Source organism: Lissotriton helveticus, chromosome 3_1, assembly GCF_964261635.1.
Source record: "Lissotriton helveticus chromosome 3_1, aLisHel1.1, whole genome shotgun sequence".
NCBI lineage: Eukaryota > Metazoa > Chordata > Amphibia > Caudata > Salamandridae > Lissotriton > Lissotriton helveticus.
In genome coordinates, this window is record NC_136061.1 from 1,551,944,419 (window position 1) to 1,552,486,336 (window position 541,918).

General features: G+C 44.8%; 2 protein-coding genes across 2 annotated transcripts; one reads left to right on the forward strand and one right to left on the reverse strand.

Moving 5' to 3' along the window:
• Positions 1 to 15,694: 15,694 nt before the first annotated feature.
• NKAPD1 (NKAP domain containing 1) lies at positions 15,695 to 200,686 on the reverse strand. Its single transcript, XM_078682301.1, has 8 exons — positions 200,572 to 200,686; positions 169,984 to 170,019; positions 147,194 to 147,270; positions 144,881 to 144,981; positions 140,751 to 140,804; positions 92,822 to 92,971; positions 34,469 to 34,522; positions 15,695 to 19,304 (listed from the first exon to the last, which is right to left on the reverse strand). The coding sequence occupies exons 3-8, from the start codon at positions 147,260 to 147,262 to the stop codon at positions 18,806 to 18,808; spliced, it is 927 nt and encodes a 308-aa protein (XP_078538427.1). The 5' UTR covers positions 147,263 to 147,270; positions 169,984 to 170,019; positions 200,572 to 200,686; the 3' UTR covers positions 15,695 to 18,805.
• A 485-nt stretch (positions 200,687 to 201,171) lies between these two features.
• PIH1D2 (PIH1 domain containing 2) lies at positions 201,172 to 464,119 on the forward strand. The gene is made up of 6 exons (XM_078682300.1): positions 201,172 to 201,392; positions 246,338 to 246,554; positions 409,991 to 410,114; positions 428,331 to 428,576; positions 443,885 to 444,183; positions 463,525 to 464,119. The coding sequence occupies exons 2-6, from the start codon at positions 246,375 to 246,377 to the stop codon at positions 463,657 to 463,659; spliced, it is 984 nt and encodes a 327-aa protein (XP_078538426.1). The 5' UTR covers positions 201,172 to 201,392; positions 246,338 to 246,374; the 3' UTR covers positions 463,660 to 464,119.
• Positions 464,120 to 541,918: the final 77,799 nt, after the last annotated feature.

A 541,918-nucleotide genomic window follows, 5' to 3' on the forward strand; every position in this document is an offset into this window, starting at 1 on the left:
CTGTCTAGTCTAAGTAGGCAGTATCCGTGAGGAGTGGCTTCGAGAGCTTCAGACGATGAAGCATCATCTAGCCACGTCTCGGTTAGAAATAGTACATCTGGATTGCTATCCATTAGTAGATCATAGATTTCTATTTTATGTTTCTTCATGGATCTGCAATTAAGCATCAACATTTTTAATTTAGCTGTCTCCCTTTTATTTTTCTTCAAGAGAGGAGTAGTGTACTTACAGGTCTCACAGAAGACAGGTAAGGAGTCAGCCGGCAAGGCGTGGTAGCATTTATCTTTAAGTTTTGGGCAGAGGGATAAAAGAGTTTGTCTCCTCTCTTATTAATTGTTTTAGAGTTGTGCGGCTGTCCCCCTCCCTTCTCCACTGTGCCCTGATGAAGGTGTGGCCCAAGTCCAGGCCGAACACCGTAACACGCGTTGGCGCTTAAAGATAATCCCATATTTGTTTCACCTGGTCTCTACTGTGAACGAGACCCCATGGGACCTGAGTCATCTACACCAGTTGGCAATTTGATTGGGTTGCGAGAAGGTTGAATGAACTGTGTTGATGTACGTGTGATGTTGTATGAGTGCTGGAAGGGATGAGTGGGACTTTGATTGAATGCGGTGATTATTTATTTATTATGTACATATAATAACTTTTGTAATTTGATGTTTGAACTGACAGTGTGAAAAACCAAATAAAAATGAAATATTTTTTCTAATATCTTTGTGGCCTTTTGATATCGGTTTCGTTGTTTTAGTGAGCTTCTGACTGTACAAATTTGGGACTCTATATGAAGCCGCATACTTATCAGACCTAGGCAGTGGCTCCGTTCTTTTGATTGTGTCTTTGATTCCCCTGCTCTTCTACCTAGCATCAGTTTTTTCAGGGGTCCCCTTTGTTAAATTGGTCAAGGTGACATGAAAGCCAGAAAGATTTTGAATGCTCTGACCGCGATTGTTTGGAATCTGGAGGGGTTATCAACTACCGCCTGTAGCTTGTGGGGTGTTCCAATGACTGAAATACTTGTCCAGGAGTGTTCCCAGATAGTGGATCCTTGTAGTAGGACAGATACATTTCTAAAAGTGGAAAGTCAGGCCTAACGGATGGAAGAGATTAATAAAAGCCTTTGTGAAGGCACTAGCTCAGAACATTGTGCTTTTATCAGCCAATCAGCCAGGTATGGTAATAAATGAGGGCCCAGTCAATGAAGAAAGGCTAAACCTGAAACTGGACCCTGAATAGTCAAGAGAGCGAATTTTAGGTAAAAGAAAGAGGTCTGTATTCATGGTCCTGCTTGGTCACTGAAAAGTTCAAATACGGTCTGATATTTTGGGCATTTTGAACATGGAAGTAGGTATACCATGGATCTAGGGAGGTGAGTAACTCTCCTTGCAGCAAGACAAAACCATTTTAAAGAATTACTGTTCAAAAGGACGATTTTTGAGAAACGTGTTGAGCCCTTAAACTGTGAAGAATTGGATGCTATTCCATGTTCTACTTTCTCATCAGAGTAAAAGCATAGGTTTCTCTGGGACTGGGAACCTTCTGAGTTGCTCTTTTGAGGAGGACGAGGATCATCCACTGCAGCTCCTGAAGGTGCAAGTGATGATCCTTTGCTGGAGGAAGACAACGTGGCCTGGGGTGGGAGGGGGTGGGGGGTGAGCCCACAGTTTGTACCATCCAGTGATTAGTTGTTATCTTCCTGCATTGAGACGAAAGTGAGAGCTCCTGCCCTCCATGGTCCGTCAGGTGCGTGGTGACAAAGGCAACATTAGGAAGTCAGGCACTCTTGGTGCTCTTAGAGGGTTACTCGATTCACCTCTATTTTTGAAGTCATCTGGTAGCTTTGGGCTTGTCTTCTGCCTGATGTGTAATCCTGATAATATCCTGTCTGTAGGGATACTATTGAGAAGTCCAGCTGCCATACTAACCGAACACACCGTTCTATTCCTGTGATATTCTTAAGCCACAAAAGGAAGAAGGTTTGCTCTGGAGGCTTCTCAGGAAACAATCGGTGTCTGTCTTTATTGATTGAAGCACATTGTCAACATATTTTCAAAATAAAGTCTTAGTCTCCGTCTCAAAAGGCATGTCAAGAATCTTGGCTTGTACTTCAGGGTGGAAAGAGGTGGCTTTCAACCAGTCCTGTTTTCAAAGTAATGGTTGTGGCTTTGTTCCTTCTGTATATGGAGTACAGGTTAGCAGAGGAGAAAAGCAGTGCCAATTCTTGTATCATCACACATTAGCCAGGAATATGCCGACGTTACTGGGTTTTTGAACACACTTTAAGCTACCATCATGATGATAGCTATTTAAAAACTTTTAATTGGTATTCTAAATAGTACCAGGGATTACAAGACTGACCGCTGGAAATGATTTAAGCTTGTGAAGGTATAAAAGATACTATGCTGGAGAACCTCAGATTCCTCAAGCCGTCCCCGACGTAAAAAGACCATGCCAAGTCAATGTAGGTGAACAATGTTTTGAAAGGTAAGGAATGATTGAAGACTGCTGATCCCTTAAAGCCCATGGGAAGCACTCAGAGTATTGGGAGACTGAATAGGAGTCCAAGGCAGGTGACAACCTCCAAATAAGGGGAGAGTTGAGAATTATGTAATACTTCCCAAGTCACGCTCATTTGGAGTGCACCACCCACAGAACTAAAACTGATTTAAGTTATTGTATTTCAGTCTATGAAGAAAATGTGTCATAACATGCACAATGATCCCCAGTTTAAAATATGTATTTCTGGATAATCCCACAAACCCCTGATCAGGCCGCATTTACAACCTCAGCATCAGCAAAGAAATGCCAGGATTCTTCACCTGAGAGATGGCCTTAGGTGTCCATGAATTTAAAGAGGTCAGATTGGGCTTCATACATAACATGGCATTTGTGAACTTTGACTTGACTATACCTGGATAGGGATGCTGGGGAATTATGGCAAGTTGAATTGGAAGGAATTGTTATAAACAAATTTGAGGCCCTAACATAGGTACTCTGTCTCAGAGGCACAAATCCTTCGTGTCACAGAGACAGGCAGGCCCTTTCACAAGGGCAGGCCCTTTGACCTAGATTAGCCCTCCCTTCACAATAACGAGCAACAGAGAGGCTGTCCCTTATCTGATCAGTGTGCTCTGGGCACAGAAGACGGTCCATCCTAAATACGTAATCTCCATGCCCAATAGTGACTAACCTACGTCACAACAAATTCTTGGAAACAGGCCCTTTCTCCAAGAACACAAATTCTTGGAAACAGACCCTTTCTCCAAGAACTCATCTTCCTCTGACAAACTTTGTGTCAATCCAAGGCCCCTATCCGGTATGAATATACCTCCCTTTGCCCAAGCAAACCAGAGGAGACCGAGACTTCCATGCCGGAGGCGCTGCAACCTGCGTCATGCCACAGCTCCAGCTGGCAGAGGTCCATCACCCTTGTGATCAAAAGAGGGAAGAGGAATTATGCATCCATTCAGTTCCCCTGAATAGGTACCTCAATCATCATGCGCAGGAATGGACACTTGTATCTACAATAACCTTTGGTTATCCTTTGAAAACCCTCATAGACGTTGAGATGTTATAAGTGCGGTGTATCTTTTATCCGCCCCTTCTCTAGCGTCATGGCATATTCATCGGGTTAACAAATAACGTGCTATATGCCTGCCTCACCCGAGGCAACCTCTGGAAAGAGTAGAAGTGTCCAGAAATGAAAAAATGCACTCATCCAGAGGATTTTAGTGTAGTGCTAGTGAGCCAAAAAATTCTAAAAGCAATTTGACACCCAAACACACAATTTATTGAAAAAAGGGGTGTAAATTGTGATTAAAAGTAGTGTTATACGAGGTAATCGAGTTACAGGACTACCATATAACTCCATCTAGGTCGACATGTTTCAGCTCTAATTGGCCCGAGGGGTCTATAGAGCTTTCGTCAGGACAATACATAAAAACAGGCTGAATACTCACACTATTCGTGTAGTGTTCATTGGAAGCATGAAAACTTTCACGAGCTACTAAATGACCATTAATTTCATTTTATATCACTTTGAAGTCCTAGTGTCACGATCCATTGTTCTACATCTCCACCACTCCTATGTAATATAGTATCCCTAATGTGATGCTCACAAGTATATGAATTAAGCTTGTTGTTATTTATATCACTTCTCTGCACCGGGCCACTAAATGAGTCTCCTGCTGTGCTTGCTATTTGCCGCTATGTACAATTGTGTTTTTTGATTTGTTTTCCCTAACACAGGCAACTGAGTGTGATATTTTCATGCTTCCAATGAACACTACACGAATAGTGTGAGTATTCAGCCTGTTTTTATGTATTGTCCTGACGAAAGCTCTATAGACCCCTCGGGCCAATTAGAGCTGAAACATGTCGACCTAGATGGAGTTATATGGTAGTCCTGTAACTCGATTACCTCGTATAACACTACTTTTAATCACAATGTATACCCCTTTTTTCAATAAATTGTGTGTTTGGGTGTCAAATTGCTTTTAGAATTTTTTGGCTCACTAGCACTACACTAAAATCCTCTGGATGAGTGCATTTTTTCATTTCTGGACACTTCTACTCTTTCCAGAGGTTGCCTCGGGTGAGGCAGGCATATAGCACGTTATTTGTTAACCCGATGAATATGCCATGACGCTAGAGAAGGGGCGGATAAAAGATACACCGCACTTATAACATCTCAACGTCTATGAGGGTTTTCAAAGGATAACCAAAGGTTATTGTAGATACAAGTGTCCATTCCTGCGCATGATGATAGAGGTCCATCACCCATCTGTGGGTGTCCAGCTCGAGATCAGGATGAAGTCCCACTATGGTAATTGGATTAGACTAAATCCTAGGGGGATTCTTGGCTCTCTAAAGACCTACACACATGATAGGTACACTTAGGTATATCTAGTTAGGCATCATAGGGGTATAGGCTTTATCCTAATGCATTCTGTATTTCATGTATGTGTTCATTACTATTGCAAAATGGTAGAACAATGCCTTTTTATTTAACGGCACTGCTGGCCATAATTCTCTGCTACTGTCCAACAGTTGTCGCAGCACATATAACCAGTACTAGAATAACAACTGTGCAATAAATGTTATTGTAAACACACCCAACTGTTTTTTCTAAGTACTTCGCGATGAGTCACTGAATGAAAAGTAGTATATTGTTTCCACGATCCTGAGGGATCAGGGTTTTATGTTATGTGGTTGCCAGAAGCTATTCACTTCTTGTCTTCAAGAAGTTTCTATTGGCCTCTGAGCTAGCTGGTACACAGTAATTAAGACCTCAGTCCTATGCCAAGCCTATCGTGTATGTTATTCCAATGCGCAGAACCTATAAGGGAAATAGGAACTACACTACATGGCGCCCAACCGTGATTGCGGCACTTATTTATCAGTAGAATCTGAGTATTTCAGTCATGCTCATTCTCAGAGACCCCTACTCACAAAACGCCAGAGACGTCTAGAGTGGGTAGGCACAAAATTCCGGCACAGCTGAGTAGGCAAACTTCCTATGTATTGGGTGTTGGTTAATCAAGCTTGAAGAAAAAAGTTCCCGAACAATTGTGCCTTTTTAAAACCTTATCTGAAAACCCTTTTTTAGGACATTTTCACAACACAATGTCTGCCGAGGCAGCTGCTTCTGTCACTGGGACACAGGTCTCAAACGACGAAGAGGAAGCAAATGCAATACATTTTGCACCCAAAGTCAGGCATAGACTCACACAAAAACCCCTCAGACATGGTTTAACAGACCGAGGAGGTACAGTGATAATTATAGAGGCACACAAAGATTATCAAACAGATGTGTACTATTCTTGGGTTACATTCCCAGCAGTAAATGCAACAACTCAGACTTTTCATTCTTTCATACATGAAAAAGTCCCAGCGGTCTACACTCTTTTTGAGGAGATTAAGATTCCGCTCACTAACTAGGACTCCAATTTCTGGTTTAATGGCGCCCTACAACAAATAAATAAAACAAGGCTCGGTCCACTAGGTAGACCAGGAGCTACATGGCCGACATTAACCGGCTACACACCACATCCTGACATTGATAAAATGCCACAAGATGCACTGCTCTTACAACACAAAGAGTTGGTAAAACACTTACAGAGCCATGACGCAACTCGTCATGAGGACACTTGGTGTCCAGCCCACTGTAGCCACAAATAATACAGCTTCTACACAGAGCACCGCTACTAAAATCACTCCACAAAACTTGCACACAGTAATGGGTAAACTGCCCACGAAACGTGAACAGATTCCTTTCTGGGTAGCTCAGAAAATCACCCAGTTAGAAGCAGTATTTCTAAATACCACACCATTTGAAAGCATATAATGCTAACACTCTGCTTGCCCATAGGGATAACACCACAGTTAGAGGACTGCACCAATTGGGGTACAGTCTTTGCTGCCATATATACCAGAACTCATGGTATTCCTTCCTTAGAAGTAATTTCAGATGTATTACGACAGATACAGAACAAGCATGGAGCTGAACCAGGTCTGAGCTTAGGTATGAAATTACTAGGTAATTATGACCAGGTATCAACAATAATACTAGCTAACATTAAAGGGGAAGCAGCTTCAGTGGCGATCCGCCAACACCTAAGAGAGGTCAGTCTTATAGACCAACCACAAGAACTTCCCAAAATAATGAAAACTGCATATGCAGAACTGGGAAGGGACAGTTTGGGTGGAAAAGCTTTTAAGAACCACAGGCTAATGGGCAGTCCTGAGAAGGACAATTCTAAGCAGACACCTACTTCTTCTAAAAAAGAAGTGGGAAAATAATTTAAAAAAAAAAAAACATTTTTCAGAAAAGATTCTCAGTCCTGAGGTCGGTCTCCTTAACAGGAGCCCTCTGCAAAGAGGTATAACCTTTGGAATAGGGATAATATTAGGAAACCTGCAGTGCTTAATTTGTAAAAAACATAGTACCGGGGCTCTCGACAGGAGGACACTAGAGCTTGCACCATCCATTGCCCCTGGCAGCACTTCCAATGACAGCACCAACACACTACTAATCATCACACTCTTAAAAGTGTGACAATTTATACTATAACAGGCCCCCAAAACTATAAGAATGGCTTGGGAGGCAAATACTACTAATTGGAAATTTAAATTTAAATAATGAACAGAAGTTGGTGTGCTCGTACCTAAATTGGCAGACATCACTACCATATGGCAGACAGTCATAATCCCCGGCACAAATTAAGCACTGGAAACCTGACAGTTATCAGGATACTGATACACATTCCTCCCGATAAACAACACAGGGAGAGAAGGAAATTCAGCACACAAAGAAGAGCGCAAGCAGTCCAGGGACAAGCACGCTCAGGACTTTTCTAAAACAGAAGACAAGCCACACCTCAATTAAAAAAGTAAAAAAAAATAAAAAGAAGAAAGATGCAGGTCTCAAAGTTAGACTTGCACAGAATCCTAAAGACTCAACTTCTGAACGGGGATTGGGCTCAGACAATGCTAAGGCAGAGCGGCAGAAGTAACAATAGCTCACCATAACCTGAATGAATTTCTGGACAGCAAAATTGAATGATTGCATCACGGTGGAAACACAAGACATAAGGGTGAGCGTCCCACACAAGTTATATAAATAACACTCCGCATGGAGGAGGACGAACACAGGAAAGTAAAAGGTCTCTTTGCGAAGAACCTATAGTCTGGTTTTGACATACTGTTAGCAGAATAAGATTAGCCGCCAGCATTAGTCAGGGAGCGTCCAAAGGGAGAAAGTATATTTTTCCTGAATTTTCCAACCATGTTCCGTTCACCTTATACATACATATGCACAGGAGTGGGCAGTAACCCAAGCTCCAGCATTGTATAAAAGTCACGATGGATGGGATGAGGACTCAACCCACCATGTGATCCTGTTAATAGTTTCACCACATGCTCAAAGACAATATCCTATTAAGCAAGAAGCTAAAACACAGGTCAGCTACATCATAGATCAACTTGAATCCAAGGGGATCATTTGAGAATGCACTTCACAAATGAACAAACCTGTGCATCACTTATCAAAACCTGATAATACATTTAGTCTAGTTTTCATTTAAAGATACTTGAACACTTGCACAACGACACATGCTGTCCAACATGCAGATAGTGCTGCATTAATGAATAACATTATGCGGGAGAAAATACAAATCAACACTTGGTATCTCAAATGGATGTTTCTGTCAAACTATAGCACCTGAAAACAGGTACCTAACAGCATTTAGTATATTAGAGTCCCAGCGACAATTTTGTCATCTCCCCCGTGGGTATAAGAACAGCGCTGGGGTATTTTCTGAAAGAATTACTGAATTGCTAAAGCACTTTGATGAAGAAGCGTTGTCCTATATTATATGGATGATATTTATCTATCTATATTTATCTAACAGATGACCTATTGAGGAAACACTTGACCAGGGTGAGCACCATTATTATGGCATTCGCCTCTGGGGGCTACAAATTTGATTTTGAGAAATCAGAAATTGCCCACCTCAGTATTCTATTTTTGGGATATGAGCTTTCAAGTGAAGGCAAAAGCCTGGCAGCTAACTTTTTAGAAAAATGTGCGCTGCTCCAGCCTCCAAATACATTAAACATCTTCCAATCAGTACTGGGATTCCTAGATTTTGGCAGAACATACATTTTTGATTTCACAGAGAGAGTACAACCTTTCTACGACGTTTTTCAAACCTGATTTTTCAGTCAAACACTGGACATGAGAACACACCAATATTCTTTGTTCACTCCAGGAAGGCATTATTGCTTCCAAACACATGCACACACATGTAAACTTGCACCACATGGTACTAAGTATCATTTTGGGTCAATGTGGGGACACTTATTTTAACTTTTAATAAAGGTGAAACAGTACCAATCATATACGATTCTCATCTGTACACAAACACAGAAATGAGTTTTAATTCAACAGAAAAAAATTCTGACAATCATTCAGGTTGTAGTAAAAGAAAGAAAACTGGCTCATGGGAAGAGGCATTATTGTCGTCACCCCAGTACCGGGGCTAGCATTCCTAATGCCAAAGCCTCACATCCAGAATGGATACAAAGAGCTATCTCTTTTGCTGCATCAGACTTTGAATGCAGATTTGATCAAAGTTTAAAAACACAGGCATTCCTGCAATATGAAAAAGAACACCATCTACCAAATGAAATCTTGGCAAGTTCCGTCCTCATTGCATCAAAAAACTACCTCTAGGTAATAGCACGGCTTGGTTGGCAGCTTTAAAAGCCGTGATACTTGTACTTGTAAACACGGATCGAGAATTCCCAACGCTCATTGTGTTTGATTCCTTTTACTGTGTGCAATGATATAATAAATATTTACACATTGGGAACAAAATGGGTTTAAAATGAAACAAGGTGGCATAATTAAAATACAAAATTATGGGAACAGGTAGTGGAGTTTAAAAACGACCTTCCAAAAACTCACGTGATTAACACGCTGAGTCATCAACGTGATGGCGTGCACGTTGAAGGGAATTCATTGGCTGTTGAAGCCACGTGGGGGCTGTTCACACAGCTTCCATAGCTGCGCATACTCGTCCAACAACGAGAATAGACGGTTAGAATATGGTGGCTGTAATTGCTTCACGCAAAAGCAGCACAGCAGTGCCTAAGAAATTTCCACTCAAATACTCCTACAAGTTAGATGCAAACAACATTCCATATGCTCAGATTCCTGGAGTGGCGGATAGAGTATTTCCAAATATAGATAGTAGGCAGGAATTAATCATTTAAAGCACACAAGGGCTTGGGCTCCGCGCATTCAGGGGTAATAGATACTATTTCTTCATTGCAACAGTGCTATTGGTGGCCTGGGATCAAAAGTCAGACTATTGGCTTTCTCTTGAACTGCAACATCTGCAAACGAATGCCAGGCTACACCATCACAACACCCGTGCAGGTCCCATTGCTAGACAGCATCAGACTGTCCACTTGATCGTGTCGTGTAAAGGACCACTGCTGCCCCTCAAATTTTGAGGTGGCTTAAAAATATATCTTAGTGGCAGTGGGTCCTTGCTCAAGTTTCCTATAAGTATGGCCTCAATGCTTGGCCGACGCTCAAAACTGTTATAAAAAGATTTGCGAGTCCATAACAGGGGATACGCAATCAACGTTACACCCTGACTGTGGCCCCAAACTTGGCTCTCGAGCCTACTAGGAGGCCATGGAAGGGATGGACGTAGTATTGCGGTACTCCTCTCCAACGCCATCGTGAGGGAATTAAGGTAGAGGAAAGTAAGGACTGGGGCATAGAGCAATCCTTAACAGCAAGGGTATTAGGCGGGGCATTAGTGGGGTCAAACACATATGGATTCAGGGGGCAATACACACTCAGCCAAGAAGCTCTCTAGGTGTCACCCCATTTACAAATGTGGAAACCTGATCACACATGTGAAGGCACAGTGGCGGATGAAAACCATTCTGTATCTATGATCGTTTGGCTGTTTTACAGGAACTAAAGGAAGCAAAGAAACAAACAGAGATTCTGTCAAAGTGAAACAGGCCGCCACTGGGAAGTCGAGGTAATCACGGTAAGTCCTGTCTGAATCCCAAAAGTCGTGGATATGGGCAGAGAGAGAAAAAGATCGCGGACACAAAGGAATTTGGGCCCTCATACAGAAATACATGTGCCAGTCCTTAAAGTGAAAGGAACAAGAACTTTACTTTTGCAGCAACCTGCCGTGATAAAAGCACCAGATTCATTTCAAATAAAGGAATCAACCAAAACCTATGTGGTCAATACTGAGCAGTAGGCCTCGTGAATTCCACAATAGTAGATGTCCCTCTCACTACTATTCAAGAAATTCAAACTGAAAGGCTCATCAGGTTTGAGAAATCAAATCCATGGAGTGGGGGACTATGCAACAATGCAATGGAACCAGTTCTCCTTGAACCAACCTTTCAAATTCAAAATAAAAGTCAAGGCAACACTCAAGTTGCAATTTGGCCAAAAACAAATGTGTACACAAAACGTTTTTTCAACAAAAGCATCTATTAATAAAAGCTTCTACGTTTTTTCAACATAAACATCAAATAAAAAATGCTTCAACGTTTTTCAACAAAAGCATCAATTAATAAAAGCTTCAACGTTTTTTCAACAAAAAAATCAAATAATAAATATTTCAACGTTTTTCAACACAAGCATCAAATACTAAAAGCTTCAAAGTTTTTCAACAAAAGCATCAAATAATAAAAGCTTCAAAGTTTTTCAACAAAAAAATCAAATAATAACTTCTACATCTGAACGTTTTTTCAGCAAAAGACATCAACTATTAACTTCAACATTTCAACGTTTTTCAACAAAAGCAGCAGAAATAACCAACTAAATACGATGCAATTTCAACAATTGATCTTACAGCTACTGGGTATTTCATTAACTGTGATACGTTTTCCATGGCTCCACGTGAACAGGAAGCGACATCCAGCCAAAAACAAACAAACATGCAAGTACAAACTTTTCAACCTTTTCCTTTCCAAAAGATACAGACCTGGCTTCACCATGAGTAGATCTATGGGGTATTTCTGGGTTCATCTTTTTCTGTTCTGGCTTTGCTTAGAGCTAGCTTTTAGTATGACTCTTAGTGGACACTTTCTACAACTCAGGATCAACATAAAACTTAAGCCACATCCATTTTCAATTCAAATGCAAAAGAGACTTATAAATGTATTCGACCTGAACAAACCTTTATATTCTAAATTATGTACTTAATCATCCAGTTTTTAATTCTGATTAATGTATTTTGAACTTTCATTAATTTTCATGTATTTTTATCATGCATTCAGTGATGTCATTACCTTCAGTAAATTTTTCTAAAAATTGGGTTACTGATACAGTGTATAATATGCTGTCTGATTTAGGAGTAATTGCTAAATTTTCAGATCATGAAATTTTAGAGATTTATTCATATTGCAACGCTTTATACCTGTTACCTTCATTAAGGTTATCAACTCCTACAGAATTGAAATGCATCTAGAAATGTGGTTTTTTAAACACCAGTAGGAACGTTGCCAAACCCCACCAAACACCATTGCACGGGGGTGGGATAGTTGACACACATCAGCAGGGGCAACATCAGATGCCATTTACAACACAACAGGACAGACCCAGTTAGGAAAGTATGGGTGGTTTGGCTTTTTGACACAAATACCGGTCACAAAAATGATTCCTGAACGTCACCAAGGGACTCAGTATACATAGGCCAGACCTACGTTATGTACAGATAACATCCAGAGGTAGTGAGATCCTACAGTGTAGGGAAGCTGTGCCTTTTTTTTTTAAAAAAAGCCCCAACACGGACAGTAGTGAAACGAAAGTTTCCTTTGTAAAATTCAATGCTTAGGGCAATTTGAAAACCATGCTTGTGCAGCACTTTTATTTTTCATTTTACATCAGCTAAAGAAATATTTTTTCTTTTTTGCAAAATAGCACTCTTAAATACAGACTGCCCGTCTTTTCTTTTTGAATACCTCGAACAGGAACTATGCTTCTCATGGTTTCTAATATTTAAAAGACCAGTCTGAAAAGACTGCAACGTACTTGTTCTCTGATGCCTGTTTTTTGCAATGAAGAATGCATGGTCATCATCTGTCTGACATTTCCAAAGGAAAACGCCAGTGGCATTTAACAGCTGGGTCTGCTGAAGTCCCTTGCTTGGTTGTGTCCCAAGCGTATTCCCATCAAACTAAAGCATTCCTTGCAAATCATGGGTGCCTTTTGCTTCTTTTACGATACAAAAGGGGATGATGGACGGAGCGTTTGAGCAAATCAAACACTCACCCCCAGTCAACTGATCTGGGTTTAATCCATCACCATTCTTTTGCCCACTCAGCCACCCCAGTTCAGACATTGCCATATGCAAATCAGTCCGACCCTGTGCCTCATGGGAACAGTCCAGCACCAAGGTATGGATTACAGCACCGGCTGCTTCAGAACCAGCGACTGGCAGCACTATTCTTTCTGTGCTCCCACAACGATTATGTGAGGTATTAAAAAGGTCTGTTCACTACAGCAGCTAGCAACGAGAATGTTGTGACTGCCAGCCAGCACTTTTTATCTCTATTTATGCAAAACATGTCCTGAACACACATTTTTTCTCTTATTGTTTCAACTTTCACCGAGTGCTTGGAAGCTTTCCCTCTAAATTGATTTTTTTTTCTTTTTCTAAAGAAAGAATGGTCTTCAGGAAAAACACATGAGTTTTATTTTATAAACAGAAACTTTTATAAGTAACTACTGACTATAAAGAGTATATAAATATTTTTTTTAATGACACTATAGATTTTTCCTGTCTCCACAGAGTCTATAGTAATTTTACATATTTTAACAGCTGCTATTTTTTCAGCTCATAAAACACTCTCATGCAACTACCTGCCAATTATATGCAAATGCCTATTTTAGTCACGTAGTTTGCTTTTAATGGGTTATTCACGATTGTCCATAGATTGGAGTGGGTGTTATAAAAGAAATTGAGGCCCTAACATATAGGTACTCTGTCTCAGAGGCACAAATCCTTCGTGTCACAGACAGGCAGGCCCTTTCACAAGGGCATGTCCTTTGACCTAGATTAGCCCTCCCTTCACAATAACGAGCAACAGAGAGGCTGTCCCTGTTCTGATCAGTGTGCTCTGGGCACAGAAGACGGTCCATCCTAAATACGTAATCTCCATGTCCAACAGTGACTAACCTACGTCACAACAAATTCTTGGAAACAGGCCCTTTCGCCAAGAACACAAATTCTTGGAAACAGACCCTTTCTCCGAGAACTCCTCTTCCTCTGACCAACTTTGCGTCAATCCAAGGCACCTATCCGGTATAAATATACCTCCCTTTGCCCAAGCAAACCAGAGGAGACCGAGACTTCCATGCCGGAGGCGCTGCAACCTGCGTCATGCCACAGCTCCAGCTGGCAGAGGTCCATCACCCATCTGTGGGTGTCCAGCTCGAGATCAGGATGAAGTCCCACTAAGGTAATGGGGTTAGACTAAATCCTAGGGGGATTCTTGGCTCTCTAAAGACCTACACACATGCTAAGTACACTTAGGAACATTTAGTTAGGCATTATAGGGATATAGGCTTTATCTTAAAGCATTCTGTATTTCATGTATGTGTTCATTACTATTGCAAAATGGTAGAACAATGCCTTTTTATTTAACTGCACTGCTGGCCATAATTCTCTGCTACTGTCTAACAGTTGTCGCAGCACATATAACCAGTACTAGAATAACAACTGTGCAATAAATTTTATTGTAAACTCACCCGACTGTTTCTTCCAAGTACTTCTCTGAGATGAGTGACTCAATGAAAAGTAGTATATTGTTCCCGCGATCCTGAGGGATCAGGGTTTTATGTTATGTGGTTGCCAGAAGCTATTCCCTTCTTGTCTTCAAGAAGTTTCTAGTGGCCTGTGAGCTAGCTGGTACACAGTAATTAAGTTTAATATACATAATAGGGGCATAAAGACCTCAGTCCTATGCTAAGCCTATCGTGTATGTTATTCCAATGCGCAGAACCTATAAGGGAAATAGGAACTACACTACAGAATTTGCTGATGCAATCAGTTGATGACTTATTGATGTCAATTATTTTAATGGCTATTGTCTTGCCCATATTTTGGGGAAATACGCTCACAAGTGTTGAGCATGTACCTTCTCCTAAAATCTTTCCAATGTTATATTCATAATTGCTAAGAAAGATAGAATCTTTCATTTAAAAGGTATGTATTTTGCAGAACAATCTTCTGCAATAATATAGACCCCAAAAGAATAAAGAAATACGTAACCCATTTAATCAAGCATGAAAGAGTCCAGTCAAAAATCAGCCATTTGCTAGAGTCAAAATGCCCATCATAATAGATTGAGGCAATTACCTGAGGAACATTAACTATACACTACCTTGTTACGATAGCTTTTTTCCTGCTCAAAATCGGTTTACAAAACTAGCATTTTAACTGATGTAACTGTTTCAACTCTTATGAGGCTTACAATCATATTAACTTAAACGTGTTTTAAAGACAACCCCACAACTATCAAACATCAGAATATCAAAACATAAAAATCTCAAAGTTATGTAGCAAAATAGTGTGCAAAATTGGAAAGCACATGCTGAGGCAACAAATCTTACCAATTTCGGGACGCACACTCTTAGTAACCCCTTGAACTGACACCATACAGTCATGGTGTTCTTGTTTGTAAGAACACCAGCAACTGCAGGTAATTTAAGATGTTCGAATAAGGGTCAGCAGAACTAGGACGTTTGGAGGTAGAGTTGTGTTAATAGTTAGGAAAGACTGAGCTGAAGTCTAGCAACTTAATTTTACATTTCCAAATGTATTCTGTATTTCTGAGAAAATAATATTTAAAGAATAGGAGAGCAGACGGATCATAAAAGTATTTTCCTATGTGAATTGTTCACTAAATCATAATATTAGAATTGTTTCTGTTTAGATTTCAAGTAAGTTGTTTGTTAAGAACGGAAATATTTCAGGAAACTCCTTGCAGAAAAGACAGCATAAACTAAAGTTCTCTTCCGTACTCTCAGCATTCAAGCTACTTTACAGAACTATGTAAATACCGATGACGCAGACAGAGTGATTCTGCCTATTATGGGGAAAAGACTCATTTACCAAATGTAAAAACACAATGATGCCGAATGTTCACTGAAAAAAAAAGTTTTTTTTGTTTATTAAGAACCTGCAAATTATTACAGGATAGATCATTATAAGTCGCACTTACCAGAATATACAAAAGCAGAAACAAATTACTGCACTCATGAGTAAAATTAGAAGTAGTTCACATGGCAAAGCAGCATTCAGTAATGACAACATTCATTACCGTCCAAGTCACATAGAAACATATTTGACAAAACCAAGTGCATTATAAACATGTTGTAATTGCTACATTTGGACTCAAATTTAAAATGTATGTTGTATAGTCTTACAACATTTTCATTTTCAACTTGAGTGTTCTTTGTATTGGGAGTTTGGGACAGATTTAAAAAGCAGAACAGCACTTTTGAGATCGGTAGAATAAGCTTACAGCAACTGTTTCAGTATGTGCCTTTTATACAGAGACAAGGGTTTTGAATTAATGCCAGGGAATACATGGAAACACCCAGTAGACCCCATTCCCTAACACACAGATACACCAACAAGGGTTTTGAAACAATGCCAGGGAATGTATCGAAAAACCCTGCAGAGCCCATTCTCTAAAACACAGACACACCAAATAGCGCTATTTTTATTCGTCACACTTCTCACGCTATTTGTTTCTGAAGCTGAAGACATAGGGGCCTCATTTGTAAAGTTGTTGACCTCTGTAACCATGTCTGATGTAAGGGGTGCACAAATCTAAACTTGCATAGGCTACATTGCAATACTGAAACACAGAATCAGGATTAGTTCGATTTTGGCCTCACAAACTGAAATTGCTAACAGAAATTGCAATACATGGTGGAGTGTCTGCAATCGTAAATTTAAGTATTGCATTAAAGAGCATCCTGGCTGATTCTCGAGGAACACCTATAAATCCATAGTTTTGTGGCATTCATAAATCCCTTGCAAGTATCTTCTCACCCTGGAAACATATACAGACTTACAAAAGTCCAGAGCAGCATACGTTTGCTTCAAGTGTAGGAACAAAAATGTGCCAATCCAATATTTAACAAGGGTGTAGGTGGAAAGGGAAATTCTTTGGAAAAAAAAACAAAAAAAGTAAAAAGTGCAAATGTACATTTGTATTTTTTTTGTTATGCAAAATTTTGGAGAACCAGTGAGAAAGATCTGCATGCGTACTTTTAAGGATGCAAGTACTACTGTCAATGACTACTGTAGCTCTCATGGAGTTCACAAAAATGTCTGCTTTCTTTAGCTAAACTATAAATAGTCATGTTGCTGCTTCACTCTGGATACTCTGTGCCTTTCATTTATGAATAGGTAATACGTAATTGCGTACCAGAGTGCAAAAAAAAACCCAAAGCCCTAAGACTTGCTGGATAAACAGTAACTTGAGATCTCTGTGCTGCAGAAACAGTAGACACCAAATAATAGTGAAGTATCATGGATCATCAAGTCTACAGTGAACTAGGGAACTAATTAATAATTGGGAGAGCGAGAAAAGAATATCTTTGAAGAAGTATAACATTACAGAAAAAAACAAAAAAGAATAAGGCAGATAAATTACGCTTATTATTGCATTCTATGTTGACAATGTAACTGTTGTGTCAAAGCAGGGAGTTTGAAAAGTATACGAATTTGAGAACAACTGGACAGTTCATTATTAGGAAGGTATCCATCACCTTAGACTTCAAAAGATTTACCAAAATGTTCGATTCTACAATGAAACATTTAAAAACGTAAAAAGGTAATGCTATAAAATAGTGGAAGCGCACTCAATGCACAGAATACTTACCTTAAAAAACTAATATACACACACACACACGCGCGCACGCACGTACACACACACACACTTTAAAGAGGTGTAGTTATCCTCAAATTATTGCATTTTTAAATTACATTTCAGAATTTCACTGTGTACTACACCCATTTACAGTTCATGTTAAATTATCCTGGTTGAAATTTAAACTCACAAAGCAAAATAGGAAACCCTGGTGGATATAATTTGTATGTGGCCTCTGCAAAGGACGGAGCATGTAGCTCACAGATGTATTTCTAACAATCTCAACATGAGCCCCACCAACAGCCTGATTTAAAAAACAAAACCTTAACAGCACAAAGAAAATGGCTCTTAGATAGGTATTCCGTTTGTCTGCCTGGAATCATCCCCTTTTTTGTTTGCAGTATGATAAAGTACAGGGGAAATGAACAGGCACAGTGCCTTAACCTATGCTCATTAAAGCAACACTAGCAGCCCAAATTCAATTTTTCACGTTGTATAAAGAGGTTTATTCATGGAGACAAGTATAAATCCTCCAACAAGTTGCAAGACAAATAGATCTGGAACAAAGTATGTAACAGAAAGATTTTTAAAATATGGAATGAATTCCTTCGGGAGGTGATGAAAAACAACTGACGCCACCAAATGCATTGCTTGGTAAAAGAGGATATCGGTTCAGCACATTGAGGAAGCCACTGTACTGAAAAACAAATCTTGGTCATTAGTTCTTTTCAATTACACTGTGCTTTTGACAATGCGTCTGCTTTTGGGTTACAAAAAAAACACGATTGCATCCTGGAACAACGTGCAGGAGAAATAAAACCTCAATTTTGCTTTCCCACACTTTCTTTGCCGAAGTTGGTCTCCATTGGGGTGTTGTCAAAGAGCAAAAGAGAGAATTGGAACAGCTCAACATGGTATTTCATGTAATATGTTTTCTGTTTATGTCCTCTCGTGTAATGCTGGCTTCTTCTTAAATGCTAAGTCAGAACTTCAACAAAGGAGTATCATTATAGAGAAGCTCACAATTTCTCGATTACCCTCGCAATATAGGAGTGCTTTTGTAACCTAAATGCAGGCACTTCGCTATTTCCTTTCGCCTAAAGACATGACTCGTTTATATTCTCTTTACGAATTGTTTCAAACCTCCGCAAATATTTCATTTGGCGAAATAATAAGAATGAAATAGTTCCCAGCCAGGCTTGCATTTCACCTGCCAAGCCTTCTTCAGGTCAAGCGCCTAGACAATTATGGCTCCAGGAAGATAAAAAGTCTCCTTAAAATCAGTTTTCTATCAACATTGAAATACTCTGGAAGTCACATTTAAAGATATTTTTTCAGAGGTCTAGTTGTTCAGTGCCATGTCCTTGAATCAGTCTTCATCGGAACTGTCTGATCGGTCATCATTTGCCACTTTCCAATTTTTACGTTTGCTTTTCTTCTCTTGAGAGTCATAGTCTTTCTTAGCTTTTGAACGGTGGCGTCTTTTCTTATGACTTTTAGTCTGATTTTTGTTTTTATCATCTGCCTCACTTGCTTCTGAGCTGCTCTCTGTCAAACTGCTGGAATCAGATGAATCACTCTCCTGCCCAGAAGATGATGGTGGCTTCCTTGGAGGCTTTTTCCGAGTTTTTTTCTTTCGTTTCACCTTTTTTGCCCGGGAAGTGCTCTCATCCGAACTCTCACTTTCAGTCGAAGACTCAACAGGCTCCTCCTTTTTCCGCTTCTTCAGCTTTTTGTGCGACCTTTTCTTTTGTTTCTTTTTGTGTGACTTCTTGGATCGCTTGCGTTTGCGTGACCCTTGCTCTGCGCTCCGTCCAAGGCGAGAAGCTTTCTTCCCATTCACCGTTTGGGCCCCTTTCTGTTCATCACTGCAAAAAAACACAGAGAAATATAAACACAATGGATTCAAAATTAGAATAAATGAAAGGTTGTGAGCTCTGCAGTCTAGTCGAAAGATCCAAACATTTCAGGTTTTGGTAACATCTGAAGGGCTAGATGAATGTTATATGCAGCCACAGCACAATACACACTACATTGTATCATTATTAAATTTTCTTTTCGATGAGTACAATAAAACTTCATTTAACCTCTAATGTTTGAACAACAAAATATAGAACATTTATTCTACAGCATACAGCCCTTAATGAACAAGTGGTGGATGTAACCGCAGACTCCTCACCAGGTATTCTAAGGTTGAATCCAGGCAATTTTTTGTAGAAGTGCTCCAATGCGCAACTAGGTGCCATTGTGAGGCTCCTCCATGACTCATACCACCCAGGAAGTAACGGAGTGGAACCATTTATTAGCATCACCTTTCCATACTGACATCAGTTTCTTGTTTTTCCACTTTCGGCGCCTAGAGAGGCTGAGCATGATCACATGATGAAAACAGTGTGCTGATCACTAACTTGGAACCTTTTTAGTTGTTAAAAAGAAGCTACTCCACACAGGTGGGAGGGCTGCGAGTAAAAAACAGCTCGACTACAGATAAATAACTTGTTCTTCTGATGGATACATCTAAACACAGAATAGATACTAAAGCAGTACATTCCGCAGGAGGTGGGTCTGTGAAGTGGGCTCAGACCATAAGGTCCTGCAGAATCGAGCGGAGTCCTTCCCTTCTGACCAGACTGTCAAGGCAGTAGTGCTTTTCAAACGCATGCATTGACGTCCAAGATGTAGCCGACATAAATCAAATGCAAGCACCAACACATTGGTAGTGGCCTTGGCTCTGGTGGAAAGGGCCTCAGACCTTCAGGAGGCTGATTCTTTGCCAAAGTATAGCACATCTTAATGCAGAGGACTATCCACCTCAACAAGTCCTATTTTACAAAGCCTTTCATTTCTTTGCCCCGGAGAATCACACAAAGAGGCATGATCTATGTAAAAACTAAAAAACTCTTTGAAGTCCAACCGATGGAGACTCTCCTCCACTTTTGAGGGGGGTTGGGAAGCACAGATCACTGGTCACAAGCTTGTCCAAGCATCCAGCATTGACTGATTTCATGTAGGGGGGTCTAGCAGCAAGGATGACATCTACCAGCTCAAGTGGCATATCAACAGCAGCTAACTGCAGCTGCTCAATCTCCACACATGGAAGGAGCAAGCAGTGAAGATTCAGGGGAGGAGGCGGTTCTCGGACAGAAGGTTCTCCTGAAGCAATAACCTGTTCTGAGGAGAGATGCTCTTTGTCAAGAGCCGAGGTACCACACTAAGCTGGTCCAATCCCAAGTCACTAAGATGACGTTGGTTCGGTTACTCTTGATCTTCTTCGGAAATTGTGGAAGGAGTGGAACTGGCGGAAAGGGGGAACTGGAGTTCCTTGTTCCAGCATGTGTCTCCAAATGAAAGTTCTTGCAGATATCAACAAACAAAACTGTTAAATCAAGAATCCTCTGAGATACCCTCCCCTGGACTCAGGGTAAAGCCTGAACCATTGAGCTCATTGTCCAAATGTCCTGGGCTTCTTGGTGCAGAGAAAAAGCCATGATTGCTACAATTTCCTTGTTCACCCATATAAATGGAAGCCTTGGTGAGGAATTAGGTGAGACTAACTTGTTTATGGTAAAAAAAACAAGAATGTTAAAAAGTCATCTGGATGTGGCCCACAAACTGAATGTGGTGAGCCTGCCTTCAGCAGCTAATTATCAAAGAACAGGAGTACAGGAACTCTGATATGTGAAAATGGGCAGCCATCACCGCCCTCACTTTCCAGAACACTCAAGAGATGCTGGTGAGGCCGAAGGGGAGCATGGCAAATTGAAAATGCTCCTAGCCTCGCTTGAACTGCAGGTAACCTCCTGTGGGACTGCACGACGGTGTATATGAAAATATGTGTCCTGCAAGTCACCATCCAGTGTCCCTGGGTCCAGAGCAGATAGGATCTGAGCCGATGTGACCATTTTGAATTTGCCCTTCTGTAAGAAAGTGTTCAAGCATCAGAGGTAAAAGATAGAACTGAGGCTCCCATACTTTTTCAGGACAAGGAAACAACAAGATAAACAACCCCCATCATTCTCCTGGTCCGGTGCACTCTTTATTGCAACCTTGGAAAACAAAAGGCTGACCTCCTGAAATAAGTTCTGGAGTGAGATGGATATTCATTGGGGAGGAGAGAAAATGTAGTTAGTAGCCTGTCTGAACAATTTTCAAAACTCATCTGACAAATATGTTGGATCACCAACCCGGGAGAAAGCGCTGAATCCTGTCCCCCACTGGTTGCGCATAAACTGCTCTTGACAAAGTAAATGGTTTGTTGGAAGTTGTAGCAGGGGACAACTGGTGCTACTGCTGGTCTGTGCATTGCCTGCTCGATCTTTCTGTGTCCTTGAAAGGCCTGGCAGGTCTACTTTATCAATTGCTGGGAAGGCTGTCGTTGTCACTGGAGTACCTGGTGGTAATCATCCAGGCATATCTACAAAGGACAACACTAGTACCGACTGCCCTGCCAATGCATTCTGTGGTACCCAGACTGTCGAGGAGAAAATACTTGGCAGTTGCCTGTCCGCCATATATTGTCTGAGCCAGAGAAGGCCCTGCTGGCAAGCTCGCCTGACCATGTGCCAAAGGGCACGTGTGTATCGGTCCAACAGACAATCTGAGTTTATGGATCGCAGTGCCAAGATAGCAGAGGAAAATACATTCATCAGAGGCGTCAATGGGAATTGAGTTAGGGTTCATCTTACTGGTTGAGGGCAGAATGATAAGGTGCTCTGGCGTGTGGTGCTTGGTAAGAAAATCCAGATAACCAGGCGTGGTCTAGGACATCTGGTCATCTGCCTCTTAAGAGGCAAGTAAGAAGATGGCTTTAACCATGTAGCCATCAGAGTATGTGAGAGGGCATCATTAAATGGTAGCAAGGGCTTGAATGTTGCCGGCCAGGCTGCAGAATTTCTGTCAAAACATTTGTTTTAGTCTCAATTGAGGGCAGGTGTAGGTTTAGTACTGCAGCTGCCCTCCGAACCACCACTACAAATGAGGCACTTTCTTCCATTGGTGACCCATTTGCTAAGTTGACCTTGGTATCAGGGGAGATCTCAAATTTGCTGGTGTTTTGTAAATGAAGCTATACGGCATCATCATTGTAAACGGGGGAGGGGGTGCCAGCCATCTTCCTCTCCACCATTATCACCATCATCAACATTCTGGGGCAAATCTGCTCTGGAATAGGGTCAGGATCCGAGTGAAAAAAGAGAATGTGGCGCCTATGGATGGGTGAGATGTGGTAAAGGCACAGGGTTAGAATCAGGGTGCATGAAAAGGTTGCTCTTTTATATTCTCATATGGGTCGTGGCACCGAATCATCCACCGGCACTTGTGTCACAGTGGCAGAAACCATCGGGCAACCGGGGGTCAGGGTGGAAACCTGCACCAGAATAATTTCGGGCCTTGTAATGGTTCTAGAGGGAACAGAAAGCGCCAGGGAGGGACCTGCAGGCGGTAACCTGAATGCATGTCCGAGTGGTTCTGTGGAACCTGAAAACACCAACAGGAGATGGAAGTTCATTCATAATTTGCAACAGGACCTCTTTGGAGGCCTCAATTTGCTCTGGGTTGACGACAGCCTGGGAAACTCTTTGTGGCCAGTGACCCCAATGGACTTTTTGACCCCCTTGCGTCTTCTCTTTTGAGTCAGAGCAGTGGGATTGGGTTAACTCCTACTTTGGTTTTTCATGCATACGTTTGGACTTCTACTTACCAGAAGACTTCAAGAGGGAGTGGAGGGAATGGCCCTGGGACTGGGAACAAGACTGCAACTTGAAGCAGGATGTATGCAAAGGCCATGACTTTTTGTGCTAACGACATTCAACTTGCATTATGATCTCAAATCACCTTCGAGTGCAATCACATTGCTTTGAGTTCACACCTCATGAGGGTTCGTAACCAACATCTGGTTCCAGCAGTCGTGGCCCAGTTTAAATCCTGTTGTTTTCAGTGGGAAAATCGTTCCCTAGTACACTGTGGAAAAGAAATGGAGTTGCCGGAAAACTGCCAAAGTAGGAAACAGGGCTCCAGATCTGCATGGAAAAGCGCAGCAAGAAAGAAACAGAAGTCAGCGTGCGAGTGTGGCAGATCCACTCTGGCACTGCCTGAACAGCATGGAGCCGCATGCCTCCACCCACAGGTGTGTGGAGTACAGCTAAAAAATACTCTGGGCCCAGGCTGGCACCTATGGGGTATGTTAAGGTTAGAAATCTGCATTAGAAATATTAATTAGAATTAAAAAACGTACCCTTATGGCCTATAATCTATACAAGTTTAAGGCTTGTTCTTTAGGAATTCTAAGCCCACAGTTTGAGTAAGCACATGCAATTAACTGTTGTTACAGTCAATTCAAAAACCCCACTTCCTGAGAGAAACAATCTACTGTGCACCGGGTTAAGACAGCTACTTACTGTACAAGATTACTAAGCTAACACCTGCAAAAGCATGGCCAACAAAAGTCTAACAGAAGACAATCTTTGCCAGTGGTTTAGATCATTTGCCACCATTCTTCCCATTACCGTTCATATGTTTGGAGCCCCTGAGAACAAAAGTGTAGCAGGCCATTTATCAGTCAAGGAAACTATGGGGCTTAACTCTTAAGTGAGGACCACAACAAACAAAACGTGTACAAAACACAAACAATCTAGTTATTTTTCAAGCAATGTCAGTGCACCCAACCATGCAACACAACCCCAGCTATAGTCAGAATATTCATTTATTTCCCTCTGTTAAAACATAATCGACAATCATGAACATCACCGGTGCCATCTTTCCTAACAAGAGCCACCGTCCGCACGTAAACGGCATCCATTTTAGGTGCCGCGGCCATCTCGCGCTTTGCGAGTCACCTATGATTCACCCTGACCTCGCAACCATCCCCGGTGCCCTGATTCAGCATGACCAAATGCACTAAGGTCATAAAACCTTAAAGCCCCGGAGCCACTTCCCACCCTAAAACACATTTGTCCTTTCATCCCCTGCATATGAGCAAGGCCTTCTGATAACCCCCAACTGCAACTGGCCACTTGATCCGGTCCCAGGCTGTAAACTAAGCCTTGCGGACGTACTTTATTGCCCCCACACAGCAAGACTTGTTGCACGAACAGAAATGCTTGATCTTATCACTTGCATAACCTTTAGATCTGAACGATCCCACACACTTATGTCCTGTCGGAATGTCCAGCTGCAAGATGGCAATCATCTGTTAGATTTGGGAGGGGGAACGACAGCTGGTGGGTCTGTGTGGGAACCGGCTGGAGGCAGGAATTCCTAGGATGCTTGACCACAAATAAAGTCACTGTAAATTGTATAAAAAGGGGAGCAGCAGAGAAGTTGTTAGAACACCTCCTGAAGACATCCCTTGTGTCAGACCTGACGTGTTCTCCTCTGGAGCAATAAACCTGTTCTTGCCTTCCAGTTTCCAGCACCTGCCACTTTATTATGGTAACTATTATTGAAGTGAATTAGAGGCGTCTTGCGCCGGGCAGCTTTGATATTTTCAAGAGAAACGCTGCTTTTCTACAATTGGCGCACAACGTTGGACCCATCAGCGACACGTGGGTCCGGTGAGGACTGCAACGATCGGGAAAGTGCACCTGCCTGAAAGAGACCCTCTTCTGGCAGCCGATCATCCGAACTTCACCGGTTCCGAACTGACCTCTCTAAAGTGACCTGCGGTCCTGACTGGGATCCCACAAGAGTGCTGCGGTAAAATTGGAGTAAGAGGACGATCGGGCGCTGGAAGGGGAAGGTGAAGAACTGTCCACATGGTCTGGGTTAGGTTAAGTAGGATGTTTTTACGTCTGATTGGTAGGATGATTTATCCATCTGATTGATTGATTGTTTGTATTGGAATTGTTTGGATTGAATACTAGTATTACGCTTTATTGGTTCGTTTAGCTCGTTAGGTATTTGGTACGTTGGTTCTCTTTGAGATATTCCCTGCTTGCAAACAACGAAGAATAGGAATATTCTCTCTCTTTGCAGGCAGCGAAGGATAGGTAGTGCGGACCGTTGTCCACAATTGTTTGAGATCTTCATTTGTCCGATTATACGTCATGCCTATCTTCTCCCCACGGATTGGTAATTGGTTCAACCCAGACCGTTTATTAGAGGTCGGTCATCCAGCTCCACCAGAGGGCACCCCTAATAAAAAGGACATGTATGTGAAATATAGATTAATCGCTGTAGCTTTTAGCAAACTATGGCATAAAACTCACTAGGAAAAATTGAGAAAATCAGTAGGCCACTGATGGGATCTTTTGACCCCGCTAAAATAGAAACGCTAGGAATAGCCCTTCACAAGAAACATGGAATTAGCATCGTAAATATTGATTGATTGGTAGTTTTTGAATAATGGTTACTATTTGCAAATAGTAAAGGACAGGTAATGCAGACTTCTTGTCTGAATTTAGGATTAATTGAGAGCTTTGTTTTGACCGAATATCCATCATGCCTGTTTTTTTTTTTTTTTTGATTTAACATTTTATTGAGAAAAACAATAGCAGAGTCATCATACAGTTGATCAAATAGTACAAAGCAAAATCACATATGTCAGGCAAGTACAATAAACAAACACTTAAGGACCATCACGACTTCCTTATCCAGCTTATCTAATGCCATTTCCACAGAGGGGGAGGTACAGATCTCTCCTCTAAACACTTTCCAATGTCCCCACTTTCCATCCCACTTCTTGGGGCACCCTCTAACCTTAAATACAGATTTCTCGGCTAGCATGCACCTATCCATTTCGGCCACCCAGCCCACCCGGAGAGGCCTCTGGGGGGCGCCCCAATGCATTGCTATTGCGCGCTTAAACAACAAGAATCCCAAGGCCACCCACTGGAGCTCAACCTCCGTAAGGTCTGTGGGACCCCATACATTAAGAATTCCTTCCCTAGGGAGAGAGGGATGGGCTTTCCTACCGCCTCCATCATTTTACGAACCGCCCTGTCCCAAAACTGTTGGATAACTGGACATTCCCATATGACATGGTAAAAGGAGCCGGGGAGGCCGCAGCCGCGGAGACACATCTCATCTGGGCATCTTCCCAACTTGGCCAGGAGGGGGGCAGACATATATGTTCTGTGTAAGATTTTCAATTGAATCCGTATGAAACGGTGGTTTATCTCCGTTTTCCTGGGGGACATCAGTGCTGACCTCCAGTCGTCATCGTCTAAGTCACCCACGTCCACCTCCCACTTATCCCGTATGGCCTGGAATGAGTTGGGCAAATTGTTGGATAATTTGCGATAAGTGCAGGCTATGGCCTTCGTCTGGAGTGGTTCTGAGAGTAGCCTGTCCTCTAAGGGGGAGGCCTCCGGAAGGGAGGAAAGGTCCGGCACTGAGGTAGTGATAGCATGACTTATTTGGAGGTACCTGAATGCCTCGGAGTGAGCCAGATCATCTTTCTGTTGAAGTTCGGGAAAAGTCAATAGTTTACCTTTGTGGATCAAGTCTCCAAGGGCAGAGATGCCTATCATGTCCCATCTGTCAAATCTCTTCAGGCGACAGAGGGAGCCCAGCTTGTGGGAGGCCCAGAGTGGGGTAGCCCGGGTGAACACGTCAGACCAACCGAGGCTCTTAGTAGCCCGGTGCCAGATAGCTATGGTTTGTGTCATGGGTCATGGGAAGCATTCCGATGGCACTTTATTCATTACCCAAGATTCATAAGAGCGAGCAGGACCCCCCCTTTCGACCTATCGTGTCTACGATAGGAACTCCCCTTGAAGCTGTTTCTAAATATCTCAACAAAATCCTCCGTCCTTATATCCCCTCTATACCATCCTATATCAAAGATACAGGGGACATTATCCAAAAAGTAGAAAACCTTCCTTTTAATAACACAGATGTCTTAGTTACTCTAGACATCGAAAGTTTATATTGAAATATTCAACAAACTGAAGCCATTGCTGCTACAATGTGGTTTATTGATGAACATCATATACCATGTTCGAAATCTTTCATTAAGGAATGCCTTCTGCTTACTCTGAAAGAGAATTTTTTCGAATTTGGAGAGAATCTATATTTACAGGTGAAGGGTGTAAGCATGGGGGCGTCCATGGCACCGTCAATAGCGAATATATACATGTCCCTATTTGAATCCAGATTTATTTACAATGAAATCGCCCCTTTTTTCGAGTCCGTTTCCCATTGGTACCGATACATTGATGACATCTTTTTTGTATGGACCGATGGGGAACAGACTCTAGAGGAATTTCTATCATGGCTAAATCTTGCTGATACCAATTTGCGCTTCACCGCCCATATAGATAGATCACAAGTGGAGTTTCTGGATATATACATTAGACAGAATGATGGCTATTTGGAGACTGATTTGTACACAAAACCTACAGCAAGGAATACTTTATTGCATTTTAAAAGTTACCATCCTAGATGCCAAAAGGACAGTATTCCCTTCTCACAATTTCTTAGGGTGAGACGCAACTGTACAAATATAAAAGACTGCGACACCCAATCCATTACAATAAAACAGAAGTTTCTAGAGCGAGGCTACCCTCATCGCTTAATTAGGGAAGCCTACAAAAGGGCACGGTTTTATGACCGTGACTCCTTATTTAACACACAGAAACAAAACCAAGATCAGAAATTAGTTTGTATAACCAGACACTCCACCTTAGACGCAACCATCAGGCAGGTGATCAATTCTAACTGGCACCTTTTAAATGTGAATCAGACGGGTAGCAAAATTGCTAAACCCATGTTCGCTCACCGACGAAACAAGAATCTTAAAGATCTGATAGTACGATCACGTTTCACCAAGCCTAAGACCAATCTCCCATTTTTACAGAAATCTATTAATGGCACTAATGGAATCAGGGGTACCTCTCGCTGTGGTTCGTGCCAATCTTGCGACCAAATCATCACTGGCGACACAATAGTACTAAAGGATAGTACTGTCTATGTGAAGGATTTCTACACATGTAACACGCAGAATGTAGTTTACCTCATTGTATGCCTCTGTAATTTGGGCTACGTAGGTGAAACCTCACGCGCAATAAAAACCCGCATGACAGAACACAGATCTGCGATTAAGACGATGAAGCATACAGCACCTCTAGTAAGCCATTTTTTGGAATTCAAGCACTCCCCTACAGATGTAAAATGGTGTGTATTAGAAAAAATCCGCACACCAAATGGAAAGGGAGGAGATTAAATAAGAAAGAAAAGGGAAGTGTACTGGATTTTTACTCTTGGCACTTTTGATAAAGGGCTGAATAATGAACTTCCTTGGGAGAATGCGATCATTTAACTGCCTATTATCTCCCATATTATCTGCTTCCATGTGCTTTCCTTTATACTGCTGATAGCATTTAAGAGTTTTGTCATCTCCCCCTCCTTTTTTATAGTTTTCTATAGGGAGTCATTGCCAGTGACCTCTCGATATATGGAATTTTACCTTCCCAAACACATAGGGCTGTAAGAAAATAGAAGCAACTAGGGATTGACAAGCTCTTTCCAGGTATGGCCCCCCACGGAAATTTTTCCCTTTAAATGCTGGTGGAATCACATGTAATACATAAGGTCCTCCCTTTTCCTTTAAGAGAGGGAGGGGCCATATCAAACTACCTGTTAGAACACGGCATATATAAACGTATCAGGTTCGCACTTCCAAACTTTTTGAAACAGACAAGATACCGGAAGCCACCCGCGACGCCGCTCCTAAGAGATCGAGTAAGGTATGTGTCTAGCTGTACCGGCTTGGAAGTTGCTGCAAGATATTATGCTGTTACAGTATTTTTTACAAAATGCTGTCTCTGATCTTTTAACAGCTTCATTAAGGAGGCACGCATGTGGATTAAGTTCTGCGTACTTCCGACCGTTACCTAACAAAAAGCCGGGAGCAGACGCCCCTGTTTTATTGACTTGCTTTAACCATCAGGTAATGAAACCTTTTGGGACCCTTAGTAAAACTTCTATTTGATTTTTGCTGTTACCGCTCATACATAAAAATACCCTCGAATTATTCTTTTTTAGAACAGCGGAATTACGTTTCATGTGTCCGGTTTGATTCCGGTATGGCATAACCAATTTGAAGTCCGGTAATCGTTATTTAACCGAGTCATCCGCAACGCTGCTCCTAAAATACCGAGTAAGGTATGCGTTTAGTTGTACCGGCTTAAAAGTTGCGGAAAGGTATTATGCCGCTACAGTATTTTTCTACAATGCTGTCTCTGATCTTTTAACAGCTTAACTAAAAAGGCAAGTTGCATGCGGATGAAGCTCTGCGTATTTCCGACTGTTATTTTAACGAAAAGCCGGGAGTAGACGCCTTTCCTGACCTGTTTTTACTTATCAGGTAAAGAAACCTTTTGGGGCCCTAAGTTAAAATTATATCTCATTTTTTCCGCTACCGGTTCTAAATGAAATACGCCTGATTTACTTTCTTTTAGAATAGCAGAATTACGATCTACATGGCCCGTTCGATTCCCGTATGGCACAACTAATTCGAAGTCCTGCAGAGGTTATTTAACCAAGTCAATCAATCTTTAAAGGTAACCTGTTCGAACTTGTGGATGATAGAAATTAGAATAGAGCACTTTGATTTGGACTCCCAAACACCGTGTGGTTTTTATAAAAATCTTTAGAATAGCGATATTACAACCTACGTCGCTCTTTTGTCTCCGTAGGCTGTAATTAGCTTGAAGGCCTGCCGATATTAATTGATCAAGCCATTCCATCCTTTAAGGCACTACTTTTACACGATTTTGAGCATAAAAAGTCTCACCTCAAGTTTAAAGGTAAAATAATCTGAGTACTTGAATATAAGACTATTAGGAATAAGGAGTCCAGGCCCAAGAGTAACTTGTCATTGAGCTAAAACAATAGATTTGATTAAGCCCACAGGCAACATGAACACGTATCCAATAAGCCATCGAATTAGCCACCGCTCTATTAATTTTCAAATTGATCATTAGGAATATCTAGTATTCAGACTAAACCATAAAAGGGTTTTCTAGCACCAGTCCCTGTTTTCATTCACCCCTCTCTTTTTGTCTTCATTCTCACTGTTGTTTATCTTTGATCTCTTTTGTTAATAAATTGTGTAATAGGATTGTAAATATTGTATATATCAATTTATTATAGTAGGGATTTTCTCTTAAACGGTTCTAACATTTTTAATTATCAACCATCTGGCATGAAGAATAGAATATAATCATGTTAATCAGTTATTAGAATATTTTTTTATTGTACATAAGAAAGAGCGATTCAAATTATTATCTGTTTAATTTTAGAAATCAGCTGGAATTGTCCTGATGAAGACACATTATATGTGTCGAAACGCGTCGACAGCCTTCAATTCCTCCAATTAATTCTGGGAATTACCAAAAGTCCATTGTCTCCCAGGATTTTGTGTGTATTACTGTGATTAAGAAACTTGTGCTGGTTTTAATGAATTTTAAAAAATATGCTTTATTTGCTTTTTATAAAATATTGAACATGTCTATATCAAAAATATCTTTATAATTACATTTTATATGTTATCATATTTTATTGTTGTTATTGCTCTTTTTCTTGTGTTTTGTTCATATTGATTGAAATTGATTTTATCATAATTTCACTTTGCCAGATTGTTTTGTCTTGTTTTGCCTGGGTATTTTACCTTGCTTTCAACTGCTTTACCTTGACCCAGGAAACTTATCCGATTCAGGGGGTCCCTGTTTTAACTCTAGACTTTATTCAAATTATCCAGAGGGGGGAATATCACCAGAGAAGGAGGATCTCTCTTGCGCTCGAATACATACAACAGAAGGTGTGTGTCAAAGTGTTTTGGAAGAAAATATCTTAGAAATGTCACAGCTGGTTGTCTTATGTCTAAGTATATAGGTTACAAATATACTTACTGTGTGGGTAATCCGCAAACAGGTTTTAAAGATCACAAGTCAAACAGGCTTTAAAAAAACATGTTTTCTTTCCCTGGAGAAGTCATTTTTGAGGAAAAGTCTCTCCCATTGTACAGAATAGAAAATAGCCTGGAAACAAACTCACCACATCATAGATCATGATATCGGGTCTGAGAAGAACTCTGCCAAGGACTCCCCAACATTCAATGTGCGCTAGAAAATCTGAACAATGGCATCTTTTAGGGGGAATGTGTGCTGGGCAGTTGCTTGATTGGCTTGAGTTTGGATGCTGTTCAGTGATGAGATTTTGTTACTAAAACAACATGGTTTTTATGCCTATGGCCGTTTTAACAAGGCTTACCCCAATTCTAAACTACTGAGGATTCCCAGCCTCAGAACAGGGGTTAAGTTAAGCATAGTAATCTATGAAAGGACCAGTGCTGGGCAATAGCCAATTTGCAGAATATTCAGTTCTCATTTGTTTTTTGAGATTTTTATTTTTTTATCCACTTTTATCCAGAAGAGGGGGGGGGAGTAAAAAGGCACTGCTTGCCTACTGCAAGAGGTTTTTCTCACAGCTGTAAATGGTTGATGTCCTCCTTTTCCCCTTGACTGACGTCTCTGCTTATGGATTTGTTGTTGTTGCTTTAGCTGAGGCAAAGGGGGCTTGAGTCCTCAATGAGAAATTGAGATATATTAAAGGTTGGAACAATGCTTTTTTTAATTCTTTTTTCTTCTCCAAGCCTACTGCTCTTAGTATTTCCATCTTGGTCTTTATGTGTTGCATTTCAGAGTGTTTACAGAGGAAGTGACAGATCCCCAAAGAATATCAAAGCAAGCTTGTGGCAGTAACCAAGATCAGCAAGAACGTAATCATTAGCAGCTGTGCTGTAAACATGATAGCAGCCAATCATGTATTTTTACAGGATCTCCGAAAAAATCCTCTCTTTCTTAAGGAAAGACATCATCAACATTCTTGCAAAGAATCCCACACGGATCTTTAAGAAATGCCAACGAAAGCAGGGGCAATGGTCACTATATGTAGATGCCACACAGACTTTTCTTCCCACAGAAAATAAGCGCTTTCACTCCTAGTAAGGATGATCCAGAAGGGTGGTGTTTTAGCACGGTTCTTTGGAGCTCAGATAATTACCAATTCTGGGCAAGGGAAAAAAGGGCCTTGCTGAGGAGATATGCACTGTGTTTGAAAGAGAGATGAAGCTGCCTTTGCAGAACAGGAGCTAAAAATAGTTCCACTTCAGCACTGAGCAGACCTGGAAATAGTAGAAGTAAAGATATGTTAATCTTGTTGACACCTTTGATCAAAACCTTTTGGAAAGTACGGATATCTATGGGTGAAATAATTGTGGGTGGAGACATATTGTCTTAAGTTGGTGAATATCTAATGGCTCTTGAACTGTGTCTAGTCTGAAGTTCTAGAGGCTCTCCAACTGAGAATTTTGGTTCTCATTCATGATGTATTTGGATTGTTAGAAAGGCCGGCCTTTGGGTTGAATCCCCTATGGTCGAATAGGTTGTGAAGGTCACTGAGGCTTGAGAAGGGCAAAACTGGAATTTCTACTTCAGATGTTACCACCCTGACAGGAAAGTTGTATCAATTTAGGGCCTGATTTAGATGAAAGCTTTCTAAATGACATAAGTCTCTAATCTGAGTGTTGATTCAAAGTTGAACGTCTAGGTTTCTTGGATAACTTCCTCTTTGACAGCACCCCTACCCTCAACAGCAAATACATTACCATTGTATTTTGCCTCAATGTCATGGATCACATTGTCGAGTAGAAATGGTGCGGTTTCAATGGTGGAATCCTTTTTTTAATCTCTCTTTTTAATCCTCAGAAATGGTGAGTTGTTGCTCTGGTAAAAGGATCTCATCCATACGCTCACCTGATCTTCCCGAGATAGAGTTCTTGAGTTTGTATTCCTTCTTTTGAAGACCATGGAGCCAAATCTTATCTCTGTCCACCTGGAAAACTTAAGGCAGTTTTGCCGCCTGTCTGAAAAATGCATTTCTAGATAGCAAGCAGTTCACAGACCATGAGGGTCTGGCTGTGCCTTTTTTCAGCCACAACAAAGGCACTTATCCCACAAAAATGGCACGTTTGCGAAGAAGGAAAAGTCAGAAAATGACAGAGAAATGCAGTAAATCTCAAAGCATGTCAAGTGTACCACTTTTAAAGAAGGGTAGGAATCATTTCCCAATTCAAAGAAAATCCCAAAGGCTAGGCTCAGTGCTCCGAGATTCGGTAACTAGGAGCCAGAAAAAAACAGAACTGGCGCACCTACCACTGACATGTCTGGCAGTGTCGGATTTTAGAGGTTTGTGATTACTTAAAGGTGCATTGCCAGTTTTTCCAGTCTTATATAGTTCAACTCTATCTGGCTACATAGCTGTAGTTTCCCCTTTATTTTTACCCTAAATTGACTGTTCCTTTTTTCAGAGAATACACAGAATTTATCAGTACAGTTTTTAAACAGGCTGGTAAGATGTGTTTTATATTACAAAATGGAGCTCTCTCACAACAATAAAAAGAAGTCATCTTGTTAACAATTCTCTGGAACCCACTCAAGTCATGTTAATTAATGGCAGGTCAATTCAGTGCTTATGATTATAAATGGCGTTTCCCTGAAGAAGAACCACCAGATGGATCCAGATGCAGCTATTCAGGCTCCTGTCACTCTCGTGAAAATATAGTAAGAAGGAAGGAAGCCAAGGAAGTTCTCATTTTTTACGTAGTTTTGAAACAACAGCAAATGTGTGTGAGACCAACAAAGATCTGCAGATAACGCTCAGAATTCAGAAACAAACGGTTTGCTGCAAGAAATTAGATGGAAAGCAGCCTCTTGACTCTATAGATATGAGAATATAGAACACATTACATGAACTAGAGAAACTGCCGGTATGGAAAAGTAAGCTATACAAAACAAAGGGGTGCACAAGTTTAAAAACAAAGCAAAAGTTACTAAAGCACACTTAAATACAGTTGCGTTTCTCACTAACCTATTTTTATATCCCTGGATGTCAATAGGCAGATATCTGGAACCTTTACCAGATTTATAAGACAGTATTTTATTTGTTGTGCCCTGCAAATACTGTTAACCGCCCCAAAATAAATGCTGCTTTGGAATTTAAGCATCCAATGAAAGTGTTTTACATACGTTACCTATCTGTATCAAATTCTTCTGGGTACAGCTCTTTATAGCCACTATGACCCCACCTGCAAAAGAGCGAAACACACTAATTTAGCTGCCATGACATGTTTAGTAAACCAGAATACTTAAAAAGACCTTTGGGAAAATATACATGCAAGTGTTCCATAGGACCTTGTTATACATATTATAGCACGGTATGTTTTGAACACAGAAAAGTAACTGCATTGTTTTAGAGAACCCCAAATGGAAACGTACAATGTGTGCAGAATGATGAAGTGCTTTAGAGTAATCCAACCATGAGGACAGAGGTGCTTGGTGGGGTACATAGGAAGGTGGAGAAATCCCTAAATATATTACCATTTCCCCTACTCAAAAACCTTTCCTTATCCTGGTCTTGGGATCCTGTAAGTTCACAATAACACTATTTGTTTCCTTTTATGCAACCGAATAGGTGTAGGCAAATGCATTTTCCCACAAACTTTAATATGGGATAAATATTTTTTTTAAAGTCAAAATATCACTCGTTTGCTGAATCCCTTTTAAAGTTAATTGATTAGTCTTTGTAACAACGTTTTACCCACCAATCATTGTTTCCCAAACCAATTTCTGTTGGGCATGTATGAACATTTTTGTTATAGGGCAAATTTTCTTCTGTGAAACCCAAGAGTATTTGCAATTCACAGAAAAAATGAGAGGCACTAGTAAGCTGGAAAATGTAACTTAAATTCACCACGCATTAACATAGATAGCCAATGTATCCATGTAGGCCGTTTGCAGGATTCAAAAGAAAGCCCTCACTAAGTGGGGGATATTCCAAATGGAGCAGTAACCGTGGATGTCATTCTACCACTTGATCATTCTTGGTTGTTTTGGCCCCTGAAACACCAACCCACTGAGTCAGCAAATTTGTACACAATATTTTTGTTATAACAAATTATTTATTGATTTCATCGTTAATCAATAATACCAATAAAAGTCAAAGTGTATCACCAGGTGTGGTGATAGTTCGTGTTAAGCAGATTGAAACTACACAACAATTCTTGACACAGAGACATCAGACCTGGTTTCACTGGATGCTGAGGCACACTCGGTGAAAGCACTGAAGGGGCTAAGGGCAGAAGCACAGCATGCCCCTTAAATCCAGCAACACCTCTGAACGGGAGAGTATAAAAGTCCCTCATGTCAGGCCCAGGCCGTCTCCTTTCCCCCTCCGCGGCTCCACCTTGCCCTTCCTCCGACCCCTCTTCCAACAAGAATCAAGGCCGGGTGCAAGGATTCACCAAGCCATATTCAGGACCCGGGCCAGAAGGGGCCCTCCCCCATCTCTCCATCCCTCTGCCCCAAAGGAAGAATAACAGCCTGAGTCTAGAGCCTGAGTGAACTCATCTCACCTGGCCTTCCCCTTACAAAACAACTTGAATAAGCAGACAGTGCTCCACAAGCACTGTGCTCGTGTGTCATGAACCCCTGACCGTCACAACTCTCTCCAATTCTTCTCACATCTTTCACCTGCTATGAGTAGGTCGAAAATGCCAGATTGGTCTCCAGAATTGGGGAAACCATGAATCAAAGGACCAGGTAGTCCAAGGTGTGGGCAGTTATTCTTCATCCTAGGGACACCACTAAGAATAATCTGAATTGCTGTTCAGGAATGCAAATCCACTGGTCCAAATCCCTCTTATTTCCCCTAACGGACAGGACGCTGCCTTTCCATACAGAACACCCCATTCAATGGTCGTCTGAACCGATTCAGTAATTATGCATATGGATAAGCCAAGACCCTGGTGTGTTAACTAAAACTGGGCAATTGACTGTCTAGAGGGCAGAATTCCAGTCTGGTCTAAATTGCCACCGTCATTAGTGGGACGCATTGTGATAGTGAAGATGATAGTCCTCCCCAAATTTCTATACCTGTTACTTAATGTGCCCCCCCACTGACAGCCCAATTATTCAAACGTATCAAATCAAATTTGACGACACGGATATGGGCCAATAAACAACCATGCGTCTTGGGACTTCTTCACTCTGCCGCTTGTGCAGGTTAGTTTGGGGGCACTCAAAATGAAACTGTATGCCTTGTGCGCCGAAGAATAATTTCTTCACTACTGGCTTCACTCAACTCCATTCCAGACCCACACATTCATAGAGCTGGATAGTGCTTTTCCGTGGCCATTGACAACGGCACTGTATGTACCTTAAAAAACACCGACAGCCAAAACTGACACAGTAGTGTGCCTATGCTGGGCATGGGAGGGATTGCGCAGGCGAGCTGAGCTGGAGTGTCTGTACGCCCCATACATAACTCTTGCCAACAACCCCCAGATCCAGCCACGTCATGACAGGGGTGCTGTGTTGCGGGCTAGAGGATGACAGGTCAAGAGTATTTCAGACTTACACCCCGGGGATCGCTTCATCCCTCCATACAAGGCCACGTCCACCTTTACACCTACCCTTCTAGACACTCTTCTTTATTACCAACTCAGGGCTGCTTGCCACGCCATTCATGACACGTTTTCTTCTCCCCCCGCCACCTCTCTCAGTACTATAACTTTTCCATGTTTTCCCATCCCTGTGCAAACTAATCACTTGCCTAAATAACAGCATGCAAACAGCCTCACTGATTACCATTCCACTGCATACAAGGCATGGGATGCAAATATAGACCCTGCCCTGACAAATAAGCAATGGGAGTTTTGCTGTGGGCCGCTGGAATCTCTCTCTCCCACCTACAATTCGGGCTAATACATTTCAAATTTCTCTACCGGCTATAATGCACTCCGCTTGAGCTTCTCAAGATAGGGCTAGTCCCCGATCCTCACTTCTTCTGTTGCGTTTCCCATCAGGCTACATCCATTTGGCATGACCATGTCCGAGGGTGGCATCGTTCGGAGAGGAGGAAGTTTATATGCCCATACACACTATTACTGGCACCTACCACCCTACACCCCCTGGTGGGGCTCCTGGGGTATGTCTCGGACAAGCCTGTCTCTCACCGTCATGCTGATACTATTAGCCAAACACAGGGTAGACATGCAGTGGGGGCGAAAACCTGGTCCTACCTTCAAGGCATGGTTGCGAGATGTCACATTGTCAGGAGCAATACACAAATTACTGGGAGCTAATGCCATTCTGCTCTCGTCCTAAAGACTTATGGGAGCCCTTCTTATTCTTTCTTTGTAAACAAGATTCCTCCTCGTCGATAGTTGAGGAGTCAAAACGAGAGTCATAAGCTGAACAGGATGGCAATCAGCCACTTGCCTTAGCCTCCCAAGAGCGATAATGCTTGATTACCCTTGTTGGGATGGGCAGTTGTTAGAATACTCATGGTGGAGCCATGCCCTGCTTGCCGGTCAAACTCTTTGCAGGATAACATGCTGTAACATAATGTATGCCTATGACACATGCTTTCCGCTCTAGCCTCAGTATTATACGTACTTTATTGATAAATAGCAATTTAAAAAAAATATTTTAAAAAATAAATATATATTATTCTGAAATTGTTGCAGGGACACCGGCTGGAATTGGAGATTCCAACCCCTAGTATCCCTGCACCAAATTTCAGAAGTCAAGGTGAGGGACTAAACTTCCTCTGATGTGTCAATGGTGCTAATATCTGAACATTAGTGATAGAACCATGGAATAATGCCAAATTATGGCAAGTATTTGGCACAAAAACGTTTGGCTTTTGCTTCGGCATTCCGATACGGTCAAGGTACTGGATAGGCATAACTTCCCATGGTTTAGAGTGTTAATAGCGGCTAGTACTATCCCATCCTAAAGTTACCAGACAGCTCTGCAATTAGGGGCTAAAACAGGAGATGTCCCATAATTAGGGGACTGGGAAATCAACAGCTCTTAATACCGAAAGGCTAGAGGGCAAAAAACTATTAATTGACCCCCTTCCTTGTCCACTCCACGTCACAGAATGAGAGCAAGCGGTAGTTAATGTCAGAATCTAAAAATTTTGGATGACTGAGATGAATTCCACATTCCATAAAGACAGCTTATAAAGCTGAAAGGTTTCTTTTTTAAACGAATCTGTTTAATGTTATTGTAATACTCTTGACTCATGTTATAGGGTTTTCCAAGAAATCTGTCCTCCTAGATGTTTCTAAATTTAAACCTTTTAATGCTTGACGGTAAACTCTGCTTGGGCATTTTGGGCATTTTTAAAAGATACTTCCTCATTATTGTCCCACAATGAAGTATGATTGTTATAGTAAACAGGAGCAAACAAGTGTCAAGGGGTGACTGAATTCAACCGCGTGGTTAGCACCAAAGGGTGTTGTTGTATTTACATCTCTGTATATTTGAATTTCGGTTTTCTTGCCAACATTAATAGTTAATTTGTACCTAAAAAAACAACAATTTCACAAAATGAAAAAAGTTTTTTGGGCTAGAAGACAGTAAAATATAGCAAGTGGTTCTTGAACAGACAGACACTAGAAAAGGTTGCCGGGACTGGTGGTTTAGTGGACTAATGCATCCACTGCCGGGGCCTGTGTTCGACCTCATGGTCACAGGTTCACAACCCAGCGGGTCCATTCAGCCTTTCATCCATCTGCGGTCGATAAAATGAGTACCATTGAGTAGGGTAACAATAAACATTTGTTATTCAGCGCAAATATATCCCGTTAGGGGTGAATGTGGGCTTTACAAATACACGTTATGTTTTGTCACTTGCAAATATTTACAAGTCACTTTTGATAAAAGAGAAGGGCGCCAATCTCAACATGCATTTAAAGCTTGACAGATTTAGCAATAAATATGGAGCTTGTTGTATGGCAAAGAAATTATCGGGTCTGTCGATGGAACGTTACTTGCAACATATATGACAAGTTAATGCCTATCTAAAAGTGTCAAAATGAGCTGAATTAAGATACTGCTGCACCTTCATAATGTCATTTGGTCTCTCCAACACTAATTTACAGGGTCAGATTTAATTAGAATTTAAACTGAAGAGTCGGGTACTGTTCAGGAAACCAACTTCCTTCAAATTTGTATTACGTTTAATGCAGCGCCTGAGGAAACAGCCAAGTCTCAGTTGCGCTGTGAAGCACAGAAAAACTGTGCTACTTTTCTCAAACCTAAACCATGTAAGGCTTGGCTCAAATATCTAAAGCATGCACTGTCCGATTTGCAGATAGAAAAAGTGTGGGAATTAGGTGTGGCAATTCAAAAAAGTTGGTGGCTATGTAGATTAAAACTATTTATCATAAATTAGTCCTAGATAAGATCAATACCAACCAGCAAGTATGGATAATCATGGACTTTGAAATGCCTTATCATTTAAATACAATTTCACTCATTTGAGCTTTCATCTTTTCCCTTGTAAATGTTTCAGACACGCTGGAAAGGAAAGTTAGGTTCCCTACACTGCAGACAATACGGATTTAAGATATCATTACTTGTACTTATTACCTGTCCTTGCCAAACATTAGCCTCTTTCAGAACTGACGCCCTTGTTCATTAATAAAGGAATTAGAGGATGTAACAAAGTAGTCACAACATTCATGAATACTTACGATTCACATGTGAGTGGGTGCTTTGAGAAGTTTATGAATAAGATCTTAAACAGTGTTTTTGCTTATTACTGCTATACATACATTTTTGTATACCTCAGCAGAACTGTTAGGATTTTGTTTAAAATATTCATCATGGACTTAATTCAAAACTATGGTTTTTACTGTAGTAGTTTTCAATTGACCCACTATTTGTTTGACATTCAAAGTTAAGCTGGTCATAGTTCTTGATCAAAACTGCTTTTCATTGATTGTTCTTAAGAACATATTTTAGTCCGATTGCTTGTCCCATAATGCATGACTCAAAGTTGTTTTAGCATTTAGGACTACATGTGGCCAAAATTCGGAATTATAACAAACTATTATTTTACGTTTGCAACTTGTTTGCTTTTGCCACACAAATAAAATAATATTTTATATAACAGTATATTTAAATGTAAAAGACAGATTAACCCATTTAGGATATTCCTGTTGAGTAGCATCACGAGTCCTGATCGTCCAATGAACTGAATGGCATGCACTAACGACCACAGGGCCCCACTTTCAAGTTAAGCGCACTAGTGGATATTAATAGTACAATAAAGTGGGCCACACACTTCGTGGTTTAATGTGAGCTGTACTAACAAAAGTAACACTTCAGCGGTCTAGGATAAAATCGTTCAATTCAGGCTCATGAATGACACTGAAAAGGCATTAAGGGTTTCTGTGAGCTTTATTCGGTCACACTCAAGGATACAACCTAGTCATGGGCCTGTTGTTCTCTAAAGAAATTTAGAGCAGGTACTCAATGAGGCAGCGCGAGCGAGCAGTACAGTGTCCCCAACAAGCACATTCTTGTGTCGCTGACATACGGTCTTGTAGTGAATTAGCCACTTTAGTGGTCTGATGATCTGTGATGACCCTCGATCACCACCATTGTGTACTGACTTTAGTATGCTATGTTACCTTAGCCTTAATGTAGGATGGTCTTGCATTAGAATAATCTTGCCAAAGAATAGAAGGTATGGGATGTCAAGGCGCAGTGTTGTTGGTGATGGTGCACACATGTGCTCCATAGTGGATACTGAGGGATTAAGTGCATAGTGTTATTTGAGTTAGGTGAATTATGACTTTAGCCTATTGGCTTTGACGTGGTCTAATATCATTCTGCTTTCCAAGTAGTAGAGGCTTATGCTTGAGCAACTCCATATTCTAAACTGCAGCCATCTTCTGAGCCTCTTTAGGTGAGAGGTTATATTTTTAGTTTCCATGTGTTGTTCACGAGCAGTGAACCAGAGCGGACCGGTTCTTATCGGAAAAATGTGCTCTCTCGATCTCTGAGTCATAGCAAAACGCTTGGCCAGCTGCTTGTTGTGCTCTTGGTACGAGGTGGTACAGGAATTCAATGAGTACTGTAGGCGGAGTTAGCTAGAAACTTCGATGGAGAGCCGCATTCTATATTAGAGAAAGGGGGTCCGAGAGAGGGTGAGATGCTGGTCTGGTGGTTTGGCGGTCTGGTGATACATCACGGTGCAGACGTGCAGTCGTGTATGTGGAACAGAGAGTCCTGACCCAACCAGAGAGGGAAAGAGACGGACCCTTCTTCAGATGACAAGATGGTGAGGTGTTCCATGAATACTTATTGTATCTAACTATGTCTTTTATTTTCAGGCTATAAGTATATGTATGTGTTGATGATTGCTACTAATGTTTACTGTGATATTTAGTTATTTCTTCTTCCTTGTCATCCTATTATCATGTAATAAAGAAACCCTAGAGCATATCATTTGTTTGTATTCCTTGTGAGGGAAGGTCGGGACCCTTTTTTTACAAAGTACTTACAGAGGGATGGGCGATCCCCCTCTAATGGGTAATTGTTGATACGGGAGGGAAATCAGCTCCCATCAGGGATGTCTAAATTCTAATTATTCTATCCAATACATTGCTAGGAGGAGCATGCGCTGTGTACCCTCTCGGATGGGGAGGTGTTGTGACTTGTTGTTATTTGCGAGCTCCTCGGCAATGGTCTAATATGTTGTCAGTGTTTATTCCTTTCTTGGGTAAGTATTGTGAAATGTGGTGTCTTTCTGGATCCTGAGAAAGGATGTGGTAAGTAATGGCCTGGTAACTGACAGAAGCACCAAAACATACAGAGAAGTAGGTCATTACAGGTCTATCCTCTCAGCATGCAGGAAATGTATGTGCTCCTATGGTTCCATTGCGGTCAGCTGGGTAGCAGATGGAATAGTTACCTGTAATCCTAGTTTTCCTTCAGTGGAATTGTCATTATAGTCATAAGCTTTTAATTGCAATTTTACTTTATTATTTTTAAAAAAAAGGCTGTTGTTGGTCTGGGACTATCACAATCAAGAGAGTCAACTTCGAGTCATCTAGGGTGGGCCCACTGGATATAGGGGAAAGAACTTTTATTTAAAGGAACTCTCACTCACTGAATGTTATCCAGTGACATGCTTCATCATAGAGTTCTTGCCAACTGTCTGAGGGTCGGAGTATGCTGCGACCTCTTTCCTTACAAGGGAGCACTTTTAAGGACAAGCATTTTTAATACACTATGTCTCGCATTTACTCGAGTTTGAGCTATTGGCATTGTAAATGACAGTGCCTTTTATTTATGTTTTTGTTTTTAAAACATGAATAAAAGGCATTGTCATTTATAATGCCAATAGCTTAAACTCGCGTAAATGCGAGACCTATTGCATTGCAAATGCTTGTTTTTAGTATGCACGGAGTAATAACGAGATTTGGCTAGAATCACAAGATGTTGAGCCGACGCGGAGAATGGAACCTGGTTTCCTACGTTCAAAGTCTGCAGCTCTGGCCGTCGAACATCTGCTCTTGAATATACCGTGGTACTTGTCACACGTCAAGTTCAATCCTTACCTATGTTAATTTCATTCGGAATCATCTTTGTTTAACCCATTGATGTCATTGCTGGGTTGAGCTTGTTTCGGACCTTTTTTGCCGGGGATCATTTTCTTTTTGGTCGTGTTTTCAAGGGACGTTGAGCGCATTTTCCCTCCTACCCGGTAGAACAGTGAGCTGGGAACAGAGCAGTTCGTACTCCTATAATTATTGAGTGCGAACATAAGTGTGGGATGGGCTGGGGCTGGTCGGTTCATCCCAGTATGCCCGGCTCTAATAAGTATGGGGAGCTGAGTCCGGGCGGCAGATTTGACTTTGAAAGTGAGATGGCGACTCTTAGCAGAAGCTTTACAAAGCGTATGTTGGTGACTGGGGGAGCTGGCTTCATGTAAGTAGCGAAGGTTGATGGTGTATTGCTAGGATCTGAAAACGAACTTTCTCTTTTGCAAGTTATAGTTAGCACTTGCCCTCCCTGCTGTCAGTGGTTACTTCGCTGCAAGGTAGCTGTTGCACGATAGCCTATGATGTCTACTTTAAAGACTCCTGTGTTATCACTTACTTCTTGGACGAGCCTTCTAATAGGTGCCGCCAATACCAGTGAGACTGAAGCTTCAATTTCTCGGTTCTGCTAATAAATGCTAACATATGTTTATAAAGTTCCGAACTGACATTTGTTCTAACGCTCCTGTACCGGTGAGACATGACAACGGCATCACGTCTCCCTTAGTAGTCCATCCATTTTTTTTACCCATTTCCTACATGTCATTTGCACCGGACTTGTATACGTGGGTAGAAAGTCAGGTACTGACTACCACGTGCACGAGTATCTGGAGACCTCTTGATTACACCACTGCACAGATCATAGCGGATTAGCGTTTGCTTTCTGCTCTGCCCCACGTCTCTTCGTCACGGTCGTCTACTTTGTCAATCTTCACACGTTCATGTCAAAATGATAAGCACGCTGCTTCCCTTATGCAACCTGTTATTCCCTTCTGCAGACCCGACTGGATACCTAAAACAAGCGCACTCTGCCGCATGCGTTCACAGCGCTTGTCGGCTGGCTCGTGCACAGGTCCTGTGCTAACGCGAGAGAAGCTGACGCCGGCGCCATACGCGTTCACAGCACTTGTCGGCGCGCGGCCAGCTCCTGTCGCCTTTTTTACACCCCACCCCAACAGGAATCGCCAGCGCGCTGCAACGCTAGCTCTACCTAAACCAGTAAGCAGCTCCAGATTTCACCCCGGAGTTACCTATGAGACTAGAGGGAGTCTACTCTGGACACATGGGGCTATAAAAAACGAGAAGCTACACTCAGGGATTGCACTCTGGACTTCCATTGCAGTCCTGAATAGGTAAGATCTAAGTATCGTCAGGTAAATACTGGGGGGGGGGGGGAGGTCTGTGTGCCTGTGTGTGTGCATTCGTGAGTGTGGCTGTGTGTGCGCGCATGAATGAGAGAGGCTGACACTGTGAAAGTGCAACAAGAGATGTGCACGGCACCGGGGGGGGCTGGGCATGCGCGCCCACTGTGTGAAATCGACATGCGCGCACAGGTCTGTCTCCCTTGAGAGGCGACTCCATAGCAATAGATCTCGAGCGAGACCTAAAAAAGGGTGTGGGATCTATATGAGGTAATCTTTAAAATTGCCTAGGCAGTGCCCAAATCAACATTTATTCACAAGATCGTAAGACTAGGTTAAAAACTGTGGGGAAAGAGCAAGTTAGAGTTATTATCACTCCTTTGCCCTCAAGTTTGATCAACTAGTTTCTGACACATACACCAATCTAACATCCTTTTGGGAAAGGGTGGCTGGTTATTATTTATTTAATCATTCATACCATCCCAAACACATACACAGTACACTACCATAATAACCTTTCTTGGAAGAGGGCCCACTTGTATAGTGGACGCATGATACCCCGTAGGGATCTCCAGAGGGTTGTGTGGCCAGAAGTGGGACAGTCATAATGGGTCCCCACTCAGCCTAAGACCTATTCACCTCCTGGTTTTTGGATTTTGGTCACAGGGTCATTCAAATCAATTCAAGTATGTGCACCAATGCCTTGGCCTGCACTTGACTTGCAATGAGTTCTGGACTGTCCTTGACCTAGAGGGGCACTTGAAAGAGCCCTAATAGTGGCAGCAGAACTACTGGCCCTGTCACAGGTTTCATTGTGTAGAGCAGTGATGGCAGCATACTGTTTTGTAGTAATTCTAGACTGACCAGGCCTTTTTACTTGTGTTACTTGAATGACAGAATACTGGTCCATTCAAATAAAGTTCAGCTGCCAATCTTGAACCTCCAACTCTAGAGCCGAATCCTGTGTCGATGGACATATGCACGTGTGCCAGTGGATTTGGTATACAGTGTATGAGTGATACAGGCCTGTGAGATACATTTTGGAAGCCCTTTGCCTGTTAATATGCATTAAGATGAAGGGGGGGTTCTTTTTCCAGACAGTGGAAGTATATTGCTGTAATTCCTGAGACTCTAGAGAGGGAACCCAGACAATGAAGTTGTGAAGGAGGAGGCGTGCGTTCCCTTTGAAATTCCATTAGGTCTTTTTTCAGAAATCAAGGGCTGCAGATTAGTCTTCCTGAGACTTCAATTTGGTGGATGGCTATGGTGATGGGTGGGACTGCTGTATCGGTGCCAGGGAGTGAAGAATCTTAACAAAAGGGAGCAGCCCTTTGTTTCTCTTCCTGTTCACTGTCAGATGCGGCTATTGATAGTCAAGGTGCACACTGCTTACTCGTCTCTGAGCATCTGTTGTGGATGTTCCAAACTGGAGACAGCCCTTCTGTTAAGAACATCACTCAAAAGCCTGACACATGAAATGGAAGCCGACCCAAAGTGGGTCTGTAAAGGCAGACAGAGAATCCACACCAGTGTCTGCTTTCTTTTTTTTTTTTTTTTTTTAAATGGGGCATGTTGTTCCATTAACCAGTTCTGTTCAACCAAGAAGAGGGTGCTACGCCGAGTAGCCGGATGACTGCTGTGCAATCAGTGGTATTTTCTGCTGACATATAGCTTCCCAGTGGAGAGTGGATATCACCTGGAGTACGATCTGGGGAAAGCCTTGCCAATTTGTCCCCAGAATCAAAGGGGGACAGAAGGATGGGGCGAGCCGCACCCTTCAGGAGGAGCTGACCATTGGATGGGATTAAAGCAGCTGACCCTGGTGCAGGGGCCCACCCACCAGAGACTAAAACTTTCACTAGGGTGATCAGGATTGCCGAGCAGTCTTTGCAATCGTCAGAGAAGCTGTAGCATTTTTGAAGGGCTGCACAGCTTCCATGTGTTATCCCGGTCATTGCTACCAAGGCACTTGTGACCAGTGTGCCCGATTGGCCAGCCTGACTGACTGACTGAAGCCACCACGGAGGTGTTGCTGCACCTGTTGTGTGCTGGTAACATAGACTGCACGACCACAGGGGCACTGACCCCCATGTTGTGTGATCCAGACCACCAAGAAGTAAAGATTGTAGACCCTGGGAACCTGTCAAGGTACTTCCTGTGAGTAGTGTACCCGGCACTGCCTCAAGAATGCCCGGTGGGAAGCACTACTCTGAAGGGCAATGAAGTTGCCTTGCGGCATCCCATTGTGAAGTTAGCATTTGGAAGCTGTCATACTGAAGAACTCAGTGCCTGATCAGATTACTGTTAACATTCCCCCTGCACACAGCGAAGGAGTGTGTCATCGCAACCAGAGACTTGCACCAGGAGTGGAGAACTGCCAACCACCTCCACCCAGCGAGGCCCTCACATGCTAGACAGAGACGCACTGGATTGATGGAATCAACAAGGTCCACCTGTGAAAAACAACTTCCAAAGCCTAGGAGAGGGTCTATGCCCAAAGCACCGGCTACTTTATACTACTGCTAGTCTGTGGCTGGCAGCCCCAGACTAGCAGTAGAATGGCTACGTACTGTGCACACTGGTTCTACTCCCCACCGATAAACCTGCCACCCATGGTGAAGCCCAAAGTAGTCCAGCACTGCAACAGAAGTACACTGGTGAGGGTTAACGTCTAGACTGAGAACCCAACTTGAGACTCATATTCGCTAACCAGGTATCTAGCTGGACTGGCCTGTTTGGTAATGTACATTTTGGTATAATAAAGTACTTTTCTTTTTTTAAGAGAAGCACTGGGCAGGACAAATATTTTATTGGGTTGCTGATATACAGTATAGTATTGTGTTGAGTACCCCCACAATAACCTCCTCGTGAAACCTGTGACCGCTTGCATGGAGTGTCAAGTGCTGAAAGGGTTGCACTTGGCCCAGTTTGCAGAGAAGCATAGGACAGGCCTCAGGACAGAAGAGAAAAATGACCTCAGCCTCCACAGCTTGGCCCCAGTAGCTCCTGCCCGCCCCCTGACCCACCCTGAACGGGGTCTGATAGGTCCAAATCTAACAAATGCTTCTATAGAGGTAGATCCAGAGTGGCTGTTCTAAATAAATAGGGAGAGTCTTGGTGCAGTGAAGGCACTCCGTTGGTATAGAATGATGAGATTGGGAACGCAATGCAGATAAAGGCATTTGAAGGTGCAAAAACTGAGTGGCACAAGCATACAAACCCATACCTGCATTGGTGAGTACAAGGTGAAATTGGGAATCAGGATTTGAGGTAAATTAATTCTGAAATGCATTGATCATGTGGCTAAGATGAGCCCTGTTTTTGTCTCTTCTCACAGCTGAAGGTTGCCGTATCCCTAGTTGGAATTACTAGCCTAGTAACCTCTCCCATTTACCTCTGTGTGAATAGAAGCATTAGTAATTCTAAACAATTGAGAAAGTGAATTCCTGGATTTCATGTCTTTGTATTGTGTACTTTTGTAGTTCTAAGTAACCAGAAAGTTTATGAAAGCAGGACTGGTATGCCCTTTCTGAATTGGATACAATGAAAACATTGTAATCATAACGGGTATCATAGTGTACGACTGGCAATGTGTACCCAGCCTGCAAGACCCCAAAGCAATGCAGCAGCGATGCCAAGCTCTAGCGTGGCTATGAAAGATTCTACCCTTTGAACAAGGCACAAGTTGTTTCACAATAATTCGATCAGCCAGTGAATAATTTTACCATTTCCAACATTCTTCTCGAGACATTTTTTCCATCGTAAAAGCCTGAATCTCCAAAACACCCTATTATCTCCGGAAAAATTGGACCACTGAATTCCGTAATGCCACTGATGTGATTTATCCATCCTCAACAGATAATCAGTGAACCATTTTCTATAATCTTCTGGAAGTCCAGAAACAGCTTTAAATATTTTGTGGGTGATATGTTGGAGCTTGATGTCTGACAGAGAATAAAGCAAATGATGGTTCTCAAAGCGCTAAAGTGCTGAAAGGGTTGTAGTTGACCCACTTTGCAGAGCCATAATAGCATGGTATAGACAGTATAGGCAAACTATCTTAGCCCCCAGCCTGCTCCATGGCTCCTCGAGAACGGGAACTGACAATGTAAATGGTTGAGAATTGACCTATAATGCAAAGTAACCAATTTTAGAACAGTGACAGTCACTAGAAAAAACAAAGCGACTAGAAAAAAAAAATCCTAAAGCAGTGTTTCCCGAACTATGGGTGGGTTATAAGCTGATTTTCAGTGGGTCGCAAAAGTCAGCGCAATACATAAAGATGCCTTCAAGTTAAATGTGAGTTTAAGTTGTCACATTTGCCAAAGAATCAAATACAGAAGGCAAATGTCTGGTTGCTTTATTCTTTTAACATGGGGTCTTGGGGGGCGTGGCCAGGACGGAGGAAGGGTGAGATGCTTTTTCCAGTCTCACCGTCCTGCCACTTTTATCAGCGCGACATAGTGCCCTTCCTGCCAGCTTTGCCTGGTTCCCTTGATTGCCTGAGGGCACCAGCTACAGATAGTCACACCTGGTGATCCGGCAGACTCCATTTACAGCCCTGGCTTGAAACTAGTGATTGCAGATCGGAGGACCGCAAAGCTGCACTTGGAGGCAAGATGGTGGGCACCAAAGCGAGTCGATGAGGGGCGTACTACCCGAGACCATCCCTAACAGAGTGCCTATGGAGGCCTACGACCTAAGCCCTCAGCACATCCTATGGCTGAGTATGCTGCTGCCTTCGGGGGCACTGCGAGATGGGGGCACTGCAAGATGAGCCCACTGCTGCCACTACCAACCCCCAGCACCTTAAATGAGAGAGCGGCCGGCCTTTGGGCCAACTAGTGTTGGGACAAAGACCGTAAGTACGCAGCAACACAAAGGGCCCCTTTTGCTCGACAGAGGGGTATGTGGGGGTGGGGGAGGGCGGACGTCAGAGTCTTCCCCCCCTTTCTACTGTTGCCCACGAGGAGGCAGCGGCAGGACCCAGGCAGCCCGGAGGACTATGAGCGGCTTGGCAGCCATCTCCTCACATACTTGCCTGGCAGGAGTTGCGCTCCGCGGTCATCAGGGGCGACCGCACCACATCGACACGCGGCAGCCCAGCAGCTCTTCCTTCCGAACCCAGCACTCGGGAAGGCCAGACTCCACCGCCTGCAGCCAGTGTTGCCAGATTTTTAGACCAGTCCCAAGCCCAAAGCCACTCAAATATAAGCCCAACTAGACCAGTTACAGCCCAAAAACAAGCACAAACTCGCAACTCTCAAATTATGCAGAAATAGTAATCAGAAAACACTTAAAGGATGAATCTAAATTATATTCAATATACAGATAGTGGAAGGGGGTTAACTGGGCACCTGTGTTAATGCTACTCAGTTTCATGACCCGTCACCACTGTGACATTGCAACTTGCAACAGGCACTGCTAAAGCTACAATAGTAGAAAACACATAGATTGAGAAAACCAGAAATAGTATTATGTGCTAATTACTGCTCCCTCCAATTTGTATTTTAAGCAACTCCCAAAGGTAATGCTAGTAGTCCCCGTTTACCCCATAGCCCTCAAGCCCCCTCCCTCCTTCCCGAATGGCGTCTGACAACCTCCACTTCTATTTCATCCACAGCATATTTGTCACAATTTGGAAACAAATAAGAGGGAGATTCAGAGACAAACCCATGTTAAAATAATTACTCCTTTAACTTTTATTTTGTTTGGTGGTTCTTTAAGAGGTAATTACGTAAAATAGTACACTTTTTAGCTTCCAAAATGTGCAGTCTTCTGCCTAAATTGAATATTAGTACCACCTATGGGAGAGGATGTGGCGGCAGCAGCAGTGTGCACTTCCCTCACACAGAACAGGTAACACACAGTCTATGCAGAACATCAGATTCAGAGTGCTTTACTTATCATAGAACACTCATTCCTAATCTTACTATAAATGAACTTACTTCAATTTGTGCTTGCTTCTATATAGTGAGACCAGGCCCCACGAGTCGACGGTCACTGCAGCACAGGGCTGCACCACCAGGCCGGGCCTGAGACCCGAGAGAAAAGTGACACAGTGCATAGCTGCCAAGGTTTCAGATTGCTTATGTGTGGCATTTTTATAATTTCAGTGTAATTATGAGTGACATTCAACGACTATGAGTGACACTTTCTCGCAAGCAAAAATCAAGCAACGAAGATGAGGGAAACATATATAACAAATTACAGCTATTTCAGCAACGAGAAAATCTACGAAGATCTTAAAACTATTGCAAAGCACCACTATTCAACCTGAAAACAGACTGCATAGTTGCCACGTTTTAAGAGTGCTTATGTGTGACATTTTCAAGGTTTCAGAGTACTTATGAATGACACTCAACTGTTAAATGTATGACACGAAGAGTGACACTTTTTTGCAAGCAAAATAAAGAAATTAAGTTCATGTAAACAGATAAACATAAGAAATGACACTCATTTAAGCAACGACACGCTATGAAAATAAAATGAAACTGATGCAAATCACCTGATCCTACTGACAAACAATTGTGTACCCACAATCTAATCCTACACTATTTTTCACTTGTGATCACCACTGCTGCTTTCAGAACCACCGAGAAATTGCACTGACAGTGTAAAATTTCCAGACCATGACTGGGTCACAAAGGACAAATGCTAGCAGCAGTAGAACTTAAGTTTACACAGTGTACTATGTGTGTCTTTTAAAAACAGCCTCACCGTGATAGGAAACAAGTCGCCTGCCCACTCCCAACGCTTCTCATCAGCCTACTCCCAGGAGCCTATTTGTGCGGTGGCATAAGAAACCCTGTCCCGGATTCTGTACCGGCTCACGGTCAGTTGCCTGGGCCCATGACCTTAACTTGATTTCCATACTGCCCAGCATGGGCTGCTAAATTACAATATGTCACCTCCTGTGTATTTTTTGTTTTACTTTTGTAAAATGTGTCACACTCCAATTTGAGTAGAAAGTGATGTGCCTTACTTGTACACCCAACTATCAACTTTTAAGCGGTTTGATATTAAAAAACTAAGTGTTGCCCCCACAAGCTACTGATCGCTTCAAACCCGACGCCCTCCGAGAGCAGAGCATGGTCTGGGGAAGAGATGGAAGAGGGGTGTGTCCTACCCGCGATGTAACAAACCCTGGAAGTCCTTGACCACACCTAAACTGCTCTAATATTCGCTGAAAGTCCCTCACCCCACCTAACCTCCAGCTTGACAGGTACTCACTGAGGCTGGAGAACAGAACAGCTGGTCGGTCTCTTTGTTCTGCACAGAGCACCGGGGAATCTGCGAGGATGCTGGCAGTGGCAGCGCAGATAAAAGTTAAGTTAAGTAAGCTAAGCTTGATGGAGGGTAGAGGGTGGGTGGGGTCGTGCGCACAGCACAGGCAAACCTTGATTGCACTGATGTTAGCACGCGCTGCGGGCTCATTTGCCAACGGGCCACTGTGATAGGAGGACGCCACAGACTCATCGAGGCCGGCGCCCGCCCAAGCCAGTAAATTGCGCACACACACATAAAACTAGCCCAAAAAGTAGCCCCCCCGCCAGCATGGGTTTTTCCCGAACAACTGGGAAAAATGTCACCCAATTGTGCGGGAAATAGCCCAATCTGACATCATTGCCTGCAGCTTTTTCACAGGATGGGCTGTGCGGCTGATTCCTCCTACAACAGTAAAATATGCCAGCGCACCAGTATTGACAACGAGCAGGCCAGAGGGCCTAGCTACTCACAGCTGGGGCAAGTGCTGTGCTCTCCAGCCCTTCCTTATCGGGCAAGGGAGGTAAAGAACGCTGACCCCCCTCATCATGTCCAGAACGCTGACCCCCCCCCCCCCCCCCCTCATCATTCCCCGCTAATCTATCTGCGGGATCTGCACGGGTCTGGCTAGAAGCCCCCAACTCCCCCCTACTGACCCTGGTGCCACAGTTTCTTAAGCCCAGGTCCTCTTCGCTAGATACCAGGTGGCCCTCACATGAACTTTTTAGGTGTGCTGCATTGGACTTATGTCAGCTCCACATGCTTTGACACCCTCCACATTCCCACAGAGATCAAGCACCTGAATACCCGCTACTCCTAGTGCGATGTTTGCCTGGCTTTTTACTCTCAGCATCAGGGGGAGCAGCTGGCAGCCTTCTGTCTATTGGAGAGAGAGCGAGCCACAAGACCGCTCACTTGCACACAGATTAGCGCTCGGTGGGGGCTGGGAGGTTGGCGCGGTGCCCCCCCACGAATCCTGAGCATCTCTAATAAAGATTGCTCCCTTAAAGACGTTACAAAGCCTGCGAGGCGTCCGGCTGGTAACAAACACCTACACTTGATATGGACCATCTTTCTGAGCGTGAAGACACAGAGGGGCCAGTGACGAGGTCTTTCTTGGAGGCACTTTTTATGTCCCTTCGGGACGACCTGCAGGTGGTGAAGAGGGACCTTTTACCATACCTGCCTGAGATTCGCCAAGACTTAGAGGAGGTGGGGGACAGGGAGTCTGCAGAGGGGACAAAACTCAGGGAATATGTTGGAGCCCTCTTTCGGGACATTCTTGGAGCCCTGAGGACAAGTACCTCCAGCTCCACCGAAACAGACAACACCCCCTCTTCTGATATTTTGACCTGTATCCACAACTTTCAAGTGAAAGAAAGCCTTCTACGCAAGGCACGCGAGACCCAACTGATTCAATTCCGAGGTCATTCACACCTGTGTTATATCAAGACTTGTCATCCATAACCTTTCAGAAACGCTGAGACTTTTGTCCTGTCAGTGCTCACCTGAGAAACGCTGGAATATCGTGCTTCTGGGGCCACCCTTTTTGGATTATATTCTGACTTAATGGTAAATTGTTTCAACTCAGATCCCTTAAGGAGGCCTACAAAATACTCGGCTTCACAGATCCCACAGCAGATTACTACAATAGCTTTCAGTAAGATAAGGCACGTAAGCGATCTCGATGGCAGGGCACCAAGGGCTCCTCTGTTAGCAAGAAACATGACCCCGCAACCATAACCGGAGACAGTCGGTCCTTAAGACATTATCCGGGGACACAGCATGCCTGAAGTGCCCTGACGTCGAGGGAACACCTTCATCACAACTGTGTTATTTTAGGCAGCGGTGTGTCATGATAGCGGGTATGGAGGCAGGAGCATGTTGTAGGTATGAGTCAGCTCCATTAACCCACCCACCATACCCCCCCCACCCTTTTTAGAACAATGCTTTCTCATTGGCCCACAACTGATTATCCTCCCTCCTGCCTGGCTCATGTTCCCCGATCTGCACCACTCAACAACAAAGTCTTGTTATGGTCACCTTTGTATTTTTCTCATGTTTGTTCTGAAGTTATTTTTTACAGGGAATGAGATTTCTTTTTGCTCCTTCGTGGAGACTCTCCTTTGGGCTCTCCAATGTCTGAATACTGGGTTCACCTTTACAAGGGTTGTTTTTCTGGGGTGCCTTCTGTCTCATAGGCCAAGACGACAACACAGCTTCTCCTTCTCCTACCTTACATTCCAAGATCTTAAGGTTCTTAGCCTTAATGTCTGGGGCCTAAATAACCCTGTCAAACGGTCTGCAGTACTTTCATTCTTAGAACAGTCTGGCTGTGATATATGGCTTCTTCAGGAGACCCACTTGCTTACAAAAGATATACCTAGTATGCAGTTTCATCAGCTCTGGTCTTCGGAGCCCTCTAAGAAGAAGGAGGTGGCCAGTCTTTTCGCTCGAAAATTCAGAGGTGAGGTTCTGTCCACTGTCTCTGAGGTCAAGGGACATCTTCTCGCAGTTCGACTTAAAATGCCCACTTTCTGCTTCATCCTGGTAAATATTTATGCCCCTAACGAACACCAGGGACCCTTTATTATCAACTTCTTAATGACCCCCCTTAAAACTCCTGATGCCGCTATTCTCGTAGGGGGAGACATGAATTTTGTAATGAAAGCTCATCTATATCGCTCTAGACAGTGTTCAAGTCAAAAGGGAGCCTTTTCTACTTCAGGCTTACAGTGGATGGCAGATTGTGGTCTGCGAGAGCTTTGGCACCAACTCCACCAACCGACTAGGGACTATAATTCTACTCAGCAGCATTCAAAACATATGCACGTATCGATCACTTCCTAGCAACCAGACTCTTGTAGCCCTCATCACAGTAGCAGCCACTGCGCCCCAATCACTCTCGGACCACGGCCCCTCTCAATATCTCTATGGCTAGATGCCACCCAGCCTCTCGCTGACGACTTAAAGACTCTGTTGCAGTCCCCCAGTACAGTCGACTCTCTTTGGAAAGCTCAGACAGATTAACTTGTCGTCGGTTTGGGAAGTGCTGAAACTGGTGATGAGGGGAGAAAACCAAAGACGCCGGGACAAACAACAACTTCTAGAGAAGTCGGTCGCAGAATTTGAGGCTACCCACAAGTGAACGGGTGCCCCCAGAATATGGAGGAGCTGGAAAAAAACGAGGCTTCTTCTTAGACGACTTGATCTTGACAGGGCGGAATATACCCTGCTATGCCTAAATTGTACCTTGGAAGTAATAGCTGTGGACGTATGTTAGCACACCACCTTTGTAGTAAAATCCATTTGGGGCCATGAAGGTGATATGCACTGATCTCTCTATGGCGGTATGCTCGGATGCAAAGATCGCTTTGGCTTTTCAAGCCTTTTATGGTTCCCTGTATTCTACCTCGGATGGCCCTAGTAGAGACCCCTCCCATTACCATAGAGGTATAGCTTTGACTCCCCTACCGATGGCATAGGCGCTTGGCAAACGCATACTATTAGACGAGAGTATATCAGCGATCGCTGACCTAAAGAATTTTAAATCGATGGATCCTGATGTCTTTATTGTCCAATTCTATAAAACCTTCTGCGACCAGCTTGGCCCTCTATTAATACATCTGTACATTTCCTTTGCTGATTCTTGCTTGCTTACTGATTTCATGCTGGAAGCATCTATCTCAGTTATTCCCAAGCTGGGCAAGGATTCTACCCTCTGTGGATCGCATAGACCCATCTCCCTCCTTAACATAGATGCCAAAGTGTTCAATGGTTTCTTGGCACACCGCCTGAATCCACTCATGCCCAGTTTGACAGACCTGGACCAGGCAGGATTTATCTCAGCGCAGCAATGAGGTGATAATACTGAGAGCCTCATGCACCGTCTGGACAAAATTCACCAGTCGCAGAAGGAAGCCCTGCTTCTCTCCATCAATACTGAAAAGGCGCTTGACCACGTCCACTGGCCCTACTTCTTCGGAACTCCACAAAAGTTCAGCCTCAGCGACAAATAGGACAGATGGTTCTGTTGCATATATAGCACCTCCCACCCTTCTGTGTGGGTCAATGGGGTTTCGTCCCCCACGTTCTCTATATTACGGTGAACACAGCAGGTTAGCCACCTATCCCCTCTTTTTGCTCTCTATATGGAGGTCATGGCGCAATGGATGAGAGACAGAGTGGATTTCATGGGGGTTCCTGTTGGGGGAGATCATCACCTTATTAGCCTTTACACTGATGATGTAATCTTATTGATAACCAACCTGTTGACCTTGTTGCCTGCTCCAACTGAAGAACTTTGGAACTTTGGAGAGAGTTCTGGTTTCAAGGTAAAACCACAAAACATCAGAGTTTGAACCTCTAAGTCACTCCTCCTCCTCTCCCAGACGAACAGGACCCTGTCTTCCTGGAGCCGACTTCGCCTCTCCTGGACTGGTTGTGTTAGATTTGGGGATCTCTAGTTGGTACAGGTAGGTACTTGTGGCGAATAGGGACCCTTACCTCTAGTCAGGATAAGGGGATTACACTCCTAAAATAACCCCTGCTCACCCCCTTGGTAGCTTGGCACGAGCAGACAGGCTTATCTCAGAGGCAGTGTGTAAAGCATTTGTGACCACATACAGTAACCCAGTGACAACACTACAAATGAACACCACACAAGGATTTTTATATAAAAAATAAGTATACTTTATATAGAGGTACCACAAGACCGTAAACAACAAAAATACCCAATACTATTACTTTAAGATGGTAGATTTAGCTTAGTTAAGTTCAGTTCTTAAGGCGCGACACTTTGCGTCAATGTACCTTAGGTTGCGTGGCGCTTCCACGACAAGTAATGTCTCAGCGAGGGAAATGCGGCAAAGTTCAAGTACAAAGAAATAAAGACGTGAAGATCTTCAAGATGCGGCACGCTTCTCCGGGGATGCGAGAAGTTCTCGGTTCGATGCATGGACTGCAGCGGCGACAGCCTTATTCAGCAATGCGACGGCAACAGCTCCAACTGCGAGACACTACTCCCACGATGCGTGAAGCTTCCGCGCAATGTGACAACTACAGCGGCGTCATCCACGATGCGACGGCAGCAGCTCCGACAGCGGCGGCGCGCTTCTAGGGAATGTGAGGCGCTTTTCTTCGATGCGGTGCAGTGCGACAGTTCCAGCGGCGACACCCTCCTTTGGAGTTACAACAGCAGGCACAGCGACACGCTCCGACCTCGTTGCGAGACTCTTCTCTCGATGCGGTGCAATGCGACAGCTACAGCGGCGACACCCTCCTTCGGAATTGCGAAGGCAGCAACAGCGACGGCGACACGCTTTCTCTTTGTTGCAGCACGCTTCTCTCGATGCGGTGCAGTGCGACAGTTCCAGCAGCGACACCTCCTTCGGAGTTGCGACGGCAGGCAGTGCGACACGCTTCTTCTCGATGAGTCGCGCTTCCAGCTCCTTGCGACACGCAGTCCCTCAGAAGGCCCAAAACAGCAGCAGGTACTTCCAAAGAACTCTGGGGAGCTGGCGGTTGAAGTCTGTTGTCCCTGAGACTTCAGCAGGAGGCAAGCTCTTTTCCAAGCCCTTGGAGATTCTTTACAAGTTGAAAGCAGAGTACACAAAGTTCCTTTCTCCTTCCTTTGGCAGTAAGGCAGCCACTGCAGGCCACTCCCCCAAGCAGTCCTTCAGCTTGGGAATAGTCTCTCCTCAGTTTCTTCAGGTTCCTCTCCGCAGTAAAGGTTTTTTCGTGTAGTCCAAAGTGATCTAATTTCATGGGATCTTGGTCCCAATATTTATACCCCAAAATCCTTAGTTCTCTGAGGGGAGAGTTGCCTTTGCCCAGTCCAAACCAGTTCTGAAGCACTCGGTTTACCAATCTTCTCCTTTCCTTTCACAGTGCAGGGCAGAAACATCAGCCGCCCCACAGGAGGTGGAGCCAGTATTGTAGAAGGCAAGTACAGTGCTGGAGCACTTTGTTTACAGGACTCCTTCTCTTCTTTCAGTGTGCAGGGCAGAGACATCAGCCGCTCCCCAGGAGGTGGAGCCAGCATGGTGGAAGGCAGGCACAGCCCTATTCAAGGTTCAGGTGCAACTCCTCCCTCTCATCTAGATGCAGATCTCTCTATTCGCCACTGGGCTGACTCATCCGCTCTCTTGGAATCCCCCAGCCCTGTCACTCACAAAACCAGACAAGGAATACACAACCTAGCAGAGGCAGACTTGAAAGGTTAGACAAGCAAATGCCTACTTTCTAAAAGTGGTATTTGCAAACACAGAATGTTAAAACAAACTTCCTTAAAAGATGTATTTTTATCATTCTGAGTTCAGGCATACTAAACTCGAATTTCTACCATGTTCTCTGAGTCAGTTAGGATTATAAACATGTAATAATTCTGGCCTATGGAGAACAGGTAGCCTTGCAATAGTGAAAAACGAAAATGCCTATAATTCACTATTAGGACATGCCACACACATCAGGGCTTGTCCTACCTTATACTTACAATGCACCCTGCCCTTAGGACTATCATAGGGATGATTGATATGAAGAAAAGGGAAGGTTTAGGGACTGGCAAGTGGGTGCACTTGCCCAGTCAGCATGACCGTACCAGACTGCACGCAGGCTCTGCAATGGCAGACCTTAGACACATATTACAAGGCTGCTTCTGTGGGTGGCACAACCAGTGCTGCAGGCCCACCAGCAGCATTTGCATTTACACGCCCTGGGCACACTCAATGCACTAGACTAGGGTCTGACAAGTAAACCAAATAGCCAAATATGGAACCACTGATTAATACATCAATTTACAATAGGGAGCACTTGCACTGTGGTACTGAATAGCAGTGGCACAGTGCCCAAATCATCTAACACCAGCAAAAACACATGAAGCAATTGCAAAAATGGAAGGGAGACCCAAGCCAATGGTGCCAGGTCTTACAGGTTGTATAGCGCCAATTAAAATGACTATTTTCCCATGCCTAATCTATGTTTTTCAGACTCTTCCCCTGCCCCCTCCTACTAACGCCCTTTGCTCCCTGAAATTGCCAATTAATATATTTCCATGGGACAGCAAGAAACCCATGTGAGAAGGTGGCCTGGTATATGCTGACCACTAATTTAAGTGGGCACCTTGCACCAGTCCAAACAACCCTTATTGATGATTAGGTTAAAGACAACCTTTATTGAAAGCTATCCTAGTGGTAGCTATGGAGAGCAGCCTTCAGGCGAACTCTTGAAGGAATGTAAAGCAGCTTGTTTTACCATATCATAACCTCCTGAATCACCAAATGAAAGGAGAACCACACAAGAGATACATATAATATAAGTATTTATCACTAAACACTCTACTAACCTCTTTATGAGATTAGAGCACAAAGCACACAATATTAAATCACTAGAACAACAATACATAGCACAATACACAGTAGGCTCTAGGGGGAGACCAAACCATATACTGAGAAAGTGGTATACCAACTACGACCTGACTAGATCACGTAGAATCCCTGGGACCCCAAGGAACCACCCAAAGTAGTGACACAGGGGACCCACGGAGGACGGGTGCAGTGTGAAAACACAGACGCGAGCTCCGTACAACTCTATGGGAAAGTCGCGGTTTGAATTTTAAAGATTAAGGACACTTCGGAGAGAACTTTGAGCAAACCCTTTCAAACCGGAGTACCCATGTTACCTATCCCAGGGGAGCCGGGTGCATAGGTGTAAAGTGATGTCAGAAACCTTCGTTGTTTTCAATGGTGTGATAAGGAAAAGTGCTGCTGCCGGGAAGATGTAGTGTCCAGTGGAATAAAAGCCTGGATTCGAGGTAAGAAGAACCTGAAAGCAGAGGGGACAGAGTCTGGTTCACTTCAGGGTGAACAGGGGCACGATAAACGAATGCCCACCGATGTCGGGTGCTTCAGGTGAGATGACGCGATGCTGGACTCTGCAGCCACGGGGACCAGGAGACGTCGACGATGACGAAAGTCCAGAGGTGAGCTGTCCCACGCAGGATGTCGAGTGCTGGGGGGGGGGGGGTCAGTGTCTGGATTGAACACCATCAAGCCTTGGCAACTGCGACCCACGCGGGCAGAGGAAATACGCTTCGGTGAGGACCAGCAAGGTCCCTCTGGTCTCTCCAAGCAGTGGTTAGTCAGGGCACGTCTGGAGCAACCAGGAAAGCCCACTGAAAGTCAAAGTTGCCTTCACAGGGACCCATAGGTCAACTGACCAGGGATCGCAAAGGGACCTCAAGCTGAATCACAAACTACCAGCCCACGGAACATTCGTGGAGTGTAGGCCGGAAATCTTCAGTTGAATTACTGCTCTGGGTCAGGACTAAACGTAGCCCAAATCACAGCCTCAGGGATCGCAGAAAAGCATATGCTGCTGCAAAAGTAAACGGTGCACAGGGGAGGGATACGGGCCTCAGAATTGCTGAGAGCACAGACCAACCTCAGAGACCTCAGGATCCCACCTCCTGTGTTGCAGACATCTTCGGAGTCCTCAGGAGCTCGGGAGATGCGTTTAAGGTGCCTGCCTTGCAGGGGACTAACTCCTTTACTCCAAGGGAGATTCTATGTCAGGACCGGAGGCTTCTGATTATGCTTACTCAATTTCTTTACTGACTCAACAGCAGCTAATGAAAAGTAAACTACATTTAATAAAAAAAACATCATTTCCCATAAGGCTTTGAACCACACCTCCTCAACCAGTCAATGGCAACACATCGTAGCAAACAAAATAGAGAGGCACCATCTTGGCTTCTTCTTTCTTTGCTGCTCTGCACTCAAGATAAGTGCCTCTCCATTTAGTTCTACTTTGTCACTTGTGCCTTGATATTTAATTATTTGAATGTTTATTTACACTCTGATACATGTGCTTATGGTAATACTGTTTTTTATTATTGTCAGCATGCATTGTGCAGTGCGTTAATTACCTTCACTGTATCGGGTGGTCGCGCTCCGCTTCAGACGTGCGCCCCTTCTGCTAGTTTTTCCCGTACTTTGAGCGTGTGTTGCACTTAAGGCTCTCTCTCCTCTCATTGCCTCTCACTGCTGCCTGCCTTTCCCGTTAGCCTCGTGCGTTCGACTAGGGCCCGGCCAGCCACCCCCCAAAAAGGGGGGTGTGCGCGTAGTTCCCTTTTATTGCCGGTCAGATGCCTTGCCCCAGGCTATATTGGGGATTCACGCAGCTGGCAGATTGGAGCACACTCCGGGCCCGATTTTCATAATTAAGGCAGCGTTTGTGTTCCTGTGCTCAAGGGCATTAACCCTGGCTTTTCCAGTTTGACTGGAAACTAATTTTTGGCACCCCTGCTCTGCGCAGGCAAGTAGGGGTTAACCCCCTCCATTAGTCCTGTGCTTTTACAGTTTTTGGTGATTTCTCCTGTGCTCCACTCCCACCTGACGGCCCTGGCTTGTTGAAAGTGTGGGCTGATAATTGTGCTTCCCACTGGGGAATTTTTTATTGAATATATTTTTTACATTCTGTTGAGTCATGTCAGACTGTGAGTGCTACCAAGAGGAGGTAGCTGCGTGTGATGCCCAGGATGATGATGCATACGACTATGATGAATCAGTGGAAGTCATTCTAGACAAAAAGTTAGATGCCAAGCTGGATAAGGCGCTCTCCCCCGCCTTATTACCTATCTCCCAGTGATTAGATCTTTTGGTACTTCCAAACCCTCCCCTCCCTGGGCCTTCTCCTGTCCCGGCGCCCCTTCCCCCCTCGGAACCCCCTGGTATTCCATGGCCCCATGTGCATACTTACCCTAAGCTCTACAAAGAGCTTCTTTGGTGGCTGGAGCACATGGCGTCATTGTTGAGTCCTACGCCAGTTGGGGCGCTCAAGGTGGAGATTTTGCCACAGGCGGACGTTGGTCAGCCAACGAGTTAAAATTGCACATCAACTGCTTCGAGTTACTAGTAGGATAAATTTGCGATAACATCAATATCTCCTCTGAAGAGCAATTGTTGCATCCTCCTCCAGATGGACAATGTGTCAGCGGTGATATACATCAATCGCCTAGGAGGAACGAGGTCACTTTTGTTGGTCAACATTGTGAAGGAGTTCTGGCATTTCTGCCTGGATCACAAGATCAAAGTCATAGCAGAATGCCTGCCGGGCAAGCTCAATTAGGTGGCAGATTGGAACTCCAGATTTCTGAGGGATTACAGCGACTGGAGGCTTCATCCTTCTCCGTTTGCAGAGATCATGAATATGCAAGGTCCTTGCAAGATAGACCTCTTTGCTTCTCGTCTCAATGCCCATCTCCCGCTTTTCTTCAGCTGTAGACCGGACCCGATGGTGGCGATGGGAACGGACTCGTTCCTTCAGCATCGGAGGTCTCAGAGTAATTATGCTTTTCCTCCCTTTGCTCTGATCCAGAGAGTGGTGGCCCTGGTCCATCGACAGGCAGCTTCGATAGTTTTGGTGACAGCGTTGTGGAAGACTCCGTCCTGGTTTCCCACACTATTGGAATAGTCTGTGGATCTACCCTTTCAACTCCCGATGCTTCTCCAGGACCCAGTGAGAGCACCCCATCTGCTGGTCCTGCAGAACCAACTGCCTCTCATGGTGCGGACGCTCTCAGGAGACACAAGAGCATTGACTGCCTTTCACAAGTGGCTGCCGGCTTTATACAGCAAGCTCGAGCTCCATCTACCCGGAAATGATATTCAGCTTCCTGGAAGCGATGGGTGGGTTGGTGCCTTCAACGGCAGATGGATCCCGTGAGATCATATGTTAAAGAGGTTTTGAATTTTCTGTCAGAGTATGCTGAATCGGGTCTTTCATACAAGTCAGTTAACAACTTCAGATCAGCACTCTCGGCAGGCCACAACTCTATTGATGGTAAACCCGAGGGCATGCATCCTCTAGTGTGTAAGTTACTCAAAGGTATTAGGGTGGCTAATCCTCCTCGTTCCAGGTATTCAACGTTATGGGATGTCTCGAAGGTTCTATCCTTACTTGAATCTTGGCCAGATAAGGAAAATGCTACTTACCAGTATGCATCTGTTCTTGGCATGTAGAGCTGCAGAGTAACACACTGTTGCATAGATCGCCATCTAGTGTTGGGCCCGGATGTTTGCACTTGTTTTTGTCCTGAAAAGTCTTTGGAAGTCACGAGATAGGTGACTCCTCCTTTGGATCACATTGCTCATGGGCATCGGCTCCATCCTTAGATTGTTTTTCGCCAGCAGGGAAATGATGGAGCTTTGTAAGAAAACAGGAAGGATGTCCATGTAAGCTGTATCTAATTAAGATAATACTGGAACAGATAAAGGCATTTTCCGTTTGAGGCATATGCGCTGCAGATTACACACTGTTGCATAGATTATATAGCAGTACCTCCTCTTAGCGTCGACCACCCGTATCTGTTGCAGTAGTTTGAAATGATGTTTTGAGTACAGCCTGGACCACAGTAGCTTGTTGTTTAGTTTGCACATCTACACAATAGTGTTTTGTGAATGTGTGCGGTGTAGACCATGGAGCTTCTTTGCAGATATCATCTAAGGGAATGTTCCCTAAAAATGCCATTGAAGCCCCTATCTTTCTTGTGGAGTGGGCTTTAGGAGGAACTGATAACGTACGTTTAGCTTTGTGGTATGCATTTGACAATCCACCTAGCTACCCCAGATTTTGATATGGGGTTACCTTTGTGTGGTGGTGAGAAAGACACAAAAAGCTGTTTGGTTTTACAGAAGGGTTGTGTTCTCTCGATGTAGTAAAGCAATGCTCTTTTGACATTGTAACGAGGTGACCGGGACATTGTCTAACTGTAAGGGCGGCGGCAGAGAATTTCCCTGGTGGTCTGTTCATGACGAGGATATGGTTGCTCCTTCTTCACAGGACGATCCTTTTGCTTGGGGAAGCCCGTCGCAAGAAATACAACACGGCCCCTTTAACTGGCCGACGGAACAGGACGCCGGGACTGCCCATCGTGACGTATCCTTCATCGCATTGGATAAAACCCCGGAAACTTGGAGGTCGGCGTGTGACGTCACCGACCCGGGAGGAGGCCGCGAGGAGGAACCCGAGGAGGAAGAACGCCGGAGAGACGAGGAGAACGCCACGCCAGGACGAGAAGCAGACGAGGCTGGGAGAGGAGAGGCTCTGTCCGAAGAAGACGTGCCAGGAGGCCAACGAGACCGCGCAGCGCCGTGCCACACTCCCGAGGGAGGAGTGTGGCTACGACAGGTACGGGATAGAATCTCGAACTGGGTGGGACGGCGGGGACATTCACCCGCGGTAAAAAGCCTCTCAAACCCTTAGTATCCTGCACTACCCTTCCCCGTTATAATATACCCTCCCTCACGCCTGTCACTTAGCCGCAGTAAACGTCTACAACACTTGAAGGTGTCCCTCACTCCCTGGTACCCCGGAAAGGAAAAGTATAGGACGTGGCAGTAATTGGTCCTTTTCTGTGTTTTATTTCCGGTATAACTGTTGCGAGAGGTCCCTCTGGAAGAAGCGCTATCCTGACCCAAGACGCTATAGAGGAAAGAACACCCCTCCACAGTCAGCACCACGGATCCTGCCGGTTTTGCAAGAGAAAGACTCACTTTACGCAAAAAGAAACTTTATGTTAAAATAAAACCCTCGTTACCAAGACCCCGTGTCCAGTCCATTCCTGACCCCCCTTTACAGACATCTAAGGTATGGAGAGCTCTTTCTGCGACTGTTTTTGGCTGCGAGAAAAATACAGGTAGTTCCAAAGATTGATTGAGATGGAAGGGAGAAATGACTTTAGGAACGAATTTAGGATTAGTTCGGAGAACAACCTTATTATGATGCATCTGCAGAAAAGGTTCCTGAATGGTTAGTGCTTGTAGTTCACGGACTCTTCGTAGAGAGGTATTTGCTACTAGCAAAGCAACTTTCCATGTTAAGAATTGTAGCTCACATTTATGTAAAGGTTCAAAGGGAGGTCCCATTGGCCTTGTGAGAACGATGTTTAAATTTCACACAGGTGAAGGTGGTGCTCTGGGAGGAATTATTCTTTTGAGGCCTTCCATAAAGGCTTTTATGGCAGGTACTCTGAAAAGTGATGGATGCTGTCTATTTTGTAGATATGCTGCCATGGAAGCAAGATGCAGTCTAATAGAAGTGTAGGCTAAGTTACATCTTTGGAGGTTCAATAAGTAGCCGATGATGTGTTGGATAGACACATCTAGGGGATTGATGTTGTTGTTATGACAATATATTACAAAATGTTTCCACTTGGCTGCATAGCATGCCGTAGTGGTGGGACTTCTAGCTTCTTTAATGACGTCCATACAGTCAGGGGGGAAGGTTAAGGTAACCGAATTCTAGGACCTCAGGAGCCAGAGCGCAAGATTGAGCGGAGATGGGTTTGGGTGTCTGATCTCTCCATGGATCTGGGTTAAGAGGCATGGAGATAGGTATAGCTTTTGGTGCGGTAATACAGAAAGTTCCAGCAATGTGGTGTACCACTGTTGTCTGGCCCAAGTTGGAGCAACTAAGATGAGTGTTCGGGAATGTTGCTGTAGTTTGCGCACCACAAGTGGAATGAGTGGGAGAGGTGGAAAAGCGTACGCAAATCTGGCTGACCAGTTCATCCATATCGCATTGCTTTTGGACAGTGGGTGTGAATATCTGACGGCGAAGCTTGGGCATTTGGCGTTTTCGTGGGTGTCAAATGATTGTCCCCACATCTGAAAGAATGGTTGAAGAACTTGTGGATGAAGTTCCCACTTGTGGATCTGTTGTGTCTGACGGCTCAACAGATCGGCTATGGTGTTTTGTACCCCTGGAACATGTTGGGCTAAGAGGAACATTTTCTGAGGTATAGTCCACCTCCATATGTTCTGTGCTAGCTGAGAGAGTTGCAGAGAGTGTGTCCCGCCTTGTTTTTGTATGTAGTACATGGCTGTCATGTTGTCCGTGCGGACTAAGAGCCTTGCCTGATATTTGCTTTTGGAATGCTTTTAAGGCAAGGAATATGGCTAGTAATTCCAGGTGGTTGATGTGGAGTAACTTTTGTTGTGGTGTCCACCTGCCCTGCATGGTGTGTTGCAGTAGGTGAGCTTCCCAGCCGGAGAGTCCTTTGGAAAGGCTTTTGGTGTTCCACCACTGCAGAGAGCGGTGAGTACGACCATCCACCAACACTAGATCTGTTACCGGACCATGAGCCTGGTTCCATTGGCATGCTAAGCACTCTTGAAGGGGACGCATCTGGAGTCTTGCATGAGGCACTATGAATATGCATGAGGCCATCATCCCGATGAGTTGCATGAACACTCGAGGTGGAAGAGAGTGTTCCGGTTGAAATTTTGTTAGAAGAGCTTGCATGTTTGCTATTCTGACAGGAGGGGTATAAGCTAGCGCTTTTGAGGTGTTTATTGTGGCACCTAGGTATTGTTGTATCTCGGATGGTTGTAGATGGGACTTGGTGTGGTTTACTGTGAACCCCAGGTCGTGGAGTAATTGAATTGTTGCGCGAGTGTGTTGTACACACTGGCTGTATGAGCTTGCTTTTATGAGCCAGTCGTCGAGATATGGGAAGACGTGAATGTGCGGTCTTCTTAAGTGTGCTGCCACCACTGCTAGGCACTTGGTAAACACTTGTGGTGCTGTTGTGACTCCGAATGGAAGTACTTTGAATTGATAGTGCTGACCGTTCACTACAAATCTGAGATATTTCCTGTGAGCGGTGTGAATGGGAATGTGGCAATAGGTGTCCATGAGATTTAGGGTAGCAAGAAAGTCGTTTTGTGAAAGCAGAGGAAGGACCTGCTGGAGTGTGACCATGTGGAAGTGGTCTGATTTTATGTATAGGTTAAGGGTCTGAGATCTAGAATAGGTCTTAGAGAGCCTTCCTTCTTTGGGATAAGAAAGTACAGGGAGTAAACTCCCTTGTTTTGTTGCTGCAGGGGTTCTATTGCACTTTTTTCTAAGAGAGATATTACCTCTTGCTTTAGCAATAACACATGTTCTTGTGACATTGGACGCTGTTTGGGTGGTATGTTTGGGGGGTAGATGTTAGTTCGAGACAGTAACCCCATTGAATTATTTGTCGCACCCACCTGTCTGATGTGATGTTGGTCCAGACAGGAAGGAAATGTTATAGTCTTCCCCCGACTGGAGTGGAATGGTGTGGGGGAAGTGGAGGGAAGTCATTGGGTAGGGGTGGAGGCAGTGCGGGAGTTGTTAGTTTTGACTATGCCTTTGTTATTGTTACCCCTGTAACCACCTCTTTGGTAGCCCCTAGTGAAGGTGGATTGGATAGGGGTATTGTAAGAAGTGGAGGGGCTATCTGAGGAGTAGCCTCTGGTGGTGCTTTTGTAGGAACTTGCGACTGCAAGGCTCCCATAGATTTAGCTGTGTCGGTATCCTTTTTCATTTTCTCAAGGGATACGTCAACATTAGGGCCATATAGGTGTTGCTCATCGAATGGTTGATTGAGGTTGGAACTCTGGACTTCAGGTATGAAACCTGAAATAAGTAGCCAGGCATACCTACTGAAAAGGACACTGGTGTTAATTACCCTTGAAGCAGTATCTACGGCATCTAGGGCACAACGGATAGAGTTATTGGTGATAGTTTTACCTTCTTGTATGAGTTCATTGGCCCTATTTTTATATTTGTCTGGAAGATGCTGCATTATGGATTCCAGCTCATCATAATGTGCCCTGTCTTACCTTGCTAGCAGCGCTTGAGTATTGGCGATGCGCCATATGTTTGCAGCTTGTGACCCCGTTCTTTTGGCAGAGGCGTCCACGAGTTTAGACTCCTTATCTGGTGGGGGGCCTCACCTGATGTTTGGGAATTGGCCCTTTTTCGCGCATTGGAGACTACAAGGGAGTCTAGTGGTGCGGGCCTTTAATGTAGACTGGATCTGTAGGGGCAGCCTTATACTTTTTCTCGATCTGGGGGTTGAGGACTTGAGCACTGATTGGATCTTTAAATACCTCTGGTGCATGCTTAATGACCCCCTTAAGCATGGGTAGAATTGAGGTGGACCTTTGTGTGGTGTCAAAAGTGTCCATGAGAAAATCTTCCTACACGGGGTCTGTGTGTAGGTCAACCCCACGGTATTGGGTAGCTCTATGGACAAGTTGGTTAAAGCCCATAGTGTCCTCTAGGGGGAAGGCTTGGAGGGGTATATGTCATCCTGGGGAACGTTAGGAACATCTGGGGTGCTATAATCATCCCATGCGTTAGGGGAGTCAGGAGGACTAGGATTCCCTAGTGGTTCATTGTCCGCACCTCCCCCAGTATCATCAGACGTGTTATCCCCATCATCATCATCTTATACTGGAGTAGGGGATGGTGTAGGAGAGTGATGTGGTGGCGGAGGAGGAAGTGGAGGAGGAGGAGTAGAAGGGATCCTTAATAGAGAGGTTGCAATGTCTCTCAGTTTAAGATGAGGAGCCGGTGCTGGGGTATCTATTGGTCTTTTCTTGGAGTGAAGAGCCAATTGACCAGTTTTAGGATCTTTCACAAGAGTTTTTTGGGTAGGATCTGGTCGAAATAGTTCTTCTGTATAAGGTAAATCCTTCGGTGTCGAGGTCTTTGGTTCCGGAGGCTTTTTCGGCACCGACTAGGTAGCTGGTCTAGGTTCTTTTGGCTTCGAACCGTGACCTTTTGCAGTGTCTTTGGCCGGTGGAACGTGTTGTGGAAGCAGCGCTCGGCGTGGATGAGGAAGTGGATGGATCCTTTTTCGGTGCCGGTAGGTGTGTGTCAGTACTGGGGGTAGGCTGACTCGAGCCAAAGTCGCCTGAAGGCTTAGTAGTCTTCTTTACCGAGCCCGAAGGCAGGGCATGGGTAGCAGTCTCTCGGTGTGCACCTGGGCCCAAAGGTGTGACCGAAGCCTTTTTTGAGGATGTCGAGGAAGGGTCGGGGTCGACGTGTGTACTCACGACTTGCTGTGCCAGAGTGATTTCCTCAACGTCCGAGTCCTCGGCTTCGGAGTAGCTGACGATGCCTTCCTCGACCCGCTATTGTTCTGGCACGTCGACGCCCTCTTGGAAGATGTGGTCAGGGATCGAACATGATGAGCAAGCCATGATCCTCGAAGCTCGTCGGTCCCGAATTGTCTTTTTGGAGTGGAAGGAGGTGCAAACTGAACAGTACCTGGCCTCATGCTCCGGTGAGAGGCAAAGGTTGCACACCTCATGGAGATCAGTGTGGGGAAACTTCGACCCACATTGAGGACATTTCTTGAATGGCGTCCTTTCCACGAGCCAGAAGATAAGGCCTAGGTAGGCCCGAAGGTCTTTGTCGATGACCGGAATCGAAGACTGCGACTCCGGCCGATTGGGGTACGCGTTCGAGACAATACCGTCGAAACGGGTGAAGGATTGCGCGCCGAAAGAATCTATTTCAAACTGGAGCGCAGGAAACACATCAGAGCCCAATGGTGGAAAAAAAACAATCTAAGGATGGAGTCGATGCCCGTGCGCAATGTGATCCTAAGGTGGAGTCACCTATCTTGTGACTTCCAAATACTTTTCAGGACAAAAACAAGTGCAAACATCCGGGCCCCACACTAGATGGCGATCTATGCAACAGTGTGTAATCTGCAGCTCATATGCCTCGAACTAAGGAGCTGGTCAGAGCCGGTCGCTCCACCCGCCACGTGGCCCACCTGCGTGTGCCCAGTCCCCGTTTGCCGCCGCCACTGCCGGTAACTACTACCTGGATCGTCTTTTGTTACATTTTGCCGCATTTTACTGTATTGTGCCAGTATTCTCTTTTGTGCCAGTACTCCGTTTCTCCCGCTGTTGTGCCCTGATTTCTCTGTTGTGCCCCTGACCTTTGTCCGCTCCATCGCCGCTTTCCTCCCGTTGTTGTGCCCCAGACTGTTTGCCTGCCCTGTGTGCCACTGTTGTGCCCCTGTTTGGTTTCTTCTCTCCGTTCCTCCGCTGACCCAACCCGCTCCCTGCTCCCCGCCGCTGCTCCCCCGCGGCCCCACCCCCGCTCCTTCAGCCTCGCCTCGCATAGCTCCCCTCCCCACTCGCCACCCCGCTCCCGCCTCCCAGCTGCTCCTCCCTCCCACTGAGCTCTTAAGGTGGTGTCCGCGAGGCGGGGAGCTGTGACCTGACCTGACCTGGTCAGAGCCGGTCGCTCCACCCGCCGCGTGGCCCACCTGCGTGTGCCCAGTCCCTGTTTGCCGCCGCCACTGCCGGTAACTACTACCTGGACCGTCTTTTGTTGCATTTTGCCGCATTTTACTGTATTGTGCCAGTATTCTGTTTTGTGCCAGTACTCCGTTTCTCCCGCTGTTGTGCCGATTTCTCTGTTGTGCCCCTGACCTTTGTCCGCTCCATCGCCGCTTTCCTCCCGTTGTTGTGCCCCTGACTGTTTGCCTGCCCCCTGTGTGCCACTGTTGTGCCCCTGTTTGGTTTCTTCTCTCCGTTCCTCCGCTGACCCACCCCGCTCCCCGCCGCTGCTTCCCACGGCCCCACCCCCACTCCTTCAGCCTCACCTCGCATCGCTCCCCTCCCCACTCGCCACCCCGCTCCCGCCTCCCAGCTGCTCCTCCCTCGCTCCGCCTCCTCAACTCTCCATTTATGGCAGAGTCCACGCGTTCACGCCCCTCCGCGCCTGGACCGCGCCCAGCGCCAGACCCCCTGGCTCTCGCAGATGCCACCCCACCCGCCGGACGTACGACGCCGCCACCCTCAGCGCACTCAACACCGGACGCCTCCCCGGCTGCCACCAAGCCACCCCAGGACGCACCCACGGACCCTTCACCTGCCAATCCTGCAAGTTCGCCTGCATCCGGACCTGCAACCCACCCGCACCCGCCAAGCCAAGCACCATCAGCAATCACCTGAAGTGCATCCTGCTCAACACCCGCTCCGTCCACAGACACGCCGTGGAACTATGGAACCTGCTCGACACCACATCTCCGGACGTCGCCTTCCTCACGGAGACCTGGATGAACGCCTTCTCGGCACCAGACATCGCCATAGCCATCCCGGACGGCTACAAGATCATCCGGAGGGACTGCGTCAACCAGACTGGAGGAGGCATCGCCATCGTCCACAAGAACACCATCCGGATCACAACCAACTCCGACGTTACCCCCACAGCCGCGGAACATCTCCATTTCCAGATACACACGGACCCAAGACCACACTCAGAGGCACCCTCATCTACCAACCCCCAGGACCCCGCACACAATTCAGCGAAGACATCGCAGACTTCATCAGCCCACACGCCCTCCCCTCCGCTGACTACATCCTCCTAGGGGACCTCAACTTCCACCTGGAGAACAACAACGACAACAACACCACCACCCTTCTGGACATCCTCGCCAACCTCGGACTCAAGCAACTGGTGAACACCCCCACCCACTACGCCGGACACACGCTTGACCCAATCTTCTCCTCCAGCAAGCACATCTCCTTCAGCCATTCCACCTGACTCCACTGGACAGACCACAGCTGCGTCCACTTCAGCTTCAGAAAGACCACAAGTCACCACCTCCCGCAACAGGTTCCCCGCAGGAACTGGAACAAGATCACCACCGAGCAGCTCACCGCATCACTGAATCAGAACCCTCCCACCAGATCAACGGACCCCAACCAAGCAGCCCTCAACCTCGCACAGTGGATCACCAACTGCGCCGACGACCTAGCACCCCCGAAAACCCATACCAGCAGGCCCGGAAGCAAGAAAGCCCCGTGGTTCAACGACGACGTCAAAAACTCCAAGAAGAACTGCCGCACCCTTGAGAATGCCTGGCGAAAGAACCCGACCACAGACAACATGACCGCCCTCAAGCACGCCACCCGCAAACACCACCAGCTGATCCACACCACCAAGAAGACAGCATTCAAGGAACGACTAGACAACAACGCACACAACAGCAAGAAGCTCTTCAGCATCGTCAAAGAGCTCTCCAACCCCAGCGCCGGAAACAACGACATCACTCCCTCACAAGACCTCTGCGACTCACTCGCCACGTTCTTCCACAGCAAGATCGCAGACATACACAACAGCTTCGGCGAACAGACCTCGCCCCCCACCACGGATCCGACGCCCCCCACCACAACCCTCCGCGACTGGACCCCGGTCAGCACTGAAGACACCACCCGCATGATGAACACCATCCACTCCGGATCACCAACCGACCCATGCCCCCACCACGTCTTCAACAAGGCCGACTCCGTCATCGCACCCAAACTCCGGGACATCATCAACTGCTCCTTCAACACCGCCACCTTCCCGGAGAGCTGGAAACACGCCGAACTCACCGCCCTTCTGAAGAAACCATCAGCAGACCCCACCGACCTCAAGAACTACCGCCCCATCTCGCTCCTCCCGTTTCCTGCCAAAGTCATCGAGAAGACCGTCAACAAACAGCTGGCCGCCTTCCTCGAGACGAACGGATCCCTCGACCACTCACAGTCCGGCTTCCGAGCCAATCACAGCACGGAGACCGCCCTCATCGCAGCCACCGACGACATCCGAACCCTGCTCGACAACGGGGAAACAGCGGCCCTCATCCTCCTGGACCTCTCCGCAGCGTTCGATACTGTCTGCCACTGCACCCTAGTACAACGCCTAAGCAACGTCGGAATCCAAGAGAAGGCACTGGAGTGGATCATTTCGTTCCTCACCGGAAGAACCCAGAGAGTCCGCCTCCCCCCGTTCAGATCAGAGGCCACCAAAGTCATCTGCGGCGTACCACAAGGATCATCACTCAGCCCCACCCTCTTCAACGTGTACATGAGCCCGCTCGCAGCCATCGCACGCCAACACAGCCTCAACATCATCTCCTACGCCGACACCCAGCTGATCCTCTCCCTCACCAACGACCCCGCTACCGCCAGAACCAACCTGCACGAAGGGATGAAAGAAGTAGCAAAGTGGATGAAGAACAGCCGTCTGAAACTGAACTCAGACAAGACGGAAGTCCTCATCCTTGGACCATCACCATCTGCCTGGGACAACTCCTGGTGGCCCCCGGCCCTAGGCAGCGCACCCATACCAACAGACCACCCACGCAACCTGGGATTCATCCTGGACTCCTCCCTGTCGATGACCAGACAAGTCAACGCCGTCTCGTCCTTGTGTTTCAACATCCTACGCATGCTCCGAAAGATCTTACGTTGGATCCCCACCGAAACCAGAAAGACGGTCACCCAGGCACTTGTCACCAGCCGGATGGACTACGGAAACACCCTCTACACCGGAACCACCGTCAAACTACAGAAAAGACTCCAACGCATCCAGAACGCCTCCGCACGACTCATCCTGGACATCCCCCGCCACAGCCACATCTCCGGACACCTGAAAGACCTGCACTGGCTACCCGTCAGCAAAAGAATCACGTTCCGCCTCCTCACCCACGCCCACAAAGCCCTCCACGACCTAGGCCCCAGGTACCTCAACGACCGCCTGACCTTCTACACTCCCACCTGCCAACTACGATCGACCAGCCACGCTCTCGCCGCCGTGCCACGCATCCGAAAAGCCACCATGGGAGGAAGATCCTTCTCCTACCTGGCAGCCAAGACCTGGAACTCCCTCCCCATCCATCTCCGTCTTACTCAACACCACCTCTCCTTCAGGAAGCAACTCAAGACCTGGCTATTCGAGCAATAATGGACCACCCCCCCTAGGCGCCTTGAGACCCTCTGGGTGAGTAGTGCGCTATACAAATTTCTTGATTGATTGATTGATCTTTGAAACAGTTATCAGCCAAGCTCACTATGCTGTTATGTTTAATTTCATGTTGCGGAGTGTCTGATGTGCGCGTATTGGATTTGGCAGGAAGAATGTTCTCCTCACAGGATGTCTCTTTCATCATTATGAGACGGACGAAAACTATGTCACGTTCGCTTGAGTATCTTGCTTTTCCACACAATGTTAAATTATGTGTTTTGCAACGTTGAAAAGTTTATGAGGAACGCACTCTTGCGCATAGGTCTGAACCTTTGGGTCAATTGTTGTTAGCGGTTCAAAAACTTTTTAGACCGGTTTCAGCTGCCACCTTGGTAAGGTGGGTCAGGTGGATAATGTCAGAAGCAGGCATTGATATTTCTGTGTATGGTGCTCATTCCGCTAGAGGCGCCATGGCCTCTAAAGCATACATGTTAGGATCTCGTTTAGAAGATATCTTGAAAGCTGCTAATTGGTCGTCCGATTCAAAGTTTAGAGTGTTTTATTATAAACCTATTCCACATGTTTCCTCTGATGTTATTGATGAGCTTTGAACCAGTATAATCAGAAGCCTCTGGTCCTGACATAGAATACAATATATTCCAGCTATCGCAACAAGAATTTTAGATTCTATTAAGGACACGGAGGCAAGGATTATCCCACCCGTTGGGACAGTTAACATCAACTGTTATGTTGTATGATTTCTATATTCATAACTTCCTAATACCCACCCTGAGATGTCAAACCTTGTGGGTTCCCTATTTTCAAACTTGTTTCTGTTTCAGGGAACGATTCTAAACAGAACTGAATTGCTGCTCCGGCTGGAGATGGACCACCTCGCTGTCGGAGAATGGATGCTACTCCCAGGATTTTTGGATTATATTCTCTGTTGAGAATTGGACTCTGCGGTTTGTCTCTCCGTTGAGAGTTGGAACTGTTTTTCGTTCAAGACATTATGGACTGGTTTTGCAAAGAAAGAGGAAGCCAAGATGGTGCCTCTCTATTTTGTTTGCTATGATGGGTTGCCGTTGACTGTTTGAGGAGGCGTGGTTCAAAGCCTCATGGGAAATGATTTTTTTTATTAAATGTAGTTTACTTTCCATTGGCTGCTGTTGAGTCAGTAAAGAAATTGAGTAAGCATAATCCTCGCCTCCGTGTCCTTAATAGAATCTAAAATTCTTGTTGGGATAGCTGGAAAATCTTGTTTTCTTCAGTCATCCAGCATAGTGTAGATCATCAAAGTACTTGGTTTCAGTAGCAGAGTTTAGTGCAGGCAAAATCTATAGTCCAGTAGTCAGGGGTTCCTACTTTACACCCAAGGAAGGGGTGGGAAAAACTCTGGGGACCCACCTATGGGAGGGTCAGGACAGAGGGGTGGCTACACCCATGTCCTTTGTCCAGTTTCACGCCAGAGCAGGAGTAAATGGCTCCTGCAACCGGTTTGAGCAGGACTATGCACAGGGACACCAAATGTGCCCTCATTGCAGACTTCAAAGCACTTTCAGAGCGCACCCACCCAGCCCCAATACACTAAAGCCTGTCTAGGAGATGGTCACACCTCTCTGTGACAGGAAGCCTATTGTCAAGCCTTCCCCTGCTCGAGCTCGGCTCACCAGCAGGAGGGCAGACTCATGTCTGTGGCTGGCAGCATCAGTTTTGTGATGCCCAGGTTGAGAAAGCTGGTACCAGGTGTACCGGTGTGTCGCATATGTCCCTTTAGGAGGGTGGAATCATACCTCCCCGCCAGTTACTGGCGGGGAGGTATGATTCCAAGGTGTTTGACACCAAACACATGTTTCCAAGCAGCCGGTTTACAGGTAGCATTTAACACAAGGTTATCATGCACTTAAATATATATGGTTTGCTGCATCACAAACAACCCCGGAGAATAGGTTCCGAAGGCTGCAGAGGGGCTCTGCTCATGCATGGGCACCCTCTCACATAAAACCTAGCACCCTGCCTTCAGGATTGATAAGGCCTGCCATAGGGGTGACTGATAGGTTTATATGTGCAGTGACATAGATATAGGTTAATTATATCTATCCTAAGTAAGGGGTGCCTGCACCACCTTACACAGGCTGCAGTAGCAGACCTGTGGTGTCAGTTTGAATGGTCTCTCAGGGGTGGCATAATACATGCTGCACCCCTCGGAGGACTCTGGGGTACCTATGCCCTGGGTACATAGTATACCATATACTAGGAACTTATAAGAGTACCCCAGAATCCAATCTGGAGTGTACTTAAACTACATGCAATCAATTTAGAGGAGATAGCAGCTTGACTGGGGTCCTGGATAGCAGGATCCCAGTCAGTCTAAGTCGAAATCAGTGAACCATCAGCAAAAAGTGGGGGTAACTATAAGAAGCAGATCCTACTCTCCTACAACCCAGACTTAACAAAAAATATTGTACTGCCAGAAACGAAACGGAGGATTGGTGGTCACCTTAATATTCTGCTACAACCGAGCAGCACAGCTTCGTTTTTTAGTGGACAGGAACCACCCGGTCTCCGTAAGACATTGGTCCTTTATGGAGCAGGCCATTGCTGGCTACTGAATCTAGAAAGTAGTCTGGCTACCGCATAAACATAGAAGATGGGGCCTGTATTCCTCACCAGTGATGAGCTCAATTTTCAAATTGTCTGGCCTTATAACATTTCCTTCCACGATGACGCCGGGTCAGAAACCAGAGGCATTTGAATGATGGGGACTGCAAGCACATAGGTTCCTTGTTGATCAAGATGGGATTATCCCTTTTGACCAATTAAAAATAGATTACTCTCTGCTTGCAACGGACTACATTCCATTCTTACAGCTTTGACACTGGGTGACCTAGTCGGAGTATAAATAAGGGGCACCCCGACCCATGACCCCCTTCGAGAAATGGCTGATTCTTAAAACAGATGATAAACGTCTTATAACCGAATAATATACTTTTCAGTCTGAAGAGGGTTCCACTATAAAGGCCAAAGAGCAAGTGGGCTGGGAAGCCGAGAAAGGGCGGGCCATAACCACCAAAGAAGGGGAGGACTTTTTTTACAGAGCTCACCACATGAGGTGGAACCTGGGGGCTCCAAGGAATGCTGCCGGGGTTGAGGAATCACTGGGACTCTCCCTCATTTCCAATGGCACTGTCCAAAACTCACCCGATTATGGGACCAGGTATTAACTGACATTGACTCTGCTTTTAACACTTCCATTCATAAGTACTCAGCATACACTATTCTAGGATTGCCGAATGCCTTGACCTACCCCCTATGGACCCATTAATTTATGGTAGGTAGGTTAAATGAAATGCCCAGAATCACAGGATGTTGACCCGACGCAGAGATTCAAACCCGTTTCACCCAACTCCGAAGTCGTCTGCTCTGGCAGTTAAGTTACATCTTCTCCCCACTTTCATGGTTAGTAGTTGGTTCTGTTTTAGGCAGTGCTAACAGGAGAAATGGGCTGGTGCAAGCTGCTTTCTGACGAGAGCCCCAGCTCTTATTTTTTTATTTTAAAACAAATTAACCACTGTCTGGGTGCCTAACTTGGGAATTGCTGTTCTGCGTTTGCGAATAAGTAGATATCTGGAAAGGCCCATTCACAAAAGATGTACAAAATATGGTCTTTAAGTGCTCACTTGGGATACTCTTAAATTATTCTGCAGACTACTGCAGCATTCTGAATTCCAGGAGGTGGAATGCTGTGATGCACAGGTTCCTCCCAATAGCCATCTCCAAATTGTCTGGGCTTCTATAGACAGACCTCTGGATCCTTTGCCTCACTGCTGGTTGATAATGTGTTGTTGTAATATGCTCAGTCTAAACAAGCAGGGAGGAAGTGTGAAGCTTGGAAGAAACCCCTTGAGGGCTAGATGAACTATGCTGAAATCCAGAAGGTTGATGTAGGTTTACTCTTTCACTGACCACAGTCCTTAACTTTCAGATTATCGGAGAGGAAAGGAAATTACTCTATTTTTGCTGAACACATTTCTGTTGGCTTAGATCGCTGCACACTTTACTACTGCTAACCAGGTGTAAAGTGCTTGTACTTCCCTTTCAAAAATGGCAAAATTGGTATAGCCTGAATGGTACATTTGATTTGCTTATAAATCCCTAGTACAGTGTTTAACAAACTCTGGGTTGTGTTGCGAGCCTCATTTTTTGTGAGTTGGGAAAGTCTGAGCTGTAAATCAAGATACCTTTAAATTATGTGTTGATCTCTGGTCGGACTGTTCACATAAGGAACAGGGTCAAGACTAATTTGCATATGGCTGGGTTCAAACTGGGGTGTCGCAGTGAGCGAAAGAACCTTGGATTAAACCCAGATCTGTGACTGGTTGGAAAGTTTCAGCACTCCGTACATTATTTTGTTGTTTTTGCGATGTTCGCCTTAAGTGGCCAAGGGTATGCCCAGATGTGGGTCCCTTGCTCGCTGTGCCACTGGATTCAAGCTAGCCTGGCTTATGAGGAGTCAGACCCAAAACCATTCCCAGGATCAGGGGCGGCTCCTCTGCTATGGCGCAGGAGCATCACCCCACTGCTATTAAGCAGTGGGAAACATAAAATGACAATAACTAAACGTTATTGTCATTTTATGTTTGGTGTCCTGCTGCTTTGCAGAGGGCGGGTAGGCGGGGCTGCTCTGCTCTCTGAGCAGGGCAGGAGAGGAGTGGTTTGCCGACTCTCGGGCCGCCCAAACCAGTCACGCGCACTTCCCTGTTCTCCATGCAGGATGCATTACAGCCTGCATGGAGAACATGCCCACCCCTCCAGCCCCTGGCTCAGGGCTGTGTCACGATGCTCAGACCAATCACCCTTGAGCCATGCCGGCCGCGACTACCTAGGATGCTGGTTTCCGGTCCAGGGATGACCTGGCCTGGCAGTTCTGGCTGGATTGTTCCCATGAGGAACAGGGTCAAGACTAATTTGCATATGGCTGGGTCCAAACTGGGGTGGCATAGTGAGCAAAGGAACAAAGTTTTAAACCCAGATCTGTGACTGGGGGGCGATTGGTTGAAAGGTTTCAGTACTCCGTCCATCATCTTGTTGTGTGTGCCCTCTTGTCACATTTGCCATGCTTCAAAGATAGAGGTCAAATGTCAGACTATATCTTCTAACAAAATGCTGCTTATTCTTTTCTTAACATAGGGATTGGTGCTTAAATCTCTTTCTCTGAGTGCAAAGTAAGATGAGTTTTTATAGTGAATTATGTGGCAATCTTGCTGGAGCACAGGGAGTGTTAAAGGAAAGGGTGTAGGTTGGTTTTATTTTTCAACACACAACAAAATGTAAATACCAGTAAATAAACTGTATGCATTCAGTAGTTAGGAAACCACAAATGTAGCACTCTTTTTTTAATAAGCCAGTTCTGGTACTTAGAGGACCCACTGTAGGGGCCTGACCTTATTGTCACAGGTTAAATCCCGGCAGGTTCATTCAAACTTTAATCCTCCTGAGATCGATAAAATGAGTACAATTGAGTTTGGCAACAATAAACATCTATTATTCAGCGCCAAGAAGCCCACCTGTGAACATAAGCTTTTCAAATACACATGTTATGTTATGTAAATCCAAGTGTGCTGGAAACTGAGATTTCAATACGATCAAAGCAAATCAAGACACTTTACTTAGTGATGCACAAATATTCAATATTCACAGAAACCAGATTTCTATACATTATCATTTGTGTGCTATATAGTTGTATTAGTAAAACTGTATGTCTGTGCAAATTTAGTGGCCATTTCAATGGAAAATCTGCTGTCTAAATGAAAACGAGCTATCTATCACACGATGCATGCTTCAGTTACATAAAAAAAGCGCCCCACCTTGTGTCCATTAAAGGTAGGTGAGTCAAAGAAAGTTGGTTGTTCTAAAATGTGGCGTGTGGTTCTAAAACGTTTGACAAGCACTGCCCTAGTATATGATACTGCATGTATCCAGGGCCTGTAAATTTAATGCTACCAGTGGGCTACAACACATTCGTTCCATCCAGAAAAGCAGCACTGTAAAATATGTCTCAGGCCTGCCACTGCAGCCTGTGTGGGCAATTTTAATACTATTTCGACCAGGCAAGATAAACCTTCTGCCAGGCCTAAACCTACCTTTTTAGTACCTATAAGTTACCACTAAGGTACACCCTTAAGGCTCGTAGAGCAGAGCACATGATATTTAAAAAGTAGGACATGTAAACTTAAATTTACATGTCCTTGCAATGAAAAGTCCTTAAAGTCGTTTTTCATTGTGGCAAGGTTATTTCCCATCGACTATTACTGGTTTAACTCATTACATTTGCTAAGTGATAAATTCAGTATGAGAGCAACTAGGAAGATAAGTCTTCCATTCATTTTAATAATAATTATGTTTTTAAATTACGATTTTGAGAATGACACATGTGTTTACATTTAGAAAGTAGGCATTTCCCTGCCGAAACAAAATGGGACCATCTGCCTGGGTCAAATGACTGTTAATGACTCTCCTATGGTGGGATGTGTACTCCACCTAAAGGGTTGACAAAGTGGGTGTGGCACGGTGAGGGTCTTCCTGACAGGATGGCTGGGGAGGAGCCGTACCCCTGTCCTAATTGCACTTCGGTGGAAGCTTAGGGGCTGTACCCAGCCTTTTTTGTTTATTTCTGAACCTGCAGACTCGGTCACTGACAAATGCAGCTCACTCTTGGGTCTGCTTGCCCTTTGTTTCACTAGACGGACTGGATCCAACCCCAGGGGAAAGAGAAGAATTGACAAGAACCAGTTTTCGGGTTAAACAAAGGTGTGTCGCTCTACCCACAGGCTGACACTGGGTATAAAAGTGTTTAGTGTGAACAAGGGAACCCACAAGGTAGGAAGGACCTTGGGTATCAACTAGTTATAAAAAACAATTGGTCCTTCAAACATTACAATTCAAATGGCGATAAATATAGACCGGAATCAGTACTATATTGTATTGAAGATGTCCAGCCGGACATTTAATTTAATGAATCATGGTAATTAGTACTGATCAAACACAAAGTGATCAAGTGGGACACAGTCCTGTATCCTTCAAGAAAAAAAAAAAGACAAATAAACACACATTTTTCAGGCAAAACAAGGAAAAGCTTTGAGCCAATACAAATAATCAAGGCAAGCTTTTTTGGTCAACAGCTGTTGCACTGGTTTTAACAAATCAGTTTAACGTGTAAGCTGTTAAAGAAGTCGACGACGTTTCGATCCATGGCTAGATACTTGGATCATCATCAGGACAAGATTTGCAAGCCTGAGGTAATAAGCTGCCTGATTAGGCAGCGTGAGCTTGGAGGAGTTAAACGAAAATGGATTCCAGATGGTAAGGAAACTCTGCAATGAGCGATCGAGGTGAATTAACAAGATAGCTTTGTGTGATGACGGTTGGCGTCCGATTAGACAAAGCACAGGCTAGGTGCCAATCACACTTCCAGCCGGTAGCATATGTCGATCGCCGGCAGAGTCGTCAGGACTCTGCCTGTGTGTTTATTTATGTCTTTTGTTTTTTCTTGAAGGATACAGGACTGTGTCCACACTCGATCACTTTGTGTTTGATCAGTACTAATTTCCTTGATTCATTAAATTAAATGTCCGGCTGGACATCTTCAATACAATATAGTACTGATTTCGGTCTATATTTATCGCTATTTGAATTGTAATGTTTGAAGGACCAATTGTTTTTTATAACTGGGTATAAAAGTGGCATCCTGAGAAGCTAAAAATCCGAACACTCCTGGACCTGAGAAGATTCAGAAAGAGGACTGGCCTGTTGTCTGAAGAAGAAAGTTTGGAACTGCTTGCTTTGAACCCAGGAGTGACTTCAAGAGTCAGATACCTGGCCTCCTGTTTGAGCCACAGGGACACTACAAGCTTCCAGAAGTGTTTGCTGCTTTCTACCTGACTAGACCTGGTCTAATCCCTTCTGCTGGCCTTCATGGGAGTGAATTCTGACCCCAGGTGCTGTCTTCAAGGTCCTGGACCCTTCACTGGAGTCAGTGTACATTTCACTGCCTAACTAAAAGTTTCATCAGATCCAACGCAGAGCAATGCAGGGCCGCCCACTGCAACACCACGCAACTCCTGCAGGCGACTTCACTGGATCAGGCAAGGAGTGAAGCGGGTCAATCTACTTGGAGCCAAGGGGGAAGTAAGGAAAGGGCCGCCCCCACTCAAACCATTATAAACAACGAAGGGCCCCACCTTGACGACACTATTTTCCTTTGCAAGGTGACACATCAGGGTGTACAATATCCTTACATTCCCTTCTTAATATGCCTTACTTTTTATACACATAGGTCACAGTGTCATATTTAAAAACAAATAACCAACATGTTCATTGCCCACCACACTCCCCACCTTTCATACAATAATACAATAGAAAAATGTGGGGAAAGAGAGAGAGCACCTCACGGAGGAACCGCCACAAGGGGTTACTGGCCAACAATTACCAGTTTTACCCGCTTATCATCATTGGTAACTCTCTCTCAATCGTGAATAAGAAAGAAAAGAAAGGTGAAAAGAGAAGTGAAACCGACAACTGGTTTCCTTTCTAGAGAGACTCAGTTAGTAACTCCCACTCGTGCACGAATCCACAAAACACCCCTCTTGAGAAAGAATAAGTGTAATTCTCAACATTAAAATTGACACGCTTCCTAGCCACTCCAACTTTATTCTGGGCTGCAAACCTCTCAAGCTAAAATTGGTCCTTATTATACCAAACCTAATGGTGAACTGCCAACATGTTTCGTTGCTAACTTGTATCGCAACTTCATCAGGGCTTACATGGGTTATCCTTTCACGTAATCACTGTGTTTTCCAATTTAACACCTGTAGTGGTAGACAATGACACGTGAACATAAAATTAGCCGGCTGTACAAGACGGGCATAATGATGGCAAAGAGCTCTAGTGGCACTTGGATCATTAAAAACATAATTACCTGGAGGTTGCGAAGTTACAACATACCCACACACCTCCTTTCAGGAACCTCCGTGTCAGCTGATCACGTGTTCCTGCGAAACCCACTGTGCTTCTGGGATTCTGTAAGTGTACATATAGGAACCATATATAACCCATATATTGAAACCGAGTACATGTATTTCTCACATCCAAGGAGTCAGGCGTTTTTATGAATCTATCAACTGGGGTTTACTGCTGTGATTTCTCAATTAATTACCCCAGTTCTCTGCAAAGGTTCTCACCACGGCAATCATAGTCATGGCGCCACCCACGAAGCCAAACGAACCTGCGTTCCAATATCCTCGATAGAGCCTGAGAACGCCCATACATGACCTCACCTTAAACGAAAAGCCTTGTATTAAAGGAACGTGTCCCGTCCAGTATTGTAATTCTTACCGCTGCTGCGTCCCACCGGCGTTTAGGAGCTCCAACTCCAAATGTCGCGTTCTGCTTAAGTTTAAAGACCTCCCTTCATGTCACCCTCCAATCACGTCCCACAGTCAACGGGACTCCGGGAAAGGCGGGGAGTGCTCGGTGTAAATGCGGCAGCCATCTTAGCGTGTGGTTTTACCTCGTTATTTTCAATGCCACTCAGCTATCGTGGTTAAGCAACACCCATCATTCTAGAGGGGCACTTATTACTAAATAATATGGAGTGCAATTGAGGCCACTTGATATAGCCACGTTCTACCCTGCACCCAACTCAATCGGTCTTATATCATCAATACGCTCATGGTGGCGTGCAATTTTAGCTTAGTTTCATGTGATGTTCTTTTTATCTTATAATGTGTTGGATCCCCTTACTAGCAGAATGGCCAGCAACTTCAAAAAAGCAAATCGGACATCTGTTGTCACATGGACCGTGTACACAAGAAGGCACGCCCCCCTGATACTGTCCAAAGTCACATCATCTATTTTGTATATCATCCAAACCGGGGAACAGGGTTCCTTCCCACGATAGTACAATTCCAACGTCGTCGTAGCCACCTCACAATATCATCAGGAGTGGTGATTTCAATCAAGTTCATAGCTTATACCTTATACCAGTTTCATGAACTATATCATCATCTTCCACTTCTAGCGACAATAAGGGCATGTCATATGGCATGGATCCACAAGCTTGGAGGTATAGTTGGTGATGAATGGTGTGGATCCATGCCATATGAGGTGAAGTTAAACTTGCACAAAACTGAATTTCTCTTAATCCCCCCCCTAAAAACTCGTTGGAGATAAAGGAATGCACCAAGGTGATCTCTGCTATAAATTGTACACCAATTCTGGGGGACTCTACCAAATCGCTTGGAATTACACTGGGTAAAAACCTTAACATGCATACACACATCAACCTGTTAGCTAAAAATGCCCACTTTCACCTCAGCTATCTCAGAAAGATGAAACCATTCATCGAGAACCATGACCTCAAAACTGCAGTGCAGGCTTTAGTCATGTCATGTCGAGGTGGAGTACGGCTGTACTACCCTTGCAGGACTGCCCAAAATCTCTACAGCCCTCTAAAGGCCCATCTCAACGCAGCAGCAAGACTCCTAAGAGGATCTAGGAAATTTGACCACATATCACCACACCTGAAGGCTCTCAACTGGCTGCCCTACGAATCTAGAGTCCACCTAAAGATGGCCTGCATCACCCACAAAGCTCTTCACCACAACACCCCCCAATACCTATCCCAGAAACTCACTTTATCTGGAGGAAACAGACACTGTAGGAGCTCCGACAACCTACTCCTGAAACCCTCTCACTTCATTCAGAAAAAACCTTCAGACAGAGTTTTCTCCGGAACGTCGCCAAGAATATGGAACTCACTACCTCCATGCATCAGAAAAATCGCTTCTACACCACTATTCAAAAGGGAAGCAAAATTCCTAATGAGCAAATTCCTCCCTTAACTCCACACCTGCCTCATCGTCAGGGGCCCTACTAACACACCAGCTATTTCACTAACGTGCAAGGCACTGTTCCAGTCCACTTCTTCAAACTTCTCTCGACACTCCCCTTAATGACACCTACGACCTCTAGGACTTACACGTACTCGAACTTGTTCCCACTGCTCTGAACAAATCATCTCTAGTACCGTCTCTGCTACCTGCCGAAGTTTGTTAAAAATGTTTTGATACAGAAGGGATAGAGAAGATGATGTAAAGCCAGAGAATAGTCATTATGCACAATATTCAGCATACATGGGCATGTTTTTCTCGCCTACTCTGCCAGATGATCCTCTAATGGAGTTGTGAAAGGAAGAGAAGACTGTTTGGGTTGTTTTCCATCAGAAGCTGGTGTTTGCCTTTTTCTTTTCGAGTTTTTTCAAGATTAAAAGCACTTTGATGGTACTACTGCGATCACAGAGGAGCTTGAACACTGTTGCTAGTAATGCCTCTTATAAAGATCTGTACAAATGTTTCCTGTACTCCTGAAGCCTCGCCTGGGCGACTGCCTAAAGTGTGTATCAGCTTTCATGCACTGCATTTCTGCACCTACATGGACCTGGGCCCAAACATAGCGAATGGTATGACTTAAAATCTGTTATTTTGCTCCCAATTTTAAACTGCTCAGGTAGAGCCAAGAAGACAGACGAAGTGCCAGGCCATGACAATTGCAATGGGCAGCCAAGTCAGCATAATACTCAGCAGCAGTAATCACTTAATTTTAGACCATCACTTCCCTTTAAGTACCTCTGGGAGCTTTACTGGAAACTCTTTTATGACAATCACTAATCTTTCACAACATTTTCTGACAAAGGGGTCACATTTTTTGCTTTCTTTCTCAGGAGGCACTGGACAGGATGGCGATATGGGATGGTGCTTTCTTGCGACAGCCACTAAAAGAATTAGGGAGAGGGTCTGCGCGCAGGAAGAAAGGGTACCGTTAGGGATGTGTGTACTTCGGCAAACATCCTGGAGAAAACCAAGCTGGATTAATTGAAGCTAGAGACAACTTCATCAGTGGCTGAAGAAAACCTGTACCCAAGGACAGCAAAGGACAATCAGAAGATCGATGATGTATTGTTTCAAAATGATTAAAGGCTTTTCTTAGAGCATTTATATTAGTATGTTCAGTTTATCAGCATGTCTTACCAAGACTTCGTTGAAGGTGATAATATCATTAATAGGCGTAACCCAGGCAGCTGCAGAATTTGAAAGGGTTACAAAATAGTGATGAACCGAACAAGTATAAAAGAACAACAAGTCGGTTTGAGGTTTGATGAGAAGAGAGTTTGTTGATCTGTAACAATTCTCTGACCTTGAACAGTGAGGAGACCTGGAGCGGTGTCAACAGTAACCACGCCAAGGAGAATGTCACTGAATGGTGATGTCTAGTCACATTTTTATAACGCTTTCTTGATGTTATGGATATGAGCCTTGAAGATTTCAGACTATTCACTTGTGCCACCGGAGCATCAGTAGAAGGGTAAGGTAGGGTCGGGGGTCGGTGAAGGAGGCATAGGCACCATAGGTGGAATAGGTTGAGATTTTGTCATGAATACAGGAGGCACATGTGTTGCAGAAAGCAAAATGAACAAAAACTGAAAAGTCTACATGGTCTAAAATACTAACTGAGGCAAAGGAAAATCTCCAAGAATGGTGGACAGGTCCTGAAGTAATCAAGAGACTGGCATATGTGGAATACTTATCTTCTTTAACTTGCAGACCAATTAACAAGCGAGACAAAAGATATGCTTGGAGAGGAATCTTGCAGCATTTAATGTTTTAATGTTTTCTCAACCTACCGCTCCATGATGTCAAGGCAGCCCTCTAGAGCAAGCAAGTTGTGAATGATATCTTCAACTTATTGGGTCTCAACATCGAGGGGCCTTTTTCTTATTTATTCTCTTCTCAACAGGAACCCCTTGGAGATGGTGGAAGGAGGGGAGAAGAGGGAACACAATCTACCAGTCGATCAGATATATCATCAATTCATGCTTGTGCAATTCTTCCTTAAAACCATGAAGCCTGATATTCTCTCTATTTTTTTAAGAGCTTCTTTTACATCTTACAGACGTCACAGGTGTCCAGATGAGAAGGTAGGCAGACAATTAAATCAGTTTTCTCTCACAATTAGGACTTAATGGAAAGAGATGTCATTTTGTGAAGTAAGAAAAAATGTTTTGCAATATTCAAAAACAAAAGAAACAAATAAGAGGTTGAGCTCTGTGCTCTAGGATTATGTCAGCACTTGCTGGAAAAAAGAAATGGCTCACCTGCCACCTACAAGTAAGAGGAGATACTGGTGGTCTGCTATTCCTTAAAGGAGCAGCACCAGTTTCCCTAGTCTTTCAGACTCCAGGATATAAGTCTACATTGTTCCTATTTCCTCTCACCCTCCTTTACAAATTGTGGTGAAATTGTTTTTTAGTAATTATGTTATTTTCTAGTGGCGATATTTCTATTAAAATAGGTTATTTTCTCATAATAAGTGGTTGCGAATTGACCAATATAGGCTTTTCATTGGCATTTTTTAAATTAATTGGCTTTAAAAAAAAAAAAGTGCATATTTCTTCAGTTATGTCAGATTCCGTTCAGGAGTCCACAAGACAAGCAGGGTATACTGCACCAGAACATGGATATTTACGCCTTTTACCACAGCTGTTCTAGGGATTGCCCCTTTATGGCTCTGCAAACTAGGCAAGTACATCCCTTTCCGCACTGGACTCTCAGTAGCAGCAAGGGTGAGCAATCACTGGCTTCTCAGAGAGGTTAGCACGGGGTGTACAGAATTACTCAGGCTTGAGAATCAACACCATGTTCTTAGCAGCGCAACAAGATCAATGTTCTGCTCAGTGCTTCACTTTGTATAAAAGACAAATACTTTATTATTACACAGAAAACATACAATTCCACTGCATAATCGCTGCACGAATACCCGTTTTACAGGTGCAAGTCTTTGTGCTCTAGGGGCTTCCATTAGCCCTTCACCTGTCCCTCGAGGGTCTCCCCGTCAGGCCTTGACTAGTTCAGTCTCCTACCACGTTTGCAGTAGCACCTTGGCCCTCTTCTGCCACAGCTATGGCAGCAGAATCTTACCAGCAAAAGGAGCCTCCAGTCAGCACAAGGCATTGTTCTCCCATGAGCCGTGCAGCAGCCAGCATCGCAGTGCGTTGCTCAGAGAGTTGTGACAGGGGCTAAGGCATTCAATGGAGGCCCACTCCCAAGCATCAGGCTGTAGGTCCCTGCTCATTCTGGCATTATAGACCACAAAACACAGCTCACTCAGACTCTCCAATGAGTACCTGGAGCTGCTTCTTAAGCATGATGACCACACTCTTGCAGATTAGGATTCTTTGGCATGGTGATCGCCAGATGATATCTTCGGCAATTAGTGCCGAGGCCAAGACCTTGATTCTTCATGAGATGCCCACAGGGCACCCCTCGGGTCACTTTAACTTCAGCACTGGCTCTGACCAAACTACACACTTTGCAGTTCACTTGCTTTACACAGTCCACTAATAGGGCACACAAACTACCAGCTGGCACTTATCCCTGCTTTAGTGCCTACCACACAGACACACCGCCCCCAGTTGCTGGAGGGCTATGATGGGGATAAATGATGAAGGTCGCACTGCTGGTCTGGCAGTCCCGCAATTTCTTCGGCACACTTGCTTAGCAAGTCCCTGTCCGATGGACCCTTATGCCAGGGTCAATTACCACGGGCACTTGCATGAACCATTCCTCATATAGGGTTGTTGCTCCCTTCCATTGCTTACAGAGGGAGGAGGAGGGGGAGAGGGAGAGAGAGAGAGAAATAGAGGAAGACCATCTTATCTGAGAGGAAGAGTATAAGTTGCTTATCGTCGGAGTAGCGAGGATGTTGTTTTTTGTGAATGACGTTGGCCGGAGGAGTCATGTATGCGTTGAAGAGGGTGGGGTTCAATGATGAACCTTGATGCACTACGCATATGAGTTTGTGTGATTCCAAGGAGTAAGATAACATGCTGACCACTTGCATTCTATCCATTAAGAAGGAGCAGATTAATAAGAGCGGATCCTTAGATGACATTATCTCGCAGGCGTCGGATGAGGATGGGGTGTGAGATGGTGTCAAAGGCTGCAAAGAGATCCAGGAGAAGAAGCGCTGTGGTGTCTCCTCTGTTAAGATCATGAGTTTGTAGTCTGTGGCGGCGATGAGTGCAGTTTCTGTACTGTAGCTGGGCCTAAAGCTGGACTGCGTGGTGTCAAGGAGCTCGTCAGTGAGGCATCAGTGGATTAGTTTCTTTAAGAGCGTTGCTGGGTACGGTCTTGAGCAGGGGCAGGACAGTGGCATTTTTCCAGGTGTTCGGGAATGTGGCTGAGTTGATGGAGGCACTGAGGGTGTTAGTGCTTCGCTGATTGGTAGAAGTCCTTTGGTGAAGGTGTGGTGGGGTCAAGGGTCTGATGGAGCCTCCAAGTGATGGTCTTCAAGGGGGGCAGCGATGTTTATGGTAGTGACGGCAGGTCATGAGGTCTGGGTTGATTAATCAGCAGTTATAGGAAGTTCAGATGTGCAGATGACTGGGTTTGGTGGAGGGTCGCATTTGTGGTTTTTGGAGGTGATTTTTATCGAGTTCCAAGAGCTTTTTGCAAAGGTCTTGTGAGTGGGTGATGTAGCTGGAGGCAGCAGGTGGTGTTATGAAATCTTAAATGATGGCAAAGATTTCCTTATTGCAGTTAGTGCTGGCATCAAAGCGATCTGCAAGAGCTTTGTACCATATCTGTTTGTGGTAGCGCCTTAGGGCTGATTTGAACATGTTTTATTCTGAGGTGTGTTCCCCATTGCGCTCCAGCTGTTTTTAGTGGTGTTTTGTCAGCCTGAGGTCTGAGGATCCAGCTGCTGATAGTTTGATGGCTTTCAGCACGTCATTGATGTTATCCAGCCAGTGCTTATCCAGCTGCATCAGGCAGTTTTAGAGGTGTGAGGTCGGTGATGGTGATGGGCAGGTATGGTAAAACTGGCAAGGGTTTGGTCTGTTCAGGTCATACCAGCTGGATTGTCGACCTTGATGTTGCTAATTTAGGAGAAAATCAGGGCCAAGCTGTGTGGGTGGGTTTGGTAAGGTGCTGGATGAGGCCAAGGTTTGTGAGGTTTTCTAGAAGGCTGAAGACTTTGGGTCGGTGTGGAAAGTTGAGATCTGCAAGGAGCATGAAGGTGCTGGGTTGATGATGTGTGCAACTAAGTCTGTGATGTCTCTGGCAAACTTTTTTGTGTGGGTTCCTGATATCTGTATACTAGAGTTCAGCCGAGGGAGAAGTTGGCTGTGATGCTCACCTTGAACATGAGGTATTCCATCTAGCTGGTGAAGGTGTCCTTGTAGGTGGTGCAGCTGATGGTATGTTTAAAAATGATGGGGACTCCAATTCCGGGCTTGTGCTGATGGTCTTGCCCATTGATCTCTTTTAGCATGCTGAGATGGCTGTAGTGATGCCCTGCGTCAAGGAGGGGTTAGCCGTGTTTCATTGAGAGAGAGTAGGTTCGAAGGGAGGTCATGCATTAGGCTGCATATCTCGTAGCACCTTTGGTGAGAGAGCATGTGTTCAAAAGCATGGATGAGTGTGGCATGTTGTTTGGTTGGTCATTGGTCTGTGTGAGTGGATAGCTGGTGTGTGAGCAAGTGAGATACTGGGAGCTGTTGGTGTGGGAGTGGAGGGTGGAGGGTGTGGGAGAGTGCATGAGAATTTGCAAGAGATGCACTGGAACGCTCCTTCTGTGTTGTGTAGTACAGAGTGGAACCATTGCGGTAAGCAGTGGCCAGAGTTAAGAGCATGGAGAAGCGCAGCAAGGTATCAGTGGGTACAGGCAGGCCATGGGGTTCATGGCATTAAGCGAGGTCCAGGCACAAATGAGCTTGCCTTTGGCGTGCCAGCTGTGTGCGCCCACTGACCTAGTCGATGCAGCCGCCATTAAATAAGCCCGGGGATGAATGAGGAGTAAAAGGTAGACGGGTAGGTGGGGGTGTGGGGAACTAGTAAGGTCACTTACTGTGCAGATGAAGGATGGGAAAAGCAGTGATGTTACGTTCTGGGGAGATAGGTGATGGGAAATCCAGCAGTGTCACTTACTGTGCAGAGGGGCAGTGGGAAAATAAATGGGCCTGTAAGCGTGCATTCATGTCTCACAGGTACACGCATGTCACTATAATTCACCAACCATGGTATGCTACCATGACCATACTCCATGAATGAAACCCGCGACTAGGACGATAGTCCGCTGTCACACCAAAATAGAGCTTGGTTCTCTCTCCTCCCAGTTCAGGGCTAGGTTCAAAACCTATCACTGTCAAAAGACCACACCTAGGTAACCGCATGCTCTTGGGATTAGTGAGTGTAGGGCATGCCCACAAATCAATAAAAGCATGATCCTATGTATGAAGTTCAGGCACAAAGGGCATGGAACACAATTTTACATCATGCAGGGGACGTTCACGTGCCAACATAATTATTTGTACAAAGTGCTTGGGGATCCCAAGCAAAAGAGTGACAATTTGATGCTTAGGACCAATTACGAAGTCAGGGAGTTCCTTTGCAAACACAGCAATCCAGCTCCTTGTCCTCCTACAAGAGACAGCAGCTCCAACTTTTATCTCTGGTACCTGGGAAAAGTGACATCCTTGGTAGAATAAGCAAAAGGCATTTTGCCTCACACATCATTATCTGAGCTAGGGCAACAGAGTTGCTTCCAAAGGCCAAATGAGTAGTTGTTACAGGCTCCTGATACTAAACTTACCCAAACTGGAGTTGCTGAGTTCAAGTCAAGGCAAAGTTGCAAGGTATGCCAGATTCAAATCTCATAACCCTAGCACCTCAAACATAATGCATCTTTATAGGAATTTTTCTGAGCTTTCTATGCTGAAGGATGGTGGAGCATCTAATGGACAGCGGCATGTACATTGAAGAGCCAGTTGCCAAATGCCAGGGAGCGGGAAGGTTACTATAAATAATCTGGGACTAGACTTCCCAGGTGGACAAACAGGTTTCAGTCTTGCACTGCTCCAGAGCAGGTCTCTGGACTGAATGTTGATTGCAACCTAGACATCAAGCTCCAAGGAAAGAGAAACTGAGAAAAATATTAATCTTTATGGAGAGAATTAGCATACAATGTGACATGTGAGATGTTCCATAAGAGGAAACATTTCGGACAGCACATGGTCCATGAGTAACACATTTTCACCATCACACAAGACACATAAAGTGGGGAAGTGAAGTATTCTAATATGGAGGTACAGATTGAATATACAGATTTCACCAATTGTGTTAATATATATTTCCATCTTTGCATCGGAACAGGAAAAGCTTGTGCCACTGCACTACGATTGGCCATCAAAAGTCACCCACAGCCTGGTTAAAGAGCAGTTGCCACCATGAACTTGGTGTGGAGGCAGACTGTGTTCCCACATTTTGGTCTGGTACTCTGCTGTCATGGCTAAACTTCTAGTAGCACTTATAGTGAACTCAAAGTGGTGTAAACCTCTGGTGGTGACATTAGGGCTGCCCAGAATGCATAAAGAGAGGAGGCAAGATGTCACAGAAGCTGATGATTGAGTGCCTCTGTGTGCCTTCACACACCAACCTAATGGATGGGACCCAAGACTCACAAGAACACCCAGGCCATAACACAACAGTCCTAACTTCAATAATCTAAAACAGACCCTATAAAAAAGTTGCAGACCTTATGGAGGCCACTTCAAAGCATCTCAAGAGTATCCTTGGAATCTCATAAACACTAAAGGTGAAAGATCCAGCTTCTTGGCCCAGGAATCTCACCAAAATCAAAGACCACTGATAACAGCGAACATACCTGAAACTAACAGAGAGCAAACATCAATTGTATAGGAAGACTTCAATATGAAGCAAACTACTCACTGTTACAAGTCTAACAATTTCAGAAATTACCTAATATGCCAAGCTCATTTTAGTTCAGCTCCAGCTAGTACATTAGGATATACCCAGAGCACAACAAAATTCAATCATAACAAAGTCCCAGGAAACAAGATACACATTCCTTAACAGTCATAAAGGCTGTAGCAAGCCCTACATGTGTGCCTGAGGAAGGCCGATGCAGTTAAATTACCAGAGACCCTTTCTTATAACACATTTTATCCACAGACATTGGTTTGTCTGTTGTGGAGCCTTCTGAATGTCAAAAATGTTGACTAATGACTTATGTCATTTCACCCTCAATTGTCATTGTCAGATGGAGGGACACATCCTGGTATGATGTTCCTTCTGCTTGGGAATTGATCTTCATTTCCTCGTGTATGTAAGTAGTAGTGCTCGGATTGAGGAATTCCATTTTTGTGCTCTGATTGGTTGCGAGGGATTGGAGGGTGGCTGTGCAGGCAATGTTTTTGGCTGATTGGCGGAATATCTGCTCCTGTAACTGTTGATGCCATTGTGTGTTGCAATGTCTGAAGTTGGTAAGAAGTATTGTTACTCAGATATGACTAGGTCTTTTTATGCAGTGCTTGGCAAACGATGTAACTTCCAACAACTTAAACGTGTGCAATATGAAAGGAAAATTAAAGCTAAATATTACCATTTATGAAATACCTAGCTGCAAGTATGTCCATTTCGAAGGTGGTCTGAAAAAAAAGACTTGTATGCTTGTGTGTATCACTTATTTTAATAAGTAAATGTTCAATGCAACTAACGACTTTAAATACATGTATTCTATAGTTTATAATAAGAACAGCTCATCTCAGTCTTCATGTATGACAAAGGGGTACAAGGGTGGGCAATTTAAAAACAGGAAAGTTGTGTGAGTTCTCTTCAAGATAAAACCTAGATTCTGATGCTCTACTCACCTCTCGGGGATGCTAGCCTCACATTCATAAAAGCGTTTATTCAAAGACCGAACTTTTCGAAGCTCTTTCTCCGAGGTCACTGGATCATGACTCTTACTTCTCATGTGCCTTTGAACATCACCATCAAAGCCATCACAACGCATGTGTGTCCTGTAAACAGACATTTAACAATGATTCGCAGAAAAAAACTGCAAAGGTGGCCCTTTTAGCTTTGAGCCCATGACTTAAAGGTTTCATATAGCACTCTCAAAGACAGCATATGCAAAAGCTCTTCATAAAGTCAAATTTACATATAAGTGGTATTGGCTTCAAAGACACATTCTAATGGAAACTTCTAACCAAAGATTCCCTTTTTTTTTTTTTAGAACATGCCCCAGACGCCAGCCTGGAACAGAAAACATTTACATCAGCACTGCCAGGTGGTCCAGTGCGCCTCTGAACTGGTCGACATTCCCCTTCTGTGGTTTATGATGAGGACCTGGGGATCTGCTCCCAACTTGGTCATTTTTCCAACAACTTCTAAACTATTTCAATCCAGTGTACTAGGAAATGATGACCCCAAGGAAAACAACAGATATCAAACAAAGCTGCAACTGCAGGAAACAGATCTTGTTCAAGGACATGAACTATATGTGTTTAGGCTGGGGCCACAATTCTGAGTTGCTTGATAAATCCATTCTCATGCACCAAAAAGCAATCAGAGGCCAGGAGGCAAAGCTTTATGTTGCTGAAAACAAAAAGAAGTTGTGGCCTTCGTGTAAACCCTGATCCCAGTCACATGCGTGGACACAGCCCTGAGGCCATTTTTGAGACAGTTCCACTTCATGTTCGAAGTTCTACAGTAAATGCAGCAATCCCAAGGACAAGAATATGTATCAGAATTGTGTATGAAAGTGCCCCTTTATGTCATGGTAACCCCCACTCTTTGTCCCCAATACTGATGTTTTTTAACTGATGTGCACTGGGTCCGTCCTAACCATGGCCCAAATGCCTGTGCTCTTTCCCTAAAGCAAAGACATGCTCAATTGCTCACCACTTGGGAAGGACTTTAGTACCCCTGTAAGTCCTTAGCAAATGGTGCCCCTGGTACACAGGGAATGGGTACTAAAGGGGGTCCCTGAGGGCTGCAGCATGTACAATGCCATCAAAAGGGACCCACAAATGAAATTGCTTGCACCCAGCCCTAGCAGGATGCAAGAAAGGGTGCAAACCATTGTGAAAACACAACATGGCACACTCCCTGAGGCCCAGCCATGTGCAAATCAGTCTTGACATGGTCCTGGTGGGAACCGTCCAGCCCGAACTGCCAAGCCAGGTCTTCCCTGGACCGGAAACAAGCATCCTGGAACCGGTTCGGGGTAACACCCCTGGGTCCAAACTGGGGTGGCGAAGTGTGCTAAAGAACAATGATGGATTTAAACCACCCAGATTGATTACTGGGGGCTAGTGTCTTAAAAGTTGCATCACTCCATACATCATCTCCTTGTGTTTGCCTTGTTCGCCCTAAGTTGGCAGGATATGCCCAGACGTGGGTCACTTGCTCACTTTGCCACTGGATTCATACTAGCCTGGCTGATGAGGGATGTTACCCCGAAACCAGTCCCAGGATGCTTGTTTCTAGTCCATGAAGGACCTGGCCTGGCAGTTTGGGCTGGACTGTTCCCATGAGGCACAGGGTCAAAACTGATTAGCATATGGCTGGGTACAAACTGGGGTGGCAAAGTGAGCTAAAGAACGATGAGGGTTTAACCTAGATCTGTGACTGGGGTGGAGTGTCTGAAAAGCTTCAGCACTCCGTCCATCATCTCCTTGTGTTTGTTGAAATTGATGGGTAAAAATAAATAAAGCAAAGTACATTCAATGCGCTTCGTTCCAACAACTTATAGAGCTCCGTCAGGGCTGAAAATTATATACAAACATATATAAAACCACATATAAAAATACAACCCAAACACTTCACACCAACATATGAATTATTGGCAGCAATATACATTTTTACATTAATACCAAAACAAACAAAATCAAACAATGAAATTACCAACAATATTAAGACACTTTAAGCATTAGACAATACCCACATTGTAAACACATGTAAAGCACAGACTGATGTCGTCATTTTCTTACCAAGCATCTCATTCCAGAGAACATTATTGTGCAGGCGTCGACCAGTATGGTTAATCCTAATTAATTTCCAACTACTACACCAGACAATGGGTCCAAGAGGCTTTTGGCGTTTGCAATGCTGGGCTGGCAGAGGAAAACATGCTTGCCGATCTGTAAATCCTATTTGTTTGTTGGGTAGCAACATGCATGTGCCGTTGGACACGGCCTGCAAGATCCTTCCAGCAGTCTTCTTGGCTCAGACAATTCATGATGGACAGGACGCAGTCAAATATTGTTCACGTAGTTATGGAAACCACGGATTGCCTGTGGAGGGCAGTTGGTACTAGTGTCATACTTTGTAGCCACAAGTGGATGTGTTTAACTGGATCTTCAGACGATGCACAGGCCTCCCTCATGCATATGCCAGTTGATGGGTCCTGCCTTTTTAGTAAGAAGGCAGGATCTGTGTTGGAGTGATTTGGACTTGGCAAAGAAGGAAAATGCTACTTACCCTGTATGCATCTGTTCTTGGCATACAGAGCTGTAGAGCCATATGCTTTAGCATAAATCGCCATCTAGTGTTGGTTCCGGATGTTTGCACTTTGTTTTTCTTCGAAGAAGCCTTTCCAGTCATGAGGTAGGTGACTCCTCCTTTTGGTGATAATGTGCATGGGCATCCACTCCATCCTCAGATTGTTTTGCCGTAAGGGTGAGGTTGGAGTTAGTATAGGTAGTAAAGAGATGTCCATGTATAGTGTTTCTAAGTAAGATAATACTGCAACAGATAAAGGTACCCGGGGAGGCGGGTGGGCGGATATGGCTCTACAGCTCTATATGCCAAGAACAGATGCATACTGGGTAAGTAGCATTTTTCGTTCGAGGCATATGAGCTGTAGATCATATGCTTTAGCATAGACTATATAACAGTTATCTCTCAAGCGGTGGCTAACCTGTATCTGTTGCAGTGGTTTGAAATAGTGTTCTTAAAACTGCCTGGCCCACACTAGCTTGTTGTTTAGCTAACCAATCTACACAATAGTGTTTTGCGAATGTGTGTGGTGTAGACCATGTTGCAGCTTTGCAGATGTCATCTAAGGGTATGTTCCTTAAGAATGTCATAGAAGCCCCTAGTTTGCAAATAGAGTGCGCCCTAAGGGGGAATTGTTAATGTGTGCTCAGCTTTAATGTAGCATATCTGGATGCACTTAACTATCCACCGTACAATACCTGCTTTTGATATGGGATTGCCTTTATGCGGTGATGAAAAAGCAACAAGGAGTGGTTTAGTTTTCTGAAAAGTTTAGTTATTTCAATGTAATATAGTATGGCTCTTTTTACATCCAATGTATGAAGAGAGCGTTCTGCCACTGAGTCTGGTTGAGGGAAAAAATAGGTAACTCAACAGATTGGTTGAGATGAAATGCAAAAACGAATTTAGGTTAAAACTTAGGGTTAGTCCTAAGGACCACTTTAGTTTGGTGAATTTGTAAAAATGTTTCTTGTATAGTTAGTGCCTGGAGCGCACCTACTCTTCTAAGAGATGTGATGGCAATAAGGAAGGCTACCTTCCAGGTGAGAAATTGAAGTTAACATTTATGCAATGGCTAAAAGGGTGGACCTGTGAGTCTTGTAAGGACTATATTAAGATTCCACACTGGAGAGGGTGGAAGTCTAGGAGAAAATATTCTTTTGAGACGTTCCATGAAGGCTTTGATAGCAGGCACTCAAAACAAAGACAAATGTTGCCTGTTTTGTAGGTACGCTGCTATTGCAGCAAGGTGTAAGCGTATAGATGTATATGCTAAGTTAGAACGCTGTAGGAGTAACAGATAGCACATGATGTTTTGCATGGAGGCATCTAGTGCATTGATTTTATTGTTTGCACAGTAAATTACAAATCGTTTCCACTTTGCAGCATAGCATGCTCTTGTGATAGGGCGTCTAGCCTCTTTAATGACGTTCATGCAGTCTGGCGGAAGATTAAGGTAGCCAAACTATGACTTCAGGTGCTAGATTGCAAGGTTGAGTTGACTGGGATCTGGATGTCTCATCTCTCCATGGTTCTGAGTGAGAAGCTTGGGGGAGAGGTGTAGTTTTTGGTGATGAACTGCCGATAGTTCTAACAGGGTTGGAAACCATGGTTGTCGAGCCCATGTGGTAGCAACTAGGATCATTGTTAGGGAATGTTGTTTGAGCTTCCGAACCACTAATGGAATTAGCTGGAGAGGTGAAAAATCGTAAGTACATTTTCCTGACCAGTTCATCCACAGCACATTGCCTTTGGACAATGCGTGAGGATACCTGGATGCGAAGCTTGGGCATTTTGTATTGAGGTGTGTGGCGAAGAGATCTATTTCTGGGTAGCCCCACATCTGGAAGAATGGGAGAACTTGAGGATGCAGTTCCAATTCGTGGACCTGTTGTCTTTGACTGAGCAGATCTGCAATTTGGTTGTTTACTCCTGGGAGGTGTTCTGCAAGGAGATATATGTATTGAGGTATGGTCCATCTCCATATGCTTAAGCTAGTTGTGAAAGCTGTAGAGAGTGTGTGTGTCCCCTGTTTTTGTATGTAGTACATTGCTGTAATGTTGTCTGTACGAACCAGGACAGTTTTGCCTACTAGATGCAGTTGAAAAGCTTTCAATGCTAGAAAAATTACTAGTAGTTTCAAATGGTTTATGTGGAGTTGTTTTTGTTGTGGGGTTCACATGCCCTGAATGGTATGTTTTTGAAGATGAGCTCCCCATTCAGTGAGAGATGCGTCTGCTGTTAGTAGTATCTGTGGAACCGGGTCGACGAATGGCCACCCCTTGGAAAAGTTTTGTGTATTCCACCACTGCAGAGAGCGATGGGTGCGGCCGTCTACCAACACTAGATCTGTTAACTGAACTTGAGCCTGGTTCCACTGACATGCTAAGCATTCCTGTAGGTGACGCATTTGAAGCCTAGCGTAAGGAACGATTAGAATGCAAGAAGCCATCATGCCGATCAATTGCATGAACACTCGGGCTGGTAGTGAGTGTTGAGGTTGAGATTTTGCTTGTTGCGTATCCTGACTGGGTTGGGGTATGCTAGAGCTTTGCTAGTGTCAATAGTGGCTCCTAGGTACGGCTGGAGGTGAGACTTGGTGAGGTTTACAGTGAATCCCAAGTTGGTAAGTAGCTGAACTGTTTTTTGAGTGTAGTGTATGCAGATGTGTTGTGATCTGGCTTTTATTAGGGAGTAGTCCAGGTAAGGGAAGACGTGAATGTGTAGTCTTCTTAAATGAGCTGCGCCTACTGCCAGACACTTGGTGAAGACTCTGGGTGCTGTAGTTACCCAAAACTGGAGAACTTTGAATTGGTAATGTTGTCCGTCCACCACAAACCTGAGATATTTTCTGTGACCTGGCTGAATGGGAATATGGAAGTAGGCATCCTATATATCTAGGGTGGATAGAAAGTCACCTTGCTGAAGCAATGGGAAGAGCACCTGTTGGAGGGTGACCATGTGGAAGTGGTCTGACTGAATGTAGAGATTTAGCTGTCTGAGGTCTAGTATAGGCCTGAGAGGGCCGTCCTTCTTTGGAATTAAGAAATTCAGGGAGTACACTCCGGTCCCTTGATGATGTAATGGGACTGATTCTAGTGCGTGTTTTTGTAACAGAGAGAGAACCTCTTGTTTTAAGAGGGTTAGACATTCTGGTGCCATTGCATGGTCTCTTGGAAGAATAGTTGGGGGAGTGCAGGTAAGTTGCAGGCAGCAACCATACTGGATAATTTGTATTACCCACTTGTCTGAAGTGATTAAGTTCCAGACAGGTAGGAATTGTGAGAGACATCCCCCCCCCGACAGCAATGGAATGATCAGGGGGTAGCGAAGGGAAGTCACTGTTTGTTGGCAGGGGAAGTGCGGGTAAAGTTACCTCTGCCTCTTCCCTTATTATTTCCTCTGTAGCCTCCTCGAAAATTACCTCTGGAGGAGGTAAATTGGTTATTACATTTATAAGAGGAGGAGGGATTCTCTGTGGACACAGATTTGGAGCCACCCCTGTAAAAGGAGCGGCAAAAGGAAGCCCTGCTAGAAGGTAATTGTAAGGCCCCCATGGACTTTGCAGTTTCCGTGTCTTTCTTCATTTTTACTAGGGAAGTATCGACAGCTGGCCCGAAAAGATGCTCCTTATCAAAGGGCTGATTAACTATGGAGGACTGTACCTCCTGCTTGAATCCAGAGATTCTAAGCCAAGCGTGTCTGCGCAATAGTATGCTAGTGTTGATGGCACAAGATGCTGTGTCTGTCGCATCTAGTGCGCATTCTTGAATAAGGTTGTTAGCTTTGGTTTTATACTCATCTGGCAAATGCTGCATGAGTTTTTCTAACTCATCGTAGTGAGCCCTATCGTAGCATGCTAGGAGAGCCTGAGCACTGGCAATACGCCAATGGTTAGCCGCCTGCAAAGCCACTCTTTTGCCTGAGGCATCAATGAGTTTAGACTCCTTATCAGGAAGAGGGGCGTCGTCTGTGGTTTGAGAGTTAGCTTTCTTGCGGGCGTTTGAAACTACAAGACAGTCTAAGGGCAACTAACCTTTTATATATACAGGGTCTGTAGGAGCGGGCTTATATTTTTTATCTACTCTAGGTGTGAGTATCCTGGATCTAACGGGGCCTTTGAATTCCTCATCCGTGTGTTTTAATATGCCTGTGATCGTGGGGTTGTGGCGGACCGGAATAACAGGCGTGGAGGCCGTATGTAGTGGGCGATAGTTCCCCTTGTTTTATTATTCTTATACAACAGTTCGTATGGTGAAATAAATGAAACACAAAGATGAGCTTGAAGCGAGGGGTGTCCGGGTCTTCTCCGTGAGATGGAACCGGGAAGGCGGATCATCGGCCTGGGTTTTTCTGGATGGGGTCATGCCCCGCCGCAACTCTTCCGTGAGTTGCGGCCGCTCCCCAGCCACCTCCTGTGGACTCCACCAGTCCTCGCTCCAAAAGTCTTCCTCCTCTTCCGGGGTCACCTTCTCTGGTTCCGTGTTCGTTCGAGCCTCCTGCCACAAGTTCGCCGCGTTGAAAACTCCTCTCTCCTCGGCTCCGTCTTTTTCGTGTTCCGGCTCCTGGATTAGGGAGGGACTTCCGAGGTCACGGGATTGTGCTTCCTGTCTCACCCCAGTTTCGATTGGGTCCTGCAACGAAGGACAGAGGGGTGGAGTTCTGGTTGTCAGGGACGCTACAGGGTCGGGTTCTGAGGCAGGGGATCTTGAAGTAGGACGCCGTATCGGAGAGGAAGGGGACGACGCTGTATCACATCCCCTTCGCCTAGCTGTCTTTCTTGTACGGGTTGGAGGGGAAGGGTACGAGAGAGGAAATCGGCGTTTCCTTGGTCTATACCCTTCCGGTGCAGGGTCCTGAACCTATATGGTTGTAAGGATAAGAACCACCGGAGGACGCGGTCATTGTGTCCCTTGTTCTTGGCCAGTCCTTCCAGAGGGGCATGGTCTGTATATAGTATAAAGTCTCGTCCTTCCATGTAATATCGGAGACTTTCAATAGCCCACTTAATGGCAAGAGCCTCTTTCTCCGCAACGGCGTAATTCATTTCTCTCGGGAAGAGCTTCCTACTCAGGTAAAGGACGAGTCTTTCCTCCCCGTTCCTATCTTTTTGAGATAGAACTGCCCCTAAGCCCTGGTCTGAGGCATCAGTCTGGAGAATGAACGGTTGCGAATAGTCGGGGCTAATGAGCACAGGATCGGACATCAGGGATAGCTTGAGCTGGTTAAAAGCGTGTACTAATTGGGGTGTCGGATTTCTTAGGGCCTCTTCTGTTTTTGCGGATTTCTTTAAGAGGTCTGTCAGAGGGACAGCTGTTTGGGAAAATTTAGGGATGAATCTCCAATAGTACCCCAAAAGTCCTAAAAAAGCCCTGAAATCTTTTCGGGTCTGGGGAAAAGGGATGGACTGGATGGCAGTGATTTTGTTGTTTTGGGGTCTGATAACGCCTTCGCCCAAGAGGAAAGCCAGATATTTCACGGTTTGGGCGGCTAGGGTGGTTTTGGATGGATTGATGGTAAAACCAAAGGATCCTAGGGAAGAGACCACCTGTTGTAAGTGATGTAAGTGTTGTTCCCAGTCGTCGCTGTATACAATGATATCGTCTAGATACGCCCCTGCGTATCGGGAATGGGGACGCAAAACAAGGTTCATTGCTCTATGGAAAGTGGCAGGGGCGCCATGAAGGCCAAAGGGTAGTACTTTAAATTGAAACAACCCGTCGGGTGTAGAGAAAGCTGTTTTCTTCTTGTCTTCTTTTTTTAATGGTATTTGCCAATATCCCTTGCATAGGTCAAGTGTGCTAATGTATTTGGACTTCCCTATGCTTTCTACCATCTCATCTACTCGAGGTAGCGGGTAGGTGTCAAAGCTGGAGATCTTATTCACTTCGCGGAAATCGATACCGAATCTTATAGATCCGTCCGGTTTAGGGACTAATACAATGGGGGAATTCCAACTACTGATGGAAGGCTCGATGATACCCATGCGTAACATTTGGTCGGTCTCTTGTTTGATAACGGCCCTACGGGCCTCTGGGACCCAGTAGGGTCGTTGGCGTACTGTCTTCCCTGGATCGGTCTGAATAGCATGTTCAGTGATAGTGGTATGACCGGGGTTGGAGGAGAAGACCTGTTGCAGGGGTAACAAGACATCCCAAAGGTTCTGTTTCTGGGATTCTGTCAAGTCTGGATCTATACAGACCTCATAAGAGAGATCTGATTTGGGGTTCAAGCCAGATAGTACCGGTCGGGGTCCCTCCCACTTTTTGAGAAGGTTTATGTGGTAGATCTGGGTGGTGCACCGAACAGGATCTAATTCTAACTCATAGGTTACCGGGGTTACTTGTCGTAGAACAGAAAAGGGGCCCTGCCATTGACCCAACAACTTTTGGTCGGAGGATGGCATGAGCAGGAGTACCAACTCTCCTGTAGCAAGGGTTCGGGCTGTAGTACCCTTGTCGTATTGGTGTTTCTGGGACGACTGTGCGTTCTCCATATTCTGTCTTACTATATTCCTTATTTGTCCCAGATGGGTTTTGTGGTTTGACGTATTCAGGGAGGGGTCTTGTCCGGTCGGATTCGGCCTCCCAGGCTTCTTGGGCCATATCCAGAAGGGTTCGTGGAGGACGCCCATAAAGGAGCTCATAGGGTGAATAACCAGTGCTGCTCTGCACTTTGCACCGGAGGGTAAACAGGGCTAAGGGTAGCATTTCTTCCCACCTCTTAGTCTCTAGAGCTAACAATTTCTTTAGTGTAGTTTTTAGCATGGCATTATACCGCTCGACCAACCCGTCGGTCTGGGGGTGGTAAGCGGAGGTCCTGATCTGCTTGATGCCTAGTTGTAAACACACCGGTTTCATAAGGGCGGAAACAAATGGGGTTCCCTAATCCGTTAGGATCTCTCTAGGAAAACCAACCCTGGAAAAAATCGTGATCAATGCCTTAGCTATGCTTTGGGTGTTGGGTTGTCTTAGGGGTATGGCCTCCGGAAAGCGTGTGGCATAGTCAACAAGGACTAAGGCGTACCGGCAACCGCTTCGGGAGGGCATCAAGGGGCCTATAATGTCCATACCAACTCTACTGACGGGAATGTCAATGAGGGGTAGGGGTACCTTAGGGGGGCGATACCTGCTATTTCTCTGACAGACCGGGCATTCGCGGCAATACATCTTTATTTGTTGGTAAACCCCCGGCCAATAGAACTTCTCCAGAATGGATTGGCCCGTTTTCTCATCACTAAAGTGGCCCCCCAACAAATGGCTGTGGGCAAGAAATAAAACTTTTTCGCGGAAGGGCGCTGGGATTATCAATTGTGGTGACTGATGGGACCCGCCTTTTCTGTATAGGAGACCGTTCTTTTTAATGAAATATGGACCTACTTGTAGGGGGTCCACATTGTCCAATGCTTTTCCCCAGGCGTCCTGTAAGACAGGATCCTCTTGTTGTGCAGCGCGGAATTCTCTATCCGTCTCCCATGGATGTTCCTCAAGGTGGACCGGATAGGCTGTAACGTGGCTTCTTTTCTCCTTCCTTTTTTGGGTTTTTATTTTCCTTGGCTTAACGGAGAACTCCGGGGAAGGCGGGACAGCGGAAAAGGGGGCTTCCGACCACCATTTCTCTAAAGAGTCCGTTGTGTCTTGGAGGAGAGGTGGAAGACCAGAGTAGTCACTCCCCAGAATCACTTGTTCTGGTAGGTTACGTATAAGCCCAACTGTTAGCAGGCTTCCCGGGTCCGTAGAGTGTTGCACTCGAACTTGGGTAGTGAGATAACTTTTAGTGTCGCCATCCACGCACTGAATCGCCACGGTACCGGTTGCAGGCCCCACCGGCGTAGGCAACTCCTGAGGTCGTATGACGCTTTGCCTACACCCCGTATCCGCAAGAGCTAGTACTGGGTGTCCGTTGATTCTCACAGGGCAGTGAAATCGTGGGGGTGTGGTTCCAGGGGCTATACAAACAAAGTTCCTGACCATTCCCACCTCCATAGGCTCCTCCTTCTGGGGGCACACACGGGCAATGTGGCCAAAACCCCCGCAATGGTAACACTGTGGTCCAGGAGGGGGTGGTCTGGGCATGACGGGATAGGGCAAAAGAGGGACGGGTTCCGGTTTCCGGGGAAAGGGGGCCCTGGGGGGTCGGGAGCTGCCGGGGTTTTGTAATCGTGTGGGGTGGTCGTCTTTTCCTTTCTGAAAGTCCTGAGCGCGACTATAGGCGCTCGCGATCTCCACAGCAGTCTCCAATGTTAAATGGGCATGCTGGCGGGCCCACTTTTGGGTGGGTGGATGCAGAGAGGCCAGAAACTGTTCTAGATATATTTTGGAGAGGATCTCTTCTTTGGTTGAGGCTGCAGGTCTCAGCCATCGGTTAGTTAGGTCTTTAATGCGGAAGGACAGAGCCTGGGGAGTCTCTTGTGGTCCTTCCCTGGCTTGACGGAGCTTCACCCTATACAACTCGTCGTCGATGCCTAGTCGTTCTAGGATACATCTTTTAATATCCTCGTAAGGGGTCTGTCCCTGGATGTTGGCCTGCTGATATGCTGGCTGTAGGTCTCCTGCCAGCAGGGGTCCCAAATATTGTCCCCAACGAAAAGGGGGCCAGGATGCTGCTTGGGCCAGTCGTTCGAAATTTGTAAAGAAATAATCCGGGTCTTCCCCCGGCACGTATTTCTGCAACACAACCGAAGGGAGGGAAGCAACCGGCCTTTGTTGTCCTAGGACGTCAGTGAGCTTTCCCAGTGCCTGGTCCTGGGCGACTCCTTGTCCTTTAAGAACATTGTGTAACTGCCCCCTGTCGTCTTCGGCTGTTTTTAGGAACTGCTCCAGCATCTTCCCCAGCTGTTCTCGGGTCTCCGCCAGTTTCTTTACTGCAGCCTCCATTCTTCCGGAAAATCCCACTTCTGACACCAACTGTGATCGTGGAGTTGTGGCGGACCGGAATAACAGGCTTGGAGGCCGTATGTAGTGGGCGATGATTTCCCTTGTTTTATTATTCTTATACAACAGTTCGTATGGTGAAATAAATGAAACACAAAGATGAGCTTGAAGCGAGGGGTGTCCGGGTCTTCTCCGTGAGATGGAACCGGGAAGGCGGATCTTCGGCCTGGGTTGTTCTGGATGGGGTCATGCCCCGCCGCAACTCTTCCGTGAGTTGCGGCCGCTCCCCAGCCACCTCCGGTGGACTCCACCAGTCCTCGCTCCAAACGTCTTCCTCCTCTTCCGCGGTTCGCCTTCTCTGGTTCCGTGTTCGTTCCAGCCTCCTGCCACGAGTTCGCCGCGTTGAACACTCCTCTCTCCTCGGCTCCGTCTTTTCCGTGTTCCGGCTCCTGGATTAGGGAGGGACTTCCGGGGTCACGGGATTGTGCTTCCGGTCTCACCCCAGTTTCGATTAGGTCCTGCAGCAAAGGACAGAGGGATGGAGTCCTGGTTGTCAGGGACGCTACAGGGTCGGGTTCTGAGGCAGGGGATCTTGCTGTAGGACGCCGTATCTGAGAGGTAGGGGACGACGCTGTATCACAATGCCCTTGAGCATTGGTAAAGTATTAGTAGCCTTCGTGAGTGTGTTAGTGTCTCAACATGGAAAGCCTCTTCTAGAGGGTCTGTATGAAGCTCCACCCCATGATATTGAGCAGCCCTATTAATAAGCTGAACATAGCCAATGTTGTTGTCAAGAGGAGAGGGTCTAGAGGGATACAAGTCGGGATCATTGTCTTGATCTGGTTCCCTATTATTTTTCTGCCAGGGATCAGTGTCCTGTGGTATGTCCTGATTTTGTGGCACATCCTGCTCTTCATCCCCATCATCTTCATCCTGTGGGTCAGATGGTAGTAGAGGTGGTGGTGAATTTGATGGTGTAATGATTAAATTTGGGTTAGGAGGAGGAGAGGGAGGTATGTAAGTGGGAGATGGGTTAGTACCCATGTCCTTTTTAGGTCTCGCTCCTGCGACGCAGCGCGAAGCGCTGTCACAGCGAGACCTATTGTCGTCGACTTGGCTTCCAAGGGCTCTCAAGGGAGACCGGAGATGGGCACGCGCAGGCTGCCGGCCGGACTGGAAATATGAACACGCGCGTTCACCACGTACAGTCACGCGCTGTGCCCATCTCCTGCCCCCCCTCCCTTCCTCGCAACTCGTAAGCCTCAAGCAATTTCAGTTTTTTTTAAGTGGCACAAAGGGACTATAAACAGTGTTCTAAGACACGGTAATGAGTCTGCCCTGCCTTGCCCCATTCTCTGTTTATCGCAGGGCAGTGACGTCACACCCTGCACATTGAAGTTAAGCTCGCACTGCGCTAGAAAGTTGGGCACTGCACACGGTTCGGTTTAGCAGTGTCGCGTCTCTTAAACTCACAACCTGGTGAGGCTCTTTGCTTCAGTGCACTGAGTCGGAGTAGCACGGGGCTCGCAGGCACGGCTGTGCCGTCACTCACCCGCCTTGGTCGCCTCCCGGTAGCTCTTCTCGGGCAGGCAGGCTCCTCGGCCGTGCAGCATGGCGTGCAGGGGCATGTTTCAAATATCCATGGATGGCCACGTGAACGGACCCGCTGGTGTAAGGTATGTTTGATATTAATGCAAAAGCACTCTATGCTCCTCGGGATCCTCGCGGCGTCAGCAGTAGCACGCGCATGGTGAGCTTTCCCTCCCTCCCTCTCTCCGTCAGGCCCCTCCTTCTTCCGCTGTTAACTGGACGGGAGATTGTGTGCGGGCACGTCCTCAAGCGTCCCTCTTGCTTTGTTATTGTTGTGCGGACAGAATAAATCATTCATCTGGTTCTTCAGAGGTATTTGGAAATCGTCTGAGAGATCCAGCTTCTGTTTTTAAGGAAGTGTGACCAGGAGGTGACCAGTTTTGGGATCAGTCCTTAGTCTTTTTTGTTTTGGATCCAAAGGTGGGTCCTTGGACCGAGACTCTTTGGGTGGAGTATCTTTTCTTTAGGAGTTGATTTTGGTGTCGAAGATTTGGGCTGAGAGTCTTTGGGCGTGGAATATTTTGAATCAGAGTGCTTGGTTGTAGCCGGTTTGAGCTCAGAATCTTTTGGAGTTGGAGGTTTTGGCTCCAAACTTTTCGGCGCGAAGGATCTCGGCTCCGAGCCTTCAGGTGTCAAGGTTTTAGGCTCCGAAGCCATCGGCTTAGAGGATTCGGTTCCGAAGCTTTAGATTTGGAAGAGTTCGGCTTTGAATCTTTAGATTTAGAGGATTTCGGCTCCGAGACATTCGGTGTCGAAGGTGTTTTCGGTGCCGGCAGTGTGGAGACTAGCAAGTACTTCGACTTGTGTTTCGGTGCCGTGGGTGTTGGTTTGGTACTAGAATGGGGCTGGCTCGATCCCGAGACAGAAGGCTTGTGTTTGTGTTTCATAACCGGGCTGGAGGGCGGGGCATATGAAACTTTTTCTCAGTGCCAAAGGTGATACCGGAGCCTTAGATTTTGGTTGAGTGGGCACTTCGGGATCTGTACTCCTGGTACGTTGACCTGGAGTGATGTTCAGTTCTTCTTCCATGTCGGAGTCGGCTTCAGACACGGAGACCAGTTCTTCGTTCTCGGCTTCTGTTGCTGGATGATCCGAATCTTCGCCGAAGATGTCCGGTATGGAGCCGTTACCGCGTTGCATCTCGTGGCGTCAAGCCCGGCGATCACAAATGGTCTTCTTTGATCGGAACGATCGACACGCTTCACAGTCCTTTTCAACGCGTTCCGGGGTTAAGCAGAGGTTGCAAACCTCATGCAAGTCGATGCGTGGAAATTTAGTACGACACCCAGGACATAGCTTAAATGGAGTCCGTTCCATCGACTGCTGGCGTGGTTGGCACAGGTAGGCCCGACGAACTGCCTTGAAGTTCCCAATCAAAGGTTTTCTCAGTTGGAACGATACGCGTTGAATGGGAAACCACGATCGAAAGACAATACCATCGAGGGCAGAGGATTGCCTGTCGAAGGGGTTTGAGAACAATACGAACCGGAGCGCAGCAATACACATCCAAACCTGATGACGCAAAAAACAATCTGGGGAGGAGATGCCCATGCGCACTATCACCGAAAGGAGGAGTCAACTACCTTATGACTGGAAAGACTTCTTCGAAGAAATACAAAGAGCAAACATCCGGACCCAACACTAAATGGCAATCTATGCTAAGGCATGTGATCTACAGCTCATATGCCTCGAAAAGGGGGTACCTCGTAGTTTTGAACATGAACATCTGTCCTCCGATCAGGCAGCTACTTCCTAAGGACCTCCTGAATCAGCAGCAGGGCAGGATCCTTCACCCGAATCTGCACAATCTACACATACATGCATGGAGACTGATCTGCAGCACACAACTTTGTTTGATCACCCCAATGAAGTGTTGGATGTCATCCTTGCTGCTAGGCTGTTTTCCACTAGATACATTTTTGACGGGCACGGGGACATATTTTTGGCTTGGTGTGGCATTCCCAAGACTTTAGAAGCAAAACGGTTGGACTTTCTCTTGTTTTTCTGATCTCTGACCCAACAAGGTTTTGCAGAGGGTACTAATAAAGTCGATTTGTCTTACTTGTCAACCTTTCTATGCTTGCCAAACCAGCTATCCCCGTTTAAATCACCCATTGTGATGACATTTATGAAAGGTTTGATAGGTTTCCTCCCGAAACATTTGAGATGCCAAAGTGCAATACTTAATTTGTAAAATAATAAGTGCCAGGGCCCTGAACAGTAGTCCACTGCAACTTGCACCATCCATCACACCGGTCATAGCAGTCAAAACAACTACTAGCAATCTCTCTCACATGCAAATGTGACAGTTCACATTATTCCATGTCCTAAAAGCTAAAGGAATGGCTGGGGAGGCAGGTATTTGTCATTTTTGATGTATATTGTAGTCATAAACAACCGTTCTACTCATCTCTAAATTAGATGAGCAGCACCACCGTGTGGCAGATTCTCCTAAGTGAAGTGTTGATAATCAAATGCCAGAGCACCGGAAAACAATTAAGTATCAGCACCGAGAACCGAAAACTGCCTGCCCAAATTAAGCACTGCCACAGAAGGACCTTAACTGACATATTTCATGTGTACACTCTCTGAGCCAATGCATTGCTGCTTCCAACGACTTTAAGGATCATTTTCCTCATTACAGTTAAGTCAGCTTGTCATAGGAGTGAAAGCCTCACACTTTCAGTACAATCACCCAATATCACCCACCCTTCCCGCGACAAGATGGTAGCATCATTTTTGCCAACAGTCGTAGTACATGCCACACTGGGCAATTATCACTGTGCTTACTTTCTTTGTCACCCTCCCCATTCGAAAGAGGAGAGGATTGTAGGAAGCTGGCTTTTTATGTAATGTATAAAAATGAGGTATACTATGTACAAAGTCCAGGCGACCCTTATTGGTTTACAGGGCTTAAATTATTAATCAGAAATTATCTCTTTTTTGGTAGTGTGGGTGAGCAGTTTCGGCTTTCCAGAGGGTAGTGTTAAGCATTTGTTGTGCACACAGATCAATAAATGATAGTGACACTCAAAAAGAAACTCGAGACCAATTAAAAAATATATTGTTTTAAATCTACTAATTTCAGACCCCAACATTTTTGTAATTGGGGAAATACTGTAGACTCTATCAAATTCACAGTAAAAAAAAGTAGAAAATGACAGCTGGCAGATTTGAGGCATGAGTCTTAAAAGTGGTATTGTCATCATATGGGAGAAACATTCCCTGAATAGGCCCACTTACAGAGGACTCACAGGACTGTTCTTCTGGACTTTAGGTAAGTAGAGGCCAAGGTCCAAGAAAGCACCAACTATTCGAGTTTACCTGTTCTGGTGTGTCTGGGTGCAGAGGTGATTTTAGTAGTGGTAGCCTCGAACGATACACGCTAAAGTACCTGCAAGAGAAGGAAAAGTACCTGTAACAAAAGGCTGCATGGGAGGCTTTGGTACCAGTCCAGAAGAACCCAAAGGTGAGGTTCGGCTCGAGGGTCTCAGGACCACAGATACTCGCTTGGTTTACAGGAGCCCGGGTACAAACATGCCTGTGGCAACTGGCTCCAGTGCCCCGGGTATTGGTGAAGGGCAGCTCCTGGGGGTCCTGGCTTCTCCAAACTTGGTAGGGAGACGGGTCTGACCTTCAGGAACACAAAGACCTTTTGCTCAGGTGCCACTCCTTCGGTCGGTCCGGGGGTCGACAGAAACTGAACCGTGCAGTTGTAGCCAGTGCCTGCTGGTGCAGGGAAGTGGCTCCTCCACTCCAAGGGAGATGCTGCTGGGTCAAGGAAGTGCTGGGCAGACCTCCACGGGCTTGGGGAGGCTGTTCAGATTATGGACGAGTTGCTGTCGGTGATTGTCGGGAGAGCAGCAGTCAGGCAGTGTTTTGCGCCCAAGAAGATGCTGGTCCACAGTCCTCACGTCTTTGGCTCTTCCTTGTCCTTCTTCTTTGGGCAGAAAAATAGGAGCTCCTAGTATCAAAGGGCCACCAAAATACTGAATTTAGTGGTGTTAATGGGAGTAAAGGGTGGTAGTAAATTGGCTACTTACCGCTAGGGTAACTACACCCCTTATAGGACCACTTCCTGTGGGGAGTGGGAAAAACCCTGTCCTAAAGTTCCTAATACCACCACAAACAAGATGGTGGAACCCTTCTTTCTCTCTCACTTCAGGAAGCCAACCTTAAGGGTGTAAAACTGGCCTGAGAGTGAACACGCCTCCAGACTAGCTAATTTTCCCACACGTCCAGGAGCCAAATCGACCTCAGGGCAGGGGGTGGCATCTCCCAAGTCTGGGGGAAGCTGGTGTTGCATATAAATGCATATAAAAGGCAGCAAGGGCTTTGAAACCCATGGGCTTGATATGGTAAATCACTAGCCATTCTGCTGGAGGAGGTGTGAACACCTTCCTCCGAAGCAGGCATTGTTTCTGGTCTCAGAAAGCGCAGGCTCTCGTTTGCAGGGGGTCAGAAACTTGTCTGTGGTGGCAGGCTGGCTGGAGGATACTAGTCTGCCAGCACACTAGATAGCAGTAGGTTTATCAGAGGACCCCACTTAGGTTCCCTCTGGGTAAATACAATAATAAATCTAGTACTGGAAACAGTACGGATTTATTAAGACAAATTGATTGATACCAAACACAATAGCCATCATGTAGCTAGAAACTTGTAATGACCAGTGCCCAGTATATATAATTCAGATGGCTTTCCTGTTAACTTGTACTATCTAGTAATTGAACTAGGCAGCACATGGGCATATCTGCTCATGACGACTGGTACCCTGATGCTCCACGAATCCTGCGGGCAGGGACTGAAGGCTGGGCTGCTGGGGGACCGACAGAGGATGCCTCTCCAGATCTGGTGATCTCTGTGAGTCCGGACTACCCTCCCCTTCTGCCCCGCTGCAGGCCACTCTCCGTTTGGGCCCCTTGACCTGGGACTGGCCGGGATCAGGCGGGGCTGCGCTTGCCCCCGTGCGATGTTCTCCGTTCTGACGACGGTTGATTCTGGGGACTGCCAAGGCGCTGGGAGGCTGCTTTACCATGTCCCTCCCCCACCCACCCGGTGTAGCGCTCCCACGACAATCGCGCTTGGGGCTACGGGGGCATCAGGGAGCAGAGAGAGGCAAATGGAGCCTGTGCTCTATTGTTGATCAGCATAGACGGGAGCATGTGGCACATCCCTTGCAAACAGAACGTTCCGAGGTGCTGGGGAGCTGTTTCTTGCCACCCCCCTCCTCCCCCCCCCCCCAAACTCGTGGTGCAGCGCTACCGTCCCGATCGCGCTCGGGGATGCTGGGACACCACGAGATGCGTGGAGTGGCTGAACAGACAAATGGCTCAAGACAAGGTTCCGCCCCGCCTCCGCACTTAAAGCAGCAGTAAGCTCTAAAGCTGTGAACGGTATGGCTGCCTTAAGAGCTTACTCATGGAGAACAACTGAGATTAACTCGGCCAACAGATGAGAAGCCCCCCCACAATATGAAAGGCACCGAGTGAGCAGTGTGCATTAGCAGAGTCATAGAGATATCAAGACACAGAGGTGGGTCTGGTATCGGAATTCTTAGAGGTACCGTGAAGCGGCCAGTCTATGGTACAACAGCAGCTTTATTGCCCCTGCCATTTTGTTCACAAAACTGCCCTTTCAGGCTACCCTGACAGTCCACTTTCGAAAATGGCAGCACCTTGAAATGGCTATGGAAAGAGGACTGAACAATAGAAACAAACAAGGATCCACAGCTGTACCCCAGCCAAGCTTGATCAGCAACGGTAACTGCACCTTCTCAACAAACTAGGGCCCATAACTGCACCCTGAGCCATGCTCGCTCAGGTGGCGGCCATCTTGAAGTGGCACTGACTTGCTATAGTAATCATTAAAAGCCTGTTGGCCCTTGGAAAGCTCCAGGAATTTCGTCTCACTTACAACCCGGCTAAACTCTTTTCTCTCAAAGTCACTATCCCAATGACTACGAACATAAGGATTTCTGCTGATTACCGACCCAGGTCGCTCCTTTAGTGCCCAACCTTTGTCAACATGATTGGGCCTGGCCTGACAGCTACTGGGATAAACACATACACCCTGGTTTACCCCCCTACCCTCTCCAAAACCGCTGCAAAAAATTTCAAGCACCTCACCATGAAAAATCACCCTGAGACTCTGATCTCTGACCTACGCTTCAGTGCGGACAACCGCACAGTCATCAACAACATTGTTTCTTCACTCCAGAAGAACCCCAGCTTGGCACAATACCTTTGAGCACCTCCTCAACCAGGAACATTCCTTACGGCACTAAACTCACAATAGCGCCCTCCGCAACCCTGCGAGCCGACCTTACCATCACTGTTAGACCGGACACCCTTGGCGTGGTTTTCCCCTATCTTTTTGCCTCATCCTCCTGTATTTTTGATGCTGTGCTGGATTTCGTTTTTGCTGGTTTAGATGCTTTGGACACTCTGCCACTGCTGATCAGTGCCAGAGTGTAAGTGCTCCCTATGTAAATTATCATATTGATTGGGTATACCTGATTGGCATATTTGTATCACCATGAAGTCCCTAGTAAAGTGCACTGGGTGTGCCAGGGCTGATGATGACAGATGCTACTAGTGGGCCTGCAGCGCTGATTGCGCCACCCACATAAGTAGCCCTAAAATGGTGTCTCAGGCCTGCCACCGCAGTGCCTGTGTGCAGTCAGTGAACTGCCATGTCCTCCTGGCCTGTGTCCCCACTGGCTGGGCCTAAACCTTCCCTTTATGTACACATTGATCACCCCTATGGAAGGCTCATGGTACCCCCCTGGGCAGGGTGCAGTGTATAGGAAAGGTAGAGCATGTACTAGTGCAGGTAACATGCTCTGGTAATGAGCAGCAGCCATTTTGTGTGCTCACTGCTGCAAGGTTATCTTGCTCCATAGACTAACATGGGGGAGGCTGGTCCCAATGGATACCAGCCTATCTTCTCATAGGAACAAGATGGGACATAAGTGATTGATATCCCTGAACTCAGAATTTATTAACACATCTTTTAGGAAAGGTTGTTTTTAAATTCTGTGTTTGAGAACAGTACTTTTAGAAAGTGGCTGTTCTCTTGTCTAACCCTTCTGTGTGCCTGGGCCTGCTTGTGGATTGACTGCCTGGTTTGAGGGTGACAGGGGCTGGGGAGCCCCCGGGAGGTTGTCTGAGTCAGCCCGTGCTTGAATGACTGCATCTGCAACTAGAGTGGTGGGCGGAGATAGCACCTGGGAGTGAATAGGGCTGTGCCTGCCTGCCACAATGCTGGCTCCACCTCCCGCTGGGCGACTGTCACCTCTGCCCCTCACACTGAAAGGAAGAAGGAAGCCAGGAAGCCCCAGTGCTCCAGCAACACCCAGAACTGGTTTAGACCGGGCTCAGGGCCCACTTGCATAAAGACTTCAAAGACTTTTAGGGGTATAAGAGAAGGACCCCTGACAACAGAAAAGCAGATTCTACAATCAAGAGGAACCTCTGCCAGAAGAAGGACTGTTGAAGAAACTAAGGAAGACTGCCCTTGCTGTGTGCTCTGGGGATGACCTGTTTTGCTGTTCATCTAAAGGAGAGAAGAAGGGGACTTTGCTGTGTGCTGTGACCCTGCCTGCTTGACTCTTAGACGTTGCTGTGTCTCCAACAAGGATCTCCAAGGGCCTGAGAAGATCTGGCCTCCTGTTCCTGGAACCCAGGGTTAAAAGGTTCCTAAAGAAACTCCAAGACGCTGTGAAGATCGTGCTGTTTTGGCCTGGTGCGTGATTTATGTCCAGCTGCTGATCGTGGTCAGAGATCGGTGTGTTCATCGGCACATACTCTGCGAGGGTCGGAGGTCCGTGGTGCCTCCCCTCGTGAGCTCTGCCCTAAAAAGATCGTGTGGCCGTGAGGGCGGTCTTGCTGTGACCTGCGCCCTCAAAAATCACTTGCCGCCTGTTCATCGCCGCGGCCCGGGGCCAGAAACACCCTCCGAAGTTTGCCGTTCTTGGCGGGGGCTGCGGAGACGAAGAACGAAGCCGCCGCGCTCTCATTGGCCAAAGAGAACGAGCCCCCTCAGTGAACGCCGCGCTAGGATTGGCCTAGCGCCACCGCGTCATCACCAAGGCCGCGCATTCATTGGTTGCCGGCCTTCGCATCATCTGGGGCTTGTGCCCGGGAGCCGCACTGCCACTGGCTGACTCCCGGGCATCTGTGGAGGCTCGCCGTGAGGGCCGTGACCGGATTGGTCCACGTCATCGGGACATCCCAAGAAGCCGCCGAGAGCCGTGTGGAAAGAAGAACCTCGGGGGAGTTGCACCTGGGCCATCTGCGTGACCCGCTTCCGCCAAGGGAGTAACGAGTGTGCCCAGCGCCCCTGGCCTGAGTCCCCGAAGAACAGTGGTGCTCGATCTCCCCGCCGCTCGTTGGATTGTCGAGAGCGGGCGGGAGAGCAGTCGGGACCGGCCGGGCTGTTCCCCGCCCACGCTAAGGCTTTGAGTGTAAGCGCAACGGTGAGGGGAACGGGGTAGCAACACCGCTAGAATTAGCAGAGAGCTGACTGATCTACAGCACAGCCGCATTGTTTTCGGTGCCAATAATGAGAGACTTGAGACTGTTTTAATAAGAACTCCCTAATAAGCTAAGCAGCAATCAAGATTAAGTGCAACCTTTGGATTAAGAGCTATCATCGTGTAACTGTTTTATTTTTCTTGCTGAAACTAGATAAAGATATATTTTTACATATACCTACCTGTGTGGTCCCAGTTTGTGGTGTGTTGAGAAATTACTGCGTGTGTTAAGTGCAACTATTATACATTGCCTTGGGGATAAGCCTGTCTGCTTGTGCCAAGCTACCTAGGGGGTGGTCTCTAAATCAACTGCCGATCGGCAGTAAAGCACGCCGCGGATGTTGCTGCTCTCATCATGAACAGTAAGTTTGACTTAGCAATTCTAACAAAATCATGGCTAAACAATTCCTCATCCCCATGCCTGGACCTCTTAGTCCCTCCCAACTATAACATAGGGAGGCTGGACAGACAACATAGCAAGAAAGGAGGGGGCATCGCCTGCATCTATCGCTCTAACCTTCATGTCACGGAAATTCTGGTGGATACCACGGACTCCTGCAAATACCTCGCCCTCTCAATTTGCAATAACTCCACCCAACTATGCAACCTCCACGTCTTTTACCACCCCCCAGGCATGAACGACTCCTTCACTGACCTCCTCATGGAAATCCTCACAGCAAAGAGTTCCTCCAACGCTAAAGACATCTTCCTCGGCGATTTCAGCGTACACTGGAACGACCTCAAGGATCCTCATGTCAACATCATTTAAGACCTCCTGACCCAATCTTGAATACTCCCAACTCACTCGAAAGGGGCCACTCTTGACTGGATTATCGCTAAGGAATCAACCGTCAAGCTCATCTCAATAGACCTCTTTGACTGGTCCGACCACCATGCCATTGCCTTCCTACTACCTGGCACCCTCAAGACAAGGGCCCCACAGCCGGTGCTTCCAAAACGATGGGTCAGAGACACTAAGAACCTAGACCATAAGGAACTTGAGGCTCTGTGCAAATCTGACCTCCCCCCTGCATATCAAAACGGTCAGTGACCTGAACGGTCACTATTCTGCAACAATGACCAACATTCTGGATGACCTAGCCCCACTAAAGCTAAAAAGAACTCAAATCAAAGATAGAAACCCCTGGTTCACTGGATCCCTCAACATTGAGAGGAGAACCCTCCGACAATCCGAAAGAATCTGGAGACAGCACCCCTCTGCCGCTCACCTAAAACGTCTCCGCCAGGCCAAACAAGAACATCCTCAACTCCAAAAAATAATTCTTCAGATCGGAACTGGGGAACGCTCAGAACAGGCCCAGCAAACTCTTCAAACTGGTCAGACACCAATCCAACAAATTGGCCAAAACATCGAAAGAAAATCCCAAGTCTCTAATTTCATCCGAGGAATTCTCCTCATTTTTTGCAGACAAAATTAAAACCTTAGGCAACAAACTTAGTTCTGCCCCATACTCTCTACCCATACCTCCCCCACCCCCCTCGGACCTGCCTCCTCCACTCACACCGCCCCAACAGGCTTCACCCAAGAACCAAGCACACTGGACCGACTTCACACTCTACGACGAAGACTCTGTCTCCAAAATCCTATCTACCTTAAACCCGCACAACCACTTCAGCGACCCGCTCCCCTCTAAATGCCTAGCTACCATCGCCCAATCCATTATTTCTAGCTGGACTACGATAATTAATGCCTCCCTCCGGCAGGGATCAATTCCTGACTCCCTGAAAGTGGGCCAAGTCCTCCCCATTCTGAAAAAGCAGTCTCTGGATCCAGCTTCACCTGACAATTTCAGACCTATTTCCAACATCCCTCTCTTAGCTAAAGTGCTGGAGAAGTGTATGCAACTGCAGCTAAGTCGTCACATCAACAACTTCCACCTACTCGATGACTTCCAATCTGGATTTAGGCCAGGACACAGCACTGAAAGCACCATGCTCCACATCGTCGATGACGCCCTCCAAGCCCTTGATCAAGGCAAAACCTGTCTCCTAATCCTCCTAGATCTATCCTGGGCCTTCGACACGGTCAACCATGGGAAGCTTCTCGAACGTCTAAAACTCAGGATGGGACTAGATGGCATCGTCCTTGAATGGTTTAGATCCTTCCTCCAAAACCGATCTTGGAGATTCCTAATCAACGGCATCCTGTCCGCTCCCTCTGCGGTCATGGTTGGAGTCCCTCAAGGCTCAACGCTGTCCCCCACCCATTTCAACCTTTATCTAGAGCCACTTGCCGAAGTCCTTCGCACTGCAAATTTCTCCTACCATATGTACGCTGATGACACTCAGATCTACATCAAAATCTTATCTCTCGAGGAGGTTCTCTCCCTGAATGAGGCCCTGAAGCAGACCGTCCAATGGCTCGCCTCCAATCATCTCAAACTAAACGCAAAGAAAATGGAATTTCTTCTAATTTCCCCTCCTAAAACCGACCCAGAGATTCAGACTTGGATTAAGGCCATCACAGCCTTAAACTGTCCACCGACCATTGTGAACTGGGCCAAATCGCTGGGAATAACCTTGGACTGCAACTTTAACATGCGAGACCACATCAGCTCGATGGCCAAATCTGCCAGATTCCACCTGAGCGACCTATGGAAACTGAAACCCTTCCTTGATGCTCCCGACCTAAAAATGGCAGTCCAAGCACTAGTCATTTCTAGACTGGAATATGGCTGTTGCACCCTCTCTGGTTTACCCAAGATCTCTCTAGCACCTTTAAAAGCCTGCCTCTATGCGGCCGCCATACTAATCACCGGCACAAGGAAATTTGATCACATTTCTCCACACCTGAAAATGCTGAACTGGCTTCCTCTCGAGGCCAGAATACAGCTTAAGCTGGCATGCATCACGCACAAGGCCTTATACTCAAACTCCCCTGCATATCTGGCACAGAAACTTGTGTTATCTGGAGGAATCAGAAACTCACGGTCCGCCAGAGACCTCCAACTTCAGCTCGCACGCTTTCGGGAAAAAAAAATAGGTATAATCGGCGTTCGCTGGAGCTGCGCCAAGAATATGGAACTCCCTCCTCCCACCCGCCATCAGAAAAATACCCTCTGTTGCACATTTCAAAAAGGAGGCCAAATCCTTCCTCGTCTAAACTCTGTCCCACAACCCCAACAGAGACTATTGCCTCCTTCCGTCTACCTTTCGCCCCACCAAGAAATCCGGGGCCTGTCTTCAGCAACTATAAAGTTAACTGTACCTTGTATCGTTCCATCCCTCCTGCTGTGTCCTCAGCAACTGAAATGCTAACTGTACCTTGTGTTCCTTCCATCCCCCTTGTACTCTTGTGATTCCATACCTTTTGTACAACTCTTTGACTATGTAAAGCGCTTTGATATCCTAATGGGTCAAGTTCGCGCTCTATAAAACACAAAAATAAAATAAAATAAATAAAATAATGTAAAACCCAAAGTGTTCTATTAGTGGTAGTTTGGGCAAGTCACCTTAGGCCTAACACAGAGATGTGTAAGACATGTATTGCGCAATAGTGAAAGGACTCAAGAAGGAGATCCAGAACAATTTTAGAAAATTATACTTTTTTGCACTTTATTTTAAGACCATGATTTTCGCAATAAGGTAGGTACGTTTGAATGAAAAATACTTTGCACTTTGAAAAATCGACATTGTGAATATTTTCAGCACAGTTCAATGTTATTCTATAGGGAAAGGATAATGTTACTTACCCAGTAAGCATCTGTTCTTGGCATGTAGAGCTGTAGATTCACATGCTTTACATACTCCTGCCATCTAGTGTTGGGTCCGGATGTTTGCAAGTTTTTTTTGTTCAAAGAAGTCTTTCTAGTCACAAGGTAGGGGACTCCTCCTTTCGGGGGATAGTGCGCATGGGCATCGACTCCATTGTTAGATTGTTTTCCCGCAGAGGGTGAGAATGGAGTTAGCATGTGTAGAATAGAGATGTCCATGCATATGAATGTGAATTGAGAACTACAACAACTAAAGGAGACCGGGGAGGTGGGTGGGCGCATGTGAATCTACAGCTCTACATGCCAAGAACAGATGCTTACTGGGTAAGTAACATTATCCGTTCGAGGCATGCGAGCTGTAGATCACATGCTTTGCATAGACTATATAGCAGTAAACTCCCAAAGAGGTGGCTAACCTGTAGCAGCTGTAGTTGTTTGACATAGAGTTGACCTACATTTACCTGTTGTCTTGCTAACACATTTACTCAATAGTGTTTTGTGAATGTGTGCAGTGTAGACTATGTTATATCAGCTAAGGGAATATTTCCCAAGAAGGCCATAGTAGTCCCTATTCTGCGAGTAGAGTGCGCTCTAGGGGGTACTAACAAAGTTCTCTTTGCTTTAACATAACATGTTTGGATAAATTTTACAATCCTACTTACAATACCCGACTTAAATATAGGCTTGCCCTTGTGAGCTGGAGAAAAAGCAACAAATAGTTGCTTTGTTTCCCTAAAATCTTCGGTTCTTTCTATGTAGTAAAGTATAGCAAGCCTAACATCAAGTGTGTGTGTAGGGCTCGTTCTGCTGCAGAATCAGGTTGAGTAAAGAACACAGGTAACTCAACTGATTGATGGACATGAAAAGCAGAAACTACTTTAGGGAGAAATTTAGGATTGGCGTGAAGAAGACTATCTGTGTGAAGTTGAAAGAAAGGCTCCTGTATAGTTAGTGACTGAAGTTCACCAACTCTGCTTTGTGAGGTTATGGCTATGAGGAAAGCAACTTTCCCTGATAGGAATTATAACTGACATTTGTGCATTGGTTCAAAAGGTGGACCCATTAACCTTGTAAGGACGATGTTTAAGTTCCACTTTGGAGCAGGGGGAATTCTTGGCGGTATCACCCTTTATAATCCTTCCATGAAGGTTTTAATCACTGGTATTCTGACTGGAGAGAAGTGTTGTCTATTTTGCAAGTATGCAGCTACGGCTGCTAGATGTAAACAAATGGATGTCTAAGCTAGTCCACATTGATGTAAATGCAACAGATAACAAATGATGTTCTGTACAGAAGCCTCAAGTGGATTGATATTGATGTTGCTACAATAGACAACAAACTGTTTCCATTTTGCTGCATAACATGCTCTATTAGTAGGTCTTCTAGCCTCTGAGAATATTCATACAGTCTGGTGGCAGTTGTAAATAACCAAACTCTATGACTTCAGGAGCCAAATTGCTAGTTCTCTGGGATTTCTCCAATGCTCTGAGTGAGGAGACAGAGTGTGAGATGTAGCTTTTGATGTGGAACCACAGAGTTCTAATGGGGTGATGGACCAAGGCTGACGAGCCCATGTGGGTGCTACTAAGATCAGTGTGAGGGACGTTTGTCTGGGCTTCCGAACCAGTAATGGAATTAGTGCGAGAGGCGGAAAAGCATAAGCAAATATCCGTGACCAATTTATCCATGGAGCATTGCCCTTGGATGCTGGGTGTGGGAACCTGGATGCAAAGCTTGGGCATTTTGCGTTGTGTACTGCGGCAAACAGATCTATCTGTGGAAATCCCGATTTTTGAAAGAAGGGGAGAAGAACTTGGGGGTGAAGTTTCCACTCATGTACTTGCTGCTTGTGTCTGTTGAGGAGGTCTGCAATCTGAATGTCTAATCCTCGAAGGTGTTCTGCTAAGAGATCGATTTTGTGGTGAATCGCCAAATTCCAAATGCCTTGTGCAAGGCATGACAGTTGGGGAGAGAGTCCCTCCCTGTTTCTGTAGGTAGTACTTTGCTGTCATGTTGTCTGTGTGAACAAGGAAAGTCTTGCCTACAAGTTGGGTGAGAAAAGCTTTGAGTACTAGGAACACTGCTAGAATTTCCAGATAGATGATGTGAAGATGTTTGCGATTGTCGGACCACAATCCCTGTACTGTGTAATGTTGAAGATGGACACCCACAACCTGTTAACGATGCGTCTGTTGTCAGTGTAGTCTGTGGAATAGGGTCTATGAAAGGCCTTTTGCTACGTTTTGAGGGTTCCACCACTGCAGAGAACGATGAGTGCGGCTGTTTACCAACACTAGATTGGTTTATAGACCCTGTGACTAATTCCACTGTCTCGCATAACATTCTTGCAGAGGATGAATGTGAAGCTTTGCATGAGGTACGACAGCAATGCAAGATGCCATCATTCCCAGCAGTTGCATTAAGACTCTGGCTGGTAAGGATTGGTTGGGTTGGAATTGTAATAGTGTGGCCTGCATATTGTGAATTCTGGCTACATTGGGAGTGGCTAGAACTTTGAGAGTGTTGAGTGAAGCTCCAAGATAAGATTGCACTTGTGCCGGACAAAGGTGAGACTTTTGTGCATTTATGGTAAAACCTAACTGGGAAAGTAGGTGCACTGTTGTCAGAGTGTGTAGAATACAGCTCTGGTAAGTGCCCGCTTTGAGAGGCTAGTTGTCCAGGTAAGAGAAGACATGTATACATTGTCTTCTGAGATGAACAGCTACTAATGCAAGACATTTGGTGAACTCTCTGGGGGCTGTGGTGACACCAAATGGAAGTGCCTTGAACTGGTAATGTTTGCCTGCTATCACAAACCTGAGGTATTTGCGATGAGGGGGATGAATTGGAATATGAAAGTAGGCATCCTTTAGATCTAGAGTAGACATAAAGTCGCCCTGTTGCAAGAGAAGAAGTACTTGTTGAAGAGTTACCATGTGACAGTGCTCTGACAATATGTATTTGTTTAACTCTCTGAGATCTAGAATAGGTCTCAAGGAGCCGTCCTTTTTGAGAATGTGGAAGTAAAGGAAATAAAGCCCTGACCCTTGGTACTGAAGTGGGAGTGGTTCTATAGCCCCTTTAAAGTAAGAAAGACTGCACTTCTTGCTGAAGCAAGTACTGGTGGTTTGGTGATATATTTTGAGATCGAGGAGGAATGTATGGAGGATTGTTAGTAAGCTCCAGGCAATAACCATGTTGGATAATTCCAAGCACCCATTTGTCTGTGGTTATTGATTTCCAAATGGGGAGAAAGTCTTGAAGTCTTTTTCCAACAGGTGTGGAATAGTCGGAGGGAAGTGTTAAGAAGTCACTGTTTGCCTGAGGAAGGGGAAGTGTGAGATGTGTTGTTTTTACCTCTACCCCTGGGACTGTTTCCCCTATAACCTGCTCTGAAAAATCCTCTTCTAAAAGAGGATTGGAAATTACCTTTGTAGGAAGAAGTGTTCTGGTCAGTGCCATTGGACTTGGACCATACCCTATAAAAAGAGCGCCAAAAGGAACGTCTACTGGAGGGAGATTGAAATGTTACCATCGATTTTGCTATATCTGTGCCCTTTTTCATTTTTTCGAGCGCTAGATTGACTTCAGGGCCTAAAAGAAGTTTTTTATCAAAAGGTATAGCATGGATGGATTGTTGGACTTTAGGTTTGAACCCTGATATCCGCAACCATGCATGTCGTTGTAGTAAGATGCTAGTATTTACTTCTCTATCTGCGGTGTCAGCTGCATCTAGAGCGCATCTGATATGAGGCATTAGAAATTAGTTTGCCTTCCTGAACTAAATTATGAGCCTTTGCCCTATGTTTCTCTGAGAGAAACTGAAGTCATTGCTCCATTTCATCCCAGTGGGCTCCATCGTATCCTGCTATTAAGCCCTGCGTATAAGCAATATGCCGTTGGTTAGCTGCTTGTGCAGCCACCTGTTTACCCAAAGCATCGATAAGCTTCGATTCTTTATCTGTGGGAGGGCTATTCCCAGGAGCTTGAGAGTTAGCCCTCTTTCTAGCATTTGAGACTACTAAAGAATCAAGTGGTAGCTCACCCTTAATAAAAATAGGATCTATGGGGGAACATTTATATTTTTTATCTATTCTAGGAGTAAGGATTCTGGCACAGACAGGACCTTAAAAAATATCATCTGTGTGCCTTAACATACCCTTGAGCATAGGAGGGTCTTACTGGACTTATGGGATCCTAGGAGTGTCAAAGAAAAAGACTTCCTCTAAAAACTCTTCATGTAGCTCCACCCCATGGTACTTTGCTGCTCTAGCAATAAGCTGTTGGTAAGATAGATTCTCATCAGGTGGAGATGGCCTGGCAGGATAAAGATCTGGGTCTGTGTCCTGTGGAGGGTCAGTTGTGCAGTCCGTCCAAGGATCTGGTAATTGTGCATCGTCAGTGTCACCAGTGTGAAAATGAGGTAGAGGAGAGAGACTCAGTATAATCTGTAATAGATCAAGCTGTGGTGGAGAGGGAGGAGGAGATGGAAGTGTATGGAAAGGACTAGTGCCTACACTTTTTTTCTTGAGAGGAATTTTGCATGGGCTATCATCCTCAGAAAGCTTGTGCTTAGATGGTGTTTTAGCATGGATATGCCCTGTGTCAGGGTGAATGTAAAGCTTTTTCTGTTTTGGATCCAGTTTAGGAGGTAAGTGTATGTTTGGATCCGGTTGTGTTGTGCTTAGATGGTGTTTTAGTATGGATATGCCCTGTGTCAGGGTGAATGTAAAGCTTTTTCTGTTTTGGATCCAGTTGTGTTGTAGGCAAGTCTTTGCTTTTTGGCACCGAAGCTTTCGGAGTCGAACCGGAATGTACTTTCGGTGTAGAGGGTTTCGACACTGAGGGATGTTTCTTAATTATTGGTGTCGAAGGTTTCGGTTCTGAAGGTTTCGGTTCAGAACCCATCTTGGATTTCGAGCTGGAATATTTTGGCTCAGAAGTGGACTTTGGCTGACTCTGCCCCGAGCCGGACAGCTTTTCAGAGAGTTTTGGTGCCGAGCTATGAGGCGGAACGTTGGAAACCTCTTCTCGGTCACGACCTTGGACTTGAGGCGGAGGTGGTGCCAAAGCCTTAGATTTCTTAGGGTTGGTGGGAGAAGGTGCCTTCGGAACTCACGTCCCCTTGTCCTTGCATCACCGTCCTCGAGGTTGATCTGTAAGTCTGATCCGGAATCAGACGTAGCTGAAGCCATCTCCTCCTCTGCCACAGATACCTCTTCTTGTTCGTGGTCTTCGCCGAAGAGGTTCGGCGTGACATCCAACCATTGCATCTCTTGACGTGGAGCCCGACGATCATGGAGAGCCTTCTTTCACCTGAAGGTTCGGAACACGTCACAGTCTTGCTCTTTGTGCTCGGGGGACGAGCACAAATTGCACACTCAGTGAGAGTCCGTACGCGTATATTTCGCGGGGCAAAGGGGACAGAATTTAAATGGAGTCTGTTCCATCTGCGAGGAGCCGAACAGACACGGCTGGGTCGGAAGGCCGCCCGCAAATCTTTCAATCGAAATGTCAAAGTTTCTTGAAATATGAATCAAACCATGGGAAGAGAAAACATGTTAAAAAAACAATATCATCAAGGAAGTGAGAGTATGCACCGAGGAGGAACCAGAGGATCTATTCCCAAGTGGAGCACAGCAATACCCGACTGAATCCGATGGCGGAAAAAATACAATCGAACAATGGAGTCGATGCCCATCCGCACTATCACTGAAAGGAGGAGTCACCTACCTTGTGACTGGAAAGACTTCTTCAAACAAAAATAACTTGCCAACATCCGGACCCAACACTAGATGGCAAGAGTATGCAAAGCATGTGATTTACAGCTCACATGACTCAAACACAGTTTTATGGAGGTCAAATGAAAAGAACTCAGCGGCGGACCTTCCACTCTGCACCTCACGCTAGTTTCGTTTATTTGAGAGTCCGGAGCACAATAGCTCAAGCGCCTGCCATTCTGCGGTGCCCCTGTGTTCCAGATCCTTGGTTGATAAAGCAAAAAGGAGGTGCACCTGGTAGGAAGTCCATTCAATCTTTTTTTTTCAAAACCTTTATTTGTACTTTTTCTCATTGATTATGATCCGTTATTTACACATAGTGCTCAGCCAACGTGTTTCATTCCAAACAGTAGGAACTTCATCTGGGCTTAATCATTAAATCCGTAAGTTCACCCTTCACATATATCTCAATATCCTTATTTCAACTTTATGTGCTGGTGAATTGGGGATTCCCTCAAAGCATCACCATGCCCATTTACGCATACCCCCGATCCGTATCCTGCTTCTTCCTTGAACGAATTGGATAATCCTGTAAGTACGCAACTTAAAGCTCCAGTCTTTGGGACCAAAGATCAGCAGTGGGCAAGGGTCAGGTAAGTACCAACACTTCACTACCAGCGGCACAAGAGATGCTGGGTGGAGAGGTCAAAATCGGAGTTCGGTCTGATGCATTTCAATGGAGACTGGGGGTCCTTGGGGACACACTGTTTGCTGGTAAGTGGAACGGTTGCAGGGGCAAAGCTTTGGGTGTTAGGACCAGCACGGGGTGGGAGGGGGACACAAAGAAGCACCAAACATGCAATACCAGCGGCACAGGGCAGCCGGGTGCCGAGTGCAAATACATATTCGGGTGCCCAATGCAATCCTATGGAGTTTCTGTTTTTTTGGAAACAGGCTGCAGGCGTCAAACCGGAGGGTCCAGGCAAAACACCAGCAACAGCCCAGTTAAGTTGAGGTGTTGGAGGTGACAGGGGTACCGCTGATCGAGTTCAGAAAAGCCCGCGGGCAGTAGGCGCAGGGGTGCCTTTAGACGTCGGAAATCTTATTGGGCTGGTCGCAGTGTGGGGGGGACACCTCAGATTCACTCTGCAGACGCCGTCATGGGAGTCAGGAGATGTCGGTCAACACTGGATTCGTAGTCCTGCTCACTGGGGAGACTTCACTGGGCAGTTGGGCTACTCAGACTCGAGTCGTGAGCGTCTAGTGCAGTTTGTGCACAAGTCGCGGATCAGCCTTGATCCGGAGTCTTTGTTTCTTCAGGACAGGCCCGCTGTCCAAGGGAGATTGGAATCTTTGTTGAAGGCAGCAGTCCTCCCAGGGGCTTCAGAGTCGCTGGCTGCAGGACAGGTCGCAGGTTCGTAGAAGCTGGAGACAGGCCGGGAGGGCTGGGGACAAGGCAGTTGTCTTCAATCTTCTCTACAAGATCATCTTTTTTCTTCTTAGGTTGTTGCAGATCTAGTTTCCAGGTCTGGGTGAGCCACCTAAATACTAGATTTAAGGGTGATTTAGGGGAGTTGTAGGTAGGGCCAATGGGCACCTTACTTGGTGCCCTCCACCTAGCCATGATTGGAGGGGTCTCTTCATCTTCAAGAAGACGGGGACTAAAGGAGGGCTTCACCTCGCCTCTCCCACCTGAGCGGTGGAGGTTAGCAGAGGTGGGCACACCTACTATTCTTCTTATGTTTTCCTGCCGGTTTTCCCCCCCAAAGTGGGAGTGTAAACCAGGGGCTGCCATGTGTTGCTAGCAGCAGAGGCTGGGGGAAGCATTACAAAGCCAGCAGGTCTTTAAAGTTGCCCTCTTCAACCACTGGCCTATATTGGGGGAGAAAGTGTGACACCTCTGCCCAGAATGTGCATTGTTTCTGGTCCCAGAGAGCAGAGGCTTGCTACCCAGGGTCCCAGAAACATGTCTGGTAGTGGTTGGCTGCCTTCAGCCGGTCAGAGACCACACCAGGGTTGGTACAATAAATCCCACACTGGCATTAGTGTGGATTTATTACAAGGAGTAGTTTGTTACCAAACACTCCTGTGTTCAATGAAGCCATCATGGTGCTGTGGAATTTGAGTTGTCGAGTTTCCAGCCCATCTACTCTCTATGGATTCCCTGGCATTAACAATATTAAGAAATGGACCCCAATATTGTAGGGACATATCTTCTCCTTCAGATATGCCCTCACCTGTGGTATAGAGCACCCTGCCTTAGGGCTGTGAGGCCTACCAGAAGGGTGACTTACCTATGCCTTCAGGCAGTGCTGGTTGGCATAGCACCCTTGTAAGGTGCCATGTCAACTTTGTTGTTTTCTCCCTTGCAGGGGAATACAAGCTGCAAGGGCAGTGGTATGGTCCCAGTGAGGGGGGCTCTGGGGACCCTCTTCAGCTCCCAGGCCCTAGGAACTGTGGTTCTCAAAATCCGGACCCCGTTATTATCCCGATATCGAGGTCCAATACCCGTGTCACGAAACCTCAACGTACCGAGACGATTTTTGTGTCTACGAACCGATAATGATTAGGACATCATTCCTATGTATTTGCGTTACAATCGAGGGTTGCCAACACCCCTAAATCACAGTTTCCGTCCCATCCCTTAAACTCCATTTTGTGAACGGCATCCATCTTGCATCTTGCCCTCATGATAAGTCAATTAAAGGTCGAGCTTGATCCAAATAGACACGTCCACCTTTCGTGACTTTCCCCTGACCTGTCCCAACTGACTCCACTGTCTTCGGCCAAACCTGTTTAGGCAGCTCCTCCCCCAGTGGCCGAATGCAATAGCATCTACGCATAACATTCCACGAACCATTCACTACATACAGACCATGCTTTCTGCAAACATGCACCTGTCCACGTTCCTTGTTTATGGCCAGGTTTATGACTGGGTTACACCTTTCTTTATTGAGGTTTCATCGATATCTGATGGGAGTTCCAGGCCTAACTGGGTAATCTATCAACGAACTGGACATCTAAAATATGGGCTTGCTTACATGGCTTCGCTCTTTGTATTATTGTAGAAATATGTATATTGCCATACCATAAACTCAAGAATTCTTGCTTAAAGCCATATATCTTGTATATAAGGAGAAGGCTGGTTCTGTAAAAACGAACAGTCTCCCAAAACCTACTCTCCGTGTGGTGTACTTCTGGGACACGTGTTACTTGGTAGCTACCAATAAAACTTGATCTTTGACTGCGATAGAAGACTCATTGTTTCTGTGGTCCGGAACAAGGGAGAACTCAGAGGTCTTCGGGTGTTATCCCCTGACACCAGCGGGTTCCTAAAAACCCGTTACCTCAGTTGGCGCCCAACTCGGGGCGATATCAAGCGGTGACGGTCCAAGCCAGATGTTCGTGAGGAGCTTCGTGTGAAAATTCCGGAGGACGGCCAGCCACTTCAGCGACCCCTGTATGTCGACGTGGTTCCGAAGGTCTTTGCTGCGAGGTTCCCCGCGTCCCGACGGCTACGAAGGACTGCTGCCCTGACTATCGCCTTGTTTTGGACCCAGTGATCCTTGGTAGAGCGAAACGATAGACGAGTCTTCTAGCGACGTCACAGATCTTCAAATACTTCAGTTAAGTATAAGTGGAGCGTCTCCCAGTCCTTAGTTTGTCCTTAGTTTTTGGTATCCTTGAGATACGACTTGATTTGGTACTTGCAAGCCCCAAAGCCGAAGGACTCGTGTATTCACGAGAAATATCGTAACAGATAATCCTTTGAAGTTTGAAGCTAGACTAGTGAGCGAAGATGCCTGGTTTTAGCGGACTCGGAAACTTGTTTTGTCTTGGTTGTAGTAAGGACTCCCAATTGGAAGATTCTTGTCCGGTTCCTCCAATTGGAACTCCAACGTATGAACTCTATGTGAAGCACGGCGTAGGTCCTATAACATATAACGAGGTATGGATAAAATACACCCGCAAGGATGGTGTTTTAAAATGGCCCCAATATGGTAGTTTCGACCAAGAAATATTAGATAACTTAGAGGTCAAATTGTTCAAGAAGAAAGCCCGGCCGGCGATGTTTGACTCTTTCCGCTTATGGCGCAAAGAAGCCAAACAGAAAGAAATAAGATTAGCAAAAAAGAATAAAAGAGGTATGTCAATGGTGCAAGCTGCCGTTGCATACAGAGACAACGAGGAAGAGCAGGAGAGCGAACAGATGCTTAGAAGCAGGAAACTAGCGATAGATAAATGTTACCCGATGCTGCCAAATAGAGGAAAAGGTCAAAAGGAAGGATCCGAGAAAGATCCATTAATGTCCCACCTATTAAATTCTCCGCCACCTTATGCACAAAATGCCACAGCACCTCCGCAACCTTTAGTTGCACCTTTGGTAGCTGTGATACAGGCTCCTTTACCGCACCCACCGGCTACTCTTCAGCTGGCTCCTGTTTCTTTGGCACAGCCTCCTCAAGGCTCACCGATCACGTCTACTTCTCCTACCGTTCCTTCTAAAATTTCGCCTAGCGCACCTTCTAGTCTCTCTGATACTCGAACATTTCTGTTTCTGCTTTGCGTGACTCTGTTCTACTACCAGTTATTCCTCCACTTTCACCTTCCGTCTGGCATAAAATGACCAGCATTGTTACTAACTTTCCTTCACCACTTTTTCGGTCGCCTAAAACGACCCCTAACACGGAACGAAGACAATCACGAAGCCAAATGCCTGATTATCAGGAAAGGGAGTCATTGAATAAGTTAGCACGAAATTGGGCTATGGATACAGCGAGATATGATGTAGAGTCTGTCATGAACGTCTTCCGTCAATGGGATGAACCAACGCAAAGATACGTCTTTGAGCAGATGTGTGTTTTTCTGTGTGAGGATTTGGAAGATAATGGTCAGAAGAGCAACCTGCCAGAGTTGTGTAGGTTACGATTTAGATTCGGGGAGGGTATGATAGTTGGTCCCGACGTTGAAAAAGCAGTTGAGATATTATTATCACATCGAAGTACGGGTGGTAATTCTGGGTCATCGTCTGACAGTGGTACGTCTAGTAGGAAAAGAGCGAGACAGTACCCCATAAGAGAGGTTCCTCCGGTTTGGAGGGAAGGTGATGCAAACGCAGTTCCACCAGTTCTGCCTCATTTCCAGCGTGTATGGGTACATGTCCCCTGGAAAAGATCTGAAGTTTTAGCACTCAAACAGACACTACCCGATCCCCGTAAAAACCCGACTGGGTATTATAAGGAGTTGTCCCAAACTGCAAGCTCATGTATAATGAATTTAGCGGATATAGACATGTTGTTTGGGAACGTTGTTCCACATCCTTTATGGAGTAAGATACGTCATACGGATCATGACCAAGAATTAGGTGACTCATGGGCGAACATTGCGACTACAGATGCTAGACAAATCGGTGGTTTCAAGCCTGAGCCGTTAATAGCTGAACTTCCTGGTAGAATTATTGCGTACATGAAGACAATTATGCCTGATGTACGTGTAAACTGGGACAAGCTATCCGCGTGCAAGCAGAAGAAAGACGAGAATGTGTCTGACTTCTTCACGAGATTTGAGGAAACTTTCACTGACCATAGTGGTCAGGATATGGCTACCGAGGGTGGCCAAAGACTGTTTGTAGACAAGTTTGTACACAATTTGCTTCCTGAATTGTGTGCTAAACTAAAAGACTCAGAAAGTGCTTGGGCTGTCTCTACGTCAGCGCAGATTCTAGCAACAGCCCAGTACTATGAAAATAGGCGTAAAGACGAGTTAGACAAGGCAGACAAAAAGACGAAAGATTTAAAAACTAAAGTTCTTCTCCAACAGGCCTATCCGCCTCGTATGGCTAGCCAGCCCAATTATCAACAGAATAAGCAGTATTCTAGAGACGCGCAAGGAAACGAGTCTTCCCACCAGCGTGTTCCGTATGGCTCGAATCAATGTGCGTATTGCAAAGAAGAGGGTCATTTTAAAGATAATTGTCCGGCTCTTGCACGACGTTTAAACGGTCCCCAAGGTGTAAGGGGAAGAGGTGTTCAGCATGCCTCTAGAGGTAGAGGCCGTGGAAATTTCACTCAGAATATAACTTCTTTTCCGCCTCAGAAATCCATGAATAGCTTTGATCAACAGAGTAATTCATCGTCCAAGTCAGCTCAGTACTATGCTGACGACTATTACACCGAACACGACAATGAGGGTAACAATCGCTAGGGCAGCCATGGACAAAGAGAGGGAGTTGTTTCAGTTCCAGTAGATCAGGATGGACCTTATGTCGAGGTAATTACCTCAGGAGTGTCAGAGCCATTTCTGCTGGATACTGGTGCTACAAAAAGTTCTATTATGCACTCAAAACTTCCTGGCGCACCTTTGTCTGGCGAAATGAATGTCTCAGTAGGCTTCTCTGGCGCCCCTGTTAGAAACCCGATCTCTAGTCCTGTTTCCCTTTCTGTTGGCCCCTGTGAATTAGAAGCACCCCTCATTCTTACAACAGGTTGCGGTGAAAATTTGTTAGGATTGGATTTGCTAAAGAGGTTGTATGCGACTTTGTACTGTTCTCCCTCGGGAGTACAGCTTACTTTAGGGAAAAAAGTCATTTCTCCAATGTACTTGTCAAAAGAAGGTATCCCAACGGAATTGTCATCACTTCCGGATATACTGTGGGCTAATGGTTCCAACGATGTAGGTCGTTTAGAGATAGCACCGTATGTCATAACTTTGAAAGCCAACGTCAGGTTGCCACGTATTCCCCAATACAAAATATCTAACGAATGCGAGAAGGCATTATTAACGATCATTTATGATTTGATCAATAAAGATGTTATCGAAGAAACAACAGGAAACATTTGTAACAGTCCAGTTTTACCGGTCTTAAAACGTACTGATCCTTCACAGCCCCCTGTGTATAGGTTTGTGATTGACCTCCGAGAAGTAAATAAGGTAGTTATACCGCAGTTTCCAGTCGTCCCCGACATTACTGGTTTATTGACAATGGTTCCAGCTTCAGCAGCTTGGTTCTCGGTGATTGACCTGAAGAACGCTTTCTTCAGCGTCCCGATCGCCGAAGAGAGTAGAGACCTTTTCGGCTTCAATTTAGGAAGACGAAGCTTCCGCTTCAAATGCGCTCCTCAAGGCTACTGCGAAAGCCCATCAATATTCAGGCAGGCTCTGAAAACACAACTAGACACAATTGTACTGCCAGATGGGTCAACATTGATTCAGTACGTAGACGATCTACTGATCGCTGCAGACACTGAAGAGATTTGCAAGGAAGCTACGTTGTCGCTATTACGTCACCTATGTGACATGAAGCACAAAGTCTCCCTTTCAAAACTGCAATTTTGTCGACAAGAAGTAACCTACCTAGGTCACATCTTATCGAAGGAGGGAAGGAGACTGACACCAGAAAGAATACAGGCAATCACAGAACTAAGTGCCCCAAGGACACAGAGAGGTGTTCGAGCTTTTTTGGGCATTACATCGTACTGTAGACAATGGATACCGAATTTCTCACTACTAGCCAAACCCTTACTGTCGCTACTCCGCAAAGACACGCCTAATCCTATGCCTTGGTCTGAAGATTGTCAGACGAGTTTCCACGAGTTGCGCGATGCATTGTGTTCGGCTCCTGTGTTGGGAAACCCCAACTACAGTAAGCCTTTTACATTGTATGTCCACGAAAAAGAAGGTTGTGCATTATCAGTCTTAATGCAACTCTTTGGGGACAAACAGCGCCCATGCGCGTATTTTTCGGCAACTCTGGATCCAGTGGCTAAGGCACTGCCAAGTTGTCTAAGAGCAACAGCCGCAGCAGCTGTCTGCATTCAACAGTCTGCTGGATTAGTCATGAATAACACTTTGATCGTTATGGTTCCGCATGCAGTAGACATTTTGCTAAATAGGACAAAGACGCAACACCTTACTAGCGCTCGACTATCCAGTTACGAACTTACCCTGCTAGCAAGTCACATCCATATAAAGAGGTGTGATACACTCAACCCCGCTACGTTATTACCCATCCCGACAGAGACAGACAAGATTGACAAACATGACTGCTGTTACAGGACCGAGGAAGAGACAAAAGGGAGAGTAGACTTACAAGACACTCCCCTTCCCGAATGCAATGATACTTTATGGGTTGATGGTTCGTGTTTCAAGTTGCCGAATGGTGATACGACCACAGCATATGCCGTAACGACGTTACACACCATTGTAGAGACTGCACGCATTTCCCACGGTTCTGCACAAGCTGCAGAGTTGATAGCGCTTACTAGAGCATGTGTGCTGGCGAAAGGAAAGCGAGTGAATGTGTACACTGACAGCCAATATGCCTTTGGTGTGGCTCACAGTTTTGGGAGATTATGGCGTGAACGTGGGTTCCTTACGTCCCATGGTGCAAAGATACAACATGGCCAGCTAGTCAATGAGCTCCTTGAGTCACTCACCTTGCCCCTACAAGTCGCCATTATAAAATGCAGTGCACACAAAAAGATTCAGGATGATGTTGGCCGGGGAAATGCATTGGCAGATGAGGTTGCGAAAGAAACTGCAAGGAACACAATGAGTCGGATGTATGTCATGGGTCCCGCTAGATGGATTGCTGATGTGGGAATGTGTGAGGACACCATTGAAAGCGTAAAATCGATACAAGCCGAGGCCACGGAGAACGAGATGAATGAATGGAGAAGAAGCACAGGTAGATTGGATGCGAATGATTGTTGGGTCGAATTATCGGAACACCAGCGATGGTTATTACCTAATGCATACGTACTTGCAGTAGTAACGATGGCTCACGGAATGGCACACATCAGTTCTAGAGGAATATGTAAACTATTGGCCCCAGTATGGCAGAATAGCAATATCCCAAAATGTGCAAAGAATGTGGTCGAAAAGTGTATGGTATGTTTGAAGCACAATCCCGGTAGAGGAACCCCAACTCCAGCTGGTCATTTTGCGCCTCCAACGTACCCGTTCGAGGTTTTGCAGCTCGATTTCATCCACATGGAGAGGTGCAACAATCTGAAATACGTTCTCGTTGTTGTTTGCGCCTTTTCAAGGTGGGTGGAAGCTTACCCCCTTAAGGACAACACCGCCTTATCAACTGCCAAAGCCCTTGTCAAAGAGTTCTTCCCTAGGTTCGGTATGCCTAGAATCGTCTGGAGTGATAATGGAAGTGAATTCGTAGGATGCGTGATGAAGAGAGTGTGTGAGTGTTTAGGCATCCACCAAAAATTCCACTCTGCAAATCACCCCCAATCAGCTGGATTAGTAGAGTGCTACAATGGCACTCTAAAACTCAAACTAGCCAAGATCCAAGCCAGTACAGGTCTTAAATGGCCTGACGCCCTGCCTCTAGCACTCTTGTCAACCAGGACGACTGTCCACTCCAGGTTAGGACTTAGCCCCCACGAGATTGTGTTTGGCCGCCCAGCCAACGTCTGGGGCGTGCCAAGACCCAAGAAACTAAGCGAGATAGAACACCCCGTACTGCTTGACTATTTGTGCGAATTGACAACTAAATTGCGTGTTTTACACCAACAGGTTCACAGTTCTTCTCCACCAGCCTCTGACGATCCAGGTCACCTCATCGAACCCGGTTCGTGGGTTTTGTTGCGGAATTTTCAGCGCACCAACAACGGACAACCGAGGTGGACCGGACCGCACCTAGTACTACTTTCAACCAGATCTGCTGTGCGAGTGGAAGGCAAGAAGAACTGGGTACATGGGACCCACTGCAAACGGGTCCCTCTACCCCTTCCATACGACCGGTGGGTCAACAAAGGACTTGCCGACTCTGAGACAGAATCCGTACCTCGCTTCATCCCTTTCAGCGATGCCCGTTTGAAAGAAACTAGTACCGAAAAGGAGAGCGATCATATTTTGCAAGGACTTGTGTCACCATCTATGCAATTGGACACTACTGAACCTGAAACGCTGTTTGAAGATCACACCGTACCTGGGAAACGACAATACAACCTGCGGTCTAGACAAAAGAACTAATAAAAGTTTGATCTAATGTAATTTCCTTTTTCCCTTTTGAACTATTTTTTGGATTTTCAGCTCTCTCGTCCCAAGGGAACTAGCTCATTTTTGATTTTTCGAACCGCCATCCGGTTCTGCTGCTAGGGTCGCGGTTGAAGTCTGGGGAGTGCAACTGGGAAGTTCTAGGTCCACGGTTCTGATTGGTCCACGGGAGTTACCCCGGACTGAGCAGAGCGCGCTCCCTGGGAGAATCAATCAACCACCGCGGGCAGCAACTAGAGGATGGAGTTTCCAAGGGTAGAGAGACCTGTCAGACTCACGAACTTCAGAAAACAGTTACGCACGATACTGTCCAGAAGAAGATTCCTGATACTATGTGTTTTAATGTTATGTAGCACACTTGTGTTTTTTACTAGTTATACACTATTCGTTTTTAAAGTTACCTTTTCGAATGACACCCAGCCACCACCTCCTCCCACTATTTCTCCACACTACTTTCACCCTTTACCTGAACACGAGTCTGCCCGAAGACTCGAATTTGTAAACAACTCTTTCATCCAGCTTCTACACCAACACCAGTCCATAATGAACACGTCAAACTGTTGGATATGCGGACTTATGCCACACACAACCGATAAGGGGATCCCATACTTCATTTTGCCATTCAGCTACTATGGTTCTCTGTGGGCTTTCCAAACCATGTTCTTATTCGCCCTAGAACCATACCCGACCCGTTCCGCTGCGAGCGATTCCAGTAACAAGGCACTAATCGCAGGGATAAGGAACACGAGTAGGGATATCGACACATATCTGACAATGCCCAAAGATGAACTGAGTCCCTACACCCGTTGGAATGTGACTAAACATGGGGTTTACCTGGTCAAGAGCCAGGCAGCACAGAAATCCCACCCAGTTTGGATAGTGCCCCACCGAGGTCACTTATGCTTACAGGGTATTGGTAGGAACCCCACAGCACAGTTAGGAAAGAGCGTTTGCACGGAAACATATGTATTTGCTTCCCGAACTTCCCCTATACTCTTGGCAGCCAAAGGCACGTATTTCGTTTGCCACGACCAAGCCTACACGTGGTTGCCCCCTGATTTCTCAGGTATATGTTTTATTTCATTTCTGCTGCCTCCTACCTACACGGGCCGAGCAGATTACCATCGGACAAGGACAGCTAGAGGTGTCGTGAGTAAAGACGACACCGCGGGTCAGGAATTCGCTGACTTCGCAAAGGGTTTTCTGCCATTTTGGGGGCCCATGGCGAACAGCAGAAATATTCGACAGTTAGCCAGGATAGTTGAATCTGCCGTGACTACGACGGCCGGAGCACTTGGCAATTTGACAACAGAGCTTCAGTCGGATCGACTTATGACCCTTCAGAACCGAATTGCCTTAGACATCATACTCGCCGATCGTGGTGGTGTGTGTAGAGTCATCTAATCCAGTTGTTGCATTTTCATCCCTGATAACGCACCGACAGTATACCAGGCCATCTCCAAATTACACGAAATATCTGGTTCCCTTGAGAAAGGGGATTGGTCCCTGCTGGGGTGGTTCTGGGAGCTGATCACTGCCTGGGGATGGAAAACCTTGATCTTCATTGGGATGATCTTGGCACTTCTGTTCATGTTTTGCTTGTGTATACAGTGTGCTCCTGCACTATGTGGCCTCTGTGCTACCTCGTGTGTACGGAAGCCTGTGTCGCAGGACGAGCTGAGTAACAGAATGATGCTACAGCAACATCTCCACGAATTTCTTCATACCGATTTGGACTCAGATTAGCATGAGTTATTGCCTTATATGAGGGCAAAAGGAGGGTCTGTGGTTCTCAAAATCCGGACCCCGTTGTTCTCCCGATATCGAGGTCCAATACCCGTGTCACGAAACCTCAACGTACTGAGACGATTTTTGTGTCTACGAACCGATAATGATTAGGACATCATTCCTATGTATTTGCGTTACAATCGAGGGTTGCCAACACCCCTAAATCACAGTTTCCGTCCCATCCCTTAAACTCCATTTTGTGAACGGCATCCATCTTGCATCTTGCCCTCATGATAAGTCAATTAAAGGTCGAGCTTGATCCAAATAGACACGTCCACCTTTCGTGACTTTCCCCTGACCTGTCCCAACTGACTCCACTGTCTTCGGCCAAACCTGTTTAGGCAGCTCCTCGCCCAGTGGCCGAATGCGATAGCATCTACGCATAACATTCCACGAACCATTCACTACATACAGACCATGCTTTCTGCAAACATGCACCTGTCCACGTTCCTTGTTTATGGCCAGGTTTATGACTGGGTTACACCTTTCTTTATTGAGGTTTCATCGATATCTGATGGGAGTTCCAGGCCTAACTGGGTAATCTATCAACGAACTGGACATCTAAAATATGGGCTTGCTTACATGACTTCGCTCTTTGTATTATTGTAGAAATATGTATATTGCCATACCATAAACTCAAGAATTCTTGCTTAAAGCCATATATCTTGTATATAAGGAGAAGGCTGGTTCTGTAAAAACTAACAGTCTCCCAAAACCTACTCTCCGTGTGGTGTACTTCTGGGACACGTGTTACTTGGTAGCTACCAATAAAACTTGATCTTTGACTGCGATAGAAGACTCATTGTTTCTGTGGTCCGGAACAAGGGAGAACTCAGAGGTCTTCGGGTGTTATCCCCTGACACCAGCGGGTTCCTAAAAACCCGTTACCTCAGTACTCAGGGTACCATTTACTAAGGTCTTACAGGGGGTAGAAGTACACAATGGGGATGTGGTTTTAGGGATGAAGCACTGGCACAGGGGTCCTGGTTGGTAGGGACCCTGTGCACCACAATTGAAACCACATCAAAACCAGGCAAAACGTGGGGGCTAACCATGCAAGAGAGGCACTTTCTCACAGTATCTGAAATGACATCATTGATAACATAATTGTGCATGGCAGGAGATCAAATTATAGTTACTAGAGTTACCTATAACTGGTGAATGTCAGTGGTTTTTTAGAGTTTTACATGTTAAGTTTTAACTGAAATTTGTATCCAACTATAATGCCACTTTAACCTTTATTTTTTTAATTCCCAAATGTAACACGATATATATATATATATATATTTTTTTTTTTTTGGGCACAAAAGGAGCGGCACAACCGGGATACTTTTTCAAAGCTTTTAATTAGAGCTTCACCCCACCAACGCGTTTCAGCCTCAACAGGCTTTGCTCACGGTCAGTTAGTCCTTCCACTCTTTTTCTATTTATACTGGCCCATCTTAGCCTTAGGTGGCATTATGGGATACGTAGTTTACACATATTATTTCAAAAAATTCAAAAAACATAAAAGAAAGACTGGTGTATGTCATAATCTTTACGTTTTAGTAAACAAGCGCTACATATTCAAATCATATGGGCAGGCTTAGTCCTTAAAATTCATCAATGGAATAGTTCCCAATTAATTTTTAAACCCGCAGACAAGGGGGGTAATATTGTAATAATGGACACCACTGACTATGTGAGGGAAGCCATGAGACAATTAAATGAACCGCAGAACTATTCCAAATTTACAAACATTCCAAGGCCAGAATGCTAAAAGAACTGAAAGATCATCTAAATGAATGGCACTTGAAAGGATTGCTCAGCGATGAAGAGAAGAAATTCTTAGATATTGACTTTCCAATGATGCCTTGCATCTACTTTTTACCGAAAATACACAAGACACTAACAGACCCACCAGGCAGACCAATTGTTTCTTCTTGCAGCTCCATATATGAGCACCTCTCCAAATATGTGGATACCTTCCTGGCCCCAATTGCCCAAAGCATGCCTTCCTACATCAAGGATACAGGAGAGTTCCTGAGAACCATTCAAGATATAACATGGAATGAGGAATACTTGCTGGTTACAATAGATGTAGTTTCTCTTTATACATCGATCAGGCACAATGTAGGTATGGAAGCCTGCCAGTACTTCTTGAAACAGCAAAGCATCTCGACCCTGGAACATACAAATATGCTTATAAAAATGATTCACTTGTGCTTATCAAATAATGTTTATCTATTCAATCAAGAGCTATATAAGCAGGAATGTGGCACTGCCATGGGCATATCTTTTTCACCTAATTACGCCAATACCACCATGGGATGGTGGGAAAAGACAATTGCGTGGAACATAAATAATCAACTTGAACTGGATCGGATCATTTTGTGGGTCCGGTATATAGACGACCTGTTCATAATTTGGCATGGATCAGACTCTGAATTTCGAAGTTCCTTCTCGAAACTGAATGAAAATGAAGTAGGCTTACAATTTATATGCTCTACAAGCACTAAAAAAATTGCTTTTCTTGATACAGAGATATATATCTCAGAAGGAAAAATAGAGTCGACTCTGTTCCGCAAAAAGACAGCCACCAATAGTGTGCTACATGGCACCAGCTTCCATCCGAAAGCACTCTTGAAAAGCATTCCCTACGGTAAATATATCAGACTCAAAAGAAACTGCTCCAAACCTGATGATGCAGAGATGAAAATAAATGAAAGCAAGATGAGATTCAAATCAAGAGGATATGAAGATCGAGTTCTTAAAAACTGCAAAAAGAAGGTTGATCAAAAAACAAGAACGGAATTATTGGTGGAAAAACCAAAAAAAACAACGGAAAAGGACCCGCCAAGATTCATAACCACATACAACAAAGAGAGTGGAATGATTGCCAACAAAATAAAGAAATACTGGCACCTTATATCTGGGGACCCGGATATAGGACAACTAGTAGGGAGGCAACCACAAATAACCGACAAAAAAAATAAATCTCTTCAAGATTGCCTAGTGAACAGCCACTTTCAAATAAAAGCACAAACAGACTGGCTGACGAACCAACGCAAAGGTTTTAAACCGTGTTCAACTTGCAAGGCATGTAAAATTGGTACCAGCAAAAAATGTATTGAGGAACCCAACGGCAAAATAATGCATATTGACCAACAGATCACCTGTACATCTAAAAACGTTGTATATGTCATTGAATGTAGATGTGGCAGTAAATACATAGGCAGCACAACCTGCATGTTGAAAAAGAGAATTTTGGAACACATCAGAGCGGTTAAGAACAAAAATATGCTCTATGCAACGTCAAAACATATAAATGCATGCCAAGATGGTGACTGGAGATCCATGAGGTTTTATGGATTGAAAATGCTTACGAGAACGGAAAGAGGTGGTGACACAGTTCGTAAACTGAGACAAATGGAGTCCCGCTTAATTATCCGTTTACGCACAAAAATGCCGAGAGGAATGAACTTTGGGGAGGATCTCCATGTACATTTAGAGTGACTTTTACCAATACCAGTTAAAACTTTTCAAATGCAATAGGGTACTATACCCAATAAATCTTGAAAATTAATTGGGAACTATTCCATTGATGAATTTTAAGGACTAAGCCTGCCCATATGATTTGAATATGTAGCGCTTGTTTACTAAAACGTAAAGAATATGACATACACCAGTCTTTCTTTTATGTTTTTTGAATTTTTTGAAATAATAATATGTGTAAACTACGTATCCCATAATGCCACCTAAGGCTAAGATGGGCCAGTATAAATAGAAAAAGAGTGGAAGGACTAACTGACCGTGAGCAAAGCCTGTTGAGGCTGAAACGCGTTGGTGGGGTGAAGCTCTAATTAAAAGCTTTGAAAAAGTATCCCGGTTGTGCCGCTCCTTTTGTGCCAAAAAACGATTTCAGGGTCTCCGACCCCTGAGTGGAGCACACGCTGTTGAGCGCTCTCACTACCTGCTGGATCACTTTGTTGCTATATATATATATATATATATATATATATATATATATATATATATATAATATATAATAAATATATATAATAAATATATATATAATAAATATATATATATATATATATATATATATATATATATATATATATATATATATATATATATATATATATATATATATATATATATATATATATATATATATATATATATATATATATATACATGCACACACACACACACACACCTTCCTCCCAACTCCCTAAAAGAAAAGAGCACGTACCATACACAAGAGACTGGAGGAATTAGACTTGTTTAATGAGAAGTTTTGTATGTATACGATAAATTTGGAGGATAAAGAGGCTACCAAAATGGAGCTCGCAGGATTGAAAAAGGCTGATGCACAGCCGAAACGCGTCTCTCAGAGTCACCGGGGTGGGAGAGGTCTGCTTCATTTAATCTCTCTCTCTCTCTCTCTCTCTCTCTCTCTCTCGAATGGCCAGAGGTGCAGTTTGTTGTATGTAAGGGATGACAGGAAGAGCTTGGTTCTAAAGCAATATTCCACTGCATGCCTCCTTAAACCACTCTTGCAAGCTTTTTTCATCCCTGCCTTCTTACTTTGTCCCTATATTTCAGTTTTTAGCTTTATTTCCCCTTTTATGATTTCTCTACCTTGCTCTAGGTGAAAGTCGGATGAGGAAAAGCAAGTCCCCGTCCCCAAAAATGAGTACAGATTGTCCCTACCTGGAACCACAGGCTCAAATTAAGCACTCACGACAGGATTTTATATGCAGGCTATTGTTGCATCTAAATTGGAAATTAGTCTGATATTGCTACTTCCTGGTACGTTGGTGTAAGTCATATAATAGAAATAAATGGTAACGTTGTGAAGATCACAGAACCAGCACTAGAGCAGGGCATTCTTTTTAAATGGAAGCATTAAAACATTTCCGATTTAATGTACACAACATGGCAAATGGCAAAAACTATTACAATGGCAGACAATATTTCTTTCTGTTGTACTCCATGACAGGCATGTGTACGTTATTAAATTATAATTCGACGTTACACTACAAATAAATAAAACTTACTTTTTAGGTTCAAATTCCTCAGGGTACAACTCTCTGTAGCCGCTGTGATCCCACCTATATAAGAAAAAGGAACAAATAATGATGGACAAATACATCAGAGTTCATTAAAAAACTTCAGATATGAATAATACAATACAGTAAAAGAGAAGTGGGGAAAATGCCTAGCATACGACACGCACTCAAAATTGAACAAGCATTTTCTTTATGTAAGATTTAAACTTTTGAAGAACGTGCGTACCCTAGTGTCTCTTGTGCCAAACAGATCTTTAAAATCAGGTAAAGAAAAGGTATTTAAATATTGCATTTCCTTTGTTTGAACATTGCAACCATAAGCTCAGAAAAGAACACAAGGGCTTCAAATACCATATGGAGAAATTGACGACTGACTAGATATTAAGTTTGGTTAATTCTGAGTCTTCTAAAACATAGTGCTATGAAATGCTTGGGTGTACAAGTACTTCAGAAAACCTAAATAACATGCCAATACATTCTCATGAGTGACACGAGCAGGCCTAGAGGAGCAAGTGGTTAGGGCCCTTGTGAGAGACAGGCTAAAGTGGTTGGAGAACAAAATAGGTGGGAGTTGTGAGGCAACAGCTGGTGGTAATCTGACTCCTAAGGGGACACTAGTTCATTTTCAAATGTGGACTTTTGAGCTGCAATCCACACAAGTCCTTCCCTTATATTTAAGGCAATATATAACAGGTGGAAAGAGCATATTCTTCAACCGTTCACATTCTAGAGCAGAGCCCGTTACTTTTACTTTCGGAAATACGCTTTCTGATGAACTCTCTAGCCACAGATCCATCACCTTTTGAATTCTCACCGGCGCCAGATAGGTTCTGGAAATCTTTCTGTAACAACTCCGGTATGCCGACAGGTGGATCATTCAACAGGCTTGGTAGCCTCACTGCACCTCTGGAAGTGATGATGCAGAGCCATAAATAGGTGGCACATTTGTGTTGAGACGTTAGTTTTAACAAGACAGTTTCCAACGCAGATCCAAAGACAAATCACTAAACAGACAGCATGCAAAATCTACAATGGGTTCTTATGACCTACTAACAGTTTACTTCACAGAAGGGGGGCGGGGTCGGTGAGGAATCTGCATTATATACAGTATCCACCAGAAAGATCATTACTTAAGTTAAGTAACAACGTCTTCTGATAGATACTTCTAACTGCTGTGTCCTCAGCTTCTGAGCAGCTATACAAGCAGTACCCCACAAAAGGTGGTGGATCTGGTAAATTTACACCAGAAAGTCCTGCAGGAAAAATAGCCCTTCCTACAGCCCTGAGAATCAACACAATAGTGCTTGTAAATGTGTAGCAAACGGCCAAATGTTCAGCACCCAACACTCCAAAGCAATAGTGCTAGCAATGGAATGAGCCAGAGGCCCTCAGGAGGTTCCTCCTTGGTCAACGCATAGCATCATGATGCAGAGTACTATTGAGCTAGATGAGTTACGTTCTAAACACCCATCCCTTCCCTTCATTGCACAGGCAAATCCAACAAAGAGTTGGTCATCAACCCTGTGCTCCTTAGTCCATTCTATAATGAAATTAAGGGTGCTCTTCAGATCCATCTAATGAAGCCATCCCTCCTTACAGGCATGTGTCGGAAAAAAGAAAGCGGGAGCAAAATGGACTGTCCGTCAAGAAAGGGAGACATAATTTTTGGCAGAAAGGATGCCAGAGTCCTGATCACTAACTTGGTAGGAAAGAGGGGGTACACGTCAGCTGCACCTGTAGCTCACTGACTCAACAAACCAAATAATTGTGAGGAGGACACAGCCTTAAGGATCATCAGCTGCAAAGAACAGCTGGAAGAGCAAGCTGTAGAGGTTCAAAGAAAGATCCCTGCCCTTTTGTTGGTAAAACAGGTCCTCCTGAAGAGCCAGGAAGAGCAGACTATACATGTAGATTCCATAGTATCAGACCCTCAGAGTCCATTCTGGGGTTAGCAATATGAATTGAGTCCAGTACCTCCGGACATTCTTCATAACTGAAGAAAGAAGGGGTAGAGGAAACTTATAGAGTACTTCAGAAAGCAAAACACATCTAATGGCTCCAGGGTGTAGAATGAGTGATACTAAGCGCTATCAGCATTGGGGAAAATATCCACCCAAAGCACGCCTCACAAGAGATCTGCCCAACACCATCTGCGAAGCTTGTCTACACTTCCATTCAGAGATGCGGCTAGATGACAGATCATTAGGGGAATCCCTTGATGGTCCAGCCATCTCTAACATATCTGTGCCCCATGCCATAGAGCACACAAACTTACAATGCCCTGCTTCTTGCAGTGCCACATGGCAGGAGTGTTATTTGTTAGAACCTGAACAGGCTGGGGCCTGATAGAAGCAAAATGGCCTTGCAGTTAAACTGGAGGGTACACAGCTCCAGGAAATTGATATAGTGCCTTTGCTTCATCGGAGACCAGAGTCCCCTGATCCACAATACATCTAGGTGGCACCCACCCAGAGATGATGCATTCATCACCATTGTGCGCTCTGGATGGGGAGGGCTGCCCTAAGTATGCCTTGGACCAGGCCGCCATTAAAACATCCGTCAGGGCTGACTGGAGGAAAAAGCAGTGGTTTCAAAGTTGAAGAACATGAATTGAAAATTTCTGTGAGGAAATTTGCCTTAGTCTCCACAGTAGGCAACTGCAATTCTAGCACCTCTGCAAACTACTACCCTGAAAGCAGAGCTTTTATGGTAAGGGGCCCCAATGGTGAGTCCAACACAGGAGAGATATTAAGGCCATTAGCAATCTGTAGCTCGAAATACAGACCAGCATCAGTGTGGTGAGGGAGGAGCAATTTGTCCGCCACCTCTGTTTCTTTATGAGGAATATGCTGAATGCCCTGTATATGGTCCAAACCAGACCTAAAGACAGTCTTCAACTAACTGTAATATGGGTGTCAATGCCAGGGAAGGGCATCACAGGGGAATCTTCTTAAACTAAGTGCTGCACTTTGGTGATTCCGTAGTGTGACATTGGTCGAGATCGAGCCAAACTCAGTACCTCTGAAGGTGAGGGAAGTGCCGGACCAGCTGGAGATGGCATTGCATTTGGTAAAGGTGGGAGGCACAACCTAGAGCCAGCGAGAGGCCAGGCGTGGGCCTAGCAGAGTTTGTTGGTGCTGGGGAGGGTCTTGCCGGTTGAAGTGTAACTCGAGGTCCCAGAGGATACATGGAGCCCAAAAGGGCTCAAGGGGAAACCACAATCATTTGAAAAATCTGCAGATTTGAAGGCTTCAACCACTAATGGCAATGATAGCCTGGGAAGTTCAAGGCACATTAGCTCCAACAGAGGAATGGTATCGTAGTAGGACCACTGTGGCCAATAGGAACCATTAGAACCTCGATTGAATGACTTCTCTTCCTGGAGCAGGAGCGATGAGGTGGTATGGACTCTTACACAGATTATGTGTGCACACGTCAAGACTTGCCTTTTGACTTTGTCTTGGACTTACCAGAGACAGTGACCAGGACTGATAAATCTTTGGTTGGCAGTGGGTCCGGGTCTTTGAACACAAATTACCTCACTTTTTGTGTTCTGCAATGTACAGCTTTGCTGCCTCAAAGCCTTAGGTGTATTCTGGAAAACTTGTCGCAGGACTTTCGAGTGAGGCTTGTAATCTAAGCACCAAGCGCAAACGTGCAAATCCATGATCAACATCAGTTTTCTGTAGCTGTCACGATATAAATCCTGCACTCTTCAGAGGAGACATTTCCCCTAGCGACACTGTAATTACTAGCTTCTTTGGGAGCCCCGGACTGCCTGGGATTCCAAAAGCAAAGCACCAGATCCACATCTGAGGATGCGGGGGAAAAAAGGAACCAGCATCAGTCCATAACTATACATGGCTGAGTGTTGTCAATTCTGGAGTGGAGGAAAGGCCACAGTGGAGTCAGATGGCACCACCTGCCAGAGTACTTGAGCTGGTGCAGGAATAATTTCCAGATTCAGTGTGGTGCATGGAGGAATTCAAAACGTAAGGAACCTTGGGTTATAAGGAGCCAACAGAAACCACATCTATAAAAACAAAGAAAACAACATGACTGTTTAAGTAAAGTAGGTCACACCTGCGCAAACATCTGAGAAAATTCAATGGGCATACCTTGCACCATCTAGTGAGTCTCTGCTTTGCTTTGTTTCATAGATCTCTTTTGTCTGCTTCTCAAGTTCTCGGATTTTCCACATTTCTGATTCTTCCTGAATCTGCAGAGAACATCCAAAATAGAGACAAAGAATTCATAGCTGTGCAGCGAAAAAAGGCATGAATGTCCCAGTTTTGGTTTCCAGTTCAGTGATTTTAGAATATTACATTTTCATTGGCAGTAGCGTTTTGCAGCAGAATATCGCCTACAAAATATTGTGAGGCTAAAACTAAAAGGCCTCAATATTAAGAACCAAAATATTGTGAAGTTAAGAAAAGCAAACATGCTGCAAACTGCTGTGAAGCCATATTCTAGCAGGTACAAAGTTTAAGGATCAAGAGAGGGACTGGCATTTTTGTCACAGATTTTGTGGCAGATACTGAAACCGGTGTATTTTCCACCCCTCATATGACCACCAAATTTGTCATTGTGTAGGGTGGAAGAACTGGCTGATGTAGTTCCAAATATTTCCTCTGGAAGAAGAAGTTATCGATGGTCTGTGAATAGAAGGCAACTTCGGGATTTGCTTGAAAGAGTTCAAAAAATCATGGGGAGGTGGAGATATGGTGAAGATATAGGAACAGCATCAAGCACAGGTAAAGGTTGCCTCCAGGACTTGAGAACAATATCTTGGGTTGATTTTGATAACACTTGGAAGAAGGCAATTATTAACATAGAGCAGTAGACTTTTCAGTAGTGCTAAACACATTAAACACATACAAATGGGTATCCAGGGCGTGATAGTCCCACGTGAAGAAATATAGGAGTGTGCTTGGCTTTACTCTACACTGTCTAATTATTTATAAGACTAGTAAAGAATTATCCAGCAGGAGCTGCAGATGTAAGTCGTAGATCACCCATCAGCCTGCTTATGAAGAAAAGAGGTGCAGTTTAAGAACAAGAGTAATGTTTCATTGGCCCTATGTGGCATCTCAGACTTATTTAGGAGGTTGAGGTTCAAGCATACATTATACAAAGGACACTCGACTTGATCTACTCTAATAAACCAAGGGTGACCTACTTCCATAAGGTACAGTTATAACAGGGGATGAACAATCACAAGGACCTTTATTTACACAATCTAATAAAGCCTGGGAATAGTATTGTATAAATAATAATAAAAAAATAAACAGACTGCAGACTAAAGCAGTTTCCAGTAAATCGTCACTCAGTTTTTTGAGATCATGATGGAATTAAGGCACAATTATATGCAGAAAGCACATTGTGGAATTTGGGACTTCAAACCAGTCCTGAACTGCGATATTTTTGCTCTGTCCCTCTAGTGGTGTTCACATTTGTGACACTGAAAAAATCTTGATATGGTTCAGTGTAATGGCGGGAAGGTGAATGTTAATTAATGTGTTTCTAGCAACCTGGCTGAGCTTGTTTTACTGCTGAGTTTCTTGGATTTTATTGTATGCTGTGATTTTATTTGGCTACAGCACTTCAATCATGCTGAAATGTTTGATCAAAGTATGCCCAGACTTCAAGATATTTCTTGACTGAAATCTGCTTATGTACCCTAAAAGGGGCATTTCCTGTACCTCTTGCAGTTCTAAATCTTGAACTCTGCTCACTACCTTGAGCACTTGTATCGGGGTTAAAGTGAATGGACATTACGTCTCCTTTCACACTTTAGGCCTTTCCTGCCAGGGAAATCATTAGAGGACAAACTTATTCCAGAGAAAATATACTTTGTGGTTTCATAAGACTATGTGCTACAGTCATTCATTGTTATGGCAGCGTATCACTTTTTCACCTACTACTGCAAGTGCGGCTAATAGGAGGGAAAATTATTTAAGATACTCTTGCAGACATAATCAGCCACAACTATCTCCAAGGAGCCACAACTCAGATGGGAAATGATAATCCCATCCATGTTTGTTTTGTTTATTTATGGTCTAGAGGCTTGCGGGAGAAAAAAATGAATGGAGACTAAAAAGGGCCGAGAGTCTACTGTGGTATGAGACAAAATGGGAAAATAAATGCACGGATATTTGCAGTTTAGGTCTGAAAGGAAATGAAAAGTCTGATGTTTGCCTTTTTCTGAAAAGCACAAGTAGCTTGCCACTTTCCTCCATGCCCAAGGAAGGCTGCAACAAGGAAGCCATCAGTGCGTTATCCAACACGATATAAAGATTATTCCCAAAAAATATAAAAATCATGATCTCCCTCTCACACTGGGCCAAATCCTGAATTGATCCTGAATCTGGAAGGGGGTAGAGGAATTTGGGTCCTGGATGGTAAATGACTGACAGTTCTGAAATGCCTACCTTATTATGGGCATCTGTATGGCGTATAACATTCCGCAGGAGAACCTTGCCAAGAGGAATACGAGACATTCTCCAGCCTGAAAAATAACAGTCACATTAACCTATGCCAAATGTTGCAGGTAATACTCTACTCTAGACTTCTGTAGACCCCCACTTAATCATTACTGGAACCCACGGTACCCCAGTGAATCATTATTGGAATTCAAGGAGCCCTACTGAGTCATTACAGGAAGCCGGAGACCTCGGGCTAAGCCTTTTCGATGATTTGAACTGCAAAACAATACTCAACAGATACAGAAACAAACACATGCACAAATCATGAAACATTTGAGTTAATTCACAAATATAAACCAAATATCAAAACTTTTCATAGGAAAAGTTTGGAGCTTTTCTAAATTCAGTTACGGCCAATCATTGTCCATACTATATTAGGATTGATGCACATCTATTGCTCTCACAAAACAATTTGAGGATACTTATTTAATTTATAGCCTCAAATGTCAAACTCCTTCACATTTAAATTGCATTTTAAAATCTTCAATTGTACATGTTGGTTCTTTATTTATATATACTTTTTTAATCTGTTAACACTATTTTATTTTCGAAGTAGTCCCTTATGCACTGAAAAGGCTTTTCGGATCCCCAGGGGTCCCCGGACCACTAAGAACCACTAATATAGACCATATAATGTGCTTCTATGAATAAACTGTTACTTTAAAACAGAAGTAGTAAAGTGAAAGTTTAAGAAAATGGGATCACATCCATGGTAAAAACAAAATTGCTTGTACGATTTGCCACTTCATAAAATATTTAAAATTAAAATTAGAGTTGCAGATTTTATTTCAAGTCATCAGCAAAATTCCTTAAAACCAAATTAAAGAACCATTTTAATGCAGAGATCAGACGCGGCTGGGCAGGGTCGTGTAGAGAGCACACACGTTAAGATCCTGCAACCAAGTTAGTTCTCCTATATCGAGCTGAGCAACTCCAGCAAGTAAAGTAACTGATAACCAAGGATTAGTGCTATTTTCCTCTTTCATCTCTTGGTGGTATTCAACAGCGTAACAACAACGCCCTCTTTGCTCAACCTATGAAGCTTGGAAAAACCGACCCTGTCCTAGGCTGCATTATAACCTTTCTACCTGAACAATTACATCAAGTTGCAGTACCCCAGTTCATCTCCACTGCTCAATGGGTTACCTGCTTGGTGCATCAGGGATTTTCACTCTCTGTTGCTTAATGCTAAAGAGAGCATGCAGACTATGCCCGTTTCAAGGAACAGGCTGTAACATTTCACCTACGCATCGAGCTGTCAGAGCCATGCAGAGCCTTGCATCACTGCCATTTTGCCATTAAAAGTTTGTCTTGAAAGCAAAAGAAAAAACACCTCTTAAAACTCAAAGGTCACGATTTATAGTTGAAACAGGAATATCTGCTTCTACATTAGAAAGTGCATTCAACACTTTTCTTTTATTTCCAACATTTTATTAAGTTTTAGGCAAAAAGAGCAAGCATTGGCATAGCCAAATTAGTCTCGCCTGTGGGACCTTCTAAGTATTTAATTATGCAGCACAATATCCTTGGTGCAAAATCAACTGTTGCATGGCTAAACACTTATGTCCCAAAGGTGAGACCTATTGGCTATGCCAATGCTTGTCTTAACACGGTATCAGGTCAAAGCGTCAAAAGCGTCTCCGTTTGTTGTGCTGATGACGGCGGTTAAACTGAGCATCGGATAATGAGGTGCCTTTTGCAGCCATTCTGCTATCAAGCACTCATCCTGCCCTTGTTTGTCGCCATTTCCTCGATGTGGGCTGTGGCTGTCCAGAACATTTTTGTGTTGCACCCCTTGCCGCTAAAAATGTTAAACTGGGTTCGTATTACAAAGCCAAAGAACTCGCCTCACAACTTTTAAAAGGTAAAGAATAAACCAACTAGCTTTCAGCTTACCTTCAGGGCCAATGTTAACTCCGAGATAATAGGAAGGCAAATAGTTTTTTAAAAGCCTATGCTAAACAAATGCATATTTTTGTCCGGATGTTGACATAAGAAACTATGTTTTTAAAGTGGTTTAGCACGATCTCCCCCTAGATTAATTATACTCGGTGTTTAAATGTACCATGTGAATATATTTTACACTGACGTGTGATTCATGGAGCTATTAAGAAGGGTCAGTTGGTGGAGGTCCTCCTGCAGAGACCTGTACTTACCCTGCAAGTTATAGATCAAACCAACCACAACACGATCAACGGGGTTTCGCCCACAAGAGAGGAGTGAAATAAGTACCAGCAAGTTGGCTAGCAATAAACCCATTCAGCCTGGAACGTGGGGACAACCCAAGACAGGGGATGGCCCGCCGCAGGAGTGGCACTGGGGAAACGAAAACAGACCTGGGATATTTAAACTGCCGTGAAAGTGGAGCGTACAGATATGAGGAAGGCGCTGATCCCGTGGAACAGAGCAACACTAGCCACATATGCACGCGAAGGCAGACCGGCCCTGGGGCGCGAGAGCAGGCGACTGGCCGAATCTGAAGTTCGGGAGAGAACAGTGCGCCTCACGTAGAAATGGCACTGCATGACTCTACTGCAGAAGAACATTGAAGTGGCTGAAGATGGAAGTGGAGCGCGGACGGAAGTTAAAGCGACGCGCACTCTTGTGAGGGTGGAGGGGAGGTGCATGGGGACCAGACACACACAGCGTTTCCTTTGCGGGAGTGAGCAGGGGCACCATCTGTTTGCAAGATATTTACAAACAGATGTCTCCAGAGCTCGCTCCCACAAGGGAAACGCCAAACGTGCATGAGTTGCAATTGAAAGCAATGCAAAGCGTGCAAGTTTTGGGGCAAAAGAGATGATCGACTCAAAGAGGTCCCCCTCCTATGCAGCGCATGCACGTTGCGTAGGCGAGACCTACAAATATTCGCACTGTGGTGCTATTCATTACATGTGTTGGCACAGTGAACAACCAAAATATACAATACGTAAACTACAAATAACTTTTATTGTGTATGAGTGCTCACACTGATAAATGAAACAAACTTAGGGGGGAAGCAAAATGTTTTAACAAAACTTAAAACAGTAAGATGCAAGTGAGTTAAGGGGAAATGATCGGTTGGCAAAATGGGTCATAGGCATAAAACCAGTTTCGGACAGAGATGCTGCAGAGTATTGCTATCAAGTAACAGTTTTAGTGTTTTAGATAAAGGTTTTTCTACTGTGGGTGTATGGAGTATGTGGATCAGGTAATAGTGGTTTGCCTTTTCACAGGTGCAGGGTTTTTCATAGTCACTTGGCTCTATGTATAGAGCCTTTAATGATACGAAATTGCCTGTGCTCAGTTTGCTGTTGAGCCATGCTCACCAAGTGTGAATAGATAATCGGATTGAGGATTTCCACTGAGGTGCTTTGTAGCTGATGTAAGCTTTAAGTCAATCAGTAATAGGTCATCCATCTGTAAACTGGAAATATGATTGGCTGAAAATATTCCCAGTGTGGTGGTGAGAAAATCTATGATCAAGTTGCATGCTAATAATTTTCTTTATGTATAAATTATTTTTATGCCACATAAGAAGCAAAGAACTGCTGTGAAACCGCATACAGGGCAAGTTGCTTGGACTCTGAAGTTTCAGCACCTGTTCCCTGAAAGGAGTCCCAGTTTGCCCGAAGAGGTTGAAACCCAAGCAGGGATTTACCCACTAGGCACCAGGGATTTGTTTGGACGTGGGAAGCTTATGATAGACTAATGATACCACCAAATATTGGAGGTGGTGGTGGGAGGGGGCAGACGATCTTAATGTCCTGCCTAGGTATGAGGGAGGGTGGGTAGAAAGCCCACTAGAGACTGAGTTAGGGGTGGCATACCTTGTCATTGGGTCTTGCCCGCACCTCCATAAATGGCATTAAAAGTCTTCTGTCCCCATTGGAGAACAAAACGTCTGCTAGACATCAATGATGCTATAAGATATGGAATGGAGATAGCTCACCCTGGCATCTGGCCTGACCACTCCCTACCCCACCATTTAATGCAGCGTTTCCCTTACTGTTGGCCATGATGCACTGGTGGGCCAAGAGCCGATTTTAGGTGGGTCACCAAATTCCTGGTCTATATGTAAGAAATATTTCAAATTATTGTCTGGTAGTGCAAAAGTGCACAGGTGCTGAACTATGCCCCAAGTCCCGTTTTCAAACAAACTCCTGCAAGTATTCCCAAGCAATACTTCGCATCGACCTTAGTGTTTGCTGCTGCTGGTTCTGTTTTTATTTTTTACTACACAAACCATTTCCAAAGAGAATATTCTCACTACTGTTGTCGACTGTTATGAGGTTATATTTTTGTGCATCATTATTCAGGTGTAGATTGTATTTCCAAACTCGATTATGCATGTATACACTGATATAGTACTGCTGCTTTTGAAACAAATTCTCTAGGATGCGTAGGAGTGTGTTTTATGTGTTAAGTAGGCCTCAGTTTAGACATAAACGCCAATGTGTTCGAGATGGAAGTCATCCCAGTCACTCATGATGACCCCGGCCCCCCGCTCCTCTCAAACGCTGCAGCATGAAGTCAAGTTGAGATGCACCTATTCAATCCATGGGTATTGTTATTATGCTATTGATGGACTTTCAATCACAACCAGATACATTACCAAAGTACTTCCGCTGGTTCACTGTGCCTATTCATTGATATAACACGTTATCGGTCATGTATCTTGTTTTGTTCTAGTATCTCTGGACAAAATTAGCCTAGAGGGTTCATGTAGTGAAGTAGTCCTTGAGTGTTAATTCTACATTTGCTAACACCACAGTGAGTCTGCCCATTCTGTAATTGTATATGCAAAAATAATATATAAAAACCTTTTGTTTTGGAGGGGAGTCAGAAGGCCTATTGTACTAGGGTTGCTGTCTGTTCCTTCACCGATTTTGCTACCCACTTGGGACTTGAAATAATTTCAGATTTTTGCATTCCCTGTATATTTTTCATTGACAGCCTTCATGACATTGACTATGTACCACTTCCTATTTGAATTATGTAATACATTTGAGAGGCGAGGAAAGAAATCCCTGTAGAAACAGAGTAAAAACAGTCAAAACAATGAAGCAGTGGGGACAGTCTGTCCAGGCATCACGTGCGTCTCCAAGCCATTACAGCCCAGAAGTCTTTCAGACTGCCCAGGTGGGTGGAAAGCCTACAGGAAACCAAGTATATTAAAAAAAAAAAAAAAAAAAAGTGGGTGGCAGCGTCCCATGCCCTTACCTCTTAACAGCCTTTCTGTGCAGATTACCTGAGACAATAACATCATATGGTCACAGTTTACAAGTGGGATACAGTGTTTGGGAACGCTGGGTGATAGAAATCTGTGGATCCTCACAATTTCCAGAACTTTCTTTCAAGGAACTGTTAGGAAAATATGGGAATTTACCCAAATATTTAAGTTTGCAAGGCATTCTGGGTAAGAAACCTAGTGGGACCCACACAAGTCAGACCATCCTCGACTACCCCGGATGTCTAGTCTTCAGAAATGTCTGAGTTATAGCATGTTCCTTTCCTTGGGTAGCGATCGAGAACAAATACCACAGCTACCCACAGTAGCAAAATAGGTGAATTTTCGAGGCAGGAACTTGAGGTCTCCTTGTTGCATTTTGGGGCTTTTCCTGCTGCAGCGACAGCCCTACCCACACAAGTTGGGTACCGTTTTTACATCAGAAGTATGGGAACACAGTAGATGATTGGTTATTATCAACTGAATTTCCCTTCATTTTTAGGTCTCGCTGAAGCAATGCGTAAGCATTGTTCGGCGAGATTCTAGTAAGGCTTCCGAAAAGTCTCCCCAAGCTGCGGATTAGACACAGTTCATGTGAGCCAGGCGTGTGCACATCAAACACCATCGGCCTCGGCATCAGACTTCAAAGGAATGCGCTCCCCCGCCACAGCAATGCCGAGAGCTTGTTGCTTTATTGTTCTCACTTGAGGCCTTGTTCTGGCAAGTTTAAATCATTAAGAAAATACAATACTTTTACTCCATTTGCGTCCCGTCCGTGTTAAACACACAATTTTATTTTTCTAATTAAACTTTCTCCGCAGCCATATGCAAATCTGTATTGGTCCTGCTTCAGTATGAACAGCATAACATGAATTGTGAGGCCATGCCCACCCTGAGCTAGAAAACACCCATGGAAGGCTGATTTCCCCCTCACTGGGCAGCCTTAGTGAGGTAATGTAACATCTTAGTCACTCCTTCCTCTCTTCATGCTCTCTCATTTGTTCTCACATCCTTTCTCTCTCTCCCTCCCCTTCCTCCCTCTCACCTTCACTTAATTGCTTCCTCACTTAATAGATGCTTAACTCTGATCATGCATTTCCACTCTAGAGTTTGCTTTGCTGTTCCTGCTATCCACGTGAGTTGGAAATTACGTAAAACATGCTATTTCTGTGAGAAGGGCGGTGGTTAGACTTCGACTCTAGATTTCTTCTCCATGGTTTCTTACAACATTTAACAGTTTAACAGTAGCACTCTACCGCCCTCACTCTACCGCCACCACTCTACCACTCTACCGCCACCACTCTACCACTCTACCGCCACCACTCTACCACTCTACCGCCACCACTCTACCACTCTACGGTCCTCACTCTACCACTCTACCGCTCTCACGACCTCACTCTACCGCCCTAACTCTACCGCTCTCACTCTACTACCACCACCACTCTACCGCCCTCACTCTACCACTCTACCGCCCTCACTCTACCACTCTACCGCCCTCACGCCCTCACTCTACCACTCTACTGCCCTCAATCTACCACTCTACCGCCCTCACTCTACCGCCCTCACTCTACCGCCCTCAAATTACCGCCCTCAAATTACCGCCCTCAAATTACCGCCCTCAAATTACCGCCCTCACTCTACTGCCCTCACTCTACCGCCCTCACTCTACCGCCCTCAAATTACCGCCCTCAAATTACTGCCCTTACTCTACCACCCTCACTCTACCGCTCTACCGTCCTCACTCTACCACTCTACCGCCCTCACTCTACCACTCTACCGGCCTCACTCTACCACCCTCACTCTACCACTCTACCGCCCTCACTCTACCACTCTACCGCCCTCACTCTACCACTCTACCGCCCTCACTCTACCACTCTACCGCCCTCACTCTACCACTACCACTCTACCACCCTCACTCTACCACTCTACCGCCCTCACTCTACCACTCTACCGCCCTCACTCTACCGCTCTTTGCCACTCTACCGCTCTCTCTACTGCCCTCACTCTACCACTCTACCGCCCTCACTCTACTGCCCTCACTCTACCACTCTAACGCCCTCACTCTACCACTACCACTCTACCGCCCTCACTCTACCACTCTACCGCCCTCACTCTACTGCTCTCTCTACCACTCTACCGCTCTCACTCTACCACTCTACCGCTCTCACTCTACCACTCTACTGCCCTCACTCTACCACTCTACCGCCCTCACTCTACCACTCTACCGCCCTCACTCTACCGCCCTCACTCTACCGCCCTCACTATACCACTCTACTGTCCTCACTCTACCGCTCTCACGACCTCACTCTACCGCCCTAACTCTACCGCTCTCACTCTACTACCACCACCACTCTACCGCCACCACTCTACCACTCTACCGCCCTCACTCTACCATCATGTCTAATTTACGCTCTTTTTTCAGCACACCCGTGTCCTCTTGTTTGTTCTCTCTAGCATCACCTTCATCACACTCTCCTAACGAGTCTTCCTTCTCCCGCATGTGACCCTACTTGCACCCTCTCGGATCCATCTTCATTCTTTTCTGCTTTTCCCTGTTTCCGCCACACAATCCACTCCTTTGTGTCTCCTTTCTGGCCTCTTTCCTATTTAACTTTTCATCCTTTCTCCTTTAATCCCATTTCCACCTTTTCACAACCCCTTCGAGCACTGATATCTAAACATGTGTGTGTCTTATGATGTCTGCCATGCCACCATTTACTTCGGACCCTCACCCTCACACCTCCTCACCCTCACCCTCACCCTCACACACCCTCTCACCCTCACCCCCCTTAACCCCCTCTCACCCTCCCTCACCCTCCCTCACCCTCACACACCCTCACCCTCACACACCCTCACCCTCACACACCCTCACCCTCATACCCCCTCACCCATATACCCCCTCACCCATATACCCCCTCACCCATATACCCCCTCACCCATATACCCCCTCACCCATATACCCCCTCACCCTCACACCCCCTCACCCTCACACCCCCTCACATCCGCTCACCCTCACACATCCTCACCCTCACACACCCTCACCCTCACACACCCTCACCCTCACCCTCACCCTCACACACCCTCACCCTCACACACTCACCCTCACACACACTCACCCTCACACACACTCACCCTCTCACAAACACACCCTCTCACAAACACACCCTCTCACACACACACCCTCACACACACACACCCTCACACACACCCTCACACACACACCCTCACACACACCCTCACACACACCCTCACACACACCCTCACACACACCCTCACACACACCCTCACACACACCCTCACACACACCCTCACACACACCCTCACACACACCCTCACCCCCTCACCCCCACCCTCACACACCCTCACCCCCCCACTCACCACCTCACCCCCACCCTCACACACCCTCACCATCCCTCACCCTCACACACCCCCTAACACAAACTCTCACCCTCACACACCCTCACCCTGAAATACCCTCATCCTCACACACCCTCACCCTCACACACCCACCCTCACAACCCCCACACCCTCACACTCCCTAACCCTCCCACACCCTCACACACCCTCACCCCCCTCACATACCCTCACCCCCCCTCACCCCCTCACACACCCTCACCCCCTCACACCCTCTTACCCCCTCACCTTCACACCCCCTCACCCTCACTCACCCTCACACCCTCACTCACCCTCACCCTCACCAGCATAGCGTAACAAAGCATAGCATAACAAAACATAGCATAGCATAACAAAACATAGCATAGCATAACAAAAACAAACATAGGATAGCAAAACATAGCATAGCATAAAAAAACAAAGCTTAGGATAGCAAAACAAAACATAGCATAACAAAACAAAACATAGCATAGCAAAACACAGCAAAGCATAGCATAACAAAACACAACAAAACAGCACAGCATAACAAAACATAGCATAGCATAACAAAACATAGCACAACAAAACAAAGCATAGCATAACATAACGCATAGCAAAACAAAACGTAGCATAGCATAACAAAACACAACAAAACTTAGCATACCATAACAAAACATAGCAAAACACAACAAAACATAGCATAGCATAACAAAACATAACAAAACATAGCATACATAACAAAACATAGCATAGCAAAGCATAGCAAAACATAGCATAACAAAACACAACAAAACATAACATAGCATAACAAAACAACAAAGCATAGCATAACAAAACAAAGCTTAGCATAGCATAGCATAACAAAACATAGCATAGCATACCAAAAACGTAGCATAACAAAACATAGCATAGCAAAACAAAGCATAGCACAACACAACAAAACATAGCATAACAAAACAAAGCATAGGATAGCAAAACTAAACATAGCATAGCAAAACAAAGCATAGGATAGCAAAACATAGCATAACAAAACACAACACATAGCATAACAAAACATAGCAAAACACAACAAAACATAGCATAGCTTAACAAAACACACCACAACATAGCATGGCAAAACAAAACATAATAAAACATAGCAAAGCATAGCATAACAAAACATGGCATAGCATAACAAAACATAGTATAGCATAACAAAACACAGCATAGCATAGCATAACACATCAACGCATAGGATAGCAAAACATAGCATAGCATAACAAAACAAAACATAGGATAGCAAAACAAAACACAGCATAGCATACAGCATCACTCCGCACCACCACAGCAACACTCAGGGGCACCACAACATCACTATGCGCTCCCACAGCATCACTGAACGCCACAGCATCACTCGTTCGCCATCACAACATCACTCAGCGCCACCACAGCATCAATCTGTGCAACCATTCAACAACACCTGGTTCAAATATGTTCTCTCAATGTTTCAAGCTTAATTACAAATGTAACAAAAAGATGTTAATATTTCACTTCTGTTCTTGGATTTTCGTCACAGCAAAATACACTGAACATAATCTTCACAAAAGTTATTTACAAAAGTTTAAGCTATTGCCATTATAAATTACAATAACTTTTATTTAAGTATTAATTATTTAAAAACATTAAAAGTCATTGTTATTTGTAATAAAAAATACATATAAGTCACCTAAATACAACACATATTGCATTACAAATGCTATAGGTGTCACATTTGCGAAAGTTATAACTATTGCCATTGTAAATGACAAAACTATTAATTTAGCTATTTTCAAAAACAAAACATAAATAAAAACTTTGTCATTTACAATACCAAAAGCTCAAACTTTCCTAATGCGAGACCTATTGCATTGCAAATGCTTGTTTAAATGTGAAGTAGTGTGAAAGCAAGAATTCATTTTGCAAAATGCAAGATGAATCAAGTGATAGCATGGGTAGCCCCAAATACGGAGTTGTACAAGTAACTGCCACTCCTAAACTCAGTATCTTGGGCACATTTAAAAACTGCATAGTCAATGGAGAAGACCATTATTACAGTCATACCCAAACCATGTTAAAATCAGAAACTATGCTCCTCAAACTGGCCGATAGCCCTGCTCAACGCACATGCAAAACTAAATACTAAAAACAGCAGTTCTTAGCCTGCGGCCAGAAGCCTACTCAGGGTGTCCGCAACAGCCTAAAAATGACATCATATTAACAGATTAATATAAAATGACAACATTCTGTAAATGTGAAGGAATTTGAAATTGGAGGCTAAAAAGTAAGTCACTATCCTCAGATTGATACATGGTAGCACTGCAAGTGCAGCAAACAGACAGGGGTGCGGAATTCCTATAGCCCAAAACACGTTTTCATGTTTATTTTGTCCATGGGACAAGTATGCCCAATGCAGCACAGCCATTTGGCTGCCAGTTTACAGTATCACATTATGATCAGGGAACGGCACGGTCTACAGTTAAAGTAATATTTGTGTCCATATCTTAATGCTGTTCAAACCTGTATTCATGCAAAGCCTTTATTATTAGGCGAGAGATCAAGAAATGTTGTAAGCTCCAGTTGTTCTAGTTTAAAAATGTGTGCTCACATTTGTAAAGTTTAACAATATGAGGCTATGTATAATGCTCCCAGAATGCTCTCCGATAAGGTGCAAATATTTGCTGAAGCTTGAAAGCAAGATTGATGAGCATTTGTTTTCAAAATAAAATGTTCACAAAAAATTGCAACTAGGAAAACAAATGTTTTGCTAAACCACTGTGAAATTTGAGTTGCCATTTCTTTGATGTATCATTCAGTAAAATGTGTTGATGCACGCTAATATTTCCCAAAAATATTCATAATAGAATATCAATGTACCCAGATTTAAAAAGATTATGGGAAACATGAAAAATAAACAAGCATTGGCAAAGTCAATTGGTCGGACATTCAGCTTTTTGATTTTGTCAATGTGCATCTTGTTTTGACATGGGGTTTGTAAAACGTTGTTGTTGTGGGAGTTAACTGGCTCTCAGCATTATAACAAACATTGGGAAAGTAAACATGATTTTCAGTCTCAAAAAGCATACATTGCCAGAGTCGTTCCAGGCACTGAACAAAACTACTTTGCATGCTGATATGTTGCTTGCGAAAGAGCAGAATGCTGTCACTCAGTGAAGCCAGCCGATAAAGAGAAAGATAGAATTCTAATAAAAACAAAATGTTTTCGTTAACACCAGATCTAATTAGTGGTCCAATTCTTGAATAAAGTCACAAAAGTGCACCTATGGTACATGGCCTTGCATTAGTGCAGAATTACAGATTTCATGAATTTACAGAAGTAGGTCTTGAAATCATACTCCTAAAAATATTTGTGAACTGCAATTTAGCACAAACAAATATGCATGCGTTCACTTTCCCTCCATCCACTTTTTTCCCCAACCATGGAAGAACTTTTACTTTTGCCTGTGTCAGGAGCAGATGTCCAACCTTTCTATTATAGGACATTCTAGAATTATAGATGAACTGGTGAAAACCCCTACCAAGGTTTGCACAGACTCAAAGGGGCATTCCAACCCTGAAACTATTGATTACCGCTACCTCCAACCCCAGTATGTAGACCTGCAGAAAGGTGGCAAAATAAGGGAATTGCTAGTATTCAAACGCTACTATAATATGAGCTAGCTCTGGCATAATCAGAGAAGCTACTATCACAGCTCTTATATCAAGAGATTGCTACCATAATTTGTCACCACGTTACGTAAGCTTGATATTCTTGGATGACTACTTCTAGGTTTTGGCTCACAATCTGTGACTTGTTTAGCGTCATTTCTATTCTCAAATATCAGAGCCCATTTCTTGATACCGGAAAGCTATGATAAGTATCTCCCAGCAGGTCTCAGGGGCCATGTGCAGTCTATTCACTTTATCTGATATAATGTGAATTTCTTAAAGGAGCAGACAAGTGAGAGGGCCACGGGGATTGCTATTTCTGGCTCTATGAGGTACAAGAGAATGTCATCTGCACACAGTGAGAATTTCTAAGACTGTCCCATATTGTCTGGAAACCCCGCAATTTCTGCATTAAACCTGATCCAGCACACTAGGGGTTCTGGTTCTATACAGGGGCAAAGAGCAGAGGACACAGAAGGCATGCCTGACTAGCTCCCAACCCCAGTGGGCAAGAGTCTGACAGTGCTCCATTTCACCCAGCTCACAGTAGCCATTGATTTCCTGTTTATGAGTATTACCCACACACACAATTTTGTCTCAAACCCGAATGGTAATGGTTGAAGGAGATAGGCCCAATCTATAGAGTCAAACGCTTTTTCTACATCAAGAGGCAGTATGGCCTGGGGTTCTTATGTGTGCCTCATATCATTTAACTAATTGTGCATTCTTCTAAGGTTTAATCTAGTTGTCCTCCACGGCTTGAACCCAGTTTGGGCTTTCAGCACAAGGATGCCCATTACTCTGGACAGGCAGGTAACCAAACATTTTGCCAGTAACTTTACTTCTACATTTGTGAGTGATGGCAAGCTACAGAATTAACCTGGACAAATCCAAACTACTGAATTTATCACTGCGGCTAGATATGATAAATGAATTGAAAAAACATTTTGCATGTTGACTGGCACTTCAACACCCTAAATACCTAAGGGTTAAACTTACACCAGAAAGAAGTCAAGGACCTATTCAGAGTAACATGACATCAATTGGCCAATTCAGTTAAAGAAGACATGCATAAACAGCCCCGTCTTTATGTTTCAAGCATTGGAAGAAAAAAGGATATAAAAATTAACTTTTTGCTGAAGTTCTTGTACATATTACCATCTCTCCCTATTCTAACATAGGGACCATTTCAAAATCAGATACAGTCCCAACTCAATTTTATATGTAGGGGTTTTAGGTCAAGATTGACAACAAGATTATTACAGCAGGGCAAATCACAGAGGGGCTGGTACTAGTGGCGTAACAATAGCCCCGCAGCCGCCCGCGGTGCGGGGAGCCCCGAGCTCCCCCCTCTGAAGTTTTCACTGCCTCTTCCAGTCTCTTTACTACTCTCTTGCATACTCTCGGTTCAAGGCACTTTTCATTCAGTGACTTGTTCACCCTTTGCCGTCACCCCTGCTCCTCTCCCTCCCTCTCTCGTGGCTGTGGCTCAGCTTGTGGGCTCCTGGGGGCCCGCGCTAAAAATGAGCCGAGCTTTCAGGGAGGTGATGTTCCCTGGTGCTACATCTGCCACCCATGTACCATCTGGTTTGAATCCCGGCCTCGGCTGAACATCCCTTGGATTCCAGCAAATCTTCCTGTGCCAGAAAAAAACAGGCTGTATGGTCTGTCTCTGTTAAGAACTGTTATGTCATTGGGCAAGGTGTGCACTATGTGAAATTGTCCAAAAAATAAAATCTGGCTTCTGCCTTTTACCCACACGCCAATCTCATTCTGCCACAATGAAGCACAAGGCATTACCATTTGATGTCAGAAAGAGAAGCCCATCTAGCGGCTAAATTGGACAATGTGAAACTAAAATATCTGGGAGCAATTTAGCTTCCCTGCTTGACCCAATTCTGTGATCCTAGGTACATGCATTATTTCATCAAGCTTCTTTTCTTGAGCAGCATCACACAGAGAACCTTCAAATGGTGAATTTAGGAAATACCTTGTATAGAAAAAGATGTCGTGTTTGCGTTGCTGGCCTAGTGTTGCTCCATCTAAGATGAGAATCTAGGCAACATTTAAGGCATACATGGCAACTGACACGCCTCTTAGTTTACTAATAGGATTGTCATCATGCTGCAGGTAGGAAAGTGTCTGAGTTCATGTTGAGAAATTGTCACTTTCAGTAAATTATTTTCCAATAATCTGATGTAAAAACGTGAAACACGTTGGAATTGTTCAAGAAATACACGTGAATTCTGAAGATACCTTGCCACACTATAATCCATGAGATTCTTCAATTCCTGTTTCTAAATTCTTTACAATAGGCGACTTGTGATGCACCCAGCTGCAAGAAAGAACTGACTGTTCTACTGTAATAACTCATTACAGTTAAGTTCTGACATCCCAGTGCCTGCTGCCAGAGCCAGCAGTGAGGGAAAAGGCAGGTTAGGTCACTGAGCATAAATATAGCAGCTGTTTAATGAAGGAAAAATAAAGGGGCTTTTCTTTCTCTTGAGCTGTTTTTCGAACAGTGCATGAAGAAAGGAGATATTGATGGCAACATTTTTATTTTTTTGTACTCATTAGGTAGCTATAGAAAAGTTAGAATCGTTTCAACACAGTCCGAGCTACCCACTTTAAAAAAAAACTGGTTTGTATTACACTCATTCAAATATCTTTTTGCAACAAATATCTAACAGCTTTTTTGATGTGTTTAGTTTTGCACTAGAAATTTCTTTGTATTCTTCACATTTTCAAAGATGGTCTCTCTTGCTTATGAAGAGCTATTCACCAAGGATTTAAGTGGTTTGTGGGGAAGGTGATGGTAAGACCATATAATATACGGTAAAAGTTACCCACAGATGTATATGATAAAGATATTGTAAGTCACCTCAAGGTTTCATAACCTTATAAATTAACTCAGCCTTCGGTTTCATTCCTCTATATGGTAGCAGATCTCCTTAGTGACTTACAAAGCCCCTATAATGTATGGTAGGGAGTAATTTATCCAATAGGTAATGTAATGCTTGTTGCATGATTTACGTGACAAATAAATGTAGGGCTCTGCTCATGCACGGGCTCTTAGAGCCAGAGCCAACCCTCGTCTCGGCTCTGGCTCCGCTCTCCTTGTTAATTTTTTTGGTTTCCACTTTTTTTTTTACATCCATAAGATTTTCTCTCACTCTCCGGTTTAAAAGGCATACCGCCCTAAGAGTCTGTCTATCACTCGTTCTCTATTAACATTTGTCTCTGTCTTTCGCTCAAAAACCCTCTCTCTCTGTTAATCTCCTCCTCTCTTTGTCAACGTTCTCTCTCCCCATTCTCTTTCAGTCTTTTCTCGCTCTCTTTCTAGCTCTGACTGGACTACTCTCTTAGGAATTGTCACTTTTGCGGGCTGCCATTCCTCTGGCTTTGCATTATAGATGGAAAGGTACCAACTGGAATACATTTGTAGGTTAAGGAGAAAGTGGGAAAAACACAAAGAAAATAAGAAAAATACTCCAACGTGACCTGTATTCTTTCTCTATTGGCTCACTTGAGCTCTATGAGCTGCCCATTACTAAAATGATCGAATCATGCGCGTAATCATTATTTTTTGTCATTTTATTATATTTTTTAATTTATTCATATTTTCACAGTTTATCTGATTATTCAAAGGCTAAAAACATATTTATGAAACCACGAGAAGTTCATTGATAAAAATATTCAAAGATGCAATGGTTCCACATTGAAATACATGTAATGATTGTTCTAATGCATTGTTAAACAAGCATTGGCATAGCCAATAGGTCTCACCTTTGGGACTTTATAAGTGTCGACCGCCCAAAGGATGTAGGAGTTCCCTAAAATACAACTCCACCTAAATCCGCTGCCTTGTATTTTAACACTGCCAGAGGCACAATTATTAAAATTAAGCTTTTGGGACCAATGGACAGTTTTTAAATCTCACGTTTCACGTCACCCACACCGCACACACAGAAATATACCAGCTCCGCTGTAACACAGGCGTTGTAGCACACCAGGGACACACTCGGTGTCACCAGGTGGGCCCGATGATGAAGCATGCCACCAACTAGGTTGGTGGGTGAGCTCTTCATGAAGAAAGACACTTTCTTTCTTCTGGCAAACACCACACAGATCTCCACTACGTCGTGAATGACTAATTCGGATTGATACAATACAGTATGCAAATATATCACATAAATTACAACAAAAAAATGGTTCAGGTCCCCCTCTGATACCAGACCAAACTGTGATAAGGAGAAATCCGATGAGAGAACCATGGAAGCCCTTACCATTGGAGGAAAGTTAACAGAACTCCAAAAGGAAGAACTACACCTATGTCTATTACCTTTTGCTAACAATTTTTCTAACCTTCCTGGTAGGACACACCTGGCTATACATGCCATTCATATAGAAGTGGGAAACGTTACCAAACAACGGCCTTGTCGTATACCTGACTAGCTATACAGGGAGAAGTTGAACATATGTTCAAGCTAGGGGTATTTGAACCCTCTGTCAGCAATTGGTGTTCTACCATTGTCCTCGTTTCTATACCGGACATGAAAAATGTATTTTGCACTGCTTTTCAAGCTGTAAACAAGGTATCCTAGTTCGATAATTCAGGGGTGGGGAATTCCTATCTCCCGACGCCCAAGACATCTAGATTTCTTAGGAGGGAAAGAGGTTTTAATTTGTATTTTGTCCAAATGACAAGTAGACAGTTGTATGGTAAGCCGATACACAGCTGTTCAATCCAGTAGGTCACAGCCAGTTAATAAGTTGCTCTGAGCAGTTTATTGGCAGTGAAAGGGTGAATGCAAAAGCTGGGGCCTGCACTTTAATTTCCCCAGAACATAACAAAATGATAAAGCAGAGCTCAAAGTTGGAGCCAGCTCAAAGCTTGTGTGGCTTCCAGGCCCTCCCCATGTCCTTTCATTTTCTTCAAGCATGAGACAAACATCAAGATTCTGCAGCTCCAGTACACTCACAGCAATGGCATGTAAGAGGCTGCCTTATCTGCCTCTTGGCCCCTTGCTCTGACTTGAACTGTATGACCCCTGCCTTGTATTCTCTGCTCCACTCCTGGGCCTCATAGGGCTCCAATATCCCTGCTCATCTTCAACTCACTTTGTTTTCCCTTCTCATGCACCCCCTCCTTTGCACTTTGCCTTTCCTGTACACCCTATGTTACACTCAGTGCCTGAACCTGCTAACCCCACCCCACCACCCACCGCTGCCCTCTCTGACATCCCTGACCCGCTCCCCTTGGCCTCTCATATCTTATAATTAATACAATTAATACACAAATGACCTAGACCTTGTAGGCACTTATAACTTCATCCTTTTTAGGTATACCATATGTTGCATGAATATTACAAACTTACTCCCCTTCCATTAATTATTGGGGTAGTCGGTATATCCTGAAAGTGTGCCTCCTTTAACATTCGTCCATTCCCTAAAAGTAAAATCAAGTTGCGAGACAACAAAAACACACACACCTCAGTGTCAAAAGTGTAACACAAGAAGAACGAAAAAAGTGTGTGGGAGCGAGATGGCACCTCACGGGCGCACCACCAACGGGAACCTGGCAGGTACTCACCAGGATTGCCCTGTTCTCATCATTGGCACCATCAAGCTCGGAAAAGAAAAATGTGTCCAAGAAACACAGCTGGTACGAGTGCAGATGGCCGAGCGAGGGTAATTAAAGGTTGAGTTATATGCTTTTGGGATGAGGCAGCACACGCTCTATATGCAGGTTGTTACAAAAGGGTTTTTTGTTTGTTTTTCATTTGCGAAGACTAGTTTGTCCTTATGCAGTGGCTTTAATATGTATGACGCCCTGAAGAAATTGCCAAAAAATTCGATGGCAATGAAACATGTCGGCAAGTAAAGTGGTGTTGGTTCGATAGTTAGTAACCACACTTACTTTTTTAGATTCCACACCCAACACAAGAGACAGAATAAAATTGCATATCTGTGTTGTCGTGTGGTTTATATGTTGTTTGACACTTTATTGGTTGTCTTGTGGTCTTCTTACACTGCATACTTTCACAAAATACTTTCCTTTTGTGTTTCTTGGACACATTTTTCTTTTTCGAGCTTGATGGTGCCAATGATGAGAACAGGGCAATCCTGGTGAGTACCTGCCAAGTTCCCGTTGGTGGTGCGCCCGTGAGGTGCCATCTCGCTCCCACACACTTTTTTCGTTCTTCTTGTGTTACAGTTTTGACACTGAGGTGTGTGTGTTTTTGTTGTCTCGCAACTTGATTTTACTTTTAGGGAATGGGTGAATGTTAAAGGAGGCACACTTTCAGGATATACCGACTACCCCAATATTTAATGGAAGGGAAGTAAGTTTGTAATATTCATGCAACATATGGTATACCTAAAAAGGATGAAGTTATAAGTGCCTACAAGGTCTAGGTCATTTGTGTATTAATTGTATTTTGAGTGGAGGGCGACCTATGACTAGCTTTACCCTCTAAGCTCCTTATACTCTCATATCTTACGTCATCGAGGGCTTACATTAAAGCTCATTAGTTTCCCCATGGGCTTTCATGCAGGCCTAAGGCCACCCCCAATTCTGTCCTTGCACTAGGCCTCTCATCTCACTTTGTGCCTGCACCAGGGGCATTGTGAACACACCGCTGTAGGAACTACAGAAGCTGTGGAGTTTTTGATGGGCCTCTCCAGTTTGCAGGTCCGCAGGCAAAGGCCCATAATGGACTTGAAAGGGTGGGTGGGTGGGTTAGTGAAAGGGTGGATGAATAGATGCATGGATTAATGAGTGAAAGGGTGGATGGATAGATGCATGTATGAATAAGTGATAGGGTGGATGTACAGATGCATGGATGAATATGTGCAAGAGTGAATGATAGATGCATAAATTAATGAGTGAAAGGGTGAATGGATAGATGCATGTATGAATAAGTGAAAGGGTGAATGTATAAATGCATGGATGAATACGTGCAAGAGTGGATGATAGATGCATAAATTAATGAGTGAACGGGTGAATGGATGGATAAATGAATGAGTGGAGTGTAAGGGTGGATGTTTAGATCCATAAATGAATGAATGAGTGAAAGGGTGGATGGAAAGGTGCATGGATGAATGAGTGGATGGATAGGTGCATGTATGAATAAGTGAAAGGGTGGATGTATATATGCATGGATGAATACGTGCAAGAGTGGATGATAGATGCATACATTAATGAGTGAAAGGGTGAATCGATGGATGAATGGTTGAAAGGCTGGATGGATAGATGGATGGATAAATGAGTGGAGTGAAAGTGTGAATGTATAGATGCATGGATGAATGAGTGGATGGATGTAAGGATGGATGTGTGAAAGAATGGTGGGATAAGTGCAAGGGTGAATGAAGGGATGGATGAGTGGATGGATAGGTTGAAAGTGGATTGATGAGTGAAAGGATGGACGGCGTATTGAAAGGGTGGATTAATGGGTGAGAGTAGATGAATAGATGGCTGACTGGGTGGGGGATGGATGGATGGGTGGGTGGGTGGTTGGGTGGCTGAGTGGAAGGGTTGATGGATGGATGGGTGGGTGGACAGTTGAGTGTAAAGGTGGATGGAGGGATTAGTGAAAGGGTAGATGGATATATGAGCGAAACGGAAGATGGATGGGTGAAAGGGTGGATGGATGAGCGAAAGCATAAATGGAGGAAGTGAAAGGGTAGGTGGATAGATGAGTGAAAGGGTAGGTGGATAGATGAGTGAAAAGGAGGATGGATGGGGTGGATGGATTGATGAGTGAAAGGATGGATGGATGAGTGAAAGGGTGGATGAATAGGAGTGAAAAGGAGGATGTGTGGGGTGAAAGGGTGGATGGATGAGCAAAAGGATGGAAGAGTGAAAGGAAGGCGGGATGGATCAGTTGGATCGATAGGTTTGGAGATGGCAGGATAGGCTTTCGCAGCTACAGTAGAGGTGGAGCTCTTGATGGGCCTCTTCTGTCTGCAGCTTGGCAGACCAAGACTTGTAATTAATTTGAAAGGATGAATGGATGTGTGGGTGAAAGGATGAGTGAGTAGAAGTGTGGCTGGATGGATGGATGAGTGACCACGATGGTTGAGGGATGGTGGATGGACAAAGGATGTTAAAATGAACGAAAGGGTGAATAAGTGGATGGGTTACAGGGTGTAAGGATTAGAGAGCGAAAGGATGGATGAGTGTAAAGGATAAATGGATGGATGAGTGGAAGGATGGATTGATGGATGGGTCGAAGGGTGGGTGGAAGGATGAATGAAAGGGAGGGTGTATGGATGAGCGAAAGGATGGATGGATGGTTGAAATGGATAGGTTTGGAGATGGATGGGTAGGTTTAGATATGGATAAGAGGATGGACTGACGGATGAACAGATGGACGAACAGATTGGTGAAAGGCTAATGGATAAAAGAATGAATGGGTGCCAATGTAAACGTGAAATGCTAGATATCAGTGGGTGAAAGGATGAATGGATAGATGCTTAGATGGAAGAGACAAGAGCGCTATTCTGGAGAGGATTCCAATGACTTGTTTTCACTTGCTTGGTGTCATAAGAACTTTGGATCAATGGGGGCGGGGGGTATTACATTTTCTGGTTACTCACTTGGCCTACACTATGCTCCTTTCTCTACCTTGGGATTATCAGGTAGGCGTGGTGCTGTTTGCCAGCGCGTTCTTACTAGACAGCTAGTATTTGGTCTCATAAAGGCCACATTGCCATAGAAATTCCTGGCACAGAACAAAACTACTTTGTAAAAGAGCAGAATGCTGTCACACACAATGAAGCCAGCTCACAGATAGGAAGAGATAGCATTTTAATAAAAACAAAAGGTCTTGGTTAACTCAAATTTAATTAGGGGCTCAAATGTTAAAGTCACGAAAGTGCACCCATGAGATATGTCCTTGTATTAATGCAGATTTTTATTTTTTCATGAATTTCCTTAAGTAAGCCAGGAAACCGTAGTCCTAGAAAATATGTGTGAATTGCATCTTCGCATAAGCAAATATGAATATGCCCCAGTGGAAATCTGTTGAGTGCTTACAATTTCACTTTTTCTCCAACCACATTTTTCCCAGCCCTGGAAGAAACTTTACTCCTGCGGTTGTCAGGGGTAAGTTTCCGACCTTTCTGAGTATGGGAAAAGATTAGAGAAGAGCTGGTGAAAACCTCCAAAATTCAAATCCTTCTACAGTATTAGCCTGACATAACCAGAGAGGATATTATCAGAGCTCTTCTATAAAGAGAATGACGGCTCACTACATGGTACCAAAGGGACAAGTGGATTTTGTTACAGGACAAGTAGATTTGTGAAGCTACTTGTCCCATGGACAAGTACATATTTCATTAAATTCCACACCCCTGATAATTATCCCTTACCGAGAATGGAGTTGTCAATTTATCAACTAGGTGAATCCCAGTATATAACCACCATAGCCCTCACAAAAGACTACTGGCAAATTCCCTTGTATCAGGAGGATAAGGAAAAAACTGCCTTTTCAACATCCTATGGGCTTTCCAGTTTACCATTCTTTGGGCTACATGGAGCTCCAACAACCATTCAACAAGAAGTGAATAGAATCCTGGGATCACATAGGGGGTTAGACCTCTGTTTACGTAGATGAGATAGTCATTTGTAGAATTAACTTGTAAGGAGATCTGCTCCATTTACAAGGTGCACTGGCTAAATTACTAAAAGAGGGCCTTCACAATAATGCAAAAAATCCAAACTAGCCCACAAAATGGGTAGGTACCTGGGATACTTACTTGGTGGCAGACTTATTGAAAGTGGGGCAATCAGCGATGTTCCATTCCCAAATGACAAACGGGATAGGAGAGCATTTCTTCGGACCCATTGGATATTAATTACTATTTTTAAAAAACTATTCTAAGATCTCTGCCTCTCTTACTGACATGGTAAAGAAAACAACCAAAAATAAGACATTTGAAGTGCCCTCTTTGACAACCCTCAAAATCTTCGTACATTTAAAAAATGAATTGCCTCACAACCCATTTTGCAATCTCCAGAGTTTAACAATCTCGAGCTAGTCCAAACTGATGCATCCGATATTGGGATTAGAGTGGGTCTTTCATCGATGAATGATATGGGGGAAGAGAAGCACATCCTATTTTTAAGTAGCAAACTGCTCCCACGGAAGAGGAATTATCCTGCTGTCTAGAAGGAGTGCCTTGCTATTAAATGGACAGGGGAGTAGAACTGTTATCTATAAATAAACTCCTTTATCTTGTATACAGATCATGCACCTCTGACCTGGCTAAGTAGTAAAAAAGATAATAATGCTAGGGTGTTGTGATGATTCCTGCCAATGCTTACTCATTATTCCGAAGTCCATCAGAAACAGGGCATCGAACAGGGTTATGATGATTTCTTGTCCGGATTTGCAAATTTTCCCGACTGGAACTATCAAAGTGAGGGGGATGTGTAATAAAAGGGTAGAAAATTAAAGGGACTTACCCGAGTCTCCAGGTGTAGACCTCCTGCAAATAAGACCTTAAAGAGAAACAAAAGAAGCAGAGAGTGAGAAAAGAAACCAGGAAACAGTGGAAAGGTAAAACCAGAAAAGGGATTCTTATTTCCTCACAAAGGAGGAGACAAAAGTGCCAAAATAGAGGAAGGAAACAAGGAAGGGGCATGGTCGGGAGAGGACGCAAACGGGAAGGAGGACTCCCAGAGAGGCAGCTGGACAACGACAGAGGCATACATCGGAGCATGAGCAGAGTTAGCAGAGCCACCACAAGACTCAGGGGAGACTTCCATCAAAACAAGAGTTATGCAGCTGTGTCCCTGTGATAATTGTTCGGAGCAAACACTCCATGTGGTCTTATTCTGTAAATTTTATAATGTCCAAAGGAAAAAAATGATTTTACCTCTTTAAAAAAAATTGGTTTCAGACAATGTCGTCCCGCCTATTTCGCATTACTGTTATCAGAAAATGTATATATAACCTGGATTTCATTAATGTTTTTAAAAAGTGTAGCAAAATGTAGGAAATCAATTTTAATGTGACAGTTTAAATGTCCAACAAGTTAATCATTAAAAGGGGGTGCAAATAATTGCATACTGTCTGTCGCCAGTAGATAGTTATAGTTAGGACTTGGTTTCTATTCGAAAAGCGTTTTTTTTGTCAATATCTGTGGCGCCGTTTGTCGAATCTATGTGAAATTTTCGAAACTAATGGCCCACTCACTTCATCTGTTGTGTCCGTGAACCTTCCCGATCTTGTGCCTGAGATCTGATTGGCTGCCAACACTTAAAACAAGGAAGTGTTATCAGCCATCTTGCAACTCTGATTAACTGAGTCACAAGGAAAAAGGTAACAAAATGTGAAAAATTAAGGAAAGGGGGCGGGGGAGAAACACCCTGCCCCCTAGGCCTGCTCAGGGGGTTCTCGGGCCAAAAAACAAAAAAAGCATATTTTTAAAAATAAATTGTCAGGAGCCCCATAGAGTCAGCGAATCACGCCAAAATATATTTATTAAACGAAGCGCGGGCGTCCGTGCTTCGTTTTCTTTAAGCACCTGGGTGAGCAAGGTCCCGAATGGAATGATCTAAATATATGCGAGGCCCGCACGTACCCCGCAGCCTCGGGGACCGCCATCTACCCAGGGCTAAGTCCATTAAATGTGGGGGGCCGTGCGGGCCCTCCTGCAGCCCCGGGGACCGCCAACTCCCTCGGGCCTTATATTGTTTTTAAAAGGCACGGGGCTCCTACCCCCCCCCCCACGCAGCCCTGGGGACCGCCACCTCTCAGGTCTATATTCATTAAAAGCGGGACCACGCGCCTCCCGCAGTCCAGAGGACCACCACCTCCCTGGAGCTAGCTTACAAACTAAAGTGTGGGGGGGCTCGAGCCCTCTCCACACTGCCCCAAGGACCACCACCTCCCTGGGGCACAAATGAATTAAATGCGGGGATCTGTTGCGACCCCGGGGACCACCACCTACCTGAGTGATGCAATATATGAGGTCATAAGCAGTGCACTGCGGGGGCACGAGTTATAGTTACCTCAGCTAACTATACTGGCTGAATTTCTCTGGTTTTGTACGAGCGAAATGTCAGACTAACAATAACCTCACTCAAACCTTTGCTTTTTTCCGTGACTATCTAAGGTTTTTTTAAATACTAATTTCTAACTATAACATCCCTGAAACCTGTGGATTTTTTTCAGTGAATATATAAATAAGTACATATACACATACATTTGCATGTTGTTTTACCCGTTTCATTTGACATCTGGGAAAGTCTTTATGTTAGAAAGTGCTGTATTGATAAAACCCCACGCTTTATTTTGAAACTAACTTTTGATTTGCCTAATTTTTTTTTTAGTTCTGAGCCTCCTATCCAGGTGCTTTTTGTTTTGCTGAGTGTCCCTTCTCTGGAGGGCTGAATTTCTTTTATTTGGGAGTGTAAAGCAAGACAGGGGGAGGAGAACTCTGCTGGGGGTTCTGTCAGTGGAAGTTTCGGTCTGGAACAGTAGAATGGTGGTTGTGCACAAATAAACTCCTACACTTACCTGTGTTGGCAGTGTTGCCATTTCAGTCCTTAATATTCTATCAAAACAGAAAGGCAATCCTACTCAATAAGAACCAGGGTCTTGAATAATATTGTCAACAACAGTGGTTCTTATTGTAATTATATATGAATTCATAGTAAAGCAAAGGCACGATCGCAAAAAATAAACAGTGATAGGATGTAGCTACAGAGAGACGTACAAGGAGTCTCATATATCCAATTGTTTTTGAAATACTTAATATATATTTTCCAGACATGCACAAAGTGTCCCAACTGAAATGGAACCAAACTTAAACAAAAAGTAATAGTGATCTCAGTATACAACTAAGACAAACAAGCATTTGCAATGCAATAGGTCTCGCATTAGGAAAGTTTGAGCTATTGGTATTGTAAATGACACATTTTTTATTTAAATGTGTTAGTTTTGAAAATAGCGAAATAATAGCTTTGTCATTTACAATGCCAATAGTTTTAACTTTCGCAAATGTGACACCTGTAGCATTTGTAACACAATATGTGTTGTATTTGCATGACTTAGATGTATTGCTATTATAAATAACAATGGCTTGTAATTTTTTTAATAATTAATACTTAAAAAAAGTTATTGTAATTTATAATGGCAATAGCTTAAACTCTTGTAAATAACTTTTGTGAAGATTATGTTCATTGTATTTTATTATGAAGAAAATCCAGGAACAGAAGTGAAATATTAAGATCTTTTTGTGACATTTGTAATAAAGCTTGAAACATTACGAGAACATATTTGAACCAGTTGTTGTTGAATGATTGCACAGATTGATGCCGAGTGATGTTGTGGTGACGCCGAGTGATGTTGTGGTGGCGACGAGTGATGCTGTAGCGTTCAGTGATGCTGTGGTAGCGCATAGTGATGTTGTGGTGCCCCTGAGTGATGTTGTGGTGCCCCTGAGTGATGCTGTGGTGGTGCTGAGTGATGCTGTGGTGGTGCGATAGATAGATGGATAGAGGGAGGGCGATAGATAGATAGAGGGAGGGCGATAGAGTGAGGGCGATACATAGATAGATAGAGTGAGGGCGATACATAGATAGAGTGAGGCCGGTAGATAGAGTGAGGCCGATAGATAGATAGAGTGAGGCCGATAGATAGATAGAGTGAGGCCGATAGATAGATAGAGTGAGGCCGATAGATAGATAGAGTGAGGCCGATAGATAGATAGAGTGAGGCCGATAGATAGATAGAGTGAGGCCGATAGATAGATAGAGTGAGGCCGATAGATAGATAGAGTGAGGCCGATAGATAGATAGAGTGAGGCCGATAGATAGAGTGAGGCTGATAGATAGAGTGAGGCCGATAGATAGAGTGAGGCCGATAGATAGAGTGAGGCTGATAGATAGAGTGAGGCTGATAGATAGAGTGGTATTGTGTGGAGTGTGTTTTGCATTCAGTAGAGTGTAATTATGTTGCATATAACTATGTGGCACTGAGTGGTATTTGGAGTGTATGTTGCATCGAGTGCTGTGTAATTATGTGGCACTGAGTGGGATTTGGAGTGTATGTTGCATTGAGTGCAGTGTAATTATGTGGTGTGTAATTATGAGGCACTGTGTGGTATTTGGAGTGTATGTTGCATTGAGTGCAGTGCAATTATGTGGCGTGTAATTATGTGGCACTGAGTGGTATTTGGATTGTATGTTGCAATGAGTGGTGTGTAATTATGTGGCGTGTTATTATGAGGTAAATGAGTGGGATTTGGAGTGTATGTTGAATTGAGTGCAGTGTAATTATGTGGTGTGTAATTATGTGGCGTGTAATTATGTGGCGTGTAATTATGTGGCGTGTAATTATGTGGCGTGTAATTATGTGGCGTGTAATTATGTGGCGTGTAATTATGTGGCACTGAGTGGTATTTGGAGTGTATGTTGCATTGAGTGCTGTGTAATGATGTGGCACTGAGTTGTATTTGGAGTATATGTTGCATTGAGTGCAGTGTAATTATGTGGCGTGTAATTATGTGGCACTAAATGGTATTTGGAGTGTATGTTGCATTGAGTGCTGTGTAATTATGTGGCGTGTAATTATGTGGTAAATGAGTGGGATTTGGAGTGTATGTTGCATTAAGTGCTGTGTAATTATGTGGCGTGTAATTATGGAGTCTATGTGGCATTGAGTGATGTGTAATTATATGGCGTGTAATTATGTGGCACTGAGTGGTATTTGGTGTATGTTGCATTGAGTGCTGTGTAATTATGTGGCGTGTAATTATGTGGCACTGAGTGGAAATTGGAGGGTATGTTGCATTGAGTGCATGATGGGGCCCGCAGTACAGAGGCTTCTAGGTGGGGGAATAAGGGTTTAAACCAGAAAGCAATCCTAAATGGGGCTTGTAGCGCTGCAAAAGAGGTGCATAAGTAAAACAAATGCACCCAACAATGCCGGAAAACAAGACTCAGCACCGTTAACAGGCGTCATCCTGTAGCCAGGCAACAAGCAGCAAGCCACGCACACCACTCACAAAGAGCATCCACTTCTAGATTGACACAGACAGAGTACCACGAGGAGCGCAGGCGTCCCCTGCAGCTTTTATGAATCCCATTCTCTGAGCACCACAACTGGCACTCACCGAAGGAGGGGGGCATGGATGCTGTTCAGTGGGGCACAGAGGCGCAACTAGAGCCAAATTTCGGGGGGGGGGGGAGGGGCTACTACAAAAAAGGCAGAGTGGAAATGCAGTGGCCCTAAGAAAGGGCAGCATGGGTGCGCTTTAATAAATACATTGTCAATTTAAATAAGGCGAACTGCAGCATTGCGTGTGCCAGAGAAGGACTGCGCATGACACCTCAAAGCAATCACGGCAACCGCGCCATTAAACTGAAAGTGCGGCATGGGTGCCCTTTAAAAACAAGCCAGGGACTGGTGCGCGCGCTTGTGCCCGCCGCTGCATGTGAGGGATCAATTATAGTTAAATAGTAAAAGAATGCAATGTCAGGGGAGCCTCAACTCGAAGAACTGACAGCGGGAAGGTAAGCAGAATAAAACACTCGTGAAATAAAGTGCAATTCCTCAGGTTAGGTTGGAGGCACCAAAAATTGTTCATGTGAATACGGCGAACAGTGGCATTGCGCAGGTCAAAGAGGGGCTGCACATGACACCGCTATGCAATCACAACACCCAATCCATTAAACTGAAAATGTGGCATTGGTGCGATTAAAAAAAGAAAACATTGTTAATGTAAATACGGCACCCACGTCCTTAAAAGCGCGGCATGGGTGCCCTTTTAAAAAAATTAATTGTCAATGTAAATATGGCGAACCGCAGCATTGCCTATGCCAGATAAGGGCTGCGCATGACATCTCAAAGCAATCACGGCACCCGCGCCGTTAAACCGAAAGTGCGGCATGGGTGCCCTTTAAAAAATACATTATCAATGTAAATACAGCGAACCACATCATTGCGCCTGCCAGAGTAGTGCTGCGCATGACACCTCAAATAATTCACGGCACCCGCGCCAGTAAACTGAAAGTGAGGCATGGGTGCCCTTTAAAAACAAGCATTGGCCGGGCCGAAAGTAAATTCTTTTTTTTTTTTTTAAATCCGCGTGTTACTCCCCAAAAATCATGTGACGGTCGAAATGTGACAGCAAGCAAAGTTTCGGGTGGTGCAATACGCAGGACTAAAGGACCGAATATCTGCGCTTCCAAACTGCTGCCGCATTCTGCTGGTCCTTTCTACTCGCCACAGAAGTCTGTTTTCTTTCCAGTCCGGCCCACATTTCATAGCAGGAGACAACCATCGCAATGACTGTCCCTTGGCATCATGTCATGGCAAAACAGAAAGCGATCTGGTGTTTGTAGCAGTGTGTATTACGGAATGGGATGTTTAAAGCAGACTCTCTGTGTGAGCTACTTCCTTTGTGATAGGAGACTGTTACTCAGCTGAGAGACACCAGACAGAGAGGAGTAGCAGCTGGTCTGTGTGGACACATCTGGCCAGGGGACACAGCTGTTACTGAAGCCAGCTTCTAGCAACAGTCTATAAAAGAAAATAAAAAAAAAATTTAAAAAAAAAAAAAAATCGCTCGGCGCCAAAAGTGGAAGGGGGAGCGGCTTCCTTTCAAGTCTGATGGGGGGGGGGGCGGCTTGCTTTGAAGTCTGATGGGGGGGCAGGGGAGCGCAGACAAATGGTGTATGGAGTGCGATGTGCCTGGTGATGGGCACGCGCCTGGCTCACATGAACTGTGTCTAATCCGCAGCTTGGGGAGACTTTTCGGACGCCTTACTAGAATCTCGACAAACAAGCATTGCTAAAGCAATGCTGTAGCTCGAGACCTAAAAAGGAAGAAAAAGGTTTTCAAAGTTAGAAACGACCAAAACACTTATACACATCCCATGTATATCAATCAATACCTTTATCAATCGAAGGGACGAGTTATACGGTTCATTTGACACGGTCGATGATGTTTCGAGCCTCTATAGGATATGGGGTCTCATTAGGGTCATAGAATGAAAGGGACACCTGGAAAACCAAAATAAATGGAGAGACTCCTTAATGAAAGGAGATAGAGAAAAGCCAGTGGTGCAAGTAAAGGCAAGGTGGTGTGCCTACCTGATGAAATTAAGCCAGTGGTGCAAGTAAAGGCAAGGTGGTGTGCCTACCTGATGAAATTGAAAGAAACAGAAGGTAGTGCAGCCCAGCTCATATGTTTACAAGAGTAAAGGTACTTACACTGGGAACTAGTTGGGAACTGTGTGTATTGGGTAACAGACAAAAGAAACAGTAATTGAGTTAATCTCATCAAGGATTAATATTGCAGCATAACAATTAGCCCGCGTCCAACCTAATAGACCTACCCCCCGGATGGAGGGAATCATGTGGTACATATGATCCATGTGCTCAACTGATTAATGAAAAGCCCGGTCTAAAACAGGATAATGAAACACTCCTCAATGGGAAGAATACTGAGGCGGACTGCAGGGTTCAGCCTTGCCACATGCCACAGAAGCTGACCGTGAGAGACTCAGTGTTGCGCTTAACCAAATAGGAGCAAGGCATCAAAACGAAGCTTGGGAAGCACACGTTCCCATCTACGGTGGCTAGAAGGGGGCGAGTTTTGGCCCGTTCTTAAGGGATTGATACCCTAAACCAGGAAAATGGCACAGGGTGTACGCTGCATATAAAACATGCCACAATGAGTACCACCATTGGCCCGAGAACCAGGGGGTTCTCGGGCCAAAAAACAAAAAAAGCATATTTTTAAAAATAAATTGTCAGGAGCCCCATAGAGTCAGCGAATCACGCCAAAATATATTTATTAAACGAAGCGCGGGCGTCCGTGCTTCGTTTTCTTTAAGCACCTGGGTGAGCAAGGTCCCGAATGGAATGATCTAAATATATGCGAGGCCCGCACGTACCCCGCAGCCTCGGGGACCGCCATCTACCCAGGGCTAAGTCCATTAAATGTGGGGGGCCGTGCGGGCCCTCCTGCAGCCCCGGGGACCGCCAACTCCCTCGGGCCTTATATTGTTTTTAAAAGGCACGGGGCTCCTACCCCCCCCCCCCCACGCAGCCCTGGGGACCGCCACCTCTCAGGTCTATATTCATTAAAAGCGGGACCACGCGCCTCCCGCAGTCCAGAGGACCACCACCTCCCTGGAGCTAGCTTACAAACTAAAGTGTGGGGGGGCTCGAGCCCTCTCCACACTGCCCCCAAGGACCACCACCTCCCTGGGGCACAAATGAATTAAATGCGGGGATCTGTTGCGACCCCGGGGACCACCACCTACCTGAGTGATGCAATATATGAGGTCATAAGCAGTGCACTGCGGGGGAACGAGTTATAGTTACCTCAGCTAACTATACTGGCTGAATTTCTCTGGTTTTGTACGAGCGAAATGTCAGACTAACAATAACCTCACTCAAACCTTTGCTTTTTTCCGTGACTATCTAAGGTTTTTTTAAATACTAATTTCTAACTATAACATCCCTGAAACCTGTGGATTTTTTTCAGTGAATATATAAATAAGTACATATACACATACATTTGCATGTTGTTTTACCCGTTTCATTTGACATCTGGGAAAGTCTTTATGTTAGAAAGTGCTGCATTAATAAAACCCCACGCTTTATTTTGAAACTAACTTTTGATTTGCCTAATTTTGTTTTTAGTTCTGAGCCTCCTATCCAGGTGCTTTTTTGTTTTGCTGAGTGTCCCTTCTCTGGAGGGCTGAATTTCTTTTATTTGGGAGTGTAAAGCAAGACAGGGGGAGGAGAACTCTGCTGGGGGTTCTGTCAGTGGAAGTTTCGGTCTGGAACAGTAGAATGGTGGTTGTGCACAAATAAACTCCTACACTTACCTGTGTTGGCAGTGTTGCCATTTCAGTCCTTAATATTCTATCAAAACAGAAAGGCAATCCTACTCAATAAGAACCAGGGTCTTGAATAATATTGTCAACAACAGTGGTTCTTATTGTAATTATATATGAATTCATAGTAAAGCAAAGGCACGATCGCAAAAAATAAACAGTGATAGGATGTAGCTACAGAGAGACGTACAAGGAGTCTCATATATCCAATTGTTTTTGAAATACTTAATATATATTTTCCAGACATGCACAAAGTGTCCCAACTGAAATGGAACCAAACTTAAACAAAAAGTAATAGTGATCTCAGTATACAACTAAGACAAACAAGCATTTGCAATGCAATAGGTCTCGCATTAGGAAAGTTTGAGCTATTGGTATTGTAAATGACACATTTTTTATTTAAATGTGTTAGTTTTGAAAATAGCGAAATTAATAGCTTTGTCATTTACAATGCCAATAGTTTTAACTTTCGCAAATGTGACACCTGTAGCATTTGTAACACAATATGTGTTGTATTTGCATGACTTAGATGTATTGCTATTATAAATAACAATGGCTTGTAATTTTTTTAATAATTAATACTTAAAAAAAGTTATTGTAATTTATAATGGCAATAGCTTAAACTCTTGTAAATAACTTTTGTGAAGATTATGTTCATTGTATTTTATTATGAAGAAAATCCAGGAACAGAAGTGAAATATTAAGATCTTTTTGTGACATTTGTAATAAAGCTTGAAACATTACGAGAACATATTTGAACCAGTTGTTGTTGAATGATTGCACAGATTGATGCCGAGTGATGTTGTGGTGACGCCGAGTGATGTTGTGGTGGCGACGAGTGATGCTGTAGCGTTCAGTGATGCTGTGGTAGCGCATAGTGATGTTGTGGTGCCCCTGAGTGATGTTGTGGTGCCCCTGAGTGATGCTGTGGTGGTGCTGAGTGATGCTGTGGTGGTGCGATAGATAGATGGATAGAGGGAGGGCGATAGATAGATAGAGGGAGGGCGATAGAGTGAGGGCGATACATAGATAGATAGAGTGAGGGCGATACATAGATAGAGTGAGGCCGATAGATAGAGTGAGGCCGGTAGATAGAGTGAGGCCGGTAGATAGAGTGAGGCCGGTAGATAGAGTGAGGCCGATAGATAGAGTGAGGCCGATAGATAGATAGAGTGAGGCCGATAGATAGATAGAGTGAGGCCGATAGATAGATAGAGTGAGGCCGATAGATAGATAGAGTGAGGCCGATAGATAGATAGAGTGAGGCCGATAGATAGATAGAGTGAGGCCGATAGATAGAGTGAGGCTGATAGATAGAGTGAGGCTGATAGATAGAGTGAGGCTGATAGATAGAGTGGTATTGTGTGGAGTGTGTTTTGCATTCAGTAGAGTGTAATTATGTTGCATATAACTATGTGGCACTGAGTGGTATTTGGAGTGTATGTTGCATCGAGTGCTGTGTAATTATGTGGCACTGAGTGGGATTTGGAGTGTATGTTGCATTGAGTGCAGTGTAATTATGAGGCACTGTGTGGTATTTGGAGTGTATGTTGCATTGAGTGCAGTGCAATTATGTGGCGTGTAATTATGTGGCACTGAGTGGTATTTGGATTGTATGTTGCAATGAGTGGTGTGTAATTATGTGGCGTGTTATTATGAGGTAAATGAGTGGGATTTGGAGTGTATGTTGAATTGAGTGCAGTGTAATTATGTGGCGTGTAATTATGTGGCGTGTAATTATGTGGCGTGTAATTATGTGGCGTGTAATTATGTGGCGTGTAATTATGTGGCACTGAGTGGTATTTGGAGTGTATGTTGCATTGAGTGCTGTGTAATGATGTGGCACTGAGTTGTATTTGGAGTATATGTTGCATTGAGTGCAGTGTAATTATGTGGCGTGTAATTATGTGGCACTAAATGGTATTTGGAGTGTATGTTGCATTGAGTGCTGTGTAATTATGTGGCGTGTAATTATGTGGTAAATGAGTGGGATTTGGAGTGTATGTTGCATTAAGTGCTGTGTAATTATGTGGCGTGTAATTATGGAGTCTATGTAGCATTGAGTGATGTGTAATTATATGGCGTGTAATTATGTGGCACTGAGTGGTATTTGGTGTATGTTGCATTGAGTGCTGTGTAATTATGTGGCGTGTAATTATGTGGCGTGTAATTATGTGGCACTGAGTGGAAATTGGAGGGTATGTTGCATTGAGTGCATGATGGGGCCCGCAGTACAGAGGCTTCTAGGTGGGGGAATAAGGGTTTAAACCAGAAAGCAATCCTAAATGGGGCTTGTAGCGCTGCAAAAGAGGTGCATAAGTAAAACAAATGCACCCAACAATGCCGGAAAACAAGACTCAGCACCGTTAACAGGCGTCATCCTGTAGCCAGGCAACAAGCAGCAAGCCACGCACACCACTCACAAAGAGCATCCACTTCTAGATTGACACAGACAGAGTACCACGAGGAGCGCAGGCGTCCCCTGCAGCTTTTATGAATCCCATTCTCTGAGCACCACAACTGGCACTCACCGAAGGAGGGGGGCATGGATGCTGTTCAGTGGGGCACAGAGGCGCAACTAGAGCCAAATTTCGGGGGGGGGGGGGGGAGGGGCTACTACAAAAAAGGCAGAGTGGAAATGCAGTGGCCCTAAGAAAGGGCAGCATGGGTGCGCTTTAATAAATACATTGTCAATTTAAATAAGGCGAACTGCAGCATTGCGTGTGCCAGAGAAGGACTGCGCATGACACCTCAAAGCAATCACGGCAACCGCGCCATTAAACTGAAAGTGCGGCATGGGTGCCCTTTAAAAACAAGCCAGGGACTGGTGCGCGCGCTTGTGCCCGCCGCTGCATGTGAGAGATCAATTATAGTTAAATAGTAAAAGAATGCAATGTCAGGGGAGCCTCAACTCGAAGAACTGACAGCGGGAAGGTAAGCAGAATAAAACACTCGTGAAATAAAGTGCAATTCCTCAGGTTAGGTTGGAGGCACCAAAAATTGTTCATGTGAATACGGCGAACAGTGGCATTGCGCAGGTCAAAGAAGGGCTGCACATGACACCGCTATGCAATCACAACACCCAATCCATTAAACTGAAAATGTGGCATTGGTGCGATTAAAAAAAGAAAACATTGTTAATGTAAATACGGCACCCACGTCCTTAAAAGCGCGGCATGGGTGCCCTTTTAAAAAAATTAATTGTCAATGTAAATATGGCGAACCGCAGCATTGCCTATGCCAGATAAGGGCTGCGCATGACATCTCAAAGCAATCACGGCACCCGCGCCGTTAAACCGAAAGTGCGGCATGGGTGCCCTTTAAAAAATACATTATCAATGTAAATACAGCGAACCACATCATTGCGCCTGCCAGAGTAGTGCTGCGCATGACACCTCAAATAATTCACGGCACCCGCGCCAGTAAACTGAAAGTGAGGCATGGGTGCCCTTTAAAAACAAGCATTGGCCGGGCCGAAAGTAAATTCTTTTTTTTTTTTTTAAATCCGCGTGTTACTCCCCAAAAATCATGTGACGGTCGAAATGTGACAGCAAGCAAAGTTTCGGGTGGTGCAATACGCAGGACTAAAGGACCGAATATCTGCGCTTCCAAACTGCTGCCGCATTCTGCTGGTCCTTTCTACTCGCCACAGAAGTCTGTTTTCTTTCCAGTCCGGCCCACATTTCATAGCAGGAGACAACCATCGCAATGACTGTCCCTTGGCATCATGTCATGGCAAAACAGAAAGCGATCTGGTGTTTGTAGCAGTGTGTATTACGGAATGGGATGTTTAAAGCAGACTCTCTGTGTGAGCTACTTCCTTTGTGATAGGAGACTGTTACTCAGCTGAGAGACACCAGACAGAGAGGAGTAGCAGCTGGTCTGTGTGGACACATCTGGCCAGGGGACACAGCTGTTACTGAAGCCAGCTTCTAGCAACAGTCTATAAAATAAAATAAAAAAAATAAATAAAAAAAACAAATCGCTCGGCGCCAAAAGTGGAAGGGGGAGCGGCTTCCTTTCAAGTCTGATGGGGGGGGGCGGCTTGCTTTGAAGTCTGATGGGGAGGCAGGGGAGCGCAGACAAATGGTGTATGGAGTGCGATGTGCCTGGTGATGGGCACGCGCCTGGCTCACATGAACTGTGTCTAATCCGCAGCTTGGGGAGACTTTTCGGACGCCTTACTAGAATCTCGACAAACAAGCATTGCTAAAGCAATGCTGTAGCTCGAGACCTAAAAAGGAAGAAAAAGGTTTTCAAAGTTAGAAACGACCAAAACACTTATACACATCACATGTATATCAATCAATACCTTTATCAATCGAAGGGACGAGTTATACGGTTCATTTGACACGGTCGATGATGTTTCGAGCCTCTATAGGATATGGGGTCTCATTAGGGTCATAGAATGAAAGGGACACCTGGAAAACCAAAATAAATGGAGAGACTCCTTAATGAAAGGAGATAGAGAAAAGCCAGTGGTGCAAGTAAAGGCAAGGTGGTGTGCCTACCTGATGAAATTAAGCCAGTGGTGCAAGTAAAGGCAAGGTGGTGTGCCTACCTGATGAAATTAAGCCAGTGGTGAAAGTAAAGGCAAGGTGGTGTGCCTACCTGATGAAATTGAAAGAAACAGAAGGTAGTGCAGCCCAGCTCATATGTTTACAAGAGTAAAGGTACTTACACTGGGAACTAGTTGGGAACTGTGTGTATTGGGTAACAGACAAAAGAAACAGTAATTGAGTTAATCTCATCAAGGATTAATATTGCAGCATAACAATTAGCCCGCGTCCAACCTAATAGACCTACCCCCCGGATGGAGGGAATCATGTGGTACATATGATCCATGTGCTCAACTGATTAATGAAAAGCCCGGTCCAAAACAGGATAATGAAACACTCCTCAATGGGAAGAATACTGAGGCGGACTGCAGGGTTCAGCCTTGCCACATGCCACAGAAGCTGACCGTGAGAGACTCAGTGTTGCGCTTAACCAAATAGGAGCAAGGCATCAAAACGAAGCTTGGGAAGCACACGTTCCCATCTACGGTGGCTAGAAGGGGGCGAGTTTTGGCCCGTTCTTAAGGGATTGATACCCTAAACCAGGAAAATGGCACAGGGTGTACGCTGCATATAAAACATGCCACAATGAGTACCACTATTAAAGCGAGATCTCAAAGCAGGTCTAGATACATTCAATTGGCATAATAAACCAATGATAAATCAGCCCTTTTTCATCATGAAAGAACATTTTCTATTCTCAACCAAGCAGGAACATGAAGGGTTACAATACCACAATTGTGTTCAATGGCACAATTGTAAAATAACATTGTCCCTTTGCCTTCCTTAAGGGGCACTCTCAGTGCTGCAAGTCTAGTCACAATGGGTATGTATGAGGACATATAACATGTAATTGCAACACAAGGAGGGGGGAAATGAATACCCAGCCATGCGGGGCAAGTATAGACTGTGAGAGTTCAAAAACTAAGTATTGCCGGCAAGGCTGGACTACAGCAACAATGGTCTGATACGTAAAACACAGCTGGTACTGTTGTTGGTAAAAAGAAGAGGCGAGAGTGAAACACAAATGGCTCAGATTAGCATCCGTGAAAGTAAAGTGTAAAACATGAGGCATGGAAGGCTACTTAGAAATTAATGAACAGTAGGACAGGCACATATTAAAAGGGCAGGTACCAATTTTAATAGCCTCTAGGTCCCACAAGAGGGAAAAAAATACGAGAGAAAAATAAATGCATAGCCAAATATATGCAAGATCTGCTATTATCAGTGACAGAGAGGTATGTTCCGGGAGGCAACGCTCATTCAAATAACTTCCAGATGCAAGACAATGTAGGCCCCGCCGAATGACAGTTACAATGATATATCTGGGCAAAAAGAATTGTACATCATCAACTGCCCAAAAACAAATTCAACATGCTGACATGACGGTACAATCCCCACTAAGCGATAGTTAAATTAGTCCAATTATGCAGAGGTGTACATGCAGAGAAGCATCAATTCACCATAAGCAAATACGTGCAGCTGGGTGGGGAAACAGTATTGTCCAAGCCAAAAGGATCTCAAACCCTCAATTCAGCCACATATGAACGCTATCCTTCTGTTGTATTTAGGGATTGGTCCATAAAATTGCAACACTCAATCCATTTCACTTCATTTTCCTCATGTCAGCATGTTGAATTTGTTTTATGGGCTATTGAACTGTATGCAAAATTCTTTTTGCACAAATGTATCACTGTAACTGTCATTCCGTAGGGCCTACATCATCTTGTATCTGGGTGTTATTCGATTGAGACTTGACTCCCGGAACATGCCTCTTTCTCACTGATAGAGGCATATATTGCATGTATTTGGTTCTGCATTCTGTTGTACTCTCGTTTGAATCTTTTTCCTCTCAACACACCTACAGGCTATTTGATTTGTCCTGCCCTTTAAAACATGTCTCTGTCCTACTGTTTTTATATATCTAAGTAGCCATTAATGCCTCATATTTTAATCTTTATGTTTGCGGGTGCTAATCTGTGACATGTGTGTCGTCACTCTCACTTTGACCCCCTGTTTCCCCCTTTTTACCAACAACAGTACTGTCTGTGTTTTCATTAACAGACCATTTTTACTGTTTATCTGGACGTGCTGGAAATTCTCAACTTTTTAACTTCTGCAGTCTATACTTGCTCTGCACTTCTGCGTTTTCATTGACTTCCCCTGACCCAACAACTCTGCCACCACGGTAGCAATTATACATTATATGTCCTCATACATACCCAATGTGATTAGACTTGCAGCACTGAAAGGGTCACTTAAGGAAGGCAAAGAGCTAATGTTATTTTACAATTGTGCCATTGAACACTATTGTGATATTGTAACCATGCATGTCCAGCTTGGTCTAGAGAAGAAAACGATCTTTCATGATGAAAATAGACTGATTTATCATTGGATGATTATGCCAATTGAATGCATCTCGATTTACTTTGGGATCTTGCTTTAAATGCGGCCCTCATTTTAGCATTCATTATGTTTTCTATGTGGCATACACTGTGTAAGGTTTTCCTGATTAGGGCATCAATCCCCATAACAATGGGCCAAAACCCGCCCTCTTCTGCCCACCATAGATGGGAACGTGTGCATCCCATACCTCGTTTTCACCACTCGCCCCTATTTGGTTAAGGAAACGCCACGTCTCTCGCAGTCAGCTTCTGTGGTATACGCCGAAGCTGGACCCTGCCTCTATATTCTTCCCATTGAGGAGAGCTTTATTATCCTACTTTGGACCGTGGGGCTTCTTCAGTCAGTTGAGCACATGGATCATATCTACTACAAGATTCCCTCTATCTGGAGGTAAGTCTACGAGGTTGGGCACAGGCTAATTGTTAAGCCGCAATACTAATCCTTGATGTGATTCACTCAATTACTGCTTCTTATGCCTATCTTCCTATACACGCAGTTCCCAACTGGTTCTCCGTGTAAGTACCTTTACTCTTGTAAACAAATGTGCTGGATTGCATTACCTTGAATTTCCTTCAATTCCATCAGGTAGACACACCGTCTTGCCTTTACCCGTGCCCATTGGCTTTTCTCTATCCTCTTTGACTAAGGAGTCTCTCTATTTTTTTTGTTTTCAAAAGGTGTCCCTTTAATTTTTACGGTCCTGATGCGACCCCCATACCCTAAACAGGGTCAAAATGTCGTCGACAGTGCCAAATGAACCTTATATCGACCTTTGATTCATAAAAGGGTTGATTGATAAACATGTGCATACGTGTTTAGGTGATTTGTTTAAAACTTTGGAAACCTTTTTCTTCCTTTTTTGCCTTAGTTGTATAATGAGATCAATGTATTATTATTTGTTTGCACAGGTTTGGTTCCGTTTCACTTGGGAAACATTGTGCATTTTATATGCATGTCTGACAAATATATATTGAGTATAACAAAAACTACTGGATATATGAGACTCATTTTTATGGCTCGCACTATCTACACCCTATCACAGTTTAATTTTTACGATTGTGCCTTTGCTTTACGATAAAATACATGTATAATTCCAATAACAACCGCTGTTGTTGACAATATCATTTAAGTCTGGAAGTAGCCTGGATTACATCCTTCCACCACAACTACAATACACAAATAAGAACGGAGAAATATACACTGGACACTCAAAACACTTCTTATGGTGTTCATCATGGATCTTAATCATCCTCATGTTTTCTTAATTGCTTTGAATTTCTGCTAGTTAATTTCCTTGATACGTTTGAGATACGATTCAAAAGGTATGCCAACAACACACAAATTCCAATTTGTGTAGCAGAAAACTGTGACAAAAAAACAGAAATGACTGCATGCTTCACTTCTGGTATGTATGAGAACAAGCATTTACAATGCAATGGTCTCGGCTTTGTTAAAGTTAGAGCTATTGGCATTGCAAATGGCATTTTTTTCATCTTTTTTTTTTTTTTAAACTTAAATGGTATTGTCATTTACAATGGCAATAGGTGAGCATACGCGGAGACACACACACACACACACACACACACACACACACACACACACACACACACACACACACACACACACACACACACACACACACACACACACACACACACACACACACACACACACACACACACACACACACACACACACACACACACACACACACACGGGACAAAGGCAAGAAAAAACGATCACAAGCAGGGGACAAAGGCAAGAAAAAACGATCACAAGCAGGGAACAGAGGCAAGAAAAAACGATCACAAGCAGGGAACAGAGTCAAGAAAATATGATCACAAGCAGGGAACAGAGGCAAGAAAAACGATTACAAGCAGGGGACAGAGTCAAGAAAAAACGATCACAAGCAGGGGACAGAGGAAAGAAAAGCGAGAACAAGCAGGTAACAGAGGCAAGAAAAAGAACAAGTGGATACATCTCTCAGGGTGGGGCTCTCGGAATGGTTCTACTGGTCTGGGGTGGATAGGCATCACCACGGTGGTGTGTAAGGTTCCAAGGCGGGTGGGGGGCCCAATCTCGAGGAAAAGTCATATAGAACCCGGGTTAGCTGCAGGGATGTTGGTGAACATCCCAGCAGGGTGATGTAGGTCGGGGGTGTAGGCACCAGGCCTCGTATCACTTACACGTCAGGCAGCTCCGGCCGCAATGTGGAGTCTCCGGGTCCAGGGCCTGCTGCCGAGTGGAGGGTGGGCGCTGCGGCTCCTGCACTCATTCAGCCCATGGAGGCCCGAGGCGGGCAGTAAAGAGCTTAAGCCCTCATACACTCAGACGTGGCATACTTTATCATCGGAACCCTCCTCACATTGGTAGAGGCATTCTACCTATGTTCATGAGGTGAAAATACAAAAAGGCTATGAGGTGTCAGAGGGCTCATAATCTTCCAGAGTGAGGGTAAACCTTTTCACTCTGAATATACCTCCTTGCTCCATCTCCCCGAAACCCCCGCTCCCCCTCGTCCCCCATGACCTTACTCTATGAGTCACACACCAGCTCACTATCCGCACCTATAACTACAAAAGTTTCCTTTCCTTTGTAGTGGTCAATATTTTGACAGCTGTGTACATCTTTATCACAATTTTACATAAAATGGCAACTACAGATATACGCCACATGGGAAAAGAAATACTCTAAGGGAACGAATGCAAAATGAAGAAAAATATTTGACATGTAAATTGGGACTGCATTACTTACGTGTATTAAAACTTTAAGGGCATGTACATTGTTGAAAAATCGATCAGTATTTTTGCCTTTAAAGTTAAAGACATGAATATGGGGCTCAATAGGGAAGGGGGCGTTTCAAAGTACGTTTTTAATTACTACCTGCTCTGTTATCTGGAAGGATCCAACGCTATTAACACTGTGTTGACAACAAATATAAGTAACAAAGTTCTGTCTTATGAATACCACAGCTCAGGTGGGCTCGCAATTTATCCCACTTTATCACTAAGTCCTGTCCTAATAGCATTCTCTCCTTCACAAATTATTTATCTTCTGTCTCAGATCTATCTGGCTCAAGAGACTCTCATTCTAGCTAAAAGTAATCACTGTCTCACGTGCAATTAAATCCACTCAACATCTACCTCGTACAGCTGCAATCTCACCTCTCCATCGCTCTTAAAAAACCCATTTGTCTCCAAGTTATTACCTTGTGAGCTCTCAGTCCTTGCTTTGCCATGTTCTCCACGGCTCTCACACGGACTCGTCTCTTCGTATCCTATCAATGAAAATTCAAACTGACTGCCTTGATAGTGTATGTTTCTTCAGGAACAGGACCCGGAGACCCTATAGGGTGCGCTGTTCGATTCCCGCCGATGATTGGCGGGACCTTAGTCTAGTCCAAGACATTGAAAAGGGACAACTCAGGTTGAGGCGTTGAATGTTGAACCGTTAAAAATATATGGCGGCCATCTTAGGCGTGTTTTATATTGTTCTGAAGTAAGGTATTAATGACATTCCTCCAATAAATTTATGACAAAAAGACGATTCACCCAAAAAAGTGAATTTATATTTTGATATATTTCTTCTACTGAGTAAATGTGTCATATAATAACGAATACAAATATAACTAATAAGAACAACCAATATGAATGCAACTCTAATGCTCTGTTATTTTCTGAAGGACAGCGGTGTTTCCACACGTGTCAAAGTGACGCTACCTTATTAAATTTGTTTTCTTGGTGCTCATTATTGCATTGTCTTTTTCGTCGCAGGCTTTACCGTCACTTTGTCCTGCTTCTATTTTGATGAGAAGTGACATAGAAAATACGCTGTAAACATGTCACCTAAAAATGTAAAGGGTTACTGTATCCTAATGTTTTTAGTTTATAGTTTAATTTTCGCCTTCAGTTTAGAGCTTCTTTAGTGCAGTATTATTGATTCATTTGATTTTGGTGGACATTCACCCGAACCTCAGTTTTTAGGGCTCGCCTGCTTATGCGCTTGCGCATAGCTGGTGAGCTATATTGTGGCTTAACCAGAGCTTAACCATCTCGGCGATTTGTTGCTGTGCCCGAGAAAAACAAGCTCAAGCGCATTGGCAAAAAGCGCGTGCACATCAAAGCCACCAGCCTCCCTCCCACAGGCATCTCAAGCTTCCCCCAGCCGGCATTTCTCCTCCCCTAATTATTCACTGCACTGCACGGCCGGCCGGCACATCAAAGGCTGCTGCTGCCGTGACTCGCATTTCTCCTCCCTCCTCCCCTTTCACTGCCCAGGCACGGCTACATTTGTTTGTTTATAAGACACTTGTATTATTTTATTGGGCATTTATTTAACTTAACATGGCTTCACAAATTTGTTTGCATACTTTTGCTCATTTTCGCTGTTTGACCAGCAATGTATGACTGTATAAACTTGTTTATTACAGACAACAGGAGCATTCTTTTCTGGATAAATGTAACCCCCAAATAACCCGCCCCCAACAATGCGAGGAGCTTTCAATCAAACAGCAAGCATAGCAACTGTTTTCCCAGCCGCTTTTCCCCCAGCCGCTTTTACTTTAATACACACTTTAGCTCCTTCTTCTTATCTCTTTTCCCCTCCCCCTCTCGCCAGCCACATTGCTTTGTTTCCCTCTCTACCCCTCCCTCCACCAGCTTTCCTTCTTTGTCTTTCCTCCCACATCTCTCCATCCCATTCCCTCCCCCTGCTCAGAAAGCTCTCGTGACCCGCAGTCCCTTCCCTTGCGCCCTCTCCCTCCTGTCGCCCTGATATCTATCACCAATCCCCGCGCTCACATCATTCTCCTGTCTCTGCCCGCCTTTTCTTCTCACGGTCTCCTCTTTCTGTCTCCATCTTTTACGAACAGCCGTCTCCCTCCCTGCCCTCTTCCCGCAGTCTGCCTCTTCCTCCCCCGCCATGATAAACTGTTGTTTTCCATGATGTGCAGAGCAGCACCGCCCGGCCCAGCCCCACTCCCAATCTCGTGTCTAGTTTCACCGGTGCAAAGTGTGTCTGTACTTCTCTCACGTTAAGCTTTAACTGCGTTTCTGCACTGTGGCCCACGGCTGTGTCCGTCCTGTTTTCAGAGCACAATTTTCACAATCGCATGTCCACGGTTGGTGCTGACGGTTAATCATTCCTACCTTCGTTCTGTGCTCACCCCGACCCCTCTAGCTCTCAATTTCATCATACTCTTGTCTCTTATTTTCTTGCCCTTTGTTTCAAGCTTTTTTTAAAGTTTTGTTTTCATTCTTCTGTCCTTTTCCTGTTTTGCATTTTCTCTTCATACCCGTTTCTTCTTTTGTTGGTCCATTTTTCTTTCTTTTTTTGCTTATTTGTAATATCAATACATCTAAGTCACGTAAATACAAAACATGTTGCATTACAAATGCTATAGGTGTCACATTTGCGAAAGTTATAACTATTGGCATTGTAAATGACAAAGCTATTTAGCTATTTTAAAAAATAACAAATAAAAAAAATTCATTTATAAGACCAATAGCTCAAACTTTCCTAATGCGAGCCCTATTGCATTTCCAATGCTTGTTATTGATAGATGCTCCTTTCGACATGGCATCACCATTTTACCCATGTTATTCTGTTGATAGGATGACCAGATTTTGTACATGCCAACCTTTTCGAAGAGGAAAGTGAGAGATTTTAAAAAACAAGCCGTCAGGAGGGCAGTCGAACACCACCATGTTTCTCCGAGGCAAAGCAGGAATGCCTCGGAGAAACCACCATCATTTTCGGGATTGAGGGGCGTGTTTCTCGTTCTCTCCTCTTCCCATTGGCTGGAATGTTAAATTCCAGCCAATGGGAAGAGGACATAAAGAACCTAAAAAAAGACACCCCTCAGTCCCAAAAACACGGGGCTTAAATGGACAGACACCCCTCTCCTCCAATGGCTGGCCTCCGTTTAGGAAGCCAGCCAATGGAGAATAGAGGCGGGTTCAAACCCCTCACTGAAAAACATAAGATCTCGCCGGCGAGACTGCGCAAGCGCAGCCTACGCAGGCAGAGACCTAAAAAGTACTTTGTTTCTGTTACTCAATGACTCAAAACTAATCAATGGCTTGCTTGGTTGGTAAATATGATCCAAGACATTTGTCTTGTAAATGGCCCAAATCAATGGATGAACCATCTGCCTGTCTATAAAGCAAATAATCTAGGAGTAACTTTTTTTTACCATAAACTTTCATTTATTCAAGTGAATGTAGTGACCCCGACACCGCCAAAAACAACCTCCAAGAAGGAATGAAGGCCGTCGCCTACTTGATGAGAAACAGCCGAATGAAACTGAACTCGGACAAGACGGAGGTCCTCATCCTCGGATCCACCCCTTCGGCCTGGGGCGACTCCTGGTGGCCGACCGCACTAGGAACAGCGCCAACACCCACCGACCACGCACGCAACCTAGGGGTCATCCTCGACTCCACCCTCTCCATGACGAAGCAGGTCAACACCGTCTCTTCCTCCTGTTTCAACACCTTCCGCAGGATCTACAAGTGGATCCACACCGAAATGAGAAGGACAGTCACCCAGGCCCTCGTCAGCAGCAGACTGAACTACAGAAACGCCCTCTACGCAGGAGCTCCAACCAAACTCCTGAAACGGCTCCAACGCATCCAGAATGCCTCCGCATGCCTGATTCTCAACATCCCTCGCCGCAGCCACATCACACCCCACCTGAGAGACCTGCACTGGCTCCCTGTCAACAAAAGGATAACCGCTCCTCACCCACGCACACCAAGCATTCCACAACACCGGACCTCAACAGCCGTCTCAGCTTCTACACCCCCACCCGCCAGCTCCGCTCTGCCGACCACGCCCTCGCCACTGTCCCCCGCATCCGAAGACAGACCACGGGCGGCAGATCATTCTCCCACCTCGCCGCCAAAACATGGAACACCCTCCCCACCCGTCTACGACAGACCCAAGACCTTCTGACCTTCAGAAGACTCCTCAAGACCTGGCTCTTCGAACAGTAGCGGCACGGGTATGTAGCGCGCTTTACAAATGATTGATTGATTGAATGCGTAAGGCAAAGTAAAAACTATACTTAAGCTTCCCAGAGTGGACCTGGTACATGCATGTCTCAACTACTGCAATAGCACATACATATCACTCCAGAGAAAAAATAATCATTCAGCAAATTCAATTAGTTTAGCAATTAGCAAGACTTCTTTAAAAATATCAAAGCTCACCGAGTCAACTCTCCACAGCTCACACTGGCTGCCCATTAAACTTAAGTAACCTTCAAGATGCTTTGTAACATTCAGAACATACTGGTTTGGGGCCAGAGATAAAAAACAGCGTGTGAAGGGGCCCCGCTCTCTTCCCCGCCCGGATTACCATATCCCCGATACTCACCGCTATCCGACGGGTCTGCAAGCCCCGCATCCGCAACCCGTTTCGGAAAAGCCGCCATGTCGAGGAATCATCCGCCCCTCTCTGTGTTACAGGAGACACAGGAGCCAACCAGTGAAAACCACCGACCGGAAACAGAACCTACTGACCCCGGAAGTCCCGCCTCGGAGGCAGCGACAGAACCAGTTAAAAAGAGACGGGAAGCCCAGAACGCCGTCGGAGAATCGTGGCAGGACGCTCAGACCGGAGGAGAAGACGGAGACGAGGAGAGAGAAGGAGAAGACGTGTGGTCTGAAGATTGGTGGAGTCCTTGAGGAGGTGGAGTTGCGGCGGACCGGGTGAGTACTGGTAACCGCCCTGAGAGCACGCTAGGGGCTCGCTGTATATATATTGTAGATAATCACCCCTCTCTCCGTTTAGGCACTCATAGTCACGAAGCACTTAGATTTAGCTCCCCCTGGCACTGTATATTCTCTGTAAAGCACTCGCACCGTGTGGAAACCCCCCCCCCCTTCACTTCCTCCAACACACTCTTTTCTGTATCCCCGTCCCCCGTTCCTCCTCCCGACCCAGACCTACCTCACGGACCCTTCTTTCCGTCCTCACACCCCTGGTGTTGGTGAAAGGAATCTCACTGAGGTCCTACCAGACTAACGGTCCCATATTGTCTCTTATTGTCCTCCGAGGTACATCCCCAACACCGGAGCCGATCAGACGACCAACCGGATCCCCTCATTGGAGAAGAGGCCGGAAGACCCTTGGACCCCCTCATTGGAGAAGAGCCCCGAAGACCCTTGGACCCCTCACCGTTTCCCCTCCTGTACTTTATGCCTTGTACTGTGAAATAAAATACCGGCATAGCCCACTATATACGTCCTCCGTGCCTGCTTTTCCGGTCCGCCGTGCACCCACCACCACACAGCTTTTAGCTAATAATAAGACCACTCAACTCCTGCAATTTTCATTTGACAACAGGGTTAAGATTATGACGGCTCCCCATAACAAAAAAGGGCACAGAACTCTGAACATCTGAGGACCTGAAACTAGGAACAATCCAACTCCTGTTCTCAGACACAGGGGGGTGTAGAATTCCTATAGCCCGATGCCCAAGACGTAATGTTTAGGGTCAAGGGCAGCACCTTTTCATGTTTATTTTGTCCTTGGGACAAGTAGGTCTATCCCCCTGCAGCACAAACCTTAGGCTGCCAGATTACAGTACCACATTATGGATCAGGGAAGGACATTGTCTGCAGTTAAGGTTATATTGGTGTCCAGATGTTAATGTTGTTCGAACTTATATTTATGGTTCATAAATACAAAGCCTTTATTATTAGAGTGAGCGCTCTAAGGGAATTTAAGTTCAGACTGCACTACCAACAGTGGTTCCAGTATAAAAATGTGTACACACATTTACAAAGCTTAACAATATGAGGCTTTGTATAAAGATTCCAGGATGTTCTCTGGTTAGATGCAAATTATAGGCAAAAGCTTGAAAGCTAGATTGATAATTATTTGCTTTCAACATAAAAATGTTTATTAAAAAATGCAACTAGAAAAAAAAGTTTTGCTGAACTACTGTTCAATTTTAGGTGCAATTTCTTTGAAGCATCATTTAGGAAAATTTATTTTATTTATTGATTTATTTTTTCAATTTGTAAGGCGCAACAGCTACCCAAAAAGGGTCTCCCAATGTGTTGATGCATGCTAGTATTTTCAAATAATCGAAAATAAGTGTAACCAGTTTAAACCAATTCATAGGAAACATGAAAATAAACAAGCATTGTCAAAGCCAATAGGTATGACATTGGTGGTCAGCTTTTTGGTTTTGTCATTGCGCTTCTAGTTTTGACATGTTTTTTTTAATACTTTATTTTTGTGGGACTTGGCGGGCCCTCCTCATTATAACAAACTCAGGCAAAAATGTTTTTGGTCTCAAAAAACACATGTTGCCACAGTAGTTCCTGGCACCGAACAAAACTACTTTGGGTGCAGATATGCTCCTTGTGAAAGAACAGAATGCTGTCACTCACAGTGAAGCCAGCCAGTACAGAGCGAGAGAATTTTAATGAAAATAAAAGGTCTTGGGTACCGTCATACCTAAATAGGGGCCTTTTTTCTTAATGAAAGTCACAAAAGTGCACCCATGCATGGTATGTCCTTGTATTCGTACAGATTTACGGCTTTCATGAATTCACAACATTTTACAGAAGTAGGTCAGGAAATCTTACTCCTAGAAAATATTTGTGAACTGCATTTTAGCTAGAGTAAATATGCATGTATATATTTGCTCATGCGAAAATCTGTTGAGCGGAAACAAGTTCACTTTCCCACCCATCACTTTTCAGGCCTCGAAAAATCCACCCGCCCGCATTCGCGAACCAGATTTAATTAGGGCAAGCTATTTTTAGGGCATACTCGCCTTTTCTGGTGAGTAGGAAGACAAACTGACATTTGATCTCTGTCTCTGAAAGCAGAGCAAATGTGACAAGATAGCAAGAATTAAAAGCATCTTCATTCACTCTGTGAGCAATAAGCAATAAACATGCCTTTAAATCTTGTTAACTGATCACATTTGCTCAGCTTTCAGAGACAGAGGTCAAGGGCTTTCAGAGAGAGGTCAAGGGCCTTACAGTTAGGTCAAATAGATTTCGGGTTAAAAGACCTGCAGGTCTAGTACCAATTTTATGATTTTTCGAGCCCTACTTTTTTTCCCAACCCTTGAAGAAGTTTTACTTCTGCCCTTGTCAAAAGGAAATGTTCAACCTTCCTCTGTATGGGAAAATATTAGAGACGAGCTGATGAAAAATCCATAAAACATGCAAGTTAGGAGGATTGCACAGACTCGGAAGGGCATTCCACTGGGAAACTATTGCTTAGGGCTACCTTCAGTCCCCATATGTAGATCAGCGGAAAAGTGGAAAAATAAAGGGGCTGCTAGTATTCAAACCCTACTATGGTAGGAGCTCTGGTATAATCAGAGAAGCTATTATCAGAGCTCTTATATAATGAGATTGCTGCCATAATTTGCCATCGCACTACATGGCACCAAAGGGAAAAGTGGATTTTATTACAGGACAAGTAGATTTATGAAGCAACCTGTCCCGAGGACAGGTAGATATTTTATTGAATTCCACACCCCTGCAGACAGCTGCAACATCATATCAAAGTGAGAAGAGAGCCGAATGTCATACTTTTTCAACTGGCCTTTTACGATGTTTCACCATAATCTTCTTACACATCTTTAGCATGAAGGGAGTATCATCTCCTGTCTTCACTGTAACTTGCTCACATTTTGGCAGGACTAAATAATTTCCAAAGTTAGTATTGAGTTTAATATCATACTCTACTAACAGGACTTCCCCGATGTTTTACCCTAATCATCTGGTACGCCTTTAGAATGAAGCAGACGTCATCTCCTGTCTTCACAGTAGCCTGCTCACTTTTTGACAGGACAAAGTAATTTACATACTATTCAGATCTTTCATATTCAATGACTCCAACTTCCACTTCAGGAACAGGAATGATTCCTTATTCCTTCAGGATTCTGCCGATCACACCAGAACTCTTCAAATACCAGCACTCGCCATCCTGTTTTTTAAACTACCAATTTCCCATCCCCAGATCCCCTCTTGGAAATTCGACGCCTGCAAGCGACATGTAGTATCTTATAAATCACAAATAAAAAGGGTCAGGTTGATCAAAAGACATTAAAATATTATTAGAACTTAATTTATCTTTCTGCATATTCTTTAGTCTGACACAAATAATTCCATAGAACCTTATTAGTACATAGGAAAATGTTGTAGATTGTCTTGCATGACCCACAAAGCTTTTTCTTTCAGTAAATGTGTTCTATTTTAATATTAAGTGTTATTTACCCATAAATTATTTGGAGTAAGCCTTTCTTACGGACAAAAGCATACTGGCCACAAAGTACTCTCACATATTTCCTATTAGTGATATTTGTTCAGTGAATACTCTAAAACAATTTTGAAATCAAAAGTACAAAATAAGACATTGTCACAGAAAACACTACAAAAACAACTGTGCTCACAAAATGTATATATATATATATATATATATATATATATATATATATAGATAGATATAGATATATATATTCCAACACTTCCTTCGATTCACAAAAGAAAAGGGGTGCACTCCTTCAGAATTTCCACAACAGGATATTTATTGCGATCTTTTTAACATGAAAGCGAGTGATCTACGCGTTTCGATGCTACAATCATCTTGCTCACATGAGCAAGATGCTTGTAGCATCGAAACGCGTAAACATGTTAAAAAGATCGCAATAAATATCCTGTAAATATCGATGATACAATCATCTTGCTCACATGAGCAAGATGCTTGTAGCATCGAAGCGCGTAGATCACTCACTTTCATGTTAAAAAGATCGCAATAAATATCCTGTTGTGGAAATTCTGAAGGAGTGCGCCCCTTTTCTTTTGTGAATCGAAGGAAGTGTTGGGATACTTAACGGCGTGGTTCTGCCATAGGGAGAAGCATCCATAACGAGCGCTGAGCTAACCGGGAAACTTGAACCATTGTGTTGACATATATATATATATATATTGAATGTATGTATAAATAAAGTAGGTTTAGATTACTTTCTACGGCACACAGCTCTACTGTTTCCATTCACTCACTTATATTTACAATATTTTTGGATGCATATTTTTAGGAATTTGTGATCTAAAACACACAGCATATTTGTGGGAAACAGGCAAGCAGAAGCATTGCTGTTCAGACTAATACAAATGGTAACCTGCATCAACAAGACCTAAAATTATGTGTGTGGGGTATATTCAGCAAAATTAAGATAACCATTATACAGTTGGATATAAATTAAAGTTTATGTTCATCCTGGTAGGGCATTTCTCCATGACACCATCACTTGCTCTTTTTGTATTGCGTTTGTTCCTGATTAAGTGCAGTTAAAAAAAAAAAAAAAAAGAGAGAACATTTGGACAGAGTCAAAAAAACAACCAAAAAAACACACACTTCAAAACGCAGCCTACATTATCAGTATGATATTTTTCATCGAACTCAATTCGTACTTTGTCAATGCCAGGAAAGTGACGGTAACTAAGACAGTTAATCATTTTAAAAGCTCATAGAGGGTGTGTGCAGCCAAGGGGGCGTGGCAATAGCCATGAGTAATCTTACACTTGTGTTTCACCGAACGTTCTTTTCTTGGAAGTGCTCAGAAATTAAGAACTCTTTGTACAGAACATAGCGGTCACATCCTTAGCATTACAACGTCACGTTTTACTCTACCAGAGGTACGGTTTGAAGGAAATAGGAATGTTTGACACTTTGGAGGAGAAACTGCAAAGAATTGGGCATCAGCTTCTAGATAAACATTATGAATGTTATTTGTCCAATAGCCTATCACCAAAACAAACTACAAGTTAGGTGCTTTTTGTTGTTGTTTTTCTTTTAATCATTTTTTTAATAGAGGGACCACTATTCCGGTTGTTAATGATAGCCATATACAGGCGCGGTGCGTCCATTGGGGCGTGGGGGTGTAGCCCCCCCTGCCCGCAGCCGCCCGCAGCTCCGACGTTTCTGAACTTAAGTAAATTGAATAGTTTACTTAAGTTCAAAGACCGACGCCGAGGGAGAACTGACAATGCATGCCAGCCAGCATGACGTCAAGACCGCCCACCCCCTGGGCGGTCTGGTGTCATGTTGACTGACATGCATTGTCAGACATGGGGGCAGCAGGCAACAGCACAACACAAGTGCGCATGAGTGGGGACGGAGTTCGCACCGTGCCCACACATGCGCACTTGTGTTTTAACTTGTTAGCGCAGGCCCATTAGGAGCCCCTCGGTCTCCTAATGGGCGTGCTGCGGGCGAGGATTAACTGTGCCCTGGCGCTGCAGATTGGCTTAGGGGTTGCCACTCGGTGCTGCTGTTCCTGTTACGGTTCCTGTTTGAAGGTGAGGCGCCAACGCGGACCAGGAGCAGAGGCGGTCAGGTAAGTTTTCTTAATGTTATTCTCCCTTGGCGCACCCCCCACCGCGACCCCCTCCCCCCGCACCCCACCCGCGAGTACTGCATTGATTTGTCAGTTTGTTAAAGAAGATGAAGATAAGGCGTGTAACCACTGTTCAGGAGACCGCTTCCAGGCACCGAGGGAAGATCAGTGCTTAGTTGAGTCTGTGTGTGAGAAACTACAGGCTTCAACACTCACTGTCACTCCCACGTTATTGAGGCTTTTGGATACAACGCAAGGGTAGGCAAAGGAACTAAAGTGATGAGCACAAGAAAAAGGCCAGATACAAAGGAACAGGAAAAAGTGGCTGAATGCCAGCACGGTCCCACTTTCCTTTGCAGTGTAGGCTGTTGCAGTGACAAACAGCCTACAATAACACCAGTGTCTGTGGGGGGGCTGCTTGCATTCTTGGGTCTGTGCTGAGCATCCCAGCTGCTCAGAGGCCCCAGCTGATGTGGTGTTATGTACTGGAGTCTGTCACCAGGCAATGTCAGGCCTAGACAGGCTGAAATACATGAAACCTATTGAGTGCAGTGCATTGAAGGGTGAGTGATGTCTGTGTGAGTGCAGGGTGAGCAGTGTGCCTGTGTGAGTCCTGGGTGAGTGATGTCTGTGTGAGCGCAGGGTCAGCAGTGTGCATGTGTGAGTGATGTCTGTGACAGTTAAGGGTCGGTGATGTCTGTGTGAGCGCAGGGTGAGCAGTGTGCCTGTGTGAGCGCAGGGTGAGCAGTGTGCCTGTGTGAGTCCAGGGTGAGTGATGTCTGCGACAGTGCAGGGTTGGTGATGTCTGTGTAAGCGCAGGGTGAGCAGTGTGCCTGTGTGAGTCCAGGGTGAGTGATGTCTGTGTGAGTGCAGGTTGAGCAGTGTGCCTGTGTGAGTCCAGAGTGAGTGATGTGGATGGGTGAATGCTGGCTTAGTGATGTGTCAGGGAAGGGTGAGTAATGGGTCTATGAATGCAGGGTGACTGTGCTTATGCGAATGCAGGGAGAGGAGATGTATCTGTGCAAGTGCAAATAGACTTGTCTGGCTACTCCCAGAGATGTATTGGCCAAGATACCTCTTTCTCAAATGTGCTTAAGAATGCACCATTTACCCACTCTTTTTTCAAAATGTTCTCATGGGAGATCCCCCGAATCCCCCATAGGTGGTTGGGCCTCGCTCGCTGCGCGCGCCACAGTGCAGTATTTACGCCCACCACTTTCAAATGTCACCAGCCGCCCCTGGCTGTATAGTCAGTCACCTTAGTATTCACCACTTAAGAATCGAACAACATTCTTCCGTTGGCGCGTAAACCTCCTCAAACATACGCTAAACGTATTTTGGGATTTTCCCCTGTTGTTCCAAATACACACTAGTTGGCCATCTCATTTGTAATGCCCTAACAGGTGAAATCATAAAAGGTGCCTAATACAGCACAATCAAATACAACAAGTGGCAAGTAACAAAGCACACATCAAAGTCATTAACTGGTAAACTACAATATAAGCCTTTTAGTGGCTCCATCTCATATCCAGTTGTGTTGCCTGCCAATCTGCAACCCGGCATGAAAACAGAAACTTTGGCAACACTGAAGGCATGAACCGGAAGGGCCTGCACCCCGCAGCCTCGCCCAGGCCGGCTGTCAGTCGTGAATGTATGCGTCCGCCATCCATACCACCGAAACAACTGCTGGATTAGAACCATCTCTCCAACTTCCCTGTTTTCATCCTACATTAGCCCTCTTTCCTCCCTGCCTCCTGGAATTGTAGGAGGGGCCAGCTGGTCTGTATAGGGCATTAGAGATTGTCAGCTTCAGACTCAAGTTTACTGTCGGGTCCCTGACAGACTCTAACTCACCTTACATCACCGTCCAGCTGATCCCAAATTACAAAAGCTTCCCCCAGCGGAGGACTACTCGGACAGTGTTTATTCTCCGCAAGGGCACGTGCGGGCACCACAGCCAATGAGCACTGCAGAATTATGTGTCACGCATGAGGATTGGACGAGGTGACACCTTTACACCACTCCTCGATCGCCTTACACGTTTTGAGTCCTTCCCACTCTTAGACAACTACGGAAATATGTTCAGCTATGGGACTGGTCGTGAAAATGCGACCCGGAAGTACTCCGATTGAGGACAAACGTCATTCGTTGTAAGCTCAATAGTTGACAGCAGGCTGCCTTTCTTGTTGTTTCTTCTGTGCAAGTGGCACCTAGGTGCCCATCTTAAACGTGTTACCTACACGTCTTCATCCGTGTCTCTATTTCGAAGAGAGTGAATTACACCTCATCCGAGTCTTTTACGACTGTATTACAACTCTGCTTACTTGCCTATGCGAATCCGTTAGCTGTAGGTTCTGACTTTATTAAAAAAGAAATTAAGTGCTTTAAGTGAGATTAAAACGGGGCGGGGAGTTCTACAATAGGGGCGCGGCCAACGATGCGTAACTAAGAAGCCTCTCCAACAGGCGTGGCTGTAGTTAAGGATGCGTCTTCACTGGTTTGAACCATGATGTAAACCAAAAATACAATTTGGGAGCTCTTTCTTGACACTTCAACACGCGAGTACTTGAGGAGTTTTGGCAAGTGAGGAGCTCCACAAATTCTTCTTGTGGAGTGTGAAAAAAATATTAGTATCCAAGATCTGGAGGGTCGAGAGCAACTTCACGAGTGCACAGGTATTGTGTTTTCCCTTTACTGAGGACCGTTGTTGCGGAAGGGAAGACTGTGGCTCACTGAGTGTTGTAAAGCTCGTCTCTGATGGGAGAGCTGAATTGTTGTTGGCCACTTAATGAACTCTGACAATGGTTGGATTTACTAGTGGTTTAATGAAACAGCCATTGGCAAAGCAAAATGGTCGCACCTATACAAAAGCTATTTGCTTTGCTAAAGTGTTTTAGCCATGTTGCACATAGCTGCCAAGGTTTTAGAATGCCATGTGTGACATTTTTATAATTTCAATGTTATTATGAGTGACATTTCAAAGAATATGAGTGCCACTTTCTTGTGAGCATAATGAAGCAATGAAGATGAGGGAAACATATAAATATCACAAATTACAACCATTTGTGCAATGAGACACTATACTAGCTCCTCAGAAAACCCCCGCTTCCCTCTGTTGCATGGGATGAAATGCCTGGCAGACATCACTGCACTGTGTGAGTTGGACGTCAATCAAGTTTGAATGAGGGTTTCTGCAGGCTGTGAAAGGCCCGTAGGCAACGCTACTGTGCACACTCCAACTGAGAGACGAGGAGGCAGAAAGACATTGATTGACTGACACTGGGGGACACATACTATAACAGATGCTTATTTACACACTGGAATTTAGAGAGATAGACACAGGCAAAAAAAAAAGACATGGGCAGACTGTCGCTACAACTTAATGCAGACACAGGGTAGAAAGGCACAGGGAACTCGCACCACAACGTAGAGACACATAAATGGGACATAAAGGTATGGGTGAATTGGCACTGACTATTACACAGGGGGGGAAGACATAAACTGAAACTTAAAGATATAGAGAAAGACTGAAAACCGTGTAAAAGGCTTACAAATGAATATCACCTTGTGGAGGTACTAGTGAAAAGTGACAACATGCTTTAAGCAGCTGCGTGACTATTGATTGCACAGGACCCGTATCACAATCCATTGTTTAATCGTCATGCAGCACTCCCTAGGCACATTTTTACCTAGTTACCAGTCAATGCCAGAAAAAGTCACAAAAAGACATTGTTTACAAGCGATACAACCAAATATTTCACAAAGGGAATAGCGAATCTTAAAGCAGTCAGATTTCTGGCTTAGGGAAGTCAAATTGCTGATAACACTGTATTTTTTAAATTTATTTTTATTTTAAAAGTTTTATATAGCGCTAGCTTGACCCGTAGGTATCAGAGCGCTTTACATACACACAGTAAACAGCAGAAGGACATAACATTACATAGTAGGCAGGCAGTAAGGAAGCAAACCAAAGAAAAAAATACAGCATGGGAACAATATGCAGTGCAGCGGAGGGGGAGAGAGCAATAAAAAGAAAAAGGTGAGAATGACATAGTCCGGTCACCCACTATCCTTGGATGTCCAGAGAGAGAGGAGACAGCTCGGATATAGAAGTCTAGGTAAGTTGACGTTGGTCATGACAGTATTTGTTTAGGAGATGGAGTTTCAGGTCCCTTTTGAAACAGGAGAGGGATGGGTTGCATCTGAGGACTCCAGGGAGAGCGTTCCATATCCTGGGAGCGTTGCCAGAAAACCATCGGTATGGGGTGGGTTTCTTTTTCAGTTTCGGAGTAATAATAAGGAGTAAGTTAGAGCTTCTCAGCATTCTGGATTGACCTTCTCTTATCAGTTTGTTATTTAGGTAGTTGGGGGCAGGAGTGTGAAGGGTTTTGTGTGTGATGCAGGCCAATTTATAGATACATCTCCCTTTCATGGGAAGCCAATTGAGGCAGTTGAGAGCTGGAGTGATGTGTTCAAATCTTTTAACTCCAGATACAAGTCGAGCGGACATGTTCAGTACTGCCCTTAGAGGGGCTAGGTGAGCTTTTGGAGTCCCTCTAAGGATGGCGTTCCCGTAGTCGATTTTAGAGAGAACGAGGGATTAGACTACTGTCTTGAGGTCATCGTGGGGTAGAAAAGGTTTCAGTTTCTTGAGGTGTTTTAAAGAGAAAAGAGCACTTTTTGCAGAGTTTTTGATGCGGGCCTCCATTGATAAGTTCTTGTCAAGGGTGATGCCTAGAGACTTAACTGAGTCGGATAGGGCAAGGGGGCAGTTTAGGGCAACCAGATTCTTGAGCCACTCTTGGATTGGAAAATGGTTACCTTTTGGAGAGAATAGGATTAGTTCCGTTTTGTCTGGGTTGAGCTTTAAGTGGTTAACGTAGAACCAAGTTTGGATCTTGGTTAGGGTGGTATTGAGGAGTTGGATGTCGCTGGGAGACTTGATCCTGAAATAGATTTGGGTGTGTCCGCGTAAAGGTGGTAATTCACTCCAGCTTTTTTCAATATGATTGTGAGGGGCTCCATGAAGAGATTGAAGAGGGACGGGGAGAGGATCGAGCTTTGCTGGACCCCAAGTGTGACTTTAGTTGGTTTTGAGAGACAGGAGTTAATTTTAATTTGTTGCGAGCGGTGTAGAAGGAAGGAGGTGAACCATTTTAGAACTGTGCCATTTATGCTGGAATGTTTTGACAGGGTCTCCAGAGTGGCTGGATGGGTTACTGTGTTGAATGCTGCAGATAAGTCGATAAGGATGAGTAGGCAGGCATCACGTTCGTCTAGGGCCTTGTGAATGTCGTCGGAGACGTTGAGCATGGCTGTTTCCGTGCTACAGCCTTTTCTGAAACCAGATTGAAAGGCGTCGGGGAGGTTGAACTTATCAATGTGTTTATTGAGTTGGAGGAGAACACATTTCTCTAATGTTTTTGCAAGGAATGGGAGGTTAGAGATAGGTCTGAGGTTGTTAAGATCATTAGGGTCAGCCCCAGGTTTCTTGAGAATGGGTGTGATTTGTCCTAGTTGAAGGGAGTCTCGGACACAACCTGAGGAGAGAGAAGTGTTGATGATTTTAGTCCAGAAAGGGGAAATGGTGTGGTTGAGTTCTTTTATAATTGTGGAAGGGGGGGTCCATAGTGTGGGAGGAAGATTTTAGATTAGAAATTATATTGAAGACCTCGCTTACCCACATTAGCTCAAAGTCGGACCAATGCGCATTGTTTTTTAGCTGGAGGAAGGTCTGATTGTCCTTGTTAAGAGCTCTTTCCGAGTGGTCAAGGGAGGTTGAAGGGGGGAAGGTTCAGGGGGAAGGAGGGTTAGCAGTTTGTAAGCAGGATTGATCAATTTTAGAGACTTTATTAGTGAATAAAGAGGCAATTTCTTCACATCGCTCATTGGTGGCTTCGATTTCTTGAGAGGGAGTGCAGTTAGTTTGGCTTTTAACAATGCTGAAGACTTCTCTTGGTCTGTTTTTCGCCTGTTCTAGTTGGCTGCGGAAAAAAGATGCCTTTTCACTGAAGATGTGTTTTTTGTATGACCGCCGAGCAGATCTAAGATGAGTTAGGTGCAAGTTAGTCTCCAAGACCTTTCCGTTTGTCTGAGTTGACGCCGTTTATCATTCAGCTCTACGTCAAACCTGGGTTTTGATTTGGTTCTCCTTAGTTGTTTGAGTTTGAGAGGAGCTACTTGGTCTAAAACCTCTCTCATTTTTTTGTTAAAGTGTGAAGTGAGGTCATCAGCCGTCCATGATTAGGGATGGAGTTGAAGATGGGGATGAATCTTGGCTTCAAGTTTGGATGAAGGTATTTCTTTGATGTTTCTGGTCAAGAGTTTAGGTTTGACAACACAAATAGGTTGGAGGCTGGCAAGTGTGTCAATCCTGTACAGAATGAGGTGGTGGTCGGACCAGTCAATGGGAGAAATCTCTCTCAGGGAGATCAGATAATTGTTGGTTATGATCGCATCTAGTGTTGCACCTTTGATGTGAGTTGGTTTATTGCAGAGTTGCTTGAGGTTATATATTTCCAAAAGGTTGGAACGTTTCAGGACAGTGGAGTCTTCTGGGTCGTTCCAGTGGATATTGAGATCACCCAAGAACACGTCTTTGGTGTCTGTCAAGGAGAATCGTGTTATTAGGTCTGTTAGTTCTTCAGGGAAAAGGGTACGCTCTCCACGAGGATGGTAGGTGGGGTGGAATTTGATGGGTGGGGTGCCCTTGGTAGTGAGTTCAACGCCAAGGTATTCAAACGATAGGTATTCTGCAGGTTTGAGTTTGGTAATCTGTATTCCATCTCTATGAATGATGGCTAGCCCCGCCCCCAGTTTTGATCGGCCTTTCTTGACTGATGATGTTGAACCCTGGAGGGGTGAGAATGTCAAGAATGGGGATGGAGTGGGCATTAAGCCAGGATTGTGTGAGGAAGGCGATGTCAATTTCTTCAGCGGCAAGAGTTTCAGCAATGTCATTGGCATGTTGTACTGCTGATCTGCAGTTTAGGAGCATGCAAGAGAGAGGACTGGGAGCCTCGATGATGGGGGTGAGTTAGGTGGATAGATGTGTATTGAGCAGGGGGTCTAGGAGAGTGGACAGTATTCGCGATTCTGTTAGTGCCGATAATAACAGGGATGTGGAAAGAGGCTGACTTCTAGTACAAAGCGAGGTGTGAGTTGTAGAGCTCATCAGGTTTCGGTACTGAAAAGGGTAGGCTATCCCTGTTGGGACTGAGGGCCTGGCTGGATGATGGGCTGGAGGGTCGAGGGGTGCTCTGTGGGGCCATGTGAGATGTATTGAGTATAGTAGGGAATAAACTACTGACAGTCGTCAATAGACCCTTTCCGCACTACGTTTAGCAGAAATCCATCCGCTACTTGTATTCAAAATTAAGATCCGTATACTTTTGAAATTTTCAATGAATTTATTGGTGAGAATTTTCTTCAAAGATTTGTAATAAACGTTTTTCTTGTTACAAACAAAATATTCGGTGCTTCCTTTGTGAGTAATTTGCACAGTTGATTGAGTTATAACAACTGACATTCATTCTTTAAAATGGAAAATGTTCCTGTCCCAATGCATTTCGGGATGAAAAATCCCTTCATCAGGGGCACTGTGAAACAATATAATGAACATGTTTAGCCTCAGGCAATCGGCACACTTAGTAGTCCATAAGTTGAAAAAATACTCAATTTATCTTTTACGACATTCAACAATTGATATCATTATCAGAATGCAAAACAAATTTTTTATAAGAGAAGGCTCTTTACAATGCTCTGTTATTTGCACATATACACAGACATGTACTAATAGTCCCTCGCATTGTCTACATCCTCTGTTAACTAAAGTATATATTTTTGACAGAAATAGTGGGAAAACATAAACTATCATGTGGTTATTAATGAGCGAGAACTGGTTTTGATTCAAACAAAGTGAACTTAAAGACTCTAGCGAGATAACTGATTAGGTACTGAAATTGTAAACCACCCTGAAAAACACACTCACCATGGTTGCTTACTATCGTGTGATGCTTTGGGAGAGTTCTATGATGGAGGATCAAAAGGATGTTCCAGATAACGCCTAAAAATTTAGTGAATACTATGATTATAACATAATTATTTCAAGTGTATAAACTGAGAATAAGAGCAAGAAGCTCATAGTCATACCGTAAGTCAAGAATACTGTCGAGTGAGATGGTCTTTGTTGTTGTGCTTGATACGATAACTGTAAGATAAACCATTTCGTATAAGACATTGACTGGACTGTAAAAGTAAAGTGCAACGAAAGCTGTGAACTGAATAGTGTGTTACCTGATATACTGTGGACGTTTAAACAACGACTTGAAAAAACAATCACTCGTAGTAAATGGCGGTGTTCCTGCGTTGCAAGGAAAATATAAGATTGTATGAGCGTACCGTTGGACCTAACTGTAGTTTGGTAATAAACGATTCTCAGTATAGTATACCTGTGAGCAGCTGACGATGTCGGGCTGCTGGCTTTGTTGACGTTATTTCGGTACGTGCTTTGGTTAAGGAGTGCTGTGAAACACGAACAAAATAAACTGTGGTTACTTGAATGAAGTCATATATAACCATGAGTCTCTGAAGCCTGAACAAAAAGATTACCTAGTGGGAACTGGCTGAACAAGTCGCACGCATAGCGGTTCGATGTGCCGGGTTGAAACGTTAACTGCCGGTACAGCAATGAGTAAACTGGCACGTTCTAGATGACAAATATAATGAAGAAATATGTTAAAAATATGCTTTCCTAACGGGAAACTAGGTACTTTCTAGTATCAATACCATCACATGTCTGAAGCCTGAGTACAAAGATTACCTAGCGGGAGCTAGATGAAAAAGTTGCTCACACGGCGGTTAAATGTGCCGGGTTGAAACGTTGACTACCGGTGCAGCAATGAATGAACTTGCCCGTTCTAGATGACAAATATAAAGAAGAATTGTGTTAAGAGTATATGTTAAGCTGTCCTGACGGGAAGCTTGGTACTATCTAAAATCAATAACGTCACATTAGTACCTGATAAAGGAAAACTGCTCGCAGACTCTTTGGACTGTCAGGACTCTATGTTCTGACGGCGTTCTTCCTGGGTCTCTCCATACTGGACGGTTGAGGAAATGGACAACGGACTGCGGAAGTGGTCCGTTCTTGTTTAAGATGAAAACGCGATAGAAATGGAAAACGGGAATGCCCGATCAGTGGTATGGAGGTCGACGACAGACTACAGAAAACACTCTGGTCTGGTGTCTAATATTCACTAAAACGAAACAATGATTAGTACGAGTAATTCTGACGCAAGGCGATCGCTCTTGAGAATTAATGTGATGAGTTATTAATACACCAAAAAATGCGAAGTGCACTGTGCTATGTGAGCTAAAAACAAATGCCTAATGAAAGGTAAACTGTTAGCATAGAAAAATGCTAGAGTGGCGGTCTGATGGATATGCTTGAAACACATCCCTCAAGAGATAAATAAAAATAAAAAAAATAAAAAACCATGAGATCACTAATGATGAGCAAGCGTTCGAGGGGACTAAGATAGTTGAATGAGTACTTGCCAATGTTAAATGTACGTGAAGAATATTACTGTCGCATAGAGCTAAGCGGTCCAGCATAAAATAATATAATTATTATCCTAACGAGAGGGCCCATGATTCAGTTTTATGTGGTTACGGTGTAAACCTGTTCCTGTGTTATCACTGGGGCATGTTTGCTCTCTAATGAAAAGAATGTAAATAGGTTGAAGTTTTAATCATTTATAAGTAGCATAACATATCAATTTTATCATTGAGTCCTTTTGGAGTTTGGGTTTGTAAGAAATCGATCCACCAATTTTCTCTCCTTGATAACAAGTTCTCATTATTCCTGTCCGGTTTTTGTTGAATCTGCTCCAGAACTTGAAATCTTAGTTGGGGGATTGTGTGTTTCATTTCTGTCCAATGAGATACCAAGCTTGAGGTTAGGGTTTTATTGCGTATTCGACTTTTGTGTTCGGTGATTCTCACTTTTATCTTGCGCTCCGTTTTCCCTATATACAGTTTACCGCAAGGACATTTGATACTGTATATCACATATGATGAATTGCAATTTGTTTGTTGTCTTAGTTTGATTCTTTTACCAGTTTGAGGATGTTGTATGTATTGTCCTTCCATTACATTATTGCAATGAGTGCAATTATAACATTTTTGCATCCCTTTGGAGGAACTTGTAAATTCTGTGTGCTTTTTAGGACGTGTCACCATTTCATGCAGATTGAGATGTCTAGTATGTGCGAACACAGGTTTCTTGTCATAAATACCATGGAAGTCTTCTTCTTTTTGTAATAATTCCCATCTGGAATTGATTATGTCTTTAATTGCTTTTGTTTGCGTAGAGTATTTCGTTACAAACACCTGGCGGTCCATTTTTGATTTGGTCTTGAGTTGGAGTAGTTGTTCTCTCGGTATTTCTGTTATTTTGTCTTCTGCTGCTTTTATGACATCATTAGGATATCCTTTGGCTGAAAACCTTTGTCTTTGGTTGTTAATTTCTGTTTCTAGTGCCTGTGAGGTAGATGCTATTCTTTTACAACGTATGAGTTGTGAATATGGTAAATTTCGCAATAAATTCCTAGGATGGAAGCTGTTGTACGCCAACGTATTGTTTCTGTCTGTTGGTTTATGATAAACTGATGTGTCTAGTGAGTTGTTTTGCTTTTGTACCAGAACATCTAGATACGGTATTTCCTTTTTGCTGGTTGTGTACGTGAATTGAATTCTCGGATTTCTTTGGTTGAGTTCTTGTTTTTTTTCAATCAGTAGAATTTCTGGACCATTCCATAATAAGAAAATGTCATCTATAAACCTTTTATAGAAGATGGTATGCTTTTGCCAGTCTTCGTTGGTTATGATGAAATCATTCTCAAATTTAGCCATGAAAGTATTCGCAAAAGAAGGAGCTCCTGAAAAACCCATTGAGGTTCCGCTGATCTGTAAATAATATTCATTATTCCACTTGAAATATGAATGTTGTAAACAAAATTGAAGAAGTTCAAGAATGAACACTTTGTTGGCTTTAATATTAGGTAATTGCAACAATGCCCATTCGCATGCATCCAAACCCTCTGCTAAAGGAATCGAAGTATAAAGAGATGTTACATCGATTGTACATAGAATAGTGTCGTTATCAATCAAGGTAATTTCATTGAGGAGTTGAAGAAAGTGACCTGTGTCCTTTATATATGTTTTCCAACATTGTACAAAACTTTGAAGAAATTCATCAATGTATACTCCCAATGGTTCAAAGAGGGACCCACAGCCACTGACTATGGGTCTCATTGGTGGATCTGTGGCATTTTTGTGAATTTTTGGGAGCATATATAATTCGGGACACCTCGGATGTTTCACTGTTAGGTAATTTTTGGTGTTGTCATTGATCCATCCCATATCCATAGCCCGTTTTAGAATTACTTCCAGTGTTTTGATGATTTCTTGGATAGGATTATTTTGTAGTTTTAAGTACGTAGATTCGTCTTTGATGTGGGTTTCGACCTTAGTATTGTAAAAAGAAGTGTCCATGATGATTAAAGCTCCTCCTTTGTCTGCTCTTTTCAATGTGATTGAGGGATCTTCAGCTAATTTTTTGAGAATGGTTATTTCATGTTTGTTTAAATTGGTTCTCTGATGTTGTTGCCAATTAATTTGTTGGAAATCCTGTTTGACTAAGATCTCGAAAATATCCAGCACTTTATGTGAGATTGGTGCCATGTACGTGCTTGGTTTTTTGAATTCTTTGTATTCTGAGTCTGTCTTAGTTTGGATGAATTCAGGCATAGATGGTACTATATTTTCAAAGAAATGTCTCAATCTCAATACCCTCATAAATTTGAAAAAAGCGATGTCAGTCTCTAGTTTATTACTTTGATAAGTGGGAACGAATCCAGTGCCTTTTTCTAGTACTTGTAGTTGTTGTTTACTAAGTTTCTTGGATGAGATGTTAATTGCTAAGTTCCTTTCTTGCTTCGCAAGTTCTGACTGACTGTTTCCTTTTCCACGGCGGGTTTTGTGCTTGCTGTTGTTTCCGGTGGTTTTTCTGCCAAAGGTACCTGTACTAAAAAACCTTGTTGGCTGGACGCTGCATTAATGATGCTAGTGGAAGCTGTTTCTGTTCGTGATGAAGTACTCAAATCCTCTGCAACTAGTGGTTGACGAGTTGCTGATAGGTCTTTGTCTGATACTACGCTTTCCTGTGAAGACGATGCGGATTTAGGCGCTGGTTTTCTCCTGGCATATACTTCTGCCCATGTGTAGACTTCATTAAGTTTGTAGTCTATAGTATCCCTCTTGAATTTGCGTAATTTCATTTCTTGCGTATCTTTCTCATATTTCTCTAATTTGTCTTTGAGGTCTTTAAGAGTTGCGGTTAATTCTTCCTCATTCATTTGTTTTGAAATTTCTTGTGTTAGAACATCAATCTCTTCTTCTAGCTCTTTGATGGTTTTCGCTAGTTCCTCTACTAGTAGCAATATTAAATCCAGTGAGCACTTGTTGAGAATAGAGTACCACTTGTCCATGAAACGTTTATTGTATTGGAATTTGTATAACATGGGTTTAATTGAAGTCTTAGTCCACGTGGGATTCTTTGCACTTTATGATATTGTATTAACGTTGAAGCGTGAAGTTTTTGGTTGAGAGCTCTCCTGGAGATAAATAATAATAGTCGTAATGATTGAGTTACTGAACCTCTTCGTGTGCCAAAGGTCCGGATTTCTGGTATTAAAGAATATATATCTGAAGCTTGAGCTGATGTATATGTTTTAGTTTCCGCCTTGTTGTCCGTTATGTTTGAAATTGCGTCAAAAGACATCTTTATTCTGTGTTGGGTGCTATTTCACCGTTGGCTTGGATGAAAGTGAATTGGGGGATGTGAAATGCACTCCTTTTTTAATCTGTTTTATGTTTATATATACACAAAAGTCGAATACGCAATAAAACCCTAACCTCAAGCTTGGTATCTCATTGGACAGAAATGAAACACACAATCCCCCAACTAAGATTTCAAGTTCTGGAGCAGATTCAACAAAAACCGGACAGGAATAATGAGAACTTTTTATCAAGGAGAGAAAATTGGTGGATCGATTTCTTACAAACCCAAACTCCAAAAGGACTCAATGATAAAATTGATATGTTATGCTACTTATAAATGATTAAAACTTCAACCTATTTACATTCTTTTCATTAGAGAGCAAACATGCCCCAGTGATAACACAGGAACAGGTTTACACCGTAACCACATAAAACTGAATCATGGGCCCTCTCGTTAGGATAATAATTATATTATTTTATGCTGGACCGCTTAGCTCTATGCGACAGTAATATTCCTCACGTACATTTAACATTGGCAAGTACTCATTCAACTATCTTAGTCCCCTCGAACGCTTGCTCATCATTAGTGATCTCATGGTTTTTTATTTTTTTTTATTTTTATTTATCTCTTGAGGGATGTGTTTCAAGCATATCCATCAGACCGCCACTCTAGCATTTTTCTATGCTAACAGTTTACCTTTCATTAGGCATTTGTTTTTAGCTCACATAGCACAGTGCACTTCGCATTTTTTGGTGTATTAATAACTCATCACATTAATTCTCAAGAGCGATCGCCTTGCGTCAGAATTACTCGTACTAATCATTGTTTCGTTTTAGTGAATATTAGACACCAGACCAGAGTGTTTTCTGTAGTCTGTCGTCGACCTCCATACCACTGATCGGGCATTCCCGTTTTCCATTTCTATCGCGTTTTCATCTTAAACAAGAACGGACCACTTCCGCAGTCCGTTGTCCATTTCCTCAACCGTCCAGTATGGAGAGACCCAGGAAGAACGCCGTCAGAACATAGAGTCCTGACAGTCCAAAGAGTCTGCGAGCAGTTTTCCTTTATCAGGTACTAATGTGACGTTATTGATTTTAGATAGTACCAAGCTTCCCGTCAGGACAGCTTAACATATACTCTTAACACAATTCTTCTTTATATTTGTCATCTAGAACGGGCAAGTTCATTCATTGCTGCACCGGTAGTCAACGTTTCAACCCGGCACATTTAACCGCCGTGTGAGCAACTTTTTCATCTAGCTCCCGCTAGGTAATCTTTGTACTCAGGCTTCAGACATGTGATGGTATTGATACTAGAAAGTACCTAGTTTCCCGTTAGGAAAGCATATTTTTAACATATTTCTTCATTATATTTGTCATCTAGAACGTGCCAGTTTACTCATTGCTGTACCGGCAGTTAACGTTTCAACCCGGCACATCGAACCGCTATGCATGCGACTTGTTCAGCCAGTTCCCACTAGGTAATCTTTTTGTTCAGGCTTCAGAGACTCATGGTTATATATGACTTCATTCAAGTAACCACAGTTCATTTTGTTCGTGTTTCACAGCACTCCTTAACCAAAGCACGTACCGAAATAACGTCAACAAAGCCAGCAGCCCGACATCGTCAGCTGCTCACAGGTATACTATACTGAGAATCGTTTATTACCAAACTACAGTTAGGTCCAACGGTACGCTCATACAATCTTATATTTTCCTTGCAACGCAGGAACACCGCCATTTACTACGAGTGATTGTTTTGACAAGTCGTTGTTTAAACGTCCACAGTATATCAGGTAACACACTATTCAGTTCACAGCTTTCGTTGCACTTTACTTTTACAGTCCAGTCAATGTCTTATACGAAATGGTTTATCTTACAGTTATCGTATCAAGCACAACAACAAAGACCATCTCACTCGACAGTATTCTTGACTTACGGTATGACTATGAGCTTCTCGCTCTTATTCTCAGTTTATACACTTGAAATGAATATGTTATAATCATAGTATTCACTAAATTTTTAGGCGTTATCTGGAACATCCTTTTGATCCTCCATCATAGAACTCTCCCAAAGCATCACACGATAGTAAGCAACCATGGTGAGTGTGTTTTTCAGGGTGGTTTACAATTTCAGTACCTAATCAGTTATCTCGCTAGAGTCTTTAAGTTCACTTTGTTTGAATCAAAACCAGTTCTCGCTCATTAATAACCACATGATAGTTTATGTTTTCCCACTATTTCTGTCAAAAATATATACTTTAGTTAACAGAGGATGTAGACAATGCGAGGGACTATTAGTACATGTCTGTGTATATGTGCAAATAACAGAGCATTGTAAAGAGCCTTCTCTTATAAAAAATTCATTTTGCATTCTGATAATGATATCAATTGTTGAATGTCGTAAAAGATAAATTGAGTATTTTTTCAACTTATGGACTACTAAGTGTGCCGATTGCCTGAGGCTAAACATGTTCATTATATTGTTTCACAGTGCCCCTGATGAAGGAATTTTTCATCCCGAAATGCATTGGGACAGGAAAATTTTCCATTTTAAAGAATGAATGTCAGTTGTTATAACTCAATCAACTGTGCAAATTACTCACAAAGGAAGCACCGAATATTTTGTTTGTAACAAGAAAAACGTTTATTACAAATCTTTGAAGAAAATTCTCACCAATAAATTCATTGAAAATTTCAAAAGTATACGGATCTTAATTTTGAATACAAGTAGCGGATGGATTTCTGCTAAACGTAGTGCGGAAAGGGTCTATTGACGACTGTCAGTAGTTTATTCTCATTCATTTACTGTGGAGACTGGCCGCTCCTCCCCTTCCAGCACACCCTGGATAAACTAACTTAAAAACGATATATAAACATAAAACAGATTAAAAAAGGAGTGCATTTCACATCCCCCAATTCACTTTCATCCAAGCCAACGGTGAAATAGCACCCAACACAGAATAAAGATGTCTTTTGACGCAATTTCAAACATAACGGACAACAAGGCGGAAACTAAAACATATACATCAGCTCAAGCTTCAGATATATATTCTTTAATACCAGAAATCCGGACCTTTGGCACACGAAGAGGTTCAGTAACTCAATCATTACGACAATTATTATTTATCTCCAGGAGAGCTCTCAACCAAAAACTTCACGCTTCAACGTTAATACAATATCATAAAGTGCAAAGAATCCCACGTGGACTAAGACTTTCAATTAAACCCATGTTATACAAATTCCAATACAATAAACGTTTCATGGACAAGTGGTACTCTATTCTCAACAAGTGCTCACTGGATTTAATATTGCTACTAGTAGAGGAACTAGCGAAAACCATCAAAGAGCTAGAAGAAGAGATTGATGTTCTAACACAAGAAATTTCAAAACAAATGAATGAGGAAAAATTAACCGCAACTCTTAAAGACCTCAAAGACAAATTAGAGAAATATGAGAAAGATACGCAAGAAATGAAATTACGCAAATTCAAGAGGGATACTATAGACTACAAACTTAATGAAGTCTACACATGGGCAGAAGTATATGCCAGGAGAAAACCAGCGCCTAAATCCGCATCGTCTTCACAGGAAAGCGTAGTATCAGACAAAGACCTATCAGCAACTCGTCAACCACTAGTTGCAGAGGATTTGAGTACTTCATCACGAACAGAAACAGCTTCCACTAGCATCATTAACGCAGCGTCCAGCCAACAAGGTTTTTTAGTACAGGTACCTTTGGCAGAAAAACCACCGGAAACAACAGCAAGCACAAAACCCGCCGTGGAAAAGGAAACAGTCAGTCAGAACTTGCGAAGCAAGAAAGGAACTTAGCAATTAACATCTCATCCAAGAAACTTAGTAAACAACAACTACAAGTACTAGAAAAAGGCACTGGATTCGTTCCCACTTATCAAAGTAATAAACTAGAGACTGACATCGCTTTTTTCAAATTTATGAGGGTATTGAGATTGAGACATTTCTTTGAAAATATAGTACCATCTATGCCTGAATTCATCCAAACTAAGACAGACTCAGAATACAAAGAATTCAAAAAACCAAGCACGTACATGGCACCAATCTCACATAAAGTGCTGGATATTTTCGAGATCTTAGTCAAACAGGATTTCCAACAAATTAATTGGCAACAACATCAGAGAACCAATTTAAACAAACATGAAATAACCATTCTCAAAAAATTAGCTGAAGATCCCTCAATCACATTGAAAAGAGCAGACAAAGGAGGAGCTTTAATCATCATGGACACTTCTTTTTACAATACTAAGGTCGAAACCCACATCAAAGACGAATCTACGTACTTAAAACTACAAAATAATCCTATCCAAGAAATCATCAAAACACTGGAAGTAATTCTAAAACGGGCTATGGATATGGGATGGATCAATGACAACACCAAAAATTACCTAACAGTGAAACATCCGAGGTGTCCTGAATTATATATGCTCCCAAAAATTCACAAAAATGCCACAGATCCACCAATGAGACCCATAGTCAGTGGCTGTGGGTCCCTGTTTGAACCATTGGGAGTATACATTGATGAATTTCTTCAAAGTTTTGTACAATGTTGGAAAACATATATAAAGGACACAGGTCACTTTCTTCAACTCCTCAATGAAATTACCTTGATTGATAACGACACTATTCTATGTACAATCGATGTAACATCTCTTTATACTTCGATTCCTTTAGCAGAGGGTTTGGATGCATGCGAATGGGCATTGTTGCAATTACCTAATATTAAAGCCAACAAAGTGTTTATTCTTGAACTTCTTCAATTTTGTTTACAACATTCATATTTCAAGTGGAATAATGAATATTATTTACAGATCAGCGGAACCTCAATGGGTTTTTCAGGAGCTCCTTCTTTTGCGAATACTTTCATGGCTAAATTTGAGAATGATTTCATCATAACCAACGAAGACTGGCAAAAGCATACCATCTTCTATAAAAGGTTTATAGATGACATTTTCTTATTATGGAATGGTCCAGAAATTCTACTGATTGAAAAAATCCAAGAACTCAACCAAAGAAATCCGAGAATTCAATTCACGTACACAACCAGCAAAAAGGAAATACCGTATCTAGATGTTCTGGTACAAAAGCAAAACAACTCACTAGACACATCAGTTTATCATAAACCAACAGACAGAAACAATACGTTGGCGTACAACAGCTTCCATCCTAGGAATTTATTGCGAAATTTACCATATTCACAACTCATACGTTGTAAAAGAATAGCATCTACCTCACAGGCACTAGAAACAGAAATTAACAACCAAAGACAAAGGTTTTCAGCCAAAGGATATCCTAATGATGTCATAAAAGCAGCAGAAGACAAAATAACAGAAATACCGAGAGAACAACTACTCCAACTCAAGACCAAATCAAAAATGGACCGCCAGGTGTTTGTAACGAAATACTCTACGCAAACAAAAGCAATTAAAGACATAATCAATTCCAGATGGGAATTATTACAAAAAGAAGAAGACTTCCATGGTATTTATGACAAGAAACCTGTGTTCGCACATACTAGACATCTCAATCTGCATGAAATGGTGACACGTCCTAAAAAGCACACAGAATTTACAAGTTCCTCCAAAGGGATGCAAACATGTTATAATTGCACTCATTGCAATAATGTAATGGAAGGACAATACATACAACATCCTCAAACTGGTAAAAGAATCAAACTAAGACAACAAACAAATTGCAATTCATCATATGTGATATACAGTATCAAATGTCCTTGCGGTAAACTGTATGTAGGGAAAACGGAGCGCAAGATAAAAGTGAGAATCACCGAACACAAAAGTCGAATACGCAATAAAACCCTAACCTCAAGCTTGGTATCTCATTGGACAGAAATGAAACACACAATCCCCCAACTAAGATTTCAAGTTCTGGAGCAGATTCAACAAAAACCGGACAGGAATAATGAGAACTTGTTATCAAGGAGAGAAAATTGGTGGATCGATTTCTTACAAACCCAAACTCCAAAAGGACTCAATGATAAAATTGATATGTTATGCTACTTATAAATGATTAAAACTTCAACCTATTTACATTCTTTTCATTAGAGAGCAAACATGCCCCAGTGATAACACAGGAACAGGTTTACACCGTAACCACATAAAACTGAATCATGGGCCCTCTCGTTAGGATAATAATTATATTATTTTATGCTGGACCGCTTAGCTCTATGCGACAGTAATATTCTTCACGTACATTTAACATTGGCAAGTACTCATTCAACTATCTTAGTCCCCTCGAACGCTTGCTCATCATTAGTGATCTCATGGTTTTTTATTTTTTTTATTTTTATTTATCTCTTGAGGGATGTGTTTCAAGCATATCCATCAGACCGCCACTCTAGCATTTTTCTATGCTAACAGTTTACCTTTCATTAGGCATTTGTTTTTAGCTCACATAGCACAGTGCACTTCGCATTTTTTGGTGTATTAATAACTCATCACATTAATTCTCAAGAGCGATCGCCTTGCGTCAGAATTACTCGTACTAATCATTGTTTCGTTTTAGTGAATATTAGACACCAGACCAGAGTGTTTTCTGTAGTCTGTCGTCGACCTCCATACCACTGATCGGGCATTCCCGTTTTCCATTTCTATCGCGTTTTCATCTTAAACAAGAACGGACCACTTCCGCAGTCCGTTGTCCATTTCCTCAACCGTCCAGTATGGAGAGACCCAGGAAGAACGCCGTCAGAACATAGAGTCCTGACAGTCCAAAGAGTCTGCGAGCAGTTTTCCTTTATCAGGTACTAATGTGACGTTATTGATTTTAGATAGTACCAAGCTTCCCGTCAGGACAGCTTAACATATACTCTTAACACAATTCTTCTTTATATTTGTCATCTAGAACGGGCAAGTTCATTCATTGCTGCACCGGTAGTCAACGTTTCAACCCGGCACATTTAACCGCCGTGTGAGCAACTTTTTCATCTAGCTCCCGCTAGGTAATCTTTGTACTCAGGCTTCAGACATGTGATGGTATTGATACTAGAAAGTACCTAGTTTCCCGTTAGGAAAGCATATTTTTAACATATTTCTTCATTATATTTGTCATCTAGAACGTGCCAGTTTACTCATTGCTGTACCGGCAGTTAACGTTTCAACCCGGCACATCGAACCGCTATGCGTGCGACTTGTTCAGCCAGTTCCCACTAGGTAATCTTTTTGTTCAGGCTTCAGAGACTCATGGTTATATATGACTTCATTCAAGTAACCACAGTTCATTTTGTTCGTGTTTCACAGCACTCCTTAACCAAAGCACGTACCGAAATAACGTCAACAAAGCCAGCAGCCCGACATCGTCAGCTGCTCACAGGTATACTATACTGAGAATCGTTTATTACCAAACTACAGTTAGGTCCAACGGTACGCTCATACAATCTTATATTTTCCTTGCAACGCAGGAACACCGCCATTTACTACGAGTGATTGTTTTTTCAAGTCGTTGTTTAAACGTCCACAGTATATCAGGTAACACACTATTCAGTTCACAGCTTTCGTTGCACTTTACTTTTACAGTCCAGTCAATGTCTTATACGAAATGGTTTATCTTACAGTTATCGTATCAAGCACAACAACAAAGACCATCTCACTCGACAGTATTCTTGACTTACGGTATGACTATGAGCTTCTCGCTCTTATTCTCAGTTTATACACTTGAAATGAATGTTATAATCATAGTATTCACTAAATTTTTAGGCGTTATCTGGAACATCCTTTTGATCCTCCATCATAGAACTCTCCCAAAGCATCACACGATAGTAAGCAACCATGGTGAGTGTGTTTTTCAGGGTGGTTTACAATTTCAGTACCTAATCAGTTATCTCGCTAGAGTCTTTAAGTTCACTTTGTTTGAATCAAAACCAGTTCTCGCTCATTAATAACCACATGATAGTTTATGTTTTCCCACTATTTCTGTCAAAAATATATACTTTAGTTAACAGAGGATGTAGACAATGCGAGGGACTATTAGTACATGTCTGTGTATATGTGCAAATAACAGAGCATTGTAAAGAGCCTTCTCTTATAAAAAATTTGTTTTGCATTCTGATAATGATATCAATTGTTGAATGTCGTAAAAGATAAATTGAGTATTTTTTCAACTTATGGACTACTAAGTGTGCCGATTGCCTGAGGCTAAACATGTTCATTATATTGTTTCACAGTGCCCCTGATGAAGGGATTTTTCATCCCGAAATGCATTGGGACAGGAACATTTTCCATTTTAAAGAATGAATGTCAGTTGTTATAACTCAATCAACTGTGCAAATTACTCACAAAGGAAGCACCGAATATTTTGTTTGTAACAAGAAAAACGTTTATTACAAATCTTTGAAGAAAATTCTCACCAATAAATTCATTGAAAATTTCAAAAGTATACGGATCTTAATTTTGAATACAAGTAGCGGATGGATTTCTGCTAAACGTAGTGCGGAAAGGGTCTATTGACGACTGTCAGTAGTTTATTCTCATTCATTTACTGTGGAGACTGGCCGCTCCTCCCCTTCCAGCACACCCTGGATAAACTAACTTAAAAACGATATATAAACATAATACAGATTTAAAAAAGGAGTGCATTTCACATCCCCCAATTCACTTGAGTATAGTAGGAGCACAATACCTCTGGGGGAGGGAGCACGGTGGCTTGGCCCTGTTAAGAAGGTCTTGTTGTAAGTAAAGGAAATCAGCAGCAAGGGAGTTAATTTTCTGCTCCATTCTATTCAGTTGCCGTGCTATTGAGCTGAGAAAGTTTGAGGTTTTGGCCAGTGGTCGAGGATGACTTGGGTCTATGGAGGGAGATTGAGCAGGGGTCTGGGGTTGTATGGAGTCCCTGGGATTAGGAGAGGGGGGAGGTTGTACGTGGGGAGTCGGTATTGTAATGTTCATATTCGAGGGTTGCGGTGGAGGAGAAGTGGGACTGTTGTCCAAGTGAGGAGGGAGATAAATTCTGGGACGGGCGTCAGAGTTCTGGGCATTGTCAGAGAGATTGGCGGTGGAGGCAGGTTGTGAATGTGGGAGTGCGACAGCGGAAGGGGAGTATGCAGTGGTAGAAGGGGGGAGAGAGATTGGAAATTACGTTAGACAGGGGGGAAGTAAGGGTCGGGGGAACAGGGACAGTTTAGGTAGTAGGGGAAGATTGTGATGGAGGGTTCCGATTATCAGGGATAGAGATGGGCGAGTCTGTGAGGTCCTTGGAATTAGGAGAGGGAAGAGGTTGGAAGCAGGGAGCAGGGTTTGAAATGTTCCCAATTGAGGAGTTCAGAGGAGGAGAAGTGGGACTAGTGGCCAGGTGAGGAGGAAGAGATATTAAAGAAAGGCCATCGGAGTTCCGGGGCGTGTCCGAGAGGATAGAGTTGGAGGCGAGTTGTGTATGGGGGGTGTGACAGCGGAAGGAGATGGTGGATTTGGAGAAGGGGGGAGAGAGACCTCTGGATTGGAAATGATGTTAGACCAGGGGGAAGTAAGGGTCGTGGGAACAGGGTCTGTGTAGGTGGTAGGGGAAGGTTGTGGGGGATGGTTCAGGTTCTCAGGGGTGGAAAGGGGAGTGCCTGAGGGGATTTCAGTCACAGGAGGGCTGAGGTTAGAGACCAAGTTGTTAAGATTGGCCTTGAGGGGATTGTTAGTTGTGAGTTTGTTGCTCCTGGTGTGATCAGTATATGTGAAAATGGTGGGTGTTTGGCGACGGAGAGTAAGAATGGGGTAGTGTGATTGTAGTGAGTGATGGTGGAAGTCCATGAGTTGAGGAGAGGGTCTTCAGGGCAGGGAGATTGGATCGGTTCTATGATATTATTTAGGGTAGTGGGGGATAGGGGAGAAAGGGTTTGATGGCTCAGTAAAGTTAGTGAGGAGAGAATTGTGGGGAAGGGGCGGTCAAAAGTGGTGAGGTGCGGGTCGGTGGCTTGTATGCGAATGGTTCAAGTTCTGTAGATGGAAATGGTGAGGTCGTGGAGATGGTAGTGGAGATTCTTTCACCGTAGGGAATTGTTACTGAGTTGGCGACTTCAAGGTAAAGAGAGAAGCTGCCGGAAATGGTTTAGTCAGTGGAGCGTGTAGTCGGCAGCCCCTCGCTTACACTTCTGCGACCTCTCCTTGGGATCCGACTCCGTCCATGAGGCCTGTTTGGTTCTACCCCTCACTGTACAGAGCTGCACCCCGTCCCTCCATGTGCCTCCTGGGGATGTGTCTCTACCGTGTTGTGGTTTCTATAGTTTGTTCTGTTATTCTTTTGCAGCCCCCAGGCTGAGGCAACGTAATTCTCCCTCAGTGACCACCGGCCTTCTCACAGAGGTCGCATGATCATGCAGCACTCTCCCTCACCAAGTGGCCTCGAGTCGGCCGGCCCAGGCTGCTCTGAATTAATTCGCCGACGGGCGGCGTGGCCAATAAATTAGCTCTTGGGCCTGTCCTGCTCCAGCGTGGGCAGCCCTGCAGGGCAGGACAGGGTCTGAGGTGCAAACAGCAGTGTGGTGTGAGCCAGCGCCGGCTGAGCACAATGACGCCCGGGCCCCTGGCCGGGCCTGCAAACCAGTGAGGCTGAGCAAGAAGTCGAGCTACTCCGCATTTAAGAGTCTTTGCAAAATGTAATAACTCAGAACGTGACGTCACGTGCTCCTGCGGCACAATGCAAGCCTGAGACTTGTGTCACTAAGCCCCATGGCGCCACGGAAATCAAAGATGGATACATTGTAGCACCACTGGCTCAGGCTGCTGCTGTGAGGCTGAGCCTGCTCAGCTGCTGGGAGCGCCCAAAGCCTGTGGGGGAAGCCAGCGAAGGCACTCGAGCGCTGGCAGCTGTCACACACAGTTTGCAGCGTGCATTTTCTGACAGCAGAAACTACTGCATTATGCATGACAATGCATTTTAGTGCGGTGATGCGGAGCGCTACACTGAAATGCGTTTGAGTCACGTCTGATGCGTGATACTTGACAGGACTGGTTGCACAGCAGCATGGCTAAAAGTTAGTGATGTGGAGTGTAGTGTCGTAGAGTGGAGTGGCAAAAGTGGAGTAGAGTGTGTAGCATCTTCCCCTAGCTCAGGAGCATGGAAATGAATATGCCACACACTGAGCTCTGCTACAGGAGTCTTTATTCCTCAGCATATGATCACCCACCACACACGTTTTATCATAACTTGTATACTAACACCTCCCAGAAGATTACATAATTCATGTTTAGAGTCCGCCTAGAACCACAAGGGTCCCACTGTGCATAATATCAAGACACTGGATCTCTGCCTTTGTTAAATAAAAAGTATAGACAACATTAGTGACATAGTTCCTCAATGAGTCGTCGAGGCGCTCACACTGGTCTGCCTGATCTAGTGGTATGAGGTAGTAGAGGTGCACCTTGATTGAGCACCAATGACATCGACTCAGATGTTTCATCTGGACATTCAGGGGGGTCACTTCGCTTGTGATTCCAGGAGCTTACGAACATTGAGGAAGGTTTTAAAGTGTGACAGGCCCGTGTCGATGCGCTGCCACCATGTGCCCTTTTCACTTTTCAAACTTTAAAGGGTCAACAGCAAACAGAGTGTCCGTTTTCCGCTTCTGTATCTGTTTGCCCAGTACCCTATATCAAAGACTGCTTCTTGGGCGCGTCAGCGCTGATCAGCATATGTTTTCATTTGCACTTTTCAGAAGTGTCTGTGACACAAACCTAATTGGCATTCATTGATCGGTCCGCTGCCAGGTGTGGTAGTTTGGTTCTGATGGCTCTCCCAAATAACAAGGTGGTGGAACTCTCATCAGTTGTGGAGGGAGGAGTTGATTGATAGGTGCAAAGGGCTGGACAGTTGGTTAGGTTTAGATCGATTCCTTCTATCGATTCTATCGATGCTTCTATCGATGCTCTTGAGAGTGCCCATGAATTGTTCAACAAAACCATTGGCATGGGTCCAGAGAGGTGTACTCTTTTGATGCTTGACATTGAGTCAAACTAGAAACTCCTTGAATTCTTTTCTATTGAAAGGGGGGCCATTATCAGATTTGAAAATAGCAGGGATGCCCCACGCTGCAAAGATGTCATAAAGCCGCTTGATAACTTTATCATGGGTTGTCTATGATAAGTCTTCCACCAAAGGAAAATGCAAATATTCATCAGTGACTGCCATGAGATGAAGTCCATTTCCTCAAGGCCCAGAGAAATCAAGTGCAACTCTCCCAAGCATGCACAGGAAGGTCAGACATTGCCAGTAGATGCTGCATCACTTTGGGGGATAAATAGTTACAAAGGTGACTCTTTCTCAACTCGTTCATCTAGACGAGGGAACCACACTCAGTCTCCTAGGGCTCTTCTGGTGGCTACAATACCACAATGTCCTTCATCGGCAAGCTCAATGACTTGCTGTCTCAGGCTCTCATGAAATTCAACATCATCAGCAAAGGGTTGAATACTTTTTTTCCAAGATTGCGTTGTAATGAGGTTTTTGAGGATGAGCATGTCTTTATCTCCATTGGTAGCAGCAATAATCTATTTAATGAATAGAGCTTCTGGCGTGCTGGACCTCACATTGAAGTTGAGACACTCTTCAGCCGCTTTGGATGTTGAACTGTGGCGAGATAGTCGCACTCGTGAAAAGTAATCTGCAGGCGTTTGGTTGTGCTCTTGCAGTTGCAACCCCCAACTCTTGATGCGAGGTGGCATCTTAGCTTTCGGGTTTCCAAAGATAGTGCGCAACGCCTGGTGGTCTGTGATGATAGTGAAACGTTTCCCATATAACACTACAGCCTGACACTCCTTCTCCAACTGAGAGTAGGCATGTTCTGTTTCAGACGGGCTTCGCCTTCTACTAGCATAGGCCACAATGTGTCTCTGGGCATTTGAATGGCCATTGTGTGGAGCAAGGATTTTCCCCAGACCCACCCGGCTCACATCTATTGTGATCTCAGTATGTAACCTGGGGTGAAAATAGGCCATTTCAGTTCTTTCTCAATTGCATGTTTTATTTCCTTGAAACTTTTGTCGCATTCAGGAGATTACTGAAATGGTCACAAAAAATGTGAGAGGGGTCCCCCTTTGCCAAAGGGACAGGACACCAAAACGACAATAAGTAAAAAAAAATAATTTCCCTTTGGTTGTTTTAAGCACACACTATTTTTACCTCATCCCACATATATGCCAAACACACTTATATCACCAGAGAGTGTCACAAATCTCCAAACATAATATATAATTGTTTTATTCAAATTGGTTCTACTAAAAAGATTATGCAAAATACATTAAAAAACGATCCAATGTTGCTCCATCAATTAACTACAAATGTGAAAATGTATATACACACATTGATTCATATAAATTCAATACGGGAGAATAAAATAGACATTTAAAATTTGTCATTAGAGGCACTATTCCAATAGACATTCCACGATCAAAACATCTTTGTACACAAATAATTTTTTTTGACCAAGATTAGTTAGATGTAGTGCTTTTGTTGTAGCAGCGCGACGCATTTCGGTGGTTACTGTTGTTTCTTCCACCTTCTTCAGGCAGAAATACTTGGTATCTCCCAATTATCTTAACAAAATGAGTCATATGATTAAAATCAGTTCACTTAAGAATCTGGCTCCTCCACTCTGCAATTCTAATCAACTCCACTCTGCCCCACTCCATTCTACTCTACACCACTCCACACAATGCCACTCTATACCCCTCCACTCCACTCTGTGCCACTCCAGGCCACTCTACTACACTCCACCCTCTCTACGCCACTCTGTTTTTTCACCCTCTATGCCACTCCACTCTGACACTTTATTCTGCTCATTCAATACCACTCCACTCCAGTCCACACAATGCCACCCCACCCTATGTGATCCTACTCTATGAAACGCTGCTCCACTATACTCTATGCCACTCCACTCTAGGCCACACCCCTCCAGTTTAAGCCGTTCTACTACATGCCACTCCACCCTACTCTGTCACCCTACGCCACTGCCCACCAGTCTACTCTATTCATCCCCACGCTACTCTAGTCCATGCAGTGCTACTGTACTCTACTCCACATAATGCCACTCTTCTCTAAGCAATTCAACTTTATTCTACACCATGTTACTCTATGCCACGCTGTTCTACACCACTCTACTCTATGCCAGTCTACTCTATGCCTTACAATGCCCCTACCACCCTACGCCACTCTACCCCATTCCTCTCTGCTATATGCTACTCCACTCAATGCAATGCCAGTCTACAGCACTCTACACCACTCCACTCTATGCCACACAACTCAACGCACGTCACTACTCCACTCCATACAATGCCACTCTATGGCACTCTCTGCCACTCCAATCTATGCCACGCTACTGTACTCTACTCCACGCTACTTCAGTCTATGCCACTCTACTTTACTCTACGCCACTTCACACTACGCCACTCCAGTCTATGCCACGCGACTATACTCTATGCCGCTCCACGCCACTCCGTTCTGCTCCACATTACTCCACTACACACCACTCTGTGCCACTCTCCTCTGTGCCACACCACTAACTTGTAGCCATGCTGAACAGCAACCATGCTGCTGTACCTCTTAGCTACAAGATATTGGCATAGGCGAGACCTATTGACTTTGTCAATGCTTGTTCATCTTGGGCCTGTTGCTCCCCTTGTTCGTTGTGTGCTTTCCAAACTTTTTAAAACGGCACTTTCGAGTAAGCAGTTTTTTCGGCGTCCAGTCTTTTTCCGAGCTGCAAAACAACACATACATACTTTTATTCATGCTTAATTACTTAAAACCTTTGCATGATCAAATACAAGATTTAAAAATACTGTTCAACATTGTATTATGAGCTGTTATAAAATAAATGGAAGATCAGAGCGCAATAAAAAAAAGTATGATAGGCTGAAAATGCATACTCAAGAATAACTCTCAATCACATGCAACATAGCACACTTAGCTGTTCAAGCATTTATTTTATTTTCCACCAACAGGAATTTCACAAAGGCGTGTTTAGTATAGATTAATTCGGGTTTAACGAACAAATTATAGCTTGCCAGCACGTTTGTATACATCGTACATTAAAAAATTGTCTTAAAAGGTTGCGTCTTTCCATTGAGAGTGCCAAACAAATGCAGACTAGATGGATTAATGATTTGTTCTTTTTTTTTTTTACACAGTCTTCACAGATTATTGTACCTCTCCTTATCCCACTTCGAAACTCGGTCAAGCGCCAGCGATAGACCTATAAGGCATACATTTATCTTAAATGAAACTTGGATATCCAACTGAAATATAAACTTGACCACGCAATGATGTATAACTGACTATAACCATCCAAGCATGAGATCGTTTTATTAAAGCAATTTGATCCTGATTGCGCAACAATATTCTTGTGCTTTTGTTGTTGTTTTTTTTTAATTTGTAAAGTGGCTGGTGCATTCCAGACTTCTCATGCCTGACGATCAGATCGGGCAGTTTCCATATACAATTGGGCTGGGAATTTAACATCACTACTTGTCATTTCGGCATAGAGCAACTGGTTAAGGGAAGAATCCTTTGATCTAAGTGTATGACAGCATTTTAAATAAGCCACTCACCTTAAGTGACTTTTTTAACAATCCCAAACTCCAGTCGCACCTGAGCAGGGGATGCAGATTTTGGTAAATGAAATAATTGTTTTCACATTCTTGTAGCAATTTTATCCAACATGATTGATTCTCTCTCTCCCTTGCAGGGACGAACAACTGTAACTAATCGTAGGTAGCAATTTGGCATCAATTACTTTCAGCGTTGGGGCAAGTAGTGGGCCCTTGAGGGTTTTTATAAAGTAACCAAAGCTGATAAAAGGGCACATGCCATTGCATGAATTTGCTGCGTATGATCAAGGAATGATCCTCTACTGTCAATGATTAATCACAGATGTTTGCATTCTCTGACCCTCTTGAATTGACAGTTCTTTAAATACAATGCTCCCTTTCTTTTGAGATATTTTTTTTCAGATGTCATTGTTTTATTTAGATTGACTTCTAATTTGTCGAGGACTAAGTAATCGTGTAGCTTCTTAAGGAGTTGTTAAAGAACTATGTGAATTTTATTGATAAGGAAAACCTATCTGCATACAGTTTATTTGAAATTGTTTTTTGCCACCGAGCTTAGTGTGGGTGTGAGTTGACATACTACGGTTCACTGGAAATATTGGCAATAACTGAGGTAATGTAATGTAAATGACATTTGTACCGCGCAGCTTCCACTCCAAGGAGTATCTTGGCGCTCACCAACTTAGATGGACCGGTTGGAAACGGAAAAGAATGTCCTAGTTTCTACACACACATTACACTAAGGTCTTGCAAAAGGCGTCAGGCAGAGAAAAAATCCAAGTTTTCAGTGCTTTCCTGAAAAGGGCTTCTTGTGGAATAGATCGCAAGGAGAGGGGAAGTTTATTCCAGGCTTTGGTTCCCAGTACAAAGATGGATTTGCCACCCTTAGTGACGAGTTTGAAGTGGGGTAAAGTGAGTAGGTTCTGATTTGCAGATCTCAGACAGCGCGCTGGATGGTATCTTTTAAACCCATTTTGAAGATAGGATGGGCCACGTTTGTAGAAAGCCCTAAAAGTGATTAAAAGAAGTTTGAATAAGACTCTTTTCCCTATTGGCAGCCAATGTAAGGTGTTCAAGGCTGCTGAGGCTGACGATTTACGAGGCAGGCGTAGTACGAGACGTGCTGCCGCATTTTGGACCATCTGTAGTTTATGAAGGACGATTTTATTTGCCCCGACATAAAGTCCATTACAGTAGTCCAGCCTAGAATTGATTAAGGCTACAGCGACAGTTTTTCTTGCCGATAAAGGCAGAAAGTCAAAAAACTTTCTGAGTGCTTTAATAATTTGAAAGCACATGCCTGCTACTGCTACAGCCTGGGGTTTAAAAGATAGATGGTCATCAAATTTAACGCCCAAATTGCGGGCGGATGCAATTGTGTTGGGTGGCACTTCAGCATCTGATGGCCAGCATGCTGTAGGGGAGAAAAGGTTGAGATTACCCATTGGTAAAATTTCCGTTTTTCCGGCGTTGCACTTCAAATGGTTGTTGTTCATCCATTTGAATATTGCTGCAAGACAATCCCTAAGATCTTCTTCGGCACCTGGTCGTTCCCTATCCAACACCAAAATCAACTGGGTATCGTCAGCGTAAGAGATCGAGCTGATCTTGAATGACGCGATCAAACTCATCAGAGGTGCCATATAAAGATTGAAGAGAACAGGGCTCAAACTGGAGCCCTGTGGCACTCCTGAGCTGACGTTTTTAGCCTCAGATTGGTATGGGCCTAACACAGTTATTTGGCGCCTGTCGGTAAGGAAGTTTCTACACCAAGCCAACACCTGTCCTCCTACTCCTGCGGCAGCCAACCGGTCCATTAAGATGTTATGGGACACGGTATCAAAGGCTGCCGACAGGTCAAGTAGAATGAGGACGGCCTGCTTTCCTTGATCCATTGCTGCCCTTAAGGTTTCAGCGGTGAATAATAGGGCTGATTCGGTAGAGTGTTCTGACCGAAATCCTGACTGGTTGGGGTGGAGAACGTTATTCTTCTCCATAAAGTTAGTCAGTTGGCTATTGACAAACTTTTCAGTCAGCTTAGAAAGAATGGGTAACAAGGAAATCGGGCGTAGGTTGGCGAGGGTAGTAGGATCAGCGATGGCCTTCTTTTGAAGTGGCTTCACAGCTGCCAATTTCCAATCATTAGGGATGCTTGCAGTTGCTAGAGAGGAGTTAATGATATTGTTAATCATAGGATTAACCGTCTCTATTAAGAGATGCAACACCTGAGGGGGACAGGGATCAAACGGAGAACCTGATTTGCTGGCCAGAATAGCTTTAGCAGATTCTTCCAGGGATACTGGGACAAACTCATCAAAGTGAAGAGGGGAAGTCGTCTTCACAGTCTCGTCAGCAACTATTGTCGTAGTAGTTACAGGCGGGAAATGCTTTGTGATGGTCAGGATTTTATTGTCAAAGTAGTCAGATATCGCATCACAGAGATCTTGCGATGGAGGGATCTCTTGCGACAGAGCTGAAGGATGCATAAAGTCTTTGACAATCTTAAAGATTGCTTTTTGTTCCTGGCCAGCAGAAGAAATAGCCTGTAAATAGTATGTTTTTTTTGCTAATTTTATCTCTGCGTGATACTTCCGTCTCGCTGCTAGATAAGTAGCACGAGCAGCGGTGTTGTAGTTACGACGCCATCTTCGTTCTAATGTTTTCACCTTGCCCAATTCAAGCTTAAGCATTGGTGAAAACCAAAGGGCATTTTTCTTTGTCATCCTGGGTTTAAAGTTCTCGTTTCTGGATGGTTTGAGTAACGTGCCCACTCCAGTAATCCAGTCACAAAAGATCTGATAGTCCGACGAAGTACAATCAACAAAGGCTGGTAGCCTATTCCTAAGTTCATCAGCAATATCAGATCTGCTGGCTAATGCCTTCCAATCTGGGATATGTTTGGTGTAAGATTTATCATTACATTTTAAAAAGTTTATAGTGGGTTTCCGAGCCCCAACTATATAAAAAGGAATAAAAAAATGATCTGTCCATAGCTGGGGTCGAGGGGATTTGATTGTCAGACTAGAAAAGTTGGAGCAGATACAATCAAGTAGATGCCCTGCTTGGTGAGTGGGTTCCTGATTCACAAGGGTGAGACCCAACACTTCCATTGTGTCCAGGAAACAGCTGACTCCAGGGTCATTTGGGGACTCAAGATGCAGGTTGAGATCACCCAACACCGAAAAGTTAGAAAACCTAAGGGTCAGATCACTCAACACACCCCCAACGGAGTCCAAGAATTTAGTGGAAGAGCCTGGGGGGCGATAAATGAGAGCACCGGAAAACACAAGGGAGTTATGGATAGTCATGGAAAAAGCCAATGCCTCTGCTTCCTTTATTTCCGTCAGTTGTTCTATAGAGCATCTAAAGGTGTTCCGGTAGATAATTGCCAGACCCCCTCCCCGTTGTTCATGTCTATCCAGCCGCTGGATAAGATAGTCTGGGGGGAGGGCTATGGCTAAAGCAGGATTACACCATGGCTTCAGCCATGTCTCTGTAACAAAGAGGCAATCCAACTGAGATTCAGTAATTAAGTCGTAGACGTTCTGGGCGTTTTTCACTAAGGAGCGTGCATTGATTAGCCCGCCCCGGAGTAACATAGCGTCTGTAGATGTCTGAGTTGGTAGCGAAGGACTTAAGGTCTGATGGCAATGGGCACAGCTGGCTGGACCATACCAGTCTGACGGGACTATAGAGCCATGACAGAGGGCCTGAGGATGTTGAAACGATAATAGATAATCCCGTGACATACCTGAATCTGACATTTGCGTAATGAACCGACCGAAGGAGGCTCAGAGTCTCCCGCCTCTTGCGCCTCCTTAGCGCTGACGGGCACAGACGGGCAGACTCTGGCTTGACTCAGGCGAGAGTCAGGCGCTTCCGCTGCGCGTCACCGCTGCGCGGGAGGGTGTGAGCTTTAAATACAGGCTCACCTGATGTCACGCAGAGCACTAGAGCGCTCTGACAAGTGGCACACTAATCCAAGCAGTCCCAAGATGGCGGCCGGGCGCCTCGAGCAACACTAATTAATCACAGTGATCCGCTCTAGAAGCGGTGGGGGGCACAGTTTAAGTGCAAGTATGTGGGCGGACTGATGGGAATTAAAAACAGAGATTGTAATTTTAAATTTTACACAATTTGTAAAAACGATGATTTTTTAAAAAAAGTTACAGCGCTGCGCGCCTAAACACACGCTAGCACTAATGCGCGCTTTGAAAAGAAGGTGCAGCTTTCCCTAAGGTCGAGCCACACTAAGTGCTCGCCTTAAATACAGGCTCACCTGATGTCACGCAGAGCACTAGAGCGCTCTGACAAGTGGCACACTAATCCAAGCAGTCCCAAGATGGCGGCCGGGCGCCTCGAGCAACACTAATTAATCACAGTGATCCGCTCTAGAAGCGGTGGGGGCACAGTTTAAGTGCAAGTATGTGGGCGGACTGATGGGAATTAAAAACAGAGATTGTAATTTTAAATTTTACACAATTTGTAAAAACGATGATTTTTTTTAAAAAGTTACAGCGCTGCGCGCCTAAACACACGCTAGCACTAATGCGCGCTTTGAAAAGAAGGTGCAGCTTTCCCTTTACTTTACCACACAACTCTGTTTTAACTGTATAGATGTTGGAATTTCACGAGAAACTCTGTGTCCATTTCTGACCTTCAATCTCATCTAGGTGTTATGATGCAGCAGTTGTATTGCTCGAAGTAGGCTTGCAGGAATGCCCCAGTTCTTCATTTTCTCCTATAACCTGTTTCTGAGACCTCTGTCGAATGCAATTTAAAATCAAAAAATCAAAGAAACAGTGAGTTGGTTTTCACCATGGTGTTGTTGCCAATCACTGATAGTGCATGCAGATTTGTTGTGGTACCTGTACCTTGGCTGAAGTTGGTTTGATTCATTGTAATGATCTTTACTGATTCATCCCAGGCGTTGAAATCTTTTAGCAGAAGTGTCGCAAAGTATTTGGCGTCGTTATCCAGCAGTGTAATTAGGCGGTAATTTGCTGGAGAAGCCTTATTGCCTCCAGAGACGTTTAAGGCATAGGCACAGCCCAACTTTCTAGGGGCCTCATCATTAAGCTTTCAAGACAGTCTCAGACACTGGCATACCACAAAAATGATCAAAATGACTCAGAAACCACTTCCCAGGTCTCCAATATCTCATAAATATTCCCAAAGGCTTTGCACTGAAAGAAGTCCCCCTGAAGGACTGGAGTCCCCTTAAAGCTTGGCGGCCATCAAAGAGGGCTGTCAATGATTAGACCATAGTTGCTGAGGGTGTGAATTAGCTGAAAATGGATACGAAATGTATAGTTGTTCTGAGCACAGGCCTCCAAATTACGTTTGGCCCTGGGCCCCCAAAATCCTTAAGATGTCCCTGATTGCCTCCTTCATAGATTGGGTGAATGATTGAACCGCTCCATTAGTTAGAAATAAACCTGTTCACAAGTAACTTATATACAGCCGTGCCAATTTTCTGGGCCGAAATTCAGTGCTGATTTTAAATATGGCTTGAAGGAGGCTGTTCGGGCTGGTAGCACCATCTTTGCAACTGTGGATGATTAATATCAGCAATTTGCGCTGGCTCCTATGACAGAGGCTCAGTAGTTGTTGTCTTTTTGACTTCATGTGGTCTGTTGGGTTTTTCTGAAAGGCTGAAATCTATTGCCATTAGCTGGTAGCAAATGAGGTTAATGGCCCCCCGGCTTCCTTCTTTGCCGTATATAGTCTTCCGGTGTTCGGCCCACGTTGAATCAGCGATATTTGCGTTATTTGCTGTCAAAGCCCCCCTCTGAATTTGAGTGACTAATTTCCAGAATCTATTTGAGTTTTTTGCATTATTTACTTGAGTGGGGTTAGTCTAGCATTTATCTTAGTACTGTTTTTTGCTTAGTAAATATCTTTTTTAAGTTGCCTTCTTGCCAATCTTAGGTAACCTATTATTTAATTGTTACTCCGGTTTTTCCTCAGCTTTCTAAATGCTTGGTTTACCTTCCTGAAGTTCCTGGAGTTTCTCTCGGAGCAGATTAGATGGCACTGCATGTTGGGAAATTTAGCAAAAAAGCTCCTTATTAAACTGTTACCAACCTTGTGAGATTCCCTTCATGATTTTTCCAGGAGTTTAGAAGCCCTCTCCTTTGCAACTCTGTCCTGAATAGATGAATCATTCCATTTTAACCTCTTAAGGTTCTGTGTGCTGAAACCACAAGTCAGTTCGACTTTGAGAGAGAGGGTAGTGTGTAACTCAATTGACTGGGTAAAGTGATCACATACAGATTGAAATGTTATTTTAAAGTTCAAAGTAATGCCCGGTGAGACCATTGTGTAATTAATAATTGACTTTGAAGTAGTTGAAATATGTAGCCTTGCTGACTGTTGAACACAACACAATTTATTACATTTTAATAAGTTACATGTTCCAGCATTCATCAAGACTTAAATTAAAGACATTTGTAATAGCGTAAAACGACTCACACCCGAAGGTGTATCTCAGTGCTTAGCAACCAAATGGCAAGTCCAGGTAGACCAGTTAAAATATCCATCTTTTTGGAATTTTGATAGATCTTGGCACATCTGGATTTGCAAATGAAGCTTTGACCAGTGGAATGGGGCAAGGTGTGCATTAGACCTGGCATCTTTTGACGTGGTTTTCCCTGCCCTCCTCTTTTTGACTGTGTGCTCATTTAGTTTTTTCTGGCATTAGGAAAAAGAACGGTGATGGATTAAACCCAGATCTGTTGACTGAGTGTGAGTGTTTGATTGGTTCAGATGCTCCGTCCATCACCACCCCCTTTTGTACCACTTTGTTCGCCATAAGTTGGCAGGGTATGCTCGGACGTGAGTCCCTTGCTCACTTTGCCACTGGATTCAAGCAAGCCGGGCTGAAGACGGCTGAAATGCCAGAAACCGGTCCTCGGAAGCTTGTTTCCAGTCCAGGGAAGGCATGGCGTGGCAGTTCGGGCTGGACTGTTCCCATGAGGCACAGGGTCAGACTGATTTGCATATGGCCATGTCTGAACTGGGGTGGCAGAGTGGGCTAAAGAACGGTGATGGATTAAACCCAGATCTGTTGACTGGGTGTGAGTGTTTGATTGGTTCAGATGCTCCGTCCATCACCACCCCCTTTTGTACCACTTTGTTCGCCATAAGTTGGCAGGGTATGCTCAGACGTGAGTCCCTTGCTCACTTTGCCACTGGATTCAAGCAAACGGGGCTGAAGACGGCTGACATGCCAGAAACCGGTCCTCGGAAGCTTGTTTCCGGTCCAGGGAAGGCATGGCTTGGCAGTTCGGGCTGGACTGTTCCCATGAGGCACAGGGTCAGACTGATTTGCATATGGCCATGTCTGAACTGGGGTGGCAGAGTGGGCTAAAGAACGGTGATGGATTAAACCCAGATCGGTTGACTGGGTGTGAGTGCTTGATTGGTTCAGATGCTCCGTCCATCACCACCCCCTTTTGTGGCATTAGGACTTTGGCAAAAAGAACAAATGATGGAAGGAATGATGAGCAATGCAAACATTCACCGCAGTCACAAAGATCTGGCTTTAATCCATCATTCTTTTGCTCACCACCTCACCCCAGTTCAGACCCAGTTATATGCCAATCAGTCTTGACCCTGCTCCTCATGGGAAGAGTCCAGCCCTAGCTGCCAAGCAGGTTCCACCCTGGACCTTAAACATGCATTCTGGGAGTAATTTTGGGACATCACCCCTCATCAGCCAGGCTAGCTTGAATCCCGTGGCTCCGTGAGCACGGGGCCCATGTCTGGTTACTCGTCCCACTTAGGGCGACAAAAGCAAAAAGAACAAATGATGGACGGATGCTGAACAATGAAAACATTCACTACCAGTCACAAACATCTGGGTTTAATCCATTGTTCTTTTGATCACCACGCCACCCCATTTCCGACCCAGCCTTATGCAAATAAGTCTACCATGCTCTGCTTGGAAACAGTCCAGCCCAAACTGCCACGCCAGGTCCTCCCTGGACCGGATACCAGCATCCTGGGACCGGTTTTGGGGCATCACGCCTCATCAGCTAGAACCCAAATAGCACTCAAGCACACACTGATAAAGTCACCAACAAAGTCTCATATTGAGGGTCCAATATCAGTTCCAGTCCACACGAGTCATGAAGTGTCCAAAACGATTTACTCCATAAGCAGTTTTCACATACTACTAATCTAGCAGAGCCGCAGCCGAAACTTGTTTCATCCACCTGGACTTTTCCAAGGCTAAAAATATAATGATATACCCAAACAGGGAAGATGAGGTCTTTCATAAAATATATGTTTCAGAAGGTAAGAGCAAGAAGTTCATCTGTCTGTGACCTCACATGTTGGATCGCCCAGTTTCCAGGCAGGAAAAAAGTATTCCAAGAATGCAAAATATGTAATCAGCCAGGCTAGCTTGAATCCAGTGGCACAGTGAGCCCGTGGCCCATGTCTGGACATACCCTTCCCACTTGGGGCGACAAAAGCAAAAAGAACAAATGATGGATGAAATGCTGAACAATGCAAACATTCACTCCAGTCACACAGATCTAGGTTTTATCAATTGTTCTTTTGCTCACTTCACCGCCCCAGTTCAGACCAAGCCACATGTAAATCAGTCTTGATCCTGCTCCTCATGGGAACAGTCCAGCCTGAACTGCCAAGCAGGTCCTCCCTGGACTGGAAACAAGCATCCTGGAACCAGTTTTGGGCATCACCCGTAATCAGCCAGGTTAGCTTGAATCCAGTATTTTATGCAAACAGTGGTCACTCACAGGAAAGATAAGAAGAAGGGATCAATATAGAAATGCAATGAGATCTATGTTAGTTTGCCCATCCGGACAAGAATTCTTTAATATATTTATGTTTAAGAAAAACAATCAAGTGGAACACAAACACGAACAGTTAAAAAATAAGAAAGAGAGGCTCAGGCATTTCTAACAGATTGGAGACAAGTAAACAGTTTACCAAGCCATATATAAACAAACACCATAGCACAATTAATACAAAAATACATTAACCAGTGTCGAGGTGTGTACAGTCGACGTTTCGATCCCTTAAAACGAAAGTACCATGATCATCATTAGGACATAGGTATGTAAGCCTGAGACTAATGCCTGTTGATCTACGGAACAAGAAGGGAGGGGGGGGGGGGGGGGTGACAGAAAAATTAATTTAGGAGAGAAGGTTAAAAACCTGAGGAAGGCGGAATAAAACCAAAAGATGGAGCAGAGCAGATGAAACCATTCATCATAGGTTACCAAGGAAAGCCATGCATTAGCGAAATGGTCCAAATAGGAAAGTGACAATGTGACCGTGGGCGGTCGGCGGACTGGTAAGTCAGGCGAGGAGGCCGGATATAGTGGGCGATAGTGTTTTATTGAGTTATTATACAGCGGGTTACGGGGACAAGAGGAGAGTTCAGGTTCAACACTCAGGGAAAGGTGTTCTTCTTCTTTAGTCGTCCTGTTCTGACGAAGGTCCGACGGGTGTCCGGGTCTTGGGTGTAGCTGCCTCGGTAGGGTCGGAGAACACCTCGGAGGGCAATAAGAGAGAGAGGGAGCCGTTAGTCGCACTTGGACTAAAGATCCGATCCCGTCACCGTTACCCGGTAGTGTGAGGAAAGGAAAGGGGAGTGCTGGGGTCAGGTACGGGCAGAGGAGGGTATGGGTAAGAGTCGAGGAAGGGGAAGTAAAGAAGACGTGCACAGGGTGGTGGGGAGAGGGGTGCTCTTTATACAGTGTCCAGTGTGTATTTACAAGATGCCTAGTGCCTACAGGTGACGTGCCTAGGATAGCGGGAACAATTATACAAGGGGAGGGGTTTTACTGCTATGTACACAGTGCACCTAATGTGCGCAAGAAGGGAACTGGTACTCACACGCTCCGCCGTAACTCTCCTCCGAGTTACGGCCGCTCTTCAGCCACCTCCGTGGGACTCCACCACTCTTCGGACCACTCCTCGCTGTCTCCGTTCCCGACCTCTCCGTCCGTCACCGCTCCAGCCGAAAGCTCCTGCCACGATCCTTCGACCCCGAGTGTCTCTTCTCTTCGGTCTTTTCTGTATCCGGCCGTCCGTAGGGAGGCGGGACTTCCGGGGTCGCGGGGTAGCCCTTCCGGTCCTTCGTTACACCCGATTGGACCCTGCGAAGGAGAGAGGGGCGGGATTCCGGTCGTCATGGACGCTGTTGTTGGGGATGCCTCGCGTCTACCCGGACATGCTGTGGGGCGATAGGGCAACAGAGGTGAGGGGGTGTCTCGGGGTCGGGTGTCCCGTGGGGCCGGATCACAGACAACTAGTCGCATGTATCCGTGGTGACATAAGTGATATAATACTATGAGAGCGACGTGTGATTAGAAAAGGGCCGCATTGTCGCGTCCCGATGTTACGTGATGAGAAACGGCACAGTATGTTGCATGGCAGTACTTCCAAAAGCAACTGGACTAGACTGCTTTTGTGTGAGTGCTAACAATAAGAAGTGTGGTGATCACGGTGAGAGGAAAACATTGTGCTTATCGTTCACAGCAGTGATCAAGGTCCCGCAGGGGACTGAAACTAAAGAGGTAAGCGCGATAGCGCTTGCAACATGGAGGTCCTGTAAAAAATAAAACAAGGAGTGTGAGAGGTACAAGTGCAAGAGACTTGTGTCATGACTAGTGATCAGTGGATGGTTCTTACCACTTAGGTGATCCGGTGAATTAAATTTAAGTTGTAATCCCAGGAAAATACTAAATTGATAAGCCAGGGCTGGCGATCTTAGAGGGCAATAATGTATTGTGTCGGTTGTATGCAGCAGGAGGCCGGCATTTATTTTAAATCTGCACCGAAAGGGTCAAGTGCCAACTTACCAAATGGCCGGCTAGACGATCTGAATGGCGAGACCCGTATCCACGTTGGGAGTGAATTGCGAGCGATAAATCAAGTGATTGTCGGACCACCGGTAGTGTGCCAATGTGGTATATTTATTTATTTATTTATTTATTTATTTGATTTGTATCGCGCGTTATAGCCACCGGGGCCTCTAAGCGCTGGTTGTCCAAATTAACCAGTGGGGCTGAGCATCTTACTTGATCTTGGTGGGCGCTTAGTGGCTGCTCCATGCCTGTTTGAATAAAACAGTTTTTAGCTTTTTCCTAAAAGTCAACAAATTGCGCTCCTTCCTTAGATCTGGGGTCAATTTATTCCACAGAGCCGGGAGTGTTTTAGAGAAAGCACGTCCCCCCACCGTGGCCAATCTAAATCGGGGTTGGGATAGAAGAGAAGCATCCGAAGAGCGTAAAGTCCTGCTCGGTGTATAGAGTGAAATTCTGGACTTAAGGTATTTTGGTGCATTTCCGTACAGCGTCTTATGCACTATGCACAGTCCCTTGAAAACTACTCTCTGCCGAATTGGGAGCCAATGAAGCTCCTGCATCAGCGGGGATGAGTGGGTCATCCTGGGTTTCTTATAGATCAACCTGGCCGCGTCGTTCATAACCCCCTGTAGCTTATCCAGCAACCGCTGGGGTAGCCCTATGTACAGGGAGTTTCCATAGTCCAATCTGGCCAAGATGGTCGCTGAAACCACCTGTTTCAGGGTAGAGAACGATAGCAGTGCCGATATTTTCCTCAGTTGCCGCATTAAACCAATGCAGGTTCCTACTACAGACGTAACCTGTTTTTCCATGGATAGTTTCCCATCCAGGTGCAGACCCAAACTTTTGACTGCTACCGCTGGCTTCGGTGGTACACCCAGCTCTACCGGCCAGAAACTCTCGTTCCAGGGGTTGCCCGTGATGGAAATGGGCAACACTTCCGTCTTCTCCGGGTTAATTTTTAGGGAGTTTTTAGACATCCAATTAACCGTGGCTTTAAGTATGTCCTGTAGCCTGGTAGACGCTCCTGGCCCTTCCTCAAGCCGGATAATGATCTGGGTGTCATCAGCGTAGTTATAGACTAGACAGTCCATCCTATTCAGGAGGGCAATCAAAGGCTGCAGATAGATGTTAAAGAGCAGGGGCGACAAAGCAGAACCCTGTGGGACCCCGCAGGTAATAGGCGCGGAGGTGGAAAGCATGTCCCCCAGTTGGACTCTTTGTGTCCTGCCCTGCAGGAATGATGCAAGCCAAGCCAGGGCTGTACCTCTGATACCAAAAGACCTCAACCGCGACAAAAGTTGTTCATGACACACGGTGTCAAACGCCGCGGAGAGATCTAATAGTACCAGGGCGCTAGGTGTTTTAGTATCAGCCCGACTCCTCAATTCATCCAGAATCGATAGCATGACTAGTTCCGTGCTATGATTAGCACGGAACCCTGCCTGATTGGCCTCCAACAGGTTATTACTGTCAAGATGTTTAGAGAGCGATACCAGCACATGCTGCTCGATTACTTTAGCCAGAAAAGGCAACTGGGAAATAGGACGGAAGTTCTTTAGACACTTAGTGTCCGAACCAGGTTTCTTCAACAAAGGGATCAATCGAGCCTCCTTGAATGCTAAAGGGACCTGTCCTGTGTGGAGAGAAGTATTCAGTAAATGCAAGACTTCTTCTTCCATGCCCGGGAGAGCTAGCTTAAATACTTCCGGCGGGCATGGATCCACCAATGAACCGGATTTAACTCGGTCCGTGATCTTGGTCAGTTCCTTCTGCATAATGAAAGGGAACTCAGCTAGCGGAGTGAGAACTAGCGGAGCAATATAACCAGGTGGGCTAGGACAGTCGAGGGTTATAGTTGCAGCGATTTCTCCCAGAATGTCGGAGATCTTACTCACAAAGAAGTCCTGGAACTTCTGGCAATCTTGTTGGGTGAACTCAGTGCTTTGCTCCTTGTTTGTCCTGAGTTCTGACAAAACCCGAAAGATTTCCTTCTGTGGATTCCTAGCTGCCACTATTCTCTCCTCGAAAAAGACCGCCTTTCTGGTTTGAATTGCTGATTTGTAGGACGCCAGGGAGGACGTGTAATCTTTCCTAGCAGTGGCGTCGTATTGCTTCCGCCACGCACGTTCTTTCCTCCTCACCCCACGTTTCATGTCACGTAGGGAGTCATTATACCAAGGGGCCCCCACTCCCCTATCCACCTTCTTCACCCTACGAAGGGGTGCCACCAGTTCAATGGCTCTCCCCAGTTTGTGGTGAAGATGTCCGCAAAGGGCATCGACATTGGCGCCCTGCTCCTTAAGTGGCGGAGACTGTTGTAAGAAAGACTTCATTCTGTCTCCGTCAAGATTTCTCCATTTTCGGGCCATTTTCCAACCTTCACCCAGCTTGGGCGGATGGCCGTTCAGAAGGATTTTACATTTTATTAATGAGTGATCGGACCAAACACATGGCAAAATCTCTGTGGCGTCCTGAGCTGGCATGGTGGTCCAAATTAAGTCTAGCATGTGTCCCTTCTCGTGGGTCGGTCCATTCACCTGCTGAGTGAAATCTAAGGAGGAGATTGCCTCCTCAATTAGTAGTGCTGGACCTTCTTTAGGGGATTTCTCCCAGTGATAATTAAAATCACCGACGACAATCAATTTATCGTATCTTGACCGCAGATCCTGCAGCAGTCTAATAAACAGCACAGGGAAGTCCGGTGAAGCCCCAGGCGGGCGATAGACCACCAGGAACGCCACACACGCCGCCCCCAGTCTAAGTTTGACTCCTAAGATCTCAGCGCCCCCCATGGTTTCTGATAGAAATCTTTCAGCGCGGAGACGAGCTTGATAGAGGAGGGCTACTCCCCCTCCTTTTTTGGCTCCCTCCCTATTGAAGTGGAGTGCCAAATAATTGTCTGGCAGCGCCGCCACTAAATCTGGTATAGAGCAATCTTCCAGCCACGTTTCCGTGAGTGCAAGGGCATCCAGCTCTCTGTCTTCCAATAATGAGAAGACCTCCAGCTTGTGTCCCTGCAACGAACGCGTGTTCAGAAGACCGAACTTTAACGCCTGAGCTTTAGCGTGGCGCGCCCGCGCTGTGGTAGTCCTGGGAGAACGCAGCAAGCCCTCGCGAGCCAGCGCATGAATATAGCCCTGGGCAGGTTGGGACTTACCGCAGTTAAGCTCCATTAGCTCACCTCTGGTGTACGACAGAATTGGACCAGGGGTTCTGGCCCCGGGCCCCTGATGGTCACTGATGGGCAAAGATGGGCTCGCCTCTGGCGAGCCTCCGGCGTGCCTATGGCGCGCCCGCTGCGCGTTACCGCTGCGCGTCATCAGGGAACGTTTAAGTAGCACCCAATCGTGCTCTGGCTCTGCAACAACTCTGTATAGTGCTGTGATGATAGAAGTAGCAGGCATCCATGGTGCGTCAGCTCGCGTCACCGTGCCGTTAGTGCTGCGTAGTGACTGCAGTGTATGAATGACAGAAGGGTGCAAAAAGAAGCGGCCTTATTGGAGTGAAGGATTGAGATCTAGGGTGTGAGAAGCAATTAATATTTGGATGTTAAGGATTCGGAAAATTGCAATAATATGGAATTGCAACTACAATCCTGATAAGATCTCAAGCACAGAAATAATTACAAGTTGCTTCGTAAAGTGAGCTAATCCTCAATGCATCGTAATGTAAATTATTAACAATCGCATCCCCGGTATTCAAGCACATAAAATATGCAAAAAAAAGTTTTGAGCCTAGATGCGGCCACAGTGTGGTAAATTGGTCTTTTGAAATTCTTTCTGGTTGCACCATTAAGGAAAGAATATATACAGGACCAATATATAAATTCGAAATCTGAAAACAATGTTCTGAGGCATACCATGAGGTTCAGAGGTAAAAATAGAAATTAAGAATTGGCAGACTTAGAGAGACATATTCTCAAGGTATCAATTGGTCTCAGTACATATAATCATTGCCCTTTTCATAGCACCTGTTGCACATTCCTATAAATAGTCCATACACCCATCCAAATAGGTACTATAATACCAAACTATGGTATAAGCGAGCAGTAGAGTTGTCACTTGCATGCAAGGAGAAGTGCAAGGTCATAGAGTTACAACAAAGTAGTCCATTCTTCCATTTGGTTGAGTCCCACGTGGAGGCTCCCAATTTGCAGAATCTATTTGTATTCTTTCTTATTCAGTAGTTGGCCAATGTCTGCGCCTCTGGTTTTGGGGTTTTATTGTGCCGATGACTAGCCATCTGATGTCGTTCACTGTATGCCCTTTAAGGGTAAAGTGGTACTTTGGTTTTAAGGGATCGAAACGCAGTCGACTGTACACACCTTGACACTGGCTTATGTATTTTTTTAATTAATTGTGCTATGTGTTTGTTTTCTTATTGGCTTGGTAAACTGTTTATTCGTCTCCAAGTGGTTAGAAATGCATGAGCCTCTCTTTCTTCTTTTTTTATGGTCACAGTATTTGTGTTCAACTTGATTGTTTTTCTTAAACACAAATATATTAAAGAATTCTTGTCTGGACGGACAAACTAATCTACATCTCATTGCATTTCTGTATTGACCCCTTCTTCTTAGCTTTACTGCGAGGTCCACTGTTTGTATAAAATACACGTACCCAAAGTCCTTGACCAATCCAAATTGGATTCCCTTGTCCACTTATAACACACCTAGCATGAATCCAGTGTCACAGTGAGCACTGGACCCATGTCTGGATATACCCTTCCCACTTGTGGTGACAAAAGCAAAAAGAACAAATGTTGGATGGATTACTGAACAATGCAAACATTAAACCCAGCCACAAAGAACTGGATTTAATCCATCATTGTTTTGCTCACCACGCCCCCCCCAGTTTGGGCCAAGCCATTTGCAAATCAGTCTTGACCCTGCTCCTCATGGGAACAGTCCAGCCCGAACTGCCCAGCCAGGTCCTCCTTATACCAGAAACAAGCATCCCACTTCAGCCAGGCTAGCTTGAATCTAGTAGCACAGTGAGCACGGGACCCACATCAGGGTATGCCCTTGCCGCTTAGGGCGACAAAAGCAAAAAGAACAAATGATGGACAGAATGCTGAACTATGCAAACATTCACCCCTGGTCACAAAGATCTGGGTTTAATCCATCGTTCTTTTGCTCACCATGCCACCCCAGTTTAGACCCAGCCATATGCAAATCAGTCTTGACCTTGCTCCTCATAGAAACCGTCCAACCCGTACAGCCAAGTACTGGGGAAAAAGCATCCAAGGACCGGTTTCGGAACATCACCACTCATCAGCCAGGCTAGCTTGTATCCAGGGGCACAGTGAGCACGGGACCCATGTCAGGACAAACCCTTCCCTCTTGGGGCAACAAAAGCAAAAAGAAAAAATGATTGACGGAATGCTGAACAATGCAAACATTCACCCCAGTCACAAAGATCTAGGTTTTATCCATTGTTTTTTTGCTCACCAGGCCACCCCGGTTCAGACCCAGCCACATGCAAATCAGTCTTGACCCTGCTTCTCTTTGTGACGCATTGTTCAGCATTCCGTCCATCATTTGTTCTTTTTACTTCGGACTTAGTTTCTTTTGTGGTAGTCGAAGATCGCCAGCGGAATGAAGCTGTAGCTGACGAGGGTTGCATGAGGCCGGATACCCCTTCTGCAAGGAGCCCCTGAACAGGATTTGCTCCTGCGTATAAGAATGTCACAGGAGCTACTGCGATGGGTCCAAGTGTGGTTTGAAGATGGCTGGACCTTTTTCTCTCCCTGAAGCTCTGATCAGGAAACCAGCCAACTAGCCATTGTAATCACTCTGGTAGTCCTCTGTTAAAGGAGAAGTGCAGTACGCTGCAGCATGGCAGCCCTCCGGGGGCTCAGGGCAGGCTTCTGGCAGCAAAGCAGTCCTTCTTGGTGCAGCATAGCAGTCTACTGAAGTACACAGCAGCGCACAGCTTCAGACAGTACACTTAAAGTCCATCCCCAGGTCCAGAAAGTGAACTACGGAGTGGGTCTGAAAGTCCTAGTTTTATACCTGATACCTCCTTTGAAATAAGAGAAGTTTCTAAAGATTCCTTCTTCCAAAAGTGCTTTGATTTTCATGCCTCCCTCCAGCCTATCTACAGGCACAATGGGCTAGCATGAAGTTTATGTGTGAGCAGGGCCCTGCCTATTGGTGTGTAAGTGGGGCTGTGCAGAGCTCCACCTCCCCATCCTGCCAGTGATGGCTCATGCAGGCACACCTAGTCTCTCTATTGTGTGGCTATCTGGAAAAATATACAAAGGCCAACTTCCATTCAAACCTACTCAAGTGACCCAGGAACGAGCTTCAGGCAGTAAATTAGTTAGGACAGTAAAATGACAGCTTTCTAAAAGTGGCATTTTCAAAGTTGGGACTTAATATCCAACTTTACATTAAAGTTGATTTTAGATTACAGTTTCTCAGACTCTAGACATGACTTTCCTACCTGCTCCCAATCAAAAGTTAGCACTCATTAAAATATAATAAGGTAACCCAATGTTCTCTTATGGGCGAGGTAGGCCTCACAGTAGTAAAAAACTAATTTGAGTTTTTTGATATCAGGACATATAAAACTTAAAAGCACATGTCCAACCCTTTAACTTGTGCGTGTGAGAGGGAAGCTTAGAGAAAAACGTGTTTGAAAAAGTGGGTTTTTAGCAGTTTCTTAAAAGCCATGAGTATGTGAGTATGGCGTAGGGCAACTGGGAGGTTGTTCCAAAGCCCTGCTACCATGACCGAGAGTGACTGACCCCCAAGTCTGGAGCGGCAAAAGCGGGGGGTAGCCATCAGACGTGCGAGGCAGGATACTCGCTTCCTAATGTAGGAGGGACCTGAATCGTGCAAGGCTCTATGTGCTAAGATAAGGGCCTTAAACTGCACCCTCTGGGCCACAGGAAGCCAGTGGAGGTCACGGAGACGTGACCTTATGCTGTTTCTCTTGGAGATGTTCAATAGGAGTCTGGCCGCCGCATTTTGAATCAGTTGGAGTTTGTTCAATAAATAGCCAGGGATGCTCAGAAAGTGCATTAGCGCAATCTAAGCGAGACAGGATAAGTGCCCGGGCCACCATTTCCTTCAGCTGGCTGAGGGAGCAGAAGGAAAAAACGACTGAGAGACTTAAGTGTGCCGAAACAGACACCAGTAAGTCTTGTGATGTGATCCGAGAATCGAAGGTCTTCCCCAAACCTACCCCCAAATTTTTTACCGGGCCTCCCTCCGACAGTGGCCGGGGAAAATCCGAGGGCCACAGGGCCTCCACAAAGTTAGGAGGAAATTGGCCATATAGGAGGACTTCTGATTTCCCCTCATTGCATTTTAACTTGGCATGCGCAAGCCATGTGAACACGGCGAAGAGGCAGTTCTGCGCGGTGTCCGTGCGCAGATTGGGGCTGTTCCAGGTAAATAAAAGCTGGGTGTCGTCAGCATAGGCCATAATTTTGGCCCCCAGCTACTCCGCCAGTGAGATCAGAGGAGTCAAATAGATGTTGAAGAGCAGGGGGCTCAAAGTGGGGGACTCCTGTTGTGACCTCCTTGGCCGAGGAAGAAAAAGGGGGCATCCAAACCTGCTGGGTGCGAGTGTCCAAGAAGGACTCCAGCCAAGAAAGCACAGCCCCCGAGATGCCAATGGCAGAAAGGCGGGAAAGGAGAAGCTGATGAGGAACGGTATCGAAGGGTGAAGGCAATATGTTTAGGGGATGTCCACCCTAAGGATGACGGATTTAACACATCCCTTTTATCTCTTCCCACCCCCTGAACCCTCAGGTCACCCTCACCTGCCTTAACCTCTACCCACCCCAAAGCTCTCCAGTCACCCTCACTTCCCTTTAGCTATACCCACCCATGAGCCCTCGAGTCAACCTCCCCTCCATTTACCTCCACCCAGTCCTGAACCTTAAAATCACCCTTACCTCCCTTTACTTCTAGCCAACCTTAAAATCCATGCGAGGTAATGGCTCTTTCCACTCAAGCAGGACACAAATGCTTTTAGAGGCACTTCCTAAGGATGTATGCCCTTCAGCATGTTGGTGGGCAAGTTTGCCTCTTTGACAACGTGTACCCTCTGTAGTCCCTCCCCTCAAAATTTAGAGCTTGTTTATATGTTGATTATTTTACGATCCAGAAAATGTTTTCTCCTGAGGAATTGCTCATGCCGTTTCCATTTTCTTAAATGTAAAGCTGATGGAAGCATGCGTCTTTCCCCAAGCAACAAGCTGCATCCTCACCACGCAGGTCTTTAGTCATGGTATAAACTAAAGCATAGCAAATGTTTGCCTTGGCTAGAATGCAGAAGACAACTATTGAATTTAAAAAAGTGTTTTGTTTTTTTAATTGTCATTGATATGTTTTGTAGGTACATTTTAGCCCTGGGAGAACAGTGTGTGCTCCTAATGGAAGCTGGCTCCTCACGAGATGTCCTACAGCACGTGGAGCAGTTCTGGAGTATGCTGGATGATTTGGCAGACAGTGACCCTGCAGCATATAAGACATTTATACAGCGTCAACTGAGGGATGCTAAGGAACAGTGCACCCCACCTGAGCCTCACATATCACTGCATACCAAGATATTGGTAGGAATAGTCATTGCTGAAAACTGTTTTTCTCACAGTTGTGAGGTGCATGTGATTGAAAATAGTGCTCTGGCTGTACAGTGAAAAGTAATCCCTTTTGCACATTTTTCCAGTGTGAAGGGTGATTTATAAAGTTGTGTTTTCGAGATGTACTTGGCCACGGAGAGCCCCACCACTAAGGGGTACTAGATTATCCATTTAAGAAGCTGTTGTTGCAATAGTACCTTAATGAGCTAAGGTGGATTGAGGTGCCAATCATAGGTATTCAAACATTCTTTCATGAATATTGGAAATGCTTCATGCTGTGCAAGAGGTGAGGTGAAAACTTAGCAGAGAAGTTAAAAAATGTAATCTGATAGACTTCTATCCGCAGATTCCTCACACCCAGGCATCAGACTGTAGCCTTACATTTTTCGCTAGCATAACTGCTGTGTGCCATTAGGTAGCGTTGTTTGGCTCTGTGTGGCACTGTCGGCCGCGCCGGACGTGACGTGCGCAGTGCCTATATAGGCGCACTGATGTCAGTTCTTTTCTTTCTGCCCCAGTCACTGCAGATCTGGAAAGAGCTAACCCTAGTCAATTTTTTACTGACCTTTTTCGACTTTTTGTCACAGTCTTTTTAAGATTTTTCTCTTGATATGGCAGGACATGTACTAGTAAGACTGGCTTCAAGCCATGCTGCGCCAGTCATCGGCAGATGTCTGTGACCGACCCACATCTTGTTTGCCGCTGATGCCTTAAGCGCCTCCATAATGCAACGACCTGCGTCGACTGCCACCTCATGCACCCCAAGGCCTTGAGGAAGTGCTCCCTCAAGCTCCTTGGCACCCGACGTGCAACCACGATGGTCTTTATTCCAGTGGAAGGTCCCAGAATTGGTCAAGGAGCCCGAGATCCTCGTATCTTTCCAGGTCGTCCGGAAAGTCCCAAAAGCGCAAGACGAGTAAGAAGTCGAAGAGGGCTTCGCCCATCCGTCAGTCATCGGACGAGCATCGTCATTCAAGGCCTGGCTCCATGGTTGAGCCTGTGCCTCCCAAGTTTCCAGGAGCCGCAGCGACCCCCACCCAACTCCCTAAGTTCTGTGAGGCCATGCACCTCATATGTGGGCAGCCCATTCCTGCTGGAGCATCTTCTTGCCCCATGGGTTCGGTAGGGGCCCCCACTGGTTCTCTGCCTCTGGCTCCAGTCGGGCCCCTTGGATTCATAGATGGATCCGGACTAGCACCTCGACATTCCCCAGCCCCTGTGCCGATGCTGCTGGTGCCCCCTGGCAGTGCCATCCCCATTCTAATCTCTGACACTGAGCGAGAGGGTGTCATCCGCCAACTGGAGCCATGCCTTCCAGGCCAGAGCCCGAGCCCTATTCTTATGGGCCAGGACTCTGGGATAATTGGAAGGGGTCGCTGGACCCTGAAGAATGCCAGCCCCTAGACTCCAACATTGACTGCTGTGTGGAATTGGTGAAGGCCTGTGGACTGGACACCTCTCTAGATACTTGCATGCTGTCTCTCCCTACGTTGGCTACATAGGAGGGGGCTTCTTTTGCTATGGTGATGAGAAGGGTGGCCGAGGTCCTGACCCTTCGCCTACCCTCAGTGTCAATCAAGACTAACTTCTTGAAGGAGGTGCTTCAGCCGGGAGCTAACCCCTCAAAACTGCTTCTCCCATTCAATGAAGCTCTCACGGATGTCCAGTGGGGGACTTGGTCCAAATCCTGCACAGGGGCTCCTGTGCACAGGATGATTGCCCGCTGCCACTTCCCTGCCCCAAGGGACGCCAATTTGCTCACACAACACCCTACCCCGGAGAGCTTGGTGGTCCTAGCTTCCATCTCCCATGTAAATCCTAGCGCATTCCAAACCACCCCTCCAGATAGGGAGGCCAACAGGTTGGACACCTTAGGAAAGAAAGGGTTTTCTTCCACCAGCCTGGTATGCTATTTGTAAACAATGCATACCTTTTAAACTGTTACTTCCATTCCTTGTGGGATTGAGTTGCGCAGGTGCTGCCTGTGTTCCCGGAAGAGGCCCTGGCCATACTCACTCAAGCTATGTATGGTGGAAGAGATGCAGCTACGTTCACGATTCGAGAGGGACTGGACATGACCGACTCATTGGGCAGAGCGGTTCTTCGTATGTGGCTTTACTGCACCACTCCTGGCTTTCTGAGGGAGCCCAAGCGTCGCTTATAGACATGCCCTTTAATGGCTCCCCTCACTTCGTAGGCAAGGCGGACTCCGCACTGGAGCTCTTTGAGAATAGCAGAGCTACAGCCAGGTCCTCTGGCCTTTCAATGGCCACCTGCCAACCCCAGTCCGTATTTCGCTCCTTTCATGGTCACGGAATGGGTTTCTAGCCACGTCTTTACCAGCCCAGCCACCACCACCCGCAAGCTTCTCAGCCTCTGCATGTCCGAGAACAGGGTACCCACAGACCCCGTGGGTTGGGCAGCCAGAGTTCAGGCCAGTCCAGCCCCCCTGGGCTCCCAGTGGGAGACAGGATCACCACCCCTGCTGGAGGTCTATAACATCAGACCGCTGGGTTCTTCAGATTGCCCGTAGGGGCTACTCTCTCCACTTCATGACTACCCATCCACCCATGCCACCCACTTTCAACAGGCTGACAGGGAGCCATCTATCCTTGTCAGAAAGTGACAGCTCCCTTGGCCAAGGGAGCCATAGAGAGGGTATCAATGCCAGAAGTAGGTTGTAGTTGTGATTCCCTCAACTTTCTGGTGCCCAAGAAGGATGGAGGCCTTTGTCCTATCATAGATCTGCGCCCTCTCAAATTCTTCCTCAAGAAGGAGAAGTTCAAAATGCTCAAGTCCTGTCTGCCCTGGACCCCGGAGAATGGATGGCGGTTATTGCAGTTCATCTGCGGAGATCAGGGTTGCCAACCTTCCCCAGTCTCTCGAGGGCTGACTGTTAAAGGCGAGCTCGCCCCATGTGGTTGTCTCCCACCATCAGACTATAGCGGACCTCCTGCTTGCTGAGGTATACTATTAATGTGCCAAAGTGAGACCGGTCTCCCTCTCGGACACTTCCTTTCATCGAAGCTGTTCTGGACACAGTGCAGTTACTGGCCTATCCTCCTGAATGGTCAGTCCAGCATATTCAGGCTCTGAAAACCAGTGTTTCAGCCTCTGTCCTGGATTTCAGTGAGACTGACTCCAAAGCTGCTGGACCTCATGGCCTCCTGCATCGTTCTTGTGACACATGCATGCTGGTATATGCGGGCTGTGCAGTGGAACCTTAAGTTCCAGTGGGTGCAGCATCAGAGGAATCTCTCCAATCTCGGAGGGAACTCCAAAAGATATGCAGTGGTGGTTAAAGAACAGCCATTGGGTCAGCAGCAGATCCCCCCCCCCTTTCCCCAACTAGATTTGACAGTGGAGACCAATCCATCACTCCTGGGATAGGGTGTGTTAGAAATGGGGGTCTCTAGTTGCAATGGTTAGCACCTTTGTCCAAATAGGAACCCTTGCTTCTAGTCAGGGAAAGGTGAAAACACTCCTGGATATCCCCTGCTCACCCCCTTGGCAGCTTGGCACAAGCCAACAGACTTATCTCAGAGGCAGCATGTAAAGCATTTGTGAAAACATACAGTAACACAATGAAATCACTACAAATGGACACCGCACCAGTTTAGAAAAATAAGTAATGTTTACTAGACTTAACACAAGACCAAACGACAAAAATCCACAATACAGTAATCCAAACTAAGACTTTAAATGGGAGAAATAGCTTAGTTCAATGTAGATGGTAAACACAACACTTTACTCTCAAAGTACCTTGGATGCATCACGCAAACCAAACAAAAGGGTCGCAGGGAAGGTGATGCGTCGGTTCCTTGCTTCGGGGGAGGTGATGCATCGGCTCCTTACTTCAGCGCAGGGGAGGTTATGCGTTGGTTCGTTACCGGAGAGCAGATGATGCGTTGGTTTCTTACTGTGTTCCTGTTACGATGCGACAAGATGGTGCCTCGATGTGATACAACGATCCGGTGCGATGCAACAAAATGGCGTCCTTGATGCGATCCGACAACGTGGATGCGATGCATGCACGCCCGACGGCCGTGCGGTGAAATCGATGAACTTTGCAGCCGCGACAGGCCCTGCGACACCCTTCTCTGGTGATGCGACGGCGACATCTGCGGTGGCGGCACGCTTCTCTGTGGATGCGACATGCTTCATCTGCAATTCGACGGCGAACAGCGGCAGACCCATGCTTCTTTGGCGATGCGGCTGCAACTGCTGCGGCGGCGACACGCTTCTCCTCATTGCATCGCGCTCGCAGCGACACGCACTCTCTGAGGGCCCAAACAACAGCAGGTACCTCACTGCAGGTAGAACTCCCAGCCAGGGGACTCAGGGGGAACTGGTGGTGAAGTCCTTGTGTCCCTGCATAGCAGTGGCAAAGTGCCCAAAGCATCGAGACCAGCAAAAACACAGGAGGCAGCAGTGAAAAATGGAAGGGAGACCCACACCAATGGTGCCAGATCTAACAGGGCGGACATTTGGGAGAAATGGAGATCAGAATCTTCTGGTCTCCGGCAGGGTCCAGACTCCACATAAACCTACTGGAGCAACGGGCAATCCAGTTGGCATTAAAAGCCTTTTCTGCCCTCCGTCAAGGATAGGCTGGTGCAGGTATTCACGGACAACACCACTGCCATGTGGTACTGCAGCAAGCAGGGTGGTGTGGTTTTGTGTACTCTCTGTCAAGAGGCCCTGCATCTCTTGAGATGGCTGGAACGTCAGGGCATTTCCCTGGTGGTTCAACAACTTGCAGGCTCTTTGAATGCCAGGGCAGGTAAACTCCGCCAAAGGTGCCAAGTGGATCACGAATGGTGTCGTCCATCCGGAGATGGTGCACTGTCTCTTCCAGCTGTGGGTTAAATCTGTTCGCCACCACCAAGAACGTGCAATGACAGCAGTTCTGCACGCTGTAGTTTCCGTAGCGGTTCTCGCTCGGAGACTCTCTTTCTCTAGTGGAGGTCAGGCCTCTTCTACTCCTTTCCACCCATACCACTACTGCCCAGAGTGGTGGTGTTCTACCTTGAAGCCATAAAATAGTTCCCGGGTGGACAACCAACTCTTTGTGGGGTATGTTTAGGCTGTCCGGAAATCAATTAAAACCGACTCTGCCTGACATTACCCTATCGACTGCAAATCAGCGGACCCGGTTTAAACCGAGTGCTGATTTTTTCAAATTTTATTCAGCACTTGGCCACTTGCACCTTTTGGCCACTTGAGGGAGCCAAAGCAGTACAAACCAGCATCCGAGCTAGGCATCGGTAAATCCAATGAAACTTTTCACCCTACCGCTGTTCATGGTGGCGTTTGCTCCCTTTCTCCCTCATCCTGCAATTCCTGGCTTTGCATGCTCGTCCTGCTCTCTTTTCAACGTCCGTTGCTTTGCTGCCCGCCATCCGCTCCCCTCCTGGGTTGATTGATGGCATTAGGAAAATGAAAATCAGTTCTTTCACCTAAACCAAATCAAGCTTGCCAGCTGCACAAAGATCACTGCAGAAGGCTCTGTGATCCCAATCCAGCTCTGCTATCTGGTAGGTTAGAGTGCTTCCAGCTGTGCAGTTGACTCTCCACCTCCCCTGCGCTACAGTTTCTTTAATGAGAGGCGCACTTGGCCCACCCGGGGGTCCATTCTCTGCTGGGAGCAAAGTCCTCCATTTTAACAATAGAGATTAAAGGTTCAGTTAATCACTCGGGCTCGGGCTATTACGGTTGCCCCTGTTCACAGGATACGGCCATTGTTTATGGCCGGGGACCAGCGTGCACGACACAGCCTCCCCCTTTTATCAAGCACCCCACATGGACACAGTAGCCCGCCTTTCTGCATGTAGACACACCAGACTGCCTATCACCGGAGAAACAGAAATTAACTGCGGACCTTCTCCTGGTGGAGAAGTTATTCTCTTACCCACTATCGGCAGGACCTCTCTGCAGTGTGAAGTTACAGCAAGGACATCTTTCTCACTCTTGTTGTGTCACCAAGTGTCAAAACGAGTAAGTCCTTGCTAGTCTCAGGACTGTATGTCCTTCTGTCAATACTTATGTGTATGATGCAATATCAGATTGCACATTATAATGAATGCATCTCGTTTTCTAAACACAGATGTACATGTGTTTAGAAAAGAGAAAAAGAAAGGGCTGACTGTACCAAGACTAGTCATTGCATACATTAACAGAGTTGGCACCAAGGAAGGGGCAGACTAAGTTAGGACAACAACCTAAGTCTGTAACGCAACAGCCTGTCACTATGTACTTGTGGGGGTAACTGGCAGATAAGGTGAGCAACTGCAGTCTTGCTTCAACAGTAAACCTAAAGCACACTATCAGAGGGGGAGGGGGGATTTGAGCAGCTCGGCAGGCCTTTGTGCATGAAAGGGTTAACTAATAAATACTGATCTCATCTCACTGGGGAAGACGTGATAAATAGCCGACTGCTTGCAAGCCAGGCCTGCAGGGAGACACAATGGGATGAGCTGTGGGGTGGAGACGCCTGCGTGTAAACACTGGAGGAGGAGGACGCTCCTTCACGGGCCGCAAGAGCTGGCACAACAGAGAGCACCCTCTGAGTGGAAGATGGCACGGGGTGTGCCCGGGTGAGCCCATGTGGACGGCCACGGGCGGAACGGCTCCCCTCCATGTGACGGCGGAGGGGGCACTGGCACAGGTGAGCTTTTTATGTCCCTACTTACAGATACAGTACGCATAGAATAACGCACAGGTCACCCCGAACTCCTCTCCGGCAAAGCATGTTGTGTGCAAACAACTTCCCGGAATCCCAAAAAATGCAGCATTTAAAGAGGTCACATGGACGAACCAAGATTTATATTTGTGCTACGTGTTCAGTGATTAAGGGCCAGGGAGCTCTTCTATATTTTAGACCAACAAAAAGTAGCAGTGGGTCAAAAAAAGAGAAAAACAACTGACCATGTATCTGTAAAAGAGAAGACGGAGTGAGCTCAGCTAATAACTTAAACTAGTGTAACCACGCCTAGGGTATTCCTTCTTTGTGAAAAAATTCCCATCAGTCATCGACCAAGACCGCCCTTCATCATCTGGGGTCCTTCACACCATGAAGGTAAAATTATATACCCACAGCGGATTGGCAGATGTATAAGCCTAATCTGACCTGTGTGGCCCAGTGATTCCTATGGTGTGTGAGGGTGTCAGGTGACAACTGTAAAGCAGTGCAAAGAACGTGGAGAGATCAATAAGTGAAAAAGTGTGTTTCAGTAGATAAAATTGGATAGTGAAGGGGTAAGGAACTTTAATGTGCACCTCTTCACTCCCAAAACAATAAAAGAGTGCGAAGATAGTAGTATCAACAAATGACTACTAATGAGTGTGTTAGGTCAACATGTTTCTGCAGACTATACGGAGCCAAAGGGTATCCAACTGCTTCATCAGGACCATTAGCGGTACTGCTAAATAACAAGTGTAAAAAGGTTTTTTATCACCTGAGTGTTACTTCGATCATCCTTCTCCTTACAATGTGGCAGGAGAGAAAAGCTCCACCTCACCTGGCCACAGCGCAGGTAATGGGAGGTTCGCTCTTCCCGTCGGTACTCCAGACGTCCTACTGGGCTGTCTTTGGGGAGGTCTCGCCTATATTACCTGCAATTTAGTCAATAGCGTTGAAATTAACATATGCCGGTTATGTCTGTTTTTTAAACAGTTCTAGGGTAGGTCGACGATAGTGATGCACCTTTCATATGCTGCTACACTTTTTATCTGTTGGCACAGTGATTATATCTGTTAATGCTGTACCTTGCATCTATATCTGTTGCACAGCATCTGCATCTCTTTGGGGCCACCTGCACTGAACAACGCTGAATTTATTTTCCATTTTCAGCTCATTCACACTCATGGCAACTAAGGTCGGATCATTGTAAATCCTATTCCTTGACCAGCCTCTATCTGGGCCCATTCATGGAACAAACAGCCTCTCTGGCCTGCAACAGAAAAGCCAGAAGACTAGATGTTTGAACAAGACAGCTGGTGCCTCACTTGTGGGCCCATGCATAGAGAGGGTGATTTTATGCTGACTGCACTCCTGTCTCAGCTCTGAGGAACAACGATTTTAAGTCAGGTGGTACTAGATTGTGATCGTACCAACCCAGTCATGGAGAGATCATATAATGTCTCTCTGCACTGCACTTTGACACTAAGCTTGCCCCCAGGCCCTACATTGGGAAAGCTGTCTCCAGCTGGAATGTGTCAGAAAAGCATTTGGTAAGACATGCACAACAGCTGTCGCTAGAGTAGGGCAGCCTTATAGTGCTCACTGAGGGCCTCCCCTTGCCTCTGCTGTGGATGAACCCCTCCCCTTTCCATGTTCCCTGGTCTGAGCTCAGCCATGATCCAGGCACAGCCTACTGCGGCCCTGGTAATATGATTTAAAGCACAGGCTCTTTCCTGTAAAACAACTGTGCGGCCACCATCTTGGTTGAGGAGCAGGCGAACGGACCAGCGTTCGGCCCCTCCCGCCCTTGGAGGTATAAAGATCACTGCCCACGCAAGCACCGATTGACAGGGTGCTTGAGTGCGTCCTGAGGCGGAAGCCTTGATCCTCATTTTTAGGTTTAAAGTATTTTATTAATAAAGCACAGCAGTACAGCAGTGAAAAATAGGAAGGAAACCAGGCATAAAAAGACAGTGTATGGCGTCAGAAATAATGCTGTCCCCTGAGCACCCCGCCACCTGCAAAGTTTAACAGTCCCGGTTAGGCGAGAACCGCCAGAGACGGCTTCCTCGAGCCTTGAGTCCAAGCAAGTATCAAAAGACAAATATCAACCCTGCTGCACTTCACTTTTAACATAACAAACTATCCCAACAGCCACCCACGCCCACCCTCCTTCCCGCCCCCCCGCCCCCTGTCCGGTGTTGCGCAAAGAATATCACAGAAACGCACAGATCCTGTCCCACTGTCTCCACCCCTACTGCGCATGGAGTGCCTCCCTCGCCATGCTGGACATTCAAGTGATCGGTGGTGTAAGCCTAAGGAGCCTCAGGTATCTTGGGCACGTAAGCTCCCTGAATTCAGTAGCCAGTAATGCATGGAATGGTTGCCACAGCTCCTCGAATTGGTCGACCTCCCCTGCCAGAGTGAGCGATATTTTTTCCATACCCAGTACATGCCACAGCCGGTGTAGCCAACCTGTGATTGATGGAATGGTGGAGGTGCGCCAGTGTAGTAGAATGTTCTGTACAGCCGAGCCCAAAGCGATGGCAATGTGTCTCCCTCTCCGGGATTCCAACGGGTACATTAAGGCGTTAGGGAGGCCCAGCAGGGTATAAGCCGGGAAGCGGGGTAACTCTATGTCAAAACATTTGTCTATTTCATCGATCACCTCCTTCCAGTAACCCTGTATCAGCGGGCAGTCCCATAAAATGTGCGTCAGTGTCCCAGTGTTCCCGCAAGCGCGCCAACATGCAGTGTCTATGAGCCTATTCATCTCGTGCAGGCGCTCGGGAGTGTGGTACCAGTACGTTGACACCTTGGTGAAGGTTTCAGTCAGCCCCACATGATAAGCAGAATGTCGTGCCCGGTGTGAGATTTGCTCCCATTCCTTGTGGCTAAGTGTTCTCCCCAGTTCCTTGTTCCATCTCTCTCTACCCGGATTATAGATGTGTGTGGGCGGTGGCTGAAGCATTTTATACAAATCAGATATGAGTTTTGCATCCGACGTGCGCGTCGCCATCCATCTCTCAAAAGGGAGCAGATTCCTGTCCGCGGCCTCCCGTACCTGGGGGTGTAGTGCCCAATGTCTGACCTGCCAGTATCTCATCCTATCCGCCTCGGCCAGGTGGTAGCTCCCCTTAAGGTCCTCAAAGGGGAGGACCCCATCCCCACCGTACACATGAAAAAGTGCCCTGCACCCCTTCTCTCGCCAGTGCGCAAAGGCTCCCGGTTCCGTCCCAGGCGTGAAGTCTGGGTTGTCCACAATAGGCGTGAACGGAGAGGGGAACGAGGTGAGCTCGAAGCGGACACTAGCAGCATCCCATATCCTCAACGGCACCCTCGTAACATGGGAAGCGTAGAGATTCGGGGGTCTGTGTTGTCTACGCAGGAACGGGATTTCCTGCAAGGGCCGACCAGCCACCGCCTGGTCCTGGAAGAGCCAATGCTTATCCGACTCCCACCTGCTCCATTCCACCAGGTACCTCAACTGTGACGCCTGGAAATATTTGTGAAGGTCAGGGACTCCCAGTCCCCCCGCCTCTGGCGCTAAAGTCGTCAACGCTCTCTTCATTCGGGGTTTACGGCCCTGCCAGATGAATTGGGACAGTGCTGTCTGCATCATCCGGATCCAGCCTTTGGGGGGCTGCAGCGGGAGTGCTCGAAAGAGATACAGGATCTGTGGAAGCACCGTCATCTTCAGCGCCGCTATCCTGCCTAGCCACGATATCGTCCCCTTGCTCCACCTCCCCAGTTCCTCCTTCACCTTCTGGCCCAGCGTCTCATAATTAACTGCCACCATCGCCGGCAGCGTGGGAGCCAGCAGGATACCTAAATACGGCACGTGGTTCCGTGACCACTTGAGCGGGAACCGCCTCTGCAACTCCTCTCTCGTCCCAGGTGTCAGGGAAACATCCAACGCCGTGGATTTTCCCATGTTCATCTTAAACCCAGCTGCCCCCGCGAAAGCCTCGAGCTCTGCCATACACACGGGCAAAGCCCGTTGCGGATCCTCCAGAGTGAAAATAACATCGTCCGCGTATAGGCTGACCGTATGGGTATAACCCCCCATCCGCACCCCAAGGGCGTCTGGGTTTTGTCTCACCCTCTGGGCAAAAGGCTCCATGTAGAGGGCGAAGAGGAGAGGGGACAGTGTGCATCCCTGTCGCGTGCCGCGCTCAATGTAGAAGCGCTTTGATCCACAGCCATTGACTCGCACCGTAGCCGACGGGAACTTATAACAATTAAAGACCATGCTTCTGAATTTCTCCCCTATACCCATTCGAGTCATCACCTGCTCAAGATAAGGCCAATGCACCCGGTCAAACGCTTTTTGGCATCGACCGAAAGGAGCATCCTTTCCCCGGGGATTCGCGAAGCCTTTTCCAGTATGTGTACCAACCGCTTGGTATTATCCACCGTCTGCCTGCCAGGGACAAAGCCAGACTGATCCGGTTCAATCAGTCCGGGGAGATACTGCGCCAATCTCGCCGCTAAGATCCCCGTGTAGATTTTAAGATCCACATTAAGGAGGGAAATCGGTCTATACGATCCACACTGGGCCCTGTCCTTCCCCGGTTTAGGTATTACTGACACCGTGGCCTGCAGGAGATCCGGTGTGATAGCACCGGGGCAGGCGAAAGAGTTAAACAGCTTGGTCAGAATTGGAGCTAAAGTAGCACAGAAAGTCCTATAAAAAAGGGTGGTGTAGCCATCTGGTCCCGGGGCTTTCCCGAGTTTCAGCCTAGCGATTGCTGCAATAACCTCTTCTATCCTAATCTCCCGGTCCAAGTGATCAGTTTGCACTCGAGCTAGGGATGGGAGAGTCACCGAATCAAGATAGTCATCAGGGTCCCCAGTCGGCGTGCTGTCCTCCGCATAGAGCTCAGAGTAGAACTGTCGAAAGGCCTCAGCTATATCGAAGTCCTCTGTAACCGTGCGCCCTCCCGGTACCGTAAGTTCTTTAACTCGACGGCATTGATGTGCGATTCTGAGCTTAGCCGCCAGTAACCGGCCACAACGATCCCCTCCTGTATAATAAGCGTGCTTCAAACGGAGAGCCGCATATTCAGCTCTGTCTATGTCCAGCGACGACAAGAGTTTTCTTGCTGCCTTCAGTTGCTTCCAAATTCTAGGAGCCCCCGTTCGCCGATGTACCTGTTCTAATTCCCTGACCTTTTGCGTGAGTTCTTCCCGTTTAACCTTCCTCTCTCTATTTTCGGTCGCTGATATCAGTATGAATTCTCCCCGTAGGACCGCCTTAAGCGCCCCCCATTGTGTCGCCAACGTAGTGTCGGGGTTAGAGTTATGAAGTTGAAAGTCAGCCACCGCCTCGGTGATACGTTGCACCACAACTTTTCGGTGTAAAAGCGTGTCTCGAAGACGCCAGACCCCGCGCCGAACTGGGGTTGACAGGGGCCGGAAGGTCCCCGAGACCGGAGCGTGATCTGATAGGGAGATGACCCCTACCTCCGAGGCAGTGGCCATGTCCCTCACCGGGCCAGAGACCAACAGGTAGTCCAGCCGAGCATAAGTTTTGTGTGCGTGCGAGAAATACGAGTAGTCCCTGTCTGCGGGGTGTAATCCCCTCCAAAGATCGTGCATATCGAATTCAGCTAACTGTGTTTTCATAGTTTGTGATAATTCCCCAGTCTGTGGAAAGCGCTGCGCTGATCTGTCTAATGAGGAGTCAAACACCAGGTTCAGGTCCCCCCCCAGAATGAGATGCCGGTCGGGAGACGCAGTGACATCTAACAGAGTGGCATGGAGGAAGTGGTCCTGACGCTCATTAGGGCAATAAACCGACCCCACCGTGAATAACAGAGGCCCCAACTTAAATCTGTATGCCAGCATCCGCCCTTTATGCTCTGCCAATTTGTGTAGCACTTCACCTTGAAAGGATTTAGAGACCAAGATCGCTACCCCTGCTGTTTTAGTGGTATTGGAGGAGAAGAACTGTGTAGGGAAGGAGCGTGACCGTAATCTATGACAGTCACCAGCCAGCAAGTGCGTTTCTTGCAGCAGACAGATGTCCGCCTGTGAGGCCTCCAACAAGGAAAGAATCGCTCTGCGTTTTGTGGGATTGTTGAGCCCTTTCACATTCAAAGTCACTACTTTCAAACCCGCCATACCTTATGGACGTTACCCACCAGCCACTGTTGATCAAAAGCAGTTAGCGGCAAGCCTACTTCCAGACCGGCCTGTGAGCCCTGGCAAAACTGAGTGAACAGGACAGAAACACCGGACAGAACTACCCCCAACTCCCCCCTCCCGGAACCCAAGAACCCCGACTCCAAACTCCCCAACCCCCTCACCCCCTCCTCCCACATCCCAACTCGAATCCCAAACGGACCTTCCCAACCCTTCCCTCTCCACCTCTCGTAGTCCAATTAGTCCCAGGCCTGCCCCTGCCGGACAAGTCTGTGGGGAAATACCTTCGTGGGCGACTCTGCCACAAGCACTCCTCCCTCGCCGCCCCGCGCCCGCCTCCCCCCCTCAAAGCCAGCTCCATCAGTAATGCATTTTCATTCTCCCCCCGGAGCCACTTCATGCGGTCACCGCTACATCTTCCCCAACCACCGAAGTCTGGGACGCTGTGCGAAGTGCTTCTGCCATCCCAGCTCTGATCAGGGGCGAACCCGGTCTCTGCGAGGCACTCAGTGTCCTGCGTCTTGAGATCCTCTGCCAACCTCCATTAGTCGAGTTCCTTCTCCTCGGCGTGGACGATTCCTCCTCCTCCGCTGTGATCCCTAACACTTCACAGACGTCCTGAAGAGACCGCAGCTGGTGCGGCACTCCATTCCATCGGAATATGAGGCGAAAAGGATGCCCCCATGAGTAGGGGGTATCGTGTTGTCTCAGGAAGTCCGTAGCAATCTTAAATGCCCTGCGCTTTTGGAGCGTGGACGCAGCCAGATCCTGATACAGCGCCACTTGGTGACCTCGGAATGTTATAGTCTGCTGCTTCCGCGCTTCATACATAATTCGCTCCTTCAGCGCAAAATCTGGAAGGAAAGCCAAGACATCCGGTGGGGGCCCTGTAGCGCGCCGTTGCGGGCCCACTCTGTGAGCCCTATCTATCTTAATAGGGAAATCTGTAGGTTCGTTAATGACAGTGCGGAACAGTTCCTGCAAATAAGCCACTATGCCGGAGGTCTCTTCCGTGGACGGCACTCCTCGGACCCTAATGTTGTTCCGCCTCGACCTGTTTTCCAGATCCTCATTATGCTGTTGAAGATCTATGTGCTGGTCCCTGAGGCGAAGCACCTCTTGCTGTAAGTGCGTAATCTCTTCGTCCCGCCGTTGCGTGGAGCTCTCAACCGCTTCTACCCTTTCCCCGATTCCATCCACCTCTCGGCGTAGTTCCCGTATTTCGCCAGCCACTTCCTTTTTCAACTCTTGAAAGTCTTCCCGCAATGTCCCGAAAAGTGATTCCAAAAAGGATCTGGTGACCGGGGGCTCTCCGCTGCCTCCTTCGTGAGACCCGCTCGCGCCACCAGACTGCGGAGAGGTCTTGTCTCCTCTACCAGGTGGTTTAGTAAGCATTTCGGGGAGCGTGCGGTTCGTTCCCTTGCCGCCCTTCTGCCCGGCCATCTTTCTCACCGTTCCGCTGCACGCGTGCTATCCACAGCCGGCCCCAGCCAATTAGCCACCAGTCCAGGCCTGGACCTCCGGCTCGAGTCTGCGGGAGTCTCCGGTGTGTGGCCCTTCCCTAGATGGTCACCACAACCCAAGGCCAAGCCCACAAAAGGCCCAGCCCGACCAGGCGTCAGGCGGGATCCGGCCTCAGCTGGCGATCTGCGATGGCTGCAGATGCGTGCGGTAACCAGGCCCGGGCCCACCGATTGCTCAGTCCGATCTCAGTTTGGGAGCACCGCCTAGGCAACAGTCCCCACTCCTTCACCCGGCTCCGCGAGTGTTTCCTCCACCCAGAGTCGGCGGGACCCCCTTGTCGCAGGCGCCTCAAGGCCTCTGTTGCTCGGGACCAGCACACCACAGTCCCAAATCGCGTCACACCGTTCGAGGGGTCCCCCCCTCACTTCCAATGTTCGCACACCCAGGGGAAGCCCTGCGCCACTCAGTCCCTAGTCCCAATCTGCTTCCCCTCTCGGTCGCGCACAAAGTACCAGATGCTGTTGCCTGTCGTTATCAACACCGGTGCAAATTGTAACCCCTCCGGGGGCTCCGCGGCCAATTACACACCCCCAGCCCGCACCTCACCTCCTTTGCTAAAGTCGTGGGGGAGGGGGAAGTCACTGTCCGGGGCCGGCCGACACCACTCCGACCCCCAGTGCAATCCTCAGAGCGCCAAGGGTCCTCACTCGTGTGACTGGCCACTCAAGGGGAGTCCGGCCCCCGATCTCCGGGGCGGCTTCCCCCACCTGACTCTGCTTCGAAGGCCCAGCGCCGCCGCGTTGCCAGTCCCACCCTGGCGTTGTGCGCCGTAGACTCCGACTCCACTCAAGGTCAGCCCGTAGGGCCCCCGGGCTCCCCGCTCGGTCTCCGTCACCTCCAGTCGCTCCTCACCGCCTCTGCCGGGTCGCGGGGGGGAAGGTGTGCCCAGGGCCCGGCTCCGTCCCTCTCCGGTCTCGACCAGTGCCACTTCAGTTCTTGGGTGTAGGCTGCCGATCGTCGGCTCTCCACCCGGTAAGATTCGCTGCCTCTCCGGAGCACTCAGCCTTCTGCGCCGCCCAACTAGGCCGCAGCCGCGGCCTCGCGTAGTCCTCTGGCCGGGGCCTAGCCCCCTCCTTCACTGGGAAACTGGCCCTCAGTCCTCCGGTCCAAGCACACTGTGCTGGCGGGTCTTCAATTCTTCTCCGCACCCCCTAGTCCTTCCGCTATCTTCCGCCACTGCACGAGGGCAGCCACGGTAGTGGACCCGGCCTGCGTTCTCACCCGGCCCCCGGCCGCAGCCGCGGCCTCGATTAGACTCGGGGGCGGAGCCGGGCTCACCGCTGCGTCTACGGTCCGATCCGCTCTCCTCGGACCGCGACCGTCGGCACCTCTGGGTCAGCCACCGGCGGCCGCAGCTCTGCAGATCGTCCCGCCCGGCCCCTGGAGTCCGCGCTATCGATAGCCGGGCCTCTGGTCGGTCGTGCTCCACCGCCTCCGCTCCGGGCGTCAGCCGCCAGGCCCGTCACGCCCGACACTGCGGCCGACAGGGGAACCGGAGCTTAACTCTGCTGCTTCCCTTTGCTCTCCCGACCACACCCGGTCTTCCGGGCCGATTGGGGGGGAGAAAAGCGTAATTTCAAGGCACAGGGCTTAGGCGGGCGCAGGAGCTCGGGAAGAACACGTCCGTCTACTCCGCCATCTTGGCCACGCCCCGATCCTCATTTTTAAAAAGAATTATTTGCACTTTGTTGTTCACAGTTTGTATTTTTAAATAATTGTGTACCTTGGAAACTGATTAAAATCGCCGCGCCGCACTGACCTACTTAGGGTGGACCTGCCACACGGTCTTTGCTCTCTAGCCTCACTGCAGCCAATCAGACGCTGCTTGGGCTTCTGTCTCCTTGCGGCCACCATCTTGGGTGAGGAGCAGGCGAACGGACCAGCGTTCGGCCCCTCCCGCCCTTAGAGGTATAAAATGGCCCCTCCACCCAGGAAGCGCAGCGGACGGGCGCAGCTGGCGCGCCAAAGGCAAGCCCATCTGCGCCCGTCCGCGCCCAGACGGGCCCCAGGGCTAGCCATGCTGCCCAATTATTTCCATATTCCCGCAACGACCTTCTCATATACAACAGAGGTCACGGCCACATGTCTAGAGATGCGGTCAATAGGGCCAGGAAACATGGGAACCTAGCCAATGGCACTCCTCCCATGCTCCCATCTAACAAGATGAGCCTGGGCAGACGGGCAGAGCCCTGCCCTCCCTTTCATTCCCTGTCCATAATTTACCTAAATACTCGTTGTCTGGTAAAACACCAGATGGATATCTTTTTACTATTAGACTCCGATAAACCGGACATTCTCCTGCTTACCGAGACTTGGTTGACCCAGGACTCCGCCCCTGACATAATAGCTGCACTTCCTCATAATTACTACATCATCCACGCCAATCGCAGTTCAGGCAAATTCGGGGGAGGAGGGTGGGGGGTGTAGCGGCTATCATTCGTTCCAATTTGACAGTAACCAACTTGACCTGTTTGCATCTACCAGATACTGAAAATCTGGTGTTAAAATTCGATACCTTCCATACTACGGTGGCTTGTGTTCTCTTGTATAGACCCCCTAACTCTATGCCATCCTTTTCTCTCGCATTGAGCAAGCAAATCGCAAACCTGGCCATGGACCACACCAGGATTGTCCTGATAGGGAACTTCAATTATTGGTTCAATGACCCCCTGGAAGGTCCTCACTCGAGGGACCTTACGGAGCTCCTTACGAACCTAAATTTCACACAACGAGTGTTAGCACCCACCCACTGTAAAGGTCATATTTTAGATCTGATCTGGGCTAATGCCTCAATAGTTACAACGCCAACCATCATCCCTTGCCTATGGTCTGATCACTCCCTTCTCAAATTTAACCTTGTTTATTCCCCTCCTGGGATAACCGCCACAACAGCAGGAGGACAAGCGAGGAAATGGAATTCCCTAGACAGGTCAGCCTTCCTTGAGACACTGGCCACCACTATCCCTTCCTCCCACTCCGATATTAATGTCTCAGAAGCCAACCTTTCCGGCTTGCTACAAGCAGCCAGCGACACCAATGCCCGGTATAAGTCAGACAAACTTGCCCGGCGAGCAGACGCCCAAAAATGGTTCACTTCTGAGCTAAAAGCAATGAAATTGGCCGTTCGCCAATTGGAGCGACAATGGCGTCGCAATTATGCCCCAGACTTAAAGAGCAAATTCACTACGGCTAGGAAAGAATATATGAAGTCTATTCTTTTCACTAAATCTGCTTATTTCTCTGCTCGCATCCTCAACTCGACCAACAGATCTAAAGACATCTTCTCTATCTTTAACGAGTTAACAAACTTAGATAGTGTGCGTCCCAGTTTAACTCCGACGCAAACTTTCTGTGACTCGCTCAATGTCTATTTTATCGAGAAAATAGCAGACATAAAAGCCAGCATTCCACAATCCTCGAGTCCCACAGCCCTTATAACAGCTACCACCAACTACACTAGCATCCTTAGTAGCTTCCCTCCTATTGCTCCGGAACAATTCCAGGAACTACTAGTAAGAATTAAATCCGGAGCCCCGTCAGACAGATGTCCTCCTTACATCTTAAAAGACTGCCTCTCGGTTTTCCCCATCCCTGCCTATACTCTCCTGAATGACTCATTATCTTCCGGTCTAGTGCCCTTGGCCTTCAAGGAAGCCACGGTCATACCACTCCTCAAAAAACCCGGGGCCAACCTAACCTGTAAGGCAAACTACCGTCCGATTTCCCTACTTCCTTTCCTTGCAAAGGTAATGGAGGCGCACGTAGCTAAGTGCCTGTCTAACTTCTTGGAGGAATCCAACTGCCTCGACCCCCATCAGGCCGGGTTTCGCCCCGCCCACTGAACAGAGGCGGTGGTGACTGCGGTGCTAGACACCCTCCGAGACGGCGTAGACAAATGCTCTCCCCAGGCCCTGGTACTCCTGGATTTGTCGGCCGCATTTGACACGGTCGATCATTCCATCTTGATCGACCGTGTCATCCAGGCCGGCGTTCAGGGTACAGCAGCCAGCTGGCTGAAGTCTTTCCTGGAGAACCGCTCCCAGGCAACCCGACTCGGAGAACTAGTCGGCACTAAACAAATCATCACATGCAGGGTTCCTCAGGGCTCCTCCCTGTCACCCCACTTGTTTAACATCTACATCCTCCCCTTAATTCAGGCTCTCAGAAATCAACGAGTAACGGTGTTTAACCATGCAGATGATTTGCAGCTGATTTTTTCAATCGACAACTCCGAAGTATCGATCTCTAACTTCCAGTCAACTATGAGGTTCATCCAAGCCTGAATGGACCAGAACCATCTAAAACTGAACCCGGAAAAAAACGAGTTGGTTCTTACAGCGCCAGGTATTGGAGCCCACACTACTGGCCGTCTGACTTGGGTCAAGCCCCCATCCCCTCCTCCTCGGCAAAGACACTTGGAGTCACCTTGAACAGTGATCTCTCACTAAAAACACAAGTAGGCCAGGTGGTCTCCAAGTGCTTCCTCCAACTTAGGAAAATTAGGAAACTGCGGCGGCTCTTAACATCGGAAGCCATTATTCAGGTGGTAATCGCGACTGTGATCTCCCACCTGGATTACGCAAATTCTGTCTACCTTGGCCTACCTCTTTTCCTTTTGAAACGTCTTCAGATGATACAGAATTATGCGGCCAGACTGATTCTGAATCAACCCAGATGGATACCTGCTACCCCTTTACTGATGAAACTCCACTGGCTCCCTGTGGCCCAGCGGTGCACCTTCAAGACAGGCTGTATAATTTTCAAATCCCTCCATAGTAAGAGCCCAAAGTTTATTGACAAACTAGTCATCAAGCATGTCCCGTCCAGGAATTTACGCTCTGCCCACCTGGGTCTCTTACAGATACCATCGTTTAAACGTAAACGCTCTGGTGGCTGCAGATTTGGAACACTAGCTCCTCGTCTGTGGAACACTTTCCCCCTGGAAATTCGGTCTTGCTTAGACCTACTGACACTCAGGAAAACACTAAAAACCTGGCTTTACACACAAGCATTTCAACAAAATCTCGGTTAACTTCTCGGTCAGCCACGTCCTCTGTCTCTGTCAGCGCCAGGAAACCAATCGGTGTTAGCGCGCTTTACAAGTTATTGTTAACATAACATAACATCCATCAATTTTGAGAGGGCCATTTGACAGATAAAAGTTTACATGGGAAGGAAAGAGCGAGTGCGCATGACCAAAGACTCACTGAAGAAGCATTGTATGGGGTACTACAATAAGTTTGATTTGTGGAAATGTGTTTGTACCCTCATATGCAATGTATGTACACTTTCTAAATGTCATGCACTATCAGTGTAAAAAGCAAGCAATAATAAAAGCGAAACGTTCCAAAACACTGTTTCTGTTGTTTTTAATGGCGCGAAAATGGGTAACCACTGATAACCACTGTTTCTTTAAGGTCTTAAGGTGAAAAAAACACCTGAATTGACCAGAAAATAGACACTGAAAACAGGAAAACCTAGGTATTTTGGAGCGAAGAAAGGAGAGTCTGTGCAGAAATGGGCCATCTTCCAATGGAGCATGCTTTGCTTTAAAATCTGCTACACATTGGCCAAGAAGAAACCTCCTGAGGGCTTGCATGCTCATTCTATCAGAGCCAAAGCTGCGACTTGACACTTGAAATCCCAGGCGTTGACATCTGCCAGGCAGAAATGTGGGCCTCCCAGCACACGTTCACAAAACACTGCTGCCTGGACAGTCAAGCCTGTTGGGACGGGCACTTTGTCCGTTCGTTCATGCTAGACATTGTGGTGTGACATTGTTTTGCAGATCCACCACCAAGGAGGAATTGCTTGGGTATCTATTCTAAGGTAAAGAATCAGCGGCTAGAAGTCTCTATCAGATGAACAAGTTACTTACCTTCGGTAACACCTTATCTGGTAGAGTCTCTATGTAGCCGCAGATTCCTTACCGACCCACACGTCCTCCTGCTCTGCTAATGGATTTCTAGGGACAGGGCTTTTCCCATTCAAGGCTGTAGTTTTCAACACCAGTGGTCAGTGTTCTTTGTGGCTCCGCAGCTCCTGGCGTTGAAATTCATGAAAAGAAGCCGACCTCAGCATGCTAGGCTGGTGCATGTCCCTTCTGGCGCAGAGCCGAACAACGGCACCTACTGGCACGCAGGAGTACTGCTCACAACAAAAACATCCGGATCAAGTCGGATGTGTGGGAATGATTCTGAGGTAAGGAGTCTGTGGCTAGATAGAGTCCCTACCAGCTAAGGAGTTACTTAAGGTAAGTAACTTGTTCTTGTCGGTTGACGAGTATTGTGCTTGAGGGAGGCTGGATATTTCTAAATGGCTGAACTAATGTAAAAGTGTATTTAACCTACAAGACGTTGGTTGGAGGTTGCAGCTTGTTGGTAACTAGCTAGTTTTCCATGATCTGGGTAGAATAAGTATGGTGATCTTACTCCAATGAGTGACAACTCCTCCCATATTCACAAACCACTGTTATAGATTGGGTATGTTTATGATGATGGCTTCACTGCAGATGGAGAGTACTGGGGTTCCAAATACTCAATGACAAGACCCCTTGCTCACAAAGTACTCCAATAAGAAGGATAAAGAAAACAGTCTGTAATAAAGATGTCAGTGGGAGGAAGGGGAGCGATCTGTTCCTGTAATATTCTTGAGCCTGTATGTTAAGATAATACCAAGTTAGGCTCACACCCAAATTAAAATAGTTCATACATGCGTATGTTTCATACACGTTACAGTATCCAAGACCTATGATTGACAGTAATGGAGCTCATTACCTCTGCCATTCGTGTAGGACCCAAAAACCTCCATGTGTAATACATTCGCCATACTCTATGGGGTCTGTACCAAGTGTAATAGCCCACTGCTGATAGCCACCGTTTTGCCTACTGATCTACTAACTGGAAACCAACCTGTGCCTTCACTGTTCCTTCTGAAAGGATTGCCAAAGCCCTAGTAATCAAGCCACCTATATTATACCATAGCCGTTGTCGCTTTGGAGTTTCCTACATTGAATTTTGTTTGTTTGCTCCAAAGAGAAGATATGTATATTGTTAAAGCTTCAGATTATGGGCTGGAAGTGGGCTGAACTATTCACCTGATACTTGTAAGTGTGAGGAGGGACTTCTAAGAATTGCTCTCCACTACAGGTTTCCACAAGAATAGCCTACTATTAAGGCTGACTGTGCTAACCAACACGGATGTGTAACTCATCACTGTTCTACTTGAAAATGGAAAGTACTGCGTTTATTACAAAGGCAGCTTCCAGCACTTCCTGGGCTTGTGGTAGTAAAGGTGTAATTTATGATTTACCTCTCAAATGCTGCAGAGCGATGTAGCACGAAATAGCTGTTCCTTCTGCTTGCTGTTCGACACTGCATTCTGTTCTCTTTCTTTGTCTTCCAAAGATAGTGGATTACAGTAGGAAATTAGGTTATTAGCTGAGGGGGGTGAGTTCCTATAGGAAGCCGGCTTTTAATATAGTATGCAAATGTAAGGGCATACCATTGAAAAATTCCAGCCGACCCATATATGGTTTACAGGGCTTATTATAATAATACCAAGTGCTCTATTTGTGGTAGAGTGGTCGAGCAGCTTAGGGTTATCAGAGGGTAGTCTTAAGCATTTGTAGTACACACACAGTGAATAAATGATTCACGCAGTCAAAAAGAAATCCGAGACCAAGTTCGAAAAATAAAGTCAATTTTTAAAGGAATTTAGACACCAAGATCTTTAGAATATCTTCAGTACTTTCAGAGTCATTGATTTTAAAAGAAAACAGTTAAAATGCTCAAATAATGTTTTTTGAGGTATGTCCCTCGAATACAGTAATGTTATCCTATGGGAGGAAAAACACACAGCAAACAGACACTTGCAGTTGGAGTTTGGGAGTGCCCTTTTGGACTTCAGGTGCTTTGGGGGCAAGGTCCAAAGAACCACCAGCTGTTTCATGTTACCTGCTCTGGTTGTCTAGGTGCAGAGGTGCTGGTTGGGATGGTCCCCTTGAGCGCTACACCGTAGAAGTCAATGGGGACCTGAAACAAAGACTGCAAGAAGGGACTTGGGGGCAAGTTCGGGGGGAACCCAAATGGGGCGTTCAAGTTGTGAGGACCCCTAGGCCAAAGGACACAGTCAGAAGTCACGCCCTGTGCTGTGGAGCTCAGATGCAGAAGGTCTTGGCTGGCTGTCCGCTGGAGGTTGAGGCTCTCGCAGATCGGGTCTGTAAACGGAAAGAAAACAAACATCAGGGCCTCTCTGGTCATGGACCTCGCCTTTCCTGAAGTGACCTCGTTTTCCTGAAGTCCCTTGATGTGCAGGAAGGCTTCCAAGGCAGTGGGGTCCGGGCTGCACGAAGAACAAGCCTTGGTGCAATTGCCTCTGTACTCAGGGTATTGGTGCGAGGGGTCTCCTAGAGAGTCTAGCATCTCGAAATTCAGCAGAGAGACGGGGCTTGCCTTTAGGAGCCACGAAGACCTGCTCCTGAAGTGATGCTCCCTCAGTCGGCCTGATGGCCAGCAACATTGTGAACCGGACAGATGCATTCGGTGCCTGAAGATACAGGGGGTGGCTGCTCCACCCCAAGAAAGATGCTAGATGGTTGGCAAAGTGCTGGGCAGTCCTCCAAGTGTTAGGGAGATTGCACAGCGTCAGGACGAATCGGGTCTTTGCAATTGTTGAGGAGCAAGCAGCAAGGCATGGTTTGGTGCAGGTTCTGTGCAGGTCCTCTATTCTTGTGGTGTTGTCTCTTCTTTGTCCTGTTCCCAGGTAGTCAAATCTGTTGCTCAGGTGTCACAGGTATATACTCAATTTAAGGGCATTTAGGGGAGTATATGGTAATAGCCAATGGGCTACCTACCGCTAGGGTGACTACACCTCCTATATAATGAATTCCTGTGGGGAGTGGGCATAACCTGACCCAAAAGTCTCAAATTTTACCAAAGACAAGATGATGAAGCCCTTCTCTGGCTGTGCAATGCAGGTAGTCCACCTCGGGGGTGTAACTAGAATGGGAGTGAAACACGCCTCCTGAATATCTCATTTCCCGTCTGTCCTGGTGCCAAACAGGTTCCATGGCAGGGGGTGGCATTCCCCTGGTCTGGTCGATAGCCGGGGTCATATATCAAAGGCAGCAGAGGCTTTGAAGCCTCTGGCCTTGAGATTCTAATTCACTATCCATCCTGCTGGAGGAGGTGGGAACACCTTCTGCCAAGCAGGCTTTATTCCTGACCTCTGACAGCACGCGCTCTCCCTGGCAGGCTATCAGAAACTCATCTTTGGTGGCAGGCTGGAAGAACCAGGCAGCCTACACGCTAAGCGACTGTTAGGGTGACCAATGATACCTCTAAGGTGCATGTCTTCATAAATCCGATGCTGGTATCAGCACGGCTTTATTAAGACAAGGTGTTTGATACCAAACACTATTACTTTCAGTGAAGCCATCATGTAGTTGGGTGACTTGTAGTGACCAATGCCCATTACATGTTCTTAAAATGGCTCCCTGAACACTTGCGATGACTAGTAATGGAACTAAGTGTCACAGAGGTACAGATGCTTATGCATACGTGGCCTCACATGTAATATAATGCACCCTGCCTTGGGGCTCTAAGGGCTACTGTAGGGGTGACATACATATAATACATGCAGTGTGCATATGCCTTGCACACAGGTTGTGTGCAATGTTGTGTTTTCAGAATGTCTTGCACCATTTCACCCATCCAGTCTTGGCAGTCTTGCTTGCAGTTTGTATGTGGGTCCCTTTGGGTGGCATAATACATGCTGCAGCCCTTAGGGACCCTCTTTAGTACCGATGCCCTGGGTACCATTTGCCAGGGGCTAAAGTCCTTGGCAGTTGGGTTACATTCAACATTTGTATCAATTTAGGGAAAGAGCACTGGCAATAGGGCGTAGTTAGTAGGGACCCAGTGCACTTCCAATCGAAAGAATCAGTACCAGTGAACAAAAAGTGGGGATGACCATGTCAAAAAGAGGCACTTTCCTACAGTTCCCATCTCAGATAATAATCAATTTTTGTCAGGGTGAACCACTAAAGTCACTAAAAAAAAAACGAAGCTGACCCCCTGGTAGCTAAGGCACAGAGCAGACCGGTTTAATTTAGCAGTACTAAAAAAATAAAGTCAAAATGCAAAACAATAAAAATCCTCAAATGAATTAAAAAATAGGCAAACATCAAATGAATAAAATGTCACCAAAATGACACGAATCCAATAAAGTTAAGTGTAAGTATGATTTTTTAATGTTTTAAATAGAAATCGCTCCAAGAAGCCCAAAGTGCCAATGATAGTCCATGGTTGTGGTAAAACTGATCTTAGGCACAATTTGACGCTGACCGTGATGGAGTGTGGATCAGATACACTAACAAGGTTTGTCCTGGTCAAAGATTTTACCTTCTTATGTTTTTTCCTTAAAGTACCAATCCACCCCAGATGTTACACTTTTAAAGTCCCCAGGACCTCAGGGGACGAAAACGCTACAGGGCAGCAGTCAGAGTCCAATTGCCATTGATCAGCTTGGTAAGTGCAGGAAAGGCCTCTTGGAACATGTTGTATCCCTGTAGCTTGTAATTGACATCAACTTTATAACCCTTGGAGTCCACTTTTTTTGTCCTGTCTACATGAGGTATTGCAGATCCAATCTTCTAAGTTCTTCTGAGGCCTCAAACCGCAGATTTAGTCCACTTCTGATCTTTCACAGGTCCAGGTGTGTTCTGGCATTGGTGCCTGGAGGTGCCACATTTATGCCTGGCACGATCTAGTATGTAGGAATTACTCCTGGGGATGCCCTTACCAATGGGTTTAAGGTTCCTGGGCTAAGCCTTCCCACTTTAGACATTTTAAAGAAGGCTGAAGTCTTCAACCCCACTTTAAACGTAGGCTCTGACGGCTGAGTGTGTGTATGGGGGGGGAGTATATTATGTTAATCCTAGTGTGTTCCCACATCTAACATTTTAATTTAAATCCAGTTTTAGATCGTCCCGGTACCCTCATCACAATTGGAGGTAGGAGTCTAGTGAAATCAACACTGTGCTTTCAGCAATCAGACAGTGATTTCCCTCCTTTGAAGTGTGCCACAATGTTAGCAGGTTCGCCAATTTCCACGGGAACGAAGAAGAATCCCACTACCTCCAGGACACAGAAACAAGAATGTAATAGGGAACACACTCCTGTCCACTGTCCCCTAAAAGTATGAGGGAAAAACCCAAGGAGTGTCCACCACTCTCCTCATACGAGGGGGTCAGCATACAGGAAGAAGTACTTCAGGTGATGGTCCAGGCTAGGAAAAAGAACAGGAGGCACTATATGCCATACACTATAGACATACAAGTAATACTCAAAACATTGACATATGTGGTGGTCACAAGGAAATTCTTACCCCAAATGAAGTTGGTGATCGCTCTAAAGATGCGTTCTTTAGCTCAATGAGATATCCAGTAGTCCCGATAACCAGGCCAGGAAGGGCAGAACTCACAAAGGACTCACACACCCAAACATACAAAAGAAAAGGGGAAGGAATGAGGTGTACCGACCGGCTGTGCAGGGGCATGGACAGCGGAGCAGTGACACACTCAGGAGGAGAGACACCCGGCCCCGAGGGAGAGTCAGGGCAGAGCGCTCACTCTCATAAGGAAGGATGAAACAACGAAAGAAAAGAGTCTCTTCCGTTTGCTGCGGGGTTAGGGACTAAAACACGGGTTGAGAAGAACGCCCGCGAAATGCGTGGGAAAAGGTAGGGTACACTGCCAGCGCCCGCCCGGGAGCTGTGAAGAAAAATGCCGGCAAACAGCTCGTAACACTCCAGACGTGCACAGAGAAGGCAGGGCAAAGAGAAAGGTACCGGCAACAGGAATCAGGACGAAATAGCCACAAAACGCCAAAGAGGGAGCAGCCAAACGCTGCGGCAATGCGTTCCAAAATCAGGAAGTAGGAAGGGGGCGTGGTACTGGAACAGTAAGCCAAGCAACGGCTACGTTCCGACGCGCCTCTTTACGTGCGCCAGGGAGAGTCTGAAAATTCCTATCTGCTATAGTGGTTTAGGGATTAGGTGAAAAGGACGTGGATTCCAGGACAACACACATGTCAAGGTTTTTGAACCAGCCTCAGTCACCGTTTCCTAACACACAAATGGTATTTGTAAAACTCCAGCAAACCTGTCATGCACAATGTAACATTGAAACAGGGTATGACACTGTAATATAAAAAAGAATGCTCACAGCCCTTCCCTGATGGTCACTCTAAACTGGTTCTGGATTGGCCCTCCCTCCTACTCGGGTTGAAGCCTGGCTGGCTAGGAGGGAGAGGCAAACCAAGGTGTGAGCTACATCTGCCTGTGATAGGGTAGCCTCTTTTCAAGTTCACCAAGGGTGTGGGCACAGCCCAGGGGCCACCCTGTCAAGGGTAGACAACGCCTCCCCACACCCAAGATCCACTGTCCCTGTCCTGGGAGCAGTTCACATCTCATCACGGGAGCCATCAAGCTGCCATGTGACAATTGAATATTTTCAGAAATGCCTCCAGAGGCTTTAGGCAAGTAAAAGGTATTTTTTGTAAAGCACATTTTTGGCAATAGTTAAACAAAATTCATTCAATTGGATTTTACCTAACTATTACAAACAGTCCTTGAAATATTTTGGTAGCTGGTACTAATCTCAAATTTGAACTATAATGTGCTTTTTGTGTTTGTTAAATAATGTTTATTGAAGATAAAGAACACAGGAATAGAAATGTACATTTGTCAATTCTGAGGTAGAAATGAGCATACAAGTATAGATAAATAGTAACCGTAAATTAGATGAAGTATAGATAAAAGAATACAATATGTTATAACTTTTATACTAATGTTCCTAAACAGTGACTATGAAAAACAAAAATACATAATAAAAATAGATATAAAATATTGTACTGGTATACAAAAAACCTGTGTAAATACTAGATTGAATACAACATGTAGAGAAAGAGAGTTCGTTTTTTATAGGAAAAGAATAGAAGAAAGGAGTAAAGAGAAAGGAAGATAGAAAAAGAAGAAAGAAAAAGAAGAGAAAGGAAAGGAAAAGAGAAGAAAGAAAAAGGAGGATATATGAAATATACAATAAGAAACTATAAAGATTAAGATGATGATGATAGCAAAGTAGTGAAAGGTAGCCATAATAGATCAGATTTAATTTGTAAATGAATTTTAGATTGAGTTACAGAAGCAATTCTATGTTCATCACTTATTAAATTCCACCAAAGTAAATAAGATAATTTAGAGATGTCCTTCCAGCAAGTCAATATAACTTTAAAAGCCACAGCAAGAAATAAATCAAATAAAATAGATTTGGAGGTAATTTGATCAAAATCAGGTGACCGCCCTCTTATCTATCTGTCTATCAACCTCACTCTATCGATGCATTTTTAATACCACAACCATTCCAATTTTGAGAGGAGTAATTATCTCAATGCCCATTAGATTCCCCATGTTAGACTAATGTTCTGATTTGTTACCTTTGCCTCAAATTGTAAAGCGCTCTGATATCCTTCGGGATCAAGTTTGCGCTATATAAGACTTTATAAATAAAATAAATAAATAGTACCTAGAAATACATTGTGAATGTTAAATTGGATCTTATAAGAAAAAATCTATATACATTTTGACCATATAGCTTTCCAAAAAGTATGCACCTTAGGACAATAAAACAGTAAATGTATTAAAGAGCCTTCAGCAGTAAGACATGACCAACAAGATGATTTAACAGAACGGTTGAATTTATGTAATAGGAAGGGAGTAATAATAACTCTATTATAAATAAAGTATAAGGATTGTGTGATATTTGCAGCTTTGGATGTCTTGAATAGTTTTTGCCAAATCTATCCCACTGAGATACAGACAGTATCTGAGTTTGATCGTGTTCCCATTCTAGTTCAATATTTGATTTACTCCGTGTGCCATCCGATGTAGATAGTTTTATATATAAAAGAGGCACTAGGAATAGTATCAGAAGAAATTTGATACAAAGGAGTATCAGGAGGGAAAGATGTAGGAACTGGATGAGAAAGGAAATTCTGTACACATTTCTGTAATATGGGAGCTAAAGTGTTATACTGCTGAATACAGGAATCAGATAAGTGAAAGGTCTCTTGCAACTGATGGAAAAGTAAACTCATAATATTAACAATCATTTGATTGACATAAAAAAGGCCCTTTCCTTTCCACTGTTTATAGTAAAATAATTTGTGACGAAATGTAATGTATTTATTAAACCAAAGTGAGCAAGCTAGAAAAGATTGATATTTGTCAACATTTTTAAAGAAAACTGAATGCAAAAGATATTGAGAATGTTTCGAAATTGGATATCTGGAAATAAAAGTACAGGTAGTCATGTAGGCAATATCCTGTACTGAAAAATCGTTTAACAATGAGCATTCAACATTAACCCAGGAAGGTTTAGGTAAATCCTGATAGTCTTTGGATAGAACATAAAATTGACTAATTCGAAAAGTATTATGGTATATTTGAAAATCAGGAAATCTTAGACCCCCTCGTTCTTGGGACAAATCAATTTGGACATAGCAATACGTGCATGTTTATTATTCCAAAGAAATTTAATACATAACGAATGAATCTGAGTAAAATAGTATTTAGGGATTTTGAATGGTAACATAGACAATATGAACAATATCTGGGGAACAATCATCATTTTAATTATATCAAGTCTGCCCCACCATGATAAAAATAAAGGTGACCAAATGTTCAACAAATTGGTAATTTTAAGTTTTAAGGCAGTAAAATTATGGATTAATGTATCACGAATGTTAGAGGTGAACCATGTGCCTAGATATTTAATTTTTTGAGGACACCATGTAAAGTTGGTCGAATCAAACCTATGTCTATAGCATGAAGGATTTAAGGGTAAAATCTCGGTCTTAGAGAAATTGGAAAAAAGAGGTAAAGTCTTCTTTAGAAGGTTTAGTAGTTTCTGTGTATAAAAGATTGTAATATGATTGAAATGTGTTAATAATATCAGAATCAGTTGAGAGGAGTGCATTATTTGATTCTGAGTGAATAGTGCCGATAGCTTTACGTTCTGATTTGATTTTTAAATAATTTGCTAGCCTTTTTCATGCTTTGTTTTGGCCTCTGTGATATTTCGATTTAATTTAGCTTTTTTTTCTTTGAAGAGTAATCAATAGTGAAGGCTCTAAAGGAAGCTTTAAATGCATCCCAATTATTATGTAACGAGGTGTCTAACGAATTATTAAATAGAAAAAATTCCTTAATGATGGAGGTCTCTTCTGACACGAAAGTACAATCTGATAAAAGGTGATTATTAAAACGCCATCAGCCTTGTTTGCATGTGGTGATAGATAGGTCAATAAAGGTAGAAACAGGATCATGGTCAGAAATAAAAATAGAACCCATTTCAGATGATTGGAGACAAGGTAACAATGATTTGGAAATTAAAATATAATCAATAAGAGATCTAGTATGGTGTACAGGAGAAAAGAAAGTAAACTCTGTGGTATCTGGATCACACGTTTTCCATGTATCAATTAGGGGACGGGAGGAAATGGCTGATTGAAATGATTTGTGGGTTTTATCTGGTTTAAATTTGCATTTAGATAGTCTGTCTGAACACGGGTCCAACCAGTTGTCAAAATCACTACCAACCACAATGTTAGAATTGAATACAGATAATAGTTTCAATTTTATAGATTGCCAGAATTTTGGATCTGGTTTAACAGGTCCATAAATATTAAAAAAGGTAATTTGTCTTTTACTAATGATAACATCAACCATTACCGAACGACCTGAGGGATCACAATCCGATGGTAGAATCTGTGCATTAGTAGATTCACCACCATGACAATCAATAGCAGGAGAAAAAACAATTTGATTGGCGTTTGAGTTTAAGAGACTCTTTATCATTACAATGGGTTTCCTGTAAAAAAGCAACCTGGGTGTTAAGTTTAGCTAAATGAGACAATACCTTTTGACGTTTGACAGGATGACCAAGACCACAAACATTCCATGAGACCACATTAACCATGACGTTGGAGTAAGGGGTACATGAGGAAACAGGAACACGAAACTGCATAATCAACAAGAGAAAAGATGGAAAGACATTGTTCAATATGTGAGAAGGAAGATATATTATTAAACGTAAAGCAGTTACTAAAAAACAGGATTAAAAGTGAGATGAAATGTATAGAAGAGTATATAGGGAAAGAAAAAGAGAGAAAAGAAAGAAGAGACAGTAGGAAGAAACAAGTAAACAAATCAAGGAATAACATCCAGATCTGTAAAAAGAGAAGAAATGGAAAGAGGAGGAGCATAGTGACGCCAGAAGACACGGACCACAATGTTCGGTATAAAGGAGGAGAGAAAAAGAGAACCTCATGAGTACTGGGAATATGAACAAATAGAAAAACATTAGGTTAGCAAGTTTGCTGGATTCAAATTAACAATCCTGAAATACAGAAAAGTGAAAGATTAGTATCCATTCCATGTGATGAAAGACTATGAAGATAGAGTTTAAGCTTTTCCGGCTCATCAAATGAACATGTTTGACCATCATGTGTGATTTTGCAGAGGCAAAGATGAAGGATTCCATATTGGATGTTGAGATGTCTCATCTGAGGACGTAAAGCCAGAAATTCTGTGCGACGGGCATTAGTTGCATTGGAGATATCTTGAGATATGAAAATATTATGGCCTGATCAAATAAGATGCCTTTTAAGTCTGGCAGCTTTCAAAACATGCATCAACTCAGTGAATTCGAGAAAGAGCATAATTATTCCACGTGGCTTATTAGCGGTAGGGTTTAGACGTCCCAGACGATGTGCTCTCTGTATGTTGAGAGGATTTGTTGAAGCTTGAAGATCAAGGAGTTCTGGAAGGAACTTCTGCAGGAAGGATACCATGTCTTGACCTTCAATATTTTCCGGAACTCAATAGAGGCGTAAATTATTTCTACGATTATGATTTTCGAGGTCCTCAGTATGAATTTTTAACTTATGAATTTCCTGTTCTAGTCACTGAATTTTTGTAGAGACATCTTGCAGGTCGCTGACACGTTGTTCCAGCTCTAGAACCTTACTTTCCATGACAATCCATCTTTCCTTAATCTGTTTACTCAGATGATAATGCTGCAAAGGAGTTATGTAAATGTGGAAATTTGAAGCCTCCATCATATCCACATTGGTAAAAGATAATAAGCTGTGACATAAAATGACTGTTCTCACTAAAAGCGGCAAAATTTAACAGTGTAGAAAGACGCGAGCGCAGCGACCCAAAATGGGGGCCGCTCGCGTCTCTGAGAGGAAAAAATTAATGCTGGTTGAAGTAGGCTCAAAAATAACCCAGGACTGACCCAAAATTGATGACCAAATTCACCGTAACCTCTGTATCACAGGACCACCACTCGCCATTTGAAAACTCTGGGTATAAGGCTCAAAAAAGGAAGTCGGAGATCCCTGACGTAGCAGAGCTCATATCAGGTCATTCATATTTCTCGGTGCGTAAGCCACATCCCAGAATCTCGAAATTAAAACAATCTGAGCTACACAGTTGCCATTCATTTTTCTGTTAATGCAATATATGTGAGCCAGAGAAATACTGCAGTAGTAGTTGCTAGAATGGCATTGCAGAACATAAACAATGTTACAACATTAAATTCGGCTCCAGAAAAGGTGTTGATGTCTCATTAGTAATTGGGTCCAGACTTTCAATTATAAATGTGACTGAAGAGCAGACATGTTGGTGACATTTTATTAAGCCCTTTTTGTTTTGCTCTACTGTAAATTCCAATGAGTAAAGGGTAGAGACTGTACCAGCAGAACTCAGCTGTGTAGAAAGACGCGAGCGCAGCGACCTAAAATGGCGGCTGCTCGCTTCTCTGAGAGGAAGAAATTACCGCTGGCTGGAGGAGGCTCAACTAAAGCACAAGACTGTCCAAAGAGCGGTATGCAGAATCACTGCATCTTCTTTAACGCAGGACCGTCGCTCACCGCTTGAAAAAATGGAATATGAGCCTCAAAAAAGAAGTCTGAGTCCTGCGACGCAGCGGAGCTCACATCGGGTCCGCCATTTCCCTCGGCGCGCAAGCCACGCCCCAACTATAATGTGTTTTAATGTAGTCTAGCTTTTTCTGATTAAAGCAGACATCCTGGCTGCCGTGAGAATAGCTTTTCACTGTCAAGGATATTAAACTTCTACATGTCCTACATTGACCTGCCAATCAGCCGGCCCTATGAGTATTAGAGGCTATCTTAGGGGCAACTCCTTAGTATTTAAAAGGAAGGTTCATCCCTGTCAAAAGGGTTAATCTTGACAGAAGGAATTGGCTGTTTCAAACTGCACAGCAAGGCCTAGAGACATTATTTTCTCTGTTACTGTAGTGGTTGGCACAAGGGGAGCTGCAGCCCAATAGTTATGTTTCATTTACAGGCCCAGGGTATGTTTTAAACAACATACCAGAGATTTACAGTCCGCTAAATGAGCCAATCATTAATGCATTCGTCTCATCATGTTTTTTTGGGGGGGGAATTCTTTTTATTAAACACATCAAAATTATAAAACACTTACAATAAATACACTGTGATGCATCTCACACACAATACATATACATGTATCCTCCTGTACAAAAAATTCAACAGAAATAACAACATACGGGTTCAAGGGTCCTCCGACATTACTGGATCTTCCGGTTCTGCAGGGGGAGCGCATATATCACCCCTATAAACATTCCAGGGCCCCCAAACCTTGCCCCATTTCTTGGGCCTCCCCCTTCCCACATACACCGCCCGCTCTCTAAACATGCACCAGTCCAAGTCTTCCATCCATTTCCCGACAGTGGGTGGCTGATTCGCCCCCCACAATTGAGCTATATTACGTTTGGCAATACCACATGCCAACGTGGCGCACACCTTTCCATGGGACGGGAGATCCGTCAGGTCCTAAACATTCAGGAGGCAACGCCGCGCCTCCAACTCAAAGCTCACTCCCCACACCTCACGCACCTTGGCATGAATAGTAGACCAATACCCCGGAATGAGGGCACAGTCCCACAACACATGAAAGAACATTCCAGACTCGCCACATCCTCTCTTGCACTCATCACTCACAGCCAAACCCATTCGCACCAGCCGTGGGCCAGTCACATAACAGCGGTGGAGGATCTTCAACTGAACCAGTCGGAGCCTCATTTGGATTGCAACGACCCTCGGAGAGGCCACGGCCTCCCTCTAGTCCTCATCATCTAGGATCAATCCATCCGCTGTCCACTGGTCCCTAAGTGCCACCAAGGGATCCTCCGTGTGATTACCTAGTTTTTTATAAATCAAGGAGATCGTTTTCGTTGGAAGATGACCGTCCAACACTCGATCCTCCAACGGGGAAGCCTCCGGGAGCGTCGTGTCACGGGGAATACCAGCAAGCAGCGCATGCCTAATCTGAAGGTAATGAAACCTCTCACTCCCTTGCAATTGATATCGTTCCTGCAAAGTTTCAAATGGGAGGATGCCATCCTTACCCCAGAGATCCCCAACTCGGGAAATCCCAATGAGGTCCCATTTGTCAAAACCCTTGGACTTCCATAAACTGCCCAAGCTTTCAGAGTTCCAGAGGGGTGTGGCCAGTGTGATCTTCCCCTCCCACTTAAGGGAACGGTTAGCCTCGTGCCAGACCTGAACAGCAACCGCCGTTGGTCCCACCAGGGGAAAACGTCCGCGCCTTGCATAGAGTGCCCTAGTGAATTCCCCCCAGGTACCCTGCCACGGTCCATAATATAGCCAGGGTCCAACGGCGAGCCATAAATAGCCTGGTTAACCGCCGCCAATTGTGACGCCCAATAATACTTACGGATATTAGGCAGACCGATCCCCCCCGTCATACCATGGCAACGTCAATTTCACAAATGCGATTCGGGGCCTATCGTCCTAAAGAAGCTGTCTCTAAAGAGACTCAACCTCCCTGAAGTACGACGGGGGAACCGGGCCATAGAGTTCTGAAGCGCGTAGAGGAAACGAGGAAGAGCCATCATCTTAAACAGAACAGCACGACCGAGAAGAGAGAGCGGAAGCGACTTCCAACGAGTCACATCACGCCTAAGCCGAGCCAGGGGAGGCAACAGGTTATTGGAGTATCTGCTCTGAGGGTCCAGGGATATAAAAATACCAAGATATTTGAATCCCTCGTTTACAGTTTAACCGGACAACCTGGAGGAACCTCCGGGGGATCACCACTCAAGACAAACAGGATCGACTTCGTCCAATTAATAGCGAAGCCTGAATATCTACCAAACACCTCCAGGACGTCTAAAAATACTATGAGCGAAGTTCGAGGAGAGGTCAAGTACAACAAAATATCATCCGCGTAGAGCGATATCTTGTCCTCCCAGTCGGGTGTCGATCGGAGTCCCCTAATCGATCTGTCCCAACGGACCCAAGCCGCGAGCGGCTCGAGCGCCAATGCAAATAACAGCGGGGAGAGAGGACAACCCTGTCTGGTGCCCCTCCCCAACGCAAAATCGGCTGATCTGTGGTTATTGACAACTACTCGGGCCAGCAGACCGGAGTATAAGAGGCGGACCCAAGAAACAAACTCCGAACCTATGCCCATCTTGCCCAGGACGGCAAAAAGATAGGGCCATTCCACTCTGTCAAAGGCCATGGTGGCATCCAAGGATAACAAAATCGTCGGCTCGTGTATCTGTGATGCCCCTCCGAGAACCCCATGCAACCTGCGCAAATTAAGAGCTGTATTTTGGGTTCAGCATTTAACAAGGAGATTGGCTTATATGAATAACACTCGGTCTTCGGCTTACCTTCCTTATGCAAGACTATGATGTTTGCAGTACGCTGATCATACGGAAGCTGACCGCTCTCCCTACTCTCCACAAACATGCCCCTGATGAAAGGAGCTAACTTATTCGCGTTTACTTTGTAGAGCTCAGCGGGGAGCCCATTAGGGCCAGACGCCTTACCGGAACAAACCCCTCTAATCGCCTGCGCCACCTCATCATTCGTAAGGGGAGAATCAAGGAACTCCTTGTCCTCGTCCGAAAGAGTAGGCATCGGAATGTTACGAATCAAGTCTGTATTCTCGGACTCCGAGTATTTACATTCAGCCACATACACCTCCTTATAGTATCCAGCAAATACATCCCCAATCTCCTGCGGGTCAGTAACTTTATCTGACCCAGCGGGCTGCAGTACCGGAACCAACCGCGACGCCCAATCCCCTTTTCCCAACCAGGCAATCAGTTTCCCGGCCTTATTCCCGTGCTTGTACACCCTACTCTGGGTATCTGCCAATTGTGATTTTGCGTTATCGCATGCCAGGCACCGGTACTCATCCTTAAGGAGACTCAAACGATGCAGCCCCTCTGGCGTGGAAGCAAGCGACACCGCTCGCTCCAGCGCAAGCAACTCTGATTCCACCCTATCAGCCTCGGCGCGCCCCTCCTCCTTCTTTCCCGAAATATACGATAGCAGTTCCCCTCTAAGGACGGTTTTATATGCTTCCCGTAAGGAGCACTCGGAGTCCACCGAGTCTACATTCTCTTGAAAATACCTGTCGGCCACTTGCACGATCTCCTTCTTTGCCACTGGGTCTCGGAACCTCCACGCGCTTATAGGTGCAACCCGGGCCACATCACCCCCGCCAAGGTCTAAACTGAACCAAATAGGTGAGTGATCCGAAACCCCCCTAGGCAAGTGCCGCACCTCCCGGAGCCACGCCGCCTGGGCCGCTGGTACTAGGACATAATCTATCCTGGAAAGGGATTTGTGTGCGGCCGAGACATGTGTATATTGAGATTCACCAGGATTCTTAAGCCTCCACCCATCAACCAGACCAGTAGTGTCCGCAAAATCAACCAATCACCTCTGGGACGACAACATCTCACGAGCCAGGCACCCATCAACATTCCCATCCATAACTGCATTGAAATCACCACCAACTATCAACAATCCAACAGGCAATGACAAAAAAATCTTGCACAAATCATGGAATGTATCCGCCTGAAGGCCCGGAGGAACATAAACAGACAAAAAAGTTACAGTTCTCCCCTCCCACAACCCCGAGATGCCAGCATATCTCCCCCTATTATCAATCCATGAGGCGTGTATGGCCAGTGGGAAGGTATTCTTGAGCCAAATCCCGACCCCTCTCGACCCAGTCGTAAAACTAGCATGTGCAACCAACTTATAGCCCCCTCTGTGGAGAGCCAGGCACCTGCCTTCCCATAAGGTGAGTTTCCTGCAATAACACCACATCTGGGGAATGCCTCCGAATCAACTGGCCAACCATACCCCTCTTGATCTTGTCCCCCAATCCATTCACATTCCAACTCCATGCGGAGATCCCCACCGCCCCTTTAACGGAGGACTCCCTCGAGGATCTAAGATCACTCACCTCCCGCTGCAGCTGGCTCACGTCATCTATGAGGCTAGTCGTGTTAAGCTCCAGCGACTTAACCTTCTCGTTGGCCTTCGATAGGTCGGCCCGGATCAGCCCTATATCAATCGACACCGTGTCAAGCTTGGCATCAAGGGTCTCCATCTTCTGTCCCAGGGACGTCCGGACCCCAGTGATAGCCGCCATCAGATCCTTTAAGGTGCGCTCCTCCACTGCAGGATGTACGTCAGTACCGCCGCCCGGGCCCTTCTTAAGATCTATTGGTGACCCCTTGGGCAGGGTATATCTGTCAAGTTTGTTAGCCTGCACCTGCCGAGCCCCCCTGACGGTCTTAGAGCTCTGCCTCTCGGAGTCCGTCTTCGTCGCCATTGTCTGCGGCCCAGGTTACCACCGCTGCAGCGTGGGACCAGCCTCAAACAGGATAGTGTCACCAGCAGCTAAAGCTGACCCCCACTCTTGAGGCAGACCCAATCCAGAGACCCGGACACACACCAGCCAAGACCGCCGGGGCAAAGTAGTGCACCAAACAAGGCGGCTGCCCAGTCAGTCCCAAGCCACCACCATCAGCACGACAAGGTCTCTCCCCCAGTGCAGGGCTGCCAGAACGGAGATCTAATACAGCGGGCCCCGCCTCACTCACAAGGATACCACGCCGTCCCAATTGCCATTCGGGGCGCCAGGGGGGGCACCACCATTGCCAGGCACCGACTCCGAAACCCACAGCAAGCAGGGGGGACTGACTGTCCCACCCCCACTCCGACGGCGACTCCGGGCAGGTCCACGCAGCAGAGGCGGCCCGCTCAGAACCCACGGGCCCAGCCTCAGTCCCAGTGCCAACCAGGGAGGATCACGGCCACAGAATCCGGCTCCCGGGGGCTCCACACGGGGAACAGCCACAGCCCAACTTTTATTAAATGACCTCCGCCCGCTCAGCGGGGGTCCCGCACAGCGAGTGAGGCTCAGGGGGCAAATCACCAGCAGTCCCTGCGACTGCCGACCAGGCCGCCCCGACGGCCGATGTTGTTGTATTGCGGCCGGGGGACCTGGCTACTCGTGGCCCCGGCTTCCAGCCAGCGCAGGCCGCAAATCCTCAGGCGGCGCTATGCGGTCACCGGGGCCCGTAAAATGATCCGGGTAGTCTCTCAGGGTGCCGCATGCTTTCCCCCGCCTATTGCGCTAGACGGGGTTCAGGATAATTATAAGGATGTCGAGCCGGTGGAGCTGGGTCGGCCGGAGCCGGTCGTCAGGCGGCCATCTTGGTCGCCGGCTCGGCTCCTCCCCCTCAGTTTCATCATGTTTAAAGGAGGAGCACAAGCACTTTACCACTGGTTAGTCGGGGTAATGTGCATAAAGTTCTACAGCCAGCAAAAGTAAGGTTCAGGAAAAGGCCCAAAAATTCGGGGTGATCCTACAGAAAAGGCAAATTTCCAGTAATTACAAACACGCCGGAGATTAAAGTCCTTTGGGACTCTATCTTTCTCATTATTCTTACTCTCTCACTCAACCTTTTGCTATTTCTGTATTTGAATTTCTGTTTTAATTATGAATAATTCCCAAAGATTTGAGTTTACAAGTTTGGCCAGTGGGGGGAGTGGCTGACTGCCGGGCAAGATGACTGCTTGCTTGAGCGGCTCCTGATACTTGTCTGCCTGATCATCCACAATCCGTCCACCTATTTGTCGCCTGATACTCTCTGGCAAATGCTCTTAAAGCCAGGAGCTGCGGGGATACCGAAAATGCCCTTTGATACTGCTGGGCTGATTAGAAACGAACCAGCAGCGAGGTGTGGCCTGATGCAACATGTGGAGATATGGCCTTGAGTGTGCAGCTCGCACCACCAGTGAATGGCAGAACACGAGCGACTTATGGAAACCCACGCTAACTACAACTGCTTCTTATGTGGGACCTCCGAAGTGGCAGCTTTGAGACCTGAGTGAAACCTCGGAGCCAATACGCCCCTAGAAATCCTGCTATAACGGAGCTCCCCAGGAGTGCCTAGCGAAGTGATGGACTGGGACTTAATTGCGGAGCTGCCGGTGAGCTTAGCAACAATTGGTGAACATAGGAGGGTAAGCCGTATTAAAACTGTTGCGGCATTAACCCTCATCCAGCAGTGACTGTCTTTGCCGGAGACCTCCGACAACCATTGCTGTCCTCCCCAGGCCAGTAAAGCCGTTCACAAGCTCTGATGGGGCAGAGGATTGCATAGCAGGAGTGTGAGCGGCGACCTGTGCTCTCTTTGCGTCTTTGGGATACTTCCCATGTTTGCGCCCCAGGCCTCACATGACGCTGGTGAAAGCATTGAAATGGCTGGAGTACAGGACAGCAGACTAGCGGCGAGTGCAGGGGTCCCAGCTGACCTGCAGGTGCTTTATGACTGCCGGCTTATTCCTCAGATGACCTGCTGCTTGAGCCCACGATATTTGCACGCCTAGCTAGGGACTCAAATTGGGCATACAATATGAGCCACTGTGGATTGTGCTGGGGACCCATGTTGTGCACTTACTGATATACCAGGCCCCACAGAATTCATAATCTGCATACCAGTGATTGCCCCCTCCCTTCACATATTCATTGCCCTCCACTGACTTGCTGTAAAACCAGCGAGGGACTGAGGCAGCGGGCCTTCATTCCGGCTACCATCCAGTACAGGATGGCTGATACCCACTGCCAGGTTCATACAGTGCCATATTGGGATGATCCTTGATTCTACGCTATAGGCGTTGTGGGCCCTACTCCAGGTGAAACCTGCCTCTGGCCTTGGTACATGTCCCAGATACTATAGGGTACACACAGAGGGGAAAACCGACAGGCTGCAAGGGAATACGTTGGTAAAGACTTCCCCTGGCTTGCGGCGATGACTACCTCTGTGCCACTCTTGCAAACAACAACTCTGATCCCCAGCGTTGATGACGGGGCAAGGGTGTCCGAGTGGCGCATCAAACAAAACTAGATACATTTGTGCTCCCCTGATAAGAGGTGAATAAAACTGGAGTGTTAGACGCCCAAGGCCCGCTGATCAACCTCCGAATGTAAGTGATGTACTCTTACTTAAAGCAATTATGACTGCAATCCAGGGAATTTGGGGATCCCTGGAAACAAAAATGGACATGGTCTCCACTGTCACATTGGTTAGAACGGACCTCTACAATATGAGTGCATGACTGAAGGACACAGAAGAGTTGCTCAAGACCCTTTAGACTGAAACTGCAACTCTTAAAAAACAAGTTAAAGAGATGCACACTACCACATAAGTCTTGGGGGCCAAAGTGGGGGACTATGAAGGGTGTTCAAGGAGAAACTACATTCATATAGATGGAGTCCCCAAGATGGCTGAGGGACCCTGTTGGCTCTTTTGTTGAAGAAAGACATTATTCGGAAGGCATTACTGCCCCAAGGATTATCCATTTACCTTTCTATTGAGCGAGCTCATAGGATCGCGGGGGTCCAGCCCAAACCCTGGGCCCCACCACACTCCATTATAACAAGGATCTTTTATTTCAGAGATCAAGATGTTATCCTCCAGACTGCTCGCAGTACTTTGCTAGTCAAATATGACAATGCAGTCATCAACTTCTATCTGGACTTCACGCTCCTTGGGGGGGTTCTTGTGGCGGCCATGACTCCTATTGTTTCAGTATTGTTTTTTTGTCGACAAGCACTCTGTAATATTTGGGGGGGGCAGGCAGGTTCGAGTACTCTGTGCAGGGACACAGGGAGGATGGTTTGTTCCATTTTTTGTTTGCCATTGTCATTTTTGTTTGACAGTTCAATTGTTTGTGCAACACCAACATTGCAAGTTCATTCAAGCTTACACATAGTATCCTCATGCACCTCCCCAGGTTTACTGCAGGTTTCAGTAGATCGCCATACCTCTATGACTCCTATGGAAGGTAGCCCTGACATATCAGCCATAAAGCTATTACCATGGAACGTGAACAGCCTGGGGAACAAAATCAAAAGAGGGCTTGTCTTGCAGTACATCAAACATCTGGCGCCTGATGTTGTCCTCCTCAAGGAGACTCAGTTGCTGGCTACTACTTATCGTGCTTTAGATTGATGGGGATAGAAATTGGTTTCCCATGCAGGATATACGACTGGCTTCAGGCCTGTGGGTATTCTAATATGAAAGACACTCCCACTTATTATGCAGTAAGTTTGGCCAGATACTTATGGAAGATATGTTGCCCTTACGGGGAGCTGGGAGGGAGTAACGCTCAACATCTGTTCGGTTTATGACCCACCCGTCTCCATGACATTGCACTCCCTGATCTGAGCACCCTGCTTCTTTAAATGCTGGATCGAATCCTGTTGTTGGGGGGGACTTCATCATGACATTATATGACCAACAAGACCAGTGGCCCATCAAACCAATGGGTTCTTCTTGCCGACCATTGGCTGTTTTCCTTTCCTCCTTGGGTCTGACTGATATATGGTTGATACAATCAATCAATCAATCAATCATAGCATTTGTATAGCGCACTACTCACCCGGGAGGGTCTCAAGGCGCTTGGGGGGAGGGGGCATCTACTGCTCGAACAGCCAGGTCTTGAGTTGTCTCCTGAAGGCGAGATGGTCTCGGGTCAGCCGAAGGAGGATGGGGAGGGAGTTCCATGTCTTGGCCGCCAGGTAGGAGAATTATCTTCCTCCGGCGGTGGCTCTTCGAATGCGTGGTACGGTGGCGAGGGCGAGGCTAGTGGATCGTAGCTGGCGGGTGGGCGTGTAGAAGGTCAGGCGGTCGTTGAGGTACTTGGGGCCCAGGTCGTGGAGAGACTTGTGTGCGTGGGTGAGGAGCCTGAACGGGATCCTCTTGTTGACGGGGAGCCAGTGCAGGTCCCTCAGGTGGCCGGAGATGTGGCTGCGTCGGGGGATGTCCAGGATGAGTCGGGCGGAGGCGTTCTGGATGCGCTGGAGTCTTTTCTGTAGCTTGGCTGTGGTGCCGGCGTAGAGGGTGTTTCCGTAGTATAGTCGGCTGGTGACGAGTGCCTGGGTGACTGTCTTCCTGGTTTCGGTCGGGATCCATCGGAAGATCTTGCGGAGCATGCGTAGGGTGTGAAAGCATGATGAGGAGACGGCGTTGACTTGTCTGGTCATCGAGAGGGAGGAGTCCAGGATGAAGCCCAGGTTGCGTGCGTGGTCTGTCGGCTTGGGAGTGGTGCCCAGGGCGGGGGGCCACCAGGAGTCGTCCCAGGCGGAGGGTGATGATCCCAGGATGAGGACTTCTGTCTTGTCTGAGTTCAGTTTCAGGCGGCTGTTCTTCATCCACTCGGCGATGTCTTTCATCCCTTCGTGTAGGCTGGTTCTGGCGGTGTCGGGGTCTCTAGTGAGGGAGAGGATCAGCTGGGTGTCGTCTGCGTAGGAAATGATGTTGAGGTTGTGTTGGCGTGCGATGGCTGCAAGAGGTCTCATGTAGACGTTGAAGAGGGTGGGGCTGAGTGATGATCCTTGCGGTACGCCGCAGATGACTTCGGTGGCCTCGGATCGAAACGGGGGGAGGCGGACTCTCTGTGTTCTTCTGGTGAGGAACGAGATGATCCACTCCAGTGCCTTCTCTTGGATGCCGGAGTTGCTGAGGCGTTGAACTAGGGTGCGATGGCAGACAGTGTCGAACGCTGCAGAGAGGTCCAGGAGGATGAGTGCCGCTGTTTCTCCGTTGTCGAGCAGGGCTCGGATGTCGTCGGTGGCTGCGATGAGGGCGGTCTCGGTGCTGTGGTTGGCTCTGAAACCGGACTGCGAGGGGTCGAGGGATCCGTTCATCTCGAGGAAGGCGGCAAGCTGTCTGTTGACGATCTTCTCAATGACTTTAGCAGGAAAAGGGAGGAGCGAGATGGGGCGTAAGTTCTTGAGGTCGGTGGGGTCCGCTGTTGGTTTCTTCAGTAGGGTGCTGAGCTCGGCGTGCTTCCAGCTCTCCGGGAAGGTGGCGGTGTTGAAGGAGGTGTTGATGTTCCGGAGTTGGGGTGCGATGGTGGAGTCGGCCTTGTTGAAGACGTGGTGGGGGCAGGGGTCGGTTGGTGATCCGGAGTGGATGGTGTTCATCGTGCGGGCTGTGTCTTCGATGGTCACCGTGGTCCAGGTGCGGAGGGTGGCGGTGGGGGGCGTTGGTTCGACGGTTGGGTGCGTGGATGGCGCGCCGAAGCTGTTGTGGATGTCTGCGATCTTGCGGTGGAAGAACGAGGCGAGGGAGTCGCAGAGGTCTTGTGAAGGAGTGATGTCGTTGTTGCCGGTGCTGGGGTTGGAGAACTCCTTGACGATACTGAAGAGTTCCTTGCTGTCGTAGGCGTTGTTGTCCAGTCGTTCCTTCAGTGATTTCTTTTTGGTGGTGCGGATAAGCTGGTGGTGCTTGCGGGTGGCGTCTTTGAGGGCGGTCATGTTGTCTGTGGTCTGGTCCCGGAGCCAGGCTTTCTCGAGGGTGCGGCAGTTCTTCTTGGAGTCCTTGAGTTCTTCCGTGAACCAGGAGGCCTTCTTGCTTCTGGGTCTGCTGGGAGGGTTCTTCAGTGGTGCGAGGTCGTTGGCGCAGGCGGTCAGCCACTGCGTGAAGTTGCGGGCTGCTTCGTTGGGGTCCGTTGTGCTGGCGGGTGGGTTCTGGCTGAGGGAGGTGGTGAGCTGCTCCGCGGTGATCTTGCTCCAGCTTCTGTGAGGGACCTGTTGCGGGTGGTGGTGGGACGTGGTTCTTCTGAAGCTGAAGTGGACGCAGCTGTGGTCAGTCCAGTGGAGTCCGGTGGAGTGGCTGAAGGTGATGTGCTTGCTGGATGAGAAGACGGGATCAAGCGTGTGGCCGGCGAGGTGGGTGGGGGTGTTGACCAGTTGCTTGACTCCGAGGTTGGCGAGGTTGTCCAGCAGGGCGGCGGTGTTGCGGTCCTTGTTGTTCTCCAGGTGGAAGTTGAGGTCCCCTAGGAGGATGTAGTCGGCGGAGGGGAAGGCGTGCGGGCTGATGAAGTCCGTGATGTCTTCGCTGAATTGTGTGCATGGTCCCGGGGGTCTGTAGACGAGGGTGCCTCTGAGGGTCGTCTTTGGGTCTGTGTGTATCTGGAAGTGGAGGTGCTCGGCGGCTGCGAAGGTGTCGTTGGAGTCGGTCGTGATGCGGATGGTGTTCTTGTGGACGATGGCGATGCCTCCTCCGGTCTGGTTGACGCGGTCCCTTCTGATGATCTTGTACCCGTCCGGGAGGGCGATGGCGATGTCGGGGGCTGAGGAGGCGTTCATCCAGGTTTCCGTGAGGAAGGCGATGTCTGGTGATGTTGTGTCGAGGAGGTTCCAGAGTTCCACGGCATGTCTGTGGACGGAGCGGGTGTTGAGTAGGATGCACTTCAGGTGGTTGCTGCTTGTGCTCGGCTTGGCGGGTGCGGTGCAGGTCCGGGTGCAGGAGAACTTGCAGGATTGGCAGGTGAAGGGTCCGTGGGTGCGTTTCGGGGTGGCCCGGCAGCAGGCGGGGTTCCGGCCGGCATTGAGTGCGTTGAGGGCGGCGGCGTCGTAGGTCCATCGGATCGTCTTGCATCGGCGGGGGCCAGGGGTCCTGGCACTGGGCGCGGTCCAGGCGTAGACGGGCTTGCCTTTGGCGCGCCTTTGGCGCACCCGCTGCGCGTCCGCACGGTCGCCATTTAAGGCTAAGTGGGAGGGAGGAGCAGCTGGGATGCGGGAGCGGGGAGGACACGGAACAAAAGGAGGCGTGGCCGCGTGAACGGCGGCGGGAAGCGGGGAGCGGGGCGGGCAGGCACAGGGGGAAACACTAAATCCAACCTCTAATAGCAGTAAGGCACAAGATACAAAATACAACAACTAGGGACGAAAATACGGCGAGACAGCTGGGGAAAGGTACAGTGAGGCAGGCAGCTAGGCAGGCAGGCAGACGGCGCAACGAGGCTGTGAGCAGCAGCGAGGAGCACACACACAGCTGGGGGCCGTGCGGCGCGGGGGTGTCCTGAGAACAGGGCCCGGCAGTACACCATTCCACCAAGAGCACATGGTAGCCTTTCTTGCATAGACTACCTTTTTACCCTCACACACCAACTGCAGTATTATAAAGGGGCCCAACTTTTAGCATGGGGGATAACAGATCATTCTCCTACATGGACTGAGTTTAGGTCTTCACAGAGGTTCAGTCCAGCGGGACATAGTACTTACTTCCTGGTATCCTAAGGTACCTCATTAGACACCTCAACAGAGCAATATTTCTCCAACAATGAGAAATCGATTGACTCTGCTCAGACCCTATCGGAGGCATATAAAACTTTAATAAAAGGGCAGGGCCTCTTCCATGATTGTGGGTAATAAACCATATAATAGGCCTAAATGGAGAGGCTAATGGAAGAAATTGAGGCATTAGAACATGAGTTTCTTGCCCGACAGTGCATTGATGCTAATCATGATCTACAACTCAAACAGAAAGAACACAGAGATACTGCAACTAATGCAGCCAAGGCCACACACACCACCTGTATGAGATGGGCAATCAGGTAAACTCCTGACATGGTTAGACAAAAGAGACCAGGCTGTGCGCTGGGTATCGGCGATCAAGACCAACGATAATGTCACTAATAGGGACAAACAAGTAATAGCAGACGTCTTTGCAACCTATTATGCGCTGCTCTAGTCTCCAGCAGTCCCTGCCACTGCGCAGGAGTCCTGCGAACTCCTGGCCGATATTCGCTTACCCAACCTCAACCTCACACCTACTGATGAAGCCCTACTAGATGAGGAGATAACAGAAGATGGGATGGTGAAGGCCATACATATGACTTAAATTCTGGTAAGGTTCTTGGTCCCAACAGACTGCTGATACAGTATAAGCTAGCTGCCCCGAAGCTTGCCCGCTACCTCTTCCGCATGTATAAAGAAAGTCATCAACTCAAGGCACTTCCCAGAGATCAAAGATTGGCCTCCATAGTGGTCATTTTCAAGGAAGGAAAACCCCCTGATGAGTGCTCTTCATACTGACCGATATCACTCCTCAATGCAGAGGTTAAGTTCCTGGCTAAAGTGTTGACTTCCTGATTAATAAAATCAATTATGACATTTGTGAATTCAGACCTATCCCATTTTATGCCCAGTGGATGTACCTCCCTAAGTCTGAAGTGTGTTTGATACTATGGTGTGATCCTTTATGTTTGAGGTACTACCCAGGTTAGGTTTCGACCCATGCTTCCTGAAGTGGGTATGCCTCTTATATTCTAACCCGCTAGCTCAAGTGAAGGCCAATTGTGGACTATTCCAGGTATTGGGACTTCTACGAGGCACACAACAGGGACGCCCTTTGTTGTCACTAATATTCACACTAGTGCTGGATCCCCTTGTGGCCTGGGTTCGGTAGGATTCAATGGTACGTGGACAGATGATTGGGAGGACAAACTATTGTTGTATGCAAATAATGTGCTGCTCTTTGTTACAGACCCATATCTTACACTCGACAAACTGATGCAGATATTCTCTTTATTTGACCAGTACTCCGGCTAGGCAATACATTGACATAAATCCTTAATTTATAACCTGGAGGGCCTGACACAGCGACTGCCCCATGACTGCAAGGCTATTATAGCCGCTGAGTGGTTCCATTCCCTCGGAATTTATATCATAAACGATCCTGACTGGGTTTTTGACAAAAATCTATCACCCCCACTGATCAGACTGAAGAGCGATGTCTATCATTGGGGGTCCCTGCCGTTGTCGCTCCTCAGCAGAGCAGCTTTGTTTAAGATGATGTCCCTACCCTGTTTCCTGGATGCTTAAAATAACATGCCGTATGCAGTTCTCAGTTCATATTTCAAACATAAGGCAAGCTCCGGACGCTGCTCTGGGATTGGGATAAGCCCGCATAGCACTACATAAACTTATGAAGGAGTGGTGCAATGGAGGGATCGCCCTTCCCAATATCCAGACATACTACTGGGCCGCACAATTGACAACCATAAATAGCTTGGTTTTTCTGCAACCAGATGAACCTGGGTACCGAATGGACAGACTGAAGATGCAACCGAGGGGAAGTGCTCTTTATGGTGCTACTCAAACGCCCAAAGTCAGAAAACAGTGGTGATACACCTCTGGCATACAGTTATGGGGGCACTGGGCTGGAGGGGCAGGATCACACAAGTGACACCCTCTGGGATACTGTGGAGTTGGGTTCTCTGGGGACACTGCCAGGTTTTGACTAGTGGGATCTCATTGGCCTCTCCCGGGTTGGCGATTTATGGGCACAAGGGAATGTCATTCCCCTCATAGATTTACAGTGAGATTACAAATTAGCCCCCCTCTGAGACCTTTCATTACGTGCAAATAAATCATGCACTCAGAGCAGCATTGCCAAAGGAGATGGAACTCCCTGAGTCCTCGCCCCTAGAAGACAGACAGTTAGATGAATATATGCTGCATCCCTGACGTATAAAAAGTTGACCAACAACGTCCCTGATGTCCTGCTATATTTTAGGGAAAGGTGGACTCAGGATTTAGAAGGCCTGGGAGATAAAGAGTGGTCAGAGGCCTTAGCATCCCCAAAAGAGGAGGCTATACGGGCAGGGTTTCGCCTTGTCCAACTAAGAATACTACAATGCTCCTACTATGCACAACACACTATGTTCAAAATGGGTAGAGCAATTGATGAGTGTTGTAGGCGCGCCTGTGAAAAATTGGCACCTTTTACCACACTATAATGTGTTTGGCACGCTGATCAACGGTTTTGATAGTGGATTGTGAGATGTATGGCTTTCCTATGCAGTAGCAATGTTACTATCTCTGTTAAATGGTGTCTACTCAATATTTGGGGACAATCAGATCTCAATCGAATGGAACGAATATGGGTTACTTTGGGGACATGGACTGGTGTATGCTGGTTGAGAAGGGTGTATATGAGAGCTGTGGATGCCACCATAAATGGGCTAAAATTTGGGGATGTTGGAATAAATATTGAAGTTTCGTCTGTGATTCTTTTGCTCAGGATGCATTGGAAAGATGTACGTCTGAATATTTGGGATTGAACTCAATTATTGTCAGTACTGTGGGGAGGGGAAGAGGAACTGTTACTAGTGTGTGCTGAGATGTCATTTAATTAGCTAATTATGTCGTTGCAGGACCATGTTTTTTCTGTATTTTTTAATGCACTCAATAAAAAGATTTATATATAAAAAAAATAAAAAATTGTTGCCAGTGTTTTACGGATTTACAATTATTGAAGTAGGCTAACGTACCATTTGCTTGCGTTTCCCATGGTGTCACATTCTGACAGGTGTTTTGTTGTCTTTTCTGTACACTCTGGCATTCAGATGGCACAATGAATGCAGATCTTGTACTCACCTGCAATCTTTATGAAGCCCAAGATCCTGCAGTTATGCTCTATTTGCTGATATTCCTTTTTTCCCTATGTGTGAGGCAGAACTGTATCCCATTGGCTTCAAGGCGCATGTCACATTGTCAGGTCATCTTGTGCCTCCCTCTCTCATTCTGCAGACACTGATTATTAACCTCGGGCTGTTGTCTGGCTTGTGTTTTCACTTTGATCAGATACTAGACACCTCTCAATCTGGATACCGCAACAACCACAGCACCGAGACAGCCCTCCTCGCCGCCACTGATGACATCTGCACCCTCCTTGACCAAGGCCATATGGCAGCCCTTTCAACAGCCTTCCCTTTGCACACTAGTCACACTAGCCACAGGGCTTCACAATGCCGGCATCCAAGGAAAGGCCTTATACGATCATTCCTCTCAGGCAGAACACAGAGAACACAGAGAATAAGACTCCTGGTGGCCCCCCCACTGTCGGAATCCCACCCACCTCAATGGACTATGCGCGCAACCTCAGCATCATACTGGACTCACCCCACTCAACATGAATCGCCAGATCAACGCAGTCTCTTCTGCATGCTTCCACACCCTCCACATACTACACAAGACATTCAAGTGGATTCGCCCCGACTCCAGGAAAACCGTCACTTACGCACTCATCACCAGCAAACTAGACTACGGCAACGCCCTCTATGCCGGAATCAACAAAAAACTCCTCCACAAACTCCAGACCGTCCAGAATGCTGCAGCCAGACTAACCCTCGATATCCCACGGTCAACCACATCACCCAACACTTCAGCGACCTCCATTTGCTCCCCGTCGAAAGAAGAATAACTTTCAAGCTGCTCATGCATGCCTGCAAGGCCCTCTACAACACCGGACCCCATATCTAAATGACCGGATCTCCCTCCATGCCCCCAAGAGAAGCCTCCGCTCAGCCGACCTCTCCCTAGCCACCATCACATGTTTCTACAGGACCAGAGCAGGTGGAAGATCCTTCTCCTACCTCACAGCGAAGACCTGGAACGAACTCACCCTTCACCCTGACAAAGCCAGACACTGCACCAATTCAGGAAGGACCTCAAGACCTGGCATTTTGAATGACCTTAATGGAGCTGCGCACACCCACCCCCACCCCCAGCGCCTTGAGACCGTCACGGGTGAGTAGTGTGCTTTTACAAATCCGTGATTGATTGATATTCTGCTGATCTTTAGTTCCTATCTAGCATTCGGTCTTTGTTGCTTTCTTTCTGTATCTCTGTCTCTTTCTCTCTCCCTCTCTCTGTTTGTATATCTATATTTATGAGGACCAGAACATGTTTGCACACCAACGCTATGAGGACCAGTGCGCTATGAGGACCGGAAAGCCGGTCCTCATAACGTTTACAGTGCTTACATACTGAGGGGATCTCTCTCAGCTGTCTGAGTGAAATTTTGGAGAGGGCTTCATAATTCCTATTTTTCAGACAGTGTGTGTGATGAATGCACTCCTATACACACAAAAATATTCTCTCTCTACACACACAGACAGTGCAGTTGCTAAGGACAGAAAGCAACCAATCAGATCAGGGGTGTGTCTTCCTGGTCCTCATAATATCAATAGAAGTCTTAAAGTGTGTGTGATGTTGCAGGTTCCCATACTGTCAGTAGAAGTCTAGGAGAGTTTGAATATATCCTTCTAACCTTCAGAAAGTGTATTTTAATTTATCACTTTTGCAACAAAAAAAAACATTTTTATAGCTGGAAACCCAGCTCTAAACATTATAAATCCTAACAGCCAGAGTTTAAAAAGGGGGATTTTTTTGTGTGACATAGGCTCGGAAGAAGAAGGGGTTTTGAAGACTCCAATGATGTGTGTTTTTTATGAAAAGTACTAACATAGGGCCAACCATAAAAAAAGATATGTATTATAAATAGTCATTTTAACTTCTCAAAATTGGGACTGGGAATGTCCCTCCTACAGTGAGATAGCTGAAGGTGTACACGCGTCAGAATTTCAATTCAAGTGCTATTTTCTCACTGGAAAGCACCTGCCAAACGTTTTGGTGTGTCAAAAACAAAAAATGTGAAAATTAAAAGCACAGGCTCGATTCTGCACACAACAATGTGATGTGGAAACGTATCAGTGGTTTCACTGTTTTGCTATTCAGTTCCAAGGATGAATTCTGTCCGGCCAGTGCTCACATTCTTTCATCTCCTTAATATAGCGGTGCTCACCTCTGCGCAGCTGTAGAAAGAGAGGAAAGTACTAGAGCTTGACGTGATCTGAAAGTGCTTAGAGTTGAGGATAGATCTGGGATGTTCTATCAGAGACTGGGATGATATGTCAGAGGTAGAAGAGAGCTGTCAGAATTATAACAGTTTATAGATGAGGAGCACAGAAGACAGTAGGAAGGATGTCTATGACAATGATTAGTGTAAGAAGTGGCTGAGAAGTGGCACCTGAGACTCTGGCTCACACACCACATAGACATTCAGTCCATGGACATACAGTAGACCTCCATGTTGTAATAGGCTGACATTTGAGGTGTAGCCATTATTCCAAACCATAAGCAATATAACCCCCAGCAAACCCCCCCCCCCCCAGTGGATCTGGTGATAACTTGTACGGGGGTAGTCCAGTCTTGTATGCTACCTGTACGTTTGGGACATAAACTGCAAATATATATATCTTTTGTCCTGGTCAGCAGAGTCCAGGAAACTTACAATATGAGTCTCACAATGGTGCAATGACAACATCAATAAAATAGGCTGACTGCAATCCTCAGTAAGGCGTTTTTTATCATGTCACAGCAGAAAATAAGCAACTCAGCTTATATATAACCCATAGCTATTTGGCAAACCCGATACCATAAGCAATCTTGCAGGCAGGAAAGCATCATCATATCATTCAATGCAAACTTGCCCTAGGGTATCAGATATCACTTTGCACTCATTAGACATCCATCACCCATTTGTAATAGTTATGTGTATATCATCATCAACTGGACTAAGTACTGATGACAGTGAGCCAGGTAGCAGTAAACGGCGCAATAAACAGTGAGGGGAGTGTTTCAAGTTGAAATCTTTCTTTCCAAATTCATCTCTATCACCAAAGTGCTCGACCTGCAAACTTTTACTTTCAATTACAAATCAGGCTAATTCCAAGTCTCAGTAAACATTTTAATCAAGAATCAAAAAACTCAGACAGAAGCAGAGTCCGGATATGCAATGATTTTGAGGAGGCCTAGACGCAGGGAGAAAATTGTCCTTATGCATTTTCCCCACATATTAATGCTGTAACTAAGCGAAAACAAGCATTGGCATAGCCAATAGGTCTCGTCTTTGGGACCTTATAAGTGTTTAGCCATGCAACAGTTGATGTTGTTGCACCAAGGATATTGTGCTGGATAACTAAACACTTATAAGGTCCCAAAGGCGAGATCTAATGGCTATGCCAAGGGAAGCTAAACCCCCACTGTACACTCATTACACATGTGGCTATTCATTCTATGCCAAAACTGAACATAAACTTCTGTAGCCCAAGGAGAGTCTGGAGAGAGATTTAGAGAGAGAGAGATTTAGAGAGAGAGAGATTTAGAGAGTGAGACATTTAAAGAGTGAGATATTTAGAGAGAGAGCAAGAGATTTAGAGAGATTTAGAGAGAGAGAGATTTAGAGAGCAATTTAGAGAGAGAGAGCAAGATATTTAGAGAGAGATTTAGAGAGAGAGATTTAGAGAGAGAGATTGAGAAAGATTGAGAGATTTAGAGAGAGAGAGAGAGAGATTGGGAGAGGACTTGCGGGTTTCAAAGTGCTAGTTGAAAAATAATGTAAGATTCTGGATGAGTTTGAAAGCGAGAAAATGCCGACAGGGGGAGGAAAGATTGAGAAGAGGGGGGAGCTGAGGGGGGGGGGGAGAGAGAGAGCGATTTAGAGAGCGAGAGCTTTAGAGAGAGATATATATATATATATATATAGAGAGAGAGAGATAGATAGAGAGAGATTTAGAGAGAGATTTAGGGATAGAGATTTATAGTGAACAAGAGATTTAGAGAGAGAGAGAGAGATTTAGAGAGAGAGAGAGGGAGAGAGAGAGAGAGAGAGAGATAGAGATTTAGAGCAAGAGAGATTTAGGGAGAGATTTAGAGAGAGAGATAGATTTAGAGAGAGAGTTTTACAGAGGTTCAGAGAGAGAGAGAGAGAGAGAGAGAGATTTAGAGATTGATTTAGAGAGAGAGAGAGACAGAGATTTAGAGAGAGAGAGAAAAATAGATTTAAAGAGAGAGTGATTTAGAGAGATTTAGAGAGAGAGAGAAAGAGAGAGAGAGAGATTATCCAGTCTGGCGCCTGAAGAGTATGAAGGTGATGAATCTCACATCAGAAATGGCAGAGGAAGGCTTGTTCTTATGATGCATGTACCACTCCCCATCGTACCCTTTTAATCTGTGAATAGTGGACTTGTAACAAAAGTTATGTTTGACATGTGCTAGGTGAGCTATTTCTTTTTTTTTTGCCCTTGCATGCATCCTTAATATATGATTAAAAAAAAACTGAATATTTAAAAAGGAAAATCCCAAATGCTACACTTGCTATTCAGATTTCTGAGCTAATGTCTGGGGTGGTGTCTGTAGGACAAATAAGTGAAAAAACAGAAAAATACTCCCATTCAACCCACATTCAGAAGTTTCTAAAAAAGGCAATAAGTAAGTAAACACAGCACATGCGTTGACTGGTCCAAATGCACCACATGTTCTGCTCCTCAATGGAGAAGAGCGACAGAAGGGACACTTGAGGAGACTGTTGCTTGAATATGTTTATCCATTTATGAGCAGTGTCTATGCAGGTGTTTTGGCAAGGCATTCTAGTCACTCACCATACCATCCTCAAAATGTAAACGAAAAGTTCTGCACTTAAATCGTACAAGAAAAGCAGGCCATTAAGTCTTCCAGCGCTGCAGCTTTCACCATTGTTCGAGTATAGAACATGGATTTGTTGTGCTTGAAGACTGCTGTATTCGAGGGAAACTATTTTATTTAGACATTAATTAATTACCATGGGTTCCCTTTGCATATTTAGGCTGCTTCATTAACAATTCCAAAACATATGTGAAGGTTGCAGTGGCAGAGGTAAAAATGAAATGGAGCCATCTCTCCCAACATGGCGAGTGGACAGAAAATGATTGAGGAGGACGGAAGCATGAAGGTTAGGAGATGCTAAATTAAAACAGCATGTAAAGAGCACAGACTTCGGTTCAACCACATAGAAACTGAACGGGTCACTCTTTATTCTTATAAACTAGCAGGAGCAGTGGCGCGCAGCCCATGTGCGCGCGCTATAAGAGTGCCCGCGAGCCATGCGCTTAATGAGCCATGATGATGGAGTGAGTGGCGCGCGCGCAAGAGCGAGCACCAGACCATATGTTTTGAATTATCGCACCTGTGTCTGGGCACGATAATTCAAAACATATGGCGCATGTGTGGGTAACGGCAAGCAATAGGCCACACACGCACGAGCCTCTGGTGAGCTTTTCAAAGCCCCTTACTAAAAGTCTCGCCAGTGCAGGGCATGTGCGCTGCTGCAGGCTCAACATAAAAATGAAAGTAAGAAGAAGAAAATTGGCCCGTGCAAAGTGATGACTCCTGCCAGATCTGAGCCAGTGACGTGAAGATAGAGATAGGGACTTTGCAATCATGTGCCAAAGGAATTTTACGAGCACTCGACTGCCAGATAAGAGACCCTGCTGAAGTGACTGCAACTCTACTGGAACATTTTGCCTTCATGAGAAAAGGAGAGAGTGGTAAAATTGCTAAATACATTTTTTTCTGGAGACAGGTAAAATTCACATATTTAGACAGCGCTCTCCTTCACGCTTCAGTAGTGAAATGGCGAGCAGACAGGTGGGATTAAAGGCAATGCGTCTGTGAGGCTTGGAGGAGGACGATCATCCAGTGCATGAGAACCAAAGCCCTACTGTGAGTTGGATCAACTGGTGGGGTCAATATGTGAGAAGAAGCCAAAAGCCCAGTTTGCGCACTGAACCATGGATCTCAATTGGACAAGTCTAGGCTGAGCCCGTGATGGCACATGGACCTCGTCTCATCGACTCGCTCCATCGAGGTCCAATGGCTGCATGCAGAGCCGATGTATTCTGATGTTCTCGTGAATATGGGATGTTCCAAGAATACTAGTCTACCTAATTGAACAATGGCGCGGAAACCAAAAACAGGCTGAAGATCATACACTATGGAGGCAGTAGTCATAGGAGGACCAGACTAATGCGTGTACAAGGATTCCACACAGACCAATCCCAAACAACAGCTGGAAATTAAACAAACATACACATGAACATTTCCATAATATTGAACTTTTCAAAAGTGACAGTTTTCCGGCTGTCTACCAGCCTAATGACTGTGAAAACTGCAAGGAAGATAAAGCAGACGAAGTGATAGTACCAACCAAAAAGGTGCTAGCGCATCACCACTCAATGGTTTCTGTCCAATAGAAACAGATGGTCCATGGTGTGTTTGCTACACAAGGGCTTTCAAAATATGAGGAGGACGTGTGGTACCACCAGGTGAGATGAGAGAGACTGCTGGAACAAGCAGCAACTGCATCCATCCAGTACAGAAAGCGCCACATCAGTAGCCACCCTGTTGGCCGTGCTTTCCTGACAATAATGTTTCGTAGTGACTATTTTTTGCCCACCTTCACAGGTTTCTAAGTCAACTACACGCATACAAAAAGGGTTCTTGGTGGCTGATAGTTCAAAGACTCTTAACGGATTCTGAAGTCAGGGCACTAAAGCGTGCTCTTTAAGTCAAAGCAGAGGCTACAGATAACAATGATTTTAAAAAAAGGGAAATAAGTTAAGCCCTCACTGCTGATAGCTGGAATCAGCAGATCGCCCTGGAATCCCAGCATGGCCATCTAAGCCTTTCATCCTTCAGATGTTAATCACCATTGACAATGGCCTCAGTAGAAAATACACCATTAATGCATCCTGAGGCCACAACAACCATCTTGGACATCACTTACATTTTCTTAGCAAAGGTAAATGAGCCCTAACAAAGAGCACTGGACAGAGCAAGCTGACGCGACAAGAGTACGGGGCAGGATCAGCTGCTGACGACGAAAGGGCCACGTGGTGACTCGGGCTGGCCCTCACACTTCACCCTAGACTGGTGGTTGCCTTGATTACTCTTGATACATACGCAGAAGGCGTCGCACTCCTGCTGAAATATGGGGAAGCCCGACACTCGTCAACCAAAACTAAATTTCGAAGCTGCAAAAAGGGTAGCAAATCTACTGCTGACGACCAGGAGCAGGACTTGGCTGAGCGCACTGGAGGGGGAGCCAATTCACAGGCCTTGGACATGGCCAATATACTACAAGAGATGCGGCAAGGATTTGCAACAGTGGTGGACAAGGTGGACCGGATGTCCTCTAGGATGGATGCCATTGCACATAAGCTAGATGGCCACGAAGACTGCATTAAGGAGGCGGTAGGACACATATCAGAATCAGATGACGTCACTGCAACCCATAGAGTGCAACTTACGAGAATAGATAAACTGCTACCCGTCATAGCCACAAAAAACGAGGACTTGGAAGCGCGCAGTCGGCGCAACAACATACGCGTCATAGGCATACCAGAATCGACAAATACTGGTAGAATGGAGGACTATATAGAAAAACTACTGCTGGAGTCCATAGGCAAAGACGCCTTTTCCTCGCAGTTCATAGTGGAAAGGGCACACAGAACCCTCGGTCCACATCCGGTGCCGGGAAGCCCCCCACGACCTATAATTGCACGATTACTTAAGTATAGAGACCGGGATGTAGCCCTCAGAGCTGCGAGAAACAAGCAGAAGTTGACATATGATGGTAACACCTTTTCCATATATCCAGACTTCACACCTATCGTGCAAGAAGAGCGCCGCAGTGCTTGTGGAAGTCAAGCGGAAGTTGCGATCGGAGCAAATTGATTACGCACTCCTCTACCCAGCAAAACTCAGAGTGACGCACCAAGGGAAGCAGCGATTCTTCACGTCTCCCCAGCAAGTCGAAGACTTCCTCTGAACATTGAAACGAGCAAACCGGGGTGGAGTGTGACTGGAGGCCTCGCAGCGGAATGGTGACATGAATGAAAATGAGGATCTGGAATGACTGACTCCAGCAAAGTAATCTGCACACATCCAAGAGAACTATTACGGATTGGTAGGCTCGGTCGGACAATCTAGCTGATGCGAGGTGAGATCCTTCCAGTATGGCTCAATTGTTTACATGTTTTTGTGGTTCAAGGCATGCTCCCCCTCCTCATGATAGGGCCGGCAGCGCCGTCGGAGGAGAACTTAAGGGGAGCGAGGAGACTGCGTAGCTGTCTAGAAGGTCCCCCTATGGGTATTACCCCATGGAAGTACAAGTTTTGAACTATGAGGGGAGGGTAACGGAAGTGGGGTTCCAATTTGGAGGCAGGGTGGGAGGGTGGACGTGGGATTCGGGCAAGATTGGGTTGCTTCAGTGTGTGGGGGGAGGGAATTTGCAGTTCTTGTTGAATAGACGTAGGTCTGTGGGGGGTTTGTTCGAGGGGGTTATTTGGTACATGTGGTTGTCAATAAGCACATCTAAGGGATTTACTGTATGGTCGTACACAGAGATTAATATTACTTTGAAATGTCCTTGTTGTACTGGAGCCGCAGTTGTTGAGCGACTAAAGGTGGTAGATCTGGAACAGCGGCAATGCTATCCGATGGAGCACTGTAGAGATGTACAAGGCCTAGCTCATGACCCTCATTGATAGCACTAAACTAAACATAATTACATGGAACGTACGGGGGCTGCGTGACCCGCGTAAGAGACGCCAAATACTATCCTATCTTGACAGACACCAGGTATACGTAGCAATGCTGCAGGAGACACACTTCAACCCAAGACGTAACATCACATTTGCTTGTAAATGGGCGCCACACAGAATCTTTTCTTCTTTCTCTTCCTATGCGAGAGGTGTGGCGATTCTGGTTAAGAGGGGCACTCCGTTCACACTAGCAGGAGCCACGTGGGTTGCCCAGGGGAGATATTGCCTGACTTGGGGGAGGTTGGGGTCTGATTCTGTTACCCTGGCCTGCTGTTATGGTCCTAATGTGGACGGCCCCCACTACTTTACAGAACTATGGGCATAGATTGTGGACATTGGGTCCAACCATATTGTGTGGGGAGGTGACTTTAACATTGCGCGGAGTCCGGATATTGATAGGTCCCAACCAGCTCGCCATCATTACACAAAAGCCTGTGCCATGCTGCATTCCACACTCACGGACCACAATCTGATAGATGCGTGGAGACACTTGCACCCTAACGACCTAGAGGGTACCCACTTTACTGCGCAGGCGGCGACATGGGCGAGACTGGACTATATTTTCTTGAGTGTCGGGCTGTGTCCGGCGATTTTACAAGTGCAACACTTAGCCAGGACTTACTCGGATCATGCACCGGTATGGCTTACATTGTCCTCCACAGATTATGGTCCTCCCAGAAGCCGCTGGAGGTTGCAACCTACCATACTACTAGACACTGTGTTTCAGGAGGAGCTCAGAGTGGAGATCAAAGATTTTTTCATACGTAATAAGGATTCGGTAGATAGCGTAGAAATTATCTGGGAAGCTTTCAAAGTGCCGTTACAAGGCTTTTGCATAGCAAAGGGTGCTGGGATGCTTAAAGATATTTTGAACACGTTACGTACACTTGAGACCGAGCTTAAGTCATTGGAGAGCAGATTAGTTACTAGGCCGGATGGCATAACACAATCTCAGTTTAGATCGAAACTCACAGCCTACATGTATGAGGCTCGCAGAGAGGCGAGATTTTGAGGGAAGTATTGGAGGGCCCGCCGCTATGGCGAGGGGGAGAGGCCTGCGAAGGCACTGGCAGAGACGATTCGGCGGTCATGAGGCTCTAATGTAATCCTAGAATTGGAAGGGTTGGACGGCATTGTATATATGTACACTGTGACCATACTTAATGCCTTCACTGAGCACTACACGGCATTGTATACAACCACTAGGATGGGAAAATTGAACCTAGATGCATATTTGGACGATATATCGCTGGGGTGGTTGAACGATACACAGCGGACATTTGTGTGTGCCCCGTTCGAGCTTGACGAGGTCAGGGAAGCCATCATGCATAAGCAGTTGGGTAAGCCCACGGGGTTGGATGGTATCCCAGTCGAGTTTTATAAAACCTATACTGTGTGAGGTCTATGAGGATGCACTGGAGGTAGGGCGTCTTCCCCCTTCCATGAGAGAGGCGATCATCGTCTCCCTATTAAAACCAGGGAAAACACCGCACCACTGTGATTCGTATAGGCCCCTGTCACTGCTCAATTGTGATGTTAAAATATTAGCTAAGCTCATAGCTAATCGTCTCAGTCTACTCATGGAACATTTAATACTGCCTGACCAGTCGGGATTTGTGCCCGGGCATGCAACATCCCATAACTTGCGGACCCTGTTCACAATATTGAATAACGTTTCTTCGGAGTTACCTTTGGCAGCAGTTTTTCTGGATGCCACAAAGGCTTTAGACTCCATTGAGTGGGACTATTTATTTGGTGTGATGTCCCGAATGGGATTCCCACCCTTTCCTTTCCTGGATACGTTTGTTGTATTGCTCACCTACAGCTAGAATAGTGATTAATGGCAAAACTTCTGAGGGTTATTCAATAACGAGAGGTACGAGGCAGGGTTGCCCCCTGTCTCCCCTGTTGTTCGCGATCGCGGTGGAACCACTGGTGGCTAAATTGCGTCAGCACCACCGTGACAGAGCATTGCAATGCAACATGAGGCAGATATTGGTTTCCCTCTATGCGGACGACATTACACTCTACATACGAAACCCCCAACAGAACTTAAATATTATCCTTCGAGAATTTATAGTGTTTGGATTGCTTTCAGGGGTCCAGATAAACTGGGGTAAGTCCAGTATCTTTCCCCTTACTGATGCAATGAGTCGCTTTCCATTGGACTATCCGATGGCATGGTGCGAGGATGAACTGAAATATTTAGGCATCCGTGTGACGAGGGATAGAGATGAATTGATGCGTCTTAATTACGGGACCGCTATGGTTCGAATTGCGGATAATATATCAAAATGGATTACCCTCCTCTCTCCATGGCGGGCGTGTGTCTTTGGTAAAGATGGTTATATTATTTCAACTATTGTATATGTTTCTTAATATACCCTTTCACCCGGGGTCATTCTTTTTTAAACAGTTGCGGTCAGAAATGACGCGATTAGTCTGGGGGGGGTAAAACCGCAAGATTACGGTGGGATGTATTGACGAGGCCCTATTCTCAGGGTGGATTTGGTGTACCTAATTTTGAATTAAACTATTACAGCGCACATGCGCATTATGCCCATTTTTGAGTGCATCAACCACGTTATATGCCCCAGGTGGCGGCGGAGCATTGGCTCACTCTTCCCTTCCCCATTGAGGCGGCGGTGTACATTCCGACCCCCACGCGGGATAAGACGCCGACCACAGTGAGTTGCACGGTGGTGGCCTGGGCACATGTGAGTAAGATGTTGGATGCGCCTATGCTTTACTCGCCATTGTTACCGCTGGTATATCATCCCGCCATGCCTCTTCTTCAGGAGACACTTTTCCACAAGTTTAAAGATCGCACTAGGATACACAACTGGGGGGACATGTATCAAGAGGGGTTATTCCGCACAGTGGCACACGTGTTCCAGAATATAACACAGACACCCCTAGAAACCTTCCTATACATTCGCCAGCGGCAGGGAATTCGCTCTATTACTCCTGATTTCCCTTCAGAGCCACCGACTTTTACACCGCTACAGCTGACACTTCGGAACGAGAAGGCTAAACGGCTGGTGTCAATACTATACAAAGCAGTACACACACAGAAGATTGAGCAACCTGCAAAGGCAAGGGAAAGGTGGGACCTCGAACTGGGTATAACTCTGACGGATAAACAGTGGGAATTCTGCTAGCTGCAGACTGAGCGAATTTCAGCTAGCAGTAGGTTTAGGATTATCCACTATAAATTCCTACAAAGACTGTATTATTGTTATTGTTATTGTTATTGTTATATGTACTTCTAAAGCGCGACACTCATCCAACAAGGATATCACGGCGCTAAAATTGAACAGTAAACCATAAGCAAATTTCCAGGGACTACTATCATTCTATTTAGGGAATAATGCAGTTTTTAGTTTTTTTCTGAAAGTGAGGTAACAATCAGTACATCGTAGATCGATAGGCAAGTCATTCCAACACTTAGCGGCAAGGTGCGAAAAGGCACGTCCACCCATCCTGGATAATTTTATTTGTGTGGTGACTGCTTTAGCTGTGGCTTGTGAACGTAAGTTCCGAACTGGGGCATAGAGCTTGATTCTGTTCCGCAGGATGTAAGGACCAGTATTATGCAAAGTTTTATGAGCGATGCACAGCATTTTGAAAGATGTTCTTTGCCTCATAGGCAGCCCAGCCAGAATGTATAGATACAAATTGAGGGATACCGACTCGTGTGATAGGTGTCATGTTGAAGGCGCTGACTTCCTGCACTTGGCATGAGGCTGTCCGGAGATATATAAGTATTCGGCGCAGATTTTTCAGGCTCTGTCCACTATGATTAATGCCCGGATTGACATGTCCCCACTGATGGCTTTATTGGGGGTAAGTGGAGCGGCTAAGGGCGGAACATCGTAAATTTGTGGCCTTGGCGTTGCTTCAAGCTAAAAGGGGAGTGGCATGCCACTGGGGAAGAGGGAGAGCACCCAAGTTTAAGCTGTGGCTTCATGATCTAATATATTGTCAGGAACAGCAGACGATCTATGCGGAACTTCTGCCACCTACATCAAGGCCCCCGCGATATTTGGGTACCACTGCAATGTTATCTATTGTCCCACTCTCCGAGCAGTCCTTCCGGGGCGGAGTAAGCCTGTTCGAGAGCAGGAACTATTAAATGTCAATGTGGACTATCAGGAGTTGGTTACACCAGCTGGACTAGACCTGAGGGAGGGTTTGGGTGCTAGCTGCCTCACTAGTGGTTGACCTGTTGGGTTGTGGTGGAGGTGCCCCCTTGCCCACCTACCCTTTCCTCAATATGACCTGTTCTAGTCCCTGGGTTTCTATTGTTTCATTTCTTTTGTAATGGGTGTGTAATTTATCTGACTGGTTTGCTCTGATATAACAACGTTGAACAATGTAACAGGAAATAATTGATTTGCAAGACGAACACTAAATGTATGTTTATGACACATTGAAATAGCTGTATGTATATGACAACATGTGTACCACGTTTATGGTTGTTTTCTAAAAATCAATAAAAAGATTTTCACAAAAAAAAAACACTTTATCCAAATGAGCTTCCCATGACAGCATCATCAAACACCTTCCCTTCCAGCGGAAATCTCAAACATGACAGTCGCTGGAAATCTTCCAGACAGCAACTTCGTCTTCAGGCCCAGCTCCAACCCTAGGAATCGGGGTCTCCCTGCTACTGTGGTAAATAGACTTCCACCACACTGTCAGCAGACACACTAGAAATCATTGCTTATAGCAGGCACACTGCTCATTGTTGGAAATGGCAGACACGCTATCAACCAATGGTAATGGCAGACACGCTATCGACCAAAGGTAATGGCAGACACACTGTCAACCAACGGTAATGGCAGACACGCTGTCAACCAACGGTAATGGCAAACACGCTGTCAACCAACGGTAATGGCAGACACTCTGTCAACCAAGGGTAATGGCAGACACACTGTCAACCAAAGGTAATGGCAGACACGCTATCGACCAAAGGTAATAGCAGACACGCTGTCAACCAAAGGTAGTGGCAGACATGCTGTCAACCAACGGTAATGGCAGACACGCTGTCAACCAACGGTAATGGCAGACACGCTGTCAACCAACGGTAATGGCAGACACACTGTCAACCAACGGTAATGGCAGGCATGCTGTCAACCAAAGGTAATGGCAGACAAGCTGTTAACCAACGCTATTGTGGTAAACAGACTTCCACCACACAGTCAGCAGACACACTGGAAATCATTGCTTATAGCAGGCACACTGCCCACTGTTGGAAATGGCAGACCCGCTATCAACCAACGGTAATGGCAGACATGCTATCAACCAAAGGTAATGGCAGACACGCTGTCAACCAACGGTAATGGCAGACACGCTGTCAACCAACGGTAATGGCAGACACGCTGTCAACCAACGGAAATGGCAGACACTCTATCAACCAAAGGTACTGGCAGACACGCTGTCAACCAAAGGTAATGGCAGACATGCTGTCAACCAAAGGTAGTGGCAGACACATTGTCAACCAACGGTAATGGCAGACACGCTGTCAACCAACGATAATGGCAGACACTCTGTCAACCAAAGGTAATGACAGACACGCTGTCAACCAACGGTAATGGCAGACATGCTGTCGACCAAAGGTAATGGCAGACACGCTGTTAACCAAAGATAATGGCAGACACGCTGTCAACCAACGGTAATGGCAGACACGCTGTCAACCAACGGTAATGGCAGACACTCTGTCAACCAAAGGTAATGGCAGACACGCTGTCAACCAACGGTAATGCAGACACGCTGTCAACCAACGGTAATGCAGACACGCTGTCAACCAAAGGTAATGGCAGACACGTTGTCAACCAACGTTAATGGCAGACACGCTGTCAACCAACAGTGATGGCAGACACTCTGTCAACCAAAGGTAATGGCAGACACGCTGTCAACCAACGGTAATGGCAGACACTCTGTCAACCAAAGGTAATGGCAGACACGCTGTCAACCAACGGTAATGGCAGACACGCTGTCAACCAACGGTAATGGCAGACACGCTGTCAACCAACGGTAATGGCAGACACTCTGTCAACCAACGGTAATGGCAGACACGCTGTCAACCAACGGTAATGGCAGACACGCTGTCAACCAACGGTAATGGCAGACACGCTATCAACCAAAGGTAATGGCAGACACGCTGTCACCCAATGGTAATGGCAGACACGCTGTCAACCAACGGTAATGGCAAACACTCTATCAACCAAAGGTAATGGCAGACACGCTGTCAACTAATGGTAATGGCAGACACACTATCAACCAACGATAATGGCAGACACACTACCAACCGCTGGCAATGGCAGACACACTATCAAACAGTGACAATGGAAGACACGCTATCAACCATTGGTAATGGTAAACAGACTACCCATTATTGGTAATGACAGACACACCATCCATCATTGGTAATGGCAGTCCATGCTTCTTGGGGCCACTAGGCAATATAAGATTCATTAATATCATCAACCAGTTTTTCTTGCTTAGAAATTCTCCCTTGAAATGTGCTCACCACTGGCTTAATCATAAATTGAGAAACCTCCTACCTCTTAGGACAAAAACTATTTGCACTGAAATTCCTATATACCGGGAAACGAAACCCCAGCTCATACTATAAACATCCCTGCATGACTCTATATCCTGGCTAATTGACAAAGTATGATGTTACAACGTTCATACAGGGTGTTTTTATAAAAAATAAACAAAACCATGAAATTGGACTCTGCCTGTTCAGGCTTCTGTCCTCCCTGCTGCCTGATCCATCAACCCTACTCTTCCGCGTGGGCTCCCTGCCTGCTCAGCACTCTGCCTGCTCCTTCATCTGCCCTCTCTGCTGCCTGCTTCAGCCACCCTGCTCATCTGCTTGCGCTCTGCCTGCCCAGACCTCTGAGATCTCTGTGCCTACTCGGCCTCTAATGTCTGGGTGCCCGGGTGAGGTAAACTGCGCATCAGAGAAGGCAGACACTTTGAGGAGTTGTGTGCACGGGGTATTCAACACTTGCCAGCTTTTTAGCCTTCCTCGCTCTGAAATTGTCGCTGCACTTACAAAACTACAAATGAACCGCAGGCGCCCTTCGCAGGGACCCACAGCAGCAGCGCAGCACTCTCTGTGCAGGCACACAAAGTAGACGCACTGACAGACAGACACAAACCTATCCATGCACAGTGTGCCCTGCCCGCATGTACGCTGCTGTCACATTGGATAGCGCTCCCTACTTCTGTTTAGGTGCAGAAGAGCTTTGTACAGAACTGTGTGAATGTATGCACACGGGTACAAACTGCATACGTATGTTAAAACAGACACCGTGCATGAACACTGCACAGGGAACTAGCACACGTAGAGACGTGAAGTAATCTGGTATTTGTACATAGACACGCACATGTATGTACGCACCTAGATATCCACACAACTTATAAATCACGGTCCAAAGACCACGAACATGTACATATGGAAACGTGTTAGACATCCACATTTAAAAATTAAATCGTATCATAGCAGTATTCTACGGACGCTTACACGCCCGGCACCCCCCACACATGCGGGCAATGCATATGTATGTCACGTATGCCCTTCCGCAGGGAAGATGACACAGCAGGAGCGGGGCCTTTGACATGAAAAGTTTTGTGTTTGCAATAGGGTACAGTGGACAGGACTTGATTAGAAGCAGCATTCCGGCCCGGAGGCCCATATGGGTATGAGTGTTATGTTTTGAACAGATGGTTTTTGTCAACGGTGCCTATTGAAAATACGTGACTTGCTATCAGTGACTACAAGTACCAGCATGCCGGGAGAACCGCACACCTGTGAGCCATGAAATGAGTGCATGTGCATAAATACTTTCAACCCGTTTAAGCTGTTGAACACCATTTTCCTCTGATGAAGGAGCCATAGTGCTCTGAAACGCGTCAGGATTAAAGGACATTACTTTGAACTCTGAAATGGTATGCTGTTTTTATATCCCTTGTCCTGGTCAGCAGACTCCAGGAAACCTACAATATGAGTCTCACACTGGTGCAATGACAACATCAATAAAATAGGCTGACTGCAATACTCAGTAAGCTTTTTTTTATCATGGCACAGCAGAAATTAGGCAACTCAGAATATAGGCCATGGTCATTTGGCAAACCAGACACCATAAGCAATCTTGCAGGCAGGAAAGCATCATCATATCATGCCAGTGCAAACTTGCCCTTGGGTTTTAAAATCTTGCACATTTAAGGTAACATTACAGATTCAGTCATTATAGGCAGGATCACCTACTCTTTCACTAGTGATAGTTGCCGAAAAATGTTGTACACCTTCTCTGGGGTGTATAACTAGAAAAGGTAAGGAAGCAATAAGTACCTATTGTGCTGTTCCTATTGAAGCAGGGTCAAGATTGATTTGCAGGTGGCATGGTGGGCAAAAGAACAATGGGTTGGAAAGCTATCCAGAACAATTGCCAGTGGTTAGATATATTGCAAGCATCCTCTCATCACCTTTTGTGAGTTTGTTGTAATGGTCCAAGTGGCTATATGTATGCTCAGTCATGGGTCCTCTCTCATGGCGCACTGGAGTCAAGCTAAAGATGACTGAAGAGCCCCAAACATGGTGAAACCGGTCTTGGGTTGCAAATGGCTGGGTCCAAACTGGGATGGCATTGTGGGCAAAAGTGATTAGACAGAACATTATTTTCATTACCTTTTGTGCTTTTCTGATCTCGGATTTTCATGTCCTCTTTGTTCTGATTCCCCTGGTCATCTGGTTTTCTTTGCCTTGGTGTGAGACTTCCTGGGCCTGCTCCTCCTGGGCTCCATAGTGATATTCCTGGTCTCCTTTGTCCTGGTCCTCCTAATGCTGGTCATGTGCAAATGCCTATGCATGTAGGAATTGGAATCAAATGTGTGATTCCTTAACATTGGCTAATAGCGATTCGGAAGTTGCGAATCGCTATTAGCTAATGTGACTCCTTTCTTTCCTATGGGCCTGCAGGCCCATAGGAATGAATGGTAATGCATTTGCAAACTGCAATTACCAAATTGGTAATCGTAAATTACAAATGGAAATCCAAGGGTGTCGGGGGCCTAAGGCCCCCCTGAAGCACCCCCCCAAAAAAAGTAAGTGTGCGCATATGAAGCAAAGTGCGCTACATGGCATGCTTCGAAAAATGCATTTTTGTGCATTTTTCGAAGCATGCACAAATTGCCATCAACTTGAAGTTGATAGTAATTAGCGTTTCCTAATTGCACAGTTCGTATTTAGGAAAGGCATAAACGCCTTGGCATTACGGAATCGCAAGTTGCGATTCCCTAAATGCATTCGCAATTTAGATAAATCTGATTACCAAAATAGCAAATGACAAAAGGTACCTGCATTGGAAAAGGCCTTTTTCCATTCGCAAACGGGCCAATTCTGCAAATCGGCCAGGCTTGATGCATGTCCCCCTAAGGGAATAAATTAAATGCAACTTTTAAATCCAGTACCATGTGCGTTAATTGAATTGCTTTCTGATAAGCATGGCGTGAAAACTTCACTCCCTTATTTTCAGTTGACCCGATTTGGGGCATGTGCTAAATTTACTAAAATCTGCTGTGACATGGGGCAGAAATCGGGACTGTTCTGGCAAATCCAGGACATCCTACTTATAAAGTACTGGGAAAATAAATACTAGACTTAAGGAAGCACAAATGCAGTTTCCATCTTCCGAGCATATTACTGATGTAGCTGCCTTTTTTTTATGCTGAGGTTGTTTGTTGTTGAGAATAATGAGAAAATCAACAAAACAGATATTTTTCCCAATTCACTGTACATATCAAAAAACAAATATATGAAGAAAACACTTCAAAAGAATTTTAGAGCTATCTATTCCTAAATTATTACCAGCGCACTCTCAGTGTTGCCAAGCTAACAAATTAACAGAAAATCATATTTAATTATCAGCTCCATGCCATACTAGAATCTGGCAACATAAATAAAAGAGCAATATTTTTCTTCTGGGACCTTATTATATTACTGATCAAAAATGGGGCAAACATGCAAAGCAGGTTCCCTGCGCTCCCGTGGACTGACCACTGGCTAGTCCCTCGATTTTGGAACACTCATAAACCCCCTGCTCTGATGCCAGGATTACGGGACGCACGAAACTGGTCCGAACTTTAGATAAGTGGGCCGATGAGCTACAAGCCACAACACCATCTATTAACGTAGATCCCGTAGTAGCTAATGATGAATTCAACAACTGGATAACCAAATCGCTGAATATCATACTCCCAGTTAAGAAAACCTTGGTAAAGAGATCTAGGACCTCGGCCCCCTGGTATTCTGAGGAGTTCAGGGATATTAAACGCAAGTGCCAAAGGTTAGAGAGGAAATGGCGCCTGGGTTATACTGACCCAGATAAAACCTTGTACAGAAAATCCATCAGGGACTACAAGAAGGAAATAAAGAAAGCACAAGCCCTGTACTATACACAAAAGATTTCCGAAGCCAGCTTCAACTCTAAGGAGATCTATCTGATTGTAAAAAGTCTCACTAAACTTCCCTAGCTCCCCGTAAATAGTGAAGACTTACAAGCTCGCTGTAATGATCTAGCGGACTTTTTTTTATAACAAAGTGGATCTCATCTACTCATCCTTTTCAACCACCATTCCAAACGCTTCAGTAGACATCTTGGCGTATTCTAAGCAGGATACAATAGGCAACTTGTCATCTGTGCTGGCTTAGTTCCCTTTGCTACACTCGGACCTACTGGCCACTTTAATGGCGCAGGTTAAATCAGGCTCCACCTGTGATCCTGCTCCTCCGAGCTCTTTAAAGGCCGTTGGCCACACTATCCTTCCTGTCATGTTGGAGGTACTTAATGCCTCAATCTCCACTAACACGGTCCCACCAGCATGGAAAGAGGCTAGGATGAGGGCACTCGTGAAGAAACCCAACATGGACATTAATAACTTCAGTAATTACTGTCCCATTTCCCTGCTCCCTTGGGTCAGCAAGATATTGGAGAAATACATCAACAGACTAATTTTCTAGAAAATAATCAGTTGCTTGACCCTTCACAAATGGGTTTCCGCCCCAAACATGGGACGGAATCTGCCTTGCTGGCAGTTCTGGAGGAAACTAGAGGTATCTTAGATCATGGGGGGATCGGTGGCAGTCATTCTCCTCGATCTGAGTGCCGTTTTGACACTGTAAATCATGAAATCTTATTGCAGCGTCTCTATGACATCTGGATTCAGGGAGGAGCATTGAAGTGGCTCAGGTCATTCCTGAGTGATAGAACTGTTCAGGTCTTTGAGGGAAATACCACCTCCACTAGCAGACCTCTGGGCTGTGGAGTCCCGCAGGGCTCCTCGCTTAGCCCAACGTTGTTTAACGTTTATATGAGGCCGCTGGCTGGGATCGTCCGTCCATATGGTATTAAGATCGTTACCTATGCGGACGGTACCCAGCTGGTGGTCTCTCTGACTCGGACAGAGGGCTCTGCGGCCACGGTAGATCTGGCGGGCTGCCTAAGCGAAGTAAACAGCTGGATGACCCTGTCTTGTCTCAAACTTAATGGGGACAAGACAGAGGCCATGCTGCTGGGCCGCTTGGCCCCATCCTTGGTGGGCTCGATTTGGCCAGCCTGTCTGGGTCCCCCTCCAGCCCCCAAGAATGCCATTAAGAGCCTGGGCATCTGGCTGGATAGGTCCCTAACGTTAGACTATCAGGCTGTCAAGCTATCTGCCACCTGTTTTGGCCTTCTCAGAATGTTAAGGAGGATTCTCCCCCTGCTACCATTCAAGGCCAAACAAACTGTCGTACAGGGATTGATCCATTCTAGGCTGGATTTTGGAAATGCACTCTATCTTGGAGCTCCTGAATTCACACTGCGGAAACTGCAAGTTATTCAAAACTGTGCGGCCCGCACCCTACTTCAAATTCCCCGTAGGCTCTCCGCCAAACCTGGACTAATAACACTGCACTGGCTCCCTGTCAGGGACAGGATTAGTTTCAAGTCCCTCTGTATTGCCCACCAGTCATTCTGGGAAACTGGTCCAGCAATCAATCGTCCTTTAATCACCCCCTACCTCCCCAGCTGACAGCTACGTTCCGCCAACGCGTTTCTTGCTGTCGTGCCCAAGGTTAAACGGACCAGATTGGGAGGCCGTTCTTTCACCCTGAATGTTGCCAGGCTGTGGAACACTTTACCCCTCCACTTAAGGTCCAATCCAGATCTAACTTCCTTCAGGAAACACTTGAAAACTTTTTTGTTCAATAAATAGGTCCCTTTCAACCTCTGTGTCATCCGCCCAACTGTAAGAACACCTTTTTAGTCACAGCGCTTGGACGCATCCGGGCAGCTATTCACGCTTTACAAAACGCATTTTCATTTCATTTCATTTCAGATGAATGCCACATTTAAAATAGTTTAGCTTAGCCACTTGCACAGGCGGTACCTCACTGCTTTTTGGCTACATAAAACATTTCCAGTCCAAGCAGATACACACTTTTAAGCCATCTTGTGTGTAGGTGTGCTCTAAAAAACAAAGATTCATTATGCTTTTGCCCCTTTTTAAGAGAAGCAATACAACATTAGCTGTAAAAAAAAAAAGCTATAAACGTGTAGCCTTACGTATGTTATGTTAAAACACTTTACCGTTTACGGATTGGGACTGAAAATTCAAAAGCAAAATATTATTCTGTTGTCACATTAGGTTTTTGGAAACATCTAGTGCTTGATTTCAAGATGGCCGCCCCTTTTGTCCAGCAATGGGAGCCATTTGGTAGTCCTTTCTCTATTTACTGATGTTGTAGAATTTTCCAGAAGCAGAAGACATTCAGTTGTTGTACTGACTTGTGAGAGATTCTACAGTTGTTACAGCTCCATTGTACAGTGAGTGCATGTTTCATTTTTATTTATTTGTCCTCAAAGATAGAAATCTTTATTTTGAAGAACACCTAGCTGAGTTTTTGATGCAGAGTGCAGGATAGTGAATTTTGCTGTGGGTTCAGATTTGAGTGCAGGTTTCAGAAGTGAATCTAGCATGTGCTTTAAGTTTTGAGGAAACAGTTGTATTGATTTGTATTGCAAGTGCAGGAATGTAGAGACTGCAGCACTGCTGTTGAGGCACAACCTGGATTTAAGCTCCATTGTACAGTGAGTGCATGTTTCATTTTTTATTTATTTGTCCTCAAAGATAGAAATCTTTATATATATGTTTGAAGAATACCTAGCTTTTGATACAGAGTGCAGGATTGTGAATTTTGCTGTGGGTACAGATTTGAGTGCAGGTTTCAGTAGTTATTCTAGCCTGTGCTTTAAGTTTTGAGGAAGCAGTTGTGTTGATTTGTATTGCAAGTGCTGGAATTTAGAGACTGCAGCACAGCTGTTGAGGCACACTCATAGCATGATTTCAAGGTGCAAGTTGATGGTTGCAGGGACCATGTTGCAGAACTCGAGTGTAATTCATTTTAAAAGTAGTCAAATATTTTGGAAGTTACAATTCAGCCATGGGTGCAGATGTCTCAAACTAAAGTGACATGCAGTATTTCTTCTCAAAGTGACTACAAAGCAGTGATATTTTGATTCAAACATATGATAGGTAAATTGTATTGCAATCTCTGGTTGCATCTTTTGTGCAGGTTACTTTACAAAAGTCCTCCATATTATGCCATGCAAACCCGACAAGCCTCAACCTTTTTAAAATAAGTTAATAATAATGAAATAATTTAGGAATCATTCCAGATTCTCTGGGCTGCCAAGTTCTTGACCTGCTTTTACAAAACATATTTTTGCCGCTAGTGGGCTTATCTTTTTATTCATGTGAAAATACACTTGTAAACTAAAACTCAAAGCGCATAAGTAAATGTCTACCATAAAATAGATCAGTCATAATTTGTCAGAAGTGTGTTTTATTTAAATTGTGTATTTCTTTCCTGTTCCTCTTTCATGCTAGAAATCTGGGAGCACTCTTACCTCAGCATTGATCACCGTCGCTTGGATGGTGCTCTTCTGTGCGTTTGTCAGAGCTCTGTCGCTAGGACTTGGCTGTGTTCCTCAGCCAATCACAGCAGATGGAACATTCTGTGTTGATGCTCATTAGGTAGTACTGTTTAGCTGTCACTGACATAACCCATTCCTTAGCCCACAGTCAAATGATATATAGAACCTAAACCTCCCTTTACAGAAAGATAATTTGGATGTCATTATTTAAACTTTGCGGTAAAACTATAATGAAAGGAATAATCAAGACCATTAAAGTACAAAGTGCCTAAAATGAGTAATTTGTCAACCTCTGGTATGTTTTTCATCAGGGCACTGAAATTCTGTGGCAGGGAGGGGCCAAATTATCTGGCATGGTTGGCTAAATTATGTGGCAAGAAGATACAAATTATGTGGCATAGTATGGCACATTGTAAGGCAATTTTATTTTGACTTTTGTAATTTTTAATACATTTTAAAAGTGTCTTACCAACGTTTTCATCTCAGAACTACCAATTTAATACTTAGAATCAGCAGTTAGCAACTGAATGGTGACCAGTCTTTGCAACTTGCATTTCAATGTGCAGAAGCACGCGTTTCCACACTATTATTTTTTGTTAAAATCTGCACACATGCACCAGATAATGGATTATGTACAAATGCTTTGAATCCATAACTATGCAGAAGATGCTGGAGCTTCTGACTCACATAATTCAAATGGCCTTGGTTTGAATAGGGCTGTACACTTTTCATCTCACAAATGAGATTATATGTGTGTGCATTAGATTATAGATATTAGTATCCGATTCCTACCACATCCTTCAGTATTTCACATCTTATTCTGCAGCAATAGAGGTTGAGGTTACCACTATAACATTAATCATAAGGTTATTTATGTAAACCTTTATTGAAAGGCATAACTTGAGGGCAAAATCTCGTTTAAGAACAGATTGCCCTAGTGTAGTAAAATAACCCTGTATAAGGGCCAGAGAGCCCTAATCTGCAGGCAGATTTTGATGTAAAGACCAAGGGCACAAAGTCAGATTCTAATATAAAGTCAGAGATCTCTAACATCTACTAGCTGATCCTAATATGAAGGACAGAAAACCCCAATCTGTAGAGAATATTGGGGTTTCCTGGAAACACCTAACCTTAGGTCAGACACTCATGCCAGATGCATAGAGTCATCACCTAGGAGTAGAGTGTATATAACATAAATGGTAGTGAGAGCTATAACCTGAGAAAGAACCTGAAATAATGGGGAGAGGACCAGAACCAAGGACTACAGGTGCTACAGGGAGATCAGAATAGATCACGATACGTGAGTCAGATACCTCTAACCTGGAAGCTGATCTTAATATATAGGCCACCAAACTTGAAGGCGGAACCTAGAATAATGGAAAGAAACCTCTAACACACAGTGAGATCCTGATGTGACATGAATAGGGGCTTAATCTGGGATGAGATCTCTTAACAGGGAACCTATACGGGCAGATCTTAATATGAAAGGCAGAGTTTACCTTTTTGTAGGGTAGAGAAAGTAGGTGCTGGTTTCTGATGCAAGGGGCAGGAAACCATAGAAAGAGATAGTGCTTGATATAAGATGCAGAAGTATTTTACCATTGAATATATCCTTTACTGTGTGCAGAGAGTTCTAAGCTTGGGAAAGACACTTTTGTAAGAATTATAAGGTCCTTCCCTGAGGATAATGTGCACCCTTATCAACCTTTTCCTAATGGAGAGAGGGGCTGGCCTATGAGGCAGATATGATGACCAAGGAGAGAGTTAAGAAGTACAAAATAAAAATATGGATACTTCCAAGTGTAGATTCCTCCCTTTTGAAAGCACCAGACTGCATCCAGAAATGTTTTCAGCAGTGCACCTGCAGGCTGCTATGTGGAACCGTGTGGCTCTGTGCTGGCTCTGCCCTTCCCCGGAAGTAAGGGAGTAGTGCCTCATATAAGCACTATATACAAGCTCACCCCTTGTTCAATACACCAACCCATGCCCACGTCATTCACCCACTCATTTGCTTTTCACTATAAGCTCACTGTTCACTTGTCTGCTCTCATTTCTTATTCCTTGCTTGTCTACTCATGTATTGATATACTCGCAAGTTTCTCTGCTTACTAACATAAACTCCATCTCTTAAGCTTCAATAAATACTCACTCGTTTCATTTCTCCTTACTCACTCCTTTAACATGCACACATTGCACCAGAGTTGTCAATTAGCTCCACATCGCCATTCTTTTTCTGGCTAGTCCTGCCTTTTTACCTACCAGGAGTTTGGATTCTACTACCCTTGCTGTTGCTTTCCCACATTATGATATATATAGGACCAGAACTATAAATCAAAATGGTATTGTATAGAACAACTCAAGTGTCGTTAGGTAACTGATAACATTGCGCTTATTGGTAATTCTGTCCCTCACATATCCATTAGCTCACTCCACAGTGACAATCTATACTTATCCTTACTTAATACTCAAAGCCACATGAATCAGTCCTTAGTCACTCAAAAGTCACAGATAATGTATTTGCTCTTCACACATACAGCACACACCTCTGTCTCACTTATTTCTTCCATATAATATCATCTTTTGCTAACTTCTTACTCATTCACAGCTATTCCCACTCATACTTGTAGAAAAGTAGGATCTGGGTTTATGCTTACCCCCACTTTTCGCTTGGTGTTATGCTGTTTCTGCCAAGTCTGACTGGGATCTGCTAATCAAGACCCTAGTCTCTGTGATTTTTTCCCCTGAATTGGATATGGTGAGGACTTGGGTACATCCCAGATTGGCTACTGGTGTACACTTGTAAGTCCCAAATATATGGCACTGAGGTACCCAAGGCATTCGCACACTAGGGGCCTCCCATGGGCTGAATCATGTATTATGCCACTCATGAGAGAACACTCAAAGTGTGACTGTAGACCTGACATTGCAGCCTGTGTTTCTCTATATCTGAGGTCACTGCACTTGAAACCTATAAGTCACCCCCTTAGGCATGCCTTCCAATCCCGAAGGCAGGGTGCTTGGTTCTAAGTGTGAGGGTACCCCTGCATGTGCAGGACACCCCTACAACCTTTTGAGTCCATTCACCGAGTTGTAAGTACATCAGCCATTATTATATATAGAGTGGCCATGCGTCATTACACAATGACCATCTCCAAATTATCCAGAAGAAACCATGCTGTGTTTGGTATCAAACATGTTGGAATCATACCCCCACACTGTTTGTGTGAGAGATATGACTCCATGTACTGTGAATCTCCTCCGGGAGGCCCTCAGTGCTCCCTGTACCAGTCTTTCAGAACCGGACAGCATGCTAGGGCTGCTGCCGGCCAGAGACATGTTTCTGCCCTCATGCTGCTGAGCCAAGCTCGAGCAGGGGAAGGCAGAACAATAGATATCTTGTCACAGGGGGGTGTGACCTCCTCCCAGACAGGGCTTAGTATATTGGGACAGGGTAGGGGCGCTTGCCAGTGCCACTAAGACTACTTGAAGGGCACACTTGGTGCCCTCTTTGCATAGTCCACTTCAAACCAGTTCAGGGAGCCGTTGGCTGCCACTCTGGTGCAAAACTGGACAAAGGATATGGGAGTATCCTCCCCATTGTGCAGCCCCTCCTATGGGAGGGACCCCTGAATCGTCCCAACCCATTCCTTAGGGTACGTAAGGGCTTACCTATGGGTGGGCCCCTAGATTCATTGTGGGACAAGATTCAGATCAGACACCACTTCATCTTTAACCGTCTGGGCACTCTGTACTTCGATGGACGTTTGCTCTGGACATCGAGACTGCAGCTGGGAAGACTTCTGCTGCTGCTGGTCTCGTTGTCCTGCTCATCCACTGTAACGTCTGTGCCTGTGCTCCATACAGGAACCTTCCAAGGCCTGTGGACATCCAATACACCTGAAGGATTATCCCTTGAAGTGAAAGAGTCACTTCCCTGCATCTGCAAGCACCACAACTAATCTAACCGGTCTGCTGCTCCTGGGCTCCCAAGGACTCCAGAAGGCTCAGCAACACAGGTGGTGGTTCTACAACTCCCTTGAGGCCTGCCCTGTCTTCTCCACGAGTTTGAGGCCAGTATCCCTCGTCGGAACTGCAGGAACCAAACCCCTGTGCACCGGGTTGACTTGTCGTTGCAAAGGCTTGTTAGCTCTCTTCCTCAGAGATCTTCAGGCTCCAAGTAGTCATCAACCACAAGCATCGGCTGTGACTAAGATCTTTGTCCTCACCGCATCTCTTGCACCGTGGGCCTGCATCTTTGGTGAGCTGCTTGAGGTCCTCTTACGACTCCAGTGCCTCCCAGCCTGCGGGTCCTCTTGAGGGTCTTCTTTCATTCCAGTGGGCTCCCCTGTTTGCCTGGGCCTACTCTGACTTTTCTTCTTGTGGCAAGTCACTTGGACCTTGCTGGTCCCCACACTGTACCTTTTTTTCATAGTATTAAATTAAAAAAATATATTTTTCAGTAATTTTACTAACTCCAGGGAGCAACAAGATAGGGCGATAGTTTCCCAGGTCTGAAGGGTCAAGGCTTGATTTTTTAACAGAGCCTGTAAGCAGTAAGCAGCATTACACATTATCCCCTCCTACCCCGTGGATCTGTGAGGATTTCCCCTTCTGAGCTAGGGGCCCTGCTTCAGACGTCCTCCTTCAAGCTTCACAATCGGGTTGAGGTGGCTCTTGTCCACCTTGTGATACAGCTACACTCATGCTTGTGATTCCTTGGCTTGATCTGACCCATGAACATCGTGCTCACGCTTACAATGGGCTTGTCTAAAATCACAGTGACTCAGAAGACAGAGTTAGAGAGGCACTTTGTATAACCATACAGAGCCAGATACCCAAATACAACTTTAGAACTCAGTTTGCCGCTGACTACATGTAACATAGGCACAACTGGTTGGCCTCTACAAGCTGGCATCAGTCTAGTTGTCCTTCAATCATAGTTGCTGCAGGAGTAGATCTAAAGGCAGTGCATTGAAGCCAATATCGTGACCTAGCAAAGCATCCCGTTACAGGTCATACAAGAGGGTCTAACTAGGCCCCTGTTATGCACTGTTCAGTAATGATTATCAATACATAGACAAATATTGATTATTGTCTCTATCACACAGATAAGCTCTACTTTTTGGTAAATGAACTCCAAGTGTCACTGTGGATTCCCACCTTGTGCAAGACAGCTCATGTCTATTCAGCATAAGCTTCAGGCACAAGCAGGCACACCATTAACACCAACTTAACCACTCATAATGAGAAATGTAAAATACCAGTTGACTTGTGTGCGAGTGTACCTTGCACGTTTACAACCCCAAAAGGATTTTCCCTGGATATTGTAATAAGTAGTTTGGTTAAGGGAATGTTGTTGCTGCAGGTCAGTGTAGATGCAAGACAGGCTAAGGCAATTTCCTTACAGCAGCTTTCCAAAACAAAGTTGTCAGTGATACACTATTGTTGCTAAATAATATGTTGTTTACCAGATCCATAATCCTATTTACAGTTGTGGCCATTGGTGTCTGTGCTCGTGCTAATTTTGAGTTGTGAATGCCACTGTCACATGTGTTCCCCTTCTTAGAAGTGTTTTCCTTGAGTAACGGTGGTAGATAAAAGCAAAGTTGGTGTCTTAACCCCTAAAAGTCTGGTCTCTTCACTGGTCCCTGGCATTAAGACTTACAGAAACTGTTCATTTTGTTGTCATTCTTGTTTCAGGTTTAGACTGGACATCTCCATGGAAATCTCTTCACTTTGTTTCAATTTTGAATGTTTTCTGTTGTACCATTTAGTCATTGTCTGGCAATGCACACATTTTATTGTTTTGTTCATGCCCTTTCTTTGTCTCAGTTGTAGTCATCTACCCGTTAAGGTCTGCACTGCACATAGTGGTGCAATGTTCTTCATATGCAGCACATTTAAAAGTGTTGTGTCAGGTACTGATTCTATTCCATGGCCTTTTTTGCTCAGTTTGGTGTCTGGATATATTTCTCTTAATTGCCAAGTTTCATATTGCATCATACTGACTCAGTTGTTGTCCATTTGCTTACATATTTATCAATTCTCTCATCCTCTCCTTTTGATAATCTCACCTATTAACTGCCCATCCTTCTATTAAGCCTCTTTTTGTTCCCTTTTCTATTCGTTCCTAAATGGTTTACTATTCACACCCCCTTGTTGCATTCATTTGCCTTGCCCATTTATTTCCTATGCTGGTTCTCTGTGAGAGAAAGAGAGTGGCCTCAGTGAGATTCCCCTCAGCACGGCGGCCATCTTGGACTGCCTCTGACTGCATTAAGTCTCAGTTCACACAAAATGGAGGTTGGTCTTCAGTGCACCCATATACAAATTTACAAACAGCTGTGAGCTTCAATTCTTTAATTTTAGCTAAAGAATCGTAAACAAAGGTTAGTGTTTTCAGTGAAAACACACTTTCATCTTTCACAAATGATAGCACAGCTGATTCACATTTCCCTCACTAAACATTTGCTTTTTTAACAATGTTTTTGTTGCCATCAAATACATAACATGATTTTCATAAAAACATTAATTTTCATTCATATTCTTTTAGGTATTGCTGTGGCATCACACCTTTTATCCTCAGCATAGGAGGCAGTTATTGTGGTTCTCACACAGGCGAAAACCAAAATGTATAGTTGGAAACATGCTTTTCATTTACACATCCAGTCAGAAAAAACGTGTTCCTTTGGTTATATTAGATACAAATTATTAGACTGTGGTTTTCTCACTGTTCTGCAATGTTGCATTGATCACCTGGCCAGATTTGTTGTTCTTGGCCTTTCCTATTTAATAAATGACTTCATACAAGATACAGCTTTTGTTTGCCTACCCTGTATTGAGACAATGGGAGTCCACTTTTGGCTTTATTGTGGTTCAGGGGAGTAGGGTAAAAGGATTTTGTGACGAGAGGTGCCATCCTATAAATGCGAACACTTAAACTCTCTTCAATGAGCATACATGCCAACATACCTGGTTCAAGCTTGAGACTACCAATGTTTAAGCCTAAATGGCTTTATCTGTTTCCGACCTGAAATTGCTCCTTCTTTAATGTATATCAATTGGCAAAATACATTCCCCCTAGTTTGTTTCCAAAATATCTACTTTTAAAATGTTGACATGTCTGTATGAGGCTGAACTGAATATATGATGTTACAACGCAAACAGTTACAACGCATGCCTTTACAACGTGGCTTTTACATCGCAGCATCCATTACAACACATGATTTTACAACGCATGCCATCACAATGCATTTTTAGAAACTACATTTGCAACGCATTCCATTACAACGCATACCATTACAATGCACAATACTTTTAGGGCAAGAGTAGTGTAAGTGTTAGATAGCGTAGGGGTAAAAATTATTATTCCCACTCCAGTGAGTGCAACAGTAGGGTAAGTGGTGGATAGTGTAGGGGTAAAAATGTATATTCCCACTCCAGTGAGTGCAACAGTAGGGTAAGTTGGATAGTGTTGGATAGTGTAGGGTTTTAAAATACTATCCCCATGTACCCCAGAACCCATACCCACCCTAAAACAAAAAAATCCCCATTACTTACCTTATAATGCGTTGTAATGGCATGCGTTGTAATGATATTCATTGTAATGGCATGCGTTGTAGTGACATGCATTGTAATTGCATGCGTTGTAATGGTATGTGATGTAAGGGCAGCTGTGTTGTAATGACTGCGTTGTGAAGGTAGTGCGTTGTAATGACTGCTATGTAGAGGTTGTTTCCCGGCTGAACTAGTTGAAGACTGTAGAATTCTGACCTGAAATTGCTTCTTCTGTAATGTATTTCAATTGGCAAAATACATTCCCCCTAATTTGCTTTCACAATATCTACTTTTAAAATGTTGACATGACTGAATGAGGCTGAACTGAATATATGATGTTACAACGCAAACAATTACAACGCATGCCTTTACAACGCGGTTTTTACATCGCAGCATCCATTACAATGCATGATTTTACAAAACATGCCATCACAACGCATTTTTAGAAACTACATTTACAATGGATTCCATTACAACGCATACCTTTACAACGCATGCCATTACAACACGCAATACTTTTAGGGAAAGAGTAGCGTAAGTGTTGGATAGCGTAGGGGTAAAAATTGCTATTCCCACTCCAGTGAGTGCAACAGTAGGGTAAGTGTTGGATAGTGTAGGTGTAAAAATGTCTATTCCCACTCCAGTGAGTGCAACAGTAGGGTAAGTGTTGGATAGTGTAGGGCTAAAAATGTATATTCCCACTCCAGTAAGTACAACTGTAGGGTAAGTTGGATAGTGTAGGATAGTGTAGGGATAAAAATACTATCCCCATGTACCCCAGAACCCATACCCACCCTAAAACAAAAAAATCCCCATTACTTACCTTATAATGCGTTGTAATGGCATGCGTTGTAATGATATTCATTGTAATGGCATGCGTTGTAGTGACATGCGTTGTAATGGCATGCGTTGTAATGGTATGTGATGTTACCGCAGCTGCGTTGTAATGACTGCGCTGTGAAGGTAGTGCGTTGTAATGACTGCTATGTAAAGGTTGTTTCCCGGCTGAACTAGTTGAAGACTGTAGAATTCTGACCTGAAATTGCTTCTTCTTTAATGTATTTCAATTGGCAAAATACATTCCCCCTAATTTGCTTTCACAATATCTACTTTTAAAATGTTGACATGTCTGAATGAGGCTGAACTGAATATATGATGTTACAACGCAAACAATTACAACGCATGCCTTTACAACGTGGTTTTTACATCGCAGCATCCATTACAATGCATGATTTTACAACACATGCCATCACAACGCATTTTTAGAAACTACATTTACAATGCATTCCATTACAACGCATACCATTACAACGCATGCCATTATGACGCGCAATACTTTTAGGGCAAGAGTAGTGTAAGTGTTGGATAGCGTAGGGGTAAAAAATTACTATTCCCACTCCAGTGAGTGCAACAGTAGGGTAAGTGTTGGATAGTGTAGGGGTACACATTTCTATTTCCACTCTAGTGAGTGCAACAGTAGGGTAAGTGTTGGATAGTGTAGGGGTACACATTTCTATTCCCACTCTAGTGAGTGCAACAGTAGGGTAAGTGTTGGATAGTGTAGGGGTACACATTTCTATTCCCACTCTACTGAGTGCAACAGTGGGGTAAGTGTTGGATAGTGTAGGGATAAAAATACTATCCCCATGTACCCCAGAACCCATACCCACCCTAAAACAAAAAAATCCCCATTACTTACCTTATAATGCGTTGTAATGACATGTGTTGTAATGATATTCATTGTAATGGCATGCGTTGTAGTGACATGCGTTGTAATGGCATGCGTTGTAATGGTATGTGATGTAAGGGCAGCTGCGTTGTAATGACTGCGTTGTGTAGGTAGTGCAATGTAATGACTGCTATGTAAAGGTTGTTTCCCGGCTGAACTAGTTGAAGACTGTAGAAGTATTTTGCTTGTTAGGAGGGCCCAGTTATTGCCAAAAAGTAATATGCAGTTTATCCAGCAGTCTGGCTGAAAGAGGGCACACACTTTGAGTGGTATCTCTATCAGCTGAGTTGAACTTTTGACCTCTTCTGCCACCAGGGCAGAGGCTGGCATGAACATTCTGAGAGAAGAATGCCCTGTGTCAGTATTCTGTGCCAACATTCCAAAGCTTCCATGCCCAGCCCCCGCTTCAAGCACCCTTCTCAAAGAGGAACATGAAAAGTGACAGAAGCTTTAGATACAGAGAACGGTTCTGGCTCATGTCACTCTTGCTTTGGCCAAATGATTGAACCTTACAACAACCTTACCCAACACTCTCCAGGTTATCCCTGTCCCTCACTTCACTCACGTCATATTCATTACATACACCCGGTATTGTTCCCTTTTCTATTCATTCCTAAATGATTTACTATCCACACCCCTTGTTGCATTCATTTGCCTTGCACATTTATTTCCTATGCTGGTTCTCTGTGAGAGAAAGAGAGTGGCCTCAGTAAGATTTCCCTCAACACGGCGGCCATCTTGGACTGCCTCTGACTGCATTAAGTCTCAGTTCACACAAAATGGAGGTTGTTCTTCAGTGCACCCATTTCCAAATTTACAAACAGTTGTGAGCTTCAATTCTTTAATTTTAGGCTAAAGAATCGTAAACAAAGAATAGTGTTTTCAGTGAAAACACACTTTTATCTTTCACAAATGATAGCACAGCTGATTCACATTTCCGTCACTAAACATTTGCTTTTTTAACAATATGTTTGTTGCCATCAAATACATAACATGCTTTTCATAAAAACATTAATTTTCATTCATGTTCTTTTAGGTATTGCTGTGGCATCACACCTTTTATCCTCCGCATAGCAGGCAGTTTTTGTGGTTCTCACACAGGCAAAAAACCAAAATGTATGGTTGTAAACATGCTTTTCATTTACAAATCCAGTCAGAAAAAACGTGTTCCTTTGGTTATATTAGATACAAATTATTGGACTGTGGTTTTCTCACTGTTCTGCAATGTTGCATTGATCACCTAGCCAGATTTGTTTTACTTGGCCTTTCCTATTTAATAAATGACTTCATACAAGATACAGCTTTTGTTTGCCTACCCTGTATTGAGACAATGGGAGTCCACTTTTGGCTTTATTGTTGTTCAGGGGAGTAGGGTAAAAGGCTTTTGTGATGATAGGTGCCGTCCTATAAATGCGAACACTTAAACTCTCTTCAATGAGCCTACATGCCAACATACCTGGTTCAAGCTTGAGACTACTAATGTTTAAGCCAAAATGGCTTTATCTGTTTCCGACCTGACATTGCTTCTTCTTTAATTTTTATCAATTGGCAAAATGCATTCCCCCTAATGGTTTCCAAAATATCTACTTTTAAAATGTTGACATGTCTGAATGAGGCTGAACCAAATATCTGATGTTACAACGCAAACAGTTACAACGCATGCCTTTAGAACGTGCCTTTTACATCGCAGCATCCATTACAACGCATGATTTTACAACGCCTGCCCTGACAACGCATTTTTAGAAACTAAATTTACAACGCATTCCATTACAACGCATACCATTACAATGCATGCCATTACAACGCACAATACTTTTAGGGCAAGAGTAGGGTAAGTGTTAGATAGCGTAGGGGTAAAAATTACTATTCCCACTCCAGTGAGTGCAACAGTAGGGTAAGTTTTGGGTAGTGTAGGGGTATACATTTCTATTCCCACTCCAGTGAGTGCAACAGGAGGGTAAGTATTGGATAGTGTAGGGATAAGAATACTATCTCCATGAACCCCAAAACCCATACCCACCCTAAAACTAAAAAATCCCCATGACTTACCTTATAATGCGTTGTAATGGCATGCGTTGTAATGATATTCATTGTAATGGCATGCGTTGTAGTGACATACGTTGTAATGGCATGCGTTATAATGGTATGTGTTGTAAGCGCAGCTGCGTTGTAATGACTGCGTTGTGAAGGTAGTGCGTTGTAATGACTGCTATGTAAAGGTTGTTTCCCGGCTGAACTAGTTGAAGACTGTAGAATTCTGACCTGAAATTGCTTCTTCTTTAATGTATTTCAATTGGCAAAATACATTCCCCCTAATTTGCTTTCACAATATCTACTTTTAAAATGTTGACATGACTGAATCAGGCTGAACTGAATATATGATGTTACAACGCAAACAATTACAACGCATGCCTTTACAACGAGGTTTTTTACATCGCAGCATCCACTACAATGCATGATTTTACAAAACATGCCATCACAACGCATTTTTAGAAACTACATTTGCAATGCATTCCATTACAACGCATACCTTTACAACGCATACCATTACAACACGCAATACTTTTAGGACAAGAGTAGCGTAAGTGTTGGATAGCGTACGGGTAAAAATTGCTATTCCCACTCCAGTGAGTGCAACAGTAGGGTAAGTGTTGGATAGTGTAGGTGTAAAAATGTCTATTCCCACTCCAGTGAGGGCAACAGTAGGGTAAGTGTTGGATAGTGTAGGGCTAAACATTTATATTCCCACTCCAGTAAGTGCAACTGTAGGGTAAGTTGGATAGTGTAGGATAGTGTAGGGATAAAAATACTATCCCCATGTACCCCAGAACCCATACCCACCCTAAAACAAAAAATCCCCATTACTTACCTTATAATGCGTTGTAATGGCATGCGTTGTAATGATATTCATTGTAATGGCATGCGTTGTAGTGACATGCGTTGTAATGGCATGCGTTGTAATGGTATGTGATGTAAGGGCAGCTGCGTTGTAATGACTGCGCTGTGAAGGTAGTGCGTTGTAATGACTGCTATGTAAAGGTTGTTTCCCGGCTGAACTAGTTGAAGACTGTAGAATTCTGACCTGAAATTGCTTCTTCTTTAATATATTTCAATTGGCAAAATACATTCCCCCTAATTTGCTTTCAAAATATCTACTTTTAAAATGTTGACATGTCTGAATGAGGCTGAACTGAATATATGATGTTACAACGCAAACAATTACAACGCATGCCTTTACAACGTGGTTTTTACATCGCAGCATCCATTACAATGCATGATTTTACAACACATGCCATCACAACGCATTTTTAGAAACTACATTTACAATGCATTCCATTACAACGCATACCATTACAACGCATGCCATTACAACGCGCAATACTTTTAGGGCAAGAGTAGTGTAAGTGTTGGATAGCGTAGGGGTAAAAATTACTATTCCCACTCCAGTGAGTGCAACAGTAGGGTAAGTGTTGGATAGTGTAGGGGTACACATTTCTATTCCCACTCTAGTGAGTGCAACAGTAGGGTAAGTGTTGGATAGTGTAGGGGTACACATTTCTATTCCCACTCTAGTGAGTGCAACAATGGGGTAAGTGTTGGATAGTGTAGGGATAAAAATACTATCCCCATGTACCCCAGAACCCATACCCACCCTAAAACAAAAAAATCCCCATTACTTACCTTATAATGCGTTGTAATGGCATGCGTTGTAATGATATTCATTGTAATGGCATGCTTTGTAGTGACATGCGTTGTAATGGCATGCCTTGTAATGGTATTTGATGTAAGGGCAGCTGCGTTGTAATGACTGCGTTGTGTAGTTAGTGCAATGTAATGACTGCTATGTAAAGGTTGTTTCCCGGCTGAACTAGTTGAAGACTGTAGAAGTATTTTGCTTGTTAGGAGGGCCCAGTTATTGCCAAAAAGTAATATGCAGTTTATCCAGCAGTCTGGCTGAAAGAGGGCACACACTTTGAGTGGTATCTCTATCAGCTGAGTTGAACTTTTGACCTCTTCTGCCACCAGGGCAGAGGCTGGCATGGACATTCTGAGAGAAGAATGCCCTGTGTCAGTATTCTGTGCCAACATTCTAAAGCTTCCCTGCCCAGCCCCCGCTTCAAGCACCCTTCTCAGAGAGGAACATGAAAAGTGACAGAAGCTTTAGATACAGAGATCGGTTCTGGCTCATGTCACTCTTGCTTTGGCCAAATGATTGAACCTTACAACAACCTTACCTAACACTCTCCAGTTTATCCCTGTCCCTCACTTCATTCACTTCATATTCATTACATACACCCGGTATTGTTCCCTTTTCTATTCATTCCTAAATGATTTACTATCCACATCCCTTGTTACATTCATTTGCCTTGCACATTTATTTCCTATGCTGGTTCTCTGTGAGAGAAATAGAGTGGCCTCAGTGAGATTTCCCTCAGCACGGCAGCCATCTTGGACTGCCTCTGACTGCATTAAGTCTCAGTTCACACAAAATGGAGTTGTTCTTCAGTGCACCCATATCTAAATTTACAAACAGTTGTGAGATTCAATTCATTAATTTTAGGCTAAAGAATAGTAAACAAAGAATAGTGTTTTCAGTGAAAACACACTTTTATCTTTCACAAAAGATAGCACAGCTGATTCCCATTTCCCTCACTAAACATTTGCTTTTTTAACAATATGTTTGTTGCCATCAAATACATAACATGATTTTCATAAAAACATTAGTTTTCATTCATATTCTTTTAGGTATTGCTGTGGCATCACACCTTTTATCCTCAGCATAGCAGGCAGTTTTTGTGGTTCTCACACAGGCAAAAAACTAAATGTATAGTTGTAAACATTCTTTTCGTTTACAAATCCAGTCAGAAAAAATGTGTTCCTTTGGTTATATTAGATACACTTTATTGGACTGTGGTTTTCTCACTGTACTGCACTGTTTCATTGATCACCTGGCCAGCTTTGTTTTAATTGGCCTTTCCTATTTAATAAATGACTTCATACAACATACAGTTATTGTTTGTCTACCCTGTATTGAGACAATGGGAGTCCACTTTTGGCTTTATTATGATTCAGGGGAGTAGGGTAAAAGGCTTTTGAGACAATAGGTGCCCACCTATAAATGTGTACACTGAAACTCTCTTCAATGAGCATACATGCCAACATACCGGATTCAAGCTTGAGACTACCAATGTTTAATCCAAAATGGCTTTTTCTGATTCTGACCTGAAATTGCTTCTTCTTTAATGTATTTCAATTGGCAAAATACATTCCCCCTAATTCGTTTTCAAAATATCTACTTTTAAAATGTTGACATGTCTGAATGAGGCTGAACTGAATATATGATGTTACAACGCAAACAATTACAACGCATGCCTTTACAACGCGGTTTTTACATTGCAGCATCATTAAAATGCATGATTTTACAACGCATGCCATCACAACGCATTTTTAGAAAATACATTTACAATGCATTCCATTACAACGCATGCCATTACAACACGCAATACTTTTAGGGCAAGAGTAGTGTAAGTGTTGGATAGCGTAAGGGTAAAAATTGCTATTCCCACTCCAGTGAGTGCAACAGTAGGGTAAGTGTTGGATAGTGTAGGGGTAAAAATTTCTATTCCCACTCCAGTGAGTGCAACAGTAGGGTAAGTTGGATAGTGTTGGATAGTGTAGGGTTTTAAAATACTATCCCCATGTACCCCAGAACCCATACCCACCCTAATACAAAAAAATCCCCATTACTTACCTTATAATGCGTTGTAATGGCATGCGTTGTAATGATATTCATTGTAATGGCATGCGTTGTAGTGACATGCATTGTAATGGCATGCGTTGTAATGGTATGTGATGTAAGGGCAGCTGCGTTGTAATGACTGCGTTGTGAAGGTAGTGCGTTGTAATGACTGCTATGTAAAGGTTGTTTCCCGGCTGAACTAGTTGAAGACTGTAGAATTCTGACCTGAAATTGCTTCTTCTTTAATGTATTTCAATTGGCAAAATACATTCCCCCTAATTTGCTTTCACAATATCTACTTTTAAAATGTTGACATGTCTGAATGAGGCTGAACTGAATATATGATGTTACAACGCAAACAATTACAACGCATGCCTTTACAACGCGGTTTTTACATCGCAGCATCCATTACAATGCATGATTTTACAACGCATGCCATCACAACGCATTTTTAGAAACTACATTTACAATGCATTCCATTACAACGCATACCTTTACAACGCATGCCATTACAACACGCAATACTTTTAGGGCAAGAGTAGTGTAAGTGTTGGATAGCGTAGGGGTAAAAATTGCTATACCCACTCCAGTGAGTGCAACAGTAGGGTAAGTGTTGGATAGTGTAGGGGTAAAAATGTCTATTCCCACTCTAGTGAGTGCAACAGTAGGGTAAGTGATGGATAGTGTAGGGGTAAAAATTTCTATTACCACTCCAGTGAGTGCAACTGTAGGGTAAGTTGGATAGTGTTGGATAGTGTAGGGATAAAAATACTATCTTCATGTACCCCAGAACCCATACCCACCCTAAAACTAAAAAATCCCCATTACTTACCTTATAATGCGTTGTAATGGCATGCGTTGTAATGATATTCATTGTAATGGCATGCGTTGTAGTGACATGCGTTGTAATGGCATGCGTTGTAATGGTATGTATAGTAAGGGCAGCTTCGTTGTAATGACTGCGTTGTGTAGGTAGTGCGTTGTAATGACTGCTATGTAAAGGTTGTTTCCCGGCTGAACTAGTTGAAGACTGTAGAATTCTGACCTGAAATTACTTCTTCTTTAATGTATTTCAATTGGCAAAATACATTCCCCCTAATTTGCTTTCAAAATATCTACTTTTAAAATGTTGACATGTCTGAATGAGGCTGAACTGAATATATGATGTTACAACGCAAACAGTTTCAATGCATTCCTTTAGAACGTGCGTTTTACATCGCAGCATCCATTACAACGCATGATTTTACAACGCATGCCCTCACAACGCATTTTTAGAAACTAAATTTACAACGCATACCATTACATTGCATGCCATTACAACGCATGCCATTACTATGCACAATACTTTTAGGGCAAGAGTAGGATAAGTGTTAGATAGCGTAGGGGTAAAAATTACTATTCCCACTCCAGTGAGTGCAACAGTAGGGTAAGTGTTGGGTAGTGTAGGCGTATAAATTTCTATTCCCACTCCAGTGAGTGCAACAGGAGGGTAAGTATTGGATAGTGTAGGGATAAGAATACTATCCCCATGAACCCCAAAACCCATACCCACCCTAAAACTAAAAAATCCCCACTACTTACCATATAATGCGTTGTAATGGCATGCGTTGTAATGATATTCATTGTAATGGCTTGCGTTGTAGTGACATACGTTGTAATGGCATGCGTTATAATGGTGTGCGTTGTAAGGGCAGCTGCGTTGTAATGACTGCATTGTGAAGGTAGTGCCTTGTAATGACTGCTATGTAAAGGTTGTTTCCCGGCTGAACTAGTTGAAGACTGTAGAATTCTGACCTGAAATTGTTTCTTCTTTAATGTATTTCAATTGGTAAAATACATTCCCCCTAATTTGCTTTCGAAATATCTACTTTTAAAATGTTGACATGTCTGAATGAGGCTGAACTGAATATATGATGTTACAACGCAAACAATTACAACGCATGCCTTTACAACGCGGTTTTTACATCGCAGCATCCATTACAATGCATGGTTTTACAACGCATGCCATCACAACCTATTTTTAGAAACTACATTTACAACACTTTCCATTACATCGCATACCTTTACAACGCATGCCATTACAAAACACAATACTTTTAGGGCAAGAGTAGTGTAAGTGTTGGATAGCGTAGGGGTAATAATTGCTATTCCCACTCCAGTGAGTGCAACAGTAGGGTAAGTGTTGGATAGTGTAGGGGTAAACATTTCTATTCCCACTCCAGTGAGTGCAAAAGTAGGGTAAGTGTTGGATAGTGTTGGGATAAAAATACTATCCCCATGTACCCCAGAACCCATACCCACCCTAAAACAAATAAATCCCCATTACTTACCTTATAATGCGTTGTAATGGAATGCGTTGTAATGATATTCATTGTAATTGCATGCGTTGTAGTGACATGCGTTGTAATGGTATGCGTTGTGATGGTATGTGATGTAAGGGCAGCTGCGTTGGAATAACTGCATTGTGTAGATAGTGCAATGTAATGACTGCTATGTAAAGGTTGTTTCCTGGCTGAACTAGATGAAGACTGTAGAAGTATTTTGCTTGTTTGGAGGCCCCAGTTATTGCCAAAAAGTAATATGCAGTTTATCCAGCAGTCTGGCTGAAAGAGGGCACACACTTTGAGTGGTATCTCTATCAGCTGAGTTGAACTTTTGACCTCTTCTGCCACCAGGGCAGAGGCTGGCATGAACATTCTGAGAGAAGAATGCCCTGTGTCAGTATTCTGTGCCAACATTCTAAAGCTTCCCTGCCCAGCCCCCGCTTCAAGCACCCTTCTCAGAGAGGAACATGAAAAGTGGCAGAAGCTTTAGATACAGAGATCGGTTCTGGCTCATGTCACTCTTGCTTTGGCCAAATGATTGAACCTTACAACAACCTTACCCAACACTCTCCAGGTTATCCCTGTCCCTCACTTCACTAACTTCATATTCATTACATACACCCGGTATTGTTCACTTTAATATTAATTCCTAAATTGTTTACTATCCACACCCCCTTGTTACATTCATTTGCCTTGCACATTTATTTCCTATGCTGGTTCTCTGTGAGAGAAATAGTGTGGCCTAAGTGAGATTTCCCTCAGCACGGCAGCCATCTTGGACTGCCTCTGACTGCATTAAGTCTCATTTCACACAAAATGGAGGTTGTTCTTCAGTTCACCCATATCTAAATTTACAAACAGTTGTGAGCTTCAATTCTTTATTTTAGGCTAAAGAATCGTAAACAAAGAATAGTGTTTTCAGTGAAAACACACTTTTATCTTTCACAAAAGATAGCACAGCTGATTCACATTTCCCTCACTAAACATTTGCTTTTTTTAATAATATGTTTGTTGCCATCAAATACATAACACGATTTTCATAAAAACATTAATTTTCATTCATATTCTTTTAGGTATTGCTGTGGCATCACACCTTTTATCCTCAGCATAGCAGGCAGTTTTTGTGGTTCTCACACAGGCAAAAAACTAAATGTATAGTTGTAAACATTCTTTTCATTTACAAATCCAGTCAGAAAAAATGTGTTCCTTTGGTTATATTAGATGCACTTTATTGGACTGTGGTTTTCTCACTGTACTGCACTGTTTCATTGATCACCTGGCCAGCTTTGTTTTACTTGGCCTTTCCTATTTAATAAATGACTTCATACAACATACAGTTATTGTTTGTCTACCCTGTATTGAGACAATGGGAGTCCACTTTTGGTTTTATTATGATTCAGGGGAGTAGGGTAAAAGGCGTTTGTGACAATAGGTGCCCACCTATAAATGTGTACACTGAAACTCTCTTCAATGAGCATACATGCCAACATACCGGATTCAAGCTTGAGACTACCAATGTTTAATCCAAAATGGCTTTTTCTGTTTCTGACCTGAAATTGCTTCTTCTTTAATGTATTTCAATTGGCAAAATACATTCCCCCTAATTTGTTTTCAAAATATCTACTTTTAAAATGTTGACATGTCTGAATGAGGTTGAACTGAATATATGATGTTACAACGCAAACAATTAAAACGCATGCCTTTACAACGCGGTTTTTACATCGCAGCCTCATTAAAATGCATGATTTTACAACGCATGCCATCAACGCATTTTTAGAAAATACATTTACAATGCATTCCATTACAACGCATAGCTTTACAACGCATGCCATTACAACACGCAATACTTTTAGGGCAAGAGTAGTGTAAGTGTTGGGTAGCGTAGGTTTAAAAATTGCTATTCCCACTCCAGTGAGTGCAACAGTAGGGTAAGTGTTGGATAGTGTAGGGGTAAAAATTTCTATTCCCACTCCAGTGAGTGCAACAGTAGGGTAAGTTGGATAGTGTTGGATAGTGTAGGGTTTTAAAATACTATCCCCATGTACCCCAGAACCCATACCCACCCTAATACAAAAAAATCCCCATTACTTACCTTATAATGCGTTGTAATGGCATGCGTTGTAATGATATTCATTGTAATGGCATGCGTTGTAGTGACATGCATTGTAATGGCATGCGTTGTAATGGTATGTGATGTAAGGGCAGCTGCGTTGTAATGACTGCGTTGTGTAGGTAGTGCGTTTTAATGACTGCTATGTAAAGGTTGTTTCCCGGCTGAACTAGTTGAAGACTGTAGAATTCTGACCTGAAATTGCTTCTTCGTTAATGTATTTCAATTGGCAAAATACATTCCCCCTAATTTGCTTTCACAATATCTACTTTTAAAATGTTGACATGTCTGAATGAGGCTGAACTGAATATATGATGTTACAACGCAAACAATTACAACGCATGCCTTTACAACGTGGTTTTTACATCGCAGCATCCATTACAATGCATGATTTTACAACGCATGCCATCACAACGCATTTTTAGAAACTACATTTACAATGCATTCCATTACAACGCATACCTTTACAACGCATGCCATTACAACACGCAATACTTTTAGGGCAAGAGTAGTGTAAGTGTTGGATAGCGTAGGGGTAAAAATTGCTATTCCCACTCCAGTGAGTGCAACAGTAGGGTAAGTGTTGGATAGCGTAGGGGTAAAAATTGCTATTCCCACTCCAGTGAGTGCAACAGTAGGGTAAGTGTTGGATAGTGTAGGGGTAAAAATGTCTATTCCCACTCCTGTGAGTGCAACAGTGGGGTAAGTTGGATAGTGTTGGATAGTGTAGGGATACAAATACTATCCCCATGTACCCCAGAACCCATACCCACCCTAAAACTAAAAGATCCCCATTACTTACCTTATAATGAGTTGTAATGGCATGCGTTGTAATGATATTCATTGTAGTGGCATGCGTTGTAGTGACATGCGTTGTAATGGCATGCATTGTAATGGTATGTGATGTAAGGGCAGCTGCGTTGTAATGACTGCGTTGTGAAGGTAGTGCGTTGTAATGACTGCTATGTAAAGGTTGTTTCCCGGCTGAACTAGTTGAAGACTGCAGAATTCTGACCTGAAATTGCTACTTCTTTATTGTATTTCAATTAGCAAAATACATTCCCCCTAATTTGTTTTCAAAATATCTATTTTTACAATGTTGACATGTCTGAATGAGGCTGAACTGAATATATGATGTTACAACGCAAACAATTACAACGCATGCCTTTACAACGCGGTTTTTACATCGCAGCATCCATTACAATGCATGATTTTACAACGCATGCCATCACAACGCATTTTTAGAAACTACATTTACAACGCATTCCATTACAACACATACCATTACAACGCATGCCATTACAACGCGCAATACTTTTAGGGCAAGAGTAGTGTAAGTGTTGGATAGCGCAGGGGTAAAAACTACTATTCCCACTCCAGTGAGTGCAACAGTAGGGTAAGTGTGGGATAGTGTAGGGGTACACATTTCTATTCCCACTCCAGTGAGTGCAACAGTAGGGTAAGTGTTGGATAGTGTAGGGGTACACATTTCTATTCCCACTGTAGTGAGTGCAACAGTTGGGTAAGTGTTGGATAGTGTAGGGATAAAAATACTATCCCCATTTACCCCAGAACCCATACCCACCCTAAAACAAAAAAATCCCCATTACTTACCTCATAATGCGTTGTAATGGCATGCATTGTAATGATATTCATTGTAATGGCATGCGTTGTAGTGACATGCGTTGTATTGGCATGCGTTGTGATGGTATGTGATGTAAGGGCAGCTGCGTTGTAATGACTGCGCTGTGTAGGTAGTGCGTTGTGATGACTGCTATGTAAAGGTTGTTTCCCGGCTGAACTAGTTGAAGACTGTAGAAGTATTTTGCTTGTTAGGAGGCCCCAGTTATTGCCAAAAAGTAATATGCAGTTTATCCAGCAGTCTGGCTGAAAGAGGGCACACACTTTGAGTGGTATCTCTATCAGCTGAATTGAACTTTTGACCTCTTCTGCCACCAGGGCAGAGGCTGGCATGGACATTCTGAGAGAAGAATGCCCTGTGTCAGTATTCTGTGCCAACATTCTAAAGCTTTCCTGCCTAGCCCCCACTTCAAGCACCCTTCTCAGAGAGGAACATGAAAAGTGACAGAAGCTGTAGATACAGAGATCGGTTCTGGCTCATGTCACTCTTGCTTTGGCCAAATGATTGAACCTTACAACAACCTTACCCAACACTCTCCAGGTTGTCCCTGTCCCACACTTCACTCACTTCATATTCATTACAAACACCAGGTATTGTTCCCACCTTTCTGAGAGAAACATACTGGGTATCTCTTCATTTTCAACATTCTGCAATGGCCTGGACATGTTTCTTAAGTAGATCTTAAAATGAAAATATCTATTCTTTTTTAACGTTGCCTTTCTGACTTTTTTTTACTTTAGTTACCTGTCAGGGGTCATTAGGGCAGCTATAGAACACATTTAAAGTGTTTTCTTCCTATATTTACTCTTTCAAATATGTAGTGCGAGGGGGAATAAATACATTCTTTAGGTGATTTTACCTGTCATGCTGCTATAAAAGTGGCCAGGTGGCACGAAAAGATACCTAGTATTTAATTTGCTCACTTGCTTTTCACTACGAATTCCATGTTCTCTCATCTGTCCTCACTTCTTATTCATTGCTCGCTCCCCCATGTATTAACACAATTACAAGCATTGTTTCCTGTGCTAGTTTTCCTCTGTATGTGGATTGCAATGTTCTACTCTTGTAGAAAAGTGGGTTATTGTTGCAGTAACCCCCCCCACCTTTTGCTAGAATTCTGATGCACTTTGACATGATGTGCCCTGGGGCACTGCCAATCAGGTTCCCAGGGCCTGTATTCTCTCCCAAAACTGTACCTTTGTACCCCCAATTGGCACCTCTCTGGCCACATGCAAGTACCCTGTAAAAGGTACCATAAGTACCAAAGGCTCTGTGACCAGGGAAGGCCTCTAAGGGCTGCAGCACATATTGGGCCACCCTTATAGGTCCTGTACCTTTAAGAGATACACACTGCCATTGCAGGCTGCGTGTTTTTGGTGCAGAGAAAAGTGAAAAGTCAACATGACACACATACCCGTGCGCCATGCCTGCAACCCATTGCCTATTGCATAGATAAATCACCCCTCTAACTGGGTGCACTATACCATTGATGAGAGTACAGGTGAGACATTCTGAGACATTGTAAGAGCAGTAAAGCCACAAAGAGTATATGGTCTGGGAGTCTGTCATTACAAACATCACAGCACCATAATGGCTTTACTGAATTCTGGGACGTTTGGTAGAAAAGAAGATGCCCAGCAGAAAAGACTGCAGAGAAGAACTGACTTCGCCCCAGCCCTACCGGCCCGTCTGTAGTTTCTGGAAATGATGCGCCAAAAATGGCCTTGTCTTGCAGCCAGCTACCTCCAGAACCCTGGGAGGACTGACAGCCTTGAACAAAGACCGGATCTCCTGTGAACAGCAGCTCTGTTCAAAAGAAACTCCAAAGACAGACTCTGAGTCTACTGAGGCAAAAGAAACTCCATGCCTGGAACCACCACTGCACCCAACGCCTATGGCCCGAGTCCAAGTTTCCCACCGGTTCCAGCGAGGTCCACCAGTGCTCCAGAGTCCGAGACCACTGTGGGTTGACCCCTCCAAGACTCCCCGACGTTGCCTGCAGCCTCTGCACGGAGAACCCCTAACCGTGAGTAACCCGATTCGGTGGAATCTGACCTCAAAACGGCCCCCTCTGTCCGGCCGCCCTGCACCCTGTAGAAGAGGACCTGAGGTGCACCTATGTCCCCGAGCCCTCCAACTTACCTGCTTAGCTGTTGTTTCCTCCTGGAAGACTTCCTGGACCGAGCATGCAGTCAAAGCCCAAAACCGGCAACATCCATTGAAAACAACGAGTCAACCAACGCCAAGCCAGCACACTGCACCCGGCCGCCCCTGTGCTGCTGTGGGTGCACCTTGTTCACAAAATCTAATCCTTTGCCCTGAGCTGAACCTTAGGAGCCTGGCTTCCACAACCTTGTGGCCTGCCCATGAGCAGCCACCAACAGAAGGCCCCCAATCCCCAATGGATAACATTGGGACTCAGCTCTCTGTACCCGGCCGCCCTAGTGCCGCTGAGGGTGTTCTCTGAGTGCATCCTTGACCCTGGGGGAACCCTGATTCTAACCCAGAAACACAACTCTACCAACCAAGTACTTACATTTATTCATTTCCTCCTATAGGAACGCATTGACTGCTTTTCTGTGAAAAAAGTTATGCGGAGTTGGAAATTGTATGAGAACCTAGAAACTGTGTATTTACAAAAACTGACTTACTTACCTTTGAGTTAGGAAATGTGCCAGTGTGATATCTAGGCATATCACACGGAGTAGAAAAGGTAATCTGAAAAGTAATCTAAAAAGTAATTGCAAAGTAATCTAAAAGTAATTTCAATTGTTCCTGAACATTTGGCCTACCTGTATCTATGTTCAACTGCATTCAACTGTATTATTAGAAAGGTACTAATTTTACATACCTGCACCAAGTCTGGCTTGGTCCTAAAAATAAAATACAATAAAGAATTTTTTTTATACAAAACAATTGGGCGGAGTTCAGTCTTTCAGTGTATGAAATCATTTGTTGCCTTAGTGTGTACAATACATCCTTTAAACTACCCTCTGATTAAGCCTTACTGCTCGCCCACACTACCACAAATAGAGAGTAAGTTGCTATTTACTTTAACCTCTGTAAGCCTTTGCTGGATCCACTGGACTCACACTATACCTTCATTTGGTATAGTATATACAGAGTCAGAACTTTGCATTTGTTTAACTGACTTGGTCAACATCTGACCACATGACTGAATTCCTAAAATTACTTTAGAATTCTGTTTTTTTTTTTTTAATTGGCAATTTTTTTCAAAACTACAAAGTCTTGTTAGGGCCTTGGTTAACTCCTTTAGAATGTTTTAGAAAAATAAAAACTTACCATATTTAGGGGTAAGAGGGTTTAGTTTTGTTTCAGAATGTCTCTTAACAAGACCTCAACTGTTAGTGAAAACCTACCAAATGGCATAGCGAACATGGTTGAGGAGCTCGACCTCACCCCTTACCTCCATCTAGTATTTAGGGAGTTAAGGTCTCTATGCAAACTGAAAAACATTGTCACGGGGTCCCAACCCTCCAAACAAAAGCTGCAGGAGCTGTTGGCAAGGTGAAGACCTCTCAGATGGGGAAGAAGATATAGGGGATGAGGATAACTTCTAACCCCCCTTACTTCCTATGGAGGAGAAGGCCCCTGTGCCCCTGACTCCAAAAATACAACTCAAGGCACCTAGATCCCACACAGGTGGGTCTGGTGCTTCTGAGTCCATTAAGGACTGCCTCAATGAGGAGAGCAACCTCTTAGTGACGTTGGCCAAAAGATTAGACCTAGAGACCAGACTCCTGGCTCTAGAAAAGGAAAGAGCAGAGATGAGACTAGCTCCCATCAATGGTGACAGCAACTTAATAAATAGCCCCAAATCCCTATATTTGAGGATGGTGATGATATCGCCAGGTGGTGCACAGCCTAAAAGAGGGATTGTGTAGCCAGAAAAGGGAAGAAAACTCAGTGGTGAGCACTGCTTTGGGAACTTTTCTCTGGTAAGTGCCCTCAATGGGGCAGAAGCAGAGTCCTATGAACTCATAAAGGTCACCCTGATTGAGGGATTTGGCCTCCCTTTTGAGGAGAATAGAATTAGATTCAGGGGGTCTCATAAAACCCAGAGTAAGCCCTGCGTGGAAATTGTAGACTGCTCAATGAAGACACTAGGTGACTGGTTGACTGGAAGTAAAGTGCAATATTATGATGGTCTTTATAATTTGTTTATGAAACAACACATATTAAGGAAAAGTTGCATCAGTATCTGGTAGGCATAGGTCCAATTTCTCTCTAAGCATTGGGAAAGAATGCGGACCACTGGTTAGACAAGGGTGACCAGGACGTCCACTGGGGGTGACCAAAAGAAAGTGGTTAAAAAACCTCCCCAGAGGAAAGACAGTGAGCCTCCTAAAGATAAAAGTAAGGAGTCCCAGGTAGCCCCCTAAAAAACCTGTCCAGGAGGGTCGGCCCACCGAACCAGCACCCCCTATCACCTCCCTCTGCAACTGGACCCCGATCAGCACCGAAGACACCATCCGCACGATGAACACCATCCACTCCGGATGTCCAACCGACCCTTGCCCCCACCACGTCTTAAACAAGGCCGACTCCATCATCGCACCCCATCTGCGGGACATCATCAATGCCTCCTTCCACACCGCCACCTTCCCGGAGAGCTGGAAGTACGCCGAGCTCAACGCCCTCCTGAAGAAACCCACAGCGGACCCCACCAACCTCAAGGACTTCCGCCCCATCTCGCTCCTCCCTTTTCCTGCCAAAGTCATTAAGAAGACCGTCAACAGACAGCTCGCAGTCTTCCTCGAGACAAATGGATCCTTGCCCCTTCGCAGTCCGGCTTCAGAGCCAACCACAGCACTGAGACCGCCCTCATCGCAGTCACAGATGACATCAGATGCCTGGTCGACAACGGGGAAACAGCAGCCCTCATCCTCCTGGACCTCTCCGCAGCGTTCGATACTGTTTGCCACTGCACCCTAATACAGCGCCTCAGCAACATCGGAATCCAAGAGAAGGCCCTGGAGTGGATCATCTCGTTCCTCGCCGGAAGTACCCAGAGAGTCCGCCTCCCCCCGTTCAGATCTGAGGCCACCGAAGTAATCTGCGGCGTACCACAAGTATCATCACTCAGCCCAACCCTCTTCAACGTCTACATGAGCCCCCTTGCAGCTATCGCACGACAACACAACCTCAACATCATCTCCTATGCCGACGACACCCTGCTGATCCTCTCCCTCACCAACGACCCTGCCACCGCCAGAGCTAGCCTACACAAAGGGATGAAAGACGTCGCCGAGTGGATGAAGAACAGCCGCCTGAAACTGAACTCAGACAAGACAGAAGTCCTCATTCTGGGATCATCGCACTCCGCCTGGGACGATTCCTGGTGGCCCCCTGCCCTGGGCTCCACTCCCAAGCCAACGGACCATGCACGCAACCTGGGCTTCATCCTGGACTCCTCCCTCTCGATGACCAGACAAGTCAACGCCGTCTCCTCATCGTGCTTCAGCACCCTGCGTATGCTCCGTAAGATCTTCCGCTGGATCCCCACCGAGACCAGGAAGACGGTCACCCAGGCACTCGTCACCAGCCGACTGGACTACGGGAACACCCTCTACGCCGGAACCATAGCCAAACTGCAGAAAAGACTCCAACGCATCCAGAACGCCTACGCACGACTCGTTCTGGACATCCCCCGTCACAGCCACATCTCCGGCCACCTGAGAGACCTGCACTGGCTCCCCGTCAGCAAGAGGATCACGTTCAGGCTCCTCACCCACGCACACAAGGCTCTCCACGACCTAAGCCCCAAGTACCTCAAAGACCGCCTGACCTTCTACACGCCCACCCGCCAGCTACGATCGTCCAGCCTTGCCCTCGCCGCCATACCACGCATCCGTAGAGCCACCGCCGGAGGAAGATGCTTCTCCTACCTGGCAGCCAAGACGTGGAACTCCCTCCCCATCCACCTTCGGCTGACCCAGGACCACCTTTCCTTCAGGAAGCAACTCAAGACCTGGCTGTTCGTGCAGTAAAGTATCCCCTACCCCAGCGCCTTGAGACCCTTCCGGGTGAGTAGCGCGCTATACAAATGGCTTGATTGATTGATTGATAGACACCTCACAACCTAAAACTGGGTACTAAGGTAAGAGTTGGGATTCCAACAGGTATGGTGTCACAACTGTCAAAAGACAGGTCACCACACCAAGGACCCTAGCTGTCCTCAAAGCAGAGCCCCCTAGTGCAGCTCCAGAGGTTGCCAGTGTAGTCTCTGAGGGTTGTTTCTCAGATGAGGAAGTCCTTCTAGCCTTCAACTGGAAAATGGGCACAAAAGGGTAGTTGGAGATTCCAGAGGGGAGTTGAAACTTCCACTACCTACTGGGGAATGGAATCCCAGCCCGTGTCCTGAGAGATACATGTGCCAGTCACACAGTGGTGCATGACAGGTTGGTGCTCGCCAACCAGTATGTCCCAGGAAAAACAAAAAGAGTAAGGGCTCCCTCAGGGGAGGCCACTGTGGCTCTGGCTATAGTACCCCTAGAAATCGATGGGTCTTTTATTTCGAGAAAGGTGGTAGTTAACACACACCATCCCCTTGATTGTCTCCTTGGGAGTGACCACTCAGAGGTTGGTCGTAGCCACAGTGAGGTACTGGTCCAGTGCCAGACCTCAGGCAAGGACTGGGGGGGAGGGGCTGAACGTACAGCTAGTGCATAGAAGCCCCAAAAGAAAAAGAAGACAGTGTACAGAAGGTGGACAACTGTTAGCCACAGTTCCAGTGGGTCAGGGAGATTCTATCCTAGTAAGGTAGACCTCCAACTTGGAACTGGTGTAGTCCTCCTTAGCTCACAAAAAGACCTGACTAGTCAGGCAACTGTCCAGCCTGAGTTGGTGGCTCCTCAGATGGAAGAACAGAGGGTGGAAGAAGGGTGTTCACTACATAGTGAAGTGACCCCCTACCCTAAAACAGCAGACAGACAACCAGAACTCAAAGAAGTCTGTACGTAAGCCCCTTCAGAGCTAAAGGTATGGTTCTGGGTGCTGGCAGCTGTCAGTGGCCTCTGCTGTGTGTTAACCTTCATGGCAGCACTGTCCTCGGCCTGGTGGTCTAACCCCCTGCCAAATAGCAAGTTAGGTACCCTGACCCTATTGGTCATGGTTGGGTTACTCAAGCTGTGGGTAACCTCTTTGGGTAAGCTGGGACTTGCCCTAGCTATGTTAGACTTTTGCAGAGGTAGGCACCTGTGAGCCCAAGATAAAAAGATGGGGTAAAGAAACTAAAGAGCTAGGAATGGAGCATTGGGAAGTAGGTCCCGAAACTGTTGAGGTAGGCCAGCTCCCCAAAGGGACTGATTTGGGAAAAAGGATGCGAGGCAGAGTAGGCCCTGTAAGTTGCAAACCACTTCCACTACACTTCCTCGCCTCAAAGACTAGGAAGACTATCCCAGGTTTGACTGAGTCTCCTGGCCTTTGGAGCTTTGGAAGGTGGGGGGGTTCTTGTGTAGGAAAATGGGTTTCTGTTGCAGTACCCCTCCCCTCCCCCACTCTTTGCCAGACTTCTTGATGTGCCCTGGGTCCCGGCCAATCAGGTTCCCAGGGCCTGTGTGTGTTCTTTTCCCAAACTTTACCTTTGTACCCCCAATTGGCACCTCTCTGGCAACATGTAAGTCCCTTGCAAAAGGTACCATGGGTACCAAGGGCACTGTGACCAGGGAAGGCCTCAAGGGCAGCAATAGAACACATTTAAATTGTTTTCATCCTACATTTATTGTTTTAAGTATGTATTGAAAGAGGGAATAAATACAGTCTTTAGGTGATTTTTTCATACTTTTGTACCTGTCATGCTGCTATAAAAGGGCTACAAGCAGTGGAGATCCATAGACGGTCGGCCGATTAAAAGAGACTTATCAGGGTCTCGGATTTTCTTCGCAATACAGCAGAGCAACCTCCACGCAGTAATAGTGATTCACTTATAAAAACTGAGAATTTTGACCTTGATTACAAAGTGTCAAGTTCATATCTAGTAGGTGATTTGTGGTAGCCGAATACGAGTCCGTCTTCCCCAGATACTTGTGGGATTACACCCAGGTGGTAGAAGGGACCATCCTTACCATGTTTTCCCTTTTTTTCAGCGATACGGGTCATTTTGATCAAGATTCCTAATACTACGTCTTGAGCCATTATTCTTGGGATTGCACCCAGGTGGCAGACGTCACCAGTATTGCCATACTCTTACCCCTTTTTTGTGCGACACGGGTCAATTGATCAAGATTCTTAACTATACGTTTTGCCTTGAAAAAGTCTCCTTGAGACGAAACGCGTGTCGGCGGTGTGAGCTGGAAAGTTTTTATATCTATGAAAATAAAGATTTGGAAGTCTAATATAGGGTCTGGATCCATAATTTGGAGTCTGTTGTGATAAATTGTTATATACTAATGAATAAGGAAAAAATTCAAAATACAATATCATTGATTGACAAATCCAAGAAACTAGTTTAAGATATTTTACAACAATAGATGTAACGTAACAAGCATTTGGGAGTGCTGTATGATCCTATTTCTTTTTTCTTGATATTGGCACATTTTGTGCATTTTAACATCTTAGGTGGTGGATGTATTTCAGGCGATAATAGCACCACTTTGAATGATATAAACACAAATTTGTCTAAAATACTTCACGTTAAATGATCTTTTGAGATATGTATTGACATTATGTGCGGACGTTTTCTCCTTTGATGGGGAAACACTACCACCAATCCTCTTTAGAATGCTGCTATAAAAGTGGTCAGGTGGCACCAATAGATACCTATGTCATTAATTTGCTCACTTGCCTTTCATTATTCGCTGTTCACTCATCTGTCCTCACTTCTTATTCATGGCTCGCTCCCTCAAGTATAGAGACACTCATAAGCAATGTTTCCTGTGCTAGTTTTCCTCTGTATGTGGGATCGCAATATTTGTATGCACCTTTTTATCAATGTGTGCACAGCAGTATGTTGCGGTAAGCAGAAGTAAATAGTGTGAGAAACAGTGCCCACTTCACTCCAGGCTATTAGGAACACTCTCTTGTAGAAAAGTGGGTTTCTGGTTGCAGTAACCCACCTACACACTATTTGCCAGGTTTCTGATGCACTTTGACTTGATGTACCCTGTGTCCCTGCCAATCAGGTTTCCAGGGCACTATACTCTCTCCCAAAATGGTACCCTTTTGCCCCCAATTGTCACCTCTCTGGCCACATGTAAGTCCCTTAGAAAAAGTACAATGGGTACCAAGGACACTGTGCCCAGGGAAGCCCTCTATGGTCTGCAGCACATATTGAGCCACCCTTAAAGGCCCTGTACCTTAACACACACACACTGCCATTGCAGGCTGTGTGTTTTGGTGCAGAGAAAAGTGAAGAGTCGACATGGCACACATACCTGTGTGCCATGGCTGCATCCCACTGCCTATGGTACAGGTCAGCCACCCCTCTAGCTGGGTACACTATACCACTGGTGAGAGTACAGTTGCATGAGCACTGTACCCCTACAGTGTTTAAGTCCATTCTTAGACATTTTAAGTGCAGTGAAGCCATATAGATTATATAGTCTGGGAGTTTTTCATTACGAACTCCACCGCACCATAATGGCTTTACTGAATTCTGGGAAGTTAGGTATCAAACTTCTCAGCATAATAAACCCACACTGATGGCAGTATTGGGATTTATTATACCATGCACTCAGAGTGAATCTTAGAGATACACCCTGAAAAAGAGAACAGCCTCTGGTGGGTTCCCCAACTGGTAACCACCAGCCTGCCATCACAAGACATGTTTCTGGACCAATGGGATGGGAGCCTTCGCTTCCTCAGCCCAAAAACTAAGCCTTTCCTGGGCAGAGGTGGTCACCGCCCCCCCAGGTTATCTGTGGTAGGGGAGCTTCAAAGGCCTTGCCGCCTTTGTAACATGACCCGAGCCTCTCCTGCTATCAGGAGCTGGCCCTCTTCCTGTCTCTCCCCCTTTTCGGTGGGAGGACAGGCAGGAAAATTTAGAACAACCCAAAAGGTGTGCCCACCTATGCCAACCCCACCCCTCAGGTGGGAGAGGCGAGGTGAAGCTCACCCTTCAGTGCCCACCATCTTGCAGATGGCAGGCACTCTCCAATCAGTGTTAGGGATTGTGCCCCCTCTCCCACATAGGGTGAGCACACCAAGGGTGTAGTCACCCTAAGGTCAGAATTTTATTGGTACCTGAAGCAGAGACCCATAAAATGCCCCCTAAATGCAGTATTTAGGGGGCAGCCCTGAACCCAGGAGGCAGATTCATGATACCTACAAAGAAGAAGGATGAAAGAAGATGGCCAGCAGAGGAGAATGCAGAGAAGAACTGGCTTGGCCCCAGCCCTACTGGCCCGCCTGCAGTTTCCTGAGATTCTGCGCCAAGGAGGGCCTTGTCCTGCAGCCAGTAATCTCCTGAACTCCTGTAAGGACTGACTCCCTTCAACGAAGACCGGATCTCCAGCAGCTCTGTTCAAAAGAATCACTAAAGAAATACTCAGAGCCTGCTGAGGACAAAGAAACCTGACGCCTAGAACAACCACTACACCTGATGCCTACGGCCTGTGTCTTGAGGTTGATGTAGATATCAAACAAATGAACACATCATCCTAACTTGGGGAAGATCTGATAATGTCTGCGTAAAGTTTTCATTTAAATACAAACATCTGAGAGCAGATGGTCCTTCCCTTTGAAGCCTTATATTTCTGATTGACTGATTGTTATGAATCAATCACGTGTGATAGTAATTGTGGCCACAAATGATTAAAATCTCACCAATTTTTCAAATGGGATGTTAACTGATTAACAGAGGGTTTTTTCATAATAGGATCCAAAACTTGAAATGCATAATTCTGAAGGGGAGTATAAATAACCATAACACTATTGTTATTAAATGAATATTTTCAACATTGTATTTATATGAAAGTTATAGTAGTAACATCTAATTTTTAATTTAGTTTCTTGTGTGTTACTCAGGGAATTTTTTCTGTATCACATTTACTAACACAACTTTTAGATTAGTTCCCAGTCAATTTACAAAAAATTATGTTCACGATACATTCATCTTTCCTAAGTGCTTAATGATTTAAAAACTAAACCCAACACATCTTTATTGTTATGTGTTACTATAACCCCTTCTTTAGGGTGTGAAATTTTTAATAGTACTAATACTCATATTAACTTAAATCCTGAGCATCACATAGTGCCCCCTGCAGCTTTCTTTTTTTTATACTTCTTAGCAATTTGTCCATTTACTACATACTTTCATAATCACCAATAATGAGGGCATTCAGTTATCAGGTTGCTGCAGTCACTTAATACACCCTTTATTTCTAGGTAATTTGTACTTAATAGTTGCCAACACAAGTTTTTTCCTGATATAAATTCAAACAGTTTGACTAGGTGTTCATCACACCAAGATCACATCTCCTTCGTGCCACTATCTCATCACAGATCATAAACTGTTTTGACTTAAAAGACATATAGCAATCAGAGCGAAAGAGCTAACTTTTTCTCTCAGGTATATTTTTTCCAGGGGAGAATGTTTTCTTTGCCTGCCACAAGTTGTGAGATGTCTAAATAATAATCATAAGGTGATTTTTACACTTTCCCTGGGAGCACTAAGAAGTGAGTACTGATTATTGCAATTCAAGATGCTGGTAATTATAGGTCTGTGGTTGTCTCCAGAATATTGTTTTCACTGAAAACAATGGTGGGCTTGCTTTATGAGAAATAATCAAAAATGGTAGAGTGAAAGCCCCAAATTAGCTTTTCTACAAATAGCTTCCTACCTAGCACCCAAATCCGCCCTCTAAAGTACCTTATCAGATATTGATCCTTTAGGTCTTTAAACCTTGAATTTAAGTATGGCATGTGCTGTCTTATGAGCATTTAATCAAATTCTTCACCCCTTATACATGTCATGTTGTTTTTTCATCAGCAATGAAAAGTATGTTTGGGTTGCTCTTCCTCAGAGGAGCAAGAATGCTGTTTCCCCTGTGCTGCTCTGTTGCTGATAATCTGATATCCAGTGCTATTGAAGATCTGTGAATACCTCTATCTTTTTATGCTTCTAATCTACATTGACCATTCCCAGAGCTAAAATCCTTTCGGTCATAAATTATTACCTATATTGAGTGCACCAGAAACAAAATTATTGAAAGTGGTATTATAATGGCCATTTGGGGACGGATTAGAGCCAAAGGCCTAATATGTATAGCATGAGTCCATTTTGTCTGGATTCTGATACTTGTATGGTTTGATGACTTCATTCAAACTTCAAATTGCTGCTGGTTACAAAATAGAGCTGTTTGTCAGTGACAAATAACCTGGGGCCATTTTGTAACATACTCCTCACTTACACAGTTATTCACTAACTATAACTAACTGATTGCTCATTATGTCACTTTCCTCACTCACCTCATTTAATCCTTGTTAGTTTATACATTTCTTCACTCATTCTTCCTCATTATCTTCTCTACTCACTCAACTTACTCCTCTGTCTCTCTCATGCTCTTAACTCTGAAAACATCTCACAGATCTTTACTTTCTGATGGATACTTCTACCTGCAAATTCCTCATCTTTTTGAATATCCCCAGTGCCAATCAGGATCGGGAAACTCTTCAATAGCTCTCCTATGCAAATATAATGTGCTGGCTCCACTTCATTGCCATACATGGCATCACTGCGAAGTCATTAGAGCCATAAAATTCACCTTTAGGAGTGCTGACATCAGTTTCCTTCTTTGTGCTACACCTGCACATTCTGGAGCACTCCAAACTCTTCTCAGGAGTCTTGATGTCATGGGCGATTTCTTAAAAAATATAAAAAGTTTGGTTACAGTTACCTCACGATGATACCAGCCGAGCGGTATGGCTTTAAACCATACAGAGATTGTAATGGCCAAATCTCCATCAGAAATCCTGCAACATGTGCCTTTGGTGCCTGGGATTTGACCACGACCCGCAGGCCTGCAAATCATGTCAGTGTATGCATACAAAGGTGATTAAAGAACAAGAGGCCAAGATGTTTATGGCCTAGCACAAGACAAGCATTGGGGACGTCAAAATCGAGACAGTGATTGAAGTTGCTGCAGTAGCCATCTTCATCAAAGTCACCAAAGAAAAAAGAAAAAATTATAGAAGAGGCATGAGTCTCTCCGACATACTTCAAGAAGTAAGTCTCCACAACCCTGACTTTGCCACATTCAATGTCGCGAATCTGACATAATATCGACAGACAAAATATCTACATACAAAAATATCGACACAAAAATATCGACATCACAAATATCGGAGTTATATCTTCATAAAGGTAAGTACAAAAATATCGAAAAAAAATATCTTAGTACAAAAATATCGAAATTAAAAATATCGTTTTTTTAAATGTATTAATAATAATGTAAACATTTTTTAAAAATACATATAATTTTTCAAATATTAAATAAAAACATTAAAACATATTTAAAAAATAATAACTAATACATATACGTTTAAAATAAATGAAAAACTCTACATATAAATGAATATATATACTTACACCACATATTGCAACAGTAGGAAAAGCGTTGGATAGCGTAGGGATAAAAATTACTATTTCCACTCCAGAGGGTGCAACAGTAGGGAAAGCGTTGGATAGCGTAGGGGTAAAAATTACTATTCACACTCCAGAGGGTGGAACAGTAGGGAAAGCGTTGGATAGCGTAGGGGTAAAAATTACTATTCCCACTCCAGAGGGTGGAACAGTAGGGAAAGCGTTGGATAGCGTAGGGGTAAAAATTACTATTCCCACTCCAGAGGGTGCAACAGTAGGGAAAGCGTTTTATAGCGTAGGGGTAAAAATTACTATTCCCACTCCAAAGGGTGCAACAGTAGGGAAAGCGTTGGATAGCGTAGGGTAAAAAATTACTATTCCCACTCCAGAGGGTGCAACAGTAGAGAAAGCGTTGGATAGCATGGGGGTAAAAATTACTTCCCACACTACTCCCCCTTTAACACACAACAAACTACACATACAAAAACACAATTAATATAAATATCAATTAATCAATTAATAACAATTAATATTATTAAATTGATGCAATTATAAATGACCTAATTAACACATATTAATTACCATTTTATTAACAATAAATACAAATAAATAAATACAATCTCTTTAATTAGTTAAATTTAATTATATAACACCCTATTCCCCTATAAACACACAACCCACTACACATAAATAAATCACATCATTTAATCACTTAATAATAATTAATTACCAAATAATTATTAATTAACAATAACAAAACATTATTTATATTAGAACATTAACTATAATTAATTTAATTAACTAATTAATAATAAGTAATTAACAATTAATTATTAATTAACAATAACACAAAATTAAATATATCATCACATTAACTCTAATTAATTAAATTAACTAATTAATAATAACTAATTAACAATTAATTATTAATTAACAATAACAAACAATGGTATATACTACAATATTAACTGTAATTAATTCAATTAACTAATTAATAACAATTAATTACCAATTAATAATTAATTACAACTATTTTTTTTAAATTATTAATTAATTCATTATTATTAAATTACTTCCCACCCTATTCCCCTATAAACCCATAACCCGCTCTGATACTAAAACGCAAAATGTAAACAAAATTACTAATTTCAAAACATACATTAAAAAACATATTTAACAAACATATAAACAACATAATAAAATACATAACACTAAATAAAATTTCGATATTAGTAAATTTCGATATTAGTAACATACATACCTTAAAAACGATATTCTGTCTGTCGATATTTTGCACTTCGATATTCTGTACCATCGAAATTAAAACATCAATATTATTGTATCTCAATATTTTTATTTCGATATTTTGTCTCTCTACCCAAGCTAACACCTGGTGCCTTTCCCACAACATAATCTGAGGTTTCAGCAGGGGATTTACTTTTGGGACCATCAGCAATACACCCAACAGCAGCCCCAACAACAGGGGATCTTCCCTCTACAAATAGTAGAGAGGACAAAGCAAGGGAAGAGCAGATGCTCTACCCCTTTCTCCTTCCTCCTCTTCTTCCCCAACCACTACAGGGAAACAGCCATAGTTACCCTTGTCCGAACACACACAGTCATTTTGGGGACAGACATCCCATTTTCACACGTTTGGAGGACTTCAGACCTTTCACAAGTTTTGAGGATTCCAGACCTTTGGGTCTTGTAGATTGTGGGAAGGGGTATGCCCTACCCTTCCAGCAGAACCCTCAACCATCTCTTCCAGTTACCAGTACTCCTGCCAGACCATCTGACTGTCCTTCAGCAAGAGGTTCTGACCTTACTAGTAATGGGTACTCTGGAGTGTGTTCCAGAGCAGGAGAGGGGCTAGTGATCCTGTCCCTAGCTCTGGTTCTTCTAGCACTGGAAATGGAAGTCTAGATTGTGTCTGTTGACCTGCAAGATATCTACTTCCACCTTCCTATCCTGGCATCACGGTCCGATCCGAACACTATTAGTTTGCTGTTCTCCCATTTGACCTCACTTTGCTCCTCCAGTCTTCACAAAGGTGGTGGTGGTAGATTCAGACCATCACAGATGACAATTAATTCCAGAATTCCTTTACCGGGATAACTGGCTCCTAAAAGCCAACTCACCAGGGATGTGTCCTACCATTTGCACACAACTGACAAGTTGTCGGTCAATATGAACTTTTCCATCAACAATTCTACGTCTCCCCTAGTTACATTACAGTGCATCCAGAGGCATATTTATCAATGTTTTGCATTGCCCTTTACCCGCGCAAGGCAGTGCAGGGCTACACAAAACCTAGAATGAGATTTACCAAGCCTGGCTGGATTAACAAAAGGCTGCGCAAGTCATTGCCTTGCGCTACTCTGCCCTGACAAGGCGTTCCATAGGTGAAGCATGGATATTTCTATGCATCCATCCATTGATTTTGGTGCATTCTCCGAATAAATCTGGGAATGTGTCAACATTCTACACCTTCCCAGGGGAGGTACAGCGAGGAGAAATGTGTCTATATATTTTCATTGTTTCCGCTTTCTAAGTGTTCGGCATTCTGCAACACACTTAGTTGAGGGAAGTGTCTTTCAGCGTTGTGTTTGTGCAGGAAGATGACCCTTCCTGCACAAAAACAATACTGCACCCCTGTGCAAGGGTGCCTGCTCTGGTGCAAGCAGTACATGTTGCGCCATCACAAACAGAGGACAGGAATATGCCAAATAATGTTAAATATGGCACATTCCTGCTCTCTCCCTTTTGTGCAGCGCAGCAAGGTATCTTGCAGCAATGCTTTGCTTGAAGACGTGATAAATTGGAAGGGACGGGATGGCATACCATTGCAAAATGAGCCTTCCCTTCTTCTCAGAAGGTTCACAACATCCAGGCTATGATTGTGATGTTTCAAAATGGAGTGATTGTTCCAGTCCTGATGGTCTTATGCCTCTTCGATCTGCAATCCTCCTTCATCCTTCTGATCACCTATGCATGCTGACACATGAGGGCACTCCAATGATGTCTTTGCAGGCAGTGGTTCAAGCACATTTTATAACACTTTAGTGGCCTTACAGTGGTAGAGGATGGACAGCAATCTATCCCAAGTAAGTCCATTTCACTCTATCCCTCCGGTGGCAACAGGTATCACTGATGCCTCCACTCTAGAGTGGGTAATATATCTAGAAGAATGTGAGATCAGAAGCCCCTGGTCCCTAGATGAACGGAGATTGCTCATTAACCTCTAGGAATTACAGGTCATAATTTTGGCACTCAAGGTCTTCCTCACTTCCCTCAGTGATCAGTGTTTTCAGATCTTGATGGACAATAAACTATGTAGTATATCATCAAGCAGGGGTGAGTAGGGTCATACTTCTCTACCAAGAAGCTCTGAGACTCTAGTCTTGGGTTCAGGAACATTAGATTTGCCTGGTGGCACATCACCTTGCAGGTATGCTCAATGTGCTAGTGGATAGTTTCAGTAAGATTCATCTTGCCAACCACAAGTGGCATCTGGAATCGGAAGTAATCCAGGACATATTCCAGCTCTGGAGGACTCCTGATATTGACCTGTGTGCCACTCACGAGAACGCTCAATTCCTGAAATTCTGTGACCTCTAGTTTCCGAGGCAGGGAGCATTGGGGGATGTGTTTCAGTTGAAGTTGAACTTTTCGCTTCATTATGTGTTTCCTTCCATTCCCTTGATTGCTCGAATTCTAAGGAAAAGTTTTCTTGATCAGGCCCAAGTAATCCTCATTGCCCCCAGATTTGCCACAAAGGGTGTAAAATGTAGACCTTATTCGCTTCTCCCTGTGCCCTCCGCTCTGTCTCCCTCACAGAGTAGACCTCTTGTTGCAGTCACATGGCGGGTTCTTCATCCCAACTGCTAAAGCCTCCACCTGTATTTCTAGAGATTTAACGGGCAACATGAGATCTCTTTCTTTACCTTCTGAAGGTGTGGATATTAATTTGTGTGCCCACAGTCATGTCCCCAAGATAGTGTACTGAGGCAGATGGAATTCATTTACCAATTGATATGTAGACAGCTTAGTAGACCCTCTTCAGGTTCATCTGTCTAACATCTTAGGATTGTCCTTTCACTAGCTCAGCAGTGGGGCGCAGTGGGTACTGCTAAAGCTCACTTATCAGACTTTTCGGCTTTTCTTTGTTTACCTGACCGGCTGTCCCTTTTCAAACCATCCATAGTTATGAGGTTCCTAAAGGGACAATTAACAAGTTTCCACCAATCCCTTTTAGGATGCCTCAATGGGGCTACAACTTGGTTCTCGTGTTTCTTTTATTTTCCCCTTTTGAACTATTACATAGTTGTCCTTTACGTTACTCACATTTAAGGCAGTCTTCCTGATCACTAACACACCAGCTAGACGTGTTAGCAAGTTGCAAGCGTTTAGTGTCAAACATATATTCATTTCTTTCAGTCCTAACAGATTGGTGTTAAAACCAAGGCTGCCTTCCTGCCAAACAGACTCCCAACCTTCTTCACTCATCCACAGGCAACCAAGTAAGAACAGAGACTGCATCGTCTTGATCATAAGAGAGCAGTTAGCTTCTATGTGGACAGAACATGCGAGTTAAGGCTAGATGATCAGCTGTTTGTGGGCTATATGGAGAAGGTGAAAGGCAAAAAAGTGCATAAGAGGACATTATCAAGATGGATAACCCTATGAATTACAATGTGCAGTGCTCTGGCTAACAAAGAGCCATCAGAAAGTATTCAAGCTCATTCCACCAGAGCAAGTTTTGTACTTCTGCAATGGCAACAGGAGTTCCGATAGCACACATCTGCAAAGTGGTGAGTTGGGTGTCCCTCTACACTTTTGCGTAGCATTACCATTTGAACTCAGAAGGGAGAATGGAAAGTCACTTTGCTCGCTGGTTCCTTGAGAAGTTCTTGGTAAAAACAGCCATGCACCCACACCTTGTCTCGTGACTATTGGGGGAATTTATTCAAAAGGTGACGAATCTGCAAGTAGAGCAAATACGCCCTGGAAATTTCTCTATCCACCCACACAGAATTATGTAATCAATCAATCAAATCAAGCTTTATTCGGATCATACAAAATGTCCATAAAAGCATTCTATGAAATACAATAAAATCCATTTATAACCAAGACTATGCAAAAGAAACATTATCTTAACATAATTAAAATAAGCACAATCATTATACATGTATACCTATAGTAATTCTTAGTTCAATTTTTCTAAGTGAACAAGGTCATTCCTTTGTTTTTTTGCTGACATTATTTAACAAATTACTGCATTGCAGACTGGTATTCTTTCCAAATTCCGTAAATAATTAAAAGAAGTTTTATAGGATTACAGGCAATTATCTTTAAAAATTGGATGGAGATACATTTTTCTAATTTCTATATACAAATTACAAAAGAGTCAAAAGTGAAGGGTGCTTTGTTTGGATCTACCATCACACGGGCAGTTTGGAAGATTAGCACACCACTTGCCCCTTTTAGGAAAAGCAAAAAGATGGTGTAATGTATTCGTCCGTATCTGGTTAGGTAGAATCTATGCTGTACATTAGTTATAAAAACGAGGTATGGCTGCAGACCCATGGCGATTGGTCCCTTAAGATAAGATATAGCAATTTTCTTAGAACCTGAAACCTCATCTCTTAAGGCTGTCCTAACATTCAGGAGACTCCTTTTCAAATCAACCTTACTGATGTGTTGTATGTCTTCAGGTTGATTTCCATTCAGGGGCAAGTTGCATTCTTCTAAGAGACCACTAATATACTTAACCAAGGTATTTTCTTGCATCGGTCTGGGGACAAACAGTCTAAAATAATATCCCTCGTAAAGCGAGTTTCTTCCCTAGTCCAGATATGGTGCCACAAATTTAAGGCGGCTATGGTAATCAAATCGTGTATATATGGTGTTCCGGTTTCTCTATGCAAGATAATGAAAGGGGTAGAGGCCGGTACGGCTAACAAACGTCTTAAAAAGTTGTTTGCAAGAATTTGTAATGGCAAAGTATCCGTCTGGCCCCATAGTGCTCCCCGGTGATGCACTTTGCTCCGTATAGCTTGAGAATCTCCCGTACAGGTTTTTTACCAATTTTTTGGGAGAATCTAAAAATAGCCTCCCCCAATTTCACAAATTTCAACTTGCATAGAGTTATATGTGTATTCCAAGTACCTTTACTGTTAAAAGGAATCCCTAAGTAAAAACATGTAAACGTTCTCTCTATTAATGTCGCGTTAATATAATGTGATTTTGTTTTAATATTCCTTTTACCGCAGGACATAACCAAAGTCTTACTCAGGTTAATTTTTAAATGTTTTCCGTCATAAATCTAGTAAAATTGTCCATCAGGGACTGTAATCCGTTCGCTGTCCTTGAAATTAGGACAGCATCATCGACGTACAATAATAGGAGTGTTGCCCGCTTACCGATCATTGGGACATCTACCCCCAAATTCTGTAGTAAAATATCAACGCCATTTATATGAAGTGAAAACAGAAGAGGTGCAAGTGTGCAGCCTTGTCTTATTCCATGTGTAATATTAAAGTGCTTTTTGCATTCCCCATGTATTCCATAACGTATCTTTGCGGACAGACGAGCATAGATTTTAGATAAGAAACTAATAATATCCTCCGGGGCTCCCATCCCTCCCAACGTCTCCCATAAAATGCACTTGACAAATCTACAAAGCAAAGGTGCAAGTATCCTTCCCTAGCGAAGGTGTATTTTCCTATTATTGTTGTAATACTTTATTCGATATAATCATATCATAAAAGTACAAACATTCAAGTTAATGGCATACATGATAAAAATGTACAATTCATAAGATAAAAACCAATAAAAATATTATTTACACTTTTAAAACAACTCTGATAGCGGTACTAAAGTGCAACAACGGTAATATACATATGGGCTTTCTGTACATGCAGGATCTATACTTTATTAGTATTTAGCAATCTGGTGCGAGTGAGCCATGCACTTGATAGGTACTTTGCAACTCCGCATACAACAAATAAAGATGTTGTATCGGTTAAGAGAATGCGGAGGGCGACCCTAAAATCTCTAACCCCCAACTCCCTGCATACTGGCTTCAACCATCGCGATCTCGCCCTCTTGTATGCTTTGCAACCAAACAGAAAGTGTGGTAGGGATTCGGTCTCACATGGAGAGCTTGGACAGGTGCCATTTGAGACCCGTGTTCCTTTCCATCCCCTAATAAATTTGTTAAGGGGTAGTGTCCCATACCTCATTTTAAAAAAAATTGATCTGTCTTTTGGTATTTGGATGAAATCTAATAATGGTTCAAACCTCCTAGTGGGCTTATGCTCCAAAAATTGAGTGGTTAGAGCTTCCAATTTTGTACTCTTCTGTTCCTCAGTGTGTACCCACTCCCAGTAGATTTTCTTAACAACTTGCTTTGGAGGAGGGGACTGTGAGGTCCAGGATTCAGCCAATCCCAGCTTCATGACCATTTGCCTCAATTTGTTTAGCCACTGGATCTTATTCGCACTATTCAAGGCTATCAGTTCGTCCATCACCAGGGCGTAATTTGCTAGTTCTGGGGTCCTTCTCAGGCGCACCCAGAACAGCACAGGGCGAAGGAGTACTATGTCTAAAATCGAGCGTTTGCCCATATCATGAAAAAGGGGCTTCAATGGGGTTGAGATAGGAACGGCAACTAAGTCCCTTATAAACTTATTCTCTGCTCTAGCCAGAACGGTGACATTTTCACAGCCCCACAGTTCCAACCCATAGACTGCGGAGGACAGCACCTTCCCTTCATATACAGCTAGAGCCCGGGCTATAGGCCTGCTGACTGACATACGCTGACTCCTCAGACTGGCTCCCGAGACTCTCTTGAGGTTTAGCAGCATCTTGGCAACATGGGAGTTCCATTTCATTCTATTGTTAATCCTGATTCCCAGGTAGTCAAAATCCTCCACCACCTCAAGAGGCGACCCATTAAGGGTGATATTAATTTTCTTTGCTTTTTTTGAAAAGGGCAGCACCATTAACTTGGTTTTGGATGTATTAATGGTCAGCCTGCGTTCATCGCAAAATAGACTGAATCTGTCCAGTAGTTTCTGCAGCCCCGATAGGGGTTTTGGACAACAGGAGGGTGTCATCTGCGAAGAGGAGGGTTGGTGTTTTCTCCCCCGCCAGGACAGGGGCATCGGCATTGTCCTCCCTCAAATGGTCTACCACCCCATTGATAAAGAGGGAGAACAATGTCGGGGCCATCACACAGCCCTGGCGTACCCCCCTATCCACAGGCACCCTCCCTGTTAGCTGTCTCTGATTCCGCCATCTAATTCTAGCATAATTATCTTCGTGAAGTTTAACTATAAACTCCAGGAGGTAACGCGGGAACCCCATTTCCAGCAGCACCCTCCAGAGTTTATCACGAGGCACCAAATGAAAGGCCCTTTTGAGGTCTATGAAGGCCAGATATAAATTCCCCTTCATAATGGTTACTGATTTCTAGTATATTGCCCAAAACCTGAAAACCTGGTCCATAGTACCCACATTCTGGCGGAAACCCGCCTGGAAGTGGGACAGTATATTCCCCTCCTCTAGCCACATACCTACTCTATTTATAATGATCCTGCCAATTATTTTCTGAGCAGCGTCGATTAAACTAATCGGCCTGTAGTTGGCAGGGTCCTCCCTATCGCCTTTCTTATGGATAGTAACAACTTCAGTGCCCCTCCACGAGTCAGGGACCATGAAGGATCCATGAAGGATTCTATTCATTAGAGGAGCAATAAAATCAGACCACAGCTTAGGGTCATGTATGTATAGATCGCCCGGTAACCCATCCGGGCCTGCCGCTTTAGAGGGGGGTTATGCTCCTGATAGCATCAGAAACTTCTCGGTCTACAAATTGTTCTACAGGTGTAAGTTCCTCATTAATAAAGTCATTTTGTACCCTCCATAATTGAACTAAATCATCTTCGCCACAATACAGATTTGAAAAATGGGAATGCCATTGTTGCTCAGTTATATGGTTAGGGAGGGGCTCTACTCCTCTCCTGTCAAGTTTGTTTATCAAGTTCCAAAACAGGGTAGAGTTCTTCGAACTGGCAGCGATCTTAAGTTGTTGCCAATATTCTTCCTCCCAGTCCTTCTTTGCACTTTTAATGCAATCGCTATATTCCCTTCTAGCCGTCCTAACTGCTATAGCGTCCTTTCTCCTAATGGCGTTTGCTATAGCCCTTCTCTTTTCCCTACAACCTGTTGTATACCATAGGGTGCCACTTTTTGGTGGATTCTTCTTCCTTGGTCCACTAGTATCTCTTATTGTGAAGAATTAACCAATTTTCTCTATTAGACTCTTGTAGGAGTCTATAAAATTCCGACTTTGTTCGGTTGACTGGGCGGAGGTATGGGATAGGAGTTCCCTAGTTTCTGCCTCTACTAGTTCTTTAATACGGATCAAAATATCTTCTTGGCACATCACCCTGTTCCACTTTAATCTGCGTTTGCAATTAGATGGAACTACTTCTTTTGTGATCATAAGTGGGCCATTTAATGCTTCCCTCTCATTACCCCATCTTATTTCCATGCAAAGTGGATTATGATTGCTATCCTGTGACTGTCTGACTTCCATGTCAACTAGTCTGTTCCAGGAACCGGTATCGAGCAGAATGTAATCAATACGGGATGGACAACTAAATCTGTTATAGGTCATCATACCATTTGGGTCTGAGGTTGTCCTACCGTTCAGGGTACGTAGGTTATATTCTAGTGTTAGGGAATTTATTTGGATCGCTCTTGGCGTCCATTTTCTGATTGGCGCTATGGTTAGAGGCGGGATGGACTGTCTAGAATCCTCTTCGTTAAGTCCCAGGAGATCTTCTTTACTTAAGGGTTCATATGTATAGTTAAAATCTCCCCCTACAATAATGCTAGGCAATGGGGGGATACCTGCTAGCGCCACCTCGAGTAAGGCTATAGTGGGTGAAGTTTGACCTCCTGGGGAACCTATAGCATAAACATTAAACAGCTCCATCGAGCTTCCAATATAGGAGCCCTTAGTGGAGATATGTAGTATGTCCTGCGACTGTAAAGTATGCGCAGTAAGTGCCCAATTCAAAGCCACACTAAACCATACGTGCAGTCCTCCCGATGGGCGACCTCTCCCTGAACTAATTGCCGGAATAAAGTGGGTGGAATATCCGCATTTATATAGGGGAGACATGCTCCATGTTTCCTGGAACATACAGATGTCGAACGTATCTATGAATTCTTTCCATTCTGGATTTGCCATATTTTTATGACGCCCAGCTATGTTCCAGGAAAGCAATTTAATCATGTTTGTGTTTGTAACCCTCTCTGTGTGAACTACTTCTGAAGCTAGTCTTCCAACTGCTGTTGTTAGGGGATATTGAGCGTTGACCACTTCATTAGACCTTTCTTCCCCCCGAGGAACAACCTCATCATTAATCTTTATAGCCTATCTATAAGGCTTGTGGTGAAATTGGTCTGACGTTCGGGCTTCCACATATTGTGTGTTTGTGTTACACTATTCAGATAGTTATCCTTTAATGGTCAGTCTATGTTGTTTAGACCCGATGCGTCCTCGGGCCTAGATTTAGACCATAGAGGTGCGTGTCTGATTTGTATGTTACAATTCCTAGGGGGGCATGTCCTATACTGTAGGGCTACTAGGTTCTCTGCAATTGCTGTGTTACCAAACTATATCTCAATACAGTCTGTTGATGAACTAGGCAAGGAAATTCTTTTAACATTAAACATATCCTCCATAATGACTGATCTGCGCAATGGCTTTATTGCGTATGAATTCACTGTTCTCATAAGTGTTAGCAGCTCCAAGCTTGGTGACCCCGGTCATGTAGACAATACCACAAGGGGATCTGTATGGTGTGTTTATCTGTTTGTTACTCCAATTAGTTGTTTCAGCCATGTCACTATAATATTTATTATCCCCCTGCAGGACCCTGCATTGTGATATTGACCCCCTCAATTTTGCTACTTCGGCATATGAGCCCGAGGTGTTTTGCCTGGCGGGTATTTTAGCTAGGGGGTTATGAGCTGGGATTTTGGGTCGGAACTCTACTACAGTTTTGGAGACACATAATGGGGCTGTTCGTGTATTGGGTTTAGATAGGGCCGCTCCTGCTGTTTGGTTTGGTGGGGCCGATCGCAAGATAGGGGCTTCCTTTTACCGGGTTGGACACTAACACTGGGTGTAGCGTGTTTGTTATGTGTAGTTCCTCCCGTTTTGTAAAGTCCATCATGAATTTCTTAATAATAGATATATATCCCTTACCAGGCTTTCCATTTTCATCATGATTAAATTATTAAAATTCAAACATCTGGAGCATTCACCTGGACTATTCACAGCCTCCACAGTCCCCCCCAGCCCTTGTGATAAGACCTCACTTAATTCCCTTGATTCCCATTCCAACACTGAAAAGCGATTAGTACAAGTGATGCCCATTTCACATGCAATCACCTGCGAGGACCTTTCTATATTCCCAGTTGATATAGCTGGAAGTTCGGCATTAGCACTCATGTTTGCCCCTCTTAATGCCTCTGTAACATTTACCTCAATGGGGCTAGCAGGGTTAGAATGCATATCATCTACTGAGCACTTGGATTTTGATCTTTTAGAAAAAATAGCTAGGATCACTTTGCTCTTTATCTGCAGTAAACCGTCGACCAGGGGATCAGGGTTATCCACATTTCTTAAGGTAGGAGCCGTCAATAGAATGTCCTCACAATCTTCAACAATAGATTCGATGCTTGACATAACACCATTAGCGGCAGCATGTAGCGACTTTTTGACTTCTTCCTTTTTTTGTTGTAATGGCAAGGGCACCCCCCCCCCTCCATTACCTTCCTTTTACCCATTGCTAGCTACAACTTTCCCTGGTAAATGGGATAATATCCAACAACTCGAAGGTGGCCCAACACCATCTTGTGTATCAGGGAACAGTCAACTTGACGAATGAGCACAGTACCTTTTTTTTTTGATATGGGTGGTTCAAGTTCTCACATGTAAGGGGCGGGGCCCTGCCCTGCCTCGATCTGCCTAGGACGGCTGCAGACGGCCCCACCCTTGTCCCGGTCTTCTCCCGGCGCGCTCCCGTGCGCGTACCGCGGGACGAGGTTCCAAGGGATCCTTTATGCGCCTCCTGGTGCTTCCGTGTGATGTCTGCGGCGTCTTGGCCTCTAGTGGGGCTCCTGGGAGGTGTAGTCACAGGAGTGGAAGGGGCCCGGCGGAGCCAAGCCTGGCCGGAGGAGCGAGCGGAGTAAAGCCCGACCCACAGGTGCTGCTACAGGAATGCGGGGCTCGGCGGAGCCAAGCCCGGCCAAGATGATGAAGCAGGGCAATGCCCGGCCCTCAGGAGCGAGTACAAGCAACAGGTAAAGTTCCCCCGGACTAAGCACCAAGGGAGTCTTTATGCGCGTCCTGGCGCTTCCGTGTGACGTCCAATGCGTCCTGGCCGCTAGTGGGGCTGCTGGGAGGTGTAGTCACAGGAGTGGAAGGGGCTCGGCGGAGCCAAGCGTGGCCGGAGGAGCGAGTGGAGCAAAGCCCGGCCCACAAGTGCTGCCACAGGAATGCGGGGCTCGGCGGGGCCAAGCCCAGCCAAGATGATGAAGCAGAGCAATGCCCGTGCCTCAGGAGTGAGTACAAGCAACAGGTAAAGTTCCCCCCGGACTCGGCACCAAGGGAGCCTTCATGCTCCTCCTGGTGCTTCCGTGTGACGTCCGCGGCGTCCTGGCCGCTAGTGGGGCTGCTGGGAGGTGTAGTCACAGGAGTGGAGGGGGCCCGGCGGAGCCAAGCCCGGCCGGAGGAGCGAGCGGAGCAAAGCCCGGCCCACAGGTGCTGCCACAGGAATGCGGGGCTCGGCGGAGCCAAGCCCGGCCAAGATGATGAAGCAGAGCAATGCCAGGCCCTCAGGAGCGAGTACAAGCAGCAGGTAAAGTTCCCCCCGGACTCAGCACCAAGTGAGCCTTTATGTGCCTCCTGGCGCTTCCGTGTGACGTCCGCAGTGCCCTGGCCGCTAGTGGGGCTGCTGGGAGATGTAGTCACAGGAGTGGAAGGGGCCCGACGGTGCCAAGCCCGGCCGGAGGAGTAAGCGGAGCAAAGCCCGGCCCACAGGTGCTGCCACAGGAATGCGGGGCTCGGCGCAGCCAAGCCCGGCCAAGATGATGAAGCAGAGCAATGCCCGGCCCTCAGGAGCAAGTACAAGCAACAGGTAAAGTTCCCCTATTAGTTCTAAGTTCAGAAACTGTTCGACCTCCCCAACACCTCGTCTGAAGCCATACTGAGCTACAGATAAGATGTTCTTTTCTTCTACCCATTGCTCTAGGCTGGCCAACAGCATTCTTGCCATTACTTTAAAAGTAGAGTCAAGCAAAGGTATTGGGCAATAGCAATTGGCACTACTCCTATTCCACTTTTTGAAAATGGGGACTATCAGACTCTCTGCCCAAGTGGCAGGTACCACCCCATCAATTGTTGCATTAAAAAATTTGTCCACAACGGGTACCCAAAAATCCATATTAGATTTAAATATATCAATTGGGACTCCGTCGGGGCCAGCCGCTTTGCCACTAGCGCTATTCTTAAGGGCTGTTACAATTTCATCTTGACTGATACTCCCTATTTTGGTGTTTTTTAAGATTATGACGGATTTATCCTCTTTATTTAAAAAACCCTGATCAGTTTCATAAAAAATTGCTTCAAAGTGGATTAACCAATCCGCTGGGGTCACTACCATATCAATTTTTAATGATTGGACCTCTTTAAAGAAAGGTTGATCCAATGTTTTCCAAAAAAGGGCCGAATCTTTAAGATCGGCAGCTTTGATCAGATTCTCCCAATCATTATCCCTAATCTCCGAGTTTCTTCGGGTAAGGGCTTCTTTATATGACTTCCGTAGGATACTGTCCTCCTCCATATTACGCCAGATGTTTTTATTGCAGACTTTAAATCTCTATTTAATCTAGAGCATTGATTATCAAACCATCTTGGGGAATGAGAAACATCTGTTTTAGGAGTCTTTCGCAAATTATCAGAAATTGCAGTAGAAATACTTTAAAAAGCCTTAACTATGTCCATACTATTGGAGGAATTATCAGGGCAGGTTAAAACATGATCATTAATTTTTAATAGGATCCTATTTGTAAAAGCTTCTGGGTCAACGGCAGCCCATTTGATTGAGATCCCATTCTCGCCCTGTGTCTTTATATCCATAGCATGGGTACTTGCTTCCGGTTGTTTTAAAAAGGGAGATTTTAAGGTTATCAGCACAGGATGATGATCATTCAATAAACTTGGGGAGACAAAAAATTCAGCTATTAGGGACCGAAGGCTTATTGAGGTGATAAAGTGATCAATACATGAGGATGATCTTACTCCTTCAAAGGTGTAAATATTACCCCTATCCTCACGTCCGCTCCTTTTATAGCCCTACCTGCCTTTGAGGGGATAGCATTTGTTGAAATCGTCTTAAACCCGTTTACGATGAAATTATCTGTGAGCCAAGTCTCTTGTAATAAAACCACATCGCAGAGTTGGATGCTTGTAAGCCAATTTACATCCTGCAGTTTATGCCTAGCCCCAGCAACATTCCATGTCATTATATGGAGGCATTCGTTCTGATGATAGCTAGAAGGATCCGTCTCAACTTCTGTGACAGACCCTTTCTTGCAACTATCAGTGCTAGCCTCCCTAGCTTTAGTTATCTGACTCATACTCCTCCCTGCATAGTTTAATGTATCTAGCTGGGTAGGCAAGTTAATCGCAGGAGAAGAGGGAGACCGAACGATGATGTTCTCCAACAGTGGGGGACTTAGAGGTTGTAGTCAATCACAACCATCTAGACCGGACAATGTGGCAAATCTGTTAACTAGATTTAGAAAGGGTGGTCTCTTGGTAGGACCCTACAGTGCTCTCCGGTAAATCCGGTTGACCACCCTTTCCAAATAAAATAGCGTCTATAAAAAAACCCTAATGGCAAAAGAGAGATCTTACTGAAATGATCCTCTAAATTAATACTCCCTATACGGTCCAGCAGAAATCTCACAACCTGCTCGTTATTAAAGTTGGCAACTATGCAGTCCCCTCTCAAGTCCTTCCTAGAATGTCCTATCCAAGCATAACATCTAGCCATGATCATCTGATTACAGATGTTCTAATCCCAAACCCCGACATGCTCCAATTTAGTTGTGAGCCAGTACATAGTTTTGGCCATCAGCTGATCTGTAGTTTCTAACTGTCCTTCCTGTGAAACTGGGATATTCCGCAAGATCACTGCCAAAGGGGCAGCAGCTGGAGGAAGATGCAGGACCTGAGAGCCCTCCAAGGCTAGACTATTATCCACACCCTCAAACGTCTGCTGCGGTTTTCGACGCTGAGGCCCCGATATCAAGCTTGGTGCTTCATCACCCACAGTCCCCACACATGGACCACTTTCCTCCCCTTCCTGACTACAAAAGCTAGCCTGAGTAGGGCCACTAAGATTAACCCCTTGCTCAACCCTTTTAACACCCACATGCACTAAACCAACATCATGATTACCCACAACATCCTCATTCATCCCAGGTACCGACGATGTTGAGGGTATTTGCCTCGCTACGAGAGATTTAGGAGGAATGGAGTTCCCAAGTACCATGTTGCTTAGCTCATTAGATGTATTAACCATTAACCTATTTCTAGAGGCTAAAAAACCCTCTAGGTTAGAAAGGTTATTCATAACCTTCAGTTCAAAATCGGTTAATCCTTCCTCAATTTTAGAGAGCCTATGCATTATTGGAGACAGAGATGATGCAATTAAATTACCCAATTTGGACCACATAACATCATTGACTTTGTCAGGGGAATCGCCTAGAAGATCTAAAGTCGAGTCCGGTGGCAAACTTGGCTGTGAAAACACCGTTGTTAGAGATGGCGATGCTACAGTTTCTCCATTTTTATTAATCTTTTTAATTTTTGCCAGTTTGTCTCTGTGGGCCCCCTCCCCGCTTCCTCTTTTGTGAAGAGTCTGAGGGTACGGCAGAGGAGTTAGTTTTACCATGAGGTCCAGATCTTGTAGCAATACTTGGGGGTGGACTGCTTCGGGTATTTACAGTAACCGTCTCAACCAGTTCAACAGATGGCGTAATATTATGTGTTCCCTGTCCGCCTTGTTTTTCCGATGGTTCATTTTGAGACAATCCAGGGTCACTTACTATGACGGGAGAATCAGGAACTGCAACCAAGGAGCAATCAGGGGTACGAGCACAAGCCAGGGCGCCCAGAGAGGATCGTTTAGCTGTTTGTAGATCAAGAGACTCACGACGCTCTGTCAGTGCTATCTCCTGAGCAAGGACAGAGATGGCTCTAATTAAAAACTGATCCAAAGTCCCCACCACGCTGCCAGAGGGCTGTGCATATCTTCCCTTGCCCTCACGCCAATTCATCCTCACTAAGCTTCTGAAATGATGGGAGGTCAAAAAAACAACTTAATAAATTCCACCTTCCCAATTAATAACACTTTTCCCTAGACCAACCGTATGTCAAATTGAAATGACCTTCTGATTATGACTGGCTTTTGTGAGTGAGCCTGGCCTCATCCGGTCTCTAACGGGCTCAAACAGGCCCGCCCTTGGCCTGGCCCGCGCCCGCTAAGAGGGAGCCGCAAGCACCTTTATGCGCCTCCGGGCGCGAGAGAATGGCGGCGGCGCCTCCTGGCGGGGTAATCAGGCAAAGCAGTGTGGGCTCTGAAGTCCAGTAAAGCGGTTCCTGCGAAGCGGGAGCCGCGAGCACCTTTATGCACCTCCGGGTGCGAGAGAATGGCGGCGGCGCCTCTTGGCGCGGTAATCAGGCAAAGCAGCGTGGGCTCTAAAGTCCAGTAAATGTACTCACATAGAAATCTACATGCTAGTCAATCTTTTCTAAGTCTACACATATACTTTATGCACAGTAGCACTAGGGTTTCCTTACTCTTCATTTTCTTTTGAGAATCCCATTTTTCCTTGAACATGTTTAAATGTTTGGAAATATTGTGAAGCAAGTGGAAGAAGTAACATTTGAAAAACATGTTTCACTGTTGAGTAATCTCATCTATGCCATCTCTGAAATTCCTTCCTATTCCCACTCTGGAAATAAAATTTATTCCACCTCTTGTTAGAAGTGTATCTTAAATTGTTCCCCGATTGGTCATCGGCAGAGAAAGTGTTTGTGGACAGTTACAAACTCACAAGTTTGCAGGCACACGTAAACTTTGTAAGGCAATAAAGCCCTTAAAATTTCTCTACATACCCACATAAAAATATTTATTCACATAGATATCTGTAAGTTTTTAAATCTTTTTCCAAGTGTACACATGTACTTTGTGCGCATTAGCACTTTGTCTTTCTTGGAATTGAGATAAATGTATGCCATATAGACCAGGCCATTACATAGCCATATTTGTGATGGATAGGTACACATATTTCCAAGATAAAATGCAATGTAGTTCTCTTTGAGTTACACATTTGTAATATAGTGCTTAATCTGAAAGGCACTTAGTGTTAAAGGAATAATGATAATATGGTACTCTTAATGATGGATAAATTAACATGAACTTTTTCAATACAACATGACGTGAGCATCGATGACACCATCAAGACCATGCACACAATCCACTCAGGCTCTCCGTCAGACCCATTCCCGCATCACGCCTTCAACAGAGCAAGCAGCTTCATCGCACCCCACCTGCGCAACGTCATCAATCTCTCCCTCGAGACCGCTACCTTCCCAGAGATCTGGAAGCACGCCGAGAACAACGACCTAATCAAACAAGCATTTGCAATGCAATAGGTCTCGCATTAGGAAAGTTTGAGCTATTGGTATTGTAAATGACAAATTTTGTATTTATGTGTTGGTTTTGAAAATAGCTAAATTAATAGCTTTGTCATTTACAATGCCAATAGTTTTAGCTTTCGCAAATGTGACACCTATAGCATTTGTAATGCAATATGTGCTGTATTTACGTGACTTAGATGTATTGAAATTACAAATAACAAAGGCATTTTTAAAAAAAAATAATTAATACTTAAATAAAAGTTATTGTAATTTATAATGGCAATAGCTTAAACTTGTGTAAATAACTTGTGAAGAATATGTTTGTGACATTTGTAACATTTGTAATAAAGCTTGAAACATGGAGAGAACATATTTGAACCAGTTGTTGTTGAATGGTTGCACAGATTGATGCTGTGTTAGCGCATAGTGATGTTGCGGTATCCCTGAGTGATGATGCATCAGGGGGGTGCTGAGTGATGCGGTGGTGATGCGATAGATAGAGTGAGTGCGATAGATAGATAGAGGGAGGGCAATAGATAAAGGGAGGGAGGGCAATAGATAGAAGCAGGGAGGGTGATAGTGGGAGGGCGATAGACAGATAGATAGAGGGAGGGCGATAGATAGATATTTTATTTATTTATTCATAAAGTTTTATATTGCGCGAACTGGACAATGGATAGAGTGAGGTTGATAGATAGAGTGAGGTCGATAGATAGATAGAGTGAGGGTGATAGATAGATAGAGGGCGATAGATAGAGTGAGGGCGATAGAGAGAGTGAGGGCGATAAATAGATAGATAGAGTGAGGGCGATAGATAGATAGATAGATAGATAGATAGATAGATAGATAGATAGATAGATAGATAGATAGATAGAGTGAGGGCGATATATAGAGTGAGGGCGATAGATAGATAGATAGAGTGAGTGCGATAGATAGATAGATAGAGTGAGGGCGAAAGATAGATAGAGTGAAGGCGATAGACAGATCGATAGTGAGGGCAACAGATCGATAGTGAGGGCAATAGATAGAGTGAGGGTGATAGATAGAGTGAGGGTGATAGATAGAGTGAGGGCGATAGAGTGAGAGAGAGAGATAGATAGATAGTGAGGGCGATAGAGTGAGGCAGATAGAAAGATAGATAGATAGATAGATAGATAGATAGATAGATAGATAGATAGAGTGAGGTTGATAGAGATAGGGGTGTGTAGAGAGAGAGGTGTAGAGATAGAGAGGGGTGTAGAGATAGGGGTGTAGAGAGAGAGAGGGGTGTAGAAGGAGAGGGGTGTACAGAGAGTGGGGTATAGAGAGAGGGCTGTAGAGAGAGTGGGGTGCAGAGAGAGTAGGGTGCAGAGAGAGTGGGGTGCAGAGAGAGTGGGTGCAGATAGAGTGTGGTGCAGAGAGAGTGTGGTGCAGAGAGAGTGGGGTGCATAGAGAGGGCTGTAGAGAAAGGGGTGTAGAGAGAGGGGTGTAGAGAGAGGGGTGCAGAGAGAGAGGGGTGTAGAGAGGGGGTGTAGAGAGAGGGGTGTAGAGAGAGAGGGGTGTAGAAAGAGGGTATAGAGAGAGAGTGGTGTAGAGATAGGGGGGTGTAGAGAGAGAGGGGTGTAGAGAGAAAGGGGTGTAGAGAGAAAGGGGTGTAGAGAGAGGGGGCAGAGAGGCGAGCAGAGAGAGAGGGGGTGTAGAGAGAGAGGGGTGTAGAGAGAGAGAGGGGTGTAGAGAGAGAGGGGTGTAGAGAGAGAGGGTGTAGAGAGAGAGAGAGGGGTGTAGAGAGAGAGAGAGGGGGGTGTAGAGAGAGAGGGGTGTAGAGAGAGAGGGGTGTAGAGAGAGAGGGTGTAGAGAGAGAGAGAGGGGTGTAGAGAGAGAGAGAGGGGGGTGTAGAGAGAGAGGGGTGTAGAGAGAGAGAGGGGTGTAGAGAGAGAGGGGTGTAGAGAGAGAGGGTGTAGAGAGAGAGAGAGGGGTGTAGAGAGAGAGAGAGAGGGGGGTGTAGAGAGAGAGGGGTGTAAAGAGAGAGGGTGTAGACAGAGGGGTGTAGAGAGAGGGGTGTAGAGAGCTGTGCCCCTGGATCTCATACTGTGGGTCAATGTGACACTAAGAAGGGTGCTAACATTGGGCCCTGGGGGTCAATGACACACTAAGAAGTTTGCTAACAGTGGGTCATGGGGGGGGGGGCGGGGTATTCAAAGGATTGAAGCAGACATCCTTATAAAAGTGATAAAAATAGCACGTATCACTGGCGTCAATTTATATTTAAATCAAGATAAGGAAAACTGACAAGTGTGTAATACGTCCCGTGTTCAGTTTGCACACCTAATCATTAATAATAATAATACGTGTAGTGCTTGCTCTCATAACACTACCAGTAGTAGCGGTCACTGTTGCCCAAAATAATGGTACTTCTTTTATAGGCTTGAGGGAGATGAAAGGCAGAGCAAGAGTAGGGAGGATACATATGAACCCAAGACGTGCAGGTTGCACACTGATTTCAGTAGTGAGCTCTTAACTCGCTGAGCTAGATTTTGAGCCATTGGGCTTCCCTGCTCCATCATTTGAAGCGAGTTACGCTGGATGCTTTCCATGTTATGTGCATACGAGTAGATTTGCACTGCCTGTAACTACTGCATGAATAGGGATGCTGCTCGTCCCTTTCAAGCTGTTTGCGCTTGTTTTAAACACTTTACGTTCGTATGAGCTGATTTGCACGGTCCGTACCTTTCGTCCGCCTTATTAATAAGAAAAAAGCAGGTATGGCATTACGTGTCCTAGCGCATATACAGACAAACATGCAGAAATAATGAGTGCATGCAATAATAGCACATTAAAGGTAAACGGTTGGCTTTGCCGACAAAGAGAAGCGCTGTCACGCTGTTCCCATCCCAACTCCCAGTGGCTGGCGAGTTAAGAGGTGAAGGGGAGGAGGAGGGCATTGACTAATGGCAGCAAATGGGTCCGCGCTATATAAAAACGCATAAAATAAATAAATAAAAGGAAGGTAGTGATTCCTAATGGTGAGTGTAGGAGGGAGCCTTGTGACAGATGTTGAGAGCCTTAAAAAGCTGAATTGATATGGGTAGGCAAAGATTTAAGTGGAAACGTATTTAAGAGTATGTGCGGAAGGGAATGAGATAACAAGCTCTGATGCTCTGAAATCTGATGCCTAGGCACAGACAAATGGTGGTGCACGATGTGCACGAGGGGGGGAGGGGGAGCGGCAGCCTTTGATGTCTGATGCCGAGGCACAGACAAATGGTGGTGTGTTATGTGGCTGACGTGCACGCGCCTGTCTCACATGAACTGTATGGGATCCGCAGCCGTTTTGGTAGACTTTTCTTTTCCACTTACTATAATTCTCGCCAGCAATGCGCAAGCGCATTGGCAGGCGAGACCTAAAAACCTAAGGCAGACCCAAGAGACCTCAAGATCTTCCGGCCCATCTCTCTGCTCCCCTTCCCAGCCAAGGTCATCGAGAAAGCCGTCAACAGGCAGCTAACCCGATACCTCGAAGAAAACAGAATCCGGACCCTTCCCAGTCAGGGTTCCGCAGCAACCACAGCACAGAGACTGCCCTCATCGCCGCCACCGACGACATCAGGACCCTGCTGGACAATGGCGAGACCACAGCACTCATCCTCCTAGACCTTTCTGCCGCCTTCGACACCGTCTGCCATCGCACACTACGCGCACGCCTCCATGCCGCAGGGATCCAAGACAAGGCTCTGGATTGGATCACCTCCTTCCTCTCCTGCAGAACCCAGAGCGTCCGCCTCCCCCCATTCCATTCCAAAGCCTCAGAGATCATCTGCGGTGTACCCCAGGGATCCTCCCTCAGCCCGACGCTGTTCAACATTTACATGGTTCCGCTCGCACACGTAGCCCGACAGCACGACCTCAACATAATCTCCTACGCCGACGACACTCAGCTGATCCTCTCCCTCACCAAGGACCCCATCACCGCCAAAGCTAACCTCCACGAAGGAATGAAGGCCGTCGCCGACTGGATGAAGACCAGCAGTCTGAAGCTGAACTCGGACAAGACGGAGGTCCTCATCCTCAGCTCCAACCCTTCAGCTGGGACGACTCCTGGTGGTTGACGGCACTGGGGGCAGCCCCGACACCCACGGACCACGCACGCAAGCTGGGAATCATCCACCACTCAACGCTGTCAATGACCAAGCAAGTCAACGCCGGCTCCTCCTCCTGCTTCAACACCCTCTGCATGCTCTGCAAGATCTACGGATGGATCCCGACAGATGCAAGAAAGACAGTCACCCAGGCCCTCGTCAGCAGCAGACTCGATTACGGAAACGCCCTCTACATGGGAGCCCCGACCAAGCTCATCAAACGACTACAACGTATCCAAAATGCCTCGGCACATCTGATCCTTGACGTACCACGCAACGGTCACATTACTCCCCACCTGAGAAACCTGCACTGGCTCCCCGTCAACAAGAGGATATCCTTCAAGCTCCTCATCCACGCACACAAGGCACTCCACAAGACCGGCCTCAACAGACGGCTCTCCTTCTACTACCTTAACCACCAGCTCCGCTCAGCCGACCTCTCACTCGCCATCATCCCGCGCATCCAAAGAACAACCACCGGTGAGAGATCCTTCTCCCACCTCGCCGCCAAGACATGGAATACCCTCCCACCGAACCTACGACAGACCCAAGACCTGCTGACCTTCAGGAGGGTACTTAAGACCTGGTTGTTCGATCAGTAGCGCCCCCCCAGCGCCTTCAGACCCTCACAGGTATGTAGTACGCATTACAAATGATTGATTGATTGATTGATTGATTGATGTGACTCTGTGATAGAAGAAGCACACATGTCCAAAATGCACCAAAATGTGGTCCTCATTGTGTTGGATAAAAACACACAATTGTGACACACATCTTTATACAATCCTCATTGTGATGGGAAAAACACCAATCTCTGTAATAGGCAGCATAATATTTCTTGTGATAGATAAAGGCACACAAACCTGTTGTACAGAATTTAATATGGTTCTTAGTTACACCACTGCCTATCGGACCATAGGTCACATTTAAATAGGAGCTATTGTAAAGCACCAAAGAGCACAATCTTGTGACACACAGTATGAAATGGTTTTCAGTGTCCAGAACAAACGTTCATATGCTTGAAACATATAAAGTCGTGGCAGTGTGTATTACACGTTTAAAATATCAACACAAAACTGTAACATGCGTCATGATGTGCTCCTTTTTGCAATGGATAAAAGCTCACATGCTATACACATGGTCACATGAATTGCATAACACGATGCAGTCTTCATTGTGATGGATGAAAATATGTGTGAGCTGTTGTTTTCAGAGTGAGGTGTTATAGCGCAGAGTTAAAACACGCACTGTGATGTAATTCATATTCATTGACAACAGAGGGGACCAGTCTCTCACAGGAATGCACATGCAATGAGGAACAGGTTTGTTTCTATTAGGTATCTAAAGACATCTAGTGCTTGATGCACATGATGAACTCAAATGAATTTGTAGCTGTGTCACAGGGTCGAGGATGACTTATTGGAGGAGATTCCATACTCCCCGGTGACTAGGGTGAATGAGGCACTCTTCCTCTGTGTGCAGGCTTTTTCTCCGGTCTGTCCCTTTAAGGAACAAGACTCTGACACCCAAGAAGAAGGCGGTCAGCAAGTCCGGATGACGTCTCTGCCCCTTACCAATGGGAAGAGAGAGCCCCGCTGATGAAAGCGGAAATGGATGTTGGAACGGATGCTGAGGATGAAGTGAGACCTGAAGAACGCGGAGAGAGCCAGGTGAACCAGAGCGCTTGGAGGAGAAATGGGACCTCATCGCCTGCAACAAGTGGGGAGGTAACCCCTGCAGAGGAGGAGTCGCCAGGAGGCCAACCGTTTCACGCTTCGCTCTGCCACGCTCTAGGAGGAATGTGACTGAACAAGATACAGTCCGGCTGCGGGCTGCTCACGGGCACTGGGCTGGAAGGCAGCAAAGTAAGTAGAGGGCACACCTCTGCTAAACCGATGGGTTAACCGGACTACACTTGGTGGTGGTGGCTTCTTTGAGTGTGGTGATAGTCCCTGCACTGGCCCTCTACACTTCTACATATTGTCGATGTCCCGACGTTCACCGGTGGTTTTCTTATTTTCTTACCGAGGGACATACAAGTCCATGACTGACCTGGTGGCCTCATAAGAGGAAGAACGGAAGCAGTATTCATACCTAACCTCTACTAGCTGTGTAAACAGATGCACTAGGACGTGAAAAATAAAAACATATTCAAACCATACCTAATAAAAGGGATAAAAGAACCAAGTCGCACGTTGATTCCTACCGGGGCTTAACCCCTTCCTTGACAACCCGGTGACAAAAATATAATGTAATATAATCCTATTTGTGATTGAAAGAAGTTTATTCTTGGCAACAGTAGTTTAGATAATAGCACAACTTTGCAACAGACCCAGTGGCATGGTCATTGCTGTGATGGGAAAAAGCTAAGATATGTAATACACAACATTACACGGTCCTCGTTGTGATGAATAGCAAAAACCATTCGTGACACACACTACAATGTGATCCCAAGTAAAATAATAGTAGCACACTTATATAACACAAAAAAAAACCTGTAACACTCAAAACTAAGGTCATTATGCAGGAAATGAGCAATCTACTGGCATGATTGGGATTGTGACCCTGATGTGATACAAATAGCAACATACCTTAAGGCTTCTAGATCCTCTTCAATTCACAATACAAAGTGCTATATTTATTGTCATTGATTATTAGTGTGCTTGGATTACACGAGCATGCTGTTTTTTTAATTTGCAAAGGTTCTCTTGATTATTCTTAATATGCTTCTGCAGTAGCAGTATTTCATTATTTCTCATTTTCTTTTGAGAACATAATTTTTCCTTGAATAAGCATAAATGTAAAAAAAATGTGAACTATGTAGAATCAAGTAGAAGTAGTTAAATATTTCCTTTCTGCATGCATATTTGCCTGTTGAGTGATCCCTTCATCTATGCCATCTCCAATTTTTATTCTGATTCCTTCCGCTTCCCACTCTGAAACCCCATTATTCCGGCACTTATTAGAAGTGAATCTCAGATTGTTCCCTGGGTGGGAATGGACTGAAGAAATGTTTGTGGACAGTTACAAAGTAACACATTTGCAGGCACACAAGTACTTTGCAGAGCACTAAAGCCCATGAAGATCACTATCCACACACACACAAATATTTACTCACATACAATAGTCGTCTTTTTCAAATTGTAGATGTATATTTGTGCATATTAGCCCTTGGGCTATTCAGTACTGGAGATAAATGCTTTTCTATTGACCAGGCCTATATATAGCCGTCATTGTGATGGATAAGTGTCCACATTTCTATGATACAATACAATGTAATTTTATTTAGTTCCATAAGATCCATAAGATCATACACATTGGTAATATACAGCATTATGTTATAGGAGCTTTCTGTTAAAGTAATAAGTGATAATACTAAATCACATTAATGTGGTACTTTTTACGATGTCTAAAATAACATGAACCTGTTCAGTACAACATGATATTACTGCGATAGAAGCAGCACACATGTCTAGAATGGCCCAAAATGTGGTCCTCACTGCGTTTGATAAAAGACACAATTGTGACACACATCTTGATACGGTCCTCATTGTGATGAATAAAAGCACTTACCTCTGTAATAGGCTCCATAATAGTTCCTGTGTCAGATAAAGGCACACAACATTAGCCCTAGGGCCTTTTTGTGATGGAGATAAATTCATGTCCTATGTAACAGGTCTGTATAGAGCCATAATTGTGATGGATAAGTGGATAAGTACACACATTTCCAAGATAAAATACAATGTAGTTTTTTTTAAGCTACCCAAGATGATGCACCCTACAAAAACACAGCATAATGTTAAAGCAGCTTACTGTTAAAGGAGCTTTCTGTTAAAGGAATATGCAATAACACTAAATCACATTAATGTAGTGTTTTAATGATAGCTACATTAACATGAACTTGATCAATGCAACATGGTATGACTCTGTGATAGAAGAAGCACACAAGCCTAAAATACACTAAAATGTGGTCCTCATTGTGTTGGATAAAAACACACAATTGTGACACAAAACTTGATATGGTCCTCCTTGTGATGGAGAAAAAAAACAACCATAGTAATAGGCAGCATATTTCCTCTGGCAGACAAAGGCACTCAAACCTGTCTCACACAATTTAATATGGTCCTCAGTTTAACCCTTAAAGTGAACATAGGCTGAGGGAGAGGGGGGTGAATACCACTGAGGAGTTGCCTGCGGGGTGCATGACATGAGACCTGGCCTGTATTCCTCACGAGTCTCGTAATATGCTGCTCAATATGCTACATGTACTTCCTTGTTTTCAGATGTTGTCCTATTCCGTGATGCGCCATAATGAGTCAGTCGATCCGTATACAACTGTTTTTAACGATGCCTGCGTGGGGGGTTTTGTCTTTTGTATTTTACAAAATTGGAAATAAAGTTTAAAAAACAAAAAGAAAAAGTGAACATAGGAGCATAATCTCAAAATCTCAACACAATTCTGTAACATGCGCCATGATGTGCCCTTTTACTGCAATACATAAAAGCTCACATGCTATACACATGGTCACATGAATATTCACCTACCATGATGTAGTCCTCATTCTGATGGATAAAAACATGCACTTGATTTTTTTCTTTCAGAGTGCAGTGTAATAGCACACAGAGTTAAAACCTGCAGTGTGATGCTGTAATGAGTTTGATGGACTACAATTCATAAACAATTCATATTTACCGACAACATAGGGAACCAGTCTCTCACTGGAATGCAGTCTTAATGAGGAACAGGTCTGTTTCTATGAAGTATCTTAAGGCAGCCTTATGATGGTATGCAAGCACATCACAAATTCTCGTCAATGAATTACAAATGAAGAGGTAAACCATCAGGCAGTTTTAGTGCACTGAATGATATTGCCCTCTTGGTGATGGTTAAAGCATGCATCTTTGTAAAACAGTGCATGAGATTGTCCTCTGTTATACATAGATACTGTCTCATATTACTAACAGACAGCATGATGTGCTACTTAATGTGATGTATCAAGGCAAACAATCTTGTAACACTTCAAGGCATCTAGTGATCATTGTACTTAATAAACCACATTAAATTGTAATATACTATGTAATATAATCCTATATGTGATGGAAAGAAGTTCATTCTTGGTAACAGTAGTTTAGATAATAGCACAACTCTGCAACAGGCCTAGTGGTATCGTCCTCGCAGTGCTAGGAAAAAGCTCAGATATGTAACACACAATATCATACGGTCCTCGTTGCGATGGATAAAAACAAACAATTGTGATGCACACCAAGACTTGATTCAAAGTATAATAGTAGCTCACTTATAATAGGCAGCATATTTCCTCTGGCAGATGAAGGCACTCAAACCTGTCTCACTCAATTTAATATGGTCCTCAGTTCCACCCTTCACTGCTCCACTTTCAAACTCTACGATCCTAATGACATCACCAAAACATTAGCAACCACCAAACTCAACAACCATTTCAATGACCCAGTCCCCTCAAGTTGCCTTCCCCACATCTACCAAGTCATCTCCCCTCTCTGGACCAAAATCATCAACGCCTCGCTAGTGCAAGGGCACATACAGGACTGCCTAAAAACAGGCCAGGTCACCCCTATACTAAAGAAACCAACAGCTAACTCTTCCGACCCCAAACAAATTCGGCCCATAACCAACATTCCCATGCTAGCCAAGGTCCTGGAAAAATGTGTTCAACAACAACTGAACCAACACATCACGGACTTCAACCTTCTGAACACCCACCGATCGGGTTTCAGACCCGGCCATAGCACAGAAACAGCCATTTTACAAATAGTGGACGACGAAAAAAATCTAAAAAGACTGGAAAATAGGCTCAGTCCTTCAATGGTTCAAATCCTTTCTGGAAAACAGAACGCATTCTTTCATGGTGAACTAAAATCTATCGTGCTCCTCACCGAACCCTCTGGGTGTACCACAAGGCTCTACCCTATCCCCCACCCTATTCAACCTATATGTCGAACCGCTAACCAAACTACTACAGCAGGCAAACATAGCCTACCACATGTACGCGGATGACACTCAACTCTACATCAAGATCTCCTCCAGTGAAGACATAATATCAATGAACATGGCACTCAAAAAGACCGTCCACTGGCTAACAACCAACTTCCTCAAGCTAAACTCAAAAAAAACAGAATTTCTTCTAATCTCCCCCCTAATAATTCCCAGGAGAAAAAGGAATGGTTCAAGTTGATCACTGCACTTAACTGCATGCCAACTCTGGTCGACTCCACCAAATCACTTGGAATTACACTTGATAAGAACCTTAAAATGCAAGCACATATCAACCTGTTAGCTAAAAACGCAAGCTTTCACCTCAACTATCTCAGGAAAATGAAACCTTTCATCGAGAACCCGGACCTCAAAACTGCTGTTTAGTCCTTAGTCATATCAAGGCTGGAGTACGGATGCACCACCCTCGTGGGACTTCCCAAAATCTCAACCGCCCCATTAAAAGCCTGTATCAACGCCGCAGCTAGACTCCTAACAGGATCCAGAACATTTTACCACATATCACCACACCTGAAAACACTCAACTGGCTTCCCTTTGAAGCTAGAATCCACCTAAAAATGGGATGCATCACTCACAAAGCACTTCACCACAATACTCCCCCGTACCTATCGTAAAAACTGACCTTATCTGGAGGATTCAGACGTTCTAGGAGTGCTAACAATCTACTCCTGAAACCCTCATGCTTCAGAAAGAAAAAAAACCCTGACAGAGCATTCTCCGGAGCAGCATCAAGAATATGGTGCTCGCTTCCTCCCCACATCAGAAAAATCTCCTCTACTTTTCTGTTAAAAAAAGAAGCAAAATCATTCCTTATGTGTTCAATTCCTCCCATAAACTATCACATGGACCTTTTCCAGATGTACTCCGTATAGTTGCCCCCTCTTTCCCTCGAAAGACACCTTCGCTGCTCTCGACTCGTTGCTAGAAATACTGTTAAGCCTGCGACATTACGAACTTTGTAAAATAAGTCGATCTTATGTATGCTATTCGTTTTGCAATCTGTCCTATTTCGTATTGTGCCCCCATTGTAAAGCGCTCTGATAACCTTCGCTGGGTCTGCTCCGCACTATAGAAAACTCTAAAAATAAAATAAAATAAAAATAAAAATGTGCCCTTTTTTGCAATACATAAAAGCTCACATGCTATACACATGGTCACATGAATATTCGCCTACCACGATGTAGTCCTCATTCTGATGGATAAAAACATGCATGTGATTTTTTTCTTTCAGAGTGCAGTATAATAGCACACAGAGTTAAAACATGCAGTGTGTTGCTGTAATGAGTTTGATGTACTACAATTCCTAAACAATTCATATTTACTGACACCAGAGGGGACCAGTCTCTCACTGGAATGCGGTCTTAATGAGGAACAGGTCTGTTTCTATGAAGTATCTTAAGGCAGCCTTATGATGGTATGCAAGAACATCACAAATTCTCTGCAATGAATTACAAATGAAGAGGTAAACCATCAGGCAGTTTTAGTACACTGAATGATATTGCCCTCTTGGTGATGGTTAAAGCAGGCACATCTTTGTAAAACAGTGCATGAGATTGTCCTCTGTTATACATAGATACTGTCTCATATTGCTAACAGACAGCATGATGTGCTACTTAATGTGATGTATCAAGGCAAACAATCTTGTAACTTCAAGGTATCTAGTGATCATTGTACTTAATAAACCCACAATAAATTGTAATATGCAATGAAATAAAATCCTATATGTGATGGAAAGAAGTTCATTCTTGGTAACAGTAGTTTAGATAATAGCACATCTCTGCAACAGGCCTAGTGGTGTCGTCCTCACAGTGCTAGGAAAAAGCTCAGATATGTAACACACAATATCATACGGTCCTCGTTGCGATCTATAAAAACAAACAATTGTGATGCACACCAAGACTTGATTCAAAGTAAAATAGTAGCTCACTTATATAACACCCTAAAACACCTGTAACATTCCAAGCTATGGTTATTGTGCAGGGTATGAGCAAAGCACTGGAAAGATTGTGATTGTGACCCTGCTGTGATTCATGTAGATAAACACCATTATACCCCTTCATCACTGGCTCAATTCACAACACCTTGGGCCAGATGTAGGTAATTCCGATTTAACGACTCTTAAATACCGACTCATACCGAATCGGTATTTAAGAGACGGTAAATTGGAAGAAGGCAGATGTAGGTAAAAAATTACCGATTCTGTAAGAGTCTGTATTTACCGATTCTGTAAATACCGAATCGGTATTTCACATTGATTCCTATGGGCCTTGAAGCCCATAGGAATCAATGTGAAATACCGAATCGGTATTTACAGAATCGGTAAATACCGAATCTTGCAAGGGTGCAGGGGGTGTCACTTTGACACCCTCTAGCACCCCAAATACAGGCATGTGTGACATGTGGCACACATACATGCCCTAAGGGCATGTATGTGTGTCACATTGCACAGGTGTGCATGCACAGATGTGCATGCACACCTGAATTCGGTATTTTACCACCCAATAGGATTGGGTGGTAAAATACCGACTCTGAAGGGCCTGTGGCACTCTTTGGAGTGTCACCTACATATGAATTTACAGAATCGGTATATTTACCGATTCGGTAAAATACCGAAGTGGTAAATTTACCGAATCGGTAAATATACCGATTCTGTAAATTCAGACCCACCTACATCTCAAAAGCCAAATACCGGTCGGTAACGGCCGAAATCGGCCGTTACCGACCGGTATTTCTATACCTACATATGGCCCCAAGTGCTTTGTTTAGTATCATCATTTTGGATTACAGAGCAAGCTGCTTTTTAATTCACAAAGGTTGACTTGTGGACCATTAGCTCATAGCTACAGAGGATGTATTTCAAGGAGTAGTCTTCATTTTCTTTTGAGAATTCCATTTTCCCTTGAACAAGTTTACATGCTTACATTTCTGAAAATATTACAAAGCAAGTAGAAGTAATAACATTTGAAAAACATTTTCCCCTGTCACGTAATCCCTTCAGCTATGCCATTTCCAATTTTTTGTCTGATTCCTTTCACTTTCCATCCATGAAACAGATTTAATCCGGCACTTGTTTGAAGTGAATCTCAGATTGTTCCCTGGGTGGGAATGGGCTGAAGAATTGTTTGGGGACAGTTACAAAGTAACACATTTGGAGGCACACAAATACTTTGCAGAGCAACAAAGCCCTGTGAAGATCACTATCCACACACACAAAAATGTTTGCTCACATTCAATAGTCATCTTTTTCCAAGTGTACATATATACTTGTTCACATTAGCCTCTGTGCTTTTTTGTGATGGATCGTTCGATGGATGATGCATGTTCTATGGACCAGGCTGTATAGAACCGTCATTGTGACGTATAAGTGCATGCATTTCCAAGGTACAACACAATATAGTTTTTTTTGTTACTCAAGCTCATACATTTTACTAATACACAGCATAATGTTATACATGCTTTCTGTTAAAGGAATAAGTGATAACACTAATTCACATTTATGTGGTACTTTTAATGATGGCTAAATTAACATGAACTGTTTCAATACAATATTATGTTACTCTGTGATAGAAGAAGCACACTTGTCTAAAATGCACCAAAATGTGTCCTCATTGTGTTGGATAAAAACACACAGTTGTGACACACATCTTGATACGGTCCTCATTGTGATGGATAAAAACACTAACCTCTGTAATAGGCAGCATATTATTTCCTGTGGCAGATAAAGGCACACAACATTAGCCCTTGGGATTTTTTGTGATGGTGATAAATTCATGTCCTATGGACCAGGCCTGCATAGAGCAGTCAGTGTGATGGAAAAATGCATTCATTTCCAAGATAAAATACAATATAGTTTTCTGAGTTACCTAAGATCATACACATGACAACTAAACAGCATATTGTTAAAGCATCTTTCTGTTAAAGGAATATGCAAAAACTATAAATCACATTAATGTGGTATTTTTAATGATAGCTACATTATCATGAACTTGCTCAATGCAACATGATATTTCTCTGTGATAGAAGCACACATGCCTAAAATGCCCCAAAATATGGTCCTCATTGCATTGGATAAAAACATACAATTGTGACACACATCTTGATAAGGTCCTCATTGTGATGGATAAAGACACCAACCTCTCTAATAGGCAGCATATTTCCTCTGGCAGATAAAGGTACTCAAACCTGTCTCACACAATTTAATATGGTCCACGGTTTAACCCTTAAAGTGCACATAGGAGCATAATCTCAATATCTCAACACAATTCTGTAACATGCGTCATGATGTGCCCTTTTTTGCAATACATAAAAGCTCACATGCTATACACATGGTCCCATGAATATTCGCCTCCCACGATGTAGTCCTCATTCTGATGCATAAAAACATGCATGTGATTTTTTTTCTTTCAGAGTGCAGTGTAATAGCACACAGAGTTAAAACATGCAGTGTGATCCTGTTATAAGTTTGACGGACTACTAATCATAAACAATTCATATTTACTGACACCAGAGGGGACCAGTCTCTCACTGGAATGCAGTCTTAATGAGGAACAGGTCTGTTTCTATGAAGTATCTTAAGGCAGCCTTATGATGGTATGCAAGTACATCACAAATTCTCTGCAATGAATTAGAAATGAAGAGGTAAACCATCAGGCAGTTTAAGTGCACTGCATGATATTGCCCTCTTGGTGATGGATAAAGCATGCACATCTTTGTAAAACAGTGCATGAGATTGTCCTCTGTTATACATAGCTACTGTCTCATATTACTAACAGACATCATGATGTGCTACGTAATGTGATGTATCAAGGGAAACAATCTTGTAACACTTAAAGGCATCTAGTGAAAATTGTACTTAATAAACCCACATTAATTTGTAATATACAATGTAATATAATCCTATATGTGATGGAAAGAAGTTCATTCTTGGTAACAGTAGTTTAGAAAATAGCACAACTCTGCAACAGGCGTAGTGGTGTCGTCCTCGCAGTGCTAGAAAAAAGCTCAGATATGTAACACACAATATCATACGGTCCTCGTTGCGATGGATAAAAACAAACAATTGTGATGCACACGAACACTTGATTCAAAGTATAATAGTAGCTCACTTATATAACACCCCAAAACACCTGTAACATTCCAAGCTATGGTCATTGTGCAGGGTATGAGCAATCCACTGGAAAGATTGTGATTGTGACCCTGCTGCGATTCATGTAGACAAACAGCTTCATACCCTTTAATCATTGGCTCAAATCACAACACCAAGTGCTTCGTTTATTATCATCATTTTGGGATACAGAGCAAGCTGCTTTTTAATTCACAAAGGTTGTCTTGTGGACTGTTAGCTTATAGCTAAGGAGGATGTATTTCAAGGAGTACCCTTCATTTTCTTTTGAGAATTCCATTTTCCTTTGAACACGTTTACATGCTTACATTTCTGGAAATATTACAAAGCAAGTAGAAGTAATAACATTTGAAAAACATTTTCCCCTGTCAAGTAATCCCTTCACCTATGCCATCTTCAATTTTTAGTCTGATTCCTTTCACTTCCCATCCTGGAAACAGATTTAATCCGGCACTTGTCAGAAGTGAATCTCAGATTGTTCCCTGGGTGGGAATGGGTTCAAGAATTGTTTGTGGACAGTTACTAAGTAACACATTTGGAGGCACACAAATACTATACAGAGCAACAAAGCCCTGTGAAGATCACTATCCACACACAAAAAATGTTTGCTCACATTCAATAGTCATCTTTTTCCAAGAGTACATATGAACTTGTTCACATTAGCCTCTGTGCTTTTTTGTGATGGATCGTTCGATGGATGATGCATGTTCTATGGACCAGGCTGTATAGAACCGTCATTGTGACGTATAAGTGCATGCATTTCCAAGGTACAATACAATATAGTTTTTTTTGTTACTCAAGCTCATACATTTTACTAATCCACAGCATAATGTTATACATGCTTTCTGTTAAAGGAACAAGTGATAACACTAATTCACATTTATGTGGTACTTTTAATGATGGCTAAATTAACATGAACTGTTTCAATACAATATTATGTTACTCTGTGATAGAAGAAGCACACTTGTCTAATATGCACCAAAATGTGTCCTCATTGTGTTGGATAAAAACACACAGTTGTGACACACATCTTGATACGGTCCTCATTGTGATGGATAAAAACACTAACCTCTGTAATAGGCAGCATATTATTTCCTGTGGCAGATAAAGGCACACAACATTAGCCCTTGGGATTTTTTGTGATGGTGATAAATTCATGTCCTATGGACCAGGCCTGCATAGAGCAGTCAGTGTGATGGAAAAATGCATTCATTTCCAAGATAAAATACAATATAGTTTTCTGAGTTACCTAAGATCATACACATGACAACTAAACAGCATATTGTTAAAGCATCTTTCTGTTAAAGGAATATGCAAAAACTATAAATCACATTAATGTGGTATTTTTAATGATAGCTACATTATCATGAACTTGCTCAATGCAACATGATATTTCTCTGTGATAGAAGCACACATGCCTAAAATGCCCAAAAATATGGTCCTCATTGCATTGGACAAAAACATACAATTGTGACACACATCTTGATAAGGTCCTCATTGTGATGGATAAAAACACCAACCTCTCTAATAGGCAGCATATTTCCTCTGGCAGATAAAGGCACTCAAACCTGTCTCACACAATTTAATATGGTCCTCGGTTTAACCCTTAAAGTGCACATAGGAGCATAATCTCAATATCTCAACACAATTCTGTAACATGCGTCATGATGTGCCCTTTTTTGCAATACATAAAAGCTCACATGCTATACACATGGTCCCATGAATATTCGCCTCCCACGATGTAGTCCTCATTCTGATGCATAAAAACATGCATGTGATTTTTTTTCTTTCAGAGTGCAGTGTAATTGCACACAGAGTTAAAACATGCAGTGTGATGCTGTTATGAGTTTGACGGACTACTAATCATAAACAATTCATATTTACTGGCACCAGAGGGGACCAGTCTCTCACTGGAATGCAGTCTTAATGAGGAACAGGTCTGTTTCTATGAAGTATCTTAAGGCAGCCTTATGATGGTATGCAAGTACATCACAAATTCTCTGCAATGAATTAGAAATGAAGAGGTAAACCATCAGGCAGTTTTAGTGCACTGCATGATATTGCCCTCTTGGTGATGGTTAAAGCATGCACATCTTTGTAAAACAGTGCATGAGATTGTCCTCTGTTATACATAGCTACTGTCTCATATTACTAACAGACATCATGATGTGCTACGTAATGTGATGTATCAAGGGAAACAATCTTGTAACACTTAAAGGCATCTAGTGAACATTGTACTTAATAAACCCACATTATTTTGTAATATACAATGTAATATAATCCTATATGTGATGGAAAGAAGTTCATTCTTGGTAACAGTAGTTTAGAAAATAGCACAACTCTGCAACAGGCGTAGTGGTGTCGTCCTCGCAGTGCTAGGAAAAAGCTCAGATATGTAACACACAATATCATACGGTCCTCGTTGCGATGGATAAAAACAAACAATTGTGATGCACACGAACACTTGATTCAAAGTATAATAGTAGCTCACTTATATAACACCCCAAAACACCTGTAACATTCCAAGCTATGGTCATTGTGCAGGGTATGAGCAATCCACTGGAAAGATTGTGATTGTGACCCTGCTGCGATTCATGTAGACAAACGGCTTCATACCCTTTAATCATTGGCTCAATTCACAACACCAAGTGCTTCGTTTATTATCATCATTTTGGGATACAGAGCAAGCTGCTTTTTAATTCACAAAGGTTGTCTTGTGGACTGTTAGCTTATAGCTAAGGAGGATGTATTTCAAGGAGTACCCTTCATTTTCTTTTGAGAATTCCATTTTCCTTTGAACACGTTTACATGCTTACATTTCTGGAAATATTACAAAGCAAGTAGAAGTAATAACAATCGAAAAACATTTTCCCCTGTCAAGTAATCCCTTCACCTATGCCATCTTCAATTTTTAGTCTGATTCCTTTCACTTCCCATCCTGGAAACAGATTTAATCCGGCACTTGTCAGTAGTGAATCTCAGATTGTTCCCTGGGTGGGAATGGGTTCAAGAATTGTTTGTGGACAGTTACTAAGTAACACATTTGGAGGCCCACAAATACTATACAGAGCAACAAAGCCCTGTGAAGATCACTATCCACACACAAAAAATGTTTGCTCACATTCAATAGTCATCTTTTTCCAAGAGTACATATGTACTTGTTCACATTAGCCTCTGTGCTTTTTTGTGATGGATCGTTCGATGGATGATGCATGTCCTATGGACCAGGCTGTATAGAACCGTCATTGTGTCGTATAAGTGCATGCATTTCCAAGGTACAATACAATATAGTTTTTTTTGTTACTCAAGCTCATACATTTTACTAATACACAGCATAATGTTATACATGCTTTCTGTTAAAGGAATAAGTGATAACACTAATTCACATTAATGTGGTACTTTTAATGATGGCTAAATTAACATGAACTTTTTCAATACAATATTATGTTACTCTGTGATAGAAGAAGCACACTTGTCTAAAATGCACCAAAATGTGTCCTCATTGTGTTGGACAAAAACACACAGTTGTGGCACACATCTTGATACGGTCCTCATTGTGATGGATAAAAACACTAACCTCTGCAATAGGCAGCATATTATTTCATGTGGCAGATAAAGGCACACAACATTAGCCCTTGGGATTTGTTGTGATGGTGATAAATTCCTTTCCTACGGACCAGGCCTGCATAGAGCAGTCAGTGTGATGGAAAAATGCATTCATTTCCAAGATAAAATACAATATAGTTTTCTGAGTTACCTAAGATCATACACATGACAACTAAACAGCATATGGTTAAAGCATCTTACTGTTAAAGGAGCTTTCTGTTAAAGGAATATGCGAAAACTATAAATCACATTAATGTGGTATTTTTAATGATAGCTGCATTATCATGAACTTGCTCAATGCAACATGATATTTCTCTGTGATAGAAACACACTTGTCTAAAATGCCCCAAAATATGGTCCTCATTGTGTTGTATAAAAACATACAATTGTGACACACATCTTGATATGGTCCTCATTGTGATGGATAAAAACACCAACCTCTCCAATAGGCAGCATATTTCCTCTGGCAGACAAATGCACACAAACCTGTCTCACACAATGTAATATGATTCTCAGTTTAACCTATAAAGTGCACATAGGAGCATAAGCCCCATATATATAGGAGCAATTGCAATGCATAAATGAACACAATGTTGTGACACACAATATGAAGTTGTTTTTAGAGTCCTGAACAGATGTTCATATGATTGATACACTTATAAAGTTGTGGCAGAATCTATAATATGTTAAAAATCTCAACACAATTCTGTAACACGCGCCATGATGTGCCCTTTTTTGCATTACATAAAAGCTTACATGCTATACACATGGTCACATGAATTGCCTACCACAATGTAGTCGTCGTTCTGATCGATGAAAACACTGTTGTGTTTTTGTTTTAGAGTGCAGTATAATAGCACACCGAGTTAAAACATGCAGTGTGATGCTGTAATGAGTTTGATGGACTACAGTTCTTAAACAATTCATATTTATTGACACCAGGGAGGACCAGTCTCTCACTGGAATACAGTCTTAATGAGGAACAGGTCTGTTTCTATGAAGTATCTTAAGACAGCCTTATGATGCTAGGCAAGCACATCACAAATTCTCTGCAATGATTTACAAATGAAGAGGTAAATCAACATGCAGTTTTAGTGCACTGCATGATATTGCCCCACTGGTGATGGTTAAGCATGCACATCTTTGTAAAACACTGTATGAGATTGTCTATTGTTATACATAGATATTGTGTCATATTACTAACAGACAGCATGATGTGCTTCTTAATGTGATGTATCAAGGCAAACAATCGTGTAACACTTCAAGGCATCTAGTGATCATTGCACTTAATAAACCCGAATTAATTTGTAACATACAATGTAGTATAATTCTATTTGTCATGGAAATAAGTTCATTCTTGGTAACAATAGCTTAGATAATAGCACAACTGTGCAACAGACCTAGTGGGGTGGTCCTCACAGTGATATACAAAAGCTCAGATGTATAACACACATCATATGGTCCTCGTTGTGATGGATAAAAACAAACAATTGTGATGCACACCAAGACTCGATTCAAAGTATAATAGTAGCTCACTTATATAACACCCCAAAACACCTGTAACACTCCAAGCTATGGTCATTGTGCAGGGTATGAGCAAACCACTGGAAAGATTGTGATTGTGACCCTGCTGTGATTCATATAGACAAACACCATTATACCCCTTTATCATTTACTGGAGAAGCGTGGCTCAATGGTTAGAGCGGCAGACCCTGATGCAGAGGTCTGGCCCGGGACCAGGGTTCAATTTCCCCGGACCTGATAATTCTCGCCTCGGTGCCTAGTCTAATCATGGGTCCCACTCTGTGACTCTGGGCAATAGCTTGCTTAATCTCCACAACAGCCCCAGCAGCGCTTGGATGCCTGGCTTCACCTTGGGGGTGCCCAGGAGTGGACATTTCACAGGAAAGCCAGGATGGGTTCCACAGCGGTATGAATACAGAGCTACAAGGCCTCTGGGTAGAAGTGCGCTATTTAAATACTATACATTTACATTTACATTTACTCAATTCACTACACCAAGTGCTACATTTATTATAATTTTGGATTACATGAGCAAGCTGCTTTTTAATTCACAAAGGTTGTCTTGGGGACAGTTAGCATACAGCTACAGAGGATGTATTTCAAGGGGTAGTCTTCATTTTCTTTTGAGAATTCCATTTTCCCTTGAACAAGTTTGCATGCTTAGATTTTGGGAAATATTCTGAAGCAAGTAGAAGTAATAACATTTTAAAAACATTTTCCCCTATGGAATAATCCCTTCATCTATGCTATTTCCAATTTTTTGTCTGATTGCTTCCACTTCCAACCCTGTAAACAGATTTAATCTGGCACGTGTTAGAAGTGAATCTCAGATTGTTCCCTGGGTTGGAATGGGCTGAAGAAATGTTTGTGTACAGTTACAAAGTAGCACATTTGCAGGCACACAAATACTTTGCAGAACAACAAAGCCCTCTGAAAAATCACTAACCCCACACACAGAAGTATTTACTCACATTCACTAGTCATCTCTTTGCAAGTGTAAATGTATACCTGTGCACATTAGCACCTGTGCTTTTTTATGATGGTCGATTGGCTGGATGATGCATGTCGTAGGGACCAGGCCTGTATAGAGCCCTCATTGCGATGGATGAGTGCACACATTTCCAAGATACAATACAATATAGATTCTTTTAGTTACTTAAGATCATACACATTACTAATACACAGCATAATGTCATAGGAGCTTTCTGTTAAAGGAATATGTGATAACACTAATTCACATTAATGTCGTACTTTTAATGATGGCTAAATTAACATGAACTTGTTCAATTCAACATGATGTGACTGTGTGATAGAAGAAACCCACTTGTCTAAACTGCACCAAAATGTGTCCTCATTGTGTTGGATAAAAACACACAGTTGTTATACACATCTTGATACAGTCCTCATTGTGATGGATAAAAACGCTTTACTAATACCCAACATAATGTTAAAGAAGCTTACTGTTAATGGAATGTGCAATAAAACTAAATCGCATTAATGTAGTACTTCTAATGAAGCTACATTAACATGAACGTGTTCAATGCAACATGATGTGACTCTGTGTTAGCAGAAGCACACATGTCTAAAATGAACCAAAGTGTGGTCCTCATTGTGTTGGATAAAAACACACAATTGTGACACACATCTTGATACAGTCTTCATTGTGATAGATAAAAACGCCAACCTCTGTAATAGGCACCACAATATTAATTGTGGCAGATAAAGGTACACAACCCTGTCTCATACAATTTAACATGGTCCTCAGTTTGACCTATAAGTGCACATAGGAGCATAAGCCACCTTTATATAGGAGTAATTGTAAAGCATAAAAGAGCACCTTCTTGTGATACACAAAATATGAAATGGTTTTCTGTGTCCATAAGAAAGGTTCATATGCTTGATACACATGTAAAGTTGCGGCAGTGTCTATTACATGTTAGAAACACAAAAGAAAACTGTAACATGTGCTTTGCTATGCTCCTTTTTGCAATGTATAAAACCTCACAATTTACACACATGGTCATCTGAATTGCACACCACAATGTAGTCCTCATTTTGATGGATAAAAACACGCAAGAGTTTTTTTTTTATCAGAGTGTGGTGTAATATCACAGAGAGTTAAAACATGCACTGTGATCTCGTTATGAGTTTGATGGACTAAAAGTCTTAAACAAATCATATTTATTGACACCAGATGGGACCAATCTCACATGAATACAGTTGTAATGAGGAATTGGTCTATTTCTATTAAGAATCCTATGGTAGCCTTGTTATTGTATGCCAGCACATCACAAAGTCTCTGCGATTAATTACAAATGAAGAAATAAACCAACATGCAGTTGTAGTGCACTGCATGATATTGCCCTCCTTGTAATATTTAAAACATGCACATCCATGTAAAACTATATGAAATTGCCTTCTATGATAAATAGACAATCTCTCATGTTGTAACAGATAGCATGATGTGCTCCTTAATGTGATGTATCAAAGCAAGGGATCTTGAAATCTGTCATGGCATCTAGCGCTCATTGCACTTGATAAACACAAATTAATTTGTTACATACAATGAGATATATTCCTATTTGTTATGGAAAGAAGTTAATTCTTGGTAACAGTACTTTAGGTACTAGCACAATTTTGCAACAGACCTAGTCGTGTGGTCATCACAGTGATAGGAAAAAGCTCAGTTGTGTAACACACAACATCATGCGGTCCTCATTGTGATGGATAAAATCAAACTGCTGTGATGCACAACATGACTTGATCCAAAGTATGATAATAGTAGCTCACATATATAACATACCAACACATCTGTAACACTCAAAGCTATGGTCATTTTAGAGGGCAGGAGCAAACCACTGGCAAGATTATGATTGTGACCCTGCTGGTTCTTTTTTTTTTTAAGGTTTCCAAAGAAAGTTTTATTCGGCTGACGCGTTTCAACCAAACTGGTCTTTCTCAAAGCCAATGAAGGGCTCAGCTCCTTCAATTATAAGTTCCCGATCGAGGTCCTCCTCTGCTGCCTCGTCTCTCCCTGGTATGCCAACAATGCGGAAGTCCTTGAAATACTTGTGTTCCCCACCGCCGGCATTACACTGCACAAAAATGTCAATGCATCACGGGTTCTGCCAGAAATCATACGCTTCACATGGGATGTACATCGTACATGAGGAGAAGAACCATGTGAGGCCCCCATGAGAACCATTCACAAAGCTACAGCTTGAAAGCCATTAACAAGTCCCCCCTGTCATCATCTAATTATTTTGAAGCGTGAATATCATATTGAAGCACCAGCAACCGCCGCGGTCGTTTCTGGACACAAGAGAAAAAGGACCACACCCCTTGAGTTCATAAGGCATCATCACCCGTGAGAATTCCCTCACCTCAAATGTGAATGACCAGGTCCTGGTCCTGAGGAGAACCCTGAAATCAAATAGGGTTCTGAAATGTGTCGACCCCACCCAGCCAGCAATAATCACCACCAATCAACCGACCCATACCGAGTACAAACAGGACATTTAGGCCTGGTGTAACTGTTTAACTGCGTCGCTGGTTATGGCAGGTGTATGTAGTGAAACACATAACTGAATTGTACCGCCATTGTTCTTTATGTTAAAATAAGGACTGGTCTATTGTTTTGTCATGTTTGGCCATTTCCTAAGTATTTGTTATATGTCCAAAGTACTGTTACCATTGTGTTGTTGATATATGTTTGTACTAATTGTTCTTCTTTAAGACATGAAAGAAATATCCATCTTGTTTGTTCCACAAATAAATGAACAAATAACAAGTGTAATGAAACCAATATAACTACTTGAGAATCTAAGGTGGTTATTTATGAATGTATTTATTCCAAAATGTACGTCCAGACCTTTTTCTTGTTTCCAACTTTCTAAAAAGTGGCATTTTTAAAATTGAGGATTGAAATATGAATTTACCATTCAAGATGGTTTTAAATTACTCTGATACCATTCATGACTTTCCTACCTGCTCCCAATCAAAAATTAACACTTATTAAATGTAATAAGGTACCCAATGGTATGCTATGAAAGAGGCAGGCCTTGCAACAGTGACTACCAGGACATGTCAGATTAAAAACTACATGTCCAACTTTTTAAAGTAAACTGCACCTTGCCCTATGTGCTTTTGAGGGCCTACCCTTTAGGTGACTTATATGTACTCAACAGATTGGTTTATGCTTGGTAAAAGGTTTATTTTGACATGTGGAAATGGCAGTTTACAATTGCACCCACAAGCTGCAGTGGCAGACCAGGGACAGGTTAAAAAAAGTCTACTTAAGTGGGTGGCTCAAAAAGTGCTGTAGGGACACTAATAGCATTTAATTTACAGGCTGTGGGTGTACATGCAATATCACTTTACTAGGTACTTGCAAATAAATTAAATGTGACAATGGGGTCTGTAGCCCAATTTTATCATGTTTTAGGGAATGGGAACAAGCACTTTAGCACTGGTTAGCAGTCCTAAGGCCAACAAAAGCAAATTCATAAATATAGTGGGGGTGAAGGCAATAAGCTTTGGGGATGATCACCCTAAGGCTGACTGGTCTAACAAGCATTGACTTGTAACACACTCCATAATATTTTTCTCCTGGTGATGTTTAAAGCATGCACAACCCTGCAATACACACAGGACTCGACAAATCCACTCGCCCGCTCGCATTTGCGAGTGAGAATGGATGAGGACGAGCTATTTTTAGGTCCTACTCGCCCTTTCTGGCGAGTAGAAAATCAAACTAACTTTTGTCCTATGTCTTTGAAAACAGAGCAAAAGTGACAAGATAACACGATTTGAAGGCATTTTTATTGCTCACAAAGGGATTGAGCAATAAAGATGCCTTTAAATCTTGTTATCTTGTCACTTTTGCTCCGTTTTCAGAGACGGAGGTCAAGTGGGTTGCAGTCAGGTCGAGGGGATTTTCCATGGCACCAGACCTTCAGGACTAGTACCATTTTTCGGATTTGTCGAGCCCTGACAGTATGAAAATGTCCTCTGTGATGAATAGGCACACGCTCATATTACTAACAAACACCTTGATGTGGCCCTCAATGTGATGTATCAAAGAACAAAATCTTGTAGCATGCCATATTATCTGTTTCTCAGTGTGAATGGTAAAACCACATGCAATTGTAATATACTAGTGATATAGTCCTTATTGAATAGAAAAGAAATTCATGCTTGATAGCAGTAGCATTGATAACAGCACAAATTTGCATCAGACCTAATGGTGAGGTAATTGTTATGAGAATAGGGTCAGATGTTTAACACACAATATCATATGGTCCTTGTTGTGATGGATAACAGATCACACTTTTTTGACACACACTAAGATATGATCCATATGATGGCAATAGAAGCACAGACATATCAGGCACCTAAACATGTGTAAAACTCATAGCTACTGAAAGACAAACACCTATGTATCCCCATTTTAAAGATCAAAATAGGTTCAGCTCTACTCTTGCCTTTCAGGTCTTATCTGAGCGACCTCAAGTTCTTATGTTGAAGTTGACGTTTAACCAGATTTTCACAATTTATGGACAGAATTTACTTACAAATTGTCAAATGCCATAATTAGAGTTGGACGAATGGAATACACCTTCACAAACAAGATGGAGATCCCGTCTGCAGTTTTACAAGTGCTACAATGCTTAATCCGGGCCCTACATTTTTTACTACTTTAAGAAAATAGCACATGTGGCTGGAAACTGAAAAGCAGCTCTTCACTTCGCAAATGTTCAAAATACCAACTGAATTGAGGATGCAGAACTACACAAATTCAAAGGGAAACACAGTGAAAAGATGGATATTTAGCAGTTAGGAACTATTTTTTAAAGGTATTGTCTAAATAATACACTATTTTAAATCCAGTATGGTCAGTTAAATATTCGCTGGATGAAATAAGAAAGCAGTGTTTGCTAAATGCATATGTATTCTGTAATAAATTGTCAGTCACATACGAAAGGGATCCAAATAAAGACTGTTTTTTTGACAAATATATACTATACCAAATAAGAAGACACTATATGTAAAATATAATCTGGTTCTCATAAACAGACTTGTAAAAAAACGCACACCGGTCCTCGTAAAGCTGTTTGCTGTCTTTATGTAGTGTGTAAAAATGGTCTTCATAACTCTTGGATACGGGACATGTGCGGTCCTCATAAGGGGGTTATGTCAGAAAGTCTCAAAACTATTCCCATAATCGTTTTTTGAAAATCTGATATAACTTTCATACTGTCATTAAAGTATAAACATAAAATGTATGATCATTTTGATTCTCTGATGATCAGAAAGGGTGGCCCTCATAATGTAGGTTTTTTTCACTGGTCTTCATAGAGTGATATAAACGTGTGTGTGTGTGTGTGTGTGTGTGTGTGTGTGTGTGTGTGTGTGTGTGTGTGTGTGTGTGTGTGTGTGTGTGTGTGTGTGTGTGTGTGTGTGTGTGTGTGTGTGTGTGTGTGTGTGTGTGTGTGTGTGTGTGTGTGTGTGTGTGTGTGTGTGTGTGTGTGTGTGTGTGTGTGTGTGTGTGTGTGTGTGTGTGTGTGTGTGTGTGTGTGTGTGTGTGTGTGTGTGTGTGTGTGTGTGTGTGTGTGTGTGTGTGTGTGTGTGTGTGTGTGTGTGTGTGTGTGTGTGTGTGTGTGTGTGTGTGTGTGTGTGTGTGTGTGTGTGTGTGTGTGTGTGTGTGTGTGTGTGTGTGTGTGTGTGTGTATATGTATATATATATATATATATATATATATATATATATATATATATATATATATATATATATATATATATATATATATATATATATATGTGTTTCCAAAGCTCGCGCTGTCGTCGGGGGCCCCCGACCCTGCAGGCTAGGCTCAGTGGGAGACAGCAATTCCCACCAATTAATTCCAAGAAACAAAGCGCCAAGCCCCGGTTCTGGAAAAACAGCATTTATTTCAATTGCGCAGACACAGACAAGGCGTGATGAACCTGAGGCGTTTCAGCAAACTGCTTTTATCAAAGGTTTTCTCATCACGGTTTTCTAGCCCCACAGAGGGTCGGGGGCCCCCGACGACAGCGCGAGCTTTGGAAACTTTAATTAGGGGGGCATGACCCGCTCGCCACATGCAAGCCTTCGGAATTACCGGCGATTTTTGCATTTTGGAATTGAGAAAGGGAGCTGGAGGGGAGCCGAAAGAGGTTGCTCCCCCCTTTGGCAGGTTCTGGACAGCGGCGCATTATGGACACTGTGGGGCTACTTACAAGAGAATACTTCGTGCACCAGCTTAGTCTCACTGGCCAAACTTACCTGCTGATATCATTCCTGAGCTGGCGGTATGAATTATATCTTTGTACTATACTGACATTTACCGTGGTTCAACATTGGATTATGGGAAATGAAGTTTGGCGGCAGTGAGGCACACATCATCATTAACACCACCTGGGACACTGCACTCACGTGATGAGAAAACCTTTGATAAAAGCAGTTTGCTGAAACGCGTCAGGTTCATCACGCCTTGTCTGTGCCTGCGCAATTGAAATAAATGCTGCTTTTCCAGAACCGGGGCATGGCGCTTTGTTTCTTGGAATTAATTGGTGGGAATTGCTGTCTCCCACTGAGCCTAGCCCGCCCTGCAGGGTCGGGGGCCCCCGACGACAGCGCGAGCTTTGGAAACTTTAATTAGGGGGGCATGACCCGCTCGCCACATGCAAGCCTTCGGAATTACCGGCGATTTTTGCATTTTGGAATTGAGAAAGGGAGCTGGAGGGGAGCCGAAAGAGGTTGCTCCCCCCTTTGGCAGGTTCTGGACAGCGGCGCATTATGGACACTGTGGGGCTACTTACAAGAGAATACTTCGTGCACCAGCTTAGTCTCACTGGCCAAACTTACCTGCTGATATCATTCCTGAGCTGGCGGTATGAATTATATCTTTGTACTATACTGACATTTACCGTGGTTCAACATTGGATTATGGGAAATGAAGTTTGGCGGCAGTGAGGCACACATCATCATTAACACCACCTGGGACACTGCACTCACGTGATGAGAAAACCTTTGATAAAAGCAGTTTGCTGAAACGCGTCAGGTTCATCACGCCTTGTCTGTGCCTGCGCAATTGAAATAAATGCTGCTTTTCCAGAACCTGGGCATGGCGCTTTGTTTCTTGGAATTAATTGGTGGGAATTGCTGTCTCCCACTGAGCCTAGCCCGCCCTGCAGGGTCGGGGGCCCCCGACGACAGCGCGAGCTTTGGAAACTTTAATTAGGGGGGCATGACCCGCTCGCCACATGCAAGCCTTCGGAATTACCGGCGATTTTTGCATTTTGGAATTGAGAAAGGGAGCTGGAGGGGAGCCGAAAGAGGTTGCTCCCCCCTTTGGCAGGTTCTGGACAGCGGCGCATTATGGACACTGTGGGGCTACTTACAAGAGAATACTTTGTGCACCAGCTTAGTCTCACTGGCCAAACTTACCTGCTGATATCATTCCTGAGCTGGCGGTATGAATTATATCTTTGTACTATACTGACATTTACCGTGGTTCAACATTGGATTATGGGAAATGAAGTTTGGCGGCAGTGAGGCACACATCATCATTAACACCACCTGGGACACTGCACTCACGTGATGAGAAAACCTTTGATAAAAGCAGTTTGCTGAAACGCGTCAGGTTCATCACGCCTTGTCTGTGCCTGCGCAATTGAAATAAATGCTGCTTTTCCAGAACCGGGGCATGGCGCTTTGTTTCTTGGAATTAATTGGTGGGAATTGCTGTCTCCCACTAACCCTAGCCCGCCCTGCAGGGTCGGGGGCCCCCGACGACAGCGCGAGCTTTGGAAACTTTAATTAGGGGGGCATGACCCGCTCGCCACATGCAAGCCTTCGGAATTACCGGCGATTTTTGCATTTTGGAATTGAGAAAGGGAGCTGGAGGGGAGCCGAAAGAGGTTGCTCCCCCCTTTGGCAGGTTCTGGACAGCGGCGCATTATGGACACTGTGGGGCTACTTACAAGAGAATACTTCGTGCACCAGCTTAGTCTCACTGGCCAAACTTACCTGCTGATATCATTCCTGAGCTGGCGGTATGAATTATATCTTTGTACTATACTGACATTTACCGTGGTTCAACATTGGATTATGGGAAATGAAGTTTGGCGGCAGTGAGGCACACATCATCATTAACACCACCTGGGACACTGCACTCACGTGATGAGAAAACCTTTGATAAAAGCAGTTTGCTGAAACGCGTCAGGTTCATCACGCCTTGTCTGTGCCTGCGCAATTGAAATAAATGCTGTTTTTCCAGAACCGGGGCTTGGCGCTTTGTTTCTTGGAATATATATATATATATATATATATATATATATATATATATATATATATATATATATATATATATATATATATATATATTATATATATATATATATATAATATGAGCAGCTACCTCCTCCAAAGAAAAAGGCCGTGACCCAAAGGGAGACAATCAGGAGCACTTTATTCAAACAGATGGCTTAGGCGAATGCATTTCGGCATTATCAGCCTTCCTCAGCGCCCCTCTCCAATTCTCCTAGCGCTGCGAAATGAGAACAGTCCTTCCCCTCTGTTGTTTTGACCTCTATGCTCCGCCCCCTTGATGTGGTCAGCATCCTCGTCCTGCCCTGCGTAGTGGAACTGCATATCCCACTATGCCCCAATGTTCAGCATAGTGGGACTGGATGCATACTGAATAGGGTGATATTTGCAGAGATAGTGTCCGTGGGAGGCACAGCTGTAGGATTTCGTTGGGAGGTAAGACATGTGAAACAACTCAGTGCCCCCTCGAGTCCCCCTTCTTTACCGCTGCTACCCTTCTGCTTGGAATCCTTCGCGGGGGTGAACACTGGCACCTGGTTACCCAAATAGAGGATAGAATATCCATCTGCCGCTGTCTCCGCCAAGCGTTGTGGTGGGTTTTGGAGCTTATTGCTACCGCAATTCAGGAAAAAATGCTCTGTCGAGCTTGCCAGATAGTCCAGACCAACTTTTTGCCGCGGGGGTACACGTAGATGCGCACTGGCTTAGCGCATAAATGTCTGAGCAGCTACCTCTTCCAAAGAAAAAGGCCGTGACCCAAAGGGAGACCATCAGGAGCACTTTATTGAAACAGATGGCTTAGGCGAAAGCATTTCGGCATTATCAGCCTTCCTCAGCGCCCCTCTCACACTTCTCCTAGCGCTGCGAAATGAGAACAGTCCTTCCCCTCTGTTGTTTTGACCTCTATGCTCCGCCCCCTTGATGTGGTCAGCATCCTCGTCCTGCCCCGCGTAGTGGAACTGCATATCCCACTATGCCCCAATGTTCAGCATAGTGGGACTGGATGCATACTGAATGGGGTGATATTTCCAGAGATAGTGTCCGTGGGAGGCACAGCTGTAGGATTTAGTTGGGAGGTAAGACAGGTGAAACAACTCCGTGCCCCCTCGAGTCCCCCTTCTTTACCGCTGCTACCCTTCTGCTCGGAATCCTTCGCGGGGGTGAACACAGGCACCTGGTTACCCAAATAGAGGATAGAATATCCATCTGCCGCTGTCTCCGCCAAGCGTTGTGGTGGGTTCTGGAGCTTATTGCTACCGCAATTCAGGAAAAAATGCTCAGTCGAGCTTGCCAGATAGCCCAGACCAACTTTTTGCAGCGGGGGTACACGTAGATGCGCACTGGCTTAGCGCATAAATGTCTGAGCAGTTACCTCCTCCAAAGAAAAAGGCCGTGACCCAAAGGGAGACAATCAGGAGCACTTTATTGAAACAGATGGCTTAGGCGAATGCATTTCGGCATTATCAGCCTTCCTCAGCGCCCCTCTCCAACTGCTCCTAGCGCTGCGAAATGAGAACAGTCCTTCCCCTCTGTTGTTTTGACCTCTATGCTCCGCCCCCTTGATGTGGTCAGCATCCTCGCCCAGCCCCGCGTAGTGGAACTCCATATCCCACAATGCCCCAATGTTCAGCATAGTGGGACTGGATGCATACTGAATGGGATGATATTTCCAGAGAGAGTGTCCGTGGGAGGCACAGCTGTAGGATTTCGTTGGGAGGTAAGACAGGTGAAACAACTCAGTGCCCCCTCGAGTCCCCCTTCTTTACCGCTGCTACCCTTCTGCTTGGAATCCTTCGCGGGGGTGAACACAGGAACCTGGTTACCCAAATAGAGGATAGAATATCCCCTGCCGCTGTCTCCGCCAAGCATCGTGGTGGGTTCTGGAGCTTATTGCTACCGCAATTCAGGAAAAAATGCTCAGTCGAGCTTGCCAGATAGTCCAGACCAACTTTTTGCCATGGGGGTACACGTAGAGGCACACTGGCTTAGTTCTTTTAATGCCAGAATATATTTATCACCTTTGTAGCTTTCTCATTAGTCATCCTTTTAAACTATTATTTATTGCCCTAAGTGGGCCCGGGAGCAAGGAGAGAGTCTCTTTTAGCCGCAATCCTTCAAACCGCATAACGGGTTCGGACCAGTTTCAACCCGCGGTCTCCTCCATGGCTGATGGATGTTGCTGCCTTTCCGCGGCAAGGCTTAGGGCAATAAATAATAGTTTAAAAGGATGACTAATGAGGAACCTACAAAGGTGATAAATATATTCTGGCATTAAAAGAACTAATTCTCCCACAATGCACCGTAAAGTAAAAAGAACTCACAAAGGGCGGTGACCTTAAAAGAATCAACATAAAAGAAGACCAGAACCCTCCTCATATTCACTTTCACTGATTGACCTCTGATGAAAGGCAGGAGCCTAGAAACGCGTCAGGTCTATAAAGAAACCGCAGAGCAAAAGTGCGAGTCTGCGCCAAGGATAAACCGAAAGGAGCTTTCCTTCAAGTGTGCGCCTTTCAAAGCTGAGGCATTTGTTTGATAAAATTACTACGCGGCAGCCTTGCCGCGGAAAGGCAGCAACATCCATCAGTCATGGAGGAGACCGCGGGTTGAAACTGGTCCGAACCCGTTATGCGGTTTGAAGGATTGCGGCTAAAAGAGACTCTCTCCTTGCTCCCGGGCCCACTTAGGGCAATAAATAATAGTTTAAAAGGATGACTAATGAGGAACCTACAAAGGTGATAAATATATTCTGGCATTAAAAGAACTAATTCTCCCACAATGCACCGTAAAGTAAAAGGAACTCACAAAGGGCGGTGACATTTAAAGAATCGACATAAAAGAAGACCAGAACCCTCCTCGTATTCATTTTCACTGATTGACCTCTGATGAAAGGCAGGAGCCTAGAAACGCGTCAGGTCTATAAAGAAACCGCAGAGCAAGAGTGCGAGTCTGCGCCAAGGATAAACCGTAAGGAGCTTTCCTTCAAGTGTGCGCCTTTCAAAGCTGAGGCATTTGTTTGATAAAATGACTACGCGGCAGCCTTGCCGCGGAAAGGCAGCAACATCCATCAGTCATGGAGGAGACCGCGGGTTGGAACTGGTCCGAACCCGTTATGCGGTTTGAAGGATAGCGGCTAAAAGAGACTCTCTCCTTGCTCCTGGGCCCACTTAGGGCAATAAATAATAGTTTAAAAGGATGACTAATGAGGAACCTACAAAGGTGATAAATGTATTCTGGCATTAAAAGAACTATTCTCCCACAATGCACCGTAAAGTAAAAAGAACTCACAAAGGGCGGTGACATTTAAAGAATCAACATAAAAGAAGACCAGAACCCTCCTCGTATTCATTTTCACTGATTGACCTCTGATGAAAGGCAGGAGCCTAGAAACGCGTCAGGTCTATAAAGAAACCGCAGAGCAAAAGTGCGAGTCTGCGCCAAGGATAAACCGTAAGGAGCTTTCCTTCAAGTGTGCGCCTTTCAAAGCTGAGGCATTTGTTTGATATATATATATATATATATATATATATATATATATATATATATATATATATATATATATATATATATATATATATATATACACCTCACTCTACTCTTCTCTTTCTTTCTTATCTACATCCTGTCTCTTTTTCTTGCTTTTCTATCAACTTCTCTGTTGCTTTTTCTGTCTTTCTTCTTTCATGCTCTCTTTTTTATCCAGTATTAGATGCCTGAATCATTCCCCGTCGTCGAGACGGGAGCCTCCGGTACATAAAAAAGTAATGTCCTATAGACATACATAGAGAAAATAGGCCTAAGGGTCTCCCCTTAGTAGCCTTTCTTTGTCCTTATGCAAAAAGGACTAAAATCTCACAGTCAGCCAATCAGCTCCGACCTCCCTCTAGAACCTTCCTGGGAGGAGCCTCAGTCCCTCAGATTTTCTACCGCACGTTGTGCTAGGGAGTCTCCAGCCTGAGCTCTTCTCAGGATTCCTTACAAATCATCTACTTTCCTTTGAAAGTGAATCTTCACTCTACAATCTTCAAGGATTACTTCAGTAACGTTTAAGGCAGTAAGTGTTTTCTTTCCACTGCTTTCTTCGATGTCCGAATCCCAGAAGAAAGCCCTTTTCAGGGCCTGCTCTTCATGTGGGAAGAAAAGGCTCCATGTGGATGATAAGCATACCTTATGCTTATATTGCCTTTATCCTGACCACGTCCCTGCAGACTGCAAAATATGTAGGTCTTTCCCTAAAAAGACCGTGAGAGACAGGGAAGGTCACCTTCTCATCTGGCTCGACAGGCTCAAGGACAGAGACACTCTGGAATCTTCCAAGGGTAGTGTCTCTAAGGTCTCAGAAGTCTCTCAAAAGAGGCCACGGGTAACTTCCCCTGGCCCCTCAGACACTCCTCCTAGGAAGACAGCCAAGAAGTCTTCAGAGGCAAGATCTACGACATCTTCTGTGTCTGTTAAGGATAATCAGACTTTTAAGAAGCCTGCTCAGTCATCTAGCAGACCTGCCCAGAGGACTACCTCAGTAACTACCACTGTGTCAACGACGTCAGCGTTGTCTCTTTCACCGTCGACGATGACATCTCCATCATCGTCATCGACAGGTAGACCTATTTCCTCTGTTTTACTGCTGAAATCGTCGACGACAAAGACCCTGTCGACGTCGAAGACTACGCCGTCGACGAAAACTACGCCGTCGACGACGGCATCCTCTTTAACGAACCTATTGTCGTCGACGACGACGTCGACGACGAACCCACCATCGACAGCCCCGACGACGAAGGCATCGACGGCGAAGACGTCGACGACGAAAACGTCGACGAGAACGACGTCGACGACGGGCTCGCCGTCGACGAGTGCACCGACGACGTCGCGGTCGTCGACGACCAAATTGCCGTCTACGGAGATTCCGTCGACGAGGACCCTACCGTCGACGAAGGACTCGTCGTCGTCGACGAAGTTAAAGACGCCGTCGACGGAGGACTCGTCGTCGTCGTCGACGAAGTTAAAGCTGCCGTCAACGGAGGACTCGTCGTCGATGAAGACGCTTTCAGAAACATGGAAGAAATCCAAGCTCGTGGAGGTGTCATCCCTCACGCTACCACCGTCTACGACGCCGTCGGCGGCTTCCACCTCCAGTCCTGCGTTGGGCAAGACTACCAAACCGCATATTACGCCGGAAACCACGTCTCCAAGCAAAGTGGAGATGCAGCCGCCTAACGAAATCTTCCAGAGTGAAGACTCAGAAGAGGATGACCACCTGGGCCCCGCTACTTCCATCTCGGAGCTGCTCTGGTGAACGACCTGAAATTCCTTGTACAGGATTACAAACAACGCTTCCCGGACGCTGACAGTAGAGATCAGTCGCCGATCGTTAATAAACCAGCGGCAGCCCCAAAACAGTCTCGACCTCCCCCTCAAGCCCACCATGAGAAGATCCAACCTCAGGAGGTAGTGTCATCAGACGAGGATGAGGAGGAGGAAGAATTGGAGGAAGGAGAGGTCCAGGAGGCCCACTCTACCCATGATGAGGAGGATAAGTATGTGGCGTCTTCACCAGCTTCGCCCCAACCGCGCCAAGCGGACTCGCCGCCGGTAGACATCGGCGGCTTCCATAAAATCGTTGAAAGAGCGGCAAAGAGATTCCATATGGCTATCGAATCCACAGAAACTGAATGCTTCCTGCACGATTTTAAGGAGCAGACTCAAAAGACGACTAAATCTATTCCAATAATAGAATTTCTGTGGGAACAAGGCAAGAAACTGATGCTGACACCCGCTTCTGTGTCTGCGGTTGTTCCGCGCCTGGACAAGAAATACAAAGCCCCACTGACTGCAGCGGCTTGCCTAAATGGGCACCCTAAACCTGATTCAGTGGTCACACAGGCGGCCCAGAAGCACTCCCGCAACCCTTCCTCCCCGCTGTCCGCTCCTCCGGACAAAGAAGGCAGGAAGCTGGACACAATCGGCAAACGGTTCACGGCGACTTCGGCCATGACCGTCAAGGTGGCCAACTCCATTGCCCCGTTGGGGCGTTATAATCGCCAACTCTGGGAAGACATAGCCCCATATTTGTCAGACCTGCCTGACACAGTCCAAGGTGAAGTCAAGGCTCTACTAGTGGAGGGTCAAACTTCAGCAGCCAAAATAATAGACTGTGCTATCGATGCGGCCATGACTGGCTTTCGTCAACTTGCTGGAGCTGCGGTCCTACGCCGTCAAGGATGGCTTAAGGCGACGTCGTTCCGCCAGGAGGTGCAATCCAAGGTCTTAGACATGCCCTTCGATGGCCAGCACCTTTTTGGGGACAAGATCGATGAGGCATTGCAAACCATAAAGAAGGACACGGATACGGCCAGGGCTCTGGGTACCTTACAGTCCCGGACCCAGTCCTTTCGAGGCAACAGATCCAGAGGACAGTCCTCGTATCGAGGTTCCTATCAGAATAGGTCCTCGTACTCCTATACTAACAAAGGTCAATACCAACACAAGCAACCTCAAGGCCGTCAATCGTCCTACGGACGATCGAACTTCAGAGACAAGAATGCGAAGAGGGGCACTGGCGGCCGCCAGTGACGGGCTGCTCCAGCCAGTCCAGACACCCTATCCCTCCTTACAACTTGGAGGAAAATTGACCCATTTCCTCAACAATTGGCAACTCATAACCACGGACCGGTGGGTTCTCCAAATTATACGTTTTGGCCATTCCCTCGAATTCACCACCATCCCTCCCAGAACTCCTCCACGCAGACGGGCGCACAAAAACTTACGCCTGCTTCTCCAGGAAATTTCTGTAATGCTGAAGAAAGGGGCTATCGAGCGCGTTCCGGCAACCCTGAAGGGGAAGGGCTTTTACTCCCACTTCTTTCTTGTACGCCAGAAAGAGGACAAGTGTCGGCCCATTCTGGACCTCCGAGCGCTCAACGTCTTCCTACGGAGCCAATCGTTCAGGATGGTGACGATTCAAGAAATACTAGGCATTCTAGAAAAAGGAGATTTCATGACATCCTTGGATCTCCAGGATGCCTACTACCACATCCCCATCCTCAAGTGTCACAGAAAATTCCTGAGGTTCGAGGTTGCAGGGCAACATTATCAATTCAAGGTACTACCGTTCGGCCTCAAATCCGCGCCGCGGATTTTCACGAAGTGCCTTGCACCGGTGGCAGCTTTCCTGCGTCAAATGGGTCACCAGGTCTTCCCCTACCTACACGACTGGCTGGTGAAAGCACCCTCGGCGAAAGACGCAGCCGAATCCTCCAGCGCCTGCACAAATCTTTTTCAGAGGCTGGGATTAACTCTCAATCTCAAGAAATCCTGTGTCATCCCTACGACAAAAATTACCTTCCTCGGAGCAACCTTGGACACAGAGTGCGCAAGAGCCTTCCCCTCGAAGGAAAGGACAGACAAGATATTGTCCCTGGCCACGGCCGTGGCGAACAGGACACAACTGAAGGTCCGGACCTATACATCCCTCCTGGGCATGATGTCCTCCTGTATACTCCTTGTCCCTCACTGCAGACTCAGAATGCGCCCGTTGCAGGAGGCGCTCGCGAGCCAATGGACTCAAAGTACTGGCTCTTTCGAGGACCCTGTCTGGATAACACCCTAAATGACCAAGAGTCTAACCTGGTGGAGGCGTCGCAAAAATCTGACCGTAGGACTGTCATTTCTCCTTCCGGCAACACCTCTGGTGATCACCACGGACGCTTCCCTGGAGGGATGGGGCGCTGTCCTTCAGGACCTTCGGATCAGCGGCAAATGGGACACTCAGGAAAAACAGCTTCATATAAATCTTTTGGAGCTGAGAGCCGTGTATCTGGCACTACAGGCCTTTCTACCACGCATCCGGCACTCCCCAGTGCTCGTCAAAACGGACAACACCACGACGATGCACTATCTCAACAAACAGGGAGGAACACGTTCGCTCTCTCTATCACGCGAATCGCAGAAGATCTGGAACTGGCTAGTGCTGCATGGAATCACACTCAAAGCCGACTATGTGCCAGGCAAGGACAATACCATCGCCGACGCCCTAAGCAGGCAACGATCACTCTCCCACGAGTGGGAACTGAGCGACAGCGCGCTGACTCACATCTTCTCTCAATGGGGAGTCCCAGGAATCGACCTGTTTGCCACCAAGGGGAACGCCAAATGCCCAAGCTACGCAAGCTGGCATCCCCAACAGGGATCACTGGGGAATGCCTTTTCCATCGGTTGGTTCAGCGTGTTTGCGTACGCTTTTCCTCCGTTTCCCATGATCCCGAGGCTCCTCAGGAAGATGAAGGCGGAGCCCTGTACCCTAATCCTGATTGCCCCGTCCTGGCCGAGACAACACTGGTTCTCGGATCTACTTCGGCTCTCTATCAAGACACCGATTCGTCTGCGACAACACCCGAACCTCCTGACGATGTCCAAGTGGCAGGTGCAACACCCGAACCTGCAATCGCTCAGGTTATCGGCCTGGCTCCTGAGCACAGAGAGTTCGGTGGCCTGAATATCCCGCAGGACTGCAGAGATATACTGGCAAAAGGGAGAGCAGACAGTACCAACAAAACCTACTCTCTCAAATGGAAAAGATTCTGCATTTGGTGTTCGGGCCAGGGCCTGCAACCACTGTACGTCACACCTGAACAGCTATTGCCATACCTACTGCACTTGGCACAATCAGGACTGGCACATGCATCCATAAAAGTCCACCTAGCAGCTATATCGAGGTTCACCAGAACTTTCACGGGACCTTCCCTGTGGTCCAGTAGACTGGTCAAACAATTCCTGAAGGGGCTTTATAGATCCTTTCCGAGGCCTCGGAAAGTCCCCCCGACGTGGCATCTGAACCTAGTTCTCAACCAACTTATGAGGCATCCCTTTGAACCCATTCATCGGGCATCCATCAAATACATCTCATGGAAAACTGCGCTCTTGCTCGCTTTAACATCGGCCAGGAGAGTGAGCGAACTTCAAGCTCTGTCCGTTCAGGATCCATACATGCAATTCAGACAGGACAGAGTGATGTTAAGACCGAACCCTAAGTTCATACCGAAAGTGCCTTCGGACTTTCATCTCAATGAACCAATAGTCCTTAGGTCTTTCTTTGCGAACCCTTCCACCGCAGCCGAAAGAGCACTCCATTCTTTAGATCTCAAGAGATGTCTAAAGTTCTATCTGGATAAAACCAAAGCCTTCAGAAAATCTTCACAACTATTCGTGGCATACAGCAATCCAAGAATGGGCCTGCCTCTCACGAAGCAAAGCATCTCGAGATGGATTTCCTCAGCGATTGCATTCTGTCATACCAAGGCCGGACGGCCTTTGACTGATCATGTCACTGCACATTCCACCAGGGCGATGTCCACCTCAGCAGCACTTTTCGCTGGAGTGCTGATCCTGGACATATGCAGAGCGGCGACCTGGAAGTCACCGCACACTTTCTCCAGACACTACTGCCTGGATATCGAACTTCAGAAGGATGCAGCAGTGGGCCAGGCGGTGCTACGCCATCTCTTTCAGTGAGGTGAGCCTTCCCTCATCCCGCCATCCAGGTATGCACATTCTCTGCTATTGTGATGCTCTGCTTATGCTGTCTTTTTACATGCTATAGGACAATGTGTGCATTGTCTAACATGCCTGCAGGACACCTTTCCATCACGAATGTGCATGTCTAATTGCTAGCTACTCTGATTCAGGCATGTGAATCTATGAAAGACACACCTAATACTGGATAAGAACTGCGTTACTTACCTGTAACAGCAGTTATCCAGTATTGGTGTCTTTCATAGATTCACATGCAACCCTCCCGCCTCCCCTGGGAAGTCTCACATCCCTCTCTAACAATATTACGCCTAACTAGCTGAGTGCGTACGAAAATCTGAGGGACTGAGGCTCCTCCCAGGAAGGTTCTAGAGGGAGGTCGGAGCTGATTGGCTGACTGTGAGAGTTTGGTCCTTTTTGCATAAGGACAAAGAAAGGCTACTAAGGGGAGACCCTTAGGCCTATTTTCTCTATGTATGTCTATAGGACATTACTTTTTTATGTACCGGAGGCTCCCGTCTCGACGACGGGGAATGATTCAGGCATGTGAATCTATGAAAGACACCAATACTGGATAACTGCTGTTACAGGTAAGTAACGCAGTTCATATTCACCCTTTCTTCCTACTCTTCCTCCATCTTTTGGCAGACTCTTCAACAAGGGTCCAGTAAAGGCAAATACAGAATTGGGTAATTGCTGTGCAGCAGGCCATAGAGGGGACATCAGAGAAATTGCACTGTAAGAATCTCAGTTCCTTTTGATTTTCAGTCGCATTTTTAAGATATAGCAAAAAAAGTTCTACTTAGAAAAATGTATGATTTCTTTGTAGGTCCCAGAGGAAAAAGATTTATTCATTAATGTATGCAAGTGGAACATGATCCCGGCTCCCCAGTCCCATGCCGACCCTGTTCCCTTGGGCGCTGGTAGATTAGAAGAAGTAGCAAGAGAAGCAGGTATGTTACATTTCTTGATTGCACTAATCACTTTCTTCCTCCATTGTTTTTGGCATGGCATGATAGTAAATTGTAAATGTACTCAGCCGACAACACAGGAACCAATTCAGAAACCTGTTTGCTTTTGAATGCTCAGATGTTAAGTTTGCGGTCTGAATAGCTGCGCACTAATTGTGGCTATCTGGATTTGTGAATGTGTCAGATAAAAAAAATGTAATTTATCTAGTGGGTAATAATTATGTATTATAAATATTTTCAAGCAGGGGGGTGGGGGTGGGGGGGTTGGTTACCCGTGGGACATGGGTGATTCATTGGACGGGGCAAAGGTGTAGTCATGCACAGGGTTGAAACACCCACTGCTAGAACTTTGTGGGTATTATCAAACATTTTGTATGGTCAGCCAAATCATTGATTTCTGTGTATTAAGGGGTTGGCCTTTCTAGAAGAGTGTCTAGTCTTCTGAGGCCCGCTCCTTTTTTTCGAATTTAGATAGTTCATTTCTTAAATCCTCTATATATAAATATAGCAATTAAGTTAATTCTTTTATTTAACTTACTTTAATTATTTAGAACTAGTCTGGCTGTTACTTTGAAAACCTAAGTAAATCCAACTTCAAAATGTATGTTTTTTTAAATAAAAAACTTTTTTGCCAAATCCAAACCAAACACACCTTAGTCGATAGGGGAGATCAATCAATGTAAAAATTAATGAAAACATCACAACAAGCTGCGGATGAATTTTTCAACTAACTGATTCGGCCTTATTCAGAAAGATACCTTCATTCACTCAGCTAATATTATATATCATACGTGTAGCCACACTTTTCTGTAATCTTCACTAACTCTGTGGTTTCATTAATTGATTTTTGGTGTGTTTTTTGTAAAGTGCTCAGTGATTCCGAATGTCACACCATCCGACCTTGGCGTTTAAGAGTCTACAAGCAGAATATGTCTCTGCTGTCCTCGAAATTATGCTGATAATGAAGAAAATAAAAACAGGTCTACCATTTATCATGGTAGTAGATGCATAGATTTTGTTTGTGGGGGTAATTTGTCTTAACTCTCCGGAATTAATGTTTTAATGTAATAATTAATTAATATATTCATATTTATTCAGATTTCAGTTTTTTGTATTTATTGTACTTTCTTTCTCTAAATAGCTTCTAATCAATTTTGTGACCATGCCACTCTTGAGCACACATCAAGTGAATCTTTATTGTATGATTCCCAAAAATAATTTACAAAGAGCGACCTATATTACAACATAAAAGCAGAAGTCAAATATAAAACTAGGTGAATAAAAGAAAAGCCTATACGAAAGTCATTTATAAAATCTTATTAAGATTGATTTAAAAACATAATTTTTAGAGCCCAAATGAAATTGGCAGCGTATGTGTATGCGACCTAAAACAAAGATCAAGATTATAAGATCAATATAGGACAATATAAAAAGGCACAATATTTGAAGCCCAAGCAAGATTGGCAACATTAGAATGTGCAAGGGGCCAAGTATTGTGGGAGCAGCAGATAGCTCCAAAAATTGTACAATAGGGCCTGGCGTTTTAAGCCATAACCTGGCATGCATAAGGCTGTAAAGTGCATGGGCGTGCAGTTTTAAGCCATAGACAGACATGCATAGGGCTCTAAAGTGCATGGGCTTGCATAGACTAATTGCAGTAAATTACACCGGTGTGGCATTGCGGCATTCGCCATTTTTAACCATGGCCACACGTACATGAGGCTCTAAAGTACGCTGATATGCATAGACCAAGAAATAAGAAGTGCTGAAACATCTAAGGAGCCGTAAAGTACAGAGTGTGTGCATCCAACCATAGGCTTCCATGATCCTAAATTGCAGGATTAATGCATAAATACACGTGGTGCCAAATCAAGTGCAGGGCCACTCCCAAAAAGATATACAATAAAGTGCTGAATCCTAAAGTGCAAGAAAAATGCATAAATCTGTGCAACGCCTGTTCATCCAAGAGACCCCACCAAAGGGAGTGTGCAAGAGGTGCATGAGGCACAAAATGCAAAGTCAGACCCATGCACAGATCCCTTGAAGTGCAAGCTTCATGTGTTGGGATGTGCACTTCCAGGTCCTAGAGTGCGAGATACTTGTGTGAAGCCATTCAGTGCCAATTCATGTAAGGTACCCCACAGGAAAACTGTCTACAACAATTGACGTTCGGCAGCATGTGCTTTGCTGTCTTTTGCCTTCAATTCATTCGACATTCGTAAAATCCTTCGTGCTTCCACGTAAAACTTGCCAATTTGTGCGAGGTCCATTGGCACCGCAGTTGTGTAGATGAATGTTACAGCCTCTTTGCAAGTTCTCGTGCATTTTACAGAATCATTCTGAAGTATAATCATCTCTGATGTGATAAGGCTGGGCAGCAGCAGACAATCCAGCCCATTGGTCCGACTGCCTCATTAGGATGCAAGCAATCGAAGCTCAGCTGTAGGGGGGAGGGGGGGGGGGGGCGAGAAGACCGCCGCGTCCGACTCAATCGAGGATCTCGTCAGTGAGGCGGTCGGACTCCAATTTCCTGCAATGAGGGTGGTGCCTGCTCAGGCACCTCTGTAGGGATTACAATGTCCCTTTCCACCGGCCCTTTCATGGCGGTTCACCCAACATGAAAAGGCAGGTGGAAAGTGACTTTGGGGGCCCCTGGCAGGTCCCTGTTACACCCCTGGCCCTCTGCTATGGGGTCTGGGGGGCACCTATGGTGCCACAGTAAATATCCCTGCACCATGTGGCAGGCACCACATGGTGCCAGAAACATGGTGCAAGGATGTTTCAAATGTGTATATTTTGTATTGCGTTGTGTGCTGCTGCAGCCCGTAGCACACGCCGCAGTACGAAATATACACATTGCGACCGCCGTGAAGGTGGTCGCATCGTAATGCGGGCAGCAGGACTGCTGACTTCAAGTCAGCGGTCCTGCTTCCGCCACGGTGCCGGTCGGATGAGAGCCCCACCGGCATCGTAATCAGGCCCTAAGTGTGAATATGTGCCATATAGTATTTGATGTAGGCTATGTTCTATGCACTCCAGCCCCGAGGCCACCTCATCCAGTAGTATAACAGAACATTTGCAAATCCGATTCCCCTGCCATTTGTTGGCAGAAGGGTTACTTATGCAAAACCGGAATTCATTAGCGTACAGTATTATTGTACCCTCTGAAACAGAAAGGGCCTATGCACATTGTCCATGGCCTTTTTAAAATTAATGGAGAGCAGGGCACACTAATATTCAGAGTATAGTGATGAGACAAGATATTACTGAGTTGTCTGAAACAGTTTTGCCTTCTGCCGGGAGGTAAAGAAGCTGTTTTCATCATAATTTATCAGATTACGTATCACTATACTCAAACGTTTGGCTAAAACCTCGGCTAGTGTTTTAGCCTCTAAGTTAATTAGGGATATAGGTTGATAAGAAGCGCATTCATCTTGCGGCTGACCGGGTTTTAATAATACAGATACACCCCTCAAATCATAGTACAACTTCCTAATCTTGTGGGCTTTTTCTAATAAGATTAATAGGTGATGAGTTAGGTGAGATGCATATCGTTTACATTTCTCCAATTGGAAGCTACTGGGGCCTGGCGTTTTCCCATGTAGAAGAGTTGCAGGACTAACAAGTCTTCTATAATAGGATTTAAACATTCAGCAGGAGGCAGGACCCTACCTGCATAAAGGAATTAATTCTTGAGAAATCTGCTATTGGTCTATCAGGCACATCTTAGTGGAGTCTGTTAGATTGTGAAGAAATCTACAGCCTAGATCTTTATTAGCTAACCAGCAGTGCAGGACCTTTCTAGCGTTATCACCTAATTCTTATGTACGGTATTGTACTGTGGCATTGGCGAGAGCCATTTTTGTCAAAGTTTTAACTGGAGGATCTCTGTATTTGTTCATCATGTTTGCCTATCCGTTGAGCCTCCAGTCCCCTAGAGGGAGTCTCCAAGGTCAGTATCTCCTGAACTCTATGCTTTTTGCTTTCAAATGACAACTGTTTTCAATGCCTCCAAAAGTGTGGTGGGGCATGTGGCTGTGCCTTTATTCACATCAAAGTAGTTTGCAATGTGTTTTCTAAGATGTTCGGCAAAACTCACATCATGGAGCCACCATGCACTCAGTCTCCATAGCTCATTCCTTTGTTAACCAAGTATTCTCAACTTAACTAATGTGGGATCATGGTCTGTCAGGGCCCAGCTGAGTATTTGTGCCTCAGCATGGCATCCTATATTTATGAAGGGAAGGAAGATGTAATCTTATGTGTGTGAGAGTGGTGCGTGAACTCAATGGAATTGGAGTGAATTAAACGCCACATATCCGTTAGACAAATTGATCCTTAAGATAAATATCCAATGCATTGCCAAAATTACAATTTGCAGCTTAGTTTCTAAGGGTGGAAATGTATTCCTCCATAGTTTCTTCTTATATCTGTATTCTTTTGAAGAAGTTAAAACGTTCAAGGAGAACACTAGGTTGTTCCGTGAACTTATGCTCCAATCTTTCCACTGATTCAGTAAATTAATTCCATCCATCAAATTGAGCAGGAGATAACATATGTGGCAAATTGTCAAATGCTTGTTGACCTTCTGCGCCTAAATGGGTGAACAGAAGAGCTCCTTTCCTCCTGGGTGCAAATGTATTGTATGTAATTGCGGTTCAACTGGATGTTGTAAGAAGGGCTGCAATTGTCCCAACTAAGGTAAGTTACTCATCTGAGAAGACCTAGGTCGTAACTATTAAAAAGGAGCTTGACTGTGGAAGAATTATTAAACTCAATGTACATACGAAAGTGCCACAATTTGTCAGCTGATGAGAGATATCCTGCAAATGCTTTGTGAACCAACTGGAATGATGGGTAAACACTCTAAAAACTGCTCAATGCAAAACAAAAGATGTGCTACACAAACGTGTGTGAAAAGAAACTTCTCAAAATACGTGCTGAAAGTTCCTCCGAAGGTAAGATGGCCGCCACCTATCTGATGTGCCTACATCAAAGAATAGTACGTTGTCGCTGACTGCTGTCTCTTTCAATGGTGCACATGTCTCTATCTATCAATGAGCATGTGTGCAACTCACGCTGGGACCGCAATTGCGCTAATGAGAATAAATGTGCCTCGCACCGGGGCTAAAAATTATAGGGACGGTCCTAAGGGAGGATGGTACTCACAGCTGCATGCAGGCAAAGAGACCTACTCGAAGAATATAGCAAATACTGCACCAAGGTGAAGATTGCGGTGTTGCTGAAATTGCGATGAGACCAGGATAATTCAAAATCCACAGAATAATGTCGGCGGTGGGCTCCTGGCTACAATTCGTCATTAAATGTGAACTGTGCCATTAGCACATTGAAGAAGCCAGTCAATTCAATGTAACTTAAATATACGTGTATTTAGCCAATGGAGCCCACGTCTCCCGACTCCAACTGGCTCCGCTGGAGTTGGAAACCTTGGAGAAGGAATCCTGAACGGCATGCCCCATACAAAGGTAAACAAGTTTTGGCCAGCATGTGCCACAATACAGCACAAGGGTAGGACAAGTCCTAACACTGCAGTGTGTTATCAGGGTTAGAGGCCTCTGAGTGACAGCAAACCTTCATTTCTGAATTTAAATTCAGAATCCATTAAAAAAAAAGGCAGCTCATGTCTCTTATAAGAACAGAGGCTTCTTTCAAGGACAAATGTTAGCATTGAGGTATTGGCTTTGGCATTAGCAGGCAAGAGTCACTGTACCGCTGTCTGCTCTCTCCACTGCAGCTATCATTCAAAGGTGGAAATTGTCTCTTGGAAAATCTTCTATTTTCTAAATGTGTTACCTCTCTCTTTTACATCTCAGCCACAGGTCAATAGCTTCCGACATCGACTGCAGTTGCAAACTGTTGGACTTGGCCTTCTGTGCACGGTCACCCCCAAACTTTTTTGCCTGCACCCCCTCTTATTTTCTGAATTAATGTTTGTTGCCATTAGGACTCTAGCACTGGTTAATAGCCGTAAAGTGCTTGTGCTCTCTTCCTAAAACATGCTAAAAGTTTTCTACACCTGATTGGCAAATGTAACTTACTTATTAGTTCCTAGCATAAGTTACTACTTGTACCCTAGGCCTGTAAATGAAATGCTACTTCTGGGCCTGCAGCACTCATTGTGCCACCCTCTAAAGAAGTCTCTTTGTTCCTCGGAGGACTACCCTGCTGCTACCTGAGAACTGTCCTGCTGCCTGAGGCCTGCTTTGTTTTCCAGAGAACTGCTAAGCAACTTGAGGCCTGCTTTGTTCTCCAGAGGACTGCCCTGCTGCACGAGGCTTTCCCTGCTCTCTGAGAAGGAAGACTTACCCTGCTCCCTTCAGCCTAGGCTAACTGAGTTACTCCAAGGGTTAGTGAGCTGACCTCCTGTTCTGTGCTACTGGGACAAAAACCAAAGGCCTCCCTGCAGTTGCCCTGCTGCAACTGGATGTGCCTGAGCCCTGCTGGCATCTGCTGGGGTGAACACCAAGATGTGCCTCCCCAAGTCCTGGTACCTTGGCTGGCATCAGTTGACCCCCTCCTGTAAAGAGAGAGAAATCTTGACGTTTTGGGCTCTTCGTGAGTGTGAACTGGCCCATTCACACTGTGACTCTGCTGCCCACGATGACTGACACGATGCTCCAGTGAACCCAACGCGTAGCTGCAGAACGACCGTCCACGACGCCCAACTAGGTCTTCCCACAACATTGATGACCATCTGCGACGCCAGGCTTGCTCTTCACTCTACAGCGACAACCATCTGCAATGCTCTCCCTGTTCCTCATGGTACCCTCCACTGTGAACAGAAATCTTTGCACTGGACTTTGAGAAGGTAACTTTTTCAGCGGAATTAACTTGGTCCCTGTGCCTGGTCCGCGCTTCACCGTGGTCAGCCTGAACTTGTGACCTTCCCTATGTCTGGCACTACCATTTAGATTTGTATCATATTAGTTTCATGTTATTTATTACAATGTTTGCTATTTTTCAAAATTTGTTTGAAATTTTGTTTTTACTCTATTACTGTTTGTGTGCTGCATAAATACTTTACACATTGCTTCTATGATAAACTTGACTGCTTTTGTGCCAAGCTATCAGAGGGTTAAGTAGGGGATAATTTAGTGACTTTTGTGGTTCACGCTTACAAGTATTCTGATTGTTGCTTGACTAGGGTTTTCACCCCAAACTCACCAACAAATAACACAAATTCTCCCGCAGATCATTGTTACATTGCAACTCCCAGATGACAGTGGGGTGTTTGTTACATGTTTCCTGTCCTTTGTAATTTGCTAGGGGTTACAAAGTGCACTTTGGTCATTGTGACACATCATTTACCGTCACTGTGTCATTTTTTTCCCGTTTTTTTTTAATTGCTGGCTAAGTAACCATAAAATGTACCTGTGTGCTTGCTCTGTGTTTCTTGCAAATTGCATCTGCTTGATCCTACACATATTACTGAAAACTTTTTTTTAACATACTTTACACTCTGCATCTTGGTGGGCCGCACAGATATTTTCCACGGAAACGAGTATCAATTCATATTCCTTTTACATTGCAATTGGATCGACCTAAATTATCATTAAATAACACCAAGGTTGATTTTTATGTACTTTCTTCACTACTGAATAATTCACCCTCATTTCTTTTATTTCACATCCAAATTGATTTCACATTTTTTTGATTGGTTTTCTTCTTTCCTTATTAAACCATATTTTCACAAACTTAAAAACATGTTTCCTAGGAACAGATGAACTTTCAAAACTTCCTGTGATGTAGATAAATGTTTATATTTTTGTAATAGCACTATACTCTTGTATTTGGATTAATCCAAAAACAGCCTTGCACTGCTAATACACTTCATCTATATTTATCCTATTGGGTGACATAACCTAAACTCGTTGTAATGGTATAGATTCACACTTCTACTCATATGACTAAGCCAAGATTTGCAAAAACAAGTCCCCATTAACCATCTTCCTACCCTTATTTATTTATTTATTAAGCAATTTGTATTGCGCATACTCAACCCGAAGGTGTCAAGGCGCCTATCAAAAAAGATCGGAAAATTACAGCAGCACTACTACAGGTAGGCACGTACAAAGAGGTGGGTCTTTAGGGCAGATCTAAAGGCTTGAAGAGTGGGGAGAGACCTTACTTCAAAAGGGAGAGCATTCCACCATTTAGGGGCCAGATTGGAAAAAGCCTTACCACCCCATCTGGTCTTCCGGACGCGAGGAACAGAGAGGAGAAGTCTATTTGAGGAACGGAGATTCCTACCAGGATTATAGTAGGACAAGATGGATCCGATACCAGTGGGGCTGGTTTTAGCTAAAGCCTTATAGACCATACACATGGACTTAAAAAGGATGCGATCTACAACGGGAAGCCAGTGCAGCTGCTTCCGGGCAGCGATGGCAGAGGCACGTCGGGGTAGATCGAGAACAAATCTGGTTGCTGCGTTCTGAACCACCTGCAAGCGCTGCAGCTGGCATTTATTGAGTCCAGCATACAGCGCATTGCAATAGTCCAGACGTGAGCCCAACAGGGCAACAGCCAGTTGCTTTCTTGCCAGTAAGGAGAGATAGTGCCTGATTTTCCTTAGAATATGGATGATCCCCCAACAGGTCGATACAGTCCTGTTGACCTGTTGGCTCATGCTAAGGATAGGATCGATCATGACCCCCAGATTTTTAGCTGAGGATGTAGGATTGGGGCAGGCACCCAGTGAGTCCGGCCACCATTCAGCAGACCAGATATCCTCGCTTCCTCCAAACACCATCACCTCAGTCTTCTCCCCGTTCAGTTTCAATGAATTGTGAATCATCCATTGGCCGACTGCCTCCATGCAAGATCTAAAGTTGGCGGCAGTCGACGTAACTGACTGGGAGAGAGAGACGAGGATCTGGGTATCGTCCGCGTAGGAGACTACCTCCATCCCATAAGATCTAATAAGTCTGGCAAGGGGGATCACATAGATATTGAAAAGGGTAGGACTAAGCGCTGACCCTTGAGGGACCCCACAATGCACAGACAGGGATGGAGATAGAAACTGACCCAGCATCACCCTTTGCTCTCTATGGTCGAGAAAAGAGGAAAGGAGACCCAGGGCCGCCCCCCGAACTCCGATGTCCCTCAGTCGAGATGTTAAGACTGAGGGAGAAAGGGTATCGAAAGCAGCCGTGAGGTCTAAAAGGATCAGGAGGGAGGTCTGTCCCCCATCAACCCGTGTGCGGATGTTATCAAGCACTATGGTGAGGGCAGACTCGGTGCTATGTTCCCTCCTGAATCCATGCTGGGAAAGATCCAAGCAGCTGGAGCTCTCCACGAATGCAGCAAGATGTTTATTTAGATGGGCTTCTAACATCTTTGCGGGAGCCGGGAGCAGTGAAATGGGGCGAACGTTTTTTTAATACCCCAGGGTCAAGGGAAGACTTCTTGAGCAGAGGTTTTACCACAGCATTTTTCCTCTGCTGCTGGGGAAAAATGCCCTCCTTCATCACCCTATTCATGATGTCAACCAGAGGGGGAAGGAGGGATTCTCTGCACTGCTTTAGGATCTTTAGCGGACAGACATCTAACGGAGATCCAGATTTAGTTTTGTTAAGGAGGATCTCAAGATCTCAAGATATTGGCAAGAAAGGGGGGGAAAGGATTCAAGACCTATAAGCCGAGAAGAATCAACACCGTTAGATTCCAAGATAGCGGGCACCGGAGGCAAACATTTGAAGATCTTTTGCAGCATGCATAGAAAGTGGAAGCAGAGTCATGTTGAGCTTGTTGTCTGGGATGATCCCTAGATTTTTTGAATGGTGTGTGGGTGTTGTTCCTAGCCACCATGTGAAATATCCTTCATAAATAAATGTTTTTTTACGGAATAAAACCCCAAGCATATGACCACCTGGCTGTTGCATTCCCTTTTGTGGTATATTTTCAAAGTTACAATCAGCTGTTTTCCCCAAGGTCTTAAGTGCCTTAAGATGGCACACTTACTGTATCACAAGACAACATACCTGCAAGATATCCCAACCACAGTTTCTAATATAACTCCTCTATCCACTACCCACATTATCTCCACAGTGTTTGGCCATACAATATGTATTTTTTAAATTTTATTTATTAGAGTTTTATATAGCACAAACATGAACCACTAGGGTATCAAAGTGCTTTACAAAAGAACAGGTGATCGAAACAGGTAAGTCAGACAATGAGTATAAAAAGGAGTGATCCACAAAAATCCTTTGCTTGCCTGCTACTTGAAATTGAAAATATGCAGGTTCTGTACTTCCATAGACCAGCATCATGCCCCAAACTACCACCCTGCCTGTACAAATGTTCTGTTCAAATTCCTTTTAGATGCATAGAATTTTAAATGAGTTATTGAATAACTGCAATGTTTTTTCACCGAGGGATCCTGAGTGACATCAGATGGACAAAGTGGGCGAAGTTTGAGATGTTTATGATGTAACTCAGAAGCCCGAGGTGAAAAATATGCCTGTTGACTGTTTAACTATTTATAATTGCATGTTATAAATGCCCTCAAACCTGCTGCTGTTTCCGATATATTCACAGGAGTAGAGAAGTAATGAAGGAACCATACGTAACATAGCCTGTCATCTAAAAAAACAAAAATGCGAGGGTTATATGAGCCCTTCCGACTACATATTTAATTGAGTGTTTAAAACTGGGTGGAACTTGGGTGAATCTGTGCAAGGTTGTCCACAATATTGAACAAGCATTGGCAAAGCCAATAGGTCTCGTCTATGCACCTACTATTGGCTTTGACAATGTTTTATAGCTATGTTGTACAGCAGTGCGGCTGCTATGCAGCTTGGCTAAAAGTTAGGAAAAAAAGGGCTATGACGTGGCCAGTAACACAGTCAATGGGAGAGTGAGAGGGAACAAGCAACACGGATGTGATGAGGGGGAACAAGCAGCAACAATGATGACAGTGGAAAACCAAGACAAAAATAGTGCCTCAATCACAGCACGAGCAGTGGAAAGATTCTAGTCAAAATGCAACAATCAGTACTTGGTCCATGCTCTACAGAAGGCAGAAACAAAAGAAAGGGCAGTAACATTGACACACAATACCCAATTAAGAGGCAGCAAATTAGAGCGACAATGCAATGGGGGTTCACCAAGCCCCTTCTTGTAAACAATATCTCTCACAATTGAGAGCGCATTTGCTCCCAGTGTACGTGCTATCAAAGCGTGTCCTAAAAATGAATACCTGCCACTTGCCACTACCACCCTCTGAAAGTAACCCTCCCCGTCTAAATTAAAATATAACAATAAATACCTGGGGCCTGCCACCCCCGACCAGGCTCTGTACCTTATAGCCCACTCCCTAACCGAAGGAGTCGACTCTGTGTGTGCTGGCATCTGATCCGCGAACGGTACTGATCATCTCAGGTTATTTATTCTGTTGGTACAGGTCAGTAGAGATCCGCACTGACTGGGGAGACGGCAGTTGGAGCAGATGCAGCATCTTCTGTGTTCTCCTGAGGAAAGCGGGTGAGACCTTCAACTGCTATTCCTCAACTGCTTCCCTCTGCCATGCTCAGGCCTCACATTAGTGAGTTTGCATGTTTGTTACCCACTGTTGTTAGGTCACAGCAGTGAATGAGATTGTGATTGTTGACAAAAAGGCTCCCCATGGAAGCGATAGCTAACACATTTATAACATATATAACACGTTTTATTCTCTCAACTCTTTTGACTGAACATTTTCAACCTAATCCTAAACTGAGCCCTCTACAGTTAACAAACTTGTGAATCATTTTCAACTGAAAGACACCAAGGCTTGAGGCTTAGCATCTATATTGGCACTCCTAATTAAAGACACTCTATTTTGATCTATTTAGTTAGTTTTGGTTGCAAGACAATTTGTGCCATATCGGTTCGGTATTAAGAATTCGGAATCTTCGATGTAGGTAAAAATTCTGTGTTTTTTACTGAATCGGTAAAAATCGGGGAAAAAACATTACTGATTCCTTAATACTGATCGGTATTAACAAATCTGTATTACCAAATCGGTAAATACAGAATCGGTAATTCAAATCCCCAGCAATCGAGGAATCAGCCAATCCTGTGCATCCACCCCACCTCCCAACCAGGAAGTGGCCACACCAATGCAGGTGCACTGAATCAGAACCTTCTGGAGAGGCTGAGAGTGCAGAGGAGAACACAGGAGCCACTGGGAGAACTTTTCCTGTAAAACCTGCACAATGGCTAACAAGGAGACAGACAAAGAAGGTGCTGAAAGGAAGAGAAAGTTAAAATTCAGCGAAAGGGAGCTTCAGGTCCTGATTGCGGAGGTGGTCAAACAACATACAAACCTGTTTGGGAAACAGTCGTTGCAAGTACCAGAATCAGAGAAAAGGAAGGTCTGGCTGGGAATACAGGCACAGGTGAATGCCATAGGAGTGACCCCCCGGGAAATTGAAGTACTTAAAAAAAGGTTGTATGATGTCAGGAGCCTCACAAAAAAAGAAGATGGCTGAGATAAAAAAAAACTATCCAGCCAGACAGGAGGAGGAAGGAACAGGACACCTGCACTGACTGCACTTGAACAGTTTGTGGAGTCCACCATAGAGCCTGAAAGCGTCTGTGGAATCGGGGATGCAGACAGCTTAGCCAGAGCTGCCAACAAACAAGGTAAGAAGCATGCACACTAATCTGCGCCGCCCATTCCCTATCCCCATTCCCCAATGAGGCTGTGTGAATCCCACTCCTGTACAGGTTTTACTAAATACCAGCAATGCATTATGGGAGATGTAGTCAGTGTAACACGTATCATGACACTCATCACACTGCACACCAAGGCATGTGACACACATTAGTGATAAGCAAGCAGAAAACAGAAAGATAGTGTGCCAGAAATGAAAATGTATTTTTGCTACGTAGGGCTGCCAGACTAGTGAGCTAATGTATAATTTGTGTCCACAGGCGAGGCATCATGCAGGTCTGCACAAGACAAGGCTAGAAGGGCACCCCGGAAGCAGAGATCGGAGGAGGCCAGTGCTAGTGCAGGGCACACCACACCACCGGCATCACCACCACTGCCAGAATCACCACCACTGCCATCATCACCACCACTGGCAGCATCACCACCACTGCCAGCATCACCAGCAGCAACACCACTTGCAGTGGCAAGACCCAGGAGGCATGCAGTTGCCTCACTCCAAGAGATGGAGTCGTCCTTGGAAGACACCAGAAGTGGAGAAATCTCGACTGTGCCAGTGGATGGCAGTAATGCAGGGTCACAGTCCACCTCAGAGAGAGCACACACAGGTGCCAGACACCACAGGGCTAGGGAACCCAGTCCACCTTTGCAGGGTGAGGAGCATGGTGTTTTTGCAGGGCTGGAGACAAACATGGTCAAGGTTCAGCGCCTGCAAGGGAAGGCAATACAGTCTGTACAGCGGCAAATGCGACACCTGAACACTTACATGGTGAACATTGAGAAGGGCATCAGCACTATGACCTCCACACTGGCTGAGGGCATGAAGGAGATGGCTGAGGGCATGAGGGACATGTCCCAGTCAGTGATGCTGCTGTGCTGCAAACTTGATGAAGACAGGATGGCACGGCGCAGGGAGAGGAAGAAGATGGAAAACCATACAAAGGCGGTGAACCGCCTCGCAACTGCCACTTCTCTACTCTGCAGGCGCTCCATGGCCATGCAGGAAGGGATGGCACACTGCAGCCGTGATGTCTCTAGGGGGCTTGTCAAAGTCACAACTGCACTTGAAGTGCTACTAACAACTCAGGCTGCCAATACTGGTGCAGTTGATGTGGGGGACAGTGAGGAGACGACCAGTCGCAGCAGCATAACGCCCCCTGCAACTGAGACCAGGAGGAGCAGTAGACGTCATGGGGCTGGCACTGGTTCCACTGCCAGTGAAGACAGTCTGCTGAGTGAATCCAGCAGTGTTGTGCGTGGCAGCAGACGTTAATGCAGCCCACACTTTGTGTACTTAATTGGATGACTAAATCCATGACATCCTCTTAGGGTTGTCACAATTAGGACTGGCAAGTTGAGCCCTTTGTGTAGTGGCAAAAAATGTAACTACGTCATTCAAATGCAACAACTGGCTGTGTCTCCTTACTTAACCAAAAATAGTTGCATGTGATCGCTGCCCGTCTTTGTCTCCCGTCTGGTGCTGGCGCCACTCCAGCTGCGTTGGGCTCTGGCTCAGCAAATTCATCATCATCGTCCTCAGAGTCCGTTAATTCAACTTCTGTACCTTTCTTAGTGGCAAGGTTGTGCAGCATAGCACAAGTTGCAATGATTTTGCAGCAGATGATGGGTGTGTACTGAAGTGCGCTCTTTTGCTTTTCAATAGTCCAAACGTGCGCTCCTCCATGTTGATTTGTGTGCCACATTGTATCGTCTCTCACTTGAGGTTGATGGGTTTAGGTAAGGAGTGAGGATGAATTACTGCACTGCATAAGCGCTATCACCTAGGTGAGAAAGAGAGTGCCATTAATTACAAACGCCATCACATTCATCTGCAGTATCCATCAGGATGTGTTTCGCAGTGATTTACCTAGCAGGTATCCTTCTCCAAATTCTCCCGCAGCCAGGCGTGTGTAGATCTCACTGTTCTGGAAAATGCATGAGTCGTGGGTGCTCCCTGGATATTTGGCCACAATGTCGGTGATTATGTTCGCTGCATTGCAGATTACCTGCACATTTATGGAGTGGGTGGATTTTCTGTTCCTGTAGATGTACTCGGTGGCTGCAGGCGGGCAGATTGGAATGTGTGTCCCATCAATGCACCCTATGACATGCGGGAACTGTGCCATTTGGTAAAAGTCTGTCTTGGTTTTCAGCAGTTCCGCCTGTGTGTTTGGGAAGCTTATGTAGTGATGCATTCTCTGCATCATGGCATCCAGGAACTTCTTGAAGAAACGGGACAGGCAACTCTGTGACACCCCACCTACCGCAGCTATCACCCCCTGGTAACTGCTGCCAGATGCAAGTAGGTGTAGTTTACAGAGCACCTGCACATGTGGTGGTATGGTGTGCGCCCTTGGTGTTGGATGCTCCAGGAGTGGGTGCAGGGCCCTTATCAGGTCCAGGATGGTGTGGGGGTGTAGCCTGTACCTTTCATGGATCTCAGCCTCAGTCAGTTGGAAGAGTGTGATGCGCTGTCTGTAAACGCGCTCCTCCCGTCTCCAGATCCTCACTCCTGCTGCCTGTAGCCGTAGCCACCTTGCAATTACATAGAAGGCCGCCATAGTGATCACACTGTTGCATTTTGGGACTGCTTATATACACTGCACCTGATTACCACCTGCTTTCACTCAGTGTTAATTACTGACACCTAAATACCGAATTTAATTAAATTTGGTATTACCAAATTTGACTACATCGATTTCATCGTTTTTACCATTTCTTATTTACCGATTCGTTATTTGGGTGTTTGGTAATTCCGATTCAGTAAAATAGAAATTTGGTAATAAGGAATCGGTATTTACCGATTCCTTTTTACCGATTCCTTCCCTACATTGCGCATGCTTATATACCGGTCAGTAACTTTGACGTTTACTGATTTTCACCGTTGCCGACCGGTATTTGGGCCACCTACATATGGCCCAAAGTGATTTGTAAGCACTCCGATTTTCTTTGAGCTGGAGTGTGTTAAACCTGGCACCCTTGGCGTGGTTTCCTCTGACTTTTTGCTTCATCACCTCCTGTTTTGCTGACTTCATTTTTACTGGCTTTAGGATTCTGGGCACTTTACTTACCACTGCTAACTAGTTCATATGCTCTGTACTAAAACATGTTAACTGGCTTATCTACGATTGGTATGTTTAATTTACTTATAAGTCCCTAGTAGAGTGGATTATATATGCCCAGGGCCTGTAAATTAAATGCTACTAGTGAGCCTGCAGCACTGATTGTGCCACCCACTCAGTAGCACTTTAAACATGTCTCAGGCCTGCCAGTGCAGCACCTGTGTGTGAAGTTTAAACTGCCATTTCCTTGCCAGGCCCAAACATTCCCTTTTATTACATATGTGCCACCCCTAAGGTAGTCCCTAGGTGGCCCTTTGGGTAGGGTACAATGTATTTAAAAGATGGGATATGTACTTTTGAGTTTTACATGTCCTGGTAGTGAAAAACTGCTAAATTCGTTTTTCACTACTGCAAGGCATATCTCTCCCATAAATTAACATAAGGATTGCCTTAAACATCTTGGGAAAAATAGAGTTTTGGAGTTTGGTGTCCCTGGATTCACATTTTAAAATCAAATACTTATGGTCGAAGTCCGATTTTAAAATGTAAGTCTGAAAATGTCCCCTTTAGGAAGTTGGCCTGTTCTTACTTTATCCATTCTGTGCCTCAGCCTGTCTCTGAAAACACATTTGGGTTGTGGGGGAAGCAAGGCTTTGTGCATTCCCTCTACACAATCACACAAAGGGAGCTGGGATGTGACATTTGCATCCTGATGGCCCATCACCAGGCTGATGGGCCTTCCTGAGGTTGATTTGGAGGGAGGAAATGACACTTGCAACGGAATAGGGCTCTACCTGTCCCCACACAAAGACTGTAATGAGTCTGGAGCCAGGGCAAGAAAACCAGGCACCTTGTGATCTTCAAATCCCTTTGAAGTCTCCCCCACGTCAACGGCACATTTGGATATAAGTACTGGACCCGTAACAGCACCAAATCAGAACTTTGTTGGAACCAAGGACATTCTGCCTAGAAGAAGAGCTGATGTGCCATAGGAGGGACTGACACTTTGCTACCTGCTCTGCTGGCCTGTTGTCTGCTGCTTCTTGCCTGGTATTGAGATGGACTGAACCTGCTCTCTACATCCTTGAACCCAAGTTTTGTCAAGGGCTTGTTGACTTGCTGCCTGTTCTCTGAAGTCTTAGGGTCACAAAACAATTCTTGCAACTCTGCTGGTGCTACTGGATATCTGTGAGTACTACCCTTGCCTGAGAGGCACCCTTTAGCCCTGGGCCTCAGAAGTGGGTTCTGGAGCATTTTTATCTGCAATAATTGATGCAGTGACCCCTTTGCACCGATCGCAACTGATGCAGTACCTTACACCGCAGTGCCAATTTGATGACTACATGGGTCTCGACTGCGAGGTTTGACGATGAATCCGCACCGATCTGGAGACGCTGCTGAAAGGGTCAATTCCAACACAGCGCTGACCCTTCGACAACGACTGCGAGGCTCGACTTTGACGCATTGACCCAACTGTGTGAATCGGAACTGATGATGGGAGTCCTTGAAGCCAGCGCTTGCTCTGTACAAGGTACATTTGCTGCCGGCCCTGTGTAGGTCCTGTAGCCAGCCTGCCCTCCATTGGGTTTGACCTGAACTTTGGATTTACCCCTGTCTAACAAACCTTTTTAGTGCTATTGACTTGTAAGCACCGTTTTTGGATTTAATCTTTAAAAATGTATATCTCGACTTCTACTAATTGGATTTTTGTCATTTTGCCCAGATAAGTATTCTCTATTTGTCTAAACTGGTGCGGAGTCTTTTTATGGGGATTTCACTGTGTTACTGTAATTAAAGTGTGCACAAATACTTTTCACATTGCCTCTTAAATTATGTCAGACGGCTCTGTGCCAAGCTACCAGAGGGTAGGCACAGGTTAATTTAGGTTGTATATCTGATGTACCCTGTCTAAGATTTGTGGCTTCTGATTGAACAGGGTGTAGACTCTGCCAACCAGAAACCTCAATTTCTAACACTGTTCATGAACATACCTGTCAAAATGGACTTTTGATGACATAACGCATTTAGCCAATAACACCATAAGTATGGCTCCCAAGATCCCATTAGCTAATGTATAAAAGGAGGACTTGTTAACTCGAAACAAGTCTAGTAGTGTCAGAATTGGTTATGCTAATAGACTCCTATTTATATTCCATAAAGTAGTTCTGCTGCGTCTATACTTATTTGTTGATTGCCTAGTTTTGTTCTGTTTTTTTAACCTGTTTAAGTGTGTGTTGATGTTGTTTGTCCTGGCTACACCCCTATCCCCCCCAAAAAAACATTGTTTTTGTCATGGCAAATTTTCATGCAAACATCAAAAGGCTTTGAGAAATAGATTTTCTTTATTTGCTCTCCTACCAAATGTTGCAAGTATGACATTCCTCATTTAATTTTTGGATTGATTTAAAAATTTGCTTCATACTGAATTGTCATCAATTCCATGACTTATTTTCCTAGACTTGTACAAAGTGTTCGATATTGCCTACAACCCGGTTGTGCTAAAATTGGCAGAGGAAGATGCAACTGAAATGGATCAGTTGATTCGACTGGCAATGAAGTACATCGAGGAGACCCACAAAGTACGACTGTGCCACTCATACCAGATTGCGAACTTCAAACTGAAAGGAAGTTTAAAGAGGATGAGAGACAACCTGAAAGGTTTCCAGACACCTTCCGCAGTGGTTAAAGAAGAAAGGACTAATGGTACGTGGAGGAAAATCTAATATTATTAACATAGTGGTCTCTTAGAATCAGAGAGTATGGAGTGTTGTAAGACCTGAGGGCAGGAATCTAGCTGCGAAGGAAGTTTATGCAACCTGCAAGTCAAAGGCTCAAATCCAACCTCTGCAGACTCAGTCTTTGACGCTCCAGAAGTTGATAAATTAAGTACCATTAATTTCAGAACTACCAGCATCAGTTCTTTACAGTGCGCCAAAATGGCAACATTTTTGTTTTTATATTTAGACACTTGGCTTAGGACATTTTTTTAAACATATTTTTTCATTAGTTTCCATAAGCAGTAGAGGTATAAAGCATTAGAACAGCATGAATTGAAGGTAAAATCATGTGGCTGAGGACATTCTGATCAGCCTTTGCTGGTAGTGTACATTGATGCAAATTGTCATTAGGTGATGTTGGCTTTGTTGAACATACTTATCTCCAGCATGAAAACTGAAGTATTACCAAGGAACCAGCAGCCTCCTTTGAATGTATGACGTTACAATGCATACATTTACAACACATACCTTTACAACGCAGTTTTTAGATCGCAACATCCATTACAATGCATACATTTACATTGCATGCCATTACAACACATTTTTTAAAACTACATTTACAATGCATTCCATTACATCGCATTATACCTTTACAATGCATACCATTACATTGCATTTAAGGTAAGTGGTGGATAGTGTAGGGGTAAAAATTACTATTCTAACTCCACGGTGTGCAACAGTAGGGTAAGTGTTGGATAGTGTAGGGGTACTATGCGTTGTAATGGTATGCGTTGTAATGACATGCGATGTAATAGCTGCGTTGTAGTGACATGCGTTGTGGTGTCATGCGTAGTAGTGACATGCAATGTCATGGCTGCATTGTAGTGACATGCATTGTAAAGGATGTTGCGATGTAATGACTCCATTGTAAATGTATTGAGATGTAATGACTGTATTGTAAAGGTTGTTTCCCGCCTCCTTTTTGTGACGGTATAATGTCTATTTTTGCTATTCTGTAGTGAATGGCACAAAACATACGTTTCTGGTGGCTCTAGGTAAGTTTTGTCATTCAAAATGTGCTCTCGCCAGGGGCCATTGACCACACTCAGAGTCTTTGACATTTAACATGAAGGTTAAAGTGTCAGAGGAACTTAGTCTTTCTTTCTTTAGATGCTTTATTCGGTTTGTAAAAAAAGTACAACCATATAGCAACAGACAAGATAAGCATCAATAAAATTACAGTTCAAGAGCAAGCTTCAATTAAAATCTAATCAGAATACTAAGATAAAACACGAAATCCCAGTACAAATAGTTCTGTATAAAATATACATTAGCGACATGTATAAAGCTTAATCACTATCTCATTCTAAAGGTGCATTTGACTATAATAATAACAATTTATACGGCCTTTGAATATGTGCAAATATGCAAATAAAGTGCCAGGTATTGTTACCGTAACAGTAAATGTGCAAATTGGCAAATCAAAAGCAAGGTTCAGTGGAAACCTTCCTAAAGTGCAATATGCAATTTAGCAGCTCTTAATCCAACTATATACAATGAAGACAGAGTGCAAATGTTATTCCATTGTAGCGGAACATTATATACAGTAGCAGCAATTTTATCCAGCATACATATATGTGCAAATTTAACATGACAAAGTGCATAGTGTCGACGGCATCTCTTTAAAGTTCACAGTACATTTGGCAGCAAAAAAATATTCATATGATAATTGATTTTCTTACAGAAATGCATTTTAAAATGTAAGTGGCCACATGAAAACATATGTCTGCGGTCTCTAAATTAAACAATAGTTGCATCGCTGATTGGATACTATGCATATTGTATTTTAAAAAGATGGGTTTTAGATAACATTTCCTAAAAGAAATATAAAAAGTACAAGATAGCATAAAATGACAAGTGCTCTGTTTTGATTTATTATCACAAGGGCACGGACAAGTGCCAGGTTTTTTTGTCACGGGAAAAGCCACGAGGTGATGCACAATTCCTAAACGGAAACGGGTTAACACAAATCGATGGGAAGTAATACTAACTGTTGCTAGGTAAAATTGGAAACCTTCATTAATGTTGTATTGCTGGTAAAGAGTGAATGTACTTTGTTTTTCATATTTTTCCATTCTAATCCCAGCTGTATACTTCAAAAATGAGACCTTCAACTCCTGCTTCGATAGTGTTGAACCCATTGTCAAGTTATTAAAAATGTCCAAACCATACAGTATTTTGTACCAATGATGTATATGGCTCAGCCAAGGGATATTTGATCGTTGGTCAAGTTTAATACAGTCGGTTATTACGTCCTGCGTAAATTTTGTCTCCTCCTTTGCCCAGATTGAACGCCATAGGGACAGGGGACGGAGAGCGATCAAATCATTAACATAGTGCATATCTAGTTCTTTATGTGTTAACTCAATTGAAGCTGAGGCTGGGGCACAGATTAATCGTTTAAAAAAAATATTTTCCTTACCCTGGATCAGTTTCGCACTCTGTGCATCATACCCCCAAACTCCGGCCCCATATATAGCTGAGGAAATACATCTTGCGTTAAATAGAGTTAGCACTTCATGAATTCTGCGGTCCCCTATTTTAGCAGCAAATCTAAAAATACAGTTTGTATTCCTGGCCATTTTAAAAAGAACACTTTTTTGTTCATTTGACCATCTCCCATCTCCTGAGAAGGTGATGCCTAAATAACAAAAACTGTTAACAGATTCTAGTCTCTCGCCTTCCAGAAAAAAGGGCTTGCATTTTTTTAATCTTTTACCACACACCATAGTAACCGTCTTCCCTTTATTAATTTTCAGTTTCCTGTTTTCAATAAATACGTGGAATTGATTAATTAAATATTGCAGTCCATTATGAGTTCTAGAAAGGAGGACCGCGTCGTCCGCGTATAAAAGAACAGGGATGGGGTTACCGTTAATGATGGGAGCATCTGCATTGGTTTTTCTTAAAATTATATCCACCTGATTTATAAAAAGGGAAAACAGTAGGGGGGCAAGTACGCATCCTTGACGGATGCCTCTCCTGACATTAAAAAAAGGGGTGCACTCGCCATCTGTTCCAAACCTGACTTTGCTGGATAAGTTATTGTACAGGCGAGCAAGCAGATGAATAATTTCAGCGGGGGCACCCATTTCCAATAAAATGGGCCAGAGCAGTGCGTGTTCCACTAGATCGAATGCAGAACTCAAGTCGGCAAAGCATAAGTAAAGATTACCAGGTTTGGCTTTGGTATACTTGCCGATTATGAGTTCCAGGTTCACGCACTGCTCCATTGTGCCCATTCCCCTACGGAACCCATACTGGACTGGGGACAAGATGTTTTTCTCCTCAGCCCAGGCTTCCAATCTCACTAATAGGGCTCGACTAAGAATTTTAACTGTCGAGTCCAGAAGTGAGATTGGTCGATAGTTTCGGGCCTCCGACCTAGATCCTTTTTTATAGAGGGGTATGATAATTGACTGGCCCCATGTCAGTGGTAAGCTATCTTCCACCGCAGCATTAAAATAACGGGTTAAAATTGGGGCCCATAAAGACGTTTCGTGTTTAAAGAAATCCATGGGTACCCCATCAGGCCCAGGTGCTTTACCCCCCTTACTGTTTTTAATTGCCTCTGTGACCTCACTCAAAGTTAAAAACAACTGCATTTTCTGCCATTTAAAACATGATACTGTGTCGGTATTAAAAGTAGACCCACCTGAGTTAAGATCAGAGTTAAAAATCTCTGAAAAATGCGCAATCCAAGCAAGGCAACTAACATGGGAACTGACCTCAGGAATATTATCATTCTTTAAGAATGGGCCATTAATGGTTTCCCAGAAAAGTTTATGATTTTTAGTTGCAGCGGCCATTTCGAGTTTGTCCCAGGCATCATTTTGCAACTCCTTTTTCCTGGTTGCCAGGGCCAGCTTATAATTAGCCCGTTCTTCTGTAACTCTATCTTTATTTCTAGGTTTAACATCAAGCACACTTGTTAATCTATTTAGGGTCTGGGCACAATGTTTGTCAAACCACACGGTTTTATTTCTTTTAGGCTTTCTATGTCTTATTAACAAAGAATTATCAACTGTGCAAGTAATTTTCAAAAAATTAGAAAGAACGTCAGACGCTATCACATTTGGTGCAAGGCAGTAATCAACATCTTTAAGACATTTGCAAATAACATCCTTGGTTAATTTGTTAGGGTCAATTTTAGTCCATTTGATTCTCATACCATTTGGTCTTACAGCAGAGATCCCACGGACAGACCTACCCTGCACAACGGTTTTTGGGCCCCAGCCCATTAACTCCACTGAAATGCTATTGTGGTCACTCACAGGCTGCTCTATTACCCAAACATTGGAGAAAACCGAGCCATTGGACACCAAAATGTGGTCGATATTCGATTGGGCGTCTCTACCCCTAAATGTTGGGCACTTTTCGTTATTTTTGTTCTTTGTGCATTCAAGCAGCTCCAAATTTAATTTAGCTATCAAATTATTCAGTGCGCTGCCACAATTTCTGTGCGGAAAGTGATTAACAAAAACACTATCGCCCCCTGCATACTCTTCATGATGACCACAAATCCCTTTACGGGCGTGACTACAAGCTTGAATGTTAAAATCACCTGTCCATAGTATTGCGTAATTATTCTTTGAGAGGGCAATTGCCGCTTCAATGGCGCATTCAACATCTGGGACAATCTTTTCCCGTTTAGGACCCACAATGTTATTATAAAAATTTACAATAATTAGATCCCTACCGTGGCTATGTGTTAGCCGCAAGACAGACGCGTGCTGACACACCACTGTGTGTCCCCTAACGTTAAATTCCGTTAATTTAGTCGAAATCAGAGTCAGTAAACCACCCTTTGCTCTTCCAGCCTTAGATGCTACTGCTGCCACACAATAGGAGGTATAACCTTCCACTTCTATTTGTTCTCTATGCCATGTCTCTTGTAAGCATATTATATCATAACCACAAGTAATGAATTTAGCCCAGAATGGAGTACATAATTTCGCAGCAATTCCTGCTATATTCCAGGTAGTAATTACAAGGGAGTCAGCATGACTGGTTCCTGTGCCTTCAAGGTGGTTAGACAAAGATAAAACCTCTAGGCTTACTGTCGTGTTAACATTAACATTTACATTTGCCTCGATAACATCATTATCTGTATCATTCTTTATATAAAACTCATTGTTAGACAGGGTTGACATTGGCATTGTTACAGTTTTTACATCGTTTTGGTCCCCCAACTCTTTTTCCAAGATAGCTGTATCACCCATAACAGCACTATCAGGGTACGGGCTCAAAGGTAGGACATACAGTCAATCATTCTCCTCTAATGAACTGAGCAACTGAAACCTGTTGGAAATTGGAACCGGAAAGTTGTCATATATATTAGTGAGTAAAGATGGAAAAATGGGGGTAGCATTAGGGCAACTGATATGGGCAGCTCTTGGGTGCTGAAAAGTATGTGTAGTAATTTGTCTGCCTGACTGATTCCTGTAAAAATAATCGAGTGGGAACAACGTGGTATTGTATTCATGGTTCGATGGCATCGGTGCATGCAAAATCGAATCTCTCGCCCATTCAGTAGTTCTGAAATTTATAATTATACAGTCCCCTTGTATCTCCTTTTTATTTGGTCCCACCCAACCTACCCTCTGTGTGGTTATAATCTCGTCTGCCCCTCGTATTGGGAATCCACAATTTTTCACCAACCAGTGTAGGATTTTATTTTTTAGGGTTTCCTGATTTTCGAATTGGGTGGGCAACAGTTTGGGGACATTAGCGAGGATCGCTACAAATGGTCTGCACTCTGGTGGCAAATTAATAGTGGCTGGGATGATATTGTTAATATTGCGCCTTGGTACTGGCAAGCTCCTATTATTATTAGGGACTGGGTTGCTGTTATACCTCTGACCCCCAATTACTTTCTGCCCATCTACTATGTTAGGGGCGGTGGTTGTAGGCCTCTGCATTGCACTTACAGATGTTACCGAATTTACTATTGTAGTGGGCGCACTTGGGATACTGGTAGATGTCTTTGGTTTGATTTTGCTCTGGCTCCCAGGGGGTACACTAGTTGTATGTGATCTGACTTGCGTGCCCAGATGTTCTAGGACATCCAGATTGGCTATACCCAGTTTTTCAAGGTTCTCTACTTTTGTTGTTAGAGTTTCTAGGGATACCATCACTGGTGCAATATAAGTTTTCATCATATTGTCAAAATGTGTTACAAGTGCCTCAACATTAGTTGGAGTTAGTATTTCCTTCAGATGGGTATCTTTTAGGTGCGTGCTTCCACTATTCAGGTGTATCTCTCCCTCTCTTCCATATGTATCTGGTGTTTGAACAGCTCTCTTCCTTTTCCTTCTATATATTTTCCCCTGATTATTAATTATCAGCCTTTTTCGACTTTGGGTAGATTTCTTTTTGGGTGGTGCAGAATCACAATCAGTTTCGCTGCTTAACAAACTGATGTCACTAATTTGTGCAATTGAAATGATGGCATTAGTATCACAATCATCCAGTTCCCCTGTAACTATAGGCACGTCACTCTGCGTTAGGGGCTGCGGTGTAATGCTAGCTGACAAGTCAGGTGTTATTGACAGTCTGCTCTCCCTAACACAGAAAACAGAAGGTTCTAAAGGTTGAGGTACATCAGATTGGATTGCATCATACCTTGGTAAACCTGCGAATGATTCCAACAGTAGAGAGTCATGGGATATAGTTGTTTCATTTGTAACGCTCACATGTGTGTTAATAACTTTAGGTGACTGACTTATTAAACACATACTAGCTGGTAAAGAAAGTCTCCTTTCTGTATGTTCAATGGCGTTTACAACAACCCCGATTGTCTGTTGCAACATTCTATCAATTGCAGTTAAGGTAGGTAAAGGAGTTGGCGCCACAGTTTGTTTTCTTGTAGCAGAACGTGTGTTCATAGGTGTTTTTTTTACCACCGCTCTGCTTTTACTTTTACTTTTACCCTCCATCAGGAATATATCAGGTCGTTGATCTTTTTATGGTTCAACCCGATGTAGGAGTTACACCGGGTACGATGGATTGGGAGAAAGCCAAGGGGGGTAGCCCAGTCCCGTCTCTTGCGGTCTCTGAGGGCCTCAGAGGGCCCGCCCTTTGCCCGGGCTTAGCCCGGCGCGTCCCGCGCGCGTCCTCGCGGGACGAGGAAGAGCCTCCTGGCGCTGTGCGCTGACGCTGGGGCAGGCGACCTCACCACAGGGCTGCTGGGGGTTGTAGTGCCTGGGACTCCCGACCGGCGGAGCCAAGCCCGGCCAGCCGGAAGTACTGGAGCAAACGCTGCGGCGGAGCAAAGCCCGGCCGCCCCTGGGTTTCAGGAAACAAGCTTTGTGCCACGGGGGAGCCTCAAGAAGCTGGAGGTAGGCTCAGGTGAAAGAACACGCACTGGGGCTGCCACTTGGTCCTCGGCAGAGCCTCCCACTTTAAGCGCCTCCTGGCGCTGTGCGCTGACGCTGGGGCAGGCGACCTCACCACAGGGCTGCTGGGGGTTGTAGTGCCTGGGACTCCCGACCGGCGGAGCCAAGCCCGGCCAGCCGGAAGTACTGGAGCAAACGCTGCGGCGGAGCAAAGCGGGCCGCCCCTGGGTTTCAGGAAACAGGCTTCGTGCCTAGGGGGAGCCTCAAGAAGCTGGAGGTAGGCTCACGTGAAAGAACACGCACTGGGGAACTTAGTCATTGTTTACTTATTACAAGAAGATCAAACTTGAGCTGCTATCACGGCACCCTAAGAAGACGCCGCGTCGCGGTCCGTTCTAACCATCCTGGAACCAGGTCCGTCCGGGATATCTGCCTGCCCTGGAGTGGATCGGCCTTAACAGAGTACGCCGCCTCGCGGTCTGTGCCAACCACTTTTAAATAAGGACCGTTCGGGATTTCTGCCTTCCCCGTTGTGTAAGCGCTAAAACTGAGGACGCCGCCCCGCGGTCCGTGTCCACAATTCCCAAATAAGGACCGCCCGGTGTATCTGCCTGCGCTTGCCTGTATCTGTTAGAACAGAGGACGCCGCCTTGCGGTTCGTGCCCCCCCATCTCCAAACCAGGACCGCTCGGGGTATCTATCAACAGTTTGCCTGTATCTACTGGAATTGAACCCATTGGACGAGAGGCGGTCTGCCCCACCCACGCTAAGGATCATACCTCACATGAAGGACCTGTCTTATAGTTACGCAGTGACCTCCCTGACGTAGAATCAGTTTACCTTTGAACTCTGATCCTACTTCCTGCCCCCTCCAGTGTGAAAAGAGTGTACCTGCTCTTGTCCTGCCCCCTCCCATGGCCCTCCTCGCCCTGATGAAGGTGCAGCCTAAATAGGCATAGCATCGAAACGCGCGTTGGCGTGACCCACTTGGATGGCATTTATGTAGTGCAAGCCTCTCCATCTTATTTATTGTACCTTGCCTCCATGTTACAGTTTCAGTCATAGTGGCCATTGAAAAATCTTTTTCCCGGACTGCTATGTACCCCCCTAATGGTCTTTTGTATGAATGTGTAAATATTGTGTTGTTTGAGGTTGTGAGTGAGAATATATGCTTTGGATGACTGTGGGAGTAAGTGGGATGTGAAGAAATGTATGTGATTTATAAACCCTCATGACATACTGTATATTCAGAATTTATTTTGATCAACCATAAATAAAATATATTTTTTTTTCAAGAGAGTTGTATGGACCCTGTGTTACTCTATGTCTGCTCTGATACGTAAATTTTTGTCACCCCTTATCTGAATACGAGGATCCCCCAGTGGGACCTTAAAATTGACCCTGGCAGGGTTTTTCCCTTTTCTATTCTGCTGCCCAAACTTGAGCCATTGATGGTGTCCCAGTAGGAAGTATTTTATGTTTGTTAAATCCGATAGCATTGGTAAAAGACACACATCACTATGATAGAAAAGTAAAACCGGAAGTTAACATCAGGTGTTTCAAATCAGGTGTTTGTTAAGCGCGACTACTCATCCGTAAGGGTCTCAAGGCACTGGGGGTGGGGGGTTGGCAGGGGGTCTGTCGAAGAGCCAGGTTTTGAGTTTCTTTCGAAGATGGGAAGCAATGTTATCTATCTGAGGTGGAGCGGAAGGTCGTTCCAGGCACTGGCCACGCGGAAGGAGAAGGAGCAGCCTCCCGATCTGGTCTTTCTGGTGGGGGGACCACGGCGTAGGAGAGCTGGGCTGATCGTAGGGTCCTTTGGGGGGTGTAAATTTGAGTCGGCTGTTCAGGTATGCTAGTCTGGTGTCGATGAGAGGGCCTTGTGAGCGTGGGTTAGCATCTTGAAGGTGACTCTAGCTTCGATGGGGAGCCAGTGGAGTGTGCGCAGGTGCTGGGAGATGTGGCAGTGGCTTGGAAGGTTGAGGACCAATCTTGTGGCGACGTTTTGGATGTTCTGTAGCTTGCAGGGGAGGTTTTTGTTTATTCCGGCATAGAGTGTGTTGCCGTAGTCAAGCCTGCTGGTAACCAGGGTGTGAGTGATGGTCTTTCTGTGTTCGAGGGGGATCCATTTGAAGGTCTTACATAGGAGGTGAAGGGTGTGGAAGCAGGAGGACCAGACAGAGTTGATTTGGCGGTCCATTTTCAGCTCTGAATCCAGGATGATTCCCAGGTGGCGTGCTTGATCCATGGGGGTGGGCGGGCTTCTGAGGGCGGGGTGCCACCAGGTGTTGTTCCAGGCATCTGGTTTTGGGTCCATGATGAGTACTTCAGTTTTGTTTGTGTTTAGTTGTAAGCAGCTGTTTTTCATCCATTTGGCGACGGCTTCCATGCCTTCTCGAAAGTTGTGTCTGACGGTGTTGGGTTCGTTGGATAGGGAGAGGATGAGATGGGTGTCGTCTGCCTATGACACAATGTTTAGTCCGTAGGTTCTGACGAAGGGGGCGAGCGGAGCCCTGTAGACGTTGAAGAGCCTAGGGCTGAGGGAGGACCCCTTGGGGACTCCGCTGGTGGTGGGTGTAGGGTCTGAGAGGAATGGGGGAGTCTGACCCACTGCGTTCTTCCGGAGAGGAAGGAGTCGAGGACCTTGTCTTGGATCCCTGCGTCGTGGAGTCTGCGTATTAGGGTGCGGTGAGAGACTGTGTCGAACACCGCTGAGAGGTCGAGGAGGATGAGGGCTGCTGTTTCTCCTTTGTTCAGTAAGGTACAGAAGTTGTTTATTGCAGCAAGGAGGGCGGTTTCTGTACTGTGGTTTTTTTCTGAAGCCGGATTGGGAGGAGTCGAGAATGTTGTGCTCTTTGATGAATGTGGCGAGTTGGCTGTTGATGGCTTTATCGATGACTTTCGCTGGGAACTGGAGCAGGGATATGGATCTGTAGTTTTTGAGGTCGGTGGTGTCCGCCGAGGGTTTCTTCAGGAGGGGGTTGATCTCAGCGTGTTTACAGTTGTCAGGGAACGAGGCGGTTGCCAGGGAGCGGTTGATGGTGTGGCAGAGAATGGGTGCGATGGTGTGGGCGGCTCTGTTGAAAATGGGGAAACAACCTTTACTACGCGGTCAAAACACCGCAGTGCCATCACAACGCAGATTTTACAACGCAAGTCGTTACCACGACTTGCACTGGAGGGCGCTCTAGACTAAGAAATAGTGTGATTTACTATTCCAACACCTTCCCAACTATACGTAGGCTGGATTTGGAATAGTAAATAATACTATTCCTAAGTCCAGCACCCTACAGCGCAAGTCGTGGTAACGACTTGCATTGTGATGTACCGCGTTGTGATGTACCGCGTGGTAACGTCATACATCCTTGAAAATGTGGTGGGGGCAGGGGTCCGTGAGGGCCTCGGAGTGGATTGACTTCATTGTCTTCAATGTGTCTTCGGTCGTGAGGGCTGTCCAGTTGTCAATCGCTGGCTTCAGGGTGTCGGGGGTGGTTGGTGAGGGTTCAGTGTGTTGGTTGTCTTCGTCGAAGTTATCGTAGATGCTCTTGATTTTGTGGTGGAAAAAGGTGCTGAGTTTGTTACAGAGGTCTTGTGAGGGAGGGATGTCGGTGGACTCGCTGGTGGGTTGGGCGAACTCCTTGATGATGTTGAATAGTTCTTTGCTGTTGTGTGCTTGAGTGGAGATATAGTCTTCAATCGCTTTTTTCCTCATTTTTCTGATGAGTTGGTGGTGGGCGTTGGAGGCGGCTCTGAAGTTGCTGTGGGCTTCTGTGTATTTGGTGTTCCTCCTGGCCTTTTCGAGGCGGCGGCAAGTGTGTCTGGACTCTCGAAGTTCGGTGGTGAACCATCTAGCTTTCTTGGCGTGGGTGTTGTTGTTTTTCTTGAGGGGGGTTATGGTGTTTGGGCTGCGGTGTTGGCGTCTACGTTTTCCGCGATGGTTGGGGTGGAGTTTCTGAGTGATGAGGTTAGCTGGTCATCTGTGATTCTGGTCCAGTTTCTTCGTGAGAGCAGGTGCCGGTGTCTGTGGATGGTGGGTGTTCTGAAGGTAAAGTGGACGCATCGATGGTCAGTCCATGGGAGTTCGGTGGTGTGGCTGAATGTGATGGAGTTTCCTGTTGTGAAGAGGGAGTCGAGGGTGTGTCCTGCTGAGTGCATGGGTTCGGGCAGGATCTGGCGGAGTTCAATGTTGTGGAGGTTGTCCTGGAGGGATATGGTGCTGGGGTCGAGTTGGTTGTCGAGGTGGAAGTTGAGGTTTCCCAGTATGGTGTAGTTGGTGGACGCGATGGCATGCAGGGAGATGATGTCCGTGATGGAGTTGGCGAAAAGTCTGCGCGGTCCAGTGGGTCGGTAGATGAGCGTTCCATGGAGGGTAGCAGTAGGGCTGGACAGTATCTTGAAGTGACGGTGTTCCATCAGGTCTGTGGGCTCATTGGGGAGTGTGCTCAGGCGGAGGGTGGATTTGTGGACGATGGCGATTCCTCCTCCAGAGCGGGTGGGGCTGTCCTTCTGGAGTTCTTGTATCCTTGGGGAATGGTGATGGCGATGTCCTGTCCGGAGGTGGTGTTGGTCCAGGTTTCGGTAAAGAATGCTATGTCCGGGGTAGTGCTGTCGAGGAGGTCCCAGATTTCGGTGGGTGTTTGTGGAGGGATCAGACATTGAGGAGGATGCATTGCAGGGTCTTTGGTTCGGTTGTGTTCTTGCGGGCGGATTGCGCTGGGTCACTGGTCTTGGCAGTGCTGCAGGTGTGCCGGCAGCAGTGACAGCTGAAGGGTCCGTGGGTGTCGGCTGGTGATGCTAGCTTGCAGTTGTTGTTGCGGCCTGGGTTCAGAGCGTGGAGTGCTGCTGGGTTGCAGCGTTGGCGGTGCAGAGATCCAGGGTTCCTGGCTCTGGTCGCAGTCGGGACGTGGACGCGCGCAGACGGGCTTGCCTTTGGCGCCCCGGCCATGCGGCCACCCAGTGGCCCCCATTAAGTAGGGGTCGGGGAGAGCTGGACAGCTGTGAGCGGGCAGGGGAGCTGGATTGGGCCAGTCGCACTGGTCGTGCTGGGGGGGGAGGGGCCGCGGGGGGCAGCAGCGGCGGGGAAAACGGGCTGGAAAAGGCAAAAAGACAGATAAAAGTGCAAATAAGGCAGCAAAAGTGCAAGAAAGAGTGGAGGAAAGACAGAGGACACAGGATAGTGAATGGGGGAGATTGAGATGAGGGTAAAAAACGAATGAAAAATGGAGGAAAGACACAGGAGATTGAAGGAGGTGCTTGAAATGAGGAGAAAACGACAGAAAATGGAGGTTAAGACCCAGAAGGAGAGTGAAGGGGGGTATAAAAGTGAGGGAAAAAACAAGTAAAAAAGCAGAGAAAAAGCAGAGCAAGAGAATGGAGACAGAGGTCCACTTGACCACCAGGGATGAGGCGCAGGTGAAACCTGCAGGTGGAGGAGGGCCTCGAACACCAACACTCGAGAGTGCAGGGGCTCTGGGGAAGGCCTCACTTAATAGTGGAGCTGCGGGGAGGGAGAGCAATTTCACTGACAATGAGTCAGTGGTCTTGCTCGCCTGTCCCCGCAGTGGCCGCCATTAAGTAGGGGTTGGGGAGGGCTGGACAGCTGGGAGGAGGGAGCGGGGAGGGGAGCTGTAGTGGGCCGGTCGCACTGGTCGTGCTTGGGGGGAGGGACCGCGGGGGAACCAGCGGCTGGGAAAAACGGGCTAAAATGGGCAAAAGGAAAAAGGCAAAAAGAGAGAGAAAAGTGCAAATAAGGCAGCACAAGTGCAAGAAAGATTGGAGGAAAGACACAGAGGACACAGGAGAGTGAAAGGGTAAGATTGAGATGAGGGTAAAAAATGAGTGAAAAATGGAGGAAAGACACAGGAGGGTGAAGGGGGGAGCTTGAAATGAGGGGAAAACGGCAGAAAATGGAGGTTCAGACCCAGAAGGAGAGTGAAGGGGGAGATAGAAGTGAGGGAAAAAACGAGTAAAAAAGGAGAGAAAAAGCGGAACAAGAGAATGGAGACAGACATCCACTGGACGGACCACCAGGGATGAGGCGTAGGTGAAACCTGCGGGTGGAGGAGGGCCTCGAACACCAACACTCGAGAGTGCATGGGCTCTGGGGAAGGGCTCACTTAATGGTGGAGCTGAGAGGGAGGGAGAGCAATTTCACTGACAATGAGTCAGTGGTCTTGCTCGCCTGCCCCGCAGTGGCCACCATTAAGTAGGGGACATTGGACACTAATGTATTAAATCCATATTAACACTTGTGTGATTGTATGATATAAACAAACTTGATTCAGTAAATGTCATAATCCAACCCCTGAATAATACAATCACAATGTCTCTAGCTCGTCCGTAAGTATATTGTGTATCCCGTAATAATGCATGTGTGATTACCTAACTTGAATAAACAAACTGCCATTATTAGATACGAAAATTCAACCCAAGATTTTAAAAAATCTCTAATTATCTAACGCATCCTGAAGCACACATCACATTTTATAGTTACTTAACAACAGTTCAACTGTTGTAAAAAGAGGGAAGAAACTGACAATACTTACTCATACATACCACTATCAAGTTATGCCACTTAAAGGTAACTCTGACAAATTAAAACAGAAACAACATCCAGGTCATTTGTCCTGCTATTCAATTTTGTTAACATTAACGATGACTCTAGGAAGTATTTGAAGGATGAATAGCAGGACAACACTTTTTTTCATGAGAAATGTAATTGGAGGACCACCGGCAGCTCATGGGAACTACGGTGGCGGAGCTGCACCACAATGTAACATGCTGAGCGGGACTGGCGCAGTCCCGTTCAGCCAGTTACGAGTTACGCCACCACCAGCCATTTAATGACGGGAGCCCTGCCATGAAAAGGCTGGCGGTGGAGGAACAAAGGGGGCCCTGCATGGCCCCAATGTCCCCCACCCCACCGGTGGATACATTCACGGGGGCACAACATGTGCCCCCCTGTCTATATTTCCCCAAAGTTCCAGCCGGCATGGATGTCACAGTTCGCAGCATTATTAAAATACACCAGATATCCCATTCTCTTCAAATAGCAGGTTTTGTACTTGAAGCAATGAGAAGAGACCCTAATGCTGAAAGACTGTAATAATCTGAAGGTTATAAAGCACTCTATTGACCAGAGTCAAAGTTAATTGTGTATGCTGTACGTTGATTCATCATTTCAATGTAAAAAAAAATATGAGCTCCCATTGGTTAAAGTGTCTATAATGGGCTGCAACTTCGCTTCTTATGGAGGTATAGTGTGTCAGTGCAGGATAGAACACTGCGGCATTGGAATGTATTTCTGATTGCATACAGATCTATGTACGTATGCATTGGCCTATGAGCTTGTCGCTGTAGGTTTACCCACCTTCACATGTCCCTTAAGTTAAGGGCGTGATCAGAGAATTGAATTGCAATTCTCTCTAGGCGGGAACGGAAAAGTCGAAATAAAGTTCCTGCTATTTGTTTATTCTACGTAACTCTGCATTTACCTGAATTATTCTGTTCACTTCCAGTGTAGCAGTCAAAAACTAGCATTGTGCATTATAAAAAAAGACAGAGTTTATTGTTAAATACCAAGCTAAGGAAAGCAAGAAAACAGCCAGAGGGTGCTTAAATGACTAGCAAACCTTCATTTAGCCTTAAAATATAACCATTATCTCATGATGTTTTTCGCAACTGGGTATCCAATGACCGACCCACCCCACCACCAAATCAATCCCAAAAATGCCTGTGCCTGACCTATGAGACGGATCATAAGAACCTGAAACTATGTTTGTATTTTTTCATTCATCCAGATTTTAATTTATTGGCATAGGCAAATGAAAGAGAATTTGACTAAATATTATGTGCGTTTTTTAACCTCTGTTAATTACATGTTACTTTATTTTGTCAGGCACGGAAGCATCTTTGCTGCATCAAATAAAAAATATTTCAGTCCAAGGCTCAGTCCAAGGCAGGGAGCAAGAAGTCAGTCATCCTATTCGGTTACTTAACGAAGATTCTGGCCAGCGGCCAAAAAGATGCTTGATAGAGGAGATTTCCAGTTCAGAAGTGCCGGAGAAAGATCTACCAACACCACATTATGAACTGTCCATTGTCAAAGCGGAGACAGGGGAATCGAAGACACTGGAGCTCAAGGTGGAACTTCCTGAACTGACCTCTGTTTCTGAATGTGATCTGAGCATTTCCACGGTAGGTTTAAGTGACTATTGTTAGCCAAGGCTGGTAGTGCAGTGGACTGTGGGCCACAGCCTCCTCTGACCGCTTCTCAAATACATATGTAGGAAGCTGGCTCTCTATATAGTGCACCAAAACAAGGTACGTTGTGCAGAGAGTCCAGGTACCCTTATTGGTTTACAGAGGCACAAGTAACAAACCCAAATGCTCTCTTTTTGTGGTAGTGTGGGCGATAAAGGAGACAAACACTCAAGAAAAAATCTGAGACCAATTTAGAAAAATAACACACATTGTTATGTAACTTTCAACACCAAGAACTGCAGGATCAAGTTAGTACTTTTCGAGATATTGATTTTTACAGGTAAGTAAAATGTTCACTTAAATGAGGCTTTATGCTGCAGTGCTTTCCTATGGGGAAAAAGGCATATACTGCATACATATACTTGCAATAGGTTTCAGAGGTCCCCTTCAGAACTTGAAGGCGGTATGCGTCCATGGTCCTAAGAACCACCAGCAGTTAGTTTTTACTTGCCCCAGAGTGTCCGGGTGCAGAGGTGCTGGTAAGGTTGGTAGCTTTGCTTGATACACCAAAGTGGGGAAGGGTGGGCCCCTATAAACACGCTCCACAGGGTGAAGCCCTGAAGCTACCCAACTGGGGCTCAATTCATGAGGGCCCTCGGAGCAAGGAAGCACAGTCGGTTCTCGGATACTTGGGTGGGGAGCTCAGGCGCAGAGAGGTTAGGTCGGCTGGGCTTGTGCGTCACAGGCGCTCACAGTTGTCTGTCTTGCCGGTTGAGGAGACAAAAAATCAGGACAGCTGCGCCTCTCTAGAAGTGGGTCTATGTGGTGGTGATGCCCATCAACAGCTGCTCAGTCCTTAAGTCTGGCTTTGGCTCAAACAGGCTTTGGTTGCTCCAAGGGGTCTAGTACCCCTGGTATTGAAGCTGTGTGGCTCCGGTTGGCCTCAGCGTCTTCTCAGTTGGTGAGGAGATGGATCTGACCTCTTGGAGCACCCAGCATCTTCCTGTGCAACTGCTGTGTCTGTGCAACTTGGGGCCAGCAGAACAGTAGACTGGACTTTGCTGTTTTGTGCCTGCAAACTGCAGGGGAGTGGCTCCTCTACCCCAAGGGAGATTGCTGGCAATTTGCGAAGCGCTTGCAGCCCACCAGGGTTCTTGGCAGATGCACAGCGGCAGAATGAGTCGGTTTGTCGCGATTGTCGGGACAGTTGCAGACAGGGTTTGGTGCCAAAAAGTCTGCAGCTGGTCCTCAGTTCTTGCAGATAGTAAGGTAGTAGTCAATGGACTATTTACCTTATGGGTGCCTACACCACCCTATATGACCGATTCTTTGTGGGGAGTGGTCAAAACCCTGATCCAGTATATCTAATTTCACCAAAAATCAAGATGGTGGAATTCTACTTTTCGTGTTCATTTCAGTTAGTCCACCTAAGGGGTGTAACTAGCCTGATAGTGACCATGCCTTCTGACTAGCTAATTTTCCCACCTGTCATGGTGCTAAATAGTCCCTGGGCAGGGAGTTGCATTTCCCCAGTCTGGGGCAAGCTGGGGTCGCATATCAAAGGCAGCAGAGGCTTTTGAAGCCTCCAGCCTTGATATGCTGATTACTAGCCATCCTGCTTGGAGGAGGTGACAACATCTCCAGCCGAAGTAGGCATTCTTTCTGATATCTTAGAGTGTGGATTCTCACATGCAGGGGGTCAGAACCCTGTCTGTGGTGGCAGACTGGTCTACACCAGTGAGCCAGTACACTAGAGGTTGCTAGGTTTTCAGGGAGCACCTCTAAGGTGCCCTCTGACTGGCATCAGTATGGATTTATTAAAACAAGTTGTTTGATACAGAACACCATAGGTGTCAGTGAAGCCATTGTGTAGCTGGGAACTCGTAATGATCAGTGTACAGTATATCTACTCAAGATGCCTTCCCTGTTCATTTGTATTATCTAGTAATTGGACTAGACGACACGACCATAGCTGCTCAAGCACATATGCCCTCACATGTAATTTAATGCACCCTGCCTTAGGGCTGTAAGGCTTGCTGTCTGGGCGAGTACATATATCTCATGCAGTACTTGGGGACATGGCACACTGGATGTGTGCAGCGTCATGTTTTCACTTTAGTCTGCACCATTTCATGCAGTCTGCAATGGCAGTTTGCATGAGTTTGGTGGTGGGTCCTTTAGGGTGGCACAATACATACTGTAGTCCTTAGGGACCCTCTTTTGTGCTCATGCCCTAAGTACCAGGGATACCAATTACTAGAAACTTACAGTGGTGCTACAGGGTTTGCCATTTATGGATCAATTGCAGTTACCTTGTTTTTGGGAAAGAACATTGGCACTGGGGACCTGGTTATTAAATCACAACAGGGTCTCTAATGGAGTAATTCTCACCATCCACGGTACCACTCCAATATACAATTCACACAAAATGTAACCGGATGGTTGCTTAAAGAAAAAGTAAAAGAGTGAATAAGAGTGTGAGATTTAAGCAAGACAAAGGGCATTTGCTATTTAAAGACGAGAACGCTCATTCCCTTATGGGGTGACCTGCTTCATCATTGGGTTCCCTCTTGCACACAGTGCCCGCAAGGTGCACAGTGTGGGCTACAACTCTCCCTTAGGAGAGGAGCGTGAGGTGTTTTCTACTCCAATGTGATACGTGAGTGAGGGGCAGAGTGCTAAATAATATCAAAAATGTGTGTATTAAAACCACCTAATATGGGGAAAATAAACTTTATTAAGTATGCCCAATAGATGGAGTTAAAAATAGTGAAACAATAGGGATAAGGATGTTCCCTATCTGACTAGGTCAACATGTTTCTGCCAGATGATGTAAATTTATGGCATTCTTCAGGACCAATGTCTTGTCACTCTGCTGAACTTTGTGTAAGTTGATAAAACAAAAAAAATACTTAATTTTTTTGTATGGCTATCTTCAAAGACCAGCTTCAGTATGGTCAGCCCTCTGTAAACACACAAAATACATATTCACAAGTTCACAATCAACTCAATTCAATAATGCCCAGGTGCAAGTGATAAAGTGCCAAAACACACATGACGTGACACCCACAGCAAATCCAATAAATCAGTAATCTCACCATTTGCAGATTGACTCTCTGCATTTACCTTCAGTAGGTCCTCTTATCTAATACTGGGAATCTTAAGGCAGAAATCAAAAATAGTGTGAATGATCATACTTCACAATGACACATCAAAAGTCCTTAAACATTCTCAACCAGAACTCTATCTGAGTATACTATACATGTACACATATGTATATAACACTCGTCCAGTTTCCTCGAGTCCTCAATACTGTCATGTACACCCATGACCTATCGCTATTGTTAGCTCTATATATCTCTCTCCCTCCTCTATTGTATAGACCAACTACATTCGGGAGGTGGTACTTCAAATAGCACGCAGATTTAACCTCTAAGCATCTTCTAGTCAGATACGGTGAGAAGCCCTCATATTCCCCATACCGCTTGTTTCATATACGTAATCCCAAACCTCACTTCGGTACGGGAAAACAAAACATGCTGCGCCCTTTTTACGAATCACTCGCACGACTCACCAACTTTCCGGAGTACATTTTCAAAAGACGAGAGTGTACCGCATTTACCTTTCAGCACGTCTCCTGCACCGGTAGTAAAGAGGATCACGTCCGGGTCGCAGAGTACGTTCCAGGAAATACCATGCACAAAAACACTCTCTAAAAAACAAAATGTGTTTAGCGATCTCACTGAATCCAATTAAATTCAATTAAATGGTACTCCTACTTTAAAATAAAATACGAAGAGGACATACAAGCGTAGGTATATCCCAATGCATTATGGGATACGTAGTTCACTTGTGTGCTGTGGTGAACAAGAACCCATGCCTTTCTCAATAAATATACAGAGCTAATGTCAGAACTATTTTACTACGCCAACAAAAGATGAAAACATCAATATGTGTAGTACAGATGTCAGTATTTGACACCCATCATCCAGATATATGTCCATAACTAATATGTGTATGTAACTTACAGACACAATATCACATGTCAAGTATCAAATCCAAAAAAGGGGGGGTTGTGGCAACCGATAAGGTATTTAGACATCATTTTCACAAATCTATATCTATAACAGGCTTCATGGTATATCTTCGTTTAATCCTGTAATATGACTTTTCAATCGGTATACCCATCTTTGTTCTCTACGTAAAAGTACCTTATCTAGGGGCCCCATATTAATGTCATATCTTGGTTTATCGATGGCAAACCAAGTAAAGTCATCCTCAGTGTGTGTCATGTCTACAAAATGTCTAGTCATGCGGGTGTTAGTCTTTTTGCATCGAAAGGCACTTCGATGCTCCACCATCCTATGTTTCACCTTCCTTGTAGTCATTCCAATGTAAATTAGTAAACATGGGCATAAGATCATGTACACAAGCATTGGGATATACCTACGCTTGTATGTCCTCTTCGTATTTTATTTTAAAGTAGGGAGTACCATTTAATTGAATTTAATTGGATTCAGTGAGATCACTAAACACATTTTGTTTTTTAGCGAGTGTTTTTGTGCATGGTATTTCCTGGAACGCGCTCCATGACCCGGAAGTGATCCTCTTTACTACAGGTGCAGGAGGCGCGCTTAAAGTTAAATGTGGTACACAGGAGTATCCGGTCTCCCCTTCTGGCCTCTGGTCTTTTGAAAATGTACTCCGGAAAGTTGGTGAGTCGTGCGAGTGATTCGTAAAAAGGGCGTGGCATGTTTTGTTTTCCCGTACCGAAGTGAGGTTTGGGACTACCTATATGAAACAAGCGGAATGGGGAATATGGGGGCTTCTCACCGTATCTGACTAGAAGACGCTTAGAGGTTAAATCTGCGTGCTATTTGAAGTACCACCTCCCGAGTGTAGTTGGTCTGTACAACAGAGGAGGAAGAGAGATATATAGAGCTAACAATAGCGATAGGTTATGGGTATACATGACAGTATTGAGGACTCGAGGAAACTGGACGAGTGTTATTTACATATGTGTACATGTATAGTGCACTCACAGTTCTGGTTGAGAATGTTTAAGGACTTTTGATGTGTCATTGTGAAGTATGATCATTCTCACTATTTTTGATTTCTGCCTTAAGATTCCCAGTATTAGATAAGAGGACCTACTGAAGGTAAATACAGAGAGTCAATCTGCAAATGGTGAGATTACTGATTTATTGGATTTGCAGTGGGTGTCACGTCACGTGTGTTTTGGCACTTTATCACTAGCACCTGGACATTATTGAATTGAGTTGATTGTGAACTTGTGAATATGTATTTTGTGTGTTTGCAGAGGGCTGACCATACTGAAGCTGGTCTCTGAAGACATCCATACAAAAAATTAAGTATTTGTTTTGTTTTATTAATTTACACTAATTTCAGCAGAGTGACAAGACATTGGCCCTGAAGAATGCCACACATTTACATCATCTGGCAGAAACATGTTGACCTAGTCAGATAGGGAACATCCTTATCCCTATTGTTACACTGTTTTTAACTCCATCCATTTGGGATACTTAATAAAGTTTATTTTCCCCATATTAGGTGGTTTTAATACACACATTTTTGATATTATTTAGCACTCTGCCCCTCACTCACGTATAACATTGGAGTAGAAACACCTCACGCTCCTCTCCTAAGGGAGAGTTGTAGCCCACACTGTGCACCTTGCAGGCACTGTGTGCAAGAGGGAACCCAATGATGCATGTCACCCTATGGGTGAGTGAGGGTTCTCGTCTTTAAATAGCAAATGCCCTTTGTCTTGCTTAAAATACACACTCTTGTTCACTTTTTTACTTTTTCTTTAAGCAACCATCTGGTTACCTTTTGTGTGAACTGGGGACCTGGTTATCAGGAACTCAGTGCACTTCAGTCAAAGTTGTATCAAATACTAGGAAAAAAATAGGGGTGACCATGTCAAAAAGGGGTACTTTCCTACACATATCGTCTCAAGTCAATTTTGAGCATAGCAAATTCACTGTATCAAATTGCCCCACAAGGAAATATGTTGACCTCAAAACATTTGAGCCATTATCAGGTTGTTGGATTTGAGGCACCTTACAGTCTTCATTCAGTGAATTAATAGAGTTAGGGTTTTTAGGCAAAATGCATTTAAAATGATGTGTGTATGTAATGGAAGTCCTTTTTTGGTTGTCAGCTACACTGAGGAATACCATTACCGCAATATGGTTTTTGTACAACTTTGGGACATCTTTATTACATGTGTTGGTGGATCTATTTATGAGTCTGCTTTGTGTCCCCTTGGATAGTTGATAGGATGGAAAAAGCTTGTGTCTCTGATCTAGCCCACTGTCAGGTCCAACTTGTCTTCTCATAGGATACAATTAATCGCTTCCTCTCCCACTCGCAGCCCTACAATCACATTCATTGCGTATCCCTGGGATCTGCCCATTTACCCTTCTTATTTAATGTGCATCTTTTGCTTATGGGTTATCTTGTATATTTACTTAGTTACTGATTTACAACTGTGGAGTAAAACATATTATAGTGAAGTTAAATAGAAATACAGCATGCTCAATACTGTTTAGAACATTGCCAGTTGAGTGTTCCATCATTGGATCAACTTAAATCAAGTAAAACTCAGGTTTTTGTAGGGCTCGCCTCCTGTAGTCTGACTTCATTATCTTTCGTCTTACATGGGCACTTGAGCCACCTGGTAGCCATGGTCCTCTTACAGATGGAATGCAATCTCTGGCTCCGCAGATTGTAGTGCTGTCTTGACTATATGTTTCCAGCGTAGAACTTTCAATCAATCAATCAATCAGAGGTTTGTAAAGAATAGCTACTTACCTGTGAGGGTCTCAAGGCGCTGAGGGGTGGGGGGGCTGGTGATCCGTCTGGGTGTGGAGATTCAGTTGAAGAGCCAAGTTTTGAGGTCCTTCCTAAAATGGGTCAACAATGCTGATTGCCTGAGGTGGGGGGCAGGGTGTTCCAGGTCGTGGCAGCGAGATAGGAGAAGGATCCTCCTCCAGTTCTGGTCTTGTGGATCCGTAGGACGGAGGCCAGGGCGAGTTGGGCAGGGCGGAGTTGTCCGGGTGTGTGGAAAACGAGGCATGGTTCAGATATTCTGGTCCTGCGTCGTGGAGAGCCTTTTAGGCATGTGTGAGGAGCTTGAAGGTTATTCTCTTGTTTGATAGGGAGCCAGTGGATTTGTCGGAGGTGTCGTGTCATGTGGCTGCAGCAGGAAATGTTGAGGACCAGTCTTGCTGCTGTGTTTTGGACGTTCTGTAGTTTCCTGAGCTGTTTTTGGGTGACGCCGGCGTAGATTTTGCTTAATTGACAACAATTTTCTGTATTTGGCTTTGTCATCCAATGTCCTGTTTCAAGCTGGCTTGGTTATTACGTGTCTGAACGGAAACAACCTTTACAACGCAACATTTTACAACGCACTACCATTACAACAAAACTTTTACAACGCAACATTCATTACATCGCATGCCATTACAACGCAACCATTACAACGCATGACACTACAACGCATGTCATTCCAATGCAGTCATTACAACGCATACCATTACAACGCATACCATCACAACGCATAGTACCCTTACACTATGCAACACTTACCCTACTGTTGCACCCCCTGGAGTTAGAATAGTAATTTTAACCCCTACACTATCCAACACTTACCCTACTGTTGCACCTCACTGGAGTTAGAATAGTAATTTTTACCCCTACACTATCCAATACTTACCATACATGCAAAGTAATGGTATGCGTTGTAATGGTATGCGTTGTAAAGGTAGTATGCGTTGTAATGGAATGCGTGGTAAAGGTAGTTTTTAAAAATTTGTTGTAATGGCATGCGTTGTAATGGAATGCGTTGTAATGGATGTTGCATTGTAAAAAATGCGTTGTAAAGGTATGCGTTGTAAAAGTATGCGTTGTAACATCATACGTCCGTCTGGAACTACGTCAGTGGCCACTGTCTTGCGTGACAGCTCCGGTGGAAGGTGCTCTGCAGCAGCAGCCATATTTCTTTTAACTCTCTGTCATACAGACAACACTCTTCTTGCTTCAAGCGACTTATCGGGTAGACTTCAGATCGTTGCATCATGTAGCATGCTTCTCTGAGACATGTCATAATTCTTATAGATACCTCTGAACACTATACTCCAAGACTTTGGTACTCAAGTGGTTTACCTTTGCAGTTACCTGGAGAATGTGAATGGTTTGGGAGGGGGGGTGTCTTGTACTGCCTGCATGGTCATACGACACAATCTCTTCTGACAGTGTTATATTGGGTAATTTATCCATTAATAATGCACTGAAAACAAGCTACATTATTTACAGTGGTGTTACCTGTCTGTTATGTTTGTGCACTTGCTAATCTTAGCACTAACATACCACTTTAACTCAAAGATGTCAGGTTTTTGACGTTATCCTGACAAATTGGACCAGGTATATCTGTCTTGACAAAAATGCATTTTGCATTGTCAGATCTGTTTGGTTTGATTATTCCTAATAATTTTCTATCAGAAAATGCTTACTAACTGTGTTAATAAGTGAGACCCCTTAATAATTCCTCTCCTTTCTTCTCACCCTCATCTTTGCCTTTGTGGGGAAGCCTGTTTGGTGTACATACCCCCAGTAACCACCTGTCCCTACTTATCTGTTCTTCTTTTAATTCTCGCCTGCCTTATTAATTATTATAATTAAAAAAAAATTGGAAGTGTGCTTTTTTACTTACTTCTGACCAAACGTAACAACACATCTACCTCGGCCCTGCATATCCGTTTTACCGTCCCTGGTGCTGTATGGGGAGTTATTTTACCCATCTGATTAGTCGCCTCTATGGAATGTCCTTCCATTATTTCTCAAAGTAGTCATAAGATACCATTCCCTGCTTTATGTACACTCTTCCTGATTTATTTATTTTTTACATTTAAAGCAAGTAATGATTTATAATGATTTTTTTTAATATACTGAACGTTGCACGAATTCTACAAAATGTATATATTTATTTTTCATTCACATCTACGGCCTCTAATTGGTTCATTTTGAATCAAAAAGTTATTTACTTTATAAGCATATGTAGCTTGTCGTGGTGTAGGTTTGCTTGCTCGGCTTACTCATGCCATCTAACGTTGGGTTGTGGTCGTTACAAGTTGTTTTTCATCAGAGAAATCTTCAGTCTGTATCTCATGGCTCATCCCTTACCACACAATAATACACCAGGACAAAGGCTACATCTTACATTGCTTTTCCCCATCTGTGAGTAATGTCAGTGAACTATTATGAAATTAGACAGGAAATGTGTCCGGGGGATTGTAAGTTGCAAAGTTAAACTGTCACATCAATCTCAATCAGTGCTTGATTCCAGGGAGGATGGCTGGCTCATGTGAATCTATAAAACTACAAGCTTTTAACGGATGGTTACAAGGCAAGTATCATGTTCAGTTTGTAGACACACATGCTCTGCTTGAACTAGAAAATAGTGACTCGCTTTGGGGAAAGATAGTTTATATATATATAATCATTAAATTGGATTAATTTAGTAGTCCTATCAGGAATCTTTAACATGTATTTCACAACATTACCTTGTGTTCCTCAAAAATCAACCTCAAAATCTCAGATTAACATCCTACACAAGGAAATCCAACCTCTGTTAGCCAAAAAAGCAATAGAAAAGATTCCATCTCCTCAAGAAAATATGGGGGTATATGTAAGATATTTCCTGGTAAAGAAAAAGAGTCAACCCATACAATAGCACCCAATTGTAAACCCACGTCTTCTCAACACATTTATTTTTAAAGAAAAGTTTAATGGAAAACTGCCTTCTTATTTGCAATCACCCCAGCATGGACAGTTAGTGAAATTCAGGCTCTGTCCTCAATAGAACCTTTAACAATTTTTTATGCTAATAGTGTTGTTATACAAACACAGCCCTTTTTCTTACCTAAAGTAGCATTGGACTTCCACATAACTCAAACTGTCACATGAACTATGTTTTTTTTTTTTTTATCCTTCCACATCTGTGTAAAGGTCTCCACATTATCTTGACATTAGAAGAGTTTTATACTTTTACTTAGACAAAACAAAAGACGTTAGAAAGACAAATACACTTTTTTATCAATTACAGTCACTTTAGACAAGGTCTAGCTACTTCAAAGCAAACTGTTGCTAAATGAATAGTGGCTCGTATCTCACTATGTTACCACAAGGGCTGCCACTACTGCATGGATTGGAAATATCTCTATCACAGACATGTGTTATGCAGCTCCGTGGAAGTCAATTCACACGTTCACAAAACATTGTTTAGACACTGATACTGAAGCTGAAGCAAGAGTGGGACAGAAAACTCTTAGACATCTTTTTAAGAAATGAGTATATTTTTATATTTCTTGTCAGCTGAGGCTTTAAATGTATCTCTTAAATTTGCTATTCTTTTTGGGCTTTGATTCAACTGATGCACGCAGACATTTTCTGATTCAAAGACAATATTTTCATGCTGTCTGGCACGAGATTCAGCTATATGTTGGTGTTCTGGGGTCCACAAAAATGGCAGGGAAATATTCAAACATTTATTACTTCAATGAAGATTCCTACGATGCAGAAACAGGGCTACAAATATGTAAATATGTTGTTGCTTTGTCATTAGTAAACAGATGGTGCAAAGGTTTTAAGCCATTTTTCTAATAATTTGGCTAACCAAAGCCTCTGACGAGCATAGATATCCATTCAGTAATGCTCGTCAAACTTGTGTGGCATTTATCATGTCGAACCTTTACATATGTCTGTACAGTAGACAGGTGCGACAAATGTGCCCCTATGTGCTTCTAGATGTAATACATGGTAGTAATGTTGTCTGTCTTTATGAGGAACATTTCATCCACAAAAAGCTTTTTAATGTTCACATTGTTGGCTATATTGTTGTCCGCGCCAGATAATTGATATGGTAACCCTGTTGTTGTTGCTGGTGATTGAGGTGTGCCTCATAACCTGTAAGACAGTAATCTGTGGTAATAGTCAATTATGGCCGAAGGTTTGAGAAATGATGTGCCCAGTAACAATTTTATTTTTTTCACCATTTTTTGCTTTGCTGGACCCTGGACTTCAGCACACTAGATCCTCTCATTCATTCTCTGCCTTTGGCCATTGGCTCGCTAGACACATTTGTCGTGGATACATGTGTATCCTTGCGTGAGGCACCATTGTGGTGCACAAGGCCATCAATGCTAGCAGTTTCTTGCCCATTCGTGCCCATTTAAAATGCTATCACCATCTGTTGGTTGGGGTAGGTTTTTACTAAAAGTGTTTAGCACAGCTCTCAGAAAGGTTTGGTATGACTAGACAGACTCCCAAGGCGAGGAAGGCAGTGAAGGTGTGCTTGGGTGGAGTATGAGTGGAGGGAATTATGTTGGAGGGCTGGTGGCCTTGTCCTACTCTTTTTGGGGATTTGATAGATTTGGAGTTCTTCTGAAACCTGTTTTTCAACCTTAAGCTTTGTAGTCCTACCTGGTGTTGGCTTTGTTAAATGAGTGCACTCCTGATGGGGTAAATGTGCATTGATCTTCCCCATAGGGATGTGTGTGTAGATTTAACAGTTTAACATCAGGCATCTCTGGGAAGTTGGGTCACTGGTCTCCGAACTCAACTTCTGATAGATACATCTGCCGTGTGGATTCCTCACCTAGTGAATACCCCTTTGCATCAGCAACATTCGGAAATTCTTTTTTCGTAGCCTCGCGCCAACGTGGAGTCCTGACGTCATAGAGACACGACCTCGCTCGCGACTCCGCTGACGTCACCGACGCCTATAATAGGCCCACGCCGGCGTGATGACATCAGTTCCCTTTTTTCCGCGTCGTCGACGCTAATGGTTTCGGGATACTCTGTAGCCTTAGTACATTGTTACTTCGTTTCTTCGATTCTCCATTCTCAGATATTTCTGTTCTACTGTCATGTCGACAAAGAAGACCGGTTTTAAGCCTTGCAGAGAATGCGGGAAGATGATGTCCGTTACGGACCCTCACCAAGACTGTATCTGGTGTTTAAGCTCGGATCATGACGTCGATGGTTGTTCATCATGTCAAAAGATGAATCCGAAGGCTCTTCGTGAGAGGGAATCTAAACTTCTTGTTGCCAAACTTAAAGCAAGTAAGATTAAAAGATCCTCGAAGCATCCGAAGAAGTCGAGGTCGAGATCCAGGTCAAGGTCTCGAGAGGCGTCGGCCTCGAAGTCATCATCCGGTCATGCTTCCGGTTCCCACAAGAAGCATAAGAAGAGGAGACACGGATCCCGTCATCATTCCAGATCGAAGTCTCCCAAAAGGATGAAGTCGAAAGTGATTCCTCCTCATGAGTCGGATCGAGAAGGTGAGGCTTCGCCTTCGGAGTCGATGGTCCATTCTCCGACTCCAGTTCCGGATCCGACTCCGACTCCGTCTCCGGCTCCGTCTCCGGCTCCATCTCCGGCTCCGGAGGACACCGATGGAGTTCCTGTTGAGGAAGAGGTTTCGAATCCTGTTGAGGAAACAGATTCTAATGTGCCTCGAGGTCAGCCTGAGCATCCACCATTCCCGACTCCAGGTCAGGACCCTTCTGCGTTTTTAAACGCGATGTATGGTGTTTTCTCGAGGTCGTGGTACCCCTCTGGAGCGCCTTCGGGTCCCATGGGTCCTATGGCTTTCAATTTGGGTGTTCCTCACTCTTATGCTCCAGCACCCTTCATGCCATATATGCCGGCTCCGACTCCGCTGTGGCAATACCAGGTTCCACCAAGATCGATGCCGATATCGACGCCGGCTCGGCCGAAGTCGACGACCCCGGTTCCGGCGTCACCGACTCCCTTGGATTCTATGAGGCAGCCTTCCAAGCCCTCGGATTCGATTCCGAAGTCGGCTCCGACGCCGTCGAATTCGGCGTTGGATTCGACTGCGCTTCGAGTCAAAATGAGATCTCGTAGAGAAGCTCAACGACTTCTGGAGGAGCAGAGAGTTAATGATTCATCTTCTGAGGTGGAGGAAGGTGAACTGGAAGGGGATTGTTTCGAAGACCTGGCGGATGCTAGTGGTCTTGAGTTTTCACCGGAGTGGTCTTTGCCTTCTGGACCTGATGCTCCCTCCAGGGATGTTCAACCTTATCATGTTGTCATGAAGAAGGCAGCAGGACTTTTAGGTCTGACTTTGCCCTCTGTCGAGTTTAAATCAAATTTGTTGACAGAGGTCCTCCATTCTCCTAGTTCGTCAGTAGAACCTTTGCTCCCATTTAACGATGCCTTAAAGGATCCTATAATGGAAGTTTGGAAGAAGCCTTTTTCTGCTCCTGCAGTTTCAAAAAGTGTGGCTAGGAGGTATAGAGTGGCTCCTGAGGATCCTGCTTTCTTATCTTCGCATCCTTCCCCTGAAAGTTTGGTAATTCAGGCCGCTTGCTCTAAAAAGTCGGTTGGGGCTTTTCCGCAGGTGCCTGGCGACAAAGAGGCCAAGAAACAAGATCAGGTCGCGAAGAAGATTTTTTCTTCGTCTAGCATGGCTTTGAAGTCTTCTAACGCCACTTGCCTCATGGGAAGATACATCCATGCTCTTATGGACTCTATAAGTTCTTTGGTCCCTAAGGTTCCTGAGGCTAGTAGAAAGGACTTTGAAGAAGCTTTATCTGACACTCAGGCAGCGGCTCGTCAGGTCATCCAAAGTGGACTTGATACAACAGATTCTGTGGCAAGGATCATGGGCACGGCGGTTGCCACGAGGCGTTCAGCCTGGTTGAAGTCATCTGACTTTTCAGCGGATGTGCAGTCTGCATTATTGGATTTGCCTTTCGATGGCGAGGGGCTTTTTGGGAAGAAGGCAGACGCGGCCTTGGAGAGATTCAAGGACAGCAGGGCAACTGCTAGATCTCTTGGCCTTCAGGTCAGGGGTTCTACGACCAGAAAGTTTAGGGGGTTTGGTCGCTCTTCCTTTCGGTCGTATAGACCTGCTCAGCAGCAGCAGCAACAACAGCAGCAGCAGAATACCTTGTATAGGTCTTACAGAGGGAAGCAGAGAACACGTCCTCGAGGTCGTCAAGTCTCTTTCTCCTCCACCTCCTCCAACCCCCCAGCCACAGAGAAGCAGCCCTAGATCCTCCATTCGGGATCATGTAGGCCCAGTGGGGGGTCGGCTTACCTACTTTCTACGAGATTGGGAATCGGTTACATCAGATCTTTGGGTTCTCAATCTCGTAGAAAATGGGTATGCCCTTCCCTTTCGGGAATTCCCTCCCAATTACCCTCCTTGCCAGGGATATTGCTCAGAGGAACATCTGTTACTCCTACAGGAGGAAGTCCAAACACTTTTGAGAAAAGGTGCAATAGAGGTGGTTCCAGAGCAGGAAAGGGGTCAGGGATGCTACTCCCGGTATTTCCTGATTCCCAAGAAGGATGGCAGGCTTCGTCCGATCCTGGATCTCAGGATCTTGAATTTTTATCTGAAGCAGGAGAAATTCAAGATGCTCACCCTTGCTCAGGTTCTTCAGGCTCTGCTGGAAGAAGACTGGATGGTGTCACTCGACTTGCAGGATGCGTACTTTCACATCCCAATCCTGAAGTCGCACAGGAGGTATCTCCGTTTTACGGTTGGGTCACAACACTACCAGTTTGCGGTCCTTCCGTTTGGACTTACTACTGCACCTCGGGTCTTCACCAAGGTGATGGCAGTGGTGGCGGCGCATCTCAGAAGATCGGGGATTCCGGTATTCCCGTATCTAGACGATTGGCTGATCAAAGCGGAGTCGTCAGAGACTGTGCTTCATCATCTGCAGGAGACAACCCAGTTGTTGTACAGGTTGGGTTTTTCGATAAACGTGCCCAAATCTCACCTGGTGCCCTCCCAGCGCAACCTGTTCATAGGTGCGGTACTGGACACTACTGTATGTCGTGCATTCCCTCCTCCTCAAAGGATTCTCGACATACGGGAGATGATTCCTTTATTTTACAATGGAGCGGTCGTTCCAGTCCTGAAGGTCCTTCGCCTGCTCGGTCTGATGGCTTCATGCATTCTGTTGGTCAACCATGCACGCTGGCACATGAGGGCACTCCAGTGGTGCCTCCGCAGACAGTGGTATCAGCACAATGGAGATCTCAGGGAGTCAGTGAGGATCTCCAGAGAAGCTGCAGCGGATCTGTCTTGGTGGGGCGTGGAAGGCAATCTGTCCCAAGGAAAGCCTTTTCATCTTCCCCCATCGGTGGCCACGGTGATAACGGATGCATCCACTCTCGGGTGGGGTGCTCATCTGGGGGATCTGGAGGTCAAGGGTCTTTGGTCTCCAGAGGAAAGGTTGCTTCACATCAACCTTCTAGAATTGCGGGCGATACGCTTGGCGCTCAAGGCCTTCCTCCCTTCCCTTCGCGGTCGGTCTGTTCAGGTCCTAACGGACAACAGGACTGCGATGTGGTACATCAACAAGCAGGGAGGGGTAGGGTCGCAGTGTCTCTGCAGAGAGGCTCTGCGTCTCTGGTCCTGGGTTCAGGACCATCAGATTTGTCTGATGGCGAATCATCTGGCCGGAGTGTTGAACGTTCGTGCAGACAGTCTCAGTCGGCAGTTCTCTGCCGACCACGAGTGGAGGCTTAACCCGGAGGTGGTTCACGACATCTTTCGGATGTGGGGGACTCCTCGGGTGGACCTGTTCGCCACTCGCGAGAATGCGCACTGCCTGTCATTCTGCAGTCTCCAGTATCCGATGCAAGGAGCCTTGGGGGATGCGTTTCAGTTGAGTTGGAGGGGTCAACTCCTTTACGCGTTTCCCCCCATACCTTTGATTCCTCGGGTTCTGAGGAAGATTCGCCAAGACCGGGCCCAAGTCATATTGGTCGCCCCGGATTGGCCAAGAAGGGTGTGGTATACAGATCTACTCCACCTCTCCTCTCACCCGCCGCTCCGTCTCCCTCTCAGGGCAGACCTCCTCTCTCAGATGGAGGGGCAGGTTCTACACCCCCACCTCCAGACATTACACCTTCATGCCTGGAGATTGAACGGGGCAACCTGATTTTTTTTTCCCTCCCACCTGACGTTGTGGATGTCATCTTGTCAGCCAGGCGTGACTCCACTAAGTCTGTCTATTCTTATAGGTGGGCGAAATTTGTCTCGTGGTGTGGGGAAAAGTCTATTGACCCTTTGAAAGCCTATCTGTCTGACGTTTTCCAATTTGCCCTTTCTCTGGCGCAACAGGGGCTGGCTGTTGCCACGGTGAAAGGTTATCTTTCAGCGCTGTCGGCATTTCTCTGTTTGCCTGACCAGCCCTCTCTTTTTAAATCACCGGTTGTTTTAAGGTTTTTGAAGGGCCTCACGAATAAGTTCCCTCCTACTCCTTTTATTGTGCCTCAGTGGGACTTGAATCTTCTGTTGACTTTTTTGATGGGTGCTCCCTTTGAGCCTCTCCACAAATGTCCCATGAGGCTTCTTACCCTTAAAACAGTCTTCCTCGTTGCAATAACCTCGGCAAGGAGGGTAAGTGAGCTTCAAGCTCTTAGTCATAAGCCCCCTTTCTTGACCATTCATGCTGATCGAATGGTTCTTAGGACCAGGGCTGCTTTTCTGCCTAAGGTGGTAACTCCCTTCCATCTAGGGCAGTCCATTACCCTACCTTCTTTTTATCCTCCCCCTCACCCTTCTAAGGAGGAAGAGAGACTGCACCGTCTGGACCCTAAGAGGGCGGTGTCCTTTTACTTGGACAGATCCAAGGACTTTCGTTTGGAAGACCAGCTCTTCGTTGGATTTGCTGGCTGCAAGAAAGGAAGGGCGGTCCATAAGAGAACTTTATCGAGATGGATTGTCCTCTGCATAAAGATCTGCTACTCTTTGGCCGGTAAGGAACCACCAGAGGGTATAAGGGCTCATTCAACTAGAGCTAAGTCTTCGACCTCAGCATTGGCTAGAGGTGTGCCTGTTGAGGATATTTGTAGAGCGGCAACTTGGTCTTCACTCCACACTTTCGCGAAGCATTACTGCTTGGATTCCGAAGTGAGGAGGGAGGGTCACTTTGCGCGCTCTGTCCTTCAGGATTTCCTGGTTTAGAAGAGTGGACACCCTCCTCCGGGAGTGGGGACTGCTGTGGGACTCTATTCACAAGGTGAGGAATCCACACGGCAGATGTATCTATCAGAAGAACAAGTTACTTACCTTCGGTAACGCTTTTTCTGGTAGATACTATATCTGCCTGTGGATTCCTCACTGACCCACCCGCCTCCCCGTTGTCCACTCTTCTGTGCCAGGGTTACTGTTATGTAATGTATATATATATATATTGTTGTCAGGGAAATGTTTCATTTTCTTTCCTGCATTTACTTTGCACTGTGTGTATTTGCCATTTCTATTGTGTACTGCGTATACTGTATGCTTTTCTACTGTCATTGGTCCGTCCGTGTGCCTCGATGGCACGGAAAAAAGGGCGGAACTGATGTCATCACGCCGGCGTGGGCCTATTATAGGCGTCGGTGACGTCAGCGGAGTCGCGAGCGAGGTCGTGTCTCTATGACGTCAGGACTCCACGTCGGCGCGAGGCTACGAAAAAAGAATTTCCGAATGTTGCTGACGCAAAGGGGTATTCACAAGGTGAGGAATCCACAGGCAGATATAGTATCTACCAGAAAATGCGTTACCGAAGGTAAGTAACTTGTTCGTCAAGGCCTTCTTCAGAGCAGACTTGAGGGTGACTTCCGAATTGACTTCAGAACTGATTTTGCATTGTGGTTCGGCTTGTCAGAGACCTAAGTACTGGTGACCTGAGTTCTGGAAAGGAACCTCCCAGGGGTGGTTCAGAACTGAAATCTGCAGTTGTCGGTGTTAATGATGATGCTGCATCCATCGTTCACCAGGATCCTTGATGGTTGGAGCCGAAAGGAACGGAAAATTATTCGGCTGTCCCGGGGCTTAAGCTGATTGGCCAAGCTCATGTTGGAAAAAAACAATCTGAGATGGAGTCTTTGGTCCAATGCATTGTGGGTGAAAGAAGGATTTATGTGATATTTCGAGACTGAAAATGTCTTTGAAGAAAAACTATTTCTAATATCTACAACCCAACAATAGATAGCAGGTATATGCAGAGCATGTGTATCTACAGCAACACATAGGAATTACTGGAACTGTTTTATATGGAAAAAACGTGTATGGTCTGAAAGGGTGAAGGCATACATTTGACAATATATGGACAGTTTTGCCAACTTCAGATATATAAATGATGAGGATGAAGGACTTGGCCCTTAGGGGCTACAGGAGTTACTTACTACCACCTGCTATGCCTTCCCAAGAATGAAGAGTCGGTCAGACAGTAGAGAATACAAGCAGTTCGTTTTATTGGCAATACTCTGCAGAGGAGTCCATCATGACCTGCACCCTAAGATGTCTGCGGAGGGACTGGATTTCCCAGGCATAGAAGTAATATTTATACAACCAATCAAACACTCACACCCAGTCAAAAGATCTGGGTTTGATCCATCACCGTTCTTTAGCCCACTCTGCCACCCCAGTTCAGACATGGCTATATGCAAATCAGAGTCTGAGATTGGGCACACACTATTTCTCCCTGGCAAGGTCATTCTGTATGGGCCTGCAGCTGAGCCAGTGGGAGCAGGCTTCATCTCATGGGAAAGGTATGCAGAAGTACAAACAATATATTTATTAGTACTGCGAGGCCCAACCTTAGGAGAAAATGCACCTCAGCAGCTTTCTGCTGCAGCAAGCAGTACATATAATGAAACTTAGTTCAGTCACAATCTAATATGGATTGCGAAATACAAAATGGAGCCACAGGTGCTAACTTAAGCCTGCATTCTATTAGGACAACTCAGTGGGTTACCTACAAATGTGGTAGCAGCTCCTAACTTAGCCTTATATTGCTAATCTAATATAGCACAGTGCATGAATAACACAGCTAGGGAATTTTCAGACCAACAAGGAGAAGACATAGTGTCACTAACGGGTGTTCCTGGTGTGAATGCTAGTTTTGCTGCCTGATGCTGGACTTACATTGGCCAAGAGATTAATGACATTGATAGACATAAGAAGTGCATCAGTGTATTTGTACAATGTTATGTTATATTATTTGAATTGCACTTTATTATTAGATGACGTTTGGTATTCAAAGAAAAAAGGCTTGTGAAGCAGGTGGGTGTTTTATATATAATATGGTTGCGGAGAATGAAGATAGCATGGTAAGTTTATTGCTAATAATTACTGTTTTAATGAATTTTATGCTTTTTTTATTTGGCTCAAAATCAAATAGGAATTGCTACAATCATGATTTTCCTTATATTGTTAGACACCTGAGACGAAATATAAAGTTATTTCTCCCATATTTGTTCTGTTGCAGGATGATGTCTCCCTCGAAGCCCCAGGGAAGTACAAACTGCATTTGGATTTGCCTCTTTCAGTCAACGAAGAAGCTGTTACTGCTCAGTTTAATAAAGTAAATCGTACATTGCTAGTTACTATGCCAGGATTGTAAGAAATAAAAACCGTTCCAGCCAAAATTGCCTTATTTAAAGCTTCTAATCGGACAATCTAGGTTCGAAGAAAAGTCATACATTTGGGTGCTGATTGGCAAACTCCAATCAGAATAGGAAGAATGGATTTAGAACTGAGATGTTATTATTTGTGCTCAGTATCCGTGAGGAATGCCTGCATAATTCAATTCCACTGAATGCAGTGAAACTTCTGAGGTCCTTTCCAGGAAACCAGGGCGCGACGATTGCCCTGTTTGGTGAGCCCTCGCGTCCACCCTATTTAGAAATTGAAATCTTTGACTAGCATGCATCACACATGTTTTCTGTTTTTTTCTTCCCTAGTAACTCATTGCAGCCTATTCGTTCTGTGGACTGACACTTAGATGAGGCAGTTGATAGGGCTTTAAAGAGCTACAAATTCAAATAAAAAAGTTAACTGTTTATACAACAGTGTTGCTTCAATACCGTTGTTTTGTGATACAAAATTGAAAAAAAATATTTTTGTCCTCCATGAATGTGATGTTATAAATAATTCATAAGCTGATGCTGTTTGTTGGAAAGTCACTCTCAATACCGTGTGGTGAAAAATTTGACTTATGTTAACATATCTGTTATCTTAGGTCTAGCCTTTAGGAAGCAGAGAATTTATGCTCCTTGGTTTAAAAGTATTTTGCCTTTATGAATTTCAAATTATTGAGGAGAAAACCTGTTTCATTAAACATAAACCTTTCAATATGTGGTGTAAATGATTACATTGTTTATGATATTGAAAGTGAATTGTGTGATTCAGCAATCTCCAAGGAAGATTAATTGTCCGAACCCATTTGGGGTGTGGGGGAGGCAAGGGGGTGCAGAGTCATGGGCCAAGCAGATGTTACTGGGTCTCAGTCATAGTAGTTTATGTCCTGGGGCCTGACCTAATGTTATTCTGAACACCAAGAGATACCCCCGGGTGAATGTCGCGCTTTAGAATTTTTATTTTCATTTCGACACTTGACTTTAGGTGGTAGTGATGCGAGCAGTCCAAGCCTTCTCATTGAGATATCGTGGTATGTGAGGCTCCTAACCCAACAGTTATGCAAGAGACACAAAAGCTGTCCCACTGTGCTTTTTTGTGAAAAAAGATAACACTTTAATATGTTCCAAAATCCTATACTTAACACACAAATAACAAAGGCATAAAGTTGAACTCAAGATTGCTACAGCCAAATTATTCAGATGAACATAAACATGGTACAGACTCACTATTGAATGCCCCCCCCGCCCCCAGGTCAGTCATTATTATCCAGCTCTCACTCTTTTAAAGTTATGGCTGTGTCCCAACCCACTTTAAAATATATATCTTTATTGGTGATTGGTTTTAGGTACAAGAAGGTAGAGATGCATGTCAAAGATAGGGAGGCATACTTTACATCTCATATATTTTGCAGCTAGCAATAAGTGAGGTGGATTCTGCTATTGCATAGCGTAGCTGTGACACACAGCTTGACCATCACTGCTGTTGGCACCAGTAATTTCCATACAGTCACATTTGCTTGTGTGCACACCCTCCCGCCCAATACAATTGCACACTCCTGTCCCGTCTAAATCCCACAAAGATCAGTATCAGCAAAATTACAACTCATAACTTAACCCAGTGTCAATATTATTGTCTCTCATTGCAACTCTGCCTCGTTTGCTACTCAAGCGGTCTAGGACTTCTTCAGCCAGGGTATATGACACATATCTTGCTGGTCGTTTCCTTCTCCCAGCCCATCCAAGCCTTTTCCACCTGCCTCCGTCTTACCCCACCGTGGTTCCCTGTTGGACACCACATGGGGAGCAAGGAGGTGCCTATTCCATCATAAACTGTACATTACTGATCCAGCTCTGGGAAGCTCGCGACTAACTCTCCCCAGAAGTCCGTTAATGGTCTTCTGTTAAACCCTCTGCGATCCTCAGCGCAGACTGCCTCTTCTTCAGCCACCTCCCAGGTTCTCACCTTAGCACGCCCTTTGCTATGAGGTGGGCCATGTGGGGGCTTCCAGTGGCCTGCGATATCTCTACCCTGTATTCCCAGAGCCAAATGAATCTGTTGCCCAACGTCCGTGCAGGCCGCCTTCTGTACAATCAAAGGAGACAGATCTTCACTCTGTGCAATCACTCGCGATTGAGAGTGTACTCTAACTGCTTCGCGACTTGCGACCATAAACGTGTTATGGTCGGGCGATTCCAAACCATGTGGAGGAAATCTGTGTCAGCGTGGGCACATCTAAGGCAGCTCAGGTCGGCATTCTGCAACATAACATTAAGTATGTGAGGAGTGAGGTGTGTGCAATGGTTATAGTTAAATTGTGTATATTTGAATCTAGTGTTGCGTGTGGAAGAGTAAGTGTGTTCCAATGTTCATGCCCATTCCTTTCCTCAGAAAGGCCCGCCAATATTGGCCTCCCATCTAGTCTTGAAGCACAGCAAATCATCTGTACGCATGGACAGTGCCGATTTGTATAACCAGGTGACCAAGTGCCTGACCTGCCAACCTTTAACATGGTCTGGAACAGGTCTTGTGAAGGTGTCTCTGGCTCTAGTGTTCCTAACAAGCATTCCAGGGCCCAGGTTAGCGCCCTATATGTCAGAAAATGGGTACCAGGCATGCCGCCATCTGTCATTTATATCTCCAATGGCTGAAAGAAGCCCTCTCAATAGCAGTCTCCCACGGTTTCCACACTTTGCCGCCATCCAGGGTGACATTCGTTAAGCAGTAAAGTAATCCCCTTGAGTGGTCAGCCAACCCACCTGCGGCACTGCTGGGGCATAGAAGACAGCCAACACCTAGGAGCTGCACATATAAGTCTGGGTTATCAAGTTTAAGGCTCCTTTCCTGCTCGGGTTTCTGAATTCCTCTAAATCCGCCAGGTTGAGCCACGATAATCATGGTGCAAGCCATTGCAGCTGGGCTGCAAGGTAATGTAATACTTAATTCAGGACCCCCAAGCCTCTTCTCAATGAGGGCCTCTGCAGAGTACACAGCAACACTCGGGGGCGTCACTCATCCCAAAATCCTTCTCTGATCATTGTACATTATGCACATTGTAAGTGTATTTATATAGCGCTTACTAACCCTGATGAGGTATTGAAGCGTTTTTTGGCGGGTTGTACTCTACTCTGGAACCCAAACAGGATTTGTGGGGAATTAGTATAGGGAAATATGAAATTAATTTGAGCCGTGGACATGTTAGTCTCATTTAGATTGAAAAGGCTTGTGGGGGGTTAGAAGAGGGAAGGATTGAGATTTTGGGGGGGGGGGAGGACATGGCAGTAGGAGGAGTTTTGGGATGAGTAAGGTGGAGGTGGTGGGGGAGTCCGAGGGGAGGGTTAGACAAGCTTTTTTTGGGAGATCTGAATAGTAAAAGAGGTATGAGATGATGCAAGGAGGGGTGGAGGAGGGAAGAGTCTAGAAAGCGTTATTTTGGAGACTAGTATTAGAATGGGGTTTGAAATGAGTGGAGGTCGAGGATATATTGCGAGCGGTATAGGGTGAGATATAGGGTAATACATTGGAGATGCTGAAATAGAAGCAAAGTAATAAATATACATAAGTTCATTGAAGGTATATATGTATAAGGAAGGTAATATATGTTGATTTAAGTTGTAGGTAATAAACTCAGACTTTCAAGTGTTGCTGTATTTAAGGTTAATTTGTTTGGAATTCAATAGTGAAACAATTGTAGATAAATAGTTATGATAAAAGATTTATTATTGATGCAGTCACCTATATACATGTTAAACATAGTATAATATAACCATAATTAATATGTACATTTTTTAAGGAAAATTAAGGAATATCTACATATTTAAAAACATACATGTTTATACAAAGCAATGCACATACACAGGTACACATCTATACTCCAAATAAAGGCTTATATACAGAGGGATATGGTGTATATTTATGTTTGAGTACATTTGTTATGTGGGGGGGCAACTCTTGAGTAGTCTTCTAAAGATAAGGTAGTTATCTTATGTTTGGGGGTAAAGAGTTACATATTTTGGCAGCTTGAACAGAGAAGGATGTGCCACCTATGGTATTTTTTTGTATGGTGGGATTTTGAGGCGACGTGCCAATCTAGAGCGGAGAGTCCTTTGTTGAATGTATTTAGTGATTTTATTCCTGATGAAGAGCAGTTTTTTCCATGTATCACTTTGTGGGTGATACAAAGCAGTTTGAATGTGGATCTTCTGGAAACCGGTAACCAATGTAGGGCTTTCAAGGCAGGAAAGATATGAGCTTGTGGCTTTATATGCAAGAGTACTCTGGCAGCAAAGTTCAGAATCCTTTGATGTCTTTTCATAGTTGCTAAAGATGATCCCTGTTAGAGGCTATTGGCGTAAAACTGTTTAGACAGAAGTGAGATAATAGCCTGGACCTGGTATGGAAATCCTGGGGGTGTGAGGAATGAGTTGCATAGTATTTATAGTAACAAAACTTGATCTTGCTAGTTTGTCCCCCCGGACATTGCTTGATCGCTTGGAGTCAATAGTAATTCCAGGTCATCAGGCCAGGCGGCGAGTGGGTCATAATTTTTCCAATCGCCACATGAGAGTATTCCCGTTCTGGAAGCATTCAATTTGAGATGGCTCCATGTCATCCATGGCTCTGAGACTACTGAAAATTTGTGAGTGTCCAATGTCTTTGGGGCTTTCCACTTTAAGGATTATTTGTATGTGTCTTGTAAAGTGTATGTGTCTTGTAATGGATTGATCATTGCCGGTAATTACTTCATGTAGATGTTGAGAAGCTTGGGTGAGGTGATAGAGCCTTGAGGCACCCCTATTATTGTGAAGTATGGTTTGGATAAGAAAGGAGGGGTATGGGTGGCATTAGTTCTGTTGTGAAGGTAGGATGTGATTCATTTGAGAACAGTACCCTTTATGCTGAATTCGTAGAGTCTTTGGATTAGAGTGTCATTGTCAACAGTGTCAAAGGCAGCCGAGAGGTCCAAGAGAAGTAGTGCAGCAACCCCGTTCCGGTAAACTGTATTCTTATGGTTATCCCAGATGGCAACCAGTGCAGATTATGGGCCTATTCCAGGATGGAAATCTGTTTTGAAGTCTGATGCATGCACTGACATAATTATCAGCCCTTGCAGTGTACGTGTGGCAAAATGGACTAATACTCACATCGACTGACTCACTCGGATATCCTTCTCATCGGAGCAAGACTAATGAGAGGAGATCACTTCTCAATACTCTGGTACAGACACACGCCTAAGCGAGCCTCAGTGGCTCCAAAAGTGCCCTCAAGAAGGTTCCATCACCAACCAAGAGTGCATCTCCAAGTATCCCCAAGAAGCCCACAATAGCAGCACCAAGAAAAATTAATGTCGAGTGCCACCCCTCCCCCCCAGAGTACCACACTAGAGGCACCAGCAAAGGGTGCACTCCAAGTGCCTTAATCACGAGATGATCACGCTAGCACCTTTACAGTCAGCACTTCTGGTGTACAGCTACCTGCAGGCACCTTTCTACCTCCAGATTATGCACTGCTACAATCACTATGCCAAGAGGCTAAAGTTATGTGGTTCTAACCGACACCCAGTCATGGGCAGCTTGGGAATTTGAGGGTCAGAGCCCTGAAACAAATGGTGAATCCTCAAGGGGGTAAGATAGGTTTGATGTAAATTAGATATCCCTGCACCAGTCGATCATCAGCTACTAGTAGCTCAGACACCTTCAATAGTTCAAAGCCTAAAGTAAATGTTTGAATAGGCATATGGTCAAGTCTTCCTTTTAAAGTTAAGGAAAGACTGCATTTATTTTACATTATCTTTAAGCTGCAGATAGCAGGGCCTGATAATGAGCAGAGCTGGAGTCAGATTTATGACCCAGGACTCGTAGGTGAAGTACTGAGGTATTTAGCTCTCAAAATAAGTCTTTTTAAACTCATTATTGGAGTATGAGAACAAAATGATGTTTCTGAATGCTTTTAAATGAGATAAAATGAAAAGGTATCTTAACGATTAAGTTAACTCATCATTTTAAGTTTCTCCCATTTCAAAGTGTTGCATTTACAAACAGCAGGTCTCTTGCGCTTAATGGCTAGTTGACACTGCCATGTTTATAACTGAAAAATTGTACTTTGTTTTCATGGGAGAAATTTAAATTGAAGACAAATATTTCTATGAAACATTACTTCCCTGAGTGGGCTCAGGTAATTTTTTAAGTGGGCTGGTGATTTTGTCACCTGATCCCTTGGGTATGCTGGTTCAGTGCATTTTTTTTTTAAACTTCCAGTTGCTATATCAAAGCCAGCCCTCTGCATTGGTCTGCAGGGGTACAAGGAAGCCAGTCTGACAATACGAAACAGCATTTTCAATAGCCCACAATTGACAGATGGTCTTGATCAGAACTCTGAGCATCAGGCTGACGTTCATCAGCACAACAAAGGCTAAAGGGTGAATGAGCAGTCAAAGAAGTCAGTTTCACTTAACACTTAGTAGATGCTTGGAGATTTGGAGAGCTGTACAACAGTAGCACACTAATGATTTCGTTTTTAGGCAGCAATGAATGCTATCCTAAATCCAGGTAGACTCTCACAATGGAATATTCAATCAATCAATATAGGTGCGCTACTCACCAGTTAGAGTCTGAAGGTGCTTGGGGGGAATCGCAGATCTGTTAGCCAAAAAGCCAGGTCTTTAGGGCCTTCTTGAAGGTGTTCAGGGAGGGGGCGAGTCCAGGACCTTAGCTGGCAGCTCCACGTCTGGATCATCCTTTGGTTGGCTTTTCAAAAACAAGACTATCAATCCTGGCCAGGAGACGCTGGACATTTTCAGCCGCCATCCTGTTGTTGTAATCATGAGTTTGAGAGACCAGAACCAAGCTCATGGAAGATTTACAAAGTGGAACAGGACTGGGGGTGCCCACCATCTTAGTCAATGCTATGCAGGCCATGATAGAGAGCTGCAAGGACCGCCAAAAGATAACACTACTTCTTAGGCCACACATCACACCCTGATGTTGCCCTCCAGTAAGTCTGTATCAGTATGATAAACCTTGATCCCTAAAGATTTGAAAACTGTGGGTTCCAATTGTATGGCGTAATCAGTCACCGATGCCAGCGACGTCCCCTGCTCCGCTGAATCAGGGAATGCACACAACTTTTGCGAGTTCATGTGTAGGCCCAATACCTCTCCGAAGTCCTCCATGAGGGCCACACTTCACGGGACCCCCAACCCCTGCTCCCTCTAATAGACAAGCATGTCATCTGTATACACTGAGACAACGAGTTCCCAATCACAGAGTGGAATGCACTTGTCCCAGCCCTCCAGATGCAGCACATGCTTCAATTGTCAGTGCAAACATTGGGGGGGGGCGGGGGGGGGGGGGTGCAGCCCTGTAGTGTGCCCCAGCCAATCTCAAAGGGTTGAGAAATGCTCCTGCCTGTATGCACCCCGCATAGAGTAGATTGACCCATTTGGTCCAATTATCTTCCAGTGACCGTCATGACCGCCTCCAAATAATCCCACCAGAGGGTGTCAAAGGCTTTGTGCCTATCTGTGGAGGCCACAAGGGCCCCAGGGAACTGCATCCCTATCTGTGGCCTCCAGGACATGAAGTAATTGCCTAATGTTGTAGAAGGTACTGCGCTTTGGAATTAATCCATTTTGGACTTTGTGTATTAGCTCACAAAAATGGGTCTGGAGATGATTGGTCAGGACTTTACTGAGGATTTTATAGTTTAGGTTTAACATAGACATGGGTCGGTATGACAATGCATCCTTGGCATCACCTGTCTTAGTCATGGACATTGTTGGGGCTTCCCTGGTGATGTCAGGAGGGCTGCCGCACTCCCTGGTGCCCGCATACATTGCTGCCTGCCTCTGTACCAGTTGAGGGGCATATGTTTGTTCGAATTCAGCCGAGAGGCCATCCGTACTGGGTATCTTGCCACGGGCCATACCTTTAATGGCGTCTCTAATTTCCTGTTCAGTTTTCGGAGCACCCAGCACTTCCAGGTCCTCCTCGGGAGTCGTAACAGGGTCGCTCTATTCAGGAATAGGTCTAGGACTTTTCTTGGTAAAGAAGCACCATGCTCGTATATGGTACGGTAGTTAGCCACGAAAACGTCATGCATTTCAGTTTGGGTGTAAAGCATGTATCCAGAGGGCTCCACTATCTGCGTGATAGGGGTCCCCCTATCCTTCTATTAACTCAACCATTCCAGCAGCCAGCCTGCTCGTCCACCCTCAGTATCACTGTGGTAAGATAGTCCTATCTGCCCATGGAGTGAAACTTTTCCAGTACCTCTAAGTGCTTCCCTTGCTCCTCACAGAGGTCAGGCTGAGCCTCTGGATGTACCGGTATGTCATTCTCTAGACATCTTATATTTTCCTCTAGAATAGAGAACTCTGTGCGGAGCGAGTGGTCCACTGCCACTGACTAGCTAAGGCAGTATCCCCTGATGACTGCCTTAAAGGCATCCCACCCCACGTTAGTATGTGATAGTGTGTCTTCTTGTCAAAATAGTCCACTATCCTGTTACCAAGGGGGTCCTGAAAGTTGGGCTCATAAAGGTGGCTGTGTGAAACACTCTAGGTGGAGATAGCCCTCCCAATTGCCCTCCCCAGTGGAGCACCATCTGCAGTGGGTTATGGTCTGACAATGTGCGCACCAGGTACTCAGCGTGGGTCACCTGGGCCATCAGAGCCGCCAAGCCCAGCATCTTATCAAGCTGAATATGCAAGTCATGTACTGGAGACTGGAATGAAAACTCTGCCCTACCTGGGTTCCGCTCTCACCATATGTCCCAGAGTGCCCAGTGGTCCAGCCAGTCTCGGAAGCCCTACGCCACTTTTACCACAGGCAAATCAGCCAAGGGAGGGACAGATCTATCCTGGTAAACATCCACCACACAGTTATAATCGCCTCCTAGTAACGTAGGAAAGTGAGGGTCATACATGAGGATTTTGGAGAGGGCAGCCAGGAATATCAGTTGTCTGACGTTTGGAGCCTAAATGCTGCCTAGCAATAATTCAAACTCATTAAGCTTCCGTAACACCATGACATATTGGCATTCCTTGTCAATGTATGTCTTATCTACCTTCAGTGAGACTCCCAGTCTGACCCAGATCAATGTAACCCAAGAAAACACAGAGCACCGAGTCACATATATCTGGCCTCTCCAGCGTCTCTGCAATTTAGTTGTCTCCCCTGCTGTCAAATGCGTCTCCTGTAGCAGAGCTATGTCCACCCCACAGTGTGTTAGGAAAGCCAAGACTTTCTAACAGTTGCCAATGAAGTCCAACCCTTGGACATTCTAGGTTGGGACACAGTTGTGATTCAGTCTCTCTCCATTGCAATCTATTTCTAGCCCCCCCCCCCCCCCTCCATCTCCATCCCTCTCTTCCCACCTGCCCCTCACCCTGGCCACCTCCCAGACCACACAGCAGAGCAATCCTGCATCAGTACTGGATGAAAACTATATAACCATCCCAAACTCCCTCTTCCCATGTAGGAGTAGCAACAGCCCCCAGCCAAAACTAAGAATCTAACTTAATGGTAACAGCCGAACCCCCATACCAGAATATCATATGTGGGTTTTCTTGGCAGGGGGAGGCAGCCTCGGTGCCTAACACGATGGCCACAATACCTGATTCCCTGCAGTAGGATAACATAGGATTACTCTTCTTCGGAGCTGAACCATCCGGGCCCCAGCCAGTCATCATAGTCCATCCTTCTGTAGGACAGTGCAGGTGCTCTGATCTGGGAACAGTGTAGGGCGAGGATTCTCTTATCCTCTCTCAGCCAGGAATGTCTCCCAGGGCGAGTACAGGTTCAGAATGAAATCAAGATTATAAGTCTAGGAGTCAACAGCAGCCCACGGGCAAGGTCCTCGGGTAAGATCTCAGAGCACCCATTCTCTGAGGAGGAGGTAGAGCAACTCTGCTTCCAGGGGAATACCCCAGTGATTATATTAGGGAGGATACTGTGTCGGTCGCTGCTGCTCGGTCTTTCTTAGTCTGCCTCTTTGTTGGGCGCATCACCCTTAGATTCCCGGCCGCGGTGCCATCTTTGCCTCAGAGATCCAGGGTCTTGACTTCTGTCTGTACCAGCTTTATGGGCTTCCAGCCAATCCCAAGCCGCAGGTGGGTCATCAAAAAACAGTGTGTGGCCGTCTAGCATGATTTTAAGCCTCGATGGGAACAGGAGCATGTATTGCATCCCAGCCTTTCTCAGTTCTTTGTTGACGGTGAGGAACGACGCCCTTTGCTGCTTAACCGCCTTTGTATAGTCTGGGAAAATTGCTACTTTAGCATTGTCCAGGAGGAATCTTAAGGTTTCCCTGGCTTTTTGAAGAATTACATCCCTATCCTCATAGTGCAGCAGATGAGCAACTAATGAATGAGGGGGCACGCCTGGCTGTGGCAGTCATGCAAGGCCCCTATGCTCCTGTTCCAGCGCAAAAAACTATGACAGACCGGTAGAGCCATTACCATGGTTAACAAGTTCTCAAGAAATGCAGCCATATTGGTCCCCTTCGCCCGCTCGGTGAGACCAATAATTCTGATGTTGCGTCGGCTGTGTCCTTCTGCATCTTCAGCTCATTTATCCAGCAGATCTTCCCGACAAGGCAGGACCGCTACTGTCTCCTGTAGCCCACGGACCGTGGGCTATATTCTTGCAAGCACCTCAGAGTTTTGCTTCACTTTAACGGCGAGCATGCGGTCTATCTTGCTTTCAAGTAACCTCGCTGGAGGCGTTCACTGCATTTAATATCAGGTCCACTATGTCAGAGCTAGCTGGTTGTTGGGTCATGTCCCCTCTTTGCGGTTCATCAGCAGTTCCAAGACAGTCCCCCACCATTCGTTCTCTCACCGTTTTGGTGCTACACATGCTGCCCAGATATTCATCCCTACAATCTCACTGTTAGTGCTCCTCTGCCGGGTGGAAGCTGTGTCAAAGGACTGCACTGTACGCGGAAAGGGTGAGCTAAGGAAAGATCCAACATGATCCCAGGTTGCACATATGTATATTTAATGTTTGGATTTTTAATATGATTGTACCTTTATATAGCACTCACTACATTAAGACTTGTATCATTTTATGGAAGGTTTAGTGCTTTTTTTATTGTACATTGTATTTTATGATCTTAATTGATCAAAATAAAGAATGATTGATTGACATATATATCCCCCTCAGCCGTCAGCCCCTACTTCTCTCTGCTGCTCCATGCGAGCCCGGGAACGCCAGAGTTTCCGCAGTTCATCCACGCACACCGAGAGCAAGTGTGTCATGAGCAGGTAACTCACCCTCACCACCCCCCACCCGTGTCTCCTTTTCTGCAGATTTCAACCCTGAGGGCAGATTTACCTCTAGTGAGCACTGTTACGCTCCCTCGGGGCCCCACTCTCCTTATCGATTTTCCCAGTAGGTGGCCTCCGGCCCCACTTTAAAGTATTCAAAACAAGCATTGGCATATCCAATAGGTCTCGCTTTTGGGACCTTATAAGTATATAGTTATGCAGCACAATATCCTTGGTGCAACAACATCAACTGTTGCATGGCTAAACACTTATAAGGTCCCAAAAGCGAGACCTATTGGTTATGCCAATGCTTGTTTACATGGTAACTGTTGAGTATCAGCTACGTCCTTCTCCCAAATAGACAGCTAGCATGTAAACCGACCAGAGTGAGAGAGAGAGAGATTTAGTGAGAGAGAGAGATTTAGAGAGAGATTCAGAGAGAGAGATATTTATAAAGAGAGGTTTAAAGAGTGAGATTTAGAGAGAGAGAGATTTTTAGAGAGTGATGTAGAGAGAGAGAATTAGAGAGAGAGAGATGTAGAGAGAGAATTAGAGAGATTTATAGAGCGAGAGAGAGATTTAGAGAGAGAGAGAGAGGGGTTTCGAGAGAGAGAGAGAGAGAGAGAAACCTTGTGCCACTGACAGTGGCTGGTGTAAAAAAAAGTACATTTTGGTGTACTAGTGTGCACAATGTAGCCTGGTTGTGTCGTAATATAAACAAAAGGCATTGTGATGTGCCAGTAAACAAAATTCACCCAAATTGGGGTATAAAATAAGGATACTGCGATGCACTAGTGAGCACAATGCACCTGGATTGTGGTATATTTCGTACAAAGGTGATTGTGATATACTGGTGAGTTAAATGTACCTTGTCTTTATTGATATGTAAACAAGGGCCTAATGATACAGCGTGCAAAATGCATCCTGTGTGTGGATTATTAAGAACAAAGGAAATGCGAGTGTACTTTTGTGCACAGTTTACACAGTTTGAAGTCAAAGTCCTCTCTGTGCATATATCAAATAATCGGTACCAATAGGCATACTTATGTGCAAGACCTAGGCACACCGGTCTGCAAAACCCATTGTTACCAAAATTAATATTAATCATGCCAACAACATGTTCTGCAGACAGCTCTGCTATCGAGCAAGACCCTAAAACATACTACTCGCCTACCAAAATATCCCACCTGACAGGTATCACGGTTTTTGGATATTACTAAGCAAGTGTGATGATATTAACCACTTTCATTGAACAGTAATAAATTGTACTTCCGTAGTGTTCACTGCTAAATATTGGATGTTAGTAGTTCAAATAAAAACGTGCCAACAGACAAATATGGGGCTAGAAGAATGAAAGTTCGAGTCAGCCATGTTGGAGGCACAACACATGAACTAACATCAACATGCAACTTGGTACAATTGGTAGCAAGGTGCTGGGAACCTGATGGTATTTGCTACTTTACAGTTTTAGGATACCTTACTTATAAGTGCTGCTCTGCACCAATCTGAAATGTGGAATAACAAGATGGAAGAATATAGAACAAGAAAAATGAAGAAATGAAAGAAATACAAAGAGTTGCATACTGAGAGGTAGTACAAAAACCATAGGGGTCAAGAAAGGGAGCAAGGAAAAGAGACAGACTGAAGAATAAACAAGCATTGGCATAGCCAATAGGTTTCGCCTTTGGGACATTATAAGTGTTTAGCCATGCAACAGTTGATGTTGCACCAAGGATATTGTTCTGCATAGTTACATACTTATAAGGTCCCAAAGGCGTGACCTATTGGCTATGCCAATGCTTGTTTTATCTGCGGTGGGAATCTGAGGTCCTCACTAAACCAGACGCCCAGATTCTTCACCGGGCTGTCAGTTGAGTTCGGCCAGGGGCAGTCTGCATGTGATCCCTTTGTTCCACCTCTCATTGTGTGGGGTCCTGACCGCGCCCATCTCTTCACTACACAAGCCTCAAGCCTTTCCTGGGGCTCAAAAGAGATTCGCTAACAAGAAAAACAGTTGGGTATGTATATGTTGTAAAGATGGGTTTTCATTTAAGAGAAAAGAGGACAAACATCACAGATTCATCCTTATATTAGGCAAACTATGCAGAGCGGAAAACAAAAAGCAGAGAAAACAATATTGCACATAAATGAAAAAGAAAATGTCAAAAGCTGTGAAAATGAAACTGAATTTGTGACTGAAAAAGTAATATTGAAAAGTACACTCATAAAAGGTAGGTGTGATATTTTCAGAAAGTGTGTGAGTGTCAAGTGGATGGGTGTGACAGTGTGGTGAGTGAGCAGTGTCCTTTGTACGCATATGCTGTGTTGAGCATGCTAGGTTTGTGCCGGATCAAGGGTAAACTCACATGGCTGCTACACAGATGTTTACCCTCAGCGCCATTGCGAGACCTATTGGATTTGCCAATGCTTTTTTTTGCATGACATTGGAATCTACAACATTCACCACTCACCTGTGACATACTGGTGCCAGATGAGCTTTTTGGGGCAAATTTGTACAATATGCTTCAAAGAGTATCGCTTGTTCATTGGCTTGTACTTTAAATTAGTGCAACAAGAAATGCTGCCTGTTAAAAAATGGCCACGAGCCAATACACTACTGTGAATGGAAAGGATTTAAACTTGGGTAAACAAAAGTAATACAACCACAAATTAATTTTGAAGAGCTGAGCTCCAGTATTTAATTTTTAGCACTTTTAATTCATTTTCTGTTTCTTAAATAAAGCTATATTGTTCGCTCTATTTTGGGCATAGCTTGGTTCAGTCGTCAATTTTGAAACCAGAGCATCCTGCAACCTTCAGTCAAGGACTCCAAGGGTCTTCCCTCCATGTTTCAATTGTAGAAAGATTTCTTTGGTGTTCTGTGTAGTTACAGTGCAGTGTACCTTGAATTTGATGGATACGTCCACCAGAAGCCAGAGGAGCGCTTTCTGTGCAGGTCTGTTGTTGTCTCTGTTGTATATGTTGAGGCACATTCTGGCAAACTGGTTTTGGGACCTTCACAGCCTCTATATGGGTTTCGTCTGGTGTAGCTAATGTTGAAATAATGTAGACGTGCAAGAGCTGTGTCAACTTGACCTTCTCTTTGAAGAGTGGGTGAAGTTTCAGAAGCAGGCACAGTTGCAAATTGATGCTTTGCCTCCTATTTCAGTTGGGTAGTGAAAGCCTGGCTGGAGTGAAAGGGGATTCCTTTAAATTTGGAATACAAATTAAAAAAAACAATTTCCAAATGTTTATAAATGCAAAATGCCCTGGCTCTGAAAGGAGAAATTGCATAGATCACCCTTGAAAATGTACACACTCATTGAAAAGGAGTACTGCAGACCGAGCCACTGCAATTAATGTTAAAAGTCAATTGCATGTTAGATACATAAAGCTGCCTTGTGAGACCCATGCTCTGCAGTTGGCAGACGACCGGGTTTCACGTGGAAGGGGCAGGAAGTAATGTTTCAGTCCCTGTGAGCTCCATCCTAAAGGCTCGTACTGCACTCTTTACAATTACCTGCCATCTCTCTTTCCAGCATCAATGGACAGCAGGATCACACATCGGCTTTCTGAAACTAGATGGCACGTTAATTGTATAGAAAGAATGACTAACTGTCACAAACACTCGGAGTTTCTTCTAATTAAACGCTGACCTTATGAAACATGACGTCAGTCTGCGCTCAGCCATGAATCAAGGGGTGAAATCAAACTTGAGAGCACTGATAACAGCGCGGATGTGTGAATCAGAGCTGCCGAGCTCAGAAATCAGCAGATATCACTCTGTTTTCTGTCAAGAGGAAAACAAGCTCACACGGCAGCAGGGGGAGGCACCTGCTGCAGCAGGGGGGAGGAAGGGGGGACCTGCGCGATTCATTTGCGGGATCGATAATTGCTACCATATGTCGGCGCTCGCTCCTGCAAGTGAATCGCCACACGTGCACGCATTTCCATTGAAGGCAATGGAATGCGTGCACGTGTTTGGCTGAAAAGCCAAACCGATAGCTTACGGTCTCTTTTGCCTATGTAGCGCATGCGCGCTGCGTAGGTGAGACCTAAAAAGGAAAGACAGTGATCGGAGATGAATAATGGAATGAGAAAGACGGTGAGTCTGTTCTTTGGTTTAGAAGAATATAGAAAGGGAGAGAGTTAGAAATAGACAGCTGAAGAAATAGAAACAGATTTTTTTTGTCAAATATAAATTGAGAAAAATAAAAAGAAGTGAAGAAAGAGAGGGATCTAGAAAATTAAATGAATAACGAAAGAAAAACAACAACAATAAGGAGCGAGAAATAGAACGAGGGTGGATGAACGAGAGATAGAGGAAGGGAGGGCAGCAAGGGGGAATAGAGAGAGAAATATATAGAGCGAGAAACAGAGAGGGCGAAGGGGAGCTTGCATGCCCCAGTGCTATCTCTTGCTGCACAGAGACAGTTCCTTGGATTGCTGCTCAGGAGCTGATGGATCCGAGGGTGGAAGGGGCTGCTGGACGGGAGCTGGGGACTCGGCTGGAAGGGGCTGCTGCTGGAAGGGGCTGCTGCGACGGGGCGGTGGAAGGCGCTTCTACTGGCACCAGCACTGGTGGACACTGCTGCTGGAGGCACCGGGAGCCGTGGAGCCTCACCTGCCTGGGATGTAAGGCCCTAGCCATCCATGCTGAGAGTGGGGAGAGATGGCCAGGTCTGGGCAGGAGCGGGCCGGACGCGGCAGACCAGGGGTTCTGGGCTCTATATGGGCAGAGATGACACAGATTTACATATCATACAACATAGGAGTGACCAATGTCATTCAAGCTTCTGGATATACTGAGTCAAAACAAACACAAAAAAACGCACTGAAATAAGCTCTATGGTGAGCAGAGGCGGTACAGCCAAACAGAGGAGAAAAAAGCACAGGGACAGCCATGGCGAACGAGTGGGGCTTCCACAGACAAGTGAGCAGGCATAGAGGGCATATAAAAACTTGGCGGGAAAGGGCAAATTGAGTGAAGAAGTGGTAACAAAGCAACACTGTGCAGTGCCAGCATATTACTTGAATTGTTCAAACTAGGGAACAAGGGCACACAGAACAGCATCAGCACAGAGAAAAATAGCACTGCACAAGGCAATGAAAACGTTGTCACAGTAAGCAGAAGAGCTGTCATGTACTTGGGTGTGTCGTAGAATAAAGCACTGCAAGCCTCGGGTAAATCCTAGATAACAGACAGTGAGAGAGCCGCGCAGCCGTGAAAGTGACGCGGCCGCGAAAGTGAAAGAGATCGAGTGGCACGCTGAAAGTTTAATGACCCATGACGAGGAAAGCCAGATGGCGCATGACGCTTGATGAGGAAGAGATAGGAAAGGCAGATGGCGGCTGTGCGCGTGCCCGCGCACGTAATTGCAAGCTTTAGGCCACAAGCAAAAGCTTGTGTTCGGAATTCTAAAGCCACTCACTAAATGTCTTGCCAGACCAGCGCATGCGCTGGCTCAGGCGAGACCTACAAACCCCATCCGGGCAGCCATTCCTCACCTCCATGCCCGCTGTATTAGTGACCACTGGGGGTGGGGATGCTCAACCGCAGTGTGCTAACGCTGTTGGACTGGGTGAGGCTCCTGGCACGGTCCTCACCAGCCACAAACACTGTTTTGTTTGTTTTGTGGACACCCATCTTTCTTTTGAGCTTGAAGGCGCCAATGATGAGATCAGGGCAATCCTGGTGAGTACCTGCCAGGTTCCCGTTGGTGGTTCGCCCGTGAGGTGCTTTCTCGCTCACACACACTTTTTCTAATTATCTCAGATTACCTATTTAGGCACATAGGTGTGTGTTATTTGTTGTCTCGCAACTGGTTTATGTTTTCAAGGGTCTGGGCATATGTTCTTTACTTATGGCATAGCTTGGATGTACCTCCTACCTCAGCAATTAAAAGAGAGGAGTATTGTGCAAAAAGTTTTGCATTTGATGGTACACCAGCAATTGATTGAATGTTTTATGCCTGCTTGGTCTAGGTCTTGTTTTGTGAATATCTACTTCACACCCGGCCACAGCAGTTGAGCGACAGACAGGCATCTCATCGCCTCTAGGGAGGGTCTCCAGCCACCAGTTTGTATGTCACACCGAAGCAAAGGTCCGTGCCTGTGCTGGCTCCGCTGCTGGCGGGGAGACACGTCCATCTTCTCCTCTTTGCAGCCCTCTGTTTGCTAGGCTCAAATCTGCCTAACTGGCTGGGCCTGGCACTTCTGGAGCTTTGGTGGAACCATGGAGTCGGCAGCGGCCTCCGGAGCTCCGCTAGTGCTTGGCTATCTTGGTGTGCTGCTAGCCACCTTGGTGTGCAGCTAGCCACAGTCACAACCCACTATTATTCAGCGCATAATGCTCATTAGACAGTTAATCATTTCCCACCATTACCTGGGTAGTGATTCTTGGATGTGATGAGTGGTGTGTGAGGTTCTTGATTTAGATGCGTAGGTAGCCCAGCCTTCTATTGTTACTCTCAACACATCAGTGCTCTGATCGGCAGCTTACGGGACCTCCTTTGACCTACCCATGGGTGTCGGTTGGCAAGCGAGTGTGTCAAATGAAGACAACGTAGGTCGGCAGAGTGGGCCCCAGTCACTTCAGCACTTGGCAATGATGACGTCTGGGGTATCAGATCAATCACTCATTACTTTAGCCATTTAATATCATGGTTGATTGTACCAAGGTACCTCAGGCCATAATCGCTCCTAGCTACAGGTACTTCAGGTTGTGGTCGTATGTAGCTGGAGAACACTTAACAGTTCATCACATCTTGCAGAATGAACAGGTGGAAACCAGAGACCCACTCCACTCTCTGGTGGGTGCCTATTACACTCCAAATTGAAGTCTGTGATTTCTGAGGCTGCCTGAATGAACCTGGGCACTGCGGCTTTGCTTCTTAGGACAGTTGTCTCCTTGCAGGGTCCAGGCGCTCCTTCCCCTGTCTCACCAGGCCGGCAGTTCCAAGATCACAGGCAGACCCATTGCTCCTCTCAGCAGTCTTGCAGGCTTCTGGTTGATGTCACCTCACCTGTTGGATCTTGGATATACAAAACATCTGCCATGGATCTCAGGATTTCTCTCAATACTCTGCAGAGTACACCCTCCCTTGATCAATGAAGAAACTGAACATGAGTGGTAAAGGTTACATTTATATAATAATGTTTAAGACAGTGGTTGTAGATCCTATTAGCAAAGGCCTAGAATAAGTTTGGGGCAGTTCCACTATGTATATTCCACCTGCGGGGAACCAAACTAGTCTTTGTTTAGTGTGGCTCTTCTGAACACATAGTGACAAAGGGCATCTCCAACCAAAGCAGCCACAACACTTGCACAATCAAGTGTGAAGCTCTGCACCTGGCTGTCAGCAGCCAATGAAAAACCATTGTAAGGTGCCACTCAGTTGTTGGCTCTGGCTAATCTTTGGAACTGGTTAAGGAGGCTTTGTTTGTTTTGTTCACTGGTTCCAGTGCCCCTGGGTCCCCATCCTGCCTATTCACTATTGCTTACATTTATATTATGTGTTCTGTATTTGTAGTACCATATTTGCTCCAACTTTTTGTATTTTATACTCTTTAATGTAGCTGTAACTTGTTAATTTACAACTTACCTTATTTGTAACTTACCCTATTTGCGCCGCCTTTTTGCATTTCATAATATTGAATGTATCTGTAAATTGTTAAGTTGTAACTTTCCCCAAGAGTACCTATAAGTAGTTGTACCTACTTCCATGAAACTCTCATTCCTTATGTAATTTACTTTGCTCTATGATAAAGTGCTTTGACACCTCTGGGTAAAGTTTACGCTAGATAAAAATGCATAAATAAATACATAAATAAAAGAAATAAACTGTGGGACAATGCATTTAGTTAAAAGGCATCACAGGAATAGGGATGCCACCTTTCCAAAAGAAAAATACCGGACATTTGTTGTTGTTTAAAGGGCTCGCCTTGAGACTAAATGGGACTGTAAATAAAATGGTATATATTCATTTGCAGCATGACTTTTCTGTCTTTGTTTCCTTTTGTTTAATTAATCCTAAACTGTACTTATTAGTCGCGGATCGTTAATGCATCCCTAGAACACATTTAAAAGTGCTTTCTATTTGTATTTGCTGTTTGAAGTATGTACAGATAGGTGCTAAAAATACTGGCATTAGGTGATTTTGCTTATTTTTGCGCTGACTGAGACATTCAAATACCGGTGGTGCCAGTAGAAATCCTATCAGCTGGCAACCATAATCGGGAGACTGAAAGTTTGTTGCAGAATCAGCACATTATTTATTTATTCCACCCTCCATCCCTGATTGATTCCATAATAGCAATGGTTTAACATAATCTGAATTCCTATGCCAGCCGTCAATACAATGCTGAATTACTCCAGTTGTCTGGGTATACATCCTGCATTATGACAACTCACTCCTCATTCTCATCACTCACCCTTCACTTTTACTCACACCCTGCACTCATAGCAATCACACTACACTAACACTGCTCACCATGCACTCGCACCACTCACCCTCCTCCTACCCTGCACTCACAGCGCTCACCTTGCATGCAAATGGCACTCCACTCACTTGTCACTTTCACCGCTCACCTTGCACTCACAGCGACCACACTGCACTCATGCCCCTCGCCGTGACCTCACACCATTCTCACTCCACGTGCCTTGCGGTCGCATGAGCACAACGCTTACCCTGGACTCACAGTGATCACACTGCACTCACACTTTTCACTCTGCACTTACACGAGCACACTACTCACCCTGCACTCATGTGACACTTCGCTCACTGGTCACTCCCACTGCTCACTGTGCAATCTCACTCAAACAAGCACATCACTCGCCATGCATGAATTCCTCCGACTTTGCACTTTTACCACACCAAAACTCATATGTCCCATCACTCACCCTGCACTCACTCCTCTCAACCTACTTTCACACTGTCACATTGCTCTGTGCACTCACATAGGCACTCCTGTAACCCACACAGCTCACATCTTCAAGCACATCTTCACTCACATGGCCACAGCACTCACCCTGAGCTTACACTATGCAAACAACCACAGCACTCACCCTGGAGTCACACTACTCACCCTCCACTTTCTCCTCTCACCCTGCACTCACACCAACAAACCTCTCTGCCTGTATTCATAAAGGCACTCTGTTCATATTGCCTGTGCATAGGCACAATGGTCTGCCAGAACTCTTAGGGACACACCACTCACTCTGCACTAACTCCTTTCACCATGCACTCACCAGTCACTCTCACAGATTATCCTTCACTCTTGCCGCTCATCTTGCACCACACACAGGCACACCATTCACCCTGCATATACTTTGCTCACACCACCCTGCACTCACTCCTCTCACTCTGCATGTACACCTCTCACCCAACACTTACACGGGCCCTCCTCTCACATTGCATTCATGGAACTCGTTCTGGACTGTCTGCAGCCTATGGCTAAGATATGCTGGCAAACTTAAGTACAAGCTGTTAGCGTAGTTCAGCTGAGATGTAATAAGGGCATGGACTATAATGGCCCGACAGTCCATCGGCAACAGATGAAGAAATCTTTGCAGCGTTTTGAGTTCCCAGAAACATGCTCTGGAAACATGACCAATCTGAGCCTTGGCCAACAATGTTGAGTCTGACTGAGGTGACAGGGATAGGAGGGGGATTCAGCTGCGTCGGCCACCAGAGATCAGCCGGTGGGGGTAAAGGTAGATTAAAAAATATCATCTCCGTTTTGTCGGTATTTAATTTCAGGCAATTGTCAGTCCTCCCTGAGGTGAGATAAGTTAGACAATGCCTGAAGTTGTCAAACGCAGGCTTGGCAGTGTCTTTAAAGGAAAACACAAGCTGCGTATCATCAGCGTAAGTTATTATTCTCACTCCACAGTGTTCCACAACCAATGCCAAAGGAGCAAGATAGACATTAAACAGGGTGGGGCTAGGTGCCGAGCCCTGCGGTACTCCACATACCTTGGAGCAAGAGGAGGAGACATGAGGGCGCAGAAAAACCTGCTGAGACCGCTCCTCCAGAAAAGAGCGGAACCAGTTTAAGATAGTACCCAAGATACCCAGCTGACCAAAAGTGGATGAAGTCCATGGATGCCAAAGAAAACAAGCATTTCATAAGATCAGTTGGATGCTTTGATATTACATGTTAGGATGTGGATTAGTTCATTTCCAATACTGTAACTGCTTTATCCACACGTCAAACCAAATATAAGCCTGGTACAGCTATTTTAAAGAAGTGCACTTTTCATTCACATCATACTTGTAACAAACATTGACAAGGTGTTAGGAGGAGAGGCACGAAACAGACTGGAAGTATGGTGACTCCCTCTGCAGACCGGAAAGGGTGAGCGGTCTAGCTTCGGCAGAGGACGACGAGGGAGGTCTCCTGACGTCATCGGGAGAGGACAACCCAAAGTGCGGAGAGCCGGGACCGGAGGAGGAGAGAAGTGAATCAGAGACAGCAGAAAGAGACGGGAGGAGCAAGCAAGATGAAGCAGGGAAAGAAGACGCAGGCAGCGACAAGAAGAGGGCAAGCCTGGCGGTTCTTTGAAGAAGGAAGCCGCCCGGGTCCCAATACCACGGTCCTGGACACGGGCCGTGGTACAAGGCGAGTACCCTTGGGAGGGTCGTTTTGGTGGGGGTGGTGGAGAGGCACGGGGAATTAGATCACGCGTGTATGGGTTTATTTATCTACACCACGCCGGCTTTTTCCCCTCACGCCCCTCCCTCACTGTTCAGAAAATTCTGGTGACAGTAGCACACACTGAGAAGTCCCTAGCCTGACAGTAATTCCTAGTTGTGTCTCTTTATTTTATTTTCTCCTTCGCTACACGACTGAACCGGTGGGAGAGGTCGGGAGGATTCAGGAACCACTATTCTCAAAGGACTGAGGGAAAGACCAAGAAGAACAAGGATCAGCCCGCTGTGTGACCCATCCCTTTTGCAAGGAACGTTGCAACTCTTTTTGTGTTGTTTTATTTGTTTGGGGTTTGACCAGCTATTACCTGAGAGACGCCCCAAGGAAAAGACTATAAAGAAAATCCTTTTCTTTGACAAAGTGCACTTGGTTTTGTCTCATGGTCCCTTTGTCACACCCCACGCCCCTATACAAGGTAACATATTATTTTAGAATAGTGTATAGAGAATATGTTTTTATTAAGCTTCACTAAAAGGCATGGCCGGTATAGCAGAAGCAGCAGGGCAAGCTTTTTCCTAACACAATAAAAGCAGATTGCCTAATGGATGTGTGAGTGACAGGGCATCTGTGTGTGAGTGTGACAGAGTACAAAGGTACGAAAGAGTGCAAGAGATATAGTGAGAATGTGTGTGTGTGAGTGTATGTGTGTTATGCATGCAAGTGCGCTGCTGGCCTCGCATACCGGAGGCTATTCTTGCCTTATGGCACTAATAGCATCTGGAGGCCTTGACATGCGTCTATGGAGAAACCATCACTACCTGTGGGGACACAAACTGTCTAATTGAGAAAGTTGCTAACCCAGTCATGCCCAGTGGCAGGGACACATAACACGTGCCACCACACCTGCCCGAATTCCCTGCCATGATTCACGTAATTCTTAGCATATGGGGTGGATCCATAGCAAAATGTTGGAACTGGTATTTGAGGTAACTCTGGTCATAAGATTTCTTGCACTCATTTTACAGGGGGTGTCAATGGCAAAATGCTGACCCTTCTATACCAGAGGGAAGTGTTTTAGGTACCCATAAGTATGATCCCATCAGAATAGGAGTTTGGGCATCTTTAAGCCACCTTAAGACACATAATCATAAGGATCATCTGAAAGGAATTTGAAATAATTTGTGTGTACTTGTGTGGTTTTATGGAATTATACCCTCATTCAAAACAAGAATTCTATTACTCAATATCTGCAAATTCAAGCCAACATATTGGATTTTACATTAAACTCAATTAAATGTCACTCAAAAATCACTGTAATGTCTAGTCCAGAGTTCAAAAAAAATGTAAGATGACAGTGGGTAGAGCAACAGTGAGAGGTATTGGGTATTTTATTGTGGCATGTTGATGCTATTATGGCCACTAATTATGCCTCCATTCTGATAACCTAATTCTGCTGTCCTGTCTGTGAGTTAAGTCTGCTAGCACTTAAGTCTTGTGCACATTGGTTTATTCATTAAAAAAATGAAGTATAAATATTTTTTTAACTGTGTTTAGTAACACGGGCTTAGAGAATGGCAGGTCCTTATGACAAGGTGTTGGACATCTTTAAGCCTCTATAAGACATATAGTGGTAAGATTCTTGGATAAAGACTCATGTGTACTTGTGTCATCTTTTGGAATGTTGCTCCCATTCCAAATTTGAAGTTCATTACTCAATCTCTGCAAATTCAAGTCCAAGTATTGAACTGTATATTACACTTTCAGAAAATGTCCCTCGAACATCACTGCAATATATAGCCAGGTGTTCCAAAAATTGGTAGGAAGACAATGGATAGAGCAACAGTGAGGGGTAGAGGTAGCCTGAACAGAAAGGTTAAGAAACTGTTGAATGGGCACTTTCCCTGGGGGCAGCTTAATAGGTTGGACACCTTGAGCAACTGCCCATACCTTAATATCTCTAGTGGACTTGAAGCTTCAGCAATGTCCAAATTAGATGTATAAAGTCAAAAGATACATGAAAAGTCTCTGCAAGGAGGCAGGTGTTAGCTTTTGTGAGGCATAGACAACTGCCTCCACCTACTTTTTATTTGGGTATATTATTAAAGTGGCTTCATATGCTCTATGTTAGTCTTATGTGTTGCCCCCACATTACTAATACCAGCTATGATGGCTTGTCTTTTTTTGGGGGTTGGTGTGGGTGTGTTGGTTCTTGACCTGTTACATCTGGCATCCTTACTGTGGTTCTCCCCGAACTTTTTACCTGCAAACCTCATCTTTTTTTGTGGCTCAGTTTATAATGACTCAGTTTAAACGGCTCACTTTATGATGGCTCTGTTTTGTCAGCTTTTTTTGGCTGCTTTTTCTGGTTGCTTTTTTTTGGCTGCTGTTTTTATTGGCTGCTTTTTTTGGTCAGCTCTTTTTTTTGGGTAACTGTATTTGACAGCTCTGTATTTCACAACTCTGTATTTGACGGTTCTGTATTTGACGGCTGTTTTTAGCCGCTCTGTTTTTGGCAGCTCTGTTTTTGACGGCTCTGTTTTTGACAGCTCTTTCTATTGTGGTGCATTTCTTTTGATGGACATCTTAATGCTGCCATTGCCAGTAACTGTACCTCTATTATATTACCTGAATACTACTGTCCTGTCTCTGAATTAAGATGGCTGGAGCTTAAAGCTCTTGTACACATTGGTTTATGTGTTGAAAAAGTGAACTAAAAATATATATTTTTAAAGCTTTTTTTAGACAAATAGACTTAAAGAATGGTAATCCTTTTGACAAGGTGTTGGCCATCAAAGCCACTTTAAAACATATGTTCATAAGGATCCGAAGTAAGGACTTTGGTATGATTCATTTGTACTTGTGTCATCTTATGGAATTTTACCCCCATTCGAAATCTGAATTTTATTACTCAATATCTGCAAATTCAAGCACACATATTGAATTGTACTTTACAACTCAGAAAATGTTGCACAAAGATCACTGAAATGTCTTGCCCAGAGTTTCAAAAGAGGTTAAGAAACTGATGGAAGATTATTTTTACAGGGGCTCAGCCAGAAAGGTAGGACGCGTTGACCAACTGCCTATGCCTTAATAGCTCTGGTGTACTTGAAGCTGCAAGGTTAGCAGAGAGGTGCCCCACTTTCCCAAAGGAGCATTGTAACTTCAGCAATGTCTGAATTAGAACTGTAAATTCAAAAGCTACATAAAAAGCCTTTGCAAGGAGGTTGGAGTTATTTTTTGGGAGGCATAGACAGCTCCCGCCACCTTCTCTTTATTTGGGTATATTATTATTTTATTTTTTTATATCTTTATTTGCATGTTATATTTTTTACAGAATTGCAAATAACCATATACATATTTGTAGCAAACGACAACTGTGTACATTTAACCTGATATAGAATGTCATTTTCACTGCCTATGCATTTCTTACTGAGCCAAATGCCTGTTCTATATAGTAGAAGACTGTCTGCATCGCATGTTCTTCACCTACTATATCAGATATGCAAATGTCCGAATGATTGCACGTTTATGTCCATTGGAATAGTAAGTTATTTGTCATGCTCTTCGTAGCGTTTCCTTTTTTCCCGTGTGTCCAGCTGATGTTTCACGTGAATATCAGTATCTGAGCATGCAATCAAATCAAAAGGATGAGGCAAAATGTGATATATATTTATATTAACCAAATAAATTAACAAGGCCATTATCTACACGTTACTCCTGGGTCAGTATGTATGCGGTGTATATGCTCCATACCCATAATATCTGCATTAAGCTTGTCACTCTCTTTAAACCGAATGAACCCATCCGTTAGACGCCTTCATGTCCCATCCAATGTAATTCACCCATTGGAGAGGTGGCCCATTTCCCTGTGATAACCCCCGGCCTCAAGTTGAGCCTGCCTCGTTATGTAGCTATGAGTCCGTGACCTCATCCCGTACTTCCGCTGCTGGCAAGGGATGTTTTTCCTTCTCCCCATCTATGCGCATTATATCTATAAGTATGATATCCCAATACTGCACAATAGGGTATTTGCGCAATCCAGCTATTTCCTCTCTGTGTAGTGATGTACTTTCGGCTTGTGACCACACTAGGAGTGATCTTGTCAAACTGTCGACAGCAGGGGGATCAGAGTGTTTCCATTTCTTAGTTATTAACCCCTTTGCCACAATCAGACCTAAGTCAATAAATTGCGACGTGGCTCTATTCTTCTTTGATCTAGGATAAAGACCTAATATGCAAATCAACCCAGTTGCGCATTATCGTCCTGTCGGTACATGTTGCAAGTGCAGTGATAACTTCTTGCCAGTAAGTATGTAGGGAGGCGCAATACCAGAGCATTTGTAGGAGGTCCGCGTCTACATATAGACAGCACGGGCATGCGGCGGTGTTAGTATGAAAGTATCGGTTTAGTTTGTCCGTGGAGAGGTATGCCCTTTATGTTACATATGTCTGTATTAGCTTAAACTTAGAATTTCTCTGGATTATTAGTGGGGTTGGCTAGCAATGTGTCTCACTCTCGGGCTGTCCATTGTTGTCCCCTGTCTGCTTCCCATCGCGAATGAAGGGCAGTCATGGGTTTCATTGTGTGGGTAAGTAGTGCCTCAACTAGCCAGTGCACAATGTGAGAACTATTGCCCATAACATGCAAGTATTGCATCAGGAGATGTGTCTCTGGTTCAGCAGCGATATCTCCCCATGCCGTGGAGAGCGATCGCGTGAGTGAGTTATAGAGTAAGAATTGACTTGCGGTAGGTCATAATCATTTGCCAGAGTCTCAAATGGTATCAAAGCTCTTTCTGTGTAGAGATCTCCTCACGTGCTTAATCCCGCATCATGCCAGCGCACAAGTGCCCCGCAAATGTGCCTGTCTGCCCCTAGGTGTCCCTAAAAGTGGTAGTGACGAGGCACAGTGGGTTGTAACTTTTGTTAGGTACAGCCTCCTCTCATAACAGTGGTGTGCCAGGGTCAAGTAGATCTGTGGTGGGCGTGGTAACAGGGCAATAGGATGAAACAAATTATATATTTGGGATTGAGACCAAGGCGGCTGCATGGCGGCTGTATCTTCTAAACCTGTACTTGCAAACCCTCTCGTCACCCATTGCAATTGCGCCGCCAAGTAGTACAGTACCATATTAGGAACCGCCAGCCTTCCTTTGGTGGTAGGGGCATATAGTTTCCATAGTGCGATGTGGGCTGGCCCTTGTTCCAGATAAGATCCCAAACTAGTTGGTTGAGGTCGAGAAAGGTACTGGCCAGGACATAAACCGGGAGATTCGAAAAATAGTACTGCAATTTTGGTAGTATTATCATCTTGGTCAGTGTGATTCTGCCCATCACATTCAAAGGGAGTGTCTTCCAGAATGGAGTCTGGGCACTGATAGCAGATATGGACCTGATCAGATTGCCTTCCAATACATCTGTGGGATTCCAGTATATAAAGATGCCTAGATATCGAAATGTAGATGGATACCATCGGAGAGAAGAGTTGTTCATACGCACGTCTGTTTCAATGTTGTCGTCGCGGAATGAATACAGGCCCGATTTTGCCCATTTCACCCGGATTCCCGATATCCTCTGAAAATGTAGAAGTGTGTCTGCTATGGTAGCAGGGATATTATGCAGATCTCTCAGGTACAATAGTAAATCATCTGCATACAATGAAACAGTATGCAAGCCATCTCCCAGGTGGATGCCCCAAGCTGTTCCCTCCCTGCGAAATTGTGTTGCCAGTGGCTCCATGGCTAGAGAGAACAGTAGCGGGGATAAGGGGCAGCCTTGTCTGGTACCTCTATTCACCCTTATGCTGTCTGATATAAGTCCGCCCGTCCAGATTCTAACTGTGGGGCATTTGTATAGCAGCTGCACCTTCTGTACAAACGTGTCGCCCAGTCCGTACCTACGTAGCAAAGGTATGGCCACTCCAAGGAGTCAACGGCCTTTTTCAGGTCCCAGACCAAACAGCCAGATCGAGGCCAAATATCTGCCGCGTAATGCTGTACCCTGAAGAGCCTCCGTATGTTAAGTGCTGTACTTCGGGTGGGGACAAACCCGTTCTGGTCCGTATGTACTACGTTCCTTACCAATGGGGCCAAGCGTGCGGCTATTATGGATGCTAGAACCTTGTAATCTGTATTAAGAAGTGCTAGTGGTCTGTATGAGCTCCCTGATGAAGGCCCCCAGCCGAAACGCGCGTAGATGTCATATCTAGCCATGTTTTTATGTATAGTGTGCTGAAACAATCTTCCACACAACCTTCAAGTCTAAATTAATTACCTTGAAATGTGTATAGGACGTAATAACAAGTATATGTATATGTAGACTGATAGTCACATGTATAGTGGAGGCATGCACACGATAATTACCTGTAACAAAATAACGATATTGTGTATAGAATAATATTTGAATAAAATAAAATAAAAGCCATATTTTTGTATCACACACTTTGTTCTGCAATAGTTCTTGCTGTCATTTGTCCTCTTTTACCTTCTATTTAAAACCAGTTCCTAATTACTTTTCTTTCAAATAGTATACCTATCCCGAATTAGGAACTCTAGTCGGGGATACCCCTTCTTCCTTACACATATTGTCTCCACAGCCTGTCTGTGCGGGGGTTTAGCTCACTTAATTTTAACTTTAGTCCATTTTTTCACCTTGAACCTGTACCCTTTTACTATTCTTTTGTTGTTCATATTGGTCACCTACCCATAATCCCCCATCCCCTCACCTGTCCATCATGGATAAATTACACACATTTGGGTTCTCTGATGATGACTTCGTGTCCATGGTAGGTGAATTAGCTACCACAGACACCCCAGTAAGTATTAATTCACAAAACACTGAATATCAGCAACTGTTAGCCTTAAAGAAAAAAATAAAACGTATAGAACTGCATGGCCACTTCATGCTTCAATATTTAAAAGCTGGAGTTATCCCTCAAGGCCTGCGAGTGAAAAATATCCCAGGGCTTTTTGTCCAGATAAGAAGATTCCTAGAAAGATGGTCGCTCATAGCAAATAGATGCTCAAGGGATCTCATGATGCTTATAGTAGAGACCGCTAAGCATCTAGTAGAGACCCTTCTAACAGAAATAACAGAATTAGAGCTCAAACTCAAAAACAACACGGCCAAAGAAGATGCAATAAAAAAACTAGAAGAGATGGAAAAGGACCTACAGTCATATAATGACTACCTCCTAAAGAGGAAAACAGATAAACTTAAAAAAGATATTCAATACTTCAGTAATGAGAAGGTCTATCCTTATCTGGCAGAAAATTACTATCAGCCAGAACCTTTGGGCGACAACACCTATGCCCAAAATCAACAACCCATCCCCAAAAAAGTGACCACTTTCTCTAACACATCGGGATCAGACAATGAGAGTAACACTAGTGACCCAGATCAGGGAGGACAACAAAGAGGAGGACAAAATAGAGGCAACAGGCCTTTTTTATCCAGGCGAGGGAATCCCCAGGGACGCTGGAAACCCAGATACCAGTCGCGTTACAGGGGCAACCCACAACAATACAACCAGCATTATCCCCCGCCCCCCAACCATCAATATCCAGGCCCTTTGATGCATGCCTATCCCCCTCCTCCCCCCCAGAATTATCAGGAAGCTCCAGCAATGTACTCCAACCCCAACCAATTCCTAGTGACGCGCCATGCACAATATTGGCGCGACTAGAAGAAATACCCATCTTTAACTTAAGCAGCAAGTCCCTCACTCCGGCAACAGAAAAGCTGTTAGCTAAAGGGCTCTCCTTTGTCCCCCACTGCAATATCAACGGATTCGAACTTTTCAAAGATCTCATGACCTTCTTTAGGAAGATCAGACTTCAAAATTTCTTTGAAGCTAATACCACAGAAGTAGAAAATGTCACCAACCTATCAGGTCTAAAACCAGCATCCACTTTTTTACCCACTCTAGAACAAGTATCGCCGGAAATTGCCACATTTGAGCATGTAGTGTACAACAAACTTACAGCTGCCACTAAATATATACCCCCTCCCAGCTTCAACATCTCGTATGAGGAACATCAAGCCCTTACAGAATTAAAAACAGACAAAGACATCACGATCAAATGTTGTGATAAAGGGGGAGGCATAGTGGTGATAGACACTAATCAATATATACTGAACATGGAGAAATTACTACACAATACCAACCACTATATTCCAGTTCAAAAAGACCCCATTAAAAGAGTCCAATCTGCAATTTTGTCTTTAACAACTAAGGCCCTTGACGACAATGTGATATGTGATAAGGAGTGGCACTTTCTTAATGTTCGCCAACCCAAAATGGCAGCTATCTATGGAGTCCCAAAGATACATAAAAACAGCTATGATCCACCGTACAGACCGATAGTCTCCACCATCGGATCCATTACTGAACCTTTATCAAAATACATTGATACCATCTTAAGGCCTCATATACCAAAAACTCCATCCCACGTCAAGGACACAAGAGATATCATCAACATCGTGGAATCTCTCACCTTTGACCCTGACAAACAGTGGCTAGCCACTATGGATATAGAGGCGCTGTACTCTAACATTCCGCAACCAGGAGCCATTAAAGCTGTCTCCTGGTTCATTGACACCTACCAAATTGACTGCCCGAAAGATTTCATCCTAGATTGCTTAAAAATAGTCCTATCGGAAAATACATTTGACTTTAATGGCTCCCTCTACCAACAAACCATGGGCGTTAGCATGGGTGCTTCATGCGCGCCCACCGTAGCCAATATTTATATGGCTGAATTTGAGTCTAAATTCATTTACAATGAAATCGCCCCTTTTAGCGAGTCCATCTCATCATGGGCTCGCTATATTGATGATATTTTTTTCATCTGGACCTCAGATACAGAACCACTATCCACCTTTGTGTCATGGCTTAATTTATGTGATACAAATATGCACTTCACTGTTGCGTCTAGCCAGACACGTGTCGAGTTCCTAGACATCAATATCATTAGTAAGAACTACCGTCTTAGTGTAGACCTTTATGTAAAGCCAACCGCTCGCAACACGTTACTACACTATACCAGCTACCACCCCAAAACCCAGAAGTCTAGCATCCCCTTCAGTCAGTTCCTCCGGGTCCGAAGGAACTGCTCTTCTGTCACGGACTTTGACAGAAGAGCAACTGATATGAAACTCAAATTCATATCCCGTGGGTACCCCAAACGTCTAGTACGAGAATCATATAAAAGAGCAAGGTTTTTCGACAGGCAGCACCTATTAACACCCCAAATCAAAGAACCACAATCCAGAATGGTCTTTGTAACCAGGCACTCCACTATGAATGCGAAGCTTCAACATATTATATTTTCTAACTGGCACATCCTGAACGCAACAAAACCCAAAGAAAGTCAACTCCCTAAGCCTATGTTTGCATACAGGAAAAACAAAAATCTAAAAGATCTGGTAGTAAGATCAAGAATGGAGCCTAATAAAACAGCTCCCACACAACGAACACTCACTGGCTTGAGTCCAGCCACAGGCAACTACAAGTGCCTGGATTGTGCTGCCTGCAAATTCGCAATTGAAACCAAAGAGCTGAATTTTAACAACTGCAGTATTCGCTCTCAAACTCTTACTAACTGTAAAACCACCAATGTGGTTTATCTTCTACTGTGCCCATGCAACAATGGCTACGTGGGCGAAACAGCAAGGATGATGTCTACGCGCCTATCAGAACACAGGTCAGCCATCCGTACGGGCAAAACGCAGGCCCCCCTAGTTAAACACTACCAGGAGGCCAAACACAACTCCAACGACATTCGTTGGTTCATCTTGGAAAAAATCCACAAAACATCTGGCGCTCTAAGCACACAGGTGCGTAAATGTCGCGAAGTTTATTGGATTTTCACCCTAGATACTTATTTAAAGGGCATGAATAACGAAATACCATGGGACCAAGTCTTGAAACATAACTATGGTTAAATATACAAATGGGGCCCCACATTCCACCATTCCGGACATATTTTGATTTTTTCTCCCCCACTGAGGCGCTTTAAATCTTTATTCACTGTTCTGTTTTTTTCTTTTTTTTAAAAAAACCCTTTACCAAATCCATTCTCCTGCAAATTTGAACACACTGTTAACATTCCTTTTCATCATTTAGTATCGAGAGGTCCATTTCACCCTCTCCAATATGTCCGCCAGTTTCCAATAATTGGTCTTTTTTAAAAAAGCAGATGCTATCAAATTAAGTCCGTCATCGATTATGAGGCCATTTATCATTAGACACCGAGAGGTCTAGTCCACCCTCCCAATATGGCCGCCAGTTTTTTGGCACCTCCACATGACGCTATTAAACATAGTCCGTCATCGAGTTCCAGGCCATGTATTCATTAAACATCGAGAGGTCCATTCCACTTCTCCAACATGTCTGCCAGCTTTCGGCATTTTCACATGACGCTACTAAACATAGCCCGTCATCGACCTCTAGGCCACTCGAGACGCGCCCATTTTCGAAATTGACCGCAAGGGCTTAAATACAGTCGGCTCCATTTAGCCTTTTCGATCCCTGGCTCTACGTGTTTAGACGCCGGCAGACCCCCCAATCGGAAAACGAAGAAGAGACAACCATCAGGTAAGCGACCGGTCGTAGATTTATGCCCGACTAAATAGTGCTCACACACGCTTCGCAAGACACAGCCTGATAGTAACTGTTGGCTGCATATCTCTTTATTTTTGCCATACAGATTGCCTTCGCACCGCCACTAACATGACGGCATCCGTCGGCTAAACCGTAGAAACCTATAGACCCCCAGCGTAAATACAGTGGACGGAAGCTAAAGGTAATTGTTTGTAAGTAAATAACTGTTCTCTACCATCCGCGTATAACAACACGCCATTCCAACACGTTGTCATTGCTTGTACCCACTCTAGACGTGCCCACTTTTGAAATTGACCGCAAGGGTTTACATACAGCCGTCACCATTCAGCCGTTTCGATCCCTGGCTCTACATGTTTAGACGCCACCAGACCCCCCAATCGGAAAGCTAAGAAAAGACAACCATCAGGTAAGCGAGCGGTCATCATAGATTTCTGCTCGACTAAATAGTGTTCATAGACGCATTGCAAGACACAGCCTAACAATAACTGTTGGCTGCATGTCTCTATTTTTCTATTTTTGTCATACAGATTGTATCCGCACCGTCACTAACATGACGGCATCCATCGGCTAAACCCTAGAAACCTATAGACCCCCAGCGTAAACGCAGTAGACGGAAGCTAAAGGTAATTATTGGTAAATATATAACCGTTCTCCACCATCCGCGCTTAACAACACGCCATTTTAACACGTTGTCATGGCTTGTACCCTTTCTGGCAAACAGATAGTCAGCGCTACAAGAAACGCTCAGAGATCTACCCTAGAGCACCTATGAACTAAATCTACAGGTATTTATTGGGCTCTTACTACCATGACCGTTAACATCCTCTCTATGGATATTTACCACTCACAGTTTACCATGAATGTCTTCCCGCATTTAGGTTAACTGCACCACATTTCTTCCGCGCCAAGAGCGCTTTACCGAGCAACTGTACATAACCACCTGTACAGGCAATACCCCCGCTTTGTTCCACCGATTAAGCCTCATGATACTAATGTGATCTATATAATTTTTCCCCATGTCCCTCCCATCTAGCAGTTCCAAATTCGAAGTCTGCCGTTATATAGCAGGACACCGACTGAAAGAGAAATAAAACACACAAAATAACCTACAATACAGGTATTCCTTCATTCCGTAATTTTCCTGTGACACTTCCTTTGAAAATTCATCCGTTTTGAATTATTAAATGTCGCATTTTTAATTATGTCCCCCTGCAGCGCCCGCGTCTCAAAGATATACTCCCCATAGGTCAAGATCTCTCTATCCTCCTGTGAGAACCAGCATCATTTATTTATCCAGGTACAATCACTGCTCCCCATATGTCCCCACTGCTTTGTCCTCTCTATGCCCTCCTTCCCCCCGGTCTTTTCCTTTTTCGGTCTTAATTCTTTTCTTTGACCTTTTGTCCTTACTGAGACTCTTCCTATCCTCTCCCTCCCTTTTCTCTCTCATGGCTATCTGCACAACATTACCACATTATGCCTTTTTGCAGTTAGCACTCAGATCTGTTTAAATATTGTTTAGACAATAACCCTTCGTGTACTCCCTTATTTTTCATCGCCCCTACGTTGAAGCTTGCTGCATAGAAATACAACGACACCAGAAATGTACCAGCCCATATGGGCACCCAACTGTACATAATTGTAAATAATAGGACAGGTTCAAGAATCTTCATAGATTTTATTGTCATGTTTTGTATTATTGTATAAATGTATCATAATGATTTCTCGCTGTATTTTAACATGTAAATATTCAAGACAATTCACGGACATTGACAAGCACTGTTATTGCTTATATTTTTCTATATGTATAGGTCCATTTGGATACTCACATGGCTCCCTGATGAAGGCCCCCAGCCGAAACGCGCGTAGATGTCATATCTAGCCATGTTTTTATGTATAGTGTGCTGAAACAATCTTCCACACAACCTTCAAGTCTAAATTAATTACCTTGAAATGTGTATAGGACGTAATAACAAGTATATGTATATGTAGACTGATAGTCACATGTATAGTGGAGGCATGCACACGATAATTACCTGTAACAAAATAACGATATTGTGTATAGAATAATATTTGAATAAAATAAAATAAAAGCCATATTTTTGTATCACACACTTTGTTCTGCAATAGTTCTTGCTGTCATTTGTCCTCTTTTACCTTCTATTTAAAACCAGTTCCTAATTACTTTTCTTTCAAATAGTATACCTATCCCGAATTAGGAACTCTAGTCGGGGATACCCCTTCTTCCTTACACATATTGTCTCCACAGCCTGTCTGTGCGGGGGTTTAGCTCACTTAATTTTAACTTTAGTCCATTTTTTCACCTTGAACCTGTACCCTTTTACTATTCTTTTGTTGTTCATATTGGTCACCTACCCATAATCCCCCATCCCCTCACCTGTCCATCATGGATAAATTACACACATTTGGGTTCTCTGATGATGACTTCGTGTCCATGGTAGGTGAATTAGCTACCACAGACACCCCAGTAAGTATTAATTCACAAAACACTGAATATCAGCAACTGTTAGCCTTAAAGAAAAAAATAAAACGTATAGAACTGCATGGCCACTTCATGCTTCAATATTTAAAAGCTGGAGTTATCCCTCAAGGCCTGCGAGTGAAAAATATCCCAGGGCTTTTTGTCCAGATAAGAAGATTCCTAGAAAGATGGTCGCTCATAGCAAATAGATGCTCAAGGGATCTCATGATGCTTATAGTAGAGACCGCTAAGCATCTAGTAGAGACCCTTCTAACAGAAATAACAGAATTAGAGCTCAAACTCAAAAACAACACGGCCAAAGAAGATGCAATAAAAAAACTAGAAGAGATGGAAAAGGACCTACAGTCATATAATGACTACCTCCTAAAGAGGAAAACAGATAAACTTAAAAAAGATATTCAATACTTCAGTAATGAGAAGGTCTATCCTTATCTGGCAGAAAATTACTATCAGCCAGAACCTTTGGGCGACAACACCTATGCCCAAAATCAACAACCCATCCCCAAAAAAGTGACCACTTTCTCTAACACATCGGGATCAGACAATGAGAGTAACACTAGTGACCCAGATCAGGGAGGACAACAAAGAGGAGGACAAAATAGAGGCAACAGGCCTTTTTTATCCAGGCGAGGGAATCCCCAGGGACGCTGGAAACCCAGATACCAGTCGCGTTACAGGGGCAACCCACAACAATACAACCAGCATTATCCCCCGCCCCCCAACCATCAATATCCAGGCCCTTTGATGCATGCCTATCCCCCTCCTCCCCCCCAGAATTATCAGGAAGCTCCAGCAATGTACTCCAACCCCAACCAATTCCTAGTGACGCGCCATGCACAATATTGGCGCGACTAGAAGAAATACCCATCTTTAACTTAAGCAGCAAGTCCCTCACTCCGGCAACAGAAAAGCTGTTAGCTAAAGGGCTCTCCTTTGTCCCCCACTGCAATATCAACAGATTCGAACTTTTCAAAGATCTCATGACCTTCTTTAGGAAGATCAGACTTCAAAATTTCTTTGAAGCTAATACCACAGAAGTAGAAAATGTCACCAACCTATCAGGTCTAAAACCAGCATCCACTTTTTTACCCACTCTAGAACAAGTATCGCCGGAAATTGCCACATTTGAGCATGTAGTGTACAACAAACTTACAGCTGCCACTAAATATATACCCCCTCCCAGCTTCAACATCTCGTATGAGGAACATCAAGCCCTTACAGAATTAAAAACAGACAAAGACATCACGATCAAATGTTGTGATAAAGGGGGAGGCATAGTGGTGATAGACACTAATCAATATATACTGAACATGGAGAAATTACTACACAATACCAACCACTATATTCCAGTTCAAAAAGACCCCATTAAAAGAGTCCAATCTGCAATTTTGTCTTTAACAACTAAGGCCCTTGACGACAATGTGATATGTGATAAGGAGTGGCACTTTCTTAATGTTCGCCAACCCAAAATGGCAGCTATCTATGGAGTCCCAAAGATACATAAAAACAGCTATGATCCACCGTACAGACCGATAGTCTCCACCATCGGATCCATTACTGAACCTTTATCAAAATACATTGATACCATCTTAAGGCCTCATATACCAAAAACTCCATCCCACGTCAAGGACACAAGAGATATCATCAACATCGTGGAATCTCTCACCTTTGACCCTGACAAACAGTGGCTAGCCACTATGGATATAGAGGCGCTGTACTCTAACATTCCGCAACCAGGAGCCATTAAAGCTGTCTCCTGGTTCATTGACACCTACCAAATTGACTGCCCGAAAGATTTCATCCTAGATTGCTTAAAAATAGTCCTATCGGAAAATACATTTGACTTTAATGGCTCCCTCTACCAACAAACCATGGGCGTTAGCATGGGTGCTTCATGCGCGCCCACCGTAGCCAATATTTATATGGCTGAATTTGAGTCTAAATTCATTTACAATGAAATCGCCCCTTTTAGCGAGTCCATCTCATCATGGGCTCGCTATATTGATGATATTTTTTTCATCTGGACCTCAGATACAGAACCACTATCCACCTTTGTGTCATGGCTTAATTTATGTGATACAAATATGCACTTCACTGTTGCGTCTAGCCAGACACGTGTCGAGTTCCTAGACATCAATATCATTAGTAAGAACTACCGTCTTAGTGTAGACCTTTATGTAAAGCCAACCGCTCGCAACACGTTACTACACTATACCAGCTACCACCCCAAAACCCAGAAGTCTAGCATCCCCTTCAGTCAGTTCCTCCGGGTCCGAAGGAACTGCTCGTCTGTCACGGACTTTGACAGAAGAGCAACTGATATGAAACTCAAATTCATATCCCGTGGGTACCCCAAACGTCTAGTACGAGAATCATATAAAAGAGCAAGGTTTTTCGACAGGCAGCACCTATTAACACCCCAAATCAAAGAACCACAATCCAGAATGGTCTTTGTAACCAGGCACTCCACTATGAATGCGAAGCTTCAACATATTATATTTTCTAACTGGCACATCCTGAACGCAACAAAACCCAAAGAAAGTCAACTCCCTAAGCCTATGTTTGCATACAGGAAAAACAAAAATCTAAAAGATCTGGTAGTAAGATCAAGAATGGAGCCTAATAAAACAGCTCCCACACAACGAACACTCACTGGCTTGAGTCCAGCCACAGGCAACTACAAGTGCCTGGATTGTGCTGCCTGCAAATTCGCAATTGAAACCAAAGAGCTGAATTTTAACAACTGCAGTATTCGCTCTCAAACTCTTACTAACTGTAAAACCACCAATGTGGTTTATCTTCTACTGTGCCCATGCAACAATGGCTACGTGGGCGAAACAGCAAGGATGATGTCTACGCGCCTATCAGAACACAGGTCAGCCATCCGTACGGGCAAAACGCAGGCCCCCCTAGTTAAACACTACCAGGAGGCCAAACACAACTCCAACGACATTCGTTGGTTCATCTTGGAAAAAATCCACAAAACATCTGGCGCTCTAAGCACACAGGTGCGTAAATGTCGCGAAGTTTATTGGATTTTCACCCTAGATACTTATTTAAAGGGCATGAATAACGAAATACCATGGGACCAAGTCTTGAAACATAACTATGGTTAAATATACAAATGGGGCCCCACATTCCACCATTCCGGACATATTTTGATTTTTTCTCCCCCACTGAGGCGCTTTAAATCTTTATTCACTGTTCTGTTTTTTTCTTTTTTTTAAAAAAAACCTTTACCAAATCCATTCTCCTGCAAATTTGAACACACTGTTAACATTCCTTTTCATCATTTAGTATCGAGAGGTCCATTTCACCCTCTCCAATATGTCCGCCAGTTTCCAATAATTGGTCTTTTTTAAAAAAGCAGATGCTATCAAATTAAGTCCGTCATCGATTATGAGGCCATTTATCATTAGACACCGAGAGGTCTAGTCCACCCTCCCAATATGGCCGCCAGTTTTTTGGCACCTCCACATGACGCTATTAAACATAGTCCGTCATCGAGTTCCAGGCCATGTATTCATTAAACATCGAGAGGTCCATTCCACTTCTCCAACATGTCTGCCAGCTTTCGGCATTTTCACATGACGCTACTAAACATAGCCCGTCATCGACCTCTAGGCCACTCGAGACGCGCCCATTTTCGAAATTGACCGCAAGGGCTTAAATACAGTCGGCTCCATTTAGCCTTTTCGATCCCTGGCTCTACGTGTTTAGACGCCGGCAGACCCCCCAATCGGAAAACGAAGAAGAGACAACCATCAGGTAAGCGACCGGTCGTAGATTTATGCCCGACTAAATAGTGCTCACACACGCTTCGCAAGACACAGCCTGATAGTAACTGTTGGCTGCATATCTCTTTATTTTTGCCATACAGATTGCCTTCGCACCGCCACTAACATGACGGCATCCGTCGGCTAAACCGTAGAAACCTATAGACCCCCAGCGTAAATACAGTGGACGGAAGCTAAAGGTAATTGTTTGTAAGTAAATAACTGTTCTCTACCATCCGCGTATAACAACACGCCATTCCAACACGTTGTCATTGCTTGTACCCACTCTAGACGTGCCCACTTTTGAAATTGACCGCAAGGGTTTACATACAGCCGTCACCATTCAGCCGTTTCGATCCCTGGCTCTACATGTTTAGACGCCACCAGACCCCCCAATCGGAAAGCTAAGAAAAGACAACCATCAGGTAAGCGAGCGGTCATCATAGATTTCTGCTCGACTAAATAGTGTTCATAGACGCATTGCAAGACACAGCCTAACAATAACTGTTGGCTGCATGTCTCTATTTTTCTATTTTTGTCATACAGATTGTATCCGCACCGTCACTAACATGACGGCATCCATCGGCTAAACCCTAGAAACCTATAGACCCCCAGCGTAAACGCAGTAGACGGAAGCTAAAGGTAATTATTGGTAAATATATAACCGTTCTCCACCATCCGCGCTTAACAACACGCCATTTTAACACGTTGTCATGGCTTGTACCCTTTCTGGCAAACAGATAGTCAGCGCTACAAGAAACGCTCAGAGATCTACCCTAGAGCACCTATGAACTAAATCTATAGGTATTTATTGGGCTCTTACTACCATGACCGTTAACATCCTCTCTATGGATATTTACCACTCACAGTTTACCATGAATGTCTTCCCGCATTTAGGTTAACTGCACCACATTTCTTCCGCGCCAAGAGCGCTTTACCGAGCAACTGTACATAACCACCTGTACAGGCAATACCCCCGCTTTGTTCCACCGATTAAGCCTCATGATACTAATGTGATCTATATAATTTTTCCCCATGTCCCTCCCATCTAGCAGTTCCAAATTCGAAGTCTGCCGTTATATAGCAGGACACCGACTGAAAGAGAAATAAAACACACAAAATAACCTACAATACAGGTATTCCTTCATTCCGTAATTTTCCTGTGACACTTCCTTTGAAAATTCATCCGTTTTGAATTATTAAATGTCGCATTTTTAATTATGTCCCCCTGCAGCGCCCGCGTCTCAAAGATATACTCCCCATAGGTCAAGATCTCTCTATCCTCCTGTGAGAACCAGCATCATTTATTTATCCAGGTACAATCACTGCTCCCCATATGTCCCCACTGCTTTGTCCTCTCTATGCCCTCCTTCCCCCCGGTCTTTTCCTTTTTCGGTCTTAATTCTTTTCTTTGACCTTTTGTCCTTACTGAGACTCTTCCTATCCTCTACCATTCCTCCCTCCCTTTTCTCTCTCATGGCTATCTGCACAACATTACCACATTATGCCTTTTTGCAGTTAGCACTCAGATCTGTTTAAATATTGTTTAGACAATAACCCTTCGTGTACTCCCTTATTTTTCATCGCCCCTACGTTGAAGCTTGCTGCATAGAAATACAACGACACCAGAAATGTACCAGCCCATATGGGCACCCAACTGTACATAATTGTAAATAATAGGACAGGTTCAAGAATCTTCATAGATTTTATTGTCATGTTTTGTATTATTGTATAAATGTATCATAATGATTTCTCGCTGTATTTTAACATGTAAATATTCAAGACAATTCACGGACATTGACAAGCACTGTTATTGCTTATATTTTTCTATATGTATAGGTCCATTTGGATACTCACATGGCTCCCTGATGAAGGCCCCCAGCCGAAACGCGCGTAGATGTCATATCTAGCCATGTTTTTATGTATAGTGTGCTGAAACAATCTTCCACACAACCTTCAAGTCTAAATTAATTACCTTGAAATGTGTATAGGACGTAATAACAAGTATATGTATATGTAGACTGATAGTCACATGTATAGTGGAGGCATGCACACGATAATTACCTGTAACAAAATAACGATATTGTGTATAGAATAATATTTGAATAAAATAAAATAAAAGCCATATTTTTGTATCACACACTTTGTTCTGCAATAGTTCTTGCTGTCATTTGTCCTCTTTTACCTTCTATTTAAAACCAGTTCCTAATTACTTTTCTTTCAAATAGTATACCTATCCCGAATTAGGAACTCTAGTCGGGGATACCCCTTCTTCCTTACACATACTGTATGAGCCCAGTGCCTGTGAATCCCTAACAGGCTTAGGGAGAGAGATCAGTAGCGCTTCATTTTGCATATCAGAAAGGGTGGAGTCCTCTATTGCAGTCTCATAAACCTTTTTTAGTACAGATGCCAGCACCTCCATGTAGGCTTGTAGAACTCTGCCGGCAAACCGCCTGGGTCCAGAGTTTTACCATTTGCCAGCACGCGTATGCTCGCCGAAATTTCCTCAAGTAAAATAGGGTCATCAAGATCAAGTCCCTGCTCGGTCGTCACCTGTGGCAGGGCAATATTGTCTAAGTACCTGCAAATGTCCCATCTCGGTGGTTTGGAGATGGGACATATGTCTTGTTTTGAGTAGACTACTTCTCCCTGTATTGACCGGAGAGAAGTGACGGGTGATATACCATCATCTTGACTGATTAACCTAAAAACTTGCCGGCTTTGTCACCTGAGTAGTGCGTTCAAGCTGAGTGTGCTGCATAATTAAGGCAACAGAGACTTTCTTGCAAGTGTGTATGTTCCTCCCTGCTGTGAATTAACCTCACATGCGATCTCCCTACCGCCTCTCTTTCCAGGGACCCCAATTTTCTTTCTACGACAGTGAGTTCTATCTCCAACTGTTTGTATATACCAGCCTGCGTGCCGAGGCAGTGTCCTATAGTAATTACCTTAAAGGCGTCCCATTCTATCAATGGTGACAAGGCAGTATTTGTATTTTCCTCAAAATATTGTACAGCTGTTATCTGATATGACTCTCAGAATGCCACGTCTAACAGTGTGTCGGGCTGCAGTCACCATCTCGGAATCATTGGTATACCACGGATCCACTCTAACTGCAGCGTGTGCGGGTTATGATCCGAGTGGGTTCTCCTGAGATATTGTGGGTTGTCGACAGCTGTTAAAAGGTCATGTGACACTATTATTCTGTCTAGGCGGACATGTCATCTATGTGCCCTGGAATAGAATGAGTACACCCTATTATGTGGATTTCTGTGTCTCCATTCATCTGTTAAACGCCATTATGTAGCCCAGCTATTTAACGCCTTCACAGCAGTACGTCTGGGTGCTCCAGGAAGAGGAGGGAAAGCACGATCCAGGGAAACATCAAGCACACTGTTATAGTCCCCCCCACTATCATTGGAACCGCATGCCAGATTGACAGCTTACTCAACAGTGTCTCTAGAAATGCCCCCTGATCACTGTTCGGTGCGTATATGGATGCGATGACTACAGGTTGACCATCTAGTTTCCCTCTTACAATAACATAACGGCCTTCCGTGTCAATAAGTGAATCTTCTATGCGGAATGGTGTGCCTGGTTTGACCCAAATTAAAACTCCTCTAGCATATGCTGAGTAACCCGTAGCGTGTAATTGTCCTCTCCATCTTTTTTGCAATTGTTTCACTTTAGACTCTGGCAGGTGCGTCTCTTAAAGAAGGGCAATCTGCACATGGTGTCTTTTAATATATGAGTTAATGAGGTATCTACGGTATGGGCTATGGATGCCTCTCACATTCCATGTGCATATAATGATTGGTGCCATGGTATCATATCAAGGATTAAAATATATGGGATGGACGGCCCAAGTATTGTATTAGACCGCATGACTTGTATCTGAGGTGAGTGTTGTTGTGGGATGACTGTGTATCTATTACTCAGCATACTTCGACCCAGCGAGTGACAAATGACTGAACAACTATTAACTAGTACTAACAATACCAAAAGGGCAAAAATGCAACATACAGTCATCCAAACAAAGAATAAAAGCAACATTCTGTCAATGACAAGGGGGGCTTCCGTGCAAGCGGAGTATGTTAATGATAAAAAATGTGTTTTACTGCTGTTGCCCCCTTACCCCCAAATAATAGAACAGGAGTCAGGATCTAATATCAGTCTACATAGACTGGTGCCTTAAGGGAGATCCTACGGAATGTGGCACGAACTCAGCCTTTAACTAACTCCACCTCAAAACAATATACTATACTAGCATACACCGCTCAACGCAGTGATACATCAATAACAAGGACTTATTATACTTGCGTATGCTGCAATGTGGTCTGGACAGCCTTGATATAGAGTACTACACCCTGAATTTAGCAATGTCATCTGCAGTCTGAGGAGTTCCTCTGATTCCTGTGAGTCCGGGACTTCATCTGATAGTTCTTCCTTGCTTTCTTGTTCCTGCAGGCTGGATACGGAAGCAGTTTCCCCTTGCGTCCCTCCAATTTCTGCTGCTGCCTGGAGGGCATTGCATTGGTCCTGTAACATCTGCTCCTGGTTAGGGCCATGGTTTTGTGATGCTTGAATTGCTTTGCGTCTTTTCCCCCTCCCGCGGCGTCCCAGTGGACCTTCTGTGGTCTTGTTATTTGCTCCTGACGGCAAAGCAGTGTCTCTCATGAATCCATGCGCTTTCAGCCAGTCCTCTACTGCATCTGGCATGTCAGAAAAGGGAGTCTGCCACTTGCTACCACCCTCAGGCAGGCTGGGAACAACAGGGAATATTTGAGATCTTGTTGCCAGAGGCTCCTCTTTACTTCCATTAAAGAATATCTCTGCCTTTGCACCAGCATTGTGAAATCAGGGAAAACATGATTCTGTGATTATCCATGTGTGTGTCCTGTAATTTCCTGGTCTCTTGGAGAATGATATCTCTATCCCTGTAGTTTAGCAGACGTATCAAGAGCGACCTAGGATTTGACCCCGGAGGCAGAGGTCTGGCTGGTACTCTGTGTGCTCGCTCTATGACAAACTGGGGGCGAGCGTCCCTTCCGGTAGCAGGTCACGAATCCAGGATCAGCATAGGCTACTGCGTCTCTGCCCTCTTCACCTTCTGGCAGGCCTACCACACGCACATTGTTGAGCCTCGATCTTCCTTCTGCGTCCTCAGTTCTTCTTTCCAGGAACTCCAACCGGGCGGCAAGGTCCTTAATATGTTTCTCTACTGATGCTTTCTGTGGAGAGATCTGCATGATGGTGCCCCCCCTCCTGTCATTCTGTCGATAAGCTTGCGGTGGTCTGCATGAAGGAGATTCAAGCCAATGACCACCATATCTATTTTGCTTTCTAGAGAATTACGGGTCTGATTCATTGTTTCACCCAATTTTTCCACTGCTGCCAAAATGGCATCCAATTTACTGGACGTCGGATCGGATGCCTCTTCCCCGGACATTTTGTCAGACTGGGCATTGTTCAGGGGTGGGCTGGGATATGAAGCCTCCAGTGCCAGTCCGCTGTTTACCTCTGCGCGACATAGGCTCAGGGCGAGAGATTTAGCAGCAGCCTGTGCAGTCCCAAGATGCAAGGTGGGCTAAAGGAGAGTACCTCTCGGCCCGCTAGAAGAAAAGGGAGACGGAGGGAGAGAGGAAGCCAGCCGGTGCTCTAAAATATATATCTTTGTGCAATCTTGCATCTCCAGAGTGTCACTCATCTTGCCCAGGGTCCCAAATACGTTAGGTGTGCCAACTCTGACCCTCAACGGGGTCTCTGCGAATCTTCAGATCTACTCCGGCTTGTCAGAGGCATCGAATACCGGGTATAGAATTTAAAGACCAGATATAGCTGAGTTGGCACCCCCGGGCTTCTGTCTACATGTCTCTCACTATCCAGAACGTGTCCCCATTCCTTGTGCGATGTTTCCGGCTGGGAATCTGTTGTTGGGTCACATCTAGTGCAACTTAATCACAAATGTGCACTCGTCAAGCCTCTAGCGTTTGCCTTGTGCGTTTCTGGGGTCTGGACTTGCTATAGAAAGTCACCAACTGGCCTCGGGTTCCTTTTGCACTGCTGCGCACTTCAATGACTAGCCAGGTGCTTACTGACCAATTTTTTTACAGCGGCCCCATGTAGCTATCAGGGACTCGCTTGCTAATGGTTGGCCTCCGATAACACCCGCCGTGTGTGGCTGGGTTTAAGCAGTCTTCAGCAGTTTAGCGCCATTCTCCCGGTTGCCTTCGGGCCATGATGAATCTTATTAGTTTTTTTAAAGATTTTATCTCCCCCTACCTTACGTGCCTGCACAGCTGAGTTCTATTTCGCCAGAAATTCCGCCGCATCTCTGGTTCTTCCAGCCCCCTCCCAGCCCCTGCAGCAATTAGCGGAGACTCTGAATGAACTGCGCCACTCTGTGCTGCACGTTGTGGCCTGCCAGTCAAGATGCGTCCACGGCCTCGTGTTAAATTTGTCCCGTGCCTCCAGCTTCTCCGCTCTGTGCTTCGCTTGATTTCCTGCTCCAGCAGCAGTCTCCGGCATCCGCGGCGATGGTAAACTTCACTGCACATCACCTTGCGGGTCAGGGCTTGGCAGAGCCAATTACAGGTCACGGATGCCTTCCGTACAAGGATGCTTGTGGCGGGGAAAGGGGAGCCAGCGACAGAGCTCTAGCTGAGCACGTCCGGCACCATTGGTTGCGTAGCCACGCCCCCTTTATTTGGGTATATTATGATAGTTCTTGACCAATTATATTCCAAGCTATTCAGATAGGTTGCCCATTAATTACTACTATCGGCTGTGATGGCTTGTTTTTAGGTCTCGCCTTTACCATTCCGAAGGAATGGGAAATGGCGAGAATTCAAGTGCTCGAACTGATTGTGAAACCACCGCTTTTTTTCGTGGCGTTTTCTTCGAGTGCACGTGGCCACAGGCACGCGCTTTTGGCCCATACACTTTCATGGCCATCTGTTCCTCAATGTCCCTCCCACCCTTCGTTTGATCTTGCCGCGGGTTCAGGCTAATGGCCCTCCCCCAGCACAGAGCGCGCATCGCGGCCGCACAGCACATCAAAGGGCTTCTCCCAGCGTGTGCTGTGCGGCTTCTCCTCCCCTAATTATGTGGCCGGCCGTACTTGTGTTTCCCGGCCGCTTCCCGGCCACTCTTGTATTTAATTAGCAGCAGCAGCATTTCTCCTGCGCCAGGCCACATCAAAGGCTCTGTGCCACTTTCACCCACACAGCAACACTTACAGACACGCAACGCCACTCACACCCACGCAAGCCCACTATCATCCACGCAACACCACACTCACCCACGCAATGCCACTCACACACCTAACGCCACTCACACACGCAACGCCACTCACACACGCAACGCCACTCACACACGCAACGCCACTCACACACGCAACGCCACACACGCAACGCCACTCACACACGCAACGCCACTCACACACGCAACGCCACTCACACACGCAACGCCACTCACACACGCACCGCCACTCACACACGCAACGCCACTCACACACGCAACGCCACTCACACACGCAATGCCACTCACACACGCAACGCCACTCACACACGCAACGCCACTCACACACGCAACGCCACTCACACACGCAACGCCACTCACACACGCAATACCACTCACACACGCAACGCCACTCACACACGCAATACCACTCACACACGCAATGCCACTCACACACGCAACGCCACTCACACACGCAACGCCACTCACACACGCAATGCCACTCACACACGCAACGCCACTCACACACGCAACGCCACTCACATTGCCACTCACACATGCAACGCCACTCACACATGCAACGCCACTCACACATGCAACGCCACTCACACATGCAACGCCACTCACACATGCAACGCCACTCACACATGCAACGCCACTCACACACGAAACGCCACTCACACATGCAACGCCACTCACACACGCAACGCCACTCACACACGCAACGCCACTCACACATGCAACGCCACTCACACACGCAACGCCACTCACACACGCAACGCCACTCACACACGCAACGCCACTCACACACGCAACGCCACTCACACGCAACGCCACTCACACACGCAATGCCACTCACACACGCAACGCCACTCACACACGCAATGCCACTCACACACGCAACGCCATTCACACATGCAACGCCACTCACACACGCAACGCCACTCACACACGCAACGCCACTCACACACACAACGCCACTCACATTGCCACTCACATGCAAAGCCACTCACACATGCAACGCCACTCACACATGCAACGCCACTCACACATGCAACGCCACTCACACATGCAACGCCACTCACACACGCAACGCCACTCACGCACGCAACGCCACTCACACACGCAACGCCACTCACACACGCAACGCCACTCACACACGCAACGCCACTCACACATGCAACGCCACTCACACACGCAACCCCACTCATCCACGCAACCCCACTCATCCACGCAACGCCACTCACACACGCAACGCCACTCACACACGCAACGCCACTCACACACGGAACGCCACTCACACACGCAACGCCACTTACACACACAACGCCACTCACACACGCAACGCAACGCCACTCACACACGCAACACCACTCACACACGCAACGCCACTCACACACGCAACGCCACTCACACACACAACGCCACTCACACACGCAACGCCACTCACACACGCAACGCCACTCACACATGCAAGGCCACTCACGCAACGCCACTCACACACGCAACGCCACTCACACACGCAACGCCACTCACGTTGCCACTCACACATGCAACGCCACTCACACATGCAACGCCACTCACACATGCAAAGCCACTCACACATGCAACGCCACTCACACATGCAACGCCACTCACACATGCAACGCCACTCACACATGCAACGCCACTCACACATGCAACGCCACTCACACATGCAACGCCACTCACACATGCAACGCCACTCACACACGCAACGCCACTCACTCACGCAACCCCACTCACACACGCAACCCCACTTATCCACGCAACCCCACTCATCCACGCAACGCCACTCACACACGCAACGCCACTCACACATTGTGGGTGCAGATTGTGGGTGCAGATTGTGGGTGCAGATTGTGGGTGCAGATTGTGGGTGCAGATTCAGAGTGCAGATTCTGAGTGCAGATTCTGAGTGCAGATTCAGAGTGCAGAGTCAGAGTGCAGATTCAGGGTGCAGATTCAGGGTGCAGATTCAGGGTGCAGATTCAGGGTGCAGATTCAGGGTGCAGATTCAGGGTGCAGATTGTGGGTGCAGATTCAGAGTGCAGATTCAGAGTGCAGATTCAGAGTGCAGATTCAGAGTGCAGATTCAGGGTGCAGATTGTGGGTGCAGATTGTGGGTGCAGATTGTGGGTGCAGATTCAGAGTGCAGATTGTGGGTGCAGATTCAGAGTGCAGATTGTGGGTGCAGATTGTGGGTGCAGATTGTGGGTGCAGATTCAGAGAAAACTCAGCAGCACCACCACCATTGCAATGCAATAGGTCTCGTTTTAACGCAAATTTAAGCTATAGGCCTTGTAAATGACAAAGCCTTTTATTTATGTTCCAAAAACCAGAACGCAAAAATAAAGGGCATTATCATTTACAATGCTAATAGTTCAGACTCGCGTTATTGCGAGACCTATTGCATTTCCAATGCTTGTTGCTTTTAAGGGTTTTCTTGTCCTTTTAGTCCTGGCATCTTTGGCAAGGTTCTCCCCTAACTTTTTGCCTTCAAAGCTCTTATTTTTGGTGTCTCCGTTTTTGGAGCTCAGTATTTTGAGGCTCAGTATTTTGTGGTTCAGTATTTTGCAGCTCAGTTTTTGGCAAATCAGTTTTTGGCAACTCTGATTTTGGCTTGCCTTGTTTTTGTCTGCCTTTTATTGTGCATTTCTTTTTATCTGCATGTTGGTGCTGTTATTTCCACTAACTGTACCTCTATTTTGTTAACAGAATACTGCTGTCTTGTTTGAGTTAAGCCTGCCAGCAGTTATGGACTTTCACACTTTGCTTTGCGCTGAAAAAATGAAAGGAAACTGTTTATTTAAAATCTATGTTTAGTTAAACAGGCGTTAAACAGGCTCAGTGTGGTGATCCTGTCTGCCAGTGTGGTGGGCGTCTTCAAGCCATTTTAAGACTTATATTCATAAGGATCCTGGGTAAGAACTTTGCTACCATTCATGTTTACTGGTCTTAGGGAATATTGCCTGCATTTAAAATCTGAATTTTATGACTCAATATCTATAAATTCAAGCCCACATATTGAACTGTATATTAAAGTATCAGAAAATGCAACTCAAAATTCACTGTAATGAATTGTCCAGAGTTCCAAAAAATTGATGAGGTGAAAGTGAATAGAGCAACAGTGAGAGTTAGAGGTAGCCTACAAATATAAGTTAAGAAAATGATGAATGATCACTTTTCCTGTGGGTAGCTTAGAAGGTAGGACGTCTTGAGCAACTGCCCATGCCTTAATACCTCTGGCATACTTGAAGCTTCAGCAATGTCAGAATTAGAACTGAAAAATTAAAAGCTACACAACAAGCCACTGCAAGGAGGCTGGTGTTATCTTTGGGAGGCATAGATACCTGCCACCATCTACTCTTTATTTTGGTATATTATGCTAATTCTTGACTTGTATTCCAAGCTAGTCAGATGTTTTGCCCATTCACTACTTCTACCAGCTGTGATGGCTTGTTTTATTGAGGAGTCCGTTCTTCTCCTGTTAGTCCTGGCATCTTTGGTGGTCCTCCCCTAACGTTTTGCCTTCAACCTTCTGTGTTTGGCAGCTCTGTGTTTGGTGGCTCTGTTTGGTGTTTGTTGGCTCACTATTTGTCGATGGCTCACTATTTGGCAGCGGCTCAATAATTTGCGGCGGCTCACTGTTTTGCGGCGGCACTCTATTTTGCGGTTGCTCACTATTTGACAGAGGCTCACTATTTGGCGGCGGCTCACTATTTCCTAGCTCACAATTTGGCAGTGGCTCACTATTTGGTGCCTCATTATTTGGCAGCAGCTCACTATTTGGCAGTGGCTTACTATTTAGTAGTGCCTCACTATTTGGCAGTGGCTCACTATTTGGCGGCGACTCACGATATGACAGCAGGTTTCTATTTGGCAGTGGCTCACTATTTAGTAGCGGCAGCTCACTATTTGGCGGGGGCATTTGGCAGAAGCTCAATATTTGGCATCAGTTCATTATTTGGCATCAGTTCATTATTTGGCAGCTGCTTACTATTTGGTGGCGGCTCACTATTTGACGGCTGCTCACTATTTGGCATCGGCTTACTATTTGGCATCGGCCCACTATTTGGCATCGGCTCACTATTTGGCAGTGACACGCTCGCCAACTTAACATTGGTGAATGAGAGCGAACGGAGCGGAGTTCACAGCCTAGACCTAATTACTACCACCAACTGTGATGGGTTTTCTGTGGGAGGTGTTGGTTATTTACCTGTTAGACATGGCATCTTTGGTGTAGTTCTCCCTAACCCTCCTATTTTTGGAACCTCTGAATTTCGCAGCTCTGTATTTGACTGCTCTATTTTTGGCGGTTGTGTCTTTGGCAGGTCTGTCTTTGGCGGATCTGTGTTTGGCAGCTCTGTGTTTGACGGCTCTGTGTTTGACGGCTCTGTGTTTGACGGCTCTGTGTTTGACGGCTCTGTGTTTAGCGGCTGTGTGTTTGCCGGGTAACTGTTTGACGGCTCTGTGTTTGGTGGGTGACTGATTTGCGGCCTTTTCTATTGTGGTGCATTTCTTTTGATGAACATCATAATGCTGTTATTGCCACTACCTGAACCTCTATTTTTTAACAAAAGACTGCCACCTTGTCTCTGAGGTAAGCCTGCCAGCGCTTATGGTATTGTACACATTGGTTTATGTGCTAAAAAAAGTAATACAAGTATTTATTTAAAAAACCTTTGCAGGAAAGTGCCCCTTTTTGCATTTTTATCCCCCACTTTTTGCCTGATATCTGATGCAACCTGACGTGATGTGCCCTGGGTCCCTGCCAAACACGGGGCCTGTGTTCTTCCCAAAGATGTACCTTTGTACCCACAATTGGCACATCCCTGGCCTCAGGCAAGCCCCTGGTAAAAGGTACCATGGATACCAAGAGCACTGTGAAAAAGGAAGGCCTCGAAGGGCTGCAGCACTTATTGTGCCACCCTTAAAGGCCCTGTACCTTAACACCCACACACTGCCAGTGTAGGCTTAGTGTTTTGGTGCAGAGAAAAGTGAAGAGTCAACATGACTCACATCCCTGTGTGCGATGCTTGCAACCCACTGCCTAAGGCCTAGGTAAGTCAACCCTCTAGCAGAGGGCATTAGCCCTCAGGTGAGGGCACAGTGGCATGAACCCTGTGCCCCTACAGTGTCTCAATCCATTCTCACACACTGTAAGTGCAGTAAAGCCATAACGAGTATTTGGTCAGGGAGTTGGTCATTACAAACTCTACAGCTCTATAACTGCTTTACTAAAACCGGGGAAGTTTGGTAGCAAATTTCTCAGCACATTAAACCCACACTGATGTCAGAGTGGGATTTAATGTAAAATGCACGCAGAGGACATCTTAGAGATGCCGACTGAAAATCGACAAGCCCTGGTGTGGTTCCTGAATACCTGCCTGCCATCTGCCACCACCAGACAGGTTTCTGGACCCCTGGGTAGAGACCCTCCTCTCTCTCTGTCCAGAAACAAAGCCCATTCTGGGCAGAGGTGTCATACCTCCTCGTCTATGATGGGCTGGGTCCACGAAGGGGAAGCTTCAAAGGCCTGCTGCCTTTGGGAGCTGCCCCTGCCTTTTGCTGCCCCTGAGCAACTGACTACCACCGTTCTGGTCCCCACTTTGGACAGGATAATCTGCGGGAAAATCAAGCTAGGAAGAGAGGTATGCCCACATTTACCAACCCCACCCCTAAGGTGGGAAGGTGAGGTGAAGTCCACATCTCACTCCACCTCATCTTAAGATAAGGGGACCCAGCCAATCAGGAAGAGGCTCAATGGGTCAATTGATGCCGACTTGCACACTTCTAGTATTTAGGAGAAACCTTGATCCTTGCATCCTCGGATTCGAGGAAAGAAGGACTGAAGTGCTGTGCCGACCCAGGAAGAAGAGGACTTCTACGGCTTTGGGCCCTGATCTACCGTCCTGGCCGACTCCGACCTGCCAACAATGAAGAAACTGGTGTGTCCAACAGCCCCCCTGACCCCAGAGGACCTGCCCTGCACTCCCCTAACAGACTCCGTCTCCTGTGAGCACTGGATTTGTTCAACAAAGACTCCAAGACCAGAATCCAGAATCAGGTGACTACACAATTCTGCACCACTCTGCACCTGATGCCGACGGCCTGAGTTTGAGTGGCCCAACCCCAAGAGGAGGTATCCCCAGCGATTCTGACCTGGGATCTAGTGATCCCCGACCTCCCTCAAGCTTCAAGAATATTTCTACAGCCTCAACCTGAAAGATCACCTTGACCATGACCGGAGCTGGTAAGAATACCCGACACCAGAAGACACCTCTGCACTGGATGCCCTGCTGCCTTGGGTGGCCCAAACAACGGTGTACAGGCATCCCCCAAGATCCCAACTTACTTCTCCAGCCAGTGGTCGCCTTCAGGAAGCCTCCCTGCCCGAGCCTGCAGCAACTTCGCTGAACCAAAGTTTTCCCTTGAAAGCATTGGGTCCACAATGTCTTTTTGGCACCCTACACCCAGCCACCCCAGTGCCACTGGTGGTGCAGCTCCTGTGCTGATTGTTGGCCCCTGCAGTGCTGACCTTAATCTAAGGAGCTTTGCTCCCACACCCGATTGGCCTGCTCGTAAGCTGTCCCTAACCGAAGGCCCCCTCTGCCCCATTGGTTAACATTGGGCTCCTCCACTATGCACCCAGCTGCCCCATTACAGCTAGTGGTGCAACTCAAGAGCCCATCTAGACCTTGGGCAACCTCGGGTCTAACCCCCAAAACTCCCACTCTTAAGTCGTGAACTTGCCTAAGAAACTACTAACAAATGTTCTCCATTAGGAACCCATGTTATGAGACTTTGGGTCTAAAAAGTTCTAATACCGTGCATTGTGAGAACCTTAGGTGTGATATTAGGCATACCTCCCCCAGTCCTCAAAGTAAACCAAAAGCAGGGATGTGGAATTTCTGTAGCCCGACGCCCAGGACATATTGTTTGGGGTCAAGGGCAACAAGTTTTCATGTGCATTTTGTCCTTGGGACATGTAGGCCCATCTCCCTGTAGCACAAACTCATTGGCTTCCTGTTTGCAGTACCACATTATGGATCAGGAAAGGGCACTGTCTGAAGTTAAGGTAATATTTTATTCGTATGTTGATGCTGTTCAAACGTGTATTTATGGTTCATTAATTGTAAGCCTTTATTATTAGGGTGAGCACTCTAAGTAAATGTTGTAAGCTCTGACTGCACTATTGACAGTGGTTCCAGTATAAAAATGTAATACATGTTTTCAAAGTTTAGCAATATGAGGCTATCTATAATGCTCCCAGAATGCTCTCTGATTTGATGCAAATATTTGCAGAAGTTTGAAAGCAAGATTGATGATTCTTTGCTTTCAAAATAAAATGTTCATAAAAAATTGAAAGCAGGAAAATTTCTTTGCAGCATCATTTAGTAACATGTGTTGATGCATGCTAGTATTTCCAAAAAATATTCATAATGGAAAATGAGTGTAACCAGTTTCAATAAGATTATGGGAAATACAAATAAACAAGCATTGGCAAAGCCAGTAGGTCGGAAATAGGTGGTCAGCTTTTTAGTTTTGTCAATGTGTAAACTGTTTTGGCATGGTTTTTGTAAAACCTTCTTGGTGTGGGAGCTGTGGGGCCCTCACCAGTATAACAAACATTGGCAAAAGCAAAAATAGTTTTTGGTCTCAAAAAGCCCACACTGCCACAGTAGTTACTGGTAGTTACTGGCACAGGAACAAAACTACTTTGTGTGCTAATATGCTCCGTGTGAAAGAGCAGATGATGTCACTCACAGTGAAGCCAGCCGATACAAAGAGAGAGACATCATTTTAATAAATGCAAAAGGTCAGGGTCAACTTTTTAGTTTTGTCAATGTGTAAACTGTTCTGGCATGGTTTTTGTAAACCCTTATTGGTGTGGGAGCTGTGGGGCCCTCACCATTATAACAAACATTGGCAAAAGCAAAAATTGGTTTAGGTCTCAAAAAGCACACACTGCCACAGTAGTTACTGCCACTGAACAAAACTACTTTGTGTGCCGATATGCTCCTTGTAAAAAAGAGCATAATGATGTCACTCACAGTGAAGCCAGCCGATACAGAGAGAGAGACATAATTTGAATAAACGCAAAAGGTGATGGTCAACGCCAGACCAAATTAGGGGCCCAATTATTAAAGAAAGTCTCAAAGGTGTACCCATGGTAAATGTCCTTGCATTAAGTGCAGTATACGGCTTTCATGAATTCACAAGAATTTGCAGAAGTAGGACAATAAATAGTACTCCTGAAAAATATTTGTGAACTGCATTTTAGCATGAGCAAATGTGCATGTTGAGATTTGCTCATGCAAAAATCTGAGTGTTTGCAAGTTCACTTTCCCTCCAACCCCTTTTTTCCCAACTCTGGAAGAAGGTTTACATCTGCCATTGTCAGGAGTAAATTTCCAACATTTCTCAGCAAGTGAAAAGATTAGAGAAGAGTTGTTGAAAACCCTTAAAACATGCAAGTTAGTAGGTTTGCACAGACGCAAAGGGGCATTCTAACCCTGGAACTATTGCTTACCACCACCTTCAGCACCAGTATGTAGATCTGTGGAAACGTGGCAACATATGGCATTGTAAGAATTCAAACACTACTATGGTTTGAGCCCTGGCATAATCAGAGAGGCTATATCAGAGCTTTTAGATAATGACATTGCAGCCATAATTTGTCACTGCACTACATGGCACCAAAGAGACAAGTGAATTTTGTTACAGGACAAATAGATGTATGAAGCAACCTGCCCCAAGAACAAGTAGATATTTTATTAAATTCCACTCCCCTGCATTTACAATCACTGGGTCAACCTTCGCACCACCAGTTCAAACACCAGGTTAAACTACTGGGCTCAAAAACTCAAATACCTTTTGCACTAAACTGCTGGGCTCCATAACCTGGAAACAACAAACTGGCTGACTGTAGTAGCCAACTTGCTGCCAGACCGAGACATCAGTTATAAATGGGGATTAAACACTGAAACATCATTCATAATTTTGGCAACCAATACTGCACAAGTACTGTTAAACAAATGTTAAGATGCAAGAGCTGAGTTTGGATTTAATGGATTTAGTTTTTAATAATAGATTACAATTTAAGCAACATTGACTTTTACAGGTTTCCCTCCAGCCGGAATGTTACTGGCAACAGTGGGAATCAATAGTAGAATTTCCCCTCACAAGCTGGGGTATAAGGTGTCAAGGACACACTTGATATGACCAGGATAGGGACAAGTAGCACTTTGTTTTGGTTGTTTTGATTTTTTTTGCACGTCATTGTTTACAAAACGTGCGAGGTTCATAACTGTTATTTTATGTCACTGATGTGCAATTTGCAATGATTTTAAATAACTATGCTATAAAATTATTTATTCATGTGCGTTCCTCTAACACCTGATGGCTGGTACATGGCAGGGCTGGGCTAAGCCTCTGGTCCTGACATAGAATCAAGATACTTTACTTTGTGTGGCAAAAATGATTAATATTCACAGAAACCCTATTTCCACACGTTATTATTTGTATGCAAAATAGTTTTATCAGCAAAACTGTTTGTGTGTGCAAATTGTGTGGCCGTTTCAATGGAAAATATGTTGTCTGTAAATTACAGTGGGGGTTAGCTTCGTGACTGGGGGCATTTTCTGATTTGCTGACCTGCTGCAGCCCGGAGTGGTCTTGTTGCCACACACGCACCTGCGTCTCGCTCTCCCCCGCCGCCGCTCTGCAATAGCGGCCGCCGAGAGGGGGGAGCGTTTGCCACCGTGGTTGCCCTACCTGCCTACAACTCCCAGCATTCCCTGCGGGGTCCAGGCGACGCCGCCAGCAGCGTCATTCGCCAGCGCCCGGAGGCGCTTAAAGGTCACCAGATCCTGCAGAGGAGCGGGGTTAGCTTCGTGACTGGGGGCATTTCCTGATTTGCTGACCTGCTGCAGCCCGGAGTGGTCTTGTTGCCACACACGCACCTGCGTCTCGCTCTCCCCCGCCGCCGCTCTGCAATAGCGGCCGCCGAGAGGGGGGAGCTTTTGCCACCGTGGTTGCCCTACCTGCCTACAACTCCCAGCATTCCCTGCGGGGTCCAGGCGACGCCGCCAGCAGCGTCATTCGCCAGCGCCCGGAGGCGCTTAAAGGTCACCAGGTCCTGCAGAGGAGCGCGGTTAGCTTCGTGACTGGGGGCATTTCCTGATTTGCTGACCTGCTGCAGCCCGGAGTGGTCTTGTTGCCACACACGCACCTGCGTCTCGCTCTCCCCCGCCGCCGCTCTGCAATAGCGGCGCCGAGAGGGGGGAGCGTTTGCCACCGTGGTTGCCCTACCTGCCTACAACTCCCAGCATTCCCTGCGGGGTCCCGGCGGCGCCGCCAGCAGCGTCATTCGCCAGCGCCCGGAGGCGCTTAAAGGTCACCAGATCCTGCAGAGGAGCGGGGTTAGCTTCGTGACTGGGGGCATTTCCTGATTTGCTGACCTGCTGCAGCCCGGAGTGGTCTTGTTGCCACACACACACCTGCGTCTCGCTCTCCCCCGCCGCCGCTCTGCAATAGCGGCCGCCGAGAGGGGGGAGCGTTTGCCACTGTGGTTGCCCTACCTGCCTACAACTCCCAGCATTCCCTGCGGGGTCCCGGCGACGCCGCCAGCAGCGTCATTCGCCAGCGCCCGGAGGCGCTTAAAGGTCACCAGATCCTGCAGAGGAGCGGGGTTAGCTTCGTGACTGGGGGCATTTCCTGATTTGCTGACCTGCTGCAGCCCGGAGTGGTCTTGTTGCCACACACGCACCTGCGTCTCGCTCTCCCCCGCCGCCGCTCTGCAATAGCGGCCGCCGAGAGGGGGGAGCGTTTGCCACCGTGGTTGTCCTACCTGCCTACAACTCCGAACATTCCCTGCGGGGTCCCGGCGACGCCGCCAGCAGCGTCATTAGCCAGTGCCCGGAGGCGCTTAAAGGTCACCAGATCCTGCAGAGGAGCGGGGTTAGCTTCGTGACTGGGGGCATTTCCTGATTTGCTGACCTGCTGCAGCCCGGAGTGGTCTTGTTGCCACACATGCACCTGCGTCTCGCTCTCCCCCGCCGCCGCTCTGCAATAGCGGCCGCCGAGAGGGGGGAGCGTTTGCCACCGTGGTTGCCCTACCTGCCTACAACTCCCAGCATTCCCTGTGGTGTCCCGGCGACGCCGCCAGCAGCATCATTCGCCAGCGCCCGGAGGCGCTTAAAGGTCACCAGATCCTTCCGCGTCGCGGGACGCGCGCGGGCGACGCCGGGCTGAGCCCAGGCAGAGGGCGGGCCGTCTGTGGCCGTCCGGGGACGACCAAGGACAGGACGGGCCACCCCCCTTGGCACGGACTCATTGTGACAGGTACTGTTTACTGTGGATCTGGACTGGTCACCTGTATCTAATATTACAAACGAAACTGTGACTACAAGCTGCTGCTGTAGGAAGAGGGGGGGCGGGGGCACAAGCCATTTATGTCATATGTTAAGTGTTGAGTCACTGGGCCACTCATTATAAGGATTCGTGGCTGCCTTCTGGGGGAAGAAAAGAGGAGAAGAGCCAGATTATAATATGTCCAATCACCCTAAAACACGTTCGGTCATGAGTAAAGCTCGCCAAACTGAAACCCCCAAACAAACGTTGGCAGAAACAAAAGACCTAGCCCCAAGTAAAGTGAAAAAACCCATCGCAATTGACCTGATGCTAAAGAAGGTATCCGGGGAAATAGAACGCATGGAAAGGAGCCTAACTTCCTCACCTAACCCTATTGTAGCTACCCCAACTCCTTCTAGAGATCTGACACTAGCAGATAGCCCAAATATGACTGGGAATGTAGCCTCACCAAATAACGCAACTGAGTCTGTTCCCTGTGCTCAACCCCCACCCTCCCCGGGGATAGAAACCTCCGGGCTTAGCGAAGCGGCCCCCCAGAGAAAACCAAAACGACGGGGGAGGACCAAGGGACAACAGAGAAAAAATAAGCCACTCACAGGAGATGGCCGGGCAAAAAATAGGCAAGAGGTCATCCTGGTAGAAGATAATGTGCATACAAATATGAACCCACCAGGATGGATTGAGGAAGTTCTAGGAGATCTCAAAAAACACCTGGAAACCTTTATAATTGCTCAGTTGAAACCCATTATAAGCAAGGTGGACAAAATATCGAGTGAGCTGTCCAAACAAAGCAAGATAATAGAACTCACAACTAAGAAACCTCCCAATGGCCCTAACCAACCAAGTAATGTGGCCACTAATGACAATACTGACAATAACACACTGTCAAATAACAACTGTGTTAGCTATACCCAACATACAATTGCCCAGATACATGATGCTCCGAAAGCTCCCCAAGAGCAGAGAGGGGGATCTAACCAAGAGCAGAGAGGGGGATACAATCATAAGACGAGCTCTAAAAACATTGATAAAGCCCCTCCACAACCGCTAATGCAATGGGGGCAGGAAGACCACTATCCAAGAAATGGTCCCCACAGCTCAGCCCATATGGACTTTGACCCTTTCTCTATCACAGATAGCCCCCCCCACACATAAATCTACCTCCAGAGGCCAGTCCCTTTGTAATAGTATTTGCAGGGGTCCCGGAAACTAGGGCCTCAGACAAAGAATCACACTCCCAATTACATGGGAAAATCTCCAAGTGGTTGAACATACACAGACCAATAAATAACGGGGAAAGAGGAGAGATAGTCCATGTAAGAAGAGTTAAATGGCTTGGTGGTAGTGATAGAGCAAGATTTCGCATTGCGACTTGCTCGAGTCAAGAACCTCGAAAATCTATTATAATCTCGTAACTTTAAGTGTTTGTTTTACTAATTTTATGTATTTTGAATGTGCGTGGGTATCATAGAGATGCTTGCTTATGTGTTTTACTAATACGATTAATTCTTGTCCCTAAAATGGCCGCTGCTTGACTTTCCTCTTCTGCGCATGCGTCAGTCACACTCACGTGACTACACGTAGAGATAGTTTTGGAGGGAAAGGGTGCGCATGCGTAATAGCCACAAGATGGCATTTCCCTGTATTAACGTGGTGAAGCTTGTGCTGTTGCTCTCGTGTCGTTATATATTGCACTAATATTTAAATTGCGTAGTATATTTTTATGATGATAAACGTGAAGTACGAAAATATGACATGTAATGCCTTCATTTATTTCCATGTATTAATTTGTTTTCGCTTACTTTTCATGTATCCTCGGCACTGAGGGGTGATGGGGCTGGGGAGTCCATCTTGGAGGGCACTACTGCGCCGAATCAGTCGATGGTGCGGTGGCATTGAAACCAAGCCAAAGAAGGTTGATGCCAGAGCCTGCATGGGAAGATGCACCTTCACCCAGCGAGAAAGCCTAACTTGTACCCTATTTGAATACATTGTATATCTTTCCATTGTATTCCCTGCGACTTCTCGTGGGAACCCAAAATCTTGCTAGGCGGCACCTTAGGATGCAAAGTAGGCCTTAGAATAGTCTGTTCTGATTGGTGTGTTAACCAAATCCTACCTTAGGACCAATCCAAATTGGGGATTCTGATACTTTGCAACATTTGGGGGGTGGTACCCTGTCCCAAAACAGTATATCTAGCCTAGGTTTAGCTAGAGAAATCGTCCGACTTGTCTGAATAGCTGACCTGTCACTGACCCAACGCACTCAATAGGTGACTTGATACAGAGGTGCTGCGGAGCACTCTGTCCGAATTTGACCATAGACTAAGGTATTACTAAACCTTAAGTGCTGGCGGTGCACTTTGCTGGGGAGTTCGCTAACCCAATCGGGGTTCTGACTGATAGCTGCAGAGAGGGTGGAGCGCAGGCGTTGCTTCCGAACTGCGGGTGCTGGTCGTGTCCTGGTGGTCCTGTCCTGAGCCTAATCTGGGTTTCCTGTCCTGTCCTGAGGTGTCCATTCTGCACCTGCTGTCCCATTGATGACTGCTATTCCTTGGGGTATTTCCTGTCCTTAACTGACCCGTGGCCAGGGTTGGTTTTCACACCAGTCTAGGTAAATATCTTGCTGAAAATCTCTGAAACTGCACTTTCTATTTTTCTGTCTTTGCTTCAATAAAGACATACCTTTGCATATGTAAATTTTCCATGTTTTTCTCTGCAAATCATTGCATCTCATTAAAGTCATTTACAGTTTGCATTTCATAGCATGTTCCTATGTTCCCCTGTCTTTTTAGTATAAATCTTTCCATACTGTTTATGAATTAAATATGTTTTACAAATTTCTCTTAAATACTGAATCAAAGTAATAACGTTAGAATTATAGCGTGTTGCAATTTTTACCCTTCCATAGAGGTATAGGTTTCCCTAGTGTCTTTTCTCTCGAAATATGACCTAATGATAAAATCCTAAAACGTGCATAAAATTCCTAGCATTAAGTACTCTCCCTCGAATTTCATTTCCGTTATTTCTGAATTCCCTCATTATAGGGTTAGATGGTTACCTGTATACTCTGCCTATATGGTTATGTGCTCTTCGTTATTTTGATTATAGATTGCCTCATTACTATAAACTGTATGATTGCAGAATCTGAAATCTAAGATAAACTTTTAAAACTTCTCAGTTGTCCGTGGTCATTTCATGAAATAAAGATCAATAAAGTTGGGGTTTTGTATCTTGCTGCCTTTCCTTTTACAGCTAGCTCCCTGACCCATCGTGGTCATAGGTACCCATAACGATGGATGGTAAGTTGGGTACATTGGAAATAAATCGAAAGGGAACTCACAATTATTGGTAGTAGATTGTGTGGTCATCTGATCAATGTATATGATAAAGTAAAGTATATGGGCCCGAAGCCAGAAGTGGCGAAAATATTGGTCGGGTGACCCGCGATCTCTAGCAGTAATTTTCTGGTAGCATCGAGGATGGTTAGGGAATAGCTAAAGGTTAAGTAGGACTAGTTAGTTTAACTAAGTCGGATGCTGCTATAAGAGTAGACGCTTCAAGAGAATTGATCACTCACTTGAAAATTGTTTACTTTGAAAAATTATGAAATGTTTTAAATTTGTTATTTTTGTTATTATACTGTTATATGTACTAATCCATTCGTATGTAAAACGCTTTCTATGTTGTCGTAAATCCCCGGGGAATTGAATAGCGAGTGGTGAATAGAATCCACTTGCTTTGAGGTCATTTGCTCTAAGGAAAGTTGGTGCAGGTTAGGCAGAACTGGAAGCACTAACTAGGGTTTTTTCTGAATGTATGATTGAATAAATGTTAGTAACGAGGTTCATTGGCAAAATTCCTACTGTGGCATAACCTAGTGAGGGTCACACCGGAAGAGTAGCAGGTTCATCGGAGCTTGAGTGAAAGCAAAAGGGCTCGCTGGTGAAACTTTAGGCTCTGATATATCCCGGAAAGGTGGATGAGTCTAGGGGAGTAACAGGTTCTCCAATGCTAGTGTGAAGGGTAGGCAGAAGAGATCTACTCGTAGTGAGTGAAAAGTAAATGGAAGTAGTTTACTTGCAGCGAAACTAATTCTTTCCTGTCTAGACACTTGAGCACAGTGGCGAATGTGTATTCGTTGTTGAATTAACCAAGCACTAAGCACTTTTAGAAAGAAAGAAAGTTTCCGTTACCTTGTGAAGGAGGGAGTCAGTCGCGAAGCTGCTCTGACGTCACTCCGTGCCGCGCTGGGATTGGTAGACACAGCGGGTTGGTAGCGGAGCTGAAAATTGTAAAGGAGGGGCGAGCGCCGGAGCGTGGGAACTGTCTCGCGAAAGGGCCGCGCACCCATTGGTTGAAATATTTGAACTCGTGCATTTCATTGGTCGCACGGAAATAATAGATGCACTCGGATTGGAAGTGATTTTGTAAACAAATCACTCGTAAAAATCGTATGTGGCATTCGTATAGACCGCATACCAGACCTGATCCACGGCATATGGGATTTGCGGACGATCAGTGGAAAGGCGTTAAAAACAACATTATGTACGGAACTAAGAGAAAAGTGTCTCTTGTAAACAAAGTGAAGAATTATTTCAAAAAGGACAAGCCGATTAAAACTAGAGAAGGTGTTGTCATACCGCAACCCAACACTCCCGCATCTTTCATGATGTTCGATAAAGGGTACAACACATGTGTATGGTTGGAAAATTGGGTGGAATACACGAAAAATGACGGAGTATTGGCTTTCCCGTTAGATGGAACATTTAACAGCAGAATTCTATTCAATTTGAGAACCCGAATGAATGATTTACATCCCAGACCTAGATTAACGCAGTATGAAGCGCTAGAGGAATGGGAAATCGAGGCTTTCGAAAGGGATAAGCCACGGATGGATAAAGGGTTAACTAAATTTTATCCAAAATTGAAGCAGGAAGCACGAGCTAAAAAGATGAAACAGTGGAGGCAGAACATGATAGTGGAGGGATTGTTTCCCATGATGCCAGCAGATGATCCTTCTGGGGGGAAGAAACGGTTGGAAAAATCTAAACATTGGGTACCCATCGGAGAGTCGGATGATGAATTATTAGATGACCTGTGTATGAGAAGTCCGCCTCCTTATAATGAAGGACATCGACCTTCCAGTGCAGGAGATATTTCCCGAAGACTTCGTCCCCAGGAAGAAGTTAGGTCCGCAAGTGTAGGAGGGGGTTACCAAATACCTCCCTATACCGAGAGTCTAGGACCAGTGGATACCAGGAACATTTACCCCAGAATGTCAGCTAGTGGGGAGACAGGATATTCCTGTGAAGGAGATTTTTGTTCTCGACCTCCCTACGGAGGCGAGATGAGACCCTCAAGTTCAGGAATGCCGTTATTACAGCCACAGTATGAGGAAGAACGAAGATCCCTAGGTACAGGAAGTTTGTTCCCAAGAACAAATTATGGTGAAGGACCTAGTGAGACTCATCCCACTGCCCCAAGTTATGCTCCCACACTGACCCCGCAGGTGTTACATGACAAATCCATAGAGAGATTACTGGAAGAAAAGGAGCGGGAGGTTCTAGCAAAACAGAGAGCTGAGATCATTCAGAAAATGTCCCAGTTAAATACCAGTCCTGAAGCATTGACAATCCCAGTAACAATCGGACCCGTGGTTTCATTGTACGGGGATCGGCATGAAAGTCCAAAACCTCCAGTCATTACTCCCGTCATAGCACAGCCCAGACCAGAACCCTTAATTGTAGATGAACAGACGAGTGAGTGTGAATCTGAGGTCTCACTGAGGGATCTGCCCATTAGAAATACAGGGAAAAGGATGCAGAAAAGACATAATCCTTTCAATGCGAGGGAGATTCAAATGGAATCGACTTCGGGTACTAGAAGTGTCACTTTGGTCACACCTGAGGAAATCGAAAGATGGAGTCAAGAATTAGAGAAACAAACTTCGCAAACGAAACCTTTAGACCTCTACAAACTGAGAGTAGAAATCGAAGAATTAATGGCAGGAAACGTAGGATTAGACAGATTAAATACCTACTCTGAAGAAAAGCTGTTGTTTATGTGCAAAAGTCTTACCCGCAATGTCCGAGTACTTCATGAAAAATTGACAGATACTGCTGCTAGTATGGGAATAGACATTTCAAAATCGAAACCCTTGCAGAAACCATACCGAGCAGAATTTTCAGACAAAGATTTGGAAAACCTGAATATATCAGGGAAAAAGGCACAGGTCAAGGAACTATTGACAGTATTACAGAAATGGGGAGAAGTAGAAAAATGGAAAGCCAGATTGGCTAGAAAAAAGGATGAGGCCAGGTCTAAGCAGGTAACTCCCGAATTTGTCCTAAAGGAAGCAGACAAACCAGAACAGTTATGCCCTATGCGCGAAGTGCCCGGAGGAAAATATGTACATGTTCCATGGTCCCGGCAGGATATTGTGTCCTTTACCAATGACTTCCCGAAATTGCGAGAAAAGCCAGTCGATTGGTACCGGCAGGTAGAAAGATTTGTAAAAGTGCAAAAGTGCTTGTGGAAGGACCTGGATGGATTCTTCGACATAGTGGTCCCTGTAGATCTGTGGACTGAGTGTAAGATAGCCATAGCCTGGCCTAGTGAGGAATACCCGAGAGATGACAAAACAGGGGAGCCATCGAAGGAAGTGATGAGGAAGTATGAACAAGTAATTCAACATTTGAAATTAAAAGTGCCTGCAAAGGAAACTGATTGGACCAAGATAGATAGAACCACGCAAGAAAGAGATGAGACAGTGCACTCTTTTTATGAAAGGCTGTTGCAGGTATTTAAAACATACAGTGGTATAGATAACATCGAGATGAAGGACATGACCCACTTCATTTACAGGTTTGTAAACGGTTTAAGACCCGAAATTTGTCAGTGGATAAAGGATAATAAAATCTGTTGGCATACCAAAAAGATGGATGAGGTCCTACGGTACGCAAAGTACTGTGAGGACGAAATGGCAGAAAAGAAAAAAGCCCTGAAGGAGAAGGTGATGTGGGCTCAAGTAAAGCTCGCAGAACAGCAGGAAAAGCAATTGAGTAAGTTAAACAAAACTACTCAGAACCAAGGCCCTGGGGGTGGGGGTGGAGGAAAACCTAGAGCTAAAATGAGTAGAGAGGAAGCGAAAAAGAAATTTCCCTCCCACCAGTGCGGAGAAATTGGACATTGGAGAGACGAGTGTCCCTATTTGCAGTCTGATAATGCCCAAACACCTGATTTAATTCCACAGACGCAGAATGAAAAACAAAGAAAGACCCAGCAGCAGGTAAAAACGATTCAAGTGCCTCGAGCGCCAAAACCTATTTTTAAAGGGAAGTCACCACAGGGTGATGATGTAGAAATCTGGGGAGGCAATGAGGATAGAAATACAGCAACTTTGCAGTATTTGTTGAACAACACCTTTTTCTGTGATGACCAGTACTGACGGGGCCTGAGAGGGGAGGACGAGGAGTGCGTACTTGGCGCCTCTTTGCCGGTAGACCAGTCAGGGCCATACATTGAAGGAAAGGTTGATGGAAATGATGTCACCTTTCTATTGGACACTGGTGCTACCCGTTCTACTGTGAGAACAGTGGACGTTCCAAACCTACCCCTCTCGGGAGAAGCAATCCAAGTAGTAGGAGTATCTAATCAATTGATTAGTACACCTGTTACCGAACCCATGGAGATCTCGATTGGAAATTTTAAACAAATGCACAGATTTGTTGTCTGCGATACCAGTCCGGTAAATTTACTGGGACGTGATTTGCTGTGCAAAATGAATTGTACCATCTTTTGCACACCAAAGGGCGTCGAAATCCAAACCCCAGATGAAGATGGTATTTATAAGCTAATGTTAATTAGACCTGACTCAGAAATAAAACGAATGACTATACAGGACTTACCTGAAGAACTCCAGCAGACAGTGAAACAAGAAGTGTGGGACTTTACAGGAAAGGATGTGGGATTAATGAAAAACATAGACCCCATACAAATAGCCATGAGGGAAAATGCAGTATACCCCAATACCAAGCCTTACAGAATGAGTGCAGAAGTGAGAGCAGGTGTTGCCATTGAAATACAGAAATTGCTAGAAGCAAACATCATACAGGAAGTAATGAGTAGCCCGTGCAACTCACCCATTATGGGCATCAAAAAGCCTAATGGCAAGTACAGAGTAGTGCAGGACCTGAGAAAGGTAAACAAGATAGTGGTCCCTTGCTGCCCTATTGTCCCGAACCCAGCAGTGATTCTGTATCAGATCCCCTGGGATCCTGAATGGTTCACTGTGATAGACCTATGTCATGCTTTCTTTTCGATCCCATTGCATCCAGATAGCAAATTTCTTTTCTCATTTGCTTTCAACAGTAACGTGTATGTCTGGAACAGGGTCCCCCAGGGGTACACAGAAAGCCCCTCTATCTTTAATCAGATCTTGAAAAAATGCCTTGAAACTTTAGTCTTACCTGGAAAATCTGTTTTGGTACAGTACATTGACGACCTATTAGTGGCGTCTAAAAGCCATAGGGATTGCGTGGTTGACACCATTGCCCTACTGAATCATCTGAGTGAAAAGGGACATAAAGTGGCCCCTGAGAAATTACAGTTCTGTTCGAAATCAGTGAAATATCTGGGACACCAGATAGAAAAAGGTATCAGAAAAGTCACCTCAGAGAGAGTCAGAATAATTCAAAATATGCAGTTACCCCGTACTCAGAAAGAAATCAGAATGTTCCTAGGAGTTGTAGGTTACTGCAGGCAATGGATTGTGGGATTCGCAGTCCTTGCAAAGCCTTTGATACAAATGACAAAGAAAGGAGCAAACGACCCAGTTGAATGGAATGACGAGAGCTTAACAGCTTTCACACAGTTGCGAAATTGCCTGTGTACAGCCCCTGCTCTGGGAATGCCTGACTACTCCAAAGAGTTTGGCTTATTCTGTGACACTCGTGACAATTGTGCATTGTCCGTCCTGACTCAGGAGCATGGTTTGACCAGAAGGCCTGTGGCATATTTTTCTGCCACTTTGGATCCAGTGGCTGCTGGACTACCTGGATGTCTAAAAGCAGTAGCTGCAACTTGCACCAGTTTAGAACAAAGTGAGTCAATTATTATGGGACATCCTGTAACTGTGTATGTTCCACATGCAGTTGTGATCCTATTGACTCGTACAAAAACTCAGTATCTCACCCCTAGTCGGCTGACTAAATATGAGAGGATTCTCATGGGTGCCGCAAATATAGTCATTACCCGATGTAACATTTTAAACCCTGCCACTCTACTCCCTGACTCAATGGTAATGGAAGATAAGGGAGATAATGAGCATGACTGCATTGACCTGACAGAGTTTAGTACTAAACCTCGCCCAGACATTAAAGAAACTCCTTTGCCTGTACATGATGAGGAATTGTTCGTGGATGGTTCATGCCTAAGGCATGAACTCGGAGGCCTGAGTGCTGCCTATGCTGTGGTCACGTTAAACAAAATTGAAGAAGCATCTTATCTATTTGGAGTAAAGTCTGCACAAGTAGCCGAATTGATCGCCCTGATAAGAGCTTGCAAATTGGGAAAAGACAAAAAAGTGACAGTGTATACTGATAGTCAGTACTGTTACGGGGTTGTGCATGACTTTGGCCAATTATGGCTACAAAGAGAATTCCTGACTTCCTCAGGTACCCCCATTCGGAATTGAAAAGTTGTCCAAGACCTTTTAGAGGCAATCCAATTACCAAAAGAATTGGCAGTGGTCAAATGTGTTGCTCATAAGAAGGGCCTTGACCCTGTATCTTTGGGAAATGATTTTGCTGATCGGGTGGCAAAACAATGTGCTATGGAACAAATGAGAATAAATCCCAGGCGGGGTGGGGTTGGAAACAGCTGCCAACTTAGAATGTTTGAAGAAGTGCCTACATGGGATGAAGTGAGAGAATGGCAGCATGTGACGCCCTGGGAAGAGAAAGAGAAATGGAAAGAACAAGGTTGTAAACCGAGACGTGAGGATGGTGTCATTGTGGGCCCAAATGGTATGCCTGTGTTACCCAGACACCTGCTTGCCCCAATGGCTCGATTGATACATGAGGGATCACACATTGGGAGGGACGCCATGGTTCTGGTATTTCAACAGACTTGGTACAACAAGAAATTCAGGAAAGTAGCAGAATCTCTCTGCCAGAGGTGCTTGACCTGTCAGCAGTTCAACGCTGGCAAAAGAACAGTAGTTGAACTGATGAAAATTGGGAGATCAGGGGGTCCCTTTGTGAGAATACAAATTGATTTCATTACCATGCCTCGTTGTGAGGGAAAAAGGTATGTCCTTGTCATTGTCTGCCTATTTTCAAAGTGGGTGGAAGCTTACCCTGCCACACAGAATGACGCCATAACAGTAGCTAAGCTCCTACTAAAGGAATTGATACCTAGATTCGGGGTTCCAGTCTTTATTGACTCAGATAGAGGCGGACATTTTCAGAATGAAATTTTGGCCCAGCTTTGCAAAGCATTCGGGATCACACAAAAGCTGCACTGTGCATATCATCCAGAGGCTTCTGGAGTGGTAGAACAAATAAATGGCACTATAAAAAATAGATTGGCAAAAATGTGTGATTCTACTGGCTTGAACTGGATAAATGCCTTGCCTCTTGTTCTGATGGGACTCAGAAGCATTCCAGATCGAAGAACAGGCCTGAGCCCTCATGAGATATTGATGGGAAGAGTGATGAGACAAGCGTGGGTACCAGGATACAAACTGTTAAGCATTTCTGATGATTTGGTACTTGAATACTGCAAGCAACTGGGTGACCAAGTGCGTTCTATCTCTCGCCAGATTGGGGCAGATGCCGTCGCCAACCCGACAACCCCAGTTCACAAATTGGTTCCTGGTGACTGGGTTAAGATAAAGAAGCATACTCGTTCAAGTTGCCTTGAGCCAAGGTGGGGAAAAAAGCGCCAAGTAATCCTGGTAACAATGACCGCTGTGAAGTGTGCAGGCGTGCCCAAGTGGATCCATGCCAGCCATACCCAGAAGGTGATACCCGACGAGGAACCTGGAGCCGAAGGTTGTCCAGCTGAGGGGTCTACAGACGTTGGTCCTGAAGTAGCTGATATCAGACGGCCGAGCACCAGTCCCGTTGAGGGTCCTGTAAGCGTTGGTCCAGAGGTAGCCGATGACGTATGGCCAAGCACTAGTACTGCTGAGGATCCCACAGATGTTGGTCCGAAGGTAGCTGATGACGAGCTGCAGAGGATTTGGCCAGAAGATTGGATACCCATAATCGACCTTCCTGGAGACCCACTCAGAACAAGAGAGCGAATAAGAGAAGACAGAGAGTGGAATAGAGAGGTTAAGCAAGGCACAGGCGAAGACCCTCAGATCATTGAGATTCACATCAAATCTGAGGACGAAGAAGAAGGTCAGACAGGGACAGAACAAGTGATCGATACTCCTCCACTGACTCCTGATATTGAAAAGGGACAGACTAGACATAGTGTAATAGTTCGAGCAGAAGAAAATCAAGGGATCGAAGTGCTCGAGCAGGATCAGGCAGAACTAGGAGAACATGTTCAGGACATAGAAACAGAGACATTTGAAAGCGAAACTCAAAATATACCTGAACAAGGCCAGCTTAGTAACCAGGCAGAAGAAATAGATACAAGACCTGGGACTAGTCAGACAGAAAGGGAGAAGGCAGAAATAGAAGTGCCACAAACAAGTGAAAATAAAAGGACATTAGAAGAAAGCCAAATAACAGTGCCAACTAAAAGACTCAAGAAAAAGAAGCACATTGAGCCAAGGTATATTAAGAGACTAAAATTAAGAATAAAAACAGTCCAAGAGAAACTTGCAGATATAAGAAGAAGTCCCCGAATTGCAGAAATACCTGAAGATAGCTCCAAGAGAAGGAGTGAGCGAATAAAAAGACAAAACGAAAAATACAAGGATCCGGAGTGGACCTACTTAATCTTGGAAAACTTTGAGGATCTTGATATTACTGATGAAAGCGACGGAGAACAGATTACTGATTACTCTGCAGAGGAAGAGGAAGAACCGCCGTGAAATTGCTCAGCATAAAGATACCTGGGCAAGGGCACAAAGAGGGGTTGAAATTTTCTTCTGAGCCAAAATGTCTGATTCAAACGTGAGTGGTAGACCTAGCCGCAGTTGTTGCAAAACATGCTGCAAGGTGTGTATATGTAGTATAGTTATAGTAATATTAATTTGGATAGGATTAACAGTTTTCATTCCTTTTATGGTAAGCAAAAATACTAATATTGACCCTACCCAGACTACTGATACTGAAGAACTGACAACACGAAGTGTAGAAAGACGTGAAAAAGCACTCAGACAGACAAAACGAGATTTAGAAGCATCAGATGAGGAAGGACTACATTACCACGGAGTTAGAAACCAGACACACTTAAATGTTTTCGCAAACCTGTTAGTGCATTATGTAGAAACTATGGAAATAGAAGATTGCTATGTCTGCATGAAGCTACCTACTTCTGTGGCTGAAGGCGACATATCATCACCTACCTCTGACCTATGGAATCTCCTGTAGTATTTTAGCAAGCTTATTTTACAAAAGAGGACCGTTACAGTACTATTACTCTAACAATGACGTGATTTTTTCTGAACTTCCCATACGTGGAAATCTGAATCCTGTACATACCAAAAGTGACGTTACACGTTATATGGGAGAATATTTTCTGACTATAGGTACAATAGATTTAAATGAAGCACACAGAGACAACTTGACCTGTTCATTACATGACCAAGAAAAGATATTTTTGAACATGGCAGAGAAGAGAAGGGAGAGTTTCCAAAGGAAGGAAAATGACAAAAGGCAGAAAACACCTAAATGGGCTGAGAACATGGAAAGCACCTCAAATGGCGGGGCAGGGCCTGCTTTGTTGCTGGATTTCGAGAAGAAAGGGAAACTCTGTCTTCATCGCGAGAAGACTAGTTATTATAATAACATTTTCATTGGTTCCAGTCAATGTGAGCACAATTACAAGGTAATTGGAGGTTGGGGATTCAAAAATGGGTCAGAGCCTGTGTTTCCTGGAATTTATTATATATGTGGAGACAAGGCTTATTTCATATTGCCGGATCACTGGTATGGAAGCTGCTACTTTGGCATTGTTTTCCCGAGAATATACCATGTGAATGAAATTGCTGGAAGCAGTGAAAACACTAATGGCTTAGTGCGTAGCAAAAGAGAAAGCGTAGGTGAAATAATGGGTAGTATTTTTAGTGCACTGATACCTGGAGTGGGAGTGGTTCTGAACACTCACAGAATTTGCAAATTGTCCACAATAGTGGATGTGTTGTCTACTGACACAGCTCATGGATTTCTGCTGGTCAATACCGAAATGGTTGCGATCAAATCAATGATTTTGCAAAACAGACTTGCTCTTGACACCTTATTAGCAAAAGAGGGCGGAGTCTGCCGGATGTTGAAGGCGTAACATTGTTGCACTTACATTCCGGACAAAAGTGTACAGCTCAAAAGATATGTGAAAAACATTACTAATTTGGAAAAGGAACTCAAACCACTCGAGGTTGACAGTGCCTGGAAGAGACTGGTTGATGGTCTCTCCAATGTAGGTCATTGGTTTGCTAGTTTAGGTAAAAGCTTATTACTTAAGGTACTGATGCCAATTGGAGTGATAGGTCTTATCCTATTTCTCATATTCGTCTGTTGCAAATGTCGCAAACACACAAAGAAATACCAAGTGAATGCGAGAGGAGTGAAACGGAGTGCGGATGAACTTGAATTGGAAGAAATGAATAATCAGATTTATAAAAAGGTGAAAAATTCTCACCCTACCAAAACTGAGAAAGAAAAACTGAATCGCCTGTTGGAAGAGATAGAAATGTACAAGGTGTGAAAGAAAGTTGGCATCTGGTTCCATTTTTTGTGATGATAGTAAATATCATCAAAGAGGGGATTGATAGAGCAAGATTTCGCATCGCGACTTGCTCGAGTCAAGAACCTCGAAAATCTATTATAATCTCGTAACTTTAAGTGTTTGTTTTACTAATTTTATGTATTTTGAATGTGCGTGGGTATCATAGAGATGCTTGCTTATGTGTTTTACTAATACGATTAATTCTTGTCCCTAAAATGGCCGCTGCTTGACTTTCCTCTGCTGCGCATGCGTCAGTCACACTCACGTGACTACACGTAGAGATAGTTTTGGAGGGAAAGGGTGCGCATGCGTAATAGCCACAAGATGGCATTTCCCTGTATTAACGTGGTGAAGCTTGTGCTGTTGCTCTCGTGTCGTTATATATTGCACTAATATTTAAATTGCATAGTATATTTTTATGATGATAAACGTGAAGTACGAAAATATGACATGTAATGCCTTCATTTATTTCCATGTATTAATTTGTTTTCGCTTACTTTTCATGTATCCTCGGCACTGAGGGGTGATGGGGCTGGGGAGTCCATCTTGGAGGGCACTACTGCGCCGAATCAGTCGATGGTGCGGTGGCATTGAAACCAAGCCAAAGAAGGTTGATGCCAGAGCCTGCATGGGAAGATGCACCTTCACCCAGCGAGAAAGCCTAACTTGTACCCTATTTGAATACATTGTATATCTTTCCATTGTATTCCCTGCGACTTCTCGTGGGAACCCAAAATCTTGCTAGGCGGCACCTTAGGATGCAAAGTAGGCCTTAGAATAGTCTGTTCTGATTGGTGTGTTAACCAAATCCTACCTTAGGACCAATCCAAATGGGGATTCTGATACTTTGCAACATTTGGGGGGTGGTACCCTGTCCCAAAACAGTATATCTAGCCTAGGTTTAGCTAGAGAAATCGTCCGACTTGTCTGAATAGCTGACCTGTCACTGACCCAACGCACTCAATAGGTGACTTGATACAGAGGTGCTGCGGAGCACTCTGTCCGAATTTGACCATAGACTAAGGTTTTACTAAACCTTAAGTGCTGGCGGAGCACTTTGCTGGGGAGTTCGCTAACCCAATCGGGGTTCTGACTGATAGCTGCAGAGAGGGTGGAGCGCAGGCGTTGCTTCCGAACTGCGGGTGCTGGTCGTGTCCTGGTGGTCCTGTCCTGAGCCTAATCTGGGTTTCCTGTCCTGTCCTGAGGTGTCCATTCTGCACCTGCTGTCCCATTGATGACTGCTATTCCTTGGGGTATTTCCTGTCCTTAACTGACCCGTGGCCAGGGTTGGTTTTCACACCAGTCTAGGTAAATATCTTGCTGAAAATCTCTGAAACTGCACTTTCTATTTTTCTGTCTTTGCTTCAATAAAGACATACCTTTGCATATGTAAATTTTCCATGTTTTTCTCTGCAAATCATTGCATCTCATTAAAGTCATTTACAGTTTGCATTTCATAGCATGTTCCTATGTTCCCCTGTCTTTTTAGTATAAATCTTTCCATACTGTTTATGAATTAAATATGTTTTACAAATTTCTCTTAAATACTGAATCAAAGTAATAACGTTAGAATTATAGCGTGTTGCAATTTTTACCCTTCCATAGAGGTATAGGTTTCCCTAGTGTCTTTTCTCTCGAAATATGACCTAATGATAAAATCCTAAAACGTGCATAAAATTCCTAGCATTAAGTACTCTCCCTCGAATTTCATTTCCGTTATTTCTGAATTCCCTCATTATAGGGTTAGATGGTTACCTGTATACTCTTCCTATATGGTTATGTGCTCTTCGTTATTTTGATTATAGATTGCCTCATTACTATAAACTGTATGATTGCAGAATCTGAAATCTAAGATAAACTTTTAAAACTTCTCAGTTGTCCGTGGTCATTTCATGAAATAAAGATCAATAAAGTTGGGGTTTTGTATCTTGCTGCCTTTCCTTTTACAGCTAGCTCCCTGACCCATCGTGGTCATAGGTACCCATAACGGTGGATGGTAAGTTGGGTACATTAGAAATAAATCGAAAGGGAACTCACAATTATTGGTAGTAGATTGTGTGGTCATCTGATCAATGTATATGATAAAGTAAAGTATATGGGCCCGAAGCCAGAAGTGGCGAAAATATTGGTCGGGTGACCCGCGATCTCTAGCAGTAGGAAAAAGGACATAAGAGGGGACTGCATAGTAGCAAATTTCAGAGACACTAGACTTGTGGATTATATCCTGAAGAATCCCAACAGAAATCACACTAGCACAATCTGTGCGCTCCCGCTCGGGTATTTTTACCCAAGGAGTTGGAGCAGCAACAACGTTGATAATGTTATGTGGAATCCCGGAAGGCCACAATACACCCAAAGAGCCAGATCCACAAGCTACCCTGATCAGTGTTTACCTCCACGAGACTACTCTCAGTGGAGAAACAGATTTGCCCCTTTGCAGTCGCTTGAGGAAAATGACTGACTACCCTCTATGAAAAATGAGCCTGTAATATCCTCAGCAACTGGGGAATTTTTATGTCCTGCAATAGAGGTTGGTCCTGTTAGCTCTAGGAATGAGCAAAAATCGAGGCTAGATGAACCCCCTAAACAGTGGGACGAGATCGGAAATGCCACAGAGCCCATAGAATCAGGTGACCGTAGAATAAAGGAATCCAGCACAGAGGGAAGAAAAGCTAATAGGGCTGGACTAACCTTTCTGTCCTGGAATATAGCAGGCCTGGGGGGTAAACTTAAGAACAAGGAGTGGATAGAATACATAAGGGGCTTTCATAATATAGCTCTTCAAGAAACATGGGCGCAAGACTCTGACTCCTGTCAACTGGAGGGCTATAAATGTTTTTTTAGACCAGCCAAAGAAGTGAAATCTGGGAGAGCAAAAGGAGGCCTAGTGATATATGTAGATCTAGACCTAAAGAGCACTTGGTCACAACCAGACTGGGCGTCAGATACCATACAAGCAGTTCTACGTCAGGGGCAGAGATTTCTAATTCTAAACTTTTATAATCAGGGTCCAACTGATGGAAACTTCCCTATATTATTAGAGCTCGAGAGTAGGCTAAATGAGGAAACAGATTTAAGGCAGGGGGGGCCTGTTCCAACTGGCCTGCTGATGGGGGACTTTAACTGTCATCTGTGCCCTAAGCTACTCCCCATCTCTCCTGACTGGTCTTCCTGCCCTGTAGAAAAGGGTCCCCATTTTGAACACAATAAAGAGGGCACACTGTTGATGAAGCTTCTAGACAGCTTTGTGCTTACCCATACAATGGATCTGGTACCACAGAAAGCAGGGGAGACTCTCATACCCACATTCAAAGGAAGAGGTTGTGCGTCTATAATAGACTTTATAGTAATCTCTGCCTTTGCTAAAGAACAGATTATAAGAGCAAGAACGGAGTGGAGCCCCTTTAGCGATCATAATCCCCTTTCTCTGGAAATTAAATATAATGACCTACCAGTAAAAAACTTGGGGGGGGGATATTGTAATCCAACCAAGGGAGGCGCATAAGGTGGGCAATGATTAACCCGCAAGATTTCTACACCAACCTAGTGGGTAAAGGAAAAGAGCAGATAGAGACCTGTCTAGACCTTGCAATAGAGGGCAGATGAGTGGTGCTGGCATTTGAATCTCTAACCAAAATAGTGGAAGGGCTATTAAAAACTAAGAGGCCTATTAAGGAACTATCTTCACCAAGATGGTTCGACACGAACTGCTCGAGGGCATTAAGAGAACTAAAACAGAGTTTAAAGAAGGCCCCGAGAGACAAGAATGAAATCGCCCAATGTAGACAGAATTATAAAATGCAGGTTAAGAGAAGGAAGAGCGCTCTCCAAAAGGAACTCTGGGCAGATCTCAGAGAAGCAGGAGAAAATAGGGACTATGCTCAATTCTGGAGAATTATAAACAGACCCTGTCTCCAAGACTCAAGCTCCCCAGTAATTAGCACCAATATACTCCCAGACCAATGGATTAACCATTTTAAAACTCTGTACAATCAACAGGAGGTAGTCATCGGGGACGGAATCTGGGAGGGACCCAGGGCAACCGAGTTAGAATTTTCTTTGCCGGAAGTCCTAAAAGCAGTGTTAGGGCTGACGCGTAATAAGGCACCAGGCCCGGACGGCACCCCCCCGGACCTATTTCTAAGTAATACTGATCTATGGGCACCTATTATGACTCGAGTACTTAATGCTGCAATTAAATCCGGTCTACCGCGATCTTGGTCAACTGCAGTGATTGTCCCCATATACAAGAAAGGCTGCAGGGACAATCCACAGTGCTACAGATCAATCTCGCTGATTGATGTCTCAGCTAAAGTACTAGGTAGGGCAATTCTCAACCGCCTGATAGAGTGGACTGAAACTCATAATACCCTGGTGGACACCCAGTACGGGTTTCGGACAGGCAAGTCAACAAGTGACCAATGTCTTAACTTATACCTTCTAGCGGCTAAATATATCAAATCAGATAACGGGACCCTGTGTATGGGATTCATGGATCTGGCAGCTGCATTTGATAATGTTAATAGAACTAAACTCTGGGCACTTATGTTTAGACTGGGAATCGATCCAGACCTGATCAACATACTTAAGGAACTGCATTGGAACACCACTGCCAAGGTCCGCTATAGCGCAGGGGGTGAGTACTGATCCCTTCCCGTGCTCTGGCGGGGTGAGGCAGGGGTGTATCCTGGCTCCATTCCTATTTTCCCTCTACATAAATGACCTGGAGAGTGCCCTGCTGACACTGGGGACTGACTGCCCGAGAGTGGGATCGCGCCATATACCGGTACTTTTGTACGCTGATGACGCGGTCCTTCTCGCTCAAACAGCAGTGAGCCTCCAGCTTCTAATCAGTGGTTTTGCTGAATTCATGAGGAATCTGGATCACTCTGTTAATCTGACTAAGTCTTTCATCATGGTGACAAGGAAAAAACCTCACAAGAGATTTGTGATCAAAATAGGAACTCATGCTTTGGACATTGTGAACACTTTTCCATACCTGGGTCTCCTGTTTGATGAAAAAATTAAGTTTGCCCCACTGATCGAGGAAAGGTCCAGGAAACTTGTTTCAGCAAATGGTGCCATACTAAGCTTCGCACGAAGGATGGGTCGTTGGTCTCCTGAGCAAGTGATGACACTGTACAGAGTGGTCAGTACCTCCAAAGCCACCTACGGGGCAGAGGTGTGGGGTTTTAGGGATGCACACCAGATACAAGTAGAGGAAGACAAATTCTTAAAGAAACTATTAAAGCTACCTCAGAGCATCCCGGCAGCAGTCACACATAAAGAGCTTGGCACCCCATATATATCTGACCTGATTAGAGTGAGACAAATTTTGACCTGGTTTAGAATCTGGCTAAATCCAAACGCTGAATTAACCAGACAGATTATCAAGGATTGTCTCCGGAGAGACAGATGGCTGCAAATCCCCTGGTTAAAATACATCAAAGAAACCCTAGAGTCTATCGATCGGCAAATGTTATTTTCTGACCCCTCAAACATTGATAGCTCTTGCAAATTTCATGTCCAAAAGCAGCTATTGGAAAAATATGATTACAGGAGGAATGAACTTGACTCTAACAAATCCTCAGTAGTAGCTCACTCGCTTGTAAGCAATGAACTGGGTATGGAACCGTATCTCTCTTTAGTGTACAGTCAACATGAGAGGTTTTTAATGACTCGTTTTAGGCTCAATTTGTTACATAATATTTTAGCTTACCCGTCTGGTTTGACGTTAACAATTGAGCAGAAGGGTGCCTGAGGCTGCGACAATAGGTCTCCGCAGGACACCCTTCATTTTGTATTACTTTGTTCTTTTTATAAAATTCCGCGCCGAAGATTTTTGGTGGACATTTTAAAGGAATCCAAAATTTACCATGCCAAAACTGCTTTATTATTCTTGCAAAGAGCAACTGAGATGCGCACCTTGTGTACTATTATGAGTTTTTTTTAAACTGTGGTCAAATTAAGAAATACAAGGGGTTGATGGAGGATGATATGAATTAACCGCTCCCTTCTTTCGATCAAAGCTTGTAAATAATAATAATTTTTAAATCCGTTTTTAGGGCTCGGGGCGGAGCGCCGAGATCCTATTAGTACAGAAAGAAAAAAAAGTGTGTTAAGGCCTCGGGAAAGACACATTCCTTATTTTTTTTATTATCTGAATGGTCATTGGTCTTCGCGGTGATGTATTTTTAGTAGTCTTGATGCTATTGGGCAGTTGTAATTTCCGGGCGCCATTTTGGGCATATTTCGTGCGGTTACGTGCTCGAAAGTGCATTAATCTTAATTAGGAGCTGTCAGGGTGGCCGTGTAATGCATTCCAGATGGTGTGCGCGCGTTCACCATCTAGCAGTGTGTTTGTCGGGCGCGCGTCCTCCTCACGTGCACACAGGCATAGACGCCGTGTGCGGCTCCTTCCTGCCGGCCCGGGGAGCTGCTCTGCCGCTCTCTGGCTCACTCCCCGTCTCCCCGCCTGATTTAGACATCACCGGCTCGGGCTCAATTACCAGTCCAGGACCCGGGCAGCGCGCTGCCTGGCTCCCTTCTCTTCCGTTACGGGAACCCCGCTTTTATTGTAATATCGGCACTTTTTGTATCTCATTTTCATGACTATATTTGTGATTATAAGAATCTGCCGCCAGCCGGATCCATCTAGGAAACAAAGCTATTCCGTTTGGAGAAACAGCCCCGGGAAGCAGCAAAGAAGGGCGGCCACGGCCGGGCTGTCAGCGCGCCCTGCACACACCGCCCCGGAAAGCTTGGGCCAGTGACTTCACAGGCCCTGCACAGTCCCATCCCCATGGCGCCCCCATTCATGCCCACGCCCCTTCCAGCAGTACGAGAAGGAGCCCCCGTCTGCCCACGAAC

Excerpts from the sequence above, each read along its gene's own strand:
- NKAPD1 (XM_078682301.1), bottom strand. The coding sequence starts at position 147,262 with ATGTCTCGTATTCCTCTTGGCAAGGTTCTCCTGCGGAATGTTATACGC. Across the intron at positions 140,805-144,880 it reads GACTCACTAGATGGTGCAAG|GTGGGATCACAGCGGCTACA; the intron begins GTATGCCCATTG and ends TTTCTTATATAG. Across the intron at positions 19,305-34,468 it reads GAAGAATTTGATACAGATAG|TGATGAACAGAAAGGGGCCC; the intron begins GTAACGTATGTA and ends GTTTTTTTGCAG.
- PIH1D2 (XM_078682300.1), top strand. The coding sequence starts at position 246,375 with ATGGAAGCTGGCTCCTCACGAGATGTCCTACAGCACGTGGAGCAGTTC. Across the intron at positions 246,555-409,990 it reads CACTGCATACCAAGATATTG|GTCCCAGAGGAAAAAGATTT; the intron begins GTAGGAATAGTC and ends ATTTCTTTGTAG. Across the intron at positions 444,184-463,524 it reads GTGATCTGAGCATTTCCACG|GATGATGTCTCCCTCGAAGC; the intron begins GTAGGTTTAAGT and ends GTTCTGTTGCAG.